The 576,716-nt window shown below is 37.6% G+C and overlaps 6 protein-coding genes and 3 non-coding genes across 13 annotated transcripts; 7 read left to right on the forward strand and 2 right to left on the reverse strand.

Annotated features, from left to right (window-relative positions):
• The first annotated feature begins 9,947 nt into the window (after positions 1 to 9,947).
• Positions 9,948 to 41,755, forward strand: HBP1 (HMG-box transcription factor 1). Its single transcript, XM_045828436.1, has 11 exons — positions 9,948 to 10,056; positions 18,805 to 18,988; positions 20,998 to 21,226; positions 24,218 to 24,356; positions 24,721 to 24,832; positions 24,964 to 25,076; positions 28,701 to 28,857; positions 29,549 to 29,693; positions 36,307 to 36,624; positions 39,423 to 39,564; positions 40,657 to 41,755. The coding sequence occupies exons 1-11, from the start codon at positions 10,042 to 10,044 to the stop codon at positions 40,672 to 40,674; spliced, it is 1,572 nt and encodes a 523-aa protein (XP_045684392.1). The 5' UTR covers positions 9,948 to 10,041; the 3' UTR covers positions 40,675 to 41,755.
• A 451-nt stretch (positions 41,756 to 42,206) lies between these two features.
• On the reverse strand, positions 42,207 to 403,336 carry COG5 (component of oligomeric golgi complex 5). 2 transcript variants are annotated; one of them, XM_045828076.1, is made up of 23 exons: positions 403,212 to 403,336; positions 391,119 to 391,258; positions 384,138 to 384,195; positions 379,207 to 379,261; positions 379,035 to 379,104; positions 362,125 to 362,245; positions 281,928 to 281,966; positions 252,135 to 252,265; positions 217,660 to 217,825; positions 200,354 to 200,466; positions 200,025 to 200,102; positions 178,356 to 178,437; positions 153,503 to 153,707; positions 145,763 to 145,924; positions 142,566 to 142,665; positions 110,018 to 110,128; positions 108,044 to 108,106; positions 99,759 to 99,862; positions 73,356 to 73,593; positions 66,959 to 67,035; positions 50,163 to 50,289; positions 49,412 to 49,491; positions 42,207 to 43,005 (listed from the first exon to the last, which is right to left on the reverse strand). In XM_045828076.1, exons 1-23 carry the CDS (start codon positions 403,303 to 403,305, stop codon positions 42,891 to 42,893), a joined length of 2,529 nt encoding a protein of 842 aa, XP_045684032.1. In that variant the 5' UTR covers positions 403,306 to 403,336; the 3' UTR covers positions 42,207 to 42,890. The 2 variants fall into 2 exon arrangements, with proteins under 2 accessions (XP_045684032.1, XP_045684033.1); XM_045828077.1 differs by lacking the exon at positions 281,928 to 281,966.
• Positions 222,021 to 222,181, reverse strand: LOC123812310. The gene has a single exon (XR_006784583.1). It is a non-coding gene; the product is annotated as a U1 spliceosomal RNA (small nuclear RNA).
• GPR22 (G protein-coupled receptor 22) lies at positions 320,070 to 325,654 on the forward strand. Of its 2 annotated transcripts, none has more exons than XM_045828078.1 (3): positions 320,070 to 320,421; positions 321,362 to 322,392; positions 324,004 to 325,654. In XM_045828078.1, exon 3 carries the CDS (start codon positions 324,030 to 324,032, stop codon positions 325,329 to 325,331), a length of 1,302 nt encoding a protein of 433 aa, XP_045684034.1. In that variant the 5' UTR covers positions 320,070 to 320,421; positions 321,362 to 322,392; positions 324,004 to 324,029; the 3' UTR covers positions 325,332 to 325,654. The 2 variants fall into 2 exon arrangements, with proteins under 2 accessions (XP_045684034.1, XP_045684036.1); XM_045828080.1 differs by having other exon boundaries at positions 321,362 to 322,296.
• A 107-nt stretch (positions 403,337 to 403,443) lies between the features above and the next one.
• Positions 403,444 to 422,511, forward strand: DUS4L (dihydrouridine synthase 4 like). The gene is made up of 7 exons (XM_045828066.1): positions 403,444 to 403,627; positions 411,830 to 411,966; positions 414,518 to 414,639; positions 418,501 to 418,618; positions 419,885 to 420,007; positions 420,759 to 420,985; positions 422,172 to 422,511. The coding sequence occupies exons 2-7, from the start codon at positions 411,851 to 411,853 to the stop codon at positions 422,417 to 422,419; spliced, it is 954 nt and encodes a 317-aa protein (XP_045684022.1). The 5' UTR covers positions 403,444 to 403,627; positions 411,830 to 411,850; the 3' UTR covers positions 422,420 to 422,511.
• Positions 422,512 to 424,576: 2,065 nt separating this feature from the next.
• Positions 424,577 to 424,708, forward strand: LOC123812256. The gene has a single exon (XR_006784537.1). It is a non-coding gene; the product is annotated as a small nucleolar RNA SNORA72 (small nucleolar RNA).
• Positions 424,709 to 425,471: 763 nt separating this feature from the next.
• Positions 425,472 to 474,236, forward strand: LOC123811673 (B-cell receptor-associated protein 29). Of its 2 annotated transcripts, none has more exons than XM_045828067.1 (8): positions 425,472 to 426,602; positions 427,056 to 427,163; positions 430,123 to 430,223; positions 435,474 to 435,624; positions 439,807 to 439,942; positions 447,177 to 447,285; positions 468,757 to 468,857; positions 473,387 to 474,236. In XM_045828067.1, exons 2-8 carry the CDS (start codon positions 427,072 to 427,074, stop codon positions 473,420 to 473,422), a joined length of 726 nt encoding a protein of 241 aa, XP_045684023.1. In that variant the 5' UTR covers positions 425,472 to 426,602; positions 427,056 to 427,071; the 3' UTR covers positions 473,423 to 474,236. The 2 variants fall into 2 exon arrangements, with proteins under 2 accessions (XP_045684023.1, XP_045684024.1); XM_045828068.1 differs by lacking the exon at positions 425,472 to 426,602 and adding an exon at positions 426,608 to 426,728.
• On the forward strand, positions 450,722 to 450,851 carry LOC123812297. Its single transcript, XR_006784572.1, has one exon. It is a non-coding gene; the product is annotated as a small nucleolar RNA U109 (small nucleolar RNA).
• Positions 474,237 to 514,112: 39,876 nt separating the features above from the next.
• Positions 514,113 to 564,992, forward strand: SLC26A4 (solute carrier family 26 member 4). Of its 2 annotated transcripts, XM_045826947.1 has the most exons (22): positions 514,113 to 514,375; positions 514,873 to 515,051; positions 515,162 to 515,328; positions 516,636 to 516,775; positions 523,982 to 524,092; positions 525,672 to 525,856; positions 526,499 to 526,663; positions 532,906 to 533,058; positions 533,161 to 533,243; positions 536,429 to 536,576; positions 537,497 to 537,610; positions 541,562 to 541,639; positions 541,773 to 541,868; positions 543,233 to 543,339; positions 547,343 to 547,412; positions 549,359 to 549,451; positions 550,374 to 550,469; positions 550,954 to 551,184; positions 555,028 to 555,082; positions 556,205 to 556,347; positions 558,661 to 558,744; positions 562,626 to 564,992. In XM_045826947.1, exons 1-22 carry the CDS (start codon positions 514,333 to 514,335, stop codon positions 562,647 to 562,649), a joined length of 2,565 nt encoding a protein of 854 aa, XP_045682903.1. In that variant the 5' UTR covers positions 514,113 to 514,332; the 3' UTR covers positions 562,650 to 564,992. The 2 variants fall into 2 exon arrangements, with proteins under 2 accessions (XP_045682903.1, XP_045682904.1); XM_045826948.1 differs by lacking the exon at positions 514,873 to 515,051.
• Positions 564,993 to 576,716: the final 11,724 nt, after the last annotated feature.

Consider the following 576,716-nt stretch of genomic DNA (forward strand, 5'->3'; position numbering starts at 1 on the left):
ACACCTCTAGTTTTACATGTGGATGTTATTTAATCACTAATCAAGAATCCTTACTAGTATTTGGAAGTTCTCTGTTGAAGTTCCCATTCAAGGATGTATATTATATGTAGCTAAGAATTTTTCTCAGAGAATATTCTTTTAACACAAAAGTTCTTCCCCATATGTTAAATAAATATGAGTGTGTATGTGCTTCTTGCATTTCCATATGAACTAGGGCTTGGTGCATTATTGTTTAACATAAATACTCCTATGACACAAGTTGGTGAATACATTTGGTTTATTGTTAAACTGCTGTTACAAAATGGTGGCTGGCAGAACATTTACTATGCTCAAAAATGCTGCTGCTGCAAATAAAACATAGGGCATGGAACAAGGGGCTTTGAATTTTATAGAAGTATGTAAGATTAAGTCCTGAGTCCTTTTCCTTTATAAAGCATCTTTTAAAATGATAAAAAAATTTCCTACTTTTCTCAAGAAATGTTATGTTTATGACAAGGATTTGTTATAACATGACCTTTGTCATTCTTAAAGAAAATTAATAATGTGTAAGCCTAAGTAATACATCTGGGTAAGCCAAGACTTTCTTAAATAACTGATGGGATTCTAATATCTAATTATGTTAACACTTAAGGGAGAAACAGAATTATAATGAATGCTGGCTTCTAAAATTAAAAATAGTGTATGGTACAGCTTGATAATATCAGGATTTTGACAAAAATAAACTGGAATGAGAACTGAGACAATATAATAGGATTTCTGGCCAAGAAGGAGGCATAGGTAGACACACTCTGCCTCCTCACACAACCAAAAGGAGGACAACAACAAACTTAAAAACAAAAAATAACCAGAACTGCCAGAAAATCGAACTGTACAGAAGTCTGACAACCAAGGAGTTGAAGAAGAAACATTCATTCAGACTAGTAAGAGGGGCAGAGATGGGCAGCTGGGGTGGAGAAGAGGCGGCAGCTGGCAGACAGGGTGGTCCCACATTTGCATGCGGATAAATCAGGAGAAACAACTGGGGAGCGAAACAGACCATGCAACCCAGGGTTCCAGCATGGGGAAATAAAGCCTCATAACTGTTATAACTAAAAACCTGTAGGGGTTGAGGCATGGGAGAAACTCTTAGCCTCACAGGAGAGTTCCATGGAGAGAACCACAGGGTCCTAGCATGTGCACAAACCCACCCACCTGGGAATCAGCACCAGAAGGACCCAGTTTGCTTGGGGGTAGTGGGGGGAAGTGACTGAAAGACAGTGGAGAGCCCAGCAAGCAGCCTTTCTGACCCCTCACCCATATACAGCACCACAATGCAGCGATGTGGGTTGCCCTGCCCTGGCCAATACCTAAGGCTTTGCCCCTTACTGTGTAACAGGTGCTCCAGGAAAAAAAAAATATATATATATATGGCCTAAATGAAAGAACAGATCAAAGCTCCAAAAATAGAGCTAAGCGATGAAGAGATAGCCAATCGCTCAGATGCAGAGTTCAAAACACTGGTAATCAGGATGCTCACAGAAATGGTTCAGTATGGTTGCAAAACAGGAAGAATTGAAGGTTATACAAAGTGAAATGAAGGAAAATATACAGGGAACCAACAGGAAAGGGAAGGAAACTGGGACTCAATGATTTGGAATAGAAGGAAGAAATAAACATTCAACCAGAACAGAATGAAGAAACAAAAGTTCAAAAAAATGAGGGGAGGCTTAGGAACCTGTGAGACAACTTTAAATATTCCAACATCTGAATCACGGGGGTGCCAGAAAGAGAAAAGGAAGAGCAAGAAATTGAAAGCATTTGAAAAAATAATGGAGAACTTCCCCAATCTAGCAAAGGAAACAGACTTCCAAGAAGTCCAAGAAGCTCAGAGAGTCCCCAAAAAGTTGGACCAAAGGAAGCACACACCAAGGCACATCATAATTACATTACCCAAGATTGAAGAGGAGAGAATCTTAAAAGCAGTTAAGAGAAAAGGAGACAGTTACCTACAAAGGAGTTTCATAAAACTACCAGCTGATTTCTTAAAAGAAACCTTGCAGTTAAGAAGGGGCTGGAAAGAAGTATTCCAAGTCATGAAAGGCAAGGACCTAGATCCAAGATGACTCTATCCAGCAAAGCTATTATTTAAAATGGAATGGCAGATAAAGTGCTTCCCAGATAAGGTCGAGTTAAAGGAGTTCATCATCACCAAGCTCTTATTATATGAAATGTTAAAGGGATCTATCTAAGATAAGGGAGATGATAAAAAATATGAACAGTAAAATGAAAACAAACTCACAACTATCAACAACGGGACCAAAAAAAAAAAAAAACCAACTAAGCAAATAAGTCAAACAGGAATGGAATCACAGAAATTGAGATCACATGGAGGGTTATCATCAGGGCGGGGGTGAGAGGAGAACTGCGGGGAAGATATAGGGAATAAGAAGCATAACTGGTAGGTACAAAATAGACGGGGGAGGTTAAGAATAGCATGAGAAATGGAGAAGCCAAAGATCTCATATGTACAACCCATGGACATGAACTAAGGTGGAGGAATGGTGGTGGGAGTGGTGGTGCAAGGCAGAGGGGATTATAGGGGAGGAAAAAAATGGGACCACTGTAATAGCATAATCAATAAAATATATATTTTTTTAAAAAGTGAGAAACCTTACCTGTTTCAGGGCACTTTTAAAGGCAGGAAAACTGGTTGCCCACCTGAACTATATAGTCATAATTTTTCACGAGTATTAAAAAAACATTTAAAATATTATGCAAATATTAGCAACCAAGTACACCAGGTATTTCCAGGGGACTTGTGTCCCCAAGAATAGCTATGAGAGCTTAAATTAATTCAGTTCTATAACTGACTGACTTCACCAAAATCATTTACTTTGAGTCTGTGGCAGAACTCATGAGCAATTAAAATCTCTTGGTTCCTTGTGTAATTCTTGGCTTCATATAGTTTCCTAATAGTGATGTTATTGGGCCTAGTGTATAGAGAAATTTATAGAAAGTTTCCAAAGCAGACAGTATTTTGAGAGGAAAACTCTTATTTGACCCACAGATCTGTGCCATTCTATCCCTTTTTATGCTGTTTGTAAATCTAATATTGCCTAGGAAATCCTAAAGAAGCACATGACTATGTTTGATATGGAAGTAATTGTCTATACCATAAAAATGAAATGCTACCTATTAGGTGGTCTTGCTAGATTTTGACTTAACCATAGCCTGGGTCTTGCCATTTTACCAAATTTTAAGAAGTATTTTTTTATATGTGTATATATATGTACATATGTTTGTGTATATATACTGCAAAATGTACATACATGAAATGTTAGTAACAATTATAACATTCATTGTAGTAATGAGTATCTTTTAATGGAAAAACAGAAAACTTTTTTTTCCAGGTGCAAGGGAAAGTTAAGTGTAAGCGGGACATGAACTCGGAAATGACAAGATGCCTGGGCTCTTCACTGGCTAACCCAGAGGTGAAACTCTAAATGCTTTCTATCTAACATTAAAAAATGTTTACAAAATAGAACCCCCGAATGCTCTTGTGAGCAGTAAATATGACCAGTCAAAATACTGGATAAAATTGCTTCCAACTGTTGATTTTCCATCTGTGTCTGAACTGAAAACCTACCTGGATCCTGCTGAGGAACGAGAATGAACATGCATCCCTCCAATGCCACTGCCTCTTTTAGGCCAAAGGCTGACACTTGATACAACTGTACTTCCCTTTACATAATGACTATATTCTTGAAGTGGAAATGAATGACACTTTTGAACGCCAAGTAATATTTTAGGAGAGGTGCTCACTATAAAGATATCTTTGGCAAATCTTTTTTCCTCATAATTGCTCCTTAAAGCTGAACTTAAATATCCTCAGCCTTTTTATTACTATAGCGCAGTGATTGTCAGCCTGTGTGCTACGAGAATTTTTAAAACATGCAATACCTGATTATTTAGTCTGGGGCACTGACCTCTTTTCCCTTAGATTGTCAAATAAAAAAATGACAACAGTCAACAACTGCCATCCGGTATGACTGCCCTGTGCTGAGACATAAACAGCTAGGTCATATAATAGAGTTACATCTTATTGGTCACATTGCTTAATAAGTTTGTGTCGGACTGGTTAATTCTTGGTACCAGAAATCCTTATATATAAATATAGATACCTGTGTATTTATTTATTTACTTAAATTTTTTAAAGAGGGGGAGAGAGGAAATGATTTGTTGTTCCACTTATTTGTGCTTGATACATGCCCTGACCAGCGACTGAAACCACGACCTTGGCCTACTGGGCTATGCTTTAAGCAACTGAGGTAACTGGCCAGGGCAGCAACTGTTTTTCTAAAATTCACTTTAGAGCAAAAAGGGTAAATACTATTATTATTTTTTTGTGAATCAACCAAAATTACACCAGTTTTTTGGTCAGACTGGCAATGTATATTTTTTGGTGCACTGCTGAATTTTAGTAATTAGTTTGTGCCATGAGATGAACACAGTTGAAAATCGCTACTATAGTGCATTATTATATGCTGTATAACTTGAAGAATTGAAGTGTGTTAGACAAATATCATTTGCCTTTGAGAAGTCATTTGAGCAGATAAAAACCCATTACACCAGGAGGAGACAAAATGAATGACAACAGTGCTAATTATACATAATGTAGCTAGAAGATAAGACCTGTTTTCAAATAATAGTGATAAATATATAGAACAGGTGAGACTTAAAGCCCATGGAAGCTATTTAACAGAGTTAATGTTCAAAAGGGTATATGACATACAGCATGACACAATATACACTATACATTAGTAAGAAAATTCTTGCTACTTATTCTCCCCAACTTTTCATCCATTTTTTTCAGCAAACATCTATTTATTGATTGCACAGACAAAAAGATGCTTTATGGTCACCAGAGTCAAATCTTAACTTTTAGTTGCATTAATAATTACAAGCACAAGAGACATATATTACTCAGTTCTAAAATAGCACTCATCATCTCCTACACATTACAAGTTGAGTTTTTAAAGTACAGTTAGTAAAACATGGAATGGTATTTTGGAGAGTTTAAACCTACCAAGACGATATTATCTGGAAAGTTTGAGAACTTACTTTTCAGACCATACATGTGTTCCATTTCCCAATTTTAATACTTAATTTGCTTACCTTTTGAGAATTTGCACAGCAATATTCTCAGTATTTAAGTAATACCCCATGTTTGAACTTCTAAGTCTTTAAAGCAGTCACTGACCTGCCAAATGTGATGGAATCAAGGGAAATGTATTGTTTATTTATACACCATAGATTTTATCAATATTTTTTTTACCATCTTTAAGATTTCATTTCTTTCTGATAACAGAATTTTACCATTGGAAAAACCTTGATTTCAGATGGCTTCTTCACAAGTTTTGGCCATAGTATGTGTGTAACATGTGTGATTGATATGGTATCTACACTAACCAAGAGTAGGTGTTATTTAACCAAACTGATTTTTTTAAATGCCAGTTTTATTATGGAAATGTCTGAAGAACATATAAAAGTTAGTTATACCTGAAAAAGCTGTGGTAATTATATATAATGAAATATTACTCGGTTATAAAAAAGAATGAAATCTCACCATTTGAAACAGTGTGGATGGACCTACTATGTTAAGTGACATAATCCAGAGAAAGACAAATACCATATGATTTCACTTATATGTGCAATCTAAAGAACAAAATAAATGAACAAACAAAATTGAAAGACTCATATATACAGAGAAGAGATGCATGGTTACCAGTGGGGAAGGGGTTTTACGGACTGGGTGAAAAAGGTGAAGGGATTAAGAAGTATAAATTGGTAGTTACAAAACAGTCAGAGAGAGGAGAGCAAAAGGGATACAGTCAATAATACTGTAATAACTATTGTGCCAGGTGGGTACTAGAAATATCAGGGGGAGCACTTGGTGAAATGTATGATTGGCCACTCTGTTGTACATCTATCTGAATGTAATCTGTAATAAAAAAATTAAAAACTTCTATGAAAAAAGTAATTACAGTTATATTTGTTTTAGTGAAAGAATAGAATTTCTATATGTAAAGATTTCCAAGGAGCTCTTTGCTAGTTTTTGTTCCTTTGTTCTTTTTGTTCCTTTTTGTTCCTTTTTGTTCCTTTTGTTCCTTTGTTCTGGCTTACCAGTTGGCTGGTTTGGTAATAGTCACCCAGGAATTGATGATGTTGCTCACCCAAGGATATGTTTATTGATTTTCAGAGAGAGGGGAAAGGAGAAACATGGATATGAGAGACAATCATTGATTGGTTGCCTCCCATGCATGCCCTGAAGGGGAAGGAAACTGCAACTTAGGTATGTGCCTTGACCAGGAATTGAATTTGCAACCTTTTGGTGTTTGGGACAATGCTACAAGCAACCAAGCCAGTGGGCCAGGGCTTAATATGATGTTTCTGTTAAATATACATAAGGTATCAATGTGGTCATTTAGCTTCTCAGGAAAGTCAGAAGATAGGACTAATTATAGAGAATTCTAATACTGATATTTAATCAGTTGTGACTGAACTACTACAATTTTACGACTTGGACAAAAATTAAAGTATGTAAAAAATTTAATCTATGCATCCTTATCAATTAGCAAAGTGGTCAACAAACATTATAAACTAGTCCTGGCTGGTGTGGCTCAGTGGACTGAGTGCCAGCCAGCCTGTGAACCGAAAGGTCGCTGGTTCGATTCCCAGTCAGGACACATACTTGGGTTGTAGGCCAGGTCCCCAGTTGGGGGCATGAGAGAGGCAACCAATCCATATATTTCTCACATATTGGTGCTTCCCTTCTTCTCTTTCTCCCTCCCTGCTCTCTAAGTGTAAACAAATAAATATCTGTAAAAAAATATTAGAAACTAAATATTTTTGAATGAATCAATAGAGACAATTTTTTAGTGCTATTCAAAGATAAATTATTGCTTATACTGATTCAATATCTTGATCTATGGTTAAAGTTATTTTTCCCATTACAGTATTTACCAATAAGAATATCTCCACTAAGACTGTTAGAATTATAAGGTTTGTATGCTTGATGCTTTGAAAGAAAGGCCAATATTCAATATATCAGAGATGGAGTAAGAAAGTTCAAGAAGACAGAAGAACTAATACACAAATCCATCTTAAGAAAGCTCAAAATTCAGGGTTCTTATATATCAAGGGAAGACAGGATGGGTGAGGCAAAGAGGTGTAAAAACTGTAGACAGCCAGGCTGGGGAAGGGATCGAAAGAAAAGTGGGCAATTTCTAACTCCCTGAATTCCTGGAAGGTCCTTTGACCACCGCTGATCTGCATCTAGTTCTTGAGTCATTATTTTATGCATATTTCCCCACCTCTGCTGACACAAGGTATCCTCAAGTCTGAAGCAGAATTCCCCTACTTCGGCAATTTTCAAACTTTTTTATCTCATGGCATACATAAACTAATTATGAAAATTCTGTGACAAAGCAAAAAATATACAGGGTCCAGCAGGAGTAACGCCTGCTTGAGTGTGGGTGGTAGGGTAATAATATGGGTGTAGTTTTAATTTGAACATTCACCTAAAATGTCATGTGGTGTGCTTGAGTGTGATATTGTTACAAAATAGCATGCTTATGATTATGTAATAAAAAGGGGGACTTATTTTTGCTGGACCCTGTATTTATTGCCAATCTGACAAAAAAAAAGGGCATAGTTTTGATTGAACCACACCGATGGAAAAGAGATCAGTGTCCCTGACTAGATTCTCAGGTATCGAGTGTTTTAAAAATTCATGTTTTAAAAATTCTCGCTGGTACACTGGTTGTAAATCTTGAAATCATAGCTCTAGTTAATTACATATCTATAGCAGGAGCTATTAGCCTGAAGGCCAGAGAGAGGAAACATTTTACTCTTTGTCACAAGGCTTTCAGTAAAACTTGCAAATGGAAAGACTTTTAATGTAAAGTTTAGCCAAAAACAGATTTCACAGTTTATGCCCTGAAGAGGGAAAGGAGTAATTTAAGCTCTTGAGAACTCACTTTTTGGACAAGGGGAAGCTTTTCAATTTCTTGGAGGGAGTGAGACATAAATATCTCAGATTTTAGTTTTAAATGGATAGGTGAATTCCATAAATTTTCCTTTTTGTCAAGAAATTTAACATTGGAGTTTACATTTTCAATTTTGGGGCACGATGAACCTCTCCTGAAAAATAAGGAAGAAAATAAGGATATACAGAACTGCATGGACACAGTCAAGCTCTTTTCTTGGATTACTCTATTAACCCCTTTTGGATGCTAGTCAAATCCTGTCCTTTTTCCTGAGGGAAAAATTCTGGCGTTTTGTTGGCTTTCTGAGTTATTTTTCACAAAAATGTTTGATTACTATTTGTGAATTCGGAAAGTAAAACCTTTGATCACATTCTATTGTGATAGGAAGGACTATCCTATAAATAATTCTCTTCAAGCATTCAAACAGAATCCCTAAAAAGAATTTGAAAATTTGTTTCAACATATGAGGGTAATTTTGGATTACTTGATTTGTTATGTGGCTTTCATGCAGATCTAAAAATTCAAGAAAAGTAATTAATTAATTGAAGAAATAATAAGCTATGATTTTAGGCTCTTTTCAGAAATTTGACTTTACTGTTTTCTTACTAAGTTTTCCTCCTCTTAAACTTTAAGCATACAAATAATGATCTAAAGATATAAAAACCTAAAGCATAGCTTAAATGATTAAACACTAAAGGTTCAAAGGGAAAAGGCTTAATAATGTCTTTGTAATGCGAATGGTAAACGTATCAATTATAGGCTAGATGTGCTGTGGACAGCCATGTTTAAAACGAAGGGAATCTAAAGCAGAGAAGCCATCCTCCTTGGGTGAGTCAGAGCATTAGTAATTTAAGGAGGAACTTTTGGTGGAAACAAGTGGAAAGACATACTTTTATCAATGGGAAGCCATTAGGAGGGGGAATATCGTTACCAAATACCAAAGAAACTTAGGTAATGATTAACAAATTAAATCAGTTTAAGTCACATTATAACCTTCTGTATTACTGTAAACAACGAGCAAGTTGGTCAAAATAGAAAACACCGTTTTGACTTCCTTCAATTTCAAAGCATATAGTAATCGTCCACCCCTTTCACAGCTTTGTGAAATTTCCAGACCGTAAGCTTCCCTCTCAACTGCCCATTCCCAAGGCTATCAGTGCCTCGCCTATAGCCGGCAAAAAATGTTGGGCGGCTTGAATTGAGTAGGCAAACAAATATTAAATTACTGTCCTGGGGTGACGAGCAGAGGCTCAGAATAAAGAAAATCTAATTCTTTCCACTGGAGCCCAGCACCACCTCTACTGTCCCCATCATGACGGACCGAGATTTGTGGGTGACTAGGACCATCGCGAGGCTACAATGCTTCCGCTTTGGTAGTCATCTCCTTCCCCTAACACTTAAACAATACCTTGGCCTGCTGCCAAACTCTGAGCAGCCAGGCACTATGGCTGTTTATGACCGAGAACGGGTACCGCGAGAGGCTGGGGCTGCTCTGACTGCTAGGACCAGTCGAGAGGAAGAGAAGAGGCCAAAGCCTTAAAACGCTCCCTTCCTCCGCCTCCTCCCTTTTGTCCCAGACACCAAAACAAACGAGCTGATACACGTGTCCCTATGACTCTTGTTTACTATCAAGACTTCGCTGTTCACGCACCTCTGGGATATGTAGTCCAACCGGTTCCTCTGGCACGCGGCTTCCCAGAAGCAGAAGTAATGCTGAGACTACGAACCCACAATCCATTTCGGGAGCAAAGTTTGGCGTGGGTCCCTGGAGCCTCGGCAGCAATCCAATCCGAAGCGCTTATTTTAGTGACTGACACGCCATCTTCTCCAATAAACACAACATAAAAGTCAACACAAGCCCGCCCCTCGAGACGGACCTCGGTATCACCCAATGGGGAAGGGAAAGGATCGAGTGGCAGTTCCACAGACCAATAAGAGGGTGAAAGAGCTGGAAGGAGGCTCAACCCCCAGGGGGTTGAGGGGAGGGGGAAGACGAAGCTTGAAAGACTTGGTAATGGCGACGGGTTTGGTAAGTAGGAAAGTTTCGGTTGAAGAGTGAGAGCGGAGACGGGAACAGTAATGCGCACCGGGGAGGCTGGCCTCAGTGGGAGAGGGGGTACGCGAGCTGCTGGTGGTGTTGTCGCGGCCAGGGCCGCCCGCGCCCGTGCTGCCCGCACTCTGCGGCGGGTTTGTTGTCTTTTAGTTCGGGAAGGGGTGGGGGTGGGGAAGGGAGGGGCAGGATCCCGAAGGGAACGGACGGCCGGGCGTAGCTGGGTCCGCGCTCGTCGTCCTCGAAAGGCTTCCCTCACGATGGGGGCAGTTAACCGGTCAGCAGCTGCCCGCTGCGAACCCAATGGATCGACGCCCGGCGCAAGCTCACCTGGGGCTTCGGGACCGCGCGGCTCCGGGGGGGCGCGAGCGGGGGCGGGGAGGAGTAGGCGAGGACTTAGTTCTGAACCAGATTCGCGGTGGGTGGCCGGACCTGGTGCGGAGATGGGGTGGGGGGGGTTTCTGGGCCGGGGGAAGGACCGAGGCGGCGCCGGGGCTGTCCAGGAAAGTTTGATTTCCAACTTCCACCGCACGTGGGTGGAGGGTCTGAGGTTGGCCCGCGGTGGGACACCGGCCGGGGATGAGGGACTCGAGTGAGGCGCTTCCTCATTCGGGTCTTAGAAGGGCTCGAGCGGTGCTGGGGAGCTCGCGGAGCCACTGGGCCCCGGGGCTCATTGTTACGCAGTTCGAATGAATGGACTCCGAGGCGCATGCGCGGTGGAGCTGAGCGGAGGGGAAAAACAAGCCTGGAGTCCAGGCTGCGGTCACATGATGGGGGGAGGGGAGGGGGAACGCGATGAATGGCGAAAGAGGGTGGGGGATGGACTTGGCTTGAAGCTGCGGGCACTGCCTCTGTGACCGAGAGCCGAGACTTGGCTGGCGATTCCAGTCTCCGCCTTCCAACCTTTGCTGCTGCCTTAGGCAGATTAAAACAAAAAGGAATGCAGGCGAAGTCGACCGCGGGGTCCCTGGTTTTAGCTTGTTTGAATGCTGCGTACTGTTTAGGGGATTTTACTCGCTTCTGTGCCTTCTGCAATACTTAGAGTTAATTCTCAGGAAGTTTTCATCAGGAATCGCTTTTAAAAGGAGCACTGACAGCAGGACAGCACTCAATAGTTTTTAGCTTAGGATGTGACCGATGCCATAAAACAGAAGGGTAAAAGGGAGTGATATATATTAGGAAGTGTTGGAGTCCTAATAAGACTTCCACCTGAATACCCGTAACAGATGATTCCGAACAGTGGTTTTGAAATTAAAGTTAACTTTTGAGAATTAAAATAATTATAACATTTGTGAATACTTTTCTATTGTTTACCTATTGATAATCTACCATTGTAATGTATTCCTAGAATTTTTGGTCTTAGCTTACTTTTTTCTATTGTCTTTTGCTTTAACCTTACTAACCAGGAGTGTTAGGATCTTGTTTTATTTCCTTGGTTAAACTACCCAGTTTTGTTGGGTTGGCAATATTTAGCAAGTTTTAAGGAAATTTAAATTATGTTCAAAATAATTAAATTCACTCTTGAGTTTTCGAGTTACTTTATGCTTTTGAGGAAGCCACTTTACAGCAAAATACTGCTGTTCTGACGACATTATTTATAGAACAAAAATTTGCACATTCTAGTCCATTTTATGTAGTTTTGCAAGCCGAATTACCTTTTTTTTTTTTTTCCTGTCTGGAAAACCCATCCCCCCTTGTTCACTTCTTAAACTTTGTTCACTTCTACGTAAGTTAGTTAAAAGGTTACCTTCTCCCAAGATTTTACTGCACACCTGCCCCCACAATCCTCCATGCTTCAAAGTGCCTACTTCTCAGACTTCAAACGTGGACTGTCACTTTAAAGAATGGTCTTCTCCACTATATTTTCATTTTTTTGGACTTCTGCTCCGTGGAGGTGGTATATATATGGCCTGGGGTTAATGAATGAATAAACTGCTAAGCCCTGAAGATTTCCTGGAGGAAGATTTTCAAGCTGGTGTCTTGTATTTCTGATTGAAATGAAGATTTTTTTTTTCCTGTCAAAAATTATGTTACTACCATGTTAATGAGACAATGCCAGGTATTTTGCATGTAGTATATTTTAAATATGAAAGTGAATATTTACTTAGAATGAATATAAATCTAAACAAAATTTAAAGCTGACAGATACTGTATATATCACAAAATTCAGAAAAAATATTCTTGTTAACTGCCTGACACATGGATAATACATTCCTTCATACTTTGGTCTGCATTTACTTTGGTGCTTCATATATAATTTATACTATCATTTTCCATAGAAAATAGAAAAATAATTTTCTGTTGAAACAGATAGTTATACATATTTAAAAGTTACTCAGGAAAAGTTAAATAGCTTAGAAAAACTTTTCACAAGTTGTCATAGGTCATGTAGAATTTTTAGAATTTAAGTTAAGTTTAGGAAAACAAGTTTCATGTATGAATTTTAGATTTCAAGTTTCTCCTACAATGACTCATCTTGAATAGTGTTTGAGTTGATAGCTTTCTTTTAAACAGGTTTGTGCATGGCTTCTTGTAGATGATGTATTGTGGGTTTTCTATTATCTTCATCAATATCAGCATTTTGTGTCAGATCAGCTCAGAATTGATAAGAATCTGTATAGATGTGATTCTGTACTGACCAGCAAAGGCAAGGAGTCTGGTCTGGGCAGCAGTGACTGATGCAAGAGGGCTTTGGAATCAGGTAATCATGTGGGATGTAGTATTTCTTTCTTTCTTTCTTTCTTTCTTTTTTTAAGATTTACTTATTTTTATTTTTTTTAAGATTTTTATTTATTTATTTTTAGAGAGGGAAGGGAGAGAGAAAGAGAGAGAGAGAAACATCAATGTGCAGTTGCTGGGGGTCATGGCCTGCAACCAAGGCATGTACCCTGACTGGGAATCAAACTTGCGACACTTCGCAGCCTGCGCTCAATCCACTGAGCTACGCCAGCCAGGGCTGGATGTAGTATTTCTTATACTTGCAGTAATTGTGTTAGGTAGACAGGTTCTGGTCCCATTTACAAATAAGAAAACTGAGGCATAGAGGTTAGATTCTTCAGCCACGTAGGTAGGTGGTAAGTAATATTCTACAGTAGTATGTTTTACTAAAAGTACCACCCCTGGCTGGGGTGTGCGTGTGGGTCCCCAGCATAATGGCAAACAAATTGTTGAAACATTTCTTTGAAATCTTTTGTTAGAAGTTTCATGGAAAATAATTCGGGAAGAACTGCTTTAAGGTCCCTGACTACTATTGGTCGTAGAAAGCTGCATTTAATATAGTTTATTATGAAGGTTCATATTAGTTTAGAATTATAATCCATTTTTAAGTACCTCAGTTCTCACGCTAGAAATGCAAATTCATTGCAAATTATCTTCTGACCCTTCGCTCACAAAAAATTTGAGTTTGGTATACATACGGTCCTTCAGAATTAGGGGAGAGCATATAGGAACTTCTTTCTGTGAAATTTATAGTAAGGATGGACAGTGAAGGATTCGGGGTAGAATAGGCACTTGGACGTAGTCTAACTTATGTTGATCTATACCTTTTGACATTTTTCTCATTTCTTTTCAAAAAGAAAATGGTCCCATTCAGTTGGCAGAATCCTGTTTTCCTCATCCATAATAATACTTTGTTCACAGAGCTGTTGTGAGGCTATATAAGGTTAAACAAACTGTGGAAATAAATGGTCTGCATGGAGTAGGTAGGCATTTAGAAAAACTATTTCCTTCTCTTCCATTCACTGAAACTTAGTTATTTCTGGTCCTCTCTTAGTCTCTTACTTAAGATGTTGTGACCCTGTACTTCTGAAAGTATGCTAAACAAAAGCAATAGAGTCTTACCAATCCCACCCAATGAAAATTTGTAACATCACATTTCAAAGCACAGCTGCAGAATGTCACTCTTCCCTTTTGAGAATCAGTGTTCTAGTGAAGAGAGAACATATATACTTATACATGAATCTTACAGTAACCAAAGTAGAATACAAAAGTATGAATGAACAATGGGTTTAGCTCTACCAGGAAGTATCTGAAAGAGGAACTTGTTTATCAGAGTGAATGTCTAATTGGTATAATGTATGGGGGAGTGCAATATTTTTGAGTATGAACTCTTCTGGCATTCCTTTAATGTAATCAGAGGCCTCGCTTCCCCCAAATAGTTTGACCAAAAAAATGAGAACCAAAAACTTAAGCTTGTATATGGGTTCGAATTTTGCTGTCATGTATTTAATTCTCACACAAGCCCTGTGAGTACATAGAGGTACTGTGAGGCTGAGGTTAAATGACCTACCCAAGGTGACATGGTCTACAAGAGTGAAATTCAAGTCTTTTGACTAAGTCTGCCTTCCACTTGAGGTTTACAGTTGCAAAATCTCCATTATCTCAAGACCAGTTTTTGATAACCAGCATCAATAAGGTATGCAACTGCATAGAACTCAAGTTCAACAAGTATTTATTTGGTCCCTTTTATTATTTGTAGGTGGCTCTTTCAAAATTAATTTTTTTTACTTCATTTACTTATCTACCAATATCCCATGTGATGGGATATTGGTAGATAAGGTTAGGAACTGAAGAAATGATAGTTGCAAGGAGGTGTTAGTGAATTATAAATGGTGATTGGTGGACAAGGCAAGACCTGTTAATAGGAAAAAATCTAGGTGGGAAGAAAGAAAATCAGCTCTACAGGGTGAGGGGAAGGCAGACAAGCTGCTACACTGCTTCTATGGACCCCAAGAACAGTGTTATTTCATACACTTAAGGCTAGCTCTGAGAAGATGTATACGTGTGGGCAACCTGAGTTTCATAAAGGTAAAAAGAAAACTTTCAAGTTTAAGATTAAAGCTGGGGTGACTTAAGCAGTTCACATCTATATGTAAAGAGTTTATAGAATGACTCATTTCCTTTTATGTCTTAGGCATCACTAAGTAAGGAATCCATACTGATAACAAACTGTTGCAGAGGAAGCTGGGGGCAGGTGGCTTACATGGATAGAAGTTTGGAAAGTTAATACATTGTGTTTTTAGTACACTATCCCTTAAATATTTGTTACAGATGTTCTTGCATACTGATACAGTGTTTCAGGATGATTTTGTATAGAAGTGAATGTCAGACCTCTATTCCAAAATCTTAAGTGGTTCCCCATTGTTTGATAATAGCTAATACTAGTCACTTTACTCAGGTTTGCTCTGTGCTGGGCACTGTTGTAAGCTTTTTACATTTATTAGCTCGTTGTGTTTTTAAAACAACCTATGAGGTGTAGATGCTTTTATTACTTCCATTTTATAACAAGGCATAAAGATTTTAAATTGTTCAGGGAATATAGTAAATAACAAATTTGATATATAAAGTCAGATAGCCTAATTTCAGAGTCCTTATTCTTCTCTGCAAAAAACTCCCCAATTTTCCTGCACTAGGATTGAAGATTCTGATCTCAGTCTACCCTTCTAGCTTTAATATCCATGACCACAATACACACAAGACTACCTTACCTTCTGGTGATGATGGATTCTGTGTCCTCTCAGCCAGTACTTCACTAATTGTGCATTTGGTCATGTGCATTTCTTATGTTCCGAGACCACCTTTTCTTTCTTTTACTCATTCATAGCAAAGCCCTGATCTGTAGAACTATGGTCATTTTTTACTAAAGTAGATTCATTGAGATTCATGATTCACCATTGAATGCTAACATTGAAACTAGTGTCTTGAGCCCTGGCTGGTATGGCTCAGTGGATTGAGTGCCAGCCTGCAAACCAAAGAGTTACCGGTTTGATTCCCTGTCAGGGTACATGCCTAGATTTCAAGCCAGGTCCTCAGTTGGGTGTTCACAAGAGCCGACCATACATTGATACTTCATTCCCTCTTTCTCTGTCCCTTCCCCTCTCTAAAAATGAATAAATAAATAAAAGTCTTGGGGGGAAAAAAAGAAACTAGTGTCTTGAATGTAAGTGTATATTAAATTAGTAAATATATGTATTTTAAGTAAAAAGGAATTTGGCAATCATTTTTAGTTCACTTGCTCACTCACTGCACCTGGCCAAAATCATGACTCTAAGCCTCTATCTTCTCAACTGCAAAAATCAAGCTAACTTAGCCCTATCAGTGATTCCTAACCCTTGTGACACATGAAAATGTATAGTACTCCCAACAAAATGATAACCCAGGCTTTTACCTAAGTCAGTTTGTGTTACTCATCTTATTTTTTGTAGCCACCCGTTTTGTAGGAAATTCTTATACCCCAAGCAGATTTGCTATAACCACTTTATATTATGTACTGATTAATCAGTCTCATTATATAAAGGCTGGTTAATCAGTACATAATAGATTATACTAAACTGGGAAGATGTGAAATTTCTTGCAAATGCCTCAAATGTATTTTAGATAAATTGTTATTTGCCCAAAGTAATTGCATGACACATGACTTTTATTAAGATATGTTGGATATTTTATAATATTCCCAGAGAGGAAATTGCTGAAGCTGAACAGCTGTCTTGTCTCCTGTTATGAACTATTCTGTCTCAGTTAACTGTTCTACTTAGGACAATTGGCCAAAATATGTATAAATTAACTATGTGTCACTCTAAATAAAATAAAAGTTTTAAAGAAATTTTACATTATTTCCACTTACTTTGTTTCAGTTCCTCCTTACAACTATTCTAGAAGAAAAGTTGGGTAGGTGTCATTAACTCTGTAAATATGAAGATACTGAGTGAGAAGTTCAGTCACTTAGGTCATATATTTAATAAGTGATCAAGCTGGAATCAAAACCCATGCTATCTTATATTTAAACCAGTGCCCTTCACTACCTTTTACTTAGTAAAACATACAGTAGATAACTGAGTAAGGCTGTAGCAGGGGTGTCCAACCCATGGGCGCATGAGGTCCAGGATGGCTATGAAGGCCACCCAACACAAAATTGTAAACTTACTTAAATTCTTTTTTTTTATGGTGATTAGTTTTTGTTAGTGTTTGTGTATTTAATGTGTGGCCTAGAACAACAATTCTTCCAGTGTGGCCTAGAGACACCAAAAGGTTGGACACCCCTGTAAGCATGTCCAGGATATGGGTCATTTTTGAGGTATGCAGACAGCACCCAAAATAGAATATTAGAAAATAAAATAAGGCAATATGCAGTTTGGCTGTATGTGTCAAGAAGCTTAGGGAGGTGTTTAAGTGCCATCCACCTATTAGGAATCTAAAGAAATAATCAGATCTAAGCAAATACTATTGTAAAAAAATAAGAATGTAAATGCAGTGTTTTAAGAATAATGAAAAAACATCTTCAGGAATAGGAGGAATAAGTTAATTTTGGTACAGCCATATGATGTATGTTACTCATTTAAAGTGGGTATTTGTTAATGACACAGGAAAATGCTTATGAACTTATGTAAAGGAAAAGTTATATGAAGAAAAATATGATCATGGGTACCTGTGTGAAAAAGACTGCAGACAATACACCAAAGTGTTAACGGTATCCAAATCCGGTTGGTTGATTAGAAATACTTAAAGTTTTTTTGAAAAGTATGCTTTTTAAAATTTTGCTACAGTGATTGTATTTTATAGTTAGAAAAACATTTCATAATTTAAAAGATGAAAATGCCTTTGTAAGAAAAAAATTAGTATTGCCAGTGTTTTTTGGTGAGTATGTCATGACCTAGAAAGCTCTAGTATCAATATTAAGCATTTAACATCTTTTCATTTTTTGATTAGTTGGGTTGGGGTACTTTTAATGACTTTTAACAGCAATATGTTTCATTTATTTTGAAGAGAAAACTATGTTTTCAGACTTTTTTGTGTATGTCCTGTTAGCTCAGAACTTTTTTGGAAATGAGATTTGGAGTATAGCCTGAAAAATCAGGAAATCCTGCTGCTTCTCTCACTTGTGTTAAATAAACCAGTTTGATAACATCCAAAGGCAAGAGTATAAAAGTTGTTATTTTCATAACAAAATTTAGTTGGTGGACTCCCCTGACAAATTATTTCATTGTGTTAACCTGTGTTATTTTCTTCTTTGTGATAACTTTCTGGCTTTGAAAGTAGATATACTATTTATTAGCAAAATCTCCCTTGAGTAGTATTCATTTTTTTAGAAATAATAGCCTAGTCAGAAGGACAGGTGTCTTTTTATTATGTCTAGGCCCCAAATTCTCATTAAGAAGACATATAAACATTTTTATTTTCATGAGAAGTGTGATATATGGCCATTTTAAGAAACTTGTCTTAAATGTTCTTTACAGAATATAATTTTAAGAGTGTTGAACTTGTTTACTCTCATAAGATATGAAAACAAAATAATGAACACAGTAAATAGAAATTAAAATAAAATCTTCAACAAATAAATAGAATATTCTTTTAGTCTTTTTGAATTTAACCGAGGAAAGTGTTAATTTTCTTTTAAATTTGAAAATAGAAGCTAGAAAAAGGGTTTGTTGGTCTCAATATTGGGGTTTGAAAGAGATGTTTGATTAAAACTATATTGTTATTTAGAAGAAAGGACTTTTATAAATTCAAGATACGGTCCTTTGGGGTTGGGTATAATTTAGTGCTCACTACATGGATGGTGGGTCAAGATATCAGGGAGTCATCATGGTAGAAAGGATTTGATAGGGATGCAAATAGAAATGTATAGTTAAAGGTATAGTATTGTGATGCTTCCGATTGATTTTATACTTATATAATCTTCAGATCACATGACTTGACATTTTTTCCTTAAATTATTTTTTTGTTTTAAAGTCGGAGCACCATAACATGGTGTGGGAAGTGAAGACAAATCAGATGCCCAATGCAGTACAGAAACTCCTGCTGGTAATGGACAAGAGAGCTTCAGGAATGAATGACTCATTGGAGTTGCTGCAGTGTAATGAAAATTTGCCGTCCTCTCCCGGCTATAACTCCTGTGATGAACACATGGAGCTCGGTAAACAAAATTAAAAACTTTTTAGGAATCTCACTGAAATTCAGATAATTTTCATGTGTGGCCTACCTTGAACTGCTAAAAAGTATGTAAAGTTTTATACATTATTTTTCAATGTTGTCTTGTTAATTGCTTATAAAAATATTACTTAAAACCAACATAAATTTGAACTATTTATGGTTATCATAGAGACTCATTTACAGATTATTATACTACCCTGCCTTATAAAGATCAAGCTGTTAAACACCTTAGCAAAACCCTGCTGTGTGACTTTTCAAAAGGTGTTTAAACATCCTAGGTGAGCTCAGTAAATTATCCTTGGCCACTCTTCATGTCTGGTTTGTTAGTGCACCCTTGAAACCTGAAGGTCTGCTATTTGTGGTTATCACTGTTGCTGAGTTACTCCAAAGATATGTGACCTGTAGAAATGTGTAGGGTTGTTGAGATACACTTTTGAATTGTATTCCTTTGAGATGTTGAAGAGTAAACAGCTAATGAGTAACCTTGGCTTGCTGCCCAGCTTTTCAATTAGGCTTCCCCCCTCTTTAATATGTAGTTTTTCTAACGTTTACAAATACCCTGAGATGTGATTATCCTCATTTTATGAAGATGAAATAGAGGAGATCAGATTATATGCTGTAGTGCTGTGTGGGAATTTGGAGATTTCCGAACATCTTGGGCATACACATGTTGAATGCCAAGAGTTTACTGGGCACTATAATTCATTGAGTAGTAGTTATTGTTGAGCGAAGACACCACTTTAATCGTGTAATTGATCCTCCACCGTCACGTTTTAGGTTTCAGGAGGAAACCAGGAATTTAGGGCCTGGGAGTTTGGGGGCTCAAAAGTTTATACCATCCAAAATGACTTAAGTTAAAAGCAGTTAATTTCCTGTACTTAAAGAAGTGAGCTCTTTATAGTATTGGGGCGGGGGCGGGGGGAGAAATGAAGGGAAGAGGCTGTAGCAGAATGATAGGGTAGAGGTATATCAAGTTGGTAAGACATTTTGGTTGCTCAATGAAGGGGGGGATATATTTTACTCAGTTTTGTAAATGGATATCCTGAATCAGTATTTCTAAACAAGGGATTTCAGTTTTAGTAGGCTCTTTTGGAATATTTGCCTGAATAGGAGTTATGTGTAAGTACATTTATAGTGGCTGGAAGAGTTTCTTGACATACATTGAAGGGAACCAGGCATCTGTAGAGTGTGTAAATGTGTGTTTCATAAGAGTTTTAAGGTCTGCAAGATGCTTTCTCTCTGTGTATTTTTTTCCTCAATATTTTAGAATTTAATTTTATAGAATTCTTTACAGTGTTCATAGCCTTGGTGTGTACATGTGAGTGGTATGTGGGAAGTACTTCTCGTCTTCTCTCTTGAGTAAAAGTCTATCATGAAGTACCTATCAGGAACATATTTACAGGAAAAAATAAATATTACTGAGTTCAGAATTTCTCAGTAAATAATTTGTCATATATAAAGTTGAATATGTAGTACCTAAAAATTTATGTGTGATTTTTATCTCATCTTTGAAAATTGTTTCATTATTGCAGTAATCTATAACAGGTTAATAAAAGTATGTGAATGATGAGTACATATATGCACACATAAAATGCCTTTTTCCTCATTAATGTGTTCATATAAAAATGTTGTAGTCGTATATGGATTACTCCTCAGGAAAGCGTAAAAAACCTGGGGGGAAAATCAGGAAATACAAACCTTGTTTTTCCAGTTTATGAATAGTTTGTGATAATTACATGCTTTAGGTAGTGAAGTTATTACAACATTTATATTTATTGGATTCACTTTTCTATTAAGCTCTGTTTACCCTTAATGTTCTAGGTATCACTTTTTAAAATTGAAGCTTGTTTCATACAAAAAAATTTTTGAATTTATACTTTTCCTGTCACAAAATTACTTGGCTAAATTTGAAGATTTCTCTTCCAACTGTAATTATAGTATTGTCCTGTTTTAGTAATTTCCATTTTATAATGTTGAGTGTGTTTTTTGCAGATGACCTTCCTGAACTTCAGGCTGTTCAAAGTGATCCTACCCAATCTGCCATATACCAGCTAAGTTCAGATGTTTCACATCAAGAATATCCAAGACCATCTTGGAACCAAAATACCTCAGACATATCAGAAAATACTTACCGTGAAAATGAGGTGGATTGGCTAACAGAATTAGCAAATATTGCCACCAGTCCACAAAGTCCACTTATGCAGTGCTCATTTTACAACAGGTAAGAAAACTACATTTTTATTGAAAACTTCTATCATTACAAATAGCTATTAATTTTTTTTTTTAGTTTTAAAAGTAGTGCTATTAACCATTTAATGAATGGTTTACTTAAATTAGGATTGAAGTAAAGTTATCAGAATTAAGCTTCTTATATTGATCAAAGAGCTATTTTACTCAATAACATGATTTCGTACTCTGAGAATTAGATAAAAGTGATGCGAAACAGCATAGTGAAGAATATTTGTAAATATTTTAAAGTCACTAGAAAATACATCAGACCAAGTAATATCTTATTGTTACTGTATTTCTACCTATTGAAATAAAATTGTATTTGTCCAAAGAACTGTGATTATAATAAACATTATATTTTACAACTTGTATCAACCATAAGTTCAGTTCCTCTTTTGTCTAGGTTTATTTTCTTATCATGTACATGACCTTATGGTTCTCAACCTATGTGCTAATACTAAAATTAGCTTATCTTAAAATTGTCAACTTATAAAAGTTAGTCTCCCGTTGGTGAAAACCACTGTTTCATACACCTCAACTAGGGTTTAAGAAAATAAGTTGTCCTATGAAATTATGGCAGCTTTCAAACAATATTTCTAGAGGGATCTAGGTGGATAATATTTCATTAACTATTTTTAAAATCATAAAATTATTTATGTAAAAAGATACAGATAAATACGATAGGTAGTAGGGGGGAGAAATGCCCAGATTTGTACTCATGGGGGTCAATAGATCATAATTTCATACTAGGTGATATAGAAATAACTCAATTTTGGTAAATGCTCTTTAAGTTAGTATAATTCTTTGCTAAAAAATAAATTTTTTAGGTGTGAAAACTGATTTTCTTACAACCCATTAATTCTGCTTTTATTCATCAGGATATGGTCTTCATTAGAGCAAATTCATTTTAGTTAACCAGTTTAATTCCATGAAAATTACCACAGTATAAAAAAACTTGCCTTTTAAAGTATTATTTCCTTTAGAGTCCCAGTTTTTGTTACAGTCTTAATAGTCAAAAAGCTAAAAATTATTTTACATTTAAAAAAAAAACAAGCGCCCTGGCCGGTGTGGTTCAGTGGATTGAGTGCTGACCTGCAAACCAAGGGTTGCTGGTTCGATTCCCAGTCAGGGCACATGCCTGGGTTGCAGACCAGGTCCCCAGTAAGGGGTGTTCGAGAGGCAGCCACACACTGATGTTTCTCTCCCTCTCTCCTTCCCTTCCCCTCCCCTCTCTAAAAATAAATAAATAAAAATTTTAAAAGCAACAACCATCACAACCCTGATTTTACTATTGGGCTTTCTTTTTTCCCCTTTCTGGTTCACAGATAATACTTTCCATTTTTCACCACAGACTCATGGTGATGATTAATAATATAGTTCATGGAAAGTTGAGTAAACCCTTCAGAAGAAAAGCAATATAAATAAAACTGTAAATAAAGGAGTGTCTCTCTGAAGATGTAAATTTATTCTCTGTAGTATTTTCTGTGCTTCCCTTCTTTCTTCCTAGGGAACAAGACTAAGAGGCATCGTCTGCTTTCTAATACTGTCAGTGGCTGTTCATGCAGCCTCTTGTAGCCTGTTATTAACCTATTTAGTTACTGAGCTTTGCATGTCTGAAGTTGTATCTATATAGTACCAAGGGGTTGAGGACAAGTAAAATTATATTATCTCTGCATAGATAAAGGGATGAAGAGACCATTGGTATTAGTGTTTTAGGCGTGTTTACATGCAGGCCACTATACGTTTTGGAACATAGCAGTTACTTCTCTTAAATGGTTAAATAGAAGAACTAATAAAACTCATTCTTTCTATTAATGATAAGGGTAGGAATGAGGAGTTTTTAGCAGTTTGGCCATTCTCTAATATTTCATAAAGTTCTAAATGATAAAAGGAAGAAATTAGTCAAAGATGAAATATTCAGTATTTGTAATTCGAAATCTAAAATTGATTAGAGAATATGCTCAAATGCATGGAAATTGGTGGGGTTTTTATTTAAGAAGTGATGTGCACATGAAAACAGTAAAGTTTTACAGATCTTTATTTAAAAATAATTTCAGCAAAGGTATAGTGAAAAAGGTTAATGATAAAATTAAAATTGAGGGGCAAATAAAATTTCTCAGGAAATAAGGGAAGAATTGAAAAGTGAGATGTCCCTGCTCCCCTTTTTAAAAAGAGCGATAATACAAACACGCATAAACTTTTTTCTGTTAAGGACCAAATCCCTGTTTGGCGTCTCAGAGAATTGTTCTTATTTGGAACCTTCAGACAGATATACCCCGTAGTCTTACTTTCTGCTGCTTTCCAAACTCCCATGTCAGTACACATTACTGGACATCCGTTAGAGGCTTGCTTCTTCCTGTTACCCCTTCTGTGAATAGCTAGCTAGTTGATCTGTTTGTGGAGGAAGGATCTTAGTATGTTCTTGGGAACATGAGCACTCTAAGGAGAGCACTGTCTAGTAAAGAGACTTCTGAGGGGAAAATTGGGCAAGGGATTACTTTCTAAAAAGTGACCTGGGGGAAAATAATTAGCCCTTATGTGTAAATGCTTTTCAACATTTATATTAGAAAACAAGGAAAATAGTGTCCAGTTATGGTTGGTAAATAAGAGTTCCGTGTTGGTTGCGTTAAGCATAGATTTCATTCATATTAAGACTTAAAACTGCCTCAGTAGGGGAAATAAATGGATAGGGAGCATTTATACGTACTTGTTGATATAAAAATGAATAAGTGAAACAGTAATTTGGAGTTTAAAATACATTGTCTAATATTGAAAAAGCTTTGAAATGAGTGAGAAGAGCTTGGGTAAGAAGTTAAGGAACAACATACTATAAATGAAATCTTGATGTCTTTACTAGTGTTTTCCATTGGTGTCTTATATGTAATAACATTGGCATTTTGAATATAAATTTTTTTCATCAAAAACAAAAATCTACTTTAAGTACCTATGATGCTTTATGGTTAAAATTGCCTCCTTATTTTAGATCATCTCCTGTACACATCATAGCTACTAGCAAAAGTTTACATTCCTATGCACGCCCTCCACCTGTGTCCTCTTCTTCTAAGAGTGAGCCTGCCTTCCCTCCCCACTGGAAGGAGGAAACACCAGTCAGACATGAAAGGGTGAGTTTATTCATGAGATTAAACGTTTATAAAGATTGCACAACAGTTTTAATGTATCAACTTTCCCTTTCTAAAAACGTTTCTTGAAGTACATACAGATAGGAAATAGTATGTCTCACTGTTCTGCTAGTGATCTGGATTTGATTCTGTGTACAGCTCTATTAACCTTTAGGAAAGTTTGTTACAAGTGGGAATATATAATTAACTAAAACTTTCAAAAACTTCAGTTTTGAAGGTGTATTTTTTCTTAAGTTTAGCATGATTAACTTATACCCTGGTAAGAACAGAGCCTGAAAGCTTGAGATGGAGACTGATGGTAACAAGCTATGTTTTAAAATGAAGTTTATAATGTTATTCTTCACAGGCAAATAGTGAGTCAGAATCTGGCATTTTCTGCATGTCCTCCCTCTCAGATGATGATGATTTGGGATGGTGCAATTCCTGGCCTTCAACTGCTTGGCACTGTTTTTTGAAAGGTGAGAAGAAAACTACACTTGACTTTGTTTACTGCTTACTTGTCTAGCTCACTGTCACATACCTAATACTTATTTGTTTGTTTGTTTGTTTGTTTGTTTATTTATTTATTTATTTTTTACTTAAACTTTAGGCACACGTCTGTGCTTTCATAAGGGGAGCAATAAGGAATGGCAGGATGCCGAAGATTTTGCTAGAGCTGAAGGCTGTGATAATGAGGAAGATCTCCAAATGGGCACTCACAAGGTTGATTCAAAATTCCTTAAAAAAATTTTTTTAAATGAAACATAAGGTTTATGGTTATTGTACAGGACTACCCTCCACTTTCCTATTTAAATGGCATCTTACATTTTAGGTAGTGGTTTTGTGACTAATTATTGTTGCTTAGCCTGATGGAGAGGCTTTAGCTTTACCTTTATAATTAGGCTTTCTTAGGTGGAGAAAATGAAACATTAAAAATAAATGAACCAAAGCCTTATCTTTGATAATCTATAAAGTGGTTAATTCCCCTACAAATGATTGAGAGTTAATTATATTAAAGTACTTTTTTGTTTGTTTGTTTGTTTGTTTGTTTTAGAGAGAAGGGAAGGCAGGGAGACAGGAAAAGAAACAGCAATGTGTGCTTGCCTCTTGCACGTCCCCTTCAGGGGACTTGGCCCACAACCCAGAATGTGCCCCAACTGGAAATCAAACCGACGACCCTTTGGTTTGTAGGCCAGCACTTAATTGACTGAGCCGTACTGGTCAGGGCTTAAGTTACTTTTTAAATGACTCCATAAAAACACTGGTATTTTCTTTTGTGTTTTTTCCCCCTAAGTTTTTAGTTATAGTTTATCGAGTTAACAGTGCATATACCTTAGCATTCATCATTTTAAAGTGTACAATTCATTGCTTTTTAGTACAAGAATGCAACCATCACAAGTGTCTAATTACGAAATATTTTCATCACCTCAAAAAGAAACTCCTTAAGCATAAGAGATCACACCCTATTCCTTCTTTTTCCCTAGACCATAACAGTTGCAAATCTGTTTTCAGTACCTATGGGTTTGCCCATACTGGACCATTTATGTAAATGAAATCATTTAATATGTGACCTTTTGTGACTGGCATCTTTCACTTAGTGTAATGTTTTCAAGGTTCATCTTCATCATAACATATATAATAATTGTGTTCTTGTTATGACTGAATACTCTGTATGGGTGTACTGGATTTATTCATCAGTTGAAAGACATTTGGGTTGTTTTCACTCTTAGGCTGTTAGGAATAATGCTGCTATGAACCTTCCTGTACTAACTTATGTGTGAATGTATGTTTTCATTTCTCTTGTTACATATTTAGTGGGATTAATGGGTCATAAAATAACTCCATGTGTAACATTTTGAGGAACTTCCAAAAAGTTTTCCATGGTGAATGATTCCATTTTACATTTCATACCAGTAATAATGAAAGTTCTGATATCTCCACATCCTCATCTACCCTCATCTTCTATTTCACTCAAAAACCATCTCAGTGTGTATGAAGTGGCATCTCCTTGTTGGATTTGCATTTCCCTAATGACGGTGACCATGTTTCCATGTGCTTGTTGCTCATTTGTGTATCATCTTTAGAGAAATGTCTGTGTTCAGATCAATTCCCCATTTTCAAATTGGGTTGTCTTTTTATTGTTGAGTTGTAAGTGTCCTTTAGATATTCTGGAAAGTATGCATTATCAGATAGGAGATTCGCAAATATTTCCTCCCATTCTGTGGGTTGTATTTTCACTTTCTTGACAGTGTCTTTAAACATACAAAAGAGTTTAATTTTGATGAAGTGCAATTATGGTTTTTTTTTGGTTGCTTGTGCTTTAGGTACCATATACAAGAAACCATTGCCTAATTGAAGGTCATGAAGATACACACCTTTGTTTTCTCCTAACAGTTTTTATAGCTATAGATACTACATTTAGGTCTTAGATCCAATTTTAGTAATATTTGTATATGGTGTTTGGTAATTTGTTGAAAAGACTATTTTTTCTCAAAGATTTTTTGGCACCTAGTGGAAAATCAAAATCATTCTCTCCATTCTAAGTTGATAAGCAAAAGTAGTAGAGGACAATGATAGGATAAATGTGGACTGATACCTTTGTCTTTGAAATCATTAATTTCTCCATCTCTACTACAGGTCAAGAAATGGGCATGTGAAGTGTACTTGTTTAAATTCCTGTTTGATCTTGTTATTCCTGACTATTGAGTTTCTTGAGAAAATTAGTCCTGACATAGCCGGCTTCAGTTTCCCCCCTTTATTGTAGTGAAGTTTTTGCCATAGTCTGACTTCGGCATGTAGCACTTCACTACAAATGTCTCAAATTAACTTTACTCTGATTTCTAGAGAGACTTCTGCTTGTTCTCTTTGACATCTCCTTGCATCTGAGAAAGTGAGTTAGTTCTTGACATTGTCTTGATTTGTGTAAAACAGCAGTGCCCTGATTCTCTTTAATGTTTCAGTCTTCTTCACTGGTGGCTTGTCTGCTGGTAATGTTGAATATAAGCAGGGTCAGACTCCTCTTCACTCTCTCCACAAATTCATCTCTACTGCTCATGTCAGCACCACCTCCTTGTAGCCTGTGGAGAGCACTCTGGACTTGGAGTCGGGAAGCCTGGGCTCTCCCTCTGGTGCTTCCAGTAACCGAGTGACTTACCTTGGGTAGGTTGTTAACCCTGCTGTTGACTTCCTGATCTGTAATATGGGATTGGATTAGTTGTTGTAATGTCTTGTAGCTCCAAGAATTAGAAGATTCTGTTAATTCAGTTATTTATAGCTATATGTCCATAGCCTTTACCTGTGTGTTTCCAGCTGCATATTAGATATTTTGGCTTATTAGTATAACCAAAACTGGATTCACCTTTTTTTACTCTTTTTTCCTAGCCTACTTTTTACCCCTATTCTTTTAAAGGTATTGTTATCCTTCTTGATTGCCAGATTCAAAACCATGAAGTTGACTATTCCCTTTCCTCCCTTCATGTTTAGTTATCAGTTCTTTTTCCTTAAAGATTTTTACAGTCATTCTCTCCCATTCTTTACTTCATTCATGTACTAGTGTAATAATAATTGGATATGATAGCTAGGTGTTGGCATATCTGTCTCTTGTTTACCTGTGAATTTAAGGATAGGAATCATGTGGTGGTAACACTTATGTTTTCAGTGGCTAGGACCTGGCATGCACTAAATGCTCAATATATATATCGAATTTAAATTTAGCCTGGTTCTACCGCCACTGTACTTGGTCATATGGGCTTCTCTCATTGTGTCTTGAAATCAATGGAATATTAGAGGTAACTTTTATTCTATAATCTTTATCATTTTCTTAAAAATGAACAATCATATTAATAAAAACACCTTTATTGGTTTCCCAGTACCCTCTCAGAGGAAAGTTGAAGCCCTTTCCTTGTCTTTCAAGACCTTTTCCTTACTAAACTGCTCCTCCTTTTCCCTCTTACTTGCTCCAACTTTGAACTCAATACTTGGCACTCCCAAAGGCAATTGTTAGTTACAACTATCCTGATGTAAGCCGTGTTCTTCTACCTTTCTAAATTTCATTCTTCTTTTATATCTCAGTTCAAAGGAGAGTCAGAAGCCTTCCTAATATCTCTCTTTTGGAATTGTCTCCTTTTATTAAACTGCACTAGCATTATTTATACTTGAATTAAAATGTTGAGTACAGTCTGCCTTACATATTTGTGTCTTTCTTCACTACTGGTCTAAAGCTACATAAAGACAGGGATCCTGCCTGGTTTATTTTTACCTTTTCTGCACAGTCTTACCCATGATAGGAACTCACTATGTGTTAAATTGAATGTTGCCAATTCATTCACTATATGCATGTATTTTCAGGGCTATGGTTCTGATGGTCTAAAGTTGTTATCACATGAAGAAAGTGTATCATTTGGCGAGTCTGTACTGAAGTTGACTTTTGATCCTGGTACAGTAGAAGATGGTTTACTAACTGTAGAGTGTAAACTGGACCACCCTTTCTATGTTAAAAATAAAGGTAGGGCTTTAATTTGAATTTGTAGTTACTTTTTACAGAAATATTAAATCTATAATCTGTCTTGTGGCATAATTCTTTGAAGGTTAAGAAAAAAATTTGAAGGGAAAATTTCAAACTAAATGAAACTACTTTAGGAAATGCCTTATGATACTTAAGTGTCTTAGTGGTAGTCAGACTGAGCTCTACTTCCTGTGGTATGAAAAACTTACAAATTTATGTGTCATACTGTAATAAGCTGTTATCTTGGTGTATAGTTTGGGGAATGGATTATTCTGGTAATTGCATTTTGGTTTAGGCTTGCCAAATATGCTATATACCTGAATCACTTCAGAGCCCTTTTACAGTACCACCATGTTAGATTGACACTTGAGAGAGTATTCCATGCTCTCACTCCTCATCATTTATCACTTACTGTCTGGTAGATCAGTACAAGTGCTGATCGATAGAATCTGTTGGTAAAACGCCAAATTAAACTACATTTTGGAGGGCTTTTGCATTGCTTAAAGCAAATACTTATACTTGGCTTTATGGTATAGGTACATGATTTGTGTTAGAAAATCTCTTGGTACTTGTTTTTAAGTAATAACTTTATTTTTAAGACTTGGAAATGATATGTCTATCTTACAGTAAATTATGTGGGTGCTTTCTGTCAATCCTGTCCTCATGTCACTGTTGCTCGGTTTAACTTCAGGTTGGTCATCGTTTTATCCCAGTTTGACTGTGGTGCAGCATGGCATTCCGTGTTGTGAGATTCATATCGGTGACGTATGTCTACCTCCTGGACACCCTGATGCCATTAATTTTGATGATTCAGGTGTTTTTGATACATTTAAAAGGTAATACTGGATTAATTCTTTTTCTATTAAAAGTTCACTCTAAATTTCCCTAATGATTGCTAAGACAAATATTTAAGAGGTTAATAAAACTTTAACACCTTGAGAATTAAAAAAGCACTATTCAGAGGAAGTATATACACATGATTAAGTGAAAAACTATAAGGTAAGTAAAATAACAGCTCATGGTTTACATATAGTAGTCATATAAGGAAAGTAAGTCCATAAAACATTATAGATTATAATAGGAAAAATATCACGTTATATGATCAATAACTTAATAGATCAACTTGATATTATATAAAAGATGTTATATCTGGCCAGTTTTTAACTAGTCAATAAACCTCTTAGTAGTACTTTTGTAGTTAACTGTATCTTTTTTTCCCTTTCGTTAACTATGTCTTTAATACCCATTTTGACCAAGGGCATTAATTGCATAGTAAAAATACCTAAAACTTGATACTTGGAAAGACTTAAGAGAGAAATGATTTTTCCTAAGATCTTTTTGCTATTAAGTCATACAATGGGACAAAGAGCCCACATGTCCTGACACTCAAGGAGTTTGACCAGCTGTCTTAGTTTGTGTGGGGCTTTCCTGATTCTGGCACTGTAAGTCCTGCTACCCTGGAAACCCCTTAGTCCTGGACAAACTGGGGCAGTGTGCCAAGTTACTCCCAGGAGATACCAAGAGAAAGTCTCTGTGTAGACATCTGGGATTTTTAACACTTGTTCTTCCTTTAACATAATTATCAAATCCATGGGCATTAAGTAAAGAATTCTCAAGAGTTCCTGCTGGCTTGTAGAATTTATTTCACTCAATTTAATAACTATAAGGTAAATATAACAAATACAAGGTAAATATATTACTTATTCAAAAAGAATAAGGAAGACTACTTAAAAAATCAGGCCACATTCTCAGTACCATCTGTAAGATTGGAATCTAAGTACTGTTTGATTACATCCCTCATACACATTCTTTGAAAACTAGAAAATTAGACAAAACTTTTAAGGTCTGATGCTCTAATTATACATAGTGTTTGGATCAGTGATAACTCTTAGGTTTTGGTGAGAGAGTAAATAAAATTTTGGGAGATAATTTGGCTTTATTTTACAACTCTGATTATCAGCAGTCTTATTCCTCTATGTGTATACCCTAGAGAAATAAGCTCTTGTAGAAATGCACTAGGAGATATGTAACTAGGTTCATAGCTATATTGTTCATGATAGCAAAACTTGGAAACAGTATCAGTATTTATTAACTGTAAACACACGAATTGTTATATAACCATATAATGGAGTGCTCCATCAGTGGAAGATTAATGAACCATAGCTGTACATTTTATTATTTTATTCTATTTATTCTTTTAGAGAGGGGGAAGGGAAGGAGAAGGGGGAGAGAAACTTTGATGTATAAGAAAAACATCATTGCCTCTTGTACACACCAGCTAGGGGCACTGACCTGCAACCTAGGCATGTGCCCAGACCAGGAGATGTTAGCAATAAACATGGGTTAATTTTAGAAATAATACTAAATAAAAATTAGTCTCAAATAATGCTGTTAACTAAAAATTAGTCTCAGAAATATATAGTATGGTTCCATTTTTTTTTTATGGATTCAGATGTACTTTGAAAATATATGTAATAAAATTATAAATAAACATTATACAATATTTGTATATAATACATATCATACAATTATGCTGGAGGTCTTCAGGATCATGCCCAGGTATGATGATTCACCAGGACTGCAATTCAGCATATAATCCCTACAGCTCTGATTTCTTACAGTGAAAGGATACAAAGCAAAATTGGGAAAACGAAAGGAATGGGGTGAAGTCTTGGAACAAGCCAGACTTCCAGGACATGCTTATTTCTCTCAGCAGTGAGTTGTGACATGTATGAAATGTTTTCTGCCAGGGAAGCTTGTTAGACACTCAGCTGGGTTTTTATTGGGAGCTGGTAACCTAGGCTGCCTCAGGCTGGCACCTATCAAAATTCTAAACTTCCTAAAGGAAAGCAGGGGTTCAGGGTCAACCATATTGTTTGTACACACAATTTAGGCAAAGTGAGGCACTCTTCTCAGTTGTGGGAATGATGGGAGCCATCCCAAAAGCCAAGTTGCTCAAGGGTCAACCCTCTAAGTAAACCTTTGAAAGGATAGCAATAAAGCCTGCTAGGTTAAGTCTTTCCGTAAAACAAAACATTATATATTATATACTAATAAATTGGCATAGTGACATAATTAATGCTATTACAGTATTTATATTTTGTGTTTATATAAATGAATAATGAGTTATTTCTACAATAAAATTATTGACGAAGGAATGATAAACTGGTTATCTCTGGAGGGTGGCAAGTGTGGAACTTCAGTAATAATAGAAGAAATTTCTTAATTGGTTTTGGGTTTATTTATATTTATTCATATACTATTTATATATCAAGTATTGCATAGTGCAAAACTTAAGTTTTTTAAGCAAAACAGGAACATTTGGGTACCTAATTCCTGTTTTTCCAAGATGGTAAGTTCTCATCCCTTGGTCCCACCTAATATCACTCACTCTTAGTATTAGTCTTATTTTATGGTAGAATGGCAGCACCACCCCTCTTTTCCCCTCCCCATTAAGGAGTGGAAATAGGCAGTTTCACCCCAGAGAAACGATGAAAAGTTTTGAGAGGTACTGTATTTTTTTAAAAATTGTTCAAGTACTGTTTTCTGCCTCCCCCCCCACCCCCACCCAGAGAGGTAATGTATTTTGCTGTGTATAATGCACTCCCAATGTATAATGCACACCCATGTTTTTGTGCGCGTTATACAGGGGATTGTTATATCCATTATATACCCATGGCATGTAATCATTATACCCATGTATAATGCACATCCTTACTTTTACCTCAAAAATTTGGGCAAAAAAAGTGCACATTATATATGGCAAGACATGGTATAAAATTTACTGAATTTTCCTTATGGATTGGATTATGACTTGCGGTGGGGGTTGGGAGTGGGTGGGTCTTAAGGAAGATGCTTCCTGGTACAAGGAAGGCAAGAAAGGAAGAAGAAACACTTAATCAGAGAGGGAACCAGGAACCCCAGAATCAATTCCCAGGTCCCACCTCTAGACCTCGGGCAAGCCCTGAGTCATGCTGTACAGGGAAGACATTTGAGTAGGTACTAACTTGGTAAGGACAAGGAGTCAGCAATAAATTGATGAGCTCTTAAACACAATTGTAACTCTTCTGTAGAAAGAAGTTTGTAAATGAGAGCATGATTTGAAGAAGCCCATTTGAGACATTGAGAATTGAGGCCAATTTTCTAGGCATCTAGCAGGTTTATAAAACAGTCACTTCTGATTTTGTAAAGTTGACATTTCTTTCTGTTCAAGAAATATAATTTAATAAGCATGAGTACCTGTTATGACCAGACACTACATATGTTTATTTACTTAATCTGCATTACCCTGTTGGTAGATTATATCCTCATTTTACAGACATAGAGAACTAAAGCTGAGAGAGGTAAAAAGAACATGCCCAAAACAGCTAGTTAGTATTAGAAGTAGGATTCAAGGCAGTAACTTAACAAAGATTCTAGGTTTAATGTACAATAATAGATACTCTGATTAAGTACCTACTATGTGCCAGTTTCTCCTGTAGCAATTTTTTTTTTTTTTAAGATTTTACTTCTAGAAGTGAAGGGAGGGAGAGAAACATCAATATGTGGTTGCCTCTCCTGCATTCCCCACTGGGGACCTGGCCTGCAACCAAGGCATGTGCCATGACTGGGAATTGAACTGCCAACCCTTTGGTTTGCAGCCCATGCTCAGTCCACTGAGCTACACCAGCCAGGGCTGTAAGCGTTTTTATTCTTTTGCAGCATTGCATAGCATGTATTATCTTTATTTTAGAAATAATGTAAACGAGGCAAGATGGTTCAGCTTGCCCAAGGAACCCAATTGAATTTTTGCATTATTATGTTTTGCAAAATTATTTTTATTTTACCATTTTAGTCACTCATCAAACATTTGAGAGCTTAGTATGTGCTGGGCATTGGGGATTTAAAATCATTTAAGGCATGGGCCTGCCTCTCTGCTTCTAGCCTGGAGAAAGAAATAGATTGGTAAATGCATGGTGTCGTGGGTTCTGATTGAGACAGTATAGCCTAATAGGAATGCGAGCTCTGGAGCTGAGGTTCAGATCCTGGCTCTGCAATAATTTTCTTTGGAAGCTGGGGTAAGTTAATTACCTTGCTATGGTTCTTTATAAAAAATTGTAAAATGAGGATAATATTGAAGGGACGATTAAGTGAGTTAATAAATACGACATAGTTAATAGATACTACACTATTGTGGAGGTTTTCTTTTTTTAGAGTAATAATTAGTGAAGGTCAGAAAGGACATTCCAAGCTTAACAAATGGCATGTTATAAAAAGCAGAGGTGTGAAAAAAGTCACATTTCAGGAACTATAGAGAATGAGGAAATCAATCCTGAATTCTGTGATTGAATAGCTCAAACTTCTTTAAATTGTATCCATACTAGAAATAGATGATGGTTATTTGTGCCACTAGATGGTAGTGTTTTCAAATACAGTGGTTAATTAGCTTACAATATTTAAAAAGAAATCTAATTGAAATGAATTTGACATACAACAATTTGTATAAATTTGTATTACATTCTACTCTCTGAGCAAGTTCCATTACAATACAATATTGTCTGTGTTAAAGGTATTGTGCAAGCCCTGGCTGGCATAGCTCAGTGGATTGAGCACGGGCTGCGAACCAAACCATTGCAGGTTTGATTCCCAGTCAGGGTACATGCCTGGGTTGCAGGCCATGACCCCCAGCAACCGCACATTGATGTCTCTCTCTCTCTCTCTCTCTCTCTCTCTCTCTCTCTCTCTCTCTCTCTCACACATCTCCCTCCCTTCCCTCTCTAAAAGTAAATAAATAAAGTCTTAAAAAAAAAAGGTATTGTGCATTAAATCTATAGGGCTTATATATCACTCATTGTAAGTTTGCACCCTCAAACAACATCTGTCCTCCCCCTTTCACCCCCATTCCCTGCTAATCATCATTTCCATTTTTATGTTTCTCTTTCAAATTCCTCATATTAGTGAGATCATATAGTACCTGTCTTTCTCTGACTTACCCACTTAGCATAATGTTCTCAAGGTCCATCCATATATTCTTACCCTAATTAGAAGTCCTTTGCTATTTCAAGTTGTAATTAAATACTTGTTTTCAGTAGTGATTGTGCCAGATTCATTTATAATGTTTAAAGTTTGCTGTTTTTCTGAATTATATTTGGAATTTGCTTAAGATAGCAGAAGTTGTTTCTCTGACACACTACTGATTGCTGTGCATTCATTAGATGATTTTGGAGTCATACTGTAAGTACATTTATTTCGTGTGGCAGCCTTAAAACACATTGTGTGGTTGAATTTTGGTCGAAGTAATTTTTGCTGTGCAGTTAATGGCAAGGCCTTCATTCCTTTGGCTTTCTCCCTCTGTCTTTAGAATAACTCACAGTCTCATGGTTTACCTTTACGCTGATACTACTCCTTCAGCTAATACCAACCCGTTTTGATGCATTACCAGTTTGTTTTTCAGGGAGTATAGGAGCTGGGTTTAGAATAAGAAATGTATAAATGTTTTCTGGTAACAAAACAGTATAAGCAGAAGGGGTTAACACAGTTGGAACAAAAGAGAATAATTTCCACAGGTGTACCTTTGGATGACATTTGCTCTGATTTCCAGTAATATTTTCAATTAATATGATGACAGTTTTTTTCACCTTGAGGCTAGCCAGTGGCAGTAAGGAGCACCATAGTATTGATGAGGAAACCTTGGGCTCTGGAGGTGGACCGACAGATCTGGGTTTGGATGTAGTAGCTGTGTGGCCTTCAGCGAGTAATACTTTCTTAGCCTGTTTCTTCATGTAAAAGAGAGGAAAAATGATACCCTTCAAGCAAGCTTGTTGAGAGGATGAAATGATATTGTTACTAGGCTAAGTTATATGGATGGCTTTTTGGGGAGATTGAAGTCTGACTCTATCTAAACAAATAATGCAGATTACTATGCATTTTAAAAGTCCTTTTAGCTGCACTTAACTGCTTTGATTGTCCTTACCAAACATTTTATCTGTAGTAGTCTTTAGGCCTGCTATATGCCTACCACTCTGTTTCACAATAATCTCCTAGTTTTAGGCTTTTATAGTATGTCCAGAAATCACATTATAAAATTTGTCACAAAGTGAACCTAAAATAAGCATAAAAGGATGTTCAGGATCTGGAGGAGAGACTAGTTGTGATTAAAGTATGTGGTATAACAGTTCTTTGGGGGCAGAGGGGTGCCGCTTGAAGTCTTTTTTATTTTTATTTTTTTAACTTTTCTCAGATTAAAAAAATTAGGGCATACAGAAGCTTTCATCTTATAAGTAACTATCAGTGGTGAAGTTGTTAGTGTTAATGTAAAATCACTTGTAATGGTAACACTATATAGGCAAAAATGCCTCGAAAAAACACTGAAATTTCCAGTTAGATATTTTTTTCAAATCCTGTTTTTCTAAATCAGGTACTTAAATTGAATTAAAACCATGCTACAAATTTTTATTTTATGTTTTTTAGCTATGATTTCACACCTATGGATTCTTCTGCAGTCTACGTGCTGAGTAGTATGGCTCGTCAGCGTCGTGCATCTCTGTCGTGTGGAGGACCTGGAGGTCAAGACTTTGCAAGATCCGGATTCAATAAAAACTGTGGCTCACCCGGATCCTCACAGCTCTCTTCCAGTTCTTTGTATGCTAAAGCTGTCAAAAACCACAGCTCAGGGACTGTGAGTGCCACCTCTCCTAACAAGTGCAAAAGACCAATGAATGCCTTCATGCTTTTTGCCAAAAAATACAGAGTTGAATATACTCAGATGTATCCAGGGAAAGATAACAGGTAAAAATAATGATGATTCTAAATAATTAACCCTTCAGTGCAGTTCACAGGAACTGGGACAGGTACTTATTCTACAATAGTCCTTATTATTGAAGTCTTTGTTTTCTTAGGTTGACAGTGAAATAAAGAGTGTAAGTGGAGTTTTTAGTGTTATAATTATTTTATAATACTTAGGTAACTAGGTTATCTAAGTGGTAGGGACCTGCCTTCTAAAGTAGTAGTATTAAATGTCATTTACCTGTTAAAGGACACAGTTCTAATAACTGTCAGTTCCATCTTTATTGAAAAGCTTTATGGAAAAGTCTAGTTCCTTTCTTGCATTAGATCTCATTATTTAACAATTGTGTCATAGTATGGAATGTGCAGGCATTGGCGGTTTGTGATAACTGCCAGATCTGTCAAAACTAAACCTAGAGGTGTCCTCGGTAGGGCCTGGGAATAAAAATTAACTCCAGTCCTTCTGTTCTGTTTGCTGTACGCTTACCTTATCTCAGAATTTTCTAATGCTCACTCCCTCTCAAACCAACCAAGTTTTCCAGGTATGAAAATTGCCTTCTTCCTGTCTTTGTAGTTTCCTGACAAAAAACTACATCTCTTATACCTGTGATAGCATGAGTCAAATGATTATCCACATGAAATAATCAGGATTTGTTTTGTTAACTTTATTTATATATATTTTTATATATATACACACATATATTTCTAAAATATAATTGACATAGCATTATATTGGTTTGAGGTGTATAAATGATTTCAATATTTGTATAGTGCAGAATGATCACAGCAGTAAGTTAACATCCATTGCCAGTTTATTTCTTGTAATGAGAACTTTTAAGATCTACTTTCTTAGCAGCATTCAACTAAACAATACAGCATTAAGTCAAGTCAGTCTCCCTGTGTTAATGTTACATCCCCAGTACTTACCTGTTTTGTAGCTGGAAGTTAGTACTTTATGACCATCTTTACCTATTTTGTACCCAAGTCCGTCCGTCCCCCTGTCCCCCACTTCTGCTAACCACCCATCTGTTCTCATGAACTTAAGTTTTAAGTCGTTAACATTTGAAAAAAAGAAGCTACTTTTATTGAGTGCATCCCTGATTTAGGAATTCACACACAGCTGAGTATTTCTTCTGGTTTAACTGGTAAATGTGTCGAGCATTATGTGGTATCTTTAACCTAGAGACGAACAAACACTGGTTTTTATTTTAGTAAAGGAGGATGCAGTACAGTTGTAGTACATGATTGCATCCACTTACTGGATTAAAATATTTACTGCACATTTAATTTGTTTTTAAGTAGTAGAGCTTCTGTAGTTACTGTTCTGTAAATCTTAGAAGCAAACAACAACAAAAACTGAAACAAAGCTCAGATGGGTATCTCTAGCTTCACTGTGAATTACTGTAAAATCGCTTGCATGAGGGGGGTACTCCCCCAAAAATGAAAGTTACTTATAAAAAGTTGTATATACTTACATGTTTAAACTTCAGTCACCTTCAAAGCACTCTCCAATTGATGCAGCACACCTATTGAGACATTTTTTCCACTGCTCAAAACAATTTTTGAACTCATTTTGATGTCTTTTAGTGCTTTTGCCATTTTTGTGTTACCTTTTCCACCTCAACAAGAGTTTCCCTTTGAGGACTCTTTTCATCCAGGGAAACCAAAGAGAGTTGCTTGGGGCAGGGGATGAGATCATGTGAATGGGGAGGGTGAGGCACGGGGGTCATGCCATTTTTGGTGAAAACTTGAGTGGGCAGGTGCACTCATAAATCACCCATCATGAAGTGAGCAAATGCGTTAAGAGTCTTAAAAAATAAATTTCACTGAAGATGAATGCAGCCTCTCACAACACCAGCTGGTACACTGACACAGATGGGTTCCTAGTACACCCACCTAGCAGGAAAGTCACCTAGAATTATCTTCTGGCCCTCCCTCCAGAAGATCGTTCCTTCCCCCCCCCCCCCCTGGGGTGAGGGGGCTCCCCTTGTACACACTTCATGCAGTTATTAGTTATTCCAGGACCTTTTGTTCTGTACGGGTGTAATGGAATGAATGGTTAAAAGCTCTTCGTAGAAGAAAAATGGTTTATGTCTATGTGTCCTGAATGAGACTATTTTAAGTAGGTTTAGGAACATATTAATATAAACAGAAAATAACTTCAGATTTCTATCATGAAGTCTTAACAGTGTGACTTCTTTCCCTTTGAGTTTATGCAATTTTCTCAAGTGATAAGTGCACATATTAAGGTTTAAGTGGTCTTGTCTTAGGAGGTAAATAGGGTTTGCATATTTACTGCCACATTTTTACTATGGCTGCATGAGTGAAAAAGGACATAAAATTACTTGACAGGTTATGGGCACAGACAAAAGTAAAAATAGCTTTTAATACAAGATGAATACTTTGTGCTGCTGCTGTTGTCTGCCTTGGTATCTTAAATGTCTTTTAAAAACCAATGTACCAGAGTAGATCCACTTGTAATTTAAAACATTTCTTTGAAGTAGTAAACTTCTTTCTTTAAACAAAATTTTGTAGAACAACCATTTTTTAACTCTTTCAGATGTCCTTCGACAATTGGAAATGTTGGCATTATCCCAGGAGGCTTTAACTGCCAAATGATGATAAATGGACCATATGATAGATTTTACTGAAAATGAGTACTATGGTCTTGATTTGTTCCCTCCTCTATGTTGGAGATTTTTGTCTTTTTTTCCTTCTATATTTCCTGAAGTAGTAGCACTTGACGTGAGTTTTATGAAAAATTCTTGCCCTTAGCAGTGTGTAAATGTTTATTTTTGCAGAGCCATAAGTGTGATCCTTGGTGACAGGTGGAAGAAAATGAAGAATGAAGAGAGAAGGATGTATACATTAGAAGCAAAGGCTTTGGCTGAAGAACAAAAACGTTTAAATCCTGACTGTTGGAAAAGGAAAAGAACCAATTCAGTATGTTTCAACAAGTAGTTGCTTAACATTATCTTCACTCTTCTCCTGAAATTGTACTGGAATATTGCAGCAGTTGTTATAACCTTTAAAAGGCTGTGTTGATACCGTTTCTCAGCCTTTCTGTACTCCAAAACCTAATAGTATTTTTATACCACCATACTTGGCAGGCTTCCTTTCTTTTCATTACTCAGTGTCATTTAGTCTTTTAGCATGGAAGGTAGAAATGTTAGACATGCATGTGAAGAATGTCGGAAATGTTGAGATATAAAAATAAATTTGGAATAGTATTTGGGGGGGGTTGAAAAGTGGGTGTTAATTAACTTGAATATCAAAGGAATTTTTTCTAATTTGGGGGTGGTATGTCTCAACAGCCTTTTTTTTTCCTTAATTGGTGAGGGGTGATAGAGGAATGGGGGGTATAGGGGTACATTACCCAACCTTTGTGAGGACCTCTAACATATGTATTGTTTCCAGATTTTAAAAAAAACTCCAGGAAAGAGAAGAAATAGAAAGGTCCAGGAAGACTGGTGAAAAGTTTGCACCATAATGCTACCTTTAATAGATTTGATTCTTAGAACTTTGCTATTATTAGACTTGTATATTTTAGGTGTTTTTAGATTAATTACAAGAAAATATTGTATGATAGAACAGAATGAGCTCAATTTGAAATACCTAAAAATGAAGGGCAGACGTCAGTTTGCAGCAGTAGGACTGGCCAGTGTGTCTATGCCTGGTTCTTTAGGTTCTTTAGGGTAACTTGCACTTCACATATGTTTACATTTTTCAGGAATTTCTTTTAAAGAAATAGTGGTCCGATTCCAGTATAAAAGGGTGGTTGAACTAGATTTTCGAAGTTCTTGACTACATTAGGATTCCATGGAGGACTCTGCCTGCATCCCTTTTTCTGTACCTCCTAAGTTCATTTCTCTCCTCTTCATCTTCAAAAATGTCTTGAATGCTTGAGCCATCAGATATTAGTGAAATTTTTTAAATTCTCACCTTTGAGAAAGTGATTTTTTAAAAAACAATCTTATAAGTGTTACCTGTCTTCACTTTCATTTGTAGAACTGAGTTTTAATTTTATCTCCACAGGGCTCACAACAGCATTAAACCGGGACGCTCACATCATCTGCATTTGCATAAACCTAGACAGCTGATGGGAAGACTTAAGAAGATCAGGGTCTCACCGTTTGTCCAGAATTCCTGTGACCATAAGATACTGAAAGCATTGAGTCTTGAAATGATTTAATAATAAGAGTGAGGATTTGCTTTCTCCATTAGAACATTAAGTAAGCTAAAACTATCAACATTGTAAACCAAATTGCCTTATTTTTTCTTCCAAACTTCACATATGTCTATCAGGTAATATAGGCTTGAAAATTGATATCCTGTGGTGCTAAAAAGTACAGTAGAAAGAGAGGAGAAGTGTATACATGTTTTATTTTAAATTGTACAAAAGGGGAATTTAAAAATATGTAACTGCTGTTTATACATTGGCTCCTTACTGCTTATTAATCTGTATTGTATACATAATGGAACAAAACAGAAGCTGGGAGTTGGCCTTTCTTTGAGCAGCCACCACATGGCTCAGCAGCTGTGCCAAACACAGGAGCTCTAGTCTGGCCAGTGCCAAGAAGCTACCAGAACATGTGGCAGGTGGCTGGTGTCAGTCTCCGAGGAAGAGCTGCCCGCTGTAGTTACCCAAGCATGTTGAGTTTATGCACCAGGTGGCAGCACCCCTCCATTATTGCCAGTTGAGACCTGGCCCAGGCCACCATGAAGTTAATAGCATTGGGGTATAGTCACTGTAATGGTGCTATTAACAGTCGATACCATTGTATTTTCAATTTTGTGTTCTGTATTTCCTCAGCCACATATCTTAAATATCTTATTTTGTCATCATATCTTTATGGTGGGGGCAGACTTTGCACTTATTGCAGTGCAACACTTGCACTTTACTTTTCCTCCAACTGTCTGAAATTAGAGCAAATACATTGGCAATACAGCTGCTTTGCTCTGAGCTACAATCATGGCTTTTCATGTTACTTACCAAGTGGTGTTTCTGGTTAGGAATCACAGCTGTAAAATTGATTTCAGTTCCTTACACTTCATGATGTTGCCCCTAAATTTTGCACACTATATTCTTGTATATTATTTCAAATAAAATGAAAAAAAAATTGTTTATCTCTGACTTCTGCTGATTGGTTTTGACTTAACGTCATGTATGAGACATCAGAATAACAGGTTCAGGAGATGGAAAATGAGTTGTAGATGTGGTTTTAAGCATCACATTAAAAATACAATGTTAATAGGACAAGGGCAGCAGAGAAATAAAACCTAGATTATTATCTATTAGAATCTTTTTTTTTTTTTAAGATTTTTTTTTTATTCACGAGAGGGGGGGAGGGGGAGGGCCGGAGAGGGGGAGAGAAACATCAATGTGCGGTTGCTGGGGGTTATGGCCTGCAACCCAAGCATGCACCCTGGCTGGGAATTGAACCTGCGACACTTTGGTTCGCAGCCCACGCTCAATCCACTGAGCTATGCCAGCCAGGGCTGTATTAGAATCTTTGTAGAGTAAAAATTGTTTTTGACTTTGCAACAGACCTGAAAGTCTGCTTTTAATAAAATGACACACACACTGTAAAGACAGCCTTTCTTTATTGCAGATACTGTGTGACAGATTGAAACAGCCAGTTAGCTCTCCATCTCTGGGACATGCCAGTGGTTCCCAGACTTTGTTGCATATCGGAAACACTTGGGAATGTTTTACAAAACATACTAATGCCTGGCTCCTACTCCACATGTCTTACTATGCAGTACAAATTAATACCAGGGTGTTTGTTTTGTTTTCTTTTTTAAGGTTCCACCACTGATTCTAATGTGCAACCAAATGTGGGAACCACTGGGGCTATAGATCTGGTGAGGAAGCAAACTAGTTGGGAGAAGCAGGGTACTTAACTGTATAACCTGATCAGGTACCTTAAAAAGCAGTGGGGACTCAGTATGCATATCTGTGGGGGACTTGGTTAGGTGATAGGAAAGAAATTTTAGCTAGCCTTGTAGAAAAGCTTAAAAGGAGAGGTACGAGTTTGAAGGTCTTTGTAGAAAATCAGGTCCCTGGAGTTTGAAGGTGGTGATTTTTGACATTTTATGCTACTTAAGTAAAAAAGGCTAAAGAGATCAACAGAAAAAGAGCTGTAGGAAGTACAAAAATGTTGATGACATTCTTAAGGTAGTGACTAGTGGTTTTTTTAGAGTACGTGTTATTTAAACTGCCAACTTTGAATGGGTTAGCACAAAATGGAGATGAATACTTCAAATTCTTACTGAAGAGTAGACATAGCTTTTTGAAGCAGTTGAACCATTATAGGATAAACTGGAGCAAATTCTTTGCCTTCTCTACTTCTTACTGACTGAACATAAGCCTCCAGGGCTCCCCTGAAAATAAAAACAAAAACTTTGTCAAAAAATTATACAAAGTAAAATAACTTAGAGGGTGTCAATGTATAAAAAAGAACCAAGCCCGTTTCTGGAACTGCTCTGCCCAGTTCCATAAGCTAAATGACCAAACAGCCTTAACATTGGTAGTGTGTTGCTATTGGTAAGGTACAAAACAGCCTTTTCCAGTCTGCATTGTACTTGGTGGTCTAATTAACAATCAGAGGCTCTCTGGCCTCTGAGATTGTTCCCATTCAGAGCTCACTCCGAGAGAAGGCATGCTCTCAGTGTGGGGGCTGGGGCCCTAGGGTGCACACTGTGACACCAGTAGGTGCACTGTCATTTGGTAGAACATAAACCCACACAGAGAATTACTCTTGGGCTCAAACTTTTGGCAAGTGGTGGGATAATAAGGCAGTCGATTTAGTCAAAGGTATGTGATACGAGCCAGTTATTTATGAGTATAATGTTCTCATGGATTAGATCAGGGAGTCAGCAGATGGCCCACAGGCCAAATCTAGCTCTATGCCTGTTTGTATATTGGTAGTGGTGGCTTTACAGTGGCACGGTTGAGCAGCCAGGCAGGGGCCATATGGCCTGCGAAGCCTAAAATACTTGGTATGTGGCCCTTCATGGAAAAAGTTTTCAATCCTTGAACCAGATGATCTGTTTAAGTGTTAGATCACATTTCAATGGAGCTAAAACAGTAGTTAAAAGTAATCATCGGTCTATTTAAGTCCCAGGTATAATCAAATTTTTAATATTAATACTGTTTTTTTAAAATTGCACAACCCTGAGATTAGAACATTTTTATAAAGATGTAAGTTAACACCATTAGCTCACATACTGTCTCAATTCCCACCTAATACCTAATTTTTAACTGGTTGATTTGCTTCCAAACACTGAAAATGTTAATCCTTGATCAGATTTGTTCATTATTTTCATGTAACTGTGGGGAATGTACTTGCCCGGGGCCTGTCCAGCTCCTCACTCCCCCTGCAGGGCTCCTCCACCCCCACTGTTTGCTTTCACAGTCTCAGCCCCTTTATTTCCAGCCCTGACCTCCCTCCTGATGGCTGCTTTCAACCTGCATTCTGGGTATTTTTACCTGCTTTCTTCCAGATCCTTCAAACTTACCTGCCAGAAACCTAGGGCAGTGGAAACCCAGAAAACAAAGGTATAGCACCAAGAGTGAACCCTAATGTAAGCGATGGGCTTTGGGCAATAGTGATGTGTCAGTGTCGGTTCACAATTATAAGCAGACCACTCTGGTGGAGGATGCTGATAATGGGGGAGGCTATGCATGGGGGCAGGAGGGATGGATGGGAAACCTCTTCCTTCTCAGATTTGCTGTGAACCTAAATTTGCTCTAAAAAAATGAAGTCTATCAAAAAAGAAAGGGAAAGAAACCTAGGAGGAGGAAAACCACCCCTAGGGCAGAGTTCTGCCCACCTTTCCCTATTGCCACAAAAGGCACCATCATCCCTCAAAAGCTCCCCTTCGATGCTACACTTGGTTATCAAGTCTTATTTTGTCTCGTGTATTGCCACATCCAGTCCCTTCTCTCTCCTTTGCTTCAGTTTGTATCCTGCCGTTGTGTGTGCCTAACTGCTGCTGTAGCATTATAGATGGTCATCCCAGTACCAGCTCAGCCCACAGTCCATCGCTGGCCACGTCCTGTTCCCTTGAGGATGGTGTAAGCTCACTGCCCCCAGTCCTGTCCCAACTCTGTGTATGCTACTGCTGGGTTCTAGACAGTGCTGTGCCCTAAAAGGCCCCTCACCTAACCAGTTTCCATTGCCTGTGTCACCAACACACATGCAGAGCAGCTTCACCCTGTTTGTGACTCCAGGTCCCATCCCAATGCCCACCCAGGGGGAGATCAGCGGTGTGGGCGCATAAAGATGCCTGTCTGTGCCACAGAAGGGCCCGCTCTGAATACCTCAGTATTAGGACTCCTCTTAGGCCTTTCTCATCTTCCTCATCCTCGAAATGCCCTCCCTTTCTTGCTTTCTTCCTTGTAGAGCTATTTATCTAGGACCCAGCTCAAATGCCCTCTTTTCAAGACAGTCTTTCCTAACTCCAGGCAGCACAAAAGAATTGATGCCACATTGTTGATGCACCTTCTGCATCAACAGCCCTGGCTTAGTGGGATTCCAGCGCTTGGGGATCCCTGAAGGCTGGCTCCATTCTCTGTTCAGGGCCTGCTCACATGACTCAGAGGACTGGCCACCTTTATTTAAGCAGCCTAGCTGGTATTCCAGGCTCTGCTCCACCACCTACTGCACGATCTGGGCTACATTTGAGCCAATTTGCTTTGAGCAGGGGGTTTACACTCCTACCACATTAGAATCACCTGTTTGTTGGTCAGTATCCCTTTTAAGCTGTAACTTAAAGGGTTACAGCTGTTTTGCTTATTTATGAAACTCTAGGACCTAGTGCTTGACAAGTGCATGATAAGTGACTAAAAAATGAATGGAAATACAGGATTATAATGAAAAGTAAAGCAAAACTGCAGAAGAAACTAAAGGAGAAATATGATTGTTGGGTCCTCAAAAGAAGCAAAGTCCTGCCAAGTGGAATTCAGTGCTGTCAGAGAACAAAGTCTTGTGAGAGGCCTCGGTTCACGTCACAGCTGAGCTTTAGTGAGGTTCTTTCTTCATGAAAAAAGAAACTTGCCTCTTTTAAGTAACTTTACAAGTTGCTATGATATCCTGGGCAATCACCCCACTCCCCAAAGTGGCCCCTAGAGATTTACACACAGTAGAAAAATCCCCAAGAGCCCCAACTGTCTTTGAGAAGGTATGTGTAGGAATCAGTCTCAGAACTGAGCACACTGAAATTCTCAGAAACTAATCACTCTGCAGTGAATGGATTAGACCCCTTTTATTTAATACAATACAAAAATCAACTCTGCAGTTTCATTTGCATTCAAAAGGATAAGGCATATGAACTACACAATATGTGGGAGAAAGTTTAGAAATGAGTTTGGTATTCATCAAAATCACCATCAGAACTATAAAAAGACAAACAGATTAAAGCTGCCCTCCTACATAAAATCAGAGCAAGGTTTTCTAGCAATTATTAAATTACTTTATTTGCTTGAGCAAAACATAAGCTTTCTTGGAAGTCAGGCTAAGTATTATGTAAGAATCAGTCCCAACTCTGGTTTGTAACCAAAAGGATTATTAGTTACCCTTATTAAAAAAAAAAGTACAGGAATTGTGCAAAGGATTAGTAAAGGAATAGCTTGTAACATGGCAACACTCCTCAATGTGATACAAACTAGCCAAGTGGAGGCTTTTCTGGAACACAGACTTGGTTTTGTCAGGCAGTAAATATCAGTGTGCTTAGTACTGAAATGCATCAACAACATCAAGGTCTACTACGTGCCTTCACAGGCAGGTACACCCTTGGCTTCCCTGGGCTCCATCCTCTCTTTCAGAATCATCTCTGGCACCAGGTTCCAGACTGGTAGGTATCTAGTGCCACAGGGACCCCAGGGGCAGAGACCAAATATCGCCCTCCATCCACAGGGGCCCAAAGCACAGGAGCTGGGGAGTGGTTCCTAGCTTGTGGGCCTTGGGCCAGGGCAGGAGGGCAAGGAGTCCAAGGATGCATCTGGCACCAAGAACTGTATGGTGACTGCACAGATGAAAATTACCAATAGGTAAATAAAGCCTGTAAACATTTTTGACATCATAAAGGTGTTCTACTTAGATGATGGAATAGCAAGGAGAAGAGTTGCTGCTCTATTACAAATGCCAAGAGTAAATGGGTTTGCGGCCAATCCCACCACTTCTGCAGAACTCGAGAAACCTTTTCATAAAAAATTCAGCCTTCCTCTTTACTGACAGCACATTCAACATTTACGGACCCACAGGTCTTCCCCCAGGGTGCAGCCTCCACACGTGGTGGGCACGCTTGTGGCTGGAGCTCCTGCCTGGCAGGCGCTGAGTAGGTACAGCTTTCCCCCCCTTACACCACTTGACTCCATGAGCCAGTGGTTACTCTAATTTTAAAATTAACTTGACAAGTATCCATGCAAGCTCCAGAGAAACATCTGTGTCCAAAGGAAATAGGACGGAAGGCAGAAGAGAGCTCATTATCTGCCATCTATTCACAGCAGCAGTTGCACTGCCCTCCATTCGCCCTCCTTCCTGGCAGCCCAGCACACTGCTGGGAGGGACAGATGAGTGCGCAACAAGGTTTGCCCCGATCGCTAAAACAGATTTACTGACATTTAAAGAGCAACACTCGCCCTGGGTTTATCTGCAGGGGAAAGAAATTCATCCAGCAGCACTTTAGCATGCAGGGAAAAGACAGTTGGCAGTAACAGATGAGAGAGGACACTGTCAGGATGAAGCCTTGCCCACAGCCGGGGCTGCAGTAGGAGCCGCTGTGGGACCCCCAGGGAGGGTTCCATTAGCTGCTCAGAGTGTGAAGATTCTGGTATCAGACATGGGGGGTACGGAAAGACCTTATTTAAAAAGCATGACATTATTTCTTAGCATGATTTTCAGTTGCTAATTATAGGCTTAGCAACGGCACTGCTGATGAAATCACCCAGGAGACATTTTTGAAGAGCGGCAAAAGACGGATCCGTGACTGTCCATAGCAGGACAGCTGCTGCGGACGGACTCATTCCAATTTGTTAAGAAGACAAAAAGGAACCCTGTTTGGCTGACTGAATTCCAAATACTCTTCTATCACCCCCAAGTGTGTTGCAGCTGAGCGAGTCTTTGGGACTCAGAACAAAAATGCCACAAAGACACTGAGAATCCCCGAGTTAGCCCAGGCCCACAGTCTTTTCTGAGGGTGGTTTGGACTGGTCTCATGAATTGCTGGGAGGTTCACCTGATGTCCTTTCCCATTTGGGTCTGATGCTCATAGCTGAGAAGAGGAACACACATGCAAAGATGAAGAGCAGGGGCCAAGCAAATTTACTTTTCATTCGCAGAGGAGCACGGAGGGTGAGGGGCTCAGGCAGACTCTGCACCAAGCTTGAGAGCTCCGTGCCTCTCCCTGAAGCTGGGCCGGAGCTCCTCAGGGACCGCACAGAGCACCTCTCCTCCATGGGGTCCTTCACCTAACACCAAGCCAACGGGTCTCCGCCTTGGCTGCTTGGTGGAACTGCCTGGACAGCTATGACAGCCTGAGGCCAGGTCCTAGCTCCCGAGATTCTCAGGTAGTCAAGAGTGTGGCCTGAACACCGGGACTTTTCAAAGCTCTGTAAATGACTCCTGTGTGCACACACCGTTGACACCACATCACCTCATTGGCCTTGGGGAACCCAACTCATCACCCGCACTTAGGCTCAACTAAGCCTTGTTCAGGGCTCTGATCCCCAGACCAACATCACGGGGATCCTCTGGGAGAGCTGCAAATGGTTTCAAGAGCTACCAGAGGCACAACTGACTGGATTTGGAGGATGAGGGTGACGAGGAGCTGAATGATGACTTCAAGGTTTCTAGCTTGCTGGGTAAGTGATGGTGACACCTTATCCAAGACATGGAGTCTACAAGAATGAGCAGATTTGAGAGGAAAGATGATTTTTGACATTTGGGGGTTGAGGTTTCTGTGGAGCTTTGCGAGGTGACATATGATAATGAGTCTACTGGTCTGAGGCTCTAGGCAATCAAGGTGGGTCCCAGACCTGGGAGCCCTTGGGGTAGAAGCAGTCACTCTGGTCATGGGTCTGGATGAGCTCACTTGGGGACCAAAACACAGGAAGAACATGAAGGGAAATGAGCCAGGAACAAACCTCGGGAAACTGGCATTTAAGGAGTGAACAGAAGACAGGAAAAAAATGGCCAGAAAGGTTAGAACAGAAAGAGATGACTAGGGTATCCTGGAAGCTCCAAGAAGGCTGGACTGTGTCTCTGTTGGCATTGTGTCCCCAGGGCCTCGAGCACAGGGATCATCAGTAGGGAGCTGCTGCGGGACACATGGTATCTAAATCACTGCTGGCTTTGTCCTTGTTTTCTACTAATAACTGCATCAAACTTTTGAGTATTTTTCGAAGTTTACTCACATCTGTACTCCACCAATTCAATAACTGCAACATGAAAATAAAGCAGAAAATGTGAAGCTAAGACAAGGAGTCTTTTCATAGCTGAAGTTGGTTTTCAAAAGCAGAAACGCATATTCTTAGGGCTGCATCAAGCATGGGCCAGCACAAAAGGGACGCGAAGACTTGGAAGTGAAGGAAGCAGGAAGCAACCACTGTTGTGCCCAACGGTTCTCTCACGGGCTCCTTTACGTGTGTGCCCCTGCAGTGAGGTGCCTGCAGCGCGGAAGCGCCGTCACATGTACATGCCCACCTGGGCACTGTTCCTTCCCCTGCATCTCCCACTCTCCCCAGGCTTCTAAAACAGACAGGTGCCCCTGGAACACATGGCTTTACCTGATGAGGAGGAGCCTGTCCTTTTCAGATGGATGGTCATCTAGCCACTGGGAGAAGCGTGCATGGGACCATTCTGCCCTCTGAAGGGTTGAAACACAGAGAAGGGCGCACACATTCTTCAGTGAATGGCAGCAAGTGCTGGTTCAAAAAGTGCTCTTAAGGATTCCCAAGGTGAAATTACCTCCAACAACTGCCAGAAGGAAGGTGGCATGGCTGTTGGGGCACCTTCCTAACCCCCAAGGAGACTTGTGGATTTGCCAAGAGAAGGTGGGTCAGCAAAGGAGATGGGGCCTCTATCAAAGCTTTATGAACATAAACTACTGCATTTTGGGGGCCATAAGACACAGCTAGGTTTTAGAGGAAAATAGAAAAAAAATTTTGAAGCAAAAAATGTGGCAAAATATTTAATATCATAAATAATATTTCACCAATGTAAATGTGAACAGAACTCAACAGCAACATTAACAACCATTATTCCTCCCAAACTGGGGGGGGAAAGGAGGGGAGCGTCTTATAGTCTGAAATTGAGTTACTTGTGTCATTATTATTTAAAGGGCTTATTCTGAATTCATTAGGTAATTCTTATACTGCAGGGCAGTGGGAATCTTCATTCCTTAATGATTCTGCTGAGACAGAGGCCCATGACTAAAGGGGACAAAAGGAAGGCCAGGAATGCATTCTGTGAATGGGGCTCGGGGTTTGCAGACGGAAGAGGGAAGACTCATAATGGGTCGTGGCCTCACATTATTACCTGGAAGGGGGATTTCAGCTCAGCAGGCGCTCTTGTGAACAAAAACTGAATAATGATGCTGAATGGAATAAGGTCCCCCAGGGCAGGACTGCTGGCCACGTGTTCGCTCGTCTGGAAGAGGAGTGGTCTGAAAGAGGGAGAAGCAGGGTTACTTCATGCTGGTCAATACTGAAAGAGGTGATTTGGTAGAAAAATCAAAATAGCATATTAGTAGAATAGACTAGCATAGGAGTATAACAGCATAACAGAAGAATAAATAATAGCATTCTTCCTAAACTGGCCAATTCTTAACCATTTCTTAACTCCACACTCAGCCTGGACGCCCACATACATCCACATACTCTGCCAGGCTGACCCGCCATCAGCTCTTTCCTTGTCCCCCAGCTCACTGGCCTATGGGTCCCACTTTGCTGTCAGCAAAGTCTCCTCCTAGAGCCCATCTAACTAACAGGCTAAACTCAAACCACACAGTAAAGCCTTTGAGCAGTTATGATTAACAACTTCTTATCTTCATCAAAACTTTCAGCTTTCACTTTAAATAAAATCCTCTTTTGGGCCATAATCTAAGGTGGGTAAATTCAAACATTTTCTTTTTTTTTTTTAATATTTTATTTATTTATTTTTAGAGAGGGAAGTGAGGGAGATAGAGAGAGAGAGAGAGAAACATCAATGTGCGGTTGCTGGGGGTTATGGCCTGCAACCCAGGAATGTACCCTGGCTGGGAATCGAACCTGGGACACTTTGGTTCCCAGCCCGCGCTCAATCCACTGAGCTACGCCAGCCAGGGCTCAAACATTTTCTATACAACTTTTCAGAGGGCAATTATGTCTTTGTATGCACAAAATTATTTCTTTGCTGAACATTGCATCAAATATTTATGCCAGCTCCCTTCTAATGAGGTACATGTCAGGGGTCACCATCCACCACACAGAGGCAGGCAGGCAGGCAAACCTACCCCACTACCAGTCACCTGCCACCTTGTCAGAAGGCTGGCAGGAATAATTAGAAACTCTTACTGGCCTCTCTTAGCTTTGGGCTCTGAGGAACTCAGAGGGGGTTAGAGGCCTGGCTGGCGGTGAGAGGTAAGATGGTAGCCACATCTAACAGAGAGCAACGATGCTCACCCATGAGAACAGCTCTGAGTTCTGGGCTCCTTCCTCACCCCATCGTGACCACTCCCATCCATGGCTGAAGGCCTGCACAGACCACAGACCAGCCTCTCCCAACCGATGCTCAGCTGGGGTGGCAAGTCAGGGGTGCTCTCAACAGACAGGTGATTGTTGCTGCATCCAGAATGTTATTGGAAAGAATGTCTTTATATTAATTATTCTATAGGTAAAATCTATCTCTGGGCAGATTTTTCTAATTTCAACTGTTTTATCAAATAATATATATCAGTAATGTATTTTATGTACTGATTGTAGAAACATTTTGGTTCATTTGTGTTCCTATCACCAGAAACCATGACTGCTCCAAACTGGATGCTGCCTGGGGCCACAGCTAAGGTCCCCCACGGCCACACCGAATCACCTCTGTGTTTTATGCTGTAGAACTTCAGGCAAGGAGTCTAGCACCTCATCAGGGAAGAAGACGAGCTACAGGAGCTCTGGTCTTTCTGCGGGCGTCCCGGTAAGTCCTGCACTGGTGTGGAAGATGCTGTCTCCATTTGGGTGAAAGTGCCTAGCTTCAGCAATGGCAGCGGCAACCAGAGCGATAGCCACCACATAGAGCAGTGGTCCCCTACCTTTTTGGCAGCAGGGACTGGTTCGTGGAAGACGATTTTTCACGGACTGGGGGTGGGGGATGGTTTCGGGATGGTTCAAGCACATTACAGTCAAGCTCACCTCCTGCTGTGTGGCCCAGACTGGTACCAGTCCGTGACCCAGAGGTTGGGGATCCCTGATATATAGGACTTACAGGGTGTCAGGCACTATTTTAAAAGCTTTATATGTATATATGTGAACTCATTTATTCCTCTAAAAACCCAGTGGGGGGTAAAGAATCAAGTACAAGCTAGAAAAGGGCAGGGCAAGGATTCAACAGCCCCATGCTCTTAGTTTTGCTCTTCAGCCCTTTTGAGGATCTCAATGGTATCTCAAAACTGCTTGCCCTATTTTCAAACCAGATAGACTCTCAGTGAGAGAGAAGAATCCTGGAGAGAGTATGATTTAGAACTGTCAACAGTCCTGTAGAGGAACCAACCTGAGCTTCCAGCAAGATGGCAGCATAGGTAAACATGGTACTCGCCTACCCCCACAAGCACATCAGAATTACAACTGACCTACAGAACCACCACCATTCAGAACCGCCTGATATTTGGCTGAACAGAAGTCCTATAAGTAGGGTTATATAGAACAACACATCAAGACTGGTAGGAAGGGTGGAGAAGCAGAATGTGCTGCTACCATACAATGTGTGGTAGTTAAAAATCAAGAGGGAAGCCCTGGCTTGTGTGGCTCAGTGGATGGAGCACTAGCCTGTGAAGCAAGGGATTGCTGGTTTGATTCCCAGTCAGGGCACACGCCTGGGTTACAGGCCAAGTCCCCAGTACGGGGCATGTAAGAGGCAACCACACATTGATGTTTCTTTCCCTCTCTTTCACCCTCCCTTCCCCTCTAAAAATAAATAAAATATTTTAAGAAATCAAGAGGGATACCTTGGCTGCCAAGGCACCCTCCCCTGAGGAGTAAGAGGTCCCAGCCCTACCCAAGGCACCCCAGCCCAGGGTTCCCAAGAAGAAAAGTCCCTATAACTTCTGGCTGTGAAAACCAGCAGGGATTGTGGCTGAGATGAAAGGCTGCTGGAATCCCAAGTATTCCTCTTAAAGGGCCCACAAGGGACTTAAACTGACTCGTTCTGAGCTCTAGTTCGAAAGGCTCCAGGGACTTGCATGAAGGATCTCAATTGTCTAGCTTCAAGGTGAGAGCTGGAGGGGCAGCGTGCTCCCAGAGAGAAGTGCTGGCAGAGGCCACTGTTCCTTTGATGAGCCCTCCCCCCACAAAGCCAGCAGGTAGGCACCATATCTGAGTCTCCATCAACCTCCTTAACACTGTTTACCCCACCCTGGTGATTCTAAGACCCCACCCAACCTGACATGCAGGCCCACCCAAGCCATTTCCGACTACTTTTCCATACAAATGGTCTGCACTGGCTCAAGCTGTAGACTTTCCTAAATCTCTCAATGGGTCACAAATCCCAGACAAGCAGCATCTGGCCTCAGCATGCCCCATATCTCCTGCTAAGCAGCCCCAGGCCTGGCACTAGTGACAGCCAGCCTCTGTATGCAGCTTGGCATCTCCCAGGCACCTCCAAGCTCAGGACAAGTAGCAGCCATCTGTAGATCACTTCATAGCTCATGCTAGGTGCCTCTGGCCTGCGATTCCTGGGAAGCCTCAGAGCCAACACACCCTGTCTTTAGCTTCAGACCACACCAAAGCACCACATAACCACCTCCATGAGTGACACCTTCAAGTGGTGTACTCCTTAGGCACCAGAGCCCCACTGAAATGAGTTTTGCTTTGTGGGGTCAGCTCCGGAACAGTAGATCCTCCACTGTAGTTGTGGTCAGTCCTCCCAGCACACTGGCCTGGGAGTAAATAACTCCCATTGACCTGCAAACAGCAATGAAAGACCAAAACCAGTGTACACATCCCACATTGTGGGGGGGGGGGTGCACCTGAAACGCCCAGGTTGGTTGACGGGGGAGGCTGCATTACTGAGCCCTACATGACACCTACTACATAAGGATACTCTACAAGACTGGGAGACAGTAGCTCTGCCTAATACATAGAAACAAACACAGAGAGGCTGCCAAAATGAGGGCATAAAGAAACATGTCCCAAATGAAAGAACAGAACAAAACTTGAGAAAAACAACTAAATAAAAAGAAGACAAGCAATCAACCAGATGCAGAGTTCAAAACACTGGTTATAAGGATGATCAATGAACTTAGGGGAAAAATAGATGAACTTAGTAAGAACTTCCACAAAGAAATAGGAAACATAGGAGTGAAACTAGGAAATATAAAAAGGAACTAGTCAGAAATGAAGAATATATAACTGAAATTAAGAATACATTACATGGAATCAACAGTGGAGAAGATGAAGCAAAGTATTAAAAAAGTGATTTGGAGGATAAAGAAGCATTAAATGTTGGGGACTAGACTGTGTGGTTTTGGAGACTGTAGCCCCACAAGAGCAGGCTCTGAAAGGGGCTAGTAAGTATCCCAGGAAAACCAGGTAATGCAGGGGCAGGCATGACCCGACTCTAACACTAAGGGTTCCTGTGGAAAATCAGGCCTGATAAGTACATTATATCCTTGAAGCTTGCTTTGCTTTGTATAGCCCTATTGATATAAACCAGATGTTTAAGTTCAAGGCATAAGGATAAACTCCTTATCTCATGAAATACGTCTTAAAGACCATCTGGTGTCAGCATGTCTCACAGACCCTCACCTATGACAAATCTCTGTGTTCCTTCAATTGTTGTCTATAATAATACCTGTTTTTGTATGACTACAGCCTTTTGACATTGATTGATGAGCTATGCATGTATGCTGTACACCCCTGCGAATACCGATCCCAATAAAAGCGGTTTGGGAGAAGGGCTTGGGGTATTCCCCACTAGAGGGAATTGCCACACCTTTTCCTGCTGGATAAAGACTGTGTCCAGGACAATTTATTTCTCATCCATGGCAGCCAGGAGAGCTCTGTGGGGTGGAGTTCTCCCTCAATTAAACACCCAATCAGAACAGCAAAAAGAAAAAGGAATCCAAAGAAATGAGGATAGTATAAAGGGCCTCTGAGACAACTTAAAGTGAGCCAACATTCACGTCATGGGGGTGCCAGAAGGAGAAGAGAGAGCAAGAAATTGAACACTTGACTGAGAAACTAATGACAAAATTCCCTATCTGGTGAAGAAAAGAAACATACAAGCCCAGTAAGCTTACAGAGTCCCAAACAAGATGGACCCAAAGAGGCCCACACCAATACACATTATATTTAAAGTGCCAAAGTTTAAAGACAAAGAGAAAAACTTAAAAACAGCAAGAGAAAAGCCATTAACTACTTGCAAGGGATTTTTCAACACAAACATTTCAGGCCAGAAGAGATTTGTACAAAATAATCAAAGTGATGAAAAGCAAGAACCTACATACAACCAAGATTACTCTACCCCATAAAGCTATCATTTAGAATCAAAGGCCAAATAAAGAGCTTCCCAGCTTTAAAGAAAAAGCTAAAGGAGTTCATCTCCACTAGGCCACTATTACAAGAAATGTTAAAGGGACTTCTTTAAGAAGGAGAAAAAATTTAAAAAATATTAATAATAAAGTGACAGTAAATATAAATCTATCAACAATGACTTTAAATGCAAAGGGATTAAATGCTCTCTCAAAAGACATATGGTACCTGATTAGATAACAAAACAAGACCCTTACATACTGTATGCTGTCTACAAGAGACTCACTTCATATTAAAAGACATACACAGACAGAAAGTAAAGGGATGGATAAAGATATTGCATAAAAATGGAAATTTAAAAAAAAAACCAGCTGGGGTAGCCATACTTATTATACCAGACAAAATAGACTTTAAAACAAAGAGACAATGAAAGACCGATCAATTCCACTTCCAGGTATTTTTCAGAGGAAACTCAAACATTAAATCAAAAAGACTTATGCATCCATATATTCATAACAGCATTATTTACAATAGCCAAGATATGGAAGCAACAGATAAATTGCTAAGTGCCCATCAACAGATAAATGGATAAAGAAGTGACACACACCCATACACGAACAAAGGTATATGACTTAGCCATAAAAAAAAAGAATGAAAATTTGCCATCTGCAATAACATGGATAAACCTAGAGGGTATTGTGCTGAGTAAAATAAAGCAGACAAATACCATATGATTTCATGTATACGTGAAATCAAAATATAAAATAAATGAACAAGCAGACCAGAAACAGACTCATAGATACAGACAACATTTTGACAGTTGCCAGTGGGAGAGGGGTTAGGGGAATGGGTGAAAAAGGTGTAGGGATTAAGGAATAAAAACAATGAACAAGTCACAGACACAGATAACCGTATGGTAATTATCAGAAGCAAAGTGGGGGTGGGGAATAGAAGGGGGTAAAGGGGGAATAAATGGTGATGGAAGGATGGTGACTTTGGGTGGTGAGCACACAGTATAGAATTGTACCCCTGCAATATAATTTTATTAACCAATAAATTCGATAAAAATTAAGAAAAAAGAAATGATGTGTAATCTGCCATATCCCCTTGCTCTGCTGGGAAGACCTCCAAAGCACAGGTCATGAGAGAGCCTCCGTCAGTCTACATCCTGAGAGTCTCCATGAAGCACACACAGGCTGCCTGACAGCTCTCATGCACATGTGCAAGGAGCAAGGAAAGAAAAAACGAACTTTGTTATGGTAAGCCACCAAGACTCTGAGGTCATTTGATGTCATAGCATAACCTAGTCCATTATGCTTAATACATCTGGTATACAGTAACCTCTCAAATTATTACCAGCTATGACTATTATAATTCTTGTCCATCAGTGGCTTACAGCTCATATAGAGTACAAGCAAAACTTAAGAAAATGAAATACTAAATGATAAGCTTTCACTGTCTATGAGAAGTCCAAAATTTCCCATAAAGTATACATTTTAGAAGGCAGTAAAGAGAAAGAGATTGTGGCCTACAATAATTTGAAAAGGTCTGGTTTTATAAAACCCAAATTTACTGAGACTTTAATTTTGTTCTATCTTAAACAAAAAGAAATTTAATTGCTGGGGGAAAAAAAGAGAAAGAAACCGTGAATTTTCAGCTTCACCCTTCATCCTCCAGAGAGGGGAAAAGGGCTGGAAGTGGAGTTGATAGTTGATGGCACCTATGTGAGGAAGCCTCCATAAAATACCAGTGGGAGAGCTTCCAGGCTGGTGAGCACATCCCCACTGTTGACACACCCAACTCCATGGAGACAGACATCCTGCACTCAGGAACCCCCCCAGACCTCACCCTAGGTATCTCTTTATCTGATTGTTCATCTTTACCCTTTACCGTATCCCTTAATAAACTGGTTTGTAAACCTAATAAAAAAAAAGAAGTATAAATTGGTAGTTACAGAAGAGTCATAGGGATGTGAAGTACAGCATAGGAAATATAGTTAATAATAATGTAATAACTATGTATGGTGCCAGGTGGGCACTAGATTAATTGGTGTGATCACTTTGTAAGTTACCTATGAGGGGGCACCTCCAAAAATGGAATTTATTTATAAAAAATTGTGTATTTACTCTTACATGTTTAAACTTCAGTCGCCTTCAGAGTACTCTCTATTTGATGCAATACACCTATGGAGACTTTTTTCCACTGCTCAAAACAGTTTTTGAACTTGTCAATTTTGATGCCTTTTAGTGCTTCTGCCACTTTTTGTTTTACCTCTTCCACATCAGCAAAACATTTCCCTTTGAGGACCTATTTTATCCGGGGAAACAAAAAAATCTTTTGGGGAAAATTGGGTGAATAGGGAGGGTGGGGCATGAGGGTCATGCCATTTTTGGTCAAAACTGCTGAATCCTTAGCACGGTGTGGGCAGGTGCACTCATAAATCACCCATCTTGAAATGGGCAAACAAGTTAAAAGCAGCTTTAAAAAAATTCACTGAAGCTGAATGCAGCCTCTCACAACAACGCCAGCTGGTACAGTGATACAGATGGGTTCCTAGAACATTCACCTAGCAGGGGAAGCCTTTACTACAAGGGGCCTGCCCTCCAGAAGATAATTCTGTTTTTTTGGGCCCCCCCCCGATAAATGTCTAATCACCAGGTTGTACACCTAAACTAATATAATGTTGTAGGTCAACTGTAATCAAAAAGTAAGAATTATTTAAGAAAAAAGAAAACCAACCTGAAAATAATATTTACAGGATACCATTTGAAGCCCATGCTATTTTTATCTCTCTAGGTACCCCAAATTCTCCCTTCGGGACAAAGCGGACTCCAGTTCCCCACATACTTGAGCCATGTATCACAGCCTCTCTTGGCATTATTTTCATCTGGCATGACTATAAATTCCTGTGGAGCACCCGGTGGTGCTGTCTTACAGGCCTCTGGAGGCAGACTCTGGGTTGGAATGGGGATGAGGCAGCACCACAGCTCCACTTCCCCCAGACTGGAGACCTCTTTTTCCAGTAGGGGAAGTTACAACTCCACAAAGCCCAATCAGTGTCCCTGTGAGCTTAGCAGTTAGCATTCCCAGGCGGCTTCCCGGAACTCCAAATCAAGTGAGTGGCCCAGTGGTCTGCTTATGGCACCATTGACAAGATACTCCCACATCTGAGCTGTAAGAGAAGAAAGAGGCCGTAGGGATGGGGTCCCTCCACTGGGCTCATACTGCAGGTACCGCAGGCCTGAAAGGCCTCTCTGAGGGATGTAGGGAGACAGGGGCACTCATGCCTTCACTTTTCCCCCTGCTATCCCAGGTCCTGTGAGATCTTCTCCTTTCCCCAGAAGAGCCCAGCGTTTGCCTATGCCATGTGACATGGCAGGGATCATCTCAAGTCCTAGTTCAAGACACAGGAGACCCAGGAGGTCAGTCCTGTATAACAGTTTTTGACTCACTGAAGAAGAGCCCAGTGGAATTCTTTCTGCCTCCACAATAGGAAGATAACCAAGAACTTTGGTCCCCATCTCTCCTGAAGCCCCATGTAAAAGGACTTCAAAATTAAATACTAAGAAACACTGAACTTCCTCGTAGGAAAAGATATATTTTCTTTCTTCTGAAAATGAGAGTTACATAGCTGATTCTGTTTCTTTTCTGTTTTCAGAATTCAGGAACTGCTGGAAAAAGCCTAAGTGCCCATCAGTAAATGAATGGATCAAAAAACTATGGTACATTTACACAATGGAATTCTACACAGCAGAGAGAAAGAAGGAGCTCCTACCCTTTGTGACAGCATGGATGGAACTGGAGAGCATTATGCTAAGTGAAATAAGCCGGTTGGTGGAAGACAAATACCATATGATCTCACCTATAAATGTACCCTAATCCACAAAACAAACAAGTGAGCAAAATAGAACCAGAGACATGGAAATAAAGAACAAACTGACAGTGACCAGAGGGGAGGGGAGAGAGGGATAAAGGGGAAGAGTCATCAAGGAACATATATAAAGGACCCATGGACAAAGACAATGGGTGGAGGGGAGGTCTGAATGTAGGAGGTGGGAATGTGTAGGGTTGGGGAGAGTAATGGGGGAAAAATGGGGACAACTGTAGTTGCATAACAATAAAAAAAGGAAAAAAGAAACTTAACTACCTATAGCAATTAGTTTTATGCTTTGAATATTTGTGTTTTCCTTTAATTTCCATATATAGAGTGTATATATTTTATCCTCACCCGAGGACATGCTTATAGAGAGTAATGGGGGGGAGAGAGAGAGAGAGAGAGAAACATTGATGTGAGAGAGAAGCAACGACTGGTTGCCTCTCATATGTGTCCCAACTGGGGACCTCTTGTACACACTTAAACGAGGACCAAACCTGCAACCTAGGCACATGCCGAGTGGAAATCAAACCTGCAACCTTTCTTTCGGTTGTGGGACAACACTCCAACCATGTGAGCTACATCGGCCAGGGCAGATTTCCTTCAATATATTCTTGATGCAAACTGCAAATGATACAATGACAGAAAGGGAAGAAGGAAGGGAAGGAGGGAGGGAGACATGGGGAGAGGAACAATTTGTAATGTGCCATATCTAACAGGCCAACGAACACTGAGGTTGCTGGCTGAGATGCCTGCACAGGTCCAGCCTGGTAAAACCCAGCTTATTTTAAAATAGGATCTTTCAGCCAATCACCTGTCCCTTTGGAGCTCTGAGTCACAGCAGCCATCTTTCTGCCAAGACCAAGTCTTTCACTCTAGCTATTAACAGGACTGGCCAAACAGCCACAGAAAGCAGAACTAAACTTGATTCCATATTATGCTCCACTGACACAATTAACTGTAAACATCAAATGCAGACATTTTATTTCTGGTGCTTTTAAAAGAATCTGACAGAACACAGCATGGAACTTCCCTTCTCCCTGAATCCCAGTGGAATCTGAAATATCAGCAATTTAAAAAATAAATCACCATTTGAGATGATATAAGGAACAAAAGGAAATTAAGTAATGTGTTATAAAATGCAGGTACCCCAAATGCTACAGTATCATTCTTAGAGAAAAATACATACAGCAGCACTTTCAAAGTTAAGCTTTACAACCAGCAGGTAGTCTTAAATCATGTATTAGGCCCTATTAGAAAAAAATGGAACGTCACACTTAATTTGTTTTGGAAGACTGTTCAAGGAGCAATTTGTTCAATCATTTTTTCCCTGTTAGGAATAATGTAAATTGAATTAATTCATTGTGGACTCCCAAATGATTCCTTAATTTAACCTTTCTTCCTTTTTCTAGTAAAGGATCTCCACAGTTAAGTGGCCCATAGCTATGGAGCTGTAAGTCTTCTGTCAAGGACAATTACAAAGTGAAGAAAGACAAAAGTCCTGCTGTTTGTGCACACTCAACATTAATGGTGGCCCATGCCACCTGCCACCACTCCCATTCCAACCTCCTTTTGGTGAGGGGCCTGGGAAGGTGGCAGGACCATTGAGACTGGGCACTGAGATCTGGAACCAGCACAGAAATGAGAGGTGGTGGGAGGAAGCACAGTTCCTCCCTGCCTAGGACACACGGAGGGCCCTCTGGGAGAAGCAAGGGGAGAGACGAGTGTTGAAGGCCCACAGGAAGTGAAGGCTTCCATGGAGTGTCTTTAGGAAGACCCAGGCCCTGGCTGCTGTGGCTCAGTGGATTAAGCACTGGTCTGCGAACCAAAGGGTCACCAGTTTGATTGGCAGTCAGGGCACATGCCTGGGTTGTGGACCAGGTCAGGTCCTCAGTAGGGGGTGTGTAAGAGGCAACCACACATTGATGTTTCTTTCCCTCTCTTTCTCCCTCCCTTCCCCTCTGTCTAAAATAAATAAATAAATAAAATCTTTAAAAAAAGAGAGAAGGCCCTGATACTGTGGCAAGGGGGGGCATGGAAACACCAGAAGAGAGTGAAGCAGGACTTCCAGGCTCCTCTCTTAGATCTAGACTGTAAATCCCAGAGGAGCAGTGTGAAGGGAGGCCAGGGTTTCAGACAGATATTCCATAGAAGAAAAGGATGCACTGGGCTCCAGGTTCCTGATGCACCTCCTGGAAGCCCGTACTTGGCAGAAGATAATGAGATGGGGCATTTCACTGCAGAAGGTGCCCACCAAAGGAGAGGAGTTAAGATTCTCTTAAATTTTCTGACATTTTCCTAGATAATTCATAGAAGCACTCAAATGTAATTTTAAGGCCAGAGTACAAGCACATGGGAAATGCAGGAATAAGAAGTGGGTGCGGTGGTCACACACACAGGCTTTGGGACCAGGCAGCCCTGCATCTGAAATGCAGCTCTGCAATCCTCACAACATTTCCAGACGGGCTGCCCTGGCAACTTCCCTTCTCTCTTGGCATCAACTGCCTCAGGAGATCATACCTAACTTGCAAGTGTGATGGTGAAGTGAGAAAACAGCAGTAAAACATGTAGCATAGGCTTAGCACAAAGTAAATGATAAATAATGATTGCTAGAATTAAAATGATAATAAATCCATCCCCGGGTACTGTGGCAAACAGCAAGACTTACCAGGCCCAAGATGCAGCTGCCTTCTGACTACAGTGCTGAAATCTCTAACTTGGAATTAAGAATCTAGAAACCTGGGGAAACAGTTATTTCAGGGGATGGGTTGATGAGCTCCAAATTCACAAGTGGAAAAAAAGGACAGAACACATTTGGGGGTCCTAGTTCTTCAAGTGCTAAAAATGGCAGCTGCCAAGATGACTGCCTTCAGTTCTAGTAACGCACAGGCACGGAGGGTAGGGATTTCAAGCAGCAGATGGTCACCAGTACAAACTGTAGACACGAAAAACACTCACTACTAAAAACAGCTGACACGAACAGCTGACAGCTCACACTGCACTCTAGAATTACAGACGGTTTTTTCCTTCCAGGCCCCTCACGCTAACAGACCCACGGGAACAGCCCGTGTTTCCCGACAGCTCTCACTGCTCTTTCATGAACCCCAACAAAGCTTCGGCACAGCAGGCTGTGCACACTACTCAGGGACAAAGCTGCTCCCTCCAGAGCAAAGGTGGAGGTGCCTGCCTGAAAGCAGGGTCTGTGTTCTCGAGCTGGTGAAAGGCCTGCAGTCCCTTTTCTGTCCTTTGCCTCACAAAGATTTACACTGAGAATGTCAAGGGTCAGAGCCTTCCAGGAAGGGGAACTCAGACTGTGTTGTGTGGAAACAGAAGTCATCCAGGAGCAAATCCCTAATGTTGGCAGCTTTGTGAGGCAGGGCCAGCGGTGTCTAACTTTTTGGTGTCTCTGGGTCACACTAGAAGAAGAGTCGTCTTGGACCACACATTAAATACAAACACTAATGGAAACTGATGAGCAAAAGAGAGGTTTTAAGTAAATTTACGATTTTGTGTTGGGCCGCATTCATAGCCATCCTGGGCCACGGCTGTGGGTTGGACACCCCTATGGGTAAGAAATGATTCTTTCTGCCTCAGACTCTCCAATGTAGACAGTAAAATGTAAATGTATGCAAGAAGCTTGCTGGCTTAATTGAACAGTCCACTAATATTACTGTCAAGCATAAAGTGCCTTGTGGCAGATGGCTGTGTGGTGGTGGTTGGGGGAGGGTCCCTGCTGAGGCCCGTGTGCTGTGTGTGTGAGGGGTTCTGCTCCTGGGCCCACACTGGAGGGCCTCTGGGTGGCACTGCCACAGTCCCTTCCACAGGGCCCACTGCCCTCTCCTGCAGCCACAGCCACTAATTCAGACCAAGGCCCACCTGCTAAGGGTGGATTGTATGGCTGCCCACTTTTCTTGCCCACCCCCCGCCACACTGCATAATGTTTTAGTATATTTTATATATATTTTTAGCTCCCTTGTTATTTTAAAATGAGAAAAACACTGCAAAGGGGATTTTAAAATGTTTATCGACTTTTCTGACTACAACTATTAAACAACCAAGGCAGAAAATCTGAAAAAATATAGAAAACCTCTATGTAGAAAAGGAAAAATCACTAGTGATGATTCTACTCTCTAACAGTAACATTTTGATGTTTATCATTCCTAGATTTTCCTTTCCATATGCACACATGCATTACTATTTAAAAAACAGTAGGGGTCATATCACATATGCTGTTTAGTAGCCTGTTTTTTTACTTCATGATATTTTAGGACATATTTTTCATATTATTAGTTATTAACTAACAAAACAAATTACATGTCGATGCATGTGTTTGATGCTATGGATATGGCATGTATTATTTGGCCAGTTTCCTGCTGACTGCCATTCAGCTGGTTCTGGTGTGATTCAGAACGTCCGGGGAGGAGACTGTGGGCAAGAGCCAAGTCAGCTCTATACACGGCCACTGGCTGATGCCTCTTCCTTGTCACAACCCACAGCACAGATGGGATGATTAACAAGAGTGGGCTCTTCCAATGCAACTGCTCAGAACTAATTTTGGATTAGAGATAAATCCCTAACAAGCTTTTGCAGATGGGCAAATAGAAGGCCTAGAATTGGGTTATTAGAATAAAGATCACTCTGCAGTGATTTGCTCCTTTCTGATAAGGGATTCTGTTGGGCCCTCCAACCAGAATCCCGTTCCTGAGTCAGCTCTCTCCAAGTGACCACGGGGAAGAAGCCTGCAGCACAGGCGAGGGTTTTTCCAGCATTTGCAGGCAGGGGCAGCAGGGTGTACTGACACCTCTCTTCTCAAAAGATGGGACCTAAAACATTCTTTTGACGACTAGGGCTAGATTTAACCTCAGAATACACTATGCTTTCATTTTATTTCCTGATCTGGTTAGTCCTAAAATCTTTATCCAACGGTTGTCCAAGTCCTATCAAACATACTGAGAAAATACTAGGAGCTATTCAATAGATTTTTGTTGATTCGATATGACTATAGGAATATACTGGCAGATATAAACCTCTATTAGAATTTTTCACTGATTTCAAGTTATGGAGAATGCTCTGTACATAAAATACAATTATTATGTAAGTGCTGAGGCCTTGGAAGCTAAGGAGTTATCTGCAGGAGGAACTCAGGTGTACACGAATCCCAGGAGAAGAGGGGATAAATCATTACAGCATAAAAAGGAACAAGCTCTGCCCCTGTTACTAAAGCAACTAAAGTGTAAGTGTTAAGGGCCACAGGAGAAAGGTGAGAAACTGCTGAGCGCAATTCAGTGGGTTAAAGTAACCACATGAAAAAGAAATGTAAGAGCATATCGCATGTAAGAGCAATTCTGCTTCATGACACACGAGTACGCATGTGCGCCGTGTATGTGGGTTTGAGCATGCTTTGCAAGTCAGCATGCAGAGCCAAGCCAGATTATATAACAAAGAGTAGCTCTTCTGTGAGTCATGCTCAAACATCTGAAACCCATCTAGGCTGACTTTGTTCCATGAATGAAGCTAGATACACAAAAACCAGAATTTTCTTTTATTATACATTAATCAATAATTTTTTTTCTCTGAGTAGGTACTAAAATGTGTCACTATTCAAACTTTAAATCTCCTTCACACGCCTCTTCTCATGTGAGAACTGGGAACCTAACATAAAAGTCCCATCTTAGACAACTTTTTAGCAGAACTGTCCTATGTGAAACTTTCAGTACTGTGACACAACTTTAACAAAGGCCATCTTGCTCCAACAAACAGGAAGACAAGCACTAGTTTAATACATACACATACAACAAACAACTAAAAATAGCAGCCGGGACTATGAGAAATAATAGCTTGATTTTAATATAGCAAATCCCAGATCACAGCCTTTCCCATACCTTTTCAACAACTAGCTGGTTATCATCCTCCAGTATGGTAACTGATTCTATGACTCAGGGCAGTGTCTTATTACCCAACTGGGATTGCTATGTTATCATCTTATTCAAGGTAAGTGATTTTTATAAGAATTTTATTCAGGTTAGTTTTACAGTACAGACGTATGACTTACGGATGAGTGACCTCTTAATCTTTCAAGTTCTCCATGTTGGTTAGCGTCCCACTTTAAATTTTTTGAAGTCTCCACTTGTGATTCCAGTTTTAATTTTTTTGAAACCCACCTCTGCACAGAAGAGCATTTGAGAAAAATAATTCAGGCTCTTGTGTTGGCAGTGAAAAAATCTTTGCCAGTTATAAAGCATAGGACTCCCTTTTCTTTCTTTCTTTTTAAGCTTTTATTTATTTAATATTAGAGAAAGGGGAAAGGAAGGAGAAAGTGAAGGAGAGTGTGTGGTTGCCTCTCGCATGCTCCCAACTGGGGACCTGGCCTGCAACCCAGGAATGTGCCCTGACTGGGAATCAAACCAGTGACCCTTTGGTTCGCAGCCTGCACTCAATCCACGGAGCCACACCAGCCAGGGCAGGACTCCCTTTTTAATCAACAACCTTGGATTCTTATATTTTTAGTGATGTTACACCTGAATTTTCTACTACCAAAAGCTGGATGAAATAAGAGAGAAAAGTGATTATTTAAAGGACATACTGCTTGTTGATTACTCTAGTTTCCAGTACTGAGTTCATTTTTAGAAAGTCCCATAACTGGACTCCCTTACCTTATCTTCATAGAAATACATTCAAAGACCATTACACAAGGTGGGGTGAACTTAGGTTTACAGTTGTTTGTATGGATAATACAATAATTAATAAGTAATAGTACAAGAATAAACAGTTTTGCATATCACAGCTGTAAACCCACTTCTGCCCCACCCCGTGTGCTGTCAGACATTGTGGATGGTTTACATGGAGGCTTCCCATCCAGGATGCTGTGGTCACTTAATGGTGGTAAGTATTGTGTGGATCCCCTCAACCCCCAGGGATAATCATCTTGCTGAATGCATACATTTTCCATGCGTGCCATGATGTCAAAACGTTTGGAAAGTTCTGGCTGACTGAACAAACAGACACATGAACATCTTATCGTTTGTAACCTGCTACTAAAGACACTAGTCCTTAATCTACCTAATGTTCCTTAAAATCCGAATTGGTAAAAGACCTATGGAAGCATTCAGCATTGAAAAGGATTTTCCCATTAAATTGGTATATTCTTACATCATGAGTATGAGTTAACTCGTTTTCTTTTTGAATGGCGTTTTAGGAAGCTCAATTCTGCATTTTGTGCTCAACTATACTAGCCATCTTTAGTCTAAATTATCTGCTACACTTACAGTTACTCACTACATTTCATCACTAAACAGTTCTTTTAATACTTTATTCAATAATTTTGTTATAGAATGTAACCTATGACCTATTTTGTAGATTGGATTGAAAATAGTAAAGGAACAAATAAAAATTTCAGAAAAAATGTAACTATAAAAAGTCTGGTATTACTATTCAATATATTTCTGTAATAATGGAAAAATATTACCCTAGAAAGAGCATAATAAAATTTATCAGCTCAATCTTGTGAACTGTAATTCAAAAACAGCACACACATAAACTCATTAGTCATTGATTATAAAGCTATACAGCTTTCTGGATTGCATAATAACTTTTGAGGTAAACCATATGAAAGTGCCATTGTTGTAGGTCACAAAATGGTTAAACATTAGGAATTTCATATAGTTCTAAATGAATAGGAGAAAATGATTTATTTGCTAATAGGATATGGATATATTAGTGACAAGAATAGAATTACGTCTCACCTGAATGACCTCAGCATTCGATAGGACTTTCCTAAATCAGATACTCTTCTGCAGAATGGACCCACAGCCAACTCCATCTGAAATATTAAAAGATAAGACCCATAGCTTTAATGCAGAATCCTAACATGAATTGGGGACACACCTGGATCATAGAAAGTTGTAGCTTACAGTAAACTTAATTTTATCTGGACTCTGAGGAAAGCTTTAACTCAATCAAATCTATTAAAAGACAAGAACTTAGGTGACTTTGGTACTTATTTAGTAAAAGGGCATAAAGTAAGACAATTCCTTAAAGAAAATAGAAAAACATTCTTTATTACATAATAGGAGAAAGTTTTAGACCATTTCTCCATTAAAAACTCAGAGAAACTAAGGTTTTCAAGACTGTGTGCCTATACTTAGTAGATATACCAGGACTTTTTATATTAAATATAAACAATGACAATTTTTTCCAAGCAGGCTCAAATGATTAAAAGCACTGACTCTGGAGGTAGCTCATCTGTGTAAGAACTCCAGTCTACAATGACTAAACTAGTTGTGTGGTCTTGAACTTAACCTAAGTCCCAGGTTTCTTATTTGTCAAATGCAGATGTATGTACTTCATAGTATTATGCAAATAGATAATTTCACAAAACTCTCTGTGCGTGGCATATATAATAAGTGCTCTTTAAATGTTGGCAATTAGTGTCAATATTTTAAAAACTTTTTCTCATTTAAATTATTAGTAAATTACTTTACACCCTGACTCAATAATTTAACAACTACTGGTTTCACTTCTCTTTATATTCCTCCTTTGATTGGAAATTTTACTTGTTATTAATTGGAGTTTTAGGCTACCTATTCTTTTTTAAAAAATATTTATTTATTTATGTGTGTATGTATGTATGTATATATGTATAGACAGATGGGAAGAGAGGGAGAGAAACATCAGTGTGTGGTTGCCTCATATGTGTCCCCTACTGGGGACCTGGCCTGCAACCCAGGCATGTGCCCTGATTGAAATCAAACCGGCGACCCTTTGGTTTGCAGGCCGGTGATCAATGTACTGAGCCACACAGGCCAGGGCTTAGGCTACTTATTCTCTATCTACCAATTGCATATGCAAAGTTTTTGCACATGTGGCATTCAGATGATACTATCTCTGCACTCTTGCTATAAAGAGGACTCTGCTTAAGAATTGTTTAGAAAGTAGCTGAACGAAAGGCTGCTAGCTGCTAATGCAGCATCTTTCTTCAAGAAAAACATACAAAAGGAAAGTGAGGGCTTCCATCCTGCTGGCCATCCTTCTGAAAAACTGTTCAAATCTCCTTGCCATTGGAAGACCACGGAGACCTCCACGGCCACTCTTTTGAGAAAGATTTTTGACTCCCTATTCATTACAAGTACCAAGCTAGACATGGGAATGAGAAGATGAATTACCCTGTCTTGTCTTCAAGGAGCTCTCTCAAATTTAGTGAACAAAAGGATATGTGTTTATCTAAATGATATAAATATTACTTAAAAAATCGTAAGAAAGGTGTGTGTATACATATATGCACACATACATATAGAGATACTGGATGATGAGTATTCAGCAAAATGCCGTGTGGTATCAAATGTTTGGACTGAGTGTTGGGGAGAACTGGGGGGGCAGGATCCTTGAGACAGTCCTGAGGGTGACTTAAGGCTGGGTGAATTTCTCTCTTAATAGAGACACAGAGGATACATACTATATGTCCCGGAAGAAAACTCCCATGCTTGAAAAATGTGTTAAAATAGGGAATAAATAAGTAAAAAGTAAAAAGTTTAAGAAAGAAAAGGATTCTTGCCAACAATGCAAAACAGAACAGCTTCGAGCTGGTGCTCAACTCAAAAGACAGTGAGTGATGGATGGGCTGTTCCTTGGGGCCTGTTGAGCTTATTTACTCCATGAGAGTTTCTGTTTTTCTTCAGAATGGGTCATATTTACACCAAGCACAAAGTAAAAATGTGATTATCATGTATCTGAGTTGGCAATTCCAATCATATACTAACTCTGTGTGAATATGTGTGTATATAATAAATATGTTACGATGGTTTTTTACACACAAATTTTTTTGTCATTTTTTTTCAACTACCCTAGTGGGTTTCATCATCTTCAAAAAACCTTTTGCCTTAAACCAAACCACCTTTGCCTTAGCACTTGAGCAGGATTGAATGTTAAAACAAATAAGTGGCTGGGAAAAAAAATTACAATATGAGAGAATACACGTATGATAGTGAATGGCTGTGTAATCTATGATAATGCAGGATATTTCTATGCCAAAGGACAATTTCAAAATGTTAAGGGCTTAAAATTAATTTCTGATCCATAAAGGACCTCTAGGGTACTGAAACCCACTTTCTTCTGCAGGAATTCCAGGAAGCAATATGGGCCATGTTTCAAAGGGGCAAGAGTGCCACCTTTGGAGGAGGAGACTCTGCCATTAGCTATGGACATGGAAGCGGCACGTGCAGCTGCCTCTCTTCAGCTCTCCTGTTAGGATGGAATGAGCAGTCGGCTGCAGGCCCAGTGAACTGATTACATAGCTGCTCCTCACCCGTCACAGACATTTGGTTAACCCCAGGGCATCTCTGGATGCTCCTAGGACACGCCTGCTCTGACACTGTTCAGGAGAAAAGGCAATGGAATTAGAACAGAAAATAGAATCTTGAATATTTTGTTCTCTTTTGAAGTCTGTATTGCCAGGCAGAAGACCTATAAATAGAAACTGCTAGAAGTACCACTGAGTAAATAATCTAATGCTAACACAAACAGTCATCCACTCCCTCAAGGAAGAAACAAAACTGAGAAGCAGAGGGGCGTATGTGCTTCAGAGGACATCGTGGACAAGTCCTTAAAGCGACTCTGACTCAGCAGAACCTCAGCGGCCTTGGACCAGCTTTGTGCTTCAGAACCACTGTGTGATTAGTGTCGACTCAGAGACCATGTGGTCACAGTAAGGAATTAATTACCTGCAGGAAACCACCTTGTGCTGTGACCTGATTCCTCAGGGGACTGGATGTTAGGTCCCTCCTCCCCATGAACCCTCCAGATGGCACCCCGAAACTACTTCCTCTTCCACCTGTGCAATGGTACCAGGGGAGAAGTCAGGGTCCTGAAGAAATCCTTAAATATATCATGTCCTTGCGACTGGACTCTATGCCAAATAATCAGTATCCCCAAATCCCCGCCACTGGTCTCTTTATGAGCAGTTTCTTTTTCTGTTCTTTGTGCCTGAGGAGCGAGCACTTTCCTCACAAGAACTCTTTCGAACCCACAGAGGATCTGCATGTTCCTGATCCCAGTGGCCCCGATTGCTTCATTTAATTTTGGATACAAACAGCTAGAACTTTCAATAACAAGGCAGTCTTGAGGCTTTCTAGTCCCCAGTTGATGCCTGTCATGAATATAAATGTAAGGGTGGTGCTATTTAAGCGTGGTGACTGACCCCAGAAAAATACTCCCACCCAAGTATAATTCTGAAAGCTGAGGTGTAGCCACCACATAACTGCAGATGTAGCCAGATACCAAATCAAACAAAATGAAAACCACAAATCCATGTAGTCACTGTGTCATTTCAAATTTTTAAAAATATGGACAGAAGGATAATATAACAGCTGCATAATATTTGCCAGAATTAAAACACGATTATGAGAGTACTCCCACCTGGTCAAAAACATGATTATGAGAGTACTCCCACCTGTCTTTCCCGGGCCCACCACCCACAGGACCAAGAAGCCATTTCCAAGGTAAATGGGGGATGTTCTAAGACTGGGCACACTGTATAGGAGTGAACAAAGGAATCAGCACCACAGAGGCTTTAGCAAACAACGTCAGTGCAGGACTGGAAAACATACTATTAACACGGAGGAAATGCTGTGTTGTAAACGTGTTGTCTCTATACATTTAAGCAATGAAAACACTGGATGCTCTGGAGCATAAGAGTTTCATTTAACTTAAGGGAAGGGACCTGGGAAAAGGTTTGGTTTATTGGGCAACATGTCTTAAAAAAGAAGGAATGCCAAATAAAATTCTGAATACCACAGTTTTCAGAAAGTGGGAACTCAGCCCTGCCACTGGATGGTATGCAGTTTTCAGTAGGTGCTTGTCGCAGTAGGAAGGGTTAATGGGCAATGCTTTCCATCTTTCAAGAGTCATAGGCACCATATTAAAATGAAAAACAAAAGCCAAAAGCCTCTTCCTACAGCACTCTCGCTCTGGCCATCTCCTGGTTATCTCCTGCTCTCCTCCTCTAAGTGGACTTGAAGTACCTCCTCCAGGAAAGTGACTGAAGGACCAGCTGGAGCAGAACACAAATAAACCCATGGGGGAGGCAAAGGAGAGGAGAAGATAGGAACCGAAAAAACAAAATTAAGAAGGAAGGGGAAAAGAGGAACAGATATTCATTTGACTATAGCTCATAATGTTTTTTTCTTTTTATATTTATTTACTGATTTTAGAGAAAGAGAGAGGAAGAGATGGGGGAGAGACACAGAGAGACAGAGAAGTTTTGTTCCACTCATCTATGCATTCATTGGTTGATTCTTGTATGTGCCCTGACTAGGGATCAAACCCACAACTTTGGGGTGTTGGGACAATGCTCTAACCAACTGAGCTACCCGACCAGGGCTGGTAGTCACTGCGTCTTCATTTCAGTAACAGTATGTAAGCCCAGTAAGGGACAAGGAAGACACTATCTATATATAATTCTATTTAAGCTTAAGTTTACCTGTGTAACAAAGCAGAATATACAGGTGCCTTAGAATGAAGCTGATAAAAACGGGAAAGGTAAAAGGAGCCACGTTAATGGTAACAATTAATTTCTATTTTCTTGCTAAGGCTACCAAAGGCGTATTTCCCAAAGGAAGGCTCTTTATTATGGTCTAGTGGTCTCAGGTATATCATTTGAGGATAAAAATGACATTTCTAGACTAATAGGTATGCAAAGAGCTAGCTCTCAAGACATCAGGTTATGTACTTGGTTCATTTTTGTGACTCTATTGGGTGTGAGGGAGTGTCAGGCAACCACCACACTGGCACAAAGCATCCTGTCACATCCTTTTCTCTGTGCAGGAAGAATAAACCAAGACTTTCCCATACATACACACAGGTATAAATAAGGACATTAAAATTTGTTTATAAGCTGGGGGATCTGGGAGACCACTATGAATACTCTATTTGAATAACTAGACTACTCAGGCTAATAGCTTTGAAAGGCTCAAAAGTGATTTCTCCTTTGACATGCTATGTAAATGGGAATTATCTGTTTCTGAATCTTTTAATTAAAGTGTATGCTTGAGATGTTTCTTCTTTGCCTCTGATACTATTAAAAAGTATAAAAAATATATCTTGGAGGACAAAGAAAAAATACTATCTATAAATGCTGATTTTGGTTCTGTTATTTTAATGTCATTTTTACCTCACCCATATCACAAAGCTTGAAATGTGCCCACCACCCACAGGATAGGAACTTCCTAAATCAGAGGAAACGGAGATGTTTGGGGAGATCTGCCTTCCCTAAACAAATTCTTGGCAAAGATATTTCTGTTCTTGTATCTGATCAGTACAATAGTAGAACTCTGACTGTAAGTGGGTCCATATACGAGAAAGGTTCTTCATTTAATAGTGGGGACCAGCTCCTCAGACTCTTTATCTCCCAGCCCCTGTGTATCTAAAGGAATTAGAACACTGTCTTGGAATGTTGAGATGGCCACTAAAGGATTACACATGTGTAGGAGTTTTTTCTCTTTACATGACAACAGACAGACCCTTCACACTGTTTGAAGAATAAATTTCACTGCCTACATTATTTTCTAGCAGTCACTTTTACCCACACTGCCTTGCCCTGGTGGGACAGTGAAACAGAGAAAGCCTCATGTTACATGAAAGTGGGAGGTATTGCTTTACTGCAGAATGAATGACTTCACCTTGACTGTGAAGTGTCAAAGATGAGTGATGATTCTTTTATTAAATATAAAGAAAATAAGTATCCGCTATGAATTCTCTCCTATGAAAGTACATTTATACGTTTTTATTTATTACCAATTAGGTTTAAATGAATTTTTTCCTCATACTTCAATGTTTTAAAACATCGAGAAATGCTTATTTATTTATTTACTCCTCACCCAAGGACATACTTTCATTGATTTTAGAGAGAGAGGAAGGAAGAGAGAGAGAGAGAAACATTGAATGGTTGCCTCCTGTATACACCCTAACCGGGCATCAGGCCTGCAACCTAGGTACGTGCCCTACCGAGAATCAAACCTGCAACGTTTTGGTGTATGAGATGATGCTCCAACTACCTAAGCCACCCGGCCAGTGCCGTATTTAGTATTGTATTTACAGATAACATTGAGGCTAAAATACTTTCCCCTTTGTAGCGATGCATCAACTTACCTGTGCAAAATCAGCAGCAAGTCGCATTTTCCCACCTTCACCAAGAGGTCTTATGAGACTGGCATTGCGGATGAAAAGTTCAATCGCTCTTTGGGCAATGGCTTCAGTGTTATCAAAGACAAAGTCCGAGCATTCAAAGTGCTTAAAGTAGTCACTCATGACTCTGGCAATGAAACCTTGAAGCTCCTTCATATACAGAGAACAAGGAACATCAGGCTTTCCTGAGCTGGGTAATGACCTGTGAGAGAAAAAACAGCCAATGCACTAAAAGGGACTCTTTGACATTTGTTCTCCCTTCTGCTTATTTTAATCCCAAGCATTTTTTCCCTTATCGTGCAGAAATGACATTGCTTATTTTTGCTAAGAGTTAAAAGGCATAAAAAGGCATAAAAATGTTCAAATTATATCCTAAAGACTATTTTAAGATTCTGGGAAGATTACTGAGGGAATCATTAGAATTCATTTACCTAAAAATTATTAAAAATAAAATAGACAGCCGTCTGTCCTGGATAATTCACGGGAGTGCCTTATGCACTCTCTGACCTCTGAGGTCTCTCTCAGCTTCACAACTCTGCACCCACTCATACGTTTTGCCAGGTTAGTGAATAAATAGATCCTGAAGCAGCATTTTACACTTTGTAATGGCAATAAATGCTGCCTTCCCTAAACAAATTCTTGGCAAAGATATTTCTGCTCTTGTATCTGATCAGTACAATAGTAGAACTCTGTGGAATTGGTTATGTAACAATACACATTGCACAAAATTTTTCCTCCCAGTTGATGAGGTTTAGAAAGGTTTTAATTTGGATCAACAACTAACGCTGGCTGATGCTCCGCCAAATAGTCTTTATAATTTATAAGTGTTCACAATGGCTTTTTAAAGAATACATTAAAAGAATGTGAAGTAGTTATAGGAAAGAAGAGTTATATCAAAATTAGAAATCACCTAATGTTAAATACTACATCATTTAAAAAAATAAGTCACGTGTTTCCGTATTCTGAGAATGACAGAGAGAAACTGGCAACAGTCTAGAGAAGAATTGACTCAAGCACCTAGAGTAAGAGAATGAGGTAAACTTATTTTCAAATACAGCAGTAGTTATTATAAGGAGGATGCTAATCAAAGGTCTTCTACTTCCAGAGGCAGAGGGAAATAGAGAAAGTAGCCAGAAATTCCAGGCAAACTCTGGCAGTGCCAGAAACACACAGGGAAAGAGTGAGTTATGTGGATTTAGAGCGAGGGCTATTTTCCCCCTAAGCCAAACCTACCCCCCGCACCGTTCCCATGTTGGGCCCTCCCCGCCAACCCCACACATACACAGCATTAGACTGAAGCACTGCACTAGCTCCACCCTGGTGATTCCTGGAGGCCCTGCCTTGCCCAGCTAGCACATGACTGTGGCACAGGCCAACCTGGGCCTATGCTGCAGCATTTCTTAAAAAACTCTCAGGGAATTCTATGAGGGCTATGGGAGTGCCAGAGATACACAGGAGAGGCTAGGTTGTATGGCTTCAGGGTGAGAGCCTCTTTCCAGTACGCCTGATGGGCGCCACCTTTTCCATGCTGAGCCCTCCCTCCACAGGGCCCAATCTTAATCTGCTTTAGCGTGATTCACTTGACTGGTCCAACCCTTATGACTCCTGAGATCCTGAGCCACCACAACAATCCTCAAGCCCTAGGCAGATGGTAGCTGGCCTCAGTGTACCTGAGACTTTTGCTAGGTGGCATCAGATCCAGCACTAGCGCTGAGTTTCAATCTGTATTAACCTGGTGAACACCACTAGCCCTCAGCTGGTTCCTCCGAAAAACCTATCTCACACAGCTCATGTATTATTACCTAAGGCTCTTCTGGAGGCTGAGCTTATCAAGCAGCAGCACCACATCTCGAGGTGCCTCAAGCCTTTTGCTGACCTCCCCAGCACCAGTACTGGTGGCAGCAGGCCTTGGTACGCAGCTTGGCCCATCTCCTATGCACCTAGGTCAAGCACAAGCAGCTCCCAACCCTGGACTACTTTGTAACTCCTCACAGGCAGCCTCGGACAGGTCATAGGCAGCTTCTAACATAGAGCTGCAACAAAGTCCCTCCCAAGAGGGCCCAGAACCAACACACTCAGCGGCTCACTTCAGATCACAATAAGAGCATGACCTCATTAGCTCCACAGGTGGCACACCCAAAGGGAGTTCTCAGTGAGCACCAGAACCTTCAGAGGTACATTCTACTCCCTGGGGTCAGGCCCAATACAGCAGCTCGTATGCTGTGGTCATGGCCAATCCTCATGGACAGACAGTCCAAGGGTCAACCCCACCCACAGACATACCAATAGCAATCAAGGTTCAACTGTAACACAAGGACTCACATAACCCACACGAGAGACACTACTGGAGCACCCAGCTCAAGTGATCAGGGATACTTTGCCACTGGGTCCTACAGGACACCTACCACATAAGGCCACTCTACTAAGACTGGGAGACATAGCAGATGTACTTAATACACAGAAACAAATAAGGAAAAGCAGTGAAAGTGGGGAGACAAAGAAACATGCCCCAAATAACAGAACAGAAGAAATCTCTAGAAAAAGAATTGTATGAAATGGAAGTAAGCAATTTACTAAACACAGAGTTAAAAAAAATACTTACAAAGATGCTCAAGAAACTTAGAATTTCGACAGAATAAAAAATGACATAGAAACTATAAAAAAGACACAATAAAAAAGGAAGAATAAAGTAATAGAAAGGAAGATAAACTAGAGATAATCAAAATCAGGTTAGATGAAGCAGATGATCAAAACAGTGAATTGAAAGACAAGGTAGGAGAAAATACCCAATCAGAGCAGAAAAAAAATATTTTATATGAGAATATTTTAAGGGACCTGTGGGACAACATCAAACATAACAATATCAGCTTCATAGCAGTACCAGAAGGAGACGAGAGCAAGAAATTGAGAACCTATTTGAAGATAATTGCCTGAAAATTTCCCTAATAGTGAAGGAAAAAGGCACAGAAGTCCAAGAAGCACAGAAAGTCCCAATCAAGATGAATCCAAAGAGACCCAACCAAGACACATCATAATTAAAATGGCAAAGGTTAAAGACAAATAGAAAATCCTAAAGACAGCAATAGAAAAACAGTTAACTACAAGGGAGTTCCCATAAGTCTGTCAGCTGATTTCTCAACAGAACCACCACAGGCCAGAAGGGAATGGCATGAAGTATTCAAAGTAATAAAAAGTAAGGATCAGAAACCAAGATTACTCTATCCAGCAAGGCTATTGTTTAAAATTGAAGATGAAATTAAGAGATTCTTAGACCAAAAAAGAAAGGACAAGGAGTTCATTACCACCAAACCATAATTGCAAAAACTGTTAAAGGCAGTGATTTAAGAAGAAATTCAGAAAGAGAGAGAGAGAAACAAGCAATTCAGAAAGAGAGAGGAGCTCAGACATAAAGAATTTAAATGGTAAGAAATAATGACCTATTGATGATAACCTTAAATGTAAATGGAGTAAATGCTCCAATCAAAAGACACAGGATAGCTGAATGGGTAAGAAAACATAACCCATATATAAGGTTTCTACAAGAGAGCCACATCAGAATAAAAGTTACACAGGCTGCAGGTGAAGGGACGGAAAAAATATTACATTCAAATATAAACTAAAAAAAGCTGGGGTAGCAATACTTATATCCGACAAAATATACTTCAACACAAAGGCCATAACAACAGACTAAGAAAGTGATGAAATAACACTAAAAAGACCAATCCAACAAGAGGACATAACCCTTGTAAACATATATGCACCCAATATAGGAGCACATAAATATATCAAAAAACTCTCGGTGGACTTTAAGGGACAGCAATGCACTCATACTAGGGGACTTTAATACCCCAGTGATATCAATAGACAGATCTTCTAGAGAAAAAATTAACGAGGAATGAGAAATGTTAAATGACACAATAGATCAGATGGATTTAATTGATATTTACAGAACATTTCATTCCAAAGCAGCAGAATACATATTCCTCTCAAGGATACATGGAACAGTTTCAAGGGCAGACCACATGTTAGGACACTAAATAAGTCTTAACAAATTCAAGATTGAAATCATACCAAGCATCTTCTGAGATAACAATAGCATGAAACCAGGAAATCTACTACTCAAAAAATAAAAAAAACAAAACAAACAAACAAAAAAACATCAACTACTCAATAATAAAAACTCAAAGATATTTAAACATATGGAGGCTAAATAACATGTTATTTTTTAAAAATATGTTTTATTGATTATGCTATTACCGTTGTCCCATTACCCCCCTTCATTCCCCTCCACCCTGCACACCCTCTCACACCCACATTCCCCCCTTTAGTTCATGTCCATGTGTCATAAGCTCTTTAGCTTCTACATTTCCCATACTATTCTTGCCCTCCCCCTATTTGCTACCTACCATCTATGCTACTTATTCTCTGTACCTTTTCTCCCTCTCTCCTCCTCCCACTCCCCTGTTGCTAACCCTCCATGTGATCTCCATTTCTGTGGTTCTGTTCCTGTCTATTTGTTTTCTTAGTTTCATTTTGTTTTTGTTTTAGGTGTGGTTGTTAATGATTGTGAGTTTGCTGTCCTTTTACTATACATGTTTTTTATCCTCTTTTTCTTAGATAAGTCCCTTTAACATTTCATATAATAAGGGCTTGGTGATGATAAATTCCTTTAACTTGACCTTATCTGAGAAGCACTTTATCTGCCCTTCCATGCTAAATGAAAGCTTTGCTGGATAGAGCAATCTTGGATGTAGGCCCTTGCCTTTCATGACTTGGAACACTTCTTTTAAGCTCCTTCTTGCTTGTAAGGTCTCTTTTGAGAAATCAGCTAACAGTCTGATGGGAACTCCTTTGTAGGTAACTGTCCCCTTATCTCTTGCTGCTTCTAGGATTCTCTCCTTCATTTTACTCTTGGGTAATGTAATTATGATGTTCCTTGGTGTGCTCCTCCTTGGGTCTAACTTCTTTGGGACTCTCTCAGCTTCCTGGGAGCCTATTTCCTTTGCCAGATTGGAAAAGTTCTCCTTTACTATTTGTTTAAATAAGTTTTGCACTTGTTGCTTTTCCTCTTCTCCTTCTGGTACCCCTATAATTCGGATGTTGGAACTTTTAAAGATGTCCTGGAGGCTCCTAAACCAATCCTCATTTTTTTTGAATTCCTGTTTCTTCATTCTTTTCTGTTTGGTTGTTTCTTTCTTCCTTCTGGTCTACTCCATTGATCGGAGTCCCAGTTTTCTTCCCATCACTACTGGTTCCCTGAATATTCTCCTTCATTTCACTTAGCATAGCCTTCATTTTTTCATCTAATTTGTGACCAAATTCAACCAATTCTGTGAGCACCCTGATCACCAGTGCTTTGAACTGTGCATCTGATAAGTTGGCTATCTCTTGGTTGCTTAGTTGTATTTTTTCTGGAGTTTTGATCTGTTCTTTCGTTTGGGCCATTGTTTTTGTCTCAAAGTGCCTATTATGTAGTGAGAGGCGGAGCCTTAGGTGTTGACGAGGGCAGGACAACCCTGTCACTGGGTTGTGACACTGTATGTGGGGCAAGGGTCCAAGAGGGAACAATGGCACTTGCTCAGTTCTCTGCTGGATTTCAGTCACTTCCCCCACTTCCCATAAGCAAATTGGGCCCTTCTGGTGCTGATTCCCATGTGGGTGGGTTTGTGTACATTCTAGGACCCTGTGGGTTTCTCCAACGAACTCTCTTATAGGCTGGGAGTTTCTACTGGCACCTCAACCCCCACAGGTATTTTCAGTCAGTGTTTTGAGGCTTTATTTCCCCACACTGGAGCCCTAGGTTGTGTGGTCTGTCTCACTCCCCAATTTCACCTGGTTTATCTGCATGCGAATGAGGACCCCCCAGTCAGCCAGCCTCCTTGCATGCAGTGCCTCACTTCACAATCACCTCCTTGCTGGGTCTGCCTGTTGCCACCCCACGCCCAGGGTCTGCCAGCCGCCACCTGTGCACCCAGGGTCTGCCCGCTACAGTCTTGAGCACCAGGGATGCCTTACGTGCCCGGTGTCACCACTTTTTGTGCCTCGACCCCTCTCCACCGGCTGCCCGACTACCCCCATCCTACCAGTCTGGATGAATGTGGCTATTTTAACTCCTTGGTTGTTTGACTTCCATACAGTTCAATTTTCGGTTAGTTCTGGTTGTTATTTTATTTCTAAATTGTTGTTGTCCTTATTTTGGTTGCTCGAAGAGGCACAGTATGTCTACCTATGCGTCCATCTTGGCCAGAAGTCCTAAATAGCATGTTATTAAACAATGAATAAGTTACCAATGAGATCAAGTAAAAAAATAAAAAACTATCCTGAGACAACTGAAAATGAACACCTTTCACTGTATGGACAGTGAAAGCAGTCTCAAGATGGAAGTTCATAGCGTCCCAGGCCTACCTAAAGAAAATAGCAAAACCTCAAAGAAACAATCCTACCTTATACCTGAAATAATTACAAAAAGAAGAACAAACAGAGCCTAGAGTTCCTGGGCCAGTGTGGCTCAGTGCATTGAACACCAGCCTGTGCACTGAAAGGTAACTGGGCCAATTCCTGGTCAGGGCACATGCCAGGGTTGCAGGCCAGGTTCCCTGTAGGAGGTGTGCAAGGAGCAATAACCAATTGGTGCATCTTTCACACATTAATGTTTCTCTCCCCTTTTCTCTCCCTCCCTTCCTTTCTAAGAAGTAAATAAATAAAATCTTTAAAAAACCCCACAAAAAACAAAACTCAGAGTAAGTAGAATAAGGGAAATAATAAAGATCAGAGCAGAAATAAATGACAGAGATCAAAAATTAGATATAAAAGACCAGTGTAACCAAGAGCTGGTTGTTTGAAAAGATAAATAAAATTGATGAATGCTTAACCAAACTCATTCAGAAACAAATAAAGAGGACCCAAACAAATAAAATCAGAAATGAAAGAGGTGAAGTAACAATGAACATCACAGAAATACAAAGAAAATATTGTGAACAAATACATGCCAAAAAATCAGACGACCTGGGCAAAATGGAAAAATTCCTAGAAACACATAATCTTCCAAAACGGAGTCAGGAAGAATCAGAAAACCTGAATAGACCAGTAACAACTAACAATGCAGAAGCAGTAATAAAAAACCTCCCAGAAAACAAAAGTACCTGGAGCAGGGAGCTTCTCAGGCTAATTTTACTGAACATTCAAAGAAGAAATAACACCTATCCTCCACAAACTATGCCAAAAAATTTAAGGAGACTCTGAAGCATTTTATATGAGGCCACCATTATTCTATTCCAAAACCAGATAAAGAGCCTGGCTGGCATGGCTCAGTGGATAGAGTGCCAGCCTGAGAACCTAAGCATCACCAGTTTGATTCTCAGTCAAAGGACATGCCTGGGTGGTGGGAAAGGTCCCAGGTAGGAGGCACGTAAGAGTCAACCACACGTTGATGTTTCTCTTCCTCTCTTTCTCCCTCCCTTCTCCTCTCTCTAAAAATAAGTAAATGAAATCTTTAAAAGAGAGAGGAAGATGGTGGAGGGGTAGGAGGGAGCAGATTCCACTTTCCCCTATACATGGAAGAAAAACCTAGCTCATCTACGAAGGAACAGAATAAATAGCCAACAGTACCCCAGCATATATGAAAATAGGAAACCAAAAATTGTAGTGGACATTGATAAACCAGACAGTAAAGAAAGTACTTCAGGACAATAAGGTCCCAGGGACCAGCGCAGGGACCAGGGTGGCTGCAGCCCCAGGCCCGGCACTCGCTGGGTCTGCCACAGGGTTCTCGGGAGAGAGCTGGGTCAACTGATCCCTCCCCAGCCAAAAAAGGTTTGAGCAGCACTGGGACAGACCTGGTTGCTTGAAGTTGCACAAAGGGGAATAAGGACTAAGTGGCAAACACACAGGGCCTGAGAGCACCCATGGAGTCTGTGGACACCAGCTGTAGAGAGTTGAGAGTTGGGCTGTGTCGGGCCCTAAACCGGACAGTCCCCAGAGTGGTTGGAGAATTGGGCTGTGTAAGAGGCCAGGCCACTGTATGGAGCGGCAGGCTTGAGTAGGAGGAATTTCTCCAAAAGAAAAAGTGAAAAAAGAGATACTCTTTAGGGAATTCTCCTGCAGTAGTTGCTCTGGCCTCCTCCCCACACAGCCAGGCAGGACTCCTGAGGTGGCGCGGAAAGCCCTGCATGCACTCACTCCCGTTGTCCTGAGAAGGATGCTCACCCGAACCTGAGAGTCAGGTGCTCACCTGAACCTGAGAGACTGGAGGCACCTGCAACCTGGGGAGAGTGCATTCTGTGGAAGGTACCAAGCACACACCTCTAGCCCTGGGAAGAGTGGGAGCCCCAGGGAGCCCCAGGCAATCCCCTGATCCCCTGTGGATCAAGAAGGGAGAAAAGCAAAACCAATCCCCCCTCAGACTGCTGCAGCCAGCAAGACCAGCAAAACTGGTTTGGCCAGTTTGAAACCAGCAGGAGGCTTTTTTTTTTAAGTAATTGTTTATTTTTAAATTTTTATTATTTTTTTATTTCTCAGTCTGTTTTTCCTCTCTTTCCTTCCATCTTATTTTATTCCTTCTTCCATTCTTTCCAATTTTATCTCTTCTTCCTTCCTTCTTATTTTCTTCTTCTTCTTTTTTTTTTTAAATACCCACAAGTGACACAGGAAAGCCTGGAACTGTGAAAAGACCAGAGTTGGACCCAAAAAGGGGTCATCCCAACAGCTGAGACAGTGACACAAATTATACTTTGCTATTACAGAGAACTTGCAAGTTATTTACATAATTGTATTATTATTTTTTCATTATTCTTATATCTTTTATTTTAATAGTATTTTTGTCTTCCTCTTCTTTCTATTTAGTCTTCTTTGCTTGGCTGATTAAACTGTATCATTTGACAGGTTTCCCCTTTTCTCTCTTTCATAGTGTATTGCTAATTTACTGTCCTTCACTTCACTTGTGTTCCATTAGCACACTACTCAAGGTCCTATACTCCCTATTCTTGTTATCCAGATCACGTAGATTCCGTCATATGATTGTTGCTCTAATATTATTGTAAATAATAGCTGTTCCATACAATTGTAAATACTACACAACAGCCCTCCCAGATCTAGCCCACTTCACCGTCTCCTGAATTCTATTGTTGTAGTGGTTAACTCTCTTCTCTCACACACTACACCTATTTACTATCTTTTACTCTCACCTTACCTCAGAATATGACCCCCCACAACCTCACTGCTTTCTAGATCCAACTCACAATCCTTCCTTTCCCAACAAGAGTCTTACCTTCTTTCCATCCTTTCTAAAAAGTGGCTACTTGGGTGTAATGTCACAGTTAACACTATACACAGCCAACGGATCTCCTGTTTCTTCTCTACCAGCTGCTACTGTAAATATTATAGAATACTCTCTTGCTGACTTAAACCAATTTGCCTTCCCCCTCCAACTAATCACAGAAAAGACTAGGTGGAAGCTGTGAACACCAGGATACCCGCTGGAAGAGGATACCACAAAACAAAGGAACCACCAACAGAGAACAACAGAAGAAGGTGAAGGAAGGAGTGGAAGTGACACTAACCTCAATCCAGGACCTATCTGGAAATACAACTAAATAGTAGAGAAATTACCCAGAACAAACAACTGAAGAAGAGCAAAAGAGAATCCTCAAAACCTTGTATACATGAAGAACCAGCTTCAACACAACCTGCCCACAGCAGCACAACAAAATACAAGAGGTGTTGGACAGAGGGACCCTCAGTTAACCAGCTGGTGGGAAGGACCCACCAAACAAAGACCCAACAGCAATCAAAACCCAAAGACAAACATAGAGCCAACTTAAATGACAGTCCAATACCAATGGGCTCAGGAGATCAAGGAGATGGCACCACTGAATCTCACAGGAATTCTTCCTAAGAAGGTCACACCATAAATCCAGGGAGCCAGAACACATCAATATAAGAAGCTGAGACTAACAAGAAGAGTCTCACAAACAATGGGAAGACAAAGAAATAATCCCCAAATGCAAGGAATGGAGGAAGACTCAGAAAGAATGCAAAATGAAATAGAAGCAACTCACCTATCAGATATAGAGTTAAAAGCAATGGTTATTAGGAAGCTCAATGAGCTCACAGTGAATTACCACAAACTACAGGGTAACTACAATGAACTCACTGCAAACTATATCAATGTGAAAAAGGAAATAGAAACTATCAACAAAGGACAAGAGTAAATGAAGAATTCAATTTCTGAACTGAAGAACACAGTAGAAGGAATCAAAAGCAAGACTGATGAAGCAGAAGATCAGATCAGTGAGCTGGAGGACAAAGTAGAAAAAAAACAGAAAGAGAAAGAAAAGGAAAAGAGGCTCAGAAAAAATGAATAGGGATTAAGAGAAATGCAGGACAATATGAAACGTAATAATATCCGTATAATAGGGATACCAGAAGGAGAAGAAGAAGAGCAAGGGATAAAAAGCCTATTTGAAAAAGTAATGATGGAAAATATCCCTAATTTGATGACAGAAAAAGTCACACAAATCCAAGAAACACAGACAGTCCCCATCAAGAAGAACCCAAAGAGGCCCACTTGAAGACACATCATAATTAAAATGGCAAAACTCCAAGACAAAGAGAGAATCTTAAAGGCAGCAAGAGAGAAACAGGAAATAACATACAAGAGAGCCTTGATAAGGTTAGCAGCTCACTTCTCAATGGAAACGCTCCAAGACAGAAGAGAATGGCAAGAAATGTTCCAAGTAATGAGAACAGAGGCCTGCAACCAAGGCTACTTTACCCAGCAAGACTCTCAATCAAGACAGAAGGCTAAATAAGGAGCTTCCCAGACAAAAGAAGCCTCAAATAATTCACTTCCACCAAACCAGCTCCGCAAGAGATGCTGAAGGGACTGCTTTAAGGAAAGGAAGAACAAGAGAGACAAAGAGAGGAACACAGGCACAGAATTGGCAATGAATAAGTACATATCAATAATAACTTGAAATGCAAATGGATTAAATGCTCCAATCTAAAGACACAGAATAGCTGAATGGGTAAGAAAGCATGACCCACACATTACGCTGCCTACAAGAGACCCACCTCAATAAAAAAGACTACATACACTGAAAGTGTAGGGTTGGAAACAATTTTCCAAACAAACAGACAGGAGAAAAAAAAAAAGCTAAGGTAGCAATACTGATATCAGACAAAATAGACTTCCAAAAAAGGGTCATAAAGAGGGACCCAGAAGATCACTTCATAATACTCAAGGGAAGAATCCAACAAGAAGACATAAACATTGTAAATATATATGCACCCAACAGAGGAGCACCCTATACATGAAGAAAATCAGACGACTTCAAAAGATATTGACAGCAACACAATTATAGTAGAGGATTTTAACACCCCACTATCAAAAATGGATACATCTTTCAAACAAAATATCAACAAAGATATTGTGGCATTGAACAATGCCCTATGAAATGGACTTAACTGATATATATACAGCCCATCATCCTAAAGAAGCTAAATATACATTCTTTTCAAATGCACATGGAACATTTTCAAAGATAGACCACATGATAGGACACAAAACAAGCCTCAAATTCAAGAAAATTGAAATCATATCAAGCATTTTCTCCAACCACAAGGGACTGAAACTAGAAACTAACCCCAAGGAAAAAAACCCAAAACACTCAAAATCATGGAGATTAACTAGCATGCTATTAAACAGTGACTGGGTCAAGAATGATATTAGGGAAGAACTCTAAAAGTTTCTGGAAACAAATGAAAATGAACTCACAACAACCCAAACTTTACGGAACACAGCCAAGGCAGTCCTGAGAGAAAAGTTCATAGTTAGACAGGCTTACCAAAAAAAGATAGAAACATTTCAAACAAACAACCTAACCATATGCCTACAAGAACTGGAGGAACAACAACAAAGACAGCCCAGAGCAAGTAGAAGGAAGCAAAATAACCAAGATCAGAGCAAAATTAAATGACATAGAGACAGCACAATTCTAAAGAACAATGAATCCAGGAGCTGGTTCTTTGAAAAAAAAAAAAAAAACAAAATTGGCAAGCCTTAAAAGCAGGCTCATCAAGAAAAAAAGAGAAAGGACCCACATAAACACAATCAGAAATGAAGAGGAGAGATTACAACTGAGACCACAGAAATACAAAGGATTGTAAAAAATGAATACGAAGAACTGTATGTCAAGAAATTTGAAAACTAGGGGAAATGGACAAATTTCTAGAAAAATATAATCTTCTAAAACTCAATGAAGAAGAAGCAGAAAGCCTGAAAAGACCAATAACAGCAGATGAAATTGAAGAGTAATCAAAAAACTCCCGACACACAAAAGCCCTGGACCAGATGGTTTCACAGGAGAACTTTTTTTTATTTTATTTTAATCATTGTTCAAGTACAGTTTTCTCCCTTTTACTCCCATTACAGTCCCCCCTCCCACCCCTCCCCACTTCCCTCCCATTACCACCCTCCCCTTAGTTTATGACCATGTGTCCTTTAAGTTTGTTCCTGTGAACCCTTCCCACTGTCCCCTTAAATTTCCTCTTCTCTCCCCTCTGGTTACTGTCAGACTGTCCCCTATTTCAGTGTCTTTGGTTATATTTTGCTTGTTTCTTTGTTTTGTTCTTTAGGTTGCTGTTAAAGGTGAGATCATATGGTATTTGTCTTCCATTGCCTGGCTTGTTTCGCTTAGCATAATGCTTTCCAGCTCCATCCATGCTGTTGAAAAGGGTAGGAGCTCCTTCTTTCTTTCTGCTGCATAGAATTCCATTATGTAAATGTACCATATTTTTGATCCATTCATTTACTGATGGGAATCTTGGTTGCTTCCAGCACCTAGCTATTGTAAATTGTGCTGCTATGAACATCGCGGTGCAAAGGTTCTTTTGTATTGGTGTTTTAGTGTTCTTAGGATATACCCCCAGCAGTGGAATTGCAGGGTCAAAAGGCAGATCCATTTTTAGTTTTCTGAGGAAGTTCCATACTGCTTTCCATAGTGGTTGTACCAGTCTACAGTCCCACCAGCAGTGCACTAGGGTCCCCTTCTCTCCACAACCTCTCCAACACTTGTTGTTTGTTGCTTTGTTTATGATGGCCATTCTGACTGGTGTGAAGTGGTATCTCATTGTGGTTTTAATTTGCATCTCTCTGATAGCTAGTGATATTGAACATTGTTTCATGTGTCTTTGGATCTTCTGTATGTCCTCCTAGGAGAAATGTCTGTTCAAGTCCTTTGCCCATTTTTTAATAGGGTTACTTGTCTTCTTAGAGTGGAGTCATGTAAGTTCTTTATATATTTTGGAGATTAAACCCTTGTCTGAGGTATCATTGGACAATATGTTTTCCCATACAGTTGGTTCTCTTTTTATTTTGATGCTGTTTTCTTTAGCTATGCAAAAGCTTTTTATTTTCATGAGGTCCCATTTGTTTATTCATTCCTTTATGTCCCTTGCTCTAGGAGACATGTCAGTAAAAAAGTTTCTGCGTGAAATATCTGAGATTTTCCTGCCTAAGTTCCCTTCTAGGACTTTAATGCTGACACGGTTTATATTTAAGTGTTTTATCCACCTTGAATTTATTTTTGTATAAGGTGTAAGTTGGTGCTCGAGTTTCATTCTTTTGCACATAGCTGTCCAGTTCTCCCAACACCATTTGTTGAAGAGGCTATTTTTACTCCATTTTATGTTGCTGCCTCCTTTGTCAAATATTAATTGACCATAGAGACTTGGGCTTATTTCTGGGCTCTCTGTTCTGTTCCATTGGTCTATGTGCCTGTTTTTATGCCAGTACCAGGCTGTTTTGATTACAGTGGCCTTGTAGTATTGTTTAGTGTCGGGTATTGTGATCTCTCCTACTTTACTCTTCTTTCTCAAAATTGCAGCAGCTATTCGGGGTCGTTTATGGTTCCATATAAATTTTTGAAGTGCTTGTTCTATGTCTGTGAAATATGCCATTGGTACTTTAATAGGAATTGCATTGAATGTGTAAATTGCTTTGGGTAGTATGGACATTTTGATGATATTAATTCTTCCAATCCATGAACATGGTATATGTTTCCATTTGTTTGTGTCTTCCTTGATTTCTTTCTTGAGTGTTATATAGTTTTCTGAATACTGGTCTTTTACCTCTTTGGTTAGATTTATTCCTAGATATTATATTTTTCATTTTGCTATTTCAAATGGAATTTTTTCCTTGATCTCTGCTTCTGCTGTTTCATTGTTGGTGTACAGAAATGCCTTTGATTTCTGGATATTGACTCTGTATCTCGCTGTTTTGCCAAATTCATTTATTAGGTCAAGCAGTTTTTTGGTAGGGTCTATAGGATTTTCTATGTATACTATCATGTCATCTGCAAACAGTGACAGTTTTGTTTCCTCCTTTCCAATTTGGATGCCTTTTATTTCTTTTTCTTGCCTGATTGCTGTGGATAAATCTTCCAGTACTATATTGAATAGAAGTGGTGAGAGTGGACAGCCTTGTCTTGTTCCTGATCTTAGTGGAAAAGTTGTTAATTTTTGCCCATTGAGTATGATGTTGGCTGTAGGTCTCTCATATATGGCCTTTATTATGTTGAGGAATGCTCCCTCTATTCCCACTTTCCTGAGTATTTTTATCATAAATGGGTGCTGTACCTTATCAAATGCTTCTTCCGCAACTCTTGATACGATCATGTGGTTTTTGTCTTTGCTTTTGTTTATGTGATGTATTACATTTACTGACTTGCGAATATTGTACCATCCTTGCATCCCTGGAATGAATCCCACTTGGTCATGGTGTATGTCTTTTTAATGTACTGTTGGATGCGGTTTGCCAATATTTTGTTGAGGATTTTAGCGTCAATGTTCATCAGCGATATTGGCCTGAAGTTTTCTTTCTTTGTTGTGTCTTTATCTGGTTTTGGAATTAGGATGATGCTGCCCTCATAAAAAGAGTTTGGGAGTCTTCCATCTTTTTGAATTTTTTGGAATAGTCTGTGAAGGATAGGGGTTAGCTCTTCCTTAAATGCTTTGCAGAATTCTCCTGTGAAACCATCTGGTCCAGGGCTTTTGTGTGTTGGAAGTTTTTTGATTACTGCTTCAATTTCTTTTGCTGTTATTGGTTTGTTCAGGGTTTCTGCTTCTTTTTCATTGAGTTTTGGAAGATTATATTTTTCTAGAAATTTGTCCATTTCCCCTACATTTTCAAATTTTTTGGCATACAGTTCTTTGTAGTAATTTCTTACAACCCTTTGTATTTCTGTGGTATCTGTTGTAATCTCTCCTCTTTCATTTCTGATGGTGTTTATTTGGGATTTCTCTTTTTTTTCTTGATGAGTCTGCTTAAAGGATTGCCGATTTTGTTTATCTTTTCAAAGAACCAGCTCTTGGATTCATTGATCCTTAGAATTGTGCTTTTAGTCTATGTCATTTAATTCTGCTCTGATCTTGGTTATTTCCTTCCTTCTGCTTGCTTTGGGCTGTCTTTGTTGTTGTTCCTCGAGTTCTTGCAGGCATTTGGTTAGGTTGCTTGTTTGGAATGTTTCTATCTTTTTTAGGTGGGCCTGTATCGCTATGAATTTCCCTCTCAGGACTGCCTTGGCTGTGTCCCATAAGTTTTGGGTTGTTGTGAGTTTGTTTTCATTTGTTTCCAGAAACCTTTTGATTTCTTCCCTAATATCATTTTTGACCCATTCATTGTTTAATAGCATGCTAGTTAATCTCCATGATTTTGAGTGCTTGGGTTTTTTTCCTTGGGGTTGGTTTCTAGTTTCAGTCCCTTGTGATGCAAGAAAATGCTTGGTATGATTTCAATTTTTTTGAAATTGTTGAGACTTGTGTTGTGTCCTATCATGTGGTCAATCTTTGAAAATGTTCCGTGTACATTTGAAAAAAATGTGTATTTAGCTTCTTTGGGATGGAAGGTTCTGTATATATCAGTAAAGCCCATTTCATCTAGGGTATTGTTCAATGCCACAATATCTTTGTTGATATTTTGTTTGGAAGATCTGTCCATTTTTGATAGTGGGGTGTTAAAATCCCCCACAATAATTGTATTGCTGTCAATATCTCTCTTGAAGTCCTCTAAGATTTTCTTTATGTATTTGGGTGCTCCTATGTTGGGTGCATGCATATTTACAATATTTATGTCTTCTTGGTGGATTCTTCCCTTGAGTAGTATGAAGTGACCTTCTGGGTCTCTCTGTATGGTCCTTCTTTAGAAGTCTATTTTGTCTGAAATGAGCATTTCTACCCCAGCTTTTTTTCCTGTCCGTTTGGTTGGAAAATTTGTTTCCAGCCCTTCACTTTCAGCCTGTGCAGGTCTTTTATCCTGAGGTGGGTCTGTTGTAGGCAGCATATGTGTGAATCAAGTTTTCTTATCCAATTAGCTATTCTATGTCTTTTGATTGGAGCATTTAATCCATTTACGTTTAAAGTTATTATTGATAGGTACTTATTCATTGCCTTTTATGTACGTGTGTTGCTCTTATGTACTCTCTTCTTTTCCTTTCTTTCCTTAAAGCAGTCTCTTTAGCATCTCTTGCAGAGCTGGTTTAGTGGAGGTATTCTTTTAGACTTCTTTTGTCTGAGAAGCTTCTTATTTGGCCTTCCATCTTGATTGAGAGCCTTGCTGGGTAAAGTAGCCTTGGTTGCAAGGAGAACTTTACAAAGTATTTAAGGAAGAGCTAACCCGTATCATTCACAGACTATTCCAAAGAATCCAAAATGATGGAAGACTCCCAAAATCTTTTATGAAGCCAGCATTATGCTAATCCTAAAACCAGATAAGGACACAACACAGAAAGAAAACTTCAGGCCAATATCACTGAAATATATACACGCTAAAATCCTCAGGAAAATATTGGCAAACCACATCCAACAATACATTAAAAAGATCATACACCATGACCAAGTGGGATTCATTCCAGGGATGCAAGGATGGTACAATATTCGCAAGTCAGTAAATGTAATGCATCCCATAAACAAAAGCAAAGACAAAAACCACATGATCATATCAAGAGTTGCGGAAGAAGCATTTGATAAGGTACAGCACCCGTTTATGATAAAAATACTCAGGAAAATGGGAATAGAGGGAGCATTCCTCAACATAATAAAGGCCATATATGAGAGACCTACAGCCAACATCATACTCAATGGGCAAAAATTAACAACTTTTCCACTAAGATCAGGAACAAGACAAGGTTGTCCACTTTCATCACTTCTATTCAACATAGTATTGGAAGTTTTAGCCACAATGATCAGACAAGAAAAGGAAATAAAAGGCATCCAAATCAGGAAGGAGGAAACAAAACTGTCATTGTTTGCAGATGACATGATAGTGTACATAAAAAACTCTATAGGCTCTGTAAAACAACTGCTCGACCTAATAAATGAATTTGGCAAGGCAGTCGAATATGAAATCAATATTCGACAGTTAATTCAAAGAAATCAAAGGCATTTTTATACACCAACAATGAAACAGCAGAAGCAGAAATCGAGAAAAAATCCCAGTTGATATATCAACAAGAAAAATAAAATACCTAGGAATAAACCTAACCAAGGTGGTAAAAGACCTGTACTCAGAAAACTACAGAACACTGAAGAAAGAAAACAAGGAAAACACAAATAAATGGAAACATATACCATATTCATGGATCAGAAAAACTAACATCATCAAAATGTCCATACTACCGAAAGCAATTCACACATTTAATGCAATACCTATTAAAGTACCAATGGCCTATTTCACAGACATAGAACAAACACTTCAAAAATTTATATGGAACCATAAACCACCTGAATAGCTGCCGCAATGTTGAGAAAGAAGAGCAGCGGAGGGATCACAATACCTGATATTAAACTCTACTACAAGGCCACTGTAATCAAAACAGCCTGGTACTGGCATGAAAACAGGCACATAGACCAATGGAACAGAACAGAGAACCTAGAAATAAACCCAAGTCTCTATGGTCTATTAATATTTGAGAAAAGGGGTAGCAACATAAAATGGAATAAAAATAGCCTCTTCGCCCTGGCTGGCGTAGCTCAGTGGATTGAGCGCGGGCTGGGAAACCAAAGTGTCCCAGGTTCAATTCCCAGCCAGGGTATATTCCTGGGTTGTAGGCCATAACCCCCAGCAACCGCACATTGATGTTTCTCTCTCTCTCTCTTTCTTTCTCTCTCTCTCTCCCTCCCTCCCTTCCCTCTCTAAAAATGAATAAATAAAAATCTTAAAAAAACAACAACAACAACAACAAAAAAACTTATTTAAAAAAAAATAGCCTCTTCAACAAATGGTGTTGGGAGAACTGGAAAATTAAGTGCAAAAAAATGAAGCTCGAGCACCAACTTACACCCTACACAAAAATAAATTCAAGGTGGATAAAAGATTTAAATATAAACTGTGTCAGCATTAAAGTCCTAGAAGGGAACTTAGGCAGGAAAATCTCAGATATTTCACATAGCAACATTTTCACTGATATGTCCCCTACAGCAAGGGACATAAAGGAAAGAAAAACAAATGGGATCTCATTAAAATGAAAAGCTTCTGCGCAGCCAAAGAAAACAGTATTAAAATAAAAAAAGAACCAACCATATGGGAAAACATATATGCCAATGATACCTCAGACAAGGGTTTAATCTCCAAAATATGTAAAGAAATCACATGACTCCACTCTAAGAGGACAAGCAACCCAATTAAAAAATGGGCAAAGGACTTGAAAAGACACTTCTCTAAGGAGAACATACAGAGGATCTAGGGACACATGAAAAAATGCTCAGTATCGCTAGCTATCAGAGAGAGATGCAAATTAAAACCACAATGAGATACCACTTCACACCAGTCAGAATGGCCATCATCAACAAACCAACAAACAACAAGTGTTGGAGAGGGTGTGGAGAAAAGGGAACACTAGTGCACTGTTGTTGGGATTGCAGACTGGTACAACCACTATGGAAAACAGTATGCAATTTTCTCAGAAAACTAAGAATGGATCTGCCTTTTGACCCAGCAATTCCACTGCTAGGATTATATCCTAAGAACCCTGAAACACCAATCCACAAGAACCTATGCACCCCAGTGTTCACAGCATCAAAATTTACATTAGCCAAGTATGGAAGCAACCTAGATGCCCATCAAGAAGTGAACAGATCAAAAAACTATGGGACATTTACACAATGGAATTCTATGCAGCAGAAAGAAAGAAGGAGCTCCTACCCTTTTGGGCAGCATGGATGGAACTGGAAAGGATTATGTTAAATGAAATAATCCAGGTGGTAAAAGACAAATACCATAGGATCTCACCTTTAAGAGGAACCTAATCAACAGAACAAAGAAACAAGCAAAATATAACCAAAGACACTGAAATAGAGAACAGGCTGACAGTGACCAGAGGGGAGAGGGGAGGAAATTTCAGGGGAAAAGGGGAAGGGTTCACAGGAACAAGTATAAAGGACACATGGACAAAAACAAGGGGGTGGTAACAGGAGGGAAGTGGGGAGGGCTGGGGGTTGGGCTGGGATGGGAGTAAACTGTACTTGAACAACAATCTTGAGAAAGAGAGAAAGAGAGAAAGAAAGAGAGAAAAAAGAAAGAAGGAAAGAAAAACATGTCTAGAAAAAAATCTTTAAAAAAACAGATAAAGAGGACTTCCGGCAAGATGGAGGCATAGGTGGGTGCACCGTACCTCCACGCACAACAAAGATTAGAATAACAACAATTTAGAGGCAGAATAACACCCAGAACTGACAGAGAATTTATCCGAATGGAAGTCGGACAGCCAAGAAGTTGAAGTAGACCTGTTCATCCAGACCGGTAGGAGGAGCGGAGACAGGCAGCCAGACACGGGTCGCGGCACGCAGAGATCGGGGAGAACTGGGCACATAAGGCAACTGGGAGCGTGTGAGCCTTCTGGGATGCGCAAGATTGCAGCGGTGGACCCTGAGTATGCAAGCGGCGGCTGGCGGACCCAGTGAGGTGGCACTGTGGACCAGGGCAGAGCGCGCAACCCAGAATCCCAGAGGGGTTACTGAGGTCGCTGGAGAGTGGAGCTACCGCCATTGTTCCCTCCCGCCCTGGCCCCCACCCCCACATACAACATCACAATCTAGCGACTGGGGTGCCCAGCCCCAGTGAATACCCAAGGCTCCGCCCCTCACCGTAACAAGAGCGACCAGACCCCCCCCTCAAAAAAAAAAGGGGAGAGAGAGAGAGAGACATGTCTCCAACAGAAGTACAGATCAATGCCCCAGGACTCATCCTTTTGAGCGACCAAGATATAGCCAATCTATCAGATGCACCATTCAAAACACTGGTGATAAGGGAGCTCACGGAATTCGTGGATTTGGGGGGCAAATTACATGAAAAAATGCAGGTTACCATAAAAGAGATGAAGGAAGATGCACAGAGAACCAATAGTGAAGGGAAGGAAACTGGGACTCAAAACAATACAGTGGATCAGAAGGAAGAAAAAAAACAACCAAACAGGAAAGAATGAAAAAATAAGAATTCAAAAAAATGAGGAGAAGGTTAGGAACCTCTAGGACATCTTTAATTGTTGCAGCGTCCAAATTATAGGGGTACCAGAAGGGGAAGAGGAAAAGCAACAGATTGAGCACGTATTTGAACAAATAATAAAGGAGATCTTCTCCATTCTGGCAAAGGAAATAGACTTCCAGGAAGTCAAGGAAGCTCAGAGAGCCCCAAAGAAGCTGGACCCAAGAAGAAACACACCAAGGCACATCATAATTACATTAGCCAAGGTAAAAACAAAGGAGAGAATCCTAGAAGCAGCAAGAGATAAGGGGACAGTAACCTACAAAGGAGTTCCCATCAGACTGTCAGCTGATTTCTCAAAAGAGATCTTACAGGCAAGAAGGGGCTGGAAAGAAATATTCCAAGTCATGAAAGACAAGGACCTACATCCCACATTGCTCTATCCAGCAAAGCTCTCATTTAGAATGGAAGGGCAGATAAAGTGCTTCTCACATAAGGTCAAGTTAAAGGAGTTCATCATCACCAAGCCCTTATTTTATGAAATGTTAAAGGGACTTATCTAAGAAAAGAAGATAAAGAAAAAACATGTATAGTGAAAGGACAGCAAACTCACAATTATTAACAACCATACCTAAAGCAAAACCAAAAGAAACTAAGCAAACAACTAAAACAGAAACAGAACCACAGAAATGGAGATCACATGGAGGGTTAGCAACAGGGGAGTGGGAGGAGGAGAGAGGGGGGAAAAGTACAGAGAATAAGTAGCATAGAATGTAGGTTGAAAATAGATAGGGGGAGGGTAAGAATAGTATGGGACATGTAGAAGCTAAAGAACTTATAAGTATGACACATGGACATGACTAAATGGGGGGATATGGGTGGGAGAGGGTGTACAGGGTGGAGGGGAGTGAAGGGGGAAAATGGGAGAACTGTAATAGCATAACCAATAAAATATATTTAAAAAACAGATAAAGAAATTAAAAGAGAAAAAAATTAGGCCAATATCCCTGATTCTCATAGATGCAAAACTCCTCAACATAATATTTGAAAATCAAATCAGCAATAATATTATAAAGATCCTACATCATGATCAAGTGAGATTTATTCCTAAGATGCAAGGTTAGTTCAATATCCACAAATCAATCAATGTGAAACACCACATAAACAAAATGGATAAAAATCATATGCCCATATGAATAGATGAAGAATAAGTATTTGATAAAATCCATTTTTTGATAAAAAAAAAACTCTAAGGAAAGTGGAACAGAGGAAATATATCTCAAAATAGTAAAGGCCATTTATAACAAATTCAGAGCTAACGTCATATTCAACAAGGCAAAACTGAAAGCATTTTCCTTAAGATCAGGAACAAGACCAGAATGTCCACTTTCACCACTCTTACGTAATGCAGCAGTGAATGTACAGGCCACAGCAAGGCTGCATTATCAAAACACATGGTACTATCATAAAAAATGGACACATGGATCAATGGAATAGAATGGAGAGCCCAGAAATAAACCCATACCTATATGGTCAATTAATACATTCCAAAAGAGGCAAGAACATACAATGGGGGTAAAGACAGTCTATTTAATAAATGGTCTTGGGAGAACAGGACAGATATATGCAAAAAATGAAACTAGATCATCAACTTACACAACATACAAAATAAATTCAAAATGGACAAAAGACCTAAATGTAATAGTGAAAATCATAAAACTCTTAGAAGAAAATATGGGCAGTAAAATCCCTGACATTTCTTTGAGCAATCTTTTTGATACATATCTTTGGATAAGGGAAACAAAAACAAAATAAATAAATGGGAGTATATAAAATGTTTTTGCACATCAACAAAATCAAAAGACAACCTATTGAATGGAAGAGGATATTTGCCAATGACACATCAGATATGGGGTTGCTATCTAAAATTTATAAAGAATTTACACAACTTAATACCAAAAACACAAACAATCTGGTAGAGAAAAAAACAACAAATGCCTTGGTCAGGGTGGCTCAGGTGGTTGGAGCATCATCCTGTATTCAAAAGGTTGTGGGTTAGATTCCCAGCCAGGGCATGTACTTAGGCTGCAGGTTCAGTCCTGGATCTGGGTATATGGGATCCCTCGATGTGAAAGATCCCCAGTCTGTGTGAATACACCATGCTACCAATCAATGCTTCTCTCTTGTATCAATGTTTCCCTCTCTCCCTCCCTTTCTCCTTTCACCTCTCTCCAAATAAATAAATGAAAAAATGTCTTCAGGTGAGGATTAAAAAAACCGAGCACAGAACCTATACAGACATTACTCCAAAGAGGACATACAGATGTCCAATAGACATATGAAAAGATGCTCAAGGTCACTAATCATCAGAGAAATTCACGTTAAAACCGCAATGAGATATCACCTCACGCCTGTCAGAATGGCTGTCATTAATAAATCAGCAAACATGTGTTGGCATAGATGTGGAGACTGAGGGGAAAAGGCTGCCAATTTCTGTCATATCTTCTTATGCCTTATCAAAGGCACTATTGTTATATTGATACTACTCTGGAGGATTGTTCCTAGAATTTTAATCTGATTAGTAGAAGTGATTTCCTGGATTAGAAAAGAACATACTAAACAAGTTCCGTAAGCATGTTTTGATGTAATTAAAATGACCTATTATACAGAATCTTGAAATATATATGATTAATTCTCATCTGGACTAGAAGCTTGATTTAAATTTACCAGAATACAAAACATGCTTGGCAATTATTAAAGCTTAATTTTCCAAATTATGCCAAAACTTTTAATAAGAGATTCTCCACTGATAAGGTACAGTAGGAAGTAGTGCAGAAATGTAAGAGTCTTTACGTCGAGAGCCTTCATGCAGAAGCTGAAGACAGACTACAAGGGCATCTGACAAGTGGTAGTCACCTTCTGTGTGTGTGTGTAACTCTCCCTCCCTCATCCATCACTTCAAAGACCCATGGTGTTCCTACTTTACTGCCTTCCCTCCCCCATTCACAGTAATTAAACACAAGTCATTTTATATTAAATGAAAGAATTTCAATCAATGTACTAAGTCAATCATTTATATTTTAAGCTCTAGTTACACACAGTGGTCCTATTAAATTGATTTCAACTACCAGGAAACCATGTTGAGGACAACTTTTTAAATAGCAAGGAATTCTGGAACCACACTACAGGTAAGGTTGGCCTAGAAGGTTAACCTGATTTATTCCTTTTACCTAGAATAATTGCAGAGGGCTTAGAAGGGCATGCATCCACTTTTGCTTTCCCAATTGTGTCCCAATTGTGGAGGCTAGCCCTATTATGAAAGTGATGCCTACTTCTTGAGTAGTTTAATTTAACTTTACATTTCATGTAAGCCACACATAGATGACATGACATATCAGAATTATTAATAACAATATTCCAGAAAAGAAATGTGGGAACATTATTGCTGCAAACGCAATATTTTATTTTTTAAAAGATTTTACTTATTTATTTTTAGAGAGAGAGGAAGGGAAGGAGAAAGAGACACATCAGTCAGTTGCCTCCTACACGTCCCCTACAGGGTTATCTGGCCCAAAACCCAGGCATGGGTTTTGACCTGGAATCAAACCAGCAATCTTTCAGTCCACGAGGTGGTGCCCAAACCACTGAGCCACACCGGTCAGGGTGATAGGAGCAACACTTAAATACAGTATAAAGCAACAGTGCCCATAGTCCTATACTGTCATATACGGAAAATGACTTCGGTAGAATCTCAAATGTCTGCTGTACATGAGAGAGCTGAAATGGAACCATCAAAGACATTTGGGGGAAAAAATACAGATGTTATACACTGTAAAATAATGCTTCAAACTCTCGGCAACCACAGTAGTTAAAGAACCAAACTGGCTCACCAGTATTTAGGCAAACTAGTAGGAACATACCTATTTGGGAAACCAACTTTTAATGTTTAAGGTGTTATTTGTAGGCACTAGTTTGGCTCACTAATATAATTACTGAAGTAAATATATGACCACTTTAATAAAATAAGCCTTAAAATTCACCTTGTTTTTGCTTCCTTTTCAGAGGCACTTATGATTAGTCTAGCTGGAACCTTTCATATCACAATTAAACAAAGTTCATGTCCTCCCAGATACTGGTATCAGCAATTTTACAGTCCTGTATCCAAATATGATAGCATCTTTTTGCAGAATCCACTTTACCCTTCTGTGCTAAGATTCTTACCATTATTAAAAATATAGGTTAACCTTATCACCCTTCAAAAGATATATTGTAAATGAAATGATAAATGATTTAAAAAATTAAAAGAGAGTGCAATAGCCACACAAATTTTTCACAGACTTGTGGCTAGAAATTTAATAGACTATTTTTTTAAACAACATGAATATAAAGAGAAATAAGACAGTTCAAAAATAGTAACTAAATGTAAACTAGGAATATAAAATATACACTTATATTTAGTATTTAAATGTTTAACTCTAGAGTGTGTTTTTTTAAAATCACCTTAAGCATTTGTGAATAATGTGGATAAAAAAAGGCATTCAATGGAAAATAGTATGTATCATAGAGTAAAATGATAATAAGTTCCTAACTGGGCAGATTTCAGTGGGTAGTCATACCCTGGGCTTATAACTGTAGTGAAAGGTTTACTTTTGCTTTAAGCAAGCCCTGCCCATTGTTACTGTGCACTTAGGTTAACACACCTTTGAACTGCTCTCTTTTCAGACCCCTCAAGAGAGCACATAATCTTAACTACTCTGCAATCCCCTCCCCAAGTTCCTTCCTGCCACCTTCATGTAATCTTCCTTAAGTTCCCTACATAATTTCAAATACATAAAAGAAATTGCAAACTGTTATTCTTGGGAGCATTTATCTCAGTCTGTAGAGATCTTACTTTCAGTTGTATCCTCTGCTTGGCTCAAATAAAATTTAAAAAATATATATTGTTTTCATATGTTTGTTGATTTTAGAGAGACAGGGAGAAAGAGAAAGAAAGAAGCATCAATGTGGTGGGAGAGAAGCATTGACTGGCTGACTCATAAGGCACCCCATTAGGGATCAAACACAAAACCTAGGTACGCAATCTGACCAGGAATCAAACCCCCAATCTTTTGATGTATGGGACAATGCTCCAACCAACTGAGCCACCCTGGGCAGGGCTCAAATGCATTTTTATAAAAATTCTCAAATGCATTTTTATAAAAATTGTTTATATTTTATTGTCTTACATTGACAATAACTATTCCAAATTCTCCGTGAACAGCTTCCTAATACACCAAGTCAAAACCATTTTACTTGGCTTAAAAAAGACTGCAGTAAACACTGCAGGAACTACGATTCTTATTCTCAAGATAATATAATGTGGATAAGCAGTATACATATGGAATAGCTATGGAGTAATATAAAAATGTTTATGGCTGGGTGTGATATGACCAGGTTAGACTGTCACAAAACTCTGAGAAAGGAAAGTCACTCTGAGAGGGGTTGGGCAGGAGCCTGCCCTCAAAGCCAGAGCAGGATTTGGATTTTATATAAGAAATACCATGCCTATGCCAGAGTTCAAGTACAAGGTATTTGTGAAAAGTAAAGACAGAGATAAAATGGGAAAAGTAAGATGGTACAGACTACAAAGATTCTGCAATGCCAAGCTGAGTCCTGTAGACATGAATGATTCTATGTTTCAATGCAATGATAGGAGAGATGATGAAAACAGCAACTGAAAACAATTTCGTCTGCTAATCATGATCACAATGAATAAAGTAGGATAAGGCTGGAGGCTAACCCTGTCAAGAGGAACAAGCCCCAGATGTCAGAAGAATGTAGGGAGTAGGAGTGGAGAAGAAAATGAAAATCAAATGCAGTAAAGGTTAGTGAAAAATCTGTTTTGAAGTTATTACCCAGAAAAATCCTCTTGATGCATGGTGATGATTATGGCCTCTATAGCATCTGCCACTGAAGTCAGTAAGGGCTGCACCGCATTTCCCATTAGAACATGGATCGTCTGAAAAGAAGAAAAAAGGAAGTACAGGCAAAATTAAAGACTAACAAAGAAATATGAGAAGCATTTTGACTAAAAGTTTTTATATCATGTCAAATTCAAACTATATACAGTTTAACTGTAATAACTCAACAGAAGTCCGGTACTCTTCCTACCTGCTGTCAAAAACGACTTTTAAAGTTTACATTTGTAGATGGCACTAAAAAATTTTAACTTCCCACTCCTCTCATATTTTCAAAAGTTTAATAGTCAAATGAGCCCCTGGAAAAAGGAAAAAGAGAGGAGTAGTGCTACTATGAAGTAAAGATCAAATGAACACATCTTTTTTTAAACTTCTGAGGAATGAGTTAAGACCAAAACTGATTCTGCACAACTGGAACGACATCATATGCTTGTAACCAGAGTGAATATAATATAGTGGTGATTCTTATAGGGCAGAACAGTTAAAGACTTCCTGAATTAGGTTTCAATTTAGAATTTCACAGTAGTGATTCTCAACTGGGGAAAATTTTGTTTCCTCATCTGAAAATGTCTGGAGACACTTTTTGATTGTTAGAACTGGGGAGTGTGAGGGTTTTACTTTTAGCATCTAGTGGGTAGAGGATGGAGATGCTGCTAGACATCCTACGGGACAATCCCCATAACAAAGAACTAAAATGTCAACAGTGCTAAGACTGAGAAACTATTCTACAGTGAGGTATAATGATTGGTTAGGTTATGTAAGACTGTAGGTCTTAGTTAAGGGTTTCAATAATGATTATACACAGAATGAAGATGGATGGCTTTGGCTCCTACAAATGATTTCAACCAAAGAGAAAAGTTTAAATAAGACCCTTATTCATTAAATTCCTAAGTGTCATCTCTAGGCCTTGAGGAGCTCACAATCCAGTGACAACAGAAAACGAGTTATAGTGATTATCAGTGCTCTACAAAGTGCTGATAAAAGAGACCTCCAACTCATAGTGAGAGAATGTGAAAAACAAAAGTGTTCCTTGAACTTAATTTCGAAGGACAAATAGGTTAAGAACCACTTGGCACAGGGTGGGGATAGGAGAGCTTACGCTAAAGGCAGAGGAGCCTGGGATAGCTGATGCATTTGGGGAACTGCATGCAGTAAACACAGATCCCGTGAGGTGCCTACCTAGGTGGAAGAGAGCCAGGCAGCAGACATACTCTGTGTAGGATGCTACAGAGTTGGGAGTTTATCCCGATGGTCGAGGGAAACCAATGATGGGTTGTAAGCAATGGAAAAAAGTGGTTAAAGGTTTGAATTTGGGAAAAACCCTTGTGAATTGAGACAGGATATGTCAGACTAAAGGCAGGAGGTCTCAGTGGCTATATAAATGCAAAAACGGTGGGCACCTGAACCAAATCAGAGGCAGAAGAAATAGGGATGAGAAGATAGGATGGAAGACACTTTGAAAAGAGAATCAAATTTCCATTTGTTTTCTTTCATATTTTTAATTATTATAATGAGATTTCCTACTATTTTTCTATTATTAGAACTTTTTTCTTTACCTCATTGATGTTCTTGCCTGATAAGTATAGAGTCAGGTCATCTCAGGGTAGACACATTACCAGACAGGGGCCTGGCCCTGAGAGGGGCTGCCTAGGGCCAGCTGTAGTGTGTGGGTTTTTGACTTCTGTAGGAAAGATTTCACAACACAAGTCCAGGTGACTATGAGGACACATTTATTAAAGATGGGGACAGTAAGACAAGGAAAGGCTTGGCATAGAAAAAGCAACAGGAGAGCCTAGGCTGGGCTGCCTTAGCTCACTGGGCAGTCAGAGAAAAGGGGGATTTGGGGAGAGGTTCTGGGGATTGACCTGGGACGAGCTGCCAGCTGCCCTTTGAGAAGTGTGCCTGTGAAGAAAAAAGTCGGGGAAGACAGCAGAAAAAGGAATGGCAGGGGTTGCTCCCCAGAGGGAGAGTACACAGTGTCCTTTGTCTTCAGGCTTTTTCTCTTCTTGCAGGTGGGAATCCTAGGGGATGACTCAGGGGGAGGGTTTCAACAGAATATTTATCACTTCTCCAGATGTGTCCTTTCAGGGTCATGGTCTCCTGATTGGTCAGTCACAGGGCAGGGGTTCTTTAGTCATTGCAGTTGGTCCTGGCACTGCCCACCTGGTTCTGCTGCTTTTCTGGGCCTGGAGCTTAAATACAACCGAGGCCTAGATGTTACCTCCAGGGAGGAGAGGCCAAGGGAGGAGAAGTTATCCTGGGGGTGAGGTTCTTGTTTTCCCAGTCCTGCCCCCTGCCAGGCACTGGGGGCCTTCTACCCTGATGATGATGTGTACGTGACTGTTACAAAATTTTTCCACTGAGTAAGAAAGTCAAATCAGCCACAAAGGGGGCAAAAACAGGATTTTACTGGGGTTGTGCTTCCAGGAGAGATTCTCTGGTCCAGAGTAGGGGGGCCAGAGAAGTCGTGGCCTGGAGTAGAGCTGGGAGTAGGTATTTTTTATACATCTGGGTGGGGTAGGCTTGCCATGTTTTATGCAGATTGGGTGCTGTAGTCTTTGTGGCACACTGAGAATGGCTGACCACTTAGGAAGATTTTGGTGGTTGCTTAGCTTGCAGTTTTCTTTGGCGCCTGCCATGGGCATTAACCCTTTCATATCCTGTCCAATCCAACAACTGTAAATTGCTCCTCCATTGTGTTGAGCTGTCAGCCTCAGCTTCCCTATTCCACTTTCCAAGGAATTTTTCTAGCTTCTCACTATCCTGTCTCAGACAGATGTTGATTATCTTTTCCCATGAGAATGACACCATTTTCTAGCTTTTTGTATATGTAGTGATTTTTAATATATTCTGGATATTGCATACACAGTATTTTAAAATATTGCTCCTAAGAGTGTTGATGTTTCTTTAGCAGTTCATTAGCTTGATTAGACCCAGTTCATACACTGACACACCTGTAGTTGCCCATGCCTTACATCTCAATTCAGTTCTTTAAGACTTACTTACAAAAATCACTTTTCATTTGTTCTGTACGTGCATGGTTGATGAGTCAAATTAAGACTAGTGGTGAGCTGGAACAGAGAACCAGATATTTCTCTCCCCTGGCTCTCTCCTTTCTGTGGTTTGCCTATCACTTTCCAGCAGCTCTTTCCCCTTGTTCCTATGACCTGAAAATCTGCAGGTTTTGTTTTGTTTTTTTCTCCAAGTTTGAGCCAACCAGCCTTGCCTCTCCCGTGACTGTAGTCACTCTTAGAGCCGAGTCACAAAAACAAAAAACGGAAAACACACTCTCCATGTTGCCTGCTCTAGATCTCACACCCTCTAAAACTATCTGCTTCTCTTTCACCTCCACAGCCCTCCAACAGACTTTTTGTTTGTTTCATTTTGGGTATTTTTTTCCATACTTATTTGTAAGAGGATGTGTAGTTAGTACTCACTCCTTTATACCACAGTAGGAAACCAACCCTTCTTCTTCTTTTTTTTTTTTAAAGATTCTATTTATTTATTTTTGGAGGGGAGGGAGAAAGAGAGAGAGAGAAACACCAATGTGCAGTTGCTGGGGGTCATGGCCTGCAACCCAGGCATGTACCCTGACTGGGAATCAAACCTGCAACACTTTGGTTCGCAGCCCGCACTCAATCCACAGAGCTATGCCAGCCAGGGACCAATCGTTCTTCTTGAAATCTTATCTGTTTATTTCTATCATGCTCTAAAGGAAATTGACAACTTTAAATGTTTATTTTGGGGAAGAAGAGGTCTAAAAATCAATGTTATATGGTCTCAAAATTATTTTTTTAAAAAGTCAGAGAAAATACAAAGTAATCAGAAGGAAATAAAAAAGACAAAAATAGAAACCAATGAAATAGGAACATAAACAATAGAGAAAATTAATAAAGCCAAAAGTTGGTTCTTTGAAAAGATCAATGAAATTGATAAACCCCTTATATACTAATGAAGAAAAAAAGGAGAGTACAAATCAATATAAAAAGTGAAAAAGAGGTTATCACTATAGGTCCTAAAGACATCAAAAGGACTATGAGAATATCATGTCCATAATTCTGATCATTAGAGAACTTAGAAGAATATACAAACATCTAGAAAGTCACAAAGTATGAAAGCTCACTCAATAGATAATCTGAATAACTCTTTATCTATTAAACAAATTAAATGTGTAGTCATAAACTTTCTATTGCTACAAAGAAAACTACAGAACTAGATGGCTTTACTGGTGAATTCTACTACGTATTTAAAGGATGAAACAGTACAAATTCTACACAAATTCTTCCAGAAAACAGAAGAGGGGGGAAACATTTCCAAACCTAATTAGTGAGGCCAGTATTACCTTTATATGAAAACCAAACAAAGAATTTCAAGAAAACTATAAACCAATAACCCTTATGATTATAGATACAAACATCTTTCATAAAAATTAGGTAAATCAAATCCAGGAATACATAAAAAGGGTAATACATCATGACCAAGGTTGGTTGGATATTTGAAAATAAGTTCCTGTATTTTATTAACAGAATAAAGGAGTAAAAACATATGATCACTTCAGTAGATACAGAAAAAGCTACTCACTGAAACAATACCATTTACAATAAAAAAAGTTTCAGTAAACTAAAAATAGAAGGAATCTTGCTTACTCTGATAAACACTATCTAAAAAACCCCTACAGCTAACCTCATACCTCACACAGCCCAACACTGAATGCTGCCCCCGTCGGCAAGGTCCACTCTCGCTAGCCCCAGTGAAGACTGTACTGGAGGCCATGGCCAGTGAAACAAGGCATTAAAAAGCAGGCATAAAGGCCAGAAAGCAAGAAATAAAACTGTCTCTGTTTGCATGTAATATGATGGTTTACCCAGAAAACTTTATAGCTGGATGAAGGGTCCCACTCAGAGAAAATATAAAGCAAAAAGAGAAGAGGGCACCTTGGGGATGCCTTCATTTTGAGGACGGTTAGAGGATTAATAACTATCAGAGGAAACTGAGGAAGGAGACTAACTTACATTTTAGAAGCTCTTTACAAAGCAGGGAATTGTGTCATACATTTTTAAAAGATTTACCTAAAATAATTAACAGTACAAAAATATTGAAGCCTCAGCAATCTGGAATATTCAATCATACAGAACATCAAACCTTCACAATAAGGGAGAAATGAAGAGTTGTCATATTTAAACTTAGTAATATAATCCCTATGTATACCTGATAATCACAGTAATAAATGGATCAGAATTACTGGGCCAAGGTGTTTAAATGGTACTAATAGCCAAGGGGGTTATAAAGAAATGACATCAAGTGCATACTCAGTAACTATGCAATTCATGACACATCGAATAATGCTTGTAACACAAGATGTTGAGCTTTAAGCCTAAAGTAACCTTTATTTTTAGGAAAAAATCTCAACATGATAGAGAAGAAAAGACTATCAGGTGTCTTTACCTATATTTTCAGTAAATAAGTAAGTTTAATATCTTCTCTATTAAATGATAAAAACATACAAATTTTCGGTTCTTGGGCTGCTGTCATTTAGGCATCATATCATTTTGTTCGTAATTCAAAGTGATGTAGTAAGTTTCCTACAATTTTATGAAGTGAATTTTTATGAAACTCTTTTTTTAAAGTCAGTGGGTTTTGTTAGTTTTTTTACTTACTATATCAATGAATTTTAAGATTTAACTGAAAAGCAAGGTAAAACTTTCATTGATAAGCAATTAAGTCTCTTACTGTCAGGGCCACTGCAAGATGGCCTTGAACTAACTGCTAATCTTCTCTGACCCAGTTCTCAAAGGCAAAACTGGTGCTACTTCAGCAAAGCACAGTACCCAAGCACATGAGACACTGGTTCTGGTGGGCAAACCTCAGAGTGAGGGCTGGAGCCTAAGATCAAGGCAATTTCCCTGCACTGACCTCAATTTCCAACCCAAAGTGATTAATACTAGGAACAACCTTTGTTGTATGTTATGATACAGATTCAGAGAATCCACCCTATACTGAATTAGTCTCTGACAAATTTCCATTTTTAACTTGTCTAGGAAGTTTTAATCATCAGGCAAAATGTAGATACTCTGTCTTAACGTATAGAATAACTTCCTTAAAATATGAGTTGTGATCATTAGGGGCCAAATAATCTGTTTAGTGAATCACTATCAGAATATTTTATTTTTTATTTTTAGATTTTATTTATTTTTAGAGAGAGGGGAAGGGAAGGAGAAAGAGGGAAACATCAATGTGTGGTTGCCTCTTGTGCGCGCCCTACTGGGGACCCAGCCCACAACCTAGGTATGTGCCTGCACTCAATCCACTGAGCTACACCAGCCAGGGCAGAATGTTTTAAAAAGTAATATGTGAGTATGGAAAATAACACAGTCTCTTGCAAAAAATAAGACAAAGTATTTGTTTTGTGAAACCTTCATTTTAATTATGGAAATGTGCACAGATGTATAGTCTATATATATACAATTACCTGTGTGCGCACGCGTTTTTAAATGCATATGTATTATGTATGGGGTGACAAAGTAAAATTTATCTTGGGTAGTAATCAAAAAATGTTTGACAGCTATTGCTAGAACATAAGGAAAAAACGTGGAACTATAGAAAAGAAAATTGCATATATTTCCTGTTTGAGAGCAAGAATATTAAGACCCTTTGGTTTGTCATACTCACCTGATTTTATAGTGTTTTCATTTTTTTATGTTCATCAATAAATTAGACAATTCTTACTGAAGGTAATTACTTAATTGTGGCAGTTTTAATAATATTTTATCATCACAAGATGAGCACAGTGGGCAAAGGAAAAAGATAGGGAAAACATCCAAGAACACTTTCCATATGTTGGGGGAACACAGACCATCTCCTCTTACCCTCATATCTGAATTTAGTGTCCTTAAGTTTTGGGGCCCATTAAACCCCCACCAAGGTCACTTATGGACAGTATTTGACCTCAGAAGTTCCCTTTTCCTTTAAGATTTTTGACACTGTCCTCTCCCAATTTTCCTTCTTACTCTCTTTCATTGTGTGCTCTTTACTCTCTGAATATAAATGTTTCTCACTAGAGTTTATTGGTGGTCTCTCTGTGTGTGTCTCTGTCTCTCTGTCTCTTTATAACTCTACCCAAGTGATTTAAATCCAATCTAAATATAAACTTAGCAATATAATCATAGTTGACATGAATTATCTTTGTGTTGGTATATTATACCATTTTATAGATGGAAATCAAGGCAAGTGAAAACTTATTAACTTGTCTGAAGGTGATACAGCTAGTTAACAGTTAAAATAAGATGCATATAAAGGTCATTTGGCTCCACAGTCTTTACCATATGGTCTTACTTATTTAGTAAATGAATGAATGAATGAATGATAGTGCCAAAGCACAGTAGACATGACTCTTTTGAGTCAGTGAGGTCTGGGTTTACCAGCTACAGTGACTTTGAGCAAGTTATTATTTGTAAGTTCTATAAAATGGGAATAAAAATACACAAATTTTGTACTTCCGTTGCTGTAATGTTTCAACAGATTGCATGTGACTGGCAAGTAGCAGATGTTAAAGGATATCTATTACTATCATAAGACTGAATGATTTGCTTTTTTAAAAAAGGGTTACTAATGTAAACTACATATGACTCAGAATCTCATATCAACATTATTCTTCATTAAATTTCCTTGTAGTAGAAAGGGGGAATATTTATGTTAATTTATTTTAAAAAGAGGGGGAGGGAATTTACCCTGGTTTCACACCTTATAGACACACACTAGAGTTTCTCAGCCTTGGCACTATTGACCTCTGGGCTCCATAATTCATTGTTGTAGGAGCTGTCCTCTCCACTGCAGAATGTGTCACAGCACCCCTGGCACCAGAAGCACTCCTCTCCCTTCAGAAACTGTTAAATCAACCTGGTGGAGAAGCACTGCTTTACTAGGATAATCCTGGGCTCTGTTGCCTTAAAATACAGTGAATTTTTTTGCTTCTCTTGCTTATTGTACAATTATTGTAAGTAGAATACAATCTGTAGACCAACAGAGTCTATTTTTAAATTCTAGAAAATACTAGAAAACATACATGTATCTTCCTCTTTAGGATAAATATCAACATTCTACCTTTGGTATACGTAAAGGATTCTGAATTATTTTTAAAATGTGATATCTCCCACCCATCCAAACAAATAATTCTAAAATCCACTTTGATCTACAGACTCAAAGATTAAATTAAATTATTTTACCTTTAGTGCTGAAATTATAGTTTGCTCAGCTGCTGGTGGGAATGAGCTCTGAGTGGAAACCACCTAAAACAAAGTTTTGATCTGGTTATACTTTTGCTTAAGCTATCTATTTTTATAAATACTAATTTTGACCATAATATGATAAAGCTATTTCCACAAGCCACATATAAAACAGTATCATTATTTTAAAGCATCTCATAAATGTCTTAAAAACTCATTAGTATTTATTGGTTAAACAGTTGAAAATATCTTCTTATATCAAGCAAACATATACTTAAATAATCAAATGTTAAGAATTCTTGACCCTAGCTGGTGTGGCTCAGTGGACTGAGCACTGACCTGAAAACCAAAGGGTTACCAGTTCGATTCCCAGTCAGGGAACATGACTGGGTTGCAGGCTGGGTCTCCAGTAGGAGGGGTGCACAAGAGGCAACCACACATTGATGTTTCTCTCCCTTTCTCCTTCCCTTCCCCTCTCTCTAAAAATAAATAAATAAAATCTTTTAAAAAAGAATGTTAAGAGCTAGCTTCCTTTTATTCACTCTACATAGATTTTAATGATAAAGTTTCAACTTGGAAAGGTCAGTCTAAAGCCATATTTACATATTTCTTTTAAAAAATTAACTTTTCTAGGTGACTGTAATTTTCAACATTTAAAAAATACAAATGTCAAACATTTCCCTTTTTACAAATCAATACAAACATTATGAAAATTGTGAAAGTATCAATAGAGACATTTAAATCAGGTTAAATAAACACCACCTTTCATTGTTCAAGGTGCTTTGGGCTAATAAAGAAAATGGAAAATACATCGTTCATTGTTTTTATTTATTTTTGTTTGCTATTTATTTTTCTGAGATTCACTTGATAACAGCTATTTATTTATTTATTTATTTATTTATTTATTTATTTATTTATTTAGAAAGGGGAAGGGAAGGAGAAAGAGAAGGAGAGAAACATCAATGTGTGGTTGCCTCCCATACTTCCCCTACTGCGGACCTGGTCAGCAACCCAGACATGTGCCCTGACTCGGAATCAAACTGGTGACCCCTTGGTTCACAGGCCACCACTCAATCCACTGAGCCACACCAGTGAGGGCTAATAATAACTCTTTAAAGTATATTTTGCTTAATGTGTGAAATGTATATTTTTAGAAACCCCTACTTGATAAAAGGACTTGTTAAAAAGTTTAGTAAGTAAATAATAGTCACATAATTTCTCTAAAATACATTTTAGCATATTAAATCTCATGTTAGAGGTGAAATTTTAAGAGCATTATCTAACCTTTAGCAATATTCAGGCTTCTAAATATTTATCTCCCCACCTTCTAAATACTTTGAAGACGATTTATAGAGAGAAATCACAAGCTACTCAAAGGTCAAAGATGGGCTGAAAGTGCTTTCCTAGTAATTATGAATACTGTTCATCTTAGACCTAATACACCAAGGCAAACAAGTTAAAGTTCAGTCATTTTTTTAAACTGTCAAGAAGAATATATATATATTGTAAAATAGTCATCAGTGATTATATTATAACAATTCAGTTTTAATGAAGCTCCTCTCATTTTTAGTGCAAAAATGGAAGCTTTTTGACATGTTGGAGGGCTTAGAGTTCTCACTATAATTAGCTTTGCTATAATTTACTACCAACCACATGATACCATATTATGCTTTTTAATGGGAATGAAACAGATGATTTACCCTTAAATCATTTGTTTAATGAAATTGATTATAGCAACCAAACTTGAGAATCTACAGTTCACGTGTTTTAAACTAAATGTATAGACAAAAAGTCAAACAGTAAAGGCCAGGGTCAAACACTATAAACAGTTAATTCCTCAGCTTATTTTACAATCATGTTTTCACTATAATCTTTTGCAAAATTAAATAACTCATAAACTGTCTAACTTTGAGACAAGAAGAAACAAAAACTTGAAATTAAGACAAATGAATGTGAAATACTGATAAAGGTTACCTTGGTTACTGACTGGTGCAACCTAAACAGGGAATTCACGACTGCCACATTTCTTCTCTGCCCTTCAGTAAGAGGCCCAATGACCTGACTGGCATCTCCTTGTGTGGACAGCTGTAAGATATCAACACAAAAAGACATTACTAAAATGATAGTCCATATTTAACTGGGGGGAGGGAACCACTGCCCCTCTGATAGAATGTTAACTGAAAATATTCAAGTCAAGCTTTGGACTGTAGGCACTGCAGGAACCTCTGTAGAGGTAAGACCACGGATATGGAAACAAGTTTGCACAGGAGGAACATCCTTCATCAGTATATCATCGCTGATGGACTCCTGAGGCAGGTGTGACCCAAAAGCACAGGAAGGGTTGATATTTTGATACAACAGCACAGTTCTCCTAGGGAATACTTTCTGGCAACTGTCAAGGAAGAAGGGATGGAGGAGAGAACAAAAATAAACGGATATCCTACGCACATTTGGTTGCCATCATACTATTCCCATGAAATTAGTGGTAAAAAGGGTATTCCTCTTATTTTTTATGTTGACAGATTAAGAACAATTTAGAAAGGAAGTTACCTAAGATTATAATGAGTATGGATGATTAAAAGTGGTATTAGAACTTTCTACTCCTGACCTTTAATTTACTTTTTAAAATATATATTTTACTGATTATGCTATTACAGTTGTCCCATTTTCCCCTCTCCATCCCCCTCCACCCTGCACACCCTCTCTCACCTACATCCCACCCCTTTAGTTCATGTCCAGGTGTCATAAGTTCTTTAGCTTCTACATTTCCCATACTATTCTTGCCCTCCCCTGTTTATTTTCTACCTACCACCTATGCTACTTATTCTCTGTACCTTTTCCCCCTCTCTCCTCCCACTCCCCTGTTACTAACCCTCCATGTGATCTCCATTTCTGTGGTTCTATTCCTGTTCCAGTTGATTGCTTAGTTTCATTTTGTTTTTGTTTTAGGTGTGGTTGTTAATAATTGTGAGTTTGCTGTCATTTGACTATACATGTTTTTTATCCTCTTTTTCTTAGATAAGTCTCTTTAATATTTCATATAATAAGGGCTTGGTGATGATAAACTCCTTGAACTTGACCTTATCTGAGAAGCACTTTATCTGCCCCTCCATTCTAAATGATTTCTTTGCTGCATAGAGCAATCTGGGGTGTAGGTCCTTGTCTTTCATGATTTGGAATATTTCTTTCCAGCCCCTTCTTGCCTGTAAGGTCTCTTTTGAGAAATCAGCTGACAGTCTGATGGGAACTCCTTTATAGGTTACTGTCCCCTTAACTCTTGCTGCTTCTAGGATTCTCTCCTTCATTTTACTCTTGGGTAATGTAATTATGATGTGCCTTGGTGTGTTCCTCCTTGGGTCCAACTTCTTTGGAACTCTCTGAGCTTCCTGGACTTCCTGGAAGTCTATTTCCTTTATATAATTTAGCCATCTTAATTTCAGTTTTCACAAGGTTCTCAGGGCTTCTGTCAGTAACTTTGAAGTCTGGGGATTCTTCTTTCTATACATTTTTAAACACAGCTTTATTAAAATATAAGTCACTCATTTAAAATATACAGTGTAATGGTTTTTAGTATATTCATAATCAAAATTGTAACATTTCATCACCACAGCAACAGAATCTCCTACTTAGCAATCTGGCCATGACTTATCATATCCCCTTTCTACCCGTCCTTCACTAATCTACTTTCTGTCTCTTTGAATTTGCTTATTCTGAATTTTCATATAAATGTAATCATTTAATATGTAGCCTTTTGTGCCTGGCTTCATTTGCTTACAATGTTTTCAAGGTTCATTCATGTTATAGCATGTATCAGAGCTTCATTCCTTCATTCCTTTATTCCTTTATGTATTTATTGCTGGGTTATGCTCCATTGTATGGACATGCTACATTTTATTTATCCATTCATTAATTAGTTAACATTGGTTTTTGAAAATTTGTTGGTTATTATGTATAATGCTGCTGTGAACATTTGTGTACAGGTTTTTGTGTGGACGTGTGTTATCATTTATCTTGTATGTTTAACTAGGTATTGAATTGCTGGGTTATGTCCTGTTGTATTTGTCTTTGAGGAATGGCCAGACGGTGTTCCAAGGTAGTTACCTCATTTTACGTTCCTAAATGGCTTTGTTTACGTTCCTACGGCTTTGTTTCTTCACATCCTGGCCAGCTTTGTTATTATCTGTCTTTTTGATTATAGCATTCCAATGATTATGAAATAGGCCTTTTCTATGCTTTTAACACCTAAAAATATGATCAGTCTTCAGTAATAAGATGATCTCCACCCTCTTGTAGCAGCCAGCCTTTTTCTTCTTTAAATACAGAATACATAAAATAAATGGAAATAAGGTAACAAAAAAATTCTTTCCCTTTTCCATTTCTTTGGTAGTTCTTCATAATTGGAGAAAATCTCAAGAAGTAAGGGAGATCAGTTTTTTTTTTTTCATTGTACATCTAGAACTGATAACTTTTTGTTTTGGTTTGTTTTCCCTCTGTTTTAGAACTGATAACTTTTAAATGCCCATTAAATGCAATTGTACTTGGCATCTGACCCTTATGTCTGCTGTAATCACAGATGCCACTGCCCATGGCCACTGTGATCTCTACAGTAGCTTCTTCAGGAGCCTTTCCCCACCTTTATTCCAGCACGTAGCCTGCATCATCTGCTGTTCCTTGGGAGCTCAGAGCTTATGTTATATTAGTGCCAGTTTACCATTTAAAAGTTAAACTGGATTTTGTGGGCTCTTCTGAGAATCTAATAATTAATTTTTGACATAAATGCCGTAAGGACACTATGGCTTTTTTCAGACTGCTAACTTTACAAATGATCATTTAGAATGCAGCTTGATTGCAAGTTGGTGACTATGTCCATTAGGAAAGGTGAAATTAAATTAGATTTGTTTAACATGGTGTCAAAAATCCTTATGTTGAATTAATAGCCATTATCATGGGTTGGAACTTCAACAAAAGATTATTCCTTTTATTTTAATTGCAATTTTAAATTTTTAGTAGTATTTTATTATGATAAGTAGGAATTGATAAAGTGGTAATTGAGTTTAATTTTGAAAATATATGTATGTTTATAAAAGGAAAGATGAAAGAAAAATAGTATTTCCTTTTCTACCAATTTATTTGGCTCACTATTAGTAATTCTAAAAGGCCAGTTTTCCATGTTTGAGATCTGTATCCACATTCATAGAGTTACTTTCACCATATGTTATTTGTTTTGATCAAGTTTAATTACCTTTAAATAATAATTGTTATAGAGGAATGGATTAAAATCTGATCAATATGAGAAAGATTTATATGTGGATTATTTTCCTTAAATTGAACTACAATTGTTTTAGTTTAACTCAATAAAACTTTCCATGTCCTGTTCCCTAAAACTCCTTCATTTAGAAGTAAATTAGACTTCTGGCCAAGATGGACATATAGGTAGACACACTGTGCCTCTTCCCACAACCAAAATAAGGACAACAAAAATACAACCAGTACTGACAGAAAATTGAACTGTATGGAAGTCCAACAACCAAGGAGTTAAAATAGACACCTTCTTCCAGACTGGTAGGAGGAGCAGAGTCGGTGACTGGTGGAGAGGGGTCACAGCAAAATGGTGGCTTGTGGACCCCCGGCACACAAGACGGCAGCAGGCAGACCCAGTGAGGCACGCAAGGTGGCTGGCTGACCTGGAGTCACACATTCGTGCTCAGATAAACTAGGCAAAACTGGGGAGTGAGACAGACCATGCAACCCAGGGCCCCAGCACCGGGAAATAAAGCCGCAAAACACCCATTGAAAATACCTGTCGGGGGTTGAGGTGCCAGGAGAGACTCCCAGCCTCACAGGAGAGTTCGTTGGAGAAACCCACAGGGTTCCAGGATGTACACAAACCCACCCACATGGGAATAGCACCAGAAAGACCCAGTTTGCTTGGGGGAAGCGGCAGAAGGGACTGAAATCCAAAAAAGAGAGGAGCAAGTGCCGTTGTTTCCTCTCTGACCCTGCTACCACATATAGCATCACAACCCAGCAACTGGGTTGACCCACCCTAGTGAATACCTAACGCTCCGCCCCTTACTATGTAACAGGTGTGACAAGACAAAAGAAATGTCCCAAACGTAAGACATCAAAGCCCAGAAAAAATACAACTAAGTGACAAAGAAATAGCCAACATATCAGATGCAGTTGAAAGCACTGGTGATCAGGATGCTCACAGAATTGGTTGAATTTGGTCACAAATTAGATGAAAAAACGAAGGCTATGCCAAGTGAAATAAAGGAAAATGTACAGGGAACCAATAGTGATGGGAAGAAAACTAGGACTCAGATCAATGGAGTGGACCAGAAGGAAGAAAGAAACAACCACACAGAAAAAAATGAAGAAAAAAGAATAAAAAAAAAATGAGGATTGGCTTAGGAACCTCCAGGACATCTTTAAATGTTCCAACATCTGAATTACAAGGGTACCAGGAAGGGAAGAGGAAGAGCACCAAGTGGAAAACTTATCTGAACAAATAGTAAAGGAGAATTTCTCCAATCTGGCAAAGGAAATAGACTTCCAGGAAGTCCAGGAAGCTCAGAGAGTCCCAAAGAGGTTGGACCCAAGGAGGAACACACCAAGGCACATCATAATTACATTACCCAAGAATAAAATGAAGGAGAGAATCCTAGAAGCAGCAAGAGATAAGGAGACAGTTACCTACAAAGGAATTCCCATCAGACTGTCAGCTGATTTCTCAAAAGAGACCTTACAGGCAAGAAGGGGCTGAAAAGAAGTATTCCAAATCATGAAAGGCAAGGACCTACATCCCAGATTGTTCTATCCAGCAAAGCTTTCATTTAGCATGGAAGGGCAGATAAAATGCTTCTCAGATAAGGTCAAGTTCAAGGAGTTTATCATCACCAAGCCCTTATTATATGAAATGTTAAAGGGACTTATCTAAGAAAAAGAAGATAAAAAACATGTATAGTCAAATGACAGCAAACTCACAATTATTAACAACCACACCTAAAACAAAAAACAAAAATGAAACTAAGAAAACAAATAGACAGGAACAGAACCACAGAAATGGAGATCACATGGAGGGTTAGCAACAGGGGAGTGGGAGGAGGAGAGAGGGAGAAAAGGTACAGAGAATAAGTAGCATTGATGGTAGGTAGAAAATAGGGGGAAGACAAGAATAGTATGGGAAATGTAGAAGCTAAAGAACTTATGACACCTGGACATGAACTAAAGGGGGGGAATGTGGGTGGGAGAGGGTGTGCAGGGTGGAGGGGGATGGAGAGGGGAAAATGGGACAACTGTAATAGCATAATCAATAAAATATATTTTAAAAAAGATGGCTAAGTTATATAGCTCTACAAAGTTATATGAAAAAATATTAGAGGAGAAAGATATTGATAATATAAAAGAACTAAAAATGAAATACTACTATGCCAAATACAAGGGATGAAATTTAAATATCAAATTAAAAATGTAGCAGTAGATAATTAGCAATGTAAGATAATCTATTGCTTATTCTGGTTTCCGAACACAAAACATAATCAGTCCAACGTCTTAGCTCAGTGGGTCACCCAGTGTCTCCCTCCAACACCACTCCTGTCATCATCTTTTGGGGGGAAATAATTTTAAACTTACAAAATGTTACAAAAATAAAAACTGTGCAAGGAACACCGATATACACTTTACCCAGAGTTACCTATTAACAGGTTATTCCATTTGCCTTATTTGTACTCTCTCTCTCTCTCACTCCCCAGCCCCTTCTCACACACATACAATATAGGCTTATTTTTTTCTGAATCATATGTACATTATGGCCCTTTGCCCCTAAATATTTCAGTATATATTTTCTAAAAATATAGATATTCTCTTATAAAACCTCTGTTGTGAACTTCATTAGTTTATACTGGTATAATACTTTTATCTGGAATCTGCCATGGCTCTAAGAAGTTCTGGTTCCTTTTGGTGGGAAGAGGTATTAGAGACCAAGATCTGGACATTAGGTGCACAGTATTTATACAGATGGTCTTTCCGATACCCTGGGCTCTTACGTCCTCGTCCTCGTCTCCTTCAGGTAAAAAGAACTACACAGTGAACACCCATATGTTCTTAGCAACTTCTGACCTACAGATAACCCACATTTCATAACTAACATTCTACAATTTACCCTATATCACATATCTATAGTTCATTTTATATTTTTGATTTATTTCGCAATAATTTGCAGACATCAGTATATTTTACCTCAAAACACTTAAGCATGCATATAATTAACTACAATCCAATATTTACTTATAGATTTTCCCCTTTTAAGACAAATTTAGGCATAATGAAATGTAGACAGGTGTAAAAGTCAACAAGATCTGGTAAATGGTTTTACTGGTGTAGTTAACCACATCATTCTAGAAGGTTCCATCATTCCACTTCCCAGTCAAACCCCACTGTTCTGATTTGATTAGCCTTGGGGTTAACAGGGGCTACATTCATAGATGATGATGAAAAATATTTTAACAAGTTCCAAAGACAATGTTTCACAGATCACTCAGTCTTCACCAGCCCCTGTTGCCACTGTGGTGTTGTTCTTGGGGAAAAATTTTTTTACCTTTGCTCATACATATTGTTTTTTTTAAAGATCTTATTTATTTATTTTCAGAGAGGGAAGGGAGGGAGAAAGAGAGAGAAACATCAATATGCGGTTGCTGGGAGTCATGGCCTGCAACCCAGGCATGTACCCTGCCTGGGAATTGAACCTGCGGCACTTTGGTTCGCAGCCCGTGCTCAATCCACTGAGCTACGCCAGCCAGGGATACATATTGTTTTAAACACTGAATGTAATGTACAATTCACTTTTTCTAACATTTAATTATGAACCCTTGAATGATTTGTACAGTGAACACCCATATACTCACCACCTAAAGGTTTTACAATACTTGTGTATGCTATCCATCTGTATCCATTTTATATTTTTGATGCATCTCAAATAACTTGTTGACATCAGTATACTTGTTACCACTGATTTAACACCACTGATTAGTCTTGCCTATTCTATATCTTCATATACCTTTTTCTGTGTATGTGAATGTAAAGCTTCTTACACTCAGCATAATGCTTATGGTTTTCACCCATGTTTGTTCCTTTTTACTGCTGTGTGATATTTTGTTGTATGAATTTATCAGTTTGCTTTATTCATTCTCCTGTTATTCCTAGAATGTCTGCAATAAAATGAACAACAGACTTAGGAATCTAAACAGACTTGTCTCCACCACTTGTGCCTTCCACTTCTTCATCTATAACATGAAACTAACACAGTTGATGCAAAAAGAATGCTTTCTAAACTGTAATATTCCTTGGCTATGTGAGGTATTATCATTTTTATCTCTAGACAATTCTATATCTTGTTTTCACTTTATTCGCACTTTTTCTTTGGTTAGTCCTTTCCCCTACAGCCCACTCCTCCAAGCTATAGCCTGTCTCAGTATTGACTAGTGCCTAAAGGCATTAGGATCGAGGAAACAGAATCAAAGGCCATTGAAGCTGCCTGGCCTTAGGCAGTGAATTCTGGCCCCTTTTGGGTTATGATAAAAGAGCACCTTGCACAGAGCAGGCACTGCTATTTCAGAAACTTCCACTCATCTTGAGCCATTTTAACTTCCATTGTTTCAGGCTATTTCCTTTACCTGAACTCCTTATAGTTGTCTTTCCACTGATTCACGTATATATTCAGCAAAGTGTCTTTTGTTTTTAAATTTAAAAAATTTTGTTCTTGTCCTGGCTGGTGTGGCTTAGCGGACTGAGTGCCATCCTGTGAACCAGATTCCCAGTCAGGGCACATGCCTGGGTTGTGGGCTAGGTTCCCAGTAGGGGGCACATGAGAGGCAACCACACATTGTGTCTATCCCTCTCTTTCTCCCTCCCTTCCCCTCTGTCTAAAAATAAATAAATAAAATACTTAAAACATTTGTGTTCTTTACAGTTTACATTCAATATTATTTTGTGTTAGCTTCAGGTGAACACAGCACAGTGGTTAATCATACATATACTTTAAAAAGTGTTCCCCTGATATTTCTAATACCCACCTGGCATCATACACAGTTATTACAATATTATTAACTGTATTTCCTGCATAGTACTTTATATCCCCATGACTATTCAGCAAGGTGTCTTAAAAAAGAAGGTGTTCATTACATATCTGTTGAATAACTGAAGTGCCAGAATAATGGTACTGTCAGGATGGGCAGGGTAGGACAAGTGGGAATCTAGTTACAATTAGCATTTTGGACTACAAATATGGCCACCGTTTGGACTACAAGTAATATGGCAACTGAACTCTGACCCAGAAGAGGTGACTGACATCAGACCAGGAGCCACCAATGCTAAGTTGCCTCTTTGTTCACCAAGAACCAATCCTTGGCTCCTGCGCGAAGTCCAGCCATATAAAACTCCCAGCCTTTCCCTTCTCCCGCGCGGTCTTTTCTTAGCCCCTTCTCCAGGCGGGGAAAACGTAGCCCAGGAGCACAAACTTCCAAAATAAAGCTCATCTGCCTATTTCCATGGCTAATTGGCTGTTTATTTCCTCGGCGGGGTCTAAGAAAACCTTACAGGTACCACATTGTTGCACTTTTAAAGTCCTCTGTATTTGAGATGAATAAAATTGTATGAAGGGGCAAAAATACAGATTTGGAGGTAAAGCTTTAGGACTTAGGGGATTAAAAAGGTGGGAGCAGTAAGAGATTCAAGATTCTAAACTATGAGAAATGTACACTGTTTAATACAGTATGAAAAGATGTCAGAAACCAAAACAGTTGTATTCAAATATTAAAAACCCACAAACACACATACACAGTGAGAGGGAAATCAAAGTTTAGACAAATCCTTAATAATAATTAAAATGGTTCCTGTATGTGAATGACAAGACCTAGTAATCCTTTTTACATTTACCTAAAGAAAATAGCTTTCAGAAATTCTAGTTCTGTACATCTGCTCACTAGGAACCTTGGTGAATTCAGTGCATGAGAAACAACTGAGACTGAATTCATGAAACAATGATAACCTATAGAATTAGCATGAGAATTGTTTTTATACAAAGGTTAATTTGCGGAGGAAATGACCAAGATCTCCCTAACATCACAGCTAAGGGCTAGTATAGATGTAAAAGAAATAAAACAGACAATTCAACAGATGAGTTGGGTGACAGCTTTAAATTTCTCATTAGAAAATCTACTAAAAATTACTTTTTGGAAATTATAAAGTTAGTAATTCAGAAAAATGTCTAAAAAGAATAAGAAATTATATTGTAGATTAGTTATGAATTACAGACCGTTAAGTAACTTTCCAGATACCATGGAAATACCACTAGTGCTCTATTAACCTAGGATTTCCTTTACTGCTGAGGAAATGTCAAGACTAGAGGACTGCTACCTTTTACGTGGATCTGTTCATAATTCTAATTATTTCTTTGCAAACATGTAACAGGGTGAGTCAGACTGATAGGGGCTTAAGACTTGGGAAAATTTAGCTTAAGGTAAATAGTCATAAATCTAGCAAGTAATGTGTATGTTAAGTTTTTGTTTCAGTAACTACAGATAAGGCCTATCTTGGCGCCTAAGAGTAAGCAGATGACCTCTTGGAGATGTCTGTACCAGGAAGAAGCAAGCGACTACCCTTCCCCCTTGGAGGCAACTATTGAATTTCAAAGGCTTTCACTGACACCTTGTTTGCCCTCCCCAAACCCCCTTATAAAAGATCTGGCTGGGAAAGAGAGAGCGAGATGGTTTGTTAGGGTATGAACCTGCCATCTTCTCTGATTGCTGGCCATCTGAATAAAGTGCCTATAAAAGATTCAATCACTGTCATTGCTTATTGGATTTGGTAGTGACAGGCAGCCCGAACGCTGGTGTCTTTTCCGGTTACAAGACCAGATAGCTGGGAGCAGGGGAGACCTTAATCCAGGGAAACCCTGATCTGGCACAGAGCCTGCACTCCCCCAGAGAAGGGAAGAAGGGGAGGGAGAAACACAGAAGTGGATGATTGAAACAGCTGCAGCAGGAGGAGGCTGCCTAAGGCAACTATAAACAAGCCAACATACGTTGCCCCAGCAACCAAACTGCAGGGAAGGGGCTGTGGGAGGAGGCTGCTGCCCAAGGCTACAGTAAGCAGTCAGTGTGCCTGGCCCTAGCAGCCCCTAAGCTCACAAACCAGCCGGAGGGAGCTGGTACTGAGGCTGGTGGATCTGAAAAAGTCAAAACACTCGCGCATGGTGGAGGTTAGCAAGCTGCAGCAGGGATTGGACGCTGGCCCCTGGGCCAGACATTTCTGCGCCTGTGCCAGGCTGGGAAACTTCTGTCCCCTTCCACAAATGCAGGCTGAAAGAGGGACAAAGACACTGACAAACATCACCAACACTGGCCTACACTGGTGGAAAAGCTGGACACTCCAACGGCTAGTGGGATTTTGGGAGGGGACTTTAAAGCAGAACAGACACTGAAGCCTTGCTCTCTTTCTTGCCTACTGCAGACACTGGGCCCACTTGGGGCTTAGCCTTCAGGTGGTCAGAAGCCAGCTTACAGAGGCAGAGTCCCATGCTTTGGAGGTACCTCGATGGATGCTGCCCTTGGGGCGCTGGCAACACACTGCTCAGCCTGGACTGCCTCCATTCTCTCGCCCTGAGACCAGCACATGGAGGCATGAGCTGGGAAAGGTCCTTGTCCCAGGGGCACAGATGGCCCCAGGTACTAGGGCCGCATGGATGCGGCTTCCCCTGCCTGACCATCTGGAGTGATTTGGCAGTGCACTCCAGACCCCAGGAGAGAGCAAGCGAGCAAGCTGCCAGGTGATGACAATGCTAAAACCCACAAGCATGCACCACAGAGAGAGCCTGAGGATGCTCACCCTTTGTGTAGCCATCTTGAGGTCCAAAAGGACAGATAAGCAGTAACAGGAAACTTCTGGACAGGATTTGTACTTTAATCTTTCTGGGAGCAAAGGAATTTCTTTGCTTTGTGGAAGAGGTTAGCTTGGAGCAGGAATGCTCCCACCCCCCTTAAATTGGGTACCCTGTTAATAAAAATCTCTCCTTCCCCACAGATCTTCATGTTATGCTTATACATGGTGCCAAGCAGCTGGACTCCAGGCTGCCTGGTTAAAGCATACATAAACTAAATGAGAAAGAAGTATTGGACTTTTATAGGTTTAGAGCAGAAAGATGTGAAATGTACAGTACAGTCATCCCTCGCTATGTCGCGGTTCACTTATTGCGGCTTCACCTGCAAGATAGCGGAACTGCAATATAGCGAGGGATGACTGTATACTTCACTGATGAGTACCCATATAGAATTTTATATGTTGTAAAAATGACATAGGTTTAAGAGTGTAGAAAGTGTTTAAAAGCATATGAAGTGTTTGTAAGAGTGTGGGAAAGGTTAATAAAAGAGTGAGAAAGGTTTATAGGAGTGTGGGAAGTGTTTATAAAGCCTTAAAATATATGTAAATAATAAAATAAATAGAACGCCGCTTCTTCCCAGATTTTCACCTATAGCTCAGGTCTCTGGAATGTTAACTCCCGTGATAGGTGAGGGATTGCTGTAATCTACAATGCTTCTCTGAAAAGAAGTCAAAACATTTTTATACTTAGATCAGACATATTTTTTAAAATTTATTTTTTATTTTAGAGAGAAGTAAAAGGAGGGAGAAACAAAGGGAGAGAAACATTGATGTGAGAGAGAAACACTGACTGTTTGCCTCCTGCACGTGCCCCAACCAGGGACCAACCCTGCAACCCAGACATGCGTCCTAACCAGAAATGGAAGGGAATGGAGCTGGCCACCTTTCAGTTTGTGGGATGATGCACAACTAACTGTGCCACACTGGCTGGGGCTAAATCAGTTATTTTTAATAAAATCTTTGAAATTACCTTCGGAGACCTTTAGTTATAAATGCCTGGATCTCAGATCGTCACTTTCTCCTCTAACACACATAGAAAACGTCAGTAATCAACTGTGGGCCTGTTAAGGTCTCACAATGCAGTACTCCAGGCAGTGATTACAAATCTCTCAGACCTGGCACAGGGGATGAAACCTACTTGTAATCCCTGATCTACCTCATATCAATTCTTCTGGGCATATGGTCCAATAATTTTTAGTGTACTCGGTAGTTCATCTAAATGTTTTCTAGGTCAAGAGATGCTAATGAGCAATATATTCTGGGAGCCTCAAAATCGCTGTACCCTAACATATCCCACCTATTAGAAATGTACCCTAAGAAAATAACAACATTATATGCACAAGATAAATGTTAAATGACTGAGAAAATGGTCATTTTCTCGTGTACAAGGACAAGAAAATAGTTGGGTATATGAGGTAATTTGCATGGTGGAACGAGTAAACAACAGGGGCTGCAGTTAAGTCTTCTTAACTGCAACGAAAGTAGATCTGTCTCTGAAGCACTTTGCTCTCACTGAAAGACTGGGAAGACATTAAAAAATGTTAAAACAGTATGAAGCATTACAAAATGACAAAAGTTACTAAAATTCTAATAAAGGGTATTAAGGAATTTCATAAAATATCTAAACCGTTCACTCACAGATTACACTTAGAAATTGTCATGGAAGATAATTCTATCCACTATAAAAATAAAAGTACAATCTCCATTCCTAAAAGATTTCAGATAATGTGAGAAATTACATTGCATTTAGAATTCAGAAGCAGAACATATTTCTGCAAATGTACAGCAAATGACAAATCCATAGGTTTATACAACAAACCTTCATTTCCCTGGCATGTCAACCTAACTAAACTTCTGACAAATAAACTAATTGTCTCAGGTTGTAAAACTACCAGAAAATACTTTCAAAAAATCTTGCTACAGTGCATGTCACACTTTTCTAATTTCATAAATAAGGTACACAAAACCACTGTATGTTCACTAGTGTTACCATGTCTGCTGTTTTGTGCTATTGCACTCTTGTTTTAGGAGCGACCCTATTGGAGCGCAATAGGGTGTATATGGCTACTTTCCCCTTCACTAAACAGCCTTATGTTACTGCATCTTTTGAAGCTATGCATTCCCTTTTATTTAAATTTTGGTGCTTCTATGAGTCTTCTCATATTGCTAAGGTGTCAGTTTTCTCTTTTTGATCTTCTCATCTTCCCTCATGTTGGTCTAACTCACTTTAAAGTGAGAATCTAAAGAAGTAATCACATTACAGCTGGGAGACTTTCCTATGTGTTAAGACCATGGACATTGTGACATCAATTCTAGCAGTTTGGAGGATGTTCTTATTTCCTTCTTGGTTTTATTTATACTTCAGGCTGTTGAATTTGTCAAATATTTGAATATCTGATAGAAAAAGAAAAGAGTTACTACATACCTATGTATGTGAAAATAAGAACAGGTTCATTCAATCATAGAACAGATTCAATGGTAACATTACATCTTGACATCAGACTGAATCTTCACAGTTTTGAATGTTATCAAAGAGAAGACAGCTTGAGATGGTTTCCCTTTTAAATAGTTAACATACAACCAAAAAGCTGGAAGCAAAATCATATCTTGCTTATACATGAGAGATGAACAAGACCATCACACAGGAATTAAAATAGAGCTTTGCAATTCAAAGCCGTATTGCTCAGGCACCTGTATTTCTGTTACAAAAAGTTTGCCAACTTGCCTTTCTCATTAACCTCTCTACGTCTCCCCACTCCTATTCTTTAAGTCAAAACCTCTACCTGGCACATGGGATTTGTAACTACAGGGGATGGGGAAGGCACACTCGATATGCTCAGAGGGGATCATTTAGAGCTTTTACTTTATTTTTCTTCAAGGGCCTTATGCTTTTGAACAACAGATGGAATTTCCACCTACCCATAACTAATCACTACATCTTAAACACCAGCTTTGTTCATTAAATTCAGAGTCACAAGTCTGCACATTTTTTAATTCTTTGAGGAAGAAAGAACTATTCACTGTCAAGTAGACTGAGCTTTCCTATTTTTCAATAAATGTTGTAACTAATTTGTTGATCAATAGGAACACTCTTCACATATACATAAAGTTTAGAGAATAAAGGCTCTTTGATTTAAGGTAATTTGGATTTGATACAGATTAAATTTCAAACCACAGAATTTCCAAAAGAGAATGTTGTTTGTTTTTTTTACCCTTAGGGATAGAGAAAAACTAAAATTGTGGCATTCTCTTATTAAGGCCCAAATTAGACACAAATATATAACTACTAAAAATAATCAGTAATTTATATATTTTATATAGGCAAGTACTTTCACAGTTTTAAATGTAAATTCTAATATAATTAAATCTATAATCTTGTATGCATTTTAATTTTCAAAGTATGTTTTTTACATGTAGTAGTATAAAGATAAATTTCAATTTAACTAAAGTTTTAATAATAAAAATTTTATATTATTGAACTCCAAGCTGAGGCTCTTCCTATAAATTAATTTTAATAAAAAGAAGATAAAAAACATGTATAGTCAAATGACAGCAAACTCACAATTATTAACAACCACACCTAAAACAAAAAGAAACTAAGCAAACAACTAGAACAGGAACAGAAAAACAGAAATGGAGATCACATGGAGGGTTAGCAACAGGGGAGTGGGAGGAGGAGAGAGGGAGAAAAGGTACAGAGAATAAGTAGTGTAGAAAATAGGGGGAAGGCAAGAATAGTATGGGGAATGTAGAAGCTAAAGAACTTATGACACATGGACATGAACTAGAGGGGGGAAATGTGGGTGAGGGAGGGTGTGCAGGGTGGAGGGGGGTGGAGGGGACTAATGGGACAGCTGTAATAGTATAATCAATAAAATATTTTAAAAGATTTAAAAAATTTTTAATAGTACTGTTTACAATGTCAAACTAGAAAAAGAAAAAAAAAGAGGTTAATTACCTGACTGAGAGCAATTGTTATCTAAAAAATCAGAAATTTATTGTGCAAATTTGGCAGTGCTATTCTATGTCTGTATCTGCAATAAATTACTATAATTGTCTGAGGAATCTTTTTGTTATTGAATTTACTGGGTGACATTGGTTTGTCTGAGGAAAATTAAGGAGGTAGTTCTAAGGAGTATCATTCTGCTGTGGCTTGATTAACCCCCTTAACCCAAGCAATCTCCCATTCTGATAGTGGGTCAGTCAATCTTTCTCTGAAATTCAAGCCACTTTGTTCTATTAGTCCGAGGCTGTGCTGTAAGGTGTATCATAATTCTCATATTTCCTAGTTAATTATTCCTTCTCTCACTTTGTGACACTCCTCCCCTAATCACTAATAATGCTTTCTGCCTTATAGTCTGTTTTTCTGATGGTACTATAGTTACATCAACTTTCATGTAACTAGTATTTGCTTGAAATATTTTTTCTGCCTTTCTTTACTTTCATCCTTTATATGTTTACATGTTTTAAGCAACATTGCACAGAGCTAAATTTAGTTACTGAATCAGTCCAAACTGAAAAATGTCAATAACCAGTTTAGTCTACATTCATCATGATCAATGATGTATTTGGAATCCATCTTACTATGAACTTTTCATATAATTTTTTTGCTTCTTTTTATTCTGTTTATTTAGCCTTTTACTAAACTGGTACTTTTCTCTCTTTTTACTCATTTTTCTATTAATTCATTTATAAATTACATATTCCATTTTTATTCTTTCAGTGGTCTTAATTTACATTAAAATTAATACCCAACTTAAGTCAAGTACCTATATGGCCTTATAATTTTCCTAAACCATATAAGCATTTTAGAATGCTTCAAAATTCATCATCTCCTCTTCACTTTAAACTTTAATATGGAGCTCTGGCCAGTGTAGTCCCCAAAAGGTTTGATTTCCAGTCAGGGCACATACCCAGGTTGTGGGTTCGACCCTCTTTTGGGATGTGTACCAGAAGGCAATCAAACCTTGTATCTCTCTCACATCCATTCTTCTCTCTCTCCTTCTCTCTAAAAACAATGAAAAAATGTCCTCGGATAAAGATTAAAAAACAATCCTTTATTGTGGACCTGTATTTTATTCTATCTTGTTTATGTGTCCCAAATCAGTCCCTATTTTTTTCTTACTTTATGCAATTAAGGCTTAGGTTTACCTACATGTTTACCAATTATTTATGTTTACTATTACTTCTTGCTATTCAATCCTTCCTTTCAAATTAGATTTCCTTCTTTGTTATACCAATAAATGGCTTCACTCTCACTCAGAGTGAAGACTAAAGTTCTTCCTATATCTTGCAAGGGTGGGAATATCTGGAGTTAAGAAATACTAGTCTCAAGTATATTGGATTTGATCACAAGAATTCTAGGAAAGGAACAGCACTGAATTAGTCTCTTTTCTTTCAGTATTCAGGAATCCAGGCATAAAAGCAGGGTTAAAGAAACACTCCTGAGAACTAGAAGCTTTGGGTTGAAGGTACCAGTTTATGATGATATAAATCAAAGTCTAGAACACAAATTGCATCAAGAGCTACCAGACTTCTGTTGGCTTTAACCTGCCTTCTCAGCCCCCACAAGGGTGATCAGGTCCTTTGGGACATAATGAAGTGATTTCTTGCATATGGTAAAAATTGAAATAGAACTAACTGAAAGAAATAAATTAAAAAGCCAAAGTTCTTTCTCTATATCCTTGGTCCCAACCTGCACTGTTACACACTAACAGTGCTGTAACCTTCTAAGGAAAAATGAATAAAGAGGAGAAGGAGGAAGGGGAGGAGAAGGAAGAGGAGGAGGAGGGGGCAGAAGGGAGGGGAGAGGGGGGAGGAGGGAAAAAACATATATACAAGGGAGGACCCTTAAAAAACAGAATTATCTTCTGGAGGGTGGGCCCCTTGTAGTACAGGCTCTGCCTGGTAGGTGAGTGTTCTAGGAACCCATCTGTATCACTGTACCAGCTGGCATTGTTGTGAGAGGCTGCATTCAGCTTCAGTGAATTTTTCTTGAGGACTCTTTCAATGCATTTGCCCATTTCATGATGGGTGATTTACAAGTGCACCTGCCCACAGAGTGCTAAGTGTTCAGCAGTTATTGACCAAAAAAGGCACGACCCAGATGCCTCACCCTTTGTATTCACCTGATCTCTCCCCAAGTGATTTTTTTTTTTGGTTTCCCCAGGTGAAAAGTCCTCAACGGGAAACGTTTTGCCAACATGGAAGAGATGAAACAAAAAATGGCAGAAATACTAAAACACATCAAAATCAACAATTTCAAAAATTTTTTGAGCAGTGGAAAAAAGTCTTGATAGGTATATTGCATCAAATGGAGAGTACTTTAGAGGTGACTAAACTTTAAACATGTAAGAATAAATACACATTTTTTAATAAATAAATTCCATTTTGGGGGGTCCCCCTCATAACTATTTTTCACTTGCAGTCAGATCAACTACATAAAGAAGGAGTACCCACACCTGACTTGGGATCAGCTACCTCCAGGACCATGCTCCTTCTCCAAGAGGAAAGGCCATTGGGCAAATGAGTGCCCTAGGCTTCAAAGGGAACCTAGTGCCTCCAAACCAACGATTGCCAAAACACTCCAAAATTAACAGTGCCTAAGACCTCCTACTGCCCTCACTGACCATCTGACCATCTGACCAATGGAGCCTCAGGTGACCCTTGATGTGGCAGGTAAGCCCATTAGATTTTTATTAGACACAGGGACTGCTTACCCTGCTCTGACCACACACCAGGGCCTCATTCTTCCAAAACCTGGTTGATCACTGGAGTAAATGGGCTTCTGCAATGCTACCACTTCACTCAACCCCTCAGCTGTGGCCTTGGGAATCTTATTTTCAGTCATACCCTTGCTGTGGTTTCTGGGTGCCCCATCCCTTGTTAGGGAAGACATCTTATCTAGTCCAGGAACCACCATCACACTAGGCACATTAGCTATAGAAGCTAATGGACCCTCATTGTTATGCACGATGGCCAATCTAACTTCTCACCCTGAACCAGAAAGCAGTAATATTCCAGAATCTGTCCTCCTCAAAGTGAACCCCGGGGTATGGGAAACTGGAGTACCAGGGAAGGCAATGATTGTAAGCCCTGTCAGGATATCTCTAAAACCAGGGGCACCCCACCCTACCAAAAACCTGAGGCCATAAAAGGGACTGAACCTTTCATTGAAAGATATTTAAAAAGCATGGGCTTCTCAGTACCTACCAGTCCCCATGCAATATGCCTGTTCTCCCACAAAAGCCAGACAGAGAATAGCTTCTTAGGACCTACCAGTCCCCATGCAATATGCCTGTTCTCTCACAAAAGCCAGACAGAGAATACTGGTTTGTATAAGACCTCAGAACAGTAAATGAGACTGTAATTCTGGTACATCCTATAGTTCCAAACCTCTACACGATCTTAACTCAAATCCCAGGAGAAGCCAACTATTTTACTGCATTAGATTGAAAGGATTCTCTTCTGTATCCCTCTTCACCCTCACTTCCAGTATTTGTTTGTATTTGAATGGACTAACCCCCAACCAGGGAGACTTGCCAATATACATGGACTGTATTCCCTCAGGCTTCAGGGACAGTCCCCATTTATTTGGAAATGCTTTAGCCAAGGAATTAAGGAACTCCAGTTGATCAACAGGGCCCAATATGGGTCCTGTATGGACCCTGTATGGACCCAGGGTCCAATATGTTGATGACTTCTTAATTTCTAGTACTATCAAAGAAGACTCAGATAATAATTCCATCCTAGTATTAAACTTCCTCACAGGTAGAGGGTATAAAGTCTCTCCTGAAAAGGCCCAAACAACCTCCCAGATGGTTCAATATCTAGGGTATCTACTCACCCCAGGAGCCTGGGCCTTGTCATGCAAAGAAAACAGGCCTCCTCCTGTGATCTCTTTTTTCTGCTTCCCCTCTCCCCCCTTATAAAAACCTCTGCCTGCACTGAGATGTTAAGATGAGCTTTAAGAGGACAGTCCCCCATCTTTATAGACTGCTGGCATCTGAAGAAACCACTTCCTTTTCAACAGCATCTGTCTAATGAGTTTGCCTTTTGCTGAAACAGGCAGCCAGACCTGTATTCAGTTACAGTAATGATAGGATCCCAATTATATGTGGAATCTAATGAACAAAATAACAAATAAAATAGGAACAGAAGTATAGATAATTAGAACAGACTGACAGCTGTCAGAGGGGAGGGGGGTAAATGAAAAAAAAAAAGGTGAAGGGATTAAGCAAAAAAGAAATACACAGACAAACACACAGACACAGACAACATATGATGACAGCCAGAGGAAAAGAGGGGGAGGGGGAGGTGGAAGAAGGCAAAGTGGGACTAAATGGAGATGGAAGGAGACTTTACTTTGAGTGATGGGTGCATGATGCAGTGAGCAGATGATGTCTGGTTGAGTTGTACACTAGAAATTTGTATGGTTTTGCAAACCAATGTCACCCCAATAAAAAAAATGCTGCTTTGGCACATTGATTATTTTGAGCAGAAGGTTTTTGAAGAAGGGTAAATACATGGAAAGGCTTTCCCTGGACCCACCACTCTACCTAAAGAGAGAGCCAAAAGGAACTCAACTGGCACCAGTCTAGCCAGGTGGTGATTCATCAGCTGGGGAAGATTGACTCTCTCTCTCTTTTTAACTTTTTTTTGACTGCTCCCTGATGTCTGCAAATAAGAGACTAGACTGCCATTGCAACTTTTCTGCTGTTATGATGACCTGTCCACCTTGCTTTAGATAGATGAATGCTGTGCAGTGCTTTTCTTGAAGGCTGTCATCCCCAGTTCATCCCCAACACTTGGGAGCCCAGACCCAGAGCAGCCTAGAAAGCCAATCACCAGGAGCTTCTTAACAATGCCAGTGGCCTCTCACTGGCATAATTCTTAATTCACTAGTGAGAAACTTGCCCTCTGGGCTCTCCCAGAGATGGTTAATTACTAGACTCTGATCTAACATAATAAGCCAATTTTTGTATGCCCCCCTCACCAAACCTTCCACCCCTTCTGCTGCCAAGGCATTCTGGCACAAACATCTCATTTACTCAAGACCATCATGGCTTTCAAGATTCAGGGCACTATCTCAGCAGCAAAGGGGCTCTAGGGGCCTTGCCAGGTTGCTCAATCCTGAGTCATGGGACAGTGACACACATCAATAAACTCTCTTACTCAGTCTTACATTTTATTCCTAGTCAAAACTCTCAGGACTCATTCCCAATGTAAATCGTCTCTTATCACAGGAGAGGAAACTAGAAGTAAACATCATACCCATTCAAACTTTGTCACAAACAACCATAGTGTTATGGTAGAATGAGCATCTAGAGGGGAAATAAAGGCAGGACTCCCATTGCAATCTAACAAAGAACTTAATACAGGAAGCTAAAAGCAAAAGCTCACATACTGACCCAGTCATCCTGAGCCTGGTTCCATAAGGTTGCCCGGCATTCTGACCAAGATAGTGTAGGGGTGGGGGCAGCCCTTGAAAGTTGGTGTGTATCATCTCCACTAGCTGGGAAAAGGAAAACCTTGGGACTGAGTATTCATCCCAAGGCCTAGAAGAGAGAAGGGGAGGGGGCTACAGTGCCCAAAGAAAAGCCCATAAACAACTCTGGTTAACCGTTTGCTTCATATCATGTATACAAAATGAACAAATAGAGTCTGCAGCAAAATAAGGATTTGGGCTAACAGACCCCCATACCTACATTTGGGTTGTCATGTCTCGCTGGGGGAAGCTGGTACCACCTATACCTGTTAATCAATATGTAACTCCCTCACCCCCATCTCCCTAACTATATAAGTCCTCAAAACAAAGGACTCTCTCTCTCTCTCGGCTCTTGGCCCCTCTTGGTTCTCTTGCCACACAGGGGACCCCTGGCCTGCTGGCCTCTGGCCACCCTTGCTTTTGTTTTCCTATTAGAACTTAGCATTAATAAACTTCACTTGCTTGCTAATAGAATCACTGTCCTATAATTCTTTACTGTGTCAGTGAGAAGAACCAAGTTTCTGGGAGCTTCTCTCATGACAATATTGCCCATCTATTTTTCTAAGAGCCCACTCAACCTTTCTAAAATTAATTTATGCTCTCCTAAGTAGCCTATATTCCCTCCTTTCTACTTCCCTTATTAAGATGGTACATTCTTAAATTTCATCCCTTTTTTGGGTATTCACTTATTTTTTCCTGTGATGCCCTCATACATGTATTATTGAAAAAATAAATTTGTATACTTTTTCTTCTTTTAATCTCTCTACTGTCAGTTTATTTCATAGACCTGGCTATTGAACCTAAGATAGCAGAGGGAAACTCTTTCCTTCTCTATATGTACACTCATTGTAAAAAGTCACTTTTAATCTGTGGATAAAAAAAAAGTAATGCTATAATAAATCTAACCAAAAATAACCTCACAAGGTGATCTGATCATAAATTTCTAACTGGGTAGGTCATGGTGCAAAGTCATGCCTCAAGCTTATAAACTCTGGTAAGAAGTTAAGCCAAGCTCTGTCCATTGTTCTGGCACATCTAGGTTAACATACCTTTGCAAGCCACTAGGAATCCTCTTTTCTATATCCCTTGAAGTCTAAACATCCTCAAGGAAGCATAGTATCTTGTTAACTATCCTGTACCTTACTGTCTACTACATTCATGCAATCTTTCTTAAGTACCCTCCTTAATTCCAAATGTATAAAAGAAACTGCAAAACTGTCATTCTTGGGAGCATTTCAGGTATTGCTTCCCAGCAATTGTCAGTTTGGCTCCAATAAACTTACAAAAATTCTCTACAGGTTTTGGAAGTTTCTTACACCAACAAATTCTAAAAAAGGCTTTTGGTTTCACTGACTTTTCTTTATTGGTTCCTATTTTCAACTTAATATTTCCACTGTAATCTTTATTACCTCCTTCTTTCTACTTGTTATGAATTTAATTTGTGTTCTCCCTCTGTTTGGGGAAAGCCATAAAAATCTAAATTTACAATTGATTCAAAGAACTGACATGTAGCCTTATTCCAGTTCATAAGGGCTTTAATAGGAGAAAATTATATACACAAGCAAAGCAGTTGCTTGCTCCTAATGGTGGCTGGCTGGGAATAAATCCTTCCCTCCCAGGACAGGGTCTGTTTTTCATAGGGGTTCATAGTAAAACCATATGCTAGATAGTCACTAGACCACCAGAGAGAGCAATGCCTTTCTAAGCTAACAGATAACATTGGGCAGTTATCCACTCTATACATTCATTAACCTTTCTGGGGGCATGAAGTTTATCTTTGGGTGGCATTCCAATTTTCTGGGTAGTGAGCCAAGCCTGAGGCTACAAAGAGTTAAACAGTCACAGAAAGTTAAACAGAGAATTCCGCATTTCCCAGGCAACTTTACTGCTGGAGCCCCTAGTGCACCTCTGACTTCCCCTACACCACCCTAGTGTCTTGAGGTGGAAGATTAGAACCCTGATGTGAGAACTGCTCCCTGCCCCCACAACAATACAAGTATTTAGTGCTATGAACTTCCTTCCCTAAGTTTAACTGCAACCCACAAATTTTGATATTTTATATTTTAAGTTCAAAATGTTTTTATATTTCCGTTTTTGACCCAGGGGTTATTTAAAAGTATGTTATTTAATTTCCAAATATTTGGGAGATTCTCCAGATATTTTTAAGTTACTTTGGGAGGAAGGATCATTGACTTCTTTGAAATACTTTGAAAACGTACGACGCTCTAGTGGTGTAATTGGTTAGCGTGCTGTACTTACACAAAATCATTTGAAAGTGTTACATTTTCCAAGAAAAAAATCCACATATCATAGTATTTTATAATTTCCTGGGGTTCACAGATCCCCTGAAACCTTTTCACAGAGCTCCTCAATTAATCATTACTGCTCTAAGATACTGAAAATGATTAAATTAAAAAAGAATTGCCTGAGAAGGAGAAATACTTTCTTGATTCCGATCACAGAGAAAACACTTTCCATATGCATCATGTCTCTTTAGGTGTGTCCTGAAAATATTCTAAATTGGTATAAACTCACACTAGTGTACTGAGTAAAAAGTGCTGTCAACCTAAGAATGTCCAAACCTGTAGAACTCGTTTATAAAGAGTTTATTTGAGTCAAAACTAATGACATATGCCAGGTAGCAAGACTTCAAAAGTTCCCAGGAATGGCAGTTTACAGCTTCTTTTACACGTTTGGATTTATGGAGGGAATGATTACATGAAGGTGGGAGAAAGCAAGTCAGGGACTGGATTGCAGGATAGTTAAAAAGATTATGTGTTCTCTTGAAGATGATTTCTCCTCTAAGGAACCTGAAAAGTGGCATTTCATGGGTGTATTAACCAGGATGCACAGAAACAATGTGTATGGCTTGCTTAAGGCAAAGATAAAAGTTTTTACTGAAGAAGCTGTATGCCTGGCCATGATCACTCACCATAACTGCCTAGTCAGAAATGTATGCTCAGATCACCCTGTGAGGTTGCTTTCCCTGGAATCCCTTTTACTCCACAGTGTCCTATGTGCTTCACATAGTAATTAAAGACAATCAATAGCTTTTAAAATGCAAATGAGTTCTTTTATATTCAAATGCAGTGAATTTTAGATTGTATCCTAATTTTTAAAAGGAAGCATTTAGGTGTCTTTTCCTTCGGGCTTGTCCCTGGTGCCTGGGGATTTTATTGGTGATCTTTCAACCTTGCCTCCCTCCCCACCACTCTACTCCAGCTCTCCAACTCAGAACCATCTCTAATGCTGGGGCTCAGAGATCCTGTACCACTAGAATACTGCAGATCCAATCCCTGAGCATGTGTTCCATTTGCAAGGCTATCTTACCTCAGGTCACACTGCGCTGATACCTAGAGAATGAGTAGAGGTAGAGAATAAGCTACCTAGACTAAGGGTGTCAAACTCATTTTCACTGGGGGCCACATCAGCCTTGCAGTTGTCTTCAAAGGGCCAAATGTAATTTCAACTCCTTAACAGTTAAGAAGTAGTTACACTTATACAGTCCTAAAATTATTTTGGCCCTTTGAAGGTAACTGCAAGGCTGATGTGGCCCCCAGGGAAAATGAGTTTGACACCCCTGGCCTAGGGGGTAAGTGTAGGTTTTCTTTATATCTTATTTGTGATTGTGGCTGTATCTTTGCTGTTACTTGTATGTATATGTCTGTGTGTGCTAGGAAGAGGGTGCTCTGAGTGAATCAGAACCTAACTTCACTAACTGCTGACAGCTTCTCTCAGAAACACACTTTAAATAGTATAATTTTAAAAGGATACATTAGGGAACTAAATTACATTCTTATACCTTGGAACAGAGATAAGAGTGAAAGTTCTTGATCACTGATATGATTGAAAAGATTTGAAAGTTCTTAGTATTAAATGGACCAGGAAAGTCAGACTAATCCTAATATATTAAGAAAATCTTCATAGTATCGAAGTGTAAAATTTTGGGGCAAGGTCCAATTGCCCAATCTCTTTTCAAGTCCCTAGCTACTATAGCCTAGATCAGCCAGCCTCTGTAAGCCAAGATTAGCAAAGTCACCCAGCTATACCTCCACTTACCCTGGAAAGTATGAGCAATAAATGTCTACTGTATGCTGCTCAGGTTTTGAGGTTGTCTGTTATGCAACATTCTTATTGCACACAGAGAATTAATTCAGACTTTGAAAGACTTTAACTTCAATGTTCAAGTTTTGACTTTCTCTTGAAAATATTTCCTAATGCCAGTAACCGTTATTTGATGTTTCTCTGTCTTCACTATAGCCTATTGAATCTTAGACAAGCATGACCATCTACTACTGACCTGGCACAGTCCCCAGAAAATCAAGCTTTTAAAGTCTGGGAAGCAAGTCAGAGCTATCTTAAAGAAAAGGATGAGTGGCCCTAAAATAGTCCAACATAAGGACAGATAAGAACAGACAGAAATAAGGAAGAGTAGAAGGTTGTCTAAAGAATCAAGAGGGTGGGTAATCCAAAGGGATCAGTGTATTTCTATTATGGCTAAAATACATTTGGTACAACAGGATCTACTAATATGGTTCACTTGTCAATGAACCATAATACAAAAACTATTTATATAATAGTTTTATAAACATAATATAAAAACTATTCCAAGTGATTTCTTACTTTCTTGGTGCTCTCCCTCCTGGGGGTACTCCTGTGCCTTTCCTTTCATCCTTTTCTTCCCACACAGGTGTGCATCTCCTAAACTTTAAGAGATATCATGAAACTTGCAACCAGGGGAGCAGTGGGCAGTGGCAGCTCCTACCAGGCTAAACCCCTAAACCCGTCTTCATGGTCCCCCTGTTTGCCCACTCTCCGGTGAGCTGTGAGCAGCCCCACTTAGCCTCTCTCCTATCCCTTCTTCTATCCTAAGGTTTCCTTGTTTCACTGTCCTAAGCTTCAATAAACATACTCTCAAAAATCACACACTATCATTAACAACTTAAATGTTAATAACATAAGTTATTACCATATGATATTATACAGGTTATAACCAGATAGATGACATTTAAATCTGCATTCAGTATTCATTTTAAAACTAAAAAAAAGTTGACCTCATGTTTCTATATCACTTAAATAGCACAATGTAGGTTTTCTTCCATTATAGGAATGTCAGGTCTCCAAATTATTTATTATACAAAGAATAAAGTATATACTGTATTTACAAAGCTTTAAAAAGTCTTATCGCCATCAAGAACTCCTGACCTCGTACAAAGTTAATGACCTGCACTGAAGCTGAAACCTCCCCTGAAATGTCGTTCTATTATTGTTTCACATGGTCTGTAACCTATTCAGATGCCAATCTACTTTCTCCGTTTGTAACATTTGACATTTATACACTAAGATCCTAGATATTCCATTATATAATAATTATTGTTGGAAAGTATCCTGACAGTTTACCTTTTTAAAGGAATACTTATTAGTATATTTGCCTATAATTTTGATATTACAAAAGTTTATAAGTCTATAAATTATAAAACAGTAATTCCCTTATGTATTAATATTTTAATTTCCTTTAACATATAGAAGACAAAGAAATTTATTCTAATTCCCATAGCAAGGTCTAGTGACATTTTCTTTTAAAGGTCACATTTCAAAACTCTTCAAATTACAAACATGTCACTATTAAATAATGTTTGTTCAGTTCAATCATAAAATATTTTATAGGTACATCTATGGGTATTCATGTGTTTGTGAACATAAAATTTTACTTAGTAAATAAATTATAACTTCTAATTGTTGTCAACACAGATGAATAAGGATTTTTAAATGATGAGAGTCTAGAAAACACTAATTTATTTCCACAAAAGAGCACCTTGGAAGCCAGTGTTCACATGACACATACTGAATTAGAGGAAGTAAACCCTACTGCTATAACTCATACAGGAGAACTTAAGGCTAAATCCCCATTATTTGTGAATTAAACTACTAAACCACCTAAGTATTTGCTATTGTCTGAATGTTTGTATCACCCCAAACCCAATCCGTGTGTTGAATCCTAATGCCCAAGGTGACAGCATTCAAAGGAGAAACCTGTAGGAGATGCTGCAATCCCAAGTGTGAAGTACTCAAGAACGGGATCAGAGCCCTTAGCAAAGAAGCTTGAGAAAGCCTTGCCCTTTCTACCCACTGAGGTTATAGAGAAAAGAGAGCGACCTACCAGCCATAAAAGAGGCTCTCATTAGACATCAAATAGCTGGTGCCTTCATCTTGGACTTCCCAACTCCCAGAACTGTGAGCAACAAATTACTATCATCTACAAGCCACCCAGTTTATGGTATATTATAACATCTCAAATGTACTATGACACTATCCATTAAGAACAAAGAAATTAAATATACTGATACATAAATGAAATACATTATACATGTATAAAAACAGTAGATGTAGCCCTGGCTGGTGTAGCTCAGTGGATTGTGCGCGGGCCTGTGAACCAAAGGGTCCTGGTTTGATTCCCAGTCTAGGGTACATGCCTGGGTTGCAGGCCGGGTCCCCATTAGGGGGTGTGCAAGAGGCAACTACACATTGGTGTTTCTCTCCCTTTCTCCATCCCTTCCCCATTCTTTAAAAATTAACTCTTAAAAAAAAACAGTAGATACAGATCTCTATGTCATATTATAAAGGGAATAAGTGAATCACAAAATAATATGTATGCATGAGCCCAAATTTTATTATTTAAAAAAAAGATGTATTTGTATTGAAATACAAGAGAGAGTTTTAAAAGCTGGCCTAGAGTCAAATCTGAGCTTGAATGCTAGTTTCAATACTTGTTAGCTCACATCCTATTTTTAGCGATCTATTTCAGGCATGCTACTAATTCTTCCTTCTCAGCCTCAATTTCCACATTTCACAATGGCAAATACTGATATTTCCATTTCATAAGACTGTTGTGAGATAAAAGAGATGATACATGTGCGAGGCTTGACACAGTCCAGGCCACTTTAAGGGCTTGATAATGGTAGTTACTTTGATGGCCCCACCCTAACCTTAAATAGTGAATTACCTGCTACGATTTAAGAAGCAGAAAAAAGAATTTAAAGATTTTTCCTTATAGAGGTTTAGCTTTGTATGACACATAATTTTGGCTATTAATAACAGAAAAGCCTTAGAAAAAGGTTACATGCATGTGTAATGATAAAATAATTTCAGATTGTTTTAAGTCTATATATATATACTATAATGTATATACTATATATAACTTACATATTTTATTCTACTATATGCAGAACATTAAAATAATGAGGTTGAAAGTAAACACATAGGTTTCATAGAAACATGGAAGAATAGATCCGAATAGACACAATGAGTTTAAATCACCCACAGAAAAAACCTACTTGGAAAAATCCTTTTATGAGACTTTATCCTGATGTGACTAAAGGCAGTTCCATATACTAAAATGTTCTGATAGCCAAGGAACTTTCACAACTACCCTTTAGGGAAATTTAGGACTCTTGTCAAGCTGCTCATTTTCAAGTCACCTTCCACCTGCATTTTATTAAATTTATTGAGGTGACAGTGATTAACAAAATTATACAGGTTTCAGGTGAACAGGCAAAATAGAGACAGACTCATAGATAGAGAACAGGCTGACAGCTGTTGGGAGGTTTGGGGGGCTGAGTGAGGAGTGGAGGGATTGAGCAAACAAGGTAGAAGAGAACAGGCATGGACACAGGGAACAGGCGCTGGACGTGTGGAGGATGATGGGGGAGGGGATGGGGGGTTAAATGGTCAGTCACCCTTTTTGAAAACATGCTTGAGGTAGAAGATTGTCAGGAAGGAGGAAACTCTGGAGGTGCCCCAGGGCTAAGATAAAGGGGGTCAATACAGGACAGAGACCCGTTCTAAGACCAGTAGTTCCCGATTTCTAGGAAAGCGCTGAATCATGGGGAATCATGAATGCATCTGCACAGAAAATACTACCTGATCCCTGCTTCCTTATAATAGCATTATAATAAACAGACATCGTGTGACCCCCTTCTCCTGTGGCCAGTAAAGAAAAATCACCAGAGACCACATGTGCAGTAGCTTTAAAGTAATACAACTACTTGTACATGAGCAATTAAAGCCCACCAAAACTAGTTAGGAAAGATCTGCCCTATAAGAGTAGAACCCCTCCAGCCCCTGAGGTCAATCTCTGCTCAGAACTGGCCTACTCCTATGTTCTGAGGAGTGTATTATTGCTTAATAAATCTACTCTTTCTCTTTCTGCTACAAACTCTGTGTGTTCAGTTCAATTCTTTGTCCGCAATCACCAAGAACCTGGTTACTTCTGCCCACCTGTGACATGCTCACCTTTAAAATTCTAGCTTTCCTTTATCTTACTTCTTGAACTGATTTATATTACCTTTCAACCTTGTGGACTTGAGGCTTAAATTTTTCATCTATAAAAACAATCCTGCATTTTTAGACTTATCATACTAAATTTCAAGTCAACATTTCCATTTACAAAGCTGATATTCTACTTAACAATCTGTTTCAAGTCTTTCTCCCACTAAACATTTAATTTTGGCCATTTTCCTCTGAGTGTTTTCAGTGAAACAATACTACAAGTTTAGGAATATAACAAGATCAAGGAACAAAACATGTCAAATTTTGAAACACAAGAGTGGAAGAAACAGTATTATTAACACCTAAAAAAATGAGAGATAAATACTAAAATGTTACTTATTGTTAATCAATAATACATTTTAAAAATAGAGCAAATGATCCTCTTTGTACTCTTATTTAATGCTAGGGGTTTATTTATAAAATACTATAAAATAAAAATTGAAAAGTAAATTTTCTTGTGAAAAAAGGAAACAATTCGATTAAAAAATGTTAGTTAATGACTTTCCATTAACTTTTAGCATACAGTAGATTTGGTAGGCCTACGTAACTTAGGGTCACAGACTACTTGACCAGTAATATCAATTTAATCAGATGTATGTTGATATATTTTAATTTTGTCAATACCTTTTGCATTACTACCTTAACAAAAGTCACAAGTTACCATTACCACTGCGTCCTCCTGCCAAAAAAGGTTGAATATTTCCCATATATATACTGGTTCTTCCTCCTAATGTTGTCTTTAGGTGGGACCATCTCATAATGATTATCTTCCTGACATTTTCACTATTACACTATTGGATATAGTCCTGACTTTCATATATAGGAATACACCATGTGGCCCTGGCTGGTGGCTCGATCGTTAGAGCACTGTCTCAATACGCCCAGGTTGCAGGTTTGACCCCTAATCAGGGTACATTCAAGAATCACCAGTGAATATATCAATAAGTGGAACAAATAAATCGATGTTTTATTCTCTCTTTCTTTCTCCCTCTTCCTTCTCTCTCTAAAACCAATAAATTAAAAAATAATAATAAATAAACCATGCTTTTTTAAAAGCTTGAGACAAAAATTAGTCATCTAATTACCTACAAAGAGCTTTGATGGTCTCTATAGGGTCAGTTTTCAATAAACAAAGTTTCAAAACAAGATGCTTTTAAATTGTTTGCCAAAGCTGCAAGAACAATTAAATGGAAAATAGCACCATATTATTAATAGCATGCAAAACAAAACCCGGCCAGCCTTTGGAACTGAAAGTAGGATATGACTGTACCATCAAGACTCATTTTACACAAATTCCTTCAGTTCCATTTGTTACCGGCCTCGCCTAAAAATTATTCCAGCGCCACATGGACCTACTAGGATGCAGGTAAAACAGATTACTTCATTTTCTGACATTGCTACTAGGAGCAGTCAGAGAGGCTAAACTGAAACTATGGTTGGTTACACAATAAGGACAGTTAATGTAGTCCATCAATGACAGTTAAAAGTATATTAAAGCCTTATTCTTTAGATTTCAGTTAGCTCACATATATACTAGTTAAACATGCACTTAGCTTTAAATAATTAATTTATAGAATTAAGATTATGATTCAGCTATACAGCTATTGTTTTAAATATATGCAAACCCCGGTTTCAAATGGAATAATTTTAGGGTTAAATTTCCAGGCTATAGGGTTAGAGCCTTTAGAAACTTAATCAATACTTTCATATTACAATTTTAAGCATGTCACTTCTTCCAATCATTTTCTAACAGTTCAATTTCACAGTAGGTAACAGTGCATGAATATCTAGAGTAAGTGGTTAAAGAAAGGGTAAATTTGATCAATCTGAAATAATCATTATTTTAAAAACATGTAATTAGCCCATAAGTGGCACACACATTGTTTTAACAAGTCCTATTTAAAAAACCTGCCTGCATTCTGAGAGTATAACAGTGGCAGGAGGGCCATTTTTAATAGATGTAACACTTTTTTTTCTGATTAAAATTCATCACAAAGTTTCAAAAGTTCACTAGAGTAAAAATGCCAGTAAATTAATATTCACAGTGTGGTGATGGCTGGGGGGGAAGGGAGTACAAGGGGACTAAATGGTAATGGAAAAAATACAATAAAAATATTAAAATACCTCCCAGCTAAGATTGAGGCTTAGGCAAATACGCCTTGCTTCCCCTGCACAACCAAAAGAAGGACAACAACTAATTTAAAAACAAAAAATAACCAGAACTGCAAGAAAATTGAACTATATGGAAATCTGACAACCAAAGAGTTAAAGAAGAAATATTCACCAAGACTGGCAAGAAGGGTGGAGATGTGCAGCTGCAGTGGAGAGGACCAAAGGCAAGGCAAAAGATGGAGGACTGTGTGAGGTGGTGATTAGTGAACCAGGCATTCCAAATTCGAGTATGGATAACCTGAGAGGAACAACTGGGGAGTGAGGCAAACAGCTCAACCCAGGATTCCAGCATGAGGAAATAAAACCTCAGAATCTGTGCTGGTAAAAACCTCTGAGGGTTGTGGCAGCGGAAGAAATGCCATTTTTTCAAAGGGGGGTGAGAGCCGAGCAAGTGGCTTTGTTCCCTCTCTAATCCTTCCCCCACATACAGCACCGTGACACATCCAACGTGGGTTGCCCCATCCTGGCAAATACCTAAGACTCCACCCCTTACAATGTAACAGGTGTGCTGAGACAAAGAAATATAGCCAAAATGAAAGAACAGATCAAAACTCCAGAAAAAGAACTAAACAATGAGGAGACACCCACCTATCAGATGCAGAGTTCAAAACACTGGTGATCAAGATGATCACAGAAATGACTGAGTATGGTTGCAAAATGGAGGAAGAAGTGAAGGCTAGTGAAATAAAGAAAAATATACCAACAGTGAAGGGAAGGAAATCGGGACTCAAATCAACAATTTGGAGCAGGAGGACGAAGTAAACATTCAACCAGAACAGAATGAAGAAACAAGAATTCAAAAAAACGAGGATAGGCTTAGGAACCTCTGGGACAACTTTAAACATTCCAACATCCAAATCATAGGGGTGCCAGAAGGAGAAGAGGAAAAGCCCGAAATTAAAAACTTATTTGAAAAAATTATGAAAAACTTCCCCAACCTGGCAAAGAAAACAGGCTTCTGGGAAGTCCAGGAAGCTCAGAGAGTCCCAAAGAAGCTGGACCCAAGGAAGCAAACACACACAAAGGTACATTATAATTAAGTTACCCAAGATTAAAGATAAGGAATCTTAAAAGTGGCAAGACAAAATGAGAGAGTTACCTACAAAGGAGTGCCCATAAGATTGTCAGCTGATTTCTCAAAAGAAACTTTACAGGCAAGAAGGGGCTGGAAACAAGAATTCAAAGTCATGAAAGGCAAGGACTTAGATCCAAGATGACTCTATGCAGCAAAGCTATCATTTAGAATGGAAGGGCAGATAAAGTGCTTACCAAATAAGGTCATGTTAAAGGAGTTCATTGCCAAGCCCTTATTATATGAAATGTTAAAGCGGGGGTATGCTGGTGGAAGGGGGGGTGTAGGGCAGAGAAGGATAAAGGGGAGAAAAAAATGGGCCAACTGTAATGGCATAATCAATAAAATATACTAAAAAATTAAAATAAATTAAAAAAGAAAGTACATAAATATTAAATAAAACATCAACTGGTCACAAAAATTAATTAATTACTATTCAGTCCATTTTATATTTATAGTTAGTCAAATATTGTAAAATTAGTAATTTTTAAAAAATGATGAAAGTTTATAGAAGAGATAACACTTACAAGCTGCTCTGATTTCACACCGTATAACTGGATGGTCTTTGCCACGTTTTTTGATATGGCCAGTGTCAGGTCTCCATCAACAGCAGCTACATTTAGTTCACTGGACAAAACAAACAGACTTCATTATTAGCAGCAGTGCTTATTAACAAACATATAAACCTAAAACGAATACACAATATGGTAATTCTTTTTATAGGTTTAATTGATTGCTTGCAAGAATTGGTTGCATTGTTTCATTTTCCCTTCCAAATTCAGCATTAGAAGAAAGTGATTTGAGATGGCTTTGTTAACGATCAGTTTCTCATTAATAAAAACATGTCATGTGTGGATTCAGGCTGTGATTATGAGAGTAAATTGTGTACAGATTTTTTAAGTTGCAACCTTGTTAATACTGAGAAGTGCAATTAGAGCCACTGTATATTACAGACATCTGCACGGAAATGACAGCTCTTGAATGGAAATGATGACCTTGAAGGACAGGGGCTAACAATAAAAATCACATATGATACATAAAGGAACTCAATTTCTAGAAATTAATGCCAATTTACGCTATTTTGTTTAGATTTTCAAATATCTCAAAAGCATAGTAAGAATTTGAAATTTTGAATTCTTAAAGTATTTCTTTCTTGTGTCTATTTCCAACTTTAACACCGAGTTAACTGGGACATTTGAACTGACTACCAAGCCAAAAAAGACAAAACAAACAAATCCTGGAGTGTTTACAAACACCATGGAAAGAATACTAAGAGTTAAAAATTACATGAAATCCCACAAGAGGTAAAAAGCAGGAGAAGTATTTATTGTCTCTGAAGTAGCAGATTAAATTTTGGCACTGATCAGATTCTCTTGATGAAGCAATTGAAGGACTTTGAGACAACATTAGTGCAGACTATAGGTGACAAAATGTCTTCTCAAAGGTCTGTGGAGAAAGTCTCTAGCCATGTAATATGGAAAGTAGAGATATTTACTGAAGATACAAGACACAAGAAGCATTGTTTGTAGGACAATGATGCCTCAGTCCCCTTCAAAGTAGGCAACTTTGGGATCTCACACAGTTCTCACAATTGCCATCAGCTACCCTGTCATATTTTCCTGAATCTCATAGATTGTCTGATATCTCTTCCCTTTCAGAGGTGATTTTAGTTTTGGGAAAAAACAGAAGTTGAAGGGCACCAGAGGGGCTGTAGAGGGGCTGTGTCACCTGGTGATTTGATGTTTCACCAAAAAAACTGCATGAAATGTGATGCATGAGCAGGCATGATGTCACGATGAAGCTGCCCAGTCACCAGTTGCCCATAGCTGCAGCCTTCTGAATCATCTGAATAATTTCCATGAATGAATGTTCAAGCTTAATGCAAAATTTGATGTAGATTCACGCTCTACTCACTTAGTCATTTTGATGCAACAGCCACACAGTACACATGCTCACACAGCAGCATCTTCTGCCCCCACTAACTAGTACAGTGAAGTTATCATTGTTCACACATGTGCACTCCAGCCCACTCTCCTTGGCTGCTAGGTTACATTGATTTTGCACAAACCATTCTCATTATATTTATAATGGATATACTTTTTCCAGACAGATCTCATATAATAGTGAGACATAATTTCTTTAATGTTCACTTTTAAACACTGGTGTAAGTATGCTTCTTTAAGGTCCACATTATATTTGATTACAGCATTGCCAAGCTGCATAAAGGAATGAGAGGGATGCCCCTTTAATATTCCTATAAGAAGGTCAAAGAGAACAAGTTGAATCAGGACTATTTTTATTGCTATCATGGTAAACAGATAAACACATTAGGGTTAAAAAAATCTTGAGTCAGAACTTTGGAAAGTCAAGATAATTGTGGAGAGATTTAGGATCAAGATGCTGGATAATTAGACAATGTTAAGGTATATTTGCAGCTGGAAAGATGCTTATGTATATTATATCTGTGATTTTGTAGTCTTATTCTGACATGCCACAGAATCACCACCTTCAAATTTGTAGTGTAAAAGAATCTAGACATTTCTATACCTTGGTCCTATATTGACTAACTACTAGTTTTACCCCTCAAAATGTTCAGTGACAAATGTAAAGACCTACTGTTATGACAATTTGTTAGCTATGGCAGGAACTGAGATAGTCATAACTACAAACGGATTTGGGCAGCTGTAATATCTAAAGGCAACAGTATAACTGATACAGAGAGATCTGATCAGATCACTGGGGAGGAGAAGGAGGGGAAGTGGGAGGAGGTTTCCCAAGGCAATGGTAAACAGCCTAAGATGGGATTGGCCGAGAAGCTGAATGCCTCTGGAGTGCATGGAATTATGAGCCAGAAGATTTAAAATAAAGAAAAGAGGGCAGAGACTGGCTCTCTGGCTCTCCTCCTCAAGGATGCCTGGATGACAATGCTGTAGCTGCCTGCATTTTCCAAAGGACAGTATTTTGGATGGATTTTGGATGGGAGAAGAAATTCCAGGGCCCAGCTTAGGATCAGACTGGCCTGGCAGAGGATGTCAGGGTTATTCTTCTTTGGGTGTTCTACAGCAGCAGTCCCCAGCCTTTTTGGCACCAGGAACCAGTTTCATGGGAGACAATTTTTCCAGGGATAGGGGAAGTTGGAGAGACAGGAGGCAAAGCTTAGGTGCTATTGTAAGTGAAGCTTAACTCCCTTGCTTGTCACTCACCTCCTGCTGTGCAGCCTGGTTCCCAACAGGCCATGGACCAGTACCAGTACATGGCCCTGGGGTTGGGGGCCCCTGTTCTAGAGGGAACAGGTTCTGAGACAGAAGCCTGCCATCTTTCTAAAATTGTGTAGCTTTTATATCTTATGCTGTTTTAGTTTATAAACTAATCCTATCTTATTATTTCCACCTTATAGAAATAAGATAATTAAAAACTAACAGGGGGAATAATAAGGGAACTCAGGAGTATAATACTAGAAATTTATTATGGTGTAAAGAACTAGGTTTACTTTGCATCATTGACAAGATTAAAATAGTCAGAACAGACTGTTTCTATTTAAATGACTTTATCAATTGGAATCTCAAGTACTTACTTTATGTGTACTCATTCACTGCAAAACTCTTAATTACAGGACTAATTACTTGAATAATTTGCAATAAATTAAAAATATACTGCAATCATACATGACTAACAAACTTAATAGGCATTTTAGTAACATGCCATTATATACAAAAATACATACCTTGCTATAGTTTTAATAATACCATCCAATTCATCCGAAGAAGGAGGATTACGACCACCAGGAGGGAAAACCAAGTTGATAGGATCGAAAAGTCGAGATAAGGATTTTGATAGATAAGCAGCCTCGTAGGGCTGTAGTGAGTCTTTTAACGCCTTTTCTGGACTGTGGGAACACAATTTATTGAAAATTAACTTAAATTATACAAAACTAAGTGCTATTATATCAGGCTATAAGTGCCTTTCTTAAAAAATATTGCTTAAATAAAGTGTAACTCTATATGCAGAAAAAGAAAAAAATTATTTAAAAATGTATAAAAAAATGCCAAAGTTTAAAGATAAAGAGAGAATCTTAAAAGCAGCAAGAGAAAAGCAGAGAGTTACCTACAATGGAGTTCCCATAAGACTATCAGCTGATTTCTCAAAAGAAGCCTTGCAGGCAAGAAGGGAGGGGTTGGCAAGAAGTGTTCAATATCCAGCAAAGCTACCATTTAGAATGGAAGGGCAGATAAAGTGCTTCCCTAACTAGGTAAAGCTAAAGGAATTCATCATTACCAAGCCCTTATTATAGGAAATGTTAATGGAACTTATCTAAGAAAAAGAAAATCAAAATTATGAACACAAACAAACTCACAAATATCAACAACTGAACTTAAAAAATAAAACTAAAACAAACAAACAAAAAACCCTAAGCAAACACCTAGAATAGGAACAGAATGATAGATATGAAGAATATCAGTAGAGAGGGGGATATCAGCAGAGAGGGGGAAGGGAAAAATGGGGGAAAAGGTACAGGGAATAAAGAAGCATAAATGATAGCTACAAAATAAATGGGGAGGTTAAGGACAGTATAGAAAATGGAGAAGCCAAAGAACTTAAATGTCCAACCCATGGACATGAACTAAGGGTGGGAACTGCTGGAGAGAAGTGGGGTATGGGGTAAGAGAGGGGCAAAGTGGGATAACTGTAATAGCATAATCAATAAAATATACTTAAAAAATCCATACCAAATAAAATTGTCAAAAATCCTATAAATAAATAAATAAATAAATAAATAAATAAATAAATATTGTTGCAAATGCATTTTGGAATTAAATTTTTTAAGGACTAAACATTTTAATTTATACCTAAATTACCACAAACAATATTATATTCAGCAGTACCTACTGGAGTAAGTCTGTCACTTGAAACTCAAAGAATAACACTGTAAAACCTTAATTCTATTGGGGCTATGCCTTTCATTAGCAAATCCTGTCTTTATACAGTATCAAGTCTGTAGAGACCTGTTTCACTAGCTCAGTGATTGTCAACGTTTTTCATCTCGTGGTACATATAAACTAATTAAAATTCTGTGGCACACCAAAAGTGTATATTTTTTGCTAATCTGACAAAAATAGGTATAATTTTGATTTACAAAAAGTAATAAAAATAGTACTTACCTACCCTTTTTGCTCAAAAGAGACTTTTAAAAAAACCCAGGTGCTTATTCTTGTATATAAGGAATTCTGGTACTAAGAATTAACCAGTCAGATACAACCTTATTACATGATGTGACCAATAAGATGCAGCTCTGTTATGTGACCTATATATTTATGGCTCAAGATAGGGCATTCACACTTGACAGCTATTATTATGTGGTCTGTTGTGAGTTTTTAATTTGACAATCTAAAGGAAAAGAGATCAATGCCCTTGACTAAATAGTCATATATGGAATATTTTAAAAATTCTTGCAGCACACTCTTGCAGTAGTTGAAAACTACTGCGCTAGCTCAACCCTTTTCACCCATAGCTGCCATATCCCATAAGGCTCACTGACTGAGAGAGAAGTATATACATTCATATAGGACTGGGCTCTTATCAGTCTTCCCATGTCAAAACTGTTGTTATCAAGAATGAGGACAAAAATAAAACATATTTTGTTCAAGTTCTACAATCACATACATACACCCAACTGGAGTTCTAAGCTAATTAATTTTACAATATTCTTCACAAACCAAAACTTAACCTACTAAACAGTCTTTCTTCCTTACTCTTTCCATGTCTTCAATTATTTGTGTTGATTTTCATTTAGCAATCCACTTATTGGGTCTTAGAGTTTTCCTTTGACAATTGATCTCAAATGTCTATAACCATTATTTCCCTTTGCTTTCTTACCCCTATTATTAACTCCGTATCTTCTCACATCACCCCTATTTATGAACCTTCTGCCAGTCCTACCACTTTTCTGTTTTGCCCTACCACTGTCTTTTTTCTTTCCTCTTTTAAAAAATAAATCCTTCTTCATCCAAAATATTAACCTTGAAAATGACTGACCTGCTTGTTCACATATATAAAACCTGGCTTTTTCCTTCCCACCCTTTCTAATCAACTAAGAAGACCTAGAAGTCAGAATGCTCCCGGCTCCTACATCATAATTTCAGTTATCTTTTAATACTTTCTCATTCAAGAAGTATTTCACTTAGCACACATTTAGTAAAAATACAACATACAAGGCCTTGGTTAAGTACTGGGAAGATAGAGATTTAAAATGCTTTACACTGTAGTAAAACAATGTGCTGGTAAAGTGCTAACTATAACTTCTAAAACAGATGAAGACATAAAGGCCCCAATGGGAAAAGTAAAGAACTAGTGTCTAAATCTGTCAGGAGCAATCCTCTGTTGAAGTCAATGTCTTGTCTATCTTTCCTCCTGTCATTTACTATCCTTAAGAAGTTTCTTCACACATACAATACAATATAAAGATAATGTATTATATAATCTTTGATTACAGTCCTGAAACCTATATAATTTTTTAACCGATGTCAACCCAATAAATTTGAACAAGACATAAGAAGAAAGGAAGAAGAAAAGAAGAAAACAGAAGAAGAAAGTGAGAAAGAAGAAGAAAGAAGGAAAGAAGAAACAGAAAGAGAAGCTACTTCTCCCCTCTTCCACAGAAATTTCAGCATTGAATTCTAAGTATTTAACATTCTTCCTGTTCTCCAGTGCTGCAAGGATCCTTGGAAGCTACAATGTCAAAACAAGTAATTTTTCTAACTTTTTTCTGTCTTGTGTCAGTAGTCTACCTAACTTTTATTTTAGCTGTACTATGGATCCTTCATATCTGAGTCAACCTTTTTTTAAATATATTTAATGGATTATGCTATTACAGTTGTCCCATTTCCCCCCTTCATTCCCCTCCACCCTGCACACCCTCTCCCACCCACATTCTCCCCCTTTAGTTCATGTCCATGTGTCATCAGTTCTTTAGCTTCTACATTTCCCATACTATTCTTGCCCTCCCCCTATCTATTTTCTACCTACCATCTATGCTACTTATTCTCCAAACCTTTTTCCCCCCTCTCCTTCTCCCACTCCCCTGTTGCTAACCCTCCATGTGATCTCCATTTCTGTGGTTCTGTTCCTGTTCTAGTAGTTTGCTTAGTTTGTTTTTGTTTTGTTTTAGGTGTGGTTGTTAATAATTGTTGAGTTTGCTGTCATTTTACTATACATGTTTTTTATCTTCTTTTTCTTAGATAAGTCCCTTTAACATTTCATATAATAAAGGCCTGGTGATGATGAACTCCTTTAACTTGACCTTATCTGGGAAGCACTTTATCTGCCCTTCCATTCTAAATGAAAGTTTACTGGATAGAGCAATCTTGGATGCAGGTCCTTGCCTTTCATGACTTGGAATACTTCTTTCCAGCCCCTTCTTGTCTGTAAGGTCTCTTTTGAGAAATCAGCTGACAGTCTGATGGGACCTCCTTTGTAGGTTACTGTCTCCTTGTCTCTTGCTGCTTCTAGGATTCTCTCCTTCATTTGTACCTTGGCTAATGTAATTATGATGTGCCTTGGTGTGTTCCTTCTTGGGTCCAGCTTCTTTGGGACTCTCTGAGCTTCCTGGACTTCCTGGAAATCTGTTTCCTTTGCCAGACTGGGGACGTTCTCCTTTATTATTTGTTCAAATAAGTTCTCCACTTGTTGCTCTTCCTCTTCTCCTTCTGGTACTCCTATAATTCAGATGTTGGAATGTTTAAAGATGTCCTGGAGGTTCCTAAGACTCTCCTCATTTTTTTGAATTCTTATTTCTTCGTTTTTTTCTGATGGTATGTTGTTTTCTTCCTTCTGGTCCACTTCATTGATGTGAGACCCAGCTTTCTTTCCATCACTATTGCTTCCCTGTGCATTTTTCTTCATTTCACTTATTGTAGCCTTCATTTTTTCATCTAATTTGCGACCAAAGTCAACCAATTCTGTGACCATCCTGATCACCAGTGCTTTGAACTGTGCATCTGATAGGTAGGCTATCTCTTGGTTGCTTAAAAGTATTGTTTCTGGTGCTTTCATTTGTTCTTCTGTTTGAGCCATCTTTTTTTTTTCTGGTCTTGTCGCATCTGTTACACATGAAGTGGTGGAGCCTTAGGTGTTCACCAGGGTGAGGCAACCCAGTTGTTGGGTTGTGAGGCTGTATGTGGGGCATGGATCAGAAAGGGAACAATAGTGCTTGCTCCGCTCTCTCTCAGACTTCAGTCCCTTCTGCTGCTTCCCCCAAGCAAACTGGGCCTTTCTGGTGCTAATTCCCATGTGGGTGGGCTTGTGCACCCCATGGGTCTTTCCAAGGACCTCTCCTGTGAGGCTGGGAGTCTCTCCCTGAGCCTCAAACTCCACAGGTATTTTCAATCAGTGCCCCGAGGCTCTATTTCCTGGCACTGGGACCCTGAGACTTCCGGGTCAGCCAGTCGCCTGGCACACAATGCCCTGCTTCACAATCGCCGCGTCCCTGGGTCTGCCAGTTGCCACCCCTCAGCCAGGGTGTGCCATCTGCTGTGGTCTTGCTCACCCAGGATGCCTTATGCCAGTCCCAACGCTCTTTGTGCCATGCAACCCCTCTCCGCCCAGCTTCCCGGCTCCGCCCCTCCTACCAGTCTGCATGAATGTGTCTATTTTAACTCCTTGGTTGTCCGACTTCCATACAGTTCAATTTTCTATCAGTTCTGGTTGTTAATTTGTTTCTAAATTGTTGTTGTGCCTATCTTGGTTGTGTGAGGAGGGACAGTGTGTCTACCTACGCCTCCATCTGGGCCAGAAGTCCTGAGTCAACCTTTTGCACTCTAAAACTCTAAACCTTTTGAACTCCAACTCCAAAATCTCCACGCTTGGGAACACTTTCCATATCCCTAGTACCCTCTATTTCCTTCCCTCCCATAGATACAGTTAAGCCTCCATAATTTGCCAGGTACTTCCTACATGCAGAAAATGTAGCAGTGAAGTGGGTTAGAAAATTCTCTGTCCTCAAAGTTTACATGTCAATGAAAGTGGTACAAAATAAATAAATAATGTTAAATGGGTTAAATATGGAATACAATGTATCTATTTGTGGTCTTTTTGAGTTAATCCTGCTTTGATTTTTGTCGAGCTTCCTCAATATGCAGCTTTTTGTTTTTAAATACATTCTGTAACTGCACAGAAACTCAATTTCTTTAACATGACCCGTTCTCCTTTCTATGCATCCACTCCCTTCCTTAATCATAAGCCCTTAAGACATCAGATTTGGTCAGCATCAAATTGTCTTTTTTTTTAAAAAAACAAGTCTCAGGTAACATCTTACTCAAAGAACTTGGTGGGGGTGGGCAGCAGCCTGGGGCCCCCTTAGCCTGCATTTCCTGGTATGGAACCCCATTTAAAAAGCCAAGCAAAGGTATATTGGGACTCTAGTGTTTTCAGGGAGCCACAACAAGGTAGAGATGCCACTGCTGAGTGGTATCCAGGCACAATATGGGAGCACCCACCTCTTGATCTCATTTGCCTGAATTAAGGCTCAACTACAGGCAGTTATGGGCAGAATGAGAAATGCTGAGGCTCTCCTATCCCCAAGAAAATCAGCCCTCTGACTGGAAGTTGGGGGCTGTGGATTAATAAAGGGGTTCTATGGAAAGTAGCCTCCCAGGGTAACTGGATCGTAAATTCTTTTTTTTTTTAAAGATTTTATTTATTTATTTTTAGAGAGGGAAGGGAGGGAGAAAGAGAAAGAGAGAAACATCAATGTGCGGTTGCTGGGGGTCATGGCCTGCAACCTAGGCATGTACCCTGACTGGGAATTGAACCTGCCATCACTTTGGTTCGCAGCCCACGCTCAATCCACTGAGCTACGCAAGCCAGGGCTGGATCATAAATTCTTAACTGGGCTGGTCATGGTGAGTAGTCATGCTCCAGGTTTGCAACTTCTTTAGATAAAGGTTTTAAGCCAGCCCTGTCTATTTTTCTAAGCTAAACTTTAGAAATACAGGAAGTAATAGCCCTGGAGGGGGAAGTATTAATCCCCAAGAGCACATATAATCTCATTAACAATTCTGTAATCCAATTTCTGTCTTGATTTCTCCAATCTCTCCTTATATCTGATGACTTCTGGTGTTCGGGGTGATGCTGCAACTAACTGAGCCTCACACACAAGGGCTCAAAAGAATATTGAAAACCCATTGCATTTGTTTCCTTGTAAACTCATGATTTGGGGTATTCCTGAAATATGGGTCATAGGTCTTCTTCCTCAGCAACTACTTTACTGAATTTAGTCTCCAAAGGGTGACAGTGACATCCCATTAGTCAAAAACACAGGGATTTTTTTTCTCTATTGAATTAAAAAAGCAGAAAATACAAAATAAAAACTCTACCTCCTAGAGATAAACCATTCTTACCATTTGCTGTGTATATTTCCAGGTGTTTTTTAACATAAGCATATTGATTTTAAAGACTAAAACAGAAATAGAATCATAATAGAATCATATACCATGCATTATATACTTTTGGAAAAACTAATATATTATTTGATCTTTGTAGATCAACATATGGGTTCAGTCTTCTTGTCCCCTATTCCATTAGTCCTTATCTAACCTCCATGTTTTGCATAAAAAAGTTATTGAAGAAAACAATACGGCGCTCTCCTTCCCGGGAACACACCCATGTCTTTCTTCCCTCTCAGGCTTGCATCTCTCAAACTCTAAAGGTCCTGCTGAGACTTGCAATCAGGGGAGCAATTGGCAGAGGCAGCTTGACCCAGGCTAACCCCCTAAACCTGTCTTCATGGTCCCCTTTTCTCTGACTTTTCTGTGGGCTAAAGCAGCCCAGTCTAGGCTCTCCTGTTGTTTCTTCTATCCTAAGCCCTTCCTTGCTTCACTGTCCCCAGTTTTAATGAAGAAAGAAAAGAGAGAAGAGAAGAGAAGAGAAGAGAAGAAAATAAATAATATATACACTCATCCTATCATTCTAGTCTACTCATGTTCCACTTATTTTGCCAATCAAAACTTCTACTTCCTATATTTTACCAGTCAGAACTATTTACTGCAAAGGACACAATTCAGCTATAAGTATTTTTTTAAAAAAGTGAAAGAGAAACAAACATTTAAATATCACTCATGTATCTATCCAACATTTTTCTTACAAGGTAGGTGATAATCTGTTATCTGAGTCAGCCCCACTATAACTCTGATTCTAGTGTTTAAAGACATGCAAATCAATTGATTTGGTATTCAAATAAAAAACTGAAAATAATACTCTTTCAATATAGGAGGAAAAGTTGGCTGTTTTAAACTTATTGAGATGTGTTTTTTTCCAATGTTGCTCCTAAAGATGAGTGATCTATGAGATTTTTCAGGTTTAAATTTGAGTATATTCAGGTTTTTTCCTACCAGACTGAGAACCTATCCTGGCATAAGATTAAGACAAATCCTTAATATGCCAACAAACAGGTTTGATTAAACAAACATACTCATAATCTGGCTTTTTTGGTATGAATATGTCTTGTGCATCATCTTCCATGTGCTGTAAGTCAACGTAGAGGTCTGTGGCTCCAGTTGCATTAAACTTTCCTTGAATATTTTGGCTGTACTGTTGAAGACGCTTCCATAAATCATTAAAAAGACGCAGTAATTTAGGATATTCTCCTTCAAATGCCTGTTTCAAAAACATAGAAGCTGACAAGCAAAACAATAACATTCATTAGATAAATGATAAAACAATAAAATGTAGCATGTAAAAGTTTCTTTTTTATATAAAGATGATGGGACAAAGACACTACATTACAGGATAAATCAGAGAGATATTCTCTGAGGCCATTTGAAATAATGTGAGTACCAGTAATTTCCTACCCAGACTATATTCATTGCATTTGATGTTTGTGGACCATATGTTTTGAAATGTAATGTATAAAGAAATAGGCAAATCAAAAATTATAATTGAAGATTTCAATTTCTTTTCTCAATGATTGATAAAACAAGTACATATAAAACCAGATGCATGTGGAAAACCTAAACAACACACAAAACTTACTTAACTGACATTATCTAAAACAGCCAAGTACACATTATTTTCAACTGCACATGAGTCATTTACCTAGAGAGACAATTTTTGATTCCACAAAATAGTTTGAATAAATTTAAAAGTTTTCACATTATACAAAGTATGTTCTCTAACCAAAATAGTTTGGGGTTAGAAATCAATAACAGGTATCTTTGGAAGTAAATATTTGGAACTAAAAGACATGCTTCTAAATAAATCATTCATGTTGTTTGTTCATACAAGAAATTAAAAGGGAAATTAGCAAGCATTTTGAACTCAATGGAAATTAAAATACAACATATGAAAATCTGTTGAATTTCACTGAAGGAATACTTTGGAGAAATTTATACATGCATCTACATTTGAAAAGAAGACAAGTCTCAAAGCAATGACCTCAGTTTCCATCTTAAGAACATAGAAAAAGAGGAGCAGATAAATCCCAACATAAACAGAAGAAAATAAAGATCTATGCAGATATCAATAAAACAGAAAAAGAATAAAAACACTGAAACCAAAAACTAGTTCTTAGAGAAAATAAGTAAAATTGACAAACCTCTAGACAAATTGGTTAGGAAAGAAGAGAAGGAACAAATTAGCCATATTAGGAATGTGGGGGGCTCACCTCACTACATATGCTGCAGATGTTAAGAGGATCATAAAGGAATTATGAACAACCTTATATGAATAAATTTGACCACATTTATGAATGTACAGTTTATCAAATTCCTGGAAAGACACAAACTAATAAAGCTCACTCAATAAGAAACAGATTTACTGAACAGTCTTATTATATATTGAGCTTTTTAGTTAAAAACCTTCCCACAATGAAAATACACAGGCCCAGATAACTTCAGTGGTCAATTCTATCAAACAATTTAAGGAAGAAATAGTATCAATTGCCAACTCTCTTATAAGATCGACATTACTCTGATGACAAAACCAGAAACATAACAGGAAAACAAATAAACAAACAAAAGAATAATATCCTTCATGAATGTAGATACAAAAATGCAGCACATCTTGTCCAAGAACATATAAAAAGAATAATACATTATGACCAATCCTAAGAATTCATGGTTGATTTAACATTTTAAAATCAATCAATGTAAAAGGGCATAGGATCAAGGGTGGGAGGTGGGGATGGCTGGGGTGTGTAGGAGAATGGAGACAACCGTACTTGAACAACAATAAAAAGGTAAAATAAAGAAATAAAATAAAGTCAATCAATGTGATCCATCATATTAACAAAAATGAAAAGTATGTGATCATATAAATAGACACAGAAACAGCACTTGAAAAAATAAAAATTAATTCCTACTAAAAACTCTCAGTCTACTAGGAACAGAAGGGAATGTTCTCAATCTGATAAATGGCATCTACAAAAATCCCTACAGCTAATGTGATACCTAACAAGGCACACTGCTTTTGCCCCAAAGAAAGAGGACAGCACTTCTATTTAACAGTATCCTAGGGGCTCCAGTCAGTGCAGTAAGACCAAGAGCAAAACAAGACAAAACAAAACAAACAAACATTTAGATGGGAAATCCGTAAGAGATACCACTATTTTATTCACAGACATGATCATCTATGTAGGAAATCTGATGGAATCTACAAAAAAGCTATAAGAATTAATAAATGAATTTAACAAGGTTATAGGGTATAAGATCAATGTGTAAAACTCAATAATATTTCTACATACTAGAGATGAACAGTAAGAAACTGGTATTAAAAATAATACGATGTATAATAGCATTAAAATATGAATACTTAGAGATATATCTAAGTATTTCACATAACAAAAATATGTGAAAGATCTGAACACTAAAAACAGAAAAAGCAATGCTGAGATAAACTAAAGAAGACCTAAATAACTGAAGAGACAACATATTCACATATTCAAGGCTCAGTGTGGTTAAGATGTAAATTCTCCCCAAATTTATATATTAAAATCAATGCAGCCTTTCTCTTTAGAAATTGAAAAAAAAACCCCTAAAACATATGAAAATGCAAAGGATCTATAATAACCAAAAAGAATAAAGTTGAAGAAATAATACTACCTGATTATAAGATTTATAAAACTACACAAATCAAAATATTGTTAAAGACAGATACAGAGACAAATGACATGAAACAGGAAGCCTAAAAATAAAACCACACATACACAAGAAAACTAAATTCTGACCAAGGTGCAAACGCAATTTAGTGGACACTGGGCATATTTCAATGAAGGGTATCATAACAATTAGGTGTCTATTTGAAAAACAAAACTTTACTTCATGCCTTGCACCTCAGACAAAAATTAACACAGGAAGGACTCAAGACCTAAACATAAAACCTAAAGCTACAAATCTTCTACAAGAAAACATGAGAGAACCTTTCCATCCTTGGGTTAGGCATGATGTAAACCTAAAAGTATGACCTATAAAACAATAAACTGATAAACTGAATGTTATCTAAATTAAAAGCATATGCTCTTCAAAAGATACCTAAGAGAATGAAACAGTAAGTCCCAGGGTGGGAAAGTAAATTTTTCATATATCTGAAAAACGATTTGTATCTAGAATATATAAAGAACTGTCAAATCTCAATAATAAGAAAACAATATAATTTTTAAAGTGGGATTTTTATCAAAGAAGGTATATGAATGGCAAATAAGCACATTAAAAATAGTCAATACCTTTAGTCATTAGCAAAATGCAATTAAAGCCACAATTAGATATGACCATGTACCTGTTAGAGTGGCTAAATAAAAAAAAAATCATATGTTGGTGAGGATAGAAAAACTAGAATTCTCATATACTGTTGGTGAAAAGAAAAAATTGTATAATCATTTTGTGAAAGAGTCTTCCATTTCCTTAAAATGTTCAACATATACCTATCAAATGGTCAAACCATTCTTCCACTAGATGTTTATTCAATAGAAATAAAAGTATATGTCCATATAATGAGTTGTACATGACTATTCAAAGCACCTTTATTTGTAATTGCCAAAAATCAAAAACACCCCAAATGTCTAACAACAGATGAGTATAAACAAACTCTGGGATAATGAAATACTACATCCAACAAAAAGAACACACTATAATATGGATGAATCAAAATACTGAATATAGTCATGCTGCATGAAAGACAAACAAGAATACATAATGCAGGCTGTGTCATTCAATTTGTACAAAGTTCTAGAAAATATAAACCAATACAGAATGACAAAAATCAGCATTTGCCTGGGGGAGGAGAAAGGAGATGGGAGACGAATTACAAAGGGGCACAAAGGTAACGTGTTCGCTGATCTTGACTGCTGTGATGGTTTCATGGATGTGTATCTATATTGAAACTTACCAAATTGTACACTTTAAACATGTTCAGTTTACTGTATGCCAATTATACCGTAGTAAAGCTGTTTCAAAAAAAATTTTATTGATTGATTTGGAGTTAAGGGGGAGAGAGAGAGAACATCACTTTGTTGTTCAACTTCTACTTTTATGCATTTATTCTTGGTTGATTCTCGTAGGTACCCTGACTGGAGATCAAACCTGCAGCCTCAGTGTATCTGGATGATGCTCTAACCAACTGAGCTACTCAGCCAGGGCAAAGCTGTTTTTCCTTTTTGTTAAATATCTGAGAGGACTTCTTTGAAGTCCCTCCTCCCCTTAGAAGAAGCAATCCACCAAAGCCCTAAGTATTCCTACACATTTCTACAGAGTATGCTAATAATGGGGGCCCTGGTTGCTCTTTATCCAGGCCATTTATCAGGTTCATAGTTGCAGAAAGCAATTTTGAGAGATGAGGTAACTTCTCCCTGCACACGAAGAGCAAGCTTGCTTACTGCTTACTACAAAAGTGGTAGATTCTCACCTGCGACAGGAACTCACAGCATGTACACCAACCACTTGGGCTCCATATTTTGTCTCTCAATGAGACTTGGAGGCATAGGGAACCAACAATATTTTGAGGCTCATGATCCTTGCTGTGCTGTGAGTAATAATGTCCTTTTGCTCTGATTCAGGAGTCTAATGTCTTCTGACAACATTCAGCAAACTTTGGCAGGCTAGGCAAACCCTATTCCTTTGGTTACTCTTTTATAAACAATCTGTTCTTTGCCTTCTTGGCATTCATTGCAATTTCTAATTATATTTGCCTGAAGACAGTTTTCCCTACTTCACCATGAACTCCATTAGGACAAGAACAATGCTTGTTTTCTTCAATGCATATTTGGTACTCAGCACAGTGCCTGAAATAGTAGAAATTAAGTAAATATTTTCTTCTTTAAAATAAAGATTATTTATTTATTTTAAGAGACAGGGGAAGGGAAAGAGAAAGAAAGGGAGAGAAACATTGATGTGAGAGAGAAAAACTGATTGGTTGGCTCTTCCACGAGCCCCAACCAGGGACTGAACTCACAACCCAGGCAGGTGCCTGACCGAGAATTGAGCCCACAACCTTTTGGTTTGTGGGACGACTCCCAACCAACTGAGTGATACTAGCTAGACTACTACTAGCTACTCTGGAGCAAATCACAGACATCAATACATTTTGTTACGGAGCAAGGGCTCGTTGCCCAATGCACACAGAAGTCAATACCATGAAATTGGCTTTTGAGAAAAGACAAAGCTTTCTTGCCAGGCTGACAGGCAAAGAGACAGGGGGCAAAACTCAAATCTGTCTCTCTTATCAAGAGTTTGGGGTGGAATTTAAGGGATTAGGAAAGGACGAGGTGGGTTGGTATGTGGGAGCACCAGTAGGACAGGTTTCATTGGCAGAAATTTGGAATTTGACTATTTGTAGCAAGATGTGGTAAGGGTCTTTAGCACCAGATCTTCCTGGACAATGCACCAATTGCTTCTGAAAGGGTTCCTGTGTTCAAGTTCTGGTCATGTCCCGATCTTTTTGTTCTGTCAAAGGGAGGGAGACTTTGGTTCCAGGTGTAACTGGAGGTCAAAATTCTCACATTTGCACCTTTTTTTGGCTGCATAACTTGTGCTTTTGGTCTGTTGTCTTTGAAATGAAAACTTAGAATCTTGTTAGAAACAGGATAGGACCAGTTTGAGCTGGTTCAGTGGTTATAATTTCATTCATAAATATTTCTGCATGCATCTTTAATAAGTAAAGACCATTAAAAAACAACAATGCTTTTATCACACTTTGCAATAACAATCAGTGCTCACATTTTCCTGATTGACTAGCAATTTTTTAATGATTTGATTTAGTTTTGTTTGATTTAGTACCTACAAATAGTCCACATATTATAATTAGCAGCTATACCATCAAGGCTGATTTATAGTTTCTTTTTATTACTTTTAATTCTTTGAGGAACTGGGTCATATATCCTACAGTTTCCCACAATCTAGATTTTGCTGACTGTACCACTCTGATCCCAGTGTTTTCTGTAAATTATCAGTTGGATCTAAAATAGTGCATTTCAACTTTGGCTGCACATCTTGATGCTCAGGTCTAACTCTCAGAGACTTTAATGTAATTGTAGTCGTGGCTTTGGAATTTTAAAACACTTTCCAAGTGATTCTATATTTATGAGTAGGGGAGGGGGTAGAGGAAGATGGAGGGGGAAAGGAAGAGAAAGAGAGAAAAAGAGAAATTGATTTTTGTTCCATTTATTTATGCATTCATTAATTCTTGTACGTGCCTTGACTGGGTATCAAACCCACAACCTTAGTGTTTCAGGACAATGCTCCAACCAACTGTGCTACCTACCCTTGTGATAGATTAGAGGTTGTGATCAGATTCCTATTTTATAATTTCTGACAAGACTAGTGAATATGTAGTATCTGAACTTGTGTTCTGTTTGTGTTTTTATATTTGCAATCGTTAATAATCATTGACTAGATCCGCTAGATTTCAAAATACAGATGTTTTAATATTCTTTGTGCATTTATTACAGGTAATACTTTTATAAATAGATACTTCTGCCATCAATTATTTGGTTTCTTTAAGATATCATTTGTATAGGAAAGGCAGAAAAAAATGTCTGATATTTATCCCTGTAAATATCATTTTTCAAAGTAAGAAATAAGTTCCATGAACCACTGATCAAGGGTAACCACTGTTTCAGCATGAACTCAGGGACTTAGGAATATTTTATGGGTTTCAATCCCTTGTGATTGTTATCCTACTGATGCCAAACTTATTCCATCTTTAGTAGATATCTACTCAAATTGTTTCCTGGGTCCTTTAAATACAATCCTAATAGTCTCTGGTATCTTCCTTGCTTTTTGGTACACAGAGTTACAGAACTGTCCTGCATATTTCCTGGCCCAGACCCAGAGTCAGTCATTTCTTCAAGGATCCCTGGTTTCTTTTAATAGGAAATCATGTTAAAAACCACATGTGTATAAGAGGAAATGGTCACTATTTCTAGGCCTTTTCCATGGACAAATACATGAAATGTATGATAATCAAATTACATATTTTCAAAGAAAAAAACACCTACTCAAGCGATCTCATTTTACATTTTTCCTCCCATGTTGAAAATCCTGATTCACTATGATGCCAACATAATTATTCATTTAGTTTATCCCACACTACACACAAGTGGTCTGATGATGATAATGATGATGATGATGATGATGATGATGATGATAATGCCAACCATAACATGACTATTGAAAAGAGTTCATAGGGTTTTGGAAGATCTTGTCCTTGACATATATCCCAGTAGGGCTACAAAAACAAATTACTGTGTTTTAATAAAGTACTTAAATAAGTAAAAAGTCAAATGAAGAAGTTCTTCTCTATATGGTTATACCACCAATTAGACACATACTTACATTAAGATTTGCCTTTTTACTTTTTATTTTTAGTAATTTCTTCTTCCATTTCACTTTTGTTTTATGACTATATAAAATATGCACATGACTTCAAAGTTAAATCTATAAAACAAAATATATTTAAATAATTCTACTTTTTATCCCTGGTCTCTTCAATGTATTCTTCACATGCAACCTCCTCCCTCCACTATTGGTAAACATTTTTCTGGAGTTTAGGGTTTATGCTTTCCCTTCTTAAAAATATAAGCAAAAATGTACACATATTGATACTATGTCCTTTCCTGGGTAAATAACAGCATACTGTATACATTTCTCAACTTTCTTTTTGAAATTTAATATATCTTCAAAATTGCTCTATAATCCTTATTCCTTTTTGTTAGTTTCTTCATTCCATTTTATAGCTGCACAGCACTCCATTCTATGGATACACCATAGTTTAATCCCCTAGTGATGAACATTTGACTGTTTCTAGTTTTTTTTCTTTTTCTAGTTTTTTTCCATTCCAAGTGATGATGCAGTTAATAGCCTTGTAAATATGTCTTTTCATATTTTTGCTAGTGCATCTATGGAATAAATCCTTAGAATAAATCCTGAGTAAAAAACCAATGCCTATATAATTTTCCTCCATAAGGCTTATATGCTAATTAACAATGTGTGAATGACCATTTCCCCATATCCCTATAAAGGGAAGCCAACCGAGGATCATACCATCCTCTGTTGCCAACAAAGTGTGGTATGAAATTTTTCATTTTTTTGCTAATTTTATAGATAAGAAATGGTATCTCTGTGTACTTTTATTTTTAATTTCTCTATTTATGCATAACATTGAGCATCTTTTCAAATACTTAAAGAGATATCTACATCTTTTCTTTAAGGTGGTTGGCCTTTTTCTTCTCAACTTTTTATACATGAGGGATATTAACTCCTTTTCTTTGGTGTAAATTATAAATGTTTTTCTAGTTTGCATCATTTGTCTTTTTATTTTGCTTATGCTTGTCTTGCCATGTAAAATGTTTAATATAATTAACTACCAGTGTTTTATTCATTGATTCTGGACAATAAAACTACTAGAGAAGCCTTCCCAAATCTTAGCTTACTCACTTATGTTTAATTCTACCCCTTGAATGTTTTAATAATTTACATTTAATTATCTTTTATGACTTTTTGCTTAATTTCTTCACCTATTTCACAAACCAGTCCCTCAATCTCAGCCTGTCACCAACACCTGCCAGTCTGTTTTCTGTATCTATGAGTCTGTTTCTATTTTGTTTATTTATTTTCTTTATTAGATTCCACATATGAGTTATAAGTGAAATCACTGAGTATTTGTCTTTCTCTGATTGGCTTACTTCACTTAGCATAATATGCTGTAGGTCCATCCATTCTGTAGCAAAAGGTAAGATTTTCTAATTTTTTATGCCCAAGTAGTATTCCATTGTATAAATGTACCACAGCTTTTTTATCCACTCACATACTGAGGGGCACTTAGGTTGCTTCCAAACCTTGGTTATTAGAAATAGCACTGCAATGAACAGAGGGATGTATATACATGTATTGTTTCAAAACAGTGTTTCAGGTTTTTCTGGATATATTTCCAGAAGTGGAACTGCCAGGTCAAAAGGCAGTTCCATTTTTAATTTTCTGAGGAAACTCCATAATGTTTTCCACAGTGGCTGCACTAGTCTGCATTTGCCCAACAGTGCACCAGGATTCCCTTTTTTTCCACATCCTTGCCAACAATTGTTTGTTGATTTGTTAACGATGGCCATTCTGACAGGTGTGAAGTGATATCTCATTGTGGTCTTAATTTACATTTCTTAGATAGTGATGTTGAGCATTTTTTTTTTCACATGTCTATTGGCCATTTGTATGTCCTCTTTGGACAAGTATCTATCCTTAGCCCATTTTTAAATTGGATTATTTGTTTGTCTGTTTGTTCGGGTTGAGGTTTTTGAGTTCTTTACAAATTTTGGATATATCATTGACAAATATGGTCTCCCATTCAGTGGATTGTCTTTTTATTCATTTATTTTATTTATTTATTTTTAGAGAGAGGGGAAGGGAGGGAGAAAGAGAGAGAGGAACATCAATGTGTGGTTGCCTGTTGCGTGCCCCCTACTGGGGACCTGCCCTGCAACCCAGGCATGTGCCCTGACTGAGAACCAAACCAGTGACCCTTTGTTTTTCAGGCTGACACTCAATCCACTGAACCACACCAGCCAGGGCTGTCTTTTAATTTTGTTGATGGTTTAATTTGCTGTGTAAAAACTTTTTAGTTTGATGCAGTCCTATTTATTTTTTATTTTGTTCCCTTGCCTGAGAAGATATATCAAAAAAAAAATGTTGCTACAAGAAATGCCCGAGATTTTACTGCCTATGTTTTCCTCTAGGAGTTTTATGGTTTTGAATTTTACATTTAAGACTTTAATCTATTTTGAGATTATTCTTGTGTGTGATGTAATAAGTTGGTGGCATACTTTCATTTTTTTTGTATCTGTCCAATTTTCCCGACACCATTTATTGGCTAGACTATCTCTACCCCATTATATGTTTTGCCTCCTTCGTGAAATACTAACTGACCATAAAAGCATGGGTTTATTTCTGGACTCTGTTCCACTGACCTATATGTTTGTGTCTATACAGTACCATGCTGTTTTGATTACTATGGACTTGTAGTATAGTTTGTTATCAGGTAGTATACCTCCAATTATGTTCTTTTTCAAGGTTGCTGAGGCTATTTGGGGTCTTTCATGGTTCTATGCAAATTTTTCAAATATTTGTTCTAGTTTTGTGAAATATGCCACTAGAGTTTTAATAGGAATTACGTTGAATCTACAGATCGCTTTGGGTACTATGAACATTTTTAATGGTGTTAATTCTTCCTATCCATGAACAAAACATATGCTTCCACTTATTAGTATCTTCTTCAATTTCTTTCTTCTTCAGTATCTTATAATTTTCTGAGTAGAGGTCTTCTACATCCTTGATTAAATTTATTATTCCTAGGCACCTTATTTTTTTTGTTGTGATTACAAATGGGATTGTTTTCTTAGTTTTCCTTTCTGATAGTCCATGATTTGTGTAAAAATGTCACTGATTTCTGAGTAATAATTTTGTATCCTACTACTTTACTGAATTCGTTTATCAGCTCTAGAAGTTTTTTGGTAGAGTCTAACATTTTCTATATACAGTATTTCTATATGCAGATTACAGTGTCATCTGCAAACAATATCAGCATTGCTTCTTCCTTTCCAATTTGGATGCCTTTTATTTTTTCTTTTGTCTAATTGCTGTGACTAGAACTTCCAGTACTGTGTTGAGTAAGACTAGTGAAAGCAGACATCCTTGTCTTGTTCCTTATCTTAAGGGAAGCACTTTTAGCTATTTGCCCACCGAGTATGATGTTGGCTATGGGTGCATTTAATTCTTTAATCCATTTCAAATTTACCCTGTTATGTCAGATATGCTGGAGATTTCTACTCTTTCTATCTCACTCTACTGTTCAACACTGAGCACTTTATCCATTTCTATAACTACTGGATCCATTCATTTGTCCACTCCACCAATCTTCATGGAGGATTTCTTAGTCTTACATTTGCCTTCTTATTTTATCTCAATGAAAATTGTTTCATACTTTATAACTAATGATATAAAATCTTCACTGCAAATAATCAAATTAAGTTATAAAGAAAAAAGTAAGGTAAGGATGGCTGGGGTGGGGGTAGTGGTAGGGGACAAAAGAAAAAAAAAGTAAGAATTATTTCATATCCTATCCTATTATCTTATGATAATTGTTCTAACATTCTTACATCATCATTTCATGTCCCTGTTTATTACTTATATATACTGTTTTCTTTTTTAATATTTAATTATTGATTTTAGAGAGAGAAGGGAGGGAGAGAGAGAGAGAGAGAAAGAAACAATAATTTGTTGTTTCACTTATTTATGTATTCATTGGTCTCATATGTGCCCTGACAAGGGACTGAACTCACAGCTTTGGGGTATCTGGATGATGGTCTAGCCACTGAACTATCTAGCCAGGACTATTGTTGTTCTAATGGTACTTCATATTAGGGTCTTATTTAGCTTATAAGTTGTTACCAACTTTTTAATGAAAGCACTTTTATTTTTAAAGTTTGTTTTCTCCTCAGACTTCCACCTAATTCTTAAAGCCTTTAAATATTAATTTAACACTTTGGGATCCAGTTCAACAGAATGCCTATTATGAATTGCACCCTGCACACTGTGTCTGTGATAGGAATATAATATGGAACCAAGTTACACAGAAAGCTACTTCACCTAGAGCCAAGTGGAAATATGGATATCAAGCAGATGAGCCATTATAATGCAGCGAGGTATGTCCTAAATTGGGGGCATACAAAAGTTTTATGGGAGCATATAGAGGATATCATACCCATATCTGAATGCATGGGGATGGAGGTGTCTGAAACACTTCATTTCTAAACTGAGACTGTAAACATGAGTTCGAGTTATCCAGATGAACAGGAGGATAAAAATATGTGTTTCAGGTACTTGTAAATACTGAGAAAGACAGTGATTCATCCAAAACCTAAAGCTCAAGTACACAGACAAAAAATTAGGGTAAAAAAATGAGTGCTGAAGAAATAGTAAAGAACCAGAGAAGTCATGTTTGGAATGTATTCTGAGAGTAATGTGGGAAGAAGAGTAGAGGCAGACCAGTGCTCTCACTGTAATAATTAAAGAAGCCACACATATTTAAAAATTAAATCTGGCCCAAGCAGAAAACCTCTGCTAAAGAAGAGAATATCTAGGAAAGCTTTTAGTGGTTCATGGGATTGGACTGAAATTTTGAAAGGCAAGAAATCTCAAACCAAGTTTCCCATGGAAGATTTACTTTATTTATGGAGTTGCAAGTAAAGCTGATAAGTAGGTCTAAAGCTTTCAAAAGCAAATGTAAAATACCCTTCATATTTATGGAAACATATCTTAGGAAACAAGAACCAGCTTGGGGGAGAGAATATGCCGCATGCACAGGCAGGTCTTTCTTTCCATGAAGACATTCACATGGTGCTGAAATTTCATGAGGTAGGAGGTTAAAGAGTTTGTCTGGAAACCTGTGGTTGGCAGAGCTAGATCAATCTCATTACTTCAGGGGTGAGAAAACAAAGACCTTCTGACTTTTAATTAAAAGCCTGAGAGGGCCCTGGCTGGCGTAGCTCAGTGGATTGAGTGTGGGCTGCGAACCAAAGCATCGCAGGTTTCATTCCCAGTCAGGGCACATGCCTGGGTTGCAGGCCACGGCCCCCAGTAACCGCACACAGATGTTTCTCTCTCTCTCTCTCTCTCTCTTTTTCTCCCTCCCTTCCCTCTCTAAAAATAAATAAATAAAATCTTTTAAAAAATGGCTAACATAATAAATTTAAAAAATAAAATAAAATAATAAAAGCCTGAGAGGCCCTGGCTGGTGTGGCTCAGTTGGTGGGAACATCATCCTGTGTACCAACAGGTCTCGGACAGGTTCCATTTCTGGACAAGGTCCATACCAAGGCTGCAGGTTCAGTCCCGGATCAGGACATGTGCAATAGGCCACTGACTGAAGTTTCTCTCTCATATCAGTGTTTCTCTCTTTCTCTCCCTCCCTTCACCTGTCTCTAAAATCAATAAGCATGTCCTAGGGTAAGGATTTAAAAAATAAAGCCTGGGAGAAGCATGTCCAAGAAACAAGGGAGAGTTAGAGATAGACTAAGTCTATGTACGACTAGAGTGCCAAAGGGAGAAAAAAACAATTCAACAAAATAGTTCAGAATATGTAAATAAAATCCTGTAACTCAACATGACAGACAATTATACAGAAAACAAACAGACACTTTGTAAAGGAGCATATCCAAATGGCCAACAGAAAATACAGAAAGATATGTATCATTAATCAAACAAACAGAAATTAAAACTACAATATGATTTGACTAAATGTTCACCAGAATAGCCAAAACAAAAATCACAGAAAATAACAGGTGCTGACAAGGATATGAACTCTCATATACTGGCATTGGGAATTTATTAATTTGTTTGTTTATTTATTTATAGAAGTGAAAACGTATGTTCACATAATAACCTATACACTGATGTTTAACAGCAGCATTATTCATAATTTCCCCAAATGTAAATTAAAATATTCTTTTAAAAATATATTTTATTGATTATGCTATTACAGTTGTCCCATTTTTCTCCCTTCACTCCCCTCCACACTGCACACCCTCTCCCAACCACATTCCCCCCATTTAGTTCATGTCCATAAACTAAACCTGGCTTGTGTCATACTTACAAGTTCTTGGCTTCTACATTTCCCATACTATTCTTATCCTCCCCCTATCTATTTTCAACCTACAATCTATGCTACTTATTCTCTGTACCTTTTCCCCCTCTCTCCCCAGCTCATTCCCCTGTTGATAACCCTCCATGTGACCTCTGTTTCTGTGGCTCTGTTCCTGTTCTAGTTGTTTGCTTAGTTTGTTTTTGTTTTTGTTTTAGGTGTGGTTGTTAATAATTGTGACTTTGCTGTCATTTTACTATATATGTTTCTTATCTTCTTTTTCTTAGATAAGTCCCTTTAACATTTCATATAATAAGGGCTTGGTGGTGATGAACTCCTTTCTTTAACTTGACCTTATCTGAGAAGCACTTTATCTGCCCTCCCATTCTAAAAGAAAGCTTTGCTGGATAGAGCAATCTTGGGTGTAGGTCCTTGCCTTTCATGACTTGGAATACTTCTTTCCAACCCCTTCTTGCTTATAAGGTCTCTTTTGAGAAATCAGCTGACAATCTTATGGGCACTCCTTTGTAGGTAACTCTCTCATTTTGTCTTGCTGCTTTTAAGATTCTCTCCTTATCTTTAATATTAGGTAATGTAATTATGATGCTGGCACTAGGAAGTTAAATTGGTATAACAACACCAGCACACACTGGCAGTATCTAAAGCAGAACATATGCATACTCTATCACCTACTGTATTAGTTTTCTACACTTGCTGTAACAAATTACCACAAATTTGGCGGCTTAAAACAACTTAAATATATTATCTTTCAGTTCTGAAGATTAGAAGTACAGGATACAGATCTGGCCTCACTGAGCCAACGGCAGGGTGTGAGAAAAGCTGTTTTTCTTCTGAAGGTTCTAGGGAGTTTTTCCTTCCCTTTTCCACCAGCCTGCTTCCTTGGCTTGTGGCCCCCTTCATGCAATTGTATCATTTTGACCTTTGTTCCATGAACATCTCCTCCTCCATTAAGTTCTTAAGCACTGACATCTTTTCTTCCTTGATTCCTCCATCCTTCATTCCATTCAACAAGTTTATTGATACCCTATTGTGAATCAGGTACTCTTTGGGCCATTAAGGATACTGCTATGATAAAAATAGTATTACAGGTCTTAAGGGGATTACCTTCTAGTGGGGCAGGCATGTGGTGGTGGCAGGGGGAATGGGTCCAGATACAATAAAGTGAAATATTGGGAAATGATAAGAGATATAGATAAAACAAAGCAAAGTAAGAGGAATGAGATATTTTGGGAAAATCACCAGATTACAAAGAATTATGTATTCATTTGAAAGAGTTTGAAATGGTAATGTTTATTTTGCTGGTTTACATTGAGACTTAAAAAATATGTATCATAATCCAACAGGTTGGTGAACAAATATTATTATCTGGAAACTACAATAGAAAAATAACAGACACAGAGCTTCAAATCATCTTGGAAATAACTACTACCCACAGATAATTAAAGGAAAAGATTTCCTATACGGAACATTTTAAATCTTCATGATGGTAGGTTCAGGCCTCTTACCTTCTTTGGTAAATTCATTGTTTGTCAAACCCTTGGATTCTATTTTATTGTATAGAAGTTTTCTAGGAAGTTTTCTTTTCCTAAGCAGGGACATTTGTAATCAGAAAGAACATGTTCCTAACTAGAAAAATTTCCCTTTAGGTTTTTTCTGCCCAAGTAATACTTACTTAGCGTGGGGTCAGTGCACATGGCCCTTTCCCCTCCCATGACTGAGGCCTGGTGAGACATACTGGCCAGAAGGGATGTGTATTGTGTTAGGACTGGATTGCAACTCCCTCCTCATCTCATTTTGGGAGTGGCTTATTGTGCTGTGACTGCTTCTTGATCCTTTTACAAACTGTGGTAATACAGTTTATAGTCACACATAGGACATGTACCTCCTTTGTCTGGGACCCCTTATAATGAGCCTCAGACTGGAGGAGTTGTGGTCTCTGTCGCACCAATCTGCCACCCTTGGTGCACTCCCCTGTAACGTGAGTATGAATGGCACGCCCACATCTGCTGGTGCACCAGGTGGTTATTTTTTGGAAAATCAAGAACACTTAAGCAGCTTCCAGGTTTGGGGCTCCTGTGCAACAATCTGTTACTTTATATAGCATCTTCAGCTCTGCAGATGGTTGAATTTCCTTAATATTTTGTGTCTATAATTTTCAGTACTACAGTACACATCAGGGACTGTATGTGCTATGTTAATGAAAGGTGCTTTGCAAAAACACTTACTTTGGAGTTATCCCAAAGGCACTTATTAAAGTAATAATGCTATAGAAGTAACAGACCACTCTGAATATGAACTATCAATTGGATTTTTAAAAATTCTTAACCAAGGACATGCTTATTGATTTTAGAGATCAATAAAGGGAAAGAGAGGTAGAGAAAGGTGGAAAAAAACATCGATGTGAGAGAGAAATGTATCAGTTGCCTCCCATATGTGCCCTGGCTGGGGACTGAACCCTCAACCCAGGCATGTTCCCTGACTAGGAATGAACCTGTGGCCTTTTGGTTTATGGGATGAAGTTCTAACTAACTGAACCACACCAGCCAGAGCTCAATGGAATTTTTGCTTAAACATATTATACTTCATTTTAGTAGTTTCTTTGACTACACAAGCCAGATGGGTCCCAGTAAGATAAGAATTGAAAAACATACACTGTATTTGGTAAAGTGGTAGGTCACTGCTTATATTAATTTCAATAAAATGGTATAAGATAAACAGAGTACACCTACTTGAGAAATAAACAGTATGAAAACAAAAACAAGAAGTTTGGATTAAAAAGGAAAGATTAAATAGTAACTAAAGAGAAGTCCTCTAGTGTGTTTCAGTTTTTATTAGATTATAGAAACTTGAATAGGTTTCTATTTCAGAGGAAGAAATATTTAAAAAAAGTAAAATACAGACAGAAAACAGAAAAGTATGAATGATGTTGCTGAGATAATGGGGTAGACAAGCAAATGGGCAGGCCATCACCAGTAAGTGGGTGGCCTTGAAGAAGAATGAGGCCCTCAGGGAGGAAATGAGGCTTTTCTTTGGAGGGAAGGTACAAGACAGTGAAAGAGTTTCCTAAGGACATTTGTTGGGGACCATTTCCTGTGGTATCAGAGACTGTAGCCCCAAGTGAGCAAGGCCTTGCCTATAAGTCTCAACTGGAATGCTGGGAATGCAGGTGGCAGTCACGATCTGATACTAGCACTGAGGGTTACCACGGGAAATCAAGCCTGAAGACTACATTGTATCCTTTGAAGCTTGCTTTGCTTTGCTATAGCCCTATTGGTATATACCAGATGTTTAAGTTCAAAGCATAAGGAGTGAACTTCTTATCTCATGAAATACACCTTAACAACCACCTGGCATCAGCAAGTCTAACAGACCCTGACCTGAGGCAGATCTCTGTGTTTCTTCAATTGTCATCTATAAATAATATCAGTTTTTTATAACTATAGCCTTTGGACATTGATTGATGAACTATGCACGTATGCTCATATCCCTGTACATACCAATCACAATAAAAGCCATTTTGGAGAAGGGCTTGGGGCATTCTCCATTAGAGGGAATCACCAGCCCCTTTCCCACCAGAACAACAGATTGTGTCTGGTATGACTTATTCTCATTTGAGGCCGGGAGAGCTCTGAGGGATGGAGCATCCCGCAGACATTAACTGTCCTGATGACCTAGGAGATAAGATTGGCTACTGAGAATGAGCAAAATGGGAAAACGGAGGTCATGTAAAGAATGTCAAAGGTTTGTAACAGTTAAGAAAAAACAAGCAGATGACCAAAGACAAGTAAATGACAGTACCATTAAACATACATACATACATACCATATAGTACTTTGAAATGTACTTTTGTCACTGGGCTATCACGTGGGAAACGCTACTGCTCCCAAATACTTAACTATGTCAAAAGCTATGCTTGCTTACAGGAACTAAGGTAAACTGTTAAAGGTAAAACCATGGCATCTGCGGACAGCTTAAGCAGGCAGCTCATCTGCAGAACCAGCCAGCTCCAAGTTGCTAGAAGCAGAATCCCCCCTCCCCGCTTTGACCTCTGAAGAACTTGTCTTCATTACCTTACTAAAAATCATGCCCTGGGAAAGAAATGCACATTGTCAGGCACAATTAGTGCCACATGCAAACCAAGCCTTCAGGAATGTGCATACCCCAACTTTTCCCAGTTGTTGGACCATTTCTAAGAACTCTCCACCTTTATCACTGCCCCTGATCCCACCACATACTCTGAATGCCTTGCAGGCTCCTGAACCTCCCCAATTCAGGAAGAAGGTGCTTTTAGAGCATGAGTTCACCCTCCTCCATTCCTTGATAAAAGAATCAAGTTTCTGCTCTGCTTTACAAGACTCCACCTCATTCCATTGGTGTGAGAGGCACTAAGTAGAAGGACCTTTGTTTGGGTCCTCAACTCAGAAGGATTGAGTACACTTTTTATCATTGTTCTTAAAACTAGGTGAGGGACTTCTGCTTCTGATCAAGATGGAGTAACAGTGACCAGAGTTACCACTCTATCTAAAACAATAAAAAAACAAACAAAATATGTTTAACATCATGCAATAAAGACACAGTGTTCCTTAATATCTTGCACTAAATTAGACAGTGTTCCCTGAGGTACAAAAAACAAATGAGGTAAACCCTACCATCACCACAGTTAATTTGCCAGCAGGTGCCTCCTGCTTCTGGCAGAAGGAATGTGAAGAAACCCCTCTACCCCTACTGTCCTGGAGACCAGGAACACAGAGGCCCTAGAGTACATAAGACAGAATACCAGAGAGGAGAGAGTCTGACAACCAAGGAGTTAAAGAAGAAACATTCATCCAGACTGGTAAAAGAGGTGGAGATGGGCAGCCGGGGTGGAGAGGACTCATGGCAAGGCACCGGCTGGAGGAGAGAGCGATCTCATATTTGCATGCAGATAAACCAGGAAGAACAACTGGGGAGTGAGACAGACTGTGCAACCCAGGGTCCCAGCATGGGAGAATAAAGCCTCAAAACCTCTGACTGTAAAAACCTGTGAGGGCTGTGGCATCAGGAGAAACTTCCAGCCTTACAGGAGAGTTCGCTGGAGAGACCCACAGGGTCCTAAAACACACACAGACCCACCCACCCAGGAATCAGCACCAGAAAGGCCCAATTTGCTTGTGGGTAGCCATGGAAGTGACTGAAAGCCAGCAGAGAACAGAGCAAGCCACACTGTTCCCTCTCAAACCCCTCCCTCACTGACAGCAGCACAACACAGCAACTTGGGTTGCCCCGCCCTGGTGAACACCTAAGGCTCTGCCCCTTACTACATAATAGGCACATAGAAACAAACAAAAAAAGGACCAAATGAAAGAACAGTTCAAAGCTCCAGAAAAAAAATTAAAAACTAAGGGATGAAGAGATAGCCAACCAATCAGATGCACAGTTCAAAATACTGGTAATCAAGAAGCTCACAGATCTGGCAGAATATGGTTGCAAAACAGAGGGAAAAAAGGAGGCTATGAATACTGAAATAAAGAAAAATGTATAGAGAACCAACAGTGATGGGAAGGCAACTGGGACTCATATCAATGGTACAGAGCAAAAGAAAGAAAGAAACATTCAACCAGAACCGAATGAAGAAACAAGAATTCAAAAATATGAGGAGAGGCTGAGGAGCCTCTAGGACAACTTTAAACATTCCGATATCTGAATCACAGTGGTGCCAGAAAGAGAAGAGGAATAGCAAGAAACTGAAAACTTATTTGAAGAAATAATCAAGGAGAACTTCCCCAATCTGGCAAAGGAAATAGGAGGTCCAAAAAAGCTCAGAGAGTCAGTCCCAAAGAAGTTGGACCCAAGGAAGCACACACAAAGGCATATCATAATTATATCACTCAACATTAAAGAGAAGGAGAGAATCTTAAAAGCAACAAGAGAAAAGAAGACAGTTACCTACAAAGGAGGTCCCATATGACTATCAGCTGATTTCTCAGAAGAAACTTTACAGACAAGAAGGGGCCGGAAAGAAGTATTCAAAGTCATGAAAAGCAAGGACGTATATCCAAGACTGCTGTATCCGGCAAAGCTTTCATTTAGAATGGAAGGGCAGATGAAGTGCTTCCCTCATGAGGTCAAGTTAAAAGAATCCATCATCACCAAGCCCTTATTATATAAAGTGTTAAAGGGACTTATCTAATAAAAAGAAGATAAAAAATATGAACAGTAGGTAAAATGACAACAAACTCACAACTATCAACAACTGAAACTAAAAAACAAAAACTAAAATTAAGCAAACAACTAGAAGGGGAACAGAATCACAGAAATGGAGATCACACAGAGGTTTATCAGTGGAGCGGCAGAAGGGGAAAATAAGGGAAAAGGTACAGGGAATAAGTAGCATAAATGGTAGGCAGAAAATAGGCGGAGGCTGAGAATGATATAGGAAATATAGAAGCCAAGGAACTTATATATATGACCCATGGACAGGAACTAAAGTGGGGGTATGCAGATGAGAAGGGGTGTGCAGGATGGAGGGGAATAAAAGGGCGGAAACGGGACAACTGTAATAGTAAAATCAACAAAATGTATTTTAAAAAAACAATTAGACTTCCAGCCAAGATGGAGGCATAAGTAGACACACTGTGCCTTGCCACACAACCAAAATAAGGTCAGCAACAATTAAGAAACAAGATAACAACCAGATCTGATAGAAAATTTATCTGAATGGAAGTTGGACAACCAGGAAAACAGGTGCATTCATCCAGACTGGTAGGAGGAACGGAGAGGGGCATCCAGGTGCGGGTCACTGCTCAGAGATGGGAGAGCGTTGAGACCGAGCCTGTAAGGCTTCCATGCACAAGACTGCAGCGGGTGGACCCTGAGTGTGCAAAGGGCAGCTGGCAGACCCCGGCCGAGGGGTGGCAAACAGCAGGCCCAGCGAGGAGGTGATTGTGAAACAAGGCACTGTGCGAAACCCAGGATCACAGTGCTGGGAAATAGAGCCTCAGGGCACTGATTGAGGACACCTGTGGGGACTAAGGAGCAGGGAGGGACTCCCAGACTCTCAGGAGAAGTTCTTGGAGGGTCCCACAGTGTGCATAAGCCCACCTACACGGGAACTGACACCAGAGGGGCCCAGTTTGCTCAGGGGAAGCAGCGGAAGGAACTGAGGTCCCACGGAGAGCAGAGCAAGCACCGTTGTTCCCTCTCAGACCCCCACACTCACATACGTCACAAACTAGCAACTGGAGTGCCCTGGCCTGGTGAACACCTAAGGCTCAGCCCCTCATATGTAACAGATGCAATCAGAACAAAGGAAAACATAAAATAAAATTAAAAAGATGGCTCAAACAGAATTAAAAGCCCCAGAGCCAGTTTTCTTAAGTGACCAAGAGATAGCCAACCTATCAGATGCACAGTTCAAAGCACTGGTGATCAGGGTGCTCACAGAATTGGTTGATTTTGGTCGAAAATTAGATGAACAAATGCAGGCTACGATAAGAGAAATGAAGGGAAATGCACAGGGAACCAATAGTGATGGGAAGGAAACTGGGACTCAAATCAATGGTGTGGACCAGAAGGAAGAAAAAGACAAACAACCAGGAAAGAATGAAGAAATAAGAATTTGAAAAAATGAGGAGAGGCTTAGGAACCTCCAGGACATTTTTAAACCTTCCAACATCCGAATTATAGGGGTACCAGAAAAAGAAGAGGAAAAGCAACCAGTAGAAAACTTATTTGAATAAATAAGTCCCCAGTCTGGCAAAGGAAATAGACTTCCAGGAAGTCCAGGAAACTCAGAGAGTCCCAAAGAAGTTGGACCCAAGTAGGAACACACCAAGGCACATCATAATTACAGTAGCCAAGGTAAAAATGAAGGAGAGAATCCTAGAAGCAGCAAGAGACAAGGAGACAGTAACCTACAAAGGAGTTCTCATCAGACTGTCAGCTGATTTCTCAAAAGAGACCTTGCAGGCAAGAAGGGGCTGGAAAGAAGTATTCCAAGTCATGAAAGGCAAGAACCTACATCCCAGATTGTTCTATCCAGCAAAGCTTTCATTTAGCATGGAAGGGCAGATAAAGTGCTTTTCAGAAAAGGTCAAGTTAAAGGAGTTCATCATCACCAAGCCCTTATTTTATGAAATGGTAAAGGGACTTATCTAAGAAAAAGAAAATAAAAAACATGTATAGTCAAATGACAACAAACTCACAATTATTAACAACCACACCTAAAACAAAAGCAAAAAGAAACTTAGCAAACAACTAGAACAGGAACAGAACCATAGAAATGGAGATCACATGAAGTGTTAGCAACAGGGGAGTGGGAGGAGGAGGGGGGAAGGTATGGAGAATAAGTAGCATAGATGGTAGGTAGAAAATAGACAGGGGGAGGGCAAGAACAGTATGGGAAATGTAGAAGCTAAAGAACTTATTGACACATGAACATGAACTAAAGGGGGGGAATGTGGGTGGGAGTGGGTGTGCAGGGTGGAGGGGAATGAAGGGGGGAAATGGGACAACTGTAATAGCATAATTAATAAAATAATATTAAAAAATTAAAAAAACAAATAAATGAAATAATCCTGTACCTATGAAAAACATTGCAATTGTAGTTAAACCCTTACCATAAAGAAAATTCAGGCCCAAGTGACTTCTTTGGTGAATTCTACCAAAGATCTAAGGGAAAAAAATAATACCAATTCTATACAAGCGGCTTGCAAAAATTGAAAAGGAGGGAATATTTCCCAACATAGTTTCTTAGGTTTTCATTTTCCTGATACTAAAACTGGAAAAAGACATTACAAAAAAATCTAAAGATCAATAGCTCATAAACATAGAATCAAAACACCTTAAACTTTAAAGCAATTTGAACCCAATAACATATAAAGAGGATAATACATCATGACCATGTGTGGCTTCTAACAAGAATGAAATCAATGTAATTTATAATATTAACAGACCAATATAACTAAAACCATTTGATCATCTAAATGGATGCAGAAAAGCATAGAAAAAAATCAACTTTCCAAATAAAAACTCTTAAACAACAAGAAACAGAAAGGAACTTCATCCCAATTAAGGATATCATTGAAAAATCTGCAGTTAAGATCATATGAACATTAACTGATGATAAACAAGTAAAAACTACTTCAATTCTACACTACACTGGAGGTATTAGCCATTGTAGTAAGGAAAAAAAAAAGAAGTTAGATTGGAAAAGAAGTAAACTGCCTGTATTTGTAGACCATATAATTGTCAATATAGAAAATTCTCCAAATTCTCTATATTAAAAATCTCTAAAAACTATTAGATCTAATAAGTAAGGTTAGCAAGGCCAAGGATACAAAACCAGTTCCTGAAAAAATCAAGTGTATTTCTATATTCTAACAACAGACAACCGTAAATTTTAAAAACAGTATCATTAATAACGGCTTCAAAATATATGAAATCATAATAAGAACAGACGTTAAGAACAGACCTGCTCAACCTGGAGACTGAAAACTATACAACACTGATAAGAGAAAATGTAAAAATCCTAGGTCAATAGTAAAATATAGGACACACGTGGATCAGAAGACTCAATATTGTCAAGATGTCAAATCATCACAAATTGCTCTATGGAGTCAGTGCAATTCTAATCAAAATTCCAGGAGATATTTTTATAGGAACAACAGCTATATTCTGAAATATCTATGAAAATGCAAAGGACCTAGAATAAGCAAAATTATTTTGCTTAAGAAGATAAAATAGGACAACTTACTCTTTAGTAATTAAAACCATATGGTATTTATACAAATATAGACATGCCAAAAAATGGAACAAAACAGAGCCTGTAAGTTTTACTTACATATAACCACGCAATTTTCAACAAAAGCACCAGGGCAGTCAATAGGCAGAGTATATAACCTTTTAGATCCACATGCAAAGAAATGAACCTTAACCCATATATCATATTAAAAAATTAACTACAAATGAACCTAGTAAAAGTTCTAGGATAAAAAATAGGAGGAAATACCTCTGGCCTTGATTAGAGAAAGATTTCTTAAATCAAAAATTCCCCCCACAAATTATAAAAGAAAGATTGATAAATATGACTTTACCAAAATTAAAACGGTTGTCATTTGGAAAATATTGTTAAAAAGATGAAAAGGCAAACCACACACAAGGGGGATATATTAGTAAAACACTCCTCTGAGAAATTTGAATCTAGAATATATAAAGATCTCTTAAGACTTGAGAGAACAAGCAATAAACAAAAAAATTAATTAAAAGCCAACAATTTTGACAAACATGTAACCAAACTCATAGAATTTTTTGCTTAAAATTGGTCAATTTTACTGTATATAAATTATATCTCAGAAAAAGCTCACAAACACAGATACTCAGTGGAGGGAGATGTGCAGTATTCTCCGAGTAAATGGAGTAAATCAGCCCTAAATAAGCCCTCTCCTTATGTTCTGTTTGGCCACACATTTCAGGAAAACCTCTTCCACAGACCAAGTCTTACTGCACATTGCTTTAGAAATAGAAGTGGGGAGCGGGGGAGGTAGTGTAGTTGATTCAACCTATGTTGTCAGTGACTAATGATTCTAAGTACTAGATACTTTGTGAATATAATTTAACTACATACAAACTCTCAAAGCTTTAAAAAAGCCTAGGTACCTTCAATACTCTTACATTCAGTGATTATATTAGCTAGTTTGTATATTTCATTGTTTAGAACTACCCTGTACAACTATTTCATGGCAAAAACAAATTAATAAAGTTTTCCAGATCATATCTGAATAGGCAACTTTTAATTCATGATGCAGGTATTTCATCTGTTCATTTATTAAATCTTCATGTTTAACTATAAAGAAAAAACTATAAAGTCTCTCATTTTAATATTTTTTTAGTTAGGAAAATAATTCTATACATATTAACTAAATTCTTCAATATCAATTGATTTAGAGCCTTTATACACAGGAAAATTCAGACAAAATTGTGGAGAATTAACTTATTTTTTGGAGAATTTTATTCAAGATAGTATTTGAAAAGGTAAAAAATGAACTTACTGCTTAGAAAACTAAATATATGGCTAACTTAAGAAGCCACAATTAGCCTGGAGCTTTAAAAAGACATGTTTTATAAACCAATAGAGGAAAACTTCTTGACATTAAATTATAAAGTAACTAACCAACTTTGAAATGAATTTGCAAAATAAATAGTGTACTTACAATTTGTTGCCATTTGAAATTGAGAATGAAGTGCTTGAGTCACCGAATTCCAAAAAGTATATAAAATTTCCGACTGCCCATCCTGTGACCCAAAAAATGGATGTGTTCATTAATTTAAAAAAATTACAATGGATAAGATGTAATGCAGACATTTAATTAAAATGTACTGAAAGAAAAATTTCTAAAACATCCATCAGACAAGAGAATTACTGAGTAACTAAGAAGAAAATATCCAGATGACTGAAATCGTATTTCACCATCAGGTGTTCAGACAGTCATCAACCCGCTCTGCTGCCCTCTGCTACTTAACTAGCTGTGTGGGCTTGGGCAAGCTGCTCACTCACTCTGAGCCTTCCTCCCACCTGTGAGATGGAGATGGTAACAGTACCTGCATTGCAGGATTATTACAAAGGTTCAAGAAGTCTATAAAAGTTAAGCCTTGGAACAGTTTCTGATATATAATTAACCCCTAGTGAACATTAGTTATTGTGATTTTTATTATCACCCTTCCATTTAAAAAAGGCAACTTCTGTGACAACAATAAAATGATGGACATAACATTTTTATCCTAAGAATCCAGGACATAATTCATCCATTACAAAGGAGAACTGCATGAAATATAGATACAGGGGTTGTTTTTTTTAAGTATCATTTGTTAAATCAAGACAAAGTACTTTAATACTGTTAAAACAGAATTATACTTATAGAAATTTTACCAAGTACTTTTAAGGTACTTTTACACATATGTGGTGCACAATATCAAATTACCAATATTCTATTTTTGAAGTACAAAAAGGACAATTTCACATGGTTCACATTAATAATATCCATGCAATGTGTCTAATGTTCAAATATGATTACTGTCATAAAAGAGAATAACTAGAAATTTTGTTGTTTTATTTTTGCACTTGTAACAAAATAAATTCTAATTTTCAAGGACATAAATGAAGAAAATGACCAACAAAAAATACTTATTTCTCACTTTTATATTTACACACACTTCTATTTTCATTGTAGTTTCTTTTTTTTAATATGTCTTTTGCTTTGATTTCTGAGTGTGGTACATCTTAAAAAGGCAAATCAAATAACTCTTAATTTCTTATACAAAGATTTAGATCCCCATTTTAAACAATATGTGCACTGTGTATCATGCACTTACGTATATGTGTTTCATCTTATTAAAGAACTATTGTAACACAGCACATTAACAGGATGAAGGACAAAAACCACACACTCATCTCAAGTGATACACAAAAAAGCATTCAATAAAACTCAACACCCTTTTGTGATAAAACCACTCAACAAGCTAGGAACAGAAGGAAATTACCACAACATAGTAAAGGTGATCTATGAAAGCTCACAGCTTATATCATAACGGTAAAAAACTAAAAGCTTATTATCCTCAAGACATGGACAATTTGATGACTGTATGTACTTTCACATACACACAATATATATATATATATATATGTAATGAAGAAAACTACAGGGTCAATGTGTAAGAATCAAGTGCCAAAATCTCAGATACAAAAGCAAATTTATTTCAACAGTGTATTAAAATAATTGTTTTAAGTATCTACCTAAACAAGTAGAAGTTAGGTCAGCAATGTAAATACCATTTAATCTTATGAAGTCTATTATTATAGTAGCCCAGTGTCTTCAGTAAAGAAACTTAGAGTTGAGTGAATAATTATTTAAAAAATATTATATAACTTCCTGAATAAAAAAAATAGAAAAATATGAAGATACATAACTAATTTCCAAATTACACTTACTAATTACTTACTTTACTAATTACACTTACATTTCCAAATCAAATTATCCTGTCAAATAATTGCTCCTAGGCATGTTGAAATAAAATTTATTTAACTGGACTTTAATAGTTCAACTAGATTTCAATTGGAAGGATATTGACATTAACCTATTTACAATTTCTGCCCAATACTGTCTTACTTTCTTGGCTCATTTGGGTTGTTATAACAAAAATATCATAAGTTGGGTGGCTTATAAACAGCAGAAATTTTTTTCTCACAGTTCTAGAAGCTCCAAATCTAAGATGGAGGTGTTGGTAGATCTGGTGTCTGGTGAGGACCTGCTTTGTCACTGATGGCCGTCTTCTCACTGTAACCTCACATGATGGAAGGGAGCAGCTCTCTGGGTCTCTTTTACAAGGGCACCAACCCCATATTTATGGGGCTTCAACACAAGTTTTAGGGGACACAAACATTCAGACCACAGCACTTTGTGAACTTCAATGCAATCATGCTGTCAGATCAAGTCTGTAATACCTCTGCAATTTAAAACAGCTTCTTGGTCTTTTTTCTTAGTTGTAAATATAACCAATAGAAATAATTTCAATTTTCAGTAAGGTGAAATTTGGATCTTTGAGTGAGATCAATAATTGAAAAGTAAAACCAAAATTAGATACATTTTATACATATAAATAGAATAAAAATAAAATATGCAGGAATACTAAAACATTTATGTTTGAATGAATCTGTTATTTAGAATTACAGTTTGGTATTTGCTTTTGTTATTGATTTTGACATCACTAAATATATAAAGAGAAACTTAGAATGATACTACAAAGAACAGATTTTAAGGCATATATGATTTAGTTTCTCTATTTTTATAACATAGAACTAGCCACAGATTTCCTCTCTGAAATATATTTGATAGTCTTACTGCACACAATATAAGGTTCAAAACTTCAAGCTAACATTCTTGAATTAGGTGTGGTGGAAGTGTATGGGGGTGGGGGCGAGGCTGAAGTAAGATAACCTTGACTTAAATCTAAGGTCTGCTACTTATTGGTTCTATAATGATGGGCAGGTATGGTGTTTCATCTTCCTAAGCTTGTAAACTACAGAAACAATAGGGATTATAATACTTTATAGAATTTACTTATCATAAAGATACCTTGGGCTAGAGCTTGAAGGAAGATCAGAATTCACTATACAGATAAGAAGAAGAGGTGAGCAGAGATATGGAAAACCATTTTCTATCCTCTGAATACATAGTTAGCATTCAGGAAAGAGGAAAGACGTGAGAATGAAAAGCAAGGCAAGGATTAGATCAAGTAGTGTCTTAATTTACCATGTAAGCACTAGTCAAACATGTAACAGTTTTAATGAGCAAATAGAACAGTTAAGCTGTGTTTTATGTAAATCATAAATAGTATGTGAGGAGGTCATGAGCCTGCAAGCAATAAAATCAATTATGAATTTTCTAAAAAAATTGATAGGACATGATGAGCAGGTAAATATTTACAAAGGATTAGGACTAGATGCATTTGTGTAGGACTAACAGGGGTGTCCAACTCACAGCCCAAGATGGCTATGAATGCAGCCCAATACACAATTGTAAATTTACTTAAAACCTTTGTTTTTGCTCATCAGTTTTCATTAGTGTTTGTGTATTTAATGCATGGCCCAAGACACTTCTTCTTCCAATGTGGCCCAAAGACACTAAAAGGTTGGACACCCCCAGTAGAAGATGTAACCAAAATGTACTTTCAGAAGAGGCAGAAGGTGGACAGAGAAAGATTTGTTCATCTTGTCGTCTAGAATCTGTGAGGCATACAAGTAAGGACAATTCAGTGAATGTAACCCTCTTGCTTAAGAACAAGCTCTAAACTGAAGAAACAGATTTAGGTATCATCTGTATTTGGAGTTGGTAGAAACTGTTAGCATGAGTGAGCTTTTCCATAGATTGTATGTGACATACAATCTATGAGAAGAAAAGAATCTTTAGGATGGGTCCCAGGGGAACGACTTTACTTGAAGGGTGATAGAGGAAACAATTCAGAGTAGAGAGAGATAGGTGGGTGAGATAGTTATTTTTTTTAAAAAAAGACTAGTTAAAGTTAGTAATTGTTGAATCTCGGTGATGGGCACAGAGATTCACTGTCCTATAGTTTGGGTATATGTTTGAAATAACATAAATAAAATATTTTAAAAGGAGGGGTAGGTAGAAAAGAATGAATCAGTGAAGTATTGAAGAGATGGAGTATCTCTTGTGGACAAAAAAATAGAGTGGGAACTCTGTAATAAATCTGATTAAGTCCTGTGATCAAAAGTAACCTCACAGAGTCACTTTCCTACCTGGGCAGTTCAGGGCTACAGGCCTGTAACTTGTTTAGTAAAAGGTTTATCTCTGCCTTAAGCAAGCCCTGTCTACTGTTCTTGTGCATCTAGGTTTGCACACCTTTGAAATGCTGGAGTAATCCTCTTTTTCAGACTCCTCAGAAGGGTAGACACCCTCAAAGGAACACATAATCTGTTGTTTATCCTGTAATCCAATCCCTGCCTTGCTTTCTCCCATCTTCTAACAATCTTCTTAAACCCAAACATGCAGTATCTAAAGAAACTGCAAACTGTCATTCCCTGGATCATTTGAGATCTTGTTTCCAGGCATGTTGTTAGTTTGTCCAAACTCTTTTAAAAATTCTCTATAGGTTTGGACATTTCTTACAGAGAAATTGTGAGGGAGGAAAGCATTAAGCAGGAGTAGTATTTACCTCAGTGGAGTCAGACGTGAGTGGAAGTGATAGGGGACTCAAGAGTTAGAAAACTTTAGTTTAAGTAATAGCTAATAAGCTTAGTAATCAATGCTCGTAAAAGCTATTGTTCCAGGAAAGGAAGATATGACACACCCTGACTCCAGGAGACCATAAGCAGTTCCACCTTTGTGCCTCAGGAGGGCTGCAAGCAATTCAAGATAGTATTTGAGCCATTGCACTCATGCATGAGATGACCACTGCCCAGGACACAGCTAATGACCACTGCCCAGGGCGAGAATGCTGCAGTTTTTTAATCCAATTAAAATTTCCCTGAATTCCAAACCCCTTGCCTCTACTTTGTTCTCCTTATAAAAAGGGCCATTTTAGAATGGAATTCAGGGTGTGAACCTGCCATCTTCTCAGACCGCCAGCCCTCTCAATAAAGCAGCCATAAAGATTCAATCTTTGTCTCTGCTTATTGGGTTCAACATGTGACAGGCAGCACAAACAGTTGATCTTTTCCAGTTTCAGAAGGGTTTGGTAGTTGGGTCATTAGAATGCCTTTGTCAGGAACTGTTACGGTGGAGTGCAAGCTTCATTTCAGTGATTTGGGGCAACACAGAAACAAAGTAGAAACAAAGCAGTTTACTGAAACCTGAGCATGAACATATGAAAGAAAGGCAGGTATAGGACCAAAGATCAGGGTTTTATTTTGGTTTTAGTTTTACATGGTAGACTGGATAGGGTAATTAATGTCAGAGAAAGCAGAGAATTTCCTAGGAGATGTATTGGGTTGGCCAAAAAGTCCAGTTAGTTTTTTCCATAAAATAAAAGATACATTTTTCATTTTCACCAATAACTTTATTGATTTGGATATTTTGAGTAGGTCAGGAATCTCCTGCATAGTACAAGTTGATTTTTCTCAGTTAATGTCTTGATTTGATCACTATCAACTTCAACTACAGCATTGTCCAGAGAGAAATCTCTAGCACAAAATTTCGAAAACCACTTTTGACACATTCAATCAATCACAGCATCTTCACAGATTGCACAAATCGTTTTTGTGTTTCATTTGAGTTTTTAACTTTCTTGAAATAATAAAGCATAATATGTCCAAAATGTTGAGCATTTTCTTTCAAATACTGCATGAACAACAAAGTAGAAGGATAAATCTGAACAACAAAAGATATAATCTACCTCTGCCTTTGAAATGAAAGGTGCAGACAAGGATCAGCTCAGAGGAAGAGCTTATGTCAGAGTGCTTAAGCAGGGGAAGTCAGAGGGGAGCAGGAACAAGGTTTAGCAAAAAGTCTGGGCCTGAGGTCCCTGTGCAGAGGTTACATAAATAAGGAAGCCTGAGGACTTGATCAAACACACCAACTAGATAAGAATTTTAAATTAACTCATTTTCTGAATTCAAAGCAAAGGGATTCTGGTGAAGCAAATATAAGGCAAAGAAAATAAATTCTCTTTACTGAAAAATAGCCTTCAGGGTGAAACAGTTTGCTGTGTCTGACTGTGACAGGACATAGCTGAAGCTGTAGCTATTCTTAGGTAGGAGCTGACCAGCAGCCATTCCCAGACAGCAGAGCAGCCATTCCCAGATAAGCAGTTATCTCAAGGTCATACACTAACCCCCGTTTTAGCAGCTGCACTCCTTCCCCTCCTCCTTCTGCCTGTGTAACAAGCATATAAGGAAGCCCCATCTTAAACTCATTGCACAGAATTTGGATTTTTTTTATCTCCTCTGGGTCTGCACGCGTGAATAAACCCCACTTCGCAAACTCCGAGGCCATCTGAGTTGTCTTTTCCGTAACATGATCACAAAAGAAGGAAGACTTAGAAATTCAGTAGAGATGCAACATGGACACTACAGAGCAAAATGAGAAAGTCTGTACACCCAAAAGAGTTTTAGTTAAAATCAAAATGTAGGCTCTTATTATATGTATATTCTTTTTTCCCTTTGAACAATATATTTATGGCACAATAACATTTTGTTTTTAAAATAGGATGCTTAGACTAAGGTGGTAGAGGGAAAGGTATTTCCGATACCTTTTGAAGGTAGAACAGATGGACTTGTTAAAATGTGTACAGTAAAATAAAAATAACCGTAGATAAAATGTTAACAGAGGTTAGCTGTGTGATATAATTAAATATGATGCTTCCTGTATTCTTTTAAAATTTTTGGAGTTATTTAGATAACTTAATTCTAAACAGAAGAATAAGATCTTGATATAAAAATTCAATAATGAAATACATACAGTAAAAATGTTTAAGTTCCTCTTCAAACTCAAATCCCTTATCCCATACTCTTCCCTAGAGATCACTGTTGAACTACAGCATTAAAGGGTTTCAAAGCCCTTCCCATATGGCTTACTGTTTTGTTTTTCATCCTTTCTTTTTTTTTCTTAAGATTTTATTTATTTATTTTTAGAGAGGGAAGGGAGGGAGATAGATAGAGAGAGAGAGAGAAACATCAATGTGCGGTTGCTGGGGGTTATGGCCTTCAACCCAGCCATGTACCCTGGCTGGGAATCGAACCTGCGACACTTTGGTTTGCAGCCCATGCTCAATCCACTGAGCTATGCCAGCCAGGTCTTTTCTTTTTCTTTATTCAACCTTTCATTTCATTATAGCCCTCCAAAGAGAAAACTAAATTAAAGAATTAATGTATATATAGCTCTGGCTGGCTTAGCTCAGTGGATTGAGCATGGGCTGCGAACCAAAGCGTCACAGGTTCAATTCCTAGTCAGGGTACATGCCTGCATTGCAGGCCATGACCCCCAACAGCTGCACATTGATGTTTCTCTCTCTCTCTTTCTCCCTCCCTTCCCTCTCTAAAAATAAATAACTAAAATCTTTTAAAAAATTACTTATAAAAAAGTGTATATATTATATAATCATATAATTTACTTAATTAATTTAATTTTAAATTTAACTTAGTTTCACCTAAACCCCCCAAAAATAAATACCTAAGGAATAGGATTTTGTAGGGCTGAGCTCCAGAGGCCACAAACCACTGTAATATCTAAGATTATTTTATACAGCCCCTCTCCCCTCAGAAATAGAACTACTTCTCCCCCTTGGGGTCAATACTGCCCTTATTAAGAACACAGGGTGTACTGATATTTTAAATACGGTGTCAGTCAAATAGGATTTGGTATGAACCATGCTCTGCATAACACTGTCTGCTCCCTTGGCTTCCCTCACCACACTCTTTGGTTTCATGCCCCTCTTGAGATACTTAGTCTTCACTGCTTCCTCTATTACAGTGTTTCCGAAACTCACTATGTAAAATAGTTTTTAATTCACATTCTAATATACGCTTACTTGTTTCAAAATTATATACAATATATAATTCCCATAGTAATAAAATATGTACAATATAAAACATACAAAAATAGTTTAAAGGATAAGACATTTTAAATGTAGAGACAGAAATTATAACTATCCTTTTTCCACATGAAAATATACCTACCATCTTGGAAAACCTAGTTTTATGTGAATTTTATAAGTCGCATTTTCTTTGGACTCTGTCTAGGTATATTTCCTTTTTCTATATGTCACAGGTGGGCACAGGTAACCAGGTTCTTGGTGATTGGGACAAAGAATTGAACTGAACACCCAGAGTTTATAGCAGAGAACATGGGAGCAGGCCAACTCCAAGCAGAGATTGACCTCATGGGCTCAAGGGATTCTATTCTTATAGGGCAGATCCTTCCTGGCTAGTTTTGGTGGGCTTTTACTACGCATGTACAAGTAGTTGTATTACTTTAAAGCTACTGCACCTGTGGTCTCCCATGATTTTCCCTGATTGGCCATCAGAGAAAGGGTCGTACAATGTTACCAAATGGACCCCACCTTCTCCTGGGGTCCCCCTGTACTAGGTTCACTTTGCCTGCCGCCAGGGAATTATAGCTCTCCATGTTACAGATTGGTGAAAAGGAAAGGAATTATTTATTCAAGTTATATAGAATTAAGAGTAATGACTTAATGTCTTCATTAAAATCCCAAAGTCCCTTAAAACACCCATAAACACACACAGTCCTTCCTTCCCCCACTTTGCCTGGTCTGGGGTAACATATCTCAGGAAAAGAAATAGAAGTTCATTGCCCAGATAGCCTCTGTTTCTTCCCAGTAATCTCTGCTTGGCTGGCAGGCCTCCCTCAGTTCCCGGCACCATCAGCTGTGTCACTGGGATCTCCAGTTCTTATTCCAAAACCACATGGCACCCTCTCATGGCCCACCAGCAAGAGTCCTTTCACCCCTCTACTTCCCACAGCATCTCCCCTGCATTCTTCCAAACTGCTAAGAGCGAGCTCTGCATCACTGCTACATCTTGCTTTCTGGCTTCTTAAGATGCATGGCAAAGGGAGACCCAAAGCCGCATGGTTTTTCCCTGCTAAAGCCTCCCAGTTCTTCTCTACTAAAGCAGCATGGTTGCTGTGCCAAAGTCGCGTGGTGATTCTTGTCATGGCTACTGCGCCTGGGTTTAAATCCCAGCACCAATCTTCCTCTGCAACCCCATTTCTGACCCCTCCCACAATCAGCTACACTTGCCAGCATTCCCATATTTTTCCAGCTTTTGTGGGCTGCCATAGTAAGTTTGGGCAGGTGTGGACCTGTGGTGTGGAACCAATTATCTCCAAGCTTTCACACAGGCGCTGTAACCAGGGTGAGTTGCCTCCCAGTTACATCCTGAGTGAAAGTCACTCCCTTCTCCCTGGCTCAAAGCACGGGCCACAGCTATTTAACATATCTATGAAACCAGTTAAAGGTTATAGATATGTTAAATGACTGTTCTAGAGATTATCTGCAAAACTGTTGCTATGCAAAACAACTCAATGGCCCTGCTCCATGTGTCCCAGTCCTCAGTGCAGACTTGTGGGGGTGAGGACATCTTATATTTTTAATATTTCCTGGACACCCTGAGTTCTGGACCCCATTACAAATCCTTCTTTTGGACACTCCCTGGCTGCACCCTCTTACAAATATAGCAAACCTCATCTATTATCATGGCTTGGATTGCCATCTATGAGTTGCTGTCTCCCAAATTTTATGTCTCTAGCATAGACCTCTATTCTGAGCTTCAGAAACACATATTAAATTGCCTCACTGACATCTTCATTTGGATGTTACATGAGCACTTGAATATAGAGCTCCTCATCTTTCCTATCAGAAGTGCTTCTCACCTTATGCTCTCAAATGAAGTCATTACTATCTACGAGGAACGCTTGTCAAACCAAAATTAGTGGTGTCATCCTTGATACCTTCTCTTCCATTGCACCACCTCTTCTCTGTAACTAAGATGTCAGTTTTATCTCCTGAATAATTCTCAAAACAGTCCACTTGCCTCCATTTTACTGCCATCAACATAAATTACTTTATACACTAAAGTGTATTCCTACAAAATTCATATGTGGAAGTCCTGACCTCCTATACCTGACCATATTTGGAGATAGGGTCTTCAAAAAACTAATTAAATTAAAAGAGGGTGACTAGGATGGACCTTCATCCATTGTGACTGGTATCCTTACAAGAAGAGGAAATCTGAACACAGAACATACAGGAAGAAGGCAATGTGAAGACAAGGGAGGAGATAGCTGTGGACATTTGTATTCAAGTCTTTGTGTGGATACAGTCTTTCATTTTTCTTGGATTAGTACCTAGGGGTATATTACTGAGGTACATGTTATGTGTTTGTCTTTTTAAGAAACTGTCAAACTGTCTTCCAAAATGTTTGTACAATTTTACATTTCCCATCAGCAGTATATAAGAGTTACAGCTGCTCCATATCCTCAACTGACACCAACACTGGGTATGATGAATTCTTTCAAATTTTATTTATTTCACATCTATCTACAGAGTGTCTACTCAAATTTTTGGCCTATTTTTTAAACTAGTTTTATTGTTTTCTTATTGAGTTTTGAGAATTTTTAGACATAGGTTCCCAGTCTATGCCTTGTATACTCTCATTGGAGTATTTTGGCCAGCAGCAATTCTTAGCTTTTAGTAAGTCCAAAATGTCTGCATTTTTTCTTTTATGAATACAGCTTTTGGTGTTGCATTTAAGAAATCTTTGCCTACTTTGTGGTCACAAAGTTTTATTCTGTTTTCTTGTATAAGTTTTTGACTTTTAGGTTTTACATTTGGGTATCAAAATGTTTCAGCACTATTTGTTAAAAAGACTATTATATCACCACTGAATTACCTTTGCTATTTTTTAAATCAGTTATTCATATGTGTGAGTATTTTGGGGGCTCTATTCTAAATCAATGATCTATGTCTTTGACTTTATGTTAACCCCACACTTTCTTAAATACTGTAGGTTTTTGTTTTTGTTTTTTAAATCCTCACCCTATGGTATGTTTATTGATTTTAGAGAGAGAAGGACAGACAGACAGATAGACAGACAGACATCAATGTGAGAAACACTGATTGGTTGCCTCCTATACCTCCCTTACCAGGGGGAAGTTGCAAACCACAATGTAGGGATGTGCCCTGACCAGCAATTAAACCTGCAACCTTTCAGTGTACAGGCTGATACTCCAACCAACTGAACAACCCAGCCAGGGCTTAAATACTGTAGTTTTATAATAAATCTTGAAGTTAGGTATTGTTAGCTATCCAGTTTTCCTTTTCTTTGTCAAAGTTATGTTGGAGACCCCAGGTTCTTTATATTTCTATTTAAATTTTGGATTCAGCTTGTCAATTTCTCCAAAACACTTGTTGAGATTATAGATCAATTAAAGAATGAAAATCTTAACTACAGAGGATCTATCAACTCATAAATATCTCTATTTATTTAGGTCTTCATTACTTTTTATCAATAATATTTATACTTTTTAAGGAACAAGGGCTATTTCTCTTTTTTAAAACAATATTATATTTATTTTTAGGAAGAAAGGAAGGGAGAGAGAAAGAGGGAGAGAAACATCAATGTGTGGTTGCCTTTCGTGCACCCCCTAATGGGGACCTGGCCCACAACCCAGGCATGTGCCCTGACTGGGAATGGAACCAGTGACCCTTTGGTTCACAGGCTGGTACTCAATCTACTGAGCCACACCAGCCAGGGTTGCTCCTGTCTTAACAGATTCATTTTGACATATTTCTTATTCTTTGATATTACTGTATATGTTATTAAGTTTGAGTTCTCAATTATATATTACTAAGTATACATAGAAGTACAACTGATTCTTATATGTTGACCCTGTATTCTGTAATCTTGCAAAATAACACTTATTAGTTCTAGTCACTTTCTTGTAGATCTGGTCAAACTATTTATGTAGATGATCATGTCATCTGCAAACAAAGACCATTTTACTTTTCCTTTTCTATGCTGGAAGTATTTTATTTCTTTTTCTTGTTCATTGTACCAGCTAGGATAATGTTAATAGAATTAGTGAGAGCTGAAAGAAATCCTGTTTTCTCCCTAAATTTAAGAAAGAAGCAGTCAGTCTTCCCCATAATGTATGATTTTTACCTGTTCATTGTTCATGAATGCCTTGTTAGCAGGATGAGAAAACTCTCTTTTATTACTAGTTTGCTGAAAGTTCTTATCAGGAATGGATGTTGCATTTTTAACATGGCTTTTCTGCATGTATTGAGATGTTGATGTTTTCTTTTCTTTTCCTTTGGTTTACTGGCTTTCCTTTTCTAATTAGTTTTATACTAAAACCTCATTTAATCCTCCATATATTTTACCCTCTCATATTTCCCATACTATTGTCCTTATGCTACATAATGGATAATAAATCAATTCTATCTGCCTGGCTGCTAATTCATTCTTTGGTTTTGTGTAGTATCTGTTTAATACATTTGCTAAACTTTTTATTTCAGTAAATTTATTTTTAATTTATAAATGTTCTGTTAGGCTTCTTTTTATATCTGAATAGCTTTTTGAGCAGTAACTTCTCATTTTTTATTCCATCCTTTTTTATGTATAAGTTTTTAAAATATATTTTATTGATTATGCTATTCGAGTTGTCCTATCCTCCCCATTATTTCCCTCTGCATGCACCACTCTCCCACCCCCATTCCCCCCCTTAGTTCATATCCATGGGTTGTACGTATAAATTCTTTGGCTTCTCCATTTCCTATACTGTTCTTTACATCCCAATGGCTATTCTGTACTTCTTATTCCCTGTACCTTTTCCCCCATTCTCCCTTCTCTCCCTCCTGGCTGATAACCTTCCATGTGATCTCCATTTCTGTGATTCTGTTCCCCTTCTAGTTGTTTGCTTAGTTTGGATTTTTTTGTTTGTTTGTTTTTTAGGTTCAGTTGTTGATAGTTGTAAGTTTGTTGTCATTTTATTGTTCATAATTTTTACTATCTTTCTTTTCTTAGATAAGTCCTTTTAACATTTCATCAGTAATGGCTTGGTGATGATGAACTCCTTTAACTTAACCTTATCTGGGAAGCTCTTTATCTGCCTTTCCATTCTAAATGATTGCTTTGCTGGATAGCATAATCTTAGATGTAGGTCCTTGCCTTTCATGACTTGGAATACTTCTTTCTAGGCCCTTCTTGCCTGTAAGGTTTCTTCTGAGAAATCAGCTGATAGTCATATGGGAACTCCTTTGTAGGTTACTGTCTCCTTTTCTCTTCCTGCTTTTAAGATTCTCTCCTCTTTAATCTTGGGTAATATAATTATGATGTGCCTTGGTGTATGCTTCCTTGGGTCCAACTGCTTTGGGACCCTCTGAGCTTCCTGGACTTCCCGGAAGCCTGTTTCTTTGCCAGATTGGGGGAGTACTCCTTCATTATTTTATCAAATAAGTTTCCAATTTCCTGCTCTTTCTTTTCTCCTTCCAGCAGCACCCTTATGATTCGGATGTTGGAATGTTTAAAGTTATCCTAGAGGTTCTTAAGCCTCTCATTTTTTTGAATTCTTGTTTCTTCAAGTTTTAAAGATTTTAATTACTTTTAGAGAGGGGAAGGAAGGGATGAGGAGAGGGAGAGAAACATCAATGTGTGGTGGCCTCTAATGTGCCCCCAACTGGGCACCTGGCCCACAACCCAGGCATGCACCCTAGACTAGGAAACAAACCAGCGATCCTTTGGTTTGCAGGCCGGCACTCAGTCCACTGAGTCACACCTGTCAGGGCTGTTTCTTCATTCTGTTCTGGTTGCATGTTTGTTTCTTCCTTCTGCTCCAAATTGCTGATCTGAGTCTCGATTTCCTTCCCTTCACTTGTGGTTCCCTGTATATTTTCCTTTATTTTGCTTTGCATAGCCTTCACTTTTTCCTCCATTTTGTGACCATCCTCAACCATTTCTGTGAACATCCTGATTACCAGTGTTTTGAACTATGCACCTGATAGGTTGGCTATCTATTCATCACTTAGTTCTAGTTTGGAGCCTTGATCTCTTCTTTTATTTGGGCCATATTTCATTTGTCTTGGCACATCTGTTATGTTGTAAGGGGCGGAGCCTTAGGTATTCACCAGGGCAGGGCAACCTACTTCACTGTGTAGTGACACTGTATGTGAATGAGAAGTCACAGAGGGAACAATTTCTTGGCTCTTGCCTGCTTTCAGTCACTTCCCCCGCTATCCACAAGCAAATTGGGTCCTTCTGGTGCTGACTCCCAGGTTGGTGGGTTTGTATACATTCTAGAACCCTGTGGGTCTCTCCAACGGCTCTCCTGTGAGGCTAGAAGTTCCTGCTGCTGCTGCAACCCCCACAGGTTTTTACCACCAGAGGTTTTGAGGTTTCATTTCCCTGCCCTGGAACCCTGGGCTGCAAAGTCTGTCTCACTCCCTAGTTGTTCCTCCTGGTTTACCTGCATGTGATTGTGGGAACTTCCAGTCTGCCAGCTGCCACCTTGCCCACCTGGTTCTCCAGCTGCTGCCTTGCCCTGCGAGTCCTCTCTGCCCCAGCTACCTGTCTCTGCCCCTCCTACCAGTCTTAATGAACATTTCTTCTTTAACTCCTTGCTTGTCGGACTTCCATACAGTTCAATTTTCTGGCAGCTCTGGTTATTTTTTGTTTGTAAATTTGTTGTTGTCCTTCTTTTGGTTGTGCAAGGAGGGAAAATTGTATCTACCTATCCCTCCATCTTGGCCAGAAGTCTCTCATTCTTTATTTTTTAAACAAAGAGACATTTTTAAGTTTTTATCAGATGATTCTTTACTCTCAAGTCCATACTGTCCTTTAAAAGCTTTTTAGCAGTGTGAAATCTCTCTTGCACTGTCTTTATTTTTCCTGTAGATTCTCAGTACCAGCTTCTAGTTTATTTATAGGATTGGTGATTTTTTACTGTGAGCTCATATTTGGCTGACCTTAATGTTGTATGGAGAATTCTGATGGCTGAAACTACAAATGCTTCCTCTGCAGATGATCTGAGTTTGTTTCTTGTGGGAGTGAAGTACTGTAACTGAGGACCATGATAGTCACTGTAACCACACCCAGCTTTGTGCAAGACTATCTAGTTTGTTTTTTTAGCTTGTTAGAGCCCCAGAGTTTACTGGGCTGATCCCAGCATTGACATGAACATTTGGCCCTGAGACAACTACAGCTTAAGGAATGACTTATAACTCAGAAATCTCCATTACAGTTTCAACTATTTTATCTGCTTCTGTATATGCATATGTTTATCTGCTTATGTATATATGTCCCTCAAAGATTCTCTTACTTTTTGGAGGCCCAATGATGCATTAAAAATTATGTTTTTCTGACTTATCTAGAATTTATTTGTTCTGTAGTGAGAGGACCCTTAAGACCATCTGGTCCCTATACCAGTAAAAGTGTAAATCTTCTAACCTTTATAGATAAGAATCTTATTTGTAGATAATAATCTAACTTAAATATTTAATTGGCTATTGCTACATGATTTTTTAAAATCAAATGAAATGCCAAAGATAAATTGATCATTTTTCTTATAAAATTTAAAAGATTTTATATTCGGGTGTTCTAAAATTTTTCCAAGTCTCTAATGCTATCATGAAATCATTTGCTATGTCTAAAAAAGAAAAAAAATTAAATTTCATAGTTAAAATTCTCATTATTACTATAGCTGCTCAAAATGCTGAACACCCAAATTTAGCCTAATACATCCTACACACATGATTACAAGATTCTGTTCAATGATAAAAATTGCTGGCTTAGAAAATGAAAGTATATCTACACTCCCACATACAGCTAAACTGGCTTAATTCCACAGATGAGAATCTAAAACCTGTTTTTGACTATGTGGATCCTGAATAACTTGTCAATAATTTTCTTTACCCACTTTCAAATGAAGTGTTAAATAATACTTATGATTATATAGTCATACTCTAACTCAACTGGTTTTAAAAAATACCTAAATTTTTGATGTCTAAAAAATAAAGTCTAAAATAACAATTTAAAATCAAATTGTTATTCATTCAAGTAAACTATAGATAAACTATAGATAATACAATATAGAAAGAGGAAAATCATATATTCCATATTTAAATGTCATAAATAACAAATTTGATTAATAGGTATCAATGTGTTTTCAAACTGCCTGATGAATAGGTATGAAAATAAGCAAATTTTATAAGTTTACAAGGTATTTGTTAAAGCAGAAGTAAAATTAGTTATCTTAACTAAGGAAAAGCTTTGAAAAGGTTCTACATTTAATTTACATTCCTAAGATTTATTATAGACAATATAATTGGTGCAGTTCTATTTTATACTCAACCCACTTGTATACACTTTGATGTATTCTTTATAATGATGAGCATCATTACTGGAAGAGCTTCTAAACTAATAAAACATCACAGAACCTACCATCAGGTAAAATTTTCTTCTCTTCTTGAATATTCTTTAAGATTAGCCTCTGAATACTATTAATATGTACTCTCTGTCATCTGGAATAAAATATCTTGCAAACATCAAGGCAGACTTAAGCAATATTAATTTGAAAAGAAAAGATTTTAAAGTAAACTTTTTCTTGGCCTAATAAAAGAGTATAAATGACTTTTAACAATTCTCACAAGATCTCATAGACCAGAACTAAGGAAAATAATTTTCATTGTTTTTATGGTTGCAAAATTAACAAATGTTAAACCATAAACCCATGATTCCTTAGTAAAGTGAGACATACAACTGGGACACATTCATAGTAAATCCTTGATACTGTCTTATTTAAGGAAGCATCATTTCTTAAATTTCCAATACTCTGAATGAATTAATGTACATGCATATGATGTTATTAGAACTGTTAAACAAAACTGACTGTCTTTTTTAAAAAATTGATTTGAGAGGGAGGGAGGGAGGGGGAAGGAGGGAGAGAGAAAGAGAGCAAGAGAGATAAGCTTGTTGTTTCACTTATTTGTGCATTCATTGGTTGATTCTTATATGTGCCCTGACCATGAATCCAACCTGCAACCTTGGCGTATTGGGGCAACACTCTAACCAACTGAACTAACTACCCAGCCACAGTCAAAGCTGACTTTTTTACATGGCAGGATTCTACATTACCTAGATTAACTAGCACAAGAAAAGTTTAAGATCCCTAGATAAAAATTTCAAGTTTTAAAAACAAAAGATTGAAATAATTGTGATAGCAAATTATTAAGCCATTCTTTGAATTAAGTCTATATTATTTCATTTTCCTGCAGAATACCACAGTTTAGTAAGTAGTATTAGCATCCTCACTTGATATTTGATGTTCTGAAAGATTACAAAACCTACCCATGGTTGCATAATCAACAGAACAATGTTTAGCTTTGTCCGTACCAAGGTACAAGGCCCCAGTTCACTCTACTATCCTGTCTTTGGCACTACTTAAATAGGTATTCAGAAAGGAAACCTTTAAGATTTGCCTTTCCCAATGCTAAAAAAGCTATATCTAATCTTACAAAGACATTTTAACACATTTTAAGCACCTGGATTAACTATAACATATAAATATTAAATAATAAGCGTGGCAGGACTTTATTTCTATGGACAAAGTCTTAGAACCTTAATTAATGAAGGTATTTTTACATGAACTAATTTTTGAAAAATCTATAGGGAAATACAAATTAAAACAATGAGATACCACCACTCACCTATTAAAATAGCTAAAATCTAAAACATTGAGAATATCAAATGCTGGTGATGATGGAACAACAATTCTGTTTTCTTTGCTAGTCAGAATACAAAATGATACATCAGTGTTGGAAGATAGTTTGGTGATTTCTTACAAAGCTAAATGTGGTCTAACAATATGATCCAGCAAGCTTATTCCTCAGTATTTATTCAAGTGTGTCAACAACTTATTTCCACAGAAAAATCTGCATATGAATGTTTACAGCAGTTTTAGTCATAATTGCCAAAAAAAAATGGAAGCTACAAGATGTAGCTCTCAGTAAGTGAATAAACAATGTACATCCACACAGAGGAGTATTATTCAGTAATAAAAAGAACTGAGCAATCAAGCCACAAAAATACATGAAGGAACCTTAAATGCAAATTACTAAGTGAAATAAACCAGTCTGAAAAGGCTACCTACTATATGGTTCTGATTATATGACATTCTGAAAAAGGCAAACCAATAAAGACAGTAAAAAAATGAGTGCTTATCAGGAATTAAGGACAGAAGTGGGAGAAGAATGAGTTGGTACAGCATAAGGGATTTCTCGGGAAGTGAAACTACTGAACCCATTTTGCGTGACACTAGAAAGATGGATACATGACACTATACATTTACATGATGCATTATGCACCTTGCACTGGTGGGGCACATTCGTTACAAATGATGAACCATTATTAATTAATTCATTATTATTAACTAAAGTCCGTAGTTTACATTAAGGTAATAAGCTCACTGTGTTGTACAATTCTGTGGGGCTTTCATAATGCATAATGGATGTTATGATAACCTAAGTAACAGATGTACTTTCTACTCAATTTTTATAAACCTCAAGCTGAAGTGAAAACTAAACACTATTAATTATTTTAAAATCCACAGGTTATGAACTACAGCAAAAGGATAATTATAAAAATTATTCAACAAAAGAATATGCAAAATAAGTTTTTTGTAAAAATAACACAAGTTGGAAAGAATAAATCAAAATATGGAAATTCCATCACAGTTTATAGAGAAATACATAAGCATTAAAATAAAATGTTTTAAAAACAAAGAAACCTGAGAAATGGATTCTTAATTTTCCTACTGACATGAAATTACTAGTGTAACTTTGTTTTTATCCCATATTATAAATGGAGAAACTATTTATTAGTTTAGCTTTTAGTGAATTTCAAAATATGTACTACTCCTTACAAAAATTTAATACATAAATATTTTTAAAATCTGTTCTATGTAAATGTCATTTTAAAAAGATATTTACTAGAAATAATCTCCCTAGGAAAAAAAAGAATTAATTTCTAAAAAGAAAACACATAGCATAATTCAATATTGTTTTATCTTAAATTATTTACACATTTTGTTTTGCTACCAAACATTCACAGGTTTAAAAGGTTAAACCACTAAATTAGAGAGAATTTTAATACCAGGATATATCCTTCTTAAAAATCTTGAAGATGCAAAAACTTGTAGTGCATGAACATTCTGCTCACAATCTTTTCCTCAAAAAGAGATTAACAGATGATGTCGAGATCAGATCTTGACCTAGATATTGTTCTTGACACCAGAAATTGTTCTTGACACCAAGACACCAGAAATATATAAAATCACCTACAAAGGTTTAACATTTTCTGAAGATTTTAAGGGTTATTATGTAGAACCTCAAATCATTCTAAAAATCTGATGCTTTAAAAAAGGTTTTACTGCCATCAAACATTATTTTAACTAAATAATGTTCTGGGTTAGTTAGAAATTTAGCAAAAATATTTGTTTATAGCTTTATAAATGAAGACTATTTTAAAGAAATTATAGTAAATATAGTGAAATGTATGTGCTATCTTTGTAACATATATAACAGATATTTTCCTTGCCCTGGAATTCCCAAGCAAGAGCAAAATCTGCTTCTTTGTTGGTGGGAATGCAAAATGATACAGCCATGCTGGAAGACAGTTTTGCAATTTCTTACAAAGCTAATAAACATGACTAGAGGGTCAAAAGTAATTTTAGACTCTTCACGAAAGACTGATCTTTTCTTAATATAGGTAAGTACATAGAATTCCAAAAGGAACTTTTTTTTTCATAAATAATACCCTAAAAGAACAAATATCAACTAAACTGGAAATCTGCTTTAAAATTTACATATAAATATAAAAATGTATTATGTATGTCTGTAAACTTAAACAGATCGAAAGCAGTGTTTGAAAAAGCAATCTTTGTTATATTTTACTAAACAAGAAATGTTGTAAGTAAATGAAAAGGGTCGCTGAGATGAAATCGCATGTTCCTATTTCCTGTTTAATTGGTGACAGTTCACACATCTTCAACCCTGACCCACGTAGACTGCCAGTGTCCACTCACTGGGACAACTTCATCCTGATGCCAATCAATACAAGCTTTTAACGCTGAAACTTTGCTTGACGCTGTGCTATTGCAAACATAAAGCCTTTTCAAATGGCACTATTTCTTTTCTGTCATTTTTTAGACTCTCTTAAATAAAATGATTTCATTATAATTGTTCACATGTTGTTAGAATATTAAGTAAAGAAAAAATATACAAAAAGAAACAAAAAATATACAAAAGATTAGCCAGTGAAGGCTTAGAACCAAGACACCCCACATAAAGACTAAATTAATCTGTGGAAAGAGATGACCAAAATCAGGAGAAATGAGTGCTAATACTTCGTGTGCAACAAGTAGCTTGCCTATAAAAATGAAGACCTGATATTAGTAATCCCTTCTACTAGAAAATGTAAAAACTGATAACTATACAAATCGCCAAAGGCATCCTATTGTTTCTTTCAGACAATTAAAAGCCAAATTCGAAGCAGGGTAATGTAAGTAAGTATGTACTAATGCATTAAGTATACGTGCAGAAAAAGTTAACATAGCAGATCTATGTTTTAAAATACCTGCTAACAGTCTGATCCTTGCCTGGCAGGAGACTTGGATTTTGAGAGGGTCCCCATGATTCTCTGACAGGATATAAAGTGTTTTATATATAAAACACTGAATATAAAGTATTTGTAAAAATAATGTGGTTTATGCTGAACACCTGCTTTTCTTTGGAGGGGTCTAGAATTTTGGTACATGCTAGACACTGACTTCTGATGAAAATCCTGGCCTGCTAGACTCAAAATGAGATTCCCTGGAAGACAGCACTTCTTGCATGATGTCAGAACCTATGGCCGAAGAATGAGGAGTGTTCTAACTCCAGTGGGAGAGGACCCTTGGAAGTATGCACCTGGCTTCCTCTGGACTTCACCATATACCTGCACATTTTCCCTTTGCTAATTTTGCTCCATGTACTTTCACTATAATAAATCACAGCTGCCAGCATGACTATCTGATTAGTGCAGTGAAAGCCCCTAGTAAATCACCAAAACTTAGGGTACTTTTGGAAATCTCCAACATGATATATAAAATATTTAAAATTTTGGACTACAAAGGAAACTACTTACACCATGACACTAGAACATTAGAGAAATTTTTTCTTTGGAACCCCAGGTGTTAGTATTTAATAATGAATAATCAGTTATTCTATTAGTCATTATCAAAAACATAACAAAATGAATGAATAAAATATAGTCAGGGTTTCCTAAGCACAGAATGAAATCTTATTGCTCATGAGGCCAGCAGATCTGTTGAAAATAGGAGAGGGATTTCAGAATTCAGAACACGAATATAGCAATGTCCCGTTTAGGAGACATTAACAACTGAAGGGATCCTACCATCTTCAGTGAAGACTTTATAAGACATTATAATAACCACTAAATAAATCCCTTATTTACCAAAATGTTTCATCTTATTCTCGAGTAGAACTTTAAAAGACATTTATAATAAATCATTTATATTAAAGAAAAAGGGAAAATATTATATGAATTTCAGAAATTATGCTATAAATAGTATTATGCAATAATACTATTGCATAGTATTATTGCAAGAAGCCACTCAATAAACAAATGTGTTTATATATATATTGCCTAAAATATTTGTGGTTTTCAAGAAAAACACTTATTTTACTATAGCTATTTGACATGTAGCCTCAATGTAAGATAGAAACACAAATAACACTCACTATCTCCTTACATTCTTCAATGAAAAGACAAAGATATTTTCATGTAGACATACCTTAACTATTTCTTCAATGAAACAAATGTGAGAAACAGGATCTCTCTTCTTGGCTAATATTTTTTGTAGATGTTGAACCTAAAAAGGGGAAGAGAGGCAAAATGTATGTAATTGGGACTTTCAAATGAAACAAGTGGAAAGAGCAGGCACCAGAAAAAGCAAGGGAAGGGAAATGACATTTTGCTAGAAGCTTTCCATACATGATAATTAGCTAAATGAAGTTATTTTGAATGTTCAGAGATTTTAAGAAACCTGCCCTAGGTCACACAACTTGAAATGCCCTGGAGTTAATCCATAATTAATGTTTTTCTCACTCTAAAAAAAGTTACCTGTCCACAGACAGTACAAATATGATCCACAAGTTTCTCCATATTGGTCCAGAGGGAAGCACGAAAAGCAGCTGTGTTTCCTGGGGCTGGCAAGGTGGATCGTCCAGGTCCCCCTATTCATGTGAGTGAGAAAAAAACAGAAAAAATAAGATTCTCCAATTATAACAATTGTATGTTATTATAAAAAGCTAAAAAATTAGGAGTCCCTTCTTTCAGAAATAATTTCTTATAAGTAACATAGTAACAAATGTTAGCCTTTTTTGTTTTAGAAAAAAAGGGAGGCCCTGGATGGGTGGCTTAGTTGGTTACAGCATCATCCTGATACACCAAGGTTGTGGGTTCAATGGTCAGAGCACATACAAGCAGCAACCGATGAAGGCATAAATAAGTGAGGCGACAAGTCATTTCTCTCTCTCTCTCCCCTCCTTTCTCTCCTTCTCCCTCTCTGTTGCATGCACACAGGTAGGAAGGGTAATACACACACACAAAAAAAATTAATGAAGATGGTTTCCTAAAAGGGGGAGTGGAAGTGGTGGAATGTAGTACCCAGATGAAAGCAATAGGGAAGAAGTAGTAAACCTTTGTGAGACATATAAATATTTTAGATATTTCAAAATAAGTTGAATTTTAAAAGGATGAAAAAGCAACTCTAAAACTAAAACTAAATGCAAATAAGTCAGAAACAAAACTAATCGTACTTCAAATTGCTAATGTAAAAACACACAGAGTAAAATAAATAGTTGGTGTAAATTATTTATTTATTTTAAAGATTTTATTTATTTATTTTTTAGAGAGGAGGGAAGGGAGGGAGAGAGGGAGAGAAATATCAATGTGTGGTTGCCTCTCACCTTCCCCAACTGGGGATCTGGCCCACAACCTAGGCTTGTGCCCTGACTGGGAATCAAACTAGGGACTCTTTGGTTCACAGGCCTGTGCTCAATCCACTGAGCTCCACCAGCCAGGGCGGTGTAAATTTTTTTTACTCCTCACTCAAGGCTATGTTTATTGATTTGAAGTGGAGGTGTAAGGAGGGTGGGGAGGGAAGAGAGAGAGAGAGAAACATTAATCAGTTTCCTCTCCTTCACACAACTGGGTATAAAACTTGCAACCTAGGTGTTGCCCCTGACTGGAAATCAAACCCACAACTTTTTCATGTACAGAATAATGCTCCAGTCAACCAAGCTACCTGGCCAGGGAAATTCTAGTATTTTTTAATTATAGAACCCTGGTAAAATATGTTTTAGGGGCAAAGAGAATTACAAAGAAATACTGTACTTAATAGATTTGATGTTGGAGACAGTACTGATGTAGTAATCCTGAAACTAGGTTAGGTATATTTTAGAATAGAACAAATAAAGGTTCTCAGTGTAAACAGAAGAAACATACAAATATATAAAAGGGATTACAGCTATTTCTCAGTTCTGTCCACTAAAAGAACAGAAAGACAATGAGTCAATAGATATGAGCACACCTAGTGCCCACATTTTGATTCGTATGCACTATTTCCTGATAAAAGAAACCAGTGCCTATTGAAAAAAAAGGGGTGATTCCATATCTGGAACAGTGAACATAGAAGGTGAATGTATACATTCTGTGCCAGAGAGCAAAGAAGTGTTCCAGGTCAAATGGAGATATGTCCAAGGACATAAGAACTTGATGACAGGAGGCTTGCATAATATAAAGTTGGGAATATTTGGCCATACAAAATTTCATTGATCATAATGGATTATAAAACACTAATAATTGATGAGTTCATAGTAAAAACTCATAGTAAAAAATCATAGTTTAAAAGGATGAGAATTGCTATTTACAGGAGAGAGTCAGTTAATAAATGCAGATGAAATGATAGAATTAAAAAACTCCCCATTTTGAAACTACTAGTAAAATAATTGAGAGAAAGATTATAGTTGAGCACTAAAACATTGGGAGAAATGTTACAGAAAACAGGATATTCATATGGTCTCAAAGTATGTGCTACAGATTACTAATTACAAAGAAAAGCGAGTACTTTTACAGAGCAATCTGGCATACACCACAGTAACGAAGTGATTTCATTTAGCATCTGCAATTATGAGACAGACTAACATAATTCTGGTGCTTCCTGATATAATGTAATGCGGAATACACATCACCACTTTACCATTTTGTTTACTCTGTATGTAATCATGAAGAAACAATCTGATAAATCCAGACAAATACAGATTGTGGGGCTCTCCAAACGTGTTAATGTCATAAAAGATGAAGAAGTCAGTGGGGTTTCTGATTACAAGAGAGTAAAGGGACAAGATAACCAATAAGCATAATGTCACATTGGTTTAAGTTGGGAGAAAAAAGAGTTATAAAAATCATTTTGGGAAACAACTAAAAATGTTGAAAATGAATTACTTGTTAAATAATATTAGTGTATCTGTTAAATTTCTAGAGATTGATGTCTAAGAGTGTTACTGTATTAAAAACACACACAGCTATTTGTACAGGTTTAAAATGCTTCAACACAAGGGAAGGAATTTTAATCTCAAATTGAAAATTATAAATTTCACCTGGCTGGTGTAGCTCAGTGGATTGAGTGCAGACTGTGAACCAAAATGTCACAGGTTCGATTCCCAGTCAGGGCACATGCCTGGGTTGCAGGCCATAGCCCCCAGCAACCGCACATTGATGTTTCTTTCTTTCTCTCTCTCTCTTTCCCTCCCTCCCTCCCTTCCCTCTCTAAATAAATTTAAAAAATTAAAAAAATCTTAAAAAATAAAATAAAGTGGGCTAGTTTAAAAAAAAAAGAAAATTATAAATTTCAAACCAAACTCGGCTTAAAAACCAGGCAGTACAAGAACTCATCAGTGACTAGATGGTCTACCCTGCGTTAAAGAAGGGCAAAAAGCAAGAAAACCACAGGCTGTGTTTGTAAGCTCCTTTCTTCAGCTTTTCAACGATTCTGTTTAGAAAAGAATTACATGTACCTTTAGTAAAAAGATGCTCTGATAATTTTTACTCTGATAATTGCAAAGCAATAAAAAAAGAGAAACATTGAAAAGACATACTGGCTTTAAAATATAACTCCTGTTTGAAGTCTAGGTCTAAATAACTTAAATTATTTGCACTGTTTTGCAAAGAACATTAAGGAAAAATATAGAGAGAGTAGAGCAGTAATACTGAAACAATATGCAATTTTTTCATGTCAAATAAAGATCAAACTTGCAATAGTGAGAAAAGGCTATGTAGTATCTTTGTGAAAATTATAATATAGTGATCAAATTCCTAGAATATGTTCCGTTTGGTTTCATTATAAAGAATTATGGGGTGCATCAACCCCTTACTCTCAAAATAAATACCAGAAGAAATACAAGAAGATACTATTTTCTGCTCATATTTACTTTGGAAAAACTGAGATACAGAAAAATAAGATCACAGTCACAGGTTCAACTTGTTCTGAAGGCTTTATTTTTCTTACTTAAAGTTTAGTATTTAAAGATTTTTATTCTCATAAGCTTAATACATCTTGTCATATAAATATGATAGAAATAATCAATTGAACATAGGACAGCTGTGCAAAGGAAGGGAAGAAATAATAATTAAAAGAAAAACAGATACCATTATTAGTTAGCCTGAAGGGACTCGGGACACAACTAAAGAGTGCCATACACTGTTCTATGACAGTCATAAAAGAAAATGCGATTTCCTCAAAGAGACAATGCTTAAGAGTTCTGTCCAGTCGATTATAGCAGGATAAAATAATTTTCCTACTTTCATCCCTTGAAAGGTAATGACAACAAGAACATAAAGTAGAGCAAAATGTCAACTTCAGAAAAATTAGGAATCAACTAAAACTTCAAACTTGAGATTATGATGTGTCCCAAATGCTGTAGATAAATCGCAATGAACAAGGAACTAGATAGCTAACGTCTAAGACCCTTAACAAAGAACAAACTGTTCTTAAAATCAATTGTAAGAATTTAGACATGCCATCCAATGATTCTTTGCTTGGAGTTGAGATGGATAGACCTGGATGGTCCAGGGAAGAAGCTAGTAATGTGGCAGAGTGGCAAAGAAAGAAAAGCTGAAAGAGAAGAAATCACAATAAAATGACATTGACATTCTGTAAGAATTAGCCCTCTAACTTGGGGAGACTATTACACATAAAAGGAAGTGAAAGAGGAAAGAAAAGCAGAGAATAATGAGATTTCCACACAGAAACTACTTAAAGGCTTTACCAGGACTCACACTAAATTCCAGAACAGTTCAAAATTTGACAACAGAAGTGTAGAAGTGTTACCAAGGTAGAAGGAAATAAAAATTGGTGAATAGTTATATTAGATGGCAATGGGGGGTGGGGAATGGAATGAAGATTGCTAAGAGAATCACTTAAAATAGAGTCAGGAGGCTATGTAAGGAAGTGGGGCCTATGTACACCTTGTGCCTCAGTTCCTAGAGCTGTTATTAAGTTGCTAAACTCAACTGAAGGCCAAGTCATTAACATCCTGGAACAAGGACTGCCTATCACCATACGATTTTCAACCTGGTTGCTGAAAGAATTCTCTCATCACATGTAATACTTGACTATTAACAGGAGTATGGACATCTTTTCCCTTAGAGTCTAAGAGAATGTAATTTCAACTCCCTAACAGTTAAGGAGTAGTTACATTTATTCAGTCCTAAAATTATTTTGGCCCTTTGAAGGCAACCATGAGGCTGATGTGGCCCCCGGTGAAAATGAAGTTGACACCCCTGCTTAGACTGTCAAATAAAAAAATGACAACAGCCAACAAAACAATAGCCATCTGGCATGAACAAATCAAAATTATACCTATACTTTTTTTGTCAGATGTGCAAAAAATATATTTCTGGTGTGCTGCAGAATTTTAGTAGTTTATATATGCCATGAAATGAAAAGGGTTGAAAAAATGCTGCCATATATGGATTTTACTTCCTTCCTGCCTTGTTTGCATGCTGAAACTGTACAATTCCCTTTAACCTAGCCAGCAATCCTTCACTTGCATGGAAAAATATTTTGTGGTTTTTATCTTTATACATACCACCTTTCTTTGTTCTCTCACCAGAGCACAGTTTGGGTTGCTACCTGAATCTACCTGTCTCAGATTCAATCCTCTAAATCCCCAAATACACTTTCAGTTTTTTTACAGCCTCAAATTTTTACTGGTTAACACTAGACAACCTAAAACAAAGTTATAGACTGCCCCAGGTCGCTCCCTACAACCATTCCTATACTACTAAGCAGTAACTTTCAAGGATGAATAGTAATCAGAAACGAAGGAACATGGGACCTAACATATTTTGGGGGTGGGGGTGGGAGACTGGGGGAGGGAAAGAAGAAAGAAATAAAGGAAAAAGTAATGATAAACACAGGTTACCAAAAACATTCCCAAAGGAAACAACAGGAAGGGTTTCTTAGTTTTCCACTGTCTCAGAGTAATTAGAGGGAACATTCTCAGTGTAAATATGTAACAAAGATTAAGACCACATCAAAAAATATATTATAATGATCAAGGGTGAAAACACAGACATGGGAAATAGGCAAGAGGAAATCATACAAAATTAATAACATACAAAGATATAAAATATAATTAAGGAGATGATACTAAAAATGGAAAACAAGATGTGATATATGCATAAAGTTCCTGAAGAGAAAAATATTCAAATGTACAATTGAGGTAAACTTTTCTATACAAGAGAACATAATCTAACCCTAAAAACAGATATAGAGCATTCAATCCCAAAATATATCCTAAAGAAATTACTAAACTTTAAAGATAAACAAAGAACCATTTAGACATCAAAGAAAAAACAAGTGAGCTATAAAAGTCTGATTAGCAATTCCATTACGGATTCCACATGTAAGAAGCTTGGAAGTCACCACTGTGTCCTAACAACAAATAAAAGGCTGAGCACACTGAAAAGTCATCAATTCTTTTTGGATCTGTAAGGGAGGGGAGGAAATGTGGAAAACCACTCTCCTTCAAACTAGAAAAGACCCACAAGCAAATACAAGGGGTTGCTGCTTACCAATGCAAAGCCTCCCCAGCACAACTGCTGAGGGAACCAGTTACCTTTCTGGTAGGAAAAACAGAATGGTAACTGATGAATTGCTAGAGGCTAAGTGTGGACAATTCAGAGAGTTAAAAACTCCAGCAAGACCTAGTTACAAAGACATCCTACAATATTGAGATTTACCTGTAGGAGCCTGACTAGGTTTCCACAGTAAATATCAGACAAAAATCCCTTCATGCTTCCAGAGGAGGAGAGGGAAAGGAATCATTTTCAAATATGCAGAGCACTCTGTTCTTAACAAGGCCTGCTCTCAGGAGAAACTAATTACCAGAGCCTAACTGACCTGGGAAACAGAAATACCCAAATACAGCCTAGTCTTTCTTGCATACCTAAAGCAGAAAAAAATCTAAAACACTTGTTTGGGAAGTTCACAGAACGAAGGTATAGGCTCAATAAAAGAGTGAGACCTAATAAGCACACACTATAGAATGCTTCCCTTCCCCAAATAGCTTACCACCATATTAAAGGCCTATTTACAGTGATTACCTTTACCAATAACAAAATTATAAGACATATTAAAAGGCAAAAAACACAATTTAAAGGAATAGAGCAAGCATCAGAATCATACATAGCAGGGATGTCGGAATTATGAGACCAACAATTTGAAATAACTAAGATAAATACAGTATGGCCTATAATGGACAAAGTAAACAGCACGCAAGAACAGATGAGCAATTTAAGCAAAGAGTTGAAATGCTTACAAAAAAACCCCAAAGAAATGCTAGAGACTAAAAAAAAAAATGAAAGAAATAAAGCATGCTTTTGATGGACTTATTAGTACACTAGAGAGTGGGATATTGAGAGTATGCACATGTTGAGATTTAAACAAACAAACAAACAAACAAAAAACACCAACCTAAAATTTTGTACCCAGCGAAATTATTCCTCAAAAGTGAAGGATAATTAAAGATTTTTTCAGTCAAACAAAAATTGAGGGAATTTGTTGCCCATAGATTCACCTACGCTGAAATGTTAAAGGTAGTTCTTTAGAGAGAAAGAAAATAATATAGGTTAGAAATATGGACCTACATAAGGAAAAAAAAAAGCAATGAAGAAGGGATAAGTAAAGGTAAAATAAAAGTATTTTTATTCTTAACTGATATAACAGTATATTAAAAAAATAATAGCAGCAATGTATCTGATTATCCTAATATGCTTATGTTTATATCTTATATGTGTTTGTACTTATATCTTATATATATATATGTTTAAGTATACTTATATATAGGTAAAATGAATGACAGCAACATTTCAACAGATGGGAGGAAGGAATTAGGATTATTTTGTTATTACAAGGTACTTCAACTATCCACGAAGTGGTATATACTATTATTTGAAAGTGGACTTCAATTAGTTCTTAATTTATATTGCAATGTTTATGGAAACTGCTATAAAATTTTTTTAAAGTATAACTGATATGCTAAAGAAAGAAGAAAAAATGGAATCATATAAAATGAACAATTAAAACCAAAAAAGGAAGAAAAAGGGTAGAAGACAAAACTATAAACAAAGAAGAAGGGCAACAAATAGAAGAGAGTAATCCAACTATGTCAATAGTCATTTTTTATGTCAATGGTCCAAATGCACCAATTTTAAGACAACACAGAGTGGATCAAAAAGTGTCAATTATATGTGTCACAAGAAATCCACTTTAAATATAAAGACACATATAGATTAAAAGTAAATGGAGAAAAATACATCATTCTAACACTAATCAGAAGAAAGCAGAAACAGCTATATTATCAGACAAAACATTTTCAAAGTAAGAAAAGTTATCAGGGATAAAGAAGAACATTACATAATAATAAACAAGGTCAATTCTTCAAGAAGACATAACAATTAGCGCGATTGTACCTAACAACAGAGTGTCAAACTATAATACAGGAGACAAAAAGTGAAAGAATTGCAAGAAGAAATAGATGAATCCACTATTACGGCAGGAGACTTCCACATCCCTCCTTCATAATTGGACAGATTAGCAGGAAGAAAATCACTAAGGAATGGTTGAATTCCAACAACGCCATCAGTCAACTGTATCTAATGACATCTATAAACTACTTCTGTTGTAGAAAATAACTCATACGCAGGGGAAGATGGTGAAGCACAATCCTTTATTATGCTCGGGCTCAGAGGAGAATCTCCAAATTCTGAGCAATACGCTTTGATCTCCCAGGGTTTAAATAGCCCCGGGCTTCCTGCCTACGTGGCGAAGCAAAGTTACAGAAGCCAGATGCGGAGGGGTTAGGGAGTTAGTGTCCAACTGTGAGATAACCGGCTGTTGCCTTGAAAACAGTTGCTGGTCAGCTCCTACCTAAGAATAGCTACTGCTCAGCTATGTCCTGTCACACTTCATCCAAGAGTAACATAATAGACATTCTTCTCAAGCTCACATAAAACATTCAGTAATATAGACTACATTCTGATTCATAAGACACACCTTAACAAATTTAAAAGAATAAAAATCATATAATGGTTGTTCTCAGACCACAAAGAAATTAAACTAGAAATCAACAAACAGATAAGTAGAAAGTTCCCAAATATGTAAAGATTAAACAACACATTTCTAAATAACACATGGGTCAAAGAAATCTGAAGGAAAAATAAAAAATATTTTGAATTAAATGAAAATATTAAAAAGTAATGGATTTTGGTAAAAGTGATAGAGAAAAATTTATGATATTGGGTGCAAATATTAGGTAAAAAAGAAAATCTAAGAGTCAGTAAGTTTCCACCTTAGGAAATAAAAAAAGAAGTGCAAATTGAAGACAAAGTAAGCAAATTAAATAAATAATAAGAATTACAGAAGAAATCAATAAAATTTCCAACAGGAAATTAATGGAGGAAAAAAATTAATAAAACAAAGATACGGTTCTTTGAAAAAAATCAGACATCATTATAATAAAAAGCTTCTGTACAGCTAAAGGAAACACCAGCAAAATGAAAAGGGAACCAACTGTATGGGAAAATATATTTGCAAATGATACCTTGGACAAGGGTTTGATCTCTACAATATATAAGGAACTTACATGACTCCACAGCAGGAAGACAAACAACTCAATTAAAAAATGAGCAAAGGACTTGAACAGATACTTCTCCAAGGAGGACATACAGATGGCCCAGAGACATATGAAAGGATGCTCAGCATCACTAGCCATCAAAGATGCAAACTAAAACCACAGTGAGATACAACTTCACAGGGGTCAGAATGGCCATCATTAACAAGTCAACAAACAACAAGTGCTGGCAAGACTGTGGAGCAAAGGGAACCCTAGTGTTCTGTTGGTAGGATTGCAGACTGATGCAACCACTGTGGAAAACAGTATGGAATTTCCTCAGAAAACTAAAAATGGAACTGCCTGTTGACCCAGCAATTCCACTGCTGGAATTGTACCCTAAGAATCCTGAAGCACCAATTCAAAAGAACCTATGCACCCCAAAGTTCATAGCAGCACAATTTACAAGAGCCAAGTGTTGGAAGCAACCTAAGTGCCCATCAGTGAATGAGTGGATCAAAAAGCTATGGTATATTTACACAATGGAATACTATGCAGCAGAAAGAAAGACAGAGTTCCTATCCTTCATGACAGCATGATGGAACTAGAGAGCATTATGCTAAGTTAAACAAGCCAGGCAGTGAAAGACAAATACCATAGGATTTCACATATAAGTGTAACCTAATCAACAAAACAAACAAACAAGCAAAATATAACCAGAGACATTGAAATAAAGAACAAACTAACATTAACTAGAGGGGTGGGGAGGTAATAGGGGGGCCCGAAATGGGGAAGGATCATCAAGGAACTAGCATAAAGGACCCATGGGCAAAGCCAAAGGGGGTGGGTGATGGGCATGGGTGGGGTGGGGAGGAGTGGTGATGGGAAAATAGAGACAACTGTACTTGAACAACAATTTAAAAAATAGAAAATAAAAAATAAATTTAAAAAATCAATGAAATAGCTAACTAAGAAAAATAGAGGATACAAATTACTAATATCAAAAATGAAAAACAAGACATCACTACAAATCACATAGAAATTAAAAGGCCAATAAAGGAATAATATGAACAATTCTATGCCCACACATTTTTTTTGAAAGAAGCAATTTGCCAAAACTCATGCAAGAAGAAAGACATGATCTGAATAGGCTTATATCTATTACAGAAGTTGTATAAATACTTAATAACCTTCCAAAATTAAAGCACCAGGTCCAGATGAACACAGTTGTACTCTACCAAACATTTAAGGAAGAAATTATACCAATTCTCTACCATATCGTTCAGGGGATAGAGACAGAGGGAGTACTTCCCAACTCATTCTATCAGGGCAGTAGTACTTTAATACTGAAACCAAACAAGGATATTACAAGAAGAGAGAGCTACACATGATTATAGATGCAAATATCCTAAAAAAATTAGCAAATAAAATATAAAAAGTTTACAGCATGACCAAGTAGGACTTCTCTTAGGTGTGCAAGGTTGGTTCTACATTCAAAAATCAGTTAATGTAATCCATCACAACAACAAGCTAAAAAAGAAAAATCACATGATCACATTAATGCATGCACAAAATGTATTTGACAAAATCCAACACCAATTAATGACAAAAATTCTCAATAAACAAGGTATAAAGGCAACTTTCTCAACTTGATAGACTATCTACAAAAATCCTGCAACTAACATCACATTGAATGGTAAGAAACCTTCCCACTAAGATCCGGAATAAGAAAAGGAAGCCCCTCTCACCATTTCTTTTCAACACAATATGGAAGTCCTTACTAAAGCAGTAAAGCAGGAAAAACAGGTAGACATAGAGAAGGAAGACATAAAACTTTTTGTTTGCAGATGACATCATCATTATTAGAGAATTTTTTTAATATGTAATAAAAATCATGGAACTAATATGTGATTATACCATGCTTGCAGGATACATGGTTAATATCCAAAAGTCAATTGCTTTCCTCTTACCAACAATAAACAAGTGGAATTTGAAACTGAAAACCAATACCATTTACATTATGCTCCAAAATGAAATACTTAGGTGAAATAAATCTAACAAAAAATGTACAAGATCTACATGAGGAAAACTACAAAACTCTGATGAACAAAATCAGAGAGGAACTAAATAAATGAAGAGATATTCCATGTTAATGAATAGAAAGATTCAAAATTGTTAAGATATCAATTCTTTCAAAACTGATTTATTGAATCATGCGTTCCAAATAAGAATCCCAGCAAGCTACTTTATGGATATTGACAAACTGATTCTAAAGTTTATACGAATAGATAAAAGACCCAGAAGAGCCAACACAGTATTTTTTGAAAAAAGAGCAAAGTTGTAAAATAGACTATCTGGCTTCAAGACATACTATAAATCTACAGTAAACAAAACAATGTGGTATAGACAAAAACAAAAAAGAGAGAGAGACAGATCAATGGAACAGATTAGAAACCCCAGAAATACACACACATAAATATAGTCAAATGATCTTTGATAAGCAATAAGCTTTGAAATGAACTTTGAAAAGTAAGAAGATGAAGGAGAGGTACTCACTTCTCTCACCAGAAAAGATATACAGATGGCAAATAAGTATATGAAAAAATGCTCATTACATATATTATCTAGGAAATGCAAATTAAAACAGCAATAAGATATCACCACATACCTATTAGAATGGTCAAACTCTGTCACACTGACACCACCAAATGCTGCCAAGGATGTGGGTCAACAGGAACATTCATTCATTACTGATGGGAACGCAATATGGTACAGCCACTTTGGAAGACAATATGGCAACTTCTTACCGCACTAAATATATACTTAGTGTACAACCCAGCAATTCTACAATTCTGCCTATTGCTATTTACCCCAAGGAATAAAAGAAAAAAAATTGCACATGAATGTTCAGTAGCTTTTTTCATAATTGCCAAAACTTGGAAACAAACAAGATGTCCTTCAGTAGATGGATGAACATCTTGGTACCTCCATACAATGAAATATTCGCTCAGCATTAAAACAAAATGAGCTATCAACAGTACCTTAAATGCATATAGTAACATATGCTACATACTGTATAATTCCAACTATATGACATTCTGGGAAAGGCAAAACTATGGAAACAAATTGTGGGTGGGATGGGATGGGAGTAAAGGAAAGAAAACTGTACTTGCACAACGATTAAAAAAAACTATGGAAACAATAAAAAGTCAGTGGTTATCAGGGATAAAAGTGTTGGAGATGAACAGGCAGAGCATAGGAGATTTTTAGGACAGTGAAAATATTCTGTATGATATTATAATGATGAAGCTGTGTCATTATACATTTGTCCAAACTCATAGAATGTACACTACCAAGAGTGTACCCTAATATAAACTATGAAGTTTAGGTGATTAGGATGTGTCATTGTTATTTCATCCTTCATAACAAATGTACCATTGGTAGGGGATAATAGGTAAGGTTATGCATGTATAGAGACAGGGGTATATGAAAAATCTGTTACCTTCCTCTTAATTTTGCTATGGACCTAAAACTCCTCATTTTAAAAAACGCCTTAAAGCAGGGTGCCCTGGGCAAAACACAGGTGGGGGCTGACCTTGGCCTGCACTATGCAGGAAACGCCAGGGCCAAAACACACAGTGGCAGCCACAGTACTCATCAAAGCACCAACAACCTGTCCCCATACACCTGATCCTCCACAGAGGGTGGAGGTTGGTGGTCAGTGGTTATAGTCATTCTTGAAGCTAAGCAGCCTGGGAAAACCCCTCCCATTGATCTACCAATAGCTACTAAGGCTCAGCTACAAGAGGAGGGTGTACTAAGCAAACACAAAGGGCATACCTGGAGTACCCAGCTTGGGTGACAGAGGAGGCGGTGGCACTGGACCCTACAGGACACCTGCTACATTAGACCACACTACCAAGAGACAGGGAAAAAGCTGCTCTACCTAATGCATAGAAACAAATACAGGGAGGCTGCCAAACTGATGAGACAAAGAAACATGGCCCAAATGAAAGAACAGATCAAAACTCCAGAAAGAGCTAAACAAAATGGAGATAAGCAATCTATCAGAAGCACAGTTCAAAACACTGGTTATAAGGATGCTTAAGGAACATAGGACCTCAGCGGCATAAAAAAGACCCAGTCAAAAACAAAGGATACCTTAATTGAAATAAAGAAAAATTTACAGGGAAACAACAACAGAATGGACGAAGCCAAGAACCAAGTCAATGATTTGGAACATAAGGAAACAAAAAACAATCAATCAGAACAAGAAGAAAAAAGAATCCAAAAAAACAAGGATATATAAAAAACCTCTGAGACAACTTTAAGAGGTCCAACATTTGCCTCACAGGAGTGCCAAAAGGAGAAAAGAAAGCAAGAAATTGGAAATCTGTCTCAAAAAAATAGTGAAAGAAAACTTCCTTAATTTGGTGAAGGAAACAGACATGCAAGTCCAGAAAGCTCAGAGAAACCCAATTATGACAGATGCAAAGAGGCCCACTTCAAGACACATCATTATTAAAAGGCCAAAGGTTAAAGATAAAGAGGGACTCTTAAAAGCAAGAGAAAAGAAGTTAGTTACCAGAAAGTAGCCAAAATGGGAGGTTGGAGGGGGAGAATGGGTGAAGAGGTAAGGGGATTAAGAAGCACATATGGGTAGTTATAGAATAGCCATGAGGATGTAAAGTACAGTACAGGAAATAGAATAGCCAAACTTACAAGTATGACCCAGGGGCATGAACAATGGTGAAGGGAATGTTTGACGGAGTAGGGAGTGCTGGGTAGAGGGGGAGAAAGGGGGGAAACTCAGGACAACTGTAATAGGATAATCAATAAAATGTAATTTAAAATTTTTTAAAAAGAAGAAAAGCAAAAAATAAAAAAATATTTAATTCCTTAAAACCAAAATGTTAAAAAAGGATTAAAAGTGAATGAATAAATAAAGTTCCCTTGCCCTAGCAGGGGAGTTCAGTTGGTTACAGCATCATCCCAACATGCCAAATTGCAGGTACCATCCCAGGTCAGGGCACATACAAGAAGCAGCCAATGAATGAATAAATGGGCAGAATAACATATTGCTGTCTCTGTCTGTCTTTCCCCCTTTCTCTGTCTCTCTCTCTCAAATATATAAATAAAAAGTTTTTAAAAATAAATTAAAAAAATTAAGTTCCCTTTACACCCCTCCCTTCTTGAGGGGTCCCATTTTCTTTGATCTCTCCCCAGAGCTAATGCTAGTTTGAATTCAATGACTATTATTACAATGTATATATTTATACTTTTATTACATATTTATATATGCAAAACAATATATGGCATAGTCTATTATGTTCTTAAGCTTTAGATATAGCATCATACTGTATGTCTCTTTCTGCAACTTGCTTTTTCATGTAATGTTTTTGATAATTATCTATTCTGGAAATTTATTAATTTAAATATCCTATAGTAATCTACTTAATAAATAAGCCAGTTTTTATTCATTTTTCCATTGAAGAAAAGGTGTTCACTGTTTCACTATTGTAAAAAATAGTGCAATAAAAATTCTAATACATAGGTAGCAGAATTTCTCTAGGGCACAACGGTGACAACTTTTTTGGCACCATGGACTGGCTTCACGGAAGACAGGGCTGGGGGAGACATGACAGGAGGTGGAGCTCAGGTGAGCTTTGCTTGTGGTCCATTCCTAACAGGCTGAGGACAGTATCGGGTTGGGAACCCCAGCGTTAGCATATAATCTTATAAGAGAAATAATAAAATCATGAAGTATACACATTTTAAAATTTACAGAACAATTTGATAAACTTAACTACAATGGCTGGACCATGTTATTCTCTTACAATTAGAGTATAAGAGTTTGTGATCTTACCCAATCTTATGACTGAGAAATAGTATCTTGTTTAATGTGTAATTCCCTAATAATTAGTTCACCCTCCAAAAAGAGAATGATCATCTTTTCACATTTACTGGATGTCTTCTTTAAATTGCCTATTGATAGTCTTTATTTTTGAGGGGATTCTAATATTTTTATGTTTTAATATATTTTATTGTATTTTTTTCCATTTCCATTTGTCCCCCTTACATTGCACCCCACCCCACAATCACTACACTGTTGTCCATGAGTCCTTTTTCCTATTCTGCTTAATCCCTCTACCCCCAACCCCCACCAAGAGCTGTTATCAGCTCTCTATGAGTCTGTCTCTATTTTCCTTGTTAATTCAGTTTGCTCATTAGATTCCACATATGAGTGAAATCATAATTGAGTTGTTAATTTTTTCTTATCAAATTATAAACTTTTAAATATGTCACAGGTAACATTTTCCTCTTAAAATTGCATTAATGCTATTTTTTTAAATCTCACAGAAATTTGAAAAGCATAGTAAAAAAATTGTTTTCCCTGAATCTTTTGTGAATAGTTTATTTACATGATGCCCAACCTTGAATGTAATGCTTTAACATGTATTTCTAAAACACAATAACATTTACTACATAGTATCAATACCAGGAACAAATAAGAAAATTAACATTAATATTGTCAGTGGGGGAAGGGGGAAAGGCTTTTCGGGAACAACTATAAAGGACACATGGTCAAAACCAAGGGGGAGTGGAAGCAAGGGAGGGAGGAGGATTTGGATGGGGTTGCAGGGGGAGCAGTGGGGAGTAAACGCCCACAACTATAATTGAACAACAATAAAATAATTTAAAAATAAAAGTAACAGTGATTGTTCTTTTAAAAAAGAATTGATGCTTAAGGTTTCTACATTAAATCACAGTATTCACTCCTTAACAGATGATGATAAGGGTTTAAACTCTTTTCTTTACAGCAAAAGGCTGTACATTAGGATCAACAACATGTGAATAATTGCTTTCATTTTTTTCCTATTTTTAACAACACAAGAGGGACAAAATTAAACTGCTTGTGAAAATTTAAACAGTAGATCAACTTTTCTGAGAATAATTACTAGGGACAACTCAGAGTGAAACCTCCTCTCATAATTTATGTTCAAAGCTCTCCTAAAATAATCTTAATACAGACCTATTCAGAGGCTTGTGCTAACCTTTAAAATTTTGTTCAAGATCTAAGACTCTTTTATCTCTTTGTATCTAGTATAACTTATTTATGAGTGACATATATTCTATGCTATAAGGTTATGTTTATACAGCAAATGTAAAAATAATAATGGCTGCCAATAATAATGTTTTAGTATTAGCCATGTATCAAGAATTCTGTTCTTAATTTTACATGTATTATTCTGTTTATTTTTTAGGACAACTCTATGGTAATTAGAGTACCTTCTTCAATACAAAAAACAGAAAGAAAAATTGGAGGCAGTGTGTGCACACAATACTTTGGGGCATTTTTCTATATTCTGAAATAAAATGGGGTAGTAAAGCTGAAGAAAGTAACAGTCAACATAGATTTGTTTGATTGTCTTTAAGCAGAACATACACTAGCATGATTATATGTGATGAAAAAGACAAGTGAAAAATGAAACCTGATGAGCTGGCAGAGAGGGGAATCTATTAAAACAATGTCTTTGAATAATGGGATCTAATGCACAAGTAGAACAAGTACAGCTCATCCACAGTAATAGGAGAGAAGAAAGAATATAAGGTGAAAAATGGAGAGCTGGGGTTGCCTAGGTAAGTGAGAGGTACACACAACTTAGTCTTTCCTATCTGTGAAGTATGTTACATATGTGAATGTCTCTATCAGGTGCAATGTGGGGACACTCTTCTTCAACTTGGCTCTACCTATCTTTAGTAGTTTTTTTTTTTAGATGTTGCCATAGTTGTAATGTTTCCAAAGGTTTTGTCATTTTCTATCTTTATAGTTTGCCATTGTTGTTCCTGAATACTAAAATTATAAGGAAAAGCCCAAAAAGCTAAGATAGAGATGGCATTTCCTTAAAATATATTTTCTATCTCAATAAGAACTACATGTGAGGATATGGATTTCAGAGAAAAAAAATATGTTCCTTTTTTTCCCCTGCATCTGTTTCCTCTGAACTAAATGAAGTCACAGTTTATAGATTTTTATCCACAACTTCTGAATATACCAATTGGCCAGTTCAACTCACTGATTAGACAAAAATGTTCTAAATAAAATATGAAACATAATTTCTTCTCTCATTTTCTGTCTATTAAAAATGAGTCATTAAGTTGCTTTGAAACTCAAGTGTTTTATATACTACTCAAAGAGCTTCTTGGTTATAAATAAATAAAGAAACTAAATATAAACCATATCCTTACCTCTTGCAGCTGACTGAGAAGGCTGAGTCAAAACTTTGACATCTAATGCACCGCTGATACTTTCTTCTAAAGTAGCACAATATCCTTCCACAACACTGGTGATAGTATTCTTCAAAGTTCCAAGATTATGGAAAACCTGAAGAGCTGTTCCAACTTGGGTTGGATTCTTTTAAAAGGGGGTGGGTAGAATGGAAATAGATATAAAGAGAAAAACAAACAAAAAATACATGAATATATAACTTTTATTGGAACTTGAGCAGGTACTACAATATTTTTAAATTATCAAAAACAAGAACTAAGACAATGCATTTGGAACAAATATTATTTTTAGTCATTATTTATTTCATAAAAGACAAAGCTAAATATTCTATATATAATTTCACTCATGTGCTTTTCCTCCTCCTTTGAAGGATAAGATCAGAAGTTTGCTATATTATTACAGTGCTTTTTAAATTTACTACCAATACTTACAGAGAGAGTCATGCTGGAACTAATAGCAATCCTACATTTGTTTGGGAAATAAATCAATGAATTCTGCATAGTTACCTGAGGGCTATGCCTTGCAGACTGATACTTGCTTTTCATTACATTTTACTCATTCACTCTAACTGCAAATACTTATGCAGTGCTTACTATGTGTCTGTCTTGATTCTAGGTGCTGGAAATATAGTAGTAAACAAAACCAATTAAGTCCCTGCCTTCATGGAGCTTATAATTACTGAGAAATGTATAAAGATAAATACAACAGAATATCAGATGCTGATAATGTAAAAAATGAAGCTTGGGAATAAGAAAAGAGAATGATGGGAATTGTTACAGAGAAGGGTCAGAGGATCTATCTCTGAGGTGACAAAAAGAGAGACCTGCATATAATGGAGGGAGTGTAGGGAGAATCTGGGAACTACAGATCTGAGCAGAGGTATCAGCAAAAGTGAAGAGGCAGGAATGTGCTTAGTAGCCAGCAAAACAGCAAAAAGGCCTTAATGGTTACTGGTGCAAAGTGACTAAAGCAGAGGGAGGTAGGTAACAAACTAGGTAGTAGAAACACTAAGAGAAGATTAAGTCTATAGTACTGATAATATAAATAGATTGCTGGATTTGTCATCAAGTAAATCACTGAATTATCAAGCCAGAATCTAGAACGCCAACATATACTTCCAGGCCCAAATAGCTGAAATTCCTCTTTCATTTATGGTCCAGTGTCTATTATTAGAAGAACGTTGCTAAAAAGTTAAATTATTTCGTTAACTTATATTCCTCCCCTTTAAGCTTATAAATGAGACAAAAGGTTGTTTTTATAATCTACTGGTGTTAGTAAATGTACATACTGTAGATACATACAAATACACACAGAAGCAAGGTAGAAAATATCATAAAACATGGTTGATGAATAACAATGTCCACTTTGTTTTTTAAACAAGAAAAAGAAACAAATGGACACTTTTAAATTAAAATGTTTTAATTTAGACTTCCAGCCCAGATGGAAGTGTAGATAGACACACTGTGCCTCCTCACACAACCAAAATAAGGACAACAACAATTAAAAAACAAAAAAACAACCAGTACTGACAGAAAATTGAACTATATGGAAGTATGACAATCAAGGAGTTAAAGAAGACACATTCCTTCAGACCGGTAGGAGGGGTGGAATCAGGGAGCCAGAACAGAGAGGGCTTAAGGCAGGGCGGCTGGCCCACCTGGGCGCGCAAGGTGGCACCTGGTGGACTCAGCAAGATGGTGTAATGTGGAGGGGTGAGGTGTGTCCAGACCCACATTCGCGGGCAGATAAACCAGGCAAAACTGGGGAGTGAGACAGACCATGCAACCCAAGGTCCTAGAGCCAGGAAATAAAGCCTCAAGGCACTGATGGGGTCACATGTTGGGGGTTGAGGCTCAGGGAGACACTCCCAGCCTCACAGGACAGCTCATTGGAGAGACCCACATGGTCCTAGAATGTATACAAACCCACCCACATGGAAATCAGCACCAGAAGGGCCCAATTTGCTTGTGGGAAGTGGAGGAAGTGACTGAAATCCGGCAAAGAGCGGAGCAAGCATCATTGTTCCCTCTCGGACCCTTGCCCCACATACAGTGTCACAACAAAGTGACTGGGTTGTCCCACCCTGCTGAACACCTAGGGCTCTGCCTCTCACTATGTAACAGGCACATCGAGATAAAAAAAAAAATGGCCCAAACAAAAGAACAGATCAAAGCTCCAGAAAAAATACAATTAAGTGATGAAGAGATAGCCAACCTATCAGATGTACAGTTCAAAACACTGGTAATCAGGCTGCTCACAGAATTGGTTGAATTTGGTCTCAAATTAGATGAAAAAATGAAGGTTATGCTAAGTGAAATGAAGGAGAATACACAGGGAACCAATAGTGAGGGGAAGAAAACTGGGACTCAGATCAATAGAGTAGATCAGAAGGAAGAAAGAAAAAACCAAACAGAAAAGAATGAAAAAACAGAAATTTAAAAAAATGAGGAGGGTCTTAGGAACCTCCAGGACATCTTTAAATGTTCCAGCGTCCGAATTATAAGGATACCAGAAGGAGAAGAGGAAGGGAAACAAGTGGAAAAGTTATTTGAACAAATAATAAAGGAGAACTTCCCCAATCTGGCAAAGGAAATAGACTCCCAGGAATCCCAGGAAGCCCAGAAAGCCCCAAAGAAGTTGGACCCAAGGCAAATCAAAATTACATTACCCAAGATTAAAGAAAAGGAGAGAAGCTTAAAAGCAGCAAGACAAAATGAGAGAGTTACCTACAAAGGAGTGCCCATAAGATTGTCAGCCGATTTCTCAAAAGAGATCTTACAGGCAAGAAGGAGCTGGAAAGAAGTATTTCAAGTCATGAAAGGCAAGGGCCTACATCCATGATTGCTCTATCCAGCAAAGCTTTCATTTAGAATGGAAGGGCAGATAAAGTGCTTCTCAGATAAGGTCAAGTTAAAGGAGTTCATCATCACCAAGCCCTTATTATATGAAATGTTTAAGGGACTTATCTAGGAAAAAGAAGATAAGAAACATGTATAGTAAAATGACAGCAAACTCACAATTATTAACAACCACACCTAAAACAAAAACAAAAGCAAACTAAGCAAACAACTAGAACAGGAACAGAACCACAGAAATGGAGATCACGTGGAGGGTTAGCAACAGAGGAGTGGGAGGAGGAGAGAGGGGGAAAAGGTACAAAGAATAAGTAGCATAGATGGTAGGTAGAAAATAGACAGAGGGAGGGTAAGAACAGTATGTGAAATGTAGAAGCCAAGAACTTATAAGTATGACACATGGACATGAACTGAAGCGGGGGAATGTGAGTGGGAGAGGATGTGCAGGGTGGAAGGGAAAATGGGACAACTGTAATAGCATAATGAATAAAATATATTAAAAAACAAAGAAAAAATAAAATGTTTTAATTTTTAAAACTTAATATGGTTATAATAGAATTTAACTGTAGTATATACTATCAATTCTCTCTCAGTACTAATAAATGAAATAAAGGAAAATTAAGTATTTTATATAAAAATAATTAACTGAAAATGAGGTATAGTGCTTTGCCTAGATTGTTGTTAGTTTCATCCAGTGATGATATGTTTTAAATTTTTAGTAGATTTCAAGAATTAGGCAGCTGTAAAGAAATTTTTCCTTATCATTATGTAAGTGTCTATATAATCCTAGAAAGCATTACACAAGCAACTTCAGAGAATACTTTCAACATCATAAAACTAGAATACTGATATATACTGTAAAATTATACTTATTGCTTTAACTATCTTCAAAGGATTTGAAAAGCACAACTTCTCAACATTATGGTAAGGTTTCAGTTTTATCAGTTGAATGTACACTGTAAGTATATATATACCTTAACTGAAAAACATTTAAAGTCATATTTCATTTAAAAGATTTGGCTAAAGCTCACTCTCTTCCTCTCTCTCTCCCTCCCTCTCTCTCTCAAAACAAATGACAAAAAATATTGGCTAAAATAGAGTAGTCTTCAAATTTCCCAGTCCATAAATGATTAACTGTCAAAACGTTTTAAAAACAGAAACATACATAGCACATTCTTAAAAGGCATCTTATAGTAATATTTATAATTCATAATACTTATAATTCTAGATGTAATTGTAAGCTTGCCCATTAACATAATTACTTTTTCAATTAATGCCAGTTATTCACATTCATTGCTTAATATAAATATATCATTTGTTAGTGGGCAAACTATAAAGTAATGATTTGAGTATGCAAATTATATAAGCACAGCTTTATGTATTATCAAAAAGTGAACACCTATGTAACTACCGCCTAGATAGTGAAACCAAGTATTATCGGCACCTATGAATTTTTTTTCTTTCCCCAGGGGAGAGCAAGAACCCAGTCCCCCAATCCCACAAATTATGTAGTAGAGTTTCCCACATTTGAGGAAATCCCAGGAGTCAGCACACTTGGAGTGCAATGGGTGAGCCTCACCCTGGGAAACCACTCTGTGATCCTGGTATTTATCCTGCCAGGTAGTATATAGCACCTATGAATCTTGTGTGGCTTCCCAAATGCAACTCTCCAAATATTATTACTGTCCTAACTTCTAACACTATTGATTAGTTTTATCTGTTTTTGAAATTTTACATAAATGGAACCATAAAGTAAGTGCCATTTTGTGTCTGGCTCCTTTTAGTCAATATTCTATTTGTAAAATTCATCTATGTTGTTGTATATAGCAGTAGCTGTTTCATTTTGGGCATTATCAACTATTCCAGTGTAGAAATTTACTTTGGTTTATCTATCCTTCCCACTGTCGATGTATGTTTGAGTTATTTTGATTTTTTAAGGTATTTCAAATAATGCTATCACGAACACTCCAGTGAATGGCTTTTAGTAAACACATATGCACATGCACTTCTGCTAGGTCATCAGCTATTTGTATGCTTAGTGTTCGTATACACTGCCAGTTTCCCCAAGTCATCATTACAATTTATATCCACACTGGTAGCAACAGAATGTGAGAGTCCCACAACTTTGCTAAAATTTGGAATTACCAGTCTCTTCTATTTTAACTGTTCTTTTCAGTGAGCACTGTGGTTTCATCTGCCTTTTTGTGATGACTAAGAAGTTATCCTTTTTTGCATGGTAAGTATCCATTTGGATACTTCTTTTGTGAAGCATATATTCATATCTTTTGCCTGTTTTTCTCATTGGTTGTTTCCATCTTTTACATATTTATAAAAGTTGCTTATAGATTTTATGCAATCCCTTTGATGATTATATGTATTATAAATACAATGTTCCACTCTCAAAAAGTCATTAAGTTCCTAATTTGAACGCAGTGCATGTTATTAACCTTATTCTCTGTGGTTAGTACTTTCAGTATCCTGTTTAAAATTTTTTCCCATATTGCATTCATGAAAATGTCTTTCATTCATGAAGTTATACTCCAGAAATTCTATTTGTTCGCCTTTCACATTTGGATAAACAAGCCACCTGAAATAACTTTCTGTAGAATGTGAGATAGAAGGCATGATTAGTGTTTTTCTACATGAATATCCAATTGACACAGCACCATTTTATTTGAAAACACAAGAAAAAGATGGGCCATACCACCACCCACTCTTAAGGTCTATCTTTGCAATAAATCAAGTTTCTAATTATATATCTTGGTTTCTAGACCCTCAGTTCTGTACCATTAGCCTGTCCTTATACAAAGTTACCTATGTAAATTATTTTAGCTTCAGAGTAAGGTTTGATAGTTCTCTACCTCTGTTCTTCAAATTGATATAGGCTCTTCTTGGTTCATGGTATTTCCATATAAATTTTATAATGGGCTTGACAATTTCCATTGGAAACCAAGCTCCTAAAATTTTGAGATTGTATTAAATCTACAGATAAAAATAGAAAGACTACAATCATTATAAAATTGAGCTCTTTAATTCATGAATATGGCATTTCTCCTCATTTACTTAGGTCTTTAATTTCACTTTTTTAAAGCAAATATTTCTTTATTTTATTTTATTTTACTTATTTATTTTTAGAGAGGGAAGGATGGGAGAAAGAGAGAGAGAGAAACATCAATGTGCGGTTGCTGGGGACTGTGGCCTGCAACCCAGGTGTGTGGTCTGACTGGGAATCGAACCTGCGACACTTTGGTTCGCAGCCCGCGTTCAATCCACTGAGCTATGCCAGCCAGAGCTAATTTCACTTCAAATATTATAGTTTCTGTGATGAGGTCTTGCATGTCTTTAATTTGAAGACACATGTATTGTACACATTTGATGTTCTTTGATATTGTAAATGGTAATTAAAACCTTCTTTCTGTGTTGCTGTTACTGGTATATTTGGCCCTGGCTGGGTAGCTCAGTTGGTTAGAGCATCATCCCCATAAGCCAAGGTCAGGGGTTCAATCTCTGGTCAGGAAGACACATACAACAATCAAGCAGTGAATGCATAAATGAAGCGCATCAACAGAACGATGTTTCCACTCTCTCTCTGCATTTTTCCCTCACTCTCTCCTTCCCGCTAGCTCTCTAAAATCAATCACTTTAAAAAAATACAATTGATTTTATATATTGAATTTCAGCAAAATTTCAAAATTCAGTTATTAATGCTAATACTCTATCTGTAGATTATTTTGTATTTTTTATATACAATCATGTTATCGCTGAATAATCTCTTTTTTCTTTCCACTCATTCTAAATTTCATTACTTTTTCTTATTCCCTGATTAGGATCTTCAGTACGTTTCTCAGTAAAAGTGATAAGAAACTTCCTTGTATCATTCCTAATCTCAGGTAGATATACTTAAATATTTCACACTGATACACCTAGAGATAACCTTTATCAAATTAAGAAAGTTCTATTGTTAGTCTGCTAAGAGTATATATAATGTTGACTTTTTATTAAGTGCTATTTCTGCACATGTTGAGATTATCAGTTTTTCCCTTTATGGAAGAAACTACATTGTACTTCTGGACTAAAGCTATCTTGGTCATGACTGATTATGCTTTTTAGATATCCCTAACATTTGCTAATACCTTGTTTAGTATTTCTTCATTGATTTCCAAGAGAGACAACTAGTAATTATAATATCTCTTTTGATATCAAGTTCATGCTCACCTTAATCAGTTAAGTGTTCCCTCTTTCTCGATTCTTGGATAGAGGGTATGTAATACTGGTTTATTTAAAAATGTTTGAATTAAATCACCAGCAAAGCCATGTGTTTTGTTTGAGGGGAGGTGTTTAATGATAAATTCAATTTGTCAATAGAACTATTTAGATTTTCTAATTTTCCTAGTGTTATTTTGGTAAGTTGATTCTCTAGAAATTTAACTTCATCAAATTTTCAATACTTTTGAATAAAGTTGTGCCTAATATCCTCTAATTTTTTAGTTCCTATTGGATCTATATTAAATCACCTATTTCATTCTTAACACTGGTAATTTGTGCTTCTCAAAAAAATTTTTTACCTCCTCTCATCAGTCTTTTTCAGTGTTTATCAATTTAATGTATTAATCTTGTTAAATAACCAACTTCTGTCTTTGTTAACTCTTTTATTATTTGTTATTTACAATTAATCTTGTAAATAACCAACTTCTGTCTTTGTCAATTCTTTGTTAAGCTTTTATTATTCTTACTTCACAGACTTTACAGCAAGACCAAGATCAAAATCCAAGCAATAGTACTCAGCTACCACCTTAGCAAATTATTTAACCTAAGACTTATTTTCCTCATCTGAACAATGGCAAAAATCATATTACCAACCTCACAGGAAAAAGAAAGAATCCTTATAAATGATCTAGTGCTGAAGATAGAGTGCAGAGGTCATAAACATCAGTTGCCTTTATCTTGATCTGGCAATATCATGGTATAAAGAATGTGGGTTTTCATAATTAGGTACAGCCTTGAAACAAAAACCCAGTTGTGCTATAGATAAACTTTGTGACTTTCGGCAAAGTACTTTATCACTAATCAAATTTCATTTTATTTCTATAATCAATTTTGCTTTCTCATCATATTTTGAAGTCTCTGAGGGAAGGTTCCAAGTTTGTTTTGTTGACTGCTACAACTTATGGCATCTAGTGCAGGTGACAAATAGGCATTCAAGAATTATCAGTTTAATAAGTGAATTAGTGAGTAAATTTTATGATTTGGTTTAATAAATGAATGAGTAAGTAAACTTTTTGACTTGGTTTGCTGATATGTCATTTGCATGATGGTGGGAAAGACTGAGAGAACACATTTAAAATGCCTGGCACTCCCTAACCATGTTCCCTTTCTACCTCTGCACGTCTCATGCACGTGGGGACTTTGCCTCTCTCATGTAAGTCAGGTTCCCAAAGATAAGTACGTATGTAATTTGCTTATATATTAATGAAATTTGGTTCTTGTTAAAAAAAATAAAGATACCTAATATTCAGTATATGAGGGCTAGAAGATATTAGCTCTCAGATCATTTATTAATATTCCAAAATTTAAAAGGATGATATGCAATAGCCTTACTCCAGTTTGTAAAGAATTATCACTCCCTTTTACCTATCACTGAAATATGTAAAGTTACCTAATAGATATTATTTGAATAACTCCAAGAAACTCAGCTCTCTTCTCTGTATCTCAATAAATTTCATATTTAAAAAATATTTCCTTTATTTTTATTCTTCACACTATGGCAGATGTCCCCATCTTACCCCCTCCTTTGAACACCCTCTTCCCAAACACCATTCCTCCTTCCTCTGGCCATCACCATACCACTGTGTGTTTCCGTGGGTTATATCCATAGGTTCTTCAGCTAATCCCTTCACTTTCTTTCATCTAGTTGCCCTCCTTCCTCTGCCCACTAACAGCAGTCTGTTCCATGTATCCAGGCCTCTGTTTCTATTTTGTCAGTTTATTTTTTTCATTGAATTCCACATGTAACTGAGATCATATGGTATGTCTCTTTCTCTGAATGGCTTTTTTCACTTAGCATAATATTCTCAAGGTCCATCCATGCTGTCACAAAAGGTAAAATGTCCTTCTTTTTTCCATCCCAGTAGTATTCCATTGTATAAATGTACCACCGCTTTTTTTATCCACTAATCTACTGCTGGCACTTGGGCTGTTTCCAGATCTTGGGTATTGTAAATAATACTGCTATGAACACAGAAGTGCCTATATATATTCTTTTGAATTGGTGTTTAAGGATTCTTAGATATATTCCTTGAAGTGGAGTCACTGGGTCAAAGTTCCATTTTCAGTTTTTGGAGGTAGCTCCATACTATTGCAGTGACTGCACCATTCCACATTCCCACCAACAGTGCACTAAGGTTAATTTTTCTAACACCCTTGCCAAGACTTGTTGCTTGTTGAATTATTGAGGTTAGCCATTCTGGCAGGTGTTAGCTGACATCTTGTGGTGGTTTTAATCTGCATCTCTCTGACGATTAGCGACGTTGACCATTTTTTTATGTCTATTGGCCATCTGTACATCCTCTTTAGAAAACTCTCTGTTCAGGTTTTTTGCTCATTTATTAAATTGGACTGTCTTTTGGGAGTTAAGTTTTATAAGTTCTTTACACATTTTGGATATAAATCTCTTATCAGATGTATCATTGCCAAGTATGTTCTCCCATTTAGTGGGTTCCCTTTTCATTTTGTTGATGGTTTCTTTTGCTGTGCAGAAGCTTTAGTTTCATATAGTCCCATTTGTTTATTTTTTCCTTTGTGTCCATTACCACAGAAGACATGTCAGCAAAAATATCTTAGACATATGAGATTTTTATGGCCTATTTTCTTCCAAGGTTTTTATGATTTAAAATTCTTATATTTAAGTCTTTTATCCCTTTTGAGTTTATTCTTGTGAATGGTGTAAGTTGGGAGTCTAGATACTTCTTTTTTTTTTTTTTGCATATATCTGTCCAGTTTTACCAACACCATTTATTCAAGAAACTATCTTTACTACATTGTATATTCCTGCTTTTTTGTTAAGTATTAATTAACCACATAGGTGTAGGTTGATTTCTTTGCTTTCTATTCTGTCCCAATTATCTACATAACTATTCTTATGCGAGTACCAGGCTATTTTGATTGCAATGGCCTTGTAGTATAGTTTGATATCAGGTATTATAATCCCTCTAATTTTCTTCTTCTTTCTCAAGATTGCTTAGGTTATTCAGGGTCGTTTTTCTTTTTTTGGTTCCATATAAATTTTGGGATATTTGTTCAAGATCTGTAAAATATGTCATTGGTATTTTAATAGGAATTGTGCTGAATCTGTAGACTGCTTTGAGTAGTGTGGTCATTTTAGTAATGTTAATTTCTTCTAGTCCATGAACACAGTATGTGTTTACCTACTTGTATCTGCACCAATTTCTTTCCTCAATGTCCCATAGTTTTCCAAGTATAGGACTTTAACCTCCTTGGTTAAATTTATTCCTAGGTACCTTAATTTTATTGTTCAAAGAGTTAATGGGATTTTTTAAATTTCTCTTTCTGATACCTCACCTTTGTGTATAGAAATGCCACCAATTTCTGGATATGCAAGAATCTATATGGCTAAAGAAAACGTCAACAAAATAGAAAGTGAACCAACTGTATAGGAAAACATATTTCCCAATGATACCTTGGACAAGGGTTTGATCTCCAAAATATATAAAGAACTCATACAACTCAACAGCAGAAAGACAAACATCCCAATTAAAAAATGGGCAAAGGGAAGTTTTGGCCAAGATGGAAGCATAGATACATGCCCATTCCTTCCTCACACAACCAAAAGAAGGAAACAACAAATTTAAAAACAAATAAAAAAACAAGAACTGCCAGAAAATTGAACTGCATGGAAATCAGAAAACCAAGGAGTAAAAGAAGGAACATTCATCCAGACCTGTAGGAAGGGTGGAGCTAGGCAGGCAGGGCAGAGAGGACCCAGGATACGGCAGCAACTGGAGGACCAGGTGGGCAAGGCAGCAGCTGGCAGTCCCACATTTGCACATGGATAAACTGGGAGGAACAACTGGAGAGTGAGGCATACAGAGCAACCCAGGGTTCCAGTGTGGGGAAATAAAGACTCAAAACCTTTGGCGGTAAAAACCTGTGATGTTTTAGGTAGCAGGAAAAACTCCCAGCCTCAAAGGAAAATGCATTGGAGAAACGCACAGGGTCCGAGAATGTATACAAACCCACGCACCCAAGAATCACCACCAGAAGGACCTAATTTGCTTGTGGGTATCAGGGGAAGTGGCTGAAAGCCGGCCCAGAGCTGAGCTAGGGTCATTGTTCCCTCTCTAACCCCTCCCCCACATACAGAAGCACACTGGAGGAACTTGTGTTGCCCGGCCCTGGCAAATACCTAAGGCTCTGCCCCTTATAACATAACAAGTGTACTGAAACAAAGAAATATGGCCCAAAAGAAAGAACAGATCAAAACTCCAAAAATAGAACTAATCAACTAAAAGAAAGCCAATCTATCAGAAGCACAGTTCAAAACACTGATAGTCAGAATACTCAAAGAAATGGCTGCATATTAGAGGAAGAAGTACAGGCTATGCAAAGTGAAATAAAGCAAATTATACAGAGAACCAACAGTAAAGGGAAGGAAACTGGGACTCAAATCAAGGATTTGGAGCACAAGGAGGAAATAAACATTCAACTAGAACAGAATGAATAAACAAGAATTCAAAAAAATGAGGAGACCCCCTAGGAACCTCCAGGACAACTTTAAACATTCCAACACCTGAATCAAAAGGGTGCCAGAAGAAGAAGAGGAAGAGTAAGAAATTGAAAACCTATTTTATAAAACAATGAAGAACTTCCCCAACCTGGGAAAGGAAATAGACTTCCAGTAAGTCCAGGAAGCTCAGAGAGTCCCAAAGAAGTTGGACCCAAGGAGGAGCACACCAAGGAACATCATAATTACATTACCAAGATTAAAATTAAGGAGAGAATCCTAGAAGCAGCAAGAGAAAAGGAGACAGTTACCTACAAAGGAGTTCCCATCAGACTGTCAGCTGATTTCTCAAAAGAAACCTTGCAGGCAAAAAGGGGCTGGAAAGAAGTATTCCAAGTCATGAAAGGCAAGGACCTACATCCAAGATTGCTCTACCCAGCAAAGTTTTCATTTAGATCGAAGGGCAGGTAAAGTGCTTCCCAGATAAGGTCAAGTTAAAGGAGTTCATCATCACCAAGCCCTTATTTTATGAAATGGTAAAGGGACTTATCTAAGGAAAGTAAGATGATCAAAAACTATGAACAGGAAAATGACAACAAACTCACAGCTATCAACAACTGAACCTAAAAACAAAAACAAACAACTAGAAGGAGAACAGAATCACAGAAATGGAAATTACATGGAGGGTTATGAGTGGGGAGTGGGAAGGGGAGAATGGGGGAAAATGGTACAGGGAAGAAGCATAATTGATAGGTACAAAATAGACAGGGAGAAACTAAGAATAGTATAGGAAATGGAGAAGCCAAAGAACTTACATGTAACGACCCTTGGACATGAACTAAGCAGGGGGTAAATGAGAATGCTGGTGGGAGGGTGGGGTGCAGGGTGGAGAGGAATAAAGGGGAGAAAAAATGGGACAACTGTAATAACATAATCAATAACATATTCTTAAAAAATGGGCAAAGGACCTGAACAGACACTTCTCCAAGGAGGACATACATACACAGGGCCCAGAGGCAGAGCCATCAGAGAGATGCAAAATAAAACTACAATGAGATGCCACCTGACATGGGTCAGAATGGCCATCATTAACAAATTAACAAACAAGTGCTGGCAAGGATGAGGAGAAAAGGGAAACTTAGTGCACTATTTGTGGGAATGCAGACTGGTGCAGCCACTGTGAAAACAGTATGTAATTTCTGCAAAAAAATAAAAATGGAACTGCCTTATGACAGCAATTCCACTGCTAGGATTATATCCTAAGAATCCTGAAACACCAATTCAAAAGAACTTATGAATCCCTATGTTCATAGTACCTTTATTTATGTATTAATTTTATTGAATATGTTAATACAGTTTTCCTGATTTTTCTCCCTTTACACCCCTCCATCCAGCACCTTCCACTCCCTCAGGCAACCCTGCCACCACTGTTTATGTCCATGGGTCATGTGCAAAAGTTCTTTGGCTATTCCATTTCCTATACTGTTCTTTACATCCTAATGGCTATTCTGTAACTATTATTTGTACTTCTTAATCCCAACTTGACCCATGGCCCTACATCCCCCCTTCCTATCTGGTAACCATCAAAACACTCTCTGTATCCATGATTCTTTGTTTGTTTTTCTTGTTTGCTTAGTTTGCTTTTTAAATTCAATTGCTGATTTGTACTTTTTGCCATTTTATTGTTCATAGTTTTGATTGTCCTCTTTTTCTTAAATAAGTCTCTTTAACATTTCATATAATAGTGGTTTGGTGATGATGAACTCCTTTAGTTTTTCCTTGTCTGGGAAGCTCTGTATCTGCCCTTTGATCTAAATGGTAGCTTTGCTGGGTAGAGCAATCTTGGCTTAGGTCCCTGCTTTTCATGACTGAATATTTCTTGCTAATCCCTTCTAGCCTGCAAAGTTTCTTTTGAGAAATCAGCTCACAGTCTTATAGGAAATCCCCTGTAGGTAACTAACTTGTTTTCTCTTGCTGCTTTTAAAATTTTCTCTTTATCTGTAACCTTTGGCATTTTAATTATGATGTATCTTGAAGTGGGCTTCTTTGCATCTATCTTGTTTGGGACTCTCTGTGCTTCCTAGACTTGAATACTTATTTCCTTTACCAAACCAGGGAATGTTTCTTTCATTATTTTTTCCAATAGATTTCTAATTTCTTGCTTTCTCTTCTCTTTCTGGCACTCCTATGAGGAGAATGTTAGGCCTCTTGAGTCAACCCAGAGACTGCTATACTATTTCATTTTTCTGGATTCTTTTTTCTTATTTTTCTGTTTGGTTGTTTTTTGCTTCCTTATGTTCCAAATCATTGGCTTGATTTTCAGCTTCATCTTCTCTACTGTTGTTTCCCTATAAATTGTTCTTTATTTCAATTAGTGTATCCTTCATTTCTCACAGAATCTTTTTCTTATTGTTGAGGCTATCACAAAGTTCCTTCTGCAACCTTAAAACCAGTGTTTTGAACTCTGCATCTGATAAATTGCATATCTTCATTTCGTTTAGCTCTTTTTCTGGAGTTTTGATCTGTTCTTTCATTTGGGCCATGTTTCTTTGTCTCACAGGTTTGGCAGCTTTCTTGTGCTTATTTCTATGTATTAGGTAGAGCTGCTTTCTCCCTGTGTCTTGGTAGTATGGCCTAATGTATTAGGGTCCAGAGGCACAGCCTCCCCTGTCACTCAAGCTGGGTACTCGAGGTGCACCCTTTGTGTCTGCTTAGTACACCCTCCTCTTATAGTTGGCCCTTGGCAATTGTTGGCAGATCAATGTAAGGGATTTACCAAGTCCAGGCAGCTGCAAGGATTGGCTGTGATCACTTATAAGCTACCTCTGCCTCTGTGGAGGATCAGCTGTACAAGGGCAGGTTGTTGGTGCTGTGATGTGGTCTATAGCTGTCCACTGGGTGCACTGGCCCTGGGGTTTTCTGGGTGGTACAGAGCAAGGTCAGCCCCAACCTGTGTTTTTCCCAGGGGAACACTGCCTGAACTATAAAGCAATCTGAGATGGCTGCTACTTGTGATGGGCATGGAGATTCCCAGGCAAAGCCAAGCTATGAATATTGGCTGGCTGCTGCTAGTTCTGGGCCTGAGGCTCACTGATGACAGTTGTTGCCTGTTTGGTAGGATTTATGAAGTTGTGAAGTATGAGCCAAGACCAATCATTCATATGGGAAAGCAGCTTGGGTGGGCCCATAAATTGGGTGGGGTGGAGCATCTGGGGGTCTCCAAGGCAGGTAAGAAAGTTTTAGCCTGGTTGTTGGAGTCTCAGATATAAGGCACCAGCCTGCCAGCGCTGTTGGGGGAGGATTTAGAAAAGGGACAATGGCCTCTGCTAGCTTTGATGCCAGGCACTCCAGTTTCTCCCCATTTACCACTAGTTCCTTTCAAGTCGCTACCCCAGTGCTGGATCTCAGACAAAGTGAGTCTGTTTAGATGAGACCATGGGTAGGTTCCTTAAGAGGAACTGCTTGGGGTCCAGCAGTTTCTTCCACCAACTCCATCCCTGCTGCATTTTGTAGCCAGAAGTTGTAGGGACTTACTTTCCTGGTTCTGACACCCTAGACTGGGGGGCTTGGTGTGGGGCTGAAACTCCTCACTCCCAAAATATCCCTCCTGAATTTTTATCCACCACACATGGGTGATGGACCAGCCTGTTTCATATCTGCACCCCTCCTAATAGTCTGGGTGAATGTGTTTTTTTTTTAATTCCGTAGTTGTCAGACTTCCATTCAACTTGATTTCTGACAATTTTGAGTGATGGTTGTTCTCCATAGCAGCATTATTTACAATAGCCACGTGCTGGAAACAGCGTAAGTGCCCAACAGTAAACGAGTGGATCATAAAACTGTAGTATATTTACACAATGGACTACTACATAGCAGAAAGAAAAACTCCTACCTTTTGCAACAGCATGGATGGAACTAGAGAGTATCATGCTAAGTGAAATAAACCAGAAGACAAAGACAAATAAAATATGATCTCACCTATAAGTGGAACCTAATGAACAAAACAAACAAAGGAGCCAAATAGAATGAAAGGCATGGGAACAAGGAACAGACTGACAGTGACCAGAGGGGAAGGGGTGGAAGGATAAGGGGAGAAAGAAGGGGAAAGGTCTAATCAAGGAACAGGTATAAATGACTCATGGACATGGACAACAGGTTGGCGATTGACTGTGGGAGTCAGGGGTGGGCGCGGCAGGGTAGAGCAACAGGGGTAAAACTGGGACAACTGTAATAGAACAACAATACAAAAAAAGACCTGTAGTCACAAAATTATAACACATTGAAGAAGATACAAATAAGTGGAAGCATATACTATATTCATGAATTAAAGAATTAACATCATTAAAATGTCCATAATCCCCAAACCATATACAAATTCAATGTAATTCTTATCAAGATACCAATGGTCTACTTCACAAAACTAGAACAAATATTCCAAAATTTTATATGGAACCACAGAAGACCCCAAACAGCAAGAACAATCTTGAGAAAAGAAAACAAAGCTGGAGGAATCAAGGTTCCTGTTATCAAACTGTACTAGAAGGTCACAGTAATCAAAACATCATGGTACTACCATAAAAACAGACACAGAGATCAATAGAACACAATAGAGAGCCCAGAAATAAATCCACACCTTTATAGTCAATTAATATTTGACAAAGAAGGCCAAAGTATACAATGGGGTAAAGACAAACTCTTCAAAAATGGTATTGGCACTACTGGACAGAGACATGCAAAAAAAAAAAAGAAAAGAAAAGAAACTAGATTACCTTCTTATAAACCCAAGATGGATTAACATTTAAATGTTAGACTGAAAACCAAAAAATCCTAGAAGAAAACAGAGGCAGTAAAACCTCAAACATTTCTCACAGCAGTATTTTTTGTGATATATCTCCTCAGGCAAGAAAAACAGGGAAATAAGGTCTTCCAGCCAAGATGGAGGTGTAGGTAGACACACTGTGCCTCCTCACACAACCAAAATAACGACAACAACAATTTAAAAACAAAATAACAACCAGAACTGACAGAAAATTGATCTGTATAGAAGTCTGACAACCAAGGATTTAAAATAGACACATTCATCCAGACCAGTAGGCGGAGCAGAGTTGGGCAGCCGGGCAGTGAGGGGTTGCTGCACAAAAAGCGGTGGCACCAGGCACACAAGACAGAAGCAGGCAGACCCTGGGCACACATACGGTGGCTGGCAGACCCTGGGCGTGGGTTGGCAACTGGCAGACCCAGAGAGGCAGCAATTGTGAAGCGAGGCACAGCTTGCAAGGAGGCTGGCTAACCAGGCAGTCCCACATTCACACGGGCAGATAGAGCAGGTGAGGCTGGGGAGTGAGACAGACCATGAAACCCAAGGTCCCAGCGCCAGGAAATAAAGCCTCAAGGCGGTGATGGGGTCACCTGTGGGGGTTGATGTGTAGGGAGAGACTCCCAGCTTCACAGGACAGTTTCTTGGACAGACCCACAGGATCCTAGGACATACACAAGCCCACCCACACGGGAATCAGCACCAGAAAGGCCCAGTTTGCTTGGGGGAAGCGGTGAAGGGACTAAAATCCAACAGAGAGTGGAGCAAGTGCCATTGTTCCCTCTCGGACTCCACCCCCACATACAGTCTCACAAACCAGCAACTGGGGTGCCCCGCCCTGGTGAACACCTAAGGTTTCCCCTCTCACTATGTAACAGGCACATCAAGACAAAAAAAAAGGCCCAAATGGAAGAACATATCAAAGCTCTAGAGCAAATACAACTGAGCAATGAAGAGACAGCCAACCTATCAAATGCACAGTTCAAAGCACTGGTGATCAGGGTGCTCACAGAATTGGTTGAATTTGGTCACAAATTAGATAAAAAAATGAAGGCTATGCTAAGTGAAATGAAGGAAAATGCACAGGGAACTAATACTGATGGGAAGGAAGCTAGGACTCAAATCAATGGAGTGGGCCAGAAGGAAGAAAGAAACAGCCAAATAGAAAAGAATGAAGAAATGAGGATTCAAAAAAATGAGGAGAGGCTTAGGAACCTCCAGGACATCTTTAAACATCCAAATTATAGAGGTACCAGAAGGGGAAGAGGAAAAGCAACAAGTGGAAAACTTATCTGAACAAATAATAAAGGAGAACTTTCCCAATCTGGCAAAGGAAATAGACTTCCAGGAAGTCCAGGAAACTCAGAGAGTCCCAAAGAAGTTGGACCCAAGGAGGAGCACACCAAGGAACATCATAATTACATTACCAAGATTAAAATTAAGGAGAGAATCCTAGAGACAAGGAGATAGTAACTTACAAAGGAGTTCCCATCAGACTGTCAGCTGATTTCTCAAAAGAGACCTTATAGGCAAGAAGGTGCTGGAAAGAAGTATTCCAAGTCATGAAAGGCAAAGACCTACATCCATGATTGCTCTATCCAGCAAAGCTTTCATTAGAATGCAAGGTCAGATAAAGTGCTTCTCAGATAAGGTCAAGTTAAAGGAGTTCATCATCACCAAGCCCTTATTTTATGAAATGTTAAAGGGATTTATCTAGGAAAAAGAAGATAAGAAACATGCACAGTAAAAGGACAGCATACTCACAATTATTAACAACCACACCTAAAACAAAAACAAACTAAGCAAACAACTAGAACAGGAAGAGATCCACAGAAACGGAGATCACATGGAGGGTTAGCAACAGGGGAGTGGGAGGAGGAGAGAGTGGGAAAAGGTACAGAGAATAAGTAGCACAGATGGTAGGTAGGAAATAGGGGGAGGGCAAGAATAGTATGGGAAATGTAGAAGCTAAAGAACTTCTGACACATGGTCATGAACTAGAGGGGGGAAATGTGGGTGGGGGAGGGGTGCAGGGGAATGAAGGGGAGAAAATGGGATAACTGTAATAGCATAATCAATAAAATGTATTTCACAAAAAGAGAAACAGGGAAATAAGAGAAAAATGAAAAATTGGAACTATATCAAACCAAAAAGTTTTTGTACAGCAAAGAAAACTAAGAAGAAAACAAAAGGACAATCTACTGAATGGAAGAAAATATTTGCAAATGATACAAAAGATGAGGGGCTGATATCCAAAATTTATAAAGAACTTAAAAACTCAACACCAAGAAAACAAACAATCCAATTTCAAAAATTGGTAGAAACCTGAATAGGCACTTCTCCAAAGAGGACATTCAGACAACCAACTGACATATGAAAAGAGGCTAAACATCACTAATCACCAGAGAAATGTAAATTAAAACCATAATGACATACCACCTCACACCTGTCAGATGACTCATCAGTAAATCAAGAAACAGCAAGAGTTGGGAAAGATGTGGAGAAAATGGAACCCTCGTGTACAGTTGGTGGGAATGCAGGTTGGTACAGCCACTATGGAAAGCAACATGAAGTTACCTTAAAAAAATTAAAAATGGAACTACCCTATGACCCAGTGATCACACTTTTGAGAAACCTGAAAGAATAATTGTAAAGAATATATGCACCACTATGTTCATTGAAGTATTATTTACAATAGCCAAGATTTGGAAGTTGCTGAAGTGCCCATCAGCAGATGAGTGGATAAAAATGTGGTGTATTTATACAATGGAATACTACTGAGCCATCAAAAAATGGTCCTGGAAAAAATTATGGTAAGTGAAATAAAGTCAGTCAGAGAAATACAAGTACTATATGATTTCTTTCATTTGTGGCATCTAATAGACAGAACAAATGAACAATCAAAATAGAGACAGACTCACAGATAGAGAGCAGTCTGACAACTGTTGAGGGTGTGGGCTAGGGCTTGCTGGGTGAGCTGGAGGGATTGAAAAAAGAGAAAAAAATCATGGGCATGGACAACAGTGTACTGATTGTGGGAGGAGGGGAGGTAAGGGGAGGAGGAGGATATAATGGGGTAAATGGTGATGAACAGAGATTACTTGGCTGTTCAAGACACAAAATAGTATACTGATTATATAATAGAGAATTGTGTACCTGAAACTGGTATAAGTTTGTTAACTGGTATCACCCAAATAATTTCAATAAAAAGGAATAAAAATAAAGAGAAGGGGACACATTAAAAAAATAATGATAATATTTCTATGCTGCACTGATCTAGTAAGCTGTATTGTAAATGAGGGATTACTTTAGGGGCTTTATACACATGATGCCTGTTGAAAAGAAACAACAGGCCCAAAATGGACTCACTCATGCTAAGCTCATCAAACCAAACTTTAACACCTAACTTAATTACAGTTAACAACATTCCCCAGTGACATAGTCTTAACTGGTGAGTCTGAGTCTGGATGTTCCAGTCAGTACCAATGAGATCATCTACCACATATCCCTTTTAGATTCCCTACAGGAGGGTGAGGTAATCCTGGTTTTCCTTATCTCTTCCCTCTTCTGCCTATACATGTCTTCTATTTTGTAGTACTTCTTGGAGTTCCTTTCTACATAGTTGAAGGGATGATTCTTGATTTATAAATTGCTCAATAAAGCTAATTAGATCTTCAAAATTTACTCAGTTAAATTTTCTTTTTTAACATGTCTAATCCTTCCCAACAAAGTCTTCAAAGCTGTTATTTTTCCCTACTGAAAGACAGGAATATTGAAAAATGAAGTTAACAGAAGGTCCAATACACATAGAATAAATGGCAGAGTCTAATTTTAATTTTTAAGTTCATGCTTCTCCAAGTAACAATGGTTAGTTGCAAATACTTATTAATACCCATTAAAGAAAATTCTGGTTTTCTTTAAGCAGGAAAGTTTAAAAGGAGAATAACCAATGAATGCTTTCTTTTTACTTTGCCAAGTAAGGACATTTTTAAAAACTCACTATTTACTATCATTATGTCATTATAAAAAGGTTATTTAATACCAAGAAAAACAGGAGTAAACAAAAAGGAGTAAACAAAAAGGAGAGATGTTGTTTCAATTATGAATATTGCTTTTATGAAAAAGTCACTACTTTGTTCTCATTTTTAATTTTACTGGGAACTAATAAAACCTCAGCATAACTGCAACAACCCACAGGTCAGTGTTGGGGAACCAGTACTGATGTTATCTCTCTGTACATATAAGCAGTTTAGCCCATCTTGCCAAGAGGCTCCTGCACACATTAACCACAAGTTTAAAGTCTCCCTGAAAACTGCCCATGAAAGAACTCCTTTCTAAGAACCCTGGGTCGCTGTGTTCTCTGGGAAGCTTGATGGTACTAATTCAGGAGCAAACAGCTAATCAACTTCTTGCCTTACTCACCTGGTTCTCCAGTGTCTGCTGCCAATCACAACTTCAGCATAGTTTAAATCAGTAAAATCATAACTTGTCTGTAACAGTACCCTCTTTTTCATCCCACAGGTAATCCTCACAAATATAATGTGAATACTTCAATTCACTGCTCACCATTAACTGCTTGATGTGTGTGCCTGTTTTCTCAATGCTCCAGGATCAGCTCTATGACTTCTCTTTGTTTTCTTATACAACCTACCAACTGCCTCACTACAAAATCAGAACCATTCTTGGCATTCTGTGCCCTTGGTGGTCTAGATTTATCATAATGTCCAAACCTGATCTGTGAAAATAGTATACTAGATGGAGATGCTTTCTCCCCTTGACAGCAATGTTTCAAGGGCCTTAACACCCACCAATTTTGTCATTAAAACATAAGTAGGGTATATATTACAATGCTCATTTTACACTTAAGGAAACTAAAGTAGGAAACCAAGAGGGAAGGCTCACAGCTTCTTAGTGGGAGGCCAGTTTTAGGTCTTGGGACCTTCACTCCCTATTCTATACTCTGCAACAGGCCATCCTATCATGATATACTTAACTTAGAACATCTCCAGATATACCATTTTTGCAGGTGGGAAATATTCTCTGGCAATTGTAAGAGATCTCAAAACAGAGACTAAACACACTCAAAAAATAGCATGCTAGAAAGAGATGAACTTCTACTAAAAAGGCAGCAATGTTTTTAGATAATGTCTTCTCTTTCAATGAGACAGTCAATATTCTAAGAATAATTTTCCTACAAATTGTCACTGTGACTTCCAACAAATTATTAAACTTGAGAGGAAATCATCCAACTTCATAAATTGTAACATAAAAAAAAAGAAGCAGAACAAAAAAGAGAAAGAAGTCATGGACATGGACAACAGTAAAGTGATTGCTGGGGAGTAGGGTGGGAGGTAGAGGAGGGTATGGGGGATAAATAAATGGTGATGGATGGAGATTTGACTTGGGGAGGTGAACACAATGCAGCATACAGATGATGTGTTGAAGAATTATGAACCTGAAACCTGTATAATTTCGTTAACCAGCATCATCCCAATAAATTCAATACAAAAATGCAATGAAAGACTATGTACTAAAGTAGAAAGGATAATTTCATAAGTAGATTGAGATAGAACTCTATTCTGAAGCATTTCAAAACACAGCAGAGCCATTTTATTTATTAAACTAAAATTATTTATCTGCTTTGGAAATAAATATGATGATTTTGTTATTTCCTTTTCAATGTCTTGGTAACATTACAGGGAGGAAAATAAAGTCACAAAGAACACAGTCAGAAAAGAAGTGTAGTTTTTTAAGATCCCTAAAAAGCTTGCCTAAACAGGAACACTGTAACCAAAGCAACAGCTGGCACTGAGCTAATGGACAGAGATATATCTGCAGACTACTGTAAAGATTGTTCCAAGAAATAGCAAGCAATATTCAGGCATCTACTAAGCTATATACTAATGTGAAATGACTTTTGTGACTATGCATACAACATTAAAAGTTTGACAGGGTTTTAAAAGCTTCACATCATTGAAATTAGAAATTGAAAGAGTCACAAAATTTTATTTAGTTGCAAATAAAACACACAAATGACATTAATTTACAAGACCAGGATTCTACTATGGATGATACAAAAGTCAGAAAGGTTCGTATAATCCTTGTATCACATTTTACTTTTTCTCCTCACTAAATAATTCTTTAGCAGTCAAATTATTTTTCTTTTGGTTTTATAGATAAAAGAAGAAAAACACACTGAGAAAAGGAAAAGGACAAATATAGAATATAAATTTTGATGATGCTATTTTGCTGTTATAGTTCATGCAATATTCCACAAAATGACTTTGTTTATAAAGCCTTAAACATGATGTAAAATTCTGAGTTGATTCCAACTGATTTTAACTAGAAAGAGAAGCAAAGATTTAAAAACTTTACTTCCAAAACAATTTATTAGTGAGGAACCTTCAGGACTACAATATTTCCTCGAAGTTTGCTTTTATTAAGCCATTTCATATTTAATAAAAAAAGCAATAAGGACCTCTAGAATCACAGTAAAAAAATGGGGTGGGTGAGGAAAGAGAGGCAGAATTGATAAACATGTCCCCAACCTGGCTTCTCCTAAGACATAAGGATTATAGTAAGAAAGATGCAAAGTCACTTTAAGCAAAAATTCAAAGAACAGGTATCTCTCACTATGAAGATAATCCTTACTGCTGAAAAATAAAACATTTTTATAATATAGAAAAAATACAGATCTTTATTTTTAAGAAGCAAGTAATTCTTTAAAATACTCTCTCAGTACACTATAATTTTAATAAAATTAGGTTGACTTTCAAGTACATTTTAAGACTAAAAAGCACAACATTTTAATCAATAACTGAGGAACTTTAAAATACAAATATTTTATTTATCAAGAGAGGTGCTAATAAACTCACAACATCTTATAGGTAACAGGTATATATTAGGACCAAATATTTAAGGGAACTTATATCTGTGTGCACATGTACTAACATGATATATACATAACACCTATTTTTGAGCTATAATATGCCTAAAACACTGAAAACTTAATGGAGCCCCATGAAAAATTACATGTAGTAAAGAAAGAAAGAATCACATTAAATAATGTAATTTAAAATCAAGAATTACATTAGCTACCTTGGTTGTGATTCAGAGTTTACCAGTGGCTTTTCTGATTCAGTAACATGCAGCCCATTAATGCTTGATATGTACTTCTCAGCTAGCCTAATATGATTATTTCAGAACCTGTTAACAATCAACAGTCAACAGTACACACCTAAATGAAATTAAGAGACTAAGCAGGATATTTAATAGCATAATATGATCTTATAAGCCAGAAATCAACTTTAATCTAGGCCTTTCTAAAGAGAAGCAGAAAAAAATTAGGAGCTATAGTAAAGAAAGGAAAAAAGGAGAAAGAGACAAAAGGAAGAAGAGGAAAAACAACAAAAGTGAACATGGTTTGGAAGAGGAAGATTCTACAGAAAAGAAGTGATAACACAAACAGAGCCTAAGAAAATGGAGAAGAGAGTAAAGGAATAATCAATAAAGAGAAAAGGGTTATTTTAGCTTCCAAATTTCTTTACAAAATAAATTTGAAGAGCATAGCCTACATCAATTCAAACTTCGGCATGCATCATATTAGATAATAGTAGATAATATTTCAAGGTCACTACAATGTGTTCAATAATAAAATGAATTTTTTAAGACAATAAAAGTAGTCACAGAACACTGAGAGTCAAGCCATAAATTTTAGTCTTTAAATATAAAATTTTAAGTTAAATATATGTCTTATTTCTATGTAAAGTAACAATATAATTCTAGTCATTCATGCTTTAACAAAAATATTTATGGCAAGTATTACTAGTTAATCACCCCTTGTTTCTTATTAGTAAAATTCTAATTTTCTCCAGGGGTAAAAAATGTGTACTGCCCCAGGAAACGGCTCATGAATATTTAAGGCAATGTTGACAATTCTATTCCTTTTTGCCAAATACTTGCTTTCACAGTCTTCCGGAAAGCTGGGGTGACACTGCGACCCAGATTGGGCCAATGAGACATAAGGACAGGTCTGCTGGGGCAATTTTAGAAAAGGATTTTGTAACACTGTCTTTTGGCTGGCAGCTAGTACTGACCCATCTCCATACCTTGAATATAGACATAATGCCTAGGGATGTAACAGTTTTCTTATGACCATGACAAAACAAGCAAGAGGACAATGAGGATAACAAAATGGAAAGACCCTTGTTGAATAGCTGAAACAATGCTAAGACCACCCACATACAAATACCTACTTGTTTAAGCTACTGTTAGTAGCTTGTTGATACAATTTTAACAGTCCCATCCAGTACCAAATTGATTGAAACACTATATATAATAATACATCACTCCATAACATTTTTAAAAAGGGACAAGGAGAAGATCCAAGAAACAGTGGATTAAGTGAAATCTACACTAACCTACTCCAAGCACCAAACTAGAATAACAACTAAATTATAGAGAAGTAATCCTGAATAACCAACTGAAAACTAGCTGGAGAGAAGCCTTATAACCAGACTTAGAGAAGAAGCCATATCAAGTCTGGCAGAGCACTCCCCTCCATCTGGCATCAGAATGAGGGGAATCAATAACCCCCCCCCCCACTAGAGTCCCAATCTCCCCACAATGTGGAGCTCATGCCCTGCTGAAAAATATAGCCAGAGGCTCTTGAATGCCTAAGCTAACAGAGCCTGCAGGAGGAGGCAGATCTCTAGATGCTTCCAGACTTTTGCCAACCCACCTCCAAGCCTGGTGCTGGTAAAAACCAACCACGGTGTGCATCTTGGTACTTCCTACACACACTCAGGCCCCGTTGGGAACTGCTCTGCCTGGTTTCAGGAGCTGTAACCGCCCCCCATGGCAAGGCTAAGTGAGTGACCTTTGGACCATGAGGCATTAAGGAGACAAAGCTTATATCCCTGGCAGGGGCACCACCTCTGCCTCTTTTACTTCACCCTGACTGGCCCCCAATGCTTGATCAGTTAGCCAATGACGGGTAAGATTCCTCAAGGGAAGGACCACCTGAGACAGGCACAATCACAGGGCCCCCAGGGAAGGACTTGGGGGCTACAGAAAAGGGGTGATGGACCCTCACCCCTTGACTTCGACACAGCCTGAGTCCTCATTCTGTCTTCAAGAAGTCTCCTAATCTCTTGGCTGCCTTACTGCCCCTGCCTTACTTAAGCCTGAAACAATACCAGTGGTGGGTGCAGCCCTGTGCTGGAAAGGGTGGGTTCCCTAGGGCAATCAGGCCTAAGAAAGAATATGTAAAATCCTGTGAAACCTTTGTTTAGAATGCTCTCAATTAAATAATAAGGGTCTAAGCAGGAAGTGATTTTGTTCCCCAAAGTTTTATAGACATTTATCTGACCCTAACTCAAAAGAGGCCCTCAGAGTTCTCTGTATGTTATCTATTGTTTGATCCTTACTGCCTGATAATGATTAATGAGATTTACGTATATACCCTGTATTCCTATGCAAATTGAATCCAATAAATGCCTCTCAAGGCAAGGGTCAGGGTGCTCTCCTCTTGAGAGGGTGGCCTAGGTGCTCTGAGGCTTTGTCTCCCCTTGAGAGAGAAGTCACGCCATCCCTTTTCCTCTACAGAACTCGGTAGTCCCTGTGAATTTATTTCATCTCATCTATAACTCTTCGGACACTGCAGGCCAGTGTCCGCATCAAGGCCCAGCAGATGAAGCGACAGCTGTGAATCAATTTAGCTCCAAACAAACTGCCCAAAGACTTTCACAGTCAGTGTCTGACACAGGTCTGCACCAGATACTCTCCAAAGAGGTCAGGAACCAACACACCCAGGGGCCACCTTCAGACAACAACAGAGCTGGGCCCAATAAATTTCACGAGCAGCATATCCACAGGAAGATTTCAGCAGACACCAAACCCTGGCGAGGCAAATTCTACTACATGTAATCAGTAACTGCACACCAGCTTGCACAATGTGATGGGGGTGGGGACTCATAGTCAGGAAGCCTAAGGAACAGATTTCATGTACAACGGGGCCAATAATAATCAAGACTCAATTACAAAAGGAGGGCCCACATAATACACACAAAGGACATTTCTAGAGCAGCCAGCTAAGGTGATCAGGGAGACTACACTATTGGATGCCACAGAACAACTACTTCATAAGGCAATGCTACCAAGCTTGCAAGTCATAGCATATCTACCTCATACAAGGAAACAAACACAAAGAGGCAGCCAAAATGGGGAGATAGAAAAAGGCCCAAAATAAAAGAACAAGAGAATTCTCCAGAAAAAGAGCTAAATGAAATGAAGACAAGCCCTTTATCAGAAATCAAGTCCAAACTACGGATTATAAGGGTATTCATCTGCATGAAAAAGTACATAGAAATCATAAAAAAAGACCAGTCAGAAATAAAGAATGTAATATCTGAAATAAAGAATATACTGGAAGGAATAAACAGTAAGTTAGATGAAACAGAGGATCAAATCAGTGATTTGGAAGAAAAGGTAAAAAATACCTAATCAGAGAGGTAAAAAGAAAAAAAGAACATTAAAAAAAATGAAGACACTTTATGGAACCTTTGTGACAACATAAAACATAACAACATCCATACCATAGGGGTACCAGAAGAAGAAAAGGGTGAGTAAGGAATCAAGAAGCTATCTGAAGAAAATTTCCCTAACCTGGTGAAGGAAAAAGACATAAAAGACCAAGAAGTGCAGAGAGTCCCAAACAAGACGGACTCAAAGAGGTCCCCCCCACAAAAAAAAACCCACATAATTAAAATAGCAAAAGTTAAAGGCAAAGACAAAATCTTAAAAGCCACAAGAAAAAGGCAGTAAGCTCCCTACAACAGAGCTCCCTTAACACTGTCAGGTGATTTCTCAATAGAAACATTTTAGGGCAGAAAAGGTTGGCATGAAATATTCAAAGTGATAAAAAGCAAGGGCCTACAACCAAGATTACTTTACCAGGCAAGGCTATCACTGAAAATTGAAGGAGAAACAAAAAGCTTCCCAGACAAGAAAATGCTAAAGGAGGATGTTATCTCCATACCAGCATTATAAGAAATGTTAAAGGGCATGCTGTAAGAGGTAGAAGTAAAAAAGGAGGCAAAAAAAGCAGAGGAATATAGTTTAAAAAATGGCAACAAATACATACCTATCAATAATCACTTTCATTATAAGTGTATTAAATGCTCCAAACAAAAGACATGATAGCTGAATAGATAAGAAAACAAGACCCATATATATGCTGTCATCAAGAGATCCACTTTAGAATGATATATACACACAGCTTAAAAGGATGGAAAAACATTTCATATAAATGAAAAGGGGGAAAATGTTGAGGTAGAAATACTTATATCTTGACAAAATAGACTGTAAAACCAAGGCTATAGTAAGAGACAAAGTACTACACTACATAATGTTAAAGAGAGCAGTCCAACAAGATAATACATCCATTGTAAACATCTATGCACCCAACTTAGGAACACTTAACCATGTAAAGCAAATCTTGATGGACATATAGGGAGAGAATGACAATAATACAGTCAAAGTAAGTGATTTTCATACTACATTGACATGAATGGATAGATCTTCCAGGCAGAAAATCAACAAGGAGACAGCGGCCTTAAATGACATACTAGGTCAGGTCAAGTGGTTTTAATTGATATCTTCAGAGCATTTTACCCCAAAGCAGAATAATAGAGAGAGAGAGAAAGAACTTACTGCATTGTTAAAATTCTTCAGAGAAGTATTTAGTTATAGTTTATCAGATCTTGTATTTTTCTCAACCCTTCATTTCTATATTACTATATATTTGGAAGTAGTGTATTTAAATATGATTTTCAACAATTGAGTATCTTTGGAATAGTCTCTGATTCCTTTCTTATTCTTGCAAAAGAATATATTCAGCATAGGTGGATTTAAAAAAAGTTGATGTGCAATCCCTTGGATAGTTCTGTGAAAAAAGATATCTTCTTTCATTTGATGTAGACAAGTATCTTATTTATCTTCAAAGTGAGACTCCGAGTTAAGATATAATTGGCAGTGGATAAAGCTAATTTCCAGTATTAAAAGTTAAGATAATAGTTACCTTTTGAAAATAAGAAGAGATGTGTTTGTGAGAGGACTGAAGTGGACTTTCTGGGGCTGGGTTTTGATTTCACAATTGTGATCACCTGGTCGTATTTCAATCTGTATATCCAAAATTTATCTTTTCATTAGCTATATAATCATTTTAAAAGTTTACTTCAAATAGTAACTGACATTCAGTTATATATTTTAATTTACAACAATTAAGAATGAGAAGTCAAATAACTAACTTTCCGATTTAGAGACTACATAAATGAATTACTTATAAAATTATTTTCATCCAGTACAAATGCACAAAGTGAAATTCCTGGTTTAAAGCATACAAATAAAACGATAGGTATTAATGATTGTACTTGGATCGAATACAGAGAAAACAGGTGGGTGCAACACAAATGTAGAACTGATATTTACATCTGATTTGTTTACTTATTCCTGGAATTATTGGGGTGACAATGGTTAATAAAATTATATAGCTTTCAGATGTACAATTCTGTAATACATCATCTATATACTGTACTGTGTGTTCACCACTCCAAGTGACTTATTGATTCTATTATGTCAGTATCTTTGGGTTTCTTCAAATTCAGAAAACTAACCATCAGGAAATTAACACCTTATGAAAATCTCAAGTCAGCATTGTTTTTTAATCATGGCACAGTGCTTATTAAGGGTGGAAGGTCTAAGTTTAGAGTAGTTAATGTTTTGATCCAAACTATAACGTTTATGAGCTGTCTCTTCAACAAATTATTTAAGCTCTCAGCTCCAGGTCAATATGGCAGAGTAGGAAAAGGCAGTACTCAGATCTTTCCATAACCCCATCAAAATTACAACTAAACTATAGAATGACATCATTCAGAACCACTTTAAATCTAGCCGAATGTCTTATAACTAAGGACACATAGAAGAAGCCACATCGCGACTGATAGGAGGGGTGGAGATGTGGAATGGGCTGGTCCCACCAAACACGTGGTAATTAAAAACTGGGAAGGATATCTTGGATTTGGAGGTATTTCCTGAGTGGAAAGAGATCCCAGCCCCATCCCAAAATCCAGCCCAGGGTTCCAGACCCAGGAAGAGAGGTCCACATAACTACCAGTTGTGAAAACTAGCAGGGATTATGGCAGACTGAAATAAAAGACTCTGGAAACCCAGGTGTATCTCTCAAAAAGGGCCCCCTCATGTACTAAATGGGACTCACTCCCTCTAAGCTCTAGCACCAGGACAGTACCTCAAAGGGCAGCAGGGACATATACAGAGGAATGGAATTGCCTAGCTTCAAGGCAAGGGCAGGAGGGATAGCCTTCTCCCAAAGAGAAGTGCTGGCAGAGGTCACTGTTCCATTGCTGTGTCCTCCACCACACAACGAGCAGACAGGCACCACAGCTGAATCTCCATCAACCCAGCTAACGCTAGTCTATCTGCACTGGTGACTCCCTATGACCCCAACCTCACCCAACTTGAATGCCCACCAAAGCTGTTTCTAGTGGCTTTTCTATACAAACTGCCTGTCTTGAACTTGCCTAAAATCTCTCAAATAAGCAGTATCTCGCATTGGCAAGCCCCATACATCTTAATAAGTGACCCCAGGCCTGGCATTAGCAGAAGCAAGCCTTGCTTTGAAGTTTGGAAATCTATTTGAAAAATAATGAAAGAAAACTTCCTTAATTGAGTGAAAGAAATACACACAAGTCCAGGAAGCACAGAGAGTCTCAAACAAGATGAAACCCAAAAAGCCTACAAGAAAGAAAAAATATCAAAAATATGAATAAAATTACAATAAACACACACTTATCAACAATTACTTTAAATGCAAATGGACTAAATGCTTCAATCAAAACACATATGGTGACTTAATAGATAACAAGACCCATCCATATGCTATCTATGAGAGACTCACTCCAGGTCAAAAGACACACACAGACTAAATATAAAGGAATGGAAAAATGTATTTTAAAAAAATGGAAACAAACAAGAAAAGATGGGGTAGCAATACTTATGTCAGTCAAAACAGATTTTAAAACAAAGAGTATAAGAAGAGATGAAGAAGGACCCAGCAATTACACTTCTGGGTATTTATCCGAAGTAGCCCAAAACACTACATTGAAAAAACATATGCATCTGTAAGTTCACTGCAACATTATTTACAATAGTCAAGATATGGAAGCAACCTAAATGTCCATCAATAGATGAATGAATAAAGAAGAAATGGTGCATATATACAAGAAATAAGACTCAGTCATAAAGGAAAAAAAGAATACACTCTTTCCATCTGCAACATGGATGGACCTAGAAAGTATTTTGTTGACAGAAGCAAGTCAGACAGAGAAAGACAAATGTGATATGATTTTACTTATATGTGAAATCTAAAAAGAAAAAAAAATACAAACAAGAGGATTCAAAGGTGGAGATGTAGGAAGAAATGCTTTGCTTCCTCACATAACCAAAAGAAGGATAACAACCAATTGAAACCTCCAAAACAAGCAGAACTGCCAGAAAATCAAACTGCATGAAAGTCTGACAACCGAGGAGTTAAAGTAGAAAAATTTATCCTGACTGGTAGAAGGGGCGGAGATGGGCAGCTGGGGCAAAGAAGATGTGTGGCAAGATGGCGGCAGACTGAGGCAGGCGAGGGGGTAGGTGGTGAAGAGAATTCCCCACATTCCTGTGCAGAGAAGCCAGGAGGAACAAATGGGAGCAAGACAAACCGTGCAACCCAGGGTTCCAGTACAGGGAAATAAAGTCTCAAAACCTCTCCCTGTAAAACCTGTGGGTGTTGTGGCAGAAGGAGAAATATCCAGTCTCACAGAAGAGTCCTATGGAGGGGCCCACAGGGTCCCAGAATGTATACAAGACCACTCACCTGGAAATCAGCACCTGAAAGGGCACAATCCACTAGTTGGAAGCAAGCAAAGTAATCGAAAGAAGGGTGAGAGCCCAGCAAGCTAGCAAGAGGCATTGTTCCCTCTCTTACTCCTCCCCCACATAGTGCTATAACCAAGCAAATTGGGTTGCCACGCCCTAGTGAACAACTAAGATTCTGTTCCTTACAATGTAACATGTGTGCTGCTCAGAAAAAGAAATGTGGCCCAAATGAAAGAACAGATCAAAATTCTAAAAAAAGAACTAGGCAATGAGGAAATAGACAACCTATCACATGCAGTGTTCAAAACACTGGTAATCAGGATGTTCACAGAATTGATTGAACTCGGTCCCAAAATGAAGGAAGAAATGAAGACTCTACAAAGTGAAATAAAGGACAATATACAGGGAACCAACAGTGAAGAGAAGGAAACCAGGACTGAAATCAACAATTTGGAACAAAAGGAAGAAATAAGCATTCAACTGGAACAGAATGAAGAAACAAGAATTCAAAAAAATGAGGAGAGGCTGAGGAACCTCCAGGACAACTTTAAACGTTCCAACATCCGAATCATAGGGGTGGCAGAAGGAGAAGAGGAAGACCAAGATATTGAAAAAAAAATGAAGAAAAACTTCCCCGATCTGGCAAAGGAACTAGACATACAAGTCTAACATGCTCAGAGAGTCGCAAAGAAGTTGTATCCAAGAAGAAACATACCGAGACACACCATAATTAAGTTACCCAAGATTAAAGATAAGAAGAGAATCTTTATTTTTCTTTTTTAAATTTCAATATTTTATTGATTGTGCAATTATGGTTGTCCCATTTTTTTCTTCCCTTTATTCCCCTCCACCCTGTACTCCACCACCATTCACTCCCCAACCTTAGTTCATGTCCATGGGTCGTACATATAAGTTCTCTGGCTTCTCCATTTCCCATACTATTTTTAACTTTCCCCCTGTCTATTTTGTGCCTACCTGTTATGCTTCTTACTCCCTATATCTTATCCCACATTCTCACCCCTCCCTGCTGATAACCCTCTATGTGATCTCCATTTCTGTGATGCTGTTCCCCTTCTAGTTGTTTCTTAGTGACTGTTTTTGTTTTTTAGGTTCAGTTGTCAATAGTTGTAAATTTGTTGTTATTTTACTGTTCGTATTTTTGATCGTCTTCTTTTTCCTAGATAAGTCCCTTTAACATTTCATATAATAAGGGCTTGGTGATGAGGAACTCCTTTAACTTGACCTTATCTGAGAAGCACTTTATCTGCCCTCTCATTCTAAATGATAGCTTTGCTGGACAGAGTAATCTTGGATGTAGATTCTTGCCTTTCATGGCTTGGAATACTTCTCTCCAGCCCCTTGTAGAAGCCTGCAAGGTTTCTTTTCAGAAATGATCTGACAGTCTTATGGGAACTCCTTTGTAGGTAACTGTCTCTTTTTCTCTTGCTGCTTTTAAGATTCTCTCCTTAAAAGATAATATAAGATAAACTATCAGCTCATTTCTCAAAAGAAACCTTGCTGGAAAGAAGTATTCAAAGTCATGGTAGGCAAGGACCTATATCCTAGATTACTTCACCCAGGAAAGCTATCATTTAGAATGGAAGGGTAGATAAAGAGCTTCCCAGATAAGGTCAAGTTAAAGGAGTTCCTCATCACCAAGCCCTTATTATATGAAATGTTAAAGGGACTTATCTAAGAAAAAGAAGACGATCAAAAATACGAACAGTAAAATAACAACAAATTTACAACTATTGACAACTGAACCTAAAAAACAAAAACAGTCACTAAGAAACAACTAGAAGGGGAACAGAATCACAGAAATGGAGATCACATAGAGGGTTATCAGCAGGGAGGGGGAAGGAGAGTGGAGGAAAAGGTACAGAGAATAAGAAGTATAACAGGTAGGCACAAAATAGACAGGGGGAAAGTTAAGAATAGTATGGGAAATGGAAAAGCCAAAGAACTGATATGTACAACCCATGGACATGAACTAAGGTGGGGGAATGATGGTGGGGGAGTACAGCATGGAGGCGAATAAAGGGGAGAAAAAAATGGGACAACTGTAATAGCATAATCAATAAAACATACCTAAAAATAAAAATAATAAATATATAAACAAGCAGAACTGAAACAGACCCATAGATACAGAGAACATTTTGATGGTTTAGATGTGAGGTGGCTTGGGAGATGGAAGAAAAAGGTGACAGGGTTAAGTAATACAAAGTTGTAGTTATACAACAGTCATGAGGATATAAAATACAGCATAAGGAATATAGTCAATAATATTGTAATAACTATGTATGTTGTCTGACGGGTACTGGATTTATTGGGGAAATCAATTTAGAAGTAACATAAGTGTCTAATCACTAGATAATCCACATGAAACTAATATAATAGTGTACATTAACTGTAATTAAAAATGAAAAAATAACTAAAATTGAAAAATTATTTAAGCTCTCAGTGTCCTCATTTAAAAAAAATTTTTTAGTCCTCACCTGAGGATATGTGTTTATTTTTTAAATTAATTTTAGAAAGACATGAAGGAAGGCAGGGAGAGAAAGGGGGAAAGAGAGAGAGAGGAAATCAATTGGTTGCCTCCCATATATGCCTTAACAGGGACTGAACCCACAACCTAGGTATATGCCCTGACCGGAATTGAACCCACAACCTCTTTGGTGTACAGGATGATGCTTCAGCCAACTGAGTCACCCGGCCAGGGCCTCAGTTTTAATAGAAAAATAACAATAATATTAACCTTACTGGACTGCTAAAAGGCTTAAATGAGTAACAGTGCCTTAAACAAAATAAGCATTCTCAACAGGTTACTATCCATTTACATATATATACATTATATAAAAATATATTTCATATTATATACATTATACATTAGAAACCTTTAAAAGACTCTATATTTAGAATTAAATAAATTATATTAAATAATTTTTCCTGTATTTACTATATGCCCAATTCAAATTATAGTTCAGTGATAAAATGAAAATATGCATTGCTTTGGTAAACTCAAAATTTAATGTTCATCTGTATTATGGCATATTTTTCACATTAAAAAGGTGATATTTTTATTACCTGAGTTTCCACACCCTGCTCCAGTAGGCGTTTAGCTTGATTTTCCACTTCAAGACGAGCTCTTGCAATAAAAAGTAGATCATTTTCTATTACCTCAATTCCAGAAAGATCTACTCCTTGAGAAAGATAATCTATTTAAAAAGAAAAAAACAACACAAACATGTTTAAATATTTTAGTATTAAATACATATCAAGGTATTAAAGCATCAGGTCTAACTTGTTCAAAATACTAGATTTGCTGTTGAACACTATTCCATTTCAAATCTGTATCAAAAAAAAAATCTGTATTTTAAAAAATACCTACACATTTTCTACTCAATAAATAACTTTATTCCAGAGCAAAATGTTCCAAATAAAATAGTAAAGCAAGAATAGAAAGTATGATTATCTTAAATTCAAAGTAATGTCAATACGTTATATAAAAAGTAGTGTCAAATTTATTTTAATGAAAATAAATAACCTCATAATCTTAGAAATTTCTTAATTTGCAAGACTGATTTAAAAAGTTATCCTATAATAGCAAAACATTTGGAATAAATGTACATTTGGAAAATTATTAATAAATTACGAACTAGAACCCTTAGCATGCTTCTAGTTCACGTGATGATGCAGTTCTCAGTGACTCACTGAAAAACTTTCATGATATTACCGAATGAGAAAAGTTACAGAGGAATTCACTCTATATAATTATGTATCATTTATAATTCTGTAAACTTTAGTCATAGAATTATACATATTCTATTCATAGAATTATGTATACAAAGCAAAAAGTATGAAAAGATATATACCAAAATGTTAACAGTTGTCTCTGCATTTAGAGTCTGAGAAGTTTATTTATTTTTATTTTTTTGGCTTAATCTTAGACATATCTAGGTTAACTAAAATGTTACAAATAAAGGTCAAGCTTTCATTAAGTATCCTACACACCATTCTAAAACTTGTATTTTCTATTTCATTAAGATAAATTATTTCTAACAAAATTTATTTAGATAATTTTGTTTTCCAATGACTCAATAGAATATTAAATGTGTTTTTCAGTTTTTTTCTTACCATATTTTGCTGTGTTTAATGTGGACCCACACTTTGTACACACTGTGCATGGGATTATTGTACTCATTATTATACCCACGGTATGTAATTATTATACCCATGTATAATGCACATCCTTATTTCCCCTCAAAAATGTGGGCAAAAAGTACACCTTAGACATGGCAAAATAAATAATTAGAATTTAAAATTTAAGTCTTATTTAAAAATATCCCTAACACTTACATATTATCATATCTTATTTAAACCGGGTGTCAGCTACTACCTAACTAAAACTACATTAAAGCATCCAGTACAACACTTACCACTTAGCGACCCTCAAATATCTGCCAACTGAATACCATATAGTTAGTTCTACACAAAAGGACAAAAGGAAATGACATAAAGAGCAAGTGAAGAGTGGTTATTGATAACTGTACTTCAGCCATGACCCTTTTAAAAAAATATGTATAGTTAATGGGTCATTTGCCTATCACAAGGGAAAGAATATTGAAAATGCCTTTAAACCATTTGGGCTTAGAGTCTAAATTTATTCAATAGGTGAACACAGTCAAGTGATATAGTTTCACTGGGCCTTATTTTTATATCTATAAAATGACAACAATTTAAAATTAATGCCCTATGGAGACACTAAATGAGCTGGTCCTACACCCATGTGTGGAGGTTAAGAATCAGGAGGGATCTCTCAGCTGCAGAGGTCCCTAATGGTAAGTGAGGGGTTCAAGCCCCACAGGAGGCTCCACAGCACTGAGCACCAGTGCTAGAAAGAGAAGTTCCCATAACATCCAGCTGTGAACATCAGCAGAACTCTGTCCAGGTGAGATGAAGGACTGCTGTAGACCCAGGTATCCTCTTGAAGTACAGACTCACTTAATCACAGACATTCACCTAAAGCTCCAGAGAAGCCACAACAACTTGAAAAGTGTCAGGGATACACTGGGAGGAAATGAATTGCCTGGCTTGAGGAAGAGGGCTGGAGGGGCAGGCACCACTATTCCTTTGTTGCGCGTACTCCCAACATAGCTATCAGGCACAGGTTACTGCCATCTCTAAGTTTCCATTAACCTGCCTAACACCTCTCACCACACCCTGGTGATTCTCTGAGACCATGTCCCACCCAATTCAAAAGGCAAGGACAAACTGCTTTTAGAGGCTAATCCACACAAGCAGTGGGCCAGGCTGGACCTCTGCTTTGAACTTTCCTAAAATCTTTCAAAGGTCCATAAAACCCAAAGAAGCAGCAGATGGTTTCAGCATGCTCTGTACCTTTTAATGAGTGGCCCCAATCCTGGCAATAGTGGCAGCTGGCCCTGGTTCACAGCACAAAACATCCTAGAAGTCTCAAAGCCCAGTATAGGAGCTATAAACTGCAGATCACTTTATAGCTCCCACCTGATGGACCCAGGCTAGACACGGGCAGTGACTGACCTGGCCTGCCCTATATCCCCTCCCTATAGGCCCTAGAAACAACACACCTAGTGTTGTTTCAGACCACATCAGAGCATCACCAAATTGGTACCACAAATGACATACACAAAGGGTGGACTTGGCATGCACCACAGCCCTGCTAAAGAAAATCCTGCTCAGTGGATCAACCCCCACACAACAGCTAATCTTCATAGCCAGTCAGCCTAAGGGTCAATCCCACCCACTGACAAGCCAACAGAAATCAAGGTTCAACTACAACAACCACACATACAAAACTCACAGAAGAGATACCGCTAGAGCACTTGGTTCAGGTAAACAGGGAGACTGCACCTCTGGGCCCCACAGCACACCTAGTACATAAAGACTTCTCTGCAAAGAGTGAGAGATGTAACCATCTAACTAATATGTGAAAAGAAACAGATGGAAACAGCCAAAATGAAAAGAAAAAGAAGTATGTCCCAAACCAAGGAACGGGATAAAATTCCAGAAAAAAGAACTAAATGAAATGGACACAATCCACCAGATGCAGAGTTCAGAACATTAGTAACAAGGTTGCTCAATGAACTCAGGAGAAGAATAAACAATCTCACTGAGAACTTCAACAACAACAAAAAAGAAATAGGCAACAAAAAAAAGGAGAGAGAAAACATAAAACAGGAGCAATAAAGCATAAAAAAGAACCAGTCAGAAATGAAGAATACAATAATTGAAGAATGTATTAGATGAAATGAAGAGTAGATTAGAAGAAAGATAGAAAAGACAAGGTAGCAGAAAACACCCAATCAGAGGAATTTAAAATAATGAGGATAGTTAAGGGACTGCCGGAACATCAAGTATAACAACATTCATATCCTGGGGGTACCAGGAGAAGAGTACAAAACATTGAGAAACTATTTGAAGAAATAATGATTAAAAATTTCCTTAACCTGGTAAAGGAAACAGGCATGCAATTCCAGGAAGCACATACAGAGTCCCCCAAAAAGATGAACCCAAATAGACCCACACAAACACAAATCATAATTAAGATGCCAAAGGTTAATGACAAAGAAAATCTTAAAAGCATCAAGAAAAAAGCAGTAAGTTACTTAAAAGGGAGCTCCCATAAGACTACCAGCTGATTTCTCAAGAGAAATTCTGCAGACTAAAAGGGACTGGCATGAAATATTCAAAGTGATGAAAAGCAAGGACCTGAAACCAAGATTACTCTACTTAGCAAGGTAATCATTTAGAATCAAAGGAGGGATAAAGAGCTTTCCAGACAATAAAAAGCTGAAGGGCCCTGGTAAGGTAGCTCAGTTGGTTACAGCATCATCCTGCTCCACTAAGATTGTGGGTTCAATCTTCAGTCCCCAGTCAGGACACACCCAAGAAGCAACAAATCAATGGAACATAAATTGAAGTGGAACAACAAACTGAAGTTCTCTTTCTCTTCCTCTCTCTTTCTTTCCTCTCTCCCTACCCCAACCCTCTTTCTCTCTCTTTCTCTCTAAATCAATTTTAAAAAGGTAGAAAATCTAGTGAAGTTAATAGATGAAACTCTGAGAGAAAAACTGAATGTATTGTCTCATAAAGAAGAGTTTAATGCCAGGACTATTAACTGGTAACTGGATAAAGGTTTTTCTTTGTCTTTTAAATATATCATGCTGTCTACAGCCATACCACCTTGAACACGCCTGATCTCGTCTAAATATATTATGCTCATTTAAAATTTTTTAGGAATCAGAAAAATATTTTTTAAAAGGGGGGAAATTATATAATCATACAACATACAGGCCACAAATGCCAAGTGGATTATTGGATATACATGAATATGCCTGAGAAATTTACGAATCTTCAAATTCTCAAGTAGTACCAAAATAGCATATATCCTCCTCCTGGATGTTTATGTGAGAAAGAACAGAAAAAGCAAAAACTGACATACAGGGACTGGGCAGCTGGCTATAGACACTTAGCAATGAAAGTGACTCCCTCCTACACAATAATTTTGCAAAGAGCACAACTCAGATACATGCCTCAAGAGAAACTTCAAGAAACCTTCAGATGTTCCTAAAATACTTAAAATTTTGGTTGTGCTTAAAAGTAAAGGTCTACTATATTCTTTTAAGATCTTATCCTTTGTAATCTACTGATGGGTTGTTTTATTCTTATTTCTCTTTGTAATTATACTTATTTACACTGTGTTCTTTAACTTTAAATTTAATGTTATATAAGCATTCACCCATCCTTTTATAGTCCTTTGAAATAGGAATTTTTGAGACTTACCTAATATTTCATCAAGTAAGTGAACCAAAAATTATTTAACCAACTGCACAAGAAGGAATAGTTATCATACATAACTACTTTATTTTTACATTTAAAGATTTCAAATATCTAGAATTATTTCCTTATGAAATAATCAAAGAATTATTGGATTAAAGTAACACTTTTAAATATATTGATAGAAATTATCAAATTTATTTTCAAAATGACTGTGATGCTTTATGGACTTATTTTAGTAATCTATAAGAGTTACTTAACTACAGATAGTACTGGATGTTATCACTGCTCTGAATATTTCATATGCTTAAAAAGAAGCACGTTCTTACAGATGGTCTGACATGGTTTTACAAGTAAAATGAGATAATATGCATGAAGAATGTCTTGTAAATCACCAAGAACTAATGTAAGTTATTATTTTCATAAATGAGGTATGAGTTAACCTCATTTTTTTTATGGAGGGAAGGGCACTGAAAAACAGATAATCAATAAATTTGGTATTACAAAAAAATCAATAAGGTTAACATTCGTACTTTTCTAACCAAACCAAATTGTTATTACTGCCTACACTACTCACAGAATAGCTTCAGGCATAAGTAAACTCTTTTGGGTGAATCTTTATGCTTCAAAACCAAAGCACTTCTGAGGGCAAATTGATCCTTGCTCTTCAAAGCTTCATGGAAATTTACTACTAAAACCCTTCATTTTTTTTCTTGTTGTCATGCAGAGTAGGGAAACACCTTACTATAAAAGAAGATTAGTTTTTTCCCAAATTTTACTCTATGTCTATTTCAGTTAGCACAAAAAAAATGGCTAAGCACCAAAAAAAAGTGTTTTCTTTACCTTTCCTCTGGACACAGGTTTTGGGTTTTTTTCCCCTTCTTTTTCCCTTTCTAACAATGGTGCCATTGATATGACATTATAATCTAAAAATATAGATTTATACAAAACCTCACCTCTTGTTCTCCAGTATCATATTTCAGATGCTTTATTCAGCAAGTCAATATCACTCTCAATGACTGAGGGAAGTACTAGATAAAACCAGGAAAAATACAGACAAAATAAACAATACCATAAAGAGGGGATCTAACTGACATCTACAAAGGACTCTACTCAACAAAACTGGAATACACATTCTATTCAACTACATCTGCAAAACTGACCAAGACAAAGCATGTTCTGGGTCATAAAACAAACACTATTACGTTTAAAAGAATGTAATAATATGTTCTTTTAAGAAATAATATATTATTTATTATATTAAATAATTAAATAATATATTATATTAAATAATATGTTTAATACATATTAAATTAACATGTTTATAATATTAAATAATTAAATAATATGTATATTATATTATTGTATAATTATGTCTTTATAAGAAATAATATAAAGTATTTTCCTTGAGCAAAATATAATCAAACTACAAATCGATAATAGAAAAATAACATAACTAAATTTTCTAAGCATCTGGAAATTAAACAACATATTTCTAATTAATCAAGAGATCACAAAACATCTTATAGCAGTTCTTTGTTAAAATAATTAACTGAATGAGCATAACTTCCAGCCAGGATGGAGGTATAGATAGATACACTTTGCCTCTTTGCACAATCAAAAGAAGGACAACAACAAATTTAAAAACAAAAAATAACCAAAACTGACAGAAAATTGAACTGTATAGAAGCCCGACAATCAAGGGGTTAAAGAAGAAACATTCATCTAGACCAGCAGGAGGGGCAGAGATGGGTAACCAGGTGGAGAGGACTCAGGCAAGGTAGTGGCTAGTGGACCTGGCAAGGCAGTGGCCTCACATTTGCAAGCAGATAAACCAGGAGGAACAACTGTGGAGCAAGACAGACTGTGCAACCTAGGTTTCAGTGCAGGGAAATAAAGCCTCAAAACCTCTAACTGAAAAAACCTGTAAGTGTTGAGGCAGTGGAAGGAACTCCCAGGCTCATAGGAGAGTTCATTGGAGAGACCCACAGGGTCCTAGAATGTACACACAAACACCTACCCAGTAATCAGCACAAGAAGGACCCAATTTGCTTGTGGGTAGTGGGGAGGAGTGACCGAATGTCACTCGAGAGCCGAGAGCTGAGCAAGCAGAATTACTTCCTCTTGGACCCCTCCCCCACATACAGCACCACAATGCACACCTGGGTTGCCTCGCCCTGGTGAATACCTAAGTGTTTGCCCCTTATTACATAACAGGTATGCCAAGACAAAAAAAAAATGACCCAAATGAAAGAATAGATCAAAGATCCAGAAAAAATACAACTAGCATTGAAGTGATAGCCAATCTATCAGATGGACAATTCAAAACACTGGTAATCAGGATGCTCACAGAATGGTTGAGTATGGTTGCAACATAGAGAGAAAAGTGAAGGCTATCCAAAGAGAAATAAAGAAAAATACACAGGGAACCAACAGTGAAGGGAAGGAAACTAGGGCTCAGATCAATGGTTTGGAGCAGAAGGAAGAACTAAACAGTCAACCAGAACCGAATGAAGAAACAAGAATTCAAAAATATGAGGAGAGGCTTAGGAACCTCCAGGACATCTTTAAACTTTCCAATATCCAAATCATAGAGGTGCTAGAAGGAGAAGAGGAAGACCAAGATATTGAAAAAATAATGAAGGAGAACTTCCCTAATATGGCAAAGTAAATAGACATTCAGGGAGTCCAGGAAGCTCAGAGTCCCAAAGAAGTTGGACCTAAGGAAGCATACACCAAGGCACATCATAATTACATTACCCAAGATGAAAGAGATGGAAAGAACCTTAAAAGCAGCAAGAGAAAAGGAGGCAGTTTTCTATAAAGGAGTTCCCATAAGACTATCAGCTCATTTCCCAAAAGAAACCTTACAGGCAAGAAGGGGCTGGAAAGAAGTATTTGAAGTCATGAAAGGCAAGGAACTACATCCAAGATTACTCTATCCAGCCAAGCTTTCATTTAGAATGGAAGGGCAGATGGAGTGCTTCCCAGATAAGGCCAAGTTAAAGGAGTTCATCATCACCAAGCCCTTATTATATGAAATGTTAAAGAGACTTATCTAAGGAAAGGAAGATGATCAAAAACTATTAACAGTAAACTGACAACAAACTCACAACTATCAACAACTGAACCTAAAAAAAAATGAAAAGAAACTAAGCAAACAACTAGAACAGGAACAGAATCATCAGAAATGGAGATCACATGGAAGGTTATCAACAGGGAGGGGGACAAAGAAGGCAAAGGTACATGGAATGAGTAGAAATTAAATGAGACTGAGAGTTTCTAGCTAAACTGAGTAAGAAAGAAGAAACACAAATTACCAACACTGGGAATGGCATCACTAAAGAAACTACAGCTATGAAGAGGTTTAAAAAATAAATTTATGAATAATGTTATACAGCAAAAAATATAAGTGATTATCAATTAACCATGCTGTGTTAAAAAAGTACATGTTATATGATTCTATTTTAGAATTTTAGAAAATGTAAGCTCTAATGGAAGTCATTGGTCCCTTGGAAATGGAAGGGGATTTTTTCAGTGAGGCTAAGAAGAAAGCCTTACATGGAAACATTTCAAGTGATGAATATGTTTATCTTTTTTGTGTTGATGGTTTCTCTGCATATAGATATCAAACTGTCTACTTTAAACATGAGCAGTTACTGTATACCAATTAAACCCCAATAAAGTGGGTTTTTCAAATGAAGAAAAACTGCAACAGAAACACATCAAACAGAACTATGGGGCTTATTCAACAAAAAAGTAATTTTCCTTCTTCATTTTGTTTATGAAAGACATCAAGAAGGATCTGTATGGTTTTGATTTCCCTTTCAACAGCCATTTAAATGCCTCCTTTGTGCTAGGTACTGTCTATACATGGACAATAGACACCCATCCTATCCCTGAAACATTTACTTTATAGTGTTGTTGATGAACTAGAAAACAGAACTATATAATCCAGGCAATCCCCCAACCATAAAGTCTAACAATGAACTTATACATCATAAAGTTTTGTTCCCAAACAGTTAAAAACAATTACTTCTCTCACACTACTTCTCTCAGATCCTGTCATTCCATAAGAATGAATATTTAATGGACACTAGCTCTTCACTATATTAATCACAACATGATTAAAAACAATTAGGAAATGCCTGGTTATACACAAAATAAAGCAGATTCCCTTAGTACAGTACTCCTCATAAACATTAAGATGCACTAGAAACATCCAAAAATGATATATATTTCCCCAATCTATTTATCTTACTTCCCCCTAAAATTGCAGATCTAGAAGTAGCACTGTGATATAAAATAACTGAAATACAAAAAATGAGGAATATACATATCCATATATCTTACTTTTGTATTAATAAACATCTATTAGATAAATATCTATGACTCTAGAATTGGTCCATCTCTATTTCCCCATACATAACAATTTCTAGCCATATTCTTACTCTATATCTGAATTTTACTAAAATTGAATTTTACTTAACAATGCACAAGAAGTATCATATGACTCTCTTAATTTATCCACACTATGAAGATTACTGTGATGAAGCAACATAAAGGTGGTTAACAGTAATTACTAAGGTTTACAGAATTAAAGTTTACCCTGCGAATACCTATCTCTAATCCATATATTATATATACAGCATACTGATGCAAAATGTTAGAAAAATTACACTCACAATACAACTAGTCATCTAATAATAAAAAGAAGAATTATCACTCATGCAGTGCTTATGTATGTGTTTTAGGTTGAATTGTACGCCCCCCCGCCCAAATTATATGTTAAAATCCTAACCCCCAGTATCAGAACATGATCTTATTTGGAAATATAGTAGTTTCAGATGTACTGAGTTAAAATGAGGTTCCTAATCCAATATGACACAACCAGTTACACAGGGAGAGCACTACGTGAGGATGAAGGGAGAGACTGGGGTGATGCGTCTACAAGCAAGGAACTCCAAAGATTGCTAGCAAACCACCAGACGTAGTGGTGAGGCACGAAACACATCCTTCCCTCACCACCTTCAGAAGGAACCAGTCCTACTGGTATCTTGATTTTGGACTTCTGGCCTCTACAACTGTGACAAGGTAATTTCTGTTGTTTAAGCCACCCAGTTTGTGGAATTCTGTTACAGCAGCCTCCGCACACGAATACACTGTGTGTCCAGTCAAGGGGATAAGAGCCTGTTAGGTACTTTCATCTATTCCACTTTATGGACAACAGAACCAAGGTACAGAGCAGTTAATTTATCTTGCCCAAGTCACAAGTGTCACATTGTAATGGCAGGATTTTGGAAGTGACACATGTGGTGCTGATAAAATAGTCCCACAGTGAGGGTGAAAATTTCAACTGTCTGGAAGTTCAATATCAAAGTTAGATTCTCTGGCCTTCTAAAGCATTGTTCTCTTCATACACTCTCTAAAATGTTCTAATATTCCTTTCTGCTTAAACTAGTGGGAGGAGATTCAATTGGCCTCAACTGGGAATCCTGACTGATGGATAGATAAGGAGATCTCTCATTAGGAACTAGAGTGCAGGAGAAAGCTGAAGTACCTAAGGAAATCTGACAGTGGTCCCAGACCCAGGAAAAATATCTATGTGATTCTGTGATTACCAATTATTACATGGGTTTTAAGTTTTGTACTGAGGTAGTGAAGTGTCTATCTGACAAGCCTGGGCATAAAAATTAATTCCTCTGATCTTAAAGTAGCTTTATTTGGTTCTAACCATAAACACTTCAAATCCCTCTCCAAAAGCAAGGCCGTGTGTGTGTGTGTGTGTATGTGTGTGTGTGTAAATATATATATATATATATATATATATATATATATATAGAGAGAGAGAGAGAGAGAGAGAGAGAGAGAGAGAGGGAGACTATACTGGAGTCCAACTAAGGTATGTAGGGTAGAGAGGTAAGGAAAATAAGGGAGGGGAGAATGATGCACTTCAGGGACTTCTAGAAAGAAGACTACAAGATCAGTACTTCAGGTTTGGTTTTTTCTATATGTCAAAGTTGACAATGGCCCAAACTTGGTAATTTTTTCTCATCTTTTCATTGCTTTTTATTAAATTCATTTTATGTTACTGCCTTGTAAAAACACCAGCACTCATAAATTATTTCAGAACTTGATAGTTAAATATATTTACTTATTTTGCATTTACAATATTTTTATTGTTATTCTATTACAGTTGTCCCAATTTTCCCCTTTTGACCTCCTCCACTCATCCCACACACCACCCCCACAGTCACTTGCCATACTGTTGTTGTCCATGTCCATGAGGCATTCATACATGTTTTTTGACTAGTTCCTTCCCCTTCTTTCCACCATTATCCCTTTCCTCCTTCCCCTCTGGCCACTGTCTGTTCTATGTTTCCATGCTTGTGGTTCTATTTTTCTCATTAGTTTATTTTGTTCATTAGATTCCTATTATAGGTGAGATCATATGGTATTTCTCTTTCACCAACTGGCTTTTTTCACTTCGCATATTACTCTGCAGTTCCACCAATGCTGTCACAAAAAGCAGGAGTTCCTTCTTTCTTTCTGTTGTGTAGTATTCCATTGTGTAGACGTACCAAGTTTTCTGATCCACTCATTTACTGATGGGCACTTAGGCTGTTTCCAACACTTGGCTATTGTAAATAGCACTGCTATGAACATAGGGGTATGTAGGTTCTTTTGAATTGTTGATTCAGGATTCTTGGGGTGTATTCCCAATAGCAGAATTGCTATGTCAAAAGGCAGTTCCATTTTTAGTTTTTTTTTGAGGAAATTCCATACTGTTTTCCACAGTGGCTGCACTAGTCTGCATTCCCACCAACAGTGCACTAGGGTTTCTTTTTCTCCGCATCATCTCCAACACTTGTTGTTTGTTGATTTATTAATGACGACCATTGTGACAGATGTAAGGTGGTATCTCAGTGTGGTTTTAATTTGCATCTGTCTGATGGCTAGTGATGCTGAGCATCTTTTCAAATATCTATTGGCCCTGTGTATGTCCTCCTTAAAGAAGTGTCTATTCAGGTCCTTTGCCCATTTTAATATATTTTAAAACAAAACATACTCTTCTATTATGGACTGAATTGTACCCCACAAAAAGATAAAATGAAATCTTAACTGCCAATTTCTGTAAATGTGACCTAATTTGGAAAGAAGATGAGGACATACTGTAGTAGGGTGGACTCTAATCCAATGAGTAGAGTACTTTAAAAAATGAGGGAAATTAGGGCAAAAAGGAGAATGCCATGTAAAGACACAAAAACCTATAAGGAAGAAGTGAAGAAAGAATTAGAGAGTAAAATGACCCATCTGTAAACCAACGATTTTAGGCAACCTGAAAAAGCTAGAAGAAGCAAGAAAGGATCCTTCCCCTAGAGACTTCTAAGTCAGCACAGGCCTGCCAATAACTTCATTTACGATTTTTAGACTCTAGAACTGGGAGAAAATACATTTCTGTTGTTTTAAGACACTTGGGGTTTTTGTAATTTGTTAGAACAGCCCTAGGAGAACAATACATCTTCTTGCAGATATATTCACATTTTCCAACGTCAATAACCCCCCAATTTAGGCCTGAAGTTACAGACCAAAAGAGGTAATTAAGAAATGAAGTCAATGAAGGTTCAGCATGCAGAGCAGCTGCAGGATGAGCCATTCAATCTACTACAGTACAGCATTTACTGGTCCATTATCAGCAAGTTCCCATGTTCTGCTAGCTTAAAAGCTCTTGAGCTACTGAACACAATTTTCACAATGAATGAATTATGCTTGTAAAGAAAAGTGAGGAAAGGGGAACAAAAAATGATTTGGGTTTAAAGCACAGAAATCAGACATTTTGCTAAATAAAATGGAGATTATGATGTCATTTCATCGTTAGCATTTCCTGTCTGTTCTATATTAACAAAAAAAATCAAGAATTAAGCATGCCAAATCAATTGTACAATGGAATATACTAAGAACTAGAAATTTTAAAAAGTACATATATTCAAAATTTTACCTAAAACATACTGGCTACATGTAAAAACATAAATCCAGATTTTATTAGATAGAATCTTTAGGGAACAACCATATTTTAGTTAAATTTTCAAAGGGATTAAAAAATTATGATCTCTGTAGGTCTCTGGTAAGCATAACATGAATGTGACAGCTTCAAATGAGTAGAATGTTTCTAACTGCAAAAATTGAATTAGCTCTCCAATAGTTTCAGGAAATTATAAATGGCTAGATGATACATTAAACCCTGACCATACCATATATTATATATACATTTTCTTACCCATGATAGAAGGGAAAGAAATTTCAAAAACCAAAATATTCTAATGTTTCCTTTACATTAAGAATGAGTATAATTATGGTATCCTTTTTAGATATTGTAAAATAATCTTTTGGGTAATTTTTTTATAGTTTATTGAAATATATTTCACATACCATCAAATTCATTAAGTGTGTGTGTATATTCATAAAGCTGTATAACCATCACAATTCTAATTTTAGAATATTGGTATCACCTCAAAGAGAAACTCCAGTCCTATTCAGTCACTTCCTATTTCTGCTTCCCCCAATTCACTCTGCCCTACCCCAAGTAACCACTAATCTATTATGTCTCTATGATTTACCTACACTGGATAGTTCATATAAATATAGTAATACAATTAGGTATTTGTGATTGGTGTCTTTCACTCAGCATAATGTTCTCAAGATTCATCCATGATGTAGCATGTATCAGTACTACACTTCTTTTTATTGTCAAATAATATTCCATGTATGGATAGTCAATGTTTCTTCAACCATTCATAGTGACATTTAGGTTATTTTTAATTTGGGGGCTGTTATGAATAATACTGCTATGAATATTCATGTATAAGTTATTATAAGTTTTTGTGTGCACTCATGTTTTCATTCCTCATAGACACTAAGAGTGGAATTGATGCTTAGCATTTTGAGGAACTAGCAAACTACCTTCCCAAGTGGCTGCAACATTGTATATTGCCGTCTGCAGGTTATGAGAGCTCCAATTTCTCTATATACCCTCAATACTCATTATTGTCTGTCTTTTTATTTTATCCATCCTAGTGGATGTGAAATGGTATTTCATTGTGGTTTTGATTTGCATTTCCCTAATGACTAATGATGTTGAGCATTTTTTCATGTGCTTGACCTTGAAAGGACATGAAACCACATGTACTTGTGACTGACCTTTTGTATATGATCTTTCAAGAAATCTCTATTCAAGTCCTTTGTCCACTTTTTAGCTGGGTTATCTTTCTTTGAATTTTAAGATTTCTTTACATGTTCTGCATACAAATACCTTGTCAGATACATGATTTATAAACAACTCTTATTCTATGAACTGTCTTTTCACTTTCTTGATAATATGTCCTTTGCAGGACAAAAGTTGTTAATTGTGATGGAGTGCAATTTTTTCCTTTTGTTATTTTTTTCTCTTGGTATCAAATCTAAAAGAATCAACATCACAACAATTTACTCAATGTTTTCTTCTGGGAGATTTGGGTTTTAGCTCTAATATTCAGATCTATGATATATTTTTTGTTTTTTTTAAATATATGTTATTGATTATGCTATTACAGTTGTCCCATTCCCCCCCTTAATTCCCCTCCATCCTGCACACTGCCTCCTACCCGCATCACCCCCCTTTAGTTCATGTCCATGGGTTGTACATGTAAGTTCTTTCACTTCTACATTTCTTATACTATTCTTAATCTCCCCCTATTTTCTACCTACCATTTATGCTACTTATTCCCTGTACCTTTTCTCCCTCAATCTCTCTTCCATTCCCCCACTGATAACCTTCCATGTGACCTCCATTTCTGTGATTCTGTTCCTGTTCTAGTTGTTTGCTTAGTTTGTTTTTGTTTTGTTTTATTTTTAGGTTCAGTTTTTAATAGCTGTGAGTTTGTTGTCACTTTAATGTTCATATCTTTGATCTTCTTTTGCTTAGTTAAGTCCCTTTAACATTTCATATAATAAGGGCTTGACCTCCTTTCACTTGACCTTACCTGGGAAGCACTTCATCTGTCCTTCTACTCTAAATGATAGCTTTGCTGGATAGAGTCATCTTGGATATAGGTCCTTGCCTTTCATGACTTTGAATACTTCTTTCCAGCCCCTTCTTGCCTGTAAGGTTTCTTTTGAGAGATCTGCTGATACTTTAGTGGGAACTCCTTTGTAGGTAACTGTCTCTTTTTCTCTTGCTGCTTTTAAGGTTCTTTCCATCTCTTTCATCTTGAGTAATGTAATTATGATGTGCCTTGGTGTGTTCCTCCTTGGGTCCAACTTCTTTGGGACTCTCTGAGCTTCCTGAACTCCCTGAAAGTCTATTTCCTTTGCCAGATTGGGGAAGTTATCCTTCATTATTTTTTCAAATCAGTTTTCAATTTCTTGGTCTTCCTCTTCTCCTTCTGGCACCCCTATGATTTGGATGTTGGAACATTTAAATGTGTCCTGGAGGTTTCTAAGCTTCTCCTCATTTTTTTGAATTCTTCTTTCCTCATTCTGTTCTGGCTGGATGCATATTTCTTCATTCAGCTCCAAATCCTTGATTGGACCCTGGTTTCCTTCCCATCACTGTTGGTACCCTGTAGGTTTTTCTTTATTTCGCATAATGCAACTTTCATTGCTGCCTGAGTATTTTTTATGCTGCTGAAGTACCCAGTGAGTTCCTGGAGCATCCTGATAACCAGTGTTTTGAACTGTACATCTGATAGGTTGCCTGTCTCTTTGTCACTTAGGTGTATTTTTTCTGGAGCTTTGATCTGTTCTTTCATTTGGGCCATATTTTTTGTCTCAGCAAACCTGTTACACAGTAAGGGGTAGAGTTTTAGGTGCTCACCAGGGCAGGACAATCCGAGTCACTGGGTTGTGGCACTGTATGCGGGGGAGGGGTCCAAGAGGGAACAGCGCCACTTGTTCAGCTCTCTGCTTATTTCCAGTCACTCTCCCTGCTACCCACAATCAAATTGGGCCCTTCTGGCACTAATTCCTGAGTGGGCGGGTTTGTGTACATTCTAGGACCCTACAGGTCCCTCCAATGAACTCTCATGTGAGGTTGGGAGTTTCTCTCCCTGCCGCCTCAGCCCCATAGGAGTTTTCAGTCAGAAGTTTTTAGGCCTTATTTCCCTGTACTGGAACCCTGGGTCTATCTCCCTCCATAGGTCTATCTCACTCCATAGTTGTTCCTCCTGGTTTATCTGCATGCAAATGTGGTACTGCCCAGTGGCAACTGCCTTGCCACAAGTCCTCTTCACCCAGTTGCCCATGTCTGCCCCTCCTACCAATCTGGATGAATGTTTCTTTTTTAAGTTCTTGGTTGTCCAACTTCCATACTTCCAGTTTGATTTTCTGTCAGTTCTGGTTGTTTTTTGTTTTTAAATTTGTTGTTGTCCTTTCGGTTGTGGGAGGAGGCACAGTGTATCTACCTACACCTCCATTTTGGCCAGAAGTCCCAGATCTATATTTTTTTGAATGTATAAGGCAAAGTTACAATTTTTTTTGCATGTGGATATCTACCTATCCCAGCACCATTTCCTGAAAAGACTGTTTATTCTCCATTAAATCATCTTCACACCTCTGTACAAAATCAATTCACTATAAATGTTAAAGTGTAAATTTCTGGAGTCTAAATTCTATTCCATTGATCTATATGTCTATCCTTATTTTAGTGCCCAACTATCTTAATTACTCTAGCCCTGTACATTTCAAAATCAGGAAGTTTAAGCCCTCAACTCTATTCTTGTTCAAGTTTATTTTGACTTCTTTTTCAAACTTGTTTTAGCTATTCTGAGTCACTTGCATTTCAATATAGATTTTAGGATCATCTTGTCAATTTCTGCCAAAACACCAGTTAGAATTTTGATAGGGACTGCATTAAACATGTAGAATAATTTGGGGAGTTTTGCCATCAATGGTGCCCCAAAGATATTTTTACCCTAATCATCACAATGTGTAAATATGCTACTTTACAGGGTTGAAGGGATTACAAAAAATAGTGTGATAAATTTAGGATTTTCAAGATGGGGAGATTATTCTGGATTATCTGAGTAGGCTCAACATAATCAAAAGTATTCTTGTTAGAGGAGAGTAAGGGTAGATTTGACTGAAGACGGCAGTGTGAGAATGGAAGCACAGAAGGAAGAGATGATGGAATGCATCACCATAAGGAAGGAATAAGGAGAGCCTCCAGAAATTGAAAAAGACAAGGAAATGGTTTCTTTCCTCTAGTTTATAGAAGGAACCAACCCTGCAAATATAACAGGGGGACTGTCCCATGAAATGGGAGAGGGGTTGGGAAGCACCTAGGACTGTACAAGAGCACCAGCTGCACCATGGCTGCACAAAGCAGTGTGCATTGCTCTAGCAACCAGAGCGACACAGCATGACTTGACAGTAAGAAACACGTAGGGCACGTGCATTGGGCTAGGGAGGTGAATGGATGGAGGGATATACCCTCCTATCTACTTTTACCACCCAGGGGATTCTGGAGGCCATCTCTTCTCACTGGTCCAGTCAGCAACCGGGGGCTTGAGTTCCTAAGCCAGTGGGCCCTCAAGACCATGTAATCAGGGAGCATTCCCAGCATCCCATCCAAGTGCTCCAGGGCCTGCCTGGCTAGAAGCACAGCAGGCCCTGGGCTGCTAGGACAGAAGGGGTGAGACTAGTGGGCCCTGGAGGCTTCATGGCCAGTAGGCAAGCCCTGCGCCCCACCCCTACAGGGAAAGCAATGTACACACTGGTGACTGGAATGAGCACTGTACAGGCCTGCCTGACCAGAAGCTCAGCTGCAACAGCAGAGATGAGGTGCAAGTGCTGGACCTACGGGCAACAGCCAAGGAAGGAAGAGCGCTCCAGGAGTAGAACCTTGGCCAGGACACAGACTCGAAGAATACCTAGAGCAAACCATGACTGCATGTTGCAGCCACCTGCATTTTCTTAAGGATGGTACTTTTATATGGGGAAAAGAATTCTGGGTGCAGCATAGAAGTTGGCTATCCTGGCAGAGAGTAACAGTGTCATTTTTTCTTTGGATATTTTAGAAAGAATGGGCTTTGAGGCAGAAACCTACTTTATTTCTAATTGTAAGGTCATTAAATAAAAAATTCCTCTTCCTTTCCACTGAACTCTGTCACCAGAGTTTTGCCTGCTTTGCAGGAAGTGGTAGGACCCCCACTGGCTGGTTTGGTAACACTAATACTCTGATTCTAGTCTCATAACATTCATTTCAGATTTCTAACCTCTTACAAGAAAATAAATTTGTTGTTGCTTCAAGCCACTAAATGTGTTAATTTGTTAAATCATCCATAGTAAATCAATATACATAATACATCCTAAGTGTTTTTTACACATAATAGCAGAGTTTAATATACATGAGGTAAGAACTAATAAAAAATGAAACAAACAAAAAACTATAGTTATAGTTAGATTATTCCTATTTTCTTTCCTCAATAATTGATACACAAAGAACACAGAAAATCAGTATGGACATCTACAGAAGGTATCTAAAGACACTGCCAAATTTTTATGACTGGTAGATTTAGGTATGAGTAAAGAGTATCTATTCACTTTACTATTTTGGGGTGTTTTTTTTTTCAATTTTCCTCCAGTTTAAAAATTTTCAAATAATAAGATAAAAAATTCACTGAAGTACAGAGAATATAATAAATGAAATAGAGTCTTTTTATTTTAGGCATCATCAGATTTGGCCATCTTACCATCAAGATATTGTTATTGCCTAAAAAAGTCCTGTCCTGAATGGACAGCTCAGTTTGTTACAGGGTGCAGCCAAGAGGGGGGACCTCAAATGGGCATTTGAAATGGGGTCCAGAACTTAAGGTGTCCAGGAGATTTTAAGATGTCTCCATCCCCCAACCCAGGGTGTGGGTTGGGGGAAGGGACAAATGGAGCAGGGCCATTGAGATCTGTTTTGCATAGCAACAGCTTTGCAGCTACCCTCTGGTGTGGTCATTTAACTTATCTATAGCCTTTGGCTGGTCGCTTAGATATGTTAAATAGCTGTGATCATCTCTGAGCCAGGGGAATGGAAGTAACTTGCCCACCAAGACGTGACTGGGGGCAGATCCTCCAAGCTACAGCACCTGCATGGTAGCTCAGAGAAGATTGGCTCCAGGACATGGGGCCACACCTGCCCAGACTCATGATGGCAGCCCAGTAAAGCTGGAAGGATACGAGTTCTGGCATGTGAAGCCGAGTGTGGGAGGAGTCGGAAATGAGGCTGCAGAGGAAGATTGGCCGCGGGGATTTAAAAGCCAGACTTGGTGGCCATTAGGAGAGAGAACCACGCGGCTTTGACGGAGTAGAGACTCCCGCGGCCCTGAGAGAGAGAGAACCATGCGGCTTTAGCAGAATGGGGACCTTGGCCATTGAGAGGAGGAGAACCATGCTGCTTTAGGAAGGAGAGCCATGCGCAGCCCTGAGAAAGAGAACCACGCGGCTTTGACGGAGTGGAGACTCCTGCATCCCAGAGAGAACCGTGCTGCTTTAAGAGAGGAGAGCCATGCGCATCCCAGAGGGAGAGAACCATGCGGCTTTAGCAGAATAGGGAGGACCTCAGCGATTGAGGGAGAACCATGCTGCCCTGAGGAGGAGAGCCATGTGCAGCCCTGAGGAGGAGAGCCATGCACAGCCCTGAGGAGGAGAGAACCATGCGGCTTTAGCAGAATAGGGAGGACCTCAGCCATTGAGGGAGAGAACCATGCTGCTTTAGGAAGGAGAGCCATGCGCAGCCCTGAGAGAGAGAGAACCACGTGGCCTGTACAGAGTGGGGACCCCCGCAGCTTTAGAAGGGGGAACCACCACCTGGTTTTAGCAGAGATCCTGGCGACTCAGCCGAGGGTGCCGGGAACCCAGGGAGGTCTCCCAGTCAAGATGGAGGACTAACTAAGAACCAGAGGACTGCCTGAGCCATAGACTTCGTTTTCCTTTCCTGAGATACGGTACTCTGGACTGGGCAAAGGGGTAAGGAAGGAAGGACTGTGTCTGTGAGTGTTTTAAGGGACTTTAAGATTTTTTATGAAGACATTAGGTCACTACTTGAAGTCTGTATAGCATTAAATAAACATTTCCTTTCCTTTTCACAAATCTCGCATTGAGAGACATCTTTCCTCGGGCGGCGGACATCACGGACCCGGGGCCTTCTTTCAATAATAGTATATTGTCCCAGGCCCCCCTTGTTGTGTTCTGTAACAAGTTGGTTACAACATCATCCCAATACACCAAAGTTGTGGGTTCAAACCCCATCAAGATACATGCTTGGGTTGTGAGTTTGGTCCCCTCTCATGCATATGAGAGATCCCTGGTTGGGGTACATATGAAAAGCAACCAATAAATGTTTCTCTTCCTCTCTCTCTCCCCCCCTCTCATCTTTCCCTCTCTATAAAATAAATAAACATGTCCTCAGGTGACGATAAAAAAAATCAACCAATTAAGGCATCAATAAGTAGAATGACAAATTGTTGTTTTTCTCTCTCATCAATAAAAAAGAACTTTTAAGTCCTATTATTTTCAAATACTGATTTAAATAAAGATCAACCTCCAAATATACAGCTTAAATAAATGTTATTGTGATAGTAAATTTTGAGGGTTTTCTTTAACATTTTATAATAAACATGTCATAAAAGATAAAATTATATAATGAGACCACAGTACCTCATTACTGCGTTTCAATGACTCTCATCATTAACCAATCCTATTTTGTATACACCACTACTCCATTACTTGTTTGTTTTGATGAAGCTTTTTAAAGTACGTCTCAGAAATCAGGTTAATTCCCCTTTATATACTTCAGAATATGCATTAAAATTTCAAATACAAAAAGAATCATCAAGGAGAGTATGTCAAGTGAAAAGACCCAAGTGCTCTACAAAAATAGCTGTATTTTAGTTAATAAAGTTGAAAAACTAAGCACAAGGAAATCATACAAAACACTCCTTGGATACAATAAAATACAACCATGTAACCACTGAGGATGCAATCTACAGATACTGAAACTAATGATAATATGAATTCCTCTAGGCAAGTACATATACTAGAAAGCAACAGTTTCAGTTAACTAAAGATTAACCTCAAAAGATATCAAACTAGTCTTGTAAGAAACGCTGCCTCTTGATGAAAACAGCCTTTTTTCCTTAACTAACAACTTAAACTATAAAAAAGTGGATCTCTAGAGTCATATTATATTTTTATTACATATACTCTACAAAGTACTATAAAAAATATAAGTATGCATCATTTTTTGCAGTAAAAATTCTACAAAAAAATCTTGTTCTATTTTTTCTATTCAACAGTACTGGAAGTCCTAGCCAGAAGAATTATGCAAGAAAAGGGAATAAAAAGCATCTAAATTGGAAAGGAAGAAGTAAAATTATCTCTGCTCACAGATAACATGATCTCATATGTAAAAAAAAATCCTAAATATTCCACATAGAAAAATGTTAAAAATAATAAATGAATTCAGAATTCTGCAGGATGTGGAATTAACAAAACCATTTCCCATCTATACACTCACAATGAAAAAATCTGACACGGAAATTAAAAAGTCAACCCCATTTACAATAAATAGAATTAAAAAAAATAAGATACTTAGGAATCAACCAAGGAGACAAAAGACTTGTACTTTGAAAACTACAAAACAATGCTGAAAGATATTAAAAATGGCATAAATAAATGGAAAGATATCAGGTTTTCACTGATTGGAAAAAAGAAATATTAACATTAAGATAAAATACTGTTCAAAGTGATCTACAGATTTAATGCAATCTCTAATAAAAATCTCAATGGCACTTTTTGCAGAAATAGCAAAGGTCATCCTAAAATTCAGATGGAACCTTTTGAATAGTCAAAACCCCCCAAAATAAATAAATAAATAAAATAAAACTGAAAAGTTTCACACTTCATGATTTCAATCAAAACTTACTACATAACTACAATAATCAAAACTGTGGCACTGGCATAAAGACAGACATATAAACCAGTGGAATAAAATAGAGAGCCCAAAATAAACCTTTGCATATATGGTCAAATCATTTTTTTTCAAGATTAGGGTACCAAGATCATTAAATGGTAAGGTGTAGTCTTCTCAACAAATGGATATTCACATACAGAAGAATGAAGTAGGGTGTTCACCTTATCATATACAAAAGTTATCTCAAAATGAGTTAAAGACCAAAATATAAGAAAGAACTAAAACTATAAAACACTTTTAGAAAAAAATATTGAACAAAGCTTCATAAACTGGATTTGATAATGATTTCTTAAATATAAAATCAAATAAATAGGCAAAAAAGTATTGACAAAATCAGACTACATAAAAATTTAAAACCTCATCAAAGTACACAGTGAATAAAGTGAAAATGCAACCTATAGAATGGGAGAAAATATTTGCAAACCAGCTATCTGATAAGGGATTACTATTCAAAATATGTAAAGAACTTCTACAATTAAACAACAAAAACAACTCAATTTTAAAATGGGCAAACGACTTGAGTTGATAGTTCTCCAAAGATGATATAGAAATTGCCAACAAACATATGCAAAAATGTTCAATATTATTAATCACTACAGAAATGCAAATCAAACCACAAGATAGCTAGCACCTCACACCCATTAGAATGATCGCTATTAAAAAACACAAAATAACAAGTGTTGGTGAGGATGTGTAGAAACTAGAACCCTTAGGCACTGTTGGTGGCAATGTAAAATGGTGTTTCTGCTATGGAAAACACTATGGACGTTCTACAAAAGACTTAAAATAGAATTACCATATGATCCAGAAATACCATATATGGATATACATCTAAGAGAAATGAAAATATGTTCTTGAAGAGATATTTGCAAACCCATGTTCACTGTAGCTTTATTCACAATAGCCAAGGGATGGAATCAACCCAAATGTCCATTCATGGATGAATGGCTAAAGAAAATGTGGTATGTACATAGAACAGAATAATATTCAGTCTTAAAAATGGAAATCCAGCCACATGCTCTTTCATACCACATGGAGTTATCTTGAGGGCATTATGCTAAGTGAAATAAGCCAGTCACAAAATGACAAATACTGTATGATTCCACTTACATAAGGTATCTAAAGTAGTCAAACTCAAAAACAGAGTAGAATGGTGGTTGCCAGGCACTGTGGGAGAAGGGAATGAGGAGTTCTTGTTCAATGAGTACAGAGTTTTAGGGTTGCACAATACAGTAAACACAGCAAACACTATTAAACTGTAAACTTAAAAATGGATTAAGATGGTAAATTTTGTTATGTGTGTTTTTATCACAACTTAAAAAAAACAACAGAAAAAAAGTATGGAAGAGAATATGGAAAACTGGAAGGAAACCTTGTACCCTATTGGTGGAACTATAAAATGGAGCAGCTTCTGTGGAAACAAGTTTAACATTTCCTCAAAAGATTAAACATAGAATTACTTTATGATTCACCAAATTTGACTTTTGGTATATACACACAAGATTTAAAAGCAGGAACATGAACAGGTATTTGTATACTCACGTTCACAGCAGCATTATTCACAATATTGAAACAGTGGAAGCAACCCAAGTGTTCATCAAGAGATGAATGGATAGAGAAAATGTGCTATAGGCCCTGGCCAAGCAGCTCTGTTGGTTAGAGCATCGTCTCAATACTCCAAGGTTTTGGGTTTAATCTCTAGTCAGGGCACATACAAGAATGAACAAATGAATGTATAAATAAGTGGAACAATAAATCGATGTCTCTCTCTCTCATTCCCTGCCTCTCCCTTTGAAAGAAATCTACCAATAAATAAAAGAGAAAATGTGGTATATATATATCATGTAATATTATTCAACCTTAAAAAGGAAATTCTGACACATGCTACAATGTGGATGAAACTTCAAGACACTATACTAAGTGAAATAAGCCACTCACAAAAGGACAAATATTGTATCATGCCACACATATATGGTACCTAGAGTAGTCAAATTCGTAGAAGCATAGTGAAATGGTGGGTTCTAGTGACTGGCGGGTAGAGGGGACTGACAGTGTAGAGTGGGCACAGAGTTTCAGGTTGGGAGAAGAAAACATTCTGGAGGGTAATGGTGATAATGATTGCACAACTATGTGAATGTACTTACTGCTTATGGACAAGGTGGTCTTTCAGGGCTGAAGTCAGTTGATGCAAGGCCTAGCTGAGGAATGTGAGGTGGGGACTGGTAGCATCTGCTACATGCAGAAAACAGCATGGAGTGTTCCAAAAAGAAAGTCAGTGAGAGTGGCATATAAAACTTGTGGGGGCACAGAATAGGAAGTGACATCTGAGAGTCAGGGAGGGGCCAAAACTTTCTATTTTAAACACAGTATTAGTGTTAACTTTGTATTGGTTAAGCTGGTATACGAACAACATTGGTATATGTTGTTTATTTTTGTAAACAACACTAACAGAAAGAAAACAAAATCTGAATATAAAGGGGAAAAAGGAAATCATTGGCTCACAAAATGGAAAACTCAAAGTAGAGTTGAATCATGCATGCTTAGCAAACATCAAAGACTCAGTTTTCCCCTTTTACAAACAGTCCAACTAAAAACAGGCAAAGAACCTGAATACACAATTCTCCAAAGAATACAAACAGATAGCCAATAGACAAATGAAAAAATACTGAACATCACTAATCATCAGGGAAATGCAAACGAAAACCACAATGAAATATCACTTCACACCTGTGAGAATGGCTATCATCAATAAATCAACAAACAACAAGTGCTGGAAAGAAAGTGGAGAAAGGCAAACCCTTTTGTACTGTTAGTGGGAATGCAGATTGGTGCCGCCACTGTGGAAAGCAGTATGGAGACACCTCAAAAAATTGAAAATGGAGTGCCTTATGACCTAGTGATTCCAATTCTGGGAATTTATCCCAAGAAAGTTGAACCACTAATTTGAAAGAAATAAGCATCCCTATGTTCATTGCAGTGTTATTTACAATCACCAAGATTTGGAGGCAGCCTGAGTGTCCATCAATAGATGAATGGGTAAAACAACTATGGGACATTTACACAACAGAATACTACTTGGCTGTATAAAGAAGAAAATTTTACCCTTTGTGACTGCATGAATGGGCCTGGAGAACAATATACGTTTACTATCTAATAATTAAAGAAAATAATATGATGTATTTATAATGCAAATATTATCCACGATTATCATTTTAAAAGAGTGAATATCCACTTAAAATAACATCCAAATTAAATAAAAGACATTCCAATGGCACAACGTATGGTTGTTACAGGGTGCAGCCAAGAGGGGGGACCTCAAATGGGCATTTGAAATGGGGTCCAGAACTTAAGGTGTCCAGGAGATTTTAAGATGTCTCCATCCCCCAACCCAGGGTGTGGGTTGGGGGAAGGGACAAATGGAGCAGGGCCATTGAGATCTGTTTTGCATAGCAACAGCTTTGCAGCTACCCTCTGGTGTGGTCATTTAACTTATCTATAGCCTTTGGCTGGTCGCTTAGATATGTTAAATAGCTGTGATCATCTCTGAGCCAGGGGAATGGAAGTAACTTGCCCACCAAGACGTGACCAGGGGCAGATCCCCCAAGCTACAGCGCCTGCATGGTAGCTCAGAGAAGATTGGCTCCAGGACATGGGGCCACACCTGCCCAGACTCATGAAGGCAGCCCAGTAAAGCTAGAAGGATATGAATTCTGGCATGTGAAGCTGAGTGTGGGAGGAGTCGGAAATGAGGCTGCAGAGGAAGATTGGCCGCGGGGATTTAAAACCCAGATTTGGCGGCCATTAGAGAGAGAACCATGCGCAGCCCTGAGAAGGAGAGCCATGCACAGCCCTGAGGAGGAGAACCGTGCTGCTTTAGGAGAAAGAGAACCACGCGGCTTTGGCAGAGTGGGGACTTTCCCTTTTCCGCAGCCCTGAAGAGGAGAACCACGGGGCCTTGACAGAGTGGAGACTCCTGTGGCCCTGGGAGAGAGGACCACATGCCTGTGCCAGAGTGGGGACCCCTGCAGCTTTAGAAGGGGGAGCCACCACCTGGTTTTAGCAGAGATCCCGGCAACTCAGCCGAGGGTGCCGGGAACCCAGGGAGGTCTCCCAGTCGAGATGGAGGACTAACTGGGAAGAACCAGAGGATTGCCTGAGCCATGGACTTCGTTTTCCTTTCCTGAGATACGGTACTCTGGACTGGGCAAAGGGGTAAGGAAGGAAGGACTGCATGTTTGTGGGTGTTTTAAGGGACTTTGGGATTTTGATGAAGACATTAGGTCACTACTTTAAGTTTGTATAGCATTAAATAAACATTTCCTTTCCTTTTCACGAATCTCTGGCATTGAGAGACGTCTTTCCTCGGGCGGCGGACATGACGGACCTGGGGGCCTTTTAAATAATAGTATATTGTCCCAGGCCCCCCTTGTTGTGTTCTGTAACATGGTCACACAGCATGTATTACCCAAAAACTAGACCACAAATCAGGAAATCAAACATCTGATCTCAACTTGACCATTTATAGGCCACAAGCCCCTGGACAAGGAGCTTTCTGAGCCTCAGTTTGCTTGTTGACTCAAATGGAGTCATTTTTCTGGTTAGTATGTGTTTCAAATGGGATATCTGTGAAATCTCTTAGAAAATATGAAAGTTTTATACAAACCTGAGATATTATAATTAAAAAATTTATTACTTAAATATAGGAAGCAAAGGGATATATTCTCATACAATGATTGCCTTCCTACTTTACTTCACCAAGTCCCTTTTCTTCCTCCACTCACCTCCATCCCAAAAAGGTATCTAGTCCCAGTGCAGGTCCTGGCGTCACTCATTTAAAAACACTTAGCTGAGCCCTGGCCAGGTAGCTCAGTTGACAGAGCATTGTCCCAATACGCCAAGGATACAGATTCGATCTGCGATACGGGCACATACAAGAATCAACCACAGGATGCATAAATAAGTGGGACAACAAACTGATATCTCTCCCTTTTCATTTCTCTCTCTCTCTCTAAAATTTATTTTTAAGAAAACAATTAGCTGAAACCCAAGGTTTAGGCATCTTAAATGAAACACTATTCTAATTTTTATTCTTGTTTATGTGATATTTTCTGTCTAAAGACTTAAAATGCTGCTGCCTGGAACAGAATTAAATGCCTTTCTGTTCATAGGAAGATAACTGTTGGACAGCCACTGTGTAACAGGTGCTCTCCTAGGTATTCAATTTAAACTTTCACCATTGAGACAAAATAAAATTTTAACATAATTTCATATGCACTTTACTTTTATTATCTACTATGCATTAATACATTATTTATTATATTAAAAGCTACATTTTAAAGGCATTTTAAAGATTTTATGTATTTATTTTCAGAGAGGGGAGAAGGGAAGGAGAAAGAGAAGAAAAGAAACATGTGCAAGAAAAACAAAGGTTGGTTGCCTCTCTCTTGCCCCCAATTGGGGACCTGGTCCATAACCCAGGCATGGGCTCTGACAGGGAATCAAACCAGTGACCTTTCGGTTCGCAGGCCAGCATTAAATCCACTGAGCCACACAAGCCAGAGCTACAAGCCCTATTTTGATATGCACCCAATTATGCTTTCATACAAAAACTCTAACAGGGCCAGACACTCCACAGAAATTGCATTTCCCTGCTTTCCTATAACAATAGGATACTAAGTATTTAATTGTAGTCACTGCAACATGTCAAAATAATAACCATTTCCCCTTCTTCATTACTAACCAAACTTCAATTTTGTTCAAGGCAGGCTACTCAGCTAACTAAATCTCCTGTTACAGCTAAGTGTGTCCACAGGACAGAGTTCACATGTTGGAGGTGGCCAATTAGATACACTGCCAGTCTGTTAAACTTTCTGGGAAAGTTTTACTTTCTCTGATAGATAACACCCTTCCCTTCATGGATTTCTTTTTCCTATATAGAACCTGGATGTGATACTTAGAAGTACAGCAATCTTATTGAGGATCCAAGAATAAAAAAAATAAGAATGGTGGAGTAGAAAAAGAGAAGAAGCTCAGTTCCTTGACATTATCCTTAGTTCCTTGATACCACTCCTGGACTATTATATAAGAAAGATACATTTAAATCTGTTACATTTAACAGTATACCCACAGTATGACAGGGTTTGTTATTCACAGCTGAAGTGTTGATACAGGTTACTTATAAATAAGTAATTACACAGGAGTACATTTCTCTTTTGACTTAGTGTTTTCATCTTCTTTGAATAAATACCCATAAGATACATAGATGTCAAATCACTATGTTGTACATTGAAACTAATATACCGTAATTATAATTACAATATTGTAAATAATGCCAATTATAATTTTGTAAAAGTAAAAAACTAAGTAATTATAAACAATAATTTAAATGCTTAAAAAGAGAAGACCACAAGAAAGAACAGAATTTAGATTAGAGTCACAGACTACATGAAGAAAACAAATCCATACCTTCTGTTTCCAACTTACCCTGGTTTTCCTCCTGTTTGTTTTATAGATATTCATAATCAGATTAAGGGTATCCCTCACTATTTCTTATTACCTGTCAATTTTTATTTTAAAAGCAGTTTAATGTATTCAATACATTTTCTCCATCTATGGAGATGGTATTTTTATCATTTAAACTGTCAATATAAATAACTGATTATTATAATGTTAAATTAAATTTATATCATCCAAATAAATTCAACTTTCTTGGGATGCTTGTCATTTTTAAACATTGCTGGATGCCTCATTATTCCTCCTCTCACTCTAAAAAGCCATGGTTTCCAATATTTCTACACCGAGGAGAGAGTTTTTTGGGTTCTTAAGTTTAAATATCCATAAGCAGGTCATCTGATACAAGAAGAAAGTTGTTCTTCCTTTGTCCACAGGGTTTCCAGAAAGTAGAGACTTCTGGTGGACAAACAAGAGAAAATGCCATCCTGAACTCGTAATAGATTGGAAATCATAAGCATGGGAGATTGGATGAGGGTATAATGAAAATGGGTTGTACTTTACCAGAATCTGAACAACTGGGCCGAAGAGAAAGTCCTGTTCCAAAATAATATTTAAAAATGAGATAGGCTGGCCCGTGCCAGTGTGGCTCCATTGGTTGCAAGTTTGGTCCCCAGTCAGGATATGTACAAGGCAACTGATCCATGTTTCTTTCTCACATCAGTGTTTCTCTCCCTCCATCTCCCTCTCTCTCTCTCTCTAAAATCAATAAGCATGTCCTTAGGTGAGGGTAAAAAAATTAGATGTGCTGGGAAAAAGAAGAGAATAAGGAGCAGAAAGAAGAGCAGTTTTCTAAGTTTGGTAAAATAAACTGCAAAGGGGAGAGGCTATGGACTAGGGAGAAAGAAGGAGATCCTTTGTTTTTTCTGGGAAAGAGTTTGGTTTCTAGGATTATTACCATCCACACTACTTGACCTCAAATTTATAGTCTCAGGCCAATGAATTCCCTATCTCATATATCATCTCCTCTTGCATAACTTAAAAGGCATTTCAAATTTAATATATTCAAAATGAATTATTTCCCCCATGAACCTGCTCCTCCTTCAGTATTCTCCATATTAGTAAATAGTACCATATATGTATTTACTTGTCAAACTACCCCATAAAATGTTCTTGTAATCTCCTTGAAATCAGAAACTTGGCTTTTTTAAAATCTCTAAAGCTTAGTGCAATAGCTAGGACATACAGAATGTCAATAAATACTTGTTTGAATGAATTTATTACCAGAAGATTAAGTCTGATCTTAATTCTTCCCTCTTCTGCAGAAATCAGTAAAAGAATTAAAATTTCTAGTAACTATAAGACAGTTTAGCTTTAGTCCTTCCTGCTAGTTTAAAAAAAAAGAAAAAGAAAAAAGCAAATATACATGTATACTCAGTATGGAGCAGAGAGGAAAACAAGGTAGAAAGGTAGGAAGAAAACAGTAATTTCCCATATTAATTAGATACACCCACAAAGTGAGCAAGTTAATTTGTGGCCATTATCATGATAAATAAGCTTAGAACTGCTTTAACAAGATTATAGTCTTACAACACACAATTAGAGAGGAGACTCACCCTGCCACGCAGGCACAAGCACTTTATTCAAAGTAGATTCTGATGAGCAAAAGAGAAAACCCAGGGTTAAAACTGAGAGGGTTTTGCCATTAAGGAGGAGAACAGATTTTACCCACAGGAAATTAGGGGGTGCCAAACTGCTACCTCATTTTCTTCTTCTCTAAATTTAGAACAACCATCCATATTTCACAGTTTTTCTGGTCTGTCCTGTTAATCAACTGACCAAATGAATGGATCTTAGGGAGTGTTTAGTTGCTAGTACAGAGTATTACCAGTCAACTCACCTATTTTCCAACACCAAAGTGGCTTCTTCAAAGTTCTAAGTGATGGCTTATAGAAATTCAACACATTCCCTTCTTTTTAGTGTCATCCTTTCTCCCATCTTCACGAGCCTATGATGCTTCTAGTTCCCAGCCTATCCAGAATTCCATGAGGTGGCATGCTTCTTCTTGGCCTCCTACTCTGCAGGTATTTGTTTCCACTGTCTACACTTTAATAAACCAATTATCCCTCATCTATCTGCCTTCCATATTCCAAATTTCTGTTAATTTCTCTCTTCTGCTATATCTCTTTTGCATTCTACGTCCTTGTGGATTTATACCTTTTTATTCCTTTACTAAAGTCATTTCAGTGAATTTTAAGAAGGTGCAGAAAGAAAAAAAAGTTGTACATTCAACCCACTATATGGAACCAATAATACAGAGGTTATATTTTGGTCAAACTAAAATACTACCTACTACCCCCAACCCTAAATTCTTGTACCTTCCCAGTTTCTAAATATCCCCCAAAGTCCTATCTTTAGTGCTAAAACACACATAACATCTTTTCCACTCTCCCAAACTATAAATTATCTATCTTCTGAATTTTCACAGCATATTTCTTTTATTTCTTCTGGCATTTACTTAGACCATATGTGCTAAATTTTAATGACTAATGCTTTAAAATCTTCTGCATTGCCCAAAGTTATTTACTTTACTAAAACACTTTAAATTCTAACAATCAGGGATTTATTTATTGAAATGACTGAACTTTTGACATATAAAAGACTCCCCAAACTGGCTTCTGGCCCAAATGGAGGCATAGGTAGATAGATTTTGCCTCCTCACACAATCAAAAGAAGGATAACAAATTTAAAAACAAAAAATAACCAGAACTGCCAGAGAATCAAACTGTATACAAGTCCAACAACAAGGAGTTAAAGAAGAAACATTAATTCAGACCGGTAGGAATGGTGGAGACGGGCAGCTGGAGTAGAGAAGACTTGTGCAAGGCAGCAGCTGGCAGACCGGGAGGTCCCACATTTATGTGCGGGTAAACCGTGAAGAGCAACTAGGGAGCAAGACAGACCATGCAACCCCAGGTTCCAGTGCAGGGAAATAAAGCCTCAAAGCCTCAGACTGAAAAAACCTGTAGGGGTTAAGGCAGTGGGAGAAACTCCCAGCCTTGCAGGAGAGTTTGCTGGATAAACCCTCAAGATCCTATAAAGTACACAAACCCACCTGCCAGGGACTTAGCACCACATGGGCCCAATTTGTTGTGGGTAGCGAGAGAAGTGACCAAAAGCCAATCGAGAGCCAAGCAAGCGGCACTGTTCACTCTTAGAACCCACCCTCCCCATACAACGACATAACACAGCAACTTGGGTTGCCTCACCCTGGTGAATAACTAAGGCTCCACCCCTTACAACACAACAGGTGTGCGGAGGCAAAAAAAAAATGGCCAAGGGAAAGAACAGATCAAAACTCAAAAAACAGAACTAAGTGATGAAGAGACAGCCAACACACCAGATGCAGAGTTCAAAACACTGGTTATCAGGATGCTCACAGAAATGGTTGAGTATGGTCACAAAATAGAGTAAAAAGTGAAAGCTATGCAAAGTGAAATAAAGAAAAATCTACAGAGAACCAACAGTGAAGGGAAAGAAATCAGGATTCAAATCAACAATTTGGAGCAGAAGGAAGAACAAACATTCAACCAGAACATAAGAAATAAGAATTCAAAAAAATGAGGAGAGGCTTAGGAATCTCTGGGAAAACTTTAAACATTTCAACATCTGAATCATAAGGGTGCCAGAAGGAGAAGACCAAGAAATTGAAAACTGATTTGAAAAAATAATGAAGGATAACTTCCCCAATCTGGCAAAGGAAATAGACTTTCAGGGAGTTCAGGAAGCTCAGAGAGTCCCAAAGAAGTTGGACCCAAGGAGGAACACACCAAGGCACATCATAATTACATTACTCAAGATGAAAGAGATGGAAAGAACCTTAAAAGCAGCAAGAGAAAAAGAGACAGTTACCTACAAAGGAGTTCCCACTAAAGTATCAGCAGATCTCTCAAAAGAAACCTTACAGGCAAGAAGGGGCTGGAAAGAAGTATTCAAAGTCATGAAAGGCAAGGACCTATATCCAAGATGACTCTATCCAGCAAAGCTATCATTTAGAGTAGAAGGACAGATGAAGTGCTTCCCAAGTAAGGTCAAGTGAAAGGAGGTCAAGCCCTTATTATATGAAATGTTAAAGGGACTTAACTAAGCAAAAGAAGATCAAAGATATGAACATTAAAGTGACAACAAACTCACAGCTATTAAAAACTGAACCTAAAAATAAAACAAAACAAAAACAAACTAAGCAAACAACTAGAACAGGAACAGAATCACAGAAATGGAGATCACATGGAAGGTTATCAGTGGGGGAATGGAAGAGAGATTGAGGGAGAAAAGGTACAGGGAATAAGAAGCATAAATGGTAGGTACAAAATAGATAGGGTGAAGTTAAGAACAGTGTAAGAAATGGAGACACCAAAGAGCTTTTATGTATGACCCATGGACATGAACTAAGGTGGAGGAATGCTGGTGGGAGGGCAATAAAAAGGAGATTAAAAATGGGACAACTGTAATAGCATTATCAATAAAATATATTTTTAGAAAAGAATTAAACCAAGAAAAACCAGTTGTAGGGTTACTTAACTCAAGGGGTACACTGCTTGGGATGTTCTATTCAAAAATAAGACACGGTTTTCGTTAAGTAATTTTATTTACTTGCATCAAGTAAAGAAAACAGGACTAGATCCAGAAGGGAGGCTTGGCCATTGCTTATATACACTATTTGTTTAATTACATGTTGATCTCTTATAGTGGCTGAACTTACTTCCCATCAGGCTCACCTAGTCAAGCTCATCAGGTTACAGCTGCTTGTGCAAACTCTTATGCTACATTTTAACATTTAGCAAGAATAGCGTTAAGAACACATCTGACCTTGAAACCCTTGTACTCTAACAATAGTCTATCTTCAACCTTCCTTGAATTTCTCAAAAAATACCTCAGAATCCTTGATCTTAAAGGGGCACAATGAAGAATAGTAGTGCTAGGAACTTTAAGAAACACTTGTTTGTTTAAAGTAGCTTAAGATGGTATCTAGTGTTGACATATAAAACTAGTTTCAACTAATCTCAATTTCAAATGAAAAAACACAGTTTTAGAAATGCTCAATAATTTGCATGAAATTATATTACAGAAAAAAAAAAACAAACTTACAAATATACAGACCAAATTGGTGGTAACCAGGGAAAGGAGTTCGGGAGCTATGCCAAATGGGTGAAGGGGGTCAATTGTATGGTGATGGATGGAACCTAGACTTTCAGGGTGAGCACTGTGTAGTGTATACAGACGTCAAACTATAATGCTATACACCTGAAACTTATATAATTTTTAAAAATCACACTGAAGACCTGGGACTATATATGCCAAATGAGGTAATCTACAACTGGTAATTTGTCATCTTAGGCACATCCATCCTGCAGTAGCCAGCCTTCAACATGATCCCCTAACCATCTCTGCCTCCTGAAAATCACACTCTTCTGTAGTACAATTCATTCTTATACTAGTGTTGGTCTGTGTAAGCAATTGAATATGGCAGACAGGATATGTCACATCTGGGATTTGATTTTAAAAGATACTGTGGCTTCTGTCTTTGTGTACTTAGATGCTGTCAAACTCATTCTCTCGCTTTCTCTCACCAATCACTGTTGAAGAAGTCAGCTGCCATGTTGTATGCAGCGCTATGAAAAGGCACTCATGGTAAGTAACTGAGTTCTATCAACAACCACCTGAGTGAGCATGAACGCTTCCTGAAGCTCCAGAGGAGCCTCCAAATGACTCTAGCTTCTGGACAGCTTCTGTGCAAACTCATGAGAGTCAGAATCACCCCTGCTAATCTGGTTCTGCATTCCTGACTCCACATACAACTGAACTCTTGTTTATATCAATTTCCTTACAGTAAAATTGGTTTCATTACAGGTCATTTTGCTTAAAGTTGCAGAATTTAACAATGTTAAATTGGGACTTATTGAGGTTTGCTATTGCTGCCACAGAAACACAAAAATTAGTGGCTTTAAACAACACAACTTACTATCTCACACACCTATAGATCAGAAGTCCAGTGGGTTCAGCTGGTGTTTTCTGTTCTGGGTGTCACAAGCCTGAAAACAAGGTATCAGCTATCTATCTACATTACCTACTGGAGGCTCTAGGGAGAATCTGCTTCTAGTCATTCAGGGTTTGGACAAAATTTGGTTTCATGCAGTTGTAGGACCAAGGTCCCTGTTTCCTTCCTGGCTTCCTGGCTGTAAGCTTCTGCGGATGGCTCACACCGCCTGGCTCCTAGTCCCTGACGACCTCCAGGCCATTCTTTGAATCTCTCTGAGCCCCCTTCTGCCCTATCTTTCTGACTCCTCTCTTCCGACTTCAGCAGGGAAACGTTCTCCACTTCTAAGGGCTCATACTTTAGATTGAGCCCATCCAGATAATCCAGGATGATCTCCCCATCTCAAGATCCACAATATTTTTTTAAAGTTATTTGTATTGTACTTTTTATCCCCTTTAAGCCCCCTTCCCCCACAATCACCACATGGATCCATAATCTCAATCATATTTGCAAAGTCTCTTTTACTATGCAATATAACATATTCACATGTTTTGGGAAATACAACATGAACATCTTTAGGAGGGCTATTATTCTGTTTACCATACCCTCAATAACAGTGTTATTCAACAAATGTTGTTTTAAACTTTTGGGCATAATCTATTATACAACAACAGATAAACAATGCACATACCAAGAGAAAAAATGCCCTGAAATGATTAATCAGTATATATAGTTATGCATAAGGTGTCCAATATATCACATTTATATAGATCAGCAATTTTCAGCCATTTTCATCTCATGACACACATAGACTAATTACTAAAATTTGTGGCACACAGAAATTTGGTAATCTGACCAAAACAAAGGATATAATTTTGATGGATTTACCAAAAATTAATAATAGTAATTACCTACCCTTTAAAAAAATCAGGTGCCCATACTTGTATAAAAGGATTTCTGGTACCAAGAATTAACCAATCAGACACAACCTTATTATGTGATGTGACCAATAAGATGCAACTGTATTATGTGACCTATATGTTTATGTTTCAAGACAGGGTATGCACACCAGACAGCTATTGTTGATTGGCTGTTACCATTTTTTCATTTGACAGTCTAAGGGAAAAGACATCAGTGCCCCTGACTAAATAGTCAGGTATTGCATGATTTTTTTTAATCTTCACCCAAGGATATGTTTATTGATTTTATAGAGAGAGGAAGTGGGGCAGGGACAGAGACAGAAACATGGATGTGAGAGAGAAACATCAATCAGTTGCCTCCAGAACACCCCCCAACTGGGGATAAAGCCAACAGCCTAGGAATGTGCCCTAACCTGGAATTGAATCCGAAACCTTTCGGTGTATGGAATGATGCTCCAACCAAACTGAGCCACCTGGCCAGGGAAGGTATTGCATGTTTTAAAAATTCTTGTGTCACACAGGATGACAGTCACTGATACAGACACATGCACACAGGTCAGGCATTATGCTAAACATTTTTCATATATTATCTCTAAATTCTTTAAAAATCTAATAAATTCTTAAATTCTATCAATAACCACATATCATTATCTATAAAATGAAACATAGCAACTGGCAGAGTTTGGATTAAATCTTAGTTATTTCACATCAGATCTATATATTTGACATCTATTTCTCTCCTTTATAATCTAAAATTTCAAGTTACAGAATTTCAAGAATCAGATTTTTATTCTATAGTTTTCAAAAATAATTTTCCCCAAATTAATTTTATTCCTGCTGACCCACCATACTTCCTCCTGACCCCCAAAGAAACATGAAATGCTTCATAACTGCACTTGACAACTGGAACTGCCTCTCACTGACAGGGTCACATGAAAAATATTCTCACACCATGTTCACCTGGTCTCTGTGACTGTCATTGCTGAGGTCACCAACTACTTTTTTTAAAACTACACCTTAATGACACTTCTCAATCTTATTTGAAGTCTCAGTAACATCTAACCATGTTGACCACTCTAACCTTAAAGCACTATCTTTTCTTAGCTTCCATCCTGGCAAACCCTCTCACTTCTCTAGTTATTGCCTCTCAGTCATCTCTGTGGTCTTCTCTTCCTATTCCCACCTTTACATATTACAGTTTCTCAGAGTTTACTCATAATTCCACTCTCTTTGAGGGATCCAACTCCGTGTATCTTAATATTCAATTACCATCTATACGTGGCAACTCTCAGATCTGTATTTTCTGCCCCTTATTTTCTCCTGGAGTTTCTCATCAAATGCACATATACAGTACCCTATTAAACACCTACACCTCTGTGTCAAACAAGCACTTCAAACTCAACATAATCCCAACACACACTTATAATCATCCTGCATAACACCATCCCTCATAAGAGCTGTAACTCAGTGAGTAGACCTACTGGTTTAGACTAATTCACTTAATTGGTCAAAATAGCCTTACTCCTCTCATCAAATCTCACTGCTTTCTTATCTTCTTAAAGTGGGTCTTACTACTTTGTCCCATCCTCAATATTCCAATAATTCTGACCACAATCAACTCTTGCCTAACATACTAGGTTTCTGTGTCTCTAATTATGTTCCCTACTTTCTAATTCATTTGACATTGCCGTCAGAGTAATCCTTCTAAAATACAAGTGTGATCACACTATTCTCTTATGTAAAGGCCTTTAGTGGAGTCCTTGTTGCCTCCTGTGAAAGTTCAACTTCTCTAACGTGGCTTGCATGACCATTTACTGTCTGGTCCTATCTCTCAACACTTCACTGTCCTCTTCCCTTGTCTTTTCTACCTCTAACTCCTAAGAAAGGCTGTTTCTTTTGTCTTTCATCAGTCTGGACCAGTACCCATCCCCTTGATCTGGTTAATATCTGAATATCATTCATGTCTCAGCTTGTCTACTTCTTCTGGAAAGCTTTCCCTGATCATTTCCCTCCAGATTACTGCTCCTCTTATGATTTCACAGCACCTCATATTTAACCCTTAGTGTTGCACTTACTCTCCCACCATAGTACATTTGTCTCTCAGTAAAAAAAAAAAAACTTATCTTTGTTTCACTAGCACCTTACCTACTATCTAATACACAGAATTACTGAATAAATATTTGTTAAATGACTAACCAAGTCATCAGACTTTCCTTTGATAATTTTGATATTATATAAATAACCTCCTGAATAATAGTCATGTCTTCACTACACAAAAGAATTATAGCTAAAAGTATAAGAATCAAAGCACCCAGACAGTACATTCAAAAGATATAAATGACAGTACTTTCAAGAATTCCCAGTTTTTAAATATTACTTTTATAAGAGTTACTGTATACAGTATCATTAATGAAAATCTTAAAAATAATAGAGAACAAAACAAGACGAGACTAGGAAAGCAGACAGGGCTAGGATACATATTAGCAAAATGACTCCCTGAACATCAGCAAGACCGTGTGTTTCAAACTTTTGTCTCAGCAAATAAATCACTATAAATCAAGCAATCTTCCAAGACAAATGAAACAGAGTCAAAATCTAAAATGTTAAATTTAATGTTTTCACAGAGCAATTTCTCAGGTAACAAGTCATGATAATACTTTTACAGTTCTCTTTTATAAAGCTAATGAAAGCAATTGTGTTTTTAACTTATCTGAACTATCTTCATTACATCATATGTACAAAAAAAGATCATGCCCTGACTGGTGTGGCTCAGTTGGTTGGGCCTCATCCCACAAAGTGAAAGGTCACTACCTAGATTCCCAGTTGGGGCGCACACCTGGGTTGCAGATTCAGTCACCAGTGGAGGCATGTATAAGGGGCAATGTTTCTCTCTCACATCAATGTTTCTCTCCCTGTCTTTCTTCCTCCCTTCCTCTCGTTCTAAAAATAAATATATTTTTAAAAAGGTTGTAATAGCACGGTACAAATTTTGATTCCACTAATGTGATTCAATAGATTTAAATACTGAACACAGCTATTATGATACTGTTTCTTTATGCTAGTCTCAAATACTCTCAAATCCAAGTGTAACGTCAAACACACATTTAAAAATGTTAAATTATTGTATTCTGAATACTACCAAATCATTCAGTGCAGCTTCCTTCAATTTTGAAAAGCTTTGAGTTATATTTTACATATTCAAAATATCCAAATCAAAACTATGTTTTGAAATTTACTCAAACAGATAGAATACTTATTAATGATGCAACTGTGTGCCCATCAAAAAGGAGGAACAGGAAAATTCAAGAGTAAAGGCCCACCATAAAACTAATCAGGAAAGACAAAAGGAAGCAATTAAAATACAAGACAAAGCACTGTCAACTTGTAGCATATGTGACTGCAAAATAATAATCAAAGAATAATTGCATCTAACAAAATACACAGTCACAGAGTATAAATACCTATTATATGATATAGCTATTTAAGAGAACAACCTACCATAAATTCAGTCTTGAATGCTTAAAATTATTTCAAATTTTAATTTAATTCAGAAAATTACATGAAATCTGAAAAATAACATCTACAGATGGAAGTCTAGTACTGTGTGTTTTACCTCTGGGAGTTGCAGGCTGCACCATGATTCTATTCTTACATTATAAATCTGTTGTGTGGGGAGCGGGGGAGGAATAACTGTGCTACCAAAATAAAAAAAAAGATAGAACAAATTGTTGTAAGAACATGTAGTTTTTTAATGTGTCTTAATCCTTTACAAGTAACCTTAATCTTTAAAGTTTCTTTTTTATATAAATAGACTATATTTAAAACACTGAATGCCCCTTGTGCTTCATAGTATAAGAATGATCTAAAGAAATCACTGATACTTAAACCCATAACATCATAAGAAAAATGAGGGATTCTTTTGTATTTTTCCTCCCGCATCATAAACCAAAACACCAATGCAAACCACTACATGAAGGAAGAAGAGAGGAGGGACTGCTGGGATAGCAGCTGTGCTGAAGCTTGGCAAGGACATGCGTTGGCAGGTTTGCGAGGGGACGCCTGCAACACAATGTGCATAGAGTTAGTCTGATCCCTAGTCTGAAAAAAATAATTCTGTACTTGATGTTTTGACTTTTAGGTAACTATATCCTTCCCTACCATAGGGTATTTTCGCTTGAGACATTATATTCATTAGTCTTTGTATGTTGCCACTAGGGGCTAGGAGGAAAGAGTTGTTAATTTATGAAATGAAGAAAACCATGGCAAAGATCACCTCAGAAATTAGTATGTATCATAAATATACCTTATACTTATGTACTTTACTTTGCTTTAAAGCAATACTTTTTTCATTTAGAATTAAACTCAACTAAAAGTACTTTAAGAAGGTGTAAATGAACTCTGAAGAGATGAAAGCAGGAATCCACATATCTGGCTTAAACTAAGATGAAAGAATATGTGTATATCTACACTTGACACAGAATGAAAAATGGACACATAACTGGAGATCTAGATAGGCCCTGGTATGGAATACATAGGAAGTGAGAAGTTGACAAAGTTCAGGCCTCAATTTTTTCCCTATTTTTACATTTATAATTAATTTATTTCTCATAATTGACATACAGTAATTATTAGTTTCATGTGTACAACATAGTGATTCAACATTAACAGACCTTACAAAGTGATCACGACAATAAGCTTAGTAACCACCTATCACAATTACTATGTTATTGACTCTATTCTCTATGCTGTATATTGCAACCGCATGACTTAAAATTGGATGTTTGTACTTCTTATTTTTTGTGCTTCTATTCTGTTCAATGAAGTAAGAAATAAGGTCTTCTGGTAAAGTGAAAGAAGGGAAGGTTCCTTGAACAAAGTTGTGTCAAGTGTTGATCAAACTAAGGCCCACAGGCCAAACATTCAAGCTAAGAATAATGTTTACATTTTTAAGAGTCATAAAATAAAGAATATGTGACACAGACTCTGTGTGGCCTACAAAGCCTAAAACATTGACGATCTCACCCTTTACAGAAAAGTTTGCCAATCACTGGTCTACATAATAAAAGATGAGGAAAAGATGATGGGTTAGAAGACATAAATTTGCAAAAGTATCAATCTACGTAACTGTATAATCTTTACTCTAGCAGTTTATTTTTTTTCTCCAAAAAGGAAAAAAAAATAACAGAGGCACTTATAAGAATAAACTTTCCAGAGCAGAGATTTTAAATGGAACCGATCTTAATTACATGACACAAAGTATTATCAGCCTATTACACTATAACATAAGAAACAAGGCAAAGAAAGTGAGACATTTTAATGACTTTAAACAGCAGTAAAAGAAATGCCACAAAATAGTTTGTAATTAATTGCTAAAAGAAATTCCAAGCCCTGAGTGGCATAGCTCAGTGGATTGAGCGCAAAAGTGTTGCCATTTCGATTCCCAGTCAGGGTACATGCCTGGGTTGCAGGCCATGACCCCCAGCAACCACACATTGATGTTTCTCTCTCTCTCTTTCTCCCTCCCTTTCCTCTCTAAAAATAAATAAATAAAATCTTTAAAAATATATTATTATAAAAAAAGAAAGAAAGAAATTCCATAATGGTCCTGTTGGGTAGCTCAGTTTGTTAGAGTGTTGCCTAAGGTTCCAGATTCACTCCTCCAGTCAGGGCACACACAAGAAGCAACCAATGCAGGCATGAATAAGTGGCGCAATAAGTCGATGTTTCATCCTCTCTTTTTCTCTTTTCTTCTGCCCCCTCCCATTTCTTCTCTCCTTCAGATCAATAATTTTTATAAAAAGGAAGTTCCATAACTAGTTTTTATAAAAAATTGAAGCTCCTACTCCCAACCTAAGAAAATAATTTGTATAGGACTTACCCTAGCAACTAGAAAACAGGACAAAAAGTTCATGAAACTACTATTTTCAAATACTGGTCAACAGGAAGTACAAGACTGTGATCCCTGGAAAACAAATGAAGTGATTATTTAGGTTTTATGCCTAAATACACTTTCCCCTAGAAAGTAAACAAAAACTACATAAGAGCATAATGGCGTAGATGAGTTGAGGGACAAATTTAAGTTAAGGGAGGCTGAAGCAGCTGGGAGTTGAGAGAGGCCAAAATAACAGAAAAGAGTAAGCTAAGCAGAAGAAAGTTCCAAACTTTTCTATATAGAGTTCCTTGAGTCTTCAAAGAAATCTTAAATTATGAAGGCATGCGGTAACAATGAAAGAGGCCAGGCAAAGAACTACCAAAAAGCCTGCAAACAGATCAACTCTCTGAACACATACAGAAAGTACAAGATATTTTAGCTTGGAAAGTCAAAATGAAAGACACCATTGAACTCAGGGGCATTCAGTATAGATCTATAAAGAATTATGCCTTAATGGCAGAGTTACATTAGTCTTAGAGTAAAGGTTCTACTAAAGCTGCCTAATTATAGCTTCCTAATAAACCTTAAAAGGATCACCTTGATTCACTGCCTGACAGAACAAAGCATAACTTTCATTAAAGGAAGACAACGAAATCTATTTACAGCATTCAAACATTGACAGCCAGTTTCAAATTAAAATTTATTAGAAATAACCAAGATGTAAAAAGATGACGAATTAAGAGAAAAAGATCTTAAATATCTATTATAACCGTGTCCATAGTTTTAAAGAAAAATATAAACACAATGAAGAGAGTAATGGACTCTATAAAAATTGATCAAATAAAAATTCTAGTCCTGGCTGGTGTGGCTCAGTTGGTTGGGCGTCATCCAGCCAACTGAAAGGTTGCAGGTTAATTCCCAGTCAGGGCACATGACTGGGTTGCAAGTTCAGTCTCTAGACAGGGCACATATGGAAGGCAGCCAATCAGTGTTCCTCTCTCACATCAATGTTTCTCTCCTTGTCTTTCTCTCTCCCTTCCTCTCTCTCTAAAAATCAAAAATAAAATTTAGAAATTCTAGAGCTGCAAAATATAATATTTGAAGTGAAAAATTCACTGGAAGGGCTTGATGCAGATCAGACATTACAAAAAAAGAGACTGATGGACCTACAGCAAAAAAAGTCTCCAAACTAAAATACAAAAGAAAAAGGAAAATAAAAATTAACAGAGCCTCACTGATATGTAGGACAATACTAAGAATGTAAAATGCATGTTATCGAAGTCCAACAGAAAAGATGTAAGAAATAAAAGATATGAGAAGAAAGAACAGATGAATTTTTTTTCAAATTTGGTGAAAAATACAAAAACAAACAACAAAATAGCAGCAAAACCAACAATAAGACAAAGCCAAGAATATAAGCAAACCCTGTGCAAGGAAAGAAGGTAACCACAAATAAAGGACACCAAGGCACATCATACTGAAGCCATGGAAACAACGAAAGAAAAAGATAATCGTAAAAGGGCCAGAGAGAACAAATACACATCACAGAGCAAGGAACAAACTTAAGAATGTTCAGACTTTTTGTCAGAAACTATGCATGCCAAACAATTACAAAATAATTTTTATTTGATAAAAATGTCTATATTTCTCTACAAGTGAAAATAAGTCAAAAATAAAGACATACAGAACACATTTTTGACAAAAGCACACAGAATTTGAAAGCCAGTAGTCCCCAAAACACCCCAAAAAACAACTCGGTCTTCACACTGAAGGATCTCTGATATACACAAAGAAATTAAATGTCAGAAATTGTATGTGCATAAATATAAAATTTTTATCTTCAAAATTTCTTTAAAAGAATGATGGCTATTTAAAACAAAAATAATAATGCTCCATTATGATGTTTATAACAAGTAGAAGAAAATTTATTTATTTTTATTTTTTATTGATTTTAGAGAGAGAGGAAGGGAGAGAAAAACAGAAACATCAATTCATTGTTCCACTTATTTATTCCCATTAAGTATGATGTTGGCTGGGAGTTTGGCCTTTATTATGTTGAGATATTGTAACAGGGTACAGGCAAGAGGGGAGCTCCACATAGGGATTTGGAATGGGGTCCAGAACTCAAGGTGTTCAGGAAATAATAGAAAAATACATATACAGGATGTCCTCACCCCCACACATCTGAGCTGGAGGATGGGAAACAGGGAGCAGGGCCATTGAGAGCTGTTTTGCATATCAACAGCTTTGCAGCTAATCTCTGGCATGGTCATTTAACATATCTATAACCTTTAACTGGTTTCATAGATATGTTAAATAGCTGTGGCCAGGCTTTGAGTCAGGGGAAAGGAAGTGACTTCCACCCAAGATGAAACTGGGAGGCAACTGCCCCTGGTAATATTGCCTGTGTGAGAGCTTGGAGGTGATTGGCTCCACGTCATGGGGCCACACCTGCCCAGACTCATGATGGCAGCCCAGTAAACCTGAAATAATACAGGAATGCTGGCAGATGTAACTGATTATAAGGAGGAGTCGGAAATGGGGCTGCAGAGGAAGACTGGTGCTGAGATTTTAACCCAGGCATGGCAGCCATACCTGGGCAGGACCAGGTGGCTTGGGCAGAGAGCAAGAATCACCACTGGCTTTGGTAGAGGTTAGGACCACGTGGCTTTGGGGTGTTCCCTTTTGCCACGTGGCTTAGGCAGCAGGTGAAACTTGGCCTGGAAGGGGAGAAAGGACTCTTGCTGGCGGGCCATGAGAAGGTGCCACATGGCTCTGGATTAACTGGAGATTGTGGTGGCAACACAGAGGATGGTGCTGGAACCAAGAGGCTGCCTGAACCACGGACTTTTACTCCTTCTCCTGAGATACGGTACCCTGGACTGGGCAAAAGGGGAGAAGGAAGAACTGTGAGTTTGTGGGTATTCTAAAGGACTTGAGTATTTCAATGAAGACATTAAGTCATTACTCTAAGTCTGTATAACTTTTAAATAAATAATTTCTTTCCTTTTCACCAATCTCTGGCATTGAGAGACGTCTTTCCTCTGGTGGCAGGCAAGGCGAACCTACTACAGGGGAGGAACCCCCCAAGAAAAAGGGGTGGTCTTTTTGGTAATAGTATATCATTCAGCCCTCCAAGCCGGCCCTGGTCTGTTCTGTAACAGTATGATCTCTCTACTCCCACTTTGCTGAAAGTTTTTTATCACAGATCAGTCCTAGATTTTGTCACATGCTTTTTCTGTACCAATTGATCACATGATTTTTATTCTTCAGTCTCTTAAATAAAATGGTGTTCAGAAAATTAGACAGGTATGTGCCAAAAAATGAAACTAGACCACCAACTTACACCATACACAAGAATAAATCCAAAATAGATTAAAGACTTATATGTAAGTTGCAAAAACATAAAAATACTAGAAGAAAACACAAGCAGTAAAATTTCAAACTTTTTTTTTAGCAATAGTTTTTATGATATATCTCCTTGGCAAGGAAAATGAAGGAAAAAAATAAACAAATAAAACTACATAAAGCTAAAAAGTTTTTGCACAGCAAAAGAAATCATCAACAAAATAAAAAGCAAACCCACTGAATAGGACAACATATTTGCAAATGATACATTTGACAAGGGGATAATTTCCAAAATATAAAGAACTTATACAACTCAATACCAACAAGATAAATAACCCAATGAAGAAATGGGCAAAGGACCTAAACAGACACTTCTCTAACAAAGACACACAGATGGCCAATACATGTATGAAAAAATGCTCAACATTACCCTGGCTGAAAGTCGTCCCATATACCAAATGGTTGTGGGTTCGATTCCCAGTCAGGGTACATATCTAGGTTGCAAGTTCAATCTCTGGTTGAGGCAGTGTGTGTGCAGGAGGCATGTGATGGATGTTTCAATTTCACATCAATGTCTCTGTCTCTCTCACTCTCTTGCCCCATCTCTCTCCATAACCAGTGAAAACATATCCTCAGGTGAGGATTAAAAAAGTAATAATAAAAATAAATAAAAAATTTTAAAAATGCTCAACATCACTAATCAGAGACATGCAAATTAAAACCACAATGAGATATTACCTCATACTTGTCAGAATGGTCATCATGAACAAATTAACAAACAAGTGCTGGTGAGGTTGTGGAATAAAGGGAACACTCGTGCACTATTGGTGGGAATGAAGCCTGGTGCAGCCACTGTGGAAAACAGTGTGAAGGGTCCTCATCAAAGTGAAACTGTCTTTTGACTCACTGATCCCACTTCTTGGAATATTATCCTAAGAATCCCAAAACACTAATTCTAAAGATATATGCATCCCTATGTTCATTGCAGCGTTATTTACAATGGCAAAGATCTGGACATAGCCCAAGTACCCATCAGTAGATGAATGGATAAAAAAGCTGTGGTACATTTACATAAGGGAATACTACACAGCCATAAAAGAGAAGGGAATCTTACTGTTTGCAACAGCATAGATAGACCTGGAGGTAATTATGCTAAGTAAAAGAAGCCAGACAGAGTAAGACAAATACCCTATGATCTCACTTACATGTGGAATCTAATGAACAAAATAAACTGATGAACAAAATAGAAACAGAGGCATGGTAACAGACTGACAACTGTCAGAGGCACCAGGTATTGGGGCTGGATGAAAGAAGGTGAAAGAATTCAGAAAAAAAACATATATATATATAATATATAAAACACACAGACCCAGATAAGAGTGTGGTGATACACAAAGGGAAATGGGTAGTGGTAGGTGGAGGTGAGCAAATGGGGGTGGAAAGAATCTTTGCTTTGAGCGATGGGTGCAAAACGCAGTGAGCAGATGATATTTAGCAGACTGTACACTTGAAACCTGTATGCTTTTGTGAACCAATGTCACCCCAATAAATTCAATTTAAAGAGTACAAAAAATGGAAGAGGGACAAAGAAAGTGATATATTAAGAATATAACATTATGGCCCTGACTGGTATGTCTCAGTTGGTTGGTGGGTCATTCTGTAAGCTGAAAGGTTGCAAGTTGGATTCCCGGTCACGGTACAGGCCTAGGTTGCAGGTTCTGTCCCTGGTTGGATTGGGATGCTTAGGAGATACAACCAGTTGATGTTTACCTCTCACATCAATATCTCTCTCTCCCTTTCTTTCTCCTTCTCCTCCCAGCTCTCTAAAATCAATAAGCATACCCTCAGGAGGGGATTTAAAAAAAGAATATAACATTAAGTATGATATGATCTATTACTTGTAAACAGACTATAATTAGTTAACCATCTATAGCATAAAACATAAAACACACCAAAATTAGAAAACTAAAAGAGCTAATAAGTTGATATGCTATTTACTATTCCATTTTTATTATTATTCCATTTTATGTATTTATTACTAAATGCAGAAGAATTATTACTCCATTTTTACTATTCAGTTTTGTTTGGAATGGTAAAAATTGACTAGTAAAGGTTATTCATTCCAAAAGAAGGTAGAAAAGGTTGAAAAATTAAGATAGAACACATAAAAGAAATAAAACAAATGCCAAGTACAGGACTTAGCAAAATCGTATGTAAAATTATCCAGTCATGCCTCAGTACTCATCATCTTCAAAACTCATCAAACCATGAATTCGTTGCATTTTCATGAGTAAAACTGAGAACATACCTGAAGAAATAGTGACCAAAAACTTCCCTAACCTGGTGAAGGCAAAAGACGTATTAATCTAGGAAGCACAAAGAGCCCCAAACAAGGTAAATCAAAGAGGCTTATACCCAGACACACCATAATTAAAATGGCAAAGGTTAAAGACAAAGAGAGAATCAGAAAAGCAGCAAAAGAAGGATAGTTACCTATAACGAATTCCCATAGGAGTGTAAGCTGATTTGTCAACAGAAACTTTTCAGACCAGAAGGGAAAACATGAAATATTCAAAGCAATTAAAAGCAAACACCAACAACCAAACTACTTTACTCAGCAAGACTATCATTTAAAATTAAGTCAAGTAAAGGACTCATCAACATGTGAAACAGTGTGGTGATTGCTGGGGGTGGTGTATAAGGGGACTAAATGACAATGGAAAAAAATACAATAAAGATTAAATAAAAAAAAAAAAACACAGCTCACCAGAAAAGAGAGAGCCAGAAGAGTTCATCACCACCAAACAGTATTACAAGAACTGTTACAAGAACTGTTAACTTTAGGAAAAAGAAAGAAAAGAGGAACATAAATATGTATAACAAAAGGGCAATAAATACATACCTATCAATAATCATTTTAAATGTAAATGGATTAAATGCTCCAATAATAGGGCATAGGAGAGCTGAATGGATAAGAAAACAAGAAACACACACAATATATATACATGCTGTCTGCAAGAGACCCACTTCAGATATAAAGACATAGACTGAAAGTAAAGGAATAGAAGCAGGTATTTCATGAAAATGGAAAGAAACAAACAAAAAACCTAGGGAAGCAATTATAGGTATATCAGAAAAAGTAGACTTTGAAACAAAGGCTGAAACAGAGACAAGGAAGGACACTACATAATGATAAAGGAATCAATCCAACAAAAGGATGTAACCCTGTAAACATTTATGAAGCCAGCATAGAAGCACCTAAGTATAGAAAGTAAATCTTAATGGACAGCGAGACAGCGACTGTACCCTAGTCATAATAATAGTAATACAGTCATAGTGACACAGTCATTGACACCAGCAGTTATATATTCCAGACAAAGTCAAGGAAACAGCAGCTTTAAATGAAATACAACACCAGATGGATATAATACTTATTTTCAGAGCATTTCACCACCAAAGCAGCAGAATATATATTCTTTTCAAGTGCACATGCAACATTTCCAGGAACAGAGAACGTGTGAGGCAACAAAACAAGTCTCAATAAATTTAAGAAGATTGAAATCTTATCAAGCATCTTCTCTGACTACAATGGTATAGAACTAGATATGAATTATACAAGAAAAAAATGAAAAACACAGAAACAGATAGAGGCCAAATAACATGTTAATAAGAAATGGGTTAACAATGACATCAAGGAAGACATCAAAACATATGTTGAAAAAAATGAAAATGAAAACACAACAACCCTCTAGGACACACTAAAAGCAGTCCTAAGAGGAAAATTCATGGCAACAAAGGCCTACCTCAAGAAACAATGAAAATCTCAAATAAACAATCTAACCTTACACCTAAAGGAACTAGAAATAGAACAACAGACAAAGCCCAAAAGAGTAGAAAGAAAAAATAATAATAAAGGTCACAGCAGAAATAAAGGAAATAGAGTCTAAAACCAATACAAAAGATCATTGAAACCAAGAGCTGGTTCCTTACAAAGATAAACAATATTGATAAATCTTTAATAAGACCCATGGGGTTGGGGGGAGAGAGGACCCAAATAAATTCAGAAATAAAAGAAGTCAAAACTGACACTATACAAACACAAAAGATTATAGGATAATATTATAAACAACTATATACCAAGAAATTAGACAATCTAAAAGAAATGGATGAATTCCTAGAAATATACAATCTTCCAAGAATAAATCAAAAAGAAACAGAAAAATCTGAACAAATTAAAACCAATGAAACAAAAGCAGTAATAAAAAATAAAAATAAAACACTCCCAAAAACAAAAGTCCTGGACCAGATGACTTCCAAGGTGATTTTCACCAAACATTCAAAGAAGAACTAATGCCTATCTTTCTCAAACTATTCCAAAAAATTAAGAAAAGAGAAGACTACCAAGCTTATTTTACGAGGCCACCATTATCCTAATTCCAAAACCAGATAAAGACACACAAAAGAAAGAAAAGTATAGGCCAATATCCCTGAGGAACATAGATGTAAAGATCCTCAACAAAATACTAGCAACAACACAATAAAAATTCCGATTCCAGCAACACAATAAAAGATCATACACCATAGTCTAGTAGGATTTATTCCTGGGATGCAGACTGGTTAATACCCACAAATCAATAAACATGATACACCACATAACTAAAATGAAGAATAAAAATCGTATGATCATAGAAACAGGTGTAGAAGAAGCATTTGATAAAATCTAGCACTCATTGATGAAAAAACCTCTGAGCAAAATGGCAACAGAGGGAACATACCTCAACATAAGGGCCATATATGACAAATCCACAGCAAGTATCAAAGTCAGTGCGAGAAAACTGAAACTGTTTTCCTTAAGATGAAGAGCAAGACAGGAATGTCTGCTTTCACCACTCTTATTCAACATAGGACTGGAAGTCCTAGCTATAGCAATCAGACAAAAAGAGGAAATAAAAAACATCCAAATTGGAAAAGAAGAGTAAAGCTGTAATTATTGCAGATGATACAATACTGTACATAGATAACCTTAAAGATTCCACCAAAAAACTATTAGAACTGATAAATAAATTCAGTAAAATAGCAAGATACAAAATAAAGATACAGATATCAGTTGCATTTTTATACACCAATAATAAACCATCAGAAAGGGAAACTAAGAAAACAATTCCACTCACATGGTATCAAAAAAATAAAATAAAATACCAAGGAATAAATTTAACCATGGATGTAAAAAACCTATACTCAGGAAATTATATAAGACACTGAAGAAAGAAATTGAAGAAGATACAAATAAGTGGAAGCACATACTATGTTAAAGGGTAGGAAGAATTAACATCATTAAAATGTTCATACTACCCAAAGCAATCTATAGATTCAACACAATTACTATCAAGATACCAAGGGCAAATTTCACAAAACTTGAACAAATAATGCCCAAATTATATGGAACCAAAAAGACCCCAAATAGCTGCAGCAATGTTGACAAAAAACAACAAAGTTAGAGTTATCAAGCTTCCTAATAACTATACTACAAGGCTACAGTAAACAAAACAGCATGGTACTGGCTTAAAAACAGACATAAAGGTCAGTGCAACAGAATAGAGAGCCCACAAATAAACCTAAGTCTCTGTGGTCAATTAATGCTTGACAAAGAACATAAAAAATACAATGTGGCAAAGATAGTCTATTCAGTAAATAGTGTTGGGAAAATTGGATAAAAAAATGCAAAAACTGAAATTAGACCACCTCCTTTACCATATACAAGAATAAACTCAAAATGCATTAGACTTAAATGTAAGACTTGAAACCATAAAACTCCTAGAACACAACATAGGCAGTAAAATCTCTGCCATTTCTCTTATATATCTCCTCAAGCAAAGGAAACAAAAAATGAAAAATAAACATAGGGAACTACACCAAAGTAAAGTTTTGCACTGCAAAGGAAATCATCAACAAAACAAAGACAGCTTACTGAAAGAAAAACTATATTCATCAATGATACATATAATAAGGGGTTAATATCCAAAATTTATAAAGAACTCATAAGACTCAACACCAAAAAAACAACAACCCAATTTTAAAAGTGAGCAGAGGACCAGAATAGACACTTCTCCAAAGAGGAGATACAGATGAACTATAGACATATAAAAAGATGTTCAATGTCATTAATCATCAGAGAAATGTACATTAAAACCACAATAAGATATTACTATCACCTCACCCTGTCAGAATGGGTATCTTAAATAAGTCAACAAGCAACAACTGTTGCCAAGGATGTGGAGAAAAGGGAACCCTCATGCACTATGCTGGGAATGCAGGTTAGTACAGCCACTGTTGAAAACAGTATGGAAGTTTCTCAAAAAATTAAAAATGGAGCTGTCGGCAATTCCATTTCTGGGTATATACCCACAGAAACCAAAAATAGTAATTCTGGACAATATATACACTCTTATGTTCACTACAGCACTATTGACAATAGCCAAAATACGAAAGTAACTAAAAGATGCCATGGAAGAGACAAGTGGATAAAAAAGTTAATGTTTCAAGCACACAAGGGAATATTACCCAGCCACAGAAAAGACTAAAATCTGACCATTTACAACACCATGGAAGGATCTAGGGATAATTATGCTCAGTGAAATAAATCAAAGACAAATATCATATGATTTCACTTAAAGGTGGACTCTGAAGAACAAAAAGAACAAATGAAAAAATTGAAACAGACTCATAGGCACAGAGACCAGAATGGTGATTGCCAGAGAGGAGAGGGTTTGGAGGCTGAGTGAAAATGGTGAAGGGATAAAGAACTACAAATTGGTAATCAAAAATACTCATGGGGCTGTGACGTACAATGTAAGAAATATAATCAGTACTACTGTAATAGTTATGTGCAGGGCCAGGTGGGTGCTTGAAATATTTGAGAAACCACTTTGTAGAGTAAATAATTGTCTAATCACTGAGCTGTGCTCCTGAAATTAATAAAAAATAACATTGCTCTGACCAGTGTAACTCAGTTGGTTGGGTGTCATCTGACAAAGGAAGAGTTGCAGGTTTGATTCCAGTTCTGGGCACATGCCTATGTTGCGGGTCTGGTTTCCGGTCCAGGTGCATGCAAAAGGCAACCAACCAGTGTTTCTCTCTTACGTCAATGCTTCCCTCTTTCCCTTCTCCCTCTCTCTAAAAATAAATGAATAAAATATTTTTAAAAATAAAAACAAAATAATATTGAATGTAAACTGTAACTAAAAATAAAATATTTAAAGCCGCAAAAAATAAATAACACAACATAAAAAAACAAGTAACTAGAAAATAAAATATGCATCACAATTAGTAATCAATTTTCTTTTTTTTTAAAGATACATTTTTATTTTTTTATTTTTTAAAGATTTTATTTACTTATTTTTAGAGAAGAAAGGGAGGGAGAAAGAGAGAGAAAGAAAAATCAATGTGCGGTTGCTGGGGGTCATGGCCTGCAACCCAGGCATGTACCCAGATTAGGAATCGAACCTGCGACACTTTGGTTCACAGCCCGCGCTCAATCCACTGAGCTGTGCCAGCCAGGGCTAATAATCAATTTTCAATAATGTAAATGCTCTGAGGTCTATTTAAAAGACAGAAATCAGACTTCCGGCCAAGATGGAGGCATAGGTAGACACACTATGCCTCCTCGCACAACCAAGATAGGGACAACAACAATTTAGAAACAGAATAACAACCAGAACTGACAGAAAATTGAACTGTATGGAAGTCAGACAACCAAGAAGTTAAAATAGACACTCTCATCCAGACCAGTAGGAGGGGCATAATCGGGCACAGGTCAAAGCGTGGAAAGCAGAGAGACTTGGAACCTGGCATGTAAGGCATCCGGGGCCACAAGACCGCAGTGCGCAGACCCTGAGCACGCAAATGGCAGCTGGCAGACCCCGGCCAAAGGGTGGCAACCAGCAGGTCCAGCAAGGTGGCCATTGGGAAGCAGGCACTATGGGCAACCCAGGATTACAGCGCTGGGAAACAGAGCCTTGCGGCACTGACTGAAAAGACCTGTGGGGGGTGAGGCACAGGGAGACACTCCCAGCCTCACAGGAGAGGGTCCTTGGAAAGTACCATGGGGTGCACAAACCCACCCACATGGGAATTGGCACCAGAGGGGCCCAGTTTGCTCAGGGGAAGCAGTGGAAGTCACTGAGGTCCCGTGGAGAACAGAGCAAGCACCAGAGTTCCCTCTTGGACCCTGCGCCCACATACAACATCACAACCCAGCAACTGGGTTGCCCCGCCCTGTAAACAACTAAGGCTCCGCCCCCTCATACATAAAAGGTGTGACCAGACCAAAGCGGGACAAGGGGAAGATGGCTCAAACAGAATTGAAAGCCACAGAACCAGTACTTTTAAGCGACCGAGAGATACCTAACTTATCAGAGGCACAGTTCAAAGCACTGGTGATCAGGATGCTCACAGAATTGGTTGATTTTGGTTGCAAATTACATGAAAAAAAAATGAAGGCTACAATAAGTGAAATGAAGAAAAATGGACAGGGAACCAAAAGTGATGAAATGAAAGCTGGGTCTCACATCAATGGAGTGGACCAGAAGGAAGAAAACAACATACAATCAGAAAAGAATGAAGAAATAAGAATTCAAAAAATGAGGAGTCTTAGGAACCTCCAGGACATCTTTCAACTATCCAACATCCGAAAATATAGGGGTACCAGAAGGAGAAGAGAAAGAGCAACAAGTGGAAAACTTATTTGAACAAATAATAAAGGAGAACTTCCCCAATCTGGCAAAGGAAATAGACTTCCAGGAAGTCCAGGAAGCTCAGAGAGTCCCAAAGAAGTTGGGCCCAAGAAGGAACACACCAAGACACATCATAATTACAGTAGCCAAAGTAAAAATGAAGGAGAGAATCCTAGAAGCAGCAAGAGATAAGGAGACAGTCACCTACAAAGGAGTTTCCATGAGACTGTCAGCTGATTTCTCAAAAGAGACCTTACAGGTAAGAAGGGGCTTGAAAGAAGTATTCCTTGTCTTTCATCGAAAGGCAAGGACCTATATCCAACAATGCTCTATCCAGCAAAGCTTTCATTTAGAATGGAAGGGCAGATAAAGTGCTTCTCAGATAAGGTCAAGTTAAAGGAGTTCATCATCACCAAGCCCTTATTATATGAAATGTTAAAGGGACTTATCTAAGAAAAAGAAGATAAAAAATATGAACAGTAAAATGACAGCAAACTCACAATTAACAACCACACCTAAAACAAAAACAAAAACAAAAACTAAGTAAGCAACCAGCTAGAACAGGAACAGAACCACAGAAATGGGGATCACATGGAGGGTTAGCAACAGGGAGTGAAAGGAGGAGAGAGAGGGAAAAGGTATGGAGAATAAGTAGCATAGATGGTAGGTAAAAAATAGACAGGGGGAGGGCAAGAACAGTATGGGAAATGTAGAAGCTAAAGAACTGATGACACATGGACATGAACTCAAGGGGGGGAATGTGGGTGGAAGAGCGTGTGCAGGGTGGAGGGGAATGAAGGGGGGAGTAATGGGACAACTGTAATAGGATAATCAATAAAATGTATTAAAAGTAAAAATCAAAATGGAAAAAAATGAAAACACATTACTGCTATCAGCAGAAAACACACCTTTATAATAAAGATACAGAGAGTTAAAAATAAGAGGATGACAAAATATATAAAATGTAAACTATATTAAAAAAAATCCTGGAGTTGACTACACTGATACCAGAAAAAGCAGACATCAGAAAATAAAATATTGACTTCCGGCAAGATGGAGGCATAGGTGGACGTACCGTACCTCCACACACAACCAAGATTAGAACAATAACAATTTAGAGCCAGAATAACACCCAAAACTAACAGAGAATTTATCTGAATGGAAGTCGGACAACCAAGAAGTTGAACTAGACCCGTTCATCCAGACTGGTACGGGGGGCTGAGAGGAGGAGAGGACGCGGGTTGCAGCATGCGGAGATCGGGGAGAACTGGGCGCGAAAGGCAACCGGGAGCCCATAAGCCTTCCTGGTCGCAGCGGTGGACCCTGAGTACGCAAGCGGCAGCGGGTGGACCCAGTGAGGCGGCATTGTGGACCAGGGCAGAGCGCACAACCCAGGATCTCAGAGAAGGGACTGAGATCCCAGGAGAACGGAGCTACAGCCATTGTTCCCTCCCGCCCCCGCGCCCACCCCTGCCCCCACATAAAACATCACAATCTAGCGACTGGGGTGCCCAGCCCAGGTGAACATCTAAGGCTCCACCCCTCACCATAACAAGAGTGACCAGACATCGGAAAAAAAAAGAGAGAGAGAGAGAGAGAGAGAGAGAGAGAGAGAGAGAGAGAGAGAGAGAGAGAGAGAGAGACATGTCTCCAACAGAAGAACAGATCAGTCCCCCAGGACTCATCCTTTTGAACAACCAACAAATAGCCAATCTATCAGTTCAAAACACTGGTGATCAGGAAGCTCATGGAATTGGTTGATTTGGGGCACAAATTACATGAAAAATGCAGGTTACCATAAAAGAGATGAAGGAAGATGCACGGAGAGCCAATAGTGAAGGGAAGGATACTGGGACTCAAAACAATGGAGTGGACCAGAAGGAACAAAAAAACAACCAAGCAGGAAAGAAGGAAGAAATAAGAATTCAAAAAAAATGAGGAGAAGCTTAGGAACCTCCAGGACATCTTTAAACGTTCCAACATCTGAATTATAGGGGTACCAGAAGGGGAAGAGGAAGAGCAACAGATTAAGCACGTATTTGAACAAATAATAAAGGAGAACTTCCCCACTCTGGCAAAGGAAATAGACTTCCAGGAAATCCAGGAAGCTCAGAGAGCCCCAAAGAAGTTAGACCCAAGAAGGAACACACCAAGGCACATCATAATTACAGCAGCCAAGGTAAAAATGAAGGAGAGAATCCTAGAAGCAGCAAGATATAAGGGGACAGTCACCTACAAAGGAGTTCCCATCAGACTGTCAGCTGATTTCTCAAAAGAGACCTTACAGGCAAGAAGGGGCTGGAAAGAAATATTCCAAGTCATGAAAGACAAGGACCTACACCCCAGATTGCTCTATCCAGCAAAGTTCTCATTTAGAATGGAAGGGCAGATAAAGTGCTTCTCAGATAAGGTCAAGTTAAAGGAGTTCATCATCACCAAGCCCTTATTTTATGAAATGCTAAAGGGACTTATCTAAGAAAAGAAGATAAAGAAAAAACATGTATAGTAAAAGGACAGCAAACTCACAATTATTAACCACCGCGCCTAAAGCAAAATCAAAAGAAACTAAGCAACCAGCTAGAACAGGAACAGAACCACAGAAACGGAGATCACATGGAGGGTTAGTAACAGGGGAGTGGGAGGAGGAGAGAGGGGGAAAATGTACAGAGAATAAGTAGCATAGATGGTAGGTAGAAAATAGATAGGGGGAGGGTAAGAATAGTATGGGAAATGTAGAAGCTAAAGAAATTAAAAGTATGACACATGGACATGACTAAAGCGGGGGATATGGGTGGGAGAGGGTGTATAGGGTGGAGGGGAATGAAGGGGCAAAATGGGACAACTGTAATAGCATAATCAATAAACTATATTAAAAAAAGAAAATGATATATTAATTAGATAACATTAGATAAAGACATATATTTCTTAACACTCTGAAATGTGCATGCACCCAATAATAATGCATGGTGCAAAAAAGAGAAAAGCAGAGAGTTACTTACAAAGGAGTTCTCATAAGACTATCAGCTGATTTCTCCAAGGAAACCTTACAGGAAAGAAAGGGCAGGAAAGGAGTACTCAGAGTCATGAAAGGCAATGGCCTACATTCAAGATTACCCTATCCAGCAAAGGTACTGCTTAGAATGGAAGGGGAGATAAAGTGCTTCCCAGATAATGTCAAGTTAAAGGAGTTCATCATCACTAAGCCCTTATTATATGAAATGTTAAAGGGACTTATCTGAGAAAAAGAAGATCAAAACTATGAACAGTAAAATGACAACAGGCTCACAACTATCAACAACTGAACCTAAAAAACAAAAACAAAGCAAACAGCTAGAACATGAAAAGAATCACAGAAATGGAGATCACATGGAGGGTACCAGTGGGCAGGGGGAGGAGAGAGAATGGGGGGAAAGGTAGAGGGAATAAGAAGCATAAACGGTAGGTACAAAATAGACAGGAAGAGGTAAAGAATAGTATGAAAAACAGAGAAGCCAAAGAAGTTATATGCACATTCCATGGACATGAACTAAGGCAGGGAGGGCTAGAGGGAGGGTTTGCAGGGCGCAGGGGGATAAAAGGGGGAAAAACATGGGACAACTGTAATAGCATAATCAATAAAGTATACTTAAAAAAAAACAAAATGTTACCTTCAGTACAAAGCTTAAACAAGTAAAACAAGTAAACAGAAAATCAGTAAGGTGAGAGAACATTCGAATAATACTATCAATCAACTTGGCCTATTTGATATTTGTAGAACACTACATTCAACAATGGGAGAAAACTATTTTCAAGAGCATGTTCACCAAGACAGATCAAATTCTGGGCCATGAAACAAAACTTAAAAAATTTGAAATCCTGAAATTTTACTAGGTTATGTTCTCTTACCACATGGAATAAAATTTGAAATCAATAACAAAAGAACTAGAAAAATCACCAAACACTTAGAAATTGAAAACCACACTTTAATAATCCATGTATCAGCAAAGAAATACAAGACACACTGGAGAATATACTGAACTGAGGTTTACAAAATAAATCATAATCAAATTTGTGTGATGTAGGTAAAGTCCTAGTAACCACACATTAGATAAAAAGAGATTAAAATCTATTAAAGACACTTTCACCAAGGTAGCAGAAGAAGGAAACACTACAGGTAAGAGCAGAATCAATAAAAAAGATAAAGAACAGTAAGAACACTGTTCACTAAGAACTATGTAACTTAAAGCTGGTTATTTGAAAAGATGATTAAAAATGACAAACCTTTAGGCAAATGACCTTCCCCAAAACATGAATTTTCAATATCAGTAAATAAATGGGAAGACACAGTACTGATTCTACATATATTAAAATACAGTGATATGTTAAAAGCAAATAAATGCCAATAAATTTGGGAACTTATGTGATACAAACAAATTCAAAAGATATTTACCACCAACACAGAGCGAAAAATACTTAAAAAATACAAAATTATCTATTAAATTAGAATTTAAAACTTTAAACAACATAAATCCTCCTGGCTCAAATGTCTTCTCTATTGAATTCTGCAGAACATTTAAGAAAAGGCTACTAATGTTGTTACACAAGCTGTTTTACAACTAGAGGTAGAGGAAACATTTTTCAACTCATTTTATTAATCCAACATTGCTCTGATTCTAAAACCAGACAAGAACATTATAAGAGAAGAAAATGACAGATCAATATCTCTCTTGAATATACAGATAAAAGACTTTACCAAAACAACTACAAATAAATTCGTACAACATCTAAAAGGGTCATGATTGATTAATCATGACCGAGTAGGGTCATGAAATTAATCTGTTATCATAGTAAATAGGTGCAAGGAGAGCTGAAGTTATAGGGCAACCAAACAACCCAAACTCTACGGAAAAACAGGTGCCTTAAAGGACAAATGGGACATAAGCATAAGAGTACCTGGAAAGACCAGAAAGATTAATTCAGCTAAATTGTGTACTGGGGAGAAAATATAGAACTCATGGAGGCCAAAAACAAAGGGAAGGCATACCTATTTATACCTATTCACAGGTTCTTTACAGACCTCACCAGGTGAACCCAAAAAAAGACAAGGTGCAGAGTGAGAAGCCTACGAATGTGTCCCTCACAGAGCATACTTGGTGGGGAAAACAACAGCCACTGAGAAGAAGACATAGAGTCTAGCTGAGACCCCTTCTACCATCTCTAATACAAGGAGGGGAAAGCCTGAAACCACTGAGGGAAGTGCACAGCCTATCAACTCTGGACACTGCTGAAAACACGTAAGAGCTGGGGCAAGAGCAAAAAAACCCCATATCCGTGGGGGAGGAAAAGGAATTTGTCCCACAAGTGGAAGTGGGGGATGGACATCAAGAAGTTCCCTTTCCTAAAACCCAGGACACCATGGTTGCCCAGTATATTAGGCGGACATGTTGCTATATCCAATACAATAATGAATTTGGATAGATATGGCAGCAATCTGAGAAGTACAGGTTCCAGTGACCCAAACTGTCTAAGAGCCGCAATTTGTTTCCATGGTTTGCAGTCCCAAAGAGAGATGTTTTTACTCTGTGGATCTTCCAAGTGGTACAGCTGAAGGCTAGGCTACTGGAAAGAGCCCAGCCAGAAGTAGGTAAAATATGCCAACCTTAATGAAGGGGAATGGAGTGGTCACTTCCACTCTCAGTTTTCTGTAGCTGGCTCTGAGGTTGAATGGCTGCAGCAGCACAAGGGATACATCAAGTATTTACAGGAACTTCTGAAAATCAAAGGCTCCATTGAGCCAGTGGCTTTGTTTCAGGTGGGAGAGATAAGGTCTTGCCAAAGGGCTTGCTTGCACCTCTTCATCCAAAATCACAATGAAAGGAAGCCCAGGCAAGATGTTCCCCCTTAATACACCATTTTCATTTGATCAAAGACGTCTATTAGGCCCTTTCCTTGTTAGTAGTCAAGTACAAATTAACCTAGCCCCAAAAGGTGACATGAATCACCTTGTGACTTGAGAGTCACAAGACATCTACGGGTCAGGTGTTTCCCTTTAACATGACCTTAGTAGCAGACTTTTTCAAGAGGTGCACTTGGTAGCTGGGTCAGGCAGGTGGCACTGCTGTACTAAGAAATAGCCTGAGTCCTTTTGCAGCCACAAAATCACAATTAAAGCTATTGTGATTTTTTCTTTCTTTCCTCCTGGAATGATACATTGTGCTGGATCACCTAGGGACAGGACATGGAGCAGCCCATGAATGGGAGAATCTCCCATGAACTTGTAAGCATTCGCAGTTTATTTATGTAAAAAAGATCACCACCAAATATACATTTGACAGAGAAGTCAGAACAACAGTACACTAAGTAGGCCCAAGGACCCCACTAACACTTTAGCTTTTCTTAAATGTGTTTTTCACACATACAAAAAGGACTATAGCGAAAGCTCCCAGGAGATGACATTATTTTCTGACCAGAAGCATTGGAAGTATAGTGTAGTGCAGGAGGCCAACCTGCAAAGGTGGACTGAGGAGGTTGGGACTTTTCTTCCAATAGGGCCTCAAAGTGCCAACTCTCATCCTCAGCTCCAAGCTCTTGAAAGCACCTAAACCTAGGGGCCCTTACTTTGCCTTTGTGCAAGCTCCACACTGCACTTGGCAGTGCCTTCAGCCTCTCTTGCCCCTTACTGTGCTTTCTCCCCCACAGGATTTGGTAGGATGGTGCCTGGGCACCTCTATCCAACAAAGCTATAAAAGTCTGACTCCCTCCCCGTCCTTGGGATTCCTTCCATACTTGGCTTTTATCGTAAGCAGCTGAGGTTAGAGTAGAGGGAGAGAAGAATCCGAGGGCACAAAAGGAAAGAGGTACTCTGCACCAATAAGCCGCACTTTGTTTTGCATTTACATCGAATTTCAAGTGGCTGGGGGGGCTGCCTATTTGGATTTAAGGAATGAACTTAGAGTGTATTCAGTCTCACCAAAGCTCTGTATATCCTCATTGTTGACACCTTTAATTTTAGCTCTGGCAAGCCCTTGATTAAGCAGCCACAGCCATACATGCTGCCTTCTGCCTAGAACCCAGAGGCTTGCTGCCTTACTGATGTAATAACATGCTTTCCTCCTGTAGCCTAGAAAGTGAGCAGTGACCAAAAGCACCATTCAAGCAGCTTCATTTAATTCTATCTCTCACTGCTTAGCCTCTAAAAAGTCAGTACGGAATCTAATAGCCCACCACTTCAATAAGACCATTTGCTACTGGATCTCATAATCCCTAAAATGGCCCACAAGAGCCCTTGTCTTTTCCCTTGCAGGAAGCCATGCTTCCTTCAAAATCATATCATTGTTTCCAAAACTGTCAAAAATCATGGAAGGTCTAGGATTTTTGCAGCAGCAAAGCTATGATGTTTCTATCATTGATGCTGGCAAGTAATGAGATGCCTGTGTCAGAGGAAAAGGACTTTATTACCCATGACACAGCAGGCAGCAGAGGATAAGGTAAGTGACAGTTCACCTTCCCCTCCAAGTCACCTAGCAGAGGGGCCTGGTGGATTCTCTGTATACAGTAGGTTTATATCACAGTTGAAGAACAGTGAGCTTTGAAAAAACACCATTTTTATAACAAGCAGAAGCAAGTCTGCTCTTTGCCTGAGGAGTCATTATTGCATCTCTCAAGGTTGCTAGCTTCAAATACAACCCCCCAAAATGGATCAAGTAAAGAACAGTAAGGTTTTTGCATTCTTAACATACCCAACAATACCCAGCATGCCCAAGGACACTCAGGGATGCTCAGGGCCCATGGCAGGTTGCTTCTTCTCACACACTCCCTTCAAATCTAATACCAAAGGTCTTAGGCAGTACAATAAGCAAGTAAATAAAAGTTATGGTTCAAGAGAAGTAAACTGTCTCTATTTGCAGATATTACCTAGATAAAAACACTATGAAATTCACAAAAAAGTTCCCAAGACCAATATGTAAGTTTAGTAAAGTTGCAAGACACTAGGTTAATATATATATTATATATATAATATATATATATTCTCTATACACTAAAAATAAACACTAGGAATTTTATTTTTTTTAAAGGTGCTGTTTCAAATAGCACTGAAGAAATGAAATACTTAGGTATAAATCTAAAAAAATACGCACAGAATCTATAAGCTAAATGCTATAAAACATTGATAAAGTAAATCAAAGAAGACCTAAAAATAGTAGAGATATTGTATCCATATATTGGAAGAGTCAATATTGTTAAAATGTCAATTCTCAAATTGATCTGTAAATCTCTGTAATACCAAGACTTTTTGTAGACAGTATATCCCTAAGTGGGGACAAGAAGGTAGCAGTAACTGAGGGTATACTGTTATATTTTGCTAGCAGAAAGTCACCAGTGAGCATAGCCTGTAACTACTATTAGTAAATGCTTAAAATGCATCCATTTTCCCAAATGGATGCCCCAAGTAGTACTGTAGAAATTACTAAATCTATAGTAGAACTCTACCATTATCTGACTGTACGCATAAAGGATAGCAGCCTACTTACAAAAGCATTTTGTGTCTAAGTAATTTCAATAAAAGATCAGTAGTTCATAGACAGCCATTCAGTTATGTCTCCTATCAGAGCACAGGGCAAATAACAGCACATAAGAGGGTATCTGCCATAGCTTTGTTAAATATATGATCTAGTTGATCAACTGACTTGGTTTCGGGACACAGAAATGAATTTGATTCTGCAAAATAACCTACAATAGGAGCATTATTCAAAGAAAAAGAAACAAAAGAAAAAGAAAACCAATGTGAAAAGCACAAAAATTACTGATTGATTCTTTTATGGAAATTTAAACAAAATCATAATAAATAAGGACACAAAGAGGGATACAAGGCAGTCAAAAGAGAAGGACAAAATTGGGGGTAGAGTTGGTAATAATTTGGACAAGAAGCCAAAGAGAACATGCAAACAGCAGGAAAACAGATGGAGATTAATAAGTAGTAATAGTCACCGAGTCCCAAATCTAGATTGGATAAGAAAATGGAAAGAAATCTATGCATTTATTTTAATAATATGTCATAATAGCCATTGTTACAAATACATAGCATAAAAAATAAAAGTAAAAACTTTTAAATGCCAAGCTAAGTTAAGGTAAAAAAAAAAAAACAAACAAACTGCCGGTGGAGTTACTTTGTTAAGGTATAGAATTTTACCCTGAAGAGCCACAGCGCTTTTCAGAAAGAAGCACAAAGTTGGAGGAGTCATGCTACCCAATATCAGACTACATTAGAAAGCCATGGTAATTAAAACAGCATGGTACTGGCATAAAAACAAAGAAATGGATCAACAGAACAGAACAGAGAGCCCAGAGATAAACCCACACAGTTATGGTCAATTAATATTTGTTAAAGGAGGCTACACCATACAATGAGGTAAAGATAGTCTATTCAATCAATAGTGCTGGTAAAATAGGACAGACATATGCAAAAAAATGAAACTAGACCACCTTCTTACAAAATACCCAAGAATAAACTCAAAAAGGAAAAAGGCTTAAATGTTAAACTTGAAACCATAAAAACCTAGAAGAAAACATAGGCAATACATTCTGAAACATTTCTTGTAGCAACATTTTCTTTATGATATATCTCCTCAGGCAACGAAAACAAAAGAAAAAATAAACAAATGGGACTACATCAAGCTAAACAGTTTTTCCACAGAAAAGGAAACCATCAACAAAATGAAAAGACAACCCCACTGAATGGGAGAACATATCTGCCAATGATACATCTGATAAGGGGTTAATATCGAATATTTATAAAGAACTCATAAGACTCAACATCAAAAAAAAACAACCAACAACAACAACAAAAAACAATTAATAATGGGCAAAGTACCTGAACAGTCACTTCTCCAAAGCAGACAGAGATGGCCAATAGACACATGAAAAGATGCTCCATATCAGTAATTATCACAGAAATGCCAATTAAAACCACAATGAGATATCAACTCACACCTGTCAGATGGCTATCTTAAATAAATCAACAAACAACAAGTGTTGGCGAGGATTCAGAGAAAAGGGAACCCTTGTGTACTATTGATGGGAATGCAGATTGGTGCAGCCATTATAGAAATTATATTCATTGAAAAAGGGCCCCTGAAACAATACAATTTAAAAAGTGAGCTTTCAGCAATTAGAAACAGTTTTTGTACATATACATTCAATTATGATTACTTCCAATATTTTGTGAAGTTGAATATTTTAATATGCAAATTCAGAATCATCAGAAATGTGGCATCAGAACTAAATATAAGCTAGATAAGAGGGATCTGAGATAAACAGTGCAATGTAAACATAAACTACTCTCTTACACTCACCCTTGTGCAAACCTAAGAAAGAAAATGTGTAGAATTAAATATTAAAGGTTCCCATAGCAAGAATTTTATGAATTAAAATTCCTATGCAATCAAACTATTTAAAACTATAAAGAAAACATAACTTGTAAAAAAAGAATTTTAATAGAAATATTTAGAGTTAGGTCCATAGCTGTTGCTTAGTTATTAGAAAAGTTAAACTGCATTCCCAGATTATTAATTAAGTAATTAATAATTAATCTATAAAAAATATTTTATAGACTTCTGGCCAAGATATAGGTAAATATTCTTTGCTTCCTTGCATAATCAAAAGAAGGACAACAATAAATTTAAAAACAAAACAATCAAAACTGCCAGAATACAGAAATGTGGAAGTCCAACAACCAAGGAGTTAAAGAAGAAACACTCATCCAGACTTGTAGGAGGGGCAAAAACAGACAGCCAGCCATGTATTACAAGGCGATGGCTGGAGGTCCAGGTGGGTGAGGTGGTAGCTGGCGATCCCACATTCTCATGTGGATAAATCAGGAGGAACAACTGGGGTACGAGACATACCACACAACCCAGGGTGGGGAAATAAAGCCTCAAAACCTCTGGCTGTAAAAACCTGTGGGAATTATGGCAGCGAGAAAACTCTCAACCTCATGGGAGAGTTCATTGGAGAGACCCACAAAGTCCTAGAATACACAAAACATCACTCACCTGGGAATTGGCATGAGAAAGGCCCAATTTCCTTGTGGGTGGTGGGAGAAGTGACTGAAAGTGGGTCGAGCAAGTGGCATTGTTCCCTCTCTGACTCCTCCCCCTAACACAATGCAGCAAAGTGGGTTAATCCACCCTGGCAAATACCTAATGCTCTATCTCTTACAACATAGCAGGCCCACCAAGACAAAAAAATATGGCCAAAATGGAAGAATAGGTCAAAGCTCCAGAGAAAGAACTAAGCCACAAGGAGATAGCCAACCTATTAAATGCAGAGTTCAAAACACTGGTAATCAGGATGCTCATAGAAATGACTGAGTGTGGATGCAAAATAGAGGAAGAAATGAAGGCTATGCAAAGCAAAATAAAGAAAAATATACAGGGAACCAACAGTAAAAAGAAGAAAACCAGAACTCAAATCAACAATTTGGAAAAAAAGGAAGAAATAAACATTCAACCAGAACAGAATGAAGAAAGAAGAATTCAAAAAAATTAAAAGAGGCTTAAGAACCTCTGAGACAACTTTAAATGTTCCAACATCTGAATCACAGGGGTGCCAGAAGGAGAAGAGGAAGAAAAAGAAATTGAAAAGTTATTTGAAAAAATAATGCAGAACTTCCCCAATCTGGCAAAGTAAATAATAGACTTCTAGGAAATCCAGGAAGCTCAAAGAGTCCCAAAGAAGTTGGACCCAAGGAAGCACACACCAAGGCACATCATAATTACATTACCCAAGATTAAAGATAAGGGGAGAATCTTAAGAGCAGCAAGAGAAAAGGAGACAGTTATCTACAAAACAGTTCCCATAAGACTATCAGCTGATTTCTCAAAAGGAGCTTTGCGGGTACAAAGGGGCTAAAAAGAAGTATTTCAAGTCATGAAAGACAAGGACCTAGATCCAAGATGACTCTATCCAGCAAAGCTATCATCTAGAATGGAAGGGCAGGTAAAGTGCTTCCCAGATAAGGTCAAGTAAAAGAGTTCATCATCACCAAGCCCTTATTATATGAAATGTTAAAGGGACTTATCTAAGAGAAATAAGATGATCAAAAATATGAACAGGAAAATGACAACAAACTAACAACTATCAACAACTAAACATAAAAAAACAAAAACAAACTAAGCAAACAACTAGAACAGAAACAGAATCACAGAAATGGAGATTACATGGAGGGTATCAATGGGGAGTAGGAGGGGAGAGAATGGGGGAAAAGGTAAAGGGAATAATAAGCATAATTAGCAGGTTCAAAATACATAGGGTAAGGTTAAGAATAGTATAGGAAGTGGAGAAGCTGAAGAACTTGTATGTCCGACCCATGGACATGAACTAAGGGGGCAAAATGCTGGTGGGAGGGAAGGTGCAGGGAGGAGAGGGGTAAAGGGGAGAAAAATGACACAATTGTAACAGCATAATCAATAAAATGTAATTTAAAAAAGGATATTTTATAACATAAAATTTGGTTTTAAATCACCAATTGTAGCATTTTTTAAAATTGGTATCCTACATGAATACAAAATATATTAAATGCAGAAGTATCAGAATCTGTTATTATGGAAATAAGAATCTTTTAGAATTCTGACATATGTAGTTCAATATTGTTTTTTTCAGGAAATAATATCATCTGATTTTCAATTCTGAGATATAGACATTTGCCTCTTTGTTAAAGAAACAGGAAGTTAGGATTATCCTGCTAAGAAATCAGAGAACCATGTTATCACCAAGCCAATCTGTGGTGTTTAAAAAGAAAACTATACTAAACACCGTATGCAATAAAAAGATGTTTGTAATATACTGTGTATCCTTAACCACAGGGAATAAAGAACAATATCCAGACCTCTGCTTTTTTCCTGCCATTATTTCTTACAGAGAGCCCAGAATATGTTTTTTCAATATAGTCTCAATTTAACTTGGAAATAATGCTTCACAGAGAGTTAAACAAAGCACAGAAATACACTTCAACAACAAAAAAAATCAAAGCTCTGTGACCCAGAAAATGATTGATTTTCCAAAAGTCGTGTAACTAATGGGTAGTATCAAAACCCAGATCATCCAAAACTAAGTGCCAAATACCTTCAGAATTTTCTAAAGAGAGCAAGCCCACTACAGGTAAAGGGGAGTTTGATGAGTCCTAACACTGGCTTTACTACTAACTTACCAAAACTTTTTCAAGTCATTAAATATCTCTGTGTCTTGGTGTCCTCTACTTCATGTGGATATTTTAATTATAAATACATAGCAAATACTTGAACTCTGGCAGAAAGGCACTATATGTATTTCACTGCATTAATAATCTCCCCTGCCCACAAGTGTAAACTGATGCTAACACTTTTTCTCTGGTTTTCGTTTCAGGCTTCAATAACATGTTTGTGCACATGCACACACTATCTTTCAACATGGCTGGCGTTCTAATAAGATTCTTTTCTCCAGCTTTCAAGATGTATGAAAAGTAACACAACATTTTAAATTTTTAGCATTACCAAAGCCTTGCCACTCAAAGCTCTGCAGAAAATTTTAAAAATTCACAACAAAATTTTCTACCACATTATTTTCAACCCCTACAGAAATTCAATCCAAAACTCATATACTACTTAGCTAGCCCCCTGTAAAGCTTGAATACTACCAGCAGATTATAAAAATGTATAGTGCTTTTCAAAAATATAAAATAATAATTCCAATTAAAATTTAAAATTTAGCATACATTTTAATAAATGAAGGTCACTAGTATTCCTAAAATAATGAAAATAGGATGGTGATCAATATTCTAATAATTCAATCATTTGCATTGTATCCTCTATTTTGTCAAAAGATAGAATATAGCTACTTTATATACTCAAGTCTTCAAAAACCTCCAATTATTGAAAATAGAAAATTATTTATAGGTAACCAAAGTTAACAGAAATCTAAGTTAATGAAATATTTTAAGTTAATTACATATTGTAGCATTGTTTTTATTCTTTTGACAGCATATCTATCTCAAAATAATTTAGCTTTATAATCTACAAAGACTGTAAATAGTTTCCTTTTCCTTTACCAACATATTTACTCAATAATATTAGCATATAGCTACATATAATACTTAGGACATAGCAATCCACTAATATTTCCCAGGTTAAAAATAAAAATAGCCAGTTGAAATAAAATATTATGGCAAGATCAGTATATATCAACTGAATAAAAGAGTTACCAAAGGTGAAGGCAATAGTAATCTCTAAAGTAATGCACATGATTAAATCTTTATACACTGGGAGTATATTAATAAAAATGGAATTTTTAAAAAATACTGAACACCTGGAAATATTCACAATTTGGAATACACAGAGGAGGTGATTTGAATACAAACACACTACTTGAAATTCAATGTGGTTCACAGTAAAGATGCAGTGGCTTCCATTTGTACAACAAAGAATCTCAACCTAAAACATATATATGGCCAAAATACTCTGAAGCACAATTATCCAGGCTTTAAAAAGAAAATATATTCTTACTATGTGAATTCTTTCTTGACCCCCATCTCCCTGTGTTTTTTAATGTTTTGCATAAATGAACAAACCAGAACAGAACAGACATTTTTAAAGGACTAATTTACTCATATTCTATTTAAGAGCAACATAAAACCACTTATAAATATAGCCTTTCAAAAAAGTATTCTTATGTAAAAACATTGGGGTAAAAAAACCCTGCTATACATATGAAGCACAGTTGAAGCCCAATAAAACTGACCAATCAAAATTAGTGAATGCACTGCATCTCCCTGCAGTAGAGAGCAACAAGGTAGGCTGTCATTCTGCAAAAGCTGCCCAGAGCAGGCTTTCCTCTGAAAAGCAGTGTCGTTCCTTTTCAGGAAGACAGAATCTAAATGTTGTCTCTGGAGACAAGAAGACTTCAGCATGTTAAATTACTTTCATTGTGTATTGTCAGACGCTTATTGATTCCACAGTAGGAAGAGTGAGAGACTGCCGCAGCCTCTAAGCAGCATTACATGTTCCATACATTAGCAGTACTGCTGAAACAATGGCACCGTACAGACCTATTTTCATTACAGTCTTTTCGAAGAGATGTTTATGACTCTCTTCCCCAAGTCCTCTACTAACAAGTGAACAAAAATGAATCAATCAAAACTGGAAATGCTTCAACTACATCAGGAATTTATCAAATCCTTAGCAGAGAGAGGTAAGTTTCCTTATTATAGTATGCAGCTGCTTTTGAACGAGCACAGTGGGGTAAGATCACTTTTGAAAAATTTTAGCCTGAATTTTAGGAGTTTATTTTACTTAATTCTATTTATTGCTAAACATGTGTTTGTAAGATCTATTTCTTTTAAGACAGTGTATTTTGCATGTAATTTAAGGGTGCTATGTTAAATACAAGAAGTATTCTTTAATTCACTATGAAGACATCAGTTTTTAAGTCACTTCAGTTATACTAAGTATTTTTAATGTCATCAATACAGTTGTTTCTCAACTGTTCAAAAAATGCTTTTTTTTTTCCTTAAAAGAACCAGGTTTACTATTTTGCTATTATGTATTACTCAGCTTTTGGTTAAGTTTATTACTGGGCATGGCCATTTAAAATTATTTAATTTGCAGTTACATTTTGCATTATCTTTTATATTTTAATTACATGAACAGCTCTTCAGTGCAAGTTGATAATATCATGAAATCTGTTGTAATCAGTTGAAATTCAAACTATGTGCTAATGGTGTAGCAAGCTACAATATTTTACAACAGGAAATAATGTCAAATTTATGATAAAGACATGGGGGAATGACAGTATGTTTAGTATAAGCTAATTGCTTATAATCTCTGAAAATACAGGTTAGCTTCAAAAAATGCAGAAATCAATTTAAAAAAAGAACAGTTTTCCTTTAATGGTTATATTTGCAATGTTAATTCTGTTATTAAATAACAATATTTACAATCCTTATTAGGAAAATAAAGTATTTTATTTAAAAAGCCCTTAAATTTATGTATAAGCTGTGTCTATAATAACATAGTTTGCTTACATTGATAACAAATACTATATATAGTGTTAAACAAACAAAGCTACTTTCAATTAATTGGAAATTTTAGGAACCCTGTTTCTTAACTACTTTTTTTTTCTTTTTCATAAGGGCCACAGCAGCTAATTCAGTACTTACAACTGAAAATATGAAGAATGCATCTGACCAAGCATCTCTCTCCCTAGCTGTCTGAACCATAAACTGCAGGATATTCTTGTAACACATGATTTTAAGATACTAAGGAGTTAAAAGCAGGGAATACAAGTCTACATTACTGCTGGAATACAACACATCGACAGTAATCATCTTACAAAGATGCTGTATAAAATAGCCACAAAAAGAAAAACAATGTAATTATAAAATCCTGAAGACAAAATGGTGAGCATTTTTAAAAAGGGAGTTTATACTTTAACACACCAGAATTGTGGAGCTACTAATTCTTAAACGATGAAACATGGATTGCCACAATAAGAATGCCATACATTACCAGCAAGCTAAATGAAGCTTTAGCAAGTATTTTCTGCATTAAATATACAGATATTTGTATTAATTGATATTACTAAAGGATTGTTCCATTGGAGTTTTATGACCAATTATATATCCTCTTCTAATGAAAACAAACCGGATTGAACAGCAGATGGTTCTTATCGAAAAACACAGACTGGATTTGTAATATAAAGCAAGTTATGTGATCAAGAAATCATTCCAAAATAATCAAGACTGCTATGGAGACAGTTTGTAACAAAAGGATGTCTGAATACATTTTAGGAGCTAGAAACCTTATGTTTCCTTTTTTGTTTTCACATGTTCTGGAAAATAGAGAGACATTATCATATATTCCCGCAAAGGGGAACATAATTCTTTTCATCTGAAGAAGTTTCTCTTGGTCGTGACATTTTAAGATAAAACATAACATATTTTGTACTGGTCTTTAGAAATCCATCAGCCAACTAAATCTCACAATTCATGCAGTTGAAGTAATGGAGAGAAAATGAAACAATTCCTACAAGACTTGAAATAAAACACAGCTACTTCACTGTTGTCAGGTAAAATTCATGTCAAAATCGGTCAATGACATCATGTTTCAATTTGTGAAAAACTGCTATAATAAGCCAAAAGGCCCATAAGGCAACAGCAAACAGGTAGGTCAGAAAATGCATGCACGCCACCACACTGTTGAACATTTACAAAAGAAAAGAATCTTGTTCTAGAAGAGATGCATTTTTCTTAATTATCACCTAACTTCACATATCTGCTTTATTTACTTACAAATTTAACTGATGTGACAAAGAACTGATGTTTACTCTGTCAGTTCAAAAAATTTGGCACACTTAAAATTTTTCAATTTTATAGGACTTCCTTTACTTAAGTATGTACCTCTAGTAATACTTTATACCAAGCTCAAAAGAAATTAATATTGTGATCATTTTTACTTCTGAAATATTATCCCTAAAATAGTATGCATAACTGTATTCTTAAACTTGTAAAAGGTTACACTAAGTGAAAGGTTAACAAAGTTCTCAAAATTATGAGCTTTTATAATTTGTTTGGTTATGATTTTGCAATCAAAATGCTGTACTTGAAATGTGAAATATAGTTGGTTGTATAATTTTATATTTTAACTGAATATACCACCGGTTACCGACATTTTGCCCAGAAAATCAGACATTTTTATAAATTACTCCAAACCTTTGTATATTAAAATATAGACTTGCATGACTTGGCAAGAGTTTTTTTTTTTTAAGTTTCCTCAAAATTATACTCAGGGTAATTTATATAAAAGGTTCCAGAGCAAATGTGTAACTTCAAAATATTCTTCAGAAAATGGGCTTCAGATACTTTTTCCCTAAAATTTCACTTTTTCACTTTAAACTTTCTGTTTAAATAAAATCAACTGATATAGTCTCTTAAACCACTTTGAAAGGGGCTATTTATTAATAAGATATTAAATTTTAATTTTCTTCCACAAGATACAAGAGGGTGTGGTCACAAAATAAATCATTCATAAGAGTGATTATTGTTCCAAGCTTTGTGCTGTTTTACTTTAACATATGTCCTTTCTCTTCCAATTTTTTTAAGTTTGCCCACTTTAAAGTTCAGTGAACATTTTAACTATGAAATGTGAAATATTCATCCTTTGTCTCCTCCTGTGGGAAAAGAAGTCCCTAGTCACACTGTTGACATGTGAATATGAATTTCAATCAAGAACATGAACAAAATAATTTAAACAAGCAAGTGCTTTATGCCATTTACCATGTTAAATGAACACTGTTCTGTTCATCTGAAATCTCATGGGAAAAATTAGACCTACACTAATTACGCTAGAACAAATTAAAACAATGTTTATTTGCTACCTACTCACAATATTTTAAAATGAAATCTTAAAATATTGAGCTAAAATTAGTTTTCCAGACTGGGTAGTTTTATTATACAGAAGTATACTGTGTCTAAAAAATAACTTTGAAAAACCCAAATGAGTAAAATGTTTTTAGTATATGAAATAATTTTAAACTATATAGGAGTAATCCCCACATAGTTATTTCTTCAAATGTAGAACCCAATATCCTTTTATATCAAAATAATACAATCTTGATGTTTCCTAATTCTGTTTTCAATTAATAGCTTACAAACTTAAAAATTAAACTAAGTACACAATAAAAAAGGTTGCTTTTTTTTTTTACAAAGAACATATGTTTTATATGTCATTTAAAAAATGCCAAATATCAAATAGTTTATTCTATTTTACTTTCTAGGGAAAAAATCCAACTGCTCCAAAAGAATGTGTTTTTCTCCCCTTCTGGAAATCAACATGCAGTCTGAATCTAACATTACAGTTCGAGATGACATTGATGACATCAACACCAATATGTACCAACCACTGTTATACCCATTAAGCTTTCAAGCATCTCTCACTGGATTTCTTATGTTAGAAATTGTGTTGGGACTTGGCAGCAACCTCACCGTACTGGTACTTTACTGCATGAAATCCAACTTAATCAACTCTGTCAGTAACATTATTACAATGAATCTTCATGTACTTGATGTAATAATTTGTGTGGGATGTATTCCTCTAACTATAGTTATCCTTCTACTTTCACTGGAAAGTAACACTACTCTCATCTGCTGTTTCCATGAGGCCTGTGTATCTTTTGCAAGTGTCTCAACAGCAATCAACGTTTTTGCTATCACTTTGGACAGATATGACATCTCTGTAAAACCTGCAAACCGAATTCTGACAATGGGCAGAGCTGTAATGCTAATGATATCCATTTGGATGTTTTCATTTTTCTCTTTCCTGATTCCCTTTATTGAGGTAAATTTTTTCAGTCTTCAAAGTGGAAATACATGGGCAAACAAGACACTTTTGTGTGTCAGCACAAATGAATACTACACCGAACTGGGAATGTATTACCACCTGCTTGTACAGATTCCAATATTCTTTTTCACTGTCATAGTAATGTTAATCACATACACCAAAATACTGCAGGCTCTTAATATTCGAATAGGTACCAGATTTTCAACAGGACAGAAGAAGAAAGCAAGAAAAAAAAAGACAATTTCTCTAACCACACAGCATGAGACTACAGACATGTCACAAAGTAGTGGTGGGAAAAATGTAGTCTTTGGTGTAAGGACTTCAGTCTCTGTAATAATAGCCCTCCGACGAGCTGTGAAACGACACCGTGAACGACGAGAAAGGCAAAAAAGAGTCTTCAGAATGTCTTTATTGATTATTTCTACATTTCTTCTCTGCTGGACACCTATTTCTGTTTTAAATACCACCATTTTATGTTTAGGCCCAAGTGACCTTTTAGTAAAATTAAGGTTGTGTTTTCTAGTCATGGCTTATGGAACAACTATATTTCACCCTCTTTTATATGCATTCACTAGACAAAAATTTCAAAAGGTCTTGAAAAGTAAAATGAAAAAGCGAGTTGTTTCCATAGTAGAAGCTGATCCCATGCCTAATAATGCTGTAATTCACAACTCTTGGATAGACCCTAAAAGAAACAAAAAAATTACCTTTGAGGATAGTGAGATAAGAGAAAAGTGTTTAGTACCTCAGGTTGTCACCGACTAGGGAGAAGTCTAAGCTTCACCAAATCCACATTCAGAAGTTTTAAATTTAAATTGTAAAAAGTGAAATTACTGCCAAATATAAGAAAATAATATTTTAAGTATTGGTTATGTTGTAAATTTTCAATGTAAATGTCAAGATTAGATTAGGTCATATATATACAATTTCTTCATAATTTAATGTATTTGTTGCATGGTAGTTTGTTAAAGTGATATTGTGTATATTTTGTCAATATCATGTCCATCAGAAGATATTCATGTAAGTCATATTTTCTAAATAATAAATACATAGCCTTAAAACAGTGTATAACTTTAAAATGTAACTGACACAGGTATCTTTGTTTTTTTTTAAATAAAGCATATTGTTTCTAAGCCACAAACTACAGATATATTTATATAATGATAACTGAGATAGCATTTTAACATAAGAACCAAAATCATGGCTCCAAACAATCAAAACAATCCAGGATTTTCTGTACCACTATTTTGTTTTCTGTTATAGTCAACTTGCTATATGATTTGATGCACCAAAATTAATGAACTATGTATAAAACTTTATCCTTTTTCTAATGTAGAAATTGTAGGGTTTCTCAGGATTTCAAAAATCCTATGAATGTTAGAATTCATTGTTATGTGTTAGAATGAAAATGCTAAATGTAAAAGCAATAGAGGTAACAGTAAACAATGTGAGATTCTTCTTAAAATTATGTCTTTCTATCCATGTCACAAATCACAGAGATGGATATCAATTTCTATTCGTTAACTAGATTAGTTTTTCGAAAGCAAACAACCTGTATATGTACACCAAGATAGGAAAACTTTGAAATTCAAGTTTATCATGAGAAAGAGACTGATTTTCTATGAACAAGAGCATTGTGCCTGTGCTACACAAATGACTGACAATAGAGAGACCGGAGCAAACAAAAGCACCAGTCCCTTTTTTCCTTTCTCACTTCCATCTAAACCAAATGCTTGAAATTAACACAATCTGCTGGAAAAAGAGTACATTAACTTTATTCAAGCTGGCCTTTTTATATAGTAGAAGTTAACTATTAAAATCTGAATACAAGGAAGAAAAAAAGCATATTAGTGTAGAAAAGCTTAACAAAGCCAACTATTTCTAATTTTAGATACATAGCAAGTTGAGAGTAATACAGTTTACACAAATATTTCTACCTTATCATGAAGCTCCCAAATGTTTAAAAACACAGTTCTCTTTCCACTCTGAAAATCACTGAAGTAGCATAAATCTTGTCATTTTGTTTTACTTTACATCACTTAACTTTAAGCATTTTGCTTCCAATCCTCAAATCATGCTGGAAAAATATGAAATTACTAATCTAAACCATATATATCAGGTTTGGGAATTCTTATCAAACAAATATTTTCCAAATATAATAATCTAATAATCTATCCACGAGTGCTAAGTATAACTGTATCAAAAAATAGCAATAAATTACTTAATAGGCAAATACTTGTCACCTTATAATTGGTTAACTGGACAATTTTTTATTCTATTTTTAACACTGTATCCACTAAATCAAGTAGCAACTCATTTTTAATTAAATTTCCTATCAAACAACTCAATATCACTTTAATGTAAATAAATGAGATTCATCCAGCTGAGTTTACTGAATTCCCTAATACTTCGGGAAAGGATCACAATGCAATAGTTTGAACTCCCTGAGGTTAACAACAAATTTAATAGTGATTTACTTCTCATAATAATACTAACAATGTCAAGTCTCAGCAAAGCAAAAATTACCTTCTTTTCTACTTTTCCAGATTTAAAGTGCTTCAATTTGACAAAATGTTACATAAGACTTATTTTTTAAAACCTTGAAGAAAAATTAAGAATTCACAAAGATATTAAGAAAATGTTCATTTGATAAATATATTTGGCATAGAATATCTGCTAATATATTAATTTCAAAAATATTAAACTAATTTTATATGTAGACTTCTAAGTATAAATTAAAATCTTAAGATATAGTTTTATAATCTTACTAAAAAAATTAGACTATTTTTAGAGTTTTCTTATTAAAAGAAAACCCTTTGTGTTTTAAATATTTTTTAATATATTTTATTGATTATGCTATTACAGTTGTCCCATTTTCCCCCCTTCATTCCCCTCCACCCTGCACACCCTCTCCCACCTACATTCCCCCCCTTTAGTTCATGTCCATGTGCCATACTTATAAATTCTTTTTAGAGTTTTCTTATTAAGAGAAAACCCTTTGTGTTTTAAATATTTTAAATTTTCAAGTCTATATGCATGCCAAAGAACTCAGTTAAAAAACATTTTTCTAGCCCTGGCTGGTGTGGCTCAGTTGGTTCGAGCTTTACCCCATACACCAAAAGTTTGCAGGTTCAATTCCCAGTCAGGGCACATACCTAGGTTGTGGGTTTGATCCTTGCTTGATCCAGGCATGCACAGGAGACAACTAATAGATGCTTCTCTCTCTCTCATCTATGTTTCTCTCTCTCCCTTTCTCTCTCTCTAAGAGCAATAAAAAAATGTCCTTGGGTGAGAAAAAAATTTTTTTTAATTTTTCCAATATATTTGCCTAAACTGCTTTTAAGCCCTCTTGTTCTCTGTAATAAGAAATCCAACAAAATAAGAAATAAATGGCAAATATTATAATGTTGCCCTCTAAACTGTTGTTATTTATACACCTGACATTGAAACAGAAAATTAGCAAGCATTTTTGCCCACTTGTCATGAACTTTTGGGTATACACAAGTGTACCCAGTAATTTACAATAAAGAAAAGGCACACTTATCAGACAACTTCTCATAGCTTTTTAATGTTAAATACTATGTAATATGTGAATCAAAATCATATTTATAAGTTCAGTTTTTTTAAAAAGATTGCAATTACTGACCTCAGCTTAAATAAAAGGACAAGAGAATGTTTCTGTTAAATGTCTGTTCTATGAAAAGGTACATTTTTTTCCCTAATAATGACGTTCACCAATATGTATAAATTTTTCACTTTACTTCAAGTAACTTTACCAAAAAGAAGCATTAATGGTAATTTCTCATATTAGAACAAAATTTTTAAATGCAAAAGCAACAGGGGTAACAGTAAACAACATGGGATTCTTCTTAAAATAATGTTTTTCTACCCATATGTCACAAATCACAGAGATAAATATCAATTTCTATTAGTTAACTGGATTAGTTTTTCAAAAGTATAGAAATAGGAAATATTATTTTAAAAACTAACCAAAGATGAGCTCAACAACATATGAAACTTATTTTCTCTTTTGTTTTGTCTACTAATTTAAGGAGGTTATTATTCTAACAACTAGTACCCAACAAATGTTCAACCTATTATGAAAATTAAATTATTTATAATTATGCTGTTTTAAAAAATGGTATTCACAATAATTCTGTACTTCTCACTCAATGTAAGTCAATTTTTAGGTATATGCTCTATTTTCTAATACCCCAAGTAAAATTACAGCAAAATCTCAGTTCTTTGGACATTAAAAATCAAACTCTTTATTTAACAGAGATTAGACTTAAAAGTTAAAATCTAAAAGTAATCAGAAAACAGGTGCTTAGTAGCACTTTAGTAAACAGTAATTTCAAGACTGCTTTCCAAAGTCAATAAAACTTTTGGTTTTATTACATTTTATGATTATACACTTAAGTAAGCTTTGTAATTCAATTAACACTTTAATTCTTTCCATGCAGATGGCCTATGGCAAATACTTATATTCAAATGGAACAGAGTCATTACTCTCAGAGCTTAAAATCTAGAATCAAGCTACCAAAAAGTGTAACAACATCTATTTTAAAAGGTAGAATGTGATAAGTGCTACAAAAAGATTGAGTTCTTATAAGACTGAAGACAAAAGAGATTGTGTTGGATTTAAAAACAATGTAAACAAAAGCACTGCTGAGGGAAGCTGAAGCACATTATGGCAATGGCAAATTAATTGTTTTCTTTAGGAGAAAAGTAATACACTAGTGAGAAGTTTACCTGGGAAGTTGAATTGGGGCCAAAAGACAGAAGGCCTTTAATGCCAGCAGAGAAATTTGAGCAGGGGAATAATACTGTGCAAAATGAGATACAAAAATAATAATAATAGACAGCAAAATGTAGAAAAGAGTTGAGTGGGTAAAACAGAAATGAGAAGCTGAGACACCAACTTGTTGCTGGATAAGACACAGAAAACGGGAAGCTGTTGCCATCACTCGGATAGGTAATGAAAGACCTGGTAGTAGCACTGCAAAGGATCATACACATGTGACAGGCAATGTGAAGGTGAAATCAATATGGAATGCCAGCTGACTAGAAAGACAATGGGTATAAGGAATTAAAGAATTTAAAACGATGACCATAAAAAGAACCATAAGAAACTAGATTATCCTCAATGATCTAAGAACTTTTTAATTATGTTTTGTATAAAGTACATGGATGAAAAGGACAAAAAATTCAATTAATCTAAATAAATAACATTATTCAATAATGTTCCACCCTTGCAGGTGCGGCTCAGTTGGTTGGAGCATAGTCCCATCAACCAAAAGGCTGAGGGTTTGATTACCAGTCAGTGCACATGCCTGGGCTGCAAGTGTGTATGGGAGAGGCAACCAACCAATGTTTCTCTTTCACATCAATGTTTCTCTCTCTCCTTCTCTCCCTCCCCTCCCTTCTCTCTAGAGTCAATGAGCATAATACTATACATAGAGAATAAGAAATATTTCTAAAGTAAATATTCAGTGAAAAATGCTAAACAGATGTCACTAAAATTAGGTAGATGGTTTGAGTCAAACATGTTTCCTTTGTTATTGTAATTTCCTTTGTACCATTAACACAATTTAGAGAATATTCAGCTGTTCTTAATGATTTATGACAACTTTAATTTCCTAATCTGTTATATAACAGTTTATATAACTCATACACTGATACTCAATAAATACTTCAAATGATACTGTGGAAACACTACCCTGGGAACATTTCTTATTAGCCCATTCACTGAGATTTCTTTCCAACAATACTGATATTATCATCTTTGGTTATAATTCTTGCTTTTTAGCATTTTCATTCATTGAATCATGGAACTGAGCTATAACAAGCTAGTATTATTGGAAATGGGCTGCTAAAGAATACAATTTAAATATATAAAGATAACAGCTCAGATGATTGGATATAGCCACCTTCCAGAAAAACATCCACCAAACAATATATTACAGATAAACAATGTCTTTGGGACAGGGTCTTGGGAGTCTCATAAATCCCCTGAAATTTTGTGCAAAATTTTGTGTGTGTGTGTGTGTGTGTGTGTGTGTGTGTGTGTGTGTGTGTGTGTTTCCTCTGGAACAAACATCTATAGATCATAAGATCCTCAAAAGAGTATATAACCCAAAACTAAAACAAAAACTATTCTTAGTGTTAAGAAAATAAGAAAACAAAATTGGTAAATGTTACATGTAATTTTATTTATTCAGATCCTGCCTTATTCAAAAGACGCCTTTTAAATACATACAATTTTAGATACACTTCAATGAGAAAATAGGTGATAAAATCAGAACAAGAAGGATGAAAAGAATGAAAAAATTAAAATTAACCCAGGTGTGAAAAGAAAATACAAAATGCTTATCATTAAGTCCTATATTCTTGCAAAAAGTCAAAACTGTCCCTATGTTTTCTATTAGGTCATATAAAGAGAGAGAAAATAAAACTCTTCTAGCTTTTCATAAATACAAACTGTTCTTAATACTGAGACCACTGTCTTTCATGGATCTTCTCAGAAAGTACAGAATGCATAAACAATGTTTCTACAACAACTTGTTTCTTATGTACAAAACTGGCCATAACAACCTTACAGAAAAGGCAACAAGAATTCTTTATACTATCATAATTTTCCTCAGTGTATAATTACAACAAACTAAAGGGAAATTAATAAAAGAAATTTTATGGAAATGAATAATATGATGTCCAGGTACATAACCCTTTTCTGGTTTATTCCAAGGATAGATTCTAGAATAGTGAAGCAGCGGATCTCACTGTTCCCTATGCATCCAAGGGGTTGACCAGACTCTTTGGAGCAGAGATGTGGTGCTGCCAACTGAACACAGGTGTTCTTAAAAACAAACAGAAAAAGGCCTCTAGGTAATTCTGATGTACTTAATTCATCTCCTCCGCGTACTCCCCAATCTTCATATTCACTATTCAAGAGAAATGGATGGCCTAACTAGCCTTCAGAAAATCATCCATAAATATTCTCTCTCAACAAAATTATGGAAAAAATAATTGGCAGGGAAATGGTTAAGTGCAAAACCATAAATCTGAATAGCCACCTGAACCAAGGGAATGACTAACATTCACAAACTGACACTACTCTTTGCACAGAGGTGGCTGTTGGCAAATTCTAAAATGACAAGTTAAAAGCCTGGATTTTCATCAACCAATTTTACAATCATCTACTTTGCCTGAAATTTCTGATCCTCATGAAAACATCTTACTGATGGTTCAAATATACAATTAAACAGATACAATAAGAGCTAAAAGAAAAGAACTGTGCTTTCAACTACATCGAAAAAGACTCCATATAAATATTTTATCACTGTCATTAAGTACAAAAAATAAGATACAATAAGTTTTTACTTTTAAATATAGCACTCTATCATTACCATTTATATTAAAATAAGCTTACTGGTTCAATAACACATAAATGTTTCTAAAAAACTTAAGGAATAACATATGTCACAAGATCTAGTAAGCAGATACACAAAATATCCCAACAAAATAGTCAAGTAGCAATAACCATAAAATCCTAGTGACTATCATAAACAAGTCTGTTATCTTGTAAGCATTTTAAAAAATCATAAAAGCACTTTTAAATGGCCCCTTATAATAGCACTTAGCCCTCACTTGCCCAAATTTGAACATTTCATAAGGGGTTTGGGTTGTATGCACTTACAGAAGAGGTGGCAATAAGAAAAATATGTCAACATCAATATCACAAGGCAGAATATAACTACAATAAAAAAAAGAGTGCAAATGAAAAGCAATGGGGCTCAAAGTAAAAGGTGCACATGGACCTGGACAAGCTGCAGAAAGAAAACGGCAATTGAAATCAACAGTAACTGAGGGATGAGAGAGGCTGATGGCATCTAGGCAACAGCAGCATATCAAGCACAGACACAAGCATGAGCAATTACACAAAAGCAAGAAAACAAAGTCTCCAGACCAGCGAACAATTCAATTTGGCTGGTACACAGGCTATGAATATGAATATGGATGTGTGGAGAGATAAAGCTGAAAAATAGGTTATAATTCTGTTCTGCCAAAGAAAAAAAATTAAACCCAAAACCCAGTGAAAGCCTTTCTAGAGTTGAGGGTATCTAAAATACATAACTTTGTACTTCATTTCTATCCTCACAGTCTGGCCCCCAATACTTAAACCACTCAAACTCCCAGAGTTGCCACTTTTCTCATCCTAAAGGACAGTTCTCCTCCCCTCACTTCCATCCCCTGATCACAGCATGCCTCCTCCCACCAGGTACTGTTCATCGAGACTTAAAATAAAATGTAATATTTAGTAGAAAAGAACTAAAATCTAAATATTAGTAGTAGTAACACCTCCATGTTTCTCAAATGTAGAATCAGAGATAACCCACAAGTTATACAAAAACACAGCCTTTAAAATACATCAGTGGAAAAAAATGAGTATGTCTTATTCTACTTTCCTATTAAAAACAATTAAAAATGCTGGAAACATTCAGCTGTGAATAGTAACTAAAAAATAATTAAACACAACAACCTAACCCCAAGATTTAAAAAGGAAAAAGAGAATAGACAACTGAGATATAATAGAAAACCCAATAAAAAATTCAAGCAAATGAAGGGATATATTTCAAATGTGAAGTGATAGATTATCCGTTAAGGGGTAGTGGGAAAATAACTAAACATTGGCAAAATAAAGATAACTGCTTACCTACCACAAAGGTCAGAGAGTTGCACATCCAGGAAGCATAATTCTATAATAATTCATGTGAAAGTAAATGGCACTGCTGAGTGCTATGAAATGTGTGATTACATGTGTTCAAGTTATACCAAAGTAAACTGCAGATGGGCAAAAATAAAAACATAAAAATATTTAAAAGTAGGTAGATGAGTACTTTTCTAATACTCTGGTGAGGAACCAAAATAATCCATTAAGTAAAAAGGTTAACAAGTATAACTACAGGACTTTTAAAAGTATGCATAAAAATCAAATAAGAAATAAAACAAACTGGGAAACAAACTTACAGCCTATAATAGTAAGGCAAATAGGCCTCAATTATGTAAAGACCACTTACAAACCAACACAGCAACAGGAAAAGGAGCCAAGAACAAAAACAGGTAGCTCCCCAATGAAAACAAACAACAAACACAGAACCGTTCAACCACAGTCAGCAAAACAAATGTAAATTAGAATAAGTTATAAAACAAATCAATATGTTATTTTTTACATAACATGATTGGCTAATAATTTTTAAATGCTAATGTCTACTAATTATGGTTAAGTTGCAGGTATGCCTTCACATTGGTACTAGAAATAAATTTCATTTTGAAATATTAAGTAAAATCTTAAACATAACTTTTGATCAAGAAATTCAACTTCCCAAGTTTATCCTAAGAAAACAATTATACAATTTTGCAAAAATGTATATCCAAGCATGGTCATCAAAGGACAGTAATAGTAGTTAAAAAAAAAACAGTTAAAATAGTAGACTATTTATATAAATTAACAGAAATTTTTCAACTGAATACTATCTAGCCAGTAAAATGATATAGATTTGTTTATTAACATGGAAAGTTAAGAACAAAATAATGTAAAGTTAAGAACAAAATAATATGAATAATAGAGTAACATATAGGCAAATAGTTAGGAGGTTAGTTTCCCCAAATGAATCTCTAGGTGATACTTACCAACATTTTCTAGTTTTTAGCAATTAACACATAGCTAAATTTTCTAGTTTCACAGCAAACATGTATAATTTTACAAATTAAATAAATTACTTTTTAAACCATTGCTAGTAGTCTGACAGTAGTACTTAATTTTTAAAATAACACACAATTGACCTGGTAATTCTAAACCTATTTATTAAAAAATAAAAAGATACAGCCCTGACCAGTGTGGCTCAGTTGGTTAGCCATCATCCCACAAAGCCATAGGTCTCTGGTTTGATTCTGGGTCATAGCACATGCCTGGGTTGAGAGTTTGGTCCTATCAGGGCACATGCAGAAGGCAACTAATTGATGTTTCTCTCTCACATTGATGTTTCTCTCCCTCTATTTGTCCCTCCCTTCCCCTCTCTCTAAAAATAAATAAATAAAATATTTTCTAAAAAGATACAGTAAATGGCAGGCTTTATCAAAATTCCTTCCTCAGCTGCCTTTAGGATCTTAATAATAGTCACCAGCCATAAGTGTAAAACCATACTATTAAACAAACCCTATACAAGTAAAACTGAGACTTTAAAAGTCAAATTAATTGGGCCTAGCTGGATAGCTCGGTTAGGGTGTCATCCTGATATGCCAAGGCTGTGGTTTAGATTCCTGGCCAGGGCACTTACAAGAATCAACAATGAATCCATAAATAGTTTTTTGATCCATTCATTTATTGATGGGCACATCAGTAAATGAATGGATCAAAAAACTATGGTACATTTACACAATGGAATTCTATGTAGCAGAAAGAAAGAAGGAGCTCCTACCCTTTGCAACAGCATGGAAGGGAACTGGAAAGCATTATGCTAAGCAAAATAAGCCAGGCTGTGAAAGACAAATACCATACGATCTCACCTTTAACAGGAACCTAAACAACAAAACAAAGAAACAAGCAAAATATAACAAAAGACACTGAAATAGAGGACAGGCTGACAGTGTTCAGAGGGGACAGGGGAGGGAATTTCAGGGGACCTTCAGGGGAAAATGGGAAGGGTTTACAGGAACAAGTATAAAGGACACACAGACAAAAACGAGGGCGGGTGGAAATGGGAGGAGGGAGGTGGGGAGGGCTGGGTTGGTGGGCCGGGATGGAAGTAAAAGATAGAAAATTGTACTTGATCAACAATTAAAATAAAATTTTAAAAAATTGAATCCATAAATAACTCTCTCTAAAATCAATAAATAAAAAAATTAAGTCAAATTAATTGATCACTTTTTTAAAGATTTTGTTTATTTATTTTTAGAGAGGGAAGGGAGGGAGAAAGAGAGAGAGAGAGGAACATCAATGTGTGGTTGCTGGGGGCCCTGGCCTGCAACCCAGGTATGTGGCCTGACTGGGAATCGAACCTGCAACACTTTAGTTCGCAGCCCGTGCTCAATCCATTGAGCTACGCCAGCCAGGGCTTAATTGATCACTTTTAAATTAATTTATTTAAAAGAGACATTTTCCTCACAAAGGTACTATCCAGATTGAAACATATTTGTCAATAGCCAGCTCTTATTCTTTCTCTTTTGTTTAACATTTTCATTATTTATATGTATACACTATAAAATACTCATTTCTCTGCCATATTTTGCAGAGATTTTTAAAAAATGTATTATTGTTACCTAATTTTTAGTTTATTTTAAACCAAGAGTAATAGATAACATTTTTCTCATTTCTTCCTTTTGCATTCAAAACTATATATTTTACCCAAAGTTAAAATGTTAAATATATGAAATATAACATTTTCATTTAAAATACCCTGAATAACTCCATAAACATGGTATATTCATTGTGATTTCTCCAGCCCTTAAAATGTCCCATGAATAAGTTTTCCTCTGTTATGTTATATTTTAATTAGGCCGAGCTATTAAAACTTCAGGGGTAAAAATGTCTGAAGCTATACACTTACAGTGTGTGAACACTTTTGTATTTCAATAAAATGTTAAAACAAAACTATAGGGGCTATTTAAACAATGCCTGTTTTTGTCCTTAAATGTTCTCTAGAATATATTCAAATAACCAGAAACAAATTACAAACCCTTGACTAAGATATATTTTTATTTTCTTGTAATACTCAAAAGGAACTCATTTAAATCCCAAATCAATCTCCTATCTCAGCTGAGATAAATGTTTGTTCAAAAGAAAATGCAAGCAGCATCAGTGGAAGACAGAAAGCACCATTAACATTTTTTTTTATTGATTGAGTTCAGACAAAGAGAAAGAAACATTGATTTCTTGATCTACTTATTTACACATTTATTGGTTGCTTCTTTTTTTTATGAGAAGATCTAATCTTTATTAAGAATGGACACACATATCTAAATGCCTAATCAGACTCTTTGAAAATTCCAATTTGTTTTCCATTTTCTAAAAGTACTCTTCAATGACTATGATAAGATGAATCCCATGACCTTAATACCCAGATTTGAGGGGAAGGGTCCTGCCTTTCCTTCCTTCCTTCTTTTCTGTCACTCTCCCTCCCTCCCTTCCTTCTATTATCTTATTTTAGGAAATTCTAAAGCTAATTTCTAAGTATATTTTATTGATTATGCTATTACACTTTTCCCAATTTTTCCCCCTGTATTCCCCCTCCACCTTGTACCTCCAACCCTTCAACATTCCCCCCACTTAGTTCATGTCCATGGGTTGTACAAAGAACTCAAAGTTCTTTAAATTCTCTGTTTCCTATACCATTTTGGACCTCTCCCTGTCTATTTAATGCCTACCATTTTGCTGCTTCTTCCCTGTACATTTTCACCCCACTCCTCCCTTCCCCTTCCCCACTGAAAGCCCTCCATGCAATGCTCATTTCTCTGATTCTGTTCCTGTTAGAGTTGTTTGCTTAGTTTTTGTTCTCATTGTTTTCCTTTCTTTTTTTATTCAGTTCATTTGTTGATACCTGTCAGTTTGTTGTCATTTTACTGTTCATATTTTTTATCTTCTTTTTCTCAGATAAGTCCCTTTAACGTTTCACATAATAATGGCTTGGTGATGATGAACTCCTTTAACTTGACCTCATCTGGGAAGCACTTTATCTGCCCTTCCTTTCTAAATGATAGCTTTGCTAGATAGAGTATTCTTGGATGTAGGTCCTTGCCTTTCATGACTCTGAATACTTCTTTCCAGCCCCTTCTTACCTGCAAGGTTTCTTTTGAGATATCAGCTGATAGTCTTATGGGAACTCCTTTGAAGGTAAATGTCTCCTTTTCTCTTGCTGCTTTTAAGATTCTCTCTTTGTCTTTAATCTTATGTAACTTAATGATGATGTGCCTTGGTGTGTTCCTCTTTGGATTCAACTTCTTTGGGCCTCTCTGGGCTTCTTGGACTTCCTGGAAGTCTATTTCCCATGCCAGATTGGGGAAGTTTTCCTTCATTATTTGTTCAAATAAGTTTTCAATTTCTTGCTGTTGTTCTCCTCCTTCTGTCACCCCTATAATTTGGAATGTTGCAAGTTGTCCCAGAGGTTCATAAGTCTCTCATTTTTTTAATTCTTGTTTCTTCATTCAGTTGCAGTTGGACATTTATTTCTTCCTTTTGTTCCAAATTATTTGTTGATTTGAGTCCTGGTTTCCTTCCTGTCACTGTTGGTTCCCTGAATTTTCTGCTTTATTTCATTTTGGGTATCTTTCATTTTTCAACCAAGCTCAAACAGTTCTGTGAGCATTTTGATTACCAGGGCTTTAAATTCTCCATCAGATAGGTTGCCTATTTCCTCGCTGCTTAGCTCTCTTTCTGAAGATTTGCTCTGTTCTTTCATTTTGGCCCCATTTCTTTTTCAGGGCACCTGTTAAGTTGCAAGGGGGTGTGGTCTTAGGTATTCACCTGGGCAGGGCAACACTCCTTGCTGTCCTACAGCGCTGCTTGTGGGGGAGGGGCCAGAGAGGGAACAGTTGCTGTGGACTACAGCAATTGCCGTAGTCCACAGTCAGCTCTTAGTCTCATTTTTCCCCTTCAGTCAGTCCCACCCCTGTAGCCTGCCCCCTCACCTAAATGGTCCATCACCTCACCTCGGGTTCTCTCCGTCCACCACCTTACTGGTCTGGTTGTTCTGTTTGACTATTTCTTTAATTCCATGGTTGTTGGAGTTCCATGCAGTTTGATTTTCTGGCACTTCTGGCTGTTTATTGATTTTAGATTGGTTGTTATCCTCCTTTTAGTTGTGCAAGGAAGTGAAGGGTTTCTACCTATGCCTCCATCTTGGCTGCAAGTCTGGTTGTTTCTTTTTTGTCCTTTGATCAGAGGTCAAACCCACAGCCTTGGCATATTGAGATGAAGCTCTAAATAACTGAATACCAAACCAGGGCAAAAAAATTTTTTTTAATTTGAGGAAGATTACATAGTTCATTCAACTTCCACTGACAAATAATATTCTTATAGCCCCTGCTCCAAATTTACATAAATCCCAATTCACACAATTCTTGTGCCTCATAAAACTTTTATTCTCATTAGCAATTCTCTACCAGAGAACAAGTAGAGGAAATAAATAAGTACAAGTTGAGGTCCTCTCCTGGGCATGTTACTTAAATCTTATCCAGACTCTGCTTTCTTGTCTGTAAAATGATAACATGTACCTCAAGGGGCTATTGTGAAGCTTCAATTAGGTAAAACAAACACCATGTTTAGCACAGTACTTGCCACACAGCAATAAATGGCAGCTTTTATCATTTTCCTGATATTTCATTTTTTAAAATATTAACAAATGTATTTTCAATTCAATTATGTAATTGAATCAGCATGGGTTGATTACTCAAGTTTCTCAAAAAAGCAGAAGCCTTGACTATTTCCGTAAGAATTTGATAATTGATATTCACTTTTCTTTTCTAAGATTTGATTGATTTTTAGTGAGAGGGGCAGAGAGAGAGAAAGAGAAGGAGAGAAACATCAATTTGTGGTTGTCTCTCATGCACCCCTTACTAGGGATCTGGCCTGCAACCCAGGCATGTGCCCTGACTGGGAATTGAACTGGCGACCCTTTGGTTCATAGGCCAAAGCTCAATCCACTGAGCCACACCAGCCAAGGAAGATATTCACTTTTCTTAAAGGCTATTTATTCCCTTTCAATGTCTATCTTTAACTTGAAAATCTTTATAGTAATACTTTGATATTTAGTTACTAGAAAAAAATGCATGAGACATACATTATGATGTGATTTTTGAAAAACAATAGCATTCTTGCACAAGAGTAGAACACACTACCACAAATTATGACGTATAACCAATGTGAGCTTCAAAGTGTCATATATATTCATTCTTTACCTCTATTTCTAAAGAAAGATGGATAAAGGAAAACATTATTTGGGGGTCTATTATATGCTAGGCAAGGTCAAAGGCAATCTATAAACTTGGTCTCATTAAATCAACCCAACAGCCCTTTGAAATCTGAGAGTGAAATTAACCTGTTGAAATTCACAGTTAGCAAGAGGGAAGGAAACTGTATTTAGAGTAAAGGTCTAGATGGTTTCAAAGCCTATGTGCTCCTTTCTCTTTATTACAAAGTACATAGCAGAAACAATTTGGTATTTTATGTTACAATCTTATGATGTGTAAGTCTCTAAAGTGTTAGTAAAATAAATATTACTTTGATGGAAGAAAAGTTTATGAATACTGTGTTGCTCTGATTGTTACATTAAAATAACTAGCCTTGTGTGTCTATTCAACAAGATTTCCTCCTAAGTCATTTACGCTCAGTAGAAGTCTTTCCAACTACTTTTTTCCAGTTTTTATTTTTGTTGCCACAGTTTAACTCAATCTAAAATACCAATTTTACTAGTTGGTTTTAGGTGGAATGTCTCTTTCAAGTGGCTATTCTTAAGTATCCCCATAACTTATATAAAAAAACAACAGTAAACATGCTACCTTCTCTCTACCTTCTACCCAGCAACTACCACATCTCAGTATTTATGGAGAAAACCAGGCAGACACTACCTCTATCTTTGATCTTCCAAAGAGAAGATCATCATTTTGGGTAGCCTTCCATCCCTGAAGAGTAACTGGAGCAAACTGGAGGATGTAGGCCATCACACAGCACTAAAACACTCACCAGAAGAGTATGTATCATATTTTGTAAGAAGTATCTCCTCACAGGTATTTACTTTAAAATAGTCAGTTAACATTTTATAGCTGTGTATAAAATTTTTACTCACCAACACTCTTAGTCTATTTATTTGTTATTATATATTTTAGCCACTCATGCTCCCTCCACTCTGTCCCAAAATGTAATTCTTCCTGAAGTCTCTTCCCAGGTGAAGGCTTAGATCCTTCAACTGCCTCAATCAATGATCTACTAAACTACATCTTCCAAAATATAACATGACTTCTATTTTCAAACTTATTTTAGCAATATAACTTTTCAAACAAATTATTTTACCAAATCTAATACATATGATAAAAGGAGCTTACTCTCAATGAAATAAAACTAAGGAACCTGAGTTAAGTAACTACATATAAATAACCAGGATTCCTCAAAACACAATTTCAAACAATATGATTTTGAACTACTACCCTTAACAAGAAATTCTATAGGAAATTTCCTCCTCACTGTATTGAGATCCTGACTAAATATTACTCTTTTCTGTTAGAAATTAAGTAACTATGACTCAAACTGATTCTACCACATGCCTGTAACCAGATCTGGATTCACATTCTGTGAGTTCCCTGCAGATCACAAATCCACTTTATTACTTTATATAATTCTAAAACAGTCTCAGAGATGAACACATAATAGGGTTTTAAAACATATCTGAACACAGAATTGAGTATGTAAATCAGGTTACAATAAAAAGCTGTTTTCTTTAATTCCCAAATTATTTACCTGTAATAACTATATTTCTTAAGAGCAAAAATAGTGGCCCTGGCTGGTGTAGCTCAGTGGATTGAGCTCGGGCTGCGAACCAAAGTGTCGCAGGTTCGATTCCCAGTCAGGGTACATGCCTAGGTTGCAAGCCATGACCCCCAGCAACCGCACATTGATGTTTCTCTCTCTCTATCTCCCTCCCTTCCCTCTCTAAAAATAAATAAATAAAATCTTTAAAAAAAAAGAACTCTTTGAAAACTTTTAAAAAAAGAGCAAAAATACAAAAGAAAATGTATCATTAGCAGTAATATTAGAAGAGTATGCAGGATATTTTATAACCAGTATCTCCTTACAGTTGTTTACTTTAAAATCTATAGTTAACATTTTATATCTGTGTATAAAAAATGTATCTAGTTCCCTGCCAATCTCATTTAAGGAAACAACTAATTTGATAAAATGGTAATAAGGCCCATGAATACAAGACACATCATCCAGAATCTTGAATCTGCATCCTGACTATATCCAAAGATTAAAAAAAGGGTGTTCCTGCTTTAAACTAGTTTAAGCAAAGAGAAATAATAACTTCTATGAGCATAGTTTTTCTGCTGTTCTTCTAAGTAAAGATTTACCTTAGAAAATGGATTGTTAAATATTTGGAAAAATGATCCCAAGGAACTGATTTCTGACTTTAAGTAAAAATTTCCACAAGACATGTCATCTTTTTTCTGAAGTGTATATATTTTTTAATTTTTAATTTACTTATTTAAATAAATCCATTTATTAAAATTAATTTATTTTAATAAATTAAATGCAAATAAAATTTAAGTTTGCAATTAAAATAAGTAAATTTTAATAAATCAATTTATTAGAGTGGAATTGGTTAATATAATTATATAGGTTTCAGGTGTACAATTCAATAATATGTCATCCGTATATTATACTGAGTGTTCACCACCCCAAGTCAAGTCTCCTCCCATCACCATTTATCCTCCCTTTACTCTCTTCTACCTCTCTTCACCCCCTTTTCCCTCTGATAATCACCAATCTGCTGTCTGTCATCTTTTCAAGACAAAGTAATAAACTTTTAATAGTAGCAGACTCCAAAAGACAAAGTAATGATAAAATGATTTGGCAACTTTATTGTCCTAAATTTGTATTTACTTAGTCTATGAAACATTCTTGTTTCCATTTGTTCTTTAGAAGTATAGAGATTTCATATACATAAAATTTAAGTTTGCATTTAACATCACTTCTAATTGTATTTAAAAATTAAAAGTATGAACTCTCAACCTGCACATATTTTTATCAAAGGGGCAGAAAATGGGGACATCTGTAATGATTTCAAAAATAAAAGTAAAGTCAAAAATTTTACAATGCTTATTCAATTTTATGTACTTTTAGTGCATATGAAAAACAAAACTGCTCAGGATGGCATGGCTCAGTGGATTGAGAAATGGCTTGCGAACCAAAGGGTCTCTGGTTCAATTCCCAGTCAGGGCACATACCTGGGTTGCAGGCCAGGTCCCCAGTAGGGGATACACAAGAGACAACTACACATTGATGTTTCTCTCCCTCTCTATTTCTCCCTCTTCGCCTCTCTCTAAAAAGAAATAAATAAAATCTTAAAAAAAAAACCAACCAATTACAAATTAATTTAGTCTTGCTTCCACTAATGGCAGAATGAATTGCTCAGGTGTGGTTTCCTGAAGATCATTTAAAAAAAAATTTTATTGACTACAAGAGAGAGAAAAAGAGAGAGAGGGAGAAACATGTATTTGTTGTTCCACTTACTGATGCATTCATTAACCAATTCTTACAAGTGTCCTGACAGGGGATCAAACCTACAATTTTGGTATATTGGGACCACACACTAACCAACTGAGCTACCCATTCAGGGCACGGCAAATAATGTCTAAATCTAGATAAATCGTTTTTTAAAAACACACTATTTGAGGGCGTTAGGAAGTTATAAAGTTAGGAGCAGACCAGAGGAGGGTTTACCTTTGAAACATAGAAACTGCAATGGGTAAGAATCACAAGTTTGGGCATTATGCCTGAGGGTGCTCACCACCACTACTCTTACCAACATCCCCATTCAATACCCATAGCTCTTGCAGCAGAAAAAGAGTCTTACAGTCCTGTGTGACAGCAGAGCACAGAAATCGGGGCAGACAGATTAGCTATAAATTTAGGGGGAGAAATCCTAAAAACAACAGAGCTACAGAAGGAGAGAAACCCAAATCCTTGGTTTACCATTAAAATTCACATTCAGGAGGGGAGATAGGAAGGGATTCAGAGTAAAGCAAGCAAAAATCAGATGGGAGTATGTCCTTTGAAGACTAGTAGGATATGTATGTTAACTGCTTTTTTCAGACTGATGGAATTTCCCAAGAAGTGCATAGTTCACAGAGCAGAAAGCTAGGGTCTTACTAACTTGAGATGTTAGAAGACAGGTGTTAGAAGACAGGTGTAGGAGACTGTTCTGTGTGGCATGGGCCTAGCTCCCACTCAGAGATGCACAGGACCCACGCCCACGAATAGGTTCTCCCATGGGGTATCAGGCCTGCAATGTGCCTAGGCCGCTTTGAGACTTGCTTTTTGCTAAAACTCCCTCACCCTGAATTGAGACAGCAAGTGCTTACTATAACTTCCTAAAATCCATGCTAAACCTTCCAAGGACAATGTAACAGGTTCAACTACTTTTCCCTTTTCATTTGCAAATATCCTTCTTCTGTAATATGATTAGTGGCATTGGCTCCTTTGTTTTCTGTAAAAGGTAACCACCTAAAGTGAAACTGTGCATAGTAAATGAGGACCATCATGTAATGTGACCAGAAGGGGAAATAAAAAGGCCTGTCATGGCAAAGGCCATGGCTTTTTTGCTCCCCTTGAGAGCGAAGCCACTCACCTTTTTCCTCCACAGGACTTGGTAGTCCGTGTGAATGTCTTTCCCCCACCCACAATGTCTCGGACCCCACAAACCGGGCTCCGCATCAGACAGGCCTCATGGCTGAGAAAGGAGCTGCAAATTTAGGGAGGAAACTTGGAAAGAAAAAGACACACCAAGAGGTAAGGCCCATAATCTTAGTAACAACTCTGCCCAAACTCCTAGTGACAGCTAATGACAAAGGTACAGGGAACATCCCTCACTAGCGCTGTTCTGTAGCACTAGCTTCTAAAAGCAATAGCTATAAGCTGAAAGAATTGAGCAGAAACAAAGACTACACAACACAGGGAAAAAATGTGTAGTTTGTTTGAGACCAGTCAAGTTAACTGCCACTTAGAGCAACAACAAAGCCATCCTTAGAGAACATAACAGAATCTAAAATGACTAAGAGGTACTGCAAGCAAATAGCCCAAAAGTCCACAAAGTAAAATGAAATACACAAAAGTATTTCATTAACACAAAAGAAAGTACAAAATTCCAACAAAGGAAAGCCTAACACCAGGTGGCTTCACTGGTGAATTCTTTCTACCAAATATTTAAAGAAGACTTAATATCAAAATTTATCACTCTTCCAAAAGAAATGAAGAGGCAGCAACACTTTCTAACTCATTCTATTAGGTCAGCACTACCCATTACCAAAGCCAGACAAAGACACACTACAAGAAAAAAAAAACTACAGGCACAAAATCCTTCAACAATATATAATAGCAAACTGAACCCAGTAACATATTAAAAGAATTAAGCACCAGGACTAAACTGGATTTATTCCCAGAATGCAAGGATGGTTCAACATACAAAAAAATCAATAAATATAATATAGCACAGTAATAGAATGAAGAGAGGAGAAAACACACACAATCATCTCAATTGACGAAAAAGCATTTGACAAAATTCAATATTCTTTCATGATAAAAACAATAAATTAGAAATAGAAGAGAACTTCCTCAGCATATTAAAGACCATATCTGAAAAACCCATAGCTAATATCATACTCAATGATTAAAGACTTAAAGCTTTTCCTTAAGATCAGGAACAAAAAAATGGATGTCTGCTTTCACAACTTCTGTTCAGCATGGTACAGAAAATTCTAACTTGTGCAATTAGGCAAAAAAAGTAATAATAAAAGGTATTCAAATTGGAAAATAAGAAGTACCATTACCTCTGTTCACAGATGACAATATCTTATATGTAGAGAACCCTAAAGAAGATACCCACACACAACAATTAGAGCCCCCAAAAAATGAATTCAGCAAGTTGTAGGAAAAAAAAAAACAGTCATGTTTCTATATACTAGCAATGAACAATTCAAAATCAATATTAAGAAAACAATAACATTTATAACAGTATCAAAAAGAATAAAATACTTAGGAATAAATGTAACTAAGGAGGTTGAAAGCTTTGTACACTGAAAACTACAAAAGACTGCCAAAAGAAATTAAAGATCTAAATAAATGTTAATGAATTGAAACATTTAATGCTTTAAGATGACAATACTACTCAAAGTGATTTAAAGATCTAATGTAATCCCTATTTACATTAAAGATCTAATGTAAATCTCAACAGTACCTTTTTATACAAACAGAAAAACCCATCCTAAAATTTATATGGAACTTCAAGGGGTCTTCAATAGCCAAGCCAATTTTGAAAAAGAAGAGCAAAGAGAGCTTAATATTCCCAAGTTAAAAACTCACCACAACACTACAGAAATCAAAACAATATGATACTGGCATAATGACAGACATATACACCAAAGGAACAGGGGAGATAGCCCAGAAATAAACCTTCACAAAAATGATTAATTAAATTTTGACAAGAATGCTATTTAAAAAAAAAAAAAAAAAGAAATGACAGGCCCAAAATGGAGTCATTTGCCCCCAAGACAACTGTCACTACAACTGCCATTACACTTAAGTTTTCCAGATTTAACTGCACTATTCAACCTCTGCCAAGAATGTGACCTTTAAATTGTCAATCTGAAATTTCCCCATTAGTTTTAGTGAGGTAATCTGCATAGTCAAAGGTCTGCTGTGGTCCCATTGCCTCAAAGAAGATGCCTGGCCTGAAACAAGAATTTATTTTCTTTTGCTAAATAACTCCTTGCCCACCCTTCTGCTTATTTAAAAGAAAGCTTCAATTCTGTACAACCCCTCTATGTGCCCTTCTAATTGCTAGATGGGATCTTCCCAATTCATGACTCATTTAAGAAATCCATTTAGATCTTTAATATACTTGGTTGAATTCTGTTTTTTTAACAGTGCCATGTTCATTCAACGGGGAAAGATTCATGCTTTGAACAAATGGTGCAGAAAAACTGGATATCCAGATGCAAAAGCATGAAGCTAGAACCTATCTTGTACCACGCACAAAAGTTACCTCAAAATGGATTGCTGATGCAGATACAGGCCCACAGTGTCTGGGACGTTATGGATGAGATGAGACAAATTCACACAGACTATAGAAATCCTGTGGAGAAAAAGGAATGACACAGCAGCTCTCTCAGTGAAAGAGAGGGCTGGCCCTGACCCTTGCCTAGACAGGCTTTTATTAGGTTTAATGTGCATAGGAATACAGGGGGTATATGGAAATCTCAGCAATCATTGTCAGCCAGTATTGATCAAAGAGATAACATTCAAAGAACTCTGAGGGCTTATTTTGAGTCAGAGTCAGAGAGCTAAAGGGCCACAAATCTCTGGGGAGCAAACTTATTTCCTGCTTGGACCCTTATCATTTAAACTGAGGATATCGGCAAAGCCAGTTTCATAGGATTTTATGCATTCTTTCTTAGGCCTGATCACCCTAGGGAACCTGCCCTTTCCAGCACAGGGCTGCACTCATCTCTGGCATTGTTTCAGGCTTAAGGCATTGTTTCAGGCTTAAGTCCAGTAGGGGAAGTAAGGCAGCTAAAAGATTAGGAGACTTCTTGCAGCCAGAATGAGGACTCAGGCTATGTCAAAACTGAGGGGTGAGGGTCCATCACCCTCTTTTTCCATAGCCCCCCAAGTCCTTCCCTGAGGGCTCCTTCACGACCATGGCTATCTTAGGCGGCCCCTCCTTTGAGGAATCTTACCTGTCACTGGCTAGCCAGTCATCTGCCCAGGGCCAAGCAAGGTGAGGTGAAAGGGGGCAGAGGCAGTGCCCCTACAAGGAAGATAAGCTAAGTCTCCTAAGTGGCTTTTGGTCCCAAGGTCTTTTTACTCAGCCTTAGCCACGAGGGGTTACAGTTTCTGAAACAAGGCAGGGTGGTTCCCAACACATCACAGATCTAAACTGAACAGTTGAGGATTCTAATAAATGTTGTGACCAAATATCTAGACCCTTCTGCAACCTGGTCAAGTAACTAGGACTGTTTTGCAATATAAGCTCTGACTCTGCCTACCTGACAAACTGCATTCCCTGCCTTGTCTGTTTTACCACAAAACTAGTTTCACCAATTTGTTTTGCAAAATCCAAGAGAAAGTGAGGCACTGGCCATGCTCTGTGAACCCCTTCACTGCTGAAATGTCTTATGACTCCAACTGTTGGTCATATCCCATGACTCTACCTGCTGACCATAAGTCAACGAAACTACCCATTGTTCTTATCTTACAACCTCACTTGCTAACCATTGAATCTACTGAGAGTTAAAAGTCCAGTTGTCCCCATCACTCAGAAAATGAATGTTGTAAGTTTACGGTCTTTCCCTAGCAACTCAACCCTTTACTCCTTGCAACTTTCACCTTTAAAACCTTGCATTATTTTTCTCACCTCAGAGCAAATCTTTGGTTCATGCCACCATATGTTCTCTGAGTTGCAAACTGTATCAGAATAAAACTTTATTTTAATTCCTCAGAGGAGTCCTGAGTAACTTTTGTTTACAGAGTTAAACTATTTAACACTCTTAGAAAAAATCACAGGGTAAAATCATGCCCTAGATTTGGCAATGGTTTCTTATGTATTACCCATAAGCTTCGGGAATAAAAGAAAAAATCGATTGAGTTGGACTTCATTAAAATAAAAATTTCTGATACTTCCAGTCAAAATGGAGGCATAGACAGATCAACTTTGCTACTTTGCACAACCAAAAGAAGAAGAACAACAAATTTAAGAACAAAAAGTAACCAGAACTGCCAGGAAATCAAACTGTATGGAAGTCCTAAAACCAAGGAGTTAAAGACAAAACATTCATCCAGACTGCTAGGCGGAGTGAAGACAGGGATCCTCTGCAGGGAGGACATGTGGCAAGTTGGCAGCTGAAGGACCAGGTTGGCGAGGCAGCAGTTGGCAAATTGGAGGTCCCACATTTGCATGTGGATAAACTGGGAGGAACGACTGGGGAATGAAACAGACAGTGCAACCCAGGGTTCCAGCGCAGGAAAATAAATCAAACTCCTGCCTGTAAAAACCTGTGAATGTTGCAGCAGTGGGAGACTCTCCCAGCTTTACAGGAGAGGTCACTGGGGAGACCCACAGAGTCCTAGAAAGTACCCACCCACCCAGGAATCAGCACCAAAAGAGCCCAATTTGCTTGTGAGTAGTAGGGGAGATAACTGAAAGCTGGCAGAGAGCTGAACAAGCAGCATTATTTCCTCTCTGACCCCTCCCCGACATAGCAGCAAAGTGGGTTGCCCCCACCCTGCTGAATACCTAAGGCTCCGCCCCTAGGTGGTACACATTAACAGGTGTACCAAGACAAAAAAAATGTGACCCAAAAGAAAGAACAGATCAAAACTTCAAAAATAGAACTAAGCAACAAACAGACAACCGACCTATCAAATACAGATTTCAAAACACTGGTAATCAGGATGCTCACAGGATGGTTGAGTATGGTCACAAAATAGAGGAAAAAGTGAAGGCTATTCAAAGTGAAATAAGGAAAAATACACAGGGAACCAATAGTGAAGGGAAGGAAACTAGGACTCAAATCAATGATTTGGAACAGAAGGAAGAAATAAACATTCAACCAGACAGAATGAAGAAACAAGAATTCAAAAAAAAAAATGAGGAGAGGCTTAGGAACCTCCAGGAAAACTTTAAACTTTCCAATATCTGAATCATGGGGGTGCCAAGAGGAGAAAATGAAGAGCAAAAAATTGAAAACTTATTTGAAAATATAATGAAGGAGAACTTCCCTAATTGGGCAAAGGAAACAGACTTCCAAGAAGTCCAGGAAGCTCAGAGAGTCCCAAAGAAGTTGGACCTAAGGAAGCATACACCAAGGCACATCATAATTACATTACCCAAGATTAAAGATAAGGAGAGAATCCTAAAAGCAGCAAGAGAAAAGGAGACAGTTACCTACAAAGGAGTTCCTATAAGACTATCAGCTGATTCCTCAACCTTGGAGGCAAGAAGGGGCTGGAAAGAAGTATTCGAAGTCATGAAAGGCAAGGACCTACATCCAAGAATACTCTATCCAGCAAAGCTATCATTTAGAATGGAAGGGCAGATAAAGTGCTTCTCAGATAAGGTCAAGTTAAGGGAGTTCATCATCACCAAGCCTTTATTATATCAAATGTTAAAGGGACTTATCTAAGAAAAAGAAGAACAAAACTAGGAACAGTAAAATGACAACAAACTCACAACTATCAACAACTGAACCTAAAAAAAAACTAAAACTAAAACTAAGCAAACAACTAGAACAGGGACAGAATCACAGAAATGGAGATCACATGCAGGGCTATCAGTGGGAGGAAGAGGAGGAAAATGGGTGAAAAGGTACATGGATTAAGCATGAATGGTAGGTAAAAAATAGACAGTGGGTGGTTAGGAACAGTAAAGGAAATGGAGAAGTCAAAGAATTTTTATGTAAGACCCATGGACATGAACCAAGGGGAGGGGAATGCTGGTGGGAGGGGGGTGTAGAGGGAGGGAATAAGGGGGGGGAGGGACAACTGTAATACCATAATCAATAAAATATGTTTAAAAAAAAAAAGAAGAAGTGTCAAAACAAGACTTGGATGCCATGGCCCCTGAACTCTTATTGAGTTACCTAACAGACCCCATCCTGCAAAAATAAAAATAAATAAATAAAATAAAAACTCTGTCAAAGGATACTATCAAGGGAGTGAAAGGGCAATCCACAGAATGGGAGAAAATATTGCTTTTTAAAAACAATGTGATTAATTTACTTTTAAACAGAGGGGAAGAGTGGGAGAAAGAGAGGGAAAGAAACATCAATGTGTGGTTGCCTCTCATGCACCTCCTACAAGGGACCTGGCCCACAACCCAGGCATGAGCCCTGACTGGGGATCAAACCAACAACCCTTTGGTTCAAGGTCTGGCATTCAATCCACCTAGCCACACCAGCCAGGGCGGGAGAAAATATTGTTAGTCATATTTCTGTCTGATGAAGAACTAGCACTCAGAACATATTTAGCACTCAACAACCACACAAAACAACCCAATTTTAAAAATGGGTAAAAAACTTGAAAAGACATTTCTTCAAGTAAATATACATATAACCAATAAGCAAGAGGAAACATGTCAATATCACAAATCATTAGGGAAATGTAAATCAAAACCATGACTTACTATTTCACCCCCATGAGGGTAAAAATTATTTTATAATGGAAAATAACAGATGCTTATGAAGATGTAGAAAAATTGAAACCCTTGTGCAGTGTTGATAGAAATGTTAAAATGGTCAACTGCTGTGGCATACAGTTTGGCAGATTCTTGAAATGTTGAACACAGAATAACCACATGACTCAGCAATTCCACACGTGGGTATATACCAAAAGGAACTGTAAATGGGGACTTGAATAGAGCATACTTGTACACCAATGTTCAAAGCCAACAGCCTAAAGGTAGAAACAACCCAAATATCCATCAAGAGATGAATAAACATTATTTTCAACAGCCAAAAGGTGAAAATAACCCAAGTATCCACCAATGGATAAATAAACAAAATGTGGCACACACACACAATGCAATATGAGTCATAAAAATGGAATAAAGTTTGATACATGCTACAACATAGATGAATCTTGAAAACGTGCTAAGTGAAATAAGCCAGATACAAAAAGACAAATACTGTATAATTCTACTTATATAAAATATCTAGAATAGGCAAATTCATAGAGACAGAAAATAGTACAGAAGTTACCAAGCATTGGGGGATGAGGAAAGTAGGCAGTTACTGTTTGATGGGGATAGAGTTTGTGTTTGGATAATGAAAGGTTCTGGAAATAGATAGTGTGGACGTTGATACAACATTGTGAATATAATTAACAACACTGAATTATACACTTAAAATGACTTTTAAGAAAAGAACCACCCTGGCTGGTATAGCTCAGTGGATTGAGCATGGGCTGTATGGGATAGGCCCCTGCACAGCTGATCATCCATGGTGGCCAGTGGTCACAGTCCATGGTTGCAGCCGTTCGGCCTGGTGATAAATCCCTCTCATTGACATGCCAACAGCAATCAAGGCTTACCTAAAACAGGAGAGTGTACACAGCCCACACAGGAGGCGGGGCACCTGGACTACCCATCTGGAGTAATGAGGAGGCTGTGTCACTGGACTATACAGAATACCTACTACATTAGGCCATTGTACCATGCCCGGAAGACATAACAGCTCTACCTAATACATATAAACAAACACAGGGAGGCCAGCAAAATAAGAAGACAAAGAAAAACGTGCCAAATAAAAGAACAGAACAAAACTCCAGAAACAGAACTCAACAAAATGGAGACAAGCAATCTACTAGATGTAGAGTTCAAAACACTGGTTTTAAGGACATTCAACGATCTAGTGAGAATTTCAACAAGATAGAAATGGACACAAAAACCATAAAAAAGAACCACTCAGAAATGAACAATACACTAACTAAAATGAAGAATAATTTATAGGGAATCAATAGCAGAGTAGATGAAGCCAAGAATCAAATCAGCAATTTGGAATATAAGGAAGCAAAAGACATCCCATCAAAATAGCAAACAAACAAACAATAAAAACCCCAAAACTAGTATTTAAGAAAAAACCAACCAACTAAATTCTAAATAGTACAAATTTACATCTTCCATGTCCTCTCTATATTTCAATATTCTAATCCAATATCTAGCAGAATTTTACCATTTAATAACTCTAAAGCAAAAAAAAAACAAAAAAACAAGAGACTCCTCACCAATGCGTGAAGGATGAGTGTACCAAGGTGTCTATATTATGGGTGGGTGGAATACCTAATTATGTTCCAAAGGAGGAAACTAGAATGTTGATTGCAAAAATACAGCACTTTGGCCCTGGCTGGCGTAGCTCAGTGGATTGAGCGCAGGCTGTGAACCAAAGTGTCGCATGTTCGATTGCCAGTCAGGGTACATGCCTGGGTTGCAGGCCATGACCCCCAGCAACCACACATTGATATTTCTCTCTCTCTCCCTCCCTCTTTAAAAATAAATAAATAAAATCTTTAAAAAAATACAGCACTTTGTTGTTTCATCACTACAGTATCAATCCAATATGGAATAAGCACCAATACAGTCCAGGGAATAAGCAAGTATGCTCGTCCAGATATATTAATATTATGAGAACCTCTCAATATTTCTAACCTTAAGTGCTTTCAGACGATAATTTAATTTAAAAATAGCACCTTACTTTGGTTCACAATGATAGTTTACCAAACAGCTCAAAATATTCTACAAAATATCAATGAATGAATTATGTAAGGTCCCTGTTTAGATGGGTTAACAATTTTGAAAGGTAATTGGTAGAATTAGCTAAAAATATGTATTTTAGAGACTTCCGGCAATATGGAGGAATCGGTGGACGCACGTATCTCCTCACACAACCAAAATTAGAACAACAACAATTTACAGCTAGAATAACACCCAGAACTGATAGAGGATTCACCTGAATGGAAGTCAGACAGCCAAGAAGTTGAAGTCAACCCGTACATCCAGACTGGTAGGAGAGGACGAGCCGGGCGGCGCGGGTCGGTGGCACGCAGAGGTTGGGGAAAACTTGGCGCGAAATTGGCGCAAAAGCCATCCGGCATGCAAGAACACAGCGGTGGTCCCTGAGTACGCAAGCTGCGGCTGGCGGACCCAGTGAGGCGGTGATTGTGGACCAGGGCAGAGCTTGCAGCCCAGGATCCCAGAGAAGGGACTGAGATCCCAGGAGAACGGAACTACCGCCATTGTTTCCTCCCGTCCCCGCACCCATCCCCACATACAACATCACAATCTAGCGACTGGAGTGCCCAGCCCTGGTGAACACCTAAGGCTCCGCCCCACACCATAACAAGAGCGACCAGACCGGGAAAAAAAAAGAAAAAAAAGGAGAGACAGGGAGAGACATGTTTCAAACAGAAGAACAGATCAGTCCCCCAGGACTCATCCTTTTGAGCAACCAAGAAATAGCCAATCTATCAGATGCACAGTTCAAAACACTGGTGATCAGAAAGCTCACAGAATTGGTTGATTTTGGGCGCAAATTAGATGAAAAGATGCAGGTTACCATAAAAGAGATGAAGGAAGATACATGGAGGAGAGCCAATAGTGAAGGGCAGGAAACTGGGTCTCAAAACAATACAGTGGACCAGAAAGAAGATAGAATCAACCAAGCAGGAAAGCATGATGAAATAAGAATTCAAAAAAACGAGGAGAAGCTTAAGAGCATCCAGGACATCTTTAAACGTTCCAATATCTGAATTATAGGGGTACCAGAAGGGGAAGGGGAAAAGCAACAAATTGAGCACATATTTGAACAAATAATAAAGGAGAACTTCCCCAATCTGGCAAAGGGAACAGCCTTCCAAGAAATCCAAGAAGTTCAGAGAGCTCCAAAGAAGTTGGACCCAAGAAGAAACACACCAAGGCACATCATAATTACATTAGCCAAGGTAAAAACGAAGGAGAGAATCCTAGAAGCAGCAAGAGATAAGGGGACAGTCACTAAAAATGAGTTCCCATCAGACTGTCAGCTGATTTCTCCAAAGAGACCTTACAGGCAAGAAGGGGCTGGAAAGAAATATTCCAAGTCATGAAAGACAAGGACCTACATCCCAGATTGTTCTATCCAGCAAAGCTCTCATTTAGAATGGAAGAGCAGATAAAGTGCTTCTCACATAAGGTCAAGTTAAAGGAGTTCATCATCACTGATGATGAATAAAGCCCTTATTTTATGAAATGTTAAAGGGACTTATCTAAGAAAGGAAGATAAAGAAAAAACATGTATAGTAAAAGGACAGCAAACTCACAATTATTAGCAACCACACCTAAAGCAAAACCAAAGGAAACTAAGCCAACAACTAGAACAGGAACAGAACCACAGAAATGGAGGTCACATGGAGGGTTAGCAACAGGGGGGTGGGAGGAGGAGAGAGGGGGATAAGGTGTAGAGAATAAGTAGCATAGAATGTAGGGTGAAAATAGATGGGGGAGGGCAAGAATAGTATGGGAATTGTAGAAGCTAAAGAACTCATAAGTATGACACATGGACATGAACTAAAGGTGGGGAATGTGGGTGGGAGAGGGGGTACAGGGTGGAAGGGAGAGAAGGGGGGAAATGGGACAACTGTAATAGCATAAACAATAAAATATATTAAAAAAAAGAAAAATATGTGTTTTAAATACATTATTTTACTAATGTATTAAAAAAATGTTACCAATTTACAGTAAGGTCCAGTTAAATTTAGTCCGAAAACTCTTCTTGAAGAAAAGCCATAAATTAATGAGAGACAATTTAATCCTGAAATGTGCACTATCTAGTTTTATTTTTAATCATTACAGAATAATCAGTATGAAAAATTAAAATGTCTTCACTTAAATAATTTTACTTATTCTGTCAATATGACACTAGTATGATTTTAATTTTTATTTCCCTAATGCTTAATGATGTTGAGCATCTTGTATGCATATTTGCCATAAATCTTTTTTAAAAGTTATTTTATTGATTATGCTATTACAGTTATACCAATTTTCTCCCCTTAGTCCCCCTGCTCCCAATACCCCCACTTCATCCAGCAATCCCCCTCTTAGTTCATGTCCATGGGTCATGCATGTACGTTCTTTAATTACTCCATTTCCTACACAGTTCCCTAATATCCCTGAGCCTATTTTGTACTTACCAATTTGTACTTCTTAATCCCTGCATGTTTTCTAACATTCTCCTACTTCTTCCTCCCAACTGATAACCCTCCAAGTGATCTCCATATCTCTGATTCTGTTCCTGTTCTGCTTGTTTCCTTAGCTTGTAATTTAGATTCAATTACTGATAGTTGTGAATTTCTTATTTTAATATTCATAGTTTTGATCTTCATCCTTTTTATATATAATTACCTTTAGCATTTCATATAACAATGACTTGGTGATAACGAACTCCTTTAGTTTTACCTTGTCTAGGAAGCACTTTCAAAGTGCTGCCCTTCCATTCTAATGATAACTTTGTTGGATAGAGTAATCTAGGTTGTAGGTCCTTGCTTTTCATCACTTTGAATACTTCTTTTCAGTCCCTGTAGCCTGCAAAGTTTCTTTTGAGAAATCATCTAACAGTCTTTCAAGAACTGCCCTATAAGTATCTAATTGCTCTTCTCTTGTTGCTTTTAAGTTTCTCTCTTTATTTTTAACCTTTGGCATTTTAATTATTATGTGTCTTGGTTTGGTCCTCTTTGGATCCATCTTGTTTGTAGCTCTCTGTGCTTCCTGGTTCTGTATGTCTATTTCCTTCACCAAATTTGGGGAGTTTTCTTTTATTATTTTTTAAAATAAGTTTTCAGTTTCTTGCTTTTCCTCATCTCCTTTTGGCATTCCTATGATTCAGATGTTATGTTTAAAGATGTCCCAGAGGCCCCTTAGCTCATCCTCATGTTTTTTTAACTCTTTTTTCTTGCTGTTCTGATTGAATGCTTTTCTCTTCCTTATGTTCCAAATCATTGAATTGATTGTTGGCTTTATCCCCTCCACTGTTGGTTCCCTGTCAGGGGTGTCCAACTCGCAGCCCACAACCCCATTCAGCCCAGGATGGCTATGAGTGCAGCCCAACACAAAATCGTATATTTACTTAAAACATTTTTCGTGCTCATCAGTTTTCGTGTTTGTGTATTTGATATGTGGCCCAAGACAATTCTTCTTCTTCCAGCATGGCCCAGAGACATCAAAAGATTGGACACCCCTGCCGGATTTTTCTTTATCTCACTTAGTGTAACCTTCATTTCTGTCTGGGTCTTTCTTATGCTGTTGAAGTACCCGATGAGTTTCTCGAGCATCCCAATAACCAATGTTTTGATCCCTACGTTTTATAAGTTGCTTATCTCCATTTCATTTAGTTCATTTCTGGAGTTTTGTCCTGTTTTTTTATTTGGGCCATATTTCTTTGTCTCCTCATTTTGGCAGCTGCATGTTTATTTTTGTGTAATAGGTACAGCTGCTTTGTCTCCCTGTCTTAGTAGTGTGGCCTACTATAGAAAAGTACACCCGTGAGTTGTATGGTGTGGAGCCTTAGGTAATAGCCAGGGAAGGGCAACCTGTGTCACTGCTGTGTGGCTCTGTATAGGGGAAGGCTCAGAGAGGGGACAATACCACTGCCTGGCCTCTGGAGTTTTGCCCAGGAGGAAGCTTTCTCTCAGCACTTGCCTTGTTGCCAGTCACTTCAATTTCTCCCCATATGTTACTGGTGCCCTTCCAGCTATTGCCCTGGAGCTGAATCCCAGAGGAGATGTGTCTGGGTGAGTCCCAAGTCTGTTGAGGGCCCTTTAAGAGGAGTCTCTTGAGAATCCTGTAGTTTCTTCTGCTACCCCAAACTCCACTGGTTTTTACAGCCAGAAGTTACAGGGACTTATCTTCCTGGTGCTGGAACTGTACGCCAAATGGTTTGGTCTGGGACTTGGATCCCTTGCTCCCAAGGTATCTCTCCCAATTTTTATCGACCAGACATGGATATAGGACTGCCCACTCCGCATCTCCACACTACTCTGAGTCTCTGCACCTCTCCAAGCGTCTCCACCACTCTTTCCCTCCTACCCATCAGGATGAATATAGTTCTTTAAACCCTTGGTTGTTGTACTTCTATATAGCTCAATTTTATGACAGTTCTGAGTGATATTTATTTTATAGTTCAGTTATAATTTGCTGTAGTTGCACAAGGAAGAGAGGCGTGTCTATCTACACCTCCATTTTGACCTGAAGTCCCATATATCTTCTTTGGTGAAGTATCTCTTCAAATCTGGCTATTTTTCAATTAAATTGTTTGTGTTCCTACCAAGGTTGGAGAATTTTTAATACATGCTAGACACAGTCCTTTACCAAACATATACTTTACAAAAATTTTCTCCCTGTCCATGGCTGTATCTTCAGTCTTCTAACAATATCATTCAAAGAACAGAAATTTTAAATGTTTATAAAGCCTAATTTATCATTTTTGTGTATGTGAATTGTGCTTTGGGTGACATATCTAAATAATTTTCTGATTCAGAATCACAAAAATGTTCTCCTATGTTTCCTTCTAATTTTATATTTGAGATTTTACATTTAGGACTATGATCTATTTTCATTTTAAAATTTTATATGAAGTGAGGTACAAATAAAGTTCACTGTTTTGCATATAGATATCCAATTGTTCCAGTACTATCTGTTGAAAATACCTGTTTTCTCCACTAAATGTATCAAAAATCAGTTGTTCATATACATCTGGGTCTATTTCTTTGCTCTCTATTCTGTTCAATTGATTCATCTATGTTTTTGTCTTAATTGCTGTTTTTGTAATAAGTCTTCGAATCAGGTGGGGTAAATACTCCAACTTTGTTTTATTTTAAAAGTTCTGGCTATTCTAGATCCTTTGTATTTCCATATGATTTTAGAAATCAGTTTGTCGGCCCTGGCTGGTGTGGCTCAATGGATTGAATACCAGCCAGCAAATCAAAAGGTTGCTGGTTCAATTCCCAGTTAGGGCACATGCCTGGGTTGTGGGCCAGGTCCCCAGTAGGGGGCACGTGAGAGGCAACCATACATCGATGTCTCTCTTTCCTTCTGTCTCCCTTCCCCTCTCTCTCTAAAAATAAATAAATAAAATCTTTTTTAAAAAATCAGTTTGTGAATTTCTAAATAAAAGCCTGCTGAAATTTGGAAAGTAATTGCTTTGAATCTGTATAGATCAATTTAAGGAGAATTAGCATATTAATAAACACTAAGTCCTCCAACTCACAAACAAGGTTTATTTATTTATTTAGATAATCTTTAATTATTTTCAACAATGTTTTCTAGTTTTCAGTGTACAGGTCTTATGTTTCTTTTGTCAAATTCAACCCTATGTATTTTGTATTTGTTATAATAAGTGGTATTTTTTAATTTCAGTTTTCAATTGTTTGTTAATGGTACAGTATTGATCTTATATCCTGAAATCCTGTTAGAATCTTTTATTAGTTCTAGTCATGTTTTTGCAAACTCAAAAGAAGATACAACTACACACCTATTACAATGGCTAAAATTAAGAAGACTAACTCTAAAATCTGTTGGCAAAAATGTGAAGGAATTAGAACTTTCTTGTACTACTGCTAGGAATATAAAACACTACAACTAGTTTGAAAAACACGTTGGCAATTATGGTACATAAAAACTTAAACATACATCTACTATATGAACTAGCCATTCTACTCCTACATATTAATCAGAGAGAAATTAAACCCCACATCTTACAAAGACTTGCACATAAATTTTCATAGCAGCTTGATTTGTAAGTCAAGAACTGGGAACAACCCAAATGCCCACCAACAGGTGAATTGATAAATCAGCTACAGGATATCCATACAATGGAATACTATCAACAATAAAAAAGGGATGAGCTATTAATACACACAACATTAATAAATCTCAAAGTAATTAAGCTGACTGAAATGAGCCGAACAAAAACACATACAAACTGTATGATTCCAATTATGTAAAATTTGTTTAAGTATCAGCTAATCTATAATAACAAAAAGCAGATCAGTAAATGCCAGAGGAGGTAATTACCAAGGCACATGAGGAAACTTTTAAGGGTGATAGTTATGTTCATTATCTTGATATTTGCCAAGGGCTTCATGTCAAAACTTACCAAATCATACATTTCAATATGGGCAGTTTATTGTTAGTCATTTAGACCTCTATTTAATAAAAAGAAAAGGTGTCACTGTAAGATTATTGTCACTATATATACTATATACTTTTTAAATCGATACATTTAATGTACTTTTAAAATTGATACATATATACTTGTTAAATTGATATATATTTTTATATTGATATATAATTCACATACCAAAAATTCAACATTTTAAAGTACAAATTCACTGTTTTTTTTGTTTACTGACAAGGTTGTGTAATAATCATCACAATTTAATTTCAGAACATTGTGGTCACGCCCTGACCCCAGAAAAGAAATCTCTACCACATTCCCCCCCAGGCTCTCAGAATATATTTAATTTCTAGATGACAATTATTTTATCTAGTTACTGCAATTCAAGTCTCAAGACCTTTCAAGTTTGAGAGGTTGGTTTTAAGTTAATTTCAAGGGCTTATGGTGTAAGTACTGGTACTCTTCATCATTTTATTCTTTCTAATATGAATCAGACCCATATTGATATAAAAATTGATAATTTCAAGACATTCCAGTCATAAAAATATAATTTAGATACATGTATAATTATAGTAGTGATTACCAAATTATTACTTCTATTAAAATATTAATTTCAAATACAGAAACTTCATTTCCCTTTTGGCGTCCCTTATTATCAATGCTAGATCTAGCCAATACTGAACCACAGCAGTGAATAAAGAGAAGATGCCTTCACAAATTTTGAATAGCACATAATCTGTAAAGCTTTAAAAATTTAAATTAATACAATCCATTTTGAAATAAACTCACCATGAAGAATACTTTCTCAACAACCTCTCATCATATTTATAAAACTTTGGGTAAAGCCAATACCTCATTGGAGGGATAGTGTGTTTACACTCTGCACTGCACCAACTCAAAGAATTATGACTGACTATATGGTCTCACTTATGTGTGTAATCTAATAATGAACAAAATAAACTGACAAACAAAATAGAAACAGAGGCATGGATACATGGAAGTGACTAGCAGCTGTCAGAGGGGAGGGGGAGGGGGAGACTGGATGAAAGAAAGTGAAGGGATTAGCCAAAGAACATGTATGCATGACTACGGGCACAGACAACAGTGTGGTGATGGCCAGGGCAGGGGGGAGCAGCAGGGAGACCAGGTAAAGGTGGGCAACAGTGGGAAAATAGGGAATCTGTAACATGGTCAACAATAAAAATAAAGAAAAAAGTCACCATTTGCATTACAGCATCCATTGTTTCTAGAAGAGTTAATAATCACAAAACCTAGCAATTTTTTATTATGAAGGAATATTAGTGATGATGAATATATATAATAAACCTTGGAATAATTTGTATGTTTTTACTTATTCTATTATCCTACAGATTATTTTTGAAGCACAGCAATGAAGTTTGATAAAGTAAAAAATGTGCTGATACTAGGGATTTTAAACTCTTGCATTTAGCACACAGTCTGAAAAAGAAGCAATTATTACTCACTGCTAAAAACTTAACTTTTTAAAAAAATTATTTATTTTTAGAGAGGGGGGAAAAGAGGGAGAAAGAAAGGGAGAGAAGCATCAGTGTGTGGTTGCCTTTCGTGCACCACCTACTGGGGGCCTGGCCCACAACCCAGGCACGTGCTCTTGACAGGGAATCAAACCAGCAACCCTTTGGTTTGCAGCCCAGCACTCAGTCCACTGAGCTACTATACCAGCCAGGTTTTAGCCAGGACTAAAACTTAACTTTTTATACAATATATTCCAAGCATTTCAAATAACAAGTAAGATATATTCCCAATAATGTGTCTAAGCAATACATTTAAGTATTATAAATTGAAAAGTGTTAAAGCATGATTTGTGAAAGATATTACATTTTCTTAGGAAAAAATATGGAATAAACATTACAGCATGACCATGTAACTGAAATATCAAAGACAGAAAAATTTAAAAAATCATTTAATATACATCTTTCTGATAATATTTTGGCTAAATAATATCACCAAGACTAAGTAGAATCTTGATATTTGAGATGGATATAATCAAAGACCTTCTGAACCTACAAAGTTACAAACACCACTAAACAGATCTACTTCAGAAAAATTACTGGGTACCTATTGAAAAGAAAACCACAAATCCTCAATAAAATGCAGGTGTTAGATAATTCTATGTGCATTTGATAACTATTCAAAATTTTGCCTGAAAAATTAGGAACTGCTTCATCATGGACCTTGCAACTTGTTAATAGTTAAAACCAAAATATTAAACCCTTGAGTATCAAGAGTCTACTCTGAATATTTGAGAAAGTAAGGAACAAATGAAGAAATGAATTAACTAAGTCTTCTAGGCATAATGTCAACAAGGGATTTGTCACCTACATAACAGCATTTCTCCCAGATATTTCTCCTAGAGAAATGAAAACGTTTAAGTTCACATAAAAACCTGTACATGAATGTTTATAGTAGTTGTATTCATAATCACCAAAAACTAAAAACAATACAAATTTCCTTCAACCAGTGAATCAATAAACAAAAGTGGTACAACCACACAGCAGTATCTCAACAAACACAAAGTAACAAATTACAGTGTATACACAACAACTTGGATAATTCTCAAAGGTATTAAGCTGAGTACAAGAAGTAAGCCTCAAAAAGTTATATACTTGATGACTCTATTTACGTGACATTCTCCAAAAGACAAAACTACTGTGATGCAGAACCCACAGATGGTCACCAGAGTTAGGCATAGCGGGTGAGGGGCAGGTAGGCATCACTATAAAGAGAGATCATGATGGAATTTGGGGGTGATGGAGCTATTCTGTATATGACTGTGCTAGAGGTTACATAAATCTATGCATATGTTAAAATTCACAGGTCTATATTTTTAAAAGCCCTATTGCATATGATAGCTTTAAAAATAAACAGCATTTCTAAGAAATCAATTGTTTACTCACCCATTCTGAAAAATGTAACAGTGTTGAAAATAGCCAATTATTAAATAAATTTCATCAATAATATCTGTTAATGGTGATAACATAACAAAAGTCAACAAATCAAGTGACTGAAAAAAGCCTTTAAAACTCTGCTAACTTTGTAATCAAAAAGAACTTACCAAGTTCGTTGAGACTTTGGGCGGCTTTTGTTATCTCTCTACTTCCCCCTTGCAGCTGTCCTTGGAGTCTCTTACTGAGATGTAAGATGCGAATTATTCTCCGAAGCAAATCACAGGCAACCTGTACAAATAACACAATGTTAAATGCAAATCACTCCATTCTTTCTAGATGTTATAGATCGTCTTTTTTGATTTCCACCAATCAGAAACCTAAATAAGCACAAGTCTTAAAAAGCATCATTATAATAAAATAAACTCCAATTCATCCCACATGGAGAGAATTTGGGATTAAGATACTATGAAACCCAGGGACTCCTCTTCAATCCTCCACCAGTTTTCCTCTCTAGGCCAGTGGTTCTCAATCTTGACTTCCTATTAAATTCAAGTGGGTAGGTTCAAAAAGTTCTAATGCCAAGGCCATAGTCCCAATCAATTAAATCAGAACTTCTAGCAGTGGGAACTAAGCATCATCATTTTGTTTTAATATCCTCAAGCGGTGCCTTTGTGCAGCCCACCCTGACATCCACTGTGCAAGGACTGCCTAGCTTCCTACTACGGCCTCCGATTGTTTCCAGACCTGGCTTCTCTTTTCTAAGGACCAGAGGAACAGACTTGAAGTTTTCTCCCAATTTTACTAGACCTTAAAGAATAAGCATGCCTTAAAGAATAAGTTGAATTTTCCTAACTTTTTAATCACTAATAATTATCCCAGAAAAAGTTATTTTAAAAAAACTTTAAAAAAATAAAAATGTTTTAACTTTTGTCACCATATGTGTCACCTCCTACTATCCTTCCTTATCAAATCTAATACTGGTTCTATATGTGTCCAAAAGACTAAGGCATAAAATAAAACAGATTTTGGGGTGCTTCATTACAGAAGCCGGATCCAGGACAACTGCCTGGGGGAGAGTGAGAAGGGAAACTGATGGAGTTAACATACATCTAATGTCCTTCAGTTTCAGCAGTGATAATGAACAAGAGAGAGACCATCTGTGCTGCTGCAGCACCACCACCATCTTTGCATGGCCCCGAAGCTTATTGAACAGCAAGAACATCTCCTGTCTAAGGAGGAAAATCCTAACTAGTAGCAACAAAAAAAGCAAAGGCAACCAGGCATTAAACATGTGTTTACCTGATTGCTTTCCTGTGTAATTATAGTCTGAAGTATTTAAAACAATAAAAGAATGCCAAATACAAATCTCCCCCTGGAAAGTGGAAGACTTGGGCATCTTTATCTTTTAATTACATTTTATTTATTTTCTGAATAGGTAATATGAGCACATGATTCAAAATTCAAAAGCTAAAAACGATAAAGTCACCCTCATATCTCTATGTCCCAACCATAAACTCCCAACACAACCACTACTGTCAGCTTTGTGCCTGTCAGATTGCATTTTCAGAAAGAGAGACCATTTGGAATGTAGAGTCCCTAGCAATCGTTCCTCTGGGATTTTAAATACATCATGAAGAGAAATACACATCCTATTTTAGTCTAATCACCTAGAATTGTCCTGTCAGAATACCCCAGTACCTACCCAATAAAGGATATAACCACAAACATGAAATTTTGAGCTTATTTCTGCTGCTTTTACTTATAACCATAGTTAATCTCTCACCAAGCCTAATTGACTATCCTTTTGTTGCATAACACAACAGCTATTTTAACTCTATTCCTACAACCATCACCCTAATCCAAATCTTCATCACCTTCCCCTTAATACTGTGGTCTCCTGGCTAGCTTCCCAGTCTCTTACTGAAATCCATCCTGCCAGATTTATCCTCTAACAAACAGTTTTCAGCACTCCAGCCCCTTTTTTTAATAAACCTCATTGACTTACTATGTTGAATATTCTCAGAATAGCATTTAATAAAATCCTCAGTCAACAAGTCTTAAGATAGTCTATTAAGGCATTACCTCTCACCATTTTCTAATATAGTTGCCTCCACTCCAGTCAATTTCCTTTTCTTAATTTCAGACTTTTATTATCAAAAATAATACAAACATATTATTCAGCACTAAAAAGGAATGAAACTATCAAACTATGAAAAGACAGGGGAACCTTAAATGCATATTACTAAGTGGAAGAAGCCAATCTGAAAAGGCAACCTACTATATGATTCCAACTATACGACATTCTGGAAACGCCAAAACTATGGAGACAGTAAAAAAAATCAGTGGTTGCCAGGGGGTGGGGGATGAGTAAGCTAAAAACCAAAGATTCTAGGGCATTGAAAATACTCTGTATGACACTATAATGATGAACACATGTCATTATACATTTGTCCAAACCCACAGAATGTATTCCAAGAGTAAACCCTAATGTAAACTATGGGCTGTAAGTGATTCATCAGTTGCAGCATATGCACTATTGTAGCAGGGTACGTTGATTAAAGGGGAAGCTATGCATGAGAGGATACACAGGAATTCTTTGTATTTTCCTCTCAATTTTGCTGTGAATCTAAAACTGCTCTAAAAAACTAAAGTCTTTAAAAATACAGATAAGATACGACAAAGAAAATCACATACAGAAGTAACAGCTGACTGAACTTGTAACCACCACACAGAGCAGGAGAAAGAGCCATGTCAGCCATTACAGAAGCCCTCCATGAACTCTCTGCCAATGTCAAAACCCTCCATCCATCACCCTGCATGCTTCATCCCAACAAAAGAAACAACTATTCTGGCTTTTGTGGTAACCACTTCCTTACCTTATTTATGGTTTTATTACTGAAATGTCTCTACATAAACACTATAGGTTAATTTTGCCCAACCCCCTTTTTAAAGATTTCATTTATTTCTTTTTAGAGAGAGGGTAATGGAGGAAGAAAGAAAGGGAGAGAAACATCAATCAGTTGGTCACCCCTCACACGGGGACCTGGGGACCTGGCCCTCAAACCAGGCATGTGCCCTGAAAGGGAATCAAACCAGCAACCTTTCAGTTCACAAGCTGGCACTCAATCCACTGAGCCCAACCAGCCAGGGCTAATTTTGCCCTTTTAAAATCTATATAGATTCCATCATCATCTCTTTTTTCTTTTCAATCTGTTGTATATATTGGATCATCTGTCCTGTATAGCTTCCCACAGACTAAGTTTTCTTGGTTGCACCCCCACAGTGTAGTTCAACATGTTCCGCTGTCGTCTGTATTTCCTACACCAGATTCAGGTTTAATATCTTTGGCAAGATTACTCATTAGATGGAAGAGTAACTAGAACACATATGATTTTCTCTTTCAGTGCTTTTAGTAGCCACTAAAACTAAATGTCAAAATCCATTAAAATGATATTCCAATTCTATCATTTTGTCTTTATTTGCCAGTATATAAAATTTCCCTATAAAAAGAAACTTTACCTCATCTACTATGTTTAGCCAATGATATGTTCATACAAAAAAGTAAGAATACTCGACTCTTCCCATGGTTTATCAGTTTGAAAATTAAAAACTGCTTTCCTAGTATCCACCAAAGATAAATAATTACTTGATTTTGTTTTGGCTATCATCACAAACTCATAGATGTAAGCATAAAAAGGGTGTCAATCCACTGTAGTTCTTATCCTTATAGATGCTTACACTGTCCCACTTTTGGCCAATGGGAGCCTCTGAAGGTGATCAAATGTACACATTTGCAGAAGACTAAGAGGTCTCTGGGGACATAAAACTTTCAGTTCTAAAACTGGGGAGTTGGTCACCCTAGAACCAATGCAAGTTAACTGCTGAATCCTTTTGTCATGACCTCTATCTAGTTAGTAGCTGTTGATAGCTTTCTTAGTATATGATATACAAATATTCCAGAATCATTTTATATATTTCATGCCCCAGACCTGGAGTGAATGATTTACCAAAAAAGCCATGGTTTCTTTTAGAAGTCAACAGCATGTCAAGACCACATTCTGGGAATTAGGTTTCCACATTTCTGGGACTTTTCAGTAGACACAGCTAGGAAATGTTAGAATTAAAATATCATATAAATATTCATTCATTCTATTCCATAATATAAATAAAATTCTCAAATTAGCATTATATGCACATATATATTTGTACCAAAATATATACACATAATATATATACCATTTTAAGATAAAATTAAAATATGAATTCACACTGATTACTTTCAATTAAAAATCAAGAAAACAAGGTGTTTACTTCATCTTCTAATTTATTTCTTCCACATAGGAACTCCTGGCTCTTAAGACATAGGAGATTATCAGCATTATAGTAATTTAAACTATTCCTTATTTTTGCTACACAATACATAGAAAACATTATCTTAATAAAAAACCAAAACTACAGAAATATAATTGCTAAAGACAGTTTTGAAAAATTGTTTTGTGTATGTTCTTTACACATTTTTCTACAATTAAAATTTTTTTTCTGTCAAAACATACAGCTAATTGCCCTGACCAGTGTGGCTCACTTGGTTGGACATCGTCCTGCAAAGCAAAAAGTCACCAATTTGATTCCCAGTCAGGCACATGCCTAGGCTGCAGATTCCGTCCCTGGTCAAGACATGTACAAGAGGCAACCAATTGATGTTTCTCTCTCACATTGATGTTTCTCTCCCTCTCTTTCTCCCTCCCTTCTCCCCTCTCTAAAAATAAACAAACAAATAAACATACAGCTGTTAAGTGAAATAAATCAGTCAGAAAAAGACAAACACTGTATATTTTCTCTTGTATGTGGAATCTAAGGAACAATATAAATGAACAAACAAAACGGAAACAGATTCAGATAAAGAGATCAGATTGATGGTTGCCAGAGGAGAGGCTGGTTGGGGGACTGGGTGAAAAGGTGAAGGGATTAAGAAGTACAAATTGGTAGTTACAAAATAAAGTACAGGGCCAGCTGGGGTATTGAGCAGGCAGAGCAGCCACAGCCTCCACGTGCCCAGCAAGCTATGTAGAGCCAACTGTGCAGAGCTCTGCAGCCAGCAGCCTGAAGAGAAGCAGTTATGTTGTCCAGCTGAAGTGAACTGGCCTCCTTAAAACTGCCTGAGCCCTGGTACCAGGTCTCTGTCCCAGCACTAAGACTCTTTGTAGAGGACTTGCTTAGGCAAGGGTGCTGTCACCTATGGCTTCATGCTGGGAATTCACCATTGCAGGAGAACATCATAATACAGAGAAAAGTGCCCCAGCCTCAGAGACATTTGACCTTGGTTTGAGCCTGGCTTGACCATAGTTGTGTGATTACCTGGCCTTTCTGATCCAGTTACCTCATCTGTAAAATGGGCTGAATAAGAACTAACTATAGTGAAGATTAATAGAATTATTTATATAATGTTTTCCCCACAAAGTAGATGACTATTAAATGGTACCCATTATTTTTTTCTTGTACCTCTACTGAAGTATAATTGATAGACAAAAACATGCACAAATTGCACACCTTGATGAATTTTAAAATTTGTATATCCTCATGAAGTTATCCCCCAAAGTAATGAACATAAACATTACCACTCAAAAGTTTTCTCCATCACCTTATCTCTCACTCCTGCCCCTCTCTCTGTCTTGCTTCCCATGCCCAGGGTATCACTATTCTATTTTCTATTAATATCAGTTAATTTGCATTTCCTAGAACTTTCTGTAAATAGCATAATACAGCATGTGGCCTTCTTAAACTCAGTGTAATTCTACTGATATTCATGCATGTTGTATCAACAGTTCGTTTCTTTATTGCTGAATAGTATCCATTGTATGGAAATACCATGATTTGTTTATCCATTCAGCTGTTGACAGACATTTGGGTTGTTCTCATTTTGGAGGGGCTATTAAAATAAAGCCACTGTAAGCAAAATAAATAAGTAAGTAAGTAAGTAATGAATGGAACTGGAGAGCATTATGCTAAGTGAAGTAAGCCAGGTGGTGAAAGACAAATACTATATGATCTCACCTATAAGTGGAACCTAATCAACAAAACAAACAAGCAAGCAAAATATAACCAGAGACAATGAAATAAAGAACAAACTGACAGTGACCAGAGGGGAGAGGGGAGGTAAATAATGGGGGAAAGAAGGGGAAGGGACATAGAGGAAATGTATAAAGGACCCACGGAAAAAGACAAAGTAGGGAAGGATGGAGGGTGGGGCAGGGGAAAGTGGTGTTGGGAAAATGGAGACAATTGTATTTGAACAACAATAAACAAATGATAAAGAAAAAAATAAGTAAATAAATAAAGTACAGCATAGAGAATATAGCCAATAATATTGTTATAACTATCTGTGGTGCCAGGTGGGTAGGGGGACACTTTATAAAGTAAATGATTATCTAAACACTATGCTGTAAACCTGAAACTAATACAAAATAATATGGAATATAAACTGTAATTTAAAAATAAAATAATACAAACAGGAGAGTATATATAGGAAGTATAGCTATTATATGCTATACTCTCCTATATATCAGTCATTTAATCCTAGTTTTAGTAATCATCACTAGTCTTACTCTGATGTTTCTCTAGTCACTTTGGTTGTCTCAAGTGCACTGTCTAACAGATTCCTGGGGAAGGGTCAGAGGAACCATCCATCTATAAGAACCTGTACTCTTTTTCTAAAAAAAGTTTTATTTATTGATTTTAGAAAGAGAGTGAAGAAGAGACAGGGAGCAAGGAAGGGAGAGGGGAGGGAAGAAAGAGAGAGAGACAAAGAGAGAGAGATTGATTTATTGTTCTACTTATCATGCACTCATTGGCTGCTTTTCTTAAGTGCCCTGACCAGAGATCAAACCTGCAACCTTGGTGTATCAGGAGGATACTCTAACCAACTGAGCAACCCAGCAAAAGCCAGAACTTGCACTCTTATATGTGGATACCTGCTGTTATCAATTTCTATTGCTGCACAAAAAACAGTCTAAGACTTAGTGGTTTAAAATGACCTGTTATTTCTCACAATTCTGTGGATCAGGACTTTAGGTAGGGCTCAACTGCTTCATGTGGTAACATCTAGGATTACACACTCTGCTGCACTGACCTAACAAGGCTCATCTGGATGGTACAAGAAGGCTGCACTCATATGTCTGATGCCTCACTCTTCTCTACCTGTTATCTCCACAAGGCTACCAGCCTTCTGCACAGCATGTTGATGTCAAGGTATTTTGACTTCTTACATGGATAGTGGCTTTCCCAGAGCAGAAACAAAAGTTGCTATGCTCCTTGAAGGGTAGGCCAAAACTAGCACAGCATCACTTTCACCAGCATGAGGTCTTTGGTTTTTCTATCCTAGTTGCTCTACATGTTTTTACAGTGTTTAGGGATACTGATAATTTATGTTGCTTTTGTTATTCTTGCTCTTCCTCCCTTCCTTCCTGGTACATTCACTTATTTGGTGGATAATTGTAAAGCCAGTATAAAAAAATCATTATTCCACATAACAATATAGATAAAATTATTTGATTATCAACTGAAAACTAAAAAAGGCTCCTACAAAAGTATATTAAGAAAACCGGAAAGACTTCCAGTCAAGATGGAGGTATAGACAGACATGCTTTTTGTGCAACCACAAAAAGAATTACAACTAAATCTCAAAACAAGTAACACACAAAACTGCCAGAAAACTGAACTGTGTGGATATCTGACAACCAAGGATTTAAAGAAACCATATTCATCCAGAAGCATGGGAGGGGCGAGACTCGAAGAGACACAGTGTGGTGTGGAGGAGCAGCGACAGCAGCAGCAACAATGGAACAGGCATGGGTGGTCCCACATTCATATGTGGTAGAAAAAAATCAGGAGGGATACCTTAGGAGCAGATAATGCCAGCCACAGGCCAGACCTCATAGCCCAGGGTTCCAGTGCTAGTAACATAAATCCCCATAACTTCTAGCTATAAAAACCAGTAGGAGTTGGGGTGGTAGAAGAATAGCCAGATTATCAGGAAACTCCACTTAAAGGGCCCCACTATCATAAAACATATGCAAACCTACCCACTCTGGGATTCAACACCAGGACAACAGCTGGAAGGGCACCGGTCACATCAGGGAGTGGGTGAAGTGACTGGAAACAGGGCACATGCTGGGTAAACCACCAGAAGCCAAGCAGTGGCACAGTCACCTCTCTGGGCCCTCCCCCAACACAGAGCCACAAAGTGGTGAAGAGGGTTGCTCCAACCTGGCGATTAACTAAGGCTGTGCCCCACACAATTTACAGATGTCTTTCCAAAAACAGGCCATGCTACTAAGAGAGGGATTCAAAGCAGCTCTACCTAATAGACAGAATAAAACACAGGGAGGCTGGCAAATTGAGGAAACAAAGGAACATGACACAATGAAAGAACAGAACAAAACCCCAGAAAAAGAATTAAACAAAATAGAGAGAGCCAACCTATTAGATGCAGAGTTCAAGACACTACTGATCAGGATACTCAAAGAAGTCACTGAGTACGGCAACAACATAAAGGAAGAAATGAAGGTTATGCTAAGCAAAATTTAAAAAAACATACAGCGAACCAACAGGGAAGGAAGCTGGGATTCAAATCAACAATTTTGAACATAAGGAAGAAATAAACATTCAACCAGAACAAAAAGAAGAAACAAGAATTCAAAAAAAAAAACCACAAGGATAGTATAAGGCTCTGGGACATCTCCAAATGTGCCAACACCTGAATCACAGGGATGTCAGAAGAAGAGGAATAGCAAGATTGGAAACTTATTTGAAAAAATAATGAAAGAAAACTTCCCTAATTTGGTGAAGGAAATAGATGTACAAGTCCAGGAAGTACAGAGAGCCCCAAAGAAGTAGGACCCAAAGAGGACCACACCAAAACACTTCATTATTAAAACAACAAAGGTTAAAGATAAAGAGAGAATCTTAGAAGCAGCAAGAGAAAAGCAGAGAGTTACCTACATAGGAGTTCCCGTAAGACTGTCAGCTGATTTCTCGAACTCTGTAAGCAAGAAGGAACTGGCAAGAAGTATTCAAAGTGATGAAAAAGACCTACAACTTAGATTACTCTATCCTGCAAAGCTATCATTTAGAATGGAAGGCAGATAAAGTGCCTCCTAGACAAGGTAAAACTAAAGGAGTTCATCATCATCAAGCCATTATTACATGAAATAATAAAGGAACTTATTTAAGAAAAAGAAGATCAAAACTATGAACATTAAAAAGGCAACAAATTTGCAACTAGCAATAACTGAAGCTAAAAAAACAAAAATTTTAAAAAATTAAAAACTAAGCAAACAATCAGAACAGGGACAGAATCATAGGTATGGAGATCATTTGGTGGGGCTATTAGCTGGGAGGGGGAAGGGGAAGAATGGGGAGAAAGGTGCAGGGATTAAAATGTATAATTGGTAGGTACAAAATACACAGGGGGAGGTTAGGGATAGTACAGGAAAGGGAGAAGCGAAAGAACTTACATGCACAGCCCATGGACATGAACTAAAGGGACAGAGGAATGCTAAAGGGAATGCGGATACTGGGTGGAGGGGGACAGAGGGGGAAAAATTGTTACAACTATAACAACATAATCAATAAAATATGCTTTAAAAAAGAAAACCATGTACATATAAAACATATACATATAAAAATAAAGGTTTTATGAATGATTTCTCCCTTCTTTATACTAACATTTTCATAAAGTCTTACTTAAATAATTTCAAAGTTAAAAAATTAAAAAATATTTAATTGTATATGTATGACTTAAGTATAATATGTATATGTATAACTTAAAATATTAAAAAGTAAAATGATAAAAAGTTAAAAAAGAAAAAGATAAATTTATAGTAGGTGTATGAATTAGATCTCAATAAAGCTGTTATATTTTTAAAACATAATTAAACATATTAAACTTACAAGATTTGAACATTAAAAATGTTTTTCATTTATAACTTAAAAAATTTTAAATACTCTATATAAGGGATGATAAGCTCTTCAAAATTTCTTTCTGAAAAACTCTGAGACAGTTCATAAGCAAACAATGTTACTAACATAAGCTAAGATGGAGATTATTCTTGGGATGATAATTAAATTCAACTCATGTATTCATATAGATAAATAGGAACTCCAAAACTTCTGCTTGAAGAAAGAGTGAAATAAAAATGAAAGGCAAAAAGCATTAAGTGTAAAAGTACTTCTCATTGAGGGTACATCCATAGGGACTTTAAATTCAAGGTAAAAACAACTTTGTAGGTATTTCTTACTTGCTTTCAAATACCACATGCATCTAAATGAATTAGAAGATCAAAAAATAAAAAGATTAAACAGATACATTAAAGTTTCTCCAAATGTTTAAATTGAAAATGGCTAGAATGAAGAAAATAAAAATGGCTAAAACATAAGCTCCCAAAAAGCCCTTAGATTTCAAAAGTGTTTGAAAAGCAACAAATTTCTAAGATAAACATCCTTCCTAAGTGCATATGAGTCAATCCAGGAAAAATTAAATTCTGGATATAAAAATAATAAAATGTTCTTAGGCATATTTCTTTTTCTTTTCCCTTCCTTCCTCTCTTTCTTCCTTTATAATAATTTGATCAAATTCAACTTGATTGTCCCTATACAATAACATTTTTATAGTAGGAGTATAGAAAATTAGGGCTAATATTTAACAACAATAATAAAAATAAAGTGTTTATCTTAAACACAAGTAATCCTGACATCTCATGCTTGCATAACCAAAAATTAAAAACATCCATAAAAGTAACTGTCGCAGCTTTACAGAATCATAGCATTTTAGAGCTGGAGGAGAATTCACAAATCCAGTCCAAACTTTCATTGTAAAAACACACTAAACCACCACCATACAAGAAATATGATAATTATATGAGGTGAAGGATATGTTAACTAACCTTGTTGTGCTGATCATTTCACAATATATACACATATCAAATCATGAAGTTATACACCTTAAACTTTTACAATGTTACATGTCAATTATATCTCAATAAAGCTGGGGAAAAAAGACACTAAGGTTTGTTTTACATCATCATGCAGCTAGACTGACAAAAGCAGTCAAGGCTCTTTATCTATACTTCGAGATCCTAAATTTGTTTTTTATTTTTTTAACCTACAGAGAGCATCTTCACCTGTGTTAGTCAGTACAGCTAGTAAACCAAGGCAGGGAGAGGGAGGAAGACATGTCTCACCATTAATTCTGCAGTCCTGAGCCTGGTCCAATAATATTGCCAGATGTTCTGAACATCACAAGCAAGACTATGATAGTGCAAGAGAAGGGAAGTCCTTGAAATTCTCTGTGTATCGTCTCCACTAGCTGGGAAAGACAGCCTTTGAAACTGTGTATTAATCCCAAATTCTGGATAGAGAAGGAGAGGTACCTAGAAGCTGGCTAAAGCATACAACCCCTGAGCTCCAATAGTTGAGGCACTCAGATTAGGTAGGTGCCCACTTGCAGCTTTGGTAAGTATATAAACAATTTACATCTTATTTCTACTATATCTGGGGCACACAGAATAGCTGAATGCCCACTTTCAGTCTTGTGCTCAAGTTTACTTCATTAATAAACTTGTTATCTCATTTCCACTATCTGTGTTTGTCTTTCACCTGAATTCTTTTCTTGTAAGCAAAGCAAGAACTCAAGAGGAGGGCCCCCTGACTCAGGTCTCCCCAGTAACAATCTGTACTTTGCCCTTCATCTGTAGTTTATGAATCCAGATTCATCTTTGATTTTTTTTTTTTACCTACAGAAAACTCCTGAAAAACAGAAACAATATTTTCTACTTTTTTACATATTCCACAAGATCAAAAGCAAAAAATACTAAATTTACAGAAAGACATCCTGTTTTACATACTGGCTACATGAACTTCAGAACCTTGGTTTATTCACCCATAAAATGATGAGATAAGTAACCTCTAAAAATAATTATTATAAAAATTAAATAATTTAGAACACTTAGAATTTTTCTTACATTATAAACGCCTACATAAACATAAATATTTTTTATCACTAATACCTAGGTAGGTGACAAAAATAAGTAGATTCCTAAAACTTACTGTCAAAAAGACTGTATTGAACAAAGGAGTAAAGAAGAAATGAATGATTCTGACATGTTTAAGATCCAGAGTTGAAAGCAGAGAAGTGATCTGAAATTAAATATTAATTCATTTCCTAAAATTAAATAATAATCTATAACCAAAACAATATTCTGTGATGCACATAAGGACTAACACTCCCATACTCTTCATACATAAACATATTTTAAAGTTTACTAACCTAAAAGTCAATTTCCATCTATGCCCAAAATATCAGAATAGAATTTTATAAAATTTTATTTTGTTAAGGGCAAGTCTGTAAACATAGACATAATCAGTTTTTTTTTAACAATACCAGCCTTACATGTTAGTCTATATTTTAATGTTTTTAATTTAATTTTTTATTTTTTCCATCTCTATTTATCCCCCCATATCCTCTTCCACCCAACCTCCTTCCTGCTAGCCCCCACAATTACCACACTCTTGTCAATGTCCATGAGTTTTTTCCCTTCTCTTCTCTTTTGCTCAATCCCTCCATTCCCAACTCTCCCCAGAACTGCAGACCTGCTCTCTAACTACAACTGTTTCAATTTTTCTTGTTAGTTCAGTTTCACTAGATTCCACATGAGTGAAATGATATGGTATTTGTCTTTCTCTGACTGGCTTATTTCACTTAGCATAATATTCTCCAGGTCCATCCATACTGTCACAAACACTAAAATTTTCTTCTTTTTTACTGCCAAGTAGTATTCCATTGCATAAATGTACCTAAGCTATTTCATCAACTCATCTAACTGACGGACATTTGGGTGGCTTTCAAATCTTGGCTATTGTAAATAACACCACAATGAACCCAGCATATATTCTTTCAAATTAGTGTTTTGGGTTTCTTTGGATAAATTCCCAGAAGTGGAAATGCTGGGTTATAAGACAGTTTCATTTTTAAGTTTTTGAGGAACTCCATACTGCTTTCCACAGTGGCTGCACCAATCTGCATTCCCACCAACAGTGCGTGGTGGGCTCCCTTTTCTCCACATCCTCACCAGCACTTGTTGTTCCCTGATTTATTGATGATGGCCATTCTGACAGCTATGAGATGACATCTCATTGTGGTTTTAATTTGCATTTCTCTGATGATTAGTGACATTAGTATCTTTTCATATGTCTATTGGCCATTTGTATGTCCTCTCTGGAGAAGTGTCTATTCAGGTTCTTTACCCACTTTTTAATTAGACTTTGTGTTCTTGGTGTTGAGTTTTGTAAGTTCTTTGTAAATTTTGGATATTAACTCCTTATAAGATGTATCAGTGAATATGTTCTCCCATTCAGTGGGTGGTCTTTAATTTTGTTGATGGTCTCCTTTGTTGTGGAAAACCTTTTTAGTTTGATGTAATCCCATTTGTTTACTTTTTATTAGTCTAGGATTTCACAAAAGAAAGAATTCCAGTAAACTTAATCCTATAATAAAGTTATCCTAAAAAGCAATATTTAAATCCAAATTTAAGTTTGGGCAGTATTGTTTTAATGTGTATTTTTAACATTAAAGTAAACCTTAGCTTCCTGGAGAGAATTTTAAAATGCTCTAGGCACTTGCAGTGACCACACCTCTTCTTCAGGAAAGTAGCTTGGGCAAGTCCTTGTGTATGGTTCCCCACATTTTAGGTCATATGACCTTGAGACCTCAGTCACATTGGTTAGATCAGGGAAAGGAGGCTAGCTGAAAGGAAGCCATACAAAGTCTGTCACCAGTGGCCTATGATACCATCTTGCACAAGAACTGCCCAAAATTGTTACTGACAATCACTACTCTGTTTAGAGAAGTGGTATACAGGCAAGGGCAGAAGCTGAGGTGGCAATAATCAGATGTCTTGAGACAGAAGCAAAGAGTGAGAAAACAATGAGCAAGTGAAACAGAGAATGAGGGAAAATTCATAGTGGCAGCAGGAAAAGCTGTGGACAAAAAGAAATGCAAAAATGCAGGAACTAAGGTATAGGAAAGGTTAAGGTGCTATTGTTGGCAGGGTGATGTTCCACCAGTCCAAGACACCTCTTTGGATATTAAGACAGGTTCCTGTGCATCCTCACTGCCCCATGTATTCTTCTTTTCAATTTATTTTAGAGAGAGAGGAAGGGAGAGAGAGTGAAAAACAATGATTTGTTGGTCCACTCATTTATGCATTCATTGGTTGATTCTTTTAAGTGCTCTAATTGGGAATCGAACCCACAACCTTGGAGGATCAAGATAATGCTCTAACCAACTGAGCTACCCAGCTAGGGCTTATACCATGTACTCTTAAGTGGTTATCCCTGAAATAAACTGAAAGTATCTCTTCTCATTTCAAAAACACTAAGACATCTAAACTTCTCAAAAATTATATTACCCAAGTTTTTATAGGAGACATGTACAAGTACATTATTAAAAAGATTTTTTAATACCATGTATGTTTTATTCAGTCACATGTTACATTTTAGAAAAAATTGTATAACTGGGGCACAGAACAAGGAACAAATCATTTTATTCATTCCTTAAACATTTAATAAAGTTTAAATGCCTGATACATAATAACACTATATTAGGCTAGAGATTCAAATATTAACATATACTATCATAGTCCTCAAGGAGCTCAGTATTATGGGAGAGTATGAATAAGGGGAAAGCTATGTAGAAAGTACTATAATATAAGTATAAGAAATTAAAGAAACCACAAAATGAAAAAAGACACACTCTGCTGTGCCAGAAGAAAGGGCAGGAAAGAATATCACAAGAGAGATGACATATCACTTAGAATATGATGAGTGGCATTCTGAGAACATTCTGAGTTAAAGAAAAAAGAAAATGTGGAAAGGAATGAATGTGAGAAGTTCTAGCACATTAAGGACTAGTAAGTAGTTCAATATGATTTTGCCCAGAATTAAGTTTTTTTAAATGACAAAAGGTAAATTTGATAAAAGCAAGAAGAGGTCACGTAATGAAGCAGCATATGCGCCATATTAGTAACTTGAGATTTTGTTCTCTTTCTTGTTAAGGAACTACTAATAATTGTATCAGGAGAATAAAATATCTTATGTTTGTTTTATAAAAGAGATGAGACATGTAAGTTTCCTATTTTCTGTAATAGTAGAGTAGGTTATTACCTTATCACTGAAAACTAAAAAGCAAATCTACTTGTAAACTGAGCACACCTGCTAACCCTGGAAAACTAGAGCCCACATTTTGATAGCCTCTGAGGCAAAATGAAGCAAGAGAGTTAAAGTTGATTAAATCATATTTAATGCTGTCCTTGGACTGGTAATGATTTTTAATGCCACAAATAAACAAATCAAATCCTCTCAGAAGGATTCAAATATTCTAAAAAATAGCTTTTCAAATAAAATGTGTAGGACATAGCAAAAGATAACCAGGCTCCCAGGGAAACTGGACTCTGTTAGACAGAACCAGCGAACACCACAAAGACAAACATACCCACAAGGCTACGAATGCTTTCCCTACCAGAGTAGGGCAACAGAACACCTCATCAGAACATATTCAAAGAAAGAAAAGTCAGGGAACAAGAAATAGGACAGGTTATATAGGAGTTCAGGAAAATAAAAATAGAACTTCTAAAAACAAAACATACAATAACCAAAGTTTAGCAAAATAATAATAGACTAGTTTGACTAAAGAAATAATGAAATGGAAAACTAATCAGAAAAAAACACCACAGAGAACAGCATGAAAAGACAAAAATATGTAAAATAAGGAAGATAAAGAGAAAATGTTGAGCATATATTTATTCAGAATCTAAAGACAAAGAAGACAGAATGATGCATATTTGAAGAATCATGGCTTAGAAATAATAAAAGAGATAAACTCACAGATGGAAGAAGAAAGACAAATTGCACATGAAATGAAACCACATTCTGAAACTGAAGGGACTCAAAAGAAGAAAAAATTCTAAAAGCCAGAGGAAAACTACAGATCACCTTCAAAAGACCAGGTCAGAATGACAGCTTCTCAATAACTAAATTGGAAGCCACAACACAATGGAATACCTTCCAAGCCTAGAAAGTAACTAAAGGAAGGGAGGAAAGGAGGGGAGCAGGTAAATAATGTACCTTAAAAATTAGTAAAAGATTTGAATAGACATTCCTCCAGAGAAAATATATAAATGATCAACAGGCACAATAAAAGATGCTCAATATCATTAGGCATTGGGGAAATTCAAATTAAAATGTTGAAATGTTACTTTATATCCCAAAGGATGGCTATATTTTTTTAAAGTGTTTGCAAGAAATAAAGAAATTGAAACTTTCATATACTGCTGATAAGAAAACTGGTATTCCTCAAAATGTTTTTCCCCACTTTATTAAGATAAGTTTAAGATATCTGTGGGGGTTTTTATTGTTGTTCAATTATGGTTGTCCCATATTTTTCCCCGTTGCTCTCCCTAACACTGCCCACCCCCCTGGCTCCCCCAGTCAATCCCCGCCCACTTTTATAAATGCTAGGTTGCTTTCTGTTCTTTATTAAAAGAAATAATTTTGAATTCTAAAAAGTCAGTCAATGTGCCCTGACTGGTGTGGCTCAGAGGGTTTGACGTTGCCTTGCAAACCAAGATTGCTGGTTTGGTTCCAGGTTAGAGCACATGCCTGGATTGTGGGCCAGGTCTCAGTTGGGCAGGAGGCAGCCATCAATGTTTCTCTCACACATCAATGCTTCTCTCCTTCTCTTTCTCCCTCCCTTCCACTCTCCAAAAAAAATTTAATTAATTAATTTTTTAAAAACCTTTTTAAAATAGTAAATAATTACACACTGCAATAACAAGAGTGAGAATAATTCACTGGAATGGTAGTTTTGATTTGTATTTTTTTCACTTTATATCTTATTTTAAAGCCCTATAGTATGTCCCCCTTTTGTCTCATATTCCCTTATTTTCTCAGAATTGATTCACTTGAAATTTGTCCATTTATAAAAACAAGATGACAAAATATAAAGAAATGAAAAGTGAGAGCCTACCTGAAGTCTTGCTAATTGTGCAGTACGGGCTACTATTTTATTATACGGCTCAACAATTTTTGTTTTCATCCTAAAAGAACAATAAAGAGAGGAATGATGATAAAATAATCTTTGAAATATAAACAGATGACAATCTTCCCACTCCATTTATTTACAAAGTGAACAACAGTACCTATCAACAGCTCCCTGTAACGCCCCAATTCTTGTCTGCATCATCTGAAGAACACCTAGGAAAATATGACAGCTTACATTATTTTACAAATTTACAATGGCTCAAATTCAGTAAAAATTAAATTAAAATAGATATGTATACACACACATATACATATACATATACATATACATATACATATATATAGAAAATTTCAGGCCCTGGCTGGATAGCTCAGTTGGTTGGAGCATTGCCATGATATGCCAAAATTGCAGGTTTGATGGCCTGGGTCAAGGCACGTACAACCAATGAGTGCATAAATAAGTGAAACAACAAACAAATGTCTCTCTCTCTCTCTTTCTTTCTGTCTCTCTCTGTCTCCCCTCTCTCTTACAAATGAATAAAAAAATTTTTAATGTCAAGTTTTTCTGCCACCATTCTAATCTAAGTGACCAATATCTTTTACCTACACTATTATAAAAGCTTCTGTCTCCCCCTCCAATCCCTGGTCCACTAAAGAAGTCTGACAAGAAATGAGGAGTGAGTGCTTCATGGGTATAAGGTTTCCATTTGGAGTGATGAAAAATTTCTCAAACTCCACAGTGATGGTTGTCCAACACTGTAAATGTACTGTATTTTTCAGACTATAAGATGCACCTTTCCCCCGAATTTGGGAGGAAAGGAGAGTGTGTCTTATAGTCCAAATGTAGCTTGCCTGGCTCACTGTGGTGGGGGGTGGCAGGCAGCGGTGGATTGAGTCATAAGTTATTAAATATTTTACCACATTTTTTGCTTCAAAAATTTTTTCTACTTTCCTCCTCTAAAACCTAGGTGTGTCTTATAGTCCTAAAACTACGATAATTAATGCCACCAAATTATACACTTAAAAATGGATAAAATGGTAAATTTCATGTTGATATGTACTGTGCTATAATTACAAAAAAGAAGCCTCAATAATCTTTAAAAATGCAAATTGTACTATGACATACCTCTGCTAAAACACTTCCACAGTCTTCCCTTCACTCCTATGTTAGAACTAAAGTCCACAGCTTGGTCTACAGGACTCTACATGCTCTGAAAATGGTGTACTCTCTACCTGGTATTGTCTCTCCAAACTTCGACCCTACAACTAGGCTCCAAGTGGATATTACCCTTTCTTCAAGCCTTGACTTATCATGAACAATTACTACCAGGTCACTCAACTGATTTATATTCTCTTGTTATTTCCTTCAACAACACATATTTCCTTCATGGCACTAATTACATTAGGTAATTATATATCTACTTGTATATATGTTTAATGTTTTACTCTCTTACTAACCTATAAATTCCTGGTGATTAGGGAGTCTTTTTCTTTCACAATTGTATGACCAGACCTACCTCAAACTACTTCCCATAGCAAGTAGTCAATAAGTATTTAAGTTTATTATATGCAAGGGTATTATTGCTTTTAATCTCCACATATACAACATGGTAAATACTTTTTACAAAATTGTAAAATACTTTCAGAAAGATACATCTTTACTATTTATATGCCTATAAAATAGACTTTCCAATATTACAGATTTAATTATTTTAAACTTCATTCTTTAAAACTCAGTTTTTATATATAACTGGCATAGCTATAGTTTTGTAACAGAGTATTCTAAATAAATTTAAGTATAAAATGTTGACATATATTAGATGAAGTAATAATAGAACTAATAAACATTCCTATCAGCATACAAATAGGCATGCTTTCACATGGCTCTGTCCAACAGAATCTTCTCTGGCCCCAGGGATTCCTGTTTTTCTGCTGGTTTTATGGCTCTTTAACCTTAACCCTCCAAGAATGAACTGCCCTTATTTGATATCATTACTGACATACAGCTTACTCTCTCCCAAGGCAATCTCCATAGGCTTTTCATACATACTCCATCAAGACAGATCTTCTCAAGGTCACCAGGAATGCCAAATTCCATTGTCAAAGATGCCAAAGTCCATTGTCAGTTCTGTCTTTATCTTGTTCGAAATCTCAGAAATTCATCACACATTTAAAACCCCCCTTCTCTAAAACATTTTTTTCCTCTGGGCTTTGAAGTCATCACCTTCCCTGGATTTCCTCCTACCTCAATATTTGTTCCCACTCCTTTTCTGTTAGATCTCTACACACTGGGGTACTCCAAAATATGATCCTCAGCCATCTTCTGTTCTCTATCTATTATAATACAATCTTTCTTTGAGATTTTGTTCAGTCCCAATGTTTTAAATACCATCTGTTCAATAAAATACTGATTTTATACACACGTACATTTATGTACACATGCGCATATATCTGTGGAGATTTTTTTTGCCTGTCTATGTGTACACACACATGCATGTAAGTCTTTAGCCCTGAACTCTTATTGCAAATTTAAGACACCCAAGATAACTTCTTCTCCACCCTGGCCCATCAAAATCATAATCTCTTCCAGCCTAACATACCTCAGTTACTCATGGTTACTCGTATCATCATCTATCCAATTTTCCAGACTAAAATCTTAGGAATCACTCCTGGTGACTTTTTTCCCTTGGTCTTTTTATTTCCCATCAATAAATCCTATCAGCTCTGCCCCCACTTTCATCTATCCATTTCTCTGTCTATCTCTTTACATCCACCATTCTAATCAACTTCTACTACTCTAATAACTTCTAAATTGGCACCAAGAATTCTACTCTTGCCTTCTTATAGAACCACCAGATGAAACTTCAAAGAGCATTAATCTGATCACATAAAACCCCTAAATAAAATCCTCCAACAGTTTACCATGCATTTAGAAAGAAAATCAAAATTTCTTTCCAAGAATCTCATCTACAATTCTCTCCCTCATTCACTAAACTCCAGTCATATTATACTTCTTCCTGCCCCTCAACTTGCCAAGCTAATATTGCCTTCCTATTTATTGGTCCTCAGCTTCTCCTCAGGTCTTTCTGTGGTAGCTCTTCCACATCATTCAGATCTCAACTCAAATGTCCTCTTCTCAAAACAGCCTCCCCTGACCATCGAGCTAGTAAAGGACTACCCTTCCTCCACCCCATCATCCATTTTATTTTCTCTGTAGAATTTGCAAATAACTGAAGTTTCCTATCTATATATTTTTTGGTCTTTTTCCCCATCTACTACATAAGTTCCACAGAAAAAAGTGACTTTATCTATTGTTCACAGGTGCCTGATACCTAACAAGTTCCCAATTACTATTTGACTAAGTGAATGAATGAGAATTATCTCGTTTTATAAAACAGGGCTAATTAAATATTCCATGAAAACAGGGACTCTATTATCACAGCTGCCTGGAACCGAGCAAATTTTCAATTAATATTGAGAATTTAATAATTCTCAACAAAAAATAAATAGGATGCAATTTTTAATAAAATAGCCTTGATAAAGATATCTCCAAACTACTTACACGACAAAATTTTAAGTACATAAGAAAAAAGCAGATGAAGTAGAAGTTGGGAAACACACCTTTTCCAATAAATATCACACTTTTCAAAATCTCAAAATAATATCCTAAAAGGGGTTAGAAATATAAATCATGCTAAGATAAATACTAACCAATTCATACTTTGACCTTTTATGTTCATATAATCTGGAGAATATTCTTAGATTATCATAGGAATTCAGAGAAACCAGCCTCTGTACTCTAGACAATCATCCAACAAATAGCTACTCTTACTCAATCCAACAGAATATTTTAAATATTGTAATCAGTGAAAAGCATTCTAGGAAAAACAAGCACATTATAGAACTAAACACATATAAGAAAACAAGGCGAAGTATTTCTGTTGTGATGATTCATATATACATTGGTATATATGTACATTGATACACACTCAGAATCAATGTTCTACCATGCCATCCTTATGACACAAATAATTTATCATTTGTTTTTAAAAAGTTACTGTTAAAACAGGTTATTTACTTACTTCCAGAAACACATGAAAAAAGAGATTAAAAAATAATTAATATCCAGTAGTAAGTCAGTACTTAGAGCCTCTAATTTTTCCAAGAACATAGTCTGATACACATTCAAAATATTAAAATACCAGTCAAACTATTATTTCTGAAAATACTAAGTTATTCATCAAGATGTCTTAGAAAGAGTGTACATGCTGTGAATAATACCTTTGAGTACATAAGAAACACTGGGGGAAGCATTAAAGAATATTGCATCACAAAAAGCAATATCCTTCCTCCTTAAGAACTTCATCAACACAGAAAAAGATCATTTAGCTTCCCTTTGACGTGCAATGATTAATAACAATAATCAAAACAGAAGTAACACACAATATTAACATTTCATATTTATGAGAAACAGTTAGTCAAAAGAGAACAAAAAGTTCATAAAAGTTCATCAAACAAAAATAAGAGGATTCATAAAATTAAAAATCCAATTTATTTTTATCCTATACTTTCATTGAAAAGTGTTTCAAAGAAAGCCAAAAATAAGGAAAAATTCCAGCTTACTTCCACAACTACCCACTCTGGTGTTGTTGATATTTTAGTTTTTTTAATTAACCAACAGTTATAGAAGTATTAAATATGTACCAGGAATAGTTCTAAGCATTTTGCTAGCTCATTTCATTCTATAAATAACACCATGTTAGTACATATTAATACTCCTCTCCTTTATAGATAAAACTGAGGCACAGAAACATTAAAAGTCACACATCTAGTAAGTGGCAAACAAGAACCTGAACCCAGATTTAGCCCAGGGGTCAGCAAAGGTTTATTAAAGATTTGTTGGAACATAGCCACACACATTCAATTACATATTTTGTCTGCTTTCACTCTGCAGTGGCAGTTCAGTAGTTGCCAACAAAGACAGTATGGCCTACAAAGTCTAAAATAATGACCATTTGACCCTTAACAGGAAAGTTTGCCAATCCCTGGTCTAACTCTACATAACCTGTACTAGTTCATGGAAATATACCTTCCAAAGATTCAATCCCAGTTGCTTGTGCCAGTAAATCTTCATGTCTTGCCACAACCTGAAAATAAAAAAATGAATAATCAGCATATGCTCTAAGTATAAGATTTTTTCTTTGTAACCATAAGGTAGAACTGAAGATCTCTCTCCATACAGGAGGGAGACAAATACTGTCATGAAAAAAAAAATATAGGTTACAAAAGTGTGTTTAAGATGAGTTACTAGCAGGAACACAAACATACTTATAGTTCAACATAAAGCCAAACAACAACAACAACAACAAAAATTACAGCCTTCTCACTAGTCCCTTGCTTTCCTACTGGGATGTGCAGATGGAGTTATGCCAAAACTGAAAAATAAAAACCAACTAGTTCTTGCCATGCTATATATGCTTTCCTTTTAAATAATATTTTCAAACATCAGATTATCTTAGCTGTTGAACTTAATTCAGCATCACCAAGACCACATTCCAATATGGAAAGACAAAGCCGAGTCAGTGCCCACATCTCTGAATATTTCTCTGCTTCTAGTTTCCCAGTCACAGCAAATCCTCTTCCCTACAAAAGGCTGATACTTTCGTGAAAATTAGAGCTGTGTGAATGATCATACTAAAAAACCAAACAGGTTAAGAGTTCAAGGCCACATGCAAAAGATTCCTAGAAACATCAAGAAATCATGCAAATCTTTAGAATACAAAGGTCCTGATCATTTTGTACCCTTTATTCCAATAAATAAGTTTCCTGTCGAAGCTGTATGCTGGAGCTCTGAATCAGCAAGGATTCATTCACTGGAACTCCTGTATCCTCCACTTAGTCCTGTTTCAGAAACCATGTTATTCTGTCAAGTCCCTTTCTATCATGTCCATCTAAAATAAGTGTTACTTTTGGTCTCTTATATCTCTTACCCTTAAGATTGTCAAAAGATGTCTGAATTTTCCCCAGTGCACTGATATAGTCACCAATGTGTCCATTCTAACAAGACTAACTTTCTTTTAATTCTCCATTCCTTCTTTGTCCCTTATGATAAATACTTTGGAAAGGTTGAAAAGTCTAAAACTACACTTTCCTAGACACCCCTGTAGCCAAGTGAATGAATTTCCAAGAGATCTGGAAGACAACGAGAAGGGAAAGCTATCTTCCTGTTACTGTTTCAGGTAGCAAGCAAGGTCCTGAAACCTGAGGATTTAAAAAAACTGAGATAGATGGTCATTCCAGAGTTTAGTTATCAGATATTCAGAAGCACAATTTTAGCTGTGCTGTGGAAGGCAACACCAGGAGCTTCTGGGCCTCTGTGCTGCATTTACGGCAGATCCTTCCACTCAGTCCACCTGCTGTCATCCAAAAATTACATAAGCAACCAATACTCTGCATTAAATATCTTCCTGCTTTAAATACCCAAAGCAGGTTATATTTCCTAACTAAACCGTAACATTCCTCAGTACATCTCTTCTAATCTTAATCATTGCAATTATATTGTTATATTTATTATATTTATTTATGGTATAGTTAGGATTACCCCAATTTTTTCCTGGAGAAAACAATTGTAGCAGGTTCAGATCTTATACTAGGACTCAGACTTTTTTCCCCTCACACATGAAACTACTGCAGGTATAATTTGTCCCCTGTAAGAGATGTTAAATATATTTTTTGCAGTTCTATTTTTACTTTTTATTTATTTTTTATTTTTCAATTACAGTTTACATTTGGCATTATTCTGTATTAGCTTTAGGTGTACAATATAGTAGTTAGACAATCATATACTTTACAAAGTGTTCCCCCTAATATATCAAGTATCCACAAGACGTTAAAATATAAAGTTTTTACTGATTCCTGCAGAAAAGGCATTGCATGCAAGAAATAAGGAAAATACACACCATAAAAGGGAAGAAAGAATTTCAGGTGGTTCTTGCAAAAAGCTACCTCCTGCGATCCCTAGGCAGAGTTAAGTGCATTCTCTCCTGCTTGCACAAAAACTTTGTACCATTCTATTTAAAATAGGCATCACTTGGCTGTCATTATTTCTGATGTATCTGCCACTGGTCTGTGAGTCCTTGGGGAGCCAGAAAAATGTGTTCATTTTCCTATTCCCACAACCTGACAATTAAAGTGTGTTATAAATGTTTGTCAATGAACTCTATACTATAATCAGAATATTAAAGTGAGCTTTGAAGTTATTCTAGTCCTAACTAAGCTACTCTTTTAATTGATAAAGAAAATAAGACATATATATGTACATAAATATGTCTCATGACAGAACAGTTCTGGGGTTCCTGGTAAACAATCCATTTATTAAAAAATTTGTTCATTCATTTAAATATTTATTAAGTGCCTGCTCAGACAAAAGGCAACACTAGTAAGTATACCATCAAACCACCTGATAAAAATTATAGAATTGATTATGAACAATTACATACCAACAAACTGAACAACCTGGAAGCCATGAAAAAATTCCTAGAAATCTATACATACAGTCTTCCAAAACTGAATCAAGAAGCAGAAAATCTGAACAGGCCATTACAACTAACAAAATTAAAGCAGTAATCAAAAGACTCCCAGCAAACAAAAGTTCTGGACAAGATGGCTTCACCAGTGAATTTTACCAAACATTCAAAGAAGAATTGATACCTATACCTCTCAAACTATTCCAAAAAATTCAGAAGGGAAGATTCCCAAGCTCTGTTCAAAATGCCAACAGTATTCTAATTCCAAAAACAGAGAAAAATACTACAAAGAAAGAAAATTGTAGGCTAGTATCTTTGATAAACACAGATGCAACAAAATATTAGCAAATCAAATCCAGCATTATGCCCTGGCTGGTGTAGCTCAGTGGATTGAGCTCGGGCTGTGAACCAAAGTATCGCAGGTTCGATTCCCAGCCAGGGCACATGCCAGGGTTGCAGGCCACGGCCCCCAGCAACCACACATTCATGTTTCTCTCTCTCTCTCTCTCTACCTCCCTCCCCTCTCTAAAAATAAATAAATAAATCTTTTTAAAAAATCCAGCGTTACATTAAAAAAAATCATATACAATGAGTAAGTGGGACTTATTCCTAGGATGCAAGGTTGTTATCATATCTGCAAATCAATAAACATGTTACACTACATCAACAAAATGAAGTATAAAATCATATGATCACATTCACAAGTGCACAAAAAGCACTAGACAAAATCCAGCACCCATTTATGAAAACACTCTGAACAGAGTGGGAATAAAGGGATCAGACTTCAACATAATAAAGGCCATATTTGACAAACCACAGCCAACACCATATTCAATGAACAAAAACCAAAAGTGCTTCCCTTCGGGATGTCCATTTTCACCACTCTTATTCACTATGGTGCTGGAAATCTGAACCACAGCAATACACAAGAAGAAATAAAAGGCATCAAAATTGGAAGAGTAAAATTGTCATTGTTCGCAGATGACATCAATATCCCTAAAGATTTTACCAAAAAAACTACAAAAACTGATCAATGACTTCAGTAAAGTAGCAGGATACAAAATTAATATTCACAAATCAGTTATATTTTTATATACCAATAATAACCTATCAGAAAGATTGACTAAGAAAAGAATCCCATTTAAAATTGCATCAAAAAAATCAGGTCCCAGCCCTGACTGGTGTAGCTCACTGGATTGAGCACAGGCCCAAGAACCAAAAGGTCGCTGGTTCGATTTCCAGTTAGGGCACAGGCCTGGGTTGTGGGCCAGTCCCCAGTAGAGAGCACATAAGAGGCAACCACACATTGATATTTCTCTCCCTCTCTTTCTCCTTCCCTTCGCCTATCTTTAAAAATAAATAAATACAATCTTTAAAACAAAGTAAGGTCCCTAGGAATTAATTTAACTATGGAGGAAAAAGATCTATATTCAGAAAGGTATAAGATACTAAAGAAACTGAACAAGATACAGTAAGTGAAAACATGAGTTCTATCCATAAAATTTCAGCCATTGTTAATATAATAAAAACAGTTTGTGTAACATCAATGTGACCTGGCACCCACAGAGAGTAGACTGGAATGTGCATGCATGAACAATGACAACTTCACTGTACTAGTCAGTGGGGGTGGTAGACACAGTTGAGTGACCATATGTACTGTGTGGCTGTCGCATTCGAAATGACCGAGCGAGTAGAGCAATGAATCTGCACAAATTTTGCATTAAGCTTGAACATTCCACTGCAGAAACTATTTGGATGATTCAGATGGCTTAACTATGGGCAACTGGTGATCAGCAACTTCATCATAACAATGTGCCTGCTCATGTATCACATCTCCTGCAGAGGTTTTTGGCAAAACATCAAATCACCTAGGTGACTCAGCCCCACTATAGCCTAGATTTGACACCCTGCAACTTCTGGCTTTTCCCAAAACTAAAATCACCTTTGAAAGGAAAGATATTCCAGACCATGGATGACATTCTATAAAATACGACGGGGCAGCTGATGGTGACTGGTAGAACTGTGTTGGGGCCCAAGGTGCCTACTTTAAAGGAGACTGATGCATTATTGTCCTATGTACAATGTTTCTTGTATTTTGTATCTTCTTCAATAAATGTCTCTATTTTTCATATTGCATGGCTGGATACCTTATGGATAGACCTTATATACTGTGTTCTTGAAAAGGAAGAATTAAGATCATTAAAATGTCCACACTACGCAAAGCAATCTATAGATTCAACACAATTCCTACCAAAATATCAATAGCGTTTTCACAAAGCTAAAATATTTCAAAGATTTATATGAAACAATTATTTAAAAAGATCCCCAAAGCCTCAGCAATCTTGAGAAAAAAGAACAAAGTTGGAGGTATCACAATACCTGGTGTCAAACTACACTACAAGGCCATAGTATTCAAAACAGTGTGCTACTGGCATAAAAACAGACATTCATATTAATGGAACAAAATAGAAAGCCTAGAAATTAGCCCACACCACTGTGGTCAAATTAGTATTTGACAAGGCAGACAAGAACACACAACAGGGTCGAGACAGTTTATTCAATAAATGGCACTGGGAAAATTGGACAGACACATACAAAAAAAATGAAACTAGACCACCTTCTTACAACATACACAAGAATAAACTCAAAGTGGATAAAAGACTTAAATATAACACTCAAACTCGTAAAAATCCTAGAAGTAAATAAACACAGCCTGTTAAATCTCAGAAATTTCTTGCAGCAATATATTTTTCTGATATTATCTCCTCAGGCAAAGGAAACAAAAGAAAAAATAAATGAATGGGACTACATCGAACTAAAAACTTTTTTCACAGCTAAGGAAACCATCAACAAACCGAAAAGACAACCTACTGAATGGAAGAACATACTGGCCAATAATACATCTGATAAAGGGTTAATACCCAAGATTTATAAAGATTGAGACAACTTAACACCAGAAAGATAAACATTCCAGTTAAAAAGTGGGCAGAATACCTGAATAGACACTTCTTCAAGGAGACATACAAATGGCCAATAAACATATGAAAAGTTGTTCAACATCACAAATCAGAGAAATGCAAACCAAAACCACAATGAGACACCACCTCACACCTATCAGAAAGGATATCTTCAATAAATAAACAAACAGCAAGTATTGTCAAGGATGTAGAGAAAAAAGAACTCTAGTGCACTGTTGGTGGGAATGCAGGCAGGTACAACCACTATGGAAACAGTGTGAAGATTCCTCAAAACTTAAAAATGGAATAGCCTTATGACCATCAATTCCATTCTGGGAATATATCTGAAGAAACCAAAAATACTAATTAAAAAGAACATATGTACCCTTATGTTCATTGCAGCATTATTTATTAGAGCCAAGATATGGAAACAAACCAAGTGCTCATAAGTAGTTCAGTGGATAAAAAAGCTGTGGTATATTTACACAATGGAATATTACATAGCCATGAAAAACAGGGAAATTGTGCATTTCTGCAATAGCATGAATGGACAGAGGGTATTATGCTAAGTGAAATAAGCCAGACAGAGAAAGACAAATATCATGATGTCACTCACTTACAAGAGGAATCTAATGAAAAAATAGACAAAACAGAAACAGACTCATAATATAGAGGTCAGATGGACAGCTGTCAGAAGAGAGGGGGATTGGGGGGTTGGGTGAAAAAAGTCAAGGGTTTTAAGCAGTACAAACTGGTAGTTAACAGAATAGACACAGAGATGTAGATTACTGCATAGAGAATATGGTCAATATCAAGATATCAAGATAAATATGTATGTGCCCAAGTGGTTATTTGAAGCAGAACAGGGGACCACTCTGTAAAGCACATGATTTTCTAACCACTTTGCTGTACATCTGAAACTAATAGAGAATAATACTGAATGTAAAATATAGACAAGAAATTAAAAATAATTTTTAAAAATTATAGAAATGTAGAGGAAGGAACCTTCCAGATTTTCTACTATAATCCTCTCTTCTTTATTCACTCTAACCCCGTTGATTTTTTTTTTAAAGCAAGACTCAAAGGCACAAAAAGTACAAATGGCAACAGCAGAGCTGAGATTAGGACCCATCTCCTAACTCCCTCTATTGTGTTCTATCCACCACAAATTTATCAACTTTCCATAATTTCAGCAATTGTTATATTTTGTGCTTATAAAGTGTGAACTGCCAATGTGAACATCACAATTTTTCTTATTTACAATTTCAAAATTCCATTTTCTATTATCTTTGTCAAAGTCATCTTATTCTTTGCCCACCTATATTCACCAATTGCACATCAATTAAGGTGGTGAAAACAAAGTATGAAAAATAGGTTTTCAACAGATGGGTATATTAGTTTGTCAACTAACAAAAAGTACATTACAGAAACCTTTTCAAAAGCATACTTTGAAAAATAAGCCACACTTGTAAGTTATACATTTGTTTATGTAAATATGCATTTAGATTAAATAATAGCAGGACTATAAAAATAATAAATTATCACTTTAGGCTGAATAATCTGTATGATCCAGAAGATTAGAATCACCTGTAGGTGTAGTTCTTTATCCAACTGACTGATTCCTTGGGCAAGTTTTGCTAGTTGTTCAGCAATTACAGCTTGATGAATAGATTGGGAAGTATAAGCCTTTACATCAAAGTCTTCATTTAAAAAGTCACTGTAGCATTCTGGAGAAAATATAAGAAAAAGTTTTTATTTATTAATTACACTGTACTAAACCATAGATATCAAACAACAGAATTACAATCATAGTTAACATATTCTAAGGTCTTACTATAAACCAAAAATCATTGTAAATATTTTCTGTTGTAAATGAGAAGAGGAGGAGGCAACAGCAGAAGACAGTGATAATATTCACTGAGAGCTTACTATGTACCAGGCATTGATCTAAGCACTTTACAAGTATTAACTCATTCAATCCTCACATAACCCTGTTGGACTATTATTTTCCCCATTTCACAGAGGAAGAGGCAGGTACACACATGGCATGCAACTTGTCCAACCTGAGATTTGAACCCAGGCAATCCAGCTTTGGAGCCCACATTCTGAACCACTACACTATACTGCTAAAAGCTAACTTTTGTCAGTGAGTCAAAATAGATATTGAGTAAAAGATTAAAAATTAACTATTCACCATAACCTTTAATGCAAAAAAAAATAACATCACTGACAATGACAAGAGGAAAGTTGACTATATTTGATATTTATGATCCCTTCTATGTCTAGATCAATACATGAAAATTATTACTATACAGTGACTCTGGACTTTTTTAATAGATTATGCCATGTCAGTTGTCCCAACTTTTCCCTCCCTTGCCCCACCCTCCACCCAGCACCCCCCTACTCCCTCTGGCAATCCCCCCTCCTTTGTTCATGTCCATGGATCATATATATAAGTTCTTTGGCAACTCCATTTCCTATACTTATTCTTAACAACATCCTGCTTATTCTGTAACTACCAATTTGTATTCTTAATCCCTTCACCTTTTCCCCCATCCCCCAGATGCCCCACACAGCCGCTATCCCAGTGTTCTCCATATTTATAATATCTGTTCTGTTTGACTGTTTAGTTTGTTTTTTTAGAATCAATTGTTGATAGTTACATATTTATTGCCATGTTAATCTTCTTCTTCTTAAATAAGTTTTATCTTCTTTTTCTTAAATAAGTCCCTTCAGCACTTCACATAATAACGGTTTGGTGGTGATGAATGAACTCCTCTAGTTTTACCTTGTCTAGGAAGCACTATATGTGCTCTTCCATTCTAAATGAAAGCTTTGCTGAATAGAGTAATATAGGTTGTAGGTCCTTGCATTTCATGACTTGGAATACTTCTTGCCAATCCCTTCTAGCCTGTAAGGTTCCTTTTGAAAAATAATCTGACAGTCTTACAGGAAGTCCGTGTAGGTAAACAACTGCTTTTCCCTGCTGATTTTAAGATTCTATCTTACTTCCAGCCAAGATGGAAGCATAGGTAGATACACTTTGGCTCCGCACACAACCAAAAGAATGACAACAAATTTAAATACACAAAATAACCAGAACTGCCAGAAATCAAACTGTATTGAAGTCTGACAACCAAAGAGTTAATGAAGAAACATTCATTGAGACTGGTAGGAGGGATGGAGACAGGCAGCCAGGGTGGGTAAGACACATAGTAAGGGGACAGCTGGCGGACTGGGCGACCCCACATTTCCACAAGAATAAACCAGGAGGAACAACTGGGGAGCAAGACAGACCACGCAACCCTGGGTTCCAGTGCGGAGAAATAAAAGCTAAAAACTTTTGGCTGTTAAAACCTCTGGAAGTTAGAGCAGCAGGAGGAAATCCCAGCCTCACAGATTCGTTGGAGAGACCCACTTGGTCCTTGAACATACACTAGCCCACCTGCCCAGGAAACAGCACCAGAAAGACCCAGTTTGCTTGTGGGTAGGAGGGGAAGTGACTGAAAGCTGGCCAAGAGCTGAGCAAGAAGCACTGTTCCCTCTTGGACCCCTCACCCACATACAGCACCATAATACAGAGACGTGGGTTGCCCCACCCTGGCAAATACCTAAGGCTCCACCCCTTGCAACATTAACAGCTACACTGAGACAAAAAAATATGGCCCAAATAAAAGAACAAATCAAAGCTCCAAAAATAGAACTAAGCAATGAAGAGACAGACAACCTATAAGGTACAGAGTTCAAAACACTGGTAATCAGGATGCTCACAGAAATAGTTGAGTATGATCGCAAAGTAGAGGAAAAAGTGAAGGCTATGTGAAGTGAAATAAAGAAAAATATATAGGAAACCAACAGTGAAGGGAAAGAAACCAGGACCCAAGTCAACGATCTGGAACATCAGGAAGAAATAAACATTCAACCACAACAGAATTAAGAAGCAAGAATTTAGAACAGGAACAGAACCACAGAAATGGAGGGCACATGGAGGGCTAGCAGCAGGGGGATGGGAGGAGGAAAGAGGGGGAAAAGGTATAGAGAATAAGTAGCATAGAATGTAGGTTGAAAATAGATAGGGGGAGGGCAAGAATAGTACGGGAAATGTAGAAGCTAAAGAACTTATATGTATGACACATGGACATGAACTAAAGGGGGGGGAACGTAGGTGGGAGAGGGGGTACAGGGTGGAGGGGAGAGAAGGGGGGAAATGGGACAACTGTAATAGCATAATCAATAAAATATATTAAAAAAAAAGAAGCAAGAATTCAAAAAAATAAAAAGAGGCTAAAGAACCTCCAGGATAACTTTAAACATTCCAACATCTGAATCATAGGGGTGCCAGAAAGAGAAGAGAAAGAATAAGAAACTGAAAACTTATTTGAAGAAATAATTAAGGAGAAGTTCCACAATGTGGCAAAGGAAATAGACTTCCAGGAAGTCCAGGAAGCTCAGAGAGTCCCAAAGAAGTTGGACCCGAGAAAGCACACACCAAGGCACATCATAATTATATTATCCACGATTAAAGAGGAGAGAATCTTAAAAGTAGAAAAAAGAGAAAGTTACCTACAAAGGAGTTCCCTTAAGACTATCACTTCATTTCTCAAAAGATACCTTGCAGGCAAGAAGGGGGTGGAAAGAAGTATTCCAAGTCATGAAAGGCAAGGACCTACATCCAAGGTTGCTCTATCTAGCAAAGCTATCATTTAGAATGGGAGGGCAGATAAAGTGCTTCCCAGACAAGGTCAAGTTAAAGTAGTTCATATCACCAAGCCCTTATTATATGAAATGTTAAAGTGACTTATCTGAGAAAAAAAATGATCAAAATTATGAACAATAAAATGACAACAAACTCACAACTATCAACAACTGAACCTAAAAACAAACAAACAAAAAAAAAACTAAGCAAACAATGAGAACAGGAACAGAATCACAGAAATCGAGATCACATGGAGGAGTATCAGTGGGGAGGAGGAGGGGGCAGAATGTGGGAAAAGGTACAGGGAATAAGAAGCATGAATGGTAGGTACAAAATAGACAGGTGGAGGTTAAGAATAGTATAGGAAATGGAGAAGCCAAAGAACTTATGTGTACAACCCAAGGACCTGAACTAAGGGGGAGGGGAATGCTGGTGGGTGAGAGGAATAAAGGGGAGAAGAAAAAAAAAAGACAACTCTAATAGCGTAACCAATAAAATATATATATTTCTAAAAAGTTTCTCTCTTTAACATTTGGCATTTTAATTATGATGTGTCTTGGTGTGACACTCTTTACATCCACCTTGTTTGGGACTCTGTTCTTCCTGGACTTGCATGTCTATTTCCTTCACCAAATTAGGTAAGTTTTCTTTCATTATTTTTCAAATAGATTTTCAATTTCTTGCTCTTTCAGAAGGGGTCTCCTTCTGATACCCCTATGATGTGAATGTTGGAGTGCTTGAAGTTGTCCCAGAGGCTACTTTTATTATCCTCATTTCAAGGGGATTCTTTTTTCTGTTCACTGTTCTGATTGGCTTGTTTTTTCCTTCCTTATGTTCCAAATCATTGATTTGATTCTCCGTTTCATTCACTCTACTGTTGCTTCTCTGTAAATTAGTCTTCATTTCAATTAGTGTATCCTTCATTTCTGACTGGATCATTTACGTGGCTAAGTTTCTCCCTAAGTTTCTTGAGCATCCTTATAACCAGTGTTTTGAACTATGCATCTGACAGACTGCTTATCTTCCTTTTGTTTTGTTCTTTTTCTGTGGTTTTGATCTGTCCTTTCATTTGGTCCATGTTTCTTTGTCTCCTTGTTTTGGCAGCCTCTCCTTTCTTGTTTCTATGTATTAGGAAGAGCTGTTTTGACTCCACGTCTTGGTAGCATGGCCCAGCATTGTAGTTGTCCTGTAGGGTCCAAAGGCACAGCCTCCCTTATCTCCCAAGCTCAGTTCTCAAGGTGCACCTTCCATGTGGGCTGAGTACTCCCTCCTCTTGTAGATGAGTCTTGATGGCTGTCAGCAGGTCAATGGGAGGGATTTAGCCAGACCAGACAGCTAGCAGTACTGACTATAACCTTCTAGCCAGCAACCACCTTCCTTCCTGGCTTGTGGAGATGGTTGGGTGGTGCTCCATCATGGTCTGTAGCTGTCCGCTGAGTAAGGAAACTCTGGGGTTTCCTAGGTGATGCAGGCAAAGATCAGCATCCACCTGTGTTCTGTCTGGGGCCCCTTGGCATAGTCTATAAAGCAATCTGCAGATGACTGCTGCTAATGCTGGGCCTGAGGCCACTCAGTAAATATGGGAACTGTATGAGCAGATTTAGGAAGGTCTGCAGCCTGTGCCTATCCCAGATCTTCATATGGAAAAGCCACCGTTACCAGCTTGGGCAGATGCTCCAGTAATCATCAAGGTAGGGCTTACTATGTGAGCCAGGTTGATGGAGATTCAGATATGGTACCACCATACTGTGGGTCTGTGTGGGAGAGGGCTCAGAAAATGTATAATGGACACTGTCTGCAGTTCTATGTGGAAGGAAGCTGTCCCCCAGCTTTCACCCTGATGCCAGCCACTTCAGTTCTTCCCTGCATGCCCACTGGTGCCCTTCAAGCTGCTGCCCCAGTACTATAGCACAGAGTGAGTAAGTCTAAGTAAGTCTGTGTGTGGTGCAAGGCCCTTTAACGGGAGAGGCCTGAGAATCCCACAGTTTCTTCGAACAATCCAAAACCCACAAGTTTTTATAGCCAGAAGTTATGGGGACTTAGCTTCCTGGTGCTGGAACCCTGGGCTGGGTGGTCTGGTGTGGTGCCGGGATCCCTCACTCCCAAGATATCCCTCTGTTTTATATCCACCACAGGTGGTTTTGAGGACCAGCCAGTTCCACATCTCCATGTCTCCCCTCTGTCCCTCCTACCAATTTGGATGAATGTGGTTTAATTCTTTAGTTGTCAGACTTCCATACAACTCAATTTTTTGTTGGTTCTGAGTGATGTTTGTTCTATATTTTAGCTGTAATTTTGCTGTGGTCGTGCAAGAAGGTGAGCCATGTTTACCTACCTCTCTATCTTGACCAGAAGTCTGAATCTGGATTTTTAATAGAAATACAAACTTACAGGTATTACTAAAATTTAGAATTCTGGGGTGAAATAGTAAATAGAAAGAGAAACTGTTCAAAACAGACCATTAATAGACAGGAAAAAAGTGATGTCAGATGTTAAGATATCTTTCAGTATAGAAATCCTGTGAATGAAAGAAAACCTGAGAATGAAAGAAAAAAATGGAGAAATTATGAGTTAAAAATAAATATATTGAAGTGAAGTGAACTCAACATAGGTGTAATCCACTATTTCTTAATCATATTCTAGATATAGGTAAAACCGCCCTGACAGATTATGAAACAAGCAAAATAGAGTACTTACGAAAACACTTAATTTATCTATATCCACCGTGTGTGTATATATGTGTGTATACATGTATATATGTGTGTATTCATGTATATGGGTGTGTATGTATGTGCATGTATATGTGTGCATGTGTGTGTGTGTGTAGTGTTCCATGAGGGCAAAGTATTTATTTACTACCACATCCCTGGAGCCTGAACAATGCCTGACACATGGCAGATGCTCAATATTGAATGAGTCAACTGAATGAGTTGAATGAATATATATATATATATTCATTCATGATATATATATATGATATATTATCATATATATCAGCTGGAAATATCATTCTGCATTCTTTCCTACTTTCTAAGTAGAGTGGAGTAAAAGAAGGAAACTGCTACTTTGGTCTAAATTCTGAGAACCATTTCCTTCAGTCTGGCAAGTCCTGAGAATTAAGAAGCTGGCCAGTCAGAAAAGTAGAGGCGGCCATTTCAAGAGGGGGGAAATTTTAGAGGGAGCAAATACCACAGCATATTTTGAGATATAGAGGAATACTGACTTTATGTCTAGACCACAGTGTGTGTGTTGGGAAAAAGGGTTAAGAATAATAGGAGTTGAGGTTCCAAAGGAAGGTTGGGGGTCAGTTTAAAAAGAGGCTGTTGAGACATCAAGATGTTCAGACTATATCCATTTGAGGTTTTAAAGCCAAGATGAGCACTACCATCTTTGTTTTAAGATGTTTCTAGCAGCAACTGGATGATGACTGAAAAGGAACTAGTCACACAGTGGTGTTTTGGAGCTGGCTTCTAGTGGCTCCAGAGAGCTAACTGTTAACTTTTCAGGAACTGTGTGAGCCAGTTGACATCACATGTAAGTATCTTAAAATTGACCATGGTGAAAGGATTTATACCATGGAAGCTGGTACACCTACAAAACTAGGGCTTCCCCTATTTTCCCAGAAAGCTGGTTTATCCACACACCCATGAACAAAGCCACAAAAGCCAATAAGGTGCTATGTTCACAGCCCAAGTGGCAAGATAAAGGCCTATGACAGCAGCACTAAGAATATCAAGGAAGTGACAAATTTGAGAAATATTCAGAGACTGTAATGTGTAGGACACAGAGTCAAGCTGAAAATGGGTGATTAGTTAGAGCAAAAAGAATGATTCCTAAGTAACTGACATAGAGAATTCAGCTTTGCATTAAGCCAGACCACTAGGCATCTTTTTATAAACACGAACAGGGAACATGAGTTCCCTGCCTCCAAGGAACTCATAATCTACATGGGGAACAAGCACACATCTAACCACATGTAATTAATGTTAACAGAGACTACCAGAGTAAAAGGTTAAGGGAAAGAGGTTTTAAAATTTTCATTTAGTCTTGGTTGGTGTGGCTCAGTCTTGGTCGGAGTATGGTCCAGTAAACCAAAAGGTCACAGGTTCAATTCCCAGTCAGGGCACATTGCCTGGGTTGCAGGTTCAGAACCAGTAGGAATGCATGCAAGAGGCAACCAATCAATGTTTCTCTCCCTCCCTTCCTCTCTAAGATCAATAAGTATGTCCTCCAGTGAGGATAAAAAAAATTTTTATTTCACTTTTTTATATGTGGAATTTGTACTATTTGTTTATATGTAGGTATTTATAGGCACAACTACTAGTGTTTGTTCACTATCAAATAGAAATGTCAAGCAGACAGTAGTTCTATAACTCAGAAGAGAAGCAAGTACCATACATGTGTGCATTTGTCAGCATAGATATTAATTTTGAAACCATGAAAAAAAAAACAGATGACTTAGGAAGAAATTTTAGAGCATACAAAAAGATGAAAATGTGAAGATATAGTTCAGAAGCCAAGAAAACACCAAAAATTTGGAGGCAGAAGAAATGAAAGTAATCAAAAAGACTTAGGAGTGTTCCAAGAGAAAGAAACAGGAGAGAATGGCAAAAACCAAAATGGATATATTAAAGAAAGTAAGTGGTCAGTACTATAAAAGACCTAACAAAGATCAAACACAATGTAGGTTCACTGTCCACTGAATTTGGACGTATGGACTGATGGTCCGTCCTCAGAGAGAAGTCTTCTCTTTTATAGTTTATAATGCCTTTCATAGTTTTCTCATTCCTCTAGAAGGCAAATCAGAAACACCTCACCAATTTTCAAATTATGCATCTGCACACCAACTATATCAATCCTATCCTCTATTATTGACAGATCACTGTTACTGATGGAAATGTTTAATTCCTTAGCAATATTGCAGGGGATGAGTAAGTGAACTACTGAATTAGGGACAAACTGAGGAAGACAAGCATCTAAAAGAAAATGGAACAGAGCACTTAAAGAATTAGAAATTTTTTAAGTATGGAATTCAAGTCACATGAGGAAAATATTTCAAAAAGAAGTCAAACCCTTTTAAAAGGTCAAGAATCAAAAAATGTCCGTTTGTCAAAAGTTTTAATTGAATCTATTGGGGCAACACTGGTCAATGAAACCATACAGATTACAAGTGTACAACTCTGTAACACATCATCTGCATACTGTATCAAGCAATCACTACCCAAAGTAAAGTCTCTTAACCACCACCATTTATCCCAGCTTTGCCTTCTTCTACTTCCCCCACCCCCACTTTCCTTTGGCAATCACCATACTGTCATTGTCTGTGTCTATGTGGCTTTTTTTTCCTTCTTAATCTAAACTTCACCTTTATCACCCACCCCCACAACCTTCCTCCCATCTGACAGCTGTCTGTCTGTTCTATGTATCTATGATTCAATTTCTATGTTGTTTGTTAGTTTATTTTTGTTCATTATATTCCACATACCAATGAAATCATATGGTTCTTGTCTTTCTCTGACTGGCTTATTTTACTTAGCATAATATTCTCCAGGTCCATCCACAGTGTCCCAAAAAATTTCCCTCTTTTTATGGCCAAATAGTATTCCATTGTGCCAATGTAACACAGCCTCTTTATCCACTCATCTACTGATGGGCACTTGGATTGCTTCTAGAGCTTGGCTATTGTAAATAACACTATCTCCATTTGATTTATCCACAAGGAAATCACTGCAGACCTGGGCAAAGCAATTTCAAACACATAGAATGAGTGTGACTGGGTCCTTGAGAAGACAGGAAGAAAATCCAGGGCATAAGAGGAGGGACTGTCCTTAGGAAGGAGCAGAGATTCACTTTTGTTGTAATTGGAAATATGAGAGGAAAAGGGAGAAAAGATAGCTGCAGGTTCAAGTTCAGCTTACAAGTTTAATAGAGAGAAATGAAGAAAGCTCACATCTGGTGGATTCTCTCTCTCTTTTTTAGGTATCAGTCATTTGTTAAACTTGAAGGAAGAATTTAAAAAGACTTAAATAACCACTGTGGAAGATGGGTAAGAAAATTAAACAGGAAAATTCAGAAGGCAGAACTGAGGAATAATTACCCTGCAAAGATCGATTACAGTTCCTAACATGTATCTTACTGAAATATTGGGTTGGCCAAAAAGTTCATTTAATTTTTTTCCATACGATGGCTCTCGTAGTGCTCTCTTTAACTTCACATGAAACTATTTTGTTAGACTGCATTGTGACAGCTGTCATATCAGCATGCATTTTTTTAAAATTATCAAAATTGGTGAATTTTTGTGCAACCATTTCAATATTGAAGATGGAAGAAGATATACAACATTTTCAGTGTGGTATGTTTTATGATTTCAAGAAAGGTAAAAACGCAACTGAAATGCAAAAACAATTTGTGCAGTGTATGGAGAAGGTGCTGTGACTGATGGAACATATCAGAGTGCTTTGCAAAGTTTCCTGGTACTCTTGACATTTTGGCCAAATAATTCTTTGATGTGGAGCTGTCTTATGCATTAGAAGATGTTTAGCAGTATCCTTGCCCCTCTATTCACTAGAAGCCAATAGTGGGAGATATCTGACATATTCAAAAGATCCAAGTCAATAAAGTTATTGGTGAAAATGAAAAATGTGTCCTTTATTTTACAGCAAAAACAAAACAGACTTTTTGGTCTGGTATACATACCTCTATTTACCAAATATATACCTATGTCTGGCATGTGTTGTTCCTTCCATTTCTTCTGGGAAGTTCTATTTATACTTCAAAACCAACTCTACCTAGATGGTTCTGACACTCCCCTAACCATTCCCAGTTATTATTCTCCTCTGTATCACTGTTTTACTTTGTACACAATTTTACTGCTACCCTTCCAACCCTCTATTACAGTGACTCTCTTTATAGCTCTACAAGACTATTTCCCCTACTGAATTGGTGAGCTACTTCAGAGTGGGAATTGCTCAGTATATCGGAACTCAAAACTTGGTTCAACTGAATTTAAATTAAGATACAAAGATGCATTAGAGAGAATCTAACCTGCAGAACCTAATAACATCTAGTTCAAAAACCACCACCAGTAGGTAGGTTTTGACTGAAGTATATAAACTGTAAGAAGGCTAGTAGTTAAGGGCAACAATAAAATATACAACAGTCAGAAAAAACAATTTATAACTGTCAGATGTAAGAAACATCCAAACCTGTAAGAATTTTTATGAATTTATTTGAGCCAAACTAACAATTACCAGACAGGAAAATATCAACACACTGAGAAGATGCTCCAGAGAATGACAGTTCTGCACCTGATTTATATATCATAATCAAAGGAGAAGACACAAAGTGTTTACGCAAAATTCCTTGGTGACAGATTAGAGAGGCGGGAGAATGCAAAGCAGGGAAATCTCAGACAGGATGAAGAGTAAAAGGCATAGACAAATACTTTACATTGGTGGGTATGGGATAGTTAAAAATTAACATTTATGACACATAGAGATGTTATGTGGGAAAACAATGATGAGTTCTCTGGTCTCAAGCTCTGGTGGGCGACTGTGCCCTGAGGGGTATGGCAATGGCAAACTGGATTAGTCTGACATTCCAAAGGTATGTTATCATGGATGCCAAAAGACAATAAACAGGCTCAGTTAAGGTTAAGATTGACCTCTGTCAAGAAAGATATCGGCCTAGGACTACCCACCATGACTCACTTTTAGTTAGGAAGTTTTAATTTCAGACCATCCATGTGGTTACTTTAGGTCTCTGAGTTTGTAACGTCGCTATGCAGGCCTCCCGAGTTTGTCAGTTTAGTGCGTGGCCCCTTTTTTTGTCTACAGAATCTTATTTCATTCGTTTTAAACCTACATGGTCTACAAATGTGCGCATATGTTTCTTACATTGATGTTTGATTTAAAAACCCTTATTTGTCCTGAGTGGTGTGACTCAGCTGGTTGAGTGTCAACAGCAAAGCGAAAGATCACCAGTTCAATTTCCAATCAGGGAACATGCCTAGGTTGCAAGTTAGCATAAGGGAAGCAACTAATGGATGTTTCTCTCCAGTACTGATGCTTCTCTCCCTCTCCCTCTCCCTCCCTCCCCCTCTCTCTAAAAGATAAGTAAAATTTAAGAACCCTTATTCTGTACCTACTACATGCAAGATAAAGATATTAACACTGTCGAATATAAAAAGTTTTACAATGCAGTAGAAAGATTAAATTATCAAATTATTTTAATACAAGGTAGAAAACATGTGACAATTTGGTAAGAAAATTAAGAACAGATGAGAAGGGTCTTAGAAATTTGAACTTTACTCTAAAGAATAAGAGATTTGGGATATGTTAACTGGAATAATACAATTTAATGTGCTTCTCAAATGTACTGTGTTTAGCTTATTTTCTACTACCTAGCATTTTTCTGTCTAAACTGTCAATAAATCTAACTGCTATATTCAACACATGTCCCAGGTTGAACGAATGCTCCAAACCCTCTCCCATGTATGGTTGTGGATAAACGCCTTTAAGGAAACAAACGGAACTGCAAGAATTGCCATCTGTGCAGTCTAAGGATTTAACAGAGGGGATGTTCCCAACTGTATTTAAAAATGAGGCCCTCTTTCATTAAGTGTCCGTCATCTGTTCTAGGTCTCACACTTCTCATGGGATGGGATGCTTCACCCTTCCTTTCATCAAGAACTGTGGCAACTGTCAGTGGCTGCCAACGCGAGTAACCGGATGCGAAGTCACAGGACTTCAGAGAAGCCCCAGGAGTGTGGAGGGTAGAGTTGAAAAGAGCAGCCATCAAAAATCAGGCGTCCCAAGAAACAAGGTAGTCGAGGCGGGCATCCAGATGCCAGGGGGCCGAGCAGAGGGGAGTGGTCACGTCCGGAAAACTTTCTGCAAAGTGACAGGTTGAGTCCACCACCTGGGCCCACGTGCGGCGCAGGACAGCCTTACAGCCCCACGATCCGACCCACCCCGACTCCTTACCGTCCTGCAAAAGCTCCCGGACTGTCAATGCAGCCGCCCGGGAGACCAGAGCCCCGTGGCCAACGAAAGCGACGCCTCCCTCGCCACCTTCCATGTTGGCAGGTACCAGAAGTGATGACGTTAGTGGCGGACAGCCCCTCCCATGTAGTGACGCAAAATCCCGGCGCCGCCCGTTCGCCCCGCCCACGGCTTCGGACCAATCTGGAGTACTGATTTGATAGGTAGCAGCTGGCAGGATTCTGGCCTAGAGCAGCGTTTGTCCCAGAGCAGGCGGGCGCCGAGGGTTTAGCCAACCCGGGAATCCGAAGCCGTGGGGCCGTCGCTTTCTGCCGTCTCTCGCCGCTCCACTGGGGCTTGAGTGATTCCAGGGCCGAAAAGGTGGACACCGGAACGTGGCCGCAGCAGTTATCGCTAAAGCAAGTATTTATCCTAAGAACAGGGGCTTCTTGGAGACCAGAGAAGAAGGAGAGGGTTTGTGGGTGTTTCGCTTGCGTTCCACGGGCCCAGCTGGCAGGAGTTAGTAGTTATCCAACTTCCTCTGTCCCATGCCTTTGATTCTCAATTCTGGGGTAAAGGCTGGCGGGAAACGATCTGGAAGAAAGTTCCCGGGGATGAATAGTGAGAATTAGGGAGAGCCGAAAGTCAATGAAGAATGAAGTTGTAGACTCAGCATCCAGATGCTACAGTGGGAATGTAGACTCAGCCTCTGTCCTCTCTCCCATGAGATCAGGACCTGCTTTTTTACTTCATGTACGTTTCAGCCACGTGCTGTGAATAATGCCATACTTCATATTACAAACTGATGGATTTTTCCGTATCTTAACTAACAGTACTTTAGCTGTAAAATCAAGTTCTCATCGTCGTCTCCTCTGCTACATCTGCATTATTCATTAACCTAGATTTCTCCCAAGCTAAATGCTAAATAATTAACAGGTCAGTCACGTATGCAAGAAGGTTAATTTAAGCATTTCTTCATAAGAAGAAAGCAATACAACCTTTCCTTTACGTACCCAGGGATCCCAATTCAGAGCTATGTGGTTCTCTTGATTCTGCTAAGTGTTTCAGAAAGTGCAGTAATGGTATTTACCCTGTGCTAAATGCTTTTCTAAGTACTTTATAAATGCATTTAATACTTAAAACAGCTCAAGTGACCAACTCTCATGATACACTACATTATGCTTTTTGTTTGTCTCAGGTTTCTCCCTAATATAATTTGGTCTCAATCATGGTATGAATAGGATTGAGGGTTCGGAATGGAGGTCACACAAATTGAGGTTACACAATTGCCAAGAGCAGTGTGCTCAGACTCAGGTTTCACTATCCGTAATACATAAAATTTTAAATCATTCTTCAATGTTAATAAGCAGTATCTTTGAAATATGAAATTTATTTTTCTTTGGCATTTACATTGAAAATTTTTAAAAAACTTACATAGTATTTACTCATTCAATGAAGAATTTTGAACCCCTATACCTACCAACATGAGTTTACAAACATAAGTCTCAATCCATATCCTATCCCAAAGGAGCTAATAGGTAAGGGAGAGACATTTAACTATGCAATTGAAGCAGGTGCTTTGTAGTGTATGGATTTATTTTCCCCTATGCTTGGTTGCACATTGAAATAACCTAGACAGCTCTAAAAGTCACTGATGCTGGCGTCCTAAGCCCAAAGATAAACATTTAATTGGTCAGGAATATGGGTGAGGCATCCTGATTCTTAAAAGCTCCCCATATTGTGCTCATTTACAAGTTGAGAGCTACTGATTTATGAATTTATTAAGCAAAATTACAAGAGTGAATATGAATAAAATTGTTTCTGCAAAAGTCACTAATGACCTAGTTGTCATTGCACACTTTTTAGTCTTAACTCTTCTGTGATGTTTAAGATGCTTATCCCCTCCCTCCTTCGTAATACCCTCCCCTCTCTTGGTTTTCAAATATGTCTTCAGGTTTCTTCTTCCCAGCTCCAGAGGTCATCTACATCTCCTTTGCATTCTTTTTCTCTTTTACTTAAAATTTGGTGTTTTGAAGGATCTCTTGCAAGGCAAGGCATCCTTAAGTGTCATCTGTGTTTGTAGATTCAATTATCTAAAGGTTAAAGACTCAATTTATATCTTTACCTTGTTCCTGAGCACTATATCTATATGACCAATTATGAAGCATCACCATCTGAAAATCTATCCCATGAGCACCTCAAGTTCATTGTGCTCAAATGTGAACTCATGTTTCCCTGCCAAAATCTGTTTCTCCTTCTGGTTCTTTATCTCATTGATTCAAATTGCCATCCATCCAGAATTCTTTCTTCTTGTATAACGTGCACTGTCATAAAGTGGTTTCCACCTTCTAAATATTTTGCCACTTTATTGTTGTTTCTAAATAGCTCCTAAATTTGTTGTCTTTTCTATATTCTCCCAGAGTCCCAGATCAGACACTTATGCATGGCCTGATCTACTACTATAATGGCCTCCTTACTGATATTTTGCCAACATACCTACACCTTCCAGTGAAGTCTTTCTAAATCAGAAATCTGATCTTGTCATTTCCCTGCTAAAAATTTTCAGTTACAACTAGTAACAAGGAGAGACAGCTTGTATAAAAATATGTGGTGCATGCATGGAAATGGGTTACATGCATATGTTAGCATGTCGAGTACTTATGTAAAAATCTCCCATGGAGAAGAAAACCTGGTTAAGAACCAAGGGCCTACCTCAGCGATTTTCAACCAGAGTGCCAGAAGAATTTTAAGAACATGTGATGCCTGACTATTTAGTCAGGGGCACTGACATTGTCAAATTTAAAAAAAAAAAAAAGTGGGCCCTGGCTAGCATAGCTCAGTGGATTGAGTGCGGCCTGCGAAACCACAGTGTCGCAGGTTCGATTCCCAGTCAGGGTACATGCCTGGGTTGCAGGCCATGACCCCCAGCAACCGCACATTGATGTTTCTCTCTCTCTCTCTCTCTCTCTCTATCTCTCTATCTCCCTCCCTTCCCTCTCTAAAAATAAATAAATAAAATCTTTAAAAAAAGAAGTGACAATAGCCAACGCAACAATAGCTATCTGGTATAAATGAATTGAAATTATACCTATTCTTCTTTGTCAGATCAGCAAAAAATACAGTCAAACCTCACTTTTAGGTCTTGAACGTTTCTAGTCCCGAGCATTCTCAAGTTCTCAAATAGCATTACAAAATAAATTAAGTTCAGGAACGGAAGTTCCACTGTTTTGGGGTTTTCTTTTCCTTTGGTGCACTGCAAGATTTTAATAATTCATGTATGACATGAGATGAAAAAGGTTGAAAATCAGTGCCCTGCATTGTATAATCTAAAACACTCAACCTGGTATATAAGGTCCGTTACTATCTAGGCCCTCTTACTCTCTAGTTCATTTAGAACTCAAACAACACTAAACCACTAATGGTTCATTGAAAACATCAAGCACTTTCAAGCATCTGGTCTTATGTGTGTTGTTGTCTGTGTCTGGACACTTCCCCCAACTCCCACATAGTTACAGCTCAAGCTTTCCTTCCTGTGTTGATGACTTCCTCACTTCTCTAGACAATTACACAGTGGTTAAATTGTGAATGTGTGCCTGTGTGTTTCTGAGCTATTGTTTTGTGTATTCTAATATGTTTTTAAGGACATAGGAAATGTATTTTCATCTGTATTTCCAACATCTACCAGGAACTTAGTATTTGTTGAATGAGTAAATACACGCCCATGCCCTCAAAAAACTCATGAAGAGATAGATAGGTGTTATTATACTCTATAAAAATAATTGTAAATACACATGATGACATTACAGAGTAATGGGTGTAGTGGGTAAATAAGATCAACTCTGGGGTTAAAAAAAGACTCTCAGGAGGGGGGATTATGAGTATATACAGAGAAGGGGAATGAAGATGTGCTTAACAATTAAAGGTACCACTTGGTTAACACACTTGTGGGAGCTAGAGAAGGAGAGAAAACCCTCGATTTCTGACTTGAGTGAGTAGGGGTAGACAGTGATGGTATAACCAAGATATGAAATGCAAGAGAGAAGAAACAGGTTTGACTCATGAAAAGAACTATTTTGTTATTTATACTTTATATATGTTGCTTATATCATTCTAATGAATCTTTATTATAAAAAAAGATAATAAAGGTCAAGATGGTAGCATAGGTAAGTGTGGTACTCGCCTCCTCCCACAACCACATCAAAATACCACTAAACTGCAAAACAACCATCATTAAGGACTGCCTAAAATCCAGCTGAATGGAAGTCCTATAAATAGTGAATTAAAGAACAAGCCACATCAAGACTGATAGGAGGAATGGAGATATGCACAGACTGGCCACACACCCATGTGTGGCAGATGAAAATTAGGAGGGATATTGGCTACAGAGCTACTCCAAGGAGTGAGAGGTCCCAGCTCGACATCAGGCCCCCCAGCCCAAGGTTTCGGTGCCAGAAAGAGAAGTCCCCATAACTTCTGGCTGTAAAAACCAGTGGGGATGGAGGCTGAGGGAGACAGAGGGACATTAGAGTCCCGGGCAGTTCGTTTTAAAGGGTCCATGCACAGACTTACTCAAAATGACTCCATATGAGCTCCAGCCCTGGGCAACAATTTGAAAGGCACCAGACACATACAGAGAGGAAATCAGTTACCTGGCATCAGGGCAAAAACTGGGTGCACGGAAGCAGCCATCTCCCAAACAGAAGTGCTAGCAGAAGCCATTGTTCCTTTGATGAGCCCTCCCCCACACAAAACCAGCAGGCAGCCATATCTGAGGTTCCATCAACCTGGCTAACACTGTTTGCCCCACACTGGTGATTCCCCAAGGGCCCACCCCACCCAGCTTTCAGACTGACCCAAGCTGTTTCCAGTGGTTTTTTCACGCAAATAGCCTGTCTTGGCTCAGCCTGCAGACTTAACTAAAATCTCTCAGACAAGCAGCATCTGGCCTCAGTGTGCCCTATACCTCTTGCTAAGTGGCCCCAGGCTTGGCACTAGTAGCAGCCAGCCTTATGGTTTGCAGCTTGGCCTCACCTATGCACCTCCAAGCTCAGCACAAGTGGCAGCCTTTTGCAGATCTCTTTGCAGCTAATGCTGGCTGGCCCTGGCCAAAACACAGATGGCAACTGAGCTTGGCCTACACCTTCTTGGAGGCCCAGAGCCAATGCACCAGTGGACAGCTTCAGATCACTTGAAGCACCACCACCCAACCACCTGCACAAGTGACACACTCAAGGGATGGACTCAGCAAGCACGAGAGCACCACTGAAGTTAAGTCCTGCTCTGTGGAGTGGGCCCCTGCACAGCTGATCCTCCCTAGTATTTGCAGGTCAGTGTTTGGTGGTTGCAGGCAGTTCCTCTTGCAGCCCACCTACCTGGGGATAAATCTTTCCCACTGATTGCCAACAACAATCAAGGCTTAACTGCAACAGGAGGGTGTACGCAGCCCACGGGGTGCACCTTGAGTTCTTGTGTGATTAGGAAGGCTATGTCACTAAACCCCACACCCACTACATTAGGCCACCCTACCAAGCCTGGGAAACAGTTCTACCTAATATATGGAAATGAATACAGGGAGGCAGCCAAAATGAAGGGACAAAGAACAGAACAGAACAAAACTCAAAGAATTAAACAGAATGGAAACAAACAATTTACATGATGCAGAGTTTTAAATACTGGTTATAAGAATGCTCAAGGAACGTAATGAGAACATCAACAGCATAAAAAAAGGACCAGTCAGAAATGAAGGATACACTTAACTGAAATGAAGACTAATTTACAGGGAATCAACAGTAGAGTAGATAAAGCCAAGGATCAAATCAGTGATTTGGAATATAAGGAAGCAAAAAATACCTAATCAGAACAGCAGAAAGAAAAAAGAATCTTCCCCCAAAATAAGGATAATGTAAGGAGCCTCTAGGACAGCTTCAAGCATACCAACATTTGTATCATGGGTGTGCCAGAAAAAGAGACAGCAAGAAACTGAAACCCTATCTGAAAAAAATAATGCTAGAAAACTTCCCTAACCTGGTGAAGGAAAGAAACATGCAAGTCCCAGAAGCACAAAGAATCCCAAACAAGGTGAACTCAAAGAGGCCCACAATAAGACATAATTACAATGCCAAAGGTTAAAGACAAAGAGAGAATCTTAAAAGCAGCAGGAGAAAAGCACTTAATTATCTACAGCGGAGCTCCCATAAAACTCAGCTGATGTCTGGACAGAAACTTTGCAGGCCAGAAAGGACTGGCAAGAAGCAGTCAAAGGGATGAAAAACAAGGACCTACAATCAAGATTACTCTACCCAGCAAAGCTGTCATTTAGAATCAAAGGAAAGATAAAGAGCTTCCCAGACAAGAAAAAACTACAGGAGTTCATTGCCACCAAACCAGTATTATATGAAACGTTCTTTAAAAAGAAAAAAAAAAATCAAATATTTGAACAGTAAAATGGCAATAAATACATATCTATCAACAGTTGAATCTAAAAAACAAAATAGCCCTGGCCAGGTGGCTCTGTTGGTTGGAGCATTGTCTCCTACACCAAAAAGTTGCAGGTTTGATCCCTGGTTGAGACACATGCGGGAGGCAACCGATTGATAATTCTTTCAAATCAATGTTCTGTTTCTTTCTCTCTCCCCCTAACTCCCTCCCTCCCTCCCTCCCTCTCTCTACCCTTCCTCTCTCTCAAATCTATTAAAAATAAGAAGAAATTAAAATAAAAAACAAGTGGAATAGTAACAGACTCATAGATAGAACATTTTGATGGTTGCCAGATAGGAGGGGTTAGGGGAGATGTGTGAAAAAGTGAAAGGATTAAGAAGTACAAATTGGTTGTCACAGAGTACTCATGGGGCTGGAAAGTACAGCACAGGGAATATAGTCAATAAAATTCTAATAACTATTGATGGTGTCAGATGGGTACAAGATTTATCAGGATATTCACTTAGTTATGTAATGTCTAGTCACTGGGATGTAAACCTGAAACTAATATGATAATGTATATCAACTGTAATTGAAATATAAAAGGTAATTTTTAAAAAGAGAGTGAAAAGATGCTAATAACTTTGTCCAAATTTTTATTAAGTTGGGCTTTTTGAACAGTGATTAGTAAAGCTAGTTTATCATATTCTAACTGTACATTCCACCTAAGAAAATTAAAGTAATTAGTTTATATTTAGGTTATATCTGTACTTTCAGGATTAGCTAAATAAAACTTGCATGTTCATCAAGTCAACCTTTCTAAAGTTGGCCATATCTGTTTCTAAGTTACTAAGGCCAAAAACTGAAATATGAAAAGAAGCTGACACTATGAAGTTAAAAGATTTTAAGTGTAGTAGCAACTGTAAAATACTACTAACTGCCTAATTTAATCATTTGTACCTCTTTGGGCAGAAAAGTAATTTACCAGGCAATTATATATTTTTCATGAAATTTTGACTAGACAATACTACATTTAAATTTTTAAGAATAAGGGTTTTTTTTTTCTTTTGCCTTGTGATTTAGGTACAAGGAATAGAATTTGAGAATAAGAATAAACATTAAACATACTGGTCTATCTTTTGAAATGCTAACTACTTAAAGTTGTTCAATTAATGCCATTTAAATTTCCTGGATAAAATAAGGTATTTCAAAGTGTCGGGAATACATTTACAATATATGAAATGATACCAATCAAATTTCCTGGTTTATCATTGCCAAAATTTTAAATTAAAAAATAACATGAAAAGTTATGATAGGGTATACTATGAAAGAAATCTTGTAGTTTTCCACTTCTTGGTCATTTACTAATTTGAGCAGAATATGTTACTATAATGAGTTAAGTATATAATTTGAAACAGTGTTTGATATGAACAAGAATAATCTGTACAGAACATAAACATAATTTCCCATTGTGCTAAAAACTATCAGTGACTTGTGGAGGCAGAATTTTGCGGTATCACATTTGATACTGTGAAAAGAAGTTAAGAAGATTTCTGATCCTGCCCTGGCCCTTGTGGCTCCATTGGAACATCATCCTATACACCAAAAGGTTGTAGGTTCAATTTCCAGTCAGGGCACATACCTAGGTTGTGGGTATGGAAGACAACTCATCAATCAATGTTTCTCACAATAATGTTGCCCACCTCTACCTCTCTCTCTCCCTCCCTCCCTCTCTGCCTCCCTTCCTTCCTTCCTCACTCTCTTCCTTTCTCTCTTCCTTGCACTCTCTCTCTAAAAGCAATGAAAATGAAAAAATATCCTCAGTCCCTGACTCATGTGGCTAAATTGGTTGGGCATCAATCCACAAAATGAAACGTTGCCAGTTCAATTCCTGGTCAGGCACATGCTGGTTGCAGGTTTGTCCCCAGTAGGGCACATATGAGTGGCAGCCAGTCAGTGTTTCTCTCTCATCTATGTTTCTTTCCCTCTCTTTCTCCCTTCCCCTCTTTATAAAGATAAATAAATAAAATCTTTAAGAAAACAAAAAGGATTTTAAAAATGTTCTCAGGTGAAGATAAAAAAGGAAAGCTTTCCGATCCCACAGGCCTAATGAAAAATGTATGGAATTGTTAGAATGATAGGAATTCATGTAATGGAAAGTAACTTTTCTCTATGTAAACTGATTGATTTTTTTTTTTTTTCAGATTTGAAACAAACCTGTGTCTATGAAGAATGACTGTGTACAAACCACAGTATGTCAAGAAAGAAAAAAAGACCCAATAGAAATGTTTCATTCTGGGCAGCTGGTAAAAGTCTCTGCCCCAATGGTTCGATATTCAAAGTAAGTATTGTTAAATGGTGATTTCCTTTTTATGCTCTGGCGTCTTACCACATAGCATCTTCAAACACTGAGCTTTGGGATCTGTACTGGCTTGGGCCACTTGCCAAGTATATATGTGGCACTGAGTAAATAATTAACCTCTCCAAGCTTAATTTTTAGATCTATAAAAATGGTAGTGCTTACAGCTCCCACCTATAAAGATATGATGGATGTTAAATAAATATGAACATTCATGCACAGGTTTCTGTGTGAGCATAAGTCTTCATTTAATCTAGGACTGTTCCCCAGGATTGCAATTGCTGGGTCATATGGTAGTTATATATGTTTACTTTTTTAAGAAACTGCTGGACTTTTCTAGGGTGGCTGCACTGTTTTATGCTCCAACCAACAATATATGAGGGATCTGGTTTCCTCTCCTCCTGCTCACCAACTTTTCATAATGTCATTGTTTGTATTTTAGCACCGCTGATAGGTTTGCAGTAATATTTCATGGTTTTTTGATTCCTACTTCCTGTGTGTCTAGTGACATTGAACATCTTTTCATGTTCTTCTTTGCCATCTGTGTATTATTGAAGAAATATTTCTTTATGTCTTTTGCTAATATTCTAATTGTTTGCTTTTTTATTATTGAGTTGGTTTTTTAATTTTTTTAATTGTGGTAAGATACATGTAACTTAAAATTTACTGTTTTAAACATTAAGTCTATGATTCAGTACTGTGAAGTACATTCATACTGTTTTGCATCTAATCACTTTTCATCTTATAAAACTGCACTTCTATACCCATTAAACAGTAACCCCACCCCCCCCCCCCGCCCATTCCCTATTGCCCCAGCTTCTGGCAACCTCCACTTTCTCCCTCTATGAATTTGACTTGTCTATATATAAAACTTCATAGAGGTAGAATTATATCACATTTGTTTTTTTGAGACTAGCTTATTTCACTTAGCATAGTATCTTCAAGGTTCATCTATGTCTTAGCATGCATCAGAATTTCCTCTTTAAGGCTGAATGATATTTCATTGTATGTATATGCCACATTTTGTTTATTCATTTATTAATGAACACTTGGGTTACCATAGTTTGGGCAAAAGCCAAACTATAGTAAAAGTTTGCTGCTATCAATATGGATGTATAAATACTTCTTTGAGACCCTGTTTTTAATTCTTCAGGGTATTTGCCCAGAAGTGGAATTGCTGGGTCATATGGAAATTTTATTTTTAGGTTTAGAAGAAACTCCATATTGTTTTTCATAGTGGCTGTACCATTTTGGATTCCCACTTGCAGTGCACAGGAGTCTGATGTATCACCAGTGTTTTGTTTTTCTTTTTGTTTTAATGATACTCATCCTAATGGATATGAAGTGGTATTTCACTGTAGTATCAGCTGTGGGACCTTTCATGGGTGCTCTTTATCAAGTTAAGAAAGATCCCTCCTATTCCTGTTTTCCTGCATTTTTTTTATCATGAATGAGTTCATGATAAAATGAGTTCATGAATGAGTTCTTCAAATGTTTTTTCTGCATCAATTGATGGTTTTTTTCTTTAGCCTGTTGATATAGTGGATTACATTGATTCTGAGTATTGAATCAATGAGTATTGATTTAAAAACAGTATCTGTTTTTATTTTTTTTCTGACACCACTACAGCAGGGGAAATATAAGGTACTACTTCATCACAATCCGGTGGAGGAAGAAACCCAGTTCCCACACTTGGCCTACTTTCACAGTCTGAGGGCAGGGGTCTCCTTATTACTGTGGAGCAGGGGTGAGAGTTCCACCTCCCCATGGAATGGGTGGCCTGGTAACTAGCAATAATGAAGTGCTGGCTCTTCACCATGCACACTCTGATACTACTCCTAGTGTGGGGAGAAGGGTGCCTCACTGCTGCTGGGTCGGTGTGGGAATCCAGGCTCCCCTTGAAGTCTCCACTGATGCCCCCAAGGGACACATCATTACTTGCAAGCAGAGATTAAAGTCCTAACTGCCTTCCTGGCCTTTTCTGATACTGCCTTGGAGGGGTGTTAGAGAACATTGTTACAGCCTTGGAATGGTAGAAATCTAGGCTCCCTGCAACCTTTGTGGAGGTGGAACCATAACTTTTCTTTCTCCTGAGTGTTTGGTTATAGTAGAGCTGCTATTTAAAGTTTTCTGTTTTGTTAGGCTGCCCCTTCCCTGACTGTTGGTTAGAGAGAGCAAACTTTTGTTGGGGCTGTTTTGTCTGTACCCATTGCTGGCTTCTTGAGCCCCAGGTCTGGGTTCTTTGAGGCAAAAAGAAAACCCAGGGAAGTCACAATTTTTATTCCTCAGGTCCCAAGGTCACTGTCTTACTCTCTTCTCTCCACCTTTCAGAGTTTTCTTATCTTCATTTTACATATAACATACAGGATTTTTAGTTACACTAAGCACAAAGTACAGGGAAAAGTATATCTCCATCTTCCCATGGGCAGAACTTTTCTCTAATAAATATTTAATAATTAACTGAATTAAACTTGGAAGTACATATGATTGTGGTGATTTCTAAATGCCTAATTAAAATCTTACCTATTTACAGGTTGGCTTTTAGAACACTAGTCAGAAAGTACAGTTGTGATCTGTGCTATACACCAATGATAGTTGCTGCTGATTTTGTCAGATCTGTAAAAGCCAGAGACAATGAATTTACCACAAACCAAGGTATGTGAAACTCAGAGTTTGCTGACTTGATAGAATTTAAAAAGGAAAAAGACTCAACCATCTTGTCTAATCAGAGACAACAAATTCCGAGATTTTAAAGTATTTTAGTTTTTTTGTGTGTTTAATATAAGTCTGTTTTTAAGTATATTTTTGCTGAGTGTCTTCAAACTTTGGATGGCATACAAAGTGTAAGGTTAGCCTTCCCTGTGGCCCCCTTCTCACCCGGACTGTTCGATTAGATTCCTATCGCAGTGCCCCCAGTCTTCTCTCATTGCAGACTATCCCCCAAACAGCCCAAAGTGACCTTTCTAACACGTAAATTTGATCACGTCTCTTAGATCTCTCATTGCCTAAAGCAGTGATTCTTAAAATGAGCTCCCGACCAGGAGCATCAGCATCATATGGAAATTTGTGAGAACTGGAAATTCCCAGGCTCTACTTTGGGCCTACTGAATCAGAAACTCTGGGTATGTGGTCCAGCCATCTGTTTTAAAATGCCCTCCAGATGATTCTAAGTTTGCTAAAGATTGAGAACCACTGACCTAAAGAGTAAAATTCCAGCACTTGTGAATAATATATAACATTATTCATGATCTGGTCCTAAATACATCTGCAGCTTTATCTTTCATTAGTTTTTCTCCATAGCCCACTGACTTTATTATTCACAAATACTAAGTTATTTAAAGTCCTTGAACATGCCCTATTCATACTTCTCTACCTAGAACATCCTTCTCAGTCATGCCAATCCCCTATGTCCCCGTTTCTCTGCCAAATGACCGTTAACGCTTCTTAATCCAGCTCTCGAATTTTGTGGCCAACATAATTTCCTAATCACCCTCCACTCATGGCCTTTCTTTGATGCACAGGCTTTATGTTGTGCTGAATCCTGCTGTGTTATAATTTCCTGTTTAAATAACTCTCTCCTGCTAGACTATGGACTCTTGAAACCTGGAACTCTTTCTTACTGACTTGTATCCTCCACTTCTAGCACGGTGTTGAAAATATATTAGACCCATAAATGAATGTAACTCTCTTGAGTTGCAAAGGAAAACACACCCTACATCCTCAGGAGAAAGCAAATTCTCTGATCCTGTGATGATACTATAAATGGTGGAACCAGGGTGATGTCCAGAAATCTGCATTTTGGCAAACCATAAATCTCATACAGGTAGTTATCAAAAAGTCTTTAGAAAAATTAAAATACATCTATTTGGAGTTTATAACACTAACCCAAGGATGAGAAAAATTGTCCTTAATATCTAGGAAAGTCCTGATATATTTAGCTATATTAAAATTTAAACTTTTATATGTAAGAAAAGAGCACAAATATACTCAAAGACAAACTAAAACTGGGGAACTATTTTTAATATTTTTATGCTTCAGATGGAGCTAATTTCATTGCTTTATTAAAAAATAAATAAGAAAATAAGGAACTAAAAGAAAAATTGTGCATAGAAAAATGTTCAAAGAATATGGAGGCTCCAACATCAAAATGTTAGATGTTCATTCAACAGTTACAGGCCTAGGAGTTTACCCAATGAATATACTCACAGCAGGTGTGTGAGAGCATCCTCACCACAGTGTTTGCAAGGGCCACAAATGCAAAACTAGAAGTACGCTGTGGGGTCCATCTACACACATTGGAATATGCCACTAAAATAAGAAAATAAGTCTCCCAGATACATCAGATTTAAAAGAAAGCAGTAGACATAGCAATGTACATAGAAAGTACACATTTGTTTAAATATTACGAGTATACATAAAATTGTTCTGGAATACAATAACTAGTTCTCACCATTGGAAAAGGGGTCTGTCAACACTGTTGTACTTTTCATTTTATAAAACTTTATACTGGACTTCCAGCAAGATGGAGGCATAGGTGGACGCACCGTACCTCCACGCACAACCAAGATTAGAACAACAACAATTTAGAGCCAGAGTAACACCCAGAACTGATAGAGAATTTATCTGAATGGAAGTCAGACAGCCAAGAAGTTGAAGTAGACCCGTTCATCTAGACCCGTGTGAGGGGCAGAGAGGAGGAGCTGGGTGGGTGTGGGTCAGCGGCGCGCAGAGGTTGGGGAGAACTCGGCGCGAACTCGGCACGTAAGCTATCCGGGGCGCACAAGAACGAAGCGGTGGACCCTGAGTACACAAGCAGCAGCTGGCGGACCCAGTGAGGCGGCAATTGTGCACCAGGGCAGAGCTCGCAGCCCAGGACCCCAGAGAAGGGACTGAGATCCCAGGAGAACGGAACTACTGTCATTGTTGCCTCCCGCCCCTGCACCCGTCCCCACATACAACGTCATAATCTAGCGACTGGAGTGCCTAGCCCCGGTGAACACCTAAATCTCCGCCCCTCACCGTAACCAGCACAACCAGATCGAAGGAAAAAAAAAAGGATAAACAGGGAGAGACATGTCTCCAACAGAAGAACAGATCAGTCCCCCAGGACTCATCCTTTTGAGCAACCAAGAAATAGCCAATCTATCAGATGCACAGTTCAAAACACTGGTGATCAGAAAGCTCATGGAATTGGTTGATTTTGGGCGCAAATTAGATGAAAAGATGCAGGTTACCATAAAAGAGATGAAGGAAGATACACGGAGGAGAGCCAATAGTGAAGGGCAGGAAACTGGGTCTCAAAACAATACAGTGGACCAGAAGGAAGATAGAATCAACCAAGCAGGAAAGCATGATGAAATAAGAATTCAAAAAAAACAAGGAGAAGCTTAAGAGCATCCAGGACATCTTTAAACGTTTCAACATCCAAATTATAGGGGTACCAGAAGGGGAAGGGATTGAGCAACAGATTGAGCACGTATTTGAACAAATAATAAAGGAGAACTTCCCCATTCTGGCAAAGGAAATAGTCTTCCAAGAAATCCAGGAAGCTCAGAGAGCTCCAAAGAAGTTGGACCCAAGAAGGAACACACCAAGGCACATAATTACATTATCCACGGTAAAAATGAAGGAGAGAATCCTAGAAGCAGCAAGAGATAAGGGGACAGTCACCTACAAAGGAGTTCCCATCAGACTGTCAGCTGATTTCTCCAAAGAGACCTTACAGGCAAGAAGGGGCTAGAAAGAAATATTCCAAGTCATGAAAGACAAGGACCTACATCCCAGATTACTCTATCCAGCAAAGCTCTCATTTAGAATGGAAGGGCAGATAAAGTGCTTCTCAGATAAGGTCAAGTTAAAGGAGTTCATCATCACCAAGCCCTTATTTTATGAAATGCTAAAGGGACTTATCTAAGAAAAGAAGATAAAGAAAAAACATGTATAGTAAAAGGACAGCAAACTCACAATTATTAACAACCACACCTAAAGCAAAACCAAAAGAAACTAAGCCAACAACTAGAACAGGAACAGAACCACAGAAATGGAGGTCACATGGAGGGTTAGCAACAGGGGAGTGGGAAGAGGAGAGAGGGGGAAAGGTACAGAGAACAAGTAGCATAGATTGTAGGTTGAAAATAGATAGGGGGAGGGTAAGAATAGTATGGGACATGTAGAAGCTAAAGAACTCATAAGAATTGCACATGGAAGTGAACTAAAGTGGGGGGGGACGTGGGTGGGAGAGGGGGTACAGGGTGGAGGGGAGGGAAGGGGGGAAAAGGGACAACTGTAATAGCATAATCAATAAAATATATTTAAAAAACTTTATACTGTTGAATTTGTACTAAATGTAAATTTTTTAATTTAAAATATTTAAAGTTATTTTAATACTATCTTGTTTCAACAGATATACTCCTTAAGCTAAAAAAGTTATTTTATATTGTACAAACACTAGAGTTTAGTACCTCGTGTGTGCATGTGTTTCTGTGAATTTTAATGTTGAACTATTTGTTTTACCAGGTGACTGCCCACTGATTGTTCAGTTTGCTGCTAATGATGCGAAACTTTTATCTGATGCTGCTCGTATAGTTGGTCCTTATGCAAATGGAATAGACATTAACTGTGGTTGCCCTCAGAGGTAAAGCTCAAAGAAGTTGGAAGAATTTTCTTTTTTTTTTTTAAAGATTTTTTATTTATTTATTTTTAGAGAGGGAAAAGGGAGATAGAGAGAGAAACATCAATGTGCAGTTGCTGGGGGTTATGGCCTGCAACCCAGGCATGTACCCTGGCTGGGAATCGAACCTGGGACACTTTGGTTCCCAGCCCATGCTCAATCGACTGAGCTACGCCAGCCAGGGCTTTTTTTTCCCAAAAAAAGATTAGGAAAAAAAAACTATGTGGAAATGGTAAACTACCTTTCCAGTTTTCCAAGAACTAAAACATAAGGAAAATAGAGTTAAAGTTCTTGGGCTCTAAATAAAAAGCAAGAAAGAATAAAGAAAGATCATTTAGGAACTTACATGCTGTGGTAGGTTCTGATAGCGCAACAATGTGTAGACTCTTGACAACTGTTTTAGCTTACCTCACTGCTAGAACTGTTTTAATCTGTGGATCTGTCTTGAACCTCATCCATAAGTACTTACTGAGATGCTGATGTTTATAGTAATTTCTAAAAGGTGTTTTTACTGCTATGTCAGATATACTTGGTTTAAAGACTATGATTCTGTGATTTGGGAACTCACCATTTATTTTCTCCTAATTAATTTTTTATAAAAATAACTTCTTGTAATAAACTTTTTTCCTATACCACAGTTATTTGGTTGATTTTAAATAATTAGGTATTGATAGATGTACTTAATTTGACAATAATATCCCTATGTTTCTGACATTGTACTAAATTATCTGGCAGTAATTCAAAATGTGTCCAAATAATAAAATCAAGGTTTTAAGTAGGGCATAATCCAAATTAGATTAGACATATTTGTATACTCATTAGGAGAGTTAAATGAGCTGTTTACTGGTGTTGGAATGCTGTAAGCCAAAATTTTCTCTCTACTGTTAAGACTAATAAAACCTCTTGTTACGTACAATAAACATCAAATTTGAAATTTAAAAAATCTGAAATAATTGCAGTTAATTACAAATACTTAAATCTGTTTTGGTTGAGTGAATGCTAATTTAATTTTCTCACTTGCCAATGAAAACCATTTCCCCTAAGTACTTTTTGGTCTGGGAATGTGTTTACCTAAAGTTGATCCACTTAGAAATGTTGGGTTTATGAATTGTAAAAAACTGATTCCATTCCATATTGCTACATAGAGAAATAGATGCATTTACAGTGCCTTTAGTATTATATCTTCTCTTCAACTCTGTACAATTTATTTGTTGTATTGGCTTTATAAAGGTGGGCAATGGCAGACGGTTATGGAGCTTGCTTAATAAACAAACCAGAGCTCATTCAGGATATGGTGAAACAAATAAGAAATCAAGTGGAAAGTCCCAGATTTTCGGTATCTATTAAAATAAGGTAAAGACAATATTTTAATTTATTCACAGGTAATTCTTAGGAAATAAAAGAGTATTCCTTCTATCTGGGGTTCGTATCCTTAATTTGTAGCTGGGTATATGGAAATGTTGAAACAAGATACTTAGAAAATGCATATATACCTTTTTATTTATAATCCAGAACAACTTCATCTTTGTGTTTTTCAACAGAAATGAAAACATTCCTTTATCATTAAAAACTTTCCCTGAAAAGAAACCCTCAACTTTTTCTGTGTACTATATAATTAATGCTAAGAAACATTCCTGGTACCAAGAGTAGAAAATAGGAATGGTATTTGCACAAAAAATTCCACAGTGAAAAGAGAATAAACCAGGAATGAGGTTTTTGGTGACAAATTAAAAACATATTTCAAGATAAAGTAGTATATTCTCCCATCTTGGGTGTGGAGTGTGTACAGCAGATATTAGGTAGGATAGCGTCTTTTAGTTCATGTGTGACAGTATTTGGATGACTTCAGTTACAAAAGCTGAAGGGGAAGAGCACTAGGTAGGATAAAACTTGTCATCCTATTGTTCCCAATAGCAAAATAGCTAAATTTGAAATCTTAAATGGAAACTGATCCCTGAGCAAAAAACCCTTAGTGATAGTGGAATGTAGTGATAATATGATAACAGCAAAACTAACTAAATAATGTTTTATATGAAATATTATTTATTAATTTTAGCTTTGATTTGTGTGCTATAAAAAGATGGATATAATTTTGAAATTATAGGATCCATGATGATCTTACAAGAACTGTAGATCTTTGTCGAAAGGCTGAAGCAACAGGTGTTTCCTGGATTACAGTCCACGGGAGAACTGTTGAAGAAAGACATCAACCAGTTCACTACGAAGCCATTAAAATAATTAAGGAAAATATGTCTATACCTGTTATTGCTAATGGAGACATCAGAAGCTTAAAAGAAGCAGAAAATGTATGGCATATTACTGGGACAGATGGTAAGAAATAAGTACTTGAATGTTTTACTTTTAACTAGCAAAAAAAGTTGGGATGGGAGAATCATTGAATGTTTTCATTATTTTTCTTTAAATTGGAACTATTCTTTTGTACTGGATTTAAGCTAAGCAGTTTATTAAAATGATGTTAAAACTCTTCTACTTAGAAACAATAGATTATTTTATTATTATTATTTTTTAATCCTCACCCGAGGATATGCCTATTGACTTTAGAGAGAAAGGAAGGGAGGGAGCAAGAGAGGGAGAGAAACATCGATTGGTTGCCTTTCAAACACATCTTGAACACAGATCTAAACCCACAACCTAGGCATGCGCCTTGACCTCAAATCAAACCCCTGACCCTTCTGTTGAGGGGACAATGCCCAACCAACTGAGCCACACTGGCCAGGGTGGAAACAATATATTATTTTAATTGGAGTAAATTCAGTTACTCTACTGCCACCATCGTATCTAGTGAATGACCAGTTAAGAATCTTCCAGATAGCCTATTTGTAAAATAGAACACTTAGACTAGAATTGAGAGTTAGTGACACAAGAGAAGTCATAGAAACCAAAAGAACCCCAGACTGCTATAGTGTTTCATCATCCCCTTAAAGTACCGGCATACTAAGCCTTGTGATACCTATTGCCAAGGGGGAGAATACAGATAAACTTAACTTCAAGCAAGCCTAATTTATGATCATTTGGATTTACCCTTAACAAAAAGCTTCAAGATTAATTAATGTAGAAGTTTTAATACAATAAAGAATACCTGTAAATTTAAACTTTCTGGGTTTATAAAAACAACTCTCAAAATAAACTGTATTATAAGCCCTTGCTGGCGTAGCTCAGTGGATTGAGCGCGGGCTGCAAACCAAAGTGTCACAGGTTCGATTCCCAGTGAGGCCACATACCTGGGTTGCAGGCCATGACCCCTAGCAACCCCACATTGATGTTTCTCTCTCTCTCTCTCTCTCTCTCTCTTTCTCCCTCCTTCCTTTCCCTCTCAAAAAATAAATAAAATCTTTAAAAAAATAAAAAATATATTATAATTCAATTAAACAGACTAATATAAGGGCATTGTAAAACCTTGTAATACTACTTTTTTTAAAATATTCTGTTTGTTTGAGTTTGACCTTGTAACTGAATTCTTAATGTGTCGACAAATGTGATGTGCTTTAATTTGTAGGTGTGATGGTTGCAAGAGGACTCTTAGCAAACCCGGCCATGTTTGCTGGATATGAGGAAACCCCTCTGAAATGCATCTGGGACTGGGTTGACCTTGCTCTTGAACTTGGAACTCCTTATATGTGTTTTCATCAACACTTAATGTACATGATGGAAAAGATAACTTCAAGGCAAGAGAAAAGAGTTTTTAATGCTTTGTCAAGCACAACAGCAGTCTTAGATTACCTAACAGACCATTATGGGATTTGACTGGAATTCCTAAGTTATTTTAATATATATTTTAAAGAAAGTGTGTTTAACATTTTTATATTAAATAAAATTTTTTACTTTTAATACTCAAAGTATGACTCATACAGTATCTGTAAGTTAACATAAAGTATTGTCACTGAACAGTACTTGGGGTTCTGCTGCCCCCTGACACCCTCTAGGCAAAAATTCGAGAGGTAAAAGTTTGGTGATAAAGGAAAGGAATCTTTATTTTAACGTAGTTGCCTAAGCCTGTCAAATCATAGCTTTAATCACTTAAGCCTACCAGTTAAGGCTAAACTCTTAACACCTGAGTTCGCCTATCTTTTTCCCGGTTTTTAGTTACCTTGTTTCTGTTGGGTTACTTTACAAACTAAAAACAACATAATATACAAAAATTACACAATTTTGGAAGAATGGCGGACTTCTACCTCAGAGCCTGTACCCTCTAGAACATCCAAAGAATAAAACTGCCACCCTCTGCCAGGCCAGCCTGATCCTATGCTGTGCCCAGAGTTCCTTCCCATACAAAATACCATCGTTGGGAAATGCCGGCAGCTGCGGCACTATCATCCAGGCATCCTTGAGGAAGAACAGCCTCAGACCCAGAGCCTGAGAGAGCCAGCTCTCTATTTCCATTGGCTCTGGAGGCATTCAGCTCAGTCAATCCAGTCCTGGACTGCAATCCACAATTGCTTCAGCAAACTCCTCCTGTGGCCCCTCTTACTCCTCCTTAGTGATCTCAGTTATCTTATTCAGATCACTCTGTATCGATCTGTTATTAATGAGAAAAAGTGCAGAGAAGTGACAGAACAAAAGCCAACTTTTGTAAAATGAAAAGAAATGACATTATACTCTGTATAAAGTTGCATTCAGGGATTAGATTAAAAGTTCAAACTCGAAAAACACACTGGTACTTCCTAATTTGTGAATTACACACCCCAAAGTGTTTGTTTAAATTGTATGTACCTGAATTTAATTAGATACATTTTCTATAATTTAAAACTAAGTTTCCATTACACATTAAATGACATTAAACTTGTTACATTTCAAGTCTTCTGTATCAGTGATTTTTAACCAGTGTGCCACTTCACACTGGTGTGCCACAGGAATTTCTAATATATGCAATACCTGATTATTTAGTGAGGGCATAGACCTCTTTCCCTTGGATTGTCATATAAAAAAAAGACAACAGCACAATAGCTGTCAGGTGTGAATGAATCAAAATTATACCTGTCTTTTTTTTTTTTCAAATCAGCAAAATGTTCTTTTGATGTGCCACAGAATTTTAATAGTTCATGTATGGTGTGAAATGACAAAGGGATGAAAATCATTGGTCTAGATCTTTAGAAGATTGAAAGACTGATAAATATAACTACCTAAACTAGTATCAATTGTGTTCCACCACATTTTAAGTATAAAAAATGTAGTAGCTAATCTGAAAATGATTATATATTTGAAGCATTATTTCCTGAAGAACAGTAACCAGGTTTTATTTTTAACTTAAAAACCTAATTTTCAGACTCTGGGGGCGGGTTTTAGATTTTATTTATTTATTTTCAGAGAGGAAAGGCAGGGAGAGAGAGAAACATCAATGTGCAGTTGCTGGGGGTCATGGCCTGCAACCCAGGCATGTACCCTGACTGGGAATCGAACCTGCGACACTTTGGTTCGCAGCCCGTGTTGAATCACTGAGCTACGCCAGCCAGGGATAGATTCCGGTTTTATAGTGGTGGTATTTGTAGGCCTCCCAGCAGTTGATAATAATTTTAACCTTAAAGTTCCATGTTTGGGAAATGTTACTGATAGAATTTTGTTATTGGTGAATGTGCTATTGCAAGAATATCTCAGGTAAAATAAAACAGCTCCATAATCAAGGTATTGGTCTATGTTACTAACATGAAAAGTTACAAAAGGAGACAATTACCTAAAACTTCTTAATTCAAGAGTTTGGGAATATTAATCAATTTTAACATAAGCACTCTGTTGTCCTATTTTTTTCTCTGATGCATTCTCCTTTCAATTTTCAGTTACTGTATTTTTTTTTAATGCTCACCAGAGGATATACTTACTGATTCGGGAATGGAATTCAGAGACACTCCAACCAGCTAAGCCACATGGGGCCAGGGCTGAGTTACTGTTTTTAAAGATAACTGCCTTCTGCGAATATTCTCGCTGTTCTGATTTTGTGATAATCAGGGCAGGCTAACCATTCACTATATTAAAACCATGCATGTGTCCCCAGACCTAGTTCTTTCCCTAGTTCTGGCTTTATAAATGCTGGTGATAAAAAACTCTGATAAAAAAAAAAAACTGCCTTTTTCATTTAATAGGAGTGGTATTGTCACAAGCATATATTCCTGATAGTCTTTCCTAGCTGCCTGCTGAGCAGCCTGCCACCAAGGAATAGGCAGGAGTCACACACAGTAACTATGCTCTTCAGTCAGCTGTTTATTGAATGCAGGTTCAAAGTAGAACATCAACATACATGAATATCATACATTCTAACATTCTAAGAGAAATATTATACACACATACACAGTAATCAATGGGGGATAACAAACCCCAGTCTCAGAGTCTCAGTCTGCAGGTCTGAGAGATGGCACAGTGGGCAAGAAAGTTGTCAGCATCTTGCAAGGAATGATCTTCAGAGCCAGATGGGTAGCAGGGGCAGGTGAAGTCCTCAGTCCAGCAGAGCAGGACCTCCAGTGGCCAATTCCAAGGGACGTCATTGTGGAGGGGAGCAACACTCTGGAGCTCAGCTGTCTCCACAGTGGTCTGGAACCGGTCTCAATTAAACCTTGAAAGTGGTGTACCCTACCCTTCTGGATCTTTTTATAAATGTCTTGGCATCCCTGATGTCAAGTGTGGAATTTCCCCAGGAGCCTATCTGTGGGTGGTCCCACTCTGCAGACGTGGCTGTTCTGATCACATGTGCAGATATCTTAGGTGTGTCTCCTTGCCAAGTGTGTCTGTTCTGACTTAGTTTCCCTCTTGAACCAAAGTGTCATGGCTGACTGACAGCCATTTTGGCTGACATGAGTGACTCCACTTTGTTTTATATACTTTATGCTAACTTGATCAGACCAATGCCATTTTATTTGCTCTGCTCTCCACAAGTATACAAGCAAATAGGGAGCCATCTGCAAAACCTAGTCATCTTTCTAAGTCAACTCTGAGGTGAATTATACTAGTGTTGTGATAAAATAATTCAATTTAGGTGAACAGCTTTCCAAAGGCACCAGTGTGGAAGGGCAAGGAGTTCTAAATGTGTTTGGTTAAAAAAAAAATTCTTCCATAGGGTTATGTTGCCTTTTATTTAGATGTGATCAAGTATATTTATGATAAGAAAAGGCACCAACTTAAATGTTTTTATATTCTATAATTACGTCTTTTTCACCCTTTGTTTAATGTTCCCAAAATAATTGTTTCCAGGAAGATACATCATTTGCACTTTTTATGTTATCGAAGTCAAAACAGTACATATTTAATCATTTGAATGTATTCACACAATTTGAAAACCTGGAAAATAGTCATTGAAAGAAACTACCCATAACTACAGTTTCCCTTTCCCGTCAGTCCCCAAACATCACATCACCCTTAAGTTCATGGCCTCTTCCCAGCACGTGGACAACAGCAGAAAGAATGTTTTCACTCTACACGTCCTACAGTCTGAGGAGAACAAAATGCTGCATAACTACCCAATCCTGGCCCTTCTATTTAACTAGAGCTTATTTCCGGACAGTGAAGTCAGTTCTATCATAACACTGAACCGAAATACGAAAAGAGTGCGTTTCAAAATGGTCACGGAATTTACACCACCTTATCCAAACCTTCTGACCCGGTGCCATTTTCCTTGGACCCCACGCTGCTTTATCATAAGAGATCCATTAACTATGCCTCCTACCCAAACCACACAGTATTAGAAATTTAAAGTCAGCTCTCCTGAAGTTGCACCTGGGAGTCCCACACATCCACCACCAATTAGGACACAATCAACTTCTACCGTACTCGCGCCACCAGGGACACCTGCGAGGATGGACCGGCACCTTGGCCAGGAGCAGGAGGCCGGCCCCGCAGCGGGTGAGGGTGGGGCACGCTTCCCTCCGCTGCCCCGCCGCGGCGTCTGACGTCTCGCGCGTCGCCGACCTGGAGCTACGCGGGGAGCCCGGCCGCAGCAAGCGGGGTAAGGCTCGGCGAGATCCAAGGGGTCCGCGGGGACGCCGCGCTCTCCCCGCTTGGGCCTGTCCCCGACCCGTCGATCTAGGGCCTGCTGCGCGTTCGCCGAGCCCTAGGGTCTCTAGGCGCGGAAGTTAGTAGAGGCTGGCGTAACGCGCCCAAAAATCGCCGCGAAGCTGGCGGAAAAACCATGTGCTACGCAGGCCGCCCTTCACGCAGCTCAGGGCTGGGCGGGGGAGGTGCTGACGCCGTCTCCCGACCCACCCTTAACCCTTTCTTTTCCTTCCCTTCCCTTCCTTTCCCTTCCCTTCCCTTCCCTTCCCTGGCTTTCCCGGCCGGGCGTGCAGTTACGGGGACGTCGGACTTCGTAAACCCCCTGGATGAAAACATTGGCGACCCGGGGCTTATACCCAATTTTCCTTGAACGGCAATAAAGTAAAACAAGTGTTTCTCTATTTAGGTGTGAAGAGAAAAAAATGACATTCCAATGGGCGGCAGTTGCAACCTTTCTTTATGCTGAAATAGGACTCATTTTAATCTTCTGTTTACCTTTTATTCCTCCTCAGAGGTAGGAAAACGCCAAATTGTTACAATAATAAGTATACGACTAGCTCCTTTATGCCGTTTAGTGTGATACAGAAAACGTTTTCTTAAAATTTGAAAGTTTTGAGTGCTGATTATATAAAAGATGCAGTTAAAAATTAAAGCCACTAACAAATTTAAGTAATATATAATGACAACATTAAAATATCACTGTTTATAAAACTTTTTGTTAAATGTACAAATTAACTCCCCCCCCTTCCTAAAAGCAAATGGCAAGTCCTTTGTTTCTGTTAATTACGGGTAGAATAAAGGTTATGGTTTTAACATCTGCCTTGTCGTCAGGTTTTACCTTTGTTTTATTGCCCTGAATTGGAATAGTGAACTAAGTGAAGGTGGATAGATAAAAGATGGTTACAGCCTAGCATGGAGGCAGAAATGTTTCACTGGGACAGTGAAAGGACAATTTAGAAACTTAAGCCAGTAAGTAATTCTTAGTGTTGGCCTATCTAAACAAGAAATTGTTTCATTAATGGTAATTTTACTACTGTTCCCCACACACAGAATTAATGAATATAGGTTAAAGGTGCTGATTATGGAAAGTATCAGAGCCAGACATTAGCATTAGTTCCTTAGGTCTTTAAGTATTAAGTAATTTAATTGAAATATTGGCTCACTTTACCCCTGTGATAATCCACTTAACGGGAGTTCAGTTTTAGATCCAGAAACTTGCTTGTATGAATGGTGAAATACACTTGTAATAAAAATGTTACATGACTTTTGTTCATACACATGGCGTAAAAGAAAATCTTGCATAAATGAAATCCTACAGATAACCCACTGAAGTTTACTAGGAGCCCATGAAAGAGATGTACAAAAGCTTTTTACCTTGGCTCAGGGTTCAAATAGTCTTTCACAACTCTTAGCTTGCTTCTTTCCTACCTGGATTTCTACTCATTTCTGTCTTTGTCCATCAGTGGTATCATTATTTTTTTCTTCCTTGCTCAAGACAAAAAAAAAAAAAAAATTAAATGATACTGTAGGAAAAGAGCTTAGAGATCATTGTATCCAACCCACTCATTCTATAGGGAAAGTGGTCTAAGGTCAAGTAACTGATTAATGGCAGATTCCAGACAAGAATCTTGCTTTCGGGTTAGTGCTCTTTCTACTCCATCCCTCAACTTACTTCTCAGCACCTTGATTTGTTTCTGATCCTCAATAACACCCTGTTTAGCTTTTTGGTAATACTTGCAAGGACTTGCAAAAAATATTTTTAGTCTGTCTACTTTCTCTCTATCAAAATGATCCATTAACTTTTCTCCATCAAAATGATCTATAAGTTATTTTTCTTCCTGCCAAATAAATTTTTTCCCTATTCTGATCAAGTAGCTATTGGATAGATGTGTTCATATTTATATTATGTTTATATAATATACATGAGAAAATATGGTATATTTGTATATATATCATTTATAATATGCCCTACTGTGTGTATCTCCATCTTTTTATCTTTTATATGTGTATCACCATAATTTTCAAAGAAGAGCTTTTAGTCTTTTTTATTTGGCTCTCTATTTTTGTCTCACAAAACCAACTGGTTAGGCGCATGCTGAGAGGTCAGAGGTCAGACTGCCTGGGTTTGTAGCCTTACTCTGCATTTTACTGTGCAACCTTCTGCAAGTTGTTACCATCTCTAGTCAGTTCTCCCATTTGTAAAATGGAGGTAATATTCATATCCACCTCACATAGTGGTTGTGGTGATTAAATTAGCTAAAACATATAAAATGCTTAGAATGTATAGTAAGGACTCAATATATGGTAGCTATTATTAGCTCTTCCTTGAATTTAGTGTTAATATAAACTGCTTGTTGTTCTCTGCAGGGTGTCTCTTGTGTTTTGTTTTGTACTGGCCCTTGAAATATAAATCTACATTTGGACCTTGATTGCCACTTATGTTCTCTTTCAAAAAATATAAAATTTTTATAATGTAAAATCTAAATGTCCTTGGAATTGGAAGCATAGAGACAAAAGAAATCAATTTATCTTATGTCAATCTTCCTCTTTCCTCAAAATTCAAGTTATTATTTACAGTTGTTTCCAAAACTTATTAGCTAATAATTTGTCATAATCTTTAAGTTTTTTGAAGTTGTGTTTGAAGTTTATTTAAGTGCTTATTACTCAGTTAATATTTTCATTCATTTTAAATGCCCTTGTGCAAAGTTTGTTACCTTTTGAGTTGTGTGATGAGTTACTTCATCAGTCTTTGGCATTTATAATCCATACATTTTTACCCCTGTCTTTGTTTATACCTTTTAATTCATCCATTATAGACTATTTACTTTCCAATTTTATTTCCTCTGTGTTCAAATCTTGATCATGGTAACTACATGGGTACATACACATACGTACATATACTCTTCAAGTTATATATTTAAGAGTCTTACATTTTGTCATGTGTATGTAATATATCAGTGATTTTAAAAATCCATGGTAAAAAGAGAGGAAACACTTTTACTTGGAGTAAATGTTAAAATTGTGCTACATAAAATAAATAGCTGAGAGGGTTGGGCCCACTACTCAAATATTGCTAATTTAGGGCCAATATTTGTTGTTTCCCTGTTATTACCCTGATTAGGAAAAAGACATAAAATGATAGCTTCTATCAGCCATATAACATTTTACTATGAGAATTCCTTTTTAAGATTTTGATCATGTATCTTGCCTTTAAGTTACTTTCACTGTAGAATATTTAAGCTTCTGGAGAGAAGGTAATGAAATGTCAGGTTATTATTAAATTTGAGAGAAGTGTTCTCCATTTCATGAAACTCTTTTATAAATTAGTAACTCTCTGATATGGCATAAATTAAATTTCTGTAATTCTTATTACTCACTACACAATAACCAAAATGTCAATTCAGTATTCAGAAAGTATTTCAAAATATTCTTCCAATTTTTTTTATACCTAATGTAATTGTATTGCTTTACAGATGGCAGAAGATTTTTTCATTTAATATCTGGGGTAAAATTGCAACCTTTTGGAACAAGGCTTTTCTTACTATTATAGTCCTATTGATTGTTCTGTTTCTAGGTAAGTACTAGAGTAATAGATGCCTACTTTGAATAAGCTTACTTTAGTTTTTATTTATTAATGAATTGTTTTAATTAAGTTAATGTTGCTATTGATATACAGTTGACTTTGTATAGTATATGAATAATATATAGAACAAATACTGATATATGTGTATAGTTAATAGATATTACTATTATATATTCAAAGCATAAATTTCAACAGAAATTTGTTGTTCTTAACCTCTTTTAAGTTGTTTTAAAATTTAAATAAACCAATGTAGAGCCCACTTTTCAGTGCTACCAGTTATACATACAGTCCTTTGTTACTGTGGCATCCTAGGCACCAGGGGCTTAGCTGTTAGGGAGGCATAGAGGAATAGAATGATTAGGCCCTCAAAGGGACTCTTAGGTGCAGGTTTAAAAACAATTACAACACAGATATTTGGGGACTACTGAAAAAAACTGAATATGGACTGGTTGTTAGAGAATATTAGGGAATTTTTTTTGTTAACCTTAGTTGTGATACCAGTGTTGTTACATAGCTGTGGCCTGCAAATCAAATGCCAATTTCGGAAATTAAAGTTTTAGTGGAGCATAACCACACCCATTTGTTTATGTGTCATCTATACATGTTTGCATGGACAGCTACAGAGTGACACAGTTGCAGCAGACACACCGTATGACCAAAAACATTCACTATCTGCCCTCTTACTGAAAAAGTTTACCAACACCTGCTCTATAGGAATATGTCCTTATTCCTAGGAGCTGCATACTAACATATTACAAGTGTCATGATATTTTCAACTCAATTTCAAATGGTTAAAAATAATAAGACAGATAAAGCAAACACAGGGAAAAGTTAGCAATTATTGAATCTAGGTGGTAGAAATACGGGTGTTTATTGTACTAGTTTTTCAGCATGTTTGAAATTTTTATAACAAGTATCTTAGATATTAGAATTAAACCCTTAAGTTTCTTGTCAAAGCAGAAATTCCATAAGTCTAAATAATTATATATTTTAGAAGAAGTAGCTGAACTTAGAAAATTAAGTAACTTGCCTAATCACCCAGCTACTTCTTGGCACTTCAGCTTTTAATACACATTGCAGAATATGCTTTACCTCAGAATCCCTAAGAGCTGTTGTATTGTAGGTTAAGTTTTACAAGGGCCAGCCTGCAACCATAGCCACCATGTGTGCCACTATTTTGTGAGAAAACGTTTCCCATGTTCCATAACACCAACCTCTGAAATGGAATCCTCTTTATAAAACTGGGACCAACTGGTGTGAGAGGGTGTGAGTAGGTAATTGTATCAGGGTGTGAATGGGTTTCTGCCTCATCCAAAAATGTCAATATTTATCTCCTGGTACATTATTGTTAATGTTATCAACTTAATCTCCAGCCTTATAAGTAATAACACTAAATGAGTGAAGAATAAGGAAAGCAGTCCTGCTTTGCCACCAGCTCACTAAATGACTTCTGGAATGGCGTTTCCTGTGAGTTTATCTATTGGCAAAGTCACAGGAGAGAAGATCATTTCTGCAGCTTTTTCTAGCTCTAAAGTGTTTCAAGATCTAACTCTAAAATTATCACAAGAATTTCTACTGAAAACCGCCACACACCCCACCCATATAAGGAAGGAGAACTTTAGTCACAGTTTTGGTTATATCTATCAGGAACAAACTTGAACTCCCTTGAGCAAGAAGGAGGAATTTATAATAAAATATGAGGCTGTTTTAGAGCAGCCCAGGGAAGGAAGTAAGCTAAATTCCAGTAAGGAACTAATAGTCCCTAAAGTGCCCTTTTGTGTCCCTGCATCTCTCCCTCGGTCTACTTGATTCTTCGTCATTTCCATGGACTCTCAGTCTATTCCCAAAGCAGAAAATGGCCACCACACAGCTGCCAAGTATTAATCACTCCAGCCATATGCAAGGATTAATTAGCCAATTCTGAATCCCAATTCTAAGGAAAAAATTGGGCCAGCTAGCACCAGGTATACAGCCCTTGTCTGGTAAGCTATGACACAGTCATGACTGCTGCCTGTAGCCTACATCTGTGGATTCCCAGAGTGTAGGGAAGTCATGGATGATTACTGCAGGAACTTTAACCGTGGATGAGTAAAGGCAGGCAGATAGGGACTTACTTTTTAAGCCTCAATGTTTACATTTCAGAAGAGGGTAGTAACATTTACTTCACTGAGGTATTGGAAGTTTTCGCCTCAATAGATTTTTAAAGTAATAAATTTTTTAAAGACAAATGGCAAGATAGCTTGTATTAGATTAATCCTCCTGTGATAACAATTATGAACGCTGGACAAAATAAGAAAAAAAAAGTATTTGAAGGCTTAGGAGAGCAACCAAAAGTAGATGGAAACTGGAGTCTAGTCAAACCTTGAAAGTAGGGAATCACTCAGAGTGTGATTTTATTTACATAGCTCTTCCTCTAAGGACAGTTCTCAGCCGTGTGGCATGGTCACATAGACCTCAAAGTGGAAAGCCACAGTATTACTGACTTAAAGGGGTCAAAGGTCAGAGAGGCTGGTAATTAAAGGGAAATATCCAAAAACGGAGAAAGCATCATAAAGTGAACCCCAAAATCTGCATAAAAATTCACCTCAAATCCTTGGTTGAATCTTGAACCCTGGATCTGTAAGGGAGATTGCAAAGAGTTCTGTGGAAAGCAGCAGTTAGAACGCTCAAAGAACTGAGTGGATTTAGATGCTGCCCACCAAAAAAGAAACAGTTTAAAGTTTCAACTCCCATCACGTTTGATGGCCATGGTAAAGACATTTGACCTTTCCACTAAAATCACAGAAGATTGCTTTTTCAGAATAGAGAAGTTATTGTGTCCCAGGAATTAGGAATTTAACTAAAATTAAAGTCAAAACAGACTAGCCTTAAAAAGTATAAAAAGCAAGTCTCTGAAAACGCCTGTAGACACTAGACTCTGTTCACAAAGATACACTATATTCTGGCATATAAATATAAGTCCCAATAAGTTACAAAAGAATTGAAATCATGCAAAGTATATAAAAGAGAATTCGATAACATACCTGAAACAACCCCACATGTTTGGAAATTAGATAAGACACTTGTCAATAATGCATGGGTCATAGAAAGGCAAAAGAGAAAATATTTTAACTGAGTAATAATGAAAACACACTGTACAAAAATTTTTTAGATAATTAAGCAATAAAGTGCTATTTAGAGGATATTTACAGCCTTGAATGTTTATTAGAAAAAGAAGAGTTAAAATCAGTGAATTTTTGCTACCTTAAGAATATTTATTCATGATTTTTTCTAAAAGGTTAGTCATAAAAATTATATGATCATCTCAATAGATGCTGAAAAAGCATTTAAAAATATTTGACATCCATTTCTGATAAAAACTCTAAACATACTTTTTATAGAGGGAATGTACCTCAACATAATAAAAGCCATATATGACAAGATATATATTCAACAATGAAAAGCTGAAAGCTTTTCCTCTAAGACCAGGAACCAAACAAGGATACACAATTTCACCATTTTTATTCCTAGTATTGGAAGTCCTAGCCAGAACAGTTAAGCAAGAAAAAGAAATAAAAGGCATCCAAGTTAGAAAGGAAGTAAAACTGTCACTATTCCAGATCATGTGATACAGAAATCTATATCTGCATTGATTAAAGATCTCTAAGGCTTCCTAGAAAAGACTGGTGAGTTAATAAGTGAATTCAGTAAAATTACAGGATACATCAATACACAGAAATCTGCATTTCTATATGCTAATAACAAACTATCAGAGAAATTAAGAAAACTTCATTTATAATCATATTAAAAAGAATAAAATACCTAGGAGTAAATTTAACCAAAAAGGTGAAAAACCTGTACACTGAAAACTATGACATTGATGAAAGAAATTGCATAATAGGAAAGATATTCTGTGCTTATAGATTGGAAAATTAATATTGTTAAAATGTTTATGCTACCCAAAGTAACCTGCACATTCAGTATAATCCCTATCAAAATTCCAATGGCATTTTTTTACAGAAATAGAATAAACAATCCTGAAATTTGTATGAAACCACAGAAGACCCCAGATAACCAAAGCAGTCATGAAAAAGGACAAAGTTGGAGGCATCATGCTCCCTGATTTCAAACTATATTATAAAGTTATAGTAATAATCAAAACAGTATGGTATTTGGGGGAATGGGTGAAGAAGTAAGGGGTTTAAGAGGTACAAATTGGTAGTTACAGAATAGGCATGGGGATGTAAAGTGTAGTGTAGGAAATGAAGTAGCCAAAGAATACATGCATGACCCATTGACATTAACAATGGTGTGGGGATTGCTTAAGGGAGTAAGGGGTACTGGGTGAAGGGGGGCAAAGGGGAAAAAATTTGGACAACTATAATAGCATAATCAATACAATATAATTTTTTAATATATAAACAGTATCGCATTGGCATAAAAACACATATATATCAATAGAGCACAATAGAGAGCCCAGAAATAAAACCACACATATTCAGTTAATTTTTGATAAAAGAGCCAAGAATATACAGTGAGAAAAGACAGTCTCTTCAGTAAATGATGTTGGGAAAACTTGACTACAGTCTTACACAATACAAAAATTAACTTAATGTACACCTGGAACTAATACAAAGTAATTTTGAATGTAAACTGTAATTGAAGAATAAAATTAAAAAAATTAACTCAGAATGGATTGAAGACTTAAGACCTGAAACCACAAAAACTAGAAGAAAACATAGGTGGTAATGGGTCTTGGCAATGATTTTTTTGGAGTTCACACCAAAAGCAAAGGCAACAATGGCAAAAATCAACAAGTACGGCTATATCAAACTAAAAAGGTTCTGCAAAGCAAAGGAAACCATCAACAAAATGATAGACACAATAAAATACTAGTATAGTAAGAAAAATAGGATAGTCTCTCAGAATTTATTGTAATGGGATATGGCCTATGTGTTATTGTTAATAGGTTAAAATGTAGTCACCCTATTAGGGATATAGAAAGTAAAAGATAACAGTTTGCAGTGTAGCTGGAGATGAGACAGTAAATGATGGTGAGTACTAGATGAACAGTGAAAACAAAAATAGTGAGTACAGATCATCCATTTTGAGCACAGTATCCTCTCAAGTACTTAGAGGAAAAGTCCTGCCTAAAGTCCATTATTTTAAAGTTATAGCAGTTACTCTATAACTGCTTTCCATTTTAATAATAATTTTATATTCTTACAAGCCAAAAGTAATGTGTTCTCTTTTCTCTAACAGATGCTGTGAGGGAAGTAAGGAAATATTCCTCTGTTACTACTGTCGAAAAGAGCTTACCCAGCAGACCTGGTGCCCATGAACATACACAGATGAAACTTTTTAGGTCTCAAAGAAATCTTTACATTTCTGGATTTTCATTATTTTTTTGGCTGTAAGTAAAACATATACACACATTTGAAAACAATTTGTTTCTTATTTTTTAACCTAAACTATAGATTTTTTCTGTAATATTAATTATACTAATGTCTGCATAAAAGAACTCAGGCTATATTCCCAACTAACAAGCAATAGTTACGGATTGTAGGTTTGAAAAGTTAATAAACTCTGCATGATCTAGCCCCTGCTTCTATCTGGAGCCTTGTTTCATACTGTTCGCTGACAGTACACCACATTCCTACTCCACTATTCATTCATTCATTCTTTTAAAAATATGTATTGATTTTAGACAGGGGATGTGGGGGAGGGAGAGAAACATCAGTTTGTTCCACTTATTTATTCATTCATATGTGCCCTGACTGGGTATCAAACCCCCAACCTTGGCATATTGGGATGATGCTCTAACCAACTGAGCTACCTAGCTAGGCATTCATTCATTCTTGTAACAAATATTTATTAAGTCCCAATTGTATAATTAGCTCCTGACTACTTCAGGATCTTCATACCTGCTTTTCCTTCTGCCAGAACACTCTTTCCTCTTTCCCTGGCTAACTTTTCATCATTCAGTATCTTTCCCAGGGAAGCCTTCTGTGACCACCATTCCCCTCAAAGTAGATAGGTATCCTCTTGTACTCTCCTATAGAATGTATACATACTGTATTTTGCTGTGTATAATGTGCTCTTGTTCATAGTGCACACCCATGTTTTTGGCCCAAACTTTCAGGAAAAAAATCTTTCACTTTAATTTTTAATTCAATTATTTATTTGTTTATATTTAGATACTTGTTTTTTGCATTATAAAAGAATTTTAGTATTTATTTTTGAACATATGGTACAAGAAATTTTATGTAACATACAATTATGAGATACAAGAACAGATGCAAGGTCTTTCAGGTACTACCCATGTATAATGCACAACCTTATTTTTCCCTCAAAAATTTGGGCAAAAAAGTATGCATTGTACACAGCAAAATATGATATTTTCTTTGAAGTATTAACCATGATTATAATTAAATACTGTTTTAACTCTTGCCTCTCCAACTACAACCTAAACTCTTTGAGAACAGGGACTTTGTCTTGTTTCTTCCTATGGCCTCAATATCTGAAACAATACTTAACACTTAGCAGCTCCTTAGGAGATATCTGTTAAATGAGTAATTGAAGATACTAATTACTACTTCTAACAATAAAAGTTACCCACAAACACATGTGTGTGAGCAGTTTCGGGGCTTGACCAGCCTCATACAATGCTCTTTAAATAGCAAAGTTTGAACTGGGGGTAAAAAAAAGATTTCTCTTACTGGCCCTGCCACACTGTCTGAAATTCTCTTTCTGCTCCTCTTGGCTGGAGGCATCTACAAAGAAAAACATTAAATTAGTAAGTACCATTGGACCTGTATTTCAAATGCTAGTCTTCTAACAAAGATTCTTTTTTTTATTATATATTATTGATTATGCCATTACAGTTGCCCCAATTTTCCCCCTTTACCCCTCTCTGCCCAGCAACCCCCACTCCCTCAGGCAGTCTCCACACACCATTGTTCATGTCCATGGTTAATGCACATAAACTCTTTGGCTACTCCATTTCCTACACTGTACTTAAACATCCCCATGGCTATTGTGTTACTACCTATTTGTACTTCTTAATCCTTCACCTATTCATCCATTCCCCAATACCCCCCTCCCATCTTGCAACCATCAAAATGTTCTCCATATCCATGATTCTGTCTGTGTTCATCTTGTTTTCTTAGTTTGTTTTTTTAGATTCAATTGTTGATTTGTATTTGTTGCCATTTTATTGTTCATAGTTTTGATCTTCATTTTCTTAAATAAGTCCCATTAACATTTCATATAATAATGGTTTGGTAATGATGAATTCCTTTGGTTTTTTCTTATCTGGGAAGCCATTTATCTGCCATTCAATTCTAAATGATATCCTTGCTGAGTAAAGCAATCTTGGCTGGCTGTAGCTGCCTGCTTTTCATGACTGAATATTCCTTGCCAATCGCCTCTAGCCTGCAGAGTTTCTTTTGAGAAATCAGCTGAGAGTCTTATGAGAACTCCCCCTGTAAGTAACTATCTGCTTTTCTCTTGCTGCTCTTTATCTTAAACTTTGGCATTTTAATTGTGATGTGTCTTGGAGTGAGTCTCTTTGCATCCATCTTTTTTGGGACTATATGTGCTTCCTGGACTTGCATGTCTAGTTCCTTCACCAAGTTAGGGAAGTTTTCTTTCATTATTATTCAAGTAGATTTCCAATTTCTTGCTCTTTCTCTTCTTCTGGCATCCCTACAATGTGAATGTTGGAAAGCTTGAAGTTGTCCCTAGAGGCTGCTTATCCTCAATTTTTTAGATTCTTTTTTCTTCCTGTTATCATAATTGGTTTTATTTTTCTTCCTTATGTTCCAAATCATTGATTTGATTCTCGGCTTCATTCACTTTACTTTTGTTTCTCTGTAAATTGTTCTTTATTTAAATTGATGTATTATTCATTTCTGACTGGACCTTTTTTATGCCGTTGAGTTACTCACTAAGTTCCTTGAGTGTCCTTATAACCAGTGTTTTGAACTGCATCTGATAGATTGCTCATCTCCCTTTCATTTAGTTCTTTTTCTGGAGTTTTGATCTGTTTTTTCAATTGGGCCATGTTTCTTTGTGTCCTCATTTTGGCAGCCTCCCTGTGTTCGTTTCTATATATTAGGTGGAGCTGATGTGGCTTCCTGCCTTGGTAGTGTGGCCTAATGCAGTAGGTGTTCTATAGTGTCCAGTGGCATAGCCTCCCCTATCTCCCAAGCTCGGTCCTCAAGGTGTGTGCTTCATGTGGGCTAAATGCACCCTTCTCTTGTAGTTGAGCCTTGGTTTCTTTTGGCAGGTGAATGGGAGAGATTTTCCCAGACACGTCAGCTACAAGGACTAGCTGTGACCACTGACCACCAACCTCTGCCCTCCATGGAGGATCAGGTGTTCAGGGACAGGTAGTGATGCTCCAGCATGATTTGTAGCTGTCCCCTGGGAGCACAGGCCCTGGGATTTCCCAGGTGGTGTAGGCCAAGGTCAGCCTCCACCTTGTTTTGCCTGGGGCATCCCTGTCTGAGCTATAAAACAATCTGAGATGGCTGCTACTTCTGCTGGGCTTGGAGATTCCTAGGCAAACCCAAGCTATGAATCTAGGATAGCTACTGCTAGTGCTGGCCCTGGGGCCACTTAGCAAGAGGTCCAGGGTTTGGTGGCTCACTGAGGCTCGCTGTTGCTTGTTTGAGAGGATTTAGGAAGTTGTGAAGCATGTACTAGAACCAGCCATTCACATGGAAAAGCCACTGTTAACAGCTGTAAGATGGGTCAGGTGGAGCCTCAGGGGATCTCCAGGGTGGGGCAAAGCGTGTTAGCCATGTTGATGGAGTCTCAGATATGGCACCTACCTGGCAGCTCCATGGCTGTGTAGGGGGGAGATTCAGAAAAGGGACGGTGGCCTCTGCCTGCCTTTTTGTCTGGGAGATAGTTGTCCCCTAGCTTTTGTCTTGCTGCCAGACACTGTAGTTCCTCCCTATACGCCACTGGTGCCTTTCTAGCTACTACCCTGGTGCTGGAGCTCAGAGGCAGTGAATGTGAGTAAGTCTGTGTTTGGCTTAAGATGAACTGCTTGGGACTCTAAAAGTTTCTTCCACTGACTCAATCCCCCCCTGCCTTTTGCAGGCAGAAGTAATGGGTACTTATCTTCCTGGCACTGGAACCCTGGGCTTCAGGCCTGGTGTGGGGCTAGGACTCCTCACTACTGAGATATCCCAAATTTTTATCCACCACCTGTGGACTTGGAACCAGCCCATTCTGCATCTCTGACCCTTCTACCAGTATGGATGGATATGATTTCTTTAATTCCATAGTTGTCAGACTTCCATTCAACTTGATTTCTGATGATCCTGAGTGATGGTTGTTTTATAATCTAATTGTAATTTTGATGTGGTTGTACCAGGAGCCAAGCTCTGTTTACCTATGCTGCCATCTTGACTGGAAGTCTAACAAAGATTCTAAACAAATGAGTCACAGGTGTGTTTGGACTGAAAGACTTGGTTCTTTTTTAAAAATGAGTCCTCCCTAACCATCATCTCTCTCCACCACACACATACCTAAAGGAATGTTGTTATATCAATAACTATTTATTTTACCTTTTTTTCTTTAGAGTGCTAAGACGTCTGGTTACCCTTATTACTCAGTTGGCAAAAGAACTATCAAACAAAGGAGTACTTAAAACTCAAGCAGAAGATGCTAATGAGACTGCCAAAAAATTCATGAAAGAGAATGAGAAACTAAGACAGGTATTTAAATTTTCTTTTAAAAAATTTGTGTGAATGTTGTTGATATTCCCACAGGATGATATATTATTTTTCAGCATTGAAAAGGGCATTTGCTTAATTTATATGCAGAAAATAACCAAAAATAGCAACATTGTTCTACAAATCAGTGATTTCATTTTATTATCTTTTACATTTATTTGTTCTCATACTTTCCCTCCATAGTAGATTAATACCATTGGACGTTCTGTGATTCGAGGAGAAAAGTATTCTGGGAATGTGAATTTTAATCTATTCATTACCATTAATTTTACTTTATAACCTAAAACAGGTATTTATAAGTGTCTATATTTCTTTTTTTAATCCTTACCTGAGGATATGATTATTGATTTTAGAGTAAAGGGAAGGAAGGGAGAAAAAGAGGGAGAGAAACATTGGTGTGAGAGAGAAACATCTATCTATTGCCTTTCTTATGCACCCTGACCAGGACAGGACCCAAAACCTAGGTATGCACCCTGACCAGAATCAAACCCTGGACCTTTCCATTCACAGTACGATGCTCCAACCAACTGAGCCACACCAGCCAGGACTAAGTCTCTGTATTTCCATTTTCTTTTCAGTTAAATTATTTTTGTAATGCTGTTTTGCTTTATTTATTTTGTTTTATTTTAAATGATGGTTATGTAGGAAGCAGAGGAAAATAGTTGATGTAGATTGATGATTATACAATATTTAAAATCTTTAACTTGGTGATGCTGCTGATAATGCTTCTTTGACAGCCCATTGCTAAACCCCTGCCATTCAGGGAGGGTGCTTTTCCCATTAAATAAAAAGAACAAATGGAAAAATGAAAGATACAAAATTATTTGGGGTATTTTTTTTCTTAAGTTTAAAATTTAGTACTTAGATCTCATACTTGAGTGTGTTCAGTTCATAGTAAGCCACATATTTTGAGAATTCTGCTTTTTAATAAAAATAGCCAGTGGAAGCATTCATCAAGCAGATTTTCTTGAAGATAACATTCCTAAAAGAATGCAATAAGATTATTTCCCTATTATGAATTAATGAAATGCAAATAATTATATGTTACACCAAGTTATATTTATGTAAAAAGTTTTGGCTCCCTCAGTAGAGAATATAAATCCTTATCCAAGTCCTAAAGCCCAGACTCTTATAAGAAGAATTCAAAGCACCACCTTCCATCAGTTCTAAATGAGGTAGCTATTATATGGTATAGTGTAAAGCTTTCCAAAACCTATTAAACAAGGCAAAATTCATTTCAGAAAATTTTGTTGGATGCTATAATATCATGGTTACTTTCTCAAAACCCTGTTTTACTTTTTTTTGATGTCTGCCTTATTTTCCATATGAAAAGGTATCTTTATAGAAACAGTTCAAAAATGTTTCTTAGATTGTATGCAGCATCTTTTAAGGAAACCTTTAGAGAATAAGCATCAGTTTGGTTTTTGTTTTGTTCTCTTTCGGAAAGGCATTGATTCACAGATGTCATGTAAATTTCCCCTTGTAGTAAACATAGGTCTGGGAAATCAAGCTGTTGGTAAAAGCAAGCAATAAGTTATTTTTGCTTTGGGGGGAATATTTCAGCAACAGAGTTAGTCTCATTTTGTACATTAATATTTTTGCTTCATTTTCTATCCTTTGATCTCATTTCCTAATGGTAAAAAGAAAACAAAACCTTCAAAGCTTCGATTAATATGATGGCTAGCCTCGAAGCACACAGCCATGTCTTTGTAGATTCACTGTGTGCCTGTCTAGATTTAATATTCTGCCCATCATGTCAGATTAAGGAGTTGTAACTACAAATAGAACACTGCTTTTTCCCTCTGATTCTTCCGTTATTTTATTCCTGCTCTTTAGCTCTAAGAAAATGGAAAGTGTTTTTGTACTATTATTTTTCTCATATACATCATAATTAATATACTTAAATTAGTATTGTCCTTCAAAGAAAGCATCCTCCTCAAAACATTTTTGGAATTATTTTCAGGACCAGTTACCATTCCAAGGAAGCTTATTTCATGACTACTGATTCTTTGATCCCCCACAATTTCTTCCTTTGGTTCCATGCTGTCCTCCTTCCTGCATATCTCTAATCAAATTAGTGGTCCTAGATCATCAGAGGTGCACAGATATGCTAGGCTAAAACCAGGACACAGTGGGGAGAAAGTCTGTGAGTTGGACATAAATACTGCCAGTGCCCAAAGAGCAACTAATTGCTACGGGCCTATGCCTGCACTGACACTGCTACTGCTGAGGAGCTGACCTGGCTTGGCCCAGCAGCTCCTGGTGCAGCATGCCTAAATCCATTCCAGGTCTCTGCAGGAGCAGCTCAGGACCATATCACCCTTGGGTTCACCTGCTGCCATTGGGGGTATGCCTTGTCTCACCTGGAGAGCCACAAGAAGCAGGCATGAAGGGCACTGTCCTCTCCCTCACCATGTAACCTCACCACCCCTCACTTGTCCTGATCAGGCCTGCTGCACTCCTGGCCAGCCTCCCCTGGATCATGTCCTCCAGTTTACAGTGACCTCTTCTGCAATCATGATCTCTTGACTTCTCCATTGTGACATCCTGGGACCATATATTTCAGTTTATAAGGCCCTCAGTATGACCTTCCTTTGTAATGATAAAATCTTTTCCCCTCCCCCAAAAAACAAAAAACAAAGTGCAACTAATTGATCAATAAAGGCCATAGGTTAGAATATCAAAGATGACTTATTTCAAGTTATGTAATTCTTGTAGGTGTTGAAATACTAGTTAAGGAAGGATAAAATTTCAAAAACACCTCTTCATTCTCTGTCAGAGACACATTATCTAATGGAAAGTATATTACTCTTGAGATGCAAGAGATTTGGCTGCTGGTCCCAACTCTACCAATAATTAGCATTGTCACCTAGGGCAAGTCACCTCACATGTTCTGGACCTCAAGGTCATAAATAATAGCTAACACTGTGCCAGGTATCACTTCACATGCTTCACAGTAAGGTATTAATTCTTGCAACAACCCCATGAAGTTGATATGGTTATTATCTGCAATTTATACATGAGAAAGGGAGGCACAAAAATGTTAAATGACTTACACAAAATCATTCAGCTAAGTGACAACTAAGATTTAATCCAAGCAATCTGACTCTGCAATCCACAGTCTTAACCTTCTCTTGTATACTAGCCTATAAAATGACTTGCAGATGGTGCCTGAGACCCTTTTGTGTTCTGATATTCAGTTAATTAGATTAAATAATTCTATGAAAGACCAGTTAACTTTTAATTGTTTTAAATAACAACAGTAGTGGAATTTTACTTCTTACTAGTTTTTTTCCAGCCACGTACCAAGATGGAATAAGGTAGATGAAAGAGTGAACACGTGCATTATTGTAGCTGGTAGCTATTGGATTTCAGATTCCAAGACTCTTGGTCTTTCTCCACTGTCAAGTTACACATAATAAATTTGGACAAGTTTGCAGGTGCAGTAATGAAAGCATATTTACAAGACCAACACAAATTCAACTTTTCTAAGTAAATGGCATAATAATTCAAGGAGTGTAAACATTCCTGCAACTCAATGATTCCCTTCCAATTTGGGTAATCACTGGAGAGTCTGTGGGAACTGAATTCAGTGAACCAACAACTAGGATTGTTTTGAATGTGAGCAGGCAAGACATTCACAGAGATTTGGAGAAATTTTTTTACTTATTTCTGATCTTTAAATTTTTTAAATTTTAAAATATTTTGAAACTATAGACTTCTTTAGTCATAGTGTGCACTTCAGTCCTCTTACCTCCTAAAAAAATTTCTTGGGATTATATAATATATTCATTAGTGCTTTAATTCCTCTTGAGTTGCCTAATCTTTATTGCAACACAGTAATGCTGTATTTGATCTTATGCTATAGTTTGTACACTCTTGTCTCATCCTTTTCAGTAGACTAAGCTACCTGAGAGCAGAGATCATATTTCTCTTACATTTGTGTCACTTATAACACCTAGTATTGTCATATTTGCATGTAGTCAGTGCTCAGCACGATTTGTTTGTTGAATATACCAGCTTACATTAGAAGAGGAACCATCTGCAAAAGAAACCGTTTTCTATGTCAGTCTGTTTTAAATTGTCCTGTGTTGCTTTTTTACCTATAGAAACTGTCACTGTCAAGTTGCTGCACTCTAGTCAAATAACCCATGCCAGTGTGTACATACTTTATTTTTTAAACATTAATTTGCCTTTCTTGGTAACTTAAATTATTAAAATTTCTTTCTGATGTCAACTTCTTAATTCTTTTAACAGTGGTGATTTCCACCCAGACATACAGATCATGAAATTTATGTTTTTATTTTAGGCAAATATTTTACTATTCAGACTTTAATTTTTCTTCCCTAGAAAGGATAAACTGGAAACATAAAATAAACACTTTAAAAGCCAGATTAGGAACTTCCGGCCATGATGGAGGCACAGGTAGACACACTGTGCCTCCTTACACAACCAAAATAAGGTCAGCAACAATTTAGAAACAAGGTAACAACCAGATCTGACAGAAAATTGAACTGTATTGAAGCCACACAACCAAGGAGTTAAAATATACACATTCATCCAGACCAGTAGGAAGGGTGGGAGAGGGGTCACAGCACAAAAAGCGGTGGCACCGGGCATGTAAGGCATCCAAGATTGTGGCAGGCAGACCCTGGGTGTGCAGGCAGCTGTCCTGTGTTGCAGACCCAGCAAGGTGGCAACTGTGAAGCAAAGCACTACGCGCAAGGCAGCTGGCTGTCCAGGCAGTCCCACATTCGCACACAGATAAACCAGGCAAAATTGGGCAGTAAGACAGACTGGGCAACCCAGGGTCCCATTGCTGAGAAATAGAGCCTCAGCGCACTGATTGGAAACACCTGTGGGGGTTGAGGTGCCTGGAGCGACTCCCAGCCGAACAGGAGAGTTCATTGGAGAGACCCACTGGGTCCTAGAACATGCGCAATCCCACCAACAAGGGAATTAGCACCAGAAAGGCCCAGTTAGCTTGGGGGAAGTGACAGAAGGGACTGAAATCCGACACAGCAGAGCAAGCGCTATTGTCCCCCCTCTCAGACCCTGCCCACACATACAGCCTCAACCCAGCGACTGGGTTGACCTACCCTGGTGAACACCTAAAGCTCTGACCCTCACTGCTTAATAGGTGCAACAAGACCAAAAAAATGGCCCAAACGGAAGAACAGATCAAAGCCCCACAGCAAATACAACAAAGCAACCAAGAAATAGCTAGCCTATCAGATGCACAGTTCAAAGCACTGGTGATCAGGGTGCTCACAGAATTGGTTGAATTTGGTCGCAAAATAGATGAAAAAATGAAGGCTACACTAAGTGAAAAGAAGGAAAATGCACAGGGAACCAATAACAATTGGAAGAAACCAGGGACTCAAGTCAATGGAGTGAACCAGAAGGAAGAAAGAAACAACCAAAAAGAAAAGAATGGAGAAATAAGAATTCAAAAAAATGAAGAGAGGCTTAGGAACCTCCAAGACATCTTGAAATGTTCCAGCATCCGAATTATAGGGATACCAGAAGGGAAAGAGGAAGAGCAACAAATGGAAAACTTATTTGAACAAATAATAAAGGAGAACTTCCCCATTCTGGCAAAGGAAATAGACTTCCAGGAAGTCCAGGAAGCTCAGAGGGTCCCAAAGAAGTTGGACCCAAGAAGGAACACACCAAGGCAAATCATAATTACAGCAGCCAAGGTAAAAATAAAGGAGAGAATCCTAGAAGCAGCAAGAGATAAGGGGACAGTAACCTACAAAGGAGTTCCTTTCAGATATTCATCTGATTTCTCAAAAGAGACCTTGCAGGCAAGAAGGAGCTGGAAAGAAGTATTCCCAGTCATGAAAGGCAAGGACCTACATCCAACATTGCTCTATCCAGCAAAGCTTTCATTTAGAATGGAAGGGCAGTTAAAGTGCTTCTCAGATAAGGTCAAGTTAAAGAAAGGAGTTCATCACCACCAAGCCCTTATTTTATGAAATGTTAAAGGGACTTATTTAAGGAAAAGAAGATAAGAAAAAGAAGATAAAGAACATGTATAGTAAAATGACAGCAAACTCACAATTATTAACAACCACACCTAAAACAAAAACAAAAAACAAACTAAGCAAACAACTAGAACAGGAACAGAACCACAGAAATAGAGATCACATGGATGATTAGCAACAGGGGAGTGGGAAGAGGAGAAGGGGAAAATGTACAGAGAATAAGTAGTATAGATGGTAGGTAGAAAATAGACAGGGGGAAGGCAAGAATAGTATGGGAAATGTAGAAGCTAAAGAGCTTATGACACATGGACATGAGCTAAAGGTGGGGAATGTGGGAGAAAAAGGGTGTGCAGGGTAGAGAGGAATGAAGGGGGAAATGGGACAACTGTAATAGCATAAGCAATAAAATAGATTTTTTTCAAAAGCTAGAATAGATTTTAAAATATGAAGAGCATTGTAGAGGATTAATGGAATAAAATTAATTTTGGGACTAATCAGTGAAAATTAGATAGAATTTTCCAGGCATAGAGATGGCCCTTCCATTTTGTACTTACCTACCTCCACCCTGAGAACATATTCTTCTGTTACAAATTCATCTTTATAAAAATAGTGTGAGTAGACAGCTCACACTATTTGTAACATAAGGATCTTCCAATTAATATCCTCAGAACTGATCTTTCTTTAGATTTGCATTACATACTTGATGAAAAGGCATGTATATTATTTACCTAAATTCTATTTTCATTTTTTACTTTTATTTTTTTATCTTCACCCGAGAGTATGTTTATTGATTTTATATAGAGAGAAACATTGATCGGTCACCTCCCATTTGCTTCTACCAGGGATGGAAACCACAACTAGGTATGTGCCCTGACTGGGAATTGAACCCGCAACCTTTTGGTGAATGAGATGATGCTCCAACCAACTGAGCCCCCTGGCCAGGGCTATGTAAATACTTTTGAAAATATAATTTTAATCATAGCCCAAAAAGAAACTCTTATTTTTATTTTAGAAATTTTAGCCATTGTAAGGAGAAATTTATTTGTATGTTAGCCAAATGCCAAGTTTCTGTTGGCAAAATTACATTGCAGAAAATTATAAAATACTAAAAAGACAGAGGATAAAATAAAGACTAATAATTTTAAATACATTACTCAAACCATTTCCTGGAAGAATATCTGGCTATTGCGATCTAAGCTCACTTCTATAACTCTCTTTTCTCATAGCTCTTGAAACGCTGTAACAAGGAAGAGGAACACCTTTTGGAAGCACAAAACAAAAAACTGGTAGAAGACCAGGAAAAACTGAAAACTGAATTAAAGAAGACTTCAGATGGTAACTTTGTGTGCATGTACCAAAGTAGAAAGAGCATGGTATTTTATGCCGTTACACTTCACTGTTTTCCCTAAAACAAATCTAATGGCTAAATGTTCTTCTGGCTGAAATACCATGAGCGACCTATTTATAAATTCCTGCTCAAATATGAAGATAAAACATTGTTTCAGCCAAGAGAAACATGCTGTGTTATACAGAAAAACATGTAGGTGTTTCAGATCTGTGTTGTAAATACAGATGTTCCTACCTTAGCAAAAGAGCTATGTTCCTGAAAAGTTGCTTGTAAATACGTTACTGGAAATAAATCACATTCTTCCATCACAGTAGATTGCTCCTTTGGAAGAAGTGATCACAGGGGGATTGTTTTGGTTATAAGAAATTATATTGCTAATCTCAAGCCTTAATATTTACTATCTGCCAGATAAAAAGAAAGCATTCCTTGAAAGAGATGGGTAGGCATAGAGTAAGAAAAATCTGATGATGAAAAAGTTGAGAATTTGAATGTCTCATTCCAAAATACATTGCAATGAGCACTTGTGGTAGGGCATCCTAACTTCATTTCCCTGAGGGGAGCTATTTCTTCCACATTATTTTGTTTTTTAAAAGATAGTTCTGATAGTATTTTAATCTTCTTAGTCAAATAAATTATTATTGCCTACAGTCACATAGCACAGAAAAGTAGATATCCCAAGTCCAAAGTCATCCCAGGAAACTCTGTAAAAAAAGGTCTGTGGCTGGACCCCAGTCAAAATTTCTGCATGTAATAGATACTCCTTGATGTTGTCCAGGCACTAGGGAACTTCTCTATCAGAGTTAAAATACTGATCAATGCATAGACCTCCAATTTTAAGTCTCTTTTATTACTTTATATTGAAGGTAAATTTGAGAATGTTCAGTAACTGAATCAAGGACCTACTTTAGGCCATTTGTAAATTTAGATTTTTTAAATAGGCCTCCATATAATAGAGGTTCTCTATAATACAACTTACAAATTGATTATCTATTTACATTGTTTGGATAGACTTAACTTCAAGATGTATTTGAATTTGAGATGGAAAGTATGAATATAAAAGCTAATTCTGAAAAACAAAAATTAATAGGATATTTCATGCAATGTAAAAAATTTTAGTCACTTTTTTACTTCTCATTGAAAGTGAAAAAAGTAAATCAGAAAATTGTTTAGAGTTAGTAAGTTAAAAAATAAGTTACTCTTCTAGACAAGGTGGTATATTATGTGGTAGGTATAATATAGCTCATAATTCAAAATCTTGTCATAGTTATACTGTAGACTCTTCTACAATTCCAAAAGATTTGGAATATGATTAAGAAGTTTTTTTTTTAAAGATTTTATTGACTTGTTTTTAGAGAGGGAGAGAAAGGGTGAAAGAGAGGGAGAGAAACATCAATGTGTGGTTGCCTCTCATATGCCCCAACAGGGAACCTGGCCTGCAACCCAGGCATGTGCCCTGACCAGGAATCAAACTAGCCACCCTTTGGTTCACATGCCAGCACTCAGTCCACTGAGCCACACCTGCTAGGGCAATCAAGAGGTTTTAATATTTGTATAAAAATAAATTTAGTAATCACCTACTTTCTACATTAGACATTTCAGAAATGTGTTCTTTTTTTTCCCAACGCAAAATATTGCTGCTGATCCTTCAGAAGAAGGCAAGAGACTATTTTCAAAATACTTTTGCTTAATTTTAAAATATTGGTTCAAAATCTTGCTTTCTTTTTTTCACATCTGCAAATGATCCTTTTTCTTATGTTGTAATCAGGGTGGTGGGAAAACCAAGGACAGACAAGAATAGGTTGTGTGCCATGCTACACCTCTTAACCCTGGCCAGTTTCTTCATTCTTTGCCTTTCAAAAATTCCAACTCTGAGATATTTTGAGCTTTAACTTCACAAGTCTGGAATATAACTCTTGAAGCTCAATATTATTTTAGATTAACACAAAGAAACTCAGTATTTCTTTAACAGACAATTCAAATGCTTGGAGAAAATGGACTTTTGGATAATATAGGCATGGTGTTTCCTATCTGATAACAAAAGATGCCAGCCTCTGTGTTTGAAGTGTAGACTGCAAAGCTACTTTCAAAGTGAATCAGTGTTGAGGTAAAAGCAGATTTTACCTGTTTGAGTATGTCCTGTTTGGTTCCTGCAAGGTGTGTAGTATTTTATGAGTACATTTTATTTACCCAAAATTATTATTTTAGATAACATTATTAATGACCTTGAGAATATCAACTTTCAGTTCTAAAGGAAATATATCCTAGGCTACATTCTCTTGACCTACAGCAGTCAAATTTATTATGGTAAGAACTAAGAAATTACATAAACAAATAGTACAAGATTTGGATAAATTTAGCAGCACAATGCTTTGCACATAGTACCATTCAAAAATATTCACTGATTTCTAAAGATTGAGGGTATTTATGCTGACAGTGCTTAAGAAATGTTTCAGAAAGTTCTTTTATACTTGAAAATTGAGTAGAAAAGCAATGTGGTTTATTTTTTATAGTGGTAAATAGAGTATTTGCCATGTGATTTGTCTTACCCTTGGTGTTTCTTTAAATGAAACATTTTCTCCAAAGTGTTTAAGTAGAAATGAAACATAAACACAAGTATTTATTTTAGCTGGTTAGCCCCAAATTGGAAAACTGACATTCTGAAGGCAGGTATTAAAAGCACTCTATCAGACCTGACTGGGTAGCTCAGTTGATTAGAGCATCGTCCCAATACACCAGGGTTGTGGGTTCAGTCGCCAGTCAGGGCACATACAGGAATCAACCAGTAAATACATAAATAAGTGGAACAACAAATTGATGTTTGTCTGTCTGTCTCTCCTTCCCTCCCTCCCTCTTCCTCTTTTCCCCTTTCCCTCTCTCTCTAAACCAAAACAAAAAAGCAGAAAAAAAAAGAACACACTACAGTAGTACCAAGCTCCATCAATTTTTAACAACCAACTCAGATTTCACCCAGAATTCGTAAATTACCATGCTTCAGTGCAGCAATATGACCCTAGTGATCCAAAAGGGTGTTCATGTCCCAAAACACCCAATTTACACTCAGGATTAAGTCAGGTGTAAGGACCTGCCAGATCTGTCATTTTTAATGATCTGTTAACAATAAATCAATGTCCCAGTGTGTGGAGTAATTGGGAAAGGGCACGACCATGAAAAATGAGAACTTAAGTTTTGAAGAATTTACAAAGCTCACGGCTTTCATAATAAAAATAGATCTTGTATGTAGTAGAAAACCTTCTGATATTCAAGGAGATTGACTTCAAAGGAGTCTTTCGGGATAGCCACTGTATTTATTCTTATAAACAAATACCTTCTCAGTATTATTCTTATTAGAGGAGGCAATAGGTACCATTTAATCATTGCATGTATCCAGGCAGTGGTAAAAGTAAATCTGATTTTAAAAGTGAACTACATGTGGAAATGTCTCCTCCTCATTCCTTTAGGAGCAGGAATATGTCCATAACATGTTTCATAACAGAGTTCTTAGGTCAGCAATCTTATAATAGGAGTTGAGTAGTAGCATTTGTCTCCTGCAAAAAGGTCCCTGGTTGGAGGTGTGTGGGAGGCAACTGATCAATGTTTCCTTCACAGGTCAGTGTTTCTCTCCCTCTCTCTCTCTCCCCTCCTTCCCCTCTCTCTAAAAGCAAATAAATGTAAAAAATAAGCATCTGCTTATATAGCCCCAAGTAATGTAATTAAGCAAAGTGACTATCAGGAACTATTTTTATTGTTGGCTTTTGACTCTTAAAATTATATTTATTTTTTATGAGAAAAAACTTTTCACTGTAACCTCTCTTCTCCTAGAATTAATTCAGTATGTGGTTGACCTAACCCTATTCCTCAGTTTCATGCAGTCTTAGAATCATAAAGACAGAGCCTGGCATATTTATTCATCCATAGACCAAGTGTGTTATATATGGAATGGGGCCACAAATCTTAAATGTTTAACTCCCTTGGATGGGACATCTGGAGGGTGAGCAGAGGAGACAGTATATGCCAGTAAACATAACCACTTCTCATTATTGTTTTTAAAGATTTTATTATTTTTAGAGAGAGGAGAAGGGAGAGAGAGAGGGAGAGAAACATCAATGTGTGGTTGCCTTTTGCGCACCCCCTACTGGGGACCCGGCCCACAACCCAGGCATGTGCTCCAACTGAGAATTGAACCAGAGACCCTTTGGTTTGCAGCGGAGGGGTTCAATCCACTGAGCCACACCAGCCAGGGCAGTTTCTCATTACTTTTATAGTGTGGTTATTTGTTTAGAACATTCGTTGGAATCATAGATATGGAATGATAAAACTTTACAGGAAAGGGCCATGTTTTCCACTTTTCAGTAACTCTCTTCTTTTGGTAGAACATATCATCTAATGTTTTCCTGAGAAATAATACATGAAAGGTGAATACTTTGAAGACATGAATGTCTAAGAATCATTCTTTTCTGAAAATCATTATTATTATTTTAGCCTCACCATTGATTGCAAAATCTTTAACCCTAGGAATTTGAAGGCTGTGCTTCATTATCTTCTGGCCTGTGTTATTTCTGTTGACATGGCCAGAGTCATTATTCTAGTCTCTGACCCTTTTTGTATATAACCTGTTATGTTTTGCTCTGCTCCCTGGAAAGTTGTAGAATCTTCTGTCTGTCCCCAGGGTTATGAAATTTCACCTAAAGAGATTTTAGGAAGCATGCAGAATCAATAAGATTTGGGGAATGAGGGAAAGTAAAAGTTTAAGATGACTGCAAGTTTCTAACCTGGTTGACTAGGTAGGTGACACTTTTAACTAAGATTGGTACCAAAGGAGGAGTGGAGTGCTTTCATTTATTTGGGGGAGAGGGGAAGCAGAAGTAATGTATTTGATTATAAATATACTGAGTTGAAGGAGTCATTAGGATATCCTAGTTAAAAATACCCAAAGAACAGTTGAAGCTTGAAAGAAAGGTAGTCTCAATATGAAGTCTAAACCATCATACAGATGGATCTGATGTTTAAATCAAGGAGTGGATGATTACCAGTCAAGGAAAACTGTATTGAGTGGGAAGGAAGAAGCCTGAACATACAACTCTGGCACATAATATTTGAGGATTAGACTGAGAAGAATCATCAGAGGTTTTTACTGGTATCTACTCACCTCTAGTGATTTAATTCTCAATCATTTCATTAGTAAAGATTTTCTGGATTCTAGGTGATACCTCTACTTTTTGGTGTGTATTAATAATATCAAGCCTACTGATGATTTACAAAGTATAGTAAAGAATGCTGTGTATATGTATAAAATTTTCTAAAATGTTTAAAAAATTTTATATATTTATTTTAAAGAGAGAAAGAGAGGAAGGGAGATAGAGATGAGAGGGAGAGAAACAATGATTTGTTTCACTTATTTATGCATTCAGTGGTTGGTCTTGTATATGCCTTGACCAGAGATCTAACCCACAACCTTGGCATATCAGGATAGTGCTGTAACCAGCTGAGCTACCTGGCCAGGGCATTCTACTAAAATTCTACCCTTTGAAAGATATTTTGAAATTGCAAGAAGGAATGGAGTGTATGAGAAATGTGTGGTTAATATGAGTTGGAAGAAGTTGGGCTATGAGAGGCAACAAACTTAGGAAGCAAATACTGTGTTGCTCAGCATGCTCCCTTCTCTCTCTTTGAACTCCTTCACCGATTTCCACAACTTGATCTTTTCTCCAGATGAAATTCGACAGTATTTTCCTTCACTTCCTCCCTCCCTATCTTGTTTCACCTTCTTAAATGTTTGCAAGACATTGCTGTCAAAAGTAAACTTTATTTAGTCAACACTTCTGAAGGTTTGTGTTTCATATATTTCATTCATTATGTCTGCACACAAATTGACCTTTGTGGAAAACATTGCCCTCTACCCTGGTTCCAAAACAGGTCTTTCTATTCAATATTTTACAGAATGTCCTACAACCTTTACAAACCAAGAACTCCTCAGCAGTTTTTATAGAATTGGTTCCTGGGATTTGGGGTTCTGCAGATGGCTGTGGGTTCTTGCAGGTTGCATATTATAAATATTTTAGCAAAATGGAGTTTCTCTGCTCAATTCCTCTTGTAAAATTTTACTGTACCTGCCATGTAAAAACTATTGTGCTAGATGTTGTGAGGGATACCAGAGGAATACATTGTCATCTCAGTCTTCAAGGATGTCTGGTGAGAAAGATGGACAGACTCACTGACAACAAAAATGTAAGTCAAGGGATGATAAAAGCCAAAATAAAGGTATACATACAAGGGGCTATGGTAGCACAGAGGAGAGAGTGATTGTTATTACTGGCAGAGTTACAGAAAAATTTGTGGGGAAGGTATAATTTGAGCTGAGGCTCAGGGATGAGTGGGATTTCACAAGATTAATGGGAGAGTCTTCCTCTAGCCTCAGGAATGTACACAGACCAAGAATGAAAGCCCATGGTGCCTAAAAAAAGCATGGTTTATGGCAGGGTAAAATGGGAAAGTTGAGACAAGACCTTGAGGTCCATGAGTACCATGCTTGAAAGTTCAAAATTTATTCAAAAGTTAAGTACAGAGGCAGCAGCAGATTTTTAGCAAGAAAAAATATAGAGCCAGAAATTCAAATAATTTGTGGACAGAGATTTAGAGAACAGAGAATAAAATAACTCTGAAATGTTTCAATCTATTTAAGAATTCTCTTGCACAGTTTATTTGTTTCAAGATGCTGTGAAAGCATCTAACAAGCATTTGGAAATGCAAAATTTGAAGTGACTCAGATTTGGTTTGAGACTGACTTTCCCTTTGGGGAAGTTAGTCTACATTGCAGTTCTTCACAGAGTTCTTCCATGTACTAATGGTCCAATGCACTGTATGTTGAAATTTAATAAAGTGCTAGCTATTATTATTATTATTAATATCAAAAACTTTACAAGATAAATAGGGAATGATTGAAACAAGAAGTTTTTTTCATTTAAATTTTAAGTGTCAACCTAAAAAAAATTGTCAAAACTAATTTAAAACACTTCCCTTGAGTTTAGGGATCATTTTTCTGGCACTATCTTACTTTCCAAACCCATTTGCTTTTTTGTATATCATAATAAAAAGTTTTCAAATATAAGGTAAAATCTTTTACAACCTTCTAAATTGAAAAAGATAAACATACCTCTATAGCCTGATCGATGGTAAAATGTGCATTATTAGATGTTTGGTATGTTCATTTGCTAATTAAATCCGTAACTGATTTATAAAGCCAAAGTATAATAATAGCACTGTTCTTTTCTGTAGGTATCTTGGAAATATGTTGGTTGGGCCCAGGGTATTTTAATTGGCTAGTGTTTAAAAGTGATCAACATCAGTGAGATGAGTTAGTTTTGCTTGAGAAGCTGAAGCATGCATTTTTGCTTTAGAAGTTGCCTGATGGGGGCACCTCCATGTGAAAGTCCAACTAGGCTCGAATCAGCTTATCCAAAATTGAACTTACAATCTTCTTGTTCAAATTGTTTCCTCTTGATTCCTGACTCAATCATTTTTGAAATGGACAGAAAGCAATCAGCTAGGAAAGCGACCTGGCAAATTCAAGGAGGAAAAAACTTTTTTTTCCTTTAACTAAACCTTATTGCAACATCCCCTATCTATATAGACTTTGCTGTTTCTATAAGGAAAATGGATAAAGCTAAAATAGGAAACTTTTAAGGGGATTTCTTAAAATATCCACTATAATTTGGACCCTCTTCTCATGTTCTGAAACTTTATTTTTTAGTTATTTTGAGTAAATTTATAACTCAGGAGAAACCGATAAAACCTACAAGTGTTTTAGAACAGGGGTCAGCAAAGTCTAACCCAAGGGCCAAATCTGGCCTACTGCCTTGTGTTTACAAATTAAATTTGATTGGAACAAAACCACAATCATTTGCTTACATATTTCCTGTGACTGCAGAGTCGAAAAGCCAGAGTCCGCATTGACACAGAAAGCTGAAAATATTGACTTATCTGGCCCTTTACAAAAATTGTTTACCAAGCCTTACTTTGGCTCTTCAAATAAAGAAGAGTGCCTTTTTTCAGATAAATGAGGATACTGAAAAGATTTGCTTTTGCTGTTAATGGTAAAAAAGTTGCCGTGTACCCAAGTGCTTGTTGAATGAATATTGAGCAGATAGATAACTTAAGAAATTATATATGCTTGTATATACTAAAACTAGTTCTTGGTTTATAGTTCATATACACTGACTCCTTCAATTCTCACGTTATGATGTGTTGGTAATTCTATGTTCCACTTGCTTTTGTTTACACATGAAAGTGCTTTATAGAGCATACCCTCTTCAAAGCAGTTTGTTAGGATCTATACTTACACATTGCTTTGCCTAAAACATACATCCTCATTTTTAAGTGCAAAGCTAGCATATTAATATAATTTATAATTACTCTTTTAAGTACAGAACCAAAATTGTTTCCTTAAATACATTACTTAACAACCTAAGATTAATGAAGAAAGTCTTTATGCATCTATTGATATTTCTTGTGCCAACAGCATACACATTGGAGCTGATTTTGTTCATTAAATTGGAAAGCCTACCTTTCAGTTCCCTGGCCCAGGGTACAAGTAAATCATTATAAGTGTCAACATGCCTTAAGACCATGTCTTTTCTAAACCCAAAAGCAATTTACCCATGAACCTCATTCATGTTCCCAGTACATTAGAAGGTATGGGCAGGCACTATGATACCTACCGATGGGTAAAGAAATTGAGACACATGCACAAAAATAAATACATAATTTCCCCTTTGTTCTTTGCATGTGAAAAATAGGACTATTTTTGATGTTATTCATTAATGTTTACTCCATATTATCACAACCTGTGCAGTTTTACTCCACTCCAAAACTTTTTGCCTCTCCTCTCACAAAGCAAGCAGTCTCCTAATGCATGTCCCACCTTAGTCTCTCCGACATTAGTTTGGCTTCTTCACATTGCCACCAGAGTGGTTTTCAACCCCACATATCTGACTATGCCTCTGCACTATTTAAAACTCTCTACTGGTTTCTGTCACCTTTACAGCTCATCAAGGTGGCACACATGTTCTTCTGTGACCTGATCCCCAGTGTTATCTGTAATTTTGTCCCCCACCCTTGTCCAATCTAAATTTCATACTCCTACTTTATTAAATATTGTAGTTTGTAGTTCTAACAGTGGTGTTTCATTACTTTTTACCTTTGCCCAGTAATGCAGGTCTGGCTGCCTATAATGTCCTTTCTTCTCTCTTCTCTATAGTTTATGCTCATCCTTCAGTTTCTTTCTTTTTGTTTTAAGATTTTATTTATTTTTAGAGAGGGGAAAGGAGGAGGAGAGGGAGCAAAACATCAGTGTATGCTTGCCTCTCATGCACCCCCTACTGGAGACCTGGCCCACAACCCAGGCTTGTGCCCTACACTAGGAATTGAACCATCAACCCTTTGGTTCACAGGCTGATACTCAATCCACTGAGCCACACCAACCATGAATCATCCTGCAGTTTCAGTGTTGCCACCTCTAGGAAGCCTACTTGATACTCTATCCCTTCAGACTGGGTTGAATGGCCTCCTTGGGGCTTCCATATTCCTGCATGGTCACTTACTTGATAATGCACTTTTTATCTTTTTATCTTCCTAGATTGTAAGTGCTATGAAGGCAAGGGTCACAAAATCAGCTCTGTGTCACCAGCACGCAACTGCTATTCCAGATAGCAGATTTATTTATTCATTCATTCATTCATAAATCTCATCCCAAACACTGAATTTGGTGCCCTCTCTTACCTCCTTACCCAGTTTAGATTTCATGGTTCATCATAATTGTGTTTTTGCAAACTACTTAACTCCTTCCTCTGCCTCCCTTTTCCCTCCCTCCCTGACTCCCCTCCTCTCTCAAGCACCTAGCCCTGGTAGTAGTCAAATATCCCTCTATTTGTTACCTGTGCCCAAACATCTCAGCATTGTTTTAAATACATGGTCACTAAATTCAAATGGGCCTTCAACACTGCATGACAGTCCTATTGCACTTCTCTAAAATCTTTACTTTTCCACCTTCCAAAACTACTTTATGTCTTCTTGGCTCACTTCTAAATTCTAAACCCATCCTGCTTCTGTGGACACAAAGAATAAATCACAGAATCTTCATTTGCTCATCACCTTTAATACCATCCTCTCCCAGCTGGCTTCAGACTTTCTGCCTGTCCTTGGGTCACAGTGGATTAAGTGTCACTTCTCTTCTAGTGTTGTGCATCCAGTCCCCACTGCCCTCCTCAGGACTTTGTTCCCGTGTTTACTCCCTTCCTATCATCCCACAGACATCCTCCATCTCCTGTTCAAAAATGAAAATGACGACTTCCCTTTGTCTCATATTCTTCCTGTTACCCATTTCTCTGCTCTACACTTGACAAAAATTCTTTTTTTTAACTTTTTATATAGACATAATTTCAAACTCACAGGAAAAATACAAGGTAATACAAAAAAATTCCCCTATATCCTTCATCAGTTACCCAAATGATAACATCTTACATTTGCTTTATCCTTTCCTCTGACTCTTTATATTATTTCACTTATTTTTTATAATTTTCAAATAATAGTATTCTAATTTCCTAATTTCTTCTATATTTGTTAGATGCCATTCTGTTGTGAGGAAGAGCTTTCTTCACCCCTCCCCACAAGTTTTTTTTGCTTGTTTAATATATTTAGTGGGTTATAATCTATTATGAGCATTATATTTTATTATTTATTTTTCTCAGATTTGGCCTTTTCAACCTGGACTGTTTTGCCATTATCATTTTGTCATGCTTCCATTCTATAAGCACTTACTTTCTGGTGTAACAAGATAGTTCAAGGTCATCTTGTACATTTCTTCCTCCAACCTTTGAATCATCATTTCTCCAATGGGCCGTGGTTCCTTTAAGTGGAGAATGGTATTTAGAAAATAAAATAAGGACCCTAGGTGTGTTCATTGCTACTGGGACATAATTATTTGAGATCCCTTTAACAGAGAGAACTAATGTAGCTTAAATTTCACCTCTTTAGAGAAACTTTTTCTGACTATTCAACCTAATGTAGCTACACAGTCATTTGGTCTCCCATCATCTTATTTTAACTTTCTGTATGACACTTAGCACTCACTTTTGGTTGGTCAGACTCTATAGTATGTCTTCCACACTCACTAGAAAATGAGTGTTATAAGAGCAAAGACCCTAGCTATCTTTTCACTATATCCTCAGCACTTAGAAAAATGTCTGATGCCTCGTAGGCATTCCATAAGTTGTTGAACAAATCAATGAATAGATAACTTCCTTGTCTTAGAGCAGTTTCATCTGTGTATCAACTTCGTATTTTATGTTCATGAATGGTAGGAGTCTTTGGGAAGTATTCTTTCATTTCATGGACTCTCAGCACTTAGAGGCTAGGAGAAACATTTTCTTCCTCATTTTCTTAATGAAAAGTAAAGGTTTGTCATTACTGTTAAGAAGTTTAATTCTCACAGCCCTTCCATATTTGTTGTACTACTGACCCTAATGTATGATTTCATAAAAACAATTTTTATGAACCCAAATTTTAAATATTTTTAAGATATTTATAACCATATTGCCCCTCAACCCTCTTAAGTAACTAAACCTTTTACACAAGATATATACATAAAGGTTAAATGTCTTTGCTATTCTTGAGATCTATTAAGTCTATGCTTCTATATTAAAGTATCTGCTTTTTCTTTATCTGCTTTCTCATTGCCTACTTACTGCTTTTTTTAGTATTACCACTTTTTTAAAAAATACACAATATAATACTATAATAAATCATTTTAAAACATCAGATTTTATACAAGATAAATTTTTAAATAAGGTTTGGTTTATTTAAAGCAAAGGAATTTGGGGGGTCAGATTTGATAGGTTCTTACTCAGGACTTACTGCTTTTTTATAATAAGCTTTTTATGTTAGGACAATTTTGATTTACATAAAAATAAGATAGTACAGAAAATTCCCATATATCCCACACTCAGTCACTTTTTTATTTATGTCTTACATTAATATGGTACATTTATACAATTGATGAACTGATATATATATATAACTATTTACTAAAGTTCATAGTTTATTCAGATTTTCAACATTTTTCTTGATGCCTTTTTTCTCTTATAGGATCTCATTCAGGATACCACATTATATTTAGTATTCTTGTCTCCTTAGGCTCCCCTTGGCTATAATCATTTCTCAGACTTTCCTTATTTTTGATGACCTTGACAATTTTGAGAAGTACTGGTTAGGTATTTTGATATTTTATTTTTTAAGATTTTATTTATTTTTTGAAGGAAGGAAAAGAAGGGAGAAAGAGAGAGAGAGAAACAGATGTGCGAGAGAACCATCAGTCAGTTGCCTCTCTCACGCCCCTACTGGGGGCCTGGCCCTCAACCCAGGAATTGAACCGGTGACCTTTCAGCGTGAGGGAGGATGTCCAACCCACAGAGCCACACCAGCCAGGACCTGGTTAGATATTTTGTAAAATGTTTCTCTGTTGGAATGTATCTGATGTTTTTCTTGGTTAGACTGGGTTATGGATTTGAGAGGAGAGGCACAAAGGTGGAGTACCATTTTCATCACATAACATCAGGAGCACATACCAACATGATTTATTATTGTTGATGTTGACCTGACTGAGGTAGTGTTTTTCAGGTTTCTCTAGTGCAACATTACCTTAACCCCTTCCCCCCTTGGAAGGAGGTCACCATTTGCAGCCCACACAAAGAGTTCTGTTCCACCTCCTGAGGATAGAGTACCTACAGAAAGTATTTGGAAGTATTCTTCATGGATTTGTCTCTTCTCCCCTATTTATTCATTTATGTATATCAGTATGGACTTGAGGGGTATTCATTTTTTACTTTGAGTTATAATTTTGTGTGTGTGTGTGTGTGTGTGTGTGTTTTGCTCAAGTTGTTCCATCTTTGACCAGTGGGACTCTTTCAGTTGGATCCTGTGTCCCTTTGACATATCCCCATTATTATGGATTTTTAAAAAATATTTTTTGAGTACTTTCCTAATTACAGACACTACAAGATGCTGTAGACTTATCTTTCATATATCCTGCCCCATTCCTCAAATGAGTGTTTTATGTTTTCTGTTTTAATTGAACTGGGTTCTGTGATACTGTTTGTTTGGTTTCTTGTTTTTAATTCTGAATTAGCATGAGATATTTATAATATGATTATATTTTTATCAAAATATCTAAAGGAAGCTCTGTTTGCTTTGTGACTGCCCAGCTATCCTGAACATTTTATTCTTTTTAATTAAAGATATAACTTTTTAATTGGAACCACAATTCTTATGTAACTAAAGTGACACCTCATTGTTTACCTGGTTTTTATTTTTATTTTTAGGAAATGAACTGGTTTTACACAAGTGAATTTTTTAGATGCTTAAAGCTTAGACTTTTCATTTATCCATTCTTTCCTTCCTTTAAGGAACATATTTTAAGCACCTTCCATGTGCTGGGCATTGTGCTGGGTGCTCAAGACAGACAAGACACAGCTCTGTTTCTTGAATAGTCCATAGTCTAGTGGGGACATAGTTATACTTCAGCATGATAAGTGCTAAATAAACATAAGCTCTCCTGGCTGGGTAGCTCAGTTGGTTAGAACTTGGTTGGAGCTTTGTCCTATACACCAAAAGGCTGAGGGTTCTATTTCCAGTCAGGGCACATGCCTACGTTTTGGGTTTGATCCCCAGTCAGGGCACATGTGAGAGGCAACTGATTGATGTTTCTCATATTGATCTCTCTCTCTCTCTCTCTATCTCTCTCTCTCTCTTTCTCTCTTTCTCCTCCCCTCACGCTTCTCCTGCTCTCTCCCTCCCCCCTTCCCTGTCCCTTCCTCTTCCTCTAAAAAATCAATAAGCATTTCCTCAGGTGAGGGGTGGGGGGAAGGTAAGCTCAAGATGAAGTAGTAGCCAATAGCAGAGATCAAAGACAATTTGCTAACATTTCGAAGGATGAATCTTAATTAGCCAGACTAAATGGAGGAAAATAAGAAAAACAGGGAGGTTAAGGGAGATGGACAAGGATGTTTTTACAAAATGAAAAGCATGTAAATGAAGGAGTATGGCACTTTCAAAGTACTACAAGGAGCTCAATGTGACTGGAGCATAAAATAAAGTGGAGGCAGTGCTGAGAGTTCAGCAGTAACCCTAAGATCCATCATGAAGGGCCTCATGCCATGTTTATGTTAACATTCTAGGGGCACACTTGGAGAGTTTTTAGGCAGAGGAGCAATTACTTTGACAATACTGTGGACAATTAATTATAGTAGCCAAGAAACTAGGCAAGGAATCCATTTCAGTAATCTAAACTATAGATGAGGACAGTGCTGACAGAGATGGCATGGAGTAAGTGGATTGTTGAGATGTAAAGGAAGTATAGATGTGAGGTTAAAAGATGACTGAAGTAATGACTGAATCAGACCTCATCTATATATACCTGATAATATAGGCATGTATAAAAATAAAATTAAAACTTAACAGAAGTTTGTGAATCTACTTTCCAAGCATCCTGGAAGCGTTACTGTAGACTAACTGTCCAGTAATGAGTCACTGGTAAAGGAATAGTACATGTGAGGATTAAGTACTGAGCAACTCTAGTGTATAACACTCTTAAGTTCTCAAAAATAAAAGCAAATAAGCTGAAGGAAAAAAACCAACAACACTAGGAGTGTGGAAATTCGTCAAATTAAAAATGTTTCCTCCAGCACAATCCTTAACAGCTCTTGTACTACAGCCATCTTTAGCTGTCACACCAGTGCCTTTCAGAACTTTCATTTCCTGGCAAAACTTAGTTTGCAGTGTCTGTTATCTCAGGTAGAAATCACAGTGACACAGCACATTTACACAGTGTACTAGTTTCACCAGCTCCTTCCACTGTGCAAATAGCTCCATAATGTAAGTTTGGCACTTTGAAAACCACAGGTATTTTTGGCCTGCTTACATGTCATTTTACACAAACATTTTGCCTTACTGTGTGTCACTATAATATTAATTGGGGTTACTCTCTGATGCATGTACCTCAAACATGACCTAGTTTCCATTTGAATCTGGCCAAAATTGTCATGAAATATCTCAGCATTTCCATAAACCCACTGTCTAGTGAGAGCAACTTGTATTTGCTCATGAGAAAACTGAAAGTTAGATGTATCACCTCAAGTCTCTTTGTCTAATAGTATCTTCCCTATACATGCTATTTCCAAAATAATATGGTTCAAAATAAAACAGGCATTTTCCAATGTTAGATAACAAGTTTATGTAACCCCTTAGTCACAGAGTTCCAGATGGAGGTAGAAGGCATACAAAACAGAATATTATAATTTTTATAAAACAAACAGTAGGACTGGAAAACAATCCAAAACGCTCCTGGACAATAACAGCCTGCACTTACAGGAGTATATTCAGTCAGATAGTAATTCAGTCATCAAATTTACTAATATCCGCTAAAACACAAAACAAAATAAGAAACACAGTTTATACCTTGGCTTAATAGTGCCAGGAAAACAGAATTAGCCTATACTTGTTTCTTTATAGCTTCACACCAGAAGCAATGAGAAGAAACTTCTGAATAATCTGTATAAGTGGTTCTCTAACTTTTTTTAAATTAAATTTATTGGGGTGACAATTAGTTAATAAAATTATATAGGTTTCAAGTGTACATCATCTGTACATTGCATTATGTTTATCATCCAATGATAAATCTCCTTTTGTCACCATATATCTGACTTCCTTTACCCTTTATTATTACCCACCCCCTTTCCCTTTGGTAACCACGGTACTATTATCTGTGTCGATGAATTTTTGTTTGTCTTGTTTGCTCATTTATTGCTTTCAGTTTTATATCCCACATATAAGTGAAATCATATGGTTCTTCACTTTTTCTATCTGATTTAACAAGATATTCTCAAGTTCTATCCATGTTATTGCAAATGGCAGTATTTTATCTTTTCTTATGGCTGAGTAGCATTCCATTGTATATAGGTGTCCATCAAAGAACACTTCCATCATTTCCATGTCTTGGCAACCATGAGTAATGCTGCAGTGAACATAGGGAGACATATAGCTTTGCTAATGAAAGTTTTTGGGTTTGGGGGGTAGATAACCAGAAAAGGGATTACTGGGTTAAATGGTAGCTTTATTTTTTATTTTTTTTTTTAGGAACCTCTATACTGTTTTCTATCATGTTTGTACCAGTTTACATTCCCACCAGCAGTGAATGAGGGTTCCTTTTTCTCCACAACCTCTCCAACATTTATTACTCACCTTGTTAATAATAGCCGTTCTAGTAAGTGTGAGGTGATACCTCATTGTAGTTTTGATTTGCATTTCCCTAATAGCTAGTTAAATTGAGCATCTTTTCGTATATCTGTTGGCTATTTGAATGTCTTCTTGGGAGAAATGTCAGTTCAGGTCCTCTGCCCATTTTTTAATTGGACTGTTTGTTTTGTAGTTGTTGAGTTGTATGAGTTATTTATATATTTTGGATATTAACCCCTTGTTGGAGGTATTTGCAAATATCTTTTCCCATTCAGTTGGTTGCCTTTTTGTTTTGTTGTCAGTTTCTTTTTCTGTGTAGAATAGTTTAATGTAGACCCACTCATTTATTTTTGCTTTTACTTCCCTTGCCTTGTAGGTCAACTTCATAAAGTCCTCTTTAAGACCAAGGTCCAAAAGTTGAATACCTATTATTTTCTTCTATGTAATTAATTGTTTCAGGTCTTATATTTAGGTCTTTGATCTATTTTGAGTTAATTTTTGTATATGGTGACAAAGAGCAGTCTAGTTTCATTCTTTTGCATGTGGCTTTTCAATTTTCCTAGTACCATTTATTGAAGAGACTTTCTATATTGTATGTTTTTGGCTCCTTTGTCAAAATCTTTTGCCCATGTACATGCACGTGGGTTTCATTTCCTGATTCTCAATTCTGGTTCATTGATCTGTGTGTCAATGAATGAGAATTGACAGTTTTTCTGCCAATACCATGCTGTTTTGATTATGGTTGCTTTGTAGTATAACTTGAAGTCAGGAACTATGATGCCTCCACATTCATTCTTTTTTCTCAATGTTGTGCTGACTATTTGGGAGTCTTTTGTGGTTCCATATAAATCTGATGGTATTTTGTTCTATTTCTTTAAAAAATGCCATTGGGATTTGATGGGGATTGCATTACATCTGTATATTGTTTTGTGTAATATGGCCATTTTAACTTTGTTGATACTTCCAGTCCATGAACATGGAATATCTTTACATTTCTCTGTGTCTTCTTTCATCTCTTTTAATGATGTCTTACGGTTTTCAGTGTATAGGTTCTTCACACCCTTTGTTAAGTTTATTCCCAGGTATTTTATTCTTTTTCAAAAGGAATTTTTTTAAATTTCTTTTTCTGAAATTTGTTAGCATATAAGAATGCAGTGGATTTTTGTACATTGATTTTTGTATCCTGCAACTTGATTGTATTTGTTTATTGTTTCTAATAGGTTTTTGGTGGAGTCTTTAAGATATAAAGAAAGATATGAAGAAAGAATCATGTTGTCTGCAAAAAGTGACAAGTTTACTTCTTCATGCCTTTTCTTTCTTTCTCTTGCCTGATTGCTCTGGGCAGGACTTACAGTGCTGTGTTGGGCAAAAGTGGAGAGAGTGGGCATCCTTGTCTTGTTCCTGATCTTACAGGAAAAGCTTTCAGTTTTTCACCATTGAGTATGATGTTAGCTGAGGGTTTGTCACATATGACCTTTTTTATATTTAGGTACTTTGTTTCTATAGCTATCTTATTGAGTGTTTTAGTCATAAACAGATGCTAGCAAATTGAATACAACAATACATTAAAGTGATAATACATTATCATCAAAGGGGTTCATTCCGGCGGCACAAGGAGAGTTCAGAATATGCAAATTGATCAATGTGACACATCAAATTAACAAAATGAAGGATAATAATACATACGATCATATCAATAGATGCAGGAAAAGCATTTGACAAAATACAACATCCATTGATGATTAAATCTGTTTCTTATTTTACAGATTCATAAGACACCTGACTCATTCTCTCTACTAACAATTCATGAGAAAATGATATCTTTTAATGAGAGTTGATGTCTAAGGTTTATGAAATTTCCTAAGTAATTTATTCATGTCAGAAATTTAAGTATAAATCATTTTTATTATTATTTTTTAATCTTCACCTGAAGATACATTTATTGGTTTTAGACAGAGAGGAAAGCAGGGAGAGAAACATCAATGTGAGAGGGAAACATCAATTGGTTGCCTCCTATATGTGCCCTGACAGGAGACCAAACCCACAACCTGGGTATGTTCCCTGACCAGGAATGGAACCCATGACCTTTTGGTGCACAGGACAGTTCTCCAACCGAGTCACACCTGCCAGTACAGTATAAATCATTTTTAACATTAAGACCAACCTCTGTTCATTAATAAGCTCCTGGCCAATATTTTTCAAGCCACCATTATTGGCTAGTCAGACATTATTAGGTTGTAAAATCATCTTCTTTGCTTTTTATATATTGGAAATCTAGGCTCTTAAACATTTTTAGTTTCATATTTTCAAGTGCCCTCTAGGAAATGCCCTGGAGAACCCAAATTGAAAGTAAGTATATAAGTCTTTATGATGTAACTCTGATTCCAGTGAAATCTAACAACTACCATAAATCTCTCTTCCATACCTAACCCATACTTTTACCAAATGACACATTCAGTTTGTCACATTCAACTTTTAAGTAACCCTGGCTGGTGTGGCTCAGTTGGTTGGAGCATCCTCCCATAACCAAAAGGTTGAGGGTTCACTTGCAGTCAGGGCACATGCCTGGGTTGCAAGTGTGGTCCTGATCTGGGTTTGTGCAATCCCCAGTCTGGGCACCTATGATCCCTGGTCTAGGTGCATGCAGCCCCAAGTTTGAGTGGGTACAAGAGGCAACTGATCAATGTCTCTCTCTTTCTTTCTAAAATGCAATGGAAAAATGCCCCTGGGTAAGGATAAAAATAAATAAATAAATAAATAAATAACAAAATTCAAACCTTAATACCTAATTTAGATTTATGGCTCTATAGAAGTAATGTGGAAGAAATTATAAACTGTGCTATTTAAATTAATTAAAAGTAAATAAAATTTAAAATTCAGTTCTTCAGTTGCACCAGCCACATTTAAAGTACTCAGTAGCCACATGGAACTAGTGGCTACTATGCTGGACAACAGAAATGCAGCACATTTATTGTACAGTGTAGATGCAGGACAGTACAGAAAGTTCAACTTGACAACATTGTTTAGAAACTGATACAAAAGGCACTTTAGTTAATAGTGAATATATGTATATTTTAAAATGCCCATGTAATGGCTTCTCAAGTGATAAAGCAACCAGATTGTTTATAAATAGAACCTATAATTTCATTTATTGTGCAAAAAAGTGCCTTTTAAATTTATAAATTCCACTTTCTTTCCTACAACTTTTACCCTAAAAGATTTACAAATGCAGAACTTCTAAAGGCTACATGTGCAGAATTTTATGTATAGCTAGTTCCAGATTCCCAGAATTTCTTCAATCCATTTTATACTCTCTTCCCTTCTACACATTTGATCATTAGCTTGTCCATAGCATGTTGACTTAAATCTTTAGCACATATATATGGGGCACGGCAGGGCAAAAGTAGATTTACAGTTGTGAGTACATGAAACAGAGTTTATTCTTGTATTATTGTTTATTAATTATGGTATAGTGTTCCATGTAAACAACTGTAAACCTACTTTTGCCCTAGCCTCTCTGTATATTTTTTTAAACTTCTTTCTAATCTGCTGACTTAGACTGGAGCTTCATGGTGAACAAAGGCTAGTATAAAGCCATTTTTTTGTGCATCATCTTGAGGTAATGTCTTTAAGTGCCACTTATATACCTTCATATTTTTCAGCTTTCTATAAAAAGTGATTTTCTTCGTTCTTAAAGAAATATGCACACAACCCTTAGTAAGAATGATTAAATAATTTTTCTTCCCTCGTTTTTTTTCAAAAGTGGACCCTTCTGATAAATTGTTTTATAATGCCTGCCCAAGTGGAGGCTGAGGCAGGGAAGAGTTAGGATGAGCCTGGAATATCTTGTGCCTGAAGTAAAGTACTCAGAAAAATGGTGGGAACATTAGATCAAAGGATGTCAGAGCCCGCCTAAAGGGGGTTCCACTGGCCAAATTCGGGAAAAATTGAGTATAGTAATGAATTATAAATCACTGAAAAAATAGGCACCTCCGAGTTCATCCTGATGGATGGATCAATGGATGGATAGATGAATGGACAGACAGCTGGAGGGATAGATGGGTAAGAAAGGAAGGCTCTTCTTTTTTTAATTTGTATTTATTAATTTTAGAGAGGGACTAAAGGAGGAAAGGAGAGAGAGAAACTTAATCTTGTTCCACGTACTTATACATTCATTGGTTGATCCCTCTGTGCACCCCGACCAGAGATCACCAGCAACCCTGACGCAGTAGGGCGACGCTCCACCAAACTGAGCTACCCGGTCAGGGCAGAAAGTCTCTTCTTTATACTAGAACGCTGACTGATAAGTGTGGATGGGTTAGTAAAACTGGAAAATCACTATTTCACAACCATCATAGTAAAGATTGGTTTAGGCAGGAGTTATCGGTGGATGCTAAATATAAGGGGAAGTTTATCAAGGAACAGGATGTTTACATGGCCTTAATTGTCTTCCCACATACTGCTTCTTAATTACCAGAAAGTAACTATGAAATGGGAAAACCAGTGAGAGGCAGATGGGCCTCTTTTCAATAATCTTGAAAGATACTCAACACAATTTATTTCATATTTGTATGTAAATGGATGCATACACTGAATCTAGTCATGAGGAAACATCAGACAAAACAAAATGAAAAACATTCTGCTATTTTTAAAACATCTTACATTTTTAAAAATTTCAGTGTCTTAAAAGATGGGGGCAAGGAGAACAGGGCAAGACTGAAAAACTATTCCAGCTTAAAGTAAACTAGAGATGTGACAACTTACTGCAAATCTTTGATATAGGACTGGATCTTGGACAAAAAGTGAAAAAAGGTAATAAAAAGAACATAATTGAGACAATTGCCAAGATTGGAATATGGATGGCAGATTAGAAAAAGTATTAATGTTAAATTTTGTAACTATACTATGGCTATTGTTAGAGAATACCTTTGTTCTTAGGAAATACACCAGTGAAGTATTAAGTAAAGGATCATGATGTCTGTAATTTATTCTCAGATGGTGCAAGAAAATAATTTTGTGTGTTTGGAGAGAATACAATAACAAATATGCTGTATCATTAACAGTTGGTAAATTTGTGCAAAGGTCATGAAGGATTCCTTTATTTGTCTTGCAAATTTTCTGTAAATTTGAAATTATTTCAAAATAATTTTTTTTAAATTTTATTCACTGTTTTCTAGCCCTTTCTAAGGCACAAAATGACCTGATGACAATGAAGATACAATCAGAGAATCTTTCAAAAGAATACGACCGACTCCTAAAAGAACACTCAGAACTTCAGGTGGGTGACATCTATGTTATGGGCCTAAATTTTTTGAAATTGTAATTACTTAAATCAGCTATTTGGGTTATTTGCTGTTCCCAAATCAAGAGGTTGTACTTAATCCTGGCTTTGTTAAGTGATTAAGGAAGACAAAATTTAGAGGGTAAAGATTAGGACATAACATGGAAATACAAGATAATCGTAACATAGAGAATAACTGACATACTAACTTAAAACATCCTAGTTTTTGGTGAAGCTTTAATCAAAAGAATTGAGCCACAAAAACGGCAGCATCAAAAAACACATTGGTTCTAGAAAATTTTGTTTTGCTCTTTGGAATATTTATCATATCCATACCAAAGAAAGACCAACAATGAAGTCCCTCATCACACTGCTCCTTCTGTCCTGCTCTTTTAAGCATTTTAGGACAAAGCCTATTGGCTTTGATTTACCTGCAATTGATTTGAAAGAGAAATGAAAAAAATCTTTTTGTTGTTAAAGTCACAAAGTTGGGGCCATAGATATTTCTTTCTCTTCCCCTCCAGTCTAGCAGTGTAAGTTCCCAACATTTATTCATGTTGGGTTTGTTTTTTCCTTTCCTCTTGGGCTTCCAGCCCCTAACCTGAATTGATTTCCCAGCCAGACTTTGACCATATGTGGGGAGAATTCAAGGGAGCAACTTCCATGGGCAGCCCTGGCCATCCTACCTCCTCCCAAGATGGAGGGTCTGTGCTCTTTTTCTTTCAGGTTGGGCTGATCCTTAGAATTTGGCAGCCTTGTGTCTTTCAATCAAGGCTTTTTAGCAATTACAGTTTACAGTTAACTTCAGTACACTCATTGTTCCAAGACTCATTTCCCTGCATTGTAATTATATCTCCAAGGTCTAGCACTGTGCCTGGCGTAAGACAAGGGGGCACTATACCCATAGGCCTTTGACTCAGGCAGACCTGAAGTAGCTACTAGCTTTGTGATCTGAAGCATGTTAATGTAACGCCTCTGGGGCTCATTATTCTCCATTTGTAAAATCAGAACAATAATAGCACCTGGATCACTGGGTGGTTGGGACTATTAAATAGAATGTGAAGGGTGCTTAGCATTGTGCTAAGTAAATACTCAAGATAGCTATTAACATAATTATAATCATCATCAGTATTAATCCCTCTGTAGAAGTTTTGCTGAGAGAATGATATTCTCAACCAGCCACTTGGCCTTCATCTAGAGCCACTCAAGGGCATTCCCAAGCATATGTGTAATCTGGTATTCCAAGTTCAGTTGCATGTTTGATTTAACTAACGTACTTTGACAATAGGACAATGCAAAGCAGAGTAGATACCCATTGTTTTAAGCCCAGAACACTAAGATCTCAGTTCACATTGTCTGTAGTGGGCAGTTACAATATCAGCAATACCACCACTTTCTCCCCATCTCTAAAACAGTGGTCCTGGTGTTGCCATCTTCACTATGGCATCCTTCAAGATCCACCATGGAAAGCAAAAGAACAGCCCTGGCTGGTGTGGCTCAGTGTGTTGAGCACCAGACTGCACAGCCAATCAATGTTTCCCTCTTTCTTCCTCCTTTCCCCGTCTCTAAAAATAACAAATAAGATGTTTTTAAGAAAGAAAAAGAATGTGAAGGAACACTTCAGAAGCCTCTTGCCTAGAAATAGAACTTTTTGTCCTCCCTCTTGTGAGGTCAGAATGACCTCACATCAACAAGGGTGAGGACCGACACCAGTGGACTTTCCCAGAGTGTCAAAAATGTTTAAGAGAAGCAGGAATATTCCCTCATTTTCTTATGGCTAGTGGCTATTGCTTGAATGTTCCCGTTGTTGGAACAGTTAATGATTCTCTTAATCCCTGAAGAATATATGTGATAGCGAGATTTCCTCAGCCCATTTTCTTTCCCCCTCAAAAGGCCTCAGCTTGGAGCTTATGCATTCTTGATAAAAAATGTTAAAGAACTTTAATGAGTAATTCCTTCCCCAGAAAGTAGGTACTCTGTCATACCCATTTCTTTGAAAAATGACCCCATCCCAGATACCCCAAGTGCCATGCCAAAAATTGGGTCTCGTTCACTAGTGCTTTTAGGCCTGGACCTAATTTCTGCTTGTATCAGGTTTTTTGAAATATTTAATGGATAACATTTAGTAAGGGTGTGGTCTGGACTAAGCACCTCACTTCACGTAGGTTACCCTGTTTACTCTCCATCACAGCCCTCTAAATTAAGGTATTTTAATACCCTGTTTTGTAGATGAGGAAAATGGGAACCAGAGATGTTATATAATGTACCCAAAGTCATTGAACTAAAAAGTGATAGCATTCAAAGTCAGGAAGTATTTCTCCAGAACCTCCATCATTAACCACTGTGGTCTTTGGCCTGTGCCAGTCATTGGACTGTATTCTGGGATTCATCCTCTTCCCACTGCTCCTCTGCTCCATATCTCAGGGAGATAGATGTATTTTTCTAGGCTCTATCTCTTTCCACAGTTGCAGTTCCCACTGGTCAGCTTCCACCTGGTGGCCCTCACTCCTGGGATCCATAACACTGTCTCCTCCCTCATCCCAGCCTGAAGGATGGTGGTGGTTTTCTGCTATTAATCCCTTAGGCACCTTACTACCCTGTTTGGTGTGTGTGCCCTCTCATCACTATGAAACCAATCCTTGTAATAAATAACTGAAGGAAAAAAACTCTCAGCTCCATAGTTTACCATTTCTATAAACCTCAGGTAAAATCATTTGACATCTGTTTTCCTTGGCTGCTTCATTACTTAAATGAGTATTATAATACTTTGTGAGCATTACACCAGATCCTGTACAAAAAAACACTTTAAATATTTTTAAACAAGCCCTGGCTGGTATGGCTCAGTGGATTGAGTGCTGGCCTGCAAACCAAAGGGTCTCTGGTTCGATTCCCAGTCAGGGCACATGCCTGGGTTGCAGGCCAGGTCCCCAGTGAGGGGCATGTAAGAGGCAACCACACATTGGTGTTTCTCTCCCTCTCTTCCTCCCTCCCTTCTCCTCTCTCTAAAAATAAATAAATAAAATCTTAAAAATATGCTTTGGAAAAAATATTTTTAAACAAGAAAAGCTTTATATAGCTATAAAATGCTAGTAATTATTTCTTGATTGGACACATTTTTTCCCATTCACCTGCTATCCTATCCACAATGTTGTCCATTATGAGAACATGTGTAAAATTCTGAGATCCAGGTGTCATTAACTGAGAACCATTGTCTTAAAGTGACTCTTACACTTTGATATCCACCTTCGGAATCCAAATGGAGAATCAAAAGATTGCTGTAGACCATCTATGGTGAAAAGCTGTATCACATTGTCCTGTATGAATCTTACTTCTTTTGTCAGACTAACCTTAACAATTGAATAATCCTGAAGTTCTTTGAGAAACTTAGCTTTCTCAATTTTACATAGTTGATTTACTTTAAATAAAGTTATCATAAAATACAGAACTGTAAAACATTAAAGAAACAAAGGTGGTAGAGGGGAAAGCTGATTTCTTTACTGAAACAAATCCCAATTTGTAGCTTTTCAACCCCTTTGGGTTTCCCCATCTGGTCCCCTATCTGAAATATTAGGAAACAGTCCCTTCAGAAAATGTAGTTTTTGCTTTTCCTTGTTTGCCCTGGCTCTCTTCTAGAGAAGAAAAAAACAGAACTAAGGGTTATTAGCAGCACAAACGCTTAAGCACCTGCCAAATTTTTAATTTCATTTTGGATGATCACCCTTCACTTAAGGGACTTGTCCAGAATAACAGCTCCATTAAAGCTATAATTTTATCTAAAGTGGTAAGAGATATGTAAACACATACAGTGATACACTATCATTTAAAATGCCTCCTCTAATCCTGTCTTCTGATTTGGTTGCTTAAAGTTAATGTTATTAAAGTTGTTCTGAAAGCATCAATGCTCAGCCTGAATGAGATCTTGATGACCTTCCCATGTATATGCAATAATACTGCAACTCTATTTTATGACATTTTTTCCTGCATGTAGACTTGTACCTTGTTAGTGCAAATGATTTTTTAAGATTAATTTCTATCCCATTTTTGTCCAGTTTTAAATTATGTATTATAGTCAACTCTTAACATGATCAGTAAAGAGTATTATTTGAGAAGGTAGTTCTATTGTCAAATATCTGAAGAACAACAATAAAAAAAGGCCAGCCCATCTGGGTTTTTGCTTTTCTTTATTTTTTCTCTGCCAAAAAATCTTAATTGGATTCGCAAGAGGAGAATTTTAGAAATTTTGTTTTCCTGATATAAGTGTAAAACTAAAGCAAAATAGATTGAGACAGGCAGGGAAAAAAAACTTAACAAGAGTGTTATTTTCCCTTTTAGACAATTTTTCAAATAAAATCCATCAGTTTTGTGGTTTTTAAAATTTGAGACCTTCTCAGTACATACTTCACTTTTATTACTCTTATAATTAATAACTATACACAGAAAAGAGAAAAAATTTAAAGTCCTTGTCATATCTATGAATCTGTTTCTCACTCTTTGCTATGACTACTTAAGTCATTTTTTTCTTGCAGGGTCATCTAGGAAAAGGCAACAAGAAAGGCCAGTGAACTGTATGAAAGAAGATTGCGACACACATGTCAAGATAATGAATTTGTGATCATGTTAGCCTCTAGAAAATTTAAAATTCAGTCCAGAAAAATGTACTCTGACCAGCCAGTATTTTTTAAATGTCATGCACAATGGCATCATCACAATATTTGGTGATGTTTTACACATGTTGTACAGTATTCTGGCTCTTAAATAAAATATAAGCATGTTGCACACAATATTTATATATTCATAGTAACACTGGTGGATGGTGGTTGTTTACCAATAGAAGGAAAAAGTCATTAGCCAGTTTCTTCCAAAATTAGATTTTTAAGTTGCATAAAACCATTAATAGCCTTTAAAAGCTTTGATGAGGTTCCCCTACTAATAATCTAATTAATCATATGATGATAATGATTATGTATTTGAGTATAGTATCCAGTACCAGCAAATGTGTTCATAGGGATATTAAATAAGGGTAAATGATCACAAGTTGCCACTATATTAAAAGAGAAGAGTCAGAAAGTGCAAAAAATAAAAACAGTGACCTTAGGCTTTTTAAGCCTGATGATACTATGGTTTACTCTCATGAGACAACTATATTTATAATTTTTGTTACTGTACTTCTGCAACTGTTGGACTGTTTTTGTTGACATTTGTGTTAATAACATAAGTGTTCAACCTTTTAAAAGTTTATCTAGGAATGGAGTTTACATCTATTTGCATTAACTGTTAGAGCACTGAACTGAAATTATTTTACAATAATGAGGAATTCTTGACTCAGAAACTTAATGTACAACATATTAAAAAAAAACAAGTATTTCCCATTGCTGTGAGAGTTACTAATTATACAAATATTACCTCAAATATACATCTGGAGTCACAGTTTTTCTGAGATGTTTCTGTACTCTGAAGGCTAAATAATAATATTTTTTCATTCAAATATGCATTTAGAGTTTCCTTTAGATGTTAATCATTACCACTTTAACATGATTTAGGTTGTTCTAGTGTTTAGACATCAAAATTATCTTCCATGTCTCATAAAAACCTAAATATAAAAGAAAATGGAGCCCTGGCTGCGTCACTCAATTGATTAAGATGTTGTCCCAATACACCAAGGTGTTGTTTGTTTAATCTCCAGTCAGGGCACACAAAAGAATCAACCAATGTTCCCAATACCATTTATTGAAGAGACTTTATTCCATTGAATGCTCTTGCCTTCTTTGTCAAATATTAACCATGAAGGCATGGTTTTATTTCTTGGCTTCCTGTTCTGTCCCATTGATATTTATGCCTATTCTTATCCCAGTGCCAGGCTGTTTTGATTACAATGGCCTTGTAGTATAGTTTGATATCAGATATTGTGATACCTCCAGCTTTGTTGTTCTTTCTCAAGATTGCTGAGACTATTTGGGGTCTTTTTTGGTTCCATATAAATTTTGGGGATATTTGTTCTAGATCTGTGAAATATGTCTTTGATATTTTAACAGGAATTGCATTGAATCTGTATATTGTTTTGGGTAGTATGGACATTTTAATGATGCTAATTCTTCCAATTTGTGAACATGGGATATGCTTCCACTTGTATCTTCAATTTCTTTCTTAAATGTCCTATAGTTTTCTGAGTACAGGTCTTTTACCTCCTTGGTTATGTGTGTGTGTGTGTGTGTGTGTGTGTGTGTGTGTGTGTATTCCTAGGTACTTTATTATTTTTTTGTTGCGGTAGTAAATAGGATTGTTTTCTCAGTTTCCCTTTCTGATAGTCCATTACTGGTATATAAAAATGCAACTGATTTCTGAATACTAATTTTTTTTCCTGCTACTTTGCCAAATTAATGCATAAGATCTAGTATTTTGAGTGTGTGGAGTCTTTATGGTTTTCTATGTACAGTATTATGTGATCTGCAAATACTGACAAATTTACTTCTTTCTATCCAATTTGGATGCATTTTAATTTTTATTCTTGTCTGATCACTGTGGCTAAGACTTCCAGAGTGGTGAAAGCAGACATCCTTGCCTTGCTCCTGATCTTAAGAGAAATGTGTTTAGTTGCCCATTGAGTATAATGTTTGTTGTAGGTTTGTATATATGTCCATTACTATGTAGAGGAGTGATCCATCTATTCCCACTTTGCTGAGAGTTTTTATTATAAATAGGTGCTGAATTTTATCAGATTGTTTTCTGCATCAATATAATCATGTGATTTTTATCTTTCATTTTGTTTATGTGATGCACCACATTTATTGACTTGCAAATATTGTACCAACCTTGCATTCACAGAATAAATCCCACTTGAACATGGTTTATTTTTAGTGTATTCCTTGATTCAGTTTGCTAATATTTTGTATTGGACCACCAGCTTACCCATACACAAGAATAAACACAAAATACATAAAAGACATAAATGTAAGCCACAAAATCATAAAAATCCCAGAAGAAAACATAGGCAGTAAAGTCTCAGACATCTCTCATAGCAGTGTTTTTGCTGATGTGTCTCCTAGGGCCAGGGGAATAAAGGAAAAAGTAAACAAATGGGACTACATCCAACTAAAAAGCTTTTGAATGGCAAAATAAATTATCAACAAAATGAAAATGGAACCCACTGTGGGAGAGCATATTTGCCAGTGATACATCCAATAAGAGATTACTTTTTAAAACATGTAAAAAAACTTAATACAACTCAACAACAGGGAGAAAAACTATTCAATTTAAAAAAATGGGCAAAGGGCTTGAATAGACACTTCTCCTAAGAGGACATACAGATGGCCGATAGACGTATGAAAAATGCTCAACATCACTAATCATCAGAGATGCAAGTTAAAACCACAATGAGATATCACTGCACACCTGGCAGAATGGCTGTCAGCAATAAACCAACCAACAGAGCTAGTGAGGATGTGGGAATGTAGACTGGTGCAGCCACTGTGAAACCCAGTATGGAGTTTCCTAAAAAAATTTTTTTGCATAGAACTGCCCTTTGATCAAACTCTACTACTGGGAATATATATTAAGAATCCCAAAACACTAATTTGAAAGCTCAATGAACTTAGAAGAAGAGTACATGAACTTAGAACTTTAACCAAGAGATAGGAAACATAAAAGTAGAACTAGAAAGCATAAAAATGACCAATCAGAAAGGAAGAATACATTCCAGAAAATCAACAGTAGAGTAGATGAAGCAGAGCATCAAATCAGTAATTTGGAATATAAGGAAGCAAAAAACACCCAATCAAAACAGCAAGAAGAAAAAAGAATCCTAAAAAATGAGGATTGTGTAAGGAGCCTCTGGGACAACTTCAGGTGTAACAACATTCATATCATAATGGTGCCAGAAGGAGAAGAGAAAGAGCAAGAAATTGAACATCTATTTGAAAAAAATAATGACAGAAAACTTCCCTAACCTGGTAAGGAAATAGACATACAGGTCCAGGAAACAGAGTCCCAAACAAGATGAGCCCAAAGAGGCACACACCAAGACACATCATAATTAAAATGCCAAAAGTTAAAGACAAAGAGAATTTTAAAGCACCAAGAGAAAAGCAGTTAGTTACCTGCAAGGGAGCTCCCATAAGACTGTCAGCTGCTTTCTCAGCAGAAAATTTGCGGGCCAAAAGGGATTGGCAATAAATATTCAAAGTGATAAGAAGCAAGGACCTACAAGCAAGATTATTCTCCCCAGCAAAGCTATCATTTAGAATCAAAGGACAGATAAAGAGGTTCCCAGAAAAGAAAAGGCTAAAGAAGTTCATCACCACCAAACCAGTACTGTATGAAATGTTAAACAGTCTTCTTTAAGAAGAAGGGAAAAAAAAATCAACAAAAGGGTAGTACATACTCATCTATCAACTATTGAATTAAAAAACAAAATGAACAAGCAGAACAGAAATAGACTTATAGATATGGAGAATATATTTGATGGTTGCCAGATAAGAGGGGGCATAGGTGGAAAAAGTGAAGGGATTGAGAAGTGTGAATTGGTAGTAATGGAGTAGTCATGAGGATGTAAAGTATAGCATAGAGAATATACTCAATAATAACTATCGTATCAGATGGGTACTAGATTCATTGGGATGATCACGTAGTAAATTACATAATGTCTTATCACTGGGATATTCAAGTGAAGCTAACATAATAAAGTATGTTAATTGTAATTGAAAAAAATAGGAAAAAAGAACATATGCACCCCACTCTTCTTTGCAGTATTATTTATAATAGCCAATATCTGGAAACAGTCTAAGTGCCCATCAGTAGATAATTGTATAAAAAAGCTATGGGACATTTACACAATGAAATACTACACAGCCTTAAAAAAGAAGGAAATCTTACCTCTTGTGACAGCATGGATGGACTAGAGGTTATTATGCGAATTGAAATAATCCAGTCAAAGAAAGACAAATACTGTATGATTTCATAAGTGAAATCTAATGAACAAAATAAACTGTAGAACAAAATGGAAACAGAGGCATGGACACATGGAACAGACTGACACCTCTCAGAGGGGAGGGAGGACAGGGGACTGGGTGAAAGAATGTGAAGGGAGGGGGACTTCCGGCAAGATGGAGGCATAGGTGGACGCACTGTACCTCCACACACAACCAAGATTAGAACAACAAAAAGTTAGAGGCAGAATAACACCCAGAACTGACAGAGAATTTATCTGAATGGAAGTCGGACAGCCAAGAAGTTGAAGTAGACCTGTTCATCCAGACAGATAGGAGAGGTGGAAAGGAGCAGCCAGGCACGGGTCACGGCGTGCGGAGAACAGGGAGAATTGGGCACATAAGGCAACCGGGAGCACATAAGGTATCCGGGGCGTGCAAGATCGCAGCGGGTGGACCCTGAGTACACAAGCGTCAGTTGGCAGACCCAGTGAGGCGGTGATTGTGGAGCCAGGCAGAGCGCACAACCCAGGATCCCAGCGAAGGGACAGAGGTCCCAGGAGAACAGAGCTACCGCCATTGTTCCCTCCTGCCCCCACATACAACCTCACAATCTAGCAACTGGGGTCCTCAGCCCTGGTGAACACCTAAGGCTCCACCCCTACCGTAACAGGAGCTACCACACGAAAAAAAAAAAAAACAGAGAGAGACAGAGAGAGACATGTCTCAAACAGAAAAACAGATCAATGCCCCAGGGATCATCCTTTTGAGTGACCAAGAGATAGCCAATCTATCAGATGCACAGTTCAAAACACTGGTGATCAGGAAGCTTACAGAATTGGTTGATTTTGGGCACAAATTACATGAAAAAAATGCAGGTTACCATAAAAGAGATGAAGGAAGATGTAGAGAGAACCAATAGTGATGGGAAGGAAACTGGGACTCAAAACAATAGAGTGTACCAGAAGGAAGAAAAAAACAACCAAACAGGAAAGCATGAAGAAATAAGAATTCAAAAAACCGAGGAGAAGCTTAGGAACCTCCAGGACATCTTTAAATGTTTCAACATCCCAATTATAGGGGTACCAGAAGGGGAAGGGGAAAAGCAACAGATTGAGCACGTATTTGACAAATAAAGGAGAACTTCCCCATTCTGGCAAAGGAAATAGACTTCCAGGAAATCCAGGAAGCTCAGAGAGCCCCAAAGTAGTTGGGCCCAAGAAGGAACACTCCAAGGCACATCATAATTACAGCAGCCAAGGTAAAAATGAAGGCAAGAATCCTAGAAGCAGCAAGAGATAAGGAGACAGTCACCTACAAAGGAGTTCCCATCAGACTGTCAGCTGATTTCTCAAAAGAGACCTTACAGGCAAGAAGAGGCTGGAAAGAAGTATTCCAAGTCATGAAAGACAAGGACCTACATCCCAGATTACTCTATCCAGCAAAGCTTTCATTTAGAATGGAAGGGCAGATAAAGTGCTTCTCAGATAAGGTCAAGTTAAAGGAGTTCATCATCACCAAGCCCTTATTTTATGAAATGCTAAAGGGACTTATCTAAGAAAAGAAGATAAAGAAAAAACATGTATAGTAAAAAGACAGCAAACTTACAATTATTAACAACCACACCTAAAGCAAAACCAAAAGAAACTAAGTAAACAACTAGAATAGGAACAGAACCACAGAAATGGAGATCACATGGAGGGTTAGCAACAGGGGAGTTGGAGGAGGAGAGAGGGGGAAAAGGTACAGAGAATAAGTAGCATAGATTGTAGGTTGAAAATAGATAGGGGGAGGGTAAGAATAGTATGGGACATGTAGAAGCTAAAGAACTTATAAGTATGACACATGGACATGACTAAAGGGGGGGATATGGGTGGGAGAGGGTGTGCAGGATGGAGGAGAGTGAAGGGGGGGAAATGGGACAACTGTAATAGCATAATCAATAAAATATATTAAAAAAAAAGAATGTGAAGGGATTAACCAAAGAACATATAAATAGGACACATAGACACAGATAATAGTGTGGTGATGTCCAGAGGGAACAGGGGGCAGAGGCTGATGGGCAAAGGTGGGGGAAATGGGTTCGTCTACAAAATAGTGCAAACAATAAATATAAAGTTGAAAAAAGGAATCAGCCCTAGCCTTGTGGCCTTGGCCAGGTGGATTACTGTAGTTGGTTGGAGTGTTGTCCTATACACCAAAAAGTTGTGGGTTCACTTCCCAATCAGGGCACATACCTAGGTTGTGGTTTCAATCCCCAGTTAGGGGTGCATCAGCAGGGCACAAATCCAGGTTGTGGGTTTGATGCGCCTGGTCCGAGTGCATCAGGAGGCACCCAATGCAACCAACCGATGTTTCTCTCTCACATCAATCTCTCTGTCTGTCTCTATCTCTCTTTCTCCCTTTGTCTCCCCACCCTTCCTCTCTTCCTAAAGTCAATAAACATATCCTCTAATGAGGACTAAAAAAGAATTGACCAATGAATGCAAGGTAAATGGAACAAAAAATCGGTGTTTTTATCTCCCTTTCTCTCTCTCTCTCTAAGCCATTTTTTAAAGGGAAAATATTTACTAGAGTTTTACTCTCAATATTTGTTTCATCCTTTGTTGTTTATTATCTATCATTTTAACATCAATTTCATACATATTTAATTTTTCATTGTAAAATGGATGAACTGAACAAGTACATATAAGACTTTTATTTCAGACTTTTAAAAGTCAAGAATTACTGCTAGAAAACAAGACATGTAGGAGACATTTAACAGGAGTAAGAAATGGGAGTTAGACCATATGGGCTGACAGCACCATAAATAACAAGAAAAGGGAGGGAGTGCTGAAATAGGACAGAACAAATGACAACTCAAAGTATCAACTTAGAATATCGAAGTTAAAGCTACATGGGTAAATATATAAATAGTGTTTGTGATTCTGGCCTACTATATGGAAATCAAGTCTGATGACAATAACATACAGAAAAGTAGAAAATACACTACTTTAGAATTGGTGGAACTAAAATCTAATCCCAGCCTCACAAAAGTTTACCCACATAATTTTGTACAAATTATTTAAACCTGCTAGACTTCCATTTCCTCATCTCCAAAATGAGCATAACAGCACTTAATCAGGATTACTATATAAACTAAGATAATACTGTGATTCTCAAAGCTGTTCAGACTGCACAGTAAGGAGAAAGTCTGGGTAGTCTTTGAAAAGCATGAGGACTTCGACTTCTGGCCAAGATGGAGGCATAGGTAGACACACTGTGCCTCCTCGCACAACCAAGATAGGGACAACAACAATTTAGAAACAGAATAACAACCAGAACTGACAGAAAATTGAACTGTATGGAAGTCGGACAACCAAGAAGTTAAAATAGACACATTCATCCAGACCGGTAGGAGGGGTGGAGTCAGGCAGCTGGGTGCAGGTTGAAACTCGGAGAGCAGAGAGCGTTGGGACCCAGTGTGTAAGGCATCCAGGGCCACAAGACCATAGCAGGTGGACCCTGAGTACGCAAGCGGCAGCCCGCAGACCCCAGCTGAGGGGTGGCAACCAGCAGACCCAGCAAGGTGGCAATTGTGAAGCAAGGCACTATGAGCAACCCAGGATCCCGGTGCTGGGAAATAGAGCCTTGAAACATTGAAAACACCTGTGGGGGTTGAGGTGCAGGGAGAGACTCCCAGCCTCACAGGAGAGGTCCTTGGAAAGTCCCACAGGGTCCACAAGCCCACCCACACAGGAATTGGCACCAGAGGGGTCCAGAGTGCTCAGGGGAAGTGGCAGAACGGACTGAACTCAGATGGAGAGCAGAGCAAGCGCCGCTGTTCCCTCTCGACCCCACCCCCACATACAGCCTCACAAAGCAGCAACTGGGGTGCCCCGCCCTGGTGAACACCTAAGGCTCCGCCCCCTCATACTTAACAGGTGCAACCAGACTAAAGAGGGTGGGGAAGATGGCTCAAAACAGAATTGAAATCCCCAGAACCAGTACTTTTAAGCGACCGAGAGATAGCCAACCTATCAGATGCACAGTTCAAAGCCCTGGTGATCATGATGCTCACAGAACTGGTTGATTTTGGTCCCAAATTAGATGAACAAATGCAGGCTACGATAAGAGAAATGAAGGAAAATGCACAGGGAACCAATAGTGATGAGAAGGAAACTGGGACTCAAAACAATAGAGGGGACCAGAAGGAAGAAAGAAACAACCAAACAGAAAAGAATGGAGAAATAACAATTCAAAAAAATGAGGAGAAGCTTAGGAACCTCCAGGACATCTTTAAATGTTCCAGCATCTGAATTATAGGGGTACCAGAAGGGGAAGAGGAAGAGAAACAAGTGGAAAACTTATTTGAACAAATAATAAAGGAGAACTTCCCCATTCTGGCAAAGGAAATAGACTTCCAGGAAGTCCAGGAAGCTCAGAGGGTCCCCAAGAAGTTGGACCCAAAAGGGAACACACCAAGGTACATCATAATTACATTAGCCAAGGTACAGATGAAGGAGAGAATCCTAGAAGCAGCATGAGAGAAGGGGACAGTCACCTACAAAGGAGGTCCCCTCAGACTGTCAGCTGATTTCTCAAAAGAGACCTTGCAGGCAAGAAGAGGCTGGAAAGAAGTATTCCAAGTCATGAAAGACAAGGACCTGCATTCAACATCGCTCTATCCAGCAAAGCTTTCATTTAGAATGGAAGGGCAGATAAAGTGCTTCTCAGATAATGCCCAGTTCAAGGATTCCATCATCACCCAGCCCTTATTTTATGAAATGTTAAAGGGACTTATCTAAGAAAAACAAGATAAAAAAACATGTATAGTAAAATGACAACAAACTCACAATTATTAACAACCACACCTAAAACAAAAACAAAAACAAACTAAGCAAACAACTAGAACAGGAACAGAACCATAGAAATGGAGAACCCATGGAGGGTTAGCAACAAGGGAGTGGGAGGAGGAGAGAGGGGGGAAAGTGACAGAGAATAAGTAGCATAGACAGTAGGGAGAAAATAGGGGGAGGGCAAGAATAGTATGGGAAATGTAGTAGCTAAAGAGCTTATGACACATGGACATGAACTGAAGTGGGGGAAATGTGGGTGGGAGAGGGTATGCAGAGTGGAGGGGAATGAAGGGGAGTAATGGGACAACTGTAATAGCATAATCAATTAAATATATTTAAAAGAAAAGAAAAAGAGAAAAGCATGAGGATTTCAAAGGTTTCATGAGAGGAATTCAAGTGTAAATTTAAGTAATCCTAGACTTCAACCCTCAATTTTACAGATGGGCAACTTGAGGCCTCAAAAGTCTGAGTCATTTTCCCAAGGTAACATGAATAGTTTGACTCGGGGTCAGGATCTGCATCTAGAATTCAGATGTCCTGGTTCCCCCAGATAACTAGTCTTTATAAACACAAGTTAGCTGTAATTTGTTAAACCAAATATTGCCATGATTTATCCAGGGTTTGAACCAGGAGCTTGAGCTTCAGAACCTGTGTACTTCACCACAATACCAAAATGCCCCTCAAACTATGCCTGTTAGTTATTATTCTCCTTGCCAATAATGGTGGTTAGCAAAAAATGAACATGTCTTCTATGGATTTAGTTACAATTCATATTAAGTTGTGTTCCTTTCTATTGTCAATAATGACTTCTTTATGTCTTTTAAGAGCACGGCTGTACTATGGTCTCAAACACAGGAGTGCCACTCTTGTCCTCTTTTGTCAGCGTTACACAGAGTTTCATCAAATTCCCTCTCCCTACTTACAATTCCAACAACAAGTAGCACTTAATAAGTTCTAGTCAAGTATCCTACAATTTGGTAGGAGTCACCCTTGTTGCTTATCTGGCTATATCTTGGGCCCAGTACTGGTTACTAGGGTACCCTGAACCCCAACTTAGAGCTTGGAGCTTTAACAATTTAACTATTTCTTATGATACTGTCTAGATGCCACCAGCCTGCAAGGATCTCTAAATAAATATCCATGCTTGTAGTTCTAGTGCTGGTCTCTGCTTGTCTATAGTGACATTCCTACTTCCTCCTTAGGCCTCCCAACCACAGCCACTTGGATGTACCTGCCCCTGTGGTTTTGCTCTACCTCTGTAGGTTAGCCTGGTCCTACATTCTTACTCCTTTGACTACTGTCTATTCACTGTTCCTTCCATCCATGTTCCATCACAGCTGAACGGCCCTTACCCAGCCCTGCTGGCATGTGATATACCTTGTGTTTGAGTGGTTTCTATACATGTCTAAAGCCCATGAAGCCCTTCTGAATTTTTCTGTTTTTCAGCATGCCTTTCTGAGAATTCTTGAAAACCAATTTATGAAGTTTCAGTTTTCTCTTTTTAACATTTTTCTAATTAGTTTACTAAATGGCATTATTATCTTCACAGTGTTGCTTTCCACCTTGATCTCTAAACAAACATAAGACTTTATTACTCCTTCCTTCTATAGCCAAAAGTGATATCAACATGACAGAACTGAATAACACCCTCCCCCAAAGATATGTCCTAATACTGGGAATATTCTGTATCAAAAGAGTGAATGTTCGACTGATTGACATTTCTCACACTGATATCTCCCTTCCTCCCTCTCTCTCTCTCTCTCTCTCCCTCTCCTTTCTCCCCCTTTCATATCTCTCTGAAATCAACTAATAAACATGCCTTCAGGTATGGATTAAAAATAATAATAAAATAGAGTGAATATTACCTTATATTAGAAATGACATGACTAAATTAATGATCTTGAAATGGAAAGAATATCCTGGATAATCTGGGTGGGCCCCAAATGCAATCACAAGTATCCTTATCAGAGGCAAAGGAAGATATTATACAGAAGAGGAAATGGCACTGTGACCATGAAGGAAGGGACCGGAGTGCTATAGCTACCAGAGCTGGAAGAGGCAAGGAACAGACACCTCACTAGAACCTGCTGAAGGAGTATGACCCTATAGACACAAATGAAACTGATTTTAGACTTCTGGATTCTAGAACCATGAAACAATACTTTTGTTGTTTTAAGCCACCAAGTTTCTTTGTTCACTTTTAAGAAAAAAATTTAAAGATTGTATTTATTTATTTTTAGAGAAAAGATAAGGGAGGAAGAAAGAGAGGGCGAGAAACATCTATGTTTGATTGCCTCTTGCACACCCCCCACTAGAGACCTGGCCTGCACCCTAGGCGTGTGCCCTGACTGGGAATCAAACCAGTGACCCTTTGGTTTGCAGCCCACACTCAGTCCACTGAGCCACACCAGCCAGGGCTCTTTGTTTGTTTTTTAAAAATTAGTTTTATTTTTCAATTATGGTTGACATACAGTATTATATTAGTTTCAGGTATATACCCCAGTGATTAGATATTATATAACTTACTAAAGGATCATCCTGATAACTCTTGCACCCATCTGACACCATACAGTTATTAGAATGTTATGACTATATTTCCTATGCTGTACTTTACATTCCCTTGACTATTCTATTACTACCAATTTGTACTTCTTAATCCCTTCACCTTTTTCACCCCTCTCCCCAAAACTCTCATCTGGCAACTATTAAAATATTCTCTGTATCTATGAGTCTGTTTCTGTTCTGCTTGTTCATTTTGTTGTTTTTTTTTAATTAAATTGTTGATTGATATATATTTATTGCCATTTTATTGATCACATTTTTTTAATCTTTTCTTCCCTTCTTCTTAAAGAAGACTGTTTAACATTTCATACAGTACTGGTTTGGTGGTGATGAACTTCTTTAGCCTTTTCTTTTCTGGGAACCTCTTTATCTGTCCTTTGATTCTAAATGATAGCTTTGCTGGGGAGAATAATCTTGCTTGTAGGTCCTTGCTTCTTATCACTTTGAATATTTATTGCCAATCCCTTTTGGCCCGCAAATTTTCTGCCGAGAAAGCAGCTGACAGTCTTATGGGAGCTCCCTTGCAGGTAACTAACTGCTTTTCTCTTGGTGCTTTAAAATTCTCTTTGTCTTTAACTTTTGGCATTTTAATTATGATGTGCTAGGGCCCATGCCATAGAGCAGGACTTACTTCAGTGAGGCTCTGGTGCCTGCTGAGTCCTTCTCTTAAGTGTGTTGCTTGTAGAGGTCATTGGGTGGTGCTAACACATGATCTGAAGCTGTCCACCAGGTGTGCTGGCTCTGGGGACTTCCAGGAGTTGCAGGCCAATATCATCCACCACCTGTGCTCTGCCCAGAGCTATCCAGCATAAGTTATAAACTGATATTCAGATGTCTGCTACTAGGCTGGGCTTGGAGGTGCCCAGGCAAGGCTGAGCTAAGAACCAAGGCTGGCTGCCGCTAGTGCTGGGCTTGGGGCCACTTAGCAAGAGGTATGGGTCATGTGAGGCCAGACGCTGCTTGCAAGATTTTAGGGAAGTATGAAGCATAAGCCAAGACAGGCAATTCATGTAAGAAAGCCACTGGAAAGAGCTTGAGTGAGCCTACATGTTGGGTGGGATGGGGTTTCAGAGAATCACCAGGACAGGGCAAACAGTGTGAGCCTCATTGATGGAGAATTAGATATAGTACTTTTTGGGAGGGCTCATCAAAGCAATGGTGGCCTCTGGCAGCAGTTCTGTCTGATAGAAAGCTTCCTTCCCAGCTTTTGCCCTGATACTGGTAATTCAGTTCTTGCCTAAATTCCTCTGGTACCTTTCAAGCTGCTGCCACAACACTGGAGAGTTCAGAGGGAGTGAATCTGAATATGTCTATGCATGGGCCCTTTAAGAGGAACTGCCTGGGACTCCAGAAGTCCTCCATCTCCCTCAGCCTCAATTCCTGCTGGTTTGTTTCTACAGCCAGAACTTATATGGACTTGTCTTCATGGCATTGGAACTCTCACTAGAGGCTTGGTGTGGGGCTGGAACCCTTGTTCTTCATGAGGGACCTCTGCAGCCAAGATATCCTTCCCAAATTTTATCTGCCACATATGAGTGTAGGAGCAGCCCTTTCCACATCTCTGCCCTTCCTACTAGTCTCAGTGTGGCTTCTTTAATGCCCTAGATGTAAAACTTCCATTCAGCCAGATTTCAGGTGGTTCTGAATGATGGTTGTTCTGTAGTTTAGTTGTAATTTCAATGTGGTTGTGGAAGGAGGAAAGTACTGCATTTACTTACACTGCCACCTTGACCAGAAGACCCAAGTTTGTGATACTTTGTTAGTAGTGCTAAGAAACTAATGCGAGTATCATACAGGACAAATCTGTAATGGGATGGACTGAATTTTACAATGTGTGGAAAACAGATTCCCTTTAACATCACTCCTATCTTCTTTTTCCCTTTCAGTTTTATTTCTCTCATTCCCACTGCCACTGTCAAACCAAGCCATTATCATTTCTCATCTGGACTAATATGACAAGTTCCTACTTGTCTCCTGCATACTTTCTCATGTTAATACTGTTATAAATCACATCATCCCCTACTTAAAGTCTTCCTGTTATTTCCCATTACACTTAACATCAAACTCTCCAAACCTCACCAGGCTCCCATCTTGTTTCCAGCCTCATCTCAGTCTACTTTCTTAGCCAATTATACCTGCCAAGGTTCTGCCAACCACACCTACCAAGTCAGATTCTTCTTAGAACAAACCAAGGTTTTTCCCCTCTCAGGGCTTTTGCAGTATATTATGCATCCTATATTTCTGAAACACTTGTCATTATCTGAAATTATCTCATTTAAGGTTTGGTTTTGTCTACTGCCCCGTGACTATGCAGTTCCCACACACAGTAGAACAGTTTCCCTACATGAAGTGGGAGAGATGCTCCTGAGGGGCATGAAGCAATGTCCAGAAATGTTTCTGGTTGTCACTACTATGGAATACTTTTGATAGGTAGAGGCCAGGGGTGCTGCTAAACTCACTCTGCAATGCACAGAATGTCCCCCCAACAAATTATTTGACCCTAAATATCAGTATTGCCAAGGTTGAAATACCCTGCAATAGATGCTTGTGGCAAAGGGTACTAGCTGTCCCCTCATATCTGTTCTTTCTCCTGTGGCAATAGACACCCTGATATTTTCATATCCAGCTGCCAAGCATAAAGACAGTATTTACCAATCTCATTATAGGCAGAAATAGAAAGGAATGTCATGTGGTGGTACTTGCTTTATTTTTTCTTCATTTTGTTGCCTGAATCAGACACTGCCTTCCTAGATCATGAGATGGAGGCCATACGAGCTAACGCAACCAGATAGAAGGATGTGGTATCTCTGACACTATAGAGCATCATACCTTAATTGCTCCGCATTAAATAGTTGAATAAATGAATAACACCAGATATCTGTAATGTACTGTTTCTCTTAATGGTCTAGGCATGAATAAAAAGCCAAAAATATATGTGTCCTATATGCCACAAAACCATCAGCCTTTTCTCTTCCCTTTCCTACTTGTGGGGTCTCATATACCTTGTCTTTTATGTTAGGGTTGTAATTCAAAGTTACATTACCTACTTTCTCTGTACTTTCAACTTTTATATTCATTGGCCAAAATTTCTTTTGTTTTTTCCCGTAGGATGGCTCTAGTACTGCTTAGTTGTTTTTACTTCATTCAAAAAAATTTTTGTTAGATTGTATGGTGACAGCCGTCATATCAGTGTGCATTTAAAAAACTTATCAAAATTGGTGAATATTTGCGTAGCTTAATATTGAAGATGTAAGAAAATATGAAACATTTTTGGCATATTATGTCCTATTATTTCAAGAAAGGTAAAAATGCAACTGAAATGCAAAAGAAAGATTTGTGCAATATATGGAGAATGTGTTGTGCCTGATTGAATGTGTCAAAAGTCCTTTGTGAAGTTCCATGCTGGAGATTTATCACTGGACAATGTTCCATGGTTGGGTAGACCAGTTGAAGTTGATAGTGATCAAATCAAGACATTAAATGAGAATAACCAATGTTGTACCATGCTGGAGATGGCTGACATACTCAAAATTAATGGCTGACATGCCCAAATTAATAAAGTTATTGGTGAAAATGAAAAGCGTGTCTTTTATTTTATGGAAGAAACCACATGGACTTTTTGGCCAACCCAATATTTAACTCCTTCTACAACATGCAGTGTGCCCCCCAAGTATCTATGTATTTTGTACTATTAGACTTTACAAAAGAAAACTCTTGGTCTCTTCTTCCCTCTCTTTACTGTGACTTTTACCACAAGAACAAACATCACACAAACATGAGAGCTTTTGGTTACATCACATATTACACACATAGTGAACAAAAGCTTGAGGTGTAATTGTGACAAAAGTAGGAAAAACTTAAGTCCTTGCAGGGTTTTGTTCTTGGATCATCCTCTTCCTACATTTGAACAAAGAACATATATGAAGTTTTGGCTTACTTTCATAAACCAGATGCCTTCCTGGTTAGCCAGGTTTCTCCAGAGAGTGTATTAGTCCTACAGAAATTTTTGTTGTCTCAAAAGCATGAGCAATGGTGAAGAACTTCATTCTCATTCTTCCAAGGGCTGAAAATTTCCCGAAACACAAATGACTCCTAGATGGCCACTTATCAGCCAAGGGCTTCCTGAAATAACCCTCCATGGGGATTTACTTCCTGATTATTTTTTAAGTTATTTTTTTGTTTGAAACAATATTGATACACAGCAAATACAGACAAGTTAGAAGTAACAGAGAAAAAATTGCATTTCAGATTACAGTTTAGTTAATGTTCTTATACATATAAAAACAATTTTAAAAATTGAATCATATAATACTACTTAGTGACCTGCTTTTATTCTCCTCACATCAATAAATATTCTTCAATAACAGAATTCTCCATAGGAGGACTTACCTCCAATAGGTCATATACACATCACCTGAGGGGGTTTCTTCAAACTACATATACTCATATGCCCATGCCACTACTTCCACCACTGAGAAATACTGATCTAGGGAACCAGTGTTAGTGGTGATACCATGCCTAACCACCCAGAATGTGAGGGCAGAAAAAGGGGATTAAACCCACAGTCCTGTAACAGAGCACACGGTCTGTGCAGAAAAGTCCAGCCATTGTTAATATAACAAGAACAGTTTGTATGACATCGATATCACCTGGCAGCCAAGGAAAGTGGACTGGAATGTGTGTGTGTGAACAATGATGACTTCACTGTACTAGTCAGTAGGGGCAGTAGATTCCATTGAGTGAGCATGTGTGCTGTGTGGCTGTAATATTCAAAATGGCTGAGCGAATAGAGCAACGAATCTGCATCAAATTTTGAGTTAAGCTTGCACATTCCTCCACAGAAACTATTTGGATGATTTAGAAGCCTGCAACTATGGATAACTAGTGACTGGCAGCTTCATCACAACAACGTGCCTGCTCATGCATCTTCAGTAAATGTCTCCATTTTTCATATTGTACGGCTGAATACTTTCTGGACAGACCTCGTCGTATTTAATTTATCCCTGTTGTCAGACATTTCGTAAGGATTTTTATTGGCATAAAGTGCTCTAGAAGCAGTAGAGCATCTTGATTACATGCAGGGACTCCCTGGGTTCAAGTCTCATTTCCTTTATTAACTACTCACTTTGAGTCTCACTTTCTTCATCTTTAAAGTAACCATAAATGCTGCTTCCTGGACTTGCTGAGAGGATGAAATGAGGTAATACACGTTGTTAACCTAAAAATAAAGACTGTTCAAAGAGAGAGGCAACAGGCACTTATTGAGGTCAATAAGAATTGAGATTCGAGAAACACTGATTAAGGCAGAAACTCAAATAATGTTCCAATTAGGACAAGGGATATTTATGAGAAAAGAAGGGGAGCAACTATATCAGTAGAAAGAAAGCATTTCAATTGGTCCAGGTAACATAATACAATAATGTTTATTTTAAACAATGTTTTAAATTTTCAGTCCAGCAGTCATCAGTCTGGCAGTGCTAATAACTGCTGCCTTGCTATCTTTGCGGACAGTTCTTTGCAAGGCACCAGGTTACTCAGGCCCAGGCCAAAGATTATTTTGTCATTTTAACATTCCAATGTTTGAGGCATGTGACCTGCAAAGCAGTTCCTCTGTCCTGGAAACTCCAGTTCCATGTAAAGTGGCTTCCTTTATATCATTGTTTACTACATAAAGAACTTTTCTGGTGGTAAGCTACTCAAATATTATACAAAAACTGGTACCCAATTGTAACTTGCCCCCATTTTAAAAAATCATTGGAAAATAGATTTTATAAATACATTTTAAAAGCAGGCTGCTTAGTTTTATGTAAAGAAAATGTACTGTGGGGTATTTAAGGATGACTTTTCCTGAGAACTTTGAGCAGCCATTCCCTTCCCCTCTCTCAGACAAAGCACAGTGTCTGATTTACTTATGAATACAATAAATCTTTGCTTATTTGGATTGATTTCAATTAAATTCTAGTGCATCAGATTCTCTTCAGATGACTCTTCCCACTCCTTGTCTTTAGAGTATATCCTGTTGTCTGATGATTATGACAGAATCAGCTATAATTTTGACCAACTTTCTTTAAAAATTAATTAGTAATTCTCCCTTCCTAGACATTAATGTATCTCCCTTGAAATCCCAGTGGCAGACTTGATGTTGTGGAAGGGCCTGGGTGTGGGATGTTTTAGAAGCCACATGAACATTAACTGCAATTCTTTTTCTTTTCCTTTCCCAGTGTGTGTGTGTGTGTGTGTGTGTGTGTGTGTGTGTGTGCGTGTGTGTGTTTAATAAAGGAAAAAGCAAAGGCAGGGATAGATCCAGGGTATTTTTCAGCCTACAGCAGATAAAATTTGGAGACTTCTATGTAAAAAAAAGAACATAAAATTACCAAAGTAAAATCATATTTGAACATAAGAATTTATTCAGAATAAAAACAGAAATCACAAGAAATTGCTCGAAGCTTAGAGATCCAGATCCCTTTCTTCTAAGGTCTCTGTCAGGAATGCTTTCTGGTTGCACCCTGGCCCCTCCTTTCTACCTGGAACACTCAACAACCCTAATACTCCAAGGGTGCCTGTGTACTTGAGAGGCCCAAAGCTTTAGCTATATTAACTCAATAAAAATCTGCCTCCCCTGGTTGGGTGGCTCAGTTGGTTGGCGGGTTGTCCCATGCATCCAAAGATTACTGGTTTGATTCCTGGTCAGAGCATATACCATATTTTGCCATGTATAATGTGCACTTTTTTGCTCAAAATTTTAGGTAGAAATAAGGATGATCATTATATATGGGTATAATGATTACATACCATGGGTGTGTAATCCCGTGGGTGCACATTATACACAACAAAATATGGTACCTAGGTTTCAGGTTTCATCCCCTAGGCACATATGGGAGGCAACTGATGAATGTTTGTCTCTCATATTGATGCCTCTCTCTCTCTCCCTCTCCCTCTCTATCTGAAATAAATAAAAACATATCCTCAGGTGAGGACTGAAGGGAAAAAAGGGAAATCTACCTCTAGGTGTGAAATGGGAGAGCAAAGTAAATATAATCAACTTGTTCAAAACTTCAAAATTTAAAGGAGTATACAAGACTTCCGGCAAGATGGAGGAATAGGTGGATGCACCGTACCTCCTCGCACAACCAAGATTAGAACAACAATAAAGTACAGTCAGCATAACACCCAGAACCGACAGGGGATTCATCTGAATGGAAGTCGGACAGCCAAGAAGTTGAAGTAGACCCGTACATCCAGACCGGTAGGAGACAACGAGCCGAGCGGGCGCGGGGCTGGCGCGGGTCGGCAGCGCACGGAGGTCGGGGGAAATTTGGCACAGAATCGGCGCGACAGCCATCGGGGCACAGGAACGCAGTGGTGGACCCTGAGTACACAAGCTGTGGCTGCCGGACCCAGTGGGGCAGTGATTGTGGACCAGGGCAGAGCTCGCAGCCCAGGAGCCCGGGGAAAGGTCTGGGCCCAGGAGAATTGAACTACCAACATTGATTCCCTCCCGCCCCCGCCCCCACATATAACGTCACAATCTAGCGACTGGGGCGCCCAGCCCCGGTGAACACCTAAGGCTCCGCCCCCCACCTTAACCAGAGCGACCAGACCGGGAAAAAAAAAAAAAAGGAGAGACAGGGAAAGACATAAGACATGTGTGCAACAGAGCAGATCAGTCCCCCAGGACTCATCCTTTTGAGTGACCAAGAAATAGCCAATCTATCAGATGCACAGTTCAAAACGCTGGTGATTAGATGGCTCACGGAATTGGTTGATTTTGGGCGCAATTTAGATGAAAGGATGCAGGTTACCATAAAAGAGATGCAGGAAGATACGCGGAGGAGAGCCAATAGAGAAAGGAAGGAATCTGAGTCTCAAAACAATACAGTGGACCAGAAGGAAGATAGAATCAACCAAGCAGGAAAGCATGATGAAATAAGAATTTAAAAAAATCGAGGAGAGCCTTGGGAACATCCAGGACACCTTTAAACGTTCCAACATTCGAATTATAGGGGGTACCAGAAGGGGAGGAGCAACAAGTGGAAAAGTTATTTGAACAAATAATAAAGGAGAACTTCCCCAATCTGGCAAAGGAAACAGTCTTCCAAGAAATCCAAGAAGCTCAGAGAGCCCCAAAGAAGTTGGACCCAAGAAGAAACACACCAAGGCACATCATAATTACATTAACCAAGGTAAAAACGAAGGAGAGAATCCTAGAAGCAGCAAGAGATAAGGGGACAGTCACCTACAAAGGAGTTCCCATCAGACTGTCAGCTGATTTCTCCAAAGAGACCTTACAGGCAAGAAGGGGCTGGAAAGAAATATTCCAAGTCATGAAAGACAAGGACCTACATCCCAGATTGCTCTATCCAGCAAAGCTCTCATTTAGAATGGAAGGGAAGATAAAGTGCTTTTCAGATAAGGTCAAATTAAAGGAGTTCATCATCACCAAGTTCATCATCACCTTATTTTATGAAATGCTAAAGGGACTTATCTAAGAAAAGAAGATAAAGAAAAGACATGTATAGTAAAAGGACAGCAAACTCACAATTATTAACAATTACACCTAAAGCAAAACCAAAAGAAACTAAGCCAACTAGAACAGGAACAGAACCACAGAAATGGAGGGCACATGGAGGGCTAGCAACAGGGGGGGGTGGGAGGAGGGGAGGGGGGGAAAGGTATAGAGAATAAGTAGCATAGAATGTAGGTTGAAAATAGATAGGGGGAGGGCAAGAATAGTACGGGAAAGGTAGAAGCTAAAGAACTCATAAGAATTGCACATGGAAGTGAACTAAAGTGGGGGGGGACGTGGGTGGGAGAGGGGGTACAGGGTGGAGGGGAGGGAAGGGGGGAAAAGGGACAAATGTAATAGCATAATCAATAAATTAAAAAAAATAATAATAATAAAAAAGAGAGAAAAAAAAAAGGAAATGGAGTAGCCAAAGAACTTATACTCATGATCCACGGACATGAAGAGTGGTGTGGGGATTGCCTGAGGGAGTAAGGAGTGCTTGATGGAGAGAGTCAAAGGGGTAAAAATTGGGACAACTGTAATAGCATAGTCAATAAAATATAATTTACAAAATAAAAATAATTATCCTGAATGCATTTAGAATCATAAAAAAAAATTTAAAGGAGTATAAATCACAATCACTTTTTAAATTTTACAGTAAGTATATTAGTTTCCTACTACTGATATAATGTAGTACTACACATTTTGTGGCGTACAACACTACAAATTTATTCTCTTACAATTCTGGAGGTTAGAAGTCTGAAATGAGTGTTACGGGGACTAAAATCAAAGTTTTAGAAGGGTTGGTTCCTTCTGGAGACTCTTGAGGGAAATGTTTTCTTGCCTTTTTCAGCTTTGCATTCCTTTGCTTTTGGACCCATTTCACCTTCAAAGCAGTCATGGCCTGTGCAGTCTCTCTCACATTGCATCTCTCTGACATTGCTCTTTTGCTTCCCTCTCACGCATAAGGACCACTTGATTACATTGAGTCCACCCACATAAGCCCGAATAATTCCTTTATTTACAAGTTAATTGATTTGCTACCTTAATTCCACCTGCTACCTCTTTGCCATGTAATTGAATAAATTTACAGTTTCTGGAGATTAGAATATAGTCATTTTAGGAAGGCCATTATTCTGTCCACCACAGAAAGTGAGTAAACTATTCGAGTACCAAGTACTTTTGGAAACGATTTTTGCAATAGATTCCCATAACTTAGCATTGTTTCTGAATTAGACAATCTGTGAGTGAAGCCAAAGCACATTTGTACATTTCAGAATTGAAAGAGAGCAGGCACCAAGCTCAACATGCAAAGAGCGGGCTGTCTTTATTTTTATTCATATTGAAGACAGTTACAGGACTCTCCAAATGGTAGAAAATATTAGATTTTTACATAAAGAAAAGAGAATTGTAAAGATAGCTAAGTGAACACACACTTTTTACTTTCTACTAAGTTGTACTAAAACTATAGTAAAGAGAGTTTTTAAAGGCGTAACCCTGCAAGGATAAAGTGTGCGTGAGAAGAAGTAGCACCAACTTTTTGGGAGCTGTGAAATGGATGAACAGTAGTGCTGACAGTAGAACTGGTGAAGAATGAATTCCATTTCCTAAGTGGGATCAGCCAAGAGCAAAGTCCATTTAAACCACCAAATAATCTGTGCCCAGGAATGAGGCAACCAGCTCCTTCTGGCAAAGGGGAGCAGGTATGTTCTCCAATAAGGAAGGTTGGTCAAAAGCTGTTTGAGAAGAAGTTGGAGCCCTAGATGGTTTTCTCTTTCTCCAGACTGCTGGGTGATACCCTCCTTCTCCCCAGCAAAAAAGTTTCCTCTTTGAAAAGGGTAAAGCAGAGGGTCTTTTGAATAAATGGAAAACAGAGGCGTTAAATAAATGACGTGTACATACTAATTGCAGAACTTCTTCCTCAGCCCAGAATGATAACAGTCAGTCCCTTACTTCCAGGCAGGAGACTAGACAAGCCTTTTCCTAGGCAGGAAACTATCAGACTCAAGATGAAAGACTGGATGACATGGAAATGGTGCTGACACCCAAGGTTCCCCCAGGAGATTCCCTGACAACTCACCAGACAGGTAGGGAATCCCACCCACTCATGCAGAGCTTCCAGGCAGCTCTCCAGGCCCCATACTTAAATGTGAGCAAGCAAACAAACACGAGGAGATGGGAGAACAGCCTCTAATGTGAAAAAATAGAAACTAAAAAACAGGAAAAATGTGGTAAAAATAGAAAGTATTCAGGCAGTAAAAAGTGCATTAAAAATAACAGCAACTAAACTCTTAATGTCTTTAGAGAAGTCATGGATTCTTATGTTATTCAATGCACCCTAGAAATCAGTAACCAAAATAATTTCTTTTTTCAGAAAATAAAAAAAGCCGTTAGGAAAAACTGGAAAAGGCTCTACCAAATACCCACAACACTGAGCTGGGTTCAAAGAGAAAGTTCTACAAGTTTACAGGGAGAAAACACAACACAAAAATTTTAAGGGACCCAATGAGTTCAGATTTCTCAAAAGGAACTCGGTCAGATAGAAGACAATAGAACAGGCAGTACATTCAAATTCCTGAGGGAAAAACATCTCAACCAAGAAATCTATACTCACTCAAGTTATAAACCAAGTATGCCTGAAGAATAGACATCTTTAGGCTTTCAAGTTCTCAGAAATGTTCCCTCCCACACACCCTTCCTTAAGTAGCTAGTGGATAGAGGATGTGCTTCACCTAAAGGGTGAGTAATCCAGAGAGAGGAAGATGGCAACCAGGAAAAAAGGAGACCAGCACAGTGGACAGACAGGGAATCCCCAGGCTGATTGTAAGTGGAAATTATTCATTGTGAAGCAGCTCAGCCAACTCTCGGCGAGGCTTTTTTAAGAAGATGAAGTTAATCAAACAGCTATGTGAATGAGCATATTGAACAAAAAGAACATAGTGAAAAGAGACTGCAATTATGCTGGAGAAAGGTTTGGGCTTAAATAGTGATAAGTATCACTAGTCACAGAAAACTAAGCAACTAGCACAAGATAAACAAACCAAAAAATCAAAGTAGGACTCAAGAGAACAGCCCCCACCCCCCAAAAGTCCAGGAAATAAAAGAATAATAGTGACTTACCACATAGCTCCCCTGTGAATACAAAACAGAATTATAATAATGTGAATACTCACTGTCTATTTAACCAAAATGATTACCTTGTATAAGGAAATGGAGAAATGGGGAGTGTGTGTAGGTTTTGAGTGGCAGGAACACAGGAAAGAGAACTAAATTCTCATCTCACATAGTAAGAAAAATGTAAAAACTAAGCAGCACTGCATGATGACCATTATTTAGAGATATGGACATCCATATTGGAGAATCATCTAAGCATTTGAAAGGGGTTGCCTTTCGGACAGAGAAACTTAGAAAAGGGCTAAGGACTGCTATTTATCTTATCTGCCCTTGTGGAACTGTAAATTATAACAGTGATAAAAATAAAATTTTAAAAATTTAAAAGAGCAATATTGCGGAGTTAACTTTATTTTACTTTTCTGGAAATAACTGTTCAGATTAAAGAATGTTTATAATACATTATTAGCTCTTTGAAAGAAAAAAGCCATATTTATTTCTTTTTTAAAGTATACTTTATTGATTGTATTACAGTTGTCCCATTTTTTTTCTCCCTTTTATTCCCCTCTACCCTGCACTACCCTCCCCCCAGGATTCTACCTGCTCTTAGTTCATATCCATGGGCCATACATATATGTTCTTTGGCTTCTCCATTTCCTCTCCCTGTCTATTTTGTAGCTACTATTTATGCTTCTTATTCCCTGTACTTTCCCCCCACGTTCTCCTCCTTCTCCCTCCCAGCTGATAACCCTTCATGTGAACTCCATTTCTGTGATTCTGTTCCGGTTCTAGTTGTTTGCTTAGTTTTTTTTTTTTTGTTTTTTTTTAGGTTCAGTTGGTTATAGTTGTGAGTTTGTTGTCATTTTACTGTACATAGTTTTTGACCATCTTCTTTTTCTTAGATAAGTCCCTTGAACATTTCATGTAATAAGGGCTTGGTAATGATGAACTCTTTTAACTTGACCTTATCTGGGAAGCACTTTATCTGCCCTTCCATTCTAAATGATAGCTTTGCTGGGCAGAGTGATCTGGATGGAATGTAGATCCTTGCCTTTCATGACTTGGAATACTTCTTTCTAGCCCCTTCTAGCCTATAAGGTTTCTTTTCAGAAGTCATCTGATAGTCTTATGGGAACTCCTTTGTAGGTAACTTCTTTTCCTTTGCTGCTTTTAAAATTCTTTCCTTGTCTTTAACCTTGGGCAATTTAATTATGATGTGCCTTAGTGTGTACTTCCTTGGGTCCGACTTCTTTGGGACTCTCTGAGCTTCCTAGACATCTATTTCCTTTGCCACATTGAGGAAGTTCTCCTTCATTATTTTTTCAGGTAGGTTTCCAATTTCTTGCTCTTTCTCTTCTCCTTCTAGCACCTCTATGATTCAGATGTTGAAATGTTTTAGGTTGTCCTGGAGGTTCCTAAGCCTCTCCTCATTTTTCTTTTTTGAATTCTTGTTTCTTCATTCTGTTTTGGTTGAATATTTATTTCTTCCTTCTGTTCTAAATCATTTGAGTCCCAGTTTCCTTCCCTTCACTGTTGGTTCCCTGTATATTTTTCGTTATTTCACTTTTCATAGCCTTCACTTTCCCTCTATTTGGCAGCCATACTCAATCATTTCTGAGTATCTTGATTATTTCTGTATCTTGGTTACCAGTGTTTTGAACTCTGCAACTGATAGGTTGGCTATCTCTTCATTGCTTAGTTGTATTTTTTTCTAGAGCTTGGATCTGTTCTTTCATTTTGGCCATATTTTATCTCCAGGAGCCTGTTATATTCTAAGAGGTGGAGTCTTAGGTATTTGCCAGGGTGGGGCAACCCACATCCCTGAGTTGTGGCACTTTGTGTGGGGAGGGGCCCGAAAGGAAACAGTGCCTCTTGCTTGGCTCTCAGTCACTTCCTCTGCTATGCACAAGCAAACTGTGCCCTTCTGGTGCTAATTTCAGGGTGTGTGGGCTTGTGTATATTCTAGGACCCTGTGGGTCTCTCTAACAAACTCCCCTGAGTCTGAGAGTTTCTCCCACTGCTTCAATTCCTACAGGTTTTTACTGCCACAGGTTTTGAGGCTTTATTTCCCCACACTGGAACTCTGGGTGGCATGGTCTGTTTTGCTCCCCAGTTGTTCCTCTCGGTTTATCCACATGTGAATGTGGGACTGCCGGGTCTGCCAGCTACTGCCTTGTCCACCCAATCCTCGCCTTGCCTTGCATCCTTTCCACCCTGGCTGCCCGTCTCCACCCCTCCTCCGAGTCTGGATGAGTCTTTCTTCTTTAACTCCTTTGTTGAAGTGGTTGTTGGACTTCCATACAGTTCAAGTTCTGGCTGTTTTTTATCTTGAAATTTGTTGTCCTTTTGGTTGTTCGAGAAAGCAAAACATATGTGCCTACACCTCCATCTTGCCCAGAAGTCATCAAATATTTTACTTATTCGTTTTTAGAGAGGGGAAAACAGGAGAGAGGGAGAGAAACATCAGTGTGTGGTTGCCTCTCACATGCACCCTACTGGGGACCTGTCCTACAATACAGGTATGTGCCCTAGACTGGGAATTGAACCAGCGACCTTTTGCTTCACAGGCCAGCACTCAATCCATTGAACCACACAGCCAAGGCTATTTCTTTATATTGCTCCTCAGCTCATATTAACATTTCTATTTGTTCCTAATATAATTATGTTAACATTATGTTAGCATATGACGCCTTTTCCAGTACTCTAAGATTTACAGTGAGTATACTGGTAGGAATCTCTTATTTTCCCTTGTTAAACACCTTTCCTATTTGATTATAATTCCACTTACTAATTCCTTCTGGCTTTTGTCTTCCAAACAATTTTTTATTTTTATTGCATGAATGCAGTTTGAACCGGCCTAGCAGATGGTTTACAAGGTGCAGGTGTAACATAAATTGGCAAACTCAGTAGAAAAGAAGACAACCATTGGCTAGAAAACAGTAAGCAAGGTTACCTCAGCATATCTGTTCAGAAGGGTCATGCTATGAATTTTTTTCCAATTCATTTTGAGTAGTTTTAGAGACCCACTCTATACTGAGCTTTATGATAATAACAGCCAATAATCACATATTCACTGTGTTCTAGGTTCTAATTGTTTTCCCTACCCCTCATTTAATTATTGCAGGAACCCTATGAAGCAAATTATTCCCAATTTGCAGACAAGGAAAATGAGGCATAGAGAGAATAGGTATGTTTTCTGAATTCCTTGGGAAATGGTGGAGCAGGGAATCAAGCCTGTGGAGGAGATACTAAAACCAAAGAAAAGATATAAATGAATTAACTACTGATCACTTCGCTATGGTCTAGAAAGTTCTATCATTGTATTTAGTTATCGCAGCAATGTAATGAATGATAATTACTTCCTTATACTTGTGAGAGAGGTTTGGAAACTTGTTCAGAGTCACAGAGATAAGCTTCAGCCCTAAAGAAAACTTTTTCTCCTGGGGGTTAACATGAACAATAGGAACTGGCCCAACTACAGATGATGTCAAATGTGTGCTATAAATAAAAGCATAGTACGATCTCCAAGGAAGGAATGTGGAAACTAAGGGAGATGTTGGTGAGACTCCTGGGCTCGGTGTATTTATTTTGGATAGACAGAGAGGAGGGGTGAACAGCATTTTTCCTGGTTATTGTTCTTTGCTGTATTTGATATTTTCCTTTTTTTGGTAAATGTTTATTATTTTTAAAAATATTGGCTTTCATGTTGACAAAAAATCATTTCTAAATTCCCCTCTTTTTATAGAAATTTCAAAGCAGGGACAAATGTATAAGCTTAAAAAATGATAAGAAGCATGGATGAAAGAGCAGAAAATGGGAACTCAAGAGGAGGATGGTTGTTCTTTCAAGGTTAGAACAAAAAGAAGGAGAGGGTAAATGCTGGGAAATAATTTGATGAAAGGGCAGAAAAAATTAGTTTAGGAAGAAAAGTGAATTTCTCTGATGGAAGTCTATTTTGAGAGGGGTGTTGGATTTGAAGCTCTGTGTCCCAGCCCACTGACCTCTATGCTCTTGGAGAGGTTTACATAAATAGGATACTGCCACACTTTTTTAAATAAGAAATTCCAGGGTGAGAGAAGAAGATTTCTCTCAGATGAGATGTTTGCAGCTCCTTCAGATCAGTGGCACGTCATCTCAGTCTCGGGGAGTGCTGCTGCTGCTCAGTGCCCTGCATGAAGTCCACAGTGACAGTCAGCAATATGGGTTCCATCTGCTTGAGAGTCATTGCCTTTGCATCGTATGACATCTTCCATGGACTCTGCAATGAAAATCAATTATAATCCCTTTTGGTGAGAGAAACTAAGTTAGAAAGAAAAATGATTAGAAACAGAAGGCAGCTTGATGCTTGAATTGCCACATTTGTTCAACATGTGATTCAAAAGCCGTGAATAAGTTTTGCTGGCTGTTCTCCCAACTAACAACCTTTCGCTTACTTGAAAGCCAAAATCCGTGACTCAAAGAGGGTGCTAGGAAGAAATTTTTAACAGATAAAATTAACTATTCCTAGCAACATTGAATAACATATATACATATACTCATGTACCTTTTTTTGAAATGAAGCTCAAAATATATCAAGATCTAACTCAAACTACTCCCCACAGCTCTAAAACTCAGTCATGACCGCTAACATTTTTCAAGTGCTCACTATGTACCAGGCACTGTGTTTAAATCTAACACCAGCATGGAAAGTTAGGTACTATTGCCACATAATCTTTTTTTTTTAACGATGAAATTGAATCAAGGGGAAGTTAAATAACTTTCCAAGGTCAAAAAGATAGAAAATGATGGAGCCAGGGCTGAAACTCAAACAGTCAGACTCTACTACACTCTTGACAAACTACTTGCTTTCATGGAGTTTATAATCCTATAGTGGATTCAGATAAGTACCCTTCAGTTTGGTAAGCATACATAGTAAAATTACTAAGGACCTATGTCAGAAGACCATCTAACCTTGCTTTTGGCTATTGAGGAGGATGAAAGGGCCAGCTAAACTAAGACAAGCTAGTAATGGTGCAAGGGAGGAAGAAGTTACAGAGACAAAGGAGAGCTCAGAGATGAAAGAGAGGGTGCCTGGAAGAGAGGGCTAATGCAAGAAGGGCCATTTTGAAAGATTTTAAGCTAAGGATGGACATAATTTGCATTTCTGAAACTTTTTTTGGCTGGCTTGGAGAATGACTTGTGAAATTTGTTAAGAGGCTATTGCCTTGGGTGTAAACCAAGGAAAAGACATGCAAATGCAGAGAAGCAGAGGAACTGTAGAATTATTCACACAGCAGACTTGACAGAATGGCATCAAAGACAACAAAGGAGACAGAATCCAGGATGGATCCTACATTTCTGCCTTGGAAACTGGACAGATGGGGTGCCATTCACCAAAATGGGAAATCCAGGAAGAGTAACAGATTCAAGAATGAGGTTGAAAGAAGATGATTCCATCTTTACTGTATTGAGATACTTATGTAACATATAAATACATAGAAGGATCATTCCTTATAAAAGAATAACTCACGTGAGTTATTTTAATCACCTAGTTCTCTTGTTTTTAAAAAATTAATTCACAAAATATTTTCCAATAGAGCTTTTTTTTTACATCTGGTTATCTGCAACTATTGAGACATACATACACACATTTTACCTTATCGCTAGGACATTTCAAACATATTATTTCTATTTATTTATTTATTATTTAATTTTTATGATCAATATAGGATATAGAAATCAAAAACAAACAATAGAAAACTTGGTAAAGATGAACAATACATTAAAAAAACAAGTGATCATTTAACATGTTAGTCTCACTAGTAATCAGAAAAATGCAAGTTGAAACAGAGTAAGATCCTATTTCTGCTGGTCAAATTGGCAAATTTTAAAAGAACTAATTGTTAAAGAGGATATTAGGAAAAAGTATTTTTATAAGAATATAAATAGCTATTTTCTGTATCATTTTGGGGCAATATGTATAAACAACGATTACTTGGCAATTCCATATGTAGAATTTATTCTTAGGGAAAAAATAAGATGACATTGAAGGATGTATCATTAAAGAGGTTTACTTCTGCATCTGTGGAAGAGTTAAAAACTGAAAATAATCCAAATGCCCAAAATGAAAGGGGGTAAGTACATCATGATATCCTCCTTACAATAAAATATTGCAGAGCAAATGGAAATAATATTGCCACATAATGGCACAAAGTTTATAGATTCTGGGAGGTAGCAATGTTAAGTACAGAAAGCCAATGCGTGTATCAGCAGAACAGAAACTGACAGTGCAGAAGCCTGCAGGGAGTAGGAGGTCATTTATTCCCTTTATCTCTCTCCACAGACAAGGAATCCTGGGCCCAGATACAGAAAATGGTCTGCCTAAGGTCATTTGGGACACTAGTTTCTTCCTTCATCTGTCAGCATCCTCCTGGCCTAGGAAGATCGCAGCAACTGTTGATGTCTTCTGTGGATAAGTACCAGATACTGTGTCAGGACCTTTTCACTTGTAATTGTACCCAAAAGACAGGAAGAGGCTGATGAACAAGAGAAGGAGAGGATGATCAATTGACATGAGGCCCCTGAGAAGCTGAATGGATGGGAACTAGGGCAAAGCTAAAATTACAAGTCTTGGATAGTAAAGGAAGCCCCCTTTTTACTGCAGTGGACAAAGGGTACAGGTCAGGGTACAGAGGGTTTGTAGATTCCACATAGAAGGAGTTTCTTACTTTCTTTGTGAAGTTGAAGAGGTTACTGGGAGTGAGATTTTTGGGTCAAGGGTTTAAAAAATATGACGGCATCTTTGCCAGTGTTGTTTGGTTGAAGCCTCGTCCAGTACACCAATAGCTTGCGGGTTCGATTCTCACTCAGGGCACATACCTAGGTTGCAGGTTCAATCCGTGATCAGGGAGTGTATTGGAGGCAACCCAAATCAATGATTCTCTCTCACATGGGTGTTTCTCTCTCTCTGTCTCTCTTCCTTTCTCCCGTAATCAATAAACATATTTTTTAACAATAAAAAAATATAGAGGCACCTGCTGTGAACAGACAGAAGAGCTATCCAGGGAAACAAATGCCGCTGCCTGGTGCTGGGGGCCCCACTGAAAGAGGAGCTAGAAGTGACATTGGCACAAATCTGATCATGACATGCTTGTCTCCAGCATCACTCTGTCTAAATGTAAAGATGGAGGAGAAGTGAATAAGAGAAATCTTGACTCAAGCTAGAAAGCACTAATAATTCAGAAAAATAAATGTGCTTTTTTATCTCTAAAATGTGTGAAAATGGAGAGGGAACAATCAGGTTCAGATGGATGCAGTCTGATACAATCAGAGGCCATCAAACATTTGTTTGGGTTTGGGTCTATACATCATTGTCTCAGAAAAAAGGAGACAAATGTTCTTCAACTTAGCCTGCTCATCAAATGAGGTTGCTCATTTGATTAAAGCATTGCCCTGATGTTGCTACCAGATAGGGGCCTGGCCCTGAGAGGGGCAGCCTAGGGCCAGCTGTAGTGTGTGGGTTTTTGGCTTTGTGTAGGAATGATTTCACAACACGAGTCCAGGTGACTATGAGGACACATTTATTAAAGATGGGGACAGTAAGACAAGGAAAGGCTTGGCATAGAAGAAGCAACAGGAGAGCCTAGGCTGGGCTGCCTTAGCTCACTGGGAAGTCGGAAAAGAGGAGGTTTTGGGGAGAGGTTCTGGGGATTCTCTTTCCTTCCTTTCTTCCTTCCTTCCTTCCTTCCTTCCTTCCTTCCTTCCTTCCTTCCTTCCTTCCTTCCCTTCCTTCCTTCCTTCCTTCATCTAAAATCAATAAATAAAAAAAATGTTTAAAGTATTCTTCAATTAAAAAGACCTGTATTTTCTTTATTATTCTTTTTAATCTTACACGGGTCCTAGTTCTGGAAGGAAAGGCTTTAAGGATGCTTTTAGCTTTGAGATTTTAAGATTCTATAATCAGATTTTGAGATGAGCAATATTTTTAAATGACTTTTAAAATAATTAATTAAAAAACTGGCTCTGGCTGGGTAGCTCAATTGGTTAAAGCATCATCCCCATATGCCAATGTTACAGGTTTGATCCCTGGTCAGACCACACACGAGAATCAGCCAATGATTGTGTAGATAAGTGGAACAATGAAGTGATGTTTCTCTCTCTCTCAAATCAATAAATAAAAAAGGTAATTGAAAAAGTAACATCTGGACCTAGTAAAAAAATAAACTCAAACAGTACAAAATACTGTGCAATAAAGTAATTCTGTTAATTAGTATGAACTTATGTTTAGGTTCATAGATATAAGATAGCTACATATAGAAATATTGTATATGTTTATATACATATTTCACAATATATTATAGTATATAAAATACTACATAACATTATTTCATAATATACCCATATATATTTCTTTGCTCCATCAACTGATAGGGCCTAGAAGCAATGATATTTCAATAGCAAAGAGCACACCTATTGCTGACATCTTGGTTCTAGCAAAATTCTCTAGTGAAAGAAATCAGAGCTCCTTGGAGCATCTTGTAGTGCTGGAAAACAAAAAACAAACCCACCCCACATGTTGGGGGCTTGTCGGAGGGGCACAGGAGCCAACTGAAAAACTTCCCAATTGGACAAAGCTAGAACAATTTGATCAACAAAATAAAATAATATAGGGTCTTGATGCAAAATATAAAATAAATACTCTGATTCCATACTGACATAAAGAAATGGCTGAACAAATAAATGGGGAGCAGGGAAGACAAATGTCTCTTTCAGAACTTCAAGTAATTTATGAACATTTTCTGCCCTCAAGGAGGTGGTTTAACTCCCCACTCCCTAACTTTGGGCTGCATAGTGAGTTCCTTCCAAAGAGTACAGTACAGAAAAGGGTTGGAGGTGGGGGAGAGTCATTTTACCACGGAGAAACCTAACAAACACTACCTCAGCCAGATGATCAAGGTCAGTATCAACAATGATAAGCAAGTTGATACTATGTATTCTTAGTACAGTGTGATGAAAATGCTTCTGTTACTTTACCTTCCCCAAAACCCATAACACCAATTTAAACTCTGAGAAAAACCAGACACATTCTAATAAGCATACTACAAAATATTTCTCAAAAGTGTCAAGATCATCAAAACAAAGGAAGTCTGAGAAATTGTCACAGCTAAGAGGAGCCTAAGAAAACATGACAGCCCTGGCTGGGTAGCTCAGTGTCTAGAGTGCCATCCCGATATGTCAAGGTTGTGGGTTCAGTCCCCAGTCAGGACACATACAAGCCACTAAATGCATAGATAAGTGGAGCGACAAATTGATGTTGCTCTCTCTCTCTCTCTTTGCCCCTCTCCTTCCCTAGTTCCTCTCTCTCTCTCAAATCAATTAGGAAAAAACCCAAAAAACAAAAACATGACAACTAAATATAATGTGGTATTCTAGAAGAGAAAAATGATATTAGGTAAAAAGTAAGGAAATCTGAACAAACTATTGACTTTAGTTAATAGTAATGTATCAATATGGTTTTTTAAATTGTGGTAAATATATCATACAGATTTAAGCTCATAGAAGAAGAAAGTGGATATGGGGTATATGGGAATTCTCTGTACTATCTTCTCAATTTTTCATTGACTCTAAAACTGTTCTAAAAATAAAATGTAAATTTTTTTAAGTCTCTTGCCTTCCATCAGAACCTACTGTTTTGTGAATCTTTTCCAAAATACTCTATATGTGGAGATAGTCTCCACTTGCCCCTTCCTTTCCTCTCTCCATCTTTCTCTGCTGTGTGCCCTGAAGACTGACTTCATGGGCAATCAGTAAGCTCTCTAGATCTCAGGCTTTTTCCTGTAGAATGTGGGCAATGGAGGAATGGAGGAGTGAGGACGCACCTACCAGCAGATCAGAGTTAAGAGGGCAAACTGGGCTGTTTATTTCTGCAGTTCCTTCCTGGTTGGGCCTGGTAATTAGCAGTGGCTCCTTTCCTCTCCTGAAGGCCTCAGTTCCTGCTAGGCAGCCCTGTCCATCAACACTCGGTTCTGGTAACAGCTTCCTCCCTCTGCCCCTAAGGCTAGGACTGTTGACAGCTCTCCTTCCTAAGTAAAGCTCCTGGCAGCTACCTGTCCCTGAGGGGCTTTCCCAGGCCTTGTTTGTGTTCTTTGGCCCTTTCCACAATTTTTAAGAGTCCCTGCATTAACTTTCAGTGTGTTAACTCTTTCTTGCTAGGACTCTGATGAATATCATGTATGAATGTATACTCCCTTCTATACAAAATAAACATATTATACACATTTTCTTTGCACCTTACTTTTTTTCATCTATAGTTGACTTTGGGTTTCTTCCACGTCCATATACTTTTATCTTCTTATTTAGTATCCCAAGGTCTATGTATATTATACTTTCATATTGAAAGAGGAGAATTAAAAGCTGAATTTAGCAGAGGGGCCATGAACCCCGGGATGGGGTGATGACACTGACAAGAAGTTCTGATATAGTGGGGAGGTGAACTGATGCTGCTGAATTCCTGGATAGTTTTGCAGAAGGTTTAGAGGATTGGCTTTGGAATCAAACTGCTTGAGTTTGTATTCCAGCTCAGTCCTGCTGTGTGACTTTAGGCAAACTATTTAACCTTTCTGTGTGTATTTCCTCATCTGTAAAATGGGAATAACAATATCTATCTCAAAGCAGTTCAGCTTTCAAGTCAACTTTCAAGTCAGATCACACTGGGCAACATGGCATATCCAATGGAAAATATTTTTTAATTTTTAATTTTTTTCTCTTCACTTGAGTTCAAGGATTATCTGTATTTTACAGAAGAAAAAGTAGTCCCTTATTTTCCTCCTGTGATCTCAAGGGCTAGCTGCTGGCCTTATTAAGCCTATCTACCTCCACTCCCTAAATACCTGGGTTTCATTGCCACATACCTACAGAGGACTGCAGGTTATCTCTAGATCTGACTTCATCTGAATTTCAGCCCCTGCTTTCCTTTTAGTTTCTCAAGCCCATCCAGCTTTTTCCTGACCCAGCATTTTTGCCTTTGCTGTTTTGTTTTCCAGAAAGGCCTGTCCTACTTGTACTTCAACTTTCTTCAAATGTCACCTCTTTGGAGAGAGAGAGGCTTTCCCTAACCACCCTGGTACAAGCAGCCCTCCCCCTCCCCATGCTGTGCATTGCCCCTTCAGTAATTCTACAAATTGTTCTGCTTATTTCTCTCATAGCTTGACAGATTTTATCATGATAGAATATTTGCTTAGAGTCACCCGCCAGACTCTAAGTCCTTTAAGGGCAGAACTTTGTCAAACTTGTTCACTGCTGTATCCCCAGCACTGAAAACGGTCCCTGACACAAGTGAAGGGCTCAATAAATACTCACTGACTAAATAAGTGTATGCATGGATGGATGGATAGATGAATGAAATACTTAAACATCCAACTCAGGATAATACAGCCCATCATGTTTACTTGAAACATCCCTCAAGTTTCCTTTTTCTCCCACTGTGGACAAACCATAGAGCTATCAGATAAGGTGTGCAAGGATAACTTTAAAAGTTAAGTACATTTAAATAATAAGAAACTTGGGCAGACCCTCACATTATTCTTTGCTTAAAAATTATGCCATTATTTCATGGTGGTGAATGACAAATTTACTAAACTAAATATCAAATTTTAATTAATATTAAAAATGTGGTATTTCCTCTACTGTTTGAGACATTTATTGAATTATATAAAAGTAAATTTTTATTGACACTAAAAGTTGCTTTAAATCGGGATGGATTGCCACATAGATTCAGAAAAAAATTCTCTTATTTAGTGTTCTTTTAAAAGAACAGACTTACATTTTTTTTAAAGTTTTTTCCTACCCAATGATTTCTTAAGATCCCATTAAATGATCAATCAATCCCATTAAATCAATAATTTAACAAATATTTTTTTAGTACCTGTTACATTGCCATAATATGCCAAAGTATTCTGGAGAGAAACAAAAAAAGGTATAATTTTACTTACTTGAAATTCTTCTGATTAGACAACTTTTTTCATTATACTTTTTAAAAGGAAGAAAAAAAGGAAAATAAAAATCTGCCCTTTAGATAAAAAAAATAGCAAAGACTGACCTCTATTAAATCATTCTTGTGACACACAAACTCACTCAAAAACATAGATACACTTATAATTTTATACATATATCCACATTTTATCAATTCTAGTATGTCATACATTATAAAACTCATGGTTATTCTATGAACCACTAAGAAAGAAAAAATACTGCTGTTGCAGGTGGGTACAGGTAACCAGCTTCTTGGTGATTGGGACAAAGAATTGAACCAAACACCCAAAGTTTATAGCAGAGAACCTGGGAGCAGGCCAACTCCAAGCAGAGATTGACCTCATGGGCTGGAGGGACTCTATTCTTATAGGGCGGATCCTTCCTGGCTAGTTTTGGTGGGCTTTTACTGAGCATGCACAAGTAGTTGTATTACTTTAAAGCTACTGTGCATGTGGTCTCCCATGACTTTCCCTGATTGACCACCAGGGAAGAGGGTCCCACAATGCTACCAAATTGACCCCCATTTCTCCTGGGGTCCCTCTGTACTAGGTTCACCTTTCCCTTCACTAGAGAATTATAGCACTCCATGTTAGAGATTGGTGAAAAGGAAAGGAGCTACTTATTCAAGTTATACAGATTTAAGAGGAATGACTTAATGTCTTCACCAAAATCCCAAAGTCCATTAAAACACCCACAAACACACACAGTCCTTCCTTCCCCCCTTTGCCCAGTTTGGGGTACTGTATCTCAGGGAAAGAAATAGAAGTCCATGGCTCAGGCAGGTCGAGGTTCTTCCCAGTAATCCGTGCTCGGTTGGTAGGCCTCCCTTGGTTCCCAGCACCATCAGCTGTGTTGCTGGGATCTCCAGCTAAAGCCACGTGGTGGTTCTTTGCTAAAGCTGCATGGTGATTCTTCTCATGGCTGTGGGGGCGGGCGGGGGTGGTGGCTGTCCCCCTACTCTGGCCAAAGCTACGTGGTTCTCCTCACTGCCACAGCGGCATATTCCCTTCCTTACATGGCTGCAGCCACGTGGCTCCCTCCTCAATGGCTGCCGAGTCTGGGTTTAAATATCCTTCCATCTTTACTGGGCTGCCATCATGAGTCTGCGCAGGGGTGGCCCCATGTCATGGAGCCAGTCATCTCCAAGTTCTCATGCAGGCACTGTAACCAGGGGGAGTTGCCTCGCAGTTACATCTTGGGGGGAAGTCCCTTCCATCCCCCTGGCTCAGAGCCTGGCCACAGCTATTTAACATAGCTATGCAACCAGTTAAAGGTTATAGATATGTTAAATGACCACCCCACAGGTTAGCTGCCAAGGTTAGTTGCTATGCAAAACAGCTCTGAATGGCCCTGCTCCATGTGTCCCTTCCCCCAACTCACACCTGTGTTGGAGGGTGAGGACATCCTATATCTCTTTCTAATATTTCCTGGACACCTTGAATTCTGGACCCCATTACAAATCCTTCTTTCGGGGGCCCCCTGGATGCACCCTTGTACACTACCAGTTGAACTATATAGCACACCATCAATTGTAAGATGAGCCCTGATAAAATGTGAAGAATGTGCATTTTAGATCAGTGAAATAGGGTTTACACTTTCTTGACCATTTGATAAATATTTGTTGCACCCACAGATATGCAGCCACAGTCCATGCCTTTTTTTATTCATCATCATACCATGGCCAGTTCTAATAAATTCTTAATAAATCCTTGGATGAATGAATGAACAAATAAGTGAGTGTGCAGATCTGACAGTGAAGTTTGCCTTACACTCCAAGCACCTAAATGATAAATAAGAAAATGCATTTTAAATCATCATTAACTGCTAAGTGCTGGAAAGTAACAATTTATTTTGAAGTGGTATCTGTCAGCTTGAAGAGAAGTTCTGAAAATGATGAAATTATCACAAAAAAAAGAACCACCCACCTCCACTAGAAACAGGTGAAGCTTGATTTGTAAAGCCTAAGTGAGTAATTTGAGGTGTTTAATATAACAAGTAAATTGGGTGGGGAGAGCAAGCTGTTTTCACCTCCTACTCTTCTCTGTTTCTAAAAGACAGTCAAATTCAGATCTAGGAGAAAAGCAGTTCTGTACTTTTATAAAAACCTATGAGGGAGATGCCATTTTGCCCATGCACCACTCGTTTCTTCTGTCAAAAAGAGAAGAAAGCAATATCTTCATCTAGGCTCATGCAGGGCTCATTATAGTGTGGTAATTATTAAATTGAATTTTTATATAGAAAGATGCTCAAAAAAGAATTCTATCTATTCTCCAAGGGAAGTCGCATACCTGACTCCTAGTGTTATTTGGTAGTCTATTCTCTCTTCTGTCTTCTGACACCTGCCTCTACCACACTCCTCATTCCTTGGATTCACCAACAGCACCAAATCATCACCAGGTTCTGATCCAAACTGGTCCACAAAACTGACTGAACCAGACCAAAATTGTCAAAATAGAAGTAACAAGGAGCCAACATGCCTATTAGACTGGGATATTGGTTCTATTTATATTTGTGTGGGAGGCCACTGTGCCTGGCCCTGCTCCCACGGGGTGATGCACAGGCCCCAGGCCCACGGATAGGTTTTCCCATGGGGAATCAGGCCTGCAATGTGCCTAGGCCACTATGAGTCTTGCGTTTTGCTAAAACTCCCTCATCCTGAATTGAGGACATTTAATGCAAAGCAACTTCCTAAAAACCATGCTAAACCTTCCAAGGATGAGTGTAACTGCTCCAACTACTTTTGCCTTTTCATTTGCAAATATCCGTCTTCTGTGATGTGATTACCAGTGTCCTCTCCTTTGTTTTCTGTATAAGGTAACCACCTAAATTGAGCCTGTCCATAATTAACGAGGACCTTTTTGTCATGTGCCCAGTAAAACAATAAAAGCTCATTAGAGTGAGGGCTAAGGTTTTTGGTCCCCTTGAGAGAAAAGCCATGCTGTCCATTTTCCTTCCCAGGACTCAGTAGTCCGTGTGAATTTGTCTCATATTTCATCCACAATGACAAAGACCCCATGAGCCAGGGGCCACATCCATTTGTACAGAATGTCTCCTAATTAACTCAGGGAAGAATTGTGAGCCTTCTGGGTGAGTTACTGTGGAACTCAGTGTACAATGAGTTAATAGTATTAGATCCTAGGCAGCTGCTGACAGTGTTAAGAAAAATTCATATGTATTCACCTGGAAAGATATTTGTGGCATAGCCTTAATTTTTTTTTTAAGTTGTAGGCCAATATGTAATGTATTTTTATTAGTATAAAAAATCTTTGGGCTATAGGTATGTATGTTAGACAACTTTATGGAAGATAATGGTTGGAAGAAGTCATAGTGTTTGTCCTAAAGATTTTGTCTAGTGAGGGAGATGAGACTTGTATGTAAATAAAATTATGATACCAAGGTAGATAGTAACTGGCATTTTAAGAGACAATCGGATAAGGTACCAGGAGAATCCAGAAAAGAAATTAGATTAATTCTGACTGAGAAAATCAAGGAATGTTCATGGAGGAGACAGTAATTTAACTAGGCCTTAAAGGTATGTGTGAAGGTGTACTGAGTAGGTGCAGTCAGAACCAACTTAAAAATTTTTTTCCCTCTATTTCAGTGTAGTTGAGTTTCACATCCAACAATAATGAGCTCATAGAAATGCATGTACACTATGTATATGTGTGTACTAGATATGTCTCCATATATATGGAGAGATGCATGTTTAGTACACATAAGAATTTAATGATAAATGTACATTTTATTTTTAAAATTTATTGATGTGTGAGTGAGAGAGAGAGAAGGACAAACATTGATTTGTTGTTCCACCCACTTATGCATTCATTGGTTGTTTCCCATATGTGCCCAGACAGGAGATTGAATCTCCTACCCTGGCACATCGGGACTTTAAGTCACCCCAGGCGCATCTCTAACCAACTGAGCTGCCCAGTCAGGGCAATAAACATGCATTTTAATAATATACAGAATCTCAGAGGGACTGCAAATTCCATCATAGGATGCTTAGTAGCAGCCCTGGCCTCTATCCACTAACATCCCCCAAGGTGTGAAAACCAAAAATGTCTCTGGACATTGCCAAGTGTCTTCTGGAGGACAGAAAAATCCTTAGTTAAGAACGACTGGTTCTCAGCCCTGGCTGGCGTAGCTCAGTGGATTGAGCGCGGGCTGGGAACCAAAGCATCGCAGGTTCAATTTCCTGGCAAGGTATACGCCTGGGTTGCAGGCCATAACCCCCAGCAACTGCACATTGATGTTTCTCTCTCTCTCTCTCTCCCTCCCTTCTCTCTCTAAAAATAAATAAATAAAATCTTAAAAACATTTTTTAAAAAGTATACACTTAAAAAAAAAAAGAACAACTAGTTCTCAATTCCTATCCACCAAGAATTTTAAAATTCATGATTTAGATTTTGTTTTTTAGGTCCCTTTTTCAAGGGTTTATAACCGTACTGGGTCAAGAAAGTTTTGAAGATCTGTTGAAAACTTTTAACTCATTCATTCCTCAGAAAAATGCTCATGTTTGCATCATGTCAAATACAATTTCAAGGATGTACACTTGGGTTCTACTGAGAGTCCTGTTTCTGGGAGCTTGCAGAATTGTTATGGTCTGTACTTTCCAGCTGGGTGGATAACTGAATGCTGATGTCCATAAGGTCCATATTTTAGAACCTCGTCTGTGTTTACTTCAGAACACTGCTGATGAGGAAAGAGTCATCCTGTTCACCAAACTTGCCCTCCCTTCATCTTAACCTGCATTTGCCAGTTTTAACAAGATTCTTCCCAGAAGAAAACAAAACACAGATGAAGAAGAGATCCAGCTTCCCCTCATTCCCTTCTAGTCTAGACCCCTGTCTAGTCCAGCTTATTCCCTCTGATTGTCCAAATGAATGAGAAGAAAGAAAGAAAGAAAGAACCAAGAGTCAGGCTGATAAGAAAGGGGGCCACCTGGACACTTGAATTTGATTGTGAAAATAATGCACACATACACAGAAGTGCAAACTATATCTAAAATTTATGAATAAATTATGAACTCTCTATAGCCACCATTCATTGGGTACTCCTAAAGAAAAGAAATCCAAGGGCTTATTAAATACAAAACTGGCCACCGCTCCTTTCCTCTTTCCACCTGGCGTGAGAGCTGTGTGCCAGCCCGCGGAGCTTCCTGGTTGACACAGGCGAGGCTCCGCGCTCCCAGCAATCGCTAGCCTCCTCTACGTGGGACTCCGCATTTCTGTAACAAGTACCCCAGGGTCGTCGCGCTTCTGATTTCGTAGCCTCTGTTAGTAACTGAGAGGGAGGTGAGTGAGGATCTGGGTGGCCCCGTGAGGGACATCCAGTAAGATTCTCAGCGTTGTCTGTCCGGGAAAGAGAAGGAATGAGGGAAGGGTAGGATTTCTTTCCCGGTAAGATAGACGTGGGGGAAAAACCGCTGCCCGTGTGTCCCTCATTTCGACTTAGGTGTCTCTATTGCTCCATAAATAAAACGTGTCCCTGCCTTCTGCGAGTGCTATAAAGGCCACGAAACGGCAATGCCCGGGGCACACGGGCGGGGCAGGAGCAGAGGCACAGCAGGTGAGATCCGTGCAGAAGGTGTAGCCCACGCCACCCAGCGGGGCTTGACTCCTACAGAGATGTGGCTGGTTGGGGGGTGGGACTAGTGTGGGGGCCTGGAGCGGACGGGCAGGGGGCTGGACAGCCTTCTTTCTGAGAAGCTGAGAGTGAGAAGGAAGCTAGGAAAACAGACCTGGGGAAGAGATCTGCCCCACACCCCCAAAGTTCTGCCCCCAGGAGAGCGGCGGCCCGCGCCCGGAATCTGACTGCAGTGCGCACAGCCTCCGGACCCGGGAGATTGGCCAGAGGGTCCCACGACGGGCCTGGGGTTGTACTTTTCTCCAGTATGCGCCTGGAGCTGCGCCCTTAGCCCGGTGCAGGGAGGGAGAAACGCCGTCGAGGTCCCCTTCCAGCCCTTCCCTTGCCCCGGGTCCCAGCCCGGGTCTGGGGAGATTTCAGAACGCGGACAGCGCCCTGACCGCTCGCGGGAGAGAACTGACTGGGTCGCGCTCCCGAAGCCCCCAACGCGGGGCTCACTCTCTTCAGAGTTTGGGAACCACGGGAAGCAGGTGCAGACTGCGGGACCGGAAGTCTTCAGGTGCCCCCTTCAGCTGGTGGTGCGCGCCGCGGAGCGGTGGGCTGCGAGTGCCCAGGGTGGCTGCAAGCGGTCCAGGCTCTCCAGCATCCGCTGCAACAGGTGGGGCCGGGAGGCGGCTAACCCGCCGTCACCTCTCCCTTCGCCTTCCTCTTCACTGTTTCTTCTCCTTCCTCGCTCCGTCATCTCCCTCCTTGTCCTCCTGCTCGAAGGTCATGGAAGCTCCGGGCAGCAGATCGGGGCCGCCGCCGAACCCCGAGTACAGTGGCAGCTACGTGGTGTCGAGGCCGGTCTACAGCGAGCTCGCCTTCCAGCAGCAGTGCGAGCGGCGCCTGCAGGAGCGCAGGACGCTGCGGGAGCGGCTGGCGGAGAGTTGCAGGTAGCGGGGTCAGCAGTCGAGGTGGGGACGCCTGCGCTTCTCCTGACAGGACGCGCTCCGGCTGCGCGGTCCTTCCCGGTGGGAGGAAGGCTGCACCGTTCTCCGCTAGAGGTTGACTCTAGTCTCAGAAACTTATCTTTGGGGAGAGTGTGTTCCGGGAGTCCGGTCTCTCCTTCTCCCCTTTTGTGGACATACGGAGTTCTCCTTGGGGGTACTTTACCAAGTACCTTCCGGTGAAGGCTTTGAGGAGAGTGGGGAAGAAAGGGGCTCCATTGAAAAGAGATGATGGGTAAACCCATCACCTGACCAGCAGGAGTCTTTGAAAGCCGAAGCTCATCTAGGCAGGATGCCACTCAGTCAGACACTGAATGACAGCCAGAACTCAGGAGAGCGCGCTGAGCTCCAAGTCCTTCACAACAGGCAGTGGGAGCACCGGAAACCTCCAGCAGTCTGAGCCAAAAAGGGCCACCGTAATTAGATACCACAAACAAAAAGAATTAGAGAACCGGCAACTACTGCTAGATTTTATTTCTTTTTTAAAAACTTCACTTTTTAGGACATTTCAAATACATACAAAAGTAGACATATTAGTATAATGAACTTCCTCTCCATGTTTTTACCCATCGCTCAGCTTATGATCTTGTGATTTACTGAAAGTTAATCTTGTTTCAACTTGCCCACCCACACTCTTTTTGAAGCAAATCCCACCTCTCTCTCATTTTATATACACATAAAATCTCTAGAGACTTAAAAAATATAACTACAATCCCATTATCAAGAGTCAAAGAATGTTCACTTACTGTTAATATATTTTCCTTTTATCTATTGGTTGCAGAATTTAAAAAACACTAAGTAGCAAAGTACAACAAGGTGCACATGTTAAGAGTTTTGTAAAAACTGATTTCAAGCTTGTATTGCCAAAATAGACACAGCATGTTTATTTTTATTAAAAGACAAAGAGAAGTAAAAGAAGGCACCTGGGGCTAGAAGTCTGAAAATTAATCTCCATTTAGACTTGGAGACTCTACATTGTCAATGTACAGCTAGACTAGAAAATGGGTTCTTGTATAGGGATGTTTTCTCAGAGTATGGGGGTGGGTCACTTAATCCTGTGTTTTCTAGCACACTGCATTTAAAAGGGTAGACAGAGCTCTTGGCAAAATCATGGTAAGCATTTCAGTGTTGGTATTTGCAACTCCCATTCTTTTTCTAAATAGTCATAAACATCAGCAGAGTTCAGTTCAAAACTTTTTGATTGCTTGTGGCTGAGATTAGATTGAAAGCCCACTTTTCTTGCTTTTTGACAGTTGTTCAAGGAAGAGAGCCCTTGGTGTGCTGAAGACTCTCTTGCCCATCTTGGACTGGCTCCCCAAATACCGAATCAAGGAATGGCTGCTTAGTGACATCATTTCAGGAGTTAGCACTGGACTCGTGGGTACACTGCAAGGTAAGGTTTTGGTAGGTCGGCTCCAAGTGACTGCAAATCATAGTCTCCAGAAGCAGTTCATGACTTCCCCCAGGCTTTCATTGGTCTGCACCACATGCTTGCTCACCCTTGAAGGCCTCATTTCTCCTCTAGAGCCCCTTGGTGGAGAAAGTGGCCTCTTTCCTCCTCCTCTTCCTTAGAGTTCTCTATCTGGGAAACCAAGCTGGTTCTCCAACTGCATGGCTCCAGTAGAACCCTATTACCGAGGTAGTGGCTTCCCAACTTGTACTGACCATAACTCACAGTAAGAAATATGTGTTACATTATGATCTTTATACATTTAGCTCTGGTTTTGCCAAAGAATATTTACCTTCACCACATGATATACTCTGATATTTTTGTCTTATTTTATTATGCTTATTTTTTAAATGATAATTGCATCCATTAAATTACTTTACCTCTTACACGTGGTCTTAATCTGCAGTTTTGAAACTAGCTTAAGGGAATGTGGAGAAAGTATTTTAGCCTGGTTACACATAAGTGCTTTTTCTGTTCCTCTTCCCTCTCCTTTTTAATACATTCCCTTGTTTTAATCTCTGGAAAAATGTCCCAGTGTAGGTGGTTATTACTTTTTTTAAACTGGCTTTGTATCACATTTCCATGAGCATCTTGGGAATATGTTGCCTAGCTGATGAATAATATTCTCCTCTGTCCTCCCTCCCTGTCATCTTGCTTCTGTCCTCCCCCCAACTCTACAAATCCCCGGAATCATGAAACAGAAATCTCATTTATTTATTATAATTTTATGGAACATTTGTATGTACCAGGTACTAAGTGTGCTGCCATGAATAAGATGCACCACTTGCTTTCAAGGAGCTCAGTTTAGAGGGGAAATAGATAACAATTGGATGTAAGGGCTGTGGCAGGGATATGCAATATAACCTTGCCTGCTAAGGGAGTGCACACAGCCTTAGGGGATTGGGAATGGCTTTCTGTCAGAGCTGAGTTTCCCTGAAGGTTCAGTCTGAGTTTGCCAAGTGAGGGAAGTAGGGTGGGGTGGGGATGTGTGTAAAAAGATGGTTTGGTAATAGACTACTTCAGAAGTTAGTAATAGTTGTTGCGTAATTCATGAGTCAAAATTTTCCTGTAGAGCTCTGAAGATTACTCAGAGCAGACCAGGTAGATTCCCATAGAGAAGGAGGATGTTTTGTGGTCTGAGTGTGGAGTCTCAGCCTGGTCAGCCATGTTTCCAGTCACAGAGGTGGATGGCAGCCTCCGGTGGGGCTGTTGCAGTTCCTAAGTTAAACAAAGTAAGTACCTGTGTGCACAATGTACTCTCATAGCTGTGGCATGGCAACACCCTGTGACTTCTGGGGGACAGGAAGCAACAAATCCATGTTTGTTTAGTCAGTGTCTAGCAAAGAGACTGGCACAAAATAAATAGCACTGTAAACATTTAGTGAAGAGGATTGAATTGTATTCCTGGAAATGAATCATCTTTTTTCAAGTTTGTATGTATGTATGTATGTATTTATAGAGAGAGGGAAATGGAGGGAGAAAGAGAAGGAGAGAAACATCAATGTGTGAGAGAAACATCAACTGGTTGCCTCTTGCACACCCCCAACTAGAGACCTGGCCCCCAACCCGGGCATGTGCCCTGACTGGGAATGAACTGGCGACATTTTGGTTCAAGACTGGCACTAAACCCACTGAGCCACACTAGCCAGGGCATGAGTCATCTTTATGTATGAAAAAATGGTATTTCAAGTTTGGTTTCTCCCAAGTTTTTATAGACAAGTACCTTATAAGAATTCATTTTAATTTTAGTTTTATTTATTAACTATCAGGCACTATGCTAAGGGCTTTGACCAATTATCTTATTTAGTTCTCACAACAACTATTATTAACTCCTTTTTAATAGATGATAAATCTATTTTTTTCTTTTTGTTATTTGAGAACATGTTCATTGATTTTTAGAGGGCGGGGAAGGAGGAGAGAGAGAAAAAAATGTTGATGAGAGAGACAAACATGGATCAGTTGCCTTCTGCATGTGCCCCAAATGGGGATAGAACCTGGAACTAGTTATATACCCTGATCAGAAATCAAACTGGCAACTTAGGTGTGTGGGGCAATGCTCTGACAATTGAGCCACACCAGCCAGGGCTAGATGAGAAAGCTATTAATTAAATTTTGTCTAAGATCATGTTACTGGTAGGTGGTGGAGCTGAGAGTTGAACCCAAACTTCAATTCCTAGGATCTTAACTTGTACACTGCACATTTCCTTACTTTATAATAATTTGTTTTTCAGAAACTTATCTCTATACATTTGTCTCTGTAAGATGAATTTCTGAGAGGTTAACCTGGTTCATTTATATATTCATTCATTCATCATTCATTCACTTGATAACATTTGTAGAACAATTCTGTATGCAAAGTGTTCAACCACAGGGATTCAATAATTTTTGACAGGCACTGGTACTGACCCCACAGAGCTCATTTCCAGTGGTAGGCAGGAGAAATAAAGAAATCAATAGGTAGATAAATATTTCAGAGGTGGTGGATTAAATGTGCAACAATAAGGATTAATTTGGGAGAGAGTATATTTTAGATAGAGTGGCCAAGGAAGGCTTTACTGGGGGTGTGTGAAATTTAATCAGAGACTAGAGGATGAAAAGGAGCAGCTATGTATTGATCAGAAAGGAGTGTATCAGGCAAAGGTGCAAATGCCTTCAGGCCAAAGGAGTATAGTATTTTCAAGGGAGGGAAGAAAAGAATTCTGGTGCAGGTTGAGTGCAATGAGGGGAAGATGGGTAAACAGGATATGTTAAGGTTAGGTAGGACAGGAATCAGAATGAGGCAAGTGAGGCACTTGTTCTCAGTGGTCCTCCTTAAATATTGCACCCTAGGTACTTCATCCTCATCTCAGCCCTGAGGATAGGTGTGTCAGCTTTAACCAGTTCAAGTAGGAGGTGGAGAGAACTGCACAGATCTGATATATGTTTTGGGAAAAGAATCACTGAGATACACTGATGGATTACATGTAGATGAAAATCACAGATGCCCCCAAGGTTGTTGGCTTCAGCAACTGGGTAGATGGTTCTATCATCTATTAAAATAGCAAAGACTGGCTGAGACTTGGGACAGAAAAATCAAGTTTTCTTTTGCTTAGTCTGAAGTGCATGTGAAACAACCAAGCAGAGACGCCAGATATAGAATGGAAAGTACTACAAGTGTGAAGGGTAGAGGAGAGGGCTGGGTTAGACATAAAAACCAGGAAGGCATCACTCTAGAAGTGATATTTTAAAAAGTGGGAGTGCCTGAGGCTACTTAGGGAGAAAGGCAGATGAGAAGAAAAGACAGCTGGAGTACTCAGAGGTCAGGGAGATGAAGAGGAGGCCACAAAGATACATGAGGAGGTAGAGCACTGGACCTTGAAGCAAAGGGTCACTAGTTCAATTCCCAATCGGGGCACATGCCTGGGTTACAGTCCAGGTCCCCAGTAGGGCACTCATGAGAGGCAACCACACATTGATCTTTCTCTGCTCTTTCTCCCTCCCTATCCCTCTCTCTAAAAATAAAGAAATAAAATATTAAAAAAAAGAAACAGGAGGTTTGGCTCAGGAAGTTAGAGAAAAAGAACAATTGGAGGAATGTGGGATCAGAAGCCAAGAGAAGAGGTTTATTTAAAAAAGGATAGAGGAGACACTAGCTTCAAATACTCTTGAAGGGAGAGTGTGATGATGGAATACAGACATTTGCAAGAAGGTTTTCTATGAAGCAGAAGAGAGACATGCTGCAAGTGGAGGGAGATGAGAGATGAAGGTAGAGTGAAAGGAAGTTTTATTTTCCTTTTCCAATTACAGTTTATGTTCAATATTATTCTGTATTAGTTTCAGGTGTACAACATAGTGGTGAGACACTCAGATTTTGTAATGTAATCCTCTTGATATTTCAAGTACACATCTGGCCACCATACATAGTTATTATAATATTATTGATTTATTTTTTCTTTTAATATAGGAGATATTAGAACACATTTGTTACTTAGTGGGAATGACCTAGCAGAAAGAAAGAGATCTGTGGTCCAAGAGGTAGAGGAGAAACAACTAAAAATGACGAGAAGATCCCTGGCTGGCGTAGCTCAGTGGATTGAGTGCGGGCTGCGAACCAAAGTGTCGCAGGTTCGATTCCCAGTCAGGCCACATACCTGGGTTGCAGGCCACAGCCTCCAGCAACTGCACATTGATGTTTCTCTCTCTTTCTCCCTCCCTTCCCTCTCTAAAAATAAATAAATAAAATCTTTTAAAAAATCTCAAATGTTTAAAAAAAATGATGGGAAGAGGCAAGCGTGGATGGGTTTAAGGACAGAAGTGAGAGGGTTGCTCCTTTAAGACACAGGGGGACAGCTCCACCATTTCAAAGGAAGAAAGGACAGACAACACAGTGCAGATGCAGAGACGTTTGACATTTTGGTAAAAAGCAGATTAGGGGCATCTCACAGATTCTATGTTTTGGATGAAGTCCAAGATTCATCTCTGAACTCCATCTCTGTGGAGAAGAGGGATGGGCAGCTTGAGGGAAGTAGAAAGGAGAAAAGCACACTTCTGGAAGAAATGGAATGGGATTGCCAGGCAGGATTAAGTGTTCACCTGGGGCTTCTGATCATTATATGAAACTGGTCAGCCCAAATGTAGATGTTTTTAGTCTAGTTTATCCAGCTGCTCAAATGCTTGTCATGAAAAAGTAGGTGTTTAATGTTAGCCAGATTGGGGTTTTGCCAGACAAGAAAAGGGAAGGAGAGAGAGAGTGAAGTAAGGGATTTCAGAATATTCATGAAATTCCATGGACAAGGAGACAGTGAAGACACGAGGACACCAAGGATAGGGAGAAGGTGATCAGTTAACTGTTTAGAAGCCTCATGAAAACAAAGAAATGTTGCAATAGGATGCTGCAGCAGGTGAGTAGGAAACTGTAGTTAAAGAGGAGGCTCAAAATTGAGATATCTGAGAGGGTGTTGCTGCTTTTAGTGATGGCAGGTCCACAACAGAACCAGATGGCTGGGCAGCTGAGGAGTGGGGAAAAGCTCATTAGAGCACTCAGGCTGAAGTTACTGAGAAGCTACTTATTGCTAAGGATAATGGGATCTTTTTGACTTGTGTTATTTAAAAAAATTTCCACCAACAAGCAAAAGATCAGTGCAGCCTTTTCAGTGCTACCTTTCCTTACAGCTATGGGGAACTAGCTCTCTTCTTTCTATTTTTGTCTTCTAGATGCTTCCAAATGTTTGCTAGCACTCCCTGTGTCAGTCTAGGGGACTCTCCTACACAGGAAGTATATCAACAACAGAAAAGCCACAGTTTATATCAATGGCTTAGATTTCCTTACAAATTGTATACTTTCAAAATTGTTGTACCAAATCCTGTTATAATAAAGATGATTACCATATATTTAAGTAGCAGTTGTCCCTAAGTAGGACACTATATGAAAACTAAAAAAGTCCCCATTTTCCAGGACTGTAAGAACAGCAGAGCTGAGTATAGGGAAGTGGAAATTTAAGGACTTGAAAGAAAGGCATAGAAAATAGGTTGTGTTCATTCCTTGCTCATTCTTTTCTTGTCTTTCCTTTGTGGAGTTACCTTTCTTGTCCATGGTCTTGGGGTGAATGGTTATTGCAATTCTTGTTTTAATTTATATATTAAAACAATTGCATCAGTAATACAGATTTTTTCTAAATCGTAAACTCTGTAAGGGCAGAGACCTTTTTAGTCTATTCCTGTATTCCTCAAACCTAGAACAGTGTCTGGCATGCGGTAGGTACATAATCAATAGTTGGTGAGTGAATGCTCATTGTAGGAAATTAGAAAATACATGAAAAAATATCCCATTAATATTTTTAAATTATCTATCTATCTATCTATCTATCTATCTATCTATCTATCTATCTATCTATTTGAGAGAGAGAGAGAAACATCAACACATATAAATGCATATCTATGTGAAAGCATAAAAATGTCTAAGAGTGATAAGCACTAAATTCAGCATTGTGGTTGTCCTCTAGGAGTGGAGAGAGGAAAGAGGATGCAGTTGAGGAAGAGCATGCAGAAAGTTTCAGCTGCACTGGCAAAAATCACTCATTTCTTAAGCTGGATGGTGGATACATGGGTGTTTATTATGTTATAGTCTTTTTGCATATGTGAATTACTTTTTAATATGTTGAAAATCTTCCAAGATCATTTTCATGCATACAATGTACTTTACTTTTACAAACATGGGAGCATGCATACTTACTATTTTTAATTGTTTTTTCTCACTTTTTTGTATTTTACGTATCTCCATGTAAATGTATTTCCATACATCACATCAATTTCATTTCATTGAATAACAGTATATAAAATATAATTTAGTTTAGTTAGCCACTTTCAGATTTTGAGGCATTCATTCAAAAAATAATTTTGGGTGTCAGTGGGCTAAGAATTTTAGGTTGTTGCCACACTTTTTCATTTTTACTGTTAGAAATGTATTTATTAATGACCCAAGAGTGAAAAGGCTTGACTTTTTCCCACTTAAGTAAATGATATATGAGAAGGTAACATGGAATAAGATGTACTGACTATGTAAGAAGTATCTAACCAAGGAAAAGAACATGTCATATCCTCCAGCTCCTATGTACATAGGAAGGCTGAGATTTCTTCATATTGGATGACATTTGTGCTGGGGTTGGCTTAGTGGAGAGGCCAGTCACCTGTGGAGAGCCCAAGGGAGTTGCCTTGCCTGTCACTAAATACAATTGTCATTTTTTCCTTATTTGAATCTAATCTCTGTTTCCCAAGAAGAAAGGAGAAAGAGCAGAGCAACAATGAATTCCCAAAGTGTCCCTCAGAACATAGAGAAACAATGAATTCATATGAAACTGCCTATATGCAAAGTGGTATAAGCTTCTGGACTGAACCGACGAAGTTTTTTAATCAACCACTGACTTGAGTTCTTTTTTCCACTCATGTGACCAGTGAATAATTGAATTACTGAGCAGTTGAGCTAGTTCATTAGAGCTGTTGATTCATGTGGTGCACTCATTTCCCTAGAATGGCCACAGACTGTATGCATAACCAGGGGAAGCTTAGGACAAGCTGCAAACTGAGGATCTCTTTGAAAAGGCCTTCTTTGTTACAGGAGATATATACTGTAATGTTTGTTTGTGAATTCCACAATTTTGGATGTACTTTCAGGCATGGCGTATGCTTTACTAGCGGCGGTTCCTGTTGGATATGGTCTCTACTCTGCTTTTTTTCCTATCCTGACATACTTTATCTTTGGAACATCAAGACACATCTCAGTTGGTAATTATAAGCAAATACTACAATTGCAGTGTTCACGTTTAATGTAATTTTGGCCATATTATGTGTATTGTGCTTCCATATCTTTGTTAATGATTTCCAGGGAAATAGAGCTTCAGTGCTTTGCCTCATTTTTCTATTCAGTAGTGCAAGTGGCTCTTCTCACCTTTCAAAATACTGTGCCTTCAGTTTGCTTTATACTTGACACTTTACAGGAAGAGGAGAAGTTGAAAAATTATTAAAATTGTAGACTACTTTCAAATTTTAGCATGGTTTTATTTTTAAAAATATAATAAATTTGACTCCATATTTAGAGACTGTTCTCTTCTGAAACAAAATATGACAGGGAAAAAATCTTTGAGGGATCTTTGAAACTACTGTTTTACCAGATTAACTTAGCATTTACTAAATTATATTCATCAAATACATATTCATTATTTCATTAAAGAGCATACTTATTTTAAGTCACTAAGATTGGAAGACTGGCAAAATCATGCCAAAACAATTTAGAAACTAAGCTTGGCTTTCCTTCTTAGTATGGCTCAAAATAGATTTATTTCCTGTAATTCCTAAAATTTAAATTCTCTTTTGCTCGGATGTTCAAGTAAATAAATGTTTTAATGCTACTTTGCAACTTTGATAATTTTGTGCCTATATCCATCTGCTGACTAGACATGTCTACTTGGACAAACTTCTTGAAACAAACACAACTGTCCACTATATTCCCAATCCATATCCTTGTCCTTAATTGTATTTCCCCCAATATCTGGCATATTGCTTTGTCTGTGGAAGGAAGTCAGGAAGAGGTTTGTGATTGAAAGAACTTCCTCACCTGGGAGAACTGATCAGCATCAAATGCTTGGTGAGGTAAGGAACACAGAAGCTAATTTTTTCCTCTTTGGTGTTCTATCCATTTAGACATTCAAGTTAGTGGATTTGGGGACAGCCTTGCAATCATTAAAACATCCATGATTGAAGGATAGGATCATCATCATCATGGGTAAACATACCAGTAGTGACTGGAGCAGTTGCTGGAAGAAAAGGAGCACTTTCAAAACATAGAATCTTACAAACTGGCATTTGATATGAAAAAATTAAGTTGTCCTGGAAAGAGAAAAAGGGAATCTATACACTCCTTTTCCTGTTTCTTTACCCAAATTTGAACCCTGGGTATTGATCAAGGTACTCATCCCCACAGAGTAGGACAGTGGATGCTCTAGGAAATGGGCTTCTGTAGCATTCAAATGAGACAGAACAAGTAAGGACTCGGCTTGTGTGCCATCTCTGCTGGACAACTTCTCCTGACAACCCTCCCCATTCCCTTCGCGTGAACATCACACAAAGCTAGACACCCTTTCCATATACTTAGAAAGCATCCTGGATGCTGTATTGCGATAGCCTTCCTACAAGTCTCGCTTGCTCATTTCTAAGTCCTGAATGCCTTTTTAGCTTCTTATATGAATAAGCAATATTTTCCCAATCACTGCTAATTTACCTCTTTCTAATCATATGTAGACATGGCATGTTGAATCTAAATACTTGTGATTAATAAATATTAATTGATTGAGACTTTTTCCCCCAGGACCTTTCCCGGTGGTCAGTTTAATGGTGGGATCTGTTGTTCTGAGCCTGGCCCCAGACGAAAACTTTTTCATACCCAGCAGTAACGGGACTGCATCAAATGCTACCATGATAGACAATGTAGCTAGAGATGCAGCAAGAGTATTGATTGCAAGCACCCTTACTCTTTTGGTTGGGATCATACAGGTAATGTACTTATAAGTAAAATATAGATTGGTGTGATTTTTATTTGAAGTAACTAACTGTTGCTGACTCAAAAATAAAAGACTCTAATAAAAGTGGGAGACAATAATGATTTTCTGAGATCAATAAGAATAGCTGTTCCGGAAGCATTGATTCAGGTGGAAGCCCATATAATGTAGGCCTTAGGAGGCCAAGCACTGGGAATTGATGAGAAAGGGGAGGGGAACAATTACATCAATAGAAGGAAGGCATTTCTAGTCATGCAGATAACATGATATAGTGATGTCAATTCTAAACTGTGTTTTTAATTTTCAGTACAGTAGTTAACAGTTCAGTAGTCAGAATAACCTATTTCTTGCTATCTTTGTAAAAGTTCACAGAAATAAGCCACATTATTTTTTACTTTTTTAATACATATCTAGAAATATTTCAAGGTTTGTATTACCCATAGTTTTCAAGTTTTAGAGTGATGGAGGGGAGAGATAGAGCATTAAGAAATTCAGATTTATTTCCTACAAGTATTTTTGTGTTATAGGCCAGCTACCAGAGTTTAAATTGTTGTTAACTTGAATTTGTTAATAGTTCAAGGGAGTGGTTTCTTTTCCCAGGCAAACATCTAATTTTTCCTTCCTTTTCTTGTTCTAGTTGGTGTTTGGGTGTTTGCAGATTGGATTCATAGTGAGGTACTTGGCTGATCCTTTGGTTGGTGGATTCACAACAGCTGCTGCCTTCCAAGTGTTGGTTTCACAGCTAAAGATCATCCTCAACGTTTCAACCAAAAACTATAATGGCGTTCTCTCCATTATCTATGTAAGTGTTTCTTCTTACTCTAGGATGTTTCACTAAGAACAATGTGCTCTTTTCTTCTTTAACCTGAGTCTGTAGAACCTATATTCCTTCGTGCCATACTTTGGACCCATTGAAAGCATCCTTTTCTAAAAGAAGCAATAGAATCAGGAGTAACATCAGAGATGGTCACCAGGACTGATCTGGGATGCAAGAGGCTAGAGCTCTAGTCTCAGTTTTGCCTCTGACAAGCTAAGTGGCCTCTGGCACATAGATAGTGGCTGAAAAAAGCTCACGTTTGGAGCTGGATGACCTGGATTTGAAATGGAGTTGGTAAAAGTATCTACCAACTAAGTCAAATAAAGATGGATGAGAAGCACTTTGGACCAGAGGCTGACACAGAACAAGTACTCAATAAAAGCAGATATTTTGAAATTACTATTTCACATCTCAAGGCTTCTTTTCTTTTTTATTTGTAAAATGAAACAATTGGACATGTAACTCTAAAGCCATTTTTAACTGTGAGAGTCCATAAAATATATAATGTAAATATCTCAGCAGTTATAGATGAAAAAGAATATTAGATTCAGAGAGGATTCAACTTGAAAAACAGATGCAAAAGAAAGATGTAAATCACACTAGTTACATTGAAAAGTGATGATAATAGTAACATGATGTCACTCTAGCTTGGAGGGAATGATATTATGAAAAAATAATGTATCAACATTTAGAATGGAGTCATTAATGATCCATGTATTAGCTTCTAAAACAATGTAACATGATGAACACATATCTAAAAAATTGTGAGGTGGCCAGGAATTTGCTCAGTTTCACAACAGTGCCATAATCCCACATTACTCCATCCATTCAACAAATATTACCCAGTGCCTACTACAGGTCAGGTACTATGCTAAGCAGTGGTGGAGGAGGCAGTATAACTCAGTAATTAAGATCATGGACTTTGAACTTCAGTGAGCTTGAGTTGTAGTCTTGGTTCCACCCACTGCCCATGTGATTTTGGGCATGTTATATTTCCCCAAACCTCAGTGTTCTCAATTATGAAATGGGGATAATAATAATACCTCTTAGAGTTGTAAGGATTAGAAAGGAACAATTGTGTATAGCACTTAGCACAATATCTGGCACATAGTAAAAACTCATAGTAATATTATTATTGTCATTATCACAATGAACAGACCTCATCAATCTTACTGTTTACTTCCCAGGCACTCAGCCTATCAGAACACATTAGCACAGACTTTTTTTAAGGCTGTTTTTTGATTCAAAATTATTTTTGTCATTGTTGCTTTTTTCCCTACCAAGTCCTGAGTTCACTTTGAAACCTTCCGACTACCTTTTCCTGACAGGCTCTCTCACTTTGGCATCTCCTCACACAGCTTGCTTTTTCTTGCTTTCATACTTTCTCCATCAAGTATTCATTCATTTATTCCTTCATTGTTATTAATTCAATTAATCTATTCAGTAAGTATTTATTGACTTCCTACCATATGCCAGGAATTGTTCATTCCCTACACAAACCCACTGGTCCCTGAATCCACCAAGATATCCTTCCTGAGTGTACTTACCCTGTGTGAACACTGCTAGATCAGCATTCACCCAGATCACGGATAGGCCACGGATAGATCACGGCTTAGGCCAACAGCTATCCTGGGTCCCTGGCCATTGTTGAACCTGTGCAGACAGAGAACTGAAGTAGTTCTTCTGGCCTCCTAGAACTGTGTTTAAGGTAAAGCTTGCTGCCAGTGATCCCATTATCAACAGGGACAAAAGTAACCAGAACACACTAGGACAAGGTCAAAAAAAGGGTTTTGAAACCAAACACAATCATTATGTGACATGTCCTGTTAAACATTATTCTTAAGTCTCAGGCAACAACATGTCATAGAATTTTGCCAGAATTCCTCCCAGGTCAGCCAAATTGGATGAAGATGTTTTTTAATCATCCTTGTGTGATGGTGAATATAAGCTTCTGAGAAGAAAGAATCAGTATGTTGGGAAATGATTGCATAAGGCTTGAATGAGCCACTCAGTAAGTGAACAGAGAAATTTGTTGATGACATTACCAATTGCAATTATTCATGAAAGAATCCTTCAACAATTGCAGAGTGGTAGTAGATTCTTCCAAGAAAGACTGTAAGATTATTGTTAGATTCTTTCCTTAGAATGTAGTCAACATTCCTTTTGTTATAAGGTTGTACTTTGGATTGACCCCTGACCCTACAAAAAATAACAGGAAATAATGAATACAAAAAATGGAGAATGAAATAGTGGGAAAGAAAAAAATATATAGACATTAATTCACAAATGCTAAAGATACTGGGTACAGGATGCAGAAAGGAGTATTTAGAATTAGTCATACTCTTCATGCTACCCTCTAGCTACTCAATTTCTAAGTAAACCACAGAGTCTATTTCAGAGTGATTATTTTCCCACCATTCACTTTGAATGGTTTGTTTCAAGAGACAAAAGAAAACTTTCTTCATGCTTACTAGATTGATGCTACCTGTCCCATTTTTCCCTTAACAAAGAGGAAGAACACATTTAAAGTTTTGCCCAGATGGTGAGAGTTTTGAAAGTCACTCCTAAGCTTGATCAGTTTCATTACTTTGAATCTATTTAAGCATGTAAATTTAAGCCATTGTAATAAAGGAAGTAACACTTTAAGGGTTGAGATATATAAATGCATATATATATACACACACATATGTATGTATATATACACTAACATATATATCTCATACTTATGTATAGACTATCAGGAGATGCCTGACAGTAAATGGTGATTATGAAGGGCCTGTTATATTTATAGAAATAAGATGAAGTAAAATAAATTTGGTTTTAGAAGTTAACTAAAAAATGTCCTCATATGTAATACCAGGTATATTTTTTCCTTACGACTTCAAACACCCAGGCAATGCTAGGTAAGAATGAAGAAATTATCTAAATGAAATGGTCCTAATATTCTCCAAGCATGGAGAAAATATAGTGAAACATTATCGATTACTGAAAAGCTCATTTTTGTGATTTGAATTATTTAGAAGACTAGGCTAGGTGTGTTTATCCAGATTTAAACATATTTTAGAAAGTATTTTAATAATAAACTAAATTAGGGCTACTTTTCAGTGCTTTCTTAGAGTCTCATTTCTGTATCTTTGAGCACAATCTGACTACTTCAGTTTATATACTACTTCAGTTTATATGGGTGAGTTTTATTTCACATAGGTTAAACTTTCTATTGTAAAGCTTTTTGTAAGAGATCCTGAATGATCCTAACTCAATATATAGGCAACTAATATACTCATATGCCTTATTTGATGCACCTTATTTGATGTAATTGTGTGATATAAACTTATTTTGTTTTTTGGAACTCCTATTGCATTGTTAATATAACAGAGGTGCTTTTTTAAAAAAAGATTTTATTTATTTATTTTTAGATAGGAGAAGGGAGAGAGATAGGGAGGGAAGGAAACATCAGTTTGTGCTTGCTTCTCACATGCCTGCAACCCAGGCATGTGCCTGACTGGGAATCGAACCAGCGACCCTTTCATTTGAGGGTGGGTGCTCAATCCACTGAGCCACACCAGCCGGGGCACAGGGTGCTTTTTATTCAAAGGTCTAAGTGACTCTCGCAGATTATATGAGACTCTTGTAGTGATTACTCTTATAAGGTGAAAATGTTTTTATGATTAGGATAATTATTCTGATTGTTTTTAAGTTTGAATTTTCATCTTGAGTTGAAAGTAAATCTTTTTTGTATAGACAGTTAATCAAAATATTATATCTCACAAAGTAATAAGGATCATCATCAGAAAACTGCTTAGGTAAAGGGCCAGAGCACAATAACTGCAGGACTTAGGGCTGTTTATCTCTATGGTGGGTACTCTAAGTTCTTGAGTTACCATGTCTGCTTGTAGTAGTTTCTCTATTTTTTCTTTTTCAAGCTGCTATCACTTGCCTCAATTTGTTATTATCAGTGTATCTGCATCCAGAAATTTTTACTGACTCTGGGAAACAAAGTATACTTGTTAGTACTGAGTTTAAAGCAAGAGTTAAAATACTCTGAATGAAAATCCAAGAGGTTTGCTCCAAGTCAAATGTTTGCACTCAAGTTCGAGCACTTGGTGGAATGTATTTTGTCTGCACTATAACTTCTCCCCTCATTCCTTTACTCTTGAATGTATTCCAGGGAGCTGGGGTTGCTGGCACAACTACTCCTAGATTACTTAATGTTCACAACACGTAATTGCTATCAGATTGTCATGATAAATCTTTTAAGCATGGTTCACCTATAAAAAGAAATAAGATATATGTTATAAACTATAAGATGCTCCATTCCTTTATCTTCACATTAAATATATATAAAAGGACTCATTTAAAGAAAAGTAACCTTCACTGAGAGATTAACTTATCTCAAAGAATTGATGAAAGCCTTTTCCAGCCATGCCTTCTTCAGGACTGAAGTTGCTATAACAAAGATACTAGTGTTCTTCCCTGGGATTCTCCCTTGCAAATATCCCTCTATTTCCAGAAGCTTCCTGTTTACAAAACGAGACTAGTTTTTCTTGAGCTGGTTTATCTCTTCATTTGGAAAGAGTTGCTTTTATTTGTAATCTTAGTTCAAGTTTGAACTAAGTACCAGATTAATTTCCAAAAATTTATACTTGACCTATATATCAATTCAATAGATTTTCTTTGTCATAATGAATAGGTCAGCCCATATGTACACACAAATGAAGTATTTTAGGTATTGTATTATCACCTGCATCACCAGCAAGAGCTTCACCTAAAATACTGGTTAGTTGGGACTTTTTGGCTTATTAGTATTTAGTTTCAATTATACCATATCAACAAGGTAAAAATTAGGCCAGTTAATGGCACCTGTCAAACCACTTTAAGATACAAACTTTTTAAAAAAATTTTATTTTAATCATTGTTCAAGTAAAGTTTTCTCCCTTTTACTCCCATTCCAGCCCACCCACCCAACCCTCCCCACTTCCCTCCCATTACCACCCTCCCCCTAGCTTTTGTCCATGTGTCCTTTAAATTTGTTCCTGTAAACCCTTCCCATTCTCCCTTGAAATTCCCTCTTCTCTCCCTTCTGGTCACTGTCAGTCTGTCCCCTATTTCAGTGTCTTTGGTTATATTTTGCTTGTTTCTTTGTTTTGTTGTTTAGGTTCCTGTTAAAGGTGAGATCATATGGTATTTGTCTTTCACTGCCTGGCTTGTTTCACTTAGCATAATGCTTTCCAGCTCCATCCAACCTGTTGCAAAGGGTAGGAGCTCCTTCTTTCTTTCTGCTGCATAGAATTCCATTGTGTAAATGTACCATAGTTTTTTGATCCATTCATTTACTGATGGGCATCTAGGTTGCTTCCAGCACCTAGCTATTGTAAATTGTGCTGCTATGAACATCGGGGTGCAAAGGTTCTTTTGTATTGGTGTTTTAGTGTTCTTAGGATAGAGTCCCAGCAGTGGAATTGCAGGGTCAAAAGGCAGATCCATTTTTAGTTTTCTGAGGAAGTTCCATACAGCTTTCCATAGTGGTTGTCTGAGTCTGCAGTCCCACCAATAGTGCATAGGGTCCCCTTTTCTCCACAACCTCTCCAACACTTGTTGTTTGTTGTTTTGTTTATGATGGCCATTCTGACTGGTGTGAAGTGGTATCTCATTGTGGTTTTAATTTACATCTCTCTGATAGCTAGCAATATTGAACATTGTTTCATGTGTCTTTGGATCTTCTGCATGTCCTCCTTGGAGAAGTGTCTGTTCAAGTCCTTTGCCCATTTTTTAATTGGGTTACTTGCCTTCTTAGAGTGGAGTCATGTAAGTTCTTTATATATTTTGGAGATTAAACCCTTGTCTGAGGTATCATTGGCAAATATGTTTTCCCAAGATACAAACTTTTAAAATTTTCCTGCAAGTAAGAGACAGTATATAATGATGTTTTTTCTTTTAAGACATCTCATTTTTATTGTAAAAACACAGATAGCAAAAATAAGAAAGTAGAAATCATCCATCATTTTAGAACTCCAAGTAAACCATTGTTAATAACTTCAGATACATACATACACATATATCAAAGATATGGTTATATATCAAAGGGTACATATATATCAAAGGCTGGATGTGTTTAATGGTCTCTATTAGTCAACATATTTTTATGGTTTTGTGTAGAGTTCTTAAGTGTTGTGCGATGATGATATGATTTTTTTCATATGAGAAGTACATAAAATTATTTTTTACAGACTCTGGTTGAGATTTTTCAAAATATTGGCAATACCAATCTTGCTGATTTCATTGCTGGATTACTCACCATCATCATCTGTATGGCAGTTAAGGAATTAAATGACCGATTTAAACACAAAATCCCAGTCCCTATTCCTATAGAAGTAATTGTGGTAAGTAGAATATGTAATTAGAAAATTCAGCATTAATTAGTTTGACAAGAAAGGAATTGTTTAAACAAATGAATTTTTAAAACCTCTTTTGTTTTATTTCAGACAATAATTGCTACTGCCATTTCATATGGAGCCAACCTGGAAAAAAATTATAATGCTGGCATTGTTAAATACATCCCAAGGGGGTGAGTATAGTATTCCTCTTAGGAAATACTAATATAGTAAGTCAGTACTTTCTGTTTAAATGAAACCTTTTATTACAAGCTTCATTTCATTGGTGCTCCTTCAATAGTCCTATTTGTGTACGATCATAAAGAACCACCCATTTGTGCAAACTATCAGAAAAGCAGTATGTTCAATCCATTTGTTTAAAAGCAGCCCCCATATACTCTCCCTTTGTCCTTCACTTTCTTAAAAAGTGGCAAGACGTGTACAGTTACCACCAGACTCCTGATTTAAACTTACATGTATAATCATAATAATATAAATAGAATCATGGATAGTAAAATTATTTTTTTGCACTGAGAACAATCTTCTTAAGAAATCAGAGACATCTAATCTAAATTCTCCATTAGTTTAACTAATCTTAGGTAATACTTATGTCATTTGTTTCTTTAAATAAAATGCATAACCTGCAAGGGAATTTTTATGTATGTGTGGTAGTTTGGTGAATTATGACCAGAAAGAACTAAGGTCCTTTGTCTATCTCTGACACATCTAGTTCTATGGCCCTGAGGGGTGGGGGTTTTCTTGTAAAATGAGGGTAATGACAGCGACTGAAACTTCAGTTTGAGCTTGTTATGAAACACTAATGAGATCTCTCATAAAACGCACAGAGTGGACCAACTGCCCTACACTATAATTTTATCATATGGCATTTTAAAAGAAGCCCAAATGTGTATTAGGTTTATAACTAACTTACAGCATTTGTGACTAGACTTGCTGTTATATAATCACTAAACACTAATTTCCCCTCTCCTAATACTAGCTGAAGGACCTTGCACCAGTCTTTGTTCCTCCACACTCCCAGTAGTAACACCTCGGCCAGCGGAGTATCAGCGCTTACTCCACAGGGAACTGCTGCCTTTTCATTTGATCCATCTTATGATTTCTTCTAACATCTGTTAAAAAAATATTTGAAAAATTGCAACTGGCTCCATGGGCCTTAGTTAACATAGTATCCATTGTAATGTTTCTCAGACTTAACAAGACCCTTGTTAAGATAGGTTCCTGGTTCTCACCTGAAACCTGTTAAATCAGGCTTTCCAGAGGAGGGGCCTTGGAATTAATATTTTTCAAAAGTGCCTCAAGTGATTCTTATGATCAGGCATTTTTGGGAAATTTTACCTTAGAGAATCAACATTTTGATAGTAAATCCTAGTGTTGAAAGGAATTAAATAAAAGATACAGTGTGGCTTCTTGAGTTACAGCATTTTCAACAGAATAATTAGATTATTAGAGTACTTAAAAACAACTACACAAAAATGTATGTATTATAGACTTCTTTTGTCAGGCTTCCTAAAATGTAACACTTTGGTGTGGTCCACAGCAAATGCTTGGTCCCATAAATCTGTGTTTCATTTGTTGATATGGGGAACTCATTTCTGCTGCCCTAAATTATCCTTTCTTCCCCTATCCAGAGCTTTCCTGACTGCTCTCCCTTTGAAAATGGATCTCTAGTCTCTTGCTCTTGGCTTTAGTCAAGCTGAATCCTCTGACAGACCACCTTGTGTGAGTGGTCAGCTAACCTAACCTGCCTGACCCCAGGGTCTCTAAGCTCCTCCGCAAGGCAGTGAGCCCGTTTGTCTTATTTAGCTCTGTCTTCTTAGCACAGTCCCTATCTCACAGTGGGACCCCAGAAAATATTTCCTAATGGAATACAACACCCAAGCCTATGCCATTATAAGTAAGCCACAAGAGAAGACTTTGTTGCCTGATCTAATGTGATAGTACAGAAACAAGCCTAAAGACATTAACAAACCTGAAAAAGAAAGGATGGAGTAGAGAGATTAGAAAAGAAAAAAAGTAGTGTTAAAGGTTAGAACAACAAAAGCAAGAGGAGCAAAGAGAAAGGTCGAGTTAGTGCACTTTTTCATTGTCTCCCCTTCAATCCTCCAAAAGAGAGTAAAAGTAAGGCTGCTGTTGGCAGTTCCTTTTCATCCTGTTGAGGATCAATACCATATGCTTGGATCACTTAGTCCCCAGTACATCTGTATATGAATCTAATGTCTGTAAGAATCTTATTTCTACTTTATCACGCCCCTCTAATTATAGGGGGGAAAATGTAATTTATTATTAAAAGAATTTTAGGCTTATGTGAGTTATATGTAGAGGAGATTTTTCTCCTCTGGAATTGGTCTTTTCTCCTAAGACTTCTGGAATTACACCATACAGATAGATAGTTGTCAAGATATACGTTTATGAAGGTCATCACCCAAATTTCACATTTGGAGACAACCACATGATTATAAAGTAATAGGGCTTTTTTCTTTGTACAGTTTGTAGTATAGCTCAGGTTTTGTGAAACAGTAGTCATTCGACTCCACCACAATCACTAGGATATGTTAGTCATTGTGACTATGAAGCATTCTGATGATTACATAAATTTAATTCTTTTCTCAACTCAAGAAGATTTTAAATATCAAGGCTCTTTTTAAAATTTGATTTTAGAGAGAGGGAGGAAGGTGGGGAGAGAGAGAAAGAAAAAGAGAGAGAGGGAGAGAGGGAGAGAGAAGAGAGAGAACTGTCAATTTGCTGTTCCTCTTATTTATTCATTCACTGGTTGATTCTTACATGTGCCCTGACCAGGGAATCAAACCCACAAACTCACAAACCCATGACCTTGGCATATTGGGACAATGCTCCAACCAACTGAGCTGCCTGGCCAGGGCTAAATATCATGGCTCTTGAGATACTGATTTTCCACTTAGCTCTTTAGCACTGTATATTCTTTGTTTCTTTAATAAATCTTACATCTCTTCATACAGAGTAGATCTCACTTTATGGCCAGTATATCCTTTAAATTCAAAGATCTTTAAGTTGAAATTGTGTAAGCAGAAACACTAATGTGGACAGTGCATGCCATAAGATTTTATGATATTAAGGAGCCAGTAATGGCAAGTTTATTTATGTCAGAGGTACAAAGGAGGCAGCATTTGTAGGCTGTCAATAGGGAACAAAAAAATCAGCTGATGAAAGGGCACCAACTTCTGATTAAAAATTATAAAACTGAGTGCTGCCATTTATGCTCATGTGCTTTTGCCCTCTTGGATCAAGTGTTTTCTTGTCTAACTTGTGGCTGGGTTGGGGAGAGGGGAAAAGAGAATTTTGGTCAAATATTCACAGCACTTTTCATTTGAAAACTCACTAGATTCTTGCCTCCTGCACTGCCACCTGTGAACTTGTTTTCTAAGATGCTGGCTGCATCGTTTTCCATCGCTGTGGTGGCTTATGCTATTGCAGTGTCTGTAGGAAAAGTATACGCCATCAAGTATGATTACACCATCGATGGGAACCAGGTATGGTCACCCTCTTGCTAACTGGTTTTGAAGGGCTGAAAATAAATACATGGAAAAGATTTTATTGTCTGCTAAAGAAGAGATTGGTTTCTTCTACCAGTCCTTATTGAGTTGGTTTCCCTCTTGTGCATTGGTAATTTGAAATTATTTTAAAATATGCATACTGCATCACTTTGGTTTTTAAGAAATCAGTTAAAGTGATAAGAATTTTTAAAGAGTTAATTCAGTCAGGTTATAAATAACATTCAAAGTTAATATATTAGGTCAGAACAAGGATTCTTCATGTTATCTTATACCTCCTGGTAATTTTTTAAATAGTGGCTATAATATGACAAAATGAACACTCTTAATAATAGCTATGGCCACTTTAAATTCAAATGGTTCTCTGCACAATTAATGACACAGGACAGTTTTTGTATGCCTCTGATACATTGCCAGGTGAGCTCACAAATTCTCAGTAATGGTGTATTTCTGAAAGCACAGCATAGCAATTACACCAGTTAAATGATTAGTAATCAAGCAGAATAATAGCTCTCCTAGTCATAATAGGCTTCACAGCAAATATTCAACCATGGAAATAACACTTTATGTGAGAGCAGAAGAAATGTTTTATGTGAGAGCTATAGCAGATATGCCACTCACCAGGAAGTAAAATAAGCAATTTAGCAAAACATTAGTTACTCTTCCTCATCAACCTTAAAAAAAACAATTAAGAGCAGTGAGATGCTTTTAGAGTCTAAGGACCCCAAACTCCTGACGTTTTTCAGGACCCAGGCAATTTTCATGGTAAAAATTAAATTGGGACTCTCAGGCAGGGTGGGCTTGGGTGCTTGTTTCCTTAACATTCGTCCTTAAACATCTGGCAAGGGTCTTGAAAAGATTATATTTGTAGCATCACTGTCATCCAGTCTCTCCCTTAGGAATTCATTGCCTTTGGGATCAGCAACATCTTCTCCGGGTTCTTCTCTTGTTTTGTGGCTACCACAGCCTTGTCCCGCACTGCTGTCCAGGAGAGCACTGGGGGAAAGACACAGGTAGGGAGCAACAGTGTGGTCATATCCATCCATGGTGAAGTCAGGCCCTGGCCAGGTGGCTCAGTTGGTTGGAGCATCTTCCCATACAGCAAAGGGTTGAGGGTTCAATCCCCAGTCAGAGCACACACCTAGGTTGTTGGTTCAATATTGGGTTGGTGCGTGTATGGGAGGCAACTGGTAGATGTTTCTCTCTCACAATGACGTCTCTCTCTCTCTCTCTTTCTCCCTTCCTCTCTTTCTAAAATTAATAAGCATATCCATGGGTGAGGATTTAAAAAAGAGAGAGAAAAAGAACAGGTCTGGAATAGCAGTTCAGAAAGGCTTGCTCAAGAACAGAGCAGGACAATCAGCCTATGAGAAGAGAGAGCATGCTTCCTGCTCTGATTTCCCTGACTCCCCCTGTTTGTCTTATTTCACCCCCTCACCAAGAACCTTTCAAACCACAACACTGACAGTTTTCTGAGGCAGTAATTCTCAAATCTCTTCATGTCAGTGCTGAGCTGGCAGATAATTACATTTACTTGTTTTTTTTTCAGGGACAATAACAATTGACAAAGAACCAGTAATGAAGAAAGCTAACTCTTATCAGTTCGTTATCTGGAGCTAGAGAAGGCCTAGTGAAAGCATATTCATGGCTTACTGAGTTATTGTATTTTCAGAAAAATTGAGTGTCTATTTACATTTCCTTTACAAGGATCAGGAACTTCCTCCAGAGGCCTTTGGTCCCACAGAACAACAGTTTGCTAGCCAAGAATATTTTGTTAAAATGTTTTGACATTTCTTCTTGAGTAAGATCTTTTTCCCTCAAGTTTGGAAGGTCAGTTTAATCTTGCCTTTTATATGTGTTCTTAGTCGTTGCCTTTACAAGGTGACCCCAAAACCCGCGTCCCAGTTAATCTCTGGATAGCCTCTCCTTTAGCCCAGAATACTGAGGAGCCTTTCTCAGAGGCCATGCTTTCCAGCCAAACATGGAGTCAAAGATGTCAAATCCAGTGGCTGAGGGCAAGGGGCGGGCTCAGGAGTTGTGTTTCTGTTATGCCTGGAGAGTTTCTCCTTCTAGCACAGAGAGAACTATTATTTAAGAGTAAAGAGTAAATTGAGACTATAAAGGAGAACAACAAATCCAAAGTAAATAGTATCATACACATGTGCACACACACAGAATCTTTAAAACAGGGTTTTATTAGAACAGACATACTACCAATCAGCATAAAAAAGAATGACCGAGAAAACCAATGACTTCAATAGTGGCTTGCCCAAGGAGAGTTTTAATTGTCCCCAAAGCACACATGATACTTCTTTCTTATTTATAATGGGTCTTTTCAACAGGGCTGGAAGAATGGATCTCTCCCAATTTCTTGGCTCCTATTGAACAAAACTTTAATTTTAATTTTTATAATTATTCTTTGTAAAATTGAGTTCACTTTTTATGCAAACATTTCTAGCTCTGAGGGTGTAAATAAAACAAGATAGCCCATACCAGGGAGCATAACCAGAGACCTGTTGTCAAAGGAGAAGAGGTCAGAGGTGATTTCCAAAACTGCACCCATGTTTGGGGCCAGCTGCCAGCAGCAGGAGTTTCCTCTGCTTTCATTTGAGATGGAGCATTGACAAGGTCTCCAGGGCACATGGCTGTAAGCAGGTACAGGCAGATCCCCAACTGCTGATGTTCACTGCCCTGCTGTCACCTCCAGGTTCAAATGAGGCACAGACTGGCTGCCCAAGTAGGACTGCTGATGTAAAATGATTCCTTGGCAGAGAGTTTAGGGATAATGGTGTTATGGTAAGCTAATACCCCCCAGCCACACACTGGCCTGTATTATATTTAGGAGTGAAGGAAGCCAGGATTTCAGTATTGAATAATGAAACAAGCACAGAAATGGCTTGATATTTAATTACTGAAATGTATACTAAGCTCTGGGGTTAAAAGTCTAAGTGCCTGAACTGAAATCCAGGGACTCATGACTGAATAAACCAGCCAGTCTTTCCTTGTGTGGCTTCTCATGTTTTCTTTTACTTTAGAGCCTCAGTTTCAGCATCTCTTCAATGGGCATAGTAACTGTATCCACCTTAGGGATGTTGTGAAGTCCTGTATTTGTAAATCTGTAAATTTACTAACTGAGTATTTGTAAATGCTCATGGCTCCAGTCATTAACTCCTCACGATAAGAAGTGTCTTAACACCTATGAGACATATATTACACCAGTCACAGAACCACTGAGCACATACTTGCTAAATGAATGAACAAACGGAATAATGAGTGTTGGTGGATTATTAACTGTTTCAGCACATCTGGAGATTGTAGAAGAGCTCAACATTGCAAGCCGTTCTTTCTGTGCCCCCATCTGATTCCTACTGGTTCATGAAAAAGAAACTCTAATTACAAACTATTCTCTAGTTCTGATTACCCTCTCACTTAACAGAATAGTGAATTTTCTAGTAATTGAGTCTAATTATAGATACAAAATCTATAGCATTTCCCACAAACCAGCCTTAATTAAATTAAGTACAAGTAATGGGCCCTCCCTCACAGATTTCAATGTAGTAACCAGAATTAGTCTTGACCCCCATAACCAGAGGCTTATTATTACAGAAACTTGACAAGTAGATGGCCACCCACCTGGCATGCGTTGGGCAGCTGGCTGCAGTCCCTGTCTCCCACTCTCCATCTTGCTCCCAATTCACAGAGCCCTACATCCACAGTGAGATGCAAGTGGCTCATTGTAGACAATAAGTACTGGCTAAGCAATTGCATGGAAAGAAAGAGGAATGAAGGGGTTGAAGGAGGAAGGGAGGGTATTAGCATCTATGCTTAGATAGGAGATAGGAAAGTCACCAAGGTACTGGGAATCTGGTGGCATGGTGCTAGAAGGTAACAAATTGCCAAAAAAAGGGATGTGGATGCAAAGCAAAATTTTTAGTACATCATATGCATAATATTGCCTCAGGCTGACCTTGCTATACTCTGAACATGAGTGATCAATTTGCTAGGTGAAGTGAGAGAGTGCAAGTATGAAATTTCCTTGTTTTGTATGTCTCCTTTAACTCAAACATTTTGCACTAGGCAGTATCTGTACCCAACACAACCTTTCCTATTGCTTCCTCTCTGATTGCTCTGCTTCTGGTTCCCTGTCTTCTCTTCTCCTTTGTTCTAGAGCTTCTAATCTTCCCCTTGGCCATTCCCTAGCTGTCTCAACAGAGAATTCGTTGGCCATCTGATTAAACCAGAGAATAGTCCTCAATCCCTCAGCCCCTCTCCAAACTATTTATGGATCTTAGGAGTGTTTTTTTGGCCAGCAAAGGTAAACATTCTGAAGTTTTCTTTACTCTGCTATTGTCTGTCATTACTCCGGGCAACCAGAGTGCACAGTTCTGGGCCTGCATCTGTGAAACTGTTAGAGGAGACAGGAGACATGGTCCACCTCTCAGGAGGCTCATGTGACATTTGGGTTGGCAATAAGACTGGCAAATTTATTTTCTCTGGGACTTTGGTGGCAACAATGTGCTACACATACAGTGTTATCAGAATTGTTATTATGGCTGCTGATTCAACATTGCAGAAGAATCCATATGTGCTCTGAGAATTTACTTCCGCCAAACATGGTCTGTTGTTGGGGAAGGGGAATGGTCCATGTCTCCTGGTATGGAAAATAATTAGAAGTTTGGGCCCCTGAATTGACACCAAAATTAGAGATCAGATATATCCAGGTGACACCCAGGTCAAACTGGCTTTACTTTAGCATGCTCAGTCTCCACATTTTATTTAATTTCTCTGCCATAGCTACTATATATATATAGTAGTTATGCAGTTTTTATTTTTCTTCAGTTTTGTAGAGTTTTAGAAAATAGTTCTTATTTCTCTCATCCCATGGATGGGCACACACATCCAGCAGGCTGGGAGATAGGAGGGGGCAGGAGGGGCTCCGTTCATGGGAGATGTGTATCTTTCAGGTTGCTGGCATCATCTCTGCTGGGGTTGTGATGATCGCCATTGTTGCTTTGGGGAAGCTGCTGGAACCCTTGCAGAAGGTAACCCTGCTTCTCGGCACACTGATTGTGTAATTTCTCTGCTCTGCCACCAGAGAAATAACAGGAGATTTATAAATCATCACATGGAAAACCATTCCCCGAATAACACAGCCCTCCCTGTCTCTCTTGGCAGTCGGTCTTGGCAGCTGTTGTAATTGCCAACCTGAAAGGGATGTTTATGCAGGTGTGTGACATTCCTCGTCTGTGGAGGCAGAACAAGATTGATGCTGTAAGTCACCCATTTTTCTCTAAAAGATTTGGTTTTTATAGGCCTTTCGCTGCATCATTGTTTTCTTATCTCCTAAATTGTACTCGACTTGCATTTTGGGAGGCCCAAGGCAGGAATTAAATTGTGTACATAAGCCAAAGATTTGAAGTCTTCCTCTTCCACATGAACTGTGTTTTTGGAGGTCCTGTATCCATTTCCAGCAAAAGTCCCATAGGTGCTCCATTCATATACCGTTTTCTTTCTAGGGCCCAAAGCCAAACAAGCAAATTAAAGCAAACAACAAAACCCCCTCTAATTTAGAAAGACAAACAAAACAAAACACAAAACAAAACAAGAACAACAACAAAAACCCATGCTGATTATAATTCTGACCAAAGTAACCTTCATAACTATTCTGAGGAATTATAAAATCCTGAAACTAAACCCTTTAGAGTTATACTTTAATTTAAAACAGAACAGATAAAAGGAATGAGAAAACATCCTATATGTTGATATGGAATGATCTCTAAGCCAAATTGTTAAGTGAAAACAGACCAGCACAGAATAGAATAGTGTGCATAATAACACAAAAAGATGGAAAAATAAAACATGCTTTGTAATCATATTTACTTGTATTTGCAAAAACGACATGCTGGTGAAAATTGTGGGTGAGTGTTTGTATCACACACTCAGAGAGAGAAACAAAAGAGAACACAAACAGGGTGGGAGGATGGGAATGGGTGAGGGGAGGAGGGGCTGCAAGCAAGATTTTTACTGCACACCCTTTTTATATTAATTCCGTTTTGAACATGTTATTATATTACCTATTTGAAAATTAAATTAAAAAATAGTTAAATGGGACAATTGGTCTATATTGGGAATGCCAATTTCCACTTTTACTTAAATAGGAAATGAAATCAGAATATTAAATAAAACTGTGTGTGGTAAGGGAAATGGGGACAACTGTATTTGAACAATAACAAAAACAATGTATGGGGGATTGGGGTGCTGACCCCTTGCACAGTCAAAATTCCACATGTAACTTTTGACTCCCCCAAAACATAATTAATACCTTATTGTTGACCAGAATTACCAATAATATAATTGACTAATGTATTTTGTATCTTATATGTATTATGTATGTATGCTTATAATAAGTAAGCTAGAGAAAAAAATATTATTAAGAAAATCATAAGGAAAATACATTTAGAGCACTTAGTGAAAGAGGAATCCATGTATAAGTGGACCCACACAATTCAAATCTGTGTTGTTCAAGGGTTAACTGTAATATGTTCATAAACAATTGATCTTATTAATTGTGCAGGTAATCTCTCACTTGATGGTACATGATAAATTAATATTGCTTTTTATTTCCATTTCCCTAGGTTATCTGGGTGTTCACATGCATAATGTCTATCATTCTGGGACTGGATCTTGGGTTGCTCTCCGGCCTTGTATTTGGGTTGCTGACTGTGGTGCTGAGAGTACAGTTGTGAGTAATATAAGACCCAGGATACCTGTGGCCAGGACAGCACACTCTGAGATTTCTTATGACATTTTGATAAATATAGTAAAATGACTCTCTTTCATAATAGTTACTATATATTGCATGTTTCTGTGAATTAAGCACATAGTACTCTCCACATATAATCATATTTAATCTTCAAAAAAAGTCCTGTGAATAGGTTATATTATTCTCATCCCAAAGGTAAGAAAATTGAAGCTCAGCAAGGTTAAGAACCTTCCTTAAGATCACATAGCTAGTAAGGGGCAGAACTAGGATGTGAACCCAGATGCATCTCACCCCAACATGTGCACTTAATCACATGCTCTAATGCTGGTGCTCTCCTCCTAGTCTTGGTAAGACCAAAAGGTATGTAATTCAGCAACAGACTGAGGTTGCTTTGCAGTTTCTTTTTAAAATGAGATGAAGTCTGTGAGGCACTGGGCCCAAGGCTCAGAACAAGATAGCTGCTAAATATATTTTAGCTCATTTGGTTGAAGCTGGTAATCCAGAAGTTATATAACCCAGAACAGGAGACTTAAAAACAGTTCATTGTAGTCAAGATTTATTCAAATCTGCCAAATAAGGCATGTACCCAATAAGCCCCACAATTATATTGAAAAAAAAGAGCACACAATTAGATCATCTTAAGAGTGAAAGCAGTAAAGACAGTTGAAAGTGAAGGAAAATCATCTATGAGGCAGCATAAAGGGGTATGATTTTTGTTGGTTTGTTTTGACTTTTTTCTTTAAAATATATTTTATTGATTATACTATTACATTTGTCCCATTTTTTTCTCCCCTTTCTCCCCCTTCACCCTTTACCTCCCCTCCCACCAGCATTACCTGACCCCCTTAGTTCACGTCCATGGGTTATACATACAAGTTCTTTGGCTTCTCCATTTCCTATCTCCCCCTGTCTATTTTGTACCTACCATTTATGCTTCTTATTCCCTGTCCCTTTTCCCCCATTCTTCTCCCACCCCCTCTCCACTGATAACCCTCCATGTGATCTCCATTTCTGTGATTGTGTTCCTGTTCTAGTTGTTTGCTTAGTTCATTTTTGGTCTTGTCCATTTTTAGGTTCAGTCATTGATAGGTGTGAGTTTGTTGTCATTTTACTGTTCATAGTTTTGATCATCTTCTTTTTCCCAGATAAGTCCCTTTAATGTTTCACATAATAAGGGTTTGGTGATGATGAACTCCTTTAACTTGACCTTATCTGGGAAGCACTTTATCTCACCTCTTATTCTAAATGATAGCTTTGCTGGATAAAGCAGTCTTGGGTGTAGGTCCTTGCCTTTCATGACTTGGAATACTTCTTTCCAGCCCCTTCTAGAAGCCTGCAAGGCTTCTTTTCAGAAATCAGGTAACAGTCTTATGGGAACTCCTTTGCGTAGGTAACTGTCTCCTTTTCTCTTGCTGCTTTTAAGATTCTCACCTTATCTATAATCTTGGCTAATGTCATGATGATGTGCCGTGGTGTGTGCTTCCTTGGGTCCTGCTTCTTTGGGACTCTCTGAGCTTCCTGGACTTCCTGGAAGTCTATTTCCTTTGCCAGATTAGGGAAGTTCTCCTTCATTATGTTTTCAAATAAGCTTTCAATTTCTTGCTCTTTCCCTTCTTCTTCTGGCACCCTTATGATTCAGATGTTGGAATGTTTAAAGTTGTCCCGAAAGTTCCTAAGCCTCTCCTCATTTTTTTGAATTCTTGTTTCATCATTCTGTTCTGTTTGACTGTTTCTTTCTTCTTTCTGGTCCGAATCATTGATTTGAGTCTTGGTTTCCTTCCCTTCACTGTTGGTTCCCTGCATATTTTTCTTTATTTCACTTTGCACGGCTTTCACTTTTTCCTCCATTTTGCAAGCATACTCAATAATATCTGTGAGCATCCTGATTACCAGTTTTGAACTCTGCATCTTACAGGTTGGCTGTCTTTCCATTGCTTAGTTGTATTTTTTCTGGAGCTTTGATCTGTTCTTTCATTTGAGCCATATTTTTTTTTTTGTCTCCATGTGCCTGTTTCATAGTAAGGGGTGGAGTCTTATATTTGCCAGGGCAGGACAACCCAAATCACTGAGTTGTGGTGCTATATGTGGGGGAAGAGTCGGAGCAGAAACAATGCCACTTGCTCGGCTCTCGGCTGGCTTTCAGTCACTTCCCCTGCTACCCACAACCAAATTGGGCCCTTCTGGTGCTGATTCCTGGGCGGATGGATTTGTGTACATTCTAGGGCCCTGTGAGTCTTTCTAATGAACTCTCTTTAATGCTGGGAGTTTCTCACAGCCTCAGCCCACACAATCCCCACAGGTTTTTACAGTCAGAGGTTTTGAGGCTTTATTTCACTGTGCTGGAACCCTGGGTTGCATGGTCTGTCTCACTCCCCAATTATTCCTCCAGTTTAATCTGCATGCAAATATGGGACCATCGGTCTGCTGCCTTGCTGCACATTCTCTAGGCCCCTGCTGTCCATCTCTGACCCTCCTATCAGTCTAAGTGAATGTTTTTTCTTTAACTGCTTGGTTGTCAGACTTCCATACAGTTTGATTTTCGGACAGTTCTGGTTGGTTTTGTTTCTAAGTTTGTTGTCCTTCTTTTGGTTATGCCAGTAGGCAAAGTGTATCTACCTACATCTCCATCTTGGCTGGAAGTCCCTCAATTTTTTTCTGTTTTTACTCTTGAGAGGCTTTTTGTGTGCACCCTTCTGGGTCTGCAAAATTGTCTGAACAGAGAGGGAAACAGAGCTTCTCTCCCACATCAAAACTTGCTGCCTTTCTGGACTTCTGGCCCTTCTTTGTATTTGGGCAGTGAAGGAATAAAAACCTGGAAACTATCAACATGGATGTCTTCAATTTAGCATAAGTCCACCTTTCGTGTTCCACCAGCCAGTTCTTCTCTCCCTTCTTTTCACCCCTGGCACGCTGGAGCCCACAAAAGACTGCTGTACACTGCCTCGGCACCCTTAAATGGTGCCCAAGGGCCCCAAAGAGTTCACAAGCTCCCAAAGTGTCCAGTTTACTTCCATGTAACAACTCAAGAGTTGTCCTTAAAAAAGGCTGCCTCTCCTGCTCTATTTGCCTCAGCGTTTACTTTCCTTGTGTGGGTGTGCTTAGAGGAGAGGGTTTTGTGGAGAGAAACTATGTAATTTATGAGCTTTAAGTTAAAAGTTAGCACAGCACAGTAAGCAGAGGAGAAATCGGTGGCACATTTTAGCTGCTGTGTTGGTTTAACTGGGCTTTTAGCCAACAGAAAGCAGTATCCTCCACAGTATTTAATTTCCAGTAATTATAAGGCTGATCCAGAGAGCACATTGCTGGGAGTACCCCAAACAGATACTCTTTCTTCAGGAATTGTATTTAGCATTTGTTCCTACTCATGCTTGAAGAATGACAGAATTTATTTGATTGCAACAGGAACAGGAAATAGGAAGTGGTTATTTCTGGCTCTCCCAGGCTCCTATTTCTATAAAATGAGACTAATTTGATCATTGCGGACTCTTCATAATTCATCAGAAAGTTGCAATAAGTCACAAGGAATTTCCAGGCACTGGCACTATGTCAGGCACTGAAGACCAACAGGCTAATGATAGAGCCAGGCTGCTCCTGACCTCTGGGATCTTTTCAAACTTCTGATTCTTAGTTTACTCTGCAATAAAAATGAGGATAATACTGCTGACCTTTCAGGGTTATGGTGGGGCTTAAATAAGATTTAACAGGTGTGAAAGATCTTTGCTTATTCTATAAAGTCCTACACACATGAAAGTCTGACGCTCATTATTTCTCTCAGCCATCAGAGAAGAGTCACAGTTCCCGTCTCCTCCAACTGCACACAGACACCAGCTGTTCACTTCAGAGTTAGCTATAGGAGCATGTTGTCTGCAGTAGAGGCAGTGTCCAAAAAACATCAGAAATGATGAGCTCTTTAGTATCTGTTATTTCTTTTTATTCCAAGATATGCTTGTTCCAAAAAATGCTGACTGTAATTTTGTTTTAGTCCCTCCTGGAATGGTCTTGGAAGCATCCTTAGCACAGACATCTACAAAAGTACCAAGAACTACAAAAATGTGAGTGCCTTTGTGAGATATTTACTGGACTGGGGTTTGCTGGCCTGGATCACATATTTCTCTTCTAGTATATTAGAGACAAAGTAGGCACAGGTGGGGTGCTTTTCCACAAATCCACTGGGGTGTTTTGATTCAATGTGCCTTCTGATATCCATGGTTTACATGAATTTTGCTGATGCTAGTTGAATGTCATTTTAAAGCCAAACCACTGTAAAAAGAATTTTTAAATATAGGCAATTAAATTATTTTGAGAAGTTGTATCAAATTCTAATTCTTTTGATAAAGGGGGTTAAAGGTACAAATTTCTAGTTAAAAAATAAGTCCCGGGGATGTGATGTACAATATGGTGACTATAGTTAATAACACTGCTTTACATATTTGAAAGTTGCTAAGAGACTGAGTCTTAAAAAGTCTCATCACAAGGAAAAAATTTTAATTATGTATGATGACAGATGTTAACTAAACTTAGTGTGATGATCATTAGCAATATATACAAGTATCAAATTATGGTATACACCTGAAACTAATAAAATGTTATAAGTCAATTATACCTCAATAAAAAATGTGGACACAACCTCAGAGACCTCTAGAACAAAATAAAACATATTGACATATGCATAGTGAGAGTCGCAAAAGAGGAGGAAAGGAAAAGACAGGCATAATATTGAAATAATATCAAAATTTCTCCAAAACTGATGAAAAACATCACATAAATATCTAAAAGGCCCATCAGACCCAATTACTGCACATACGAAGGTCTACACCTAGACACATTACAGTAACACTGCTGAAAGCCAGGGCATTAAAAAAAGTCTACAACAGCGGAGGAAGAAAAAATACTATTTTTTTGCTATATAATCCTTATCGTCCATGAAATTGTCTAAAATCCCTGGAAGATTTTTCACTCATTTTTACTAAGAGACTTTCATGTTCTCTGTCACCAAGAAGCTTAGTTGGCATTGTGCTCTATGCTTAGAATTGGAAGAAATAATATAAAATACAGGAAATTAAAAAAACAAAGAAAATGAAAAAAAAACCCCACAAAGAAATATCTTACTGATAGGCTTTGTAGACCCTGCAGATAAGATTGCTTAGTGACCAGCAAGGGAAATGAAGATGAAAAAGCAGAGAAAGAAAATGAAGAAAACACTAATTTAGCAAAAAAAAAAAAGTTACAATGAAAAAAAAATTTTAAATGCAAACTCTAGGAAGTTGTAGTCTAATTTTACCTTAACATTAAAAAAATGTTAGACACTGAATCTGGAATTCCAGTAGTTGCCACTTAATTTATTTCCACAGCTGTCCTCAGTTATGTTGAGCCAAGTGCCATCAAGAGCTACAAATGATTCTAGAAAATCTCTCATCTTTGGGTTCTGAGTTCTGAATTCTGGGCTCTGGGCTCTTGTAGAGACCTTGCCCAAGTCACCCAGGCTCGCAGGGCCTCCATTTTCTTCTCTGATGTGCTGGACTAAAATTGTTATGACTCCTAAACACCAGACAAGCCTGTGATTCTGGTTCTACTTTGGGTCTGGTCACTGTGTCAGTGTAAGAACAAGCAAATGACATCATAGGCCTCAGCTCCAGCAGATCCCCTTGAATTTGCTACTTTTTTCTATTTTAAAGGAATTTGGGGGGATAAATAGAGGGGCAGTGTTACGAACCTGAGGCAACTTATGTCATTATTCTGAGCTGCTTTTTTCATCCAGAAATCAGAGGGTTGAATAATTGCTTTTCATGGCCCTTTCTTTCATCAGCTTCTCCTGGATAGTTCAGGAGTGTGGGGAACCTATCGCCTCCCAACTGGGATGAGGCCCTAAGAAGGAAGTTGAGTACTGTTACCCAGCTCCTCTGAGTGATTGTAACTCAGCTTCTACCTGAATAGCCAGAAATTTAATTGAGTATTTGAGGCCTGAAATTATTTAACCTCAATATCTTTTTAATACTAGGTTGAAGAACCTGAAGGAATGAAGATTCTTAGATTTTCAAGTCCTATTTTTTATGGCAATGTCGATGTTTTTAAAAAATGTATCAAGTCTACAGTAAGTATTTTATCCCTAAAAATCTGTTTGCTAACCTCCTTTGAGATTTCATTCATTCTACAGGTATTTATTGGGCTCAAAGTGGACATGAGGCCCTATATACTACTCCCTTTGTATAGGACATTAAGAATTATAACATACATCCTTGCCCTCAAATAACTTATGCTCTGTTGAAGATAGGAAAAAAAAAAACAGATGTTAAAATCCAGGTAGCAGTAACTATGCCACTGGACAAAAACACTAGAGTTGTCTCCAGGCAGAATTTGAATAATTTCAAAATAAATGGTATAGACAGTACTTGCTAAGAGTTCATAGCAGGGAGTGATCCATGTGAGCTGGAACTCATCAGGCAGTGTGGCCGTGAGCAGAAGGAAGGAGATTATAGCAGGTGTTTGGGAACTAGGAGAACTGAGAGGAAAAAGTGGGAACATGTACTGGGGAGAGGTTGCCCAACTTGGGTAAGGGGTTAAACAGTATAGGTAGAATCTGAAGGCAGGAAATTCTGGTCTTAAATTCCATGCTGTGCTTCAAAGTTGGGTTTTGTTTCTAGATCAGTGTTTTATTATGTACATTAGGGTAAATTGCTGGTTCACCCTAGGGGGACAATCATGGATTTTGCAATAAAAAAAGAGCTCTGTAATGTTAAAGAAATTTGGAAAACACTGACTTAAAACTAGTGAAATTATTTTTTGCTATTTTGTTTTCTACTGTCTTGGAGTCTTTAATATGCTCCTGTCTTCCCTGAGCCTCTGGGTGGGTGGGGTAGATGAGCCAGTTGTGGAGACCTCAATCAAGAATTTCTTATTTGGCAGAATGTCTCAAGGAATAATACTCCTCAAGAAATTACCTTTCCAGATAACAATTGCCAATAATGAGCATTAGGAACCAGATGTTTTAAGTAACTTGACATTTCTTTCCAAAGGTTGGATTTGATGCCATTAGAGTGTATAACAAGAGGCTAAAAGCACTGAGGAAAATACAGAAACTCATCAAAAAAGGGCAATTAAGAGCAAGAAAGGTGAGACAACAGCTTTCCCCCCTCTTAAATTTCTTCCTTTCTCAGATGAAAATGAAAGCAAATAATGTAAAATTAAATCCACCCCCTTTGGTACCCAGATGTGTACAAGCAGATGACATACACTTGTCAGAGAACAGCTGAGTTGTTCTTATAGCCAAAAGGGAATGGGAGAAAATAAAATGAAATCAGTAGAAAAAACTCAGGGTTTGAGTTCATAAACATTCATAGCTATCACTTGTATTGTCCCACCAATGTGTCTCTTGGCCAATTCCCCAACCTTCCAGAAATCAAGTTTCCTGGCTCCTCTGCCCTTCCATTTTTCTTCCTAGAGAACATGAAAGTTTGGACAAAGCACATTCATTAAGCATTCATCCCCTCAATGTTTTGCTTATCAAGTGTATAGGACTTTTAAGTAATTTGAAATAAATTGTTTAAAAAATCCCAAATCATTGGCAATTAAGTTGGCAGTATTTTCTTTGTTTAGAATGGCATTATAAGTGATGCTGGTTCATCAAATAATGCTTTTGAGCCTGATGAAGATATTGAAGATCCAGAAGAACTTGATATTCCAACCAAGGAAATAGAGATTCAAGTGGATTGGAATTCTGAGATTCCAGTGAAAGTGAATGTTCCGAAAGTGCCCATCCACAGCCTTGTGCTTGATTGTGCAGCTGTGTCTTTCTTGGATGTTGTTGGAGTGAGATCATTGCGAGTGGTAAGGTTCTAAGTGTTTTTGAACAACAGATTAGGAGCTTTGGCAATAATAAAACCACATGGGTTGCCCATTCTGGCAAAAGGGTGATTGAGTGCATAGGCTCTGCACTATTTCTAGGGGAATGCTTTTGCAATAGACCTTAATATTTTAAAGCACAGGTTATGGAGCCAGACTACATGGGGTTGAATTTAGGCTCTACTATTTGCTGTACTGTGACTATAGGCAACTTGCTTAATTGATCTGTACCTCAATTTCTTTACTCTAATATGAGGATAATAATGGTACCTATTTAATATGGGTTTCATGAAGACTAAATCAGCACATACATGGTTATGGTTTAGAACAGTATCTGGCATACAGTCACCCTTCAGAAAACATTAATATTTATTATGTTTTATTTTTCTGAGAGCATATAGGAAATTGAATATGAAAAGGAGGAAGTTTATGTTAAGTATTATGTTTTTCCTTGTTATGTAAACAGCAGCGGAATGAGGAATATGGAGTACATGGTACGATTAAAAAAGCCAGGCATTATTAAGAGGTTGGCGCAGGTAGCAGGCCAGGCATCTAGGAAGTGAAAGGATTGAGGAGCATGTAGGACAGGAACATTCATGATATCAGACACCAGTTATGTAAGGTTGAGTTCATTCTTTCAGCAACAGACGTGAAGTGCCTAATATATGGCAAGCACTCAGCCAGGTGCAAGAGACAAATGATGAGGTAGTCATAGTCCCTATCCTCATGGGACGAAGCAGTCTAGAGGGAGAGGAAAATGTTAAGTATTCTTTTTGAAATTTATTTTTTAAAGTATGTTTTATTGATTATGCTATTACAGTTGTCCTGTTTTTTCTCCCCTTTATTCCCTTCCACCCTGCACACCCCCTCCCACCAGCATTCTCCCCAGCCTTAGTTCATGTCCATGGGTTGTATATATAAGTTCTTTGGTTTCTCCATTTCATATACTATTTTTAACCTCCTCGTCTATTTTGCACCTACCATGTATACTTATTATTCTCTGTTCACCCCCATGTCCCCTCCCCATCTTCTCTTTCCAGCCCCACTCCGCTGATAACCCTCCATGTGATCTCCATTTTTGTGATTCTATTCCTGTTCTAGTTGTTTGCTTAGTTTGTTTTTGTTTTTAAAGATTATATTTATTTGTTTTTAGAAAGAGGGTAAAGGAGAAAGAGGGAGAGAAGCATTGATGTGTGAGAGAAACAATCAGTTGCTTCTCACATGCCCCCATTTGGGCTGCAACACAGGCATATACCTTGACTGGGAATTGAACCAGTGACCTTTTGGCTGACAAGCCAATGCTCAGTCCACTGAGCCATACCAGCCAGGGCATGATATTTTTTAAGGCTCAGTTGTTGATAGTTGTGTTTGTTGTTATTTTATTGTTCATATTTTTGATCATCTTCTTTTTCTCAGATAAGTCCCTTTAACATTTCATATAATAAGGGCTTAGTGATATGAACTACTTTAACTTGACCTTATCTGGGAAGCACTTTATCTGCCCTTCCATTCTAAATGATAGCTTTGCTAGATAGAGCAACCTTGGATGTAGGTCCTTGCCCTTCATGACTTTGAATACTTCTGTCCAGCCCCTTCTAGAAGCCTGCAAGATTTCTTTTGAGAAACCATGTGACAGTCTTATGGGAATTCCTTTGTGTAGGTAACTGTCTCCTTTTCTCTTGCTGCTTTTAAGATTCTCTCCTTATTTTTAGTCTTGAGTAATGTAATTATGATGTGCCTTAGTATGTGTTTCCTTGGGTCAGCATCTTTGGGACTCTGTGAGCTTCCAAAGAAGCTCCACATCAAAATGGGAACTCCATTTTGCAACCATACTCAACCAATTCTGTGAGCATCCTGATTACCAACTAGTGTTTGGAGCTGTGCATCTTATAGGTTGGCCATCTCTTCATCGCTTAGTTCTATTTCTGGAGTTTAGATTTGTCCTTTCATTTGGGCCATATTTTTCTGTCTTGGTGCAGCTGATACATTGTATGGGGTGGAGCCTTAGGTATTTGCCAGGGTGGGACAACCCACTTTGCTGCACTGTGTTGCTGTATGTGGGGGAAGGGTCAGAGGGAACAATACCACTTGCTCATCTCTCTGCTGCTTTTCAGTCACTTCCTCCATTACCCACAAGCAAATTGAGCCCTTCTGGTGCTGATTCCCGGGTGGGTGGGTTTGTGTACATTCTAGGACCCTGTGGGTCTCTCCAATGCACTGTCCTGTGAGGCTGGGAGTTTCTCCTGCCACCACAACCCCGCAGGTTTTTACACTCAGGGGTTTTGAGGCTTTATTTCCCTATGCTGGAACCCTGGGTTGCGCAGTCTGGCTCACTCCCTAGTTGTTCCTCTTGGTTTATCTGCACGCAAATGTGGGACAGCCAGCTGCTACCTTGCCATGTGTCCTCTCCTCCCTGGCTGCCTGTCTCCACCCCTCCTACCAGCCTAAATGAATGTTTCTTCTTTAACTCCTTGGTTGTTGGACTTCCATACAGTTTGATTTTTCTGGCAGTTCTGGTTTTTTTTTTTGTCTTTATATTTGTCATCCTTTTGATTGTGTGAGTAGGCAGTGTATCTACCTAGGCCTCTGACCTGGCTGGACATTAAGTAATCTTTTAAATAACAACTGTACTAAGTGCTCCAAAGCAGACAAACTGGGGTCTCAACTTGATTAAGAGTGTCAAGTTTAAGTGAAGCTTCCAGTAGGTATCAAGCAAGTTAGGCAGAAAAGTAAGCAGATTAAAGACACCAACAATCAGATACAATAATATGGAACTGACCCGCTACTGAGGTTTAGCTTAGTTGGGGCTTTTTGGCTGCTTTGCAAGGGTAGGAAATCATTACAGAATGCAGGTACTAGGCAGGTACAATAGAAAGTGATTATACTTGACAAAAGACAATGATACAATGGTGGCAGATTCTCTTCCAGTTCTCTTAGCAGACCCAGTCATTAGCTCATTTGAGAGCATTTTCTTATTTTTCATTGTGCATTTTACTCTGGGTATTGGCTCAGATGCGTTGTAGATTGTGTTGGCCAAAGGTTTAGTGAATTACTTTTGGGAAGAGTATTGATATATTTCATGACAGAGTATTTTTCACACTTAACAAATAATTGCTTTCAAATGCTATAATGACAATTGTGAAGAATTCAACCTTTATGCTTGCATAGAGGTCATGATCTTTTCCCCCAGAAATTTCAAGTTCTATTTTATTACTTCCTATAGGTCTTGCATCTTGATTTTTTAAATTAAACTTTTCATTTTGAGATAACTGTAGATTCCCATGAAGTTTTAAGAAATACAGAGAGATCCTCTGTGCCCCTTACCCAGTTTCTCCCAATGCTAAAATCTTGCAAAACTAACATCCAAAATTACAATGAGGATACTAAGACTGATATAGTCAAAATACAGAGTCCTTTGTTTGTAGGTCAGTTTTTACATTCAGGATCTGGTGGCCACATGTCTACAGCTATACATTTTCCATTCACAGATATAAGCTCTGTTGTCTCTGATCTTCAGGGGCTGTATCAGGAAGCTTCCTGTACTCCCTTGTTTTCTTCCTTCCACAAATATTTATTAGGTACCTTTGTGCTATTGAGTGCTGTGCCATCAAGCACTGGATATTGCCACCTCTTGAGATGGGAACATCTTTTCATCCTTAATCATATCATCACTTCAGGTTGAAAACCTTTTTGGTTTTCCAATAATGAACTTTCCTCAACAGTCCCGGTTAAGCATGAAAATACTGAAGTTCCTCCTGAGCAAGTAACTGAATGCTACTAAATTATGTGCAGGTCAAGTTACTCAAATTCTCCTTTTTAAATTTTTAGATTGTCAAAGAATTCCAAAGAATTGATGTAAATGTGTACTTTGCATCGCTTCAAGGTAAATGCATATGTATACATATCTATCTATAAGACTTTTCCCTAAGCCCTTTCTCCTATCTGGGAATATGGATACATCGTGACCAGTGATATTTTTATTGTGATAAAGTGCATAATAATATTTGTTATTTGAGTCACATTCGAGTGGCATTTGAGTCAGTGGCATTAAGTGTATTTACAATGTTGTGCAACCACCACAACTATCTCTCGCCAAAAATTTTCATCACCACACACAGAACTCTACCCATTAAGCAATCCCGCTGAGGGCATTTTTGTACCTAGGGAGATATTACTTCCAGTAGTGCCAGAGAGCTGGTAATGCATGGCAGCTGATCCTGCCAGCAGTGCCAGATCACCATGGGAGAATTGTCTTAGGGAGAGCAGAGCTGGAGATGACTTAGATCCCTTAAAACTAGAGGATCCTCTAGGGTGTGATTCTGTGTCTGTGTGCAAGAGTATGCATGTGGGAAAATACTAATGCTTAGGTCGAGTTCTCTAGAACCAGAGGCTGAGTCAAGGACTCTTGCACAAATGATTTATTGAGACCTGAAAAAAAAACTGGCTTTCAGAAAAACTCATGAAGGAGTGAGGGGAGCAGGATAGGGCTGGGAAGAAGCTGGAGAAAGATAGGGTTGCAAAAGTCTACCTTAGCCTAATTTCACAGGGGCCACACAGCAGGGAAAGCACCAGAAGGTGGTTATTCCTCCTGGAGGCAGCAGAGCATGTCTTCTTACCCCCATATCGGTCCATCAGTGCTGCAGGCCATGCAAGAGTGGGGGTGTCAACCTGTGAGGCCTTTTCAGGTGACACTGTGTTCGTTGGCCCAGGAATGTTCTCCAGAGAAGGCCACAGCTGGAACCGTTAGCAGCCAGACTCACATTAGCAGCTGGAGGATGGGGACTCTAGCAAAGGGACCTGGTCAGGAACCAAGGCCATTTACTACAACCAGTTACCGTATAACCATGACGTGTGCTACTGGAAATGAAACTCAGAGTGCAGCAGGGTCACATTTTGGAAACAAGAAAAGAATTAAAAGGAGGAGCCACTAAACCTTAGTATTGGTTGATGTTACAAAATTATCTTTTCTTAGAAACTAACTAAACACTATTTCTTTCTTTTGAAGATCATGTAATAGAAAGGCTGGAGAAATGTGGTTTCTTTAATGATAACAGAAAGGACATATTTTTTCTGACTGTCCACGATGCTGTCCTCTATGTACAGCACCAGGTTAAATCCCGAGAAATTCAAGATTCCATTTTAGAAACGGTAAACATTTAATCTTTCTACCTATGTGTCTTTCCTGAACTATCATTATTTCTGTAAATGGCAGGAGTTCCACAAATTTAGATTCCATTCTAGTGGGATGTCAAACCAGTGGTTAACTTCTCAGAGACTAAGTTTTCCCATCAGTAAAATGAAAGTGAAAACATTTACCTTGCTGGGTAGATATGAAGACTAAATATGATAGTTTATACAAAAGCACCTGGGACTACCTAGTATTCAATACATAATAGTTCTATCACATGTAGGTTTACTAATAAAAGTAGGCTTTAGTTATACTGCCTTTTTAGAATATAGGCACTGAATCTCAGGTCTTCTGTGGTTTGTATCTACAAATCCAGTTTAAATTCTCAGCAATCTAGAAACTCTTTATTATAAATGTCAAAGGTCATAAGTGATCTTTGAAAAAGAAAAAAATTAAAAGCTATGAATTAGCCAGGACTTAGTTATCCCCCACAAAATAGAACAGAGTCTGATTTCCTGTGGTACCCTTAATTTTGTTAGTTCCCTTGTCAGATGCCTGGGAGTGCTGAGCTTTCTGGTCTGGGTGTGGGCCTGGGCCTACTGGTGGGTCGGGTATAAGAATCTCTTCTCTCATGGACCCTGCACAGAGAATTCAGGAAACCAAAATAATACCTATAAAAATAACAACAATAATTATTCCAGTGACCCAATCTACTCTATTTTAAATTGCTTCTCCCCCAACCCCAAATTAGGATAGATTCTTATTGTGAACTGGAAGTTAATATCTGAAGTAAAACTAATTTTAAAAACAATAGCACATTATTTTTTAAAGCTATTGTTAGTGGAGAGATTGCTCAGTTTAATGCTCTGGGAGAAACATAGGGGTTCTAAATACCAAGATCTGGATCTGAAATACAAAAAAGGAAAAAAAAAAGGAAAGTACTAAAACCACAAATCTATTGGGGAGCGGGGGGAAAGAAAGCTACATGCAAGCAAAATGCTTGTCTTTAAAAACTCATAAAACTTTTTCTAACTTAAAATTCTCTAACCTACAGGTAACAACAAAACAGGATCTTATAAACTATCTTAAAAAGGCCTGTCATTAAAAGTAAAATAGAACCAAAGTGTCAACTTCTTTTTCAACAACTGTGAAAACAGTTATTGTGTTTGTTTATACCTTGCTTTGATCCAAGATCTCAGATCCCACAAACGTCACAAAACCCACTGATGACAGTGCCCCTACCAGCATTAGACCCAACACTGTTTGTAGTCAGGGAGGCATCGTAGTGCTTTGGATGGATTTTTTCACCCTGAACAAATGTCAGACTTGAGTATAACTGAGTGCTTGTACTATATACTTACTGGTTCACTGGATAGTGGGTTGAGCACTAGGGGTAGCCTCTCAGACCAGTAGCCTTAAGCTTCTGCGTACCCTCAGTTATCTAGCACAAAGCCCTGCATACGGTGGGTGTGTAGTAAATGACAATAAATCTTGCCTGTGGCACTTTCCTTTTCTTCAGGAAGGGTAACAAATGTTATGGATGTTGTGGATGCAGTGATGTGACCATCAGAAGGCTATCCCAGGACTGTCCCAATATGTAGTTACGCCTATCCTCTTTCTCTCATTATGTTTGACCATCTGCACAGGGCCTGGCATCTAATTCATTTCCATGCTAGCAAAGAGAATTGGATTATTTATTTGTGAGATGAAAAATAGCTGAAAAGCTCTTTGAAATTTCACTCTTATCTTGATATACATTTGGAGTTGCTTTGGGAATATCCTTTATGCATCAGATAAAGCCCAAACTGTTATTGGTTTCCTCTGTTATTGATTTACTGCTAAAAAGCAGAACTTTCTTAAAAAACCATCTCGGTCCATAGATGTTGATTTCCATCTCTGACAAAATTAATATCCAACCAGTCTAACTTGTGACTGGTTATCGTCATCAGTCACGAGCCCATTCAGTGCATACTTAAACCTGCACTAAGTGATCTTAGTTTAGCCTTTGAAATAAAGACACTTTGACTACTGCATCATTCAGGCAGACAGGGTGACTGCTTAAGAGGCATGCCCTTCAAAGTCTGGGAAAGAGAGTTGAAAAGGAGGTTAGCAATGGAAAACTGTGGCAGTTCACACTTGAATGTGAGAAAAGGGGTATAGGGAAAATTCTAAGTGAGAAATACAAAAGGACAAGAAAGCTGGAACAGATTTTGAAGTGTGTAGATTATTATATGAGAAGCACCAGCAGTGCTTCAAGTAATTTTCAGTGGTTTATCAGGTGGATTGTTGCTATTATATTTTCAGCAAATATTCTCTGTGTTCTCTTTGTCAAGATCTCCCTCATTCAAGACCATAAAGATCCTCTTGAATTAATGGAAGCAGAGCTGACTGAAGAAGAACTGAATGTTGAGGATGAGGTATGAGCATTATTTTTTTTCAAAGAAAATAATTTAGATGAAATCTTGAGTAAATAGAATAATACATGTAGTAACTATGTCTGATACAAACTATTCAGAAAAAAATAATTTTAAAAAATACCCAAAGGATGGTGTAATAGAATGAGGAAAATGGAAAACAAGAATTCCCTCTTGAAGACAATAAGAGCTTGGGAACCTTCTGGTCCAGGCTCACAGGATGATCCTCGACCAGAAGCAGCCAACACTCTGGTCCTGGTTTTTGGTCTAAGCCTCTGTGTACTTTTTTTTCTAGAGACCTAAGAAACAGAGGAAAGATGATTAGAGGAAATTTCTAATCCAGAAGTTTCATAAGCTTCAGAAACAGTCTGTGCAACAGGAACCTCATGACTTTCTTCACCTGACTGATAATGGCTTAGAAAAGACTGATTTTATGTATTTCTGATGTTCTTGGGGGCATGAGTCAATTCTGAGGAAACTTGACTGAAACTTCTAGTAATCTGGATAAACTTTGTGGCTCCACCATAGAGTAAAATGAGACTAACAAAAGAAGATTGCAGAATTTTAAAGTTGAAAGATGTCTGAGAAATCAGGTAGTCCCACACCTTAGCCCATGCAGAAATCCCTCCTACACCATGTCTAAGGATGTTCACTCAGGTTTTGTGTGGATGTTTCCACACATTGGCAGCTAGAAGCTTTTCCAGGGAGCTTGTTGCATGCTTGAAAGTGTCCAAGTGTTACTTGTGCTTACAAAATTAGATTTGGCCTTTCTCTAGTACCTGGTAACTGAGCTCTCTCTTTTCTAGCAATACAAGCCCTCCACTAAACAGTCCTTAAATATTTGAAAGTATCTCCCAGGTCTCCACCAAACTCTACTCCAGGTGGGACTCCTCCCTTTATCATTCTTGCAGAAACTAAATTTGTCAATGTTCCTTTGCCAAAGAAGGGGACGCAAAGCCTTAGACAGAGTCAGGCCAGCATGAAGATTACACAACCGTGACCTACCTTGATCTCATAAAGATATTTCTATGACTATGACTTAAAAATGTGTTTACAGTAGCTACATCAAAATCTATGCTTCTATTACAGGGGTCAGCTAAGAGACTTGGGCATTTTTACACAACTTGTCATCCAGCTGGGTTCTCCATTTATATTTATGTAATTGATTTTTGACCTCTAGTGCAGGACCACACATTTATGATAAATTACCTCTTGTTTGCTCCCATTGATATCCTTTTGAATTCTGAATCTATCATCCAGAATAATAATTATGTACCCCCATTGGTATCATATGCAAATCTGATAAGCATGCCTTCTCTGCCTTATTCCAGGTCCTGATAAAAATGTTGAAAAGCATATATTCAAAGCCCTGTGGTAAAATCAGATAGTGAGGATGACAGGAAAGAAGACTTTTGTGGAGGAAATACAGTACTAGGGTGAAATCTGAGGTTCTGCATCTTAGCCCATCAGCTTAGTGAGCCCAGAAACATCATCACTGAGCTGTGTAGTACTTTATGACTATGGATATCGGGCCAACTCAGTTGAGTACAAATTCATACATCAAAATTGGGACCTAAGAAACTGCCATTATATTGAAGTATTTTTGATTGCTACATAAAAAGATTATTCAGGTACGATTCCTGTAGATAATGAGGCAGTATAGCAGTATAATTTTAAGGGCATGGACTTTAGAACTGGATGGATTTGAGTACAAACCATGATTCTGCTACTTAATGGCTGTGCAGCCCAGGGAAAATTATTTATCCTGTCTTCATGTAAAATAAAGATAACAGTACTTCAAAGAGTTGTGAAAATTAAAGGATGGATAGTAAGTACTCAATAAATAGTAATAACCATTTTTAAATAAATCAAATGAAAATATGATGAGTTACAGTGAACTTCCAGTCAAGCAGGAGGTACAGGTAGATACACATTGCTTCCTTGCAAAAACCAAAAGAACAACAACAAATTTAAAGACAAAAGACAACCAAAACTGCCAGAAAATTGAACTGTATAGAAGTCTGACAACCAAGGAGTTAAAGAAGAAATAGTCATTCAGGCCGGTAGGATGGGTGGAGATAGGCACCCAGGGTGGAAAGAACACGCAGCAAGGCGACGAACCAGGCAGTCCCACATTTGCGGGCCGATAAGCTGAGAGGAACAACTGGGAAGCAAGGCAGATAACACAACCAAGGGTTCCAGCATGGGAAACTAAAGCCTCAAAACCTCTGGTTGTAAAAATCTGTGGGGGTTTGGCAGCGGGAGAAACTCCCAGTCTCAGAGAAGAGTTTGGTGGAGAGATCCACAGGGTCCTAGAATGTACAAAGATCTACCCACCCAGGAATCAGCACCAGAAGGACCCAATTTGCTTGTGGGTAGTGGGGGAAGTGACTGAAAGCCAGCTGAGAGCCAAGCAAGTGACACGTTCCCTCTCAGACCCCTCCCCCACATACAGCTGCTCCAGCAGTGAAGTGGGTTGCCCCGCCCTGGTGAATACCTAAGGCTCTGCCCCTTAACAGGTGTGCTGAGATAAAAATGAAAGAACAAATGAAAGCACAGATCAAAGCTCCAAAAATAAAACTAACCCAAGGAGACAGACAACTTATCAGATGCAGAGTTCAAAACACTGGTAATCAGGATGCTCACAGAAATAGCTGAGTCTGGTCACAAAATGGAGGAAGAAGTGAAGGCTATGCAAAGTGAAACAAAGCAAAATATACAGGGAACCAATGGTGAAGGGAAGGAAACCGGGACTCAGATCAATGATTTGGAACAAAACAAATAAACATTCAACTGGAACAGAATGAAGAAACAAGAATTCAAAAAAATGAGGAGAGGCTTAGGAACTTTCGGGACAACTTTAACTGTTCCAACATCTGGATCATAGGGGTGCCAGAAGGAGAAAAGGAAGAGCAAGAAATTGGAAACTTATTTGAAAAAATAATGGAGAACTTCCCTAATCTGGCAAAGGAAATAGACTTCCAAAAAGTCCAGGAAGCTCAGAGTCCCAAAGAAGTTGGACCCAAGGAAGCACACACCAAGGCACATCATAATTAAATTGCCCAAGATTAAAGACAAGGAGAGAATCTTAAAAGCAACAAGGGAAAATAAGATAATTATCTACAAAGGAGTTTCCATAAGACTATTAGCTGATTTCTGAAAAGAAGCCTTACAGGAAAAAGGGGCTAGAATGAAGTATTAGAAATCATGAAAGGCAAGGATCTACATTTAAGATTACTCTATCCAGCAAAGCTATCATTTAGAAAGGAAGGGCAGATAAAGTGCTTCCCAGATAAGGTCAAGTTAAAAGACTTCATCATTACCAAGTCCTTATTATGTGAAATGTTAAAGGGACTTATCTGAGAAAAAGAAGATGATAAAAAATATAAACAGTAAAATGACAACAAACTCACAACTATCAACAACTGATACAAACAAAAACTAACTAAGCAAACAACTAGAACAGGAACACAATAATAGAAATGGAGATCACATGAAGGGTTATCAGCAGGGAGGGGGTGATGGGAGGATAAGGGAAAAGGTACAGGGAATAAGAAGCATAATTGGTAGGTACAAAATAGGGGAATGTTAAGAATAGTATGGGAAATGGAGAAGCCAAAGAACTTATGTATGACCCATGGACATGAACAATGGTGAGGGGGATGATGGTGAGAGGGGGGTGCACAGCCAAGGGGGATAAAGGGGAGAAAAAAATGGGACAACTGTAATAGCATGTTCAATAAAATATAACAATAAAGTATGATGAGTTACAAAATTTTTACTCACCATAATAAATTATGACAATATATACCTGAGATGGTTCAATGTAAGCAATATGTGTAAAAGACTTAAGAATTCACTTTGTTTCCTCTTTGTTCCCACAGGCTATGCGTAGACTTGCTACGTGAAAGTGGGCTCGGGAGGTTGCTATAAGCAAGGACTACAGGATTGCCAAATTTAACCAGCAATGTAATTCTATGCAAGCATTTTCTGCATTGACTGTTTCTCTGGACTTGAAACACTCATTCTTTTTCTGTTAGAACTTTGATTTTTTTAACGTCTTAGCCATTAAAAGAAAGGCACTTAAGATTGTTTCTAGGCTTTATTTATAAAATAAATAGCTTACTTCTAAACTGCAAAATGGTGAGAATTATCCTGGTGATCTAGTGATGTCTAGGATCTATTCACGTTGTGCTGCTGTACCTCCCTGACATATTTGCCAACAAAGTTCACATGGGCATGGGGTCCCCTGCTCAGTCAGGGCAGGTGTGGCCCCATAGCCTCTGTGGCCAGTTGAGTCATGAATGATTATCATAAAAAAGATCTATTTTTGACTGGCCTGGATACCCATGGGCTGTGCCGATCACAGTGTAAGGGCACACTGAGTAAATGCTGAAATATAATTGTTAATGCATTTATCAATAAAAGCCTTCAAAAATCACTTTTGGTCAATACATCAAAAATGTTTTTTAAATGCAAATTTGGTTAATACTTAATAATGAATGTTATATTGACCATATACTTAACAAGAATTCAGAATCAAGATGGTTCACTTCTAAACTACAGAACTAGGCTGATATATTTTTAAAACATTGAGTTAGAGAGATGAAGCAATAATATTATTATGGTTTATAAATTCATTTTTTGATATAACCATGGATCACAATTAAGATCAAATAAAAATATAAGAAAGACTATCTCTAGGTTAAAATGCCATTTTAACTTAGTTTATAGAAATAATCATTAGGTAGAGTATGTAGCAGTATGGTCTATTTAAAATCTAACACAAAAATTGTGTGATTTTGAACAAAAAACAATTCTGATATGTTTATAAGACTGTGGTGATTAAAACAAGTTTATGTTTTTCTCTAAAATGTAGCAGTATATAAAATAAATGATATTTAACTAAATTCTGACCATCTTTCAAAAAAATCTAAAAAGTTTTCAACCTGGATATAAATATATGTTTAAGATGAGTTTAAGACAAAACATTCTATGACTGAATAGCAACAATAAAAAAATGGATTGGAATATAAACATTGAAAACATATAGGTTTTTAAAAATCTATATTTTAAGGGAGAACATGTTTGAAATTTTTAGTTTTACTTAATCTTTTCTGACCATCAACAATTTTGTAGGTATTATATATAATACAGAGGCTACGGCCCTGTGGACTATTCCCATATAATTCACACTTGAGTGAATGAACTTGTGCTTTATTTCTAGAGAAAAATAAACACGTGGATCCCCAACTAAGATAATGTCTTGTGTGGCTGAGATAATTATGTTACACCTTTGGCACAATTGTGTGAAATTCCCAAATGTGTTTGGTTATCCAAAGGCAGCATGTCCTGTCTCTGTTTCTAATTAAATACAATGAGAAACAAGATGTCTAATCCTGAAGGAATATCATCAGTGATAATATCAAATTGGTAACTAAAAGAATCATTATCACCACCCCCTCATTTTGCCCATTGGAATTTGAGTGAGTTGTAATGGACTGTGATTTTACAATAATATTCTTTCTTCTAATGGATTATTCTGTCTTTAACTGATTTAGAACAGATTTCTCCCTGTGTTGGGTACAGTATAACTGGGGTTATAAGATTATCTCATTTTCACAGCTTATACCTGCTTATACTGGTAACAAATCGTATTGATAAAGAGTAAGTACAGTAGTCTTGCAGAAAATGGATGAATACCTCTGTTCAATAAAGGAAATATGCACTGATTATTTTTTTATTAGTTGAAGGAAAGTTACCCTTTATAATAAGGCTAGAATTTTGTGAAATCCTGGTTCCATTTGTGACTATATAAGACCAGTCTATTTGGCTAGTTTCTCAAACACACTCTAGGAATACTGGCTCTTCTATACATTTTTGAATAATAAGCACATTTTAATCCTGTATTGCCAATGAAAATTTACTTGAAATTAAAATTGCCTCATGTTATGTTTTAACCTATATAAGATTCCAATGTTGTGACTTTCAATAAATAAAAATATCAAATCATGTACATTTGGAAATAATTGCAAATATATTTTATTAAATGTAAAGTTACCTTTTAAACTACTCTGTTGTGTCCTCTCTGAGTAAAACTATTAATTATAATTAAAAATGCTACATTTTAAGTTTGCCATTACTCTTATCACTCGTCAGTTTGATGTATTTTTTTAAAGTTCTACTTCCATTTTGTGTGTGTGCAATTACTTTTTGTAAAAACTTGGTACAATAAACAATGTTACAAATATCTCAGTTAAATTTTGTAATTTTTATGCAAATATTTCTAGCTTATTGTGTGGGATGATTTTCATTTAAGGAAACTTTTTGTGCTGGTACAACAGATGTATTAAAAAGATACAAAGCATAGTTTTCTCCTTGAAGAATTTTCACAAAACAAACACACCAGTATTAAAGAGCACTCACACTAATAAGCAGAGCATAACCAGCATCCCAGAAGCCCTCAGCTAATTACTGTCCTGACTTCCAACACTTGTTTTTTGACAAGTTGTTTTTGACAACTTCATATAAATGATATCAAACAAGATTATTTCTTTTTTTCCCTTCTCTTTTGTCTTTTTCTTTTAATCCTCACCTAAGGATATATTCATTGATGAGTGGGAGAGGGAGGGATGGTGGGAGGGAGATAGAGAGAGAAGCAGAGAGAAACATTAATGTGAGAAAGAAACATTGATTGGTTGCCTCCTCTACATGCCTTGAGCAGGGATCACGCTTGTAACACAGGTGTGCACCCTGACCAGGGATCGAACCAGCAACCTTTTGGTGTATGAGATGATGCTCCAACCAACTGAGCCACCTGGCCAGGGCTTGTATATGTGTCTCTTTTTTAAGTCAACATCACAATTGTGATATTCATCCATGTTAATGTTATTGCATAAAACAATCATTTAAAAATTTTCACTGCTGTGTAGTATTCCACTACCTGAATTTACCATCACTTATTTACCTATACTAACTGTCGGTGGATGTTTGTGTTGTTTCTAGTTATTGCCTTTCATGAATAATGCTGCTATGGACATTCTTGTTCATTTTATTTTTGGTGAATATAGGTACACAATTCTGTAAAGTATATACCTAGGAATGGAGTTGCTGGGGTCATGTACATGGGTTCTGCTTCTGTAGATACTGCAGTACACATCTAGTACCCCCTGCAGACTTTTATCCAAAGTGATCACACCAATTTACGCTTTTTCTTTTTAATGTGAGCTCCTGTCACTGCACATTTTTGCCAGCACTGGGTCTGTATGTCTTTCTCATTTGAGCTTTTCTTGTGGGTGTGTAGCAGTATTTAACTTGCATGTCTCTGATGACTAAAGAAGTTAAACACCTTCTCGGGTGTTTATTATCATTTAAATCCTTGTGTGAATCCTCTTCCCAAGTCATTTGCCTATTTTTCTTATTGGTTGTCTGCCATTTTCTAATTGCCATGTAAAGGTTTATATAGTAAGGACACAAAAATCTTTGTTGAAAATACGTATTGTAAATATTCTATGGATTGCTTTTTCACCCTTTTATTTATGTCTTTTGATGAACATAAGTTCTTAATTTTAATGTAACAGAATTTATCATTTTTCCCTGAAGGGTTAGCATCTTTTTTTTTTAATTTTGGTATCTAGTTTGTTTTTTTTTAAAGCTTTGTTTTACCTCTCCCATTTAGATATACAAGATATCTAGAGTTAATTTTTGTGTGTGCTGTGAGGCAAGGAGTGAAGATACATATAATTTTTTTTCAGAAAGACTTACCCTATTAACCCAGCACCTTTTGATAAATGCACAGTTCTTCTTCAATGCAGTGTCACTTTCAACTGACTGCAAAGGTTTGAGTCTGTTTCTGGGCTCTGCTCTGTTTCCTTGGTCTATTCTTCTGGCCTTGTACCAACACTGTAACTGTCTTGATGAGTACAGGTTTTTAGTAGCTACAGATATTTGGAAGTATAATTACTCCAGTTTGTTCTTTTCTCACTACATTTATGCTTAGCCATCTTCATTTCCATATACATTTTAAAATAGCCTATTAATTATTGACAAATATTATTCCTAATATATTTTCTAGAATTAGCAAACATTTTCATTCAACCAATAACTCTCAAAAAATTAAACAATGCTTTACATTAAATGAAATATATGTTGAAAACCACATGAATTAATTATGGTTATATTTTATTAGATGATATAAAATACAAAAACAATTTGAGTTTTGTATTTGTTTTAAGCTAGAAATACAAATTTCAACTCATGTGCTTTACAAACTTACACAGTAGACTCCTGGGTTTAAGTCAAGTGTCTAATTGGATTTGAGATGTGTCCGGGCACTGCCACTGACAGGGAAGGCTAAAAAGAAGTCTGTTTAATGACTGAGGAGCCTCCTGGGAGAGAGACAATTCATTCTAAAGCAAGAAAGGTCAGACTAAAGAGCTGAGCCAGTAGCAGGGCTTAGTTGTTAGTGCATAACTGAGTTTGGGAGTAACACAGGGCCTGTCAATCTGGGATATGTTCTAGAGCCAGATTCATAAACTCATGCTTGGGTTCTATGAAGAAAGGAAGTTGCAATTCAAAGGAGCTGCTTTACTGTGAGATCTCTATAAGACGATGGGGCACATGCAATGCTCTGGGCAACCACTATAACAATGTGACTGCCAAGTTAAAGGAAGACATGCTGCCCTGGTCTCCCGGCACATCTATAGCTCTGGACACCTCAAGTCTTAACGATGGTGCTCTGCAACAGTGCATGGAGGAGAGCAGCCCTTGGTAGAATGGACTTGCTCATGAATACATGAGAGGCACTTTTTGGAACTTTCAGAAACATTTGAGGAGTTGTCTATCTAGGACTTAGACCTATGTGAACAGATGAGGTGAGAGTCTATAAAGCATCCATTATGCAAACAATATAACAATGTAACAAAGGCCATATTAGCTTTAATCATATAAACTTCCATGTCATTAAAAAAGCCATAAAATGACAAATAGAGAGAGAAAAATGAAAATAATGAGGAGGGCTAAGCGGGGAAAGGAGACAGACAAAAAATGAAACAGTGAAAACACTGATGGCATTAGGGAAGGAAAACAAATAAAAAGGGGGAGTTTATTGAAGAAACAGAAAAAAGGAAAGCTAAAATAAACAGTAAAGAGAGAAAAGCTTCATGAAAAACTGTGGTGGGTGCTGATGTGATATGATTTCTGCCCAGTGCTCTGAAAGTCAAAGTGAAGAAATTCAATGAAGCAGGGGTAAAAGGCAGGAGTAACTATGACTCTCTTAAGGTAGTCAAATGCCTTGTCATCTAATTAGTGATGTGTATGAAAGGATGAACAAGATTCCCACTGCTGTTAACCCACAAAACCACAGACAAGGCAACAGGTTTGAAAGATCAGCAGGGAAAGAAGACCCTGTTGAACTTGACTTTAGTCTGGCATGGTGAAAAGACTTTAGATGTATAGAAAGAGGGAGGCCCTAGGCACCCTCCCCTCCCCTGGAGGAGTTGGGGTGAGGCCCACCAGCCTTGCAATCTATAGATTCAATGCAATTCCTATCAAAATACCAATGATGTATTTCACAGAACTAGATAAAATATCTCAGAAATTTATATGGCACCACAAAAGGCCCCAAATAGCAACAGCAATCCTGAGGAAGAAGAACAAAGTTGGAAGAATCACACTACCTAATATCAAACTATACTACAATAGAAGGCCATAGTAATCAAAACAGCATGATACTGGCATTAAGAACAGACACATAGATCAATGGAACAGAATAGAGAGTCCAGAAATAAACTCACACCTGTATAATCAATTAATATTTGACAGCAGAAGCACACACATACAATGGGCTAAAGATAGTTTATTCAATAAATGGTATTGGGAAAATTAGACTGAAAAATGAAAATAGACCACCTTCTTACTCCACACACAAAAATAAATTCAAAGTGGATTAAAGACTGTCATGTTAGACCCAAACCCATAAAATTCTGAGAAGAAAACATAGGCAGTAAAATCTTGGACATTGCTCACAGCAATATTTTCTCTGATATATCTCCTCTGGCAAGGGAAACAGAAGGGAAAAAACACAAATGAAACTATGTCAAACAAAAAGTTTTGACACAGCAAAGGAAATCAGCAACAAAATGAAAAGACAACCCACTGAATGGGAGAACATGTTCACTGATACATTTGATAAGGGGTTAATAGCCAAAATTTATAAAGAACTTATAAAACTCAACACCAAAGAAGCAAAAAATCCAATTAAAAATTAGCAAAGGACCTGAACAGACACTTCTCCAAAGAGAACATACAGATGGCCAATAGACATATGAAAAGATGCTCAACGTCATTAATTATCAGGGAAATTTGAATTAAAACCACAATGAGATATCACCTCATACTGGCTATCGTCAATAAATCAACAAATAACAAGTGCTGGTGAGGATGTGGAGAAAGAGGAACCCTTTTGCACTGTTGGTGGGAATGAAGATTGTGCAGCCACTGTGGAAAGCAGTATGGAGATACCTCAAAAAATTAAAACTGGAGCTGCCTTATGACCCAGCAATCCCACTTCTGGAAAATTCATCCAAAGAAACTTGAAACACTAACTCCAAAGAACATAAGCACGCTAGTTCATTGTAGCATTATTTACAATGTCCAAGATATGAACACAACCCAAGTGTCCATCAGTAGATGAGGGGATAAAACAACTGTGGGATATTTACACAATGAGATACTACTTGGCGATAAAAAAGAAGAAAATTTTACCCTTGTTGACAGCCTGGAGATGGGTGGGCCTGGAGAACATTATGCTAGTGAAATAAGCCAGTCAGAGAGAGACAAATTGTCAGAGAAAAACAATATGATTTCACTCATATGTAGAATTTAATGAACAAACTGAACTAACAGCGGAATAGAGACAGACTTATAGATGGAAAGCAGGCTGACAGCTCTGGGTTGGCAGTAGGGGTTAGGGCATGGAGGGATTGAGTAAAAAGGAAAAACGGCTCATGGACATGGGCAACAGTGTGATAATTGTTGGGGGGCAGTGGTATAAGGGATAAATGGTAATGGAAAAAATACAATAAAATATATTAAAAAATTAAAAACTAAAAGAAGAAGAAATCAGGAAGACATAGAAAGAGACTTTGGTAATGGGCAAAGGAAAGTCAAATGGAGGATTAATTTCAATACAATCGTGTCATTTAAGAACTCAGAGAATTTAGCAACACTCCTTCCACATACAACTCTACCTCTTGATTCGTGGTCCCCCTCCCCTGGCTCTATTTTCTTTTCACATAATAGTTATCATCAGCTAGAATGCTCTAAAATTAACTTATTACCATTTATTTTCTATCCCAGCCTCCTCCCCTATGTTAGAATATAAGCTTCTCTAGGGCAGGGTTCATTGTTTCATTCCTGTACATATCCTAGGCACCAGAAAAGTGAAGAGTGTCGGGCACACGGTAGGCGCTTAATAAATATTGTTGAAAGACCATATTAAGCTGCAGCGATGCAAAATAAGGCCAACATAGTGAACAGCAGTCATCTAAGCGTATTAAGACATTCAGAGTTTCCTGGGCGTTTCAGGCCTATTCTGCCTCCCCCAGACTCTATTCATTTTGAGTCTGCTGACTGAGGTAGGCTACTTCATTCTTTTCTTCAGGAACATCTTTGGACCTGGACATAGAGAGACTGTTTTTGCACAGGGTCTTCTGGCTCCAAGGCCATCTCCAATGCTCTATTTTATATCTTAGAACAAGTACTCTTGTGTTCTAAGTCTCTCCTTTCTTAAAAACTTTATCTTTTGAAATACAGATATACAGGAATTTACAAAGAACTGCATGACAAGATTCCCACAGACCCTTCACCCAGCCTCCCCCAATATTAACATCTGGCATAACTACAGAGCAATATAAAACTCAAGAAACTCGCATTAGTACAAACCATAGATATTATTCATATTTCACCAGTTATACATATACTCATTTCTGTGTGTCTCTATGCAACTTTATCCCAAGTATTGCTTCCCAAGTATGTAAACACCAACACAATCAAGATGCTTAACTTACCATCAACACAAGACTCCTTCTGAGGGTCCTTTGGAAAAAGCACTGCAGGAGTGTATCCAGACTTATGGCTGGAGTTAGAGATACCCCTCTCATATTATACTTCCTACATCCAAGATAAGTCAGCCACCTAATATTCTGTTTTAGAACTTGTTTGTGATTTTCTCTACTTTTATTCATTACTCACCCAAGCATGGAGGAGCTCTAGGCCATATAGGAGAGGTATCTGAAGGTCACACTTTAGAGCAAAAGAATAGCACAAATCCTTGACCAACCAGCCCTGTAAATTGGTGGAGATTCTTCAAAGGGGAGACCAGGTATGGCTTTTGTCTTAGTTCAGGTTGCTATAACACATTACCATAGACTGAGGGGCTGAAACCACATACATTTCTCTCTCACAGTTCTTGAGGTAAGAAGTCTGAGATCAGTATGCCAGCATGGTCAGGTTCATGGTGAGTGCCCTCTTCCTGGTTTAGAGAGGGTTGCATTATTGCTGTGTTCTCACATAACTAGCTAGCTCTCTGACCTCTTCTTGCAACAGCACTAATCCCATTATGAGGGCTCTACTCTCCTGACCTAACCACCCCCAAAGGCCCCCACCCACCTCCAAATACCTTCACTTTGGGATTATGATTTTAACATATACATTTGGTGGGAGGACACATTTGGTTCACTGCTGCTTTGTTCATGAACTAGGTGGCACGACTACAGACTTGAGGACAGATTATGATTTCTGCAGGTTGATCATAGTAGCCAGTCTTAACCCTTCCAGGTGAATTCACTTCCCAGCTCATGGATTTGTGGTAAATCTAGCACGTCAGGATCCTTTAACCCATCCCCCCAAGCCTATACCATGTACAAAAGGAGACCTGGTCATCCTTCTCTATCCTGGTACAGAACTATTCAGGTGAATAGGAGAGGTCTGGGCCATTCAAACATACTTGTGAGGTCATGACCTTTCTCTGGTAAGCTCCCATTTAAGTGCATAAGGGAAGGGAGTGGTGAGAAATGAGGCTGGGAGGTGGACTGGAGCCCGATTATGAGGGGCCTTGTGAGCCACATTAAGGATATTGGATTTTATCCTCTATTCTGGAAAGAGATAAGGGCAAAATGGCTGGGTTACATTACTTAACTAATCCACTCAACTGACCTGGATACCTAGAAATAAATTCAGAAGGTGCAATTAAAGTAGAAATGAATGAAGCTTTTGTTGTTTAGTTTCCAGGGAGAGTAACAGATGGATGCAGACAAATTGGCTTTTGTGATTTACAAATAACAAGCTTGTTCCATAGATATGATTTTATTTCCCCAGTTTATCCTTTTAAAGGCAATTTTAATATTCTATTATCTATAATGATATGAGGCATTACTTTTATAATTAGGAAAACATGTGCCATATTAAAGTACTTAGGGCAGAAACAGATACTGATATGAGATACTGATATGAGGAGTTAATATTTCCATACGAACAGGTTGCTGTTTCTGTATAAGAGTCATTGTCTCCTCTGGTTTTACTTGCTTGTAAAACAAAAAGAATTTTTGGTCCTGAAAACAAAGGAAGAAGCGATTGCTTAGTATTTTTGTTTAAACCAGTTATTAAATGTCTGTGACAAAAACAAGGTCTGGCAAAGGAAAGCTCTGTGCTTGCTGCCACTTTCTCCCCAAAGATTCAAGGTCTTGAACCCTTGGGGGTGACCATCCACTTTTCTCCCTGCCATGCCCCCTCTCTACATTGACTGGTTGGCCTAAACAGAGACACAGTTACCTACACAGTATGAGGAAGCTCAGGACAGAAATCTGTGCTTGGGGGAGAAACAATACGAAGGCCAAATTGCTTGCTTACATAGTTGAGGCTAGTTCCTCTTTTTAGTATCATCTGCCCTCCCAGGACTCTAGTTTTTCTATCAGTTTCTCATTCATTCATTCACTCATTTATTCAGTGAGTGAATAAATGCACCTATTTTGTGATTGGCACAGAACTAGGAGCTGGGTATACAGTGTGGTAAGCAAAGCATATACCACAGACAATAGACAATCTCTGTTCTCATGAAACTTATGGTCCAATATGGGAGATGGCCAACAAACACCCTAATAAATATATGATGACTACTTGTGGTAGGAGCTTCAAGGCAACTGTGGAGGGTCTTTTGTTACAGAGGATAACAGGGGAGGAAAGGCTATGCACTGAGGAAGTAATTTAAGGAAAGAATTAGCATGCACAGACCTAAGGGGGAATTGTCCAAGCAGAGGGAACAGTGTAGATAAAAGCCCATAGGCAGGAAAGATTTCAAATGAGAAGACAGTTGTCTGGAATTGAAAGGCCAGCAGGACAGGTGTGGCTGCCAACACAGGGTTCTAAAATTCAAGAGTTTGTAATGGAAGGCATTGAAAGACTTTAAACTGGGAAAAACATGGTCAGTATTGTGTTTTTGGAAGATTACTCTGAGAGATACCTAGATTTGCTTCTTTCTATGTGCAGAGTGGCTCTTGATGGACACACAAGGACCTGGTCATTTGGGCTGCCTCCAGGCAGAGAACCAGGTGGCCAGGGGACAGGCAGGAGGAAGAAATTCTACTGTAGACCCTTTATGAACTTGATTTTGAAGCTATTATATATATCCTAAGACTGAAAGCAGGAACAAGAAGAAGGCTATTGCAGATGTCCAGGATAAATACTTAGGAAAACCTAGTGATCAGATGGGCATGAATAAGAAGGAGGAATTAAGATGATCCCTGTGTTTGGATTCAGGATTGAGCAACTAAGTGAATGGTGATAAGAACTGAAATTGGTGAGAGTTGAAGAGGGAATATTTGGGGGCATTGGAAGCCCCAGAATTTTTATTTAATTGAGGCATAGAGGTGGCCAACTCATTGGCAGTGGGAGCCATAAGAGATCTGTCTTAAATATGCATTTGCATAACATTTCTATCAGCCAGGACATATTTTATTACACTGGCAGTAACCTACAGTAATATACACATGAACACACACCTCAAAAGTAAAGAAGTGAAGCATCAGTGACTTATAAAATAAAGGTTTTTTTTTCCTATGTTTTTCTTGCTTGCTCAACATTTGCTGTGGGTCTGAATGACTCTCTGGGCAGTTTCCCCCCACGTGGTAGCCCACCATTCCTGGATGTTTGATCTTAGGCATCTACAAAACTTCAACAAAGCAAAGAGAGGTGAAAAAAAAGATAGCAAGGAGAATTGTGTTCTTGCTCTTAAATATTTCCATTGAGAAGCAATATGTATAATTTTAATTTACATTTGAGTGACCCAAGTAAGTGCCATAGCCATGCCTAACTTCAAGGATGTGGATAAAATCCTCTCAAAAGTCTAGGACAGAAAGGAGAGCTGGGAGTATTGTTGAGCCCTAGTACTGTTTATAATGCTACTTCACATAAGAATGATAAAACTTCAGAAGTCTGTATCAAAGCATGGGGCTGAATTTATGAAGAGAGGTGGAACTTGGCCTACCAATGAGTGAACCCCTCTCCCCTCCCTGCTCCCATTCCGTGTGGTGTTTTGTATGTTGAGGGCGGGCAGCTCAGGAATCCCAACTTTGGACATGTCAAAGTCAAGATGCTCCTATCCAAATGGAGGTCTCGAATAAGTAGTTAACTCAGAAAGTCAGAGGATGGGTCTGGGCTGGAGATATAATTTATTTGGGAGATTAAAAAATTTATATATCTCCAGTTGAAGATGAGTGTGTGAAGTTCAAGAGGGTGGTTAGGGATAAGACTGTCTGTCTGAGGAAAAGGTAGAGAGGATAATTAGAGGGCAGTTGTGGACAGAACCATGCTGACCATATGGTTGACCATGCCAACCATAATTAAGGGGGTTCTGAAAAGAAGACTGAAGAGGAACAAAGAGGAAGGGGGAGAATCAAGAGTGACATTGTTAAAACTAAAAGAGCTTTAAAAGTATGTGTGTTTCTGTTCTTACCAAAGCAAACCCCTGTGCTTGTGCTATATGGGTCCTTCCCCTTTTGTGTCTCAGGTCCCCTCTCTGTCTACTAAATCACGTCTATCATCCTTTAAACATGCTCTAGTGACATATCCTTTCTCATAGAATGAGGCCTGCCTCCTCCATCTGTCTTTCTAACCACTGTCATATCAAAGTTTTAGGCACATGGGGTTGCCTTTCAGTTGCTCCAATGTCCCAAGGTTTTCAGTGCCTTTGCACTTACTCTTCCTTTTCTTGGCAGTCTTTCCCCCCAATTTTTCTAAAGATAACTCTTTTTAACTCTCACTTTAAATCTCATCTTCCCAAAGAGGCCTTCTTTGATCACGCTATGTAAAAGCAGTTGTCCATCCTTACCTTTATGCCGTGGGTAGTTTCTTAGTCCATTCTGGTTGCTGTAATAAAAATGCAATAAACCCAATGGCTTGTAAACAACAAATAGTTATTTCTCACAGTTCTGGAGGCCGGAAAGTCAAAGGCCATAGCTCTGGCAGATTAGGTATCTGGTGAGGATTCACTTCCTGGTTCATAGAAGGTGCATTTTCAGTTTCTTTATATGGTGGAAAGGGGCAAGGAATCTCCGTGGGTCCTTTTTATAAAGGCACTAATTCCATTCATGAGGGCTCCACCCTCAAACCTAGTTATATCCCAAAGTTCCCACCTAATACTATCACTTTGGTGGTTAGGGTTTCAATGTGTGAATTTGGGGGGAACACAAATATTCAGACCACAGCAGTGTTTTATATTGCATTATTCTGCTCTATTTCCTTCATAGCACTTACAATTCTCTGAAATTATTGTTTAATTTTTTACATGTATACTGCGAATTTCCCCACAACTAGAAAGAAAGCTGCAAGAGGATATAAGGAAAGCTCATTTGGGAGAGGGGTAGAAACCCCTACCAGATATGCTCCTAAACCCAGGAGCATAAGGACTGGTCATTTTCTCCCAAAGTATCACATTTTCAGCAATTTTAAGATAGTATGTTGATAAGAGAGTTGTTAATAATATGAAATATTATTAGAGATATATTCTCTCTCTCTCTCTCTCTCTCTCTCTCTCTCTCTCTCTATATATATATATATATATATATATATATATATATAATAAGAGAGTTGTAAATAACATTTGAGCAAGCACTCTGAAATTCAGAATGCAATGTAAGCAGAGAAGTTAGTCAAAGGTTGGCACTTTTATAAGTGCTTGCTGCCCCACCAACTGAAGCTGTGGGGCTCGCTACCCCTTGCTCTAGCCCCAGGCTGGATAACTCTGATCTTATAACCTGGCCATACCTTTGAGGCAGGACCTCATCTATCTATACATCTCAGTGCCAAGAACAGTGTCAAACAAATAGTACATGCACAATAATTATTGAATGGAAGTTAAAAGTTGCAAATGATGCAGAGAGCTTAGATTCAGGCAGAAAACCACCCAATTATTTTTTTTTAAAAGATATTACTTATTTTTAGACAGAGGGAAAAGAAGGGAGAAAGAGAGGGGGAGAACTATCAATGTGAGAGAGAAACGTCCATTGGTTGCCCTTCGTGCATGCCTCGACCGGAGACTGAAGCTGCACCCCATGCATGTGCCCTGACTGGAATCAAACCGGAAACCTTTTGCTTTGCTGTATGATGCCCAACTGAGCCATGCTGATCAGGGCTCACCCAGTGGTTTTGACATGAATTCTACTGGTAACCTCAGTGTGGCCATTTGCAGTTGGGTAAGTGGCCAGGTTGCAGGGAGGGAATAGAAAGAGAAGAGAGGAAATAAAGCCAGGGATACTGCTCTTTCTAGAAGCTTGGTTGCAATGGGAAGAAAGAGCGGGGCAGTAATTACAAGATGCAAAATGAAGACAGAGTTTTGTTTTGTTTTAGAAGGTAGAGACTTCCACTTTTTTATGTTTCAGGAGAATGGAACCAGTAATGGAAGAACTGAAGATGTACGGGAG

Source organism: Phyllostomus hastatus, unplaced genomic scaffold (genome assembly GCF_019186645.2).
Source record: "Phyllostomus hastatus isolate PE091 unplaced genomic scaffold, TTU_PhHast_1.1 phas_scaffold_78, whole genome shotgun sequence".
NCBI classification, from domain to species: domain Eukaryota; kingdom Metazoa; phylum Chordata; class Mammalia; order Chiroptera; family Phyllostomidae; genus Phyllostomus; species Phyllostomus hastatus.

Coding starts and splice junctions, on each gene's coding strand:
- LOC123811673 (XM_045828067.1), top strand. CDS start 427,072: ATGACATTCCAATGGGCGGCAGTTGCAACCTTTCTTTATGCTGAAATA. Junction 427,164..430,122: donor CCTTTTATTCCTCCTCAGAG/GTAGGAAAACGC, acceptor ATTGCTTTACAG/ATGGCAGAAGATTTTTTCAT. Junction 439,943..447,176: donor AGAATGAGAAACTAAGACAG/GTATTTAAATTT, acceptor CTTTTCTCATAG/CTCTTGAAACGCTGTAACAA.
- COG5 (XM_045828076.1), bottom strand. CDS start 403,305: ATGGAAGGTGGCGAGGGAGGCGTCGCTTTCGTTGGCCACGGGGCTCTG. Junction 178,438..200,024: donor TCATTGAAGAAATAGTTAAG/GTATGTCTACAT, acceptor TTTGGGTCACAG/GATGGGCAGTCGGAAATTTT. Junction 99,863..108,043: donor CTATAATTTCAGCACTAAAG/GTAAAATAATTT, acceptor TCTTCTTTTCAG/ACGATCCATGTTCTAATGGG.
- HBP1 (XM_045828436.1), top strand. Junction 24,833..24,963: donor TTGGCACTGTTTTTTGAAAG/GTGAGAAGAAAA, acceptor CTTAAACTTTAG/GCACACGTCTGTGCTTTCAT. Junction 25,077..28,700: donor TCCAAATGGGCACTCACAAG/GTTGATTCAAAA, acceptor ATGTATTTTCAG/GGCTATGGTTCTGATGGTCT.
- DUS4L (XM_045828066.1), top strand. CDS start 411,851: ATGAAGAATGACTGTGTACAAACCACAGTATGTCAAGAAAGAAAAAAA. Junction 414,640..418,500: donor TGAATTTACCACAAACCAAG/GTATGTGAAACT, acceptor TTGTTTTACCAG/GTGACTGCCCACTGATTGTT. Junction 420,008..420,758: donor TCGGTATCTATTAAAATAAG/GTAAAGACAATA, acceptor TTGAAATTATAG/GATCCATGATGATCTTACAA.
- GPR22 (XM_045828078.1), top strand. CDS start 324,030: ATGTGTTTTTCTCCCCTTCTGGAAATCAACATGCAGTCTGAATCTAAC.
- SLC26A4 (XM_045826947.1), top strand. CDS start 514,333: ATGCCCGGGGCACACGGGCGGGGCAGGAGCAGAGGCACAGCAG. Junction 524,093..525,671: donor ATCAAGACACATCTCAGTTG/GTAATTATAAGC, acceptor TTTTTCCCCCAG/GACCTTTCCCGGTGGTCAGT. Junction 551,185..555,027: donor GAGTGAGATCATTGCGAGTG/GTAAGGTTCTAA, acceptor TTAAATTTTTAG/ATTGTCAAAGAATTCCAAAG.